The sequence below is a fragment of the Vanacampus margaritifer genome, chromosome 13 (genome assembly GCF_051991255.1).
Source record: "Vanacampus margaritifer isolate UIUO_Vmar chromosome 13, RoL_Vmar_1.0, whole genome shotgun sequence".
Classification (NCBI taxonomy): Eukaryota; Metazoa; Chordata; class Actinopteri; order Syngnathiformes; family Syngnathidae; genus Vanacampus; species Vanacampus margaritifer.
In genome coordinates, this window is record NC_135444.1 from 17,970,192 (window position 1) to 18,540,772 (window position 570,581).

At 40.0% G+C, this 570,581-nt stretch overlaps 31 protein-coding genes and 1 long non-coding RNA gene across 88 annotated transcripts in view; 15 read left to right on the forward strand and 17 right to left on the reverse strand.

Annotated features, from left to right (window-relative positions):
- The window catches only part of osbpl1a (oxysterol binding protein-like 1A), a 44,901-nt gene extending 36,161 nt beyond the window's left edge, over positions 1-8,740 (reverse strand). For 2 of the 4 annotated variants that reach the window (XM_077585055.1, XM_077585052.1), the window contains exons 1-9: positions 8,558-8,740; positions 4,817-4,937; positions 4,600-4,685; positions 4,455-4,529; positions 4,269-4,380; positions 4,110-4,195; positions 2,750-2,894; positions 1,184-1,251; positions 1,063-1,107 (exon numbers count right to left, since the gene is read on the reverse strand). In XM_077585055.1, the coding sequence (XP_077441181.1) occupies positions 1,063-1,107; positions 1,184-1,251; positions 2,750-2,894; positions 4,110-4,195; positions 4,269-4,380; positions 4,455-4,529; positions 4,600-4,685; positions 4,817-4,931 (732 nt within the window). In that variant the 5' untranslated portion in view covers positions 4,932-4,937; positions 8,558-8,740. Of the gene's footprint in view, positions 1-1,062; positions 1,108-1,183; positions 1,252-2,749; positions 2,895-4,109; positions 4,196-4,268; positions 4,381-4,454; positions 4,530-4,599; positions 4,686-4,816; positions 4,953-8,556 lie in introns of all 4 variants that reach the window. The other 2 variants (XM_077585054.1, XM_077585053.1) reach the window with 2 other exon arrangements.
- Positions 8,741-9,023: 283 nt separating this feature from the next.
- impact (impact RWD domain protein) lies at positions 9,024-29,902 on the forward strand. Its single transcript, XM_077584439.1, has 11 exons — positions 9,024-9,204; positions 10,187-10,315; positions 10,411-10,463; positions 10,580-10,642; positions 10,756-10,841; positions 15,477-15,599; positions 15,712-15,806; positions 18,489-18,562; positions 18,845-18,935; positions 24,839-24,973; positions 29,727-29,902. The coding sequence occupies exons 1-11, from the start codon at positions 9,154-9,156 to the stop codon at positions 29,784-29,786; spliced, it is 960 nt and encodes a 319-aa protein (XP_077440565.1). The 5' UTR covers positions 9,024-9,153; the 3' UTR covers positions 29,787-29,902.
- Positions 29,903-37,744: 7,842 nt separating this feature from the next.
- On the forward strand, positions 37,745-47,529 carry LOC144063158 (histamine H3 receptor). Its single transcript, XM_077585169.1, has 4 exons — positions 37,745-38,002; positions 38,385-38,551; positions 44,307-44,678; positions 44,775-47,529. Exons 1-4 carry the CDS (start codon positions 37,771-37,773, stop codon positions 45,258-45,260), a joined length of 1,257 nt encoding a protein of 418 aa, XP_077441295.1. The 5' UTR covers positions 37,745-37,770; the 3' UTR covers positions 45,261-47,529.
- A 19,331-nt stretch (positions 47,530-66,860) lies between these two features.
- On the reverse strand, positions 66,861-94,092 carry LOC144063149 (protein-glutamine gamma-glutamyltransferase K-like). Of its 2 annotated transcripts, XM_077585146.1 has the most exons (15): positions 93,977-94,092; positions 93,726-93,798; positions 86,744-87,024; positions 85,087-85,278; positions 77,367-77,618; positions 76,501-76,619; positions 76,334-76,441; positions 76,076-76,253; positions 73,969-74,107; positions 72,082-72,274; positions 70,891-71,044; positions 69,753-70,037; positions 68,319-68,479; positions 68,099-68,235; positions 66,861-68,014 (listed from the first exon to the last, which is right to left on the reverse strand). In XM_077585146.1, the coding sequence occupies exons 3-15, from the start codon at positions 87,021-87,023 to the stop codon at positions 67,855-67,857; spliced, it is 2,358 nt and encodes a 785-aa protein (XP_077441272.1). In that variant the 5' UTR covers position 87,024; positions 93,726-93,798; positions 93,977-94,092; the 3' UTR covers positions 66,861-67,854. The 2 variants fall into 2 exon arrangements, with proteins under 2 accessions (XP_077441272.1, XP_077441273.1); XM_077585147.1 differs by lacking the exons at positions 93,726-93,798; positions 93,977-94,092 and adding an exon at positions 93,435-93,522 and having other exon boundaries at positions 66,862-68,014.
- A 1,037-nt stretch (positions 94,093-95,129) lies between these two features.
- Positions 95,130-112,731, reverse strand: rabggta (Rab geranylgeranyltransferase subunit alpha). The gene is made up of 17 exons (XM_077584818.1): positions 112,632-112,731; positions 112,290-112,325; positions 112,037-112,147; positions 111,124-111,248; positions 110,854-111,041; positions 110,017-110,238; positions 109,152-109,235; positions 108,272-108,354; positions 108,094-108,189; positions 106,111-106,216; positions 104,901-104,952; positions 104,719-104,807; positions 102,761-102,849; positions 102,562-102,678; positions 102,365-102,478; positions 102,150-102,237; positions 95,130-97,186 (listed from the first exon to the last, which is right to left on the reverse strand). The coding sequence occupies exons 2-17, from the start codon at positions 112,290-112,292 to the stop codon at positions 97,038-97,040; spliced, it is 1,716 nt and encodes a 571-aa protein (XP_077440944.1). The 5' UTR covers positions 112,293-112,325; positions 112,632-112,731; the 3' UTR covers positions 95,130-97,037.
- A 1,032-nt stretch (positions 112,732-113,763) lies between these two features.
- LOC144062142 (GTPase IMAP family member 8-like) lies at positions 113,764-122,017 on the reverse strand. The gene is made up of 6 exons (XM_077583158.1): positions 121,844-122,017; positions 119,162-119,872; positions 118,370-119,056; positions 116,789-117,559; positions 116,573-116,707; positions 113,764-116,399 (listed from the first exon to the last, which is right to left on the reverse strand). The coding sequence occupies exons 1-6, from the start codon at positions 121,857-121,859 to the stop codon at positions 116,254-116,256; spliced, it is 2,466 nt and encodes an 821-aa protein (XP_077439284.1). The 5' UTR covers positions 121,860-122,017; the 3' UTR covers positions 113,764-116,253.
- A 1,015-nt stretch (positions 122,018-123,032) lies between these two features.
- On the reverse strand, positions 123,033-146,071 carry LOC144062143 (Fc receptor-like protein 2). 5 transcript variants are annotated; one of them, XM_077583161.1, is made up of 11 exons: positions 146,048-146,071; positions 142,860-143,022; positions 128,978-129,075; positions 128,846-128,895; positions 128,010-128,048; positions 126,898-127,203; positions 124,864-125,169; positions 124,518-124,781; positions 124,408-124,449; positions 123,528-123,606; positions 123,033-123,308 (listed from the first exon to the last, which is right to left on the reverse strand). In XM_077583161.1, exons 2-11 carry the CDS (start codon positions 142,917-142,919, stop codon positions 123,158-123,160), a joined length of 1,395 nt encoding a protein of 464 aa, XP_077439287.1. In that variant the 5' UTR covers positions 142,920-143,022; positions 146,048-146,071; the 3' UTR covers positions 123,033-123,157. The 5 variants fall into 5 exon arrangements, with proteins under 5 accessions (XP_077439287.1, XP_077439286.1, XP_077439290.1 ...); XM_077583160.1 differs by having other exon boundaries at positions 123,528-123,618; XM_077583164.1 differs by lacking the exons at positions 142,860-143,022; positions 146,048-146,071 and adding an exon at positions 136,664-136,726 and having other exon boundaries at positions 123,528-123,618.
- LOC144062140 (capping protein, Arp2/3 and myosin-I linker protein 3-like) lies at positions 129,192-158,389 on the forward strand. 7 transcript variants are annotated; one of them, XR_013296345.1, is made up of 42 exons: positions 129,192-130,242; positions 130,340-130,562; positions 131,948-132,042; positions 135,892-135,942; positions 136,005-136,064; positions 136,531-136,652; positions 136,751-136,845; positions 137,309-137,379; positions 138,124-138,197; positions 138,276-138,351; positions 138,434-138,522; positions 139,117-139,211; positions 140,377-140,463; positions 140,606-140,715; positions 140,796-140,873; positions 140,944-141,020; positions 141,952-142,056; positions 142,960-143,029; positions 143,249-143,330; positions 143,447-143,543; positions 143,769-143,823; positions 144,177-144,349; positions 144,467-144,535; positions 146,097-146,190; positions 146,260-146,358; positions 146,901-147,020; positions 147,103-147,216; positions 147,365-147,540; positions 147,901-147,988; positions 148,055-148,174; positions 148,690-148,756; positions 149,127-149,314; positions 150,067-150,146; positions 151,090-151,251; positions 152,849-153,023; positions 153,623-154,268; positions 154,400-154,500; positions 154,581-154,707; positions 155,694-155,765; positions 155,880-155,987; positions 157,073-157,356; positions 157,539-158,389. XR_013296345.1 is itself a non-coding variant. In XM_077583156.1 (40 exons), the coding sequence occupies exons 1-40, from the start codon at positions 130,505-130,507 to the stop codon at positions 157,111-157,113; spliced, it is 4,467 nt and encodes a 1,488-aa protein (XP_077439282.1). In that variant the 5' UTR covers positions 130,288-130,504; the 3' UTR covers positions 157,114-157,462. The 7 variants fall into 7 exon arrangements, 2 of the variants coding, with proteins under 2 accessions (XP_077439282.1, XP_077439283.1); XR_013296346.1 differs by having other exon boundaries at positions 129,995-130,017; XR_013296347.1 differs by lacking the exon at positions 129,192-130,242 and having other exon boundaries at positions 130,288-130,562; positions 157,539-157,618; positions 157,975-158,389.
- Positions 158,390-167,608: 9,219 nt separating this feature from the next.
- nrl (neural retina leucine zipper) lies at positions 167,609-176,943 on the forward strand. Its single transcript, XM_077583165.1, has 5 exons — positions 167,609-167,763; positions 169,270-169,990; positions 171,168-171,458; positions 171,938-172,153; positions 173,906-176,943. Exons 2-5 carry the CDS (start codon positions 169,412-169,414, stop codon positions 174,065-174,067), a joined length of 1,248 nt encoding a protein of 415 aa, XP_077439291.1. The 5' UTR covers positions 167,609-167,763; positions 169,270-169,411; the 3' UTR covers positions 174,068-176,943.
- Positions 176,944-179,635: 2,692 nt separating this feature from the next.
- LOC144062146 (GTP-binding protein REM 2-like) lies at positions 179,636-185,531 on the forward strand. 2 transcript variants are annotated; one of them, XM_077583170.1, is made up of 5 exons: positions 179,636-179,825; positions 181,362-181,695; positions 181,769-181,842; positions 183,308-183,485; positions 184,669-185,531. In XM_077583170.1, the coding sequence occupies exons 1-5, from the start codon at positions 179,772-179,774 to the stop codon at positions 184,962-184,964; spliced, it is 936 nt and encodes a 311-aa protein (XP_077439296.1). In that variant the 5' UTR covers positions 179,636-179,771; the 3' UTR covers positions 184,965-185,531. The 2 variants fall into 2 exon arrangements, with proteins under 2 accessions (XP_077439296.1, XP_077439297.1); XM_077583171.1 differs by lacking the exon at positions 179,636-179,825 and adding an exon at positions 180,186-180,325.
- A 147-nt stretch (positions 185,532-185,678) lies between these two features.
- LOC144062145 (GTPase IMAP family member 4-like) lies at positions 185,679-191,531 on the forward strand. Of its 3 annotated transcripts, XM_077583166.1 has the most exons (4): positions 185,679-186,793; positions 187,113-188,071; positions 188,772-188,836; positions 189,119-191,531. In XM_077583166.1, exons 2-4 carry the CDS (start codon positions 187,989-187,991, stop codon positions 190,078-190,080), a joined length of 1,110 nt encoding a protein of 369 aa, XP_077439292.1. In that variant the 5' UTR covers positions 185,679-186,793; positions 187,113-187,988; the 3' UTR covers positions 190,081-191,531. The 3 variants fall into 3 exon arrangements, with proteins under 3 accessions (XP_077439292.1, XP_077439294.1, XP_077439293.1); XM_077583168.1 differs by having other exon boundaries at positions 185,679-188,066; XM_077583167.1 differs by having other exon boundaries at positions 185,679-188,836.
- A 1,848-nt stretch (positions 191,532-193,379) lies between these two features.
- paics (phosphoribosylaminoimidazole carboxylase, phosphoribosylaminoimidazole succinocarboxamide synthetase) lies at positions 193,380-205,812 on the reverse strand. The gene is made up of 14 exons (XM_077584172.1): positions 205,599-205,812; positions 203,808-204,242; positions 202,112-202,738; positions 201,316-201,393; positions 200,930-201,060; positions 198,746-198,785; positions 198,450-198,647; positions 197,438-197,616; positions 196,319-196,498; positions 195,427-195,540; positions 195,255-195,338; positions 194,183-194,363; positions 193,778-193,936; positions 193,380-193,683 (listed from the first exon to the last, which is right to left on the reverse strand). The coding sequence occupies exons 1-14, from the start codon at positions 205,651-205,653 to the stop codon at positions 193,517-193,519; spliced, it is 2,628 nt and encodes an 875-aa protein (XP_077440298.1). The 5' UTR covers positions 205,654-205,812; the 3' UTR covers positions 193,380-193,516.
- ppat (phosphoribosyl pyrophosphate amidotransferase) lies at positions 198,978-211,178 on the forward strand. Of its 2 annotated transcripts, none has more exons than XM_077584173.1 (12): positions 198,978-199,101; positions 199,292-199,567; positions 206,417-206,483; positions 206,577-206,783; positions 207,801-207,913; positions 207,986-208,131; positions 208,220-208,292; positions 208,522-208,673; positions 208,775-208,902; positions 208,980-209,201; positions 210,450-210,598; positions 210,661-211,178. In XM_077584173.1, the coding sequence occupies exons 2-12, from the start codon at positions 199,440-199,442 to the stop codon at positions 210,899-210,901; spliced, it is 1,626 nt and encodes a 541-aa protein (XP_077440299.1). In that variant the 5' UTR covers positions 198,978-199,101; positions 199,292-199,439; the 3' UTR covers positions 210,902-211,178. The 2 variants fall into 2 exon arrangements, with proteins under 2 accessions (XP_077440299.1, XP_077440300.1); XM_077584174.1 differs by having other exon boundaries at positions 210,478-210,598.
- Positions 211,179-211,186: 8 nt separating this feature from the next.
- LOC144062613 (uncharacterized) lies at positions 211,187-216,649 on the reverse strand. The gene is made up of 8 exons (XM_077584175.1): positions 216,482-216,649; positions 216,282-216,345; positions 216,142-216,197; positions 215,586-215,619; positions 215,467-215,492; positions 215,290-215,371; positions 212,564-215,047; positions 211,187-211,560 (listed from the first exon to the last, which is right to left on the reverse strand). The coding sequence occupies exons 1-7, from the start codon at positions 216,560-216,562 to the stop codon at positions 212,577-212,579; spliced, it is 2,814 nt and encodes a 937-aa protein (XP_077440301.1). The 5' UTR covers positions 216,563-216,649; the 3' UTR covers positions 211,187-211,560; positions 212,564-212,576.
- A 300-nt stretch (positions 216,650-216,949) lies between these two features.
- On the forward strand, positions 216,950-223,826 carry aasdh (aminoadipate-semialdehyde dehydrogenase). Its single transcript, XM_077584189.1, has 13 exons — positions 216,950-217,289; positions 217,384-217,504; positions 217,721-217,974; positions 218,662-218,854; positions 218,973-219,318; positions 219,385-219,557; positions 220,497-220,728; positions 220,794-220,906; positions 221,830-222,364; positions 222,435-222,598; positions 222,673-222,798; positions 222,873-223,010; positions 223,365-223,826. Exons 1-13 carry the CDS (start codon positions 217,036-217,038, stop codon positions 223,737-223,739), a joined length of 3,024 nt encoding a protein of 1,007 aa, XP_077440315.1. The 5' UTR covers positions 216,950-217,035; the 3' UTR covers positions 223,740-223,826.
- Positions 223,827-223,954: 128 nt separating this feature from the next.
- Positions 223,955-242,149, reverse strand: cracd (capping protein inhibiting regulator of actin dynamics). Of its 3 annotated transcripts, none has more exons than XM_077583056.1 (10): positions 241,969-242,149; positions 231,607-231,781; positions 230,400-230,535; positions 230,167-230,322; positions 229,881-230,093; positions 227,706-229,806; positions 227,205-227,395; positions 226,808-226,982; positions 226,078-226,234; positions 223,955-225,315 (listed from the first exon to the last, which is right to left on the reverse strand). In XM_077583056.1, the coding sequence occupies exons 3-10, from the start codon at positions 230,439-230,441 to the stop codon at positions 225,297-225,299; spliced, it is 3,054 nt and encodes a 1,017-aa protein (XP_077439182.1). In that variant the 5' UTR covers positions 230,442-230,535; positions 231,607-231,781; positions 241,969-242,149; the 3' UTR covers positions 223,955-225,296. The 3 variants fall into 3 exon arrangements, with proteins under 3 accessions (XP_077439182.1, XP_077439180.1, XP_077439181.1); XM_077583054.1 differs by lacking the exon at positions 241,969-242,149 and adding an exon at positions 236,135-236,232; XM_077583055.1 differs by lacking the exon at positions 241,969-242,149 and adding an exon at positions 236,135-236,230 and having other exon boundaries at positions 223,955-226,234.
- Positions 242,150-243,521: 1,372 nt separating this feature from the next.
- Positions 243,522-247,347, forward strand: chst14 (carbohydrate (N-acetylgalactosamine 4-0) sulfotransferase 14). Its single transcript, XM_077583060.1, has 2 exons — positions 243,522-243,888; positions 244,881-247,347. The coding sequence occupies exons 1-2, from the start codon at positions 243,604-243,606 to the stop codon at positions 245,709-245,711; spliced, it is 1,116 nt and encodes a 371-aa protein (XP_077439186.1). The 5' UTR covers positions 243,522-243,603; the 3' UTR covers positions 245,712-247,347.
- Positions 246,814-267,669, reverse strand: LOC144062105 (uncharacterized). 2 transcript variants are annotated; one of them, XM_077583059.1, is made up of 16 exons: positions 267,327-267,669; positions 263,324-267,212; positions 256,112-256,180; positions 253,860-253,969; positions 253,051-253,126; positions 252,858-252,980; positions 252,531-252,737; positions 252,372-252,437; positions 251,609-251,683; positions 251,281-251,447; positions 250,977-251,115; positions 250,771-250,881; positions 250,449-250,697; positions 249,720-249,859; positions 248,975-249,073; positions 246,814-247,797 (listed from the first exon to the last, which is right to left on the reverse strand). In XM_077583059.1, exons 4-16 carry the CDS (start codon positions 253,955-253,957, stop codon positions 247,776-247,778), a joined length of 1,572 nt encoding a protein of 523 aa, XP_077439185.1. In that variant the 5' UTR covers positions 253,958-253,969; positions 256,112-256,180; positions 263,324-267,212; positions 267,327-267,669; the 3' UTR covers positions 246,814-247,775. The 2 variants fall into 2 exon arrangements, with proteins under 2 accessions (XP_077439185.1, XP_077439183.1); XM_077583057.1 differs by lacking the exons at positions 256,112-256,180; positions 263,324-267,212; positions 267,327-267,669 and adding an exon at positions 254,272-256,085.
- Positions 254,885-268,061, forward strand: LOC144062102 (uncharacterized). 9 transcript variants are annotated; one of them, XM_077583041.1, is made up of 42 exons: positions 254,891-255,086; positions 255,243-255,374; positions 255,547-255,707; positions 255,773-255,940; positions 256,131-256,258; positions 256,345-256,551; positions 256,629-256,694; positions 256,776-256,844; positions 256,914-257,079; positions 257,143-257,330; positions 257,412-257,537; positions 257,628-257,753; positions 258,893-259,030; positions 259,114-259,239; positions 259,319-259,444; positions 259,516-259,653; positions 259,728-259,865; positions 259,929-260,072; positions 260,151-260,270; positions 260,345-260,458; positions 260,538-260,663; positions 260,752-260,877; positions 260,957-261,082; positions 261,162-261,287; positions 261,389-261,523; positions 261,603-261,728; positions 261,843-261,956; positions 262,037-262,162; positions 262,233-262,367; positions 262,447-262,572; positions 262,652-262,783; positions 262,895-262,972; positions 263,402-263,535; positions 263,782-263,897; positions 263,976-264,130; positions 264,323-264,484; positions 264,550-264,660; positions 265,705-265,890; positions 265,995-266,204; positions 266,843-267,045; positions 267,111-267,203; positions 267,391-268,061. In XM_077583041.1, the coding sequence occupies exons 2-42, from the start codon at positions 255,262-255,264 to the stop codon at positions 267,533-267,535; spliced, it is 5,553 nt and encodes a 1,850-aa protein (XP_077439167.1). In that variant the 5' UTR covers positions 254,891-255,086; positions 255,243-255,261; the 3' UTR covers positions 267,536-268,061. The 9 variants fall into 9 exon arrangements, with proteins under 9 accessions (XP_077439177.1, XP_077439167.1, XP_077439176.1 ...); XM_077583050.1 differs by having other exon boundaries at positions 264,559-264,660; XM_077583045.1 differs by having other exon boundaries at positions 262,655-262,783.
- Positions 267,886-278,131, reverse strand: LOC144062103 (centrosomal protein of 135 kDa-like). Of its 2 annotated transcripts, XM_077583052.1 has the most exons (25): positions 277,878-278,131; positions 277,500-277,616; positions 276,890-277,077; positions 276,369-276,536; positions 276,161-276,302; positions 275,956-276,040; positions 275,762-275,890; positions 275,481-275,687; positions 274,909-274,974; positions 274,670-274,820; positions 274,317-274,558; positions 274,064-274,219; positions 273,856-273,996; positions 273,303-273,380; positions 272,978-273,129; positions 272,413-272,528; positions 272,185-272,339; positions 271,845-271,900; positions 271,006-271,174; positions 270,802-270,912; positions 270,386-270,571; positions 269,375-269,584; positions 269,068-269,270; positions 268,843-268,947; positions 267,886-268,688 (listed from the first exon to the last, which is right to left on the reverse strand). In XM_077583052.1, exons 2-25 carry the CDS (start codon positions 277,610-277,612, stop codon positions 268,556-268,558), a joined length of 3,462 nt encoding a protein of 1,153 aa, XP_077439178.1. In that variant the 5' UTR covers positions 277,613-277,616; positions 277,878-278,131; the 3' UTR covers positions 267,886-268,555. The 2 variants fall into 2 exon arrangements, with proteins under 2 accessions (XP_077439178.1, XP_077439179.1); XM_077583053.1 differs by having other exon boundaries at positions 277,500-278,131.
- A 582-nt stretch (positions 278,132-278,713) lies between these two features.
- Positions 278,714-290,424, reverse strand: exoc1 (exocyst complex component 1). 4 transcript variants are annotated; one of them, XM_077584862.1, is made up of 20 exons: positions 290,331-290,424; positions 289,575-289,706; positions 289,328-289,452; positions 288,870-289,029; positions 288,639-288,656; positions 286,916-287,103; positions 286,564-286,791; positions 286,292-286,424; positions 286,109-286,218; positions 284,422-284,571; positions 284,124-284,232; positions 282,353-282,397; positions 281,992-282,155; positions 281,807-281,920; positions 281,211-281,290; positions 280,899-281,127; positions 279,968-280,151; positions 279,705-279,904; positions 279,438-279,632; positions 278,714-279,274 (listed from the first exon to the last, which is right to left on the reverse strand). In XM_077584862.1, exons 2-20 carry the CDS (start codon positions 289,696-289,698, stop codon positions 279,122-279,124), a joined length of 2,709 nt encoding a protein of 902 aa, XP_077440988.1. In that variant the 5' UTR covers positions 289,699-289,706; positions 290,331-290,424; the 3' UTR covers positions 278,714-279,121. The 4 variants fall into 4 exon arrangements, with proteins under 4 accessions (XP_077440988.1, XP_077440989.1, XP_077440991.1 ...); XM_077584863.1 differs by lacking the exon at positions 288,639-288,656; XM_077584865.1 differs by lacking the exon at positions 282,353-282,397.
- A 5,454-nt stretch (positions 290,425-295,878) lies between these two features.
- Positions 295,879-301,490, forward strand: nmu (neuromedin U). Of its 2 annotated transcripts, none has more exons than XM_077584232.1 (8): positions 295,879-297,087; positions 298,880-298,935; positions 299,007-299,048; positions 300,403-300,456; positions 300,526-300,558; positions 300,776-300,850; positions 301,148-301,201; positions 301,264-301,490. In XM_077584232.1, exons 1-8 carry the CDS (start codon positions 296,940-296,942, stop codon positions 301,297-301,299), a joined length of 498 nt encoding a protein of 165 aa, XP_077440358.1. In that variant the 5' UTR covers positions 295,879-296,939; the 3' UTR covers positions 301,300-301,490. The 2 variants fall into 2 exon arrangements, with proteins under 2 accessions (XP_077440358.1, XP_077440357.1); XM_077584231.1 differs by having other exon boundaries at positions 295,879-296,489; positions 296,830-297,087; positions 300,403-300,558.
- Positions 301,491-303,019: 1,529 nt separating this feature from the next.
- Positions 303,020-321,229, reverse strand: clocka (clock circadian regulator a). Of its 4 annotated transcripts, none has more exons than XM_077584228.1 (22): positions 321,076-321,229; positions 318,742-318,800; positions 313,298-313,462; positions 313,134-313,223; positions 312,422-312,478; positions 312,189-312,337; positions 311,930-312,021; positions 311,025-311,114; positions 310,832-310,952; positions 310,629-310,742; positions 309,599-309,720; positions 309,409-309,491; positions 309,208-309,314; positions 308,972-309,119; positions 307,573-307,648; positions 307,344-307,488; positions 307,153-307,253; positions 306,763-306,843; positions 306,244-306,585; positions 305,555-305,691; positions 305,198-305,387; positions 303,020-304,160 (listed from the first exon to the last, which is right to left on the reverse strand). In XM_077584228.1, the coding sequence occupies exons 4-22, from the start codon at positions 313,175-313,177 to the stop codon at positions 304,017-304,019; spliced, it is 2,343 nt and encodes a 780-aa protein (XP_077440354.1). In that variant the 5' UTR covers positions 313,178-313,223; positions 313,298-313,462; positions 318,742-318,800; positions 321,076-321,229; the 3' UTR covers positions 303,020-304,016. The 4 variants fall into 4 exon arrangements, with proteins under 4 accessions (XP_077440354.1, XP_077440356.1, XP_077440353.1 ...); XM_077584230.1 differs by lacking the exon at positions 321,076-321,229 and adding an exon at positions 320,775-321,035 and having other exon boundaries at positions 307,344-307,485; XM_077584227.1 differs by lacking the exon at positions 321,076-321,229 and adding an exon at positions 320,775-321,034.
- Positions 321,230-322,122: 893 nt separating this feature from the next.
- tmem165 (transmembrane protein 165) lies at positions 322,123-325,695 on the reverse strand. Its single transcript, XM_077585074.1, has 6 exons — positions 325,338-325,695; positions 324,406-324,631; positions 324,010-324,185; positions 323,340-323,528; positions 322,886-322,991; positions 322,123-322,764 (listed from the first exon to the last, which is right to left on the reverse strand). The coding sequence occupies exons 1-6, from the start codon at positions 325,482-325,484 to the stop codon at positions 322,688-322,690; spliced, it is 921 nt and encodes a 306-aa protein (XP_077441200.1). The 5' UTR covers positions 325,485-325,695; the 3' UTR covers positions 322,123-322,687.
- Positions 325,696-326,106: 411 nt separating this feature from the next.
- Positions 326,107-329,783, reverse strand: srd5a3 (steroid 5 alpha-reductase 3). Its single transcript, XM_077584533.1, has 7 exons — positions 329,765-329,783; positions 328,386-328,477; positions 328,206-328,282; positions 327,976-328,124; positions 327,576-327,761; positions 327,348-327,473; positions 326,107-326,471 (listed from the first exon to the last, which is right to left on the reverse strand). The coding sequence occupies exons 1-7, from the start codon at positions 329,781-329,783 to the stop codon at positions 326,212-326,214; spliced, it is 909 nt and encodes a 302-aa protein (XP_077440659.1). The 3' UTR covers positions 326,107-326,211.
- Positions 329,784-330,290: 507 nt separating this feature from the next.
- kdr (kinase insert domain receptor (a type III receptor tyrosine kinase)) lies at positions 330,291-351,164 on the forward strand. 3 transcript variants are annotated; one of them, XM_077584833.1, is made up of 30 exons: positions 330,291-330,535; positions 332,326-332,419; positions 332,485-332,687; positions 332,758-332,879; positions 332,979-333,147; positions 333,263-333,402; positions 334,682-334,865; positions 334,931-335,051; positions 335,939-336,105; positions 336,180-336,336; positions 338,205-338,325; positions 338,412-338,523; positions 339,433-339,780; positions 340,789-340,935; positions 341,003-341,134; positions 342,976-343,082; positions 344,333-344,468; positions 345,407-345,511; positions 345,917-346,030; positions 346,113-346,201; positions 346,274-346,418; positions 346,490-346,581; positions 346,651-346,773; positions 347,636-347,747; positions 348,366-348,465; positions 348,540-348,645; positions 349,137-349,261; positions 349,352-349,427; positions 349,640-349,713; positions 350,540-351,164. In XM_077584833.1, the coding sequence occupies exons 1-30, from the start codon at positions 330,481-330,483 to the stop codon at positions 350,763-350,765; spliced, it is 4,002 nt and encodes a 1,333-aa protein (XP_077440959.1). In that variant the 5' UTR covers positions 330,291-330,480; the 3' UTR covers positions 350,766-351,164. The 3 variants fall into 3 exon arrangements, with proteins under 3 accessions (XP_077440959.1, XP_077440960.1, XP_077440961.1); XM_077584834.1 differs by having other exon boundaries at positions 330,292-330,535; positions 332,982-333,147; XM_077584835.1 differs by lacking the exons at positions 330,291-330,535; positions 332,326-332,419; positions 332,485-332,687; ... (1 more) ...; positions 332,979-333,147; positions 333,263-333,402 and adding an exon at positions 334,063-334,154.
- Positions 351,165-360,096: 8,932 nt separating this feature from the next.
- Positions 360,097-398,639, forward strand: LOC144062281 (uncharacterized). 2 transcript variants are annotated; one of them, XR_013296371.1, is made up of 3 exons: positions 360,097-360,308; positions 374,153-374,279; positions 397,873-398,639. It is a non-coding gene; the product is annotated as an uncharacterized LOC144062281 (long non-coding RNA). The 2 variants fall into 2 exon arrangements; XR_013296370.1 differs by lacking the exon at positions 397,873-398,639 and adding an exon at positions 391,506-395,420.
- kita (KIT proto-oncogene, receptor tyrosine kinase a) lies at positions 371,097-399,406 on the reverse strand. 2 transcript variants are annotated; one of them, XM_077583487.1, is made up of 21 exons: positions 399,030-399,406; positions 391,522-391,776; positions 390,327-390,611; positions 390,022-390,161; positions 388,715-388,886; positions 387,582-387,771; positions 386,145-386,260; positions 385,942-386,056; positions 384,326-384,510; positions 381,852-381,958; positions 381,646-381,772; positions 379,328-379,432; positions 378,752-378,862; positions 378,519-378,660; positions 378,058-378,170; positions 377,747-377,871; positions 376,763-376,885; positions 376,157-376,268; positions 375,980-376,079; positions 374,628-374,733; positions 371,097-373,786 (listed from the first exon to the last, which is right to left on the reverse strand). In XM_077583487.1, exons 1-21 carry the CDS (start codon positions 399,085-399,087, stop codon positions 373,565-373,567), a joined length of 3,009 nt encoding a protein of 1,002 aa, XP_077439613.1. In that variant the 5' UTR covers positions 399,088-399,406; the 3' UTR covers positions 371,097-373,564. The 2 variants fall into 2 exon arrangements, with proteins under 2 accessions (XP_077439613.1, XP_077439612.1); XM_077583486.1 differs by having other exon boundaries at positions 388,715-388,907.
- A 20,401-nt stretch (positions 399,407-419,807) lies between these two features.
- pdgfra (platelet-derived growth factor receptor, alpha polypeptide) lies at positions 419,808-439,476 on the reverse strand. The gene is made up of 29 exons (XM_077583485.1): positions 439,302-439,476; positions 436,873-436,951; positions 436,498-436,791; positions 435,973-436,233; positions 435,072-435,205; positions 434,292-434,454; positions 433,900-434,092; positions 433,244-433,359; positions 432,839-433,135; positions 432,490-432,756; positions 432,282-432,412; positions 432,022-432,190; positions 431,740-431,929; positions 431,519-431,634; positions 431,283-431,409; positions 431,014-431,210; positions 429,774-429,868; positions 429,525-429,657; positions 429,028-429,132; positions 428,800-428,910; positions 428,486-428,639; positions 427,106-427,269; positions 426,730-426,845; positions 425,692-425,814; positions 425,508-425,619; positions 424,290-424,389; positions 424,077-424,182; positions 422,369-422,604; positions 419,808-420,711 (listed from the first exon to the last, which is right to left on the reverse strand). The coding sequence occupies exons 2-29, from the start codon at positions 436,931-436,933 to the stop codon at positions 420,564-420,566; spliced, it is 4,419 nt and encodes a 1,472-aa protein (XP_077439611.1). The 5' UTR covers positions 436,934-436,951; positions 439,302-439,476; the 3' UTR covers positions 419,808-420,563.
- Positions 439,477-444,400: 4,924 nt separating this feature from the next.
- Positions 444,401-448,358, reverse strand: gsx2 (GS homeobox 2). The gene is made up of 2 exons (XM_077583977.1): positions 447,895-448,358; positions 444,401-446,171 (listed from the first exon to the last, which is right to left on the reverse strand). The coding sequence occupies exons 1-2, from the start codon at positions 448,304-448,306 to the stop codon at positions 445,810-445,812; spliced, it is 774 nt and encodes a 257-aa protein (XP_077440103.1). The 5' UTR covers positions 448,307-448,358; the 3' UTR covers positions 444,401-445,809.
- A 46,749-nt stretch (positions 448,359-495,107) lies between these two features.
- lnx1 (ligand of numb-protein X 1) lies at positions 495,108-540,350 on the forward strand. Of its 13 annotated transcripts, none has more exons than XM_077583964.1 (17): positions 495,108-495,187; positions 495,297-495,541; positions 499,405-499,461; positions 500,225-500,422; positions 500,874-500,956; positions 502,890-503,168; positions 507,183-507,543; positions 508,348-508,779; positions 525,776-526,029; positions 528,956-529,087; positions 532,399-532,607; positions 533,308-533,712; positions 535,948-536,082; positions 536,151-536,328; positions 538,082-538,328; positions 539,552-539,710; positions 539,772-540,350. In XM_077583964.1, exons 7-17 carry the CDS (start codon positions 507,257-507,259, stop codon positions 539,905-539,907), a joined length of 2,574 nt encoding a protein of 857 aa, XP_077440090.1. In that variant the 5' UTR covers positions 495,108-495,187; positions 495,297-495,541; positions 499,405-499,461; positions 500,225-500,422; positions 500,874-500,956; positions 502,890-503,168; positions 507,183-507,256; the 3' UTR covers positions 539,908-540,350. The 13 variants fall into 13 exon arrangements, with proteins under 13 accessions (XP_077440090.1, XP_077440098.1, XP_077440099.1 ...); XM_077583972.1 differs by having other exon boundaries at positions 495,112-495,541; positions 502,890-503,046; positions 503,143-503,168; XM_077583973.1 differs by having other exon boundaries at positions 495,112-495,541; positions 502,890-502,983; positions 503,143-503,168.
- A 6,669-nt stretch (positions 540,351-547,019) lies between these two features.
- The window catches only part of scfd2 (sec1 family domain containing 2), a 101,986-nt gene continuing 78,424 nt past the window's right edge, over positions 547,020-570,581 (forward strand). For all 4 annotated transcript variants that reach the window (XM_077583393.1, XM_077583395.1, XM_077583394.1 and 1 more), the window contains exons 1-5: positions 547,020-547,038; positions 554,874-555,142; positions 555,496-556,099; positions 557,347-557,515; positions 569,929-570,056. In XM_077583393.1, the coding sequence (XP_077439519.1) occupies positions 554,921-555,142; positions 555,496-556,099; positions 557,347-557,515; positions 569,929-570,056 (1,123 nt within the window). In that variant the 5' untranslated portion in view covers positions 547,020-547,038; positions 554,874-554,920. The remainder of the gene's footprint in view (positions 547,039-554,873; positions 555,143-555,495; positions 556,100-557,346; positions 557,516-569,928; positions 570,057-570,581) is intronic.

A 570,581-nucleotide genomic window follows, 5' to 3' on the forward strand; every position in this document is an offset into this window, starting at 1 on the left:
ACCCTCATCCTGGTTTTGTGATACTTTAGGTGTCGGACTTTACAACTTCAGCTGCATTCAATTCAGATGACATCTTTAAATGAAACCCACAAATAAGGCATTTAACCCTGGAGAACCCACGGGGTCAAATTTGGCCCCGATAAATTCTGCTACTCAAATAACAAAGACCTTCTTTTTTTTCCCAGCAGTGATTTTGTCCCTGTGTTCTTGTTTCCATTGGCCAAAGTGTGTTTGTACATTCAAAATCCAGTTCTAAAATGCAACAAATAAAACAAAAAAATTATATTGTTCAATGTAGCTGTGTATTTGATTGATTATTTTCTTAAATTCTAAATACAGGGATGTGATTTGACCAAAGTGAAATTATCTGAAAATTTAGCCGGTGGTCTGGGGGCCGCTGGCACCCAGCTAGGTCCAGGGCAGTGCCCTGGTGGGGGGACACGGGGGGCAAAGCCCCCCGGAGCTCATGGGTTTTCCGTGTTTTTAAGTACTTTCAATGCACTCACATGACAAAGAAATAGACAAAACAACAGCATAAATTTTAAATGTATATTGAACTATCCCATATAAAATGGCAGTTTTAGTCAACTCAAAATCAGTCACATTCAAAAACATTGGACTGCCTTTGCTTTTAAAAACTATCACTGAGAATATCATCATATCTAACTAATGTGATTACTAAGTTAACACATAAATAATGTTGAAGAGTTCAAATTTCATGAACAAATAATTGTATCATGAAAATCGGGGGGGGGGGGGGAGACAAAAAAAAAAGCGGAATTCCGCGAATTAGCGGAAAAATCACATCCCTGTAAATAGCTTAATAACAGTTTTTGTTATTCTGATTTTTCGAAATGATACCCCTAAATCCCAAAAGGGTCAAATTTCGCCCTAATCCTAAACTAGGGAATAAAGGGTTAAAATTGAAAAAACATATATTTTAGTGTTCAGTGAACTTATAGCAGTCATTTAAGGTATAATTCACAATTTTCCAAAGAAGAAAAGGGTTCTTGGGTTCTCCAGGGTTAATGTACAGCAATGCAAGGATTTTGTGGACTTCACCTTCCAGAGGAGCCCCTCAAACTTCTTGGCGTGGCGTCTCATCCCCTGCAAAAAAAATCCCAAAAATCAAAACCAAACCACAAAAGCGGCGGAAGTGTTGAGCTTGAGTATGAACACTCACCCGGCGTGTGTTGCTCTCAAGCAGCTGTCTCATTGCCGCGTTGCTGGCCAACTCCAACACGGTCTGACCTGAAGTAGCACATCACAGCAACATCTTAAAAGCCTTCCCTCAGCTTGAAATGTTACCTACTATGAAACCTTAACCAGCTCCCACAGAGTCTGGCCCGATAGAAACACGTGACCATGATCGACATAAACAGAAAAAAAAAAAAAAACGGAAGCGCATCACGGCTAATTAGCACTGTTAGGCCTCTTGTGTAATCATCGCTTCTTGAGTCACGGCGCTAATCACTGAGTATCAAGCATTTAATCAGACGGAAAGAAAAGAACAGAGCGAGCCACCACTTTATTGTAGAAGTCTTTTTTTTTCTTTGTGCATTTGTTTTATACTGTGTCTTTATTACATCTTTTTTAATTGGTGGTCGGGTGTGGAACATATTCCATCTTCAATAGATTTTCTTGAGTCAAAACTAGCCCAAATTATATGAAATGGCTAACCCAATGCTGGGTCCAAAAGGGACTGAGCCAATGCTGGTTTATTCATACCACACACATTGGGTTGAGGATCGAACCCAGGACATTGGGTCAAGATTTTGATCCAATAAGGGGTAAAAAAATACCCATTCTGATAAATGAAAGCTACTAAGAAATGGTTTACTGCCACTTATCAGACCAGGATTTTTTATTTAAAAAAAATTCCTGGAGAGGTCAGTATTGTTCATTCGGTAATTTTACCGATTTGACATGTCATCATAATTGCTCTCTTTTTTTAAATAAAAAAAAAATAATGTATGTAGGTGAGTATGTGTTCGTGCGTGTGTGCGTGAGTGCGAGTGTGTGTGTGTATTCATTAGTTCACCTAAAACAGACCAGGATTTGTAACCCAATCCATATGCCCAAATGGAGTAGTGATACCCACCCCCTAAAAATGTTTACATTAAATTGACTTCAACCTCAGTATACAAAACTTAAAACCGCAAATCCAATTTTCAACCCAATCTGCTGGGTCAAAGTAAGTAAACCAATCTTCTCAAAATCCTCAGCTACCCAGTGAACGGTTTAGGAAAATAACCCAGCATTTTTTTTTTTTATCGTGCGGTGAAATTCGGGAGTGTCTCTCCAGATGTGCTCCACATCCCCGTGAAAAGATGAACTAAAAACTGCTCTTGACAGTTCTGGCAGGTCATAATTGAATGCGCGTCGGCTGAATGTCGGCGTGCTGCAGCAATTTGCTGTTCAAATAGCAATAATTGGGAACGTGCGCCTCGCAGCGTGTCAGCATCGTGTCAATGGGATTTGGCAAAATGAAATTCCTGGTCCAATATCATTTTTCTCACTCCATCCAAACAATAACACAAGCTGGGTGGAAAACTTCCAAAGGTAATCACACGTTTGAAACAACTTCCTTCACTGCAATAAATCTGGATTGTGGTTTCATAATATTACACAAAAAAAATGCCTCATCTTGAGGATATTAACCTCACTCAACAAAATTTAGCGAAACCCAAACTTTGACTTTGACGACATTTTGAAGACATTTCGGGGTCCCGTACCGTGCTGTCCTTACCGTTCTTGTTCTTAACACCGGTGCAGGCGCCGGCCCTCAGCAGCTTGGCGGCACACTGCGTCTGGCCTCGGTAGGCGGCGCAGTGCAGCGGAGTGTTGCCCAGCACGTCTGTGCACTCCATGTTGGGCGCCTTCTTGCTGCTCAGCTACACACACACGCGCATTCGGAAGTAAATAAAAGTGAAATAAAAGAGAATGAGCAAACACAGATGGTTTTGCCGGCTCCCCGGGGTGTTTATTAGCCTGTGAAGAGCTGAGCTGTGACAGTTTGGATTTTAAGTACACTGTGGTTCAGATGGATGGATGGAAGGACGGAAAGATGATGTGGTGTGATTTGGATTTGACTCTAACCCTGTCCTGAAACCCTACTTTAGGGTGCCCCTTGTTTGAAACCCTAACGCTGGCTTCAAGGTTTGAAACCCCAAACCAGCCTAGAAACCCTAATCCTTAAAGCCAAGGCTTCAAACCCTATTAAGAAACCCAAACCCGAGCTTCAAACTCAAATTAGAAGCCATACTTTGAAACCTTGACTATTGTTGGAAACCCTCATTTAAAAGCCAACTGGAGTAGAAATCAGGCTTGATCTTAAAACCTAAACTTATTTGAAACCCTAATAAACCCTAATCTAAAGACCAGTTTTGAAACACTTAACATGGTCTGAAACCCAAATTTGAAACCCTAACACTTGTTTAAACCAAGCCTGATAAATGATGTGGTATGCTTTGGATCATAAGATTTTTTTATTTTTTTAAATATATTTTTTAGGACAATGCACATTACGAAACAAAACAAAAAGTCATCCATGTTTGCACAGTGTCTTTCGTTTTGCTCCCTCCCTCCTCCGTACGTACGTAACTCACCCCTCCTCGACCTAAAAACAAGTTAATTGGAGTCAATTAACTTCAACCACGCAAGCAGCCAATCATATTGTGCCCTGCTTAGAAGTCCCCTCAAAAAGAGTAAAGAAGAGCTCATTAACTCATTTGCTCCCAAAAACGTATAAATACGTTCTATTTGAAATGTTTTAAGTGTCCCAAAGGCGTTTTATAATGATGAAACTTAGCTAAATTCTAATGCAAATTACTGAAAAATGGAAACAGAAATATATTTTTTTCCTGATGAAAGAAGAGACTCTAATCTTTCTTTTGGTAGGTTCCATGTTGCTAACCAAAATAGCAGTACAATGTAAATTAAAAACCAGTAAAAATCCAGTAAAACAGCCAGGAGTGAAGGGGGTTGCTTCAGTGAAAATGGCTGGGAGTGAATTAGTTAATAGTGACAGGCTATGACTTTTTAAAACCACGATAAACCATTAAACTAGTAATCAGGCTATAAATAGTTAAAGAGCATAAACCACTAACCAGCTGACTCAGAGTGGCGATGTCGCCTTCTCGGACCGCTTCAAGAAGTTTCCACTCCTGTTGCCTCTCTTCCGTCCTCTCGACAGCTGGTAAAAACATGACGGCAAAAATGATTCACAATTAGCCGGATTGTGCGTGCGTGCGTGCGTGCGTGCTCACCTGCGAGCATGTGTCTGATCTCGGCGTTTTGAGTGACGTCTTTGGGAATCTGAGCCGTTCCATTGATGACGGTGGCGCTGGCGTTGTAGCGCAGCAGCAGCATGACAACCTCCTGAATGATTTGCTTGATTGATTACTTGATTGATCGATCGAGTTGAACGAGTTGAACGGATTGCGTTTAGGTACCTTTCTCCCTGTGAAGGCGGCTTTGTGTAAAGGCGTGTCTCCGACGTTGTTGGGCAAGTTGACATCCGCCCCTGCCTGTTTTAACGGAATCGCGCACTGTTTTAACTTTTATGTGATTGATTATTGCAAATTTTGAAGAACAAACCTTTAGTAATTCGTCCACAACATCGGTGTGACCAAAATACGAAGCCAAGTGAAGAGGTGTCCATCCCCGGTTGGACTTACTCTTACCTAGAACATAAGAACAATAGTCGTTGAAATCCGAATTTGAAAGCATAACCAGCAAGACTCCATGCTTTAATTCACGCGGTGCTGCTGTTTTGGTTAGCAAACTCAAACTGAACATGGTGTAGGTGACGAACCTTTGCAGTTGATGTCCAACGTCCTCACCTTGGACGTGAGGAGCTTCCGAACGGTGTCCAGGTCTCCATTCCTGGCGCAGCACAGAAACTGCTCATCCGGCTCCGGGTCGTCCATGAACACCTGAAGGCCCCACGGCCGACAAAAAACGATAACATGATGATTCCGGGATGACAGTGTGTCACATTCAAATCATGGGACATTTAACCTACAGAAAAGCATCTTTCTTTTTGAATTTTTTGACTTCACTAAAACCTGGCTTGAAACTCTAACCCTAGTTTGTAAACCTAAGTTGAAACCTTAACCCAGGCTGGAAACACGTTTAAACCTTTTTTTAAACCAGGGCCCGACTAATATGGATTATTTTTTTTGACTGATGCAAAAAATTCGATTGATCATTTTTGTGTTTTTGTAATGTTTGAATGTCCTTACTCTTGTCATATTTTGTAATGTGTGTATTAAAAAACTAAATGATGATTTTGGTATATAAAAACTATACTATAAAACCCTAACCCTAATTTGAAGCTGTAAACATTGCTTAAAACTTAGTTGTTATTCTAACCTTCACCATAACCCAGGCTGAAAACATTACTTAGACTCCTGAATCGAGGTTTCAAACCCTATTTTAAAATCTAACCTCACGATTAATACCTTAATTCGAACCCTTCATTGAAACCCTAAACATTTCCTAACTGTAATTTGATACCCTAACCACAGTTTGAAACACAAAATCTTTGGAAATCCTAACCCAGGCCTGAAAGTCTAATTTGAGAGCCGGACATATTTTTTAACTTATATTTGGAACCCTAACCCTTGCTTACAACCCTAATTTGAACCCCTTATGCTTGAGTTTAAAACTAATTAAAAAAAATAATTTCCCATAGCACAAACACGTTAAAGGAGGACATAACCTTTGGTACTGCACATGTTGCCCAGTGACACAAGACTCCACATTTTAATTTACATGGTACTGCTGTTTTGGTTAGCAACAATGTTCAAAGTAGCGCAACCATTATTATTTTTTAATGCTGTGAACAAAAGCTTTGATGAGCTGTGACGATTACATTTCCTACCCTGCCACTAATTTGGTGCACTATTTTTGAGGAAATAACGCCGAAGCGTGATTGTGTCATTTTGGAGAGGACGCGAGAGGAGCAAAGTCACATGAGAGTCATTTGTCGGTCGGCGAGCGCCTGATAGGACGAGCACAATGGAATCAGGAGGCTGGAGGGTAACAGGAAGTGCAAGTCCACGTGAAGTCTGACATGCTGAGAAGGTCACATGAGCGGCAGTAAAATCGATCAAGTACTGATGACAAAACGGTACGAGAAATGCTCAAACTTGAAGATTAGCTTGTTTATTAGCATTAGCATTAAGATTTAACATAACTGCTCAAACCAAAAATATTCCAGATACTAATTTTGCACATCATACATATATAACATAATGTATTAATGACCTGTCTGACATAATGAATTAATTATTAACAATTAATCAGTGAATCAGAAAAGTGAAAATACATTTTTTACGTCTATCAAGGCTACTGCGAGACTTCTGTTCCTGCCAATACAACATCATTTTAAGGTATCGTGTACTAGTGGAAGCTGCCGATAACAACCATGATACTTAAGGGGGGAAAAAAACTGACATTGATAAATCCTCCTCGGCAGTAGTTGGCGCTAGACTGCGGCGGTTTTACACATCAGCAAATCATTATGTATCTCATTCACAGTTTTTTTGTTGTGTGAAAGATAATATTATAAACTAAATACACGTATTTATGTTACGTTACCATTCCCTTGTACAAATTAGTGACATGTCTACATAGATTCAGTTTTGTGTTTTTTGTTGTTTTTAGTGCATTTATATAGCGCTTTTATCTAACCAAAACTATATGTAAGGTTGTAACTGTGTCAACACTAACGGAATTCTCCAATGACGTTGATAAATGTGCCTGTTGTTTTGACCACCAGTTGCTGACAGCTAAACTTCCCATCGAGGCATTCAGCAAATGCAAAAAGTTAAACACCAAGAGAAGAAAAATTCCCTGTGCATAGCACAACTAATCACATTGTTCCGCATTGTTTTTTTCTTTCTTTGCCTTCTGCAAATGTCATTTTGATGCTATTAATCTGATTATGGGGGGGGATTTGTGGCGAAATTGAATATTTATGTCCTATGATTAAGGATGTTGGGTAAATGGCAGCACACAGTTATAACTCATGTTTCTATCTGCGTGTAACTGTCTTGATTGCTACCATTTATTACTCTTGATGAGGTTAGATGAGATTCTTAATTCTATACAGGGACATATAATTACGGACTCATTGCTGATCACATTTCGCAATATGCTAACTTTATTGTTAAATTCATGTATTTTATTTCCTAATATGTTTTGCTAAACTTGGATAAATTCTTCTTCTTCTTCTCCTCCTCCATCTTCTTCTTCTTCAATGTGTCAAAAATGTTTAGCTAAACAAAGACATTATTGAAATGTGCAGAGTAATGGGTGTATTAATGAAATGTGTACATTTGGGACCTTACCATATTTTTTTCACAACTGCAACACCTCTACAAGTTAGCATTGATTATACTCTCTTAACAAATCTATTTATAATTCATGAATTCCGGCCCACCACTTACAGCAGTTCCACAAGTAAATTGCATGATGTGCAGCCACTACATTTCCATTTGCAACACTTTAAAAAGATGAAGTAGCCTGGAGTGATGAGGCAAGCACATGTTACAGAAGCAGCAGGAGTGGGAAGTGACCACGTTATTGTAATTTTTTTTAGGTATCTGCATTTTACCTCAGCGTTCATTTATTTGTACTTCCTTCAGATCCTTGTCCTTACTTTGTCAAAATCGTTACTTGTTACTTTTTCCAACGTAAAAATGTAAATAGAAAGAGGGAAAGTCAACTGGGGAAAAAAAACAGGGACAGTAGTGACATGGAGTAATGTGAAACAGGAAGCATTATGACTACGCAACAGATTCAAATAAGGAAAACATTCCTCATCCTTGGCTTTATTTAAGAAAACAATTTACAAGGATGATTTGCAGCGAAAAGAAAAGAAAAAGCTAAAGATAACAACAAAAAAATAATGATTTTAAATGAGGCGATGGATGGGAATAACTTGCCTTTTCAAATTGTTGTGTCATCGTTTTTAATGTTTCCTGGCTTACGTTTACCTAATCAATGAAGTTCTCACCTGCAGTACAGATTCCTTCTCGTCTTTTTTTATGTCATCAGATTTGGGAAAAAAATATGTTTATTATTACAAAAGCAATGAATAGAAGGTACAGATAACTGTTTAGTTGTAAAAACATAACGACTCAAGCAAAGTAAGATATCTGAAAAATATACTTAAGGACAGTCGAATTACAAAGTAGTAGTACTTCACCACTGGGAATTCTATTTCATTGGCATTCTAAAATTCACTTTTACTGATGTATTTAAACCCTAGGCGTTATTGTGACCATTTTTTTTTGGCTTTTTGTTGGTTCTGACCAAGCCATTTCAAAATAAAATACTGCCCACGGGTTTTAAACACATTTCAGAAGCTGTACTTTTTCGTTTTTCTTTTTTACTTAGTAAAGGACTTTAATCACTACTTACCAGATCAGTATTTGTTTTTACGCAAGTATCTGTACATATAAGCACACCGATTGAGTACTTTTGCCACGTTTGATCAAGCCACAACACACGTCAGAAACTCATCTTACTGTATTGTAGTACTTACTGGAAGTAACGAGGCGCTGAAATCCAGTAGTGGGTCAACTCCCTTTTTCGTGCGGCTGCATGTGATTTATTTTGAGCCCCCGCCCGAGCCCAGCAAATTATTAAGGCGCAATTACAAGGGTTCGCCTCAGGTACAACACCGAGCTCACCGTTGTAAGCACGTCACACACATACGCACGCGTCTCTGTCTTCTGTTTACATTCGGATCAGCTGATCTTGCCTTAGCGGAATTCATTTCAAGTAGCCTTTCAAATTAAGATGTTATTGCTTATGATTCGGCTCAAATGGGTATATTAGAATAATTTAGGAACTTAAAAATCGTTAAAATGGATTTATTTTCTCATATTTCATTATATTCTATTGTTTTACTCCTATTCAAACTACGGAAACGCGTTCAAAATTTTTATTTTATAGGGTCAAAGCGGAAAAATAAACACAATACGCTAACAGCTGTTTCTTCCCGGAAATGTAAGGCTCCTCGTCTTCACGCGTGTCCCCGATCACTCGTCGTCGTACAGTATTTCGTATTTTTCCAACTTATTAACTCTCTTTAATTAGTGTTTTTTCCCCTCACTACAAACTCGTAGTGATGTTTCGATGGCCGACACGATAAATACAGAAAATGAAGAAGATGATCTGCAGTCACAGGTAAGTGACGTGTTTAATCCACCTGGAGAGGTGTAATTTTTCTTTACTTTTATTCCCCTCTTTTTTTCCCGAGCGTGTAATGGTTTCATGCAACCTGCAGAGAGCGCGTAAGTCTAACACTTGTACTTTAAGCATGCTAAAGGAAGTCATGCAAGGTTATGTGATGGTTTGAGGATCAAGAAACTCAATAAAGAGGTCAAATTGCCTCTCTGAAGGGTGTATTCATTTGCAAATGCTGAATAACTGGGGGTGGGGGGTATCAAAGGATGCTTATTGTAGGTAGGTATGTGTATAAAAATTCAAATATTAATTTAGTTACATTAAATTAGCATTATTAGACATTGATATACTGTAAATATCATTTTCATATGACAAATATTAAGTATATTGTGACTGTTTAAAGCAGTTTCAGTTTTACTTTCTGGCCAATGTCTTAATGCAAAGTCAATGAGGCTCAAGAGTTTAGGTGTGACCTGTTTTTGTACAATCCTTCCATAACTTTCTTAATCTTTATCCTATTTTCACAAGACTGCTGTCATTGGAAAGTTTGCTACACACAGAAACAGACAACATATAACAATGATGGTAATTATTTCTAATTAATGAAGTAATTCTAGTCACTATGTGAAACAATAGGTACATCTGAGCATAATAACACAAGTCATAATAATTTGAAAACTACAATATTAAATTGAAATTTTCAACAGAAGAGTTCTGAATGCCTCAGTTTAATAAAGTAATTAATATATTATTAAATTATTAAGTAATTTGAATGCAGTAAAATACAGTAAATAAGGCAAAAATAATGACATTGTTTTTTTATTTCATTTTTATAATGGGCGCTCTGCATAGAAAAAAAAAACTGTACGGGTCCTTGGTGCAACACTAATCTGCCATTTGTGACAGTTTTGATGTCTTAGTTTCAGAGGATGAGGAGGTAAATATTGTGATGTGATTGATGTGTCATTGTCACTCGATTCAGATGGAGGAGGTGGAGGCTCTGTCGTCCATCTACGGTGACGAATGGTGTGTCATCGACGAGGCGTCCAGAATATTTTGCATCAAAATATCAAACCACATGGAGGAGACCAAACTGACGGCGTGTTTGCAGGTGCAGAGACCAAAATAAATAAATAAATAAACAGACATATTTTTTTCTGCAATCTGGATAATGACTCTTTTTTTTTTCTTCCCCCGTTCCTGCAGATAATTCTCCCTCCTGATTATCCCAGCGCTGCCCCGCCAATCTACCAGATCAAGTCAGTGCATTTGCCTTTCAAATTTAATTCTCGGGCGATCTGACAAATTGATCCGACAACAAGCCACTCGTCGGCCCCACTTGATAACCCTTGTGTTTGTTCTCGGCTTTTTGTAGTGCGGCGTGGCTGCGGGGCTCTGAGAGGGTTAGATTGGCCAACAGCCTGGAAGACCTTTATGTGTGAGTGCCTTTCTCTCATCTCTGGCTTTTGACGAGAGGGCATTACAGAAGCCCCCTGTGATTGTTCCCCGCCGAGTTGTACCAAATAAGTCACCCTGTTGAATATTTTGCAGGGAGCATGCAGGGGAGAGCATCCTCTACATGTGGGTGGAAAAAGTCAGGGAATTCATGCTTGAGAAAGCGCAAGACTCTGAAGCAGGTGAGATGGACAGGTTGGGGAAAGTCTTTTTGAGCCAAGATAGTGGAAAAAGAAAAAGTTCATCTTGTAGGTCATGTTGGTGAACCAGAATGAGAACACATATTTCTTAAAACAAAAACAAAAAAAGAGATCCCAAATTGTGTGTGTGTGTGTGTGTCTGGGGGCTTAACACATGAACATGTTCACATTGTTTAGATGTTCACCAGTACTTTACCATTACCTTGGGGTTGCAAATAAATAAATACATTCACTGATTTATAGCACATTTCATACACAACGTAACTCAATATGCTTCACATTCTGTAATTAAAAGCACAACATTTAAAAAGCAGTTACAGCAGTGTTCTAAGATGTAAAAGTAGATAAATAAAGATTATTAAAATTACTAAAAGCGTACAGTGCAAGAATAAGATTTTCGAGAAGAAAAAAAAAATTGACCTTAAACCGATTTATGGGAAAAAAGATCATCGTTTTTAACCTGGATTCAAAATTATTTACACGTTATTGGTATGTTTGGACTCTTTATACATATTATTCACTCGTATAATGAAGCATATCAGCAAATCAGGGGACCGTATTATACAGAAGTACAGAGAAGAAGGAAAAAGATTTTTAAGGGTAATTTTAATTTTTTTTAAGCTTGGGCGTATTTTACACTGGTGCATGTTGTTATTCACGGGATTTTACAGTAGAGTACTTTACAACCCCCCTTCTTTTTTTTTCTTTTTTTTTTACATGTGCAGATTGTAAACGAGGGCTGAACGATTTTGAAAAAGAAACTAATCGTGTTTTTTCCCCTCAATATTGCGATTAAGATTTAAAATGCAATTATTTTTCTCAAGGACCTCTTCACATGTATTTTATTTTTTTTAACAAACAAGCAATAAATTAATCTGTATTCCAATAAACAATTGTCAGATTTATTAGTTAACAAGTTAATAAGTTAACCATGAAGCAATATGAAAGACAATTTAAAGCTAGTGTGCTTTTCCTCCTTTTTAATGTACAAGTTATTCATGCGCTTCTGTGAACCACCTCTGTGACTCGGCCCATGTGTAGATATTTTTCATGCATTTCCATCAGTTAATGACACAAGGTGGATTCATGGCACCGTGTCAATGGGATACGCAATTCGCACACTTACCACGCAGCGCCTGCGAGCCGCCTCGCAATGCAATCTTCTTTCGAACAATCCCGCGTCACACTGATGACTCATTTGCATAAAAGATCCTGGCAACTAGTGGTGTATTGTGGTGCTTGAATAAACGGCGGCCTTAACGACAGAGAGCAGCCTCTCTCTGTTTTCATCCATACAAAAAAAAAAATTTTTTCTTTTTTGACTGAAATTCCCTGCTTTTTTTTCTTTTTTTTTTGTAGCATGGCATGGTCATAACGAAACGTGTTGCAAGCCTGTGGGCAGATGATCACAAAAGCCTGTTTACCCAGTGTCCGACTTTGAGTGACGGCATCACATTTAGATGAATATCTGCCTAATGGTTTCCTTGACAACATATTTTGAGATGGACTAGATACCCAAAATGAAAGATTTTGTACACCTGTCATTCTGAATCCGGTCTTTTGAGGGATGGCGATGCTGTTATCTGTGGGCCGATCCCAACGGAGTCCATTACACCGACAGACGCTCCTTTTGAGCAACAACCTCAGGGTGGGGCGGGGGGTGAAAGGGTATTAATGGCCTCCCGCCATTGTTGTGTGGCAGAGAACGTCCTTTTCTTGGGATTCATGTGGTAATAAATCTAACCCGAGATGCCTGATTGACAGCTCATGGCCGTGGTGCGCTTGAGGAATCGGCGGGAAGGGTAAAGGGGGCGTTAGCTGGGTGAGCGCTCTTGAATTAGTTAATGATAAGGGGCAAGTTTGACAAAGACCACATGAAAAGTAAAGACATGATATAATTGAAAAGTGAGAGAGAGACACACACAAACAGACAAACATTGAGAAAGTGTGTGAGAGTGAAAGAAAGTAATTTTGAGGGTAAGAGAATGTGAGAGGTGACGGAGCAACTTTCTGTGAAATAAGAGAGTACATGTGAGGGTCAAAGCGTGTGAGTGAGGAAGTGTGACAAAGAATGAGTGTAATAGGGAGAGAAAGTGTGTGAGAGAGGGGTAATAAGTGAGAATAAGTTAGTACGTGTGTGTGAGTGTAAATGTGCAAGTGAGTGTAAGAGTGAGTGTGTGTGTGAGTAAATGTGAGGATGAAAGAACGTGAGGGTAAGTGAGAGAATGTGACAGAATGAGTGTAATCGGGAGAGACAGCGTGTGTGTGAGATACATGTCATCTTGAGAATGAGTTGGTAGGTGTGAGAGCGAGAGTAAATATGCAAGTCAGAGTGAATGCAATTAAGTGAGAGACAGTGAATATGTGTTTGTGTGTGTGTAAGTTTGTGAGAGAGTAAATGTGAGTGTAAAATGTGTGAGTAAGGGTGTGACTGAGTGAGTGTAATTGTAAATTGTGAATGAGAGAGAAGTCATGGGTGAGGTTATTGGTTAGTCTGCTTCTGTGTGTGAGCGCAATCTTAAATGTGTAGGTGAGTTCAAGAGAGTGAGTAGGTTTGAGTGAGTGACAGATTACAAGTGAGAGTGATTGTGAAATTTGTGAATAGAAGTGAGTTTGAGAGAAACCGAGCGCGAAGGTGGACTGTTAAAGTTTCCATGAGATTGGGAAATGTGAGGTTGGAAAAAGTGAGGGAAAAGTGTGCGGCTGAAACATGGAAAGGATTGTGTGAGAGAGAAAGTGGGAGAGAATAAATTGTGCTTGCGTGTGAGAGAGATTAAATATGGGTGAGTTTAAGAGAGTGCGAGTGAGTGAGAGACAGTGAGCACTGTGTGAGAGCAAGAGTAAATGTGAGGACAAGTGAGTGAAAGAAAAGTAAAGGTGAGCGCGTGTGAGGAACGGTGAATGTGTGAGAGTGAAAGAGTATGAAGTTTGTGGCAAAAAGAACGAGAGTAAATGTGCACGCGAGGGTTTGTGTGTGAGAAAGTTTGACGGCAAGGGCAAGCGCAAGTGATGTGTGAGAGAGAGAGTGCAAGAGAGTAAAACAAGGAAAGAAAAGTTTGTATCTCATCAGATATTCAAACCAGGTTCAACTTGGTCGTTGATCATTTGATCGTGTGATGACTTAAATGCCAATTAGTGCCATAGTTTATCAAGAGCTAAAATTGCCCCCCTCCCCAAATACCCCCCCCCCCATCCCAAGCAACAGTTAATTGGCTGTGTGTGTGTGTGGCAAGATATGACAAAGAAATTCCTTTATGCCACCCAAGCGACTTTAATGCGAAAACAATTAAAAACACATCAATGAACAATGTGGTTGTCCCGGGTGACTCATCTGTTGCCTGCAGCGCCTTCACACACAGACACACACACACACACACACACACACACACACACACACACACACACATTTGTCTTTGTATCATCGTGGGGACATCTCATTGACATGATGCATTTCCTAGCCCCTTCCTCTAACCCCAACCATCACAAATGATTGCCTACCCCTATTCCTTATCCTAACCTCAACCATAACCCAATTCAAACCTAAACTCTAAAACCAAGTCTAGACCCTCAAAAAGAGGTCTGAACCACCAAAATGTCCCCACATTTTCAAGTTGGTCCCCACAATGGTAGTTAAACCTGCAAAAACATGCATGTCTGGGCCCCACAATGTAGCAAAGACAAAACCACACACACACACACACATTGAGGTACACGCACACACCCACACACCAGTTTTACAGTTTTTTGCTATAGTTTTTATTTCACTTTGACTTGTTTTTCAAATTCAGTTAGTAAGCGAGTTAGCTTTTAGAGCGGCTTTGCTAGTTTGTATTCCTTTGAAAATACTTTATTTTATTTTAGTTTTTATAGTTTTAGACAGTGTTAGTTTTGTTGTTGTTTTTTAATGTATGTTTGTCCGGGGATTTGCTGGCTACCAAATGAAAGAAAGAAAGAAAAAAAGTATGTTTCTACCTTATTCCGTTCTTTAGTAATCACCATTTGAAAATAGGTAATTAGAGTGACATTGAGCGAAAATTGAAAAGATAGGGAGAAAATTAGCTTTTTGTGAAAAGATACATTTTCTGCTCAACAGTGACTTTGACACTAATATTTTTTGTTTAGTGACGCTTTGTGAATTAGATTTAATGTGACAAAAGGCTTTGATCATTCACGTCACCCTTGAAAACGTTCTATTTCCTAAGATCCGCCATGTTTCACTGCAATTGCATACACCGGCAAAACATTGAAAATAGATACAATGCTGCCATCTGCTGGCCATAGTTGGCTATTTTGTGTTTTATTTTTATTTTTTTACACCCATTCACAAAAGGAGCGCTGCACAAGACGTTGCACTGCCCATTAATGGAAAAAAAACTTAGTAAACGTCATTTAACGTTTTTGGCGGTATTCATTTGGATTTTAGTAAACGTCATTTAACGTTTTTGGCGGCATTCATTTGGATTTTAGTAAACGTCATTAAACGCTTTTGCCGGTAAAAGAGTTCAGAACATTTTTGACTTGACTTCCCCTTTTAAACAACCTCACACCTTAAAACCATGCGCGAGAGAAAGCACAACTGGATTATTCAAAACGTGTTCCATACTTTCCCAACTTCAGTGGCGCAGTCAACGAAGGTGACCCTCACCGCAGAGGAGGACGTGGACGACGAAGATGTGCCGGACTTCACATGTTTCACGCTGTGTGCAGAGGAGGCGCAACACTTTCCGGAACACGCAAACGGTACGGAGATCGCCGTTCATTAAACACGCACCTACAAACACAAGTAAGCACTCTCAAAAAAAAAAAACATTTGAACCCGCATTTAAACAGTTGTTGATATATCCCGACTTAGATGAAGAGGTGCCCCCGATCCAACATGGCGACTGCATCACAGATCGCCGCAGCACCTTTCAGCCTCACCTGGCTCCTGTGGTGACACCAAAACAGGTGACTTTAAACAATACACACACTTTCACACACACAAAGTTACACTCATTGGACTTGATTTCACCTGCATAATTAAATGAGAGTCATGGAAATGTACTGGAGGAATTAAGAAGTTATCGGAATACGCAGCTTCAAAGTTCATCAACATGAGGGAAATGAATGACGAATACAAAAGACATCTTAATTTTCGGCTCGTGTTTTATGCAAATGTATTTTTGTCAAATGAAGCCTGGCTAATACGGAGATTACCGCAAAATTGACGCACAGGAGTCATTTGAGGGGATCCGGAATTTTGTCAACACAAGACAAGTTAAGGTTTCCGGTAAGGATTAGGGTTTCAAATGAGGATCTCAAGGCAGTGTTAAGGTTTCTAAGCGAGGTCCAGGGTTTCAATTCAGGATTTATCCCTAATTGGGGTTAAGAATTCAAATTTGTTTTTTAACCAAAGGATAGGAGAACTTCAAATTAAGTTTCAAGCCAAAGGTAGGTTAGTTTATTTAGTTTAAATCAGAAAAGCAAATACAAATAAAAAATAATAATAATAATAAAGTGAATGTTTCAATCGGATTAGTCTTTCAAATAATAGTTTAAACCAAGGATTAGGAGGACTTTTTTAAGTCAGGTTATGGGGTTTCAAATTAGCATCTCAAAACAGGGTTCAAAGTAAGTTTCAAGTCTGGGTTACATTTTCAATTTAGAATTTGCAGTTATGTTTTCAAGCCAGGCTAAAAGTTTCAAAGGAGACTTTTAAGCCAGAATTAGGTTTTCAAAGTACACCCATGTCCCTGGGATTGCGCAATTCCCTTTATGCACTATGCTATCAGTGTGCCTCATTTGTCACTTAGGCAGAGGGGAAGAAAAAAAACAACCTATGTTGTCATCCTTCAAAATGTATGATTAACATAATCCATTTGAAAGCTTTCCTCATAAGTGCCATTCAGTGATAACAAAAACAAATAGTCTGTTTTTGTAGCTGCTTCCTGGAAGTATTCAGTTTGGCTTTTTTTTTTGGGGGGGGGGGGGGGGATAATTTGTTCCACCAGCTTGCCGACTGCTCCGTGTGCCATTTTATTGCTCTTAGTGGCTTCTAATGCGCATACGCGGTGACTGTGTCTTGCTTTCTCGGGAGGGTAAATGGACTTTGGAGTGTCATATCTATTCCTGCGTAGTCATTTGTTGATTATCAAGAGGCTACAAGTATAAATGCACATTATTCACTTAGTCATTCACTATCCGATGGACACCAGGATTGGGAAATGAGGCCCTTGTATCAGGAACATTTCCAATCTCGGTTTCAAGATAGTGTAAGGGGTTCACACAAGGGTTAGGGGTTCAAATGATGGTTTTAAGTATGGTTTAAGGTCACAGGCAAAGGTTAGTGATCCGAATTAGGGTTGTAAACAAACGAGGTTTCAAATGAAGGTTTTGAAGTGCCAGGGATTTGAAATTAAGGTATCAAACAAGGGTTAGAGTTTTAAATTAGGGTTTCTAACTAGAGTTTGGGTTTCAAATTCAGCCCTGAAACAAAGGTTAGAGATTAAAGTTAGGGTTTCAATGTGTGGTTTCAAATTGGGCTTTCAAGTCTGGTTAAAGTTACAAATTAGGGTTTTAAAAAAAAAGGTTAGGGGTTTGAAGCTTTGGCTAGGGTTTCAAATAAGTGTTTAAAGTCTGGTTAAGGTTTAAAACAAGAGCTAAGGATTCTTTTTATTTATTTTTTTATTTTTATTTATTTTTTATTTTTTTAGAGAGCTCAGTATTGTTCATTCTGTAATTTTACCGATTTGACAAGTCATCATCATTGCTCTCTTTTTTTTAATTTTATTTTTTATATTAAAAAAAACAAAAAAAACAAACAAGGGCTAAGGATTCAAATCAAAGTTTCACGTTATGTCATGGAAGTAGGGTTTCAAGCCTGGGTTAGGCTTTTCAAGCAAGGGGCGGGGTTTTAAATGATAGTTTCTAGTTTTCAAATAAGGCCTTCAAACAAAGGGCAGGGATTCAAATTAGGGTTTGATTAGGGTTTCAGTGTGTGGTTTAAAAGGAGGATTTCAAGCCTGGTTAAATTTCCAAATTAGGGTTTCCAAAAAAAACTTTACTCATTCAAATTGGGGTTTTAAGCCTGGGTTGGGGATTCAAAGTTTGGTTTCAAAATAAGGGTTTCAAGTCTGGTTATTTTTTTTAAGCAAATGTTAGGGATTGAAATTGAGGTTTCAAGCCCCAGGTTAGGTTTTCAAACAAATTTTAACACAGATTAAGGATTCAAATTAGCATTTCAAACAAGAGTTGCTATGTAAAATTAGAATTCAGAAGTTTCAAACAAGGGTCAGGGTTTCCAATTATGGTTCCAAGACACAGTTAGGCTTTCAAAATAAGCTTTCAAATTACGATTTCGAGCCTGGTTAAGGCATCAAATTAGGGTCTCAAGTCATCTTTTTTTTTTTTTACCTCTTAAGTTACTTGAAGGTCATCACGTTTACTTTTTTGCATCTTGTGAACACGTCAAGCCCCCCCCCCCACCCCCCGAAACAAACCTCTCCCACTCCTCCTTAAATCGTCATCAGCACCACAAAGCTTTCTTGTTTTCCCTTTGGCCCGTGCGTGCGTGACACATTTCTGAAAGGCGTTTTTTATTTAGAGCGCGGCCGGCCCGACGCTGATGCTTGTTTTTACGGCTCGCGGCAGGTCAAAGCCGTGCTGGAGCGGCTGTACGACAACAAGAAGATTGCCAGCGCCACTCACAACATCTACGCGTACAGGTCGGTGACACCCGCATGCCTTTTCCTTTCCTCCAAATGTCGCGCAATTAAAGGTCAAAAAACAAATGGCTTGTCTTGTGTTGCCTTTTTGTGTGGATTTTTTTCCCTTTTTTTTTTTTTTTGCATGCTCTAATGAGGTGTAGTAGCTGAAGCGCTGCCTGGCTGACCGGGGAGGAGTTGCTGACATTTAAAGCAGACTTCACTGGCGGTGACAAGTTGATAAATAATTTTTACACTTTGTGTGTGTGTGTGTGTGTGTGTGTGTGTGTGTGTGTGTGTTAGGATCTACTGTGAGGACAAGAACAGCTTTTTGCAGGACTGCGAGGACGACGGCGAGACGGCAGCAGGTGGCAGGTTGCTCCATTTGCTGCAGGTGAGCATTCCATTAGGCACGCACTCACTCTGACGAGGACTCTGTTGCGTGCTGGAAACGCACGGACGAACAGTTGGTGCAGACTGCATAAAAAACAACAAAAAAAACAAAACAATTGAAGTTCAATTTTCCAAGATCTCATTATAATCCTAAGGGCATTTAAATGCATCTACTATTTAAATGCCAGGGGATTTAAAATTGGTCTATTTTCAAGGGGAAAGTTGCAATGGTACAATAATAAAACTGAAAGGGAAATAATAAATGAATAAGAAAAATATTTAAAAAAATCTTTTCATGGACTGTCAAAAAAACAAAACAAGTTATTAAACATACAACTTACCATTATGCTGAATGTAATGCAAAAAAAAAATGTGGTTCAATTTTCCAAGGATCTCATCCTAATCATAACGGCAATTAAATTTACCTAGTTGCAATGGTACAATATAAATAATAATAATAATGATAATAATAATAATAATAATAAATTAATAATTTAAAAAAATATATATATATTTAATGGACTGTCAAAACATAAAAAACAACAACAAAAAAACAAGTTATTAAACATACAACTTACCATTATGCTGAATGTAATGCAAAAAAAAAAAATGTGGTTACATTTTCCAAGGATCTCATCATAATCCTAACGGCAATTAAATTGACCTACTATGTAAATGCCAGGGGGGTTTAAAATTTGCCTATTTTCAAGGGAAAAGTTGCAATAGTACAATAATAATAATAATAAAAAAATTAAAAAATATTTCATGGGCTGTCAAAGCAAAAAAAGAAAAAAGAAGAAATTAATAAACAAATTATTAATAATACAACTTACCATTGTGATGAATATAATGTAAAAAAAAATGTTTCCAAGGATCGCATCATAATCATAATAACGGCAATTATATTTATCTACCATGTAAATGCCATTGGGATTTAAAATTGGCCTATTTGCAAGGGAAAAGTTGCAATGGTAGAATAATATTAATTAAAAAAAGAAAATAAATAAATGAATAAGAAAAGACATCTTTTTTAAAATATTTTTATGCCGTCAAAGCAGAATAAATAAATAAGTAAAAACGTTACAATGGTAGAATAATATTAATTAAAAAATAAAAGAAATAAATGAATAAGAAAATACATCTTTTTAAAAATATTTTTTATGACGTCAAAGCAAAATAAATACATAAAAAAACAAAAAACTAAACCATTAATCATACAACTTACCATTATGTTGAATGTAATTGTTGTAGCAAAGAGTAGAAGTAGAAGCAAAGAGATAAATCCGTGTTTCAAGTGAGGCAGTTTATTTTGTCTCTTGATTTTTTTTAAATCTTGGATTAGCGTTAGAATCACATGACCCAGACGAGCAGTTTAACATATTGCCCGGTACCAAATATCCAACACATGCCTTGGGGAACCTCTAATAGACTCAGAAGCAAAGTTTTGGCTGCGAAACAAATGAACAGGGTACAATTTGCCAGCTGCATCAGAAAGAAAATGTTTGAATTCCTAATTGCGTCTGTTCCAAGCGCCACAGCTTGTTCATTTCCACAGTCTGCCGAACCTTTTAAAGTGTGATTGTTAATGAGGAAGAAGCTCTCCGCAGCCTCCCACGACCCGCTGCTCGCTCCCCGCGCTAATTTGCTGACCTTTCAAAAGTGGGTCGCGTTCTACTTATGGATATTTTATCCGTAGTGCACTATAGGAATCTCACATAAGCTAATAATTTATGGGGGGGAATCAGCCCCAAACAATATTGTTAGGTTAGGACCATATTTGGTATAATGAGTCGATCCACAAAAAAAGTCTCAAAATCGGCCATTTTGTTTTGAAGTAGCCAGTTATTATATTTTTTTCTTAAAATATTTCATTACAATATTTACGAAACGTTTGTGTGTAATCAGTTTTGATGACATCATTCTTTAAATACAGTACAGGAACACTTGGGGCATACGGTAAAACTTGGAGAGAATTTTATTTTTTTTTAAGTGTAAAAATAATTTATTTTTTGTTCAGTGTACAATACATTGTTGTTTTTCTTTAATGCTCACTGCCATTGACGTGTATACCTGTCAATTACAATTTTCCTGCTCACTTTACATTTTAGGCTTGATAGCTACTTTAGTTACACACAACCACCAGTAGATGGCAGCGATACACTATTTGAGATATGACAGTTAGTTTGCGAGTCCACTAGGAGAAACGACCTAAATCTAATTTTGTTCTACTTAATTAAAAAAGAGCAGGAAAGGCTGAATCATTTTTTTTCCCCGGTGGAAGGAGAAAGTCTTTTTTTTTTTTTGGTGGTAGATTTGGTTTGTGTATAATCATTGAATTATTCAAAATGCTTCAAAACGGCTGTCAGTGAAATGAATGTTTTTTGGGGTGCCGGAATAAATGAATGTCATTTAGATTCCTTTCAATGGGGAAAATTGATTTGATATTAACTCATTCACTGCCATTGACGGCTATAGACGTCAAAAATTCATTTGAACTATTTCTATTAGTTTACATTTTTTTCCCACTTTTGTTAACAAGAGTATCAAAACCTATAATTTTTTTTATTGTATTAAAACAGATTTAAAATGTGTGATTAATCGTCAGTTAACTAGTGAAGTCATTCGATTAATTACGATTAAAAAATTTAATCGCCCTAACTTTTAATAATCTTTTCTTTAAAAAAGATAAAAAAAAAATAAAATTAAAAATTAAAAAAAAGATCTAAAATTAGGGGCAGCAGGCGATTACAATTTGTATTTGTAAATATTCACGTGACTTCACTTGTTAACTCACGAATAATAACACATTTTATATCTGTTCTAAATGTACAAAAAACAATTCCAGGCTTTCCTACTCTTGTTAACAAAAATTTAAAAAAAAAAGTTAAACTAATAGAAAGAGTTAAAATCAATTTTTGACGTCTATTGCATTGAGTTAAGAGTAATTTGACTTATTTGGTCACACTATGAAACTCCTAAGTCAAGTTACCACAGTACATGCAAATATTCATCACAAGTAGTTCCACAACTTGCAGCATTTCCATATTGTGTAACGTGACAATCTGTTCCCTGGCAGAGTTCATATTAATCTTCTCATTTCTCATATCAAAGATGTTTTTTGTTTGGGCTGCTGTTGTCAGATGGCATTGTGATTCACCATCCCACGCACACACCAGTAATTGTCAAGGCATTTTGTGAATCTGCGACACAGAAGGCGAGCGTGGAACTCATTATGAAGACGCGATAGTTTGAAATGATTACAAAGTTTTCTTCGCCGGGCTCGTTAGGCGAAGTTGCTGAGTCACGTCGGGTGAGCGTTGTCATAGGTCACGTTCGTTTGCGGCTAGCGGATTAAACGGACGTCCAATCATTCTTTTGATTCTTGACGCTGGAGCGAGGGGGGGTTTGACCCCCACTTGACACGATCGCCATGACAGGAGATGTCGTTTGACGACTGCGCTGCTCTCCTTTGGTCAAAGTCAGCTCACTCGCCCCTTTCATTTCATTTTCTTTTTGATAACAGGAAAATCTTGGATTTCATCCATTATGCATGTGGACGTCTAAGAAATAACATGGAGCTTGGCATTGTGAATTCTTTTCATGCGACTTTGATGCAAAATGTGCTTTAACATTTGATTGGTACATATGTGGCCCTCACAGGACTTGAGTGTGTATAAATATAATAAATTCACCACTAGATGGTGCTAGGGATTAGGGCTGGGAATCTTTGAATGTCTCTCGATTCGATTCCGATTTTTTCGGCCTGTGATTCGATTCAGAATCGATTTTCGATTAAGAACGATTTTTAATTCAAACTGATTTGATTGACAATGATTTTTGCATCAATCTATAGATGTGACACTCACGGCGCGCAGAGCAATTTACATCAAGTGCTTTGGCATTAATCTGTTCTGCTCTAATCTCATTGCTCTCCAAGCAAGCCTTTCTTCCCGTTTGCTCATTCTTGATTGGTGCTTTTCCGCCACTGAGCATCCAAGTGCACCGCGATGAATAAAGTAAGTCGCTGATTAATAATTTGGGTTGCCAGATGTGCAGTCGTCCCCGCTGCTCCTCCCACGGCCGAAAGATTGGACTCTTTGTGTGAGTTGAGCATTTTTTTTTAAAGCGGGGGATATCCTGATTAGTGATTTACTGGGACTTTGATGAGAGGATTAAAGTTGAATCCATCTTCAGCGGAGCTTGTTACACGGCGGGAATCGTGCGTCTTCATCGCTGATGCCGATGCGATATGCATCTGGATACGTGGCCGACCAGACGATATGTGGAAAGCTTCTCTGATGCAATGCACTCCAATTACAATGACATACATATGACATCATTTGATCCTCATTTCACATCACAGCCCTACTTTCAAGTTCGGTTTCTTCATCTCGCTGTCCTATATTTAAATCGAAGTTCATGCACACGTTAAAAAAAAAAAGTTAAAAATGTATTTCATTTGGCAGATGGTGAACTATTCATCAAAAAGAGGTTTCAAGCTCTGTTTGTTGCCATTCTCATTTGAAGTTTACTGTCAAACGTGTATATTCTTTATCCTCTGTGAAGAATGACTAATATTTCTGCGATCTTACAGAGGAGCTGCAATGTCTGTTGAACTGAAGCAAAAGCATATTTTGATTTGTTTAAATTACTTTACAAATTTATAAAGCACAATATAGAGTGCTGTTTTTATAATATAAAAACACAAACCCTTTTTTGGCGGGGTGGTGGGAGGGGACTAGAACATTAAAATTTCAACGAGGAATGATGATTTAATTGATTTAAGAAATGAGGCGTTTTTGAGCGTTGTCTCACAACTTGTATCTTAAAGCCCCAATGTAAACATTTTTAAAAATGCAATAAGTAGGACCTTGAAAAAACGCAGCACTTCACCTGCAGTTAGCTGACGCAGTACTAAGATTCACCTGTGAGTGGCAGCATAGTGCCACAGGGCATGAATGCTGCCGTTAAGGCCTTTATGTTCATGTTGTCTTCTTAACACAATAATTAATTTTTTTCTCATTTTGTCACTTTTTTAAAGACAATAAGGTGGCAGTGAACAGCAAAACTAGTAAAAGATGAATACCTACCTTATTGTCTTGATTTTTTTTTTTATATATATAAAGACTGCCAGAAAATACAAAGAAGAATAAAGAAATGTAAGACGTGCTAGCTACCAGTTAGCCTAGCTGCTAGGCTAACTGGTAGCCCAACTGCGTGTTGATCACACACAAAAGCATTCACCATTGCAAATATTGAACAGGTTTAACAATTACGGTTTGGTTTTCAGAGCAGATCTGGGACTGGGAAGACAAATCACTCAGCCCACACTACAGGATAATCGCTTAAGATAATCTTTTAGGGACATTCGATAATCAAGCCTCTAGTGATTCGGGGGGAAATGGAAAATGTTGGCTTCCTTGTCGGTATCAGTGTAGCCTCCTTTAGGCACCAATGTGGAACGGCGTTTGAAGACGAGCCACAACTTTGCTAGCTTCAACATAAGCTTTTGACATCTTTCTTTGTTTTTTTTTTTGTTTTTTTTAAGCATCCATCATAATTCAATCTAAAATTAGATCTGGAATGCAGTTTTTCCATATCGAGCCATCGCATCGCTGACACTTATATTGATGCGTATCAGTACCCCCCCCCCCCCCCCCAAACACTTCTCTACTGCATGGTGTGATTAACTTTTTTTTTTTTTTTTCAGACGTTATGAAAATGAACCGGCTTGTGACATCACAAAACAGAAAAGCTTACAACGGCTAGCTGAGACATTTTGGGAAATTATGTAGCAAAACCTTTACTCCTTAGACCCAACTTTTGGCACATCATTCATTATTTACGATTTACAGTCAAATTTCCAATATATATATATATATATATACATGTTTCCCACTATAGATTCTGGACGTACGTAACGTGCTGGTGGTTGTGTCCCGGTGGTATGGAGGCATTCTGTTGGGCCCTGATCGCTTCAAGCACATCAATAACTGCGCTCGAAGCATCCTGGTGCAAGAAGGATACACCGCGTCATCGGTGAGATATTTCCAAGTTTTGTTTTTTTTGAAGATGTCGGCTGCAAAAAGAAAACGTTAAGACCATTTAAGAGCTATTGAGTATCATTTCATGAGGCATAACACTGATTACCCTCGTGGAAAATGAGTACAACTCTCTACATGGTGTCTCAGAGCAATCAGATTTAGCAATAATAATGCAGGCAAAAAGCAATGTAGCTGTTAATGTACAAAATTGTGAGTGTTGTGCAAAACCACTCGAATAAGAAATTGTCTCACACATTTTATGGCATTAGAGATTGTTAAAGTTAAGGTGCAAAGTTTGGGTTTAGGGTTTCAAATTAAAGTTTTCAACTTTTGAAGTAGGGTTTAAAACCTGGGTTGGGGGTTAAAACCAGGGCTACATTCTAAAAACTGTTGGGGGGGGGGGGGGGGGAATAACCCAATTTGGGTCAAAAAGGGAAGGACCACCTACTTGGGCTTTCTGGGTAGTTTTGTACAAACTAACCCATTTTTTTTGGTGTTGCTTTAAACAAAATAACCCAATTTTTGGAGGGTTGTTTTGAACAAAATACTAACCCAACTTTCTGGTTCGTTTTGTACAAAATCTTTTTTTTTTTTTTAGGAAAATAACCTAATTTTCTACAAACTAACCCAATGTTTTGGTGTTGCTTTGAATAAAATAACCCATTTTTTGGGGGTCATTTTGAATAAAATAACCCAATTTTTTGGTTGTCTAGAACAAAATAACCCCATTTTGTTCAAAATAACCATTTTTTTATGGAAATTAAAAGAGTTGGGTTAATGAGACCCAAGTAGTGGATTGGGCCTTTTTTTCCTTCTTTTTTTAAAAACCCAAATTGGGTTATTTTTGACCCAACTGCATTTTGAGTGTATGTTTTGGGCTTGAAGCCTAAATTAAGTTCTCATACTGCATTAGGGTTTCAGGCCTGGGTTATGTTTTGAGATTCCAATTAAGATTTCATGTCTGTCTTAGGTTTTTTTGTTTTGGTTTTGTTTGTTTGTCACACCTGTATAATTGTTTTTAGGGTTTCAAGCCCATTTTAAAGTTAAAGTTTCCTGCCTGGGCTAGGGTTTCAAACACGGGTTTGGATTTCAAGACACGTTAGGATTTCAAATTAGGGTTAAGGGTTTAAAATGAGGGTTTTAATCCAGCATTTTGAGCCAGGGTTAGGGTGTCAAACCTGAGTCAGTGTTTTAAATTTGTGTTTCAAATCAGGGTCCGGGTTTCAAGCCTGGGTTTGAGAGGCTTTCAACACCAGGTGTTAAACTTTCACACAGGCGCTGTCCTGTGGCTCTGATATGACTTCTAAAGCCGGCAAAATGCCAGCAGACAGACCAGCAGTGAGTGCCGCTGTGTCATATTGACACAGTAATAGCATCGTGCGGCGACCGCAAAAAGGCCTCCGAGGCCGGCTGAGTGTCGGGTTCAAGGACCCTGTCGTGGCGGCTGCGTGACAAGTGGCGTTACCCCGCTGAGCGAGGGCGACCATTAGCGGACAGGTACGGCTTGCTCGGAAAAGGCCTCGGACTTTGAATGATGTTCAGCTGCTGAAAAGGAACCGCCGCCTTTCAAGAAAATGTCCAGGATTTAAGTTATTTAAGTACACGTATAGATACGGATGGAAAATGTTTATGTTAACTTAATGCACTCATTTAGGGGGAAGACCGCATGAATATGACTTGGGACTTGTTTGAGACTAGAAGGCCAAAACATGCATACTTGATCTCATCTCCGGCTTTGCCACTCCTCGCTTCAGGAAGCGCCTTCACATTCAGACGCCATTTTGAAAGCGTGTGCTTTCAGAGATCAAACGCTTCCTCTCCGAAGTCGTCGGGCCCGTCTGCTTTGAAGCCATTTTTATGTTCCGCAAACTTCTTTCATTGATAGCACGATGGAGCTTTTGAGCTGGAACATCACACGTAGATTAAAGGTAGTCACAAAAAAAAGGACTTCAAAAAGATGTCAGCTTACTGTTAAAAAAGAAAGAGGAAAAACAGATGCTTGATTTCGGCTTTAACGGCCAGCTGAGCGTCAAGCTGTGCACAGAAACAGGTGCAGGGCACTACCTGCCTGATAATGGCCTGGGAACCAATTTGAAGCATGAATATTACACTAGTCTTCTCCCTTGCTTGAATAACATGCTAGCAGCTAAACTCTAATTTCACCTCGGGTGGGCTCCAGTTCACTAATTAAAAAGCGATGAAAATATTTTTTTTTGTTGTTGCTTTAAAGCAGGAATTCTGCACAGACAAATGTGGGCCATTTAAAGCGGAGGCGGAGAGCATTTGCTAATGCGAGCCTTTTACTTTTTTCTCTCTATTCTCGCTCTCTATATTCATTTTTTTTTCTCAAAAAGTCTTATGTGTGTGTGTGCATTAATTTTGTATTATTATGGCTTCTTTCCCAAAAAAAGTGTTTTTTTCTCCTCCTAACTGACTTCTTTTCTCTCAAAATTGTAATTCTTCTCAAAAATAAGATTTTATTCTCATCTTTATTACGATTAATTTATTATGATAGTACTTTTTCTCCCCAAAAAATTTTCTCCTAAATTAGACCACGCTGTATTCGGATATTTTTTCGGGATAAAAAAAAAAACTTTTTTCCCTCAGAAAAAAATTCAAGTTTAATAAATATTCATTTTCTATGCACATCATTTTTTTTCTAAAAAATTTGGGGGAAAATAGCTATGTATTACCGGTAAACATTTCCCAGAGAAAAAAAAACTCATGTTTTTTTCCCCTTTAAAGTTATTTATTGCTCAGAATTGCAACTTTTCTAAACTTGTATTATGATGACTTTATTTCTTGAAATTATGACACACACAAAAACTAATAAAAATAGGAATTGTCTTTTTCCGTCTAATATATCCTAATATCTATTTCTCCCCCACCCCAAATTTTTTTTTTTTCTAAAATTTAACTTTATTCTTGCATTCATTGACCTTCATTCATTGACTGATTTTATTTTGCTCATTGTTCCCTCTCTCATTTGATTGGATTTTATTCTCCTAATCTTTTTTTTCTGGGGGTCTTATTGCAACTTTTACAATTTAGTCTTTTTTTTCCCACTTTAAAAAAAAAATCTCCTAGCCATTTTTTTCCTTGGAATTTTTCTAAAGCGAAAGTAAAATTATGGCTTTAAAAAAATCTATATTTTAATTATTATTTCATAGCAAATGATATTTAAAATTTAGATAGAAGTTTATGTGGATTCAAAACTCCATGTTTACACTAAGGTCGCCCTGTCAATCAATTTTGACTCTTTACAAACCTCTTCGATTTTGTATTTGGAAAGCAATCACAGGCCCAATCTGCACTTTTAATTGCATCTTGATTCTGCGCTCTGCAAAACGCCGCCGTGGCGCCGGGACCTGTGCGCTTCTAGTGTTGCGAGATAAATAAGTCACGCTCCTCATAGTTCCCCGCACGGACTGGTGCTCCAGGTAGCGTCTGCGGCGAGAAGAAATTCCTCAAGCGTAGCCAGATACCCGATTGGCTAGCATCTGCCTCGATTATCCAGGTATTTACTTGTACGCCGTGAGCCGTCCCGAGGCTCCCGGGCGGAGGTAATCGATAAAATTAATCACAGTGCTGTTGTTTTTAGCACACCGGTGGCAACAATATCAGCCTTGTGGCCCATTTAAGTGTCCCGATTAATGTGATTAATTATATTTACTCGGCAATGACACGCCACGTTGGCCTAGTGGGATTAAAACGGTCTGACCAGGGTGCATTAATTAGATTTTAGAGCTGCCTATTTAGTTAAGGAGAAATTAAAATAACACACCAATGTGCCAAGATATTTATTGGCGCAATTGTGATTTACGACCGACGTAAAGCCCCCAGAAGAACGTCGACATGCCCATTAGCCTCGCTTTTGTGTTTACTGCTGAGAACTGCCCAACCGGTATCGAAGGACAATCGCTAAAAAGAAAGAAAAAAAAAATTGAGAATGTTATTTTGTTCCAATGTAGCAACCAGGTTGTGCGTTCAAGGTTTTAATCAGCCCCAGAGCGCAAGTTTTACTTTGCCCTCCTCAGGATTACTTACAGCAAGGTTGGCAAATCTATAGCTCGTGCATTGGGTTGAGCAATAAAGAATTGTAGCAGGTATACATTTCTGCCAGTAGAGGGCGCCGATTAATCTTTTCGTTCGTTGCCATAACTGTTGTAACGCATGTCGAACAAATCACAAAAGGAGCTGAAAAGATACCCCCACTCCCACGCCCCTTCTTGTTTTTTAAAAGCCCCTAAAAGACTCAATTTGTCAATCAATTCTCAAACCTTTGCAATGAGAAGCGTATTGATTTCAACGGCTGTCTGATAAATGATGGAAGATACGGCTGCGGGCGAAGGTGAAATGAGCTGTCTTCTTGTAGGCTTTGTGAGATTCCCTTGGATTATTTCTCTTCTGTCTGCTGGCTGATATTTTCCATCCAACTGGGGTCAAAGTTCACGCTGGTACACAGGCCCGAGAGGGGCTTTTGTAGAAAAACGCTCAAGGAGTGCAGTGTTTGATGCATTTATGGGCATACGTTGAAGAAGCGACACGGGCCAATCAGTAGGTTGTAATTAACATATTTCAGCGAGACGGCAACACAGCAAGCGGCGAACAGCCCCGAGTGTTTGTCAAAAACTCTCAGGCGCTCTGAAGCGCCACTCTAAAAAAGAAAAAAAAAAGCCAAGTGGGGAACACTAATGTAGCATAATCATAAGTCCCTAATAGGATTTTTTTTTTTGTTTGTTTCACAGGATGATGTTGCCAAATCAGCGGCGAAGGCAAAGCGGCTAAAAAGCAAGAAGACAAAATGATTATGCCGAGGAAGACTTTTAATCAGGTTCTGTTTTTACAGTCTTTGTTGTTTTATTTTGAAAAGAAATTGAAATTGAAAGCATTTTAGTAAGCATTAAAGGCCTTCCGCATTTCACTTTCAGCGTTTTCATTCGAACACACAATATGGGTTTGGAAAATCTGCGGAAGAGGAAAAAAGGTCCATAATATTTACATAATATTTGCAAATGAGATTTTTACAAATAGTCTATGCAAATGGGAATCATTTTCAAGTCAGCAACTATTAGTGAATTAATTAATGTTTTCAAACAAACCTTCCAATGATAACAGTATTTTTTTTCAAACAATTAAAATACTTTTTTTTTTTTTTAAATGCACTGATCCAAATTATTATGTACAGCAATGTTTCAAAACATTTTATAGGTTGTAAAGAGCTGAAAATAGCCATTTGTTGAATTTGCAGCTTTAGGAGGTTGTATTTGCTAAATTTAAAAAAAAGCTTATTTCAATCCAAAACATCTTAACAGGACAAGTTTCATTTTAGCTCAGGACCTCAAATTTGGTCGCGTCTTTGCAATTTTGTGACAAAATGTGACAAAGTGATTAAAAAATATATATATATAAAAAATTGCGCAAAAGTTGCTGTAATTAATCACGAGTAATTTTTTTTACAAAGCAGTATATAAAACTGAGTTATTTTTTTAAACACTTTATAAACATTTAAATGAGTTAATTTGAAATGAGTTTGAATGTGATCAGCTCATTCTAAACACAGCCGCATCCCCACTTATAAGAGGGTGTGCACACTTTTGCAACCACAATGGGTTTTTTTTTTCTCCCCTAAATTGAGTTGTACAGGTTATTGTGGGAATAAAAAAAAAAAAAGAAGCTTTATCTTGGTCTCACAAAAACATGACATTTGAACGGAGGTGGTTCGACTTTTCTACATCCACTGTAGTTGTACAATTGATGACTGTGGTTGTACTCATTAAAAATAATGTTAAGGTTGAGTTTTTTTTCTGAGCAAAGCGGCAGTTTCACAAATGATGTAAAACTGTGAACGCTCCAATAAGTGTCATTGCGGGGGCTCACTTTGTCCCCGTCGGCACCCGTTCCCAAACCAAATGAGATCGTCGCTCAAATTTATTCCGAATCAGATCCAAGTTGACTTGGGAGAAGTTTCTTGATGTCCGTGCATCCGCGTGTCATCATCAAGTGTTTTTGCATGCGGCGTGGGGTCTCACTGTGGAGGGGCTCCCTCACCTCTCTTTGGATGTCACTTCATCACTGGGAACGGGGAAACATAAACTGCATATTAAAAACGCTCGCTTGTTGGCCTAAGGCAGATGCCGACTGTCTCCTATAAATATCCGCGGGTTCGTCTGCGGAGCTCTTCGCCCTCACGGGTCCTTCTTTAAATGTTGATTTAATTCAGCGTTTAGTCATCTTTGCTCCGAGGGAACGAGGGGGGAAAAAAAGCTTAAGGATGGCGCATTCACTTCGACGTGCAAAGTTCATGTGAGAATAATTACAAGGAGCTGCGAATACGCCCCCACAAGCTTATCATTATCATCATCATCATCATCATCATCATCATCATCGTGTCAGCCCAGATTTTCTCCACAAGCTTGTGAAAACCAATACATGGACTGGCAATACTATGCAAAAGTATTAGGCCACCGCTGTGACTGTGGGACGTCAAACTAGTTTTTATCACAGGTCACAATCGTATATGACGTAAAAATTATTGGTATTTGTATCTGGAATTTGCGCCATTGATGCTAGGACCACCCCTGCGTAAAATAGACTACAGACGCTCCCCTACTTACGAACATTCGAGTTACGAACAACGGTACATACGAACATTTCTGCACGTGCAGTATGTCGAAAAATGTTCGGAAAGAGATGCTGTAAGTTAGATTTTGTATTGCGCGTAGTGCTTCTTTCCGCCGCTAATACCGACGCTTGCCGCTGTGAGAGCTCATTGGAGGCTGAGCAACGTGGCGAGGAGGAGGAGGAAGAAACGCCGGTCCCCATGAAGCAGGAAATAACTTTTGAAGCCGATTCCAGCGACGACGAAGAATCTCTCATGATATAAAATCCTCCTCTTCCTCCTCCTCCATCATCTCCTTAAGCATCGAGTACATCTTCCAAAAGTAAGTTAAACTTCATTTTATTTATCTTATTATGTACATGTACATACTTTGTGTGTGTGTCTCTCGCTCTCTCTCTCTAACATACGTAGTACAGTACAGTACTGTACGTATTCTCTCCATTTTATTAAAAGTTTTTTTCAGTACAAACCAATGCAGGTTACTTGTACAAGCCTTAAACATACTTATATAAACCTTCAATATACTTATATAGGCTTTAAACATAAATTATAATACAAAATATAGCACTGAAGCAACTTACGAACAAATTCACCTTACGAACGATCGTCCGGAACGTAACTCGTTCGTAAGGTGGGGAGCGTCTGTATGTAGCTTTGCTGCTAGCAAGTATTGAGTGTGCACAGTGGGACACTGAAGCGGCTACATTGCTAGCATGACTTCTTCATAATGGATTATTGCTAAAAATGAAATGTTATCGGTTTGTTGTTGTATTTTTTTGGAATGTATGCGTTGGGATACTTTGTAAAATCGGTAGTATGTACACTAAGCAGATGGGCAGACACTAAATTGACAAGCTTTAGTATCTTTTAAAGGGATACTTGCCTCATTTAGGCATTTTCACCAATAACAAGACTTGTCTATAATTAATGAGATAACTTCATTATTTTATAAGAAGTCCAGTGATGCTGGTTTCAAGCCGTTTATTAAACCCCAGTTGAGAATAACAGTAAAACGAGACACATAAAACTAAGAAAATGAAACATAGTAAGCACTCAAATGCAAAACACATTTCGTTCAGCTTATCTCCAGGACGCAGTTAGCTCGAGGCTAATGCACAGTGGAAAACGTCATCAACCCGCTAATGCTAATTAGCACGCTATTCGCGGCACTTTCACCGCTTAAAGAACGGCTATTCCCACAAAAACACCGCAGGAATATACACAGATATACAATATACACTCGCATCGGCGTAACTTAATCACAAATTGCTTCTTCTGCTCTATGTAACTACAAGAGTGTATCTACTGCCCCTCAGTGGTCAAAACGTGTGCAACATAAACAGTGCTTGAAACTAACAGGGGCAATACATTTCATGTCCAATGAATACCTTTAAAAACACATTTTGTCACTTGCTGTCGACTGAAGATGACATCACACATTCTCAGGAAACTGCTAACGGCCAATTATGTCACATGACCAAACCCAGAACACAGGTGAGCCATGATTGATCCTTGTTTCCTGAGTACCATCATGTCATTTTCAGTCAATAGCAAATAGCGAAATGGGTTTTTAAAGGTATTATAAAGGAAGTTAATTTTATTGCTGAAAAGTATCCCTTTCAAATCAACTACGCTAGGTGGGCCGAGACTTTTGCAACGGTCCCGTACGTCTCTTCCGTAGTCAAGAGGATCATCTTGAGCGACTGTCGACATTGGCGATGATGAGCCATCAAACGCATCTCAGCAGAACTTTGCCTCTAGTTTGACTTTTATTTCACGGACGGCTGCGATAATCCCAGAATGTGATCCCCCACCTGAGCTTGGCTTCTTATCCTCGGGAGGGAAGCACCTTGAGCTGAGTACAGCCAACACCGGGGGGGGGGTGCGGTTGATGGGAATTACCTGCCTTTGTAATCGGCTCTTGCAGGGCGAGAGCTGATGTTTTCAAATTCTGCTTCAACTACAGTGGAAATTCCAAGGTTGAACATAACATCATTTAAAAAAAAATAATTTAACCTTGGGTTTTAGGGATTTATTGTTCCCGGGTCAAAGTCTCACAGTTGTTGTAATAATAATAGCTTGGATTGAATGATTCGAGCGAACATCTCAAACAGACCATCGTGAAAAAAATTACTGTTGGCAACTAATTCATGAGGTGCAATGGAAAATTTTGGACTGCACATAAAATATACTGTCACGTATTAATTGTTGTATTGAACCACAAAAACATGGTGAGATTGTCGAGGAAGAGGCAGATTGGCGCAAAAACAGGAAATTGGCAAGAATTAGAAAGTAGCAGTAGCAACTCCTCAGTAAAATCCAAATTTTGATTCGCTTCATTATTGGTGGCTGCCACTCAAAACTGCTTGCTAAACCCCGCCCACTGCTTGACTGTTAAGTCGTTTTTGAACGATTTACATAACAATTTTCAAGGGACTGAGCTGGCCGTTTTATATTAAGATTTAGACACAAAATTAAAATCTCGGATGATTTTCGACATGTAAATTAAAAATCCAAAATCTATTTTGAATTAGAGTGCATATGTATGAAATATATTGGAAATGATTGTAGAATAATTACATTTAATAACAATAACATTTTTATATTTTTTATATTTTTTTAATCAGAATCATCAAATGCGCTTTGTGTTTAATATACCATGTATGAGGTGATATGACTAAAAAATATTATTTTTATATATATATATATATATAAGTATAACAAAAAAAGTCTCAGAATACATTAGATATTTTTTTACATTTCTTTTCTAAATACACGACTTGTTTTGGTGGCGTATTTTAGCCAGAAAGTTCTCAATTTGTACGACCTCGGAGGCGTTCTCAACTTTGGAGGTTTTATTATATTTGCTTTCCAAAATATTCGAGTGCATGCGTAGTTGAGTGCAATGAATGACGCACTCGCTTTCGTTGTAGACATGAGAGAGCACGGTGTACCTTTCATATAAAATAAGAAGTATCTCTTAACGGTGTCATCCTGTTAGTTGCACCAATTTTAGTCCGACAAAAGAAATTTTAGAAAGTCTTCCCGGGGTGCTGTGGCTCACCTGTCAATCATAAACCATCATCATCTGTTACTCACACGGAGGCGTTCGGTTAACAGAAGATTATACATTCACATCAAACCAAGTTAAATGTCCATTATATTCATATTCCATTTAAACAAGCTCTCTATTTTCAACATTGCTCAATGAAAATCATGTAGCTGATTTTGAGGTTTTTTTGGGCCCTGAGTGTTAAAAACAAGTTGGTGTTTGGAAGTTCAAACATATGTTTTAAAATTTACAATGGGTATAAGAAAATGAAAACAAAAAAAAGTGGACGGTGGGCCGTAAATGGCCCCCGAACCATAGTTTGGACACCACTGTTCAAACTTGTGTCTGAATTTGACCGAAATGAGTCGTGGTCCATATTTTTTGACCGTGGACCAAAAATGTTCACCTGTGTGCGGAAGCCGAAGACTCTCGAATCATTTGACTCCTCGGACCGTAACGTGAACAGAATGTAGCCAATCAAAGATGAAGGTGGAAGGAAAAATATATATCTTACCGAGAATATATTTTGTTTTTGCTTTACATGGATTTAAATAAATGAAATCACTCTAGATTTGATCATTTTATATTATCTTGCAAAAACATGATTTTTTTTATTTTCTCTCTCGCATTGGAAAAAGAACCCAATTTGGAGATACATGCTTTTCAATGACAACAAATACAAATTTAGAATTTTTTTAATTAAATATAAAAAAAACAAAAAAACATTTAATATTGCAATTTAATAAGCAATTGTAAAGAATAAAAAACACCAGCAATCAAGCACAGTACAATATCAATAATTGTTCTTTTCAACCAAAACTTGCCAAAGCGGCAGCAACAACAAAAGGTTATTCAGTGTTAAATATGCATTTAAACAAATCATAATAATGATGACCACGGGCTAAACAAGCCATCGCAAGCTTAGCCGGTGTAGCCTTCATTTATTAAATTTCAAAGTGGATTTGCATATTTTACTCAGTGGCTGGCGTCATTGACAATTTATTAAAATTTGAGCACTCGGGGGCTCATTCGGATTTGGATGCTCCAGTTTGAAAATAAATAAATAAAAACCAAGACACTGCATCTTTGCGACAAAACAAAGCAGTCATTTCTCAGCGTTGACGTTCTCATATTGACATGTGTACGCGTCGTCGTCAGTGCACCTGTGAAAGGTCATAAAGAGGGGACCCTAATCTTCATTTCTCATGAGGTGGACCCCAAATGGAGCCGAGGCTTACACAAGTTGACATGGAGCGGGCCTCTTCAAGGTTTGTGATTGCACACTGCAGGCATGAGGATGAGGAGGGTGAGGACAAAGAGGCGCTGCCGGATGCTCGCTTTCTTTCACAATAAAAGAGCACGCGCGGCGGGTGGCTAATTTGAGGGGGGAGGGGGGCGGCGTGAAGCCATGGGGTCTGTTTTGGAGTCGTTTTTGTTTGAAAGGAGTGAACAAGTGATTTAACAAAATTGGGTTGAGGGTTCCAATCCAGCCTATGGCTTTCCTTTGTGAAGTTGGCGTTTTCTCCCCGCCCTTCACGCTAAAAAGTCAGGTCAAAAGTAACCCAATTATGGATCAAAAATGAACAGATCCACTTTATGGGTCAATTTGTCCCAACTTTCTGGGTTGTTTTATACAAAATGACCCAATTTTTTGACCCAATTAAAAGATATAACCAATATTTATGAGTTGTTATACACTAAAAGACCCATTTCTTGACTCAAAGTTGGGTCAAATACAGCCAAGTAGAGGATCTGACCTTTTTTCTTCTTTTTTTTTTTTTACCAATAGTTGGGTTATTTTTGACCCAATTGTTTTTAGAGTTTTGTATGCATTTTTATTTTTTTGTTTTTGCAGCTATCTGGCTATAAGTCAGAGTACCATGGACAAAAGAAACTTGGCTAGCCAATACCTTATTGTATTTTTTGCTCTTCTTCATTCATACAAACTTAAACTTGCACCTGAGTTGTGTTCACCCTAAAAACAGTTATGTTAAAAAAAAAAAAAACAATTTGGATAATAAAAAAAAAAGAGAAAAAAAAGGCCGATCCACTTCTTGAGTAAATTTGACCCATTTTTGGGTTATTGTTATAAAACGATCCAATTAACCCCTCCAAAATTGGAAACCGTTTTATAACAAAAAAATAATAATAATAGATTTTTTGGGTGTTGTTTTTATACAAATTTGACCCATTTTTTGGGTTGTTTTTAGAAAACAACCCAAAAAATAGCATAGCATAGCTTGGGTCATTTTATAAAAACAGCCCAAAATGGGTCAAATTGACCCAACTTTGTACAAAATAACCCCCCAAAAAATATTTTTTTTTGTCAAATTGACCCAATAGTGGAATGGTCCAGTTTTGACATGAATTTGGTTATATTTGACCCACTTTCTATTGGCATGCACCAAAGATGAATGTTTTCTTTTCTTTTCTATTCTATTCTGGTTTTAATTATTTTAATCATTGAATATTTTAGATGATTTTATTATGACTCTGAATGATATTTTGTTTCTCTTAAATTTATGTAAGGCTCTTTAAATTGTCTTGTACATAGAATGTACTATACAAATAAACTTGCCTTGCCTTGCTGATGAAGCTGAATCCATTGTTTGTGCATCCGAATGAAAAAAATCGTTAACATTTTTTCATTATCCAAATATTTCTGTCTACATTTTCTCCTGCTGCTTTGATGGTGTGCTTGCGTGACCTTGCGCTGGTCGCTTTTATTGTGGAGCTCTAAGCGGAAGTAGAGCGCGGTTGTAACACGGCTGCAGAGTGACAAAGAAAAAAAAAAAAAGCCCGTGCGCTCACACCTCTCATGCGCACAAGGAATAAAGGCGCGCTCCACGCACGAGGAGAATCTTCCCGCGCTCCCGCGTCCACGAGGTGCCTGCAGGACGCACGCCTCTTTTTCCCCACCCTTTCTTCTGACAAAAACTTCTCCAAAGTCCTCAAACAAACAATGGCCCGTTCCTCCACCCGCGCGTCTCCGCTGCAGTTTTTCGGGCATCTCATTCAAGCGCGCGGTTGAACTTGGCAAGTGCGACGAAGGTGAGGCGGGGGTGGGGGTGGGAGGGGCGGTCGGGGGGGTGAGGATGCTGCGGGAGCCCCGCTAACCATGGGCGTGTTGGAGTCCAACTCCAGCGGTAACTTGACCCCGGCGGTGTCCGGCGGCGCGCTGCCGCTGCCGGGCTACCTGGCGCTGCTTCTGTCGGTGCTGATGGTGACGCTGGTGGCGACGGTGGTGGCGGGAAACGCGCTGGTCATCCTGGCGTTCGTCGTGGACAAAACCCTGAGAACTCAGAGCAACTACTTCTTCCTCAACCTGGCCATATCTGATTTCCTCGTGGGTGAGTTGCCTCTTTGTGTCTAGCCTTCTTTTTTGGATATTAATCCCCCGCTCCGTCCTTCTCTGCCTTCTCAAGTCTTTTGTTCCTCCCTGCAATTATCTCCCAATCACTCAGTATGGAGTGGATCATTTCTCTACAAACCAGCTAAAAATAGATCCCATTTTATGATTTTTTGGGAGGGGATTTCTTCCCCACACCGTCTTTGTGCTGCAGTTACCCATACCCCCCCCCCCCCCTCTCCCCCTCCCCAATCAAACCACTGCAGGGAATCTGATTGCATTCCCAAAACGTCGCTCGTCTCCCCCTCCTCCCCCCTCGCGTGAGCAAAGTGACACGGCGGCCCTCCCCCGTCATCATGATGTGCATGACGGTGTGCCCCCAGGTGCCTTCTGCATCCCGGTCTACATCCCGTACAACCTGACGGGCAGGTGGATGCTGGGCAAGGGTCTGTGCAAGGTGTGGCTGGTCATGGACTACCTGCTCTGCACCGCCTCCGTCTTCAATATCGTGCTCATCAGCTACGACCGCTTCCTGTCTGTTACCAGAGCTGTGAGTACCACCCAAAAAAATATATATATATAAATATATATATATATATATTAGGGCTTTTGATGATAAGCTCAGTTTTGCAATTTTGGAGGTGGGGTGCACTGCGTGACACCGAAAGATGTTTGACCATCTCTGAAGAAGTCAGCAAAGGCTGACCTTCCAAAAAAAAAAAAAAAAAGAACAAGGGTGTGAATGGTCTTTTGTCTATATGTGTCATGTGATTGGTCGGCAACCAATCCAGGGTGTACGCTTCTTTTATTTCCAGTCACTAGAGGTTCGAGTATCACTGCGCCTGCATGGGGGGGAAAAAGTGCTTTTGATGGTGAGGCTCAGTTTTGGAGGTGGAGGTGGACTGCGTCACACTGAGAGCTGTTTTTTATGGTTTCAATGTTTACAATTAAGAATGACAGGAATGAATGGAACAGCACATTGGGCTAGTGGAGAGCATTTCTGCCTCGTAGTTCTGGGTTCAGACCTCGGCTTTGTCCTAGCCAGTAAAATTCTCTGCAGGTACTCCGACTTTCTACCACATACACAAAAACGAGCATTTAAATGAGTCAATAAGTGTGACTGAGTGGCTGTTTCTCCAAGTTTTTTTTTTGAAGATCTGCTGGATCGGCTCCAGCTCATTTGTGAGTCTGATGAGGACAACAAGCGCAGAAGAAAATGGATGGCTTGATGTTCATTGCTTGTTTGTTGATATCACGCGTCATCGTCGTGGTACCTACGGGTACCAGTTAGCCCCAAGGACCGCATGAGTAGCTCACGGGCCTGTTCCAAAAAAATAGCTCATCATTGATCGAGTATTGTGATTTTCTAGGAATGTTGTAAAGGGATTGTTTAAAAAAGGAAAACAAAGGAAAGATTTCTAGTAATCTAATAACTACAGCTTTCGATTATTGTCGATTATTCAATCGATTACTTGGGTAAACACTTCACCCCCGGTTTCTAGGCAGAAATTATTGTCAAACAGTGTTTTGTGATCGACTTAGACGAGTTGGCTGATTTTCCCAATTTGAGTCAATTTGACCTGTCATACCAAATGCCTGACTCGAAAAAACTAAATTGAAATATGAACTTCATTATTCACCCTTTTATGACTAATTATAGTTGTTTATTGAGTCGCTAAACTTACTACTTAAAAAAAATTGAATGGGCCAATTTGACCTGCTACATAACAGTCAACAAAATCTGCGTAATTAGTCGCGATTAGTCACATTTTTTTACTTTTTGTATGACACTTGTAACAGGTATTTCCCTAAGTACAATTTTGGAATAAATCTAAAATCATTTAATAGAAAGAATATAAACTTTTCTAATTGGCTAATCGGCTATTAGAGCATTCTTTGAATATAGCACATAGCAGCGACGATATGCTATTTATTGTGTAAAGGTTAACTGATTATTATGTTATTCAAACAATATACTTTATGTATTTTAAATAAATACTCTCATTATTATTAATTTAGAGTAATTATACTTTATTAATACTAAATACAGTACATCATCTTTAGGATTACACATTTCAAATAAATAGGCGTTATTAGACTAAATAATATGTATTATATAAGGTTTATTTGGTAGGTTTGTGTTAAAATTGTCTTTAAAAAAAATGTAAATGGGAATTTGTCATGTAAAAAAAATTGCATAAAACTTAAGTTAGGCTTGAAACATTTCTGTGAGTGTTCATCTCCTGCAAACAATCAACAACAAACAAACAAAACAACAATCAAAACTGACTCCAACAAGCATTAAGCACATAAAACTGAAAGTCAAACTCTCTATAGCCAGTGTTTTTCCATCTTTGTGCCAGTGACTCATTAAAAGTTTGACTGCATGCGTGAGCAAAGGTTATAGGTCGTCACAGGAAAAAAAATTAAACTGTGTTAACTGAGTTTGTTTTTTCCCACAGTTTTTTTAATGCAGTTGGACGCTTGAACTGTCTGCGAGGTGTTGTAAAGCTCCGCCTCTTTTGTACTTTGTGAAGTGTGAAATGCTTCTTGTCTGGTCGGGAGGTCGGTGTGAGTTATCAATATCAATAATAAACTTTATTGATTGGTTTTTGGTGAGATGTTTAGGGGGGGCCTGGAAATTCTAATGGTTAGTCCATGAGTGAGGACTTTGGACAACATTACAGTGTGACAATTAGCGCCCGACCGATGTGGATTTTCTGAGGCCGATGTCAATCCCGATATTTGGCAAAATAAAATTTAGGTAACCGAATAACCGTCCGATTTTTTGCTGTTGTTCCTTTTGCTTACTACAATAAAGATATGAATTACAAACATGAAAGTTCACTGTTTTTAATAAAAGTTCGTCATTTAGTATTTATTTAAAACAGAGAAAAAAAATCAGCCCCAGAATTTTTTGGGCCGTTTTTTGGGGGGGGGGATTGTCATCATTGTCTTATGTTGTAAAGTGTAAAAAAAAAAAAAATGCAAATAATCAGGCGATTTTTACTGATTTTAAAATTCGAGATTAGTCATGTCGACAGTCGTCTGCCAACGATCTCCCGCACTCGAATGCATTGCAGAAACATGCACACTCAGCCATGTGTATGAATGAACACAGTTCAATAGAGGGCTCCTTCCATTGATCTTCCTCCCGGAGGTCAGCACGACGGGGAAGCATCACTTCCTAGAGCTCGGCCGGAGCATGTTGAAGAATAAAAAAAATTGAAGAAAAAAAAAATTGAAGAAAAAAAAAAATCCAAGCCTCAGGTTGGGAATTACATGAAAGGTGCCCAACTTTAGAGAAATTCAATAATAAATGTCCTGAGGAGAGCTTCAAAGAGAATTTTTCAAACAAATTACTGGCCATTTCATGTTCATTTTAGCACTGCTCCCTCCTATTGGCCAACATTAGGCATTCATTATGCATTTGAACACCCACCAAGCCCTCCTGAACGTCAAGCGTACGTGCGCTAGAAAGGCACAAGACCGTCTGTTATGTAACCTTGAGTTCATTTGGAAAAAAGGTTGACAGCCGGAGAATACCAAGCAGCATTTACTGACTTGATTTATGGATGCATATTTGGAATATTTTTGGGTGGATTTTAATATTCTGTTCACGGGCAAGCTGCTCCCTTTGACAGCAAGTTGACCTACATTTTCGTTATTTTTAGTCGCTTTTTGAACATCTTTTTTTTTTTTAAAGTGGTGCTTGATTTGTGTGAACGAGAAATGCACATGTTGACTTGTCAGAGTGGCATCACTGTCAAACTGTTATATACTGCATATTTTTTCATGTCAAATTAATATTTAGATATGAATTACTTTTATTTTACTTTATTATGATTTTGGAAGCCATTTACAGAACAGCTATTCCTTTGAAATCAGATTTCAATAAATAAATTTAAAAAAATCAAGATTCATTTTCCACATGCATGAATCGATACCACTGTTTTCAGACCGATGCCAACTTTTAAATAGTCACAGATACCGATACCAAGCTCCAATACCATTAGTACTTTTGTTACATAAAATTTTCCCAAAAAATAATGACTGATCATTTTAAAGAAAACATGTATATATGTCAATATACTGTAGGATTTTTCTTAAAATTGCACTATTTTTATTATTTTTTTGTTTTGTTGCAATTTTCGCTTGAAATAAGTCCACATATCGACCTGATACTGACAACTGGTACCTGTACTCGCCCATCCCTACATACTGGACAGATTGCTCTGTTATCACCTGCTTTTATGAAGGCAACCGTTTGATTTGAGAGTATTATTTACAGACACTGATTATTTCCATTAACATGATTCAGGAATAGATGTGAGAGAAAATTATTTGGAAATTTGAACAAACCAGAAGTCAAAACCAGATTTTCCGTTTTAGATCGCCTGCAACTTTAGAGGTTGTTGTTGTGATAGCTTCGTCGGTCAATCAATTAAACGTTTATAGCTTTCTTTATATAACACCTTTCATACTTAAAAAGCTGCAAACATTGCTCCACAAAACCAATGATAAAAGACACAAACACATAAAAAACACCCACACACCCGCAATGTGTGCACCCCTGGGACACGCACCACCCGTGAGTAAAAGTAGTTACCGTTTAAAAATACCGTTAAATATATTTTATGGCTGCTTAGACGTGGTTGAGCAGAGAGTGGAAAAAAAGAAACGCCATGATGGAGAGCCGTCAGCAGACCGACGGAAGGCAAAAGACTGAAACGTACTTACAGGAGACCCTGGAGCCGGGATTCAAACCCAGAATCCCTGACTGCGAGGCATAATTGCTAACCGCTTTACACCGTGTTGCCTGTTTTTAAAATTTATTTATTTATTTATTTTACATTGGCGACATTGACAAGGCTCTGAACGCCGTCATTTTGGCTGAGTGGAGATGAAGTGAAGGTGGAACCATGCCAAAATGGCGATGACCATGATGATGATAGTGGCGATGATGATGATGATGATAGGGACGATGATGATCATGAACGTACTATGTGTGCAGATGTTTCTTAGACTCTCTCCCGTCACCCACGTCCCATCCTAATAGATACTAGAGACCCCAGTTAATGGTTATTGAATTGTACTTGCAAGTTCCTGCGTTGTGAAAGCACCTTGAACGCACCGGGTTGCTTGTGTAGTTAGCATGTGACGTGTATGTGATTATGCCCTCCTTGAGCATATTTTAAGCGGTTTTATGACTCTCCAGTGGGAATATAGTGTAAATAAAACACAACAAAAATAATTACATAGAGTTTATTTAGATACAACATGTGTAATACTTAGTTTTAGAAACACAGCTAGTGCTAATGCTAGCAGTCCATGTCTTGCGAATCGAAAAGCGACATTCTTTCAAATAACAAATATTCACACACAAACACTATAGAAAAAACATACACACGGGTAAAATAGAGATACTCAAAGGTATATATACTTCTTAAACTGTGAAAAAGCTCAATTGCAACTTTCTTTTTCTACTTCTATCTTCATGTAGGCCTAAGTGTACTATAGCACACTGCCCCTTAGAGGCCAAGGTGCACACAACACTTTTAATTAATTTTATTTTAGTTTTATTTTCTGATTGTTAGTTATATTTAAAGTTGAGTTTGGATACTTGAGTAACTACAATGTTTTAAAATCTGAATAATCATGTATATTGTTTATGGCAATTTCAGTACAAAAACAATTTTATTTTTTTGTCATAGTCACCCGGCCCTACTCCTTTCCCCATTGTCTGCGTTTACACAAAGCAGAATAAAAGCATCACGAGTGGCTTTTTATTTACGCCATCAATCTGTCAGCGAGGCAGCACTCGGGGCTCATTTAAACGCGCCGCTCAGAGTATGTTTGTTTGCTGGGTGATTGAAATGTAATTCATCGCTCGTGGTGGAAAGTACTTTTTTTTTTTTTTTTTAGGTTCAGTGGTTCCTTGGCTTGGTCGAATTTTTTTTTATTTATTTTTCTGCTTTGTGACGAGAACCTAAACTTGACTTATGATTGACTAAACAGCCAAACACAAAAGTACAAAATGAAAACACTTGCAAGGAATGTGGAACAGACGCGGGAAAATGGAAAATGTGATGTCACACACTAGGCCACGCCCCATTTAGAGGCGCATTTCTTAAAAATAACCACATATTTTTGACTTAGGAAAGTCTGCTTAGCTTAATGCTAATAAACTACACAAAACGCCCGACAGGCTATAGAATCATGTCATGTCATAGTGTTATAACAGGGGGAAAAAAGAGTTGGGTTTGTGTCGCTGAAAGTAAGCTCGTGCCTGTTTTCCATCTCAGGTGAAATACAGAGCGCAGCGCAACATGACCCGCCAGGCTGTTCTCAAGATGGTGGCGGTGTGGGCGCTGGCCTTCCTCCTCTACGGTCCCGCCATCATCTTCTGGGAGGCGGCGGTGGGCCACAGCGTGGTGCCGGCGCACGAGTGCTACGCCGAGTTCTACTTCACCTGGTACTTCCTGCTGTGCGCCTCCACCTTCGAGTTCTTCACCCCCTTCGTGTCGGTGGCCTTCTTCAACCTCAGCATCTACCTAAACATCCACCGGCGCAACAAGAACTTAAGCGCCGGCCTCGACGAGCCGCCGCCACCCCGGCCGGTGAAGAAGCAGCGGGACGGCGCGGCGTGGTCCGTGTTCTTCGTCAAGACGCGCAAGGTTACTCGCTATCCTTCGTGTTCCTCATTTTTGATTTTGATGTTTGAATGTGCTCAAAAACACCTCATCATCATTATTATTATTATTATTATGAAGGTGTCGTGCAGCGAGCCAACCGCCATCTCAGCCGTCATCGAGGACGACGACGGGCTCTTGCCGTCCTCCTGCGTCAACCTCGACGCCAATCAAATCCTGGCGCACCGGGAGAAGTGCTCGCCGGGCGGGAGGATCTCCCGGCCGTTCCACCCTTCGCCGGCGGTGTCGGCGCCGGGTCGCAGGGCGCCGGGATCCCGCCTTTCCCGAGATATCAAGGTGGCCAAGTCGCTGGCTGTCATCGTGTGCATTTTCGGCATCTGCTGGGCGCCTTACACGCTGCTGATGATCATCCGCGCCGCCTGCAGCGGCACGTGCGTGGCCACCTACTGGTATGACATCACGTTCTGGCTCCTGTGGCTCAACTCGGCCATCAACCCGTTCCTGTACCCGCTGTGCCACAGCAGCTTCCGAAGGGCTTTCTCCAAGATCCTGTGTCCCAAGAGACAATCGGTTCAGCCTCAGGTGGTGGAGGCGCAGTCTTGTTAGAGCAAAACACTTGAACCAATGCAAAAACTGCCAAACTGTGTAAAAAAAACAAAAAACAAAAAAAACTCCACTTCCTTGTTCTTCCATCCCAAAAGTCCAAAATGAGAAAAGAAAAAGAAAAAAAAGAGTCTGTGAGGATGCTCAAAGCACGTAAAGATAGAATCACAAGAGTGAAGACCTTCGCCAAGGTCGGACAATCTGGGAAAAAAAAGTGTTGCCCCCAAAAGAAAACTCACTTGTTTGTTTAACTGTACAGACTACAGTGGAACCTCTAAAACTGAACACAATTTCTTGGATCGTACTATAGTCGTACGGAATTTTTTAAAATATTTGTACAAATTTTATTCATTTTTTTCCCCCCATAGAAAAGATGGGAAATACTTTGCTAGTAATCTGTTCTAGGGTCAAGTGGTTGCCATCAATTCCAATATATTTTGGGCAGAGAAAAGCATTGATGTCATTAAATAGGGTTTTATTAGAATTGTTTGTATTTATTGTATTTATTGTATTTATTACCAAATCTTATACCAATTCAGTAGCGTACAATACCTAGTTCAATACTTCCAGATATTTAACCAAAGAAAAATCAATACGAAATATTTCCCCAAATTTTTTTTTTGCAATTAAAAATTTAGAACACATTTTAATCACCTTGCAAAAAGAGCTAACCCTAGTTTAACCCTACTTTGAAATCCTTTTGAATTCCTTTACCATCACTGTACAAAAAAAAAGCCAAAGAAAAACCTAAGCAGATTTGCAATCTTAATCCTTTAGAGGCCTGTTGCTCTGAACTATCGTGGGATTTGCTGACTTGATGTAAAGGCAAAAGATTTGGAATTGGAGGTTCCACTGTCCATTTGGAGCAAATTAACACCTCATGGAAGAAAAGCACCTCCAGAAAATGCTTGAATTTACTTCCCGAGTTGTTTACATAAACCTTAAAGGGGACAAATGATGCCTATTCTCCGAAATGTGTCTAATGAGGGAGCCAAATTGTGATGTGACAGTGGGGCTAATTTACATGAAGCACTGAGCTCCCTGACTATCACTTAGCAGCTAGGCTGGGTGAAGATCCGCCATTTTCAAGCCACGGTTGACTATGCGGAAGTACTATCATGTCAAAACCAAAAGCTAAGCAGAGCTGCAGCAATCCATGCTTTACTGATTTCATTTTTTACTTACTATTTTTAGACTCAGTGCCACCTAAACTGTGGAGGGGGGCGGGATCAGCAGTGGCTCATTTGCATGAGATGGGACCGCTCCCTTAAAACTGGCAGCAAGGCAAAAAAAGAAAAAAAACATTTTTTTTTTTTTCATCTTTTGGGTATTTTGACGAAAACACGAAAACGTTTTAAATTGTGAAAAAAATGCATTATATGTCTCCTTTAAGCAAAATGTCCAAATATGGTGGGTAAAAAAAATTGCACTTTGATCCTTTACCTTTATTCTTCCTTCATAAAGTTCAAGAAAAATCAACACAATATAACCACCTTGGCGGAGGTAGCAGCTTGGGACTCTTATGGCACCTTAAAAAAAGAAAAAAAAGAAGTACCACTAAAAAAAGAAGATACAATCGCTCCAAAATGAAAAGCACAGATTCGCTGTGAGATGTACATGTCCACGTGGAAATGCATGCGAACGTTCACAGACAATCTCTCTGCAGTGACGCGCTTTAAGCCTTCCAGCCACTGTGTGTATGTGTGTATCTTTTTTGTGCGCTGATGATGACAATAATTCATCCCGAGGTGTTTTATGATACCTTTTAATATCGGCCCCTACGACAAAATGTCCTTTCACAAGCAGCGGGGGCCATTAGGAGAACGGCAGGTCTTTACGTTTTGAAAAGATAGCAAATCCGAGCCTGTCATCTCGCAGCAATATGGTGAAAAATGGGGAGCCTTTAACATTGAGAACACCTGAAAGGAAATAAATAGCTCAATACTGAATGTCATTTTGTTTTTATATCATCTGATGTGAAAAGTTGGCTTAATAGGTGAAACCTGCCAACTCTAAAAATCTGCACTTGTCGTCCTGCAGTTGACGCTCCTAAATGTACAGCACAATAAGTGGTTTTGTACAAAAATATCTATGCCAACTCTGTGTTAAATAGTTGTGTGTTCTTTCGATGCAGTATTTACTACGATTCAAAGACTGATTTGTACCCTCCCAAAAAAAAAATAGCACTTGACAACTTTGTAACTTGGCGATGAATGTGTGTCGGTGTGAGTAGCCAAAGAAAAAAAAATTAAATAAAGACTGACTATAAGAATGGAAGCTTTCAATGAGTACTTTTTCTTCGCTTCGTTATTTACATTAACTAGAGAGCTCGCATTAGTTAGCTTAGATTAGCATTGACCTATAAAGTCCAAATTTCCTTTTGAGTCCGCCCACAAAATAAATGTTTTGGGGAAAAAAAAACATTTCAAAGAGTATATTTGGTGTTAACAGACATGACAAATAACTATACGTAATTTATATTCCATTCAGAAGGCTAGCTAGCTTAGCTTAACATTAAGGTAAACTCCTAGTTTCTTATTGAATTGCTCCCCCCCCAAAATGTTTTTGTCAAAAAAAGGTTTAAAATTGTACACAAAAACATTTGAAAGAATAACATTTGGGTTCCCTTGATAATTTATGTCCATAAAAGCGTTTGCGAGAACCGTGACATTCAGCAGGCTTGCTAGCTTATCTATGTTAGCTTATTTTAGCATTAAGGTCAATTCAAAATAACATGAAACATTTGTTAGTAATGAAGAACAAAAGTACAAACAAGGCAAATTAGTTAGCAAAAACATTCATTTACAATAAATATTATTATTATTATTATTATTATTATTATCTAAACAGGTAAAGAGGAAAAAAGAATGTGTGTTTATTTTGGATGTGCAGTAAAGATATGTGTAGCCTACATGTTGAGAAAGGAAGCGCCTTTATCAAAAAATTTTTAAAGAATCAAAGACAGCAGCAAAATAAGTTGGTAACTGCAAAAAGGTTGAAAAAAGAAAAAACTGTGCCACAGCACTTCCTAAAACTTGACTTGCTGAGCTGTTGAAAATGTCTTTCTCGGCTTTAAGCGGTGTTGTTGTTCTGCCACTGACCCCATTTAGCAGTTGTCTTTTTTTTTTCCTCTCTGAATATGTGCAAACACCGAGAGGGTGCAAAACAAGCACTCAAAGGCGTAAATGCTCTCCCTCAACAAGTGAGACACTCCCGGGACGGGCCGCCTGTCAAAAGCCTTACTTTTGGACGCAAATGGACGAGTCAGACGAGGGGCCGACACACACACACATACAGGCAAACAAACGTGTCAAAGTCAATTTGGAAGCATTTCTTAAAAGGTCAGCAGAGGATACGATGAATAGACTGCGGCTAAGGTGACCTGTGCTGAGACACAGCTGGACTTGCAAATAGAAAACAAATTGCTCGCTGCCAGGAATCACATTGTTTCAGCGCGCCCTGGGAAAGACACCAGTTGATAGTCAGGGCCATTCGGAAAAGGAAATTACAGGCGGTTCGCATTCTACTCATCAACATCGCTTTGGGATAAAATGCTGTGTGAAGGCGGCAAAATTGGCCTGTTGAAACAATTTCCACCCCAACACAAAGCACACATCAGACCTCTTCTTGTTGACCTCTCCAGAAAAAAAGAAAAAAAAAGACCTCTTCTTGTTGAATTGTTTGCGGAACCCATGATGGCAAAAATGCACAAAAATGCATCAAAATACAAACATTATTGCGTAATGATTCACACTGTTTAAACTATAGTATTAGTGTTGCATTAGCCTGCATTGTTTGTTCCCTAAAAAGAAGACAAACTAATGATGTTGCACTTTCCGAAAAAGAAGACAAACTATTCATTTGTGCTTTATTAAAAGGAAAAACTATTGATGCTATACTTACCTTTAAATAAATAAAAAAAACTTGATGTTGCATTTTAGAAGAAAAACATGTGCTTTGTTAAAAAAAAAAATATATTGTTACACGTTCCTAAAATGAAGACAAACTAGTGATGTTGCACTTTCCAAAGAAGACAAACTATTCATTTGTGCTTTATTAAAAGGAAAAACTATTGATGCTATACTTACCTAAATAAATAAAAAAAACTTGATGTTGCATTTTAGAAGAAAAACACGTGCTTTGTTAAAAAAAAAACTATTGTTACACGTTCCTAAAATGAAGACAAACTAGTGATGTTGCACTTTCCAAAGAAGGCAAACTATTCATTTGTGCATTCTAAAAAATAAATACTACTGATGTTATACTTTCTTAAAATGAAGAAAAACTAGTGTTGTTGCACTTTCCTGAAAAGAAAACCAACTTGATTGATGCAGACTGTCTTAAAAAGAAGACACATTTTGATACTAAACTTTCCTAAAATCCAACTACAAGTGTAGCATTTTCCTAAAAAGAAGTCAAATCATTTATTTGCCCTTTCCAAAAAAGAAAACCAAGTATTCCTTTTGCACATTCCCAAAATCGCTCAAATTTCAGAGCTCAACTTTCCTGAATAGAAGACCAACTACGAGTGTAGCATATTCCTAAAAAGAAGACAAATTATTTATTTGCACTTTCCGGAAAAGAAAAGCAACTTGATTGATATGCAGTATCTTAAAAAGTAGAGGAAATTTGGTTGCTCGGCTTTCCTATAGAAAGAACACAAACTACAAATGTCGCATTCTCGTAAAAAACACGTCACGTTTGTGTCACGTTTTGTGTTTTGCGCATGATTTTGTTTGGTTGAGAATTGTTTGCAATGATTATTTTAGCATGTTAAATGTTGCTTAGAATTTAAGTTACTATGCGTTAAATAAAAAAAATGTATGATGCACAAAGGAATTTCTGGTTATCACTTCTTGTGGGACATTATTCTAGATTCTCTCGTTGCCTTGGGATTGATGACAAGCACAGACACGCAGTCGTGATCATGCTGAAATCACCTCTCTTAAAAGATCCACACGCTGGTGCGTCCTTGGGACAGTGATGAAATCATAATAATAATAATAAAAAAAGAAGAAGCATTATTCGGCGGGAAGGTCAAAGCAGCCATCGTGCACATCATTGCACTTTTCTCCATCTCCGAGCTTGCGTCCTTTAGAGCAATACTTTGTAATTTGACCTTAAAATAGCGGACTGGAAATCATTTGGCTGCCTCACTGGTTCGTAATAAGGACAATAGCTTCTCTGTGGTTGCCATGGCGACCCCGCATAAGCACCAGACACCTCTCATGTTGCGTTAGCGCCAGGTTTTTTGGGGGCCAGAATTGTTAGTGCACTGCAACATAACCATCTGTCTGTCTGTCTGTCTGTCTGTTTGTCTGTCCATCCGACATCAGATGTCAAGTAAAAAAAAAAAACTAGTAAACATTACTTTGATTTTGGGTATAGTTCTTACAGCAGACTCCCCATTCCACATTTTGCAAATTCCTTGCCTAGAATATTATTTTTACTCGCCGTTCCTCCCCCGCTGAGTTTGAAAGAAATAATTCAAACTTTCATCAACGGGCTCGGCTGGCAGTTCGGTGATGGGAAATAGTCTGGTGGCTTTGATGTCGCCTGCGAGGGAACGACATCTTTGTCCAACACGACCGTTATTGAGTGTGCGGTGCGAAATTGGGAAAAGACACAAACGCGGCTAAGGGTGGGGGAAAAAAACAACAGGGACAGATGTGAATGGGCAGATGTGCTTCTCATCCAAACCGATTTGTATGCCGCGCAAGACGGAAGCGGTTGCAACAAGGAGTGAAGCAATTTATGTGAGATACAAAGTGACAAGGACAGCAAATGATTCCCCTTGGAGCCTGTTAATTAGCAATGGTGGGGACTAACAAACTGCAAGTACTCATCCACTGCCGGCCGTTTTCCAAACTCACATTCCAAGTTGTTTAGAGGATTCCGATTAATCTTAAAACAGTAAACTCTCCTTTTGCCAGAAAAAAAAGTCTGTATCCAGCTTTTTCCATTCTTTACACACTAAAAAAAAAAAATGCTGTGTTGTTTTTCTAACCCACTTTTTGGGTACATTTTAAAAACAGTTGGGTCAAGAATAATCCAAAAGGGTCCAGGGACTCTTTTGTGCATTATTTATCTAACCCCAAAAGATGGGCCAATTGAATAACTCACAAAAAACACACACACAAATGTTGTTGTTTGTTATTAAACAACCCCCAACATTGGGCCGTTTTGTGGGTTATTTATTTGATGGCCCAAAAAGTTGGGTCAGTCCTTTATGTTTATGTCTGTCTTATTTTTGACCCAACTCTTTTTAGAGTGCAGTTGTGGATTGTGAGCAGATTGGGTTACTTTTACCCAATGTTGGGTTAATTACTTTGACTCAGCAGATTGGTTTGAAGATTGGATTTGGGCAGGCTGAAAAGTTGAAGCAGGTTGCCATTTTGGACAGTTTTCTTGTGCACACCCTAAAAACTGTTGGTAAAATAACCCAATTTTGGAGAGAAAAAAATTGGACCTACCCAGTGGGTCAATTTGACCCAACATTTTTGGGTTGTGCTGCACAAAAAATGTGCCAAACTTTCTGGGTTGTTTTGTACAAAAGAAAAGTTTGCTCAAATTGACCCAAGTTAGTGGGTCAGTCCCATGTTTGACCCAAATTGGGTTGTTTTTGACCCAGCAGTGTATTTAAGTAAATTTAATGTAACATTCTTAGATGTTTTTATCCCTTATTGGATCAAAATCTGCACCTAACGTGCTGGGTCAAATCCGCAACCCAATGCATTGGGTAGAAATAACCCAACATTGGTTCAGTTTATTTTGGACCCAGCGCTGGGTTATGTATTTCACACAATTCTGGTTATTTTAACCCAGCAGTTTTAACGTTGTTTCATTACTTACTAATTCAGTACACGGCAAAACTGTCCAAAATTGTGACCTGCTGGGTCAAAATAATTAACCCAACCTCCGATTAAAGTCACCCAATCTGGTCAAAATCCACAACTACCCAGAGAGTGGGCTAGGAAAGCATCCCAATATATATATATGTTTGTTTTTTTTTGTTTTTTTTACTGTGCTCCTCCATATAGTTGATGGATGTTTGAAATACAGCAAAATCCTGCTAGGATCTGTAAAACAGTATCCAGAAGAAGTTATCATTGCCATGTGAATCACCAAGATATAAATCCCACAGATGTTATTGCCACCATTAAACTTTAAATGACTCTACTGCACAATGACGAAAATTGAGTTTTTCCACTCTAGTTTTCAGTGGTTCAATTACAATAAATATTTTACACTTCTAGGCCACAAATAAAATAAAATAAAAGATTAAAGCTCATCCACCCTGATTTCAATAGGGTTGGCTCACGGAGGGGTCTTCCTCTCTTTGTTGCCATACAAGCTACAGTTTTAATGGTATCCACTGCGGGATGGTCTTGTCCTGAATTGTTTTTACTGTGGACGTTTTATATCACAGCAGGAAATAGTCAGTTAGAATCTGCACATATTTTACAGAGGCCATCTTGACACCACCTACCATCTCACTCCATGAAATTGCAGACCAAAACATCAGTCCGCCACCTCCTTGCTGACACTGCAGCCTTGTTAAGACATGGCGGCCTTCTAAAACGTCTTGGCTAGCAATAGCTAACTGTGGCTGAAGGACAAAAGCTGCAAATTTCACTCCTTATCATTCTACAGCGTTATTCTCCAGGCGCCGCCTCGGCGACATCATTACTTTGGGCAGAAAAATGAGTTTTTTCGCCGGCGCGGTCAACAACACCTGAGCTTTTCGTTGTTTTGCTCTCCACTGGAGTTACTTTGCAGTCAGAAGACAATTTACGGCGGATGAAGTTGAATGGGCAAAGCGCTCCGCCTAATGCAATTCCCCCAATTCTCTTGTCACGTTTTACCCGGTGATCCCATTCCCCAAATTCAGATTGAAGCCAGGAGGCGACATGAATAATAAGTGCCGACAATCAGAGGACCAACAAAGCCTCACAGTCGAATACTGCTTACATTATCCCCTGACTTCTTATTGAATTTTCTATCAATTTCCCCCCTCTAATACCACATTTACTGGAAATGTTGCTGGTACTGGTAATAAACCGACAGAAATGTTGCTTTTGTTCTGATGCTCATTATTTATTAAGTCAGAATTCCAATTGATCCATCTCAAAGCAAATGGAGTCACAATGGAGTAGCGGCGTTGTTGAGTCGCTAGCAGCGATTGTTTTGCTCTGTAAAAGAAATATGAGACATCAGCTATGGCCTATATCCAAAACAAAAGTTTAGAACATTAACCCTCCTGTCTCATGTGTATTTACATAGCGTAGCCAAGTTAGCACACAAGCTAGCAAAGGTAGCACTTTAGCCTTGCTTCAATGACGTTTATTAGACTGTTCAACAACAACAACAACTTTATTTTGTTTATATATACTATGTACATTTCATGTTAAAGTGGTTGATTGATTTCATATTTAAAGGAAAAGCTTTCAGTGGTAAGCTAGCAAGATTTGAATGTAGCCTAACCCACAGGTGGCTACAAAGTCATAAAAATAAAGAAAATGCACATTTTAAACTGCTGTAGTAACTTTAGCTTCATATTAATGATAAAATTGTTCCATTTATAGTTCCTATTGTAAGAAAAGAAAGTATGTACTGTATACAAAATATAGACTATTTACTAAGAAGGGTAAATACTGTAAAAAATTTTTTTATCAAATTTGCATTATCAAAAGGTTATACACTGTATATATTTATACAGTATATAATATATAAATGTATTTAAGTACCCAAAGCTAAAATAAACCAATTACATGGATTGTTGTTTTTGATCATGGAATCCTATGCACTTCTCTCATAAATAGTTCTAACCCGCACATTCATTATGATTGCATCAGTCTTTCAGATTCAAATTAATTAGTATTCATCTTAAATTGTAACGTTTCCGCAGTATAATTACCCCGTGGTCACCCTCCCTGTTTCCACTCACCTTTGTCCCTTTTATCTATAGCTGTGTACTGAAAAAAAAAAAAACACCTGCAAACATTTATTACCATGCTAGCCTCATAAAAGTCAACGTTAGGTCAAAGTTGCAGTAAGTGACATGATAGCAGCAGTTACGCCCCACACAAGCAACAGGGGGTTACAAAAATAAAAACTCACAAAACACTGCCCAGCGAACAGGAGTGATGAATTGTTTTGTGGACACTCCAAAAATCAGCTGTATTGATCTAGCGTTACTCTAAGTGGGCGTGAGTGGAAAAGCAACAGGCTGAAGAGAAAAGACACTTTTTTTCTTTTTTGTCAACTTGTCACTCACTCACTGCTTGTCACTCGTGAGACCTTTTGTTTTTTTTCAATATACGTATTTGAAGCTTGATTACTTTTGACCTCGTTTTGTATGTTAATTTGGCGGCAGGGAGATGAGCAGCCGGGAGATAAATAAGAACTCAACCACAGGAGTATATAGACACCTAATTGTCTGTTATGAATATGCAAATGACATTTTGGGGGGGGTGCATGATGCACCCTTTAGCATTGACCTGCTGTTGGCTCTCACAATGGATGAGAGGAAAGAAACAGCCCAAAAGTGAGAGTTTTTTGGTGCGTGTGTGTGTGTGATTTTTGGGTGTATTATTTTGTTGTGTCTGAAATGTTTTTGGGTATGTGTGAGAGAGAGGGTGAGAGAGAATTTTTATGTGTATGAGGGGGTTTTGTTGGGCACGAGAGGTTTTCATCATCATTTTTTGTTGCTCGTGAGAGATTTAAATGTTTTATGTGTTAGTGAGGGTATTTGTGTGAGATTTTATGATCTGTGAAAGATTTTTGTACGAATGAGAAGCTTTAAGTTGTTTGAAATGTGAGATTTTTTATATGAATGAGATGTTAGGTGTGATTTGAATCTGAAAAGTATTTGTTTTATATATGTGTGAGAGTTTTTTGTTGCATGTGAGCGATTTTAGGTGTTTTTAAGAGTTTTTTGTGTGAGTGAGAGTATTCATGTGAGATTTTATGAGCTGTGAAAGATTTTTGTAAGTATGAGAAGCTTTTGGTGGTTGTTTGATATGTGAGATTTTTTATATGAGTGAGATGTTAGGTGAAAAGCATTTGTTTTGGATATGTGTGAGAGTTTTTGGTTGCATTTGAGCGATTTTAGGTGTTTGTAAGAGTTTTTTTGTGAGTGAAAGTATTCCTGTGAGATTTTATGACCTGTGAAAGATTTTTGTAAGTATGAGAAGCTTTTGGAGGTTGTTTGAAATGTGAGATTTTTTATATGAGTGAGATTTTAGGTGTGATTTGAAACTGAAAAGCATTTGTTTTAACTATGTGTGAGAGTTTTTTGTTGTATGTGATCATTTTCACATTTTTTGTATGTAGTAGGATTTTCTGTGCTTGAGAGTTTTTTTGGGAAATGTGTATTTTTTTTGTGCATGTCACAAAAGCACTTATTCACTATTTTATCGTGGAATCTTTGCTCGCTGAAAACTCACCTATTCACATCCTTTTGTTCTCTTTCCGTAATGCCGTAAGAAGCACAAGTTGAGCTAAATGTCATTTTTGGCTTCCAAGGCCTCATAATTGATTGCAGACAAACTTCAGTTGCGTTTGTGAGAGTTTTTCCATGTTGCCGTTTTCTATACATGTTGCAACAACGTTACAGCACATGTTTTTGCATCATCCTGCATCTGCATGCTTTTTCTTTTCCTCGTGTGTGCGTGTGTGTGTGTGTGTGTGTGTGTGTGTGTGTGTGCGTGTGTGTGTGTGTGTGTGTGTGTGTGTGTGTGTGTGTGTGTGTGTTACAACACCCGTCAGGTAGAATGAAGGTTGAACTTTGTGTTTTGACAGCTTCCATATAAAAGTAACTCCCCCGTGGCTCGCTCCTTGCACCCTCCCGCACGAGGCAAAAAGTATCTGCTGGCTGGCAGGTGGCTGCGCAGCCCCCCCCCCCCCCCCCCCATATAATTTTTTTTATTTTTATGTGCGTCTTCCATCTGAGGAGTTAAAAGCAGAGAATGTTTAGCAGGGAAGGGAGCAGATGGTCCACGATGATGCAACATCTGGCGCAAACTACAAGGTGAATGTCGAAAAAGTCAAAAACTAGCTCAGAGCCAAGTCTGAGGCCGTCTCCGGAAATACTTTGGAATAATCGATCGTTGGGCCAATGTGCCAATCACTTGATTTAAGCTGACGTTGTCAGCGACAGGCAGGCCATTGGAGGCAGTCTAGACTTTCGGACTTTTTTTTGTGATACAAGGTTAACCCGACCCTTGTATCACAATGCTAAGTGGCTAAAAGTTAGCACAGAGATGCAACATGTAGGTTGACTTAGGTGTAAGGATTTCTGCTGTGTCAATCCTGTGATTGACAGTTGCTCGGCCATCTGGCGCAGGCTCCACTTCCCACAGACTAAGCACTAAAGCAAACGCAAGGCTGCTAAGTCTCACCTTTTCCAAATCATATGCAAACAAATACAGTTTAGCCTCCTACACGAGCGTCGACGCTGGGAGCTTCGTGTAGGATGATGAACTCCAAAAATTGCCTCGTTGCCTCGACGACTGCGGAAACGTCGCCAGTTTAAGGAAGGGGCGAAAAAGGAATCGCAATAAAGCAGCCTATTGAATTATGCCGCGCCGGCGGCGGATGATTTGTCGACGTGGGCGGTCAAAACTGCACTCGCCTGAATGGAGTCAAGTTACAGCAATTGACACAGTGATACATTACGTCTATATCAGCTGAATGCACTGACTTTTTTACAAGCGCTATTTGATACCAATGGGGCAGTCTCATAAAGGTATTATATATCATTATCTCTTTTGATTTGTTATTTCTACTCTACACTAGTGTCAGATATATTTTTTAAATCAGTATTTGTTCACAAAGACATGGTCATTGGGTGGGGACCAAAATATTGACAATTATCTGAAACATTATGGATACAAAGTAAGGGTATCAAAATAAGTACATTCATTTTGAGTTAATTTAAAGTTCCTTTTACGCCACTACACGCGATTAATGGCCGCACCTTACTTTGGAATTATGTAGTGGGAGAATTCCAGTCGCATCGCACAGACACGTCCATGTCAAAATGTAGCAGGAATAAATTTTATTATAATGCTTTTTTTTTTTTTTGTAGAGACTGGGATCAAGTTGTATTTAACAATTTTAAAAATGTTACTTCATGTTAATTAAAGATTAGATCTTAATATGAAAAGAAAAGCGCACTGAGCTGTCACCGTCTTACAAATGCAATTATGCCATCTAGTGGCAGAAAAATGACCTTAACAGAAATCAAAATCACTCACTTTTTACAGTACAGTGCATCTTTATAATTTTTTATTGAATTTTTATTAATTATTATGAAATTACTGTATGACTAGATGCAACCATATTTCTAATTGTTTCGTTTTTTTAATCCACTTTTATGTTAACTAGTATGAAAATTTAGGGGGAAAAACATTTATTGTACATTTAGAACAGATGTAAAATTTGCAATTAATCACGGGTTAACTATTGAAGGCATGCAATTAATATATTTTTTTTTAATTAATCACCTCACTCCCCTAATAAATACAAAGGCCTTTGTTTATATTTGTTTTTGAAAAATATCAATAAGTTACTGTAATGCATCATTTTCTATTTTTTAAGCATCATTTGTTTACAAAGATCTTAGGGATGTAACAAAAATCTATTTGAATTCGGAAAACAGTTTTAATTTAACGAAAAAACACTTTTTGACCCCCCCCCACAATATATGTATATATGTACATGTGTTAACACTAAACTTTCTGTAGGCATAAAAAGCAGGATTGCAGCGGATTACATATAATCACTTTCAACAAAAACGAAACCATGCTGAGGTACTTCCTGTTTCGTTAATCTTTTTTCACCGTAGTGGTCGGCAGTGAAATTACACTCGCTAAGTTTTAGAGTTAGAACATAACAGAGTTAACCGTACAAACCAAAAATCAAACACATGGCCATTAGAAGTGGAGACAAAATATCAATAAAACACTGCATCGCAAGGCTTTTATCTCAAAACATTCGATCATTTGATGCAGGCACTCAAAGGACTTGGCGCTGTGACAACGCGAGGTAAAAGCGTCAATAATCCTGCGGAATATTTTCGAAGCAATGCTTGTATAGGCAATTTCCCAAATAAATGGTAGTTGCTGTATTGATGTCGGTGGTCTCGAGCGCCTTTGTTAAAGGCGATAAGCACATTGAGTTTGTTATTTTGCCAGCCTCACTAAATAAAATCATTTACAAACAGAGCATGTACTTTTAAGATAAGACTCAAAGTACTGACTATCGTAAATTGAGTAACTCGTTCAGGTTGCTATCGCATCGACGGACAAGATGCTTTTCATCTCGGGAGTTTGCGATGTTGCCAGTCGGAGTGGATTTGGAAAGCGTTTAGGGGAGAGAGTCATATTATCGGTGTCTCAGGTAGCGCTTGGTCGTGTCACGTCGATGTAAAAGATCATTTCACCTCAACCTCACTTGACCCACGGTGCTAATGCCGCCGTGTCGCACAAGGCTGCTCGTCAGGTGTCGGAGGGCCGAGATGAAGACCTTCCCGAAGGCTTCTTACATAAGCCAGGAAAAAAGACGGACACATTTGTCATTGTCATTTGTCATTGCTTTTATAATGTCTTTCATAACATGATAAGCATGGAAAAAAAAATCTGCATGTGCAGTTCCACTTCAGTCCTGTAGGTGGCAGCGATTTGAATGAAGTGTTTTTTGTAAACGTTGACAAATTAGTTAAAAAATATATTTTGTTTTAACTAACCTAACGTTTTGTGATCATCAAAGACATTCATGCTTTTGCACACGTCAAAACATTAAGGAATATTTAGTCTTCAATTAATGTTTTTGTAAACAACAAAAAAAAATTAGTTTAATCAACCTGGCATGTTGGGAACATCAAAGACAAATCGGTCGGCAATTATTGTTTTGTATACATCAAAGACAATCGTCTTAAATAACCTAAAACAATTTCTGAAAACATTGACATTTTAGTCCTCAATTACTATTTTTGTAGACAACAAAAGCAATTAGTTGAATTGACCCCACATTGTTTTGTGAACATCAAAGACACAGTCTTTAGGTAATTTTTGTAGTCTTAAACGGCAATTAGTTTCAATTGACCCTAACATACGTTTTGTGAACATCAAAGACAAATTAGCCTTTATTATTGGTTTCACAGACATCAAAGACAATTACGTGCACGCTTTGTGATCATCAAAGACAATAAAGTTCTCCCTTTATGCTTATGCACACATAAAGAAAACAATGGAGTCTTCAATGAATGTTTTTATAATAACATTTAAAATGTAGTCTTCAATTAATGTTAATGACAATGAAAGTAATTAAGTTGAATTGACCTGACATTGTTTTGTGAACATCAAAGACATATTAGTCTTCAATTATTGTTTTTGCAATTAGTTTCAATTAAGCTGACATAAATGTTTTGGGAACATCAAAGACAAAGTAGTCTTCAATTATTGGTTTTATGGACATTGTAGGCAATTACTTTCAATTAACCTGACATATGTTTTTGTGAACATCATCAATTATTTTTCAAAGGAAATGGCGCCTTCAAAACTCTTAAGACGTTTTCTGAAAACAAATACAATTTAGTCTTCAATTCATATTTTTGTAGACAACGACGACAATTAGTTTCAATTAACCTGGCATACACGTTTTGTGAACATCAAAGACAAATTTGTCTCTAATTTGTTTTTGTGGACATCAAAAGGCAATGTGGAGTCTTCAAACGTACCTGACGTAAATGTATTTGAAAACATCAAAGACGACTGTTTTGTTTTTTTTTTGTTTTAATGAAAGCAAATGACGTCCCTACAAATGTGCTGACACCTGTAAGTCACGCGCTCGATGCAACTCTTGCATCGGGAGTTGTCCTCGCATTGCCTGCAGAGTGATGTTCCTCCTACGCGTTGCCTGCGCTCGCCGTCTCACAATTTGCGGGACAAAATGCTGCCGCCGCACAAAGACAAGAGACTGTGTCATAACTAAATTGGCTTATTTTCACGGGTGACACATCGGGAGGGATGAGACGGGAAGCTTTGATAAAAATCTAACTTCGCGCAAGCAGCCCGCCTCTTCATATCCTCCTGCGGTCGGAGTCCTTTTAAGGACGCGTGTTAAATAAATGACAAATTACACGTCTCTGCACGGTGACTGATAGACGTTGTTATTAAAAGACAAAAAAAAACAAAAAACAAGCCATTATTAGGTGAAGGCGGAAACGCTGCCTGATAAATCACAGCAAAGATAAGCCGTTGGAGTGAAAACTACTAATTTGACTGTGTGTTTTGAAACCATCAGAAACCATTTAAAGTGGAACATTTCTTGACAATAATATGTTATACGTGACCCCACTAGTCTAAACACCATATTCTGATTAATATTACATTTGTGGAATATGAGTTATGAAGCAAAATCCAGCCAGTTTGATCCATCTCAGTGGGCGGCCATTTTGCTACTTGCTGTCGACTGAAGATGACAACCAATCAGAGCTCACCTGTTTTCTGAAGCTGCACTGTGATTGGTTGTTAACTGAGACCTGAGCAACATTGATGTCATCTTCGGTCGACAGCAAGTGGCAAAATGGCCGCCCCCTGAGATGGATAAAAACTGCTGGATTTTGCTTCATTACTCATATTCCACTAACGCAATAATAACCAGAATACCATATTTAGACTAGTATGGCTGCATAGAACGTATTCTTGTCAAATAAAATGGGGTTGACTTCCCCTTTAAGGCCGTAATAAACATTTGTAAACACCAAGGCAATGTGGAGTATTGTTTTGTAAATAGCAAAGACAATTTAACCATCAATGAACCAAACATGAGAGTGTTTCGGTAAACATAAAGACAATGCTGAGTTTTTCATTAACCTGTCAATCAATTAGAGTCTCAATGAATGTAACATTTATGTTTTGGTTAACATTAATCACTATTTAAATTGTTCAATTAATCTAAAACGAAACGCTATTTTATCAACATCAAAGACACTTTTAAGTCTTCAATGAACCTAACATAAGCATAAAGATGATGTAGACAGTGTTGCCAACTTGCCGACCCAAAGCCTGTTGTAGATTTTTTATTATTTTTTTTGTCAAAAGTGACTAGCGACACATCTGAATTTTCCTGGTAGACAAAACATTTAAGTTATTTTGAGAAGTGATGGCCTATTTTAAAAGCAAAACCCAAAAACATATTTAGGGTGTTTTTTTGTTTTGTTTTTTACTCACTCTTTGCCTCTCCCACGACGTTATTCCTCTCTCTTAAAGCGTCCATTACAATTACATGTAAATTGCCAATTATGCAAATTAGGCGATGCCTTCATTTAACGACTTCTATCCACATTTAAGACAGCTCATAGCTACTTTCCTTTACTTTCCTTTCCTTTAAACGAACCTAACATACATGTCTGGTACATTAACTCATTCACTGCCATTGACGGCTATAAACGTAAAAAATTAATTTGAACTATTTAACTTCTTTTTTTCCCACTTTTGTTAACAAGAGTATGAAAACCTAGAATTTTTTTTATTGTTCATTTAGAACAGATATAACATTTGTGGTTAATCGTGAGTTAGCTATTGAAGTCAAGCGATTAACTAATATTAAAAATTGTAATCACCTGACAAATCAAAACAAAACAAAAGAAAAAATTATCAAAAATTAGGGGCATCAGGCGATTAAAATTTGTAATTGTAATTAATCGCATGACTTTAGTAGTTAACTCACAATTAATCACAAATGTTATATCTCTTTTAACTCTTTGACTGCCAAAAACGTTAAATAATGTTAAGTAAAATCCTATGGAGGAGTGCCAAAGACGTTAAAAGACGTTTGTTTCAAAACAGAGGTGAAACTAACCATTTTCTATTGTTGATTATTGAAAAACGAAATAAGGTAGAAACAAACTTTTTTTTTCTGATGAAAGATGAGAGTCCAATCTTTCATTTGGTAGTATGTGTGTTTCCATAGTCCAAACACATAATTTTCTGTGGACCTTGAAAGATCAGCCAAAATGCTTAAATCGGCTGGCACTGGCGACATCCCGTTTCTGAAAACGTCTGGCAGTCAAAGTTAAATGTACAATAAAAAAAAAATAAAAAAATCTAGGTTTTCATACACTAGTTGACAAAAGTGGGGAAAAAATGTTAAACCAATAGAAATAGTTCAAATGAATTTTTGACGTCTATAGCCGTCATTGGCAGTGAATGAGTTAAAAATGACCGGTATACAGATTCAATATTTTATTCGATTTGTTTATTTTACTGTGAAGTGAGGAAAGGAATGTACTATTTAGTCAGAGGTAAACATTTGGGGGGCAGCGATGAGCAGCCAAAAAAAAAAGAGACAATTTGACTTTTGCCTCCAAAGTTGACCGTCCGTGATGCATCCAGTTGGTTACAATTCAAAATTCCATATCGCTGCATTATTATATGACAAAAATCTGAAACCAGTGGTGAATCATAAGAGGTCGCCAAGATCATCCTGTATATGTTTTGAAGTGCGATTCACAATTTCACACGCTGGCTCCGGCTCAAAGAACACGACGTTCGCATCAGATGAGCTTCCACGCTCAATGTTTCTGCAGCAAAGCGGCTTAAGCAAAAGCGGAACACGTATGACGGGGCAAGTCGTAATGGTAGGCGAGTAGCTTGTTTTTTTTTTTTTTTCTTGACAGCTTTCCTCAGGCGAGCTGACAATGACACACCAAGAGCGGGAGGAAGGTTTTTTTTCTTCGCCGGCGAGAAGGTGGGAAGGGATCAGTGTCACTCGCGAAAAAGTTTGGACCCCGACAAACACTTTGATGTGCGAGAAGTTGGAGATGTCATTTCCGTAGGGGACAAACGGGAGCAGAAAAGGAAAGGAAAGGAAAGAGATGATGTGATGATAATAAATAAGTAATGTGATAAGAGTGTGATGGGGAACTCGTTTTGGATACTTGCTCAAATGACCCAGTTTCAATCAATGAATAATAACTTTCCAAGTTAAATATTATTATTTTTTAATGACAATAAGATGAATAAATAATATAATATAATAATAATTTTGGATAATATTTGAGTCACATGAAAAATCATTAAGTAAGTAAGACTTTAATTAATATTATCATATATCAATTTGATTTAATTGGTCAAATATCCCAAACGACCAGATGAAATAAGCACGTCAGTGTATAACATTCTGAGATTTTTATGATTATGATCATCATAATCACCATCATTATCAATTTCTCTTATGATAATATAATGATGATAATCGTTTTTTACGGATGGGCAAGTACCAATACGCGGCCTTATTTCAAGGTATCGGTACGCCACAACCCTTTTGGCAGTTTTACAATCAGGAACTAGAATAGAAGAATAGAAAATTGCCAATAATGTCATACAGTTTTAAGGAACATGGAATATTGGGATATAGTTGCTGTTTTTTAATTATCTGTCATTCGGCTTTTGTGGGGGAAAATTATATGAATCAAAAGTACTGACTGGTATTGGTGGTAGATATCGGTATCAGTGACTACTCCTGTTGAATATTTGTACTGGTATCAGTCTAAAAAACATTCTTAGTAGTTTTGTTTTAATTATAGTAATTTAATTAACCAATCAATGATTTTACTGTATATATTAAATATCCCCCCCCCCAAAAATTATTATTTTTAATTATTTACTGGTTTATTATTGAACTATAATTAAAACAATAATTATGATAATCACAAACATATTATTGATAATCATATTCATATTGTTATCATCCTTATTACTGATAATAATTTGCCAACTAAAATGAATAATTAAGTCTACAACATTCTCACGGGAAATCATCATTAAAATAACATTAACGACTACTACTAGTACACAGTACACTGTAAATTCTGCAGCATAAATTGGACTCGATTTAGAGTGGGACCAAATAGACTCAGCAATATTTACACTAGGAAGAGAGTAAAATAGATAAAACAGAAACTGAAGGTCATGAGTTTGTTCCTCAACCCTTGAGTGACACTCTTTTTTTCTAAAACTGATTTGGTCCCACTCTAAATAGTCAAACTTACTCTACAAAATTTACTGTGTACTACTAATAATAATAATCATCATCATCATCAACAACATAATCACAATAATAATAATTATGGCAAAAAAAAAAAAATAATAAATGTGTTTCTCAGAATACATTCTGTGTTTTCAAGCATTTGCAGGCCACGTGACTCAGTCAGCCGACTATGAATCCTGTATACGCGGTCACCGTCCATTTGTGTTCAGCTTGCTACGTAAGAACGTCTTTTATTCCGAAATTCAAATTCGAACCCGCGCATCTCAAAATCTGGAAAAATGAAGCTCAGATAGCACAGACACTTGTATATCGCATACCAATGATATTTTCTCCGTTTCAATTTGACACAGATATACTTCCACAGCTTCCCTTAATACGTTCCATCGGAATGACTGTCACTTGTCCCAAAACGGATTGAAAAATCCATTACCTGCCATTTGTGTTCCGGAACGCACAAGAATACCTTCGACACTGTTCAAACAGATTATGTAAAACACTGAAACACGAAGGAATCGCTGACTTCATAATCAGCGTGTCAGACGCACAACAGTGAGTGTGCGCTACACATTTAGCACCATTACTTCTGCTCCGTGGCCGCTGAACACGACTCGGCACTTTCCCCCCCTCTAACATTTTGCAGGAATTAGGCCGGTGCGGTGGCATGCAAGCAAGGCGCGACTCCACGTGGTGCCAAGTGACAGAAAGGTGTGGGACGTGAGATGCCACACCATTAATGAACTCAAAGGTTAACGTGCAGACCAGGCCCAGACAGCACACAAATTTAAATAGTGCACTGAAAATAGACTCGTTGAACACACTTGCTAGAATGCAAGCATGTGGAATTGGTATTGAATACAGACTAACAATGTGTAGAAGTGGTATCATGATATCATGATATTATCATGATACCATAATATGAGTCATATTTTGATAATCAGGGATTTGTGGTTCAAGATGTTTCACAATATTAGTTGTACTAATTTTTGGTCCTAGTTGAGGTCAAATCACAGTAGCTGTATCATAATGCTAGTTGTATATTGATACCAGCTAACTTGTAATGCAAGCTTATTTTTATAGGGTCCGTATCCTTATGCTAGTTGTATCGTCAGGGTTTAATCGCACATTTTGTTGTAAATGTACAACCCAAATTTTTTTTTCAAGTTTTTCATACTCTTGTTAAAAAGTGGTCAAATATGGTTACCAAATACAAATGTGGTTGCATCTTTGTGTTCATTGATACAGTAATTTTATAGTAGCCCAAGTGATTCAGAAAGTTACAATTAACTGTTATAGTTAAAAGAAGCGTAAAACATTGGGTCATAGATTTCTGTTGAGGACATTTTCGGGCAACTAGGTGGCATTAGTGTTACATGTTACGTTGATAGCAAGAACAGCACATTTGTCTTTTCAAATTCAGAGAAATTGGTATAGTAATTCCTCTGGCGCACCTGACAATTTGGTGACTGAAAGAAAACTAGACCTTAGACAAGGTGAAACCAGGTCTAAGTTGTGGTGGATTTGATAAAGGGGCAGCATCATGTATGTATCATAATGCCATCTGTAGTTACTAGTGAGTATTTTTAATTCCTGTTGGTTGGTGCTAAATGATATGATAATAAATGCATGCGGTTTATTACCAGTCGGCAGTTAAATAGGTATTTACTGAGTGTATTTTGTTCACTACACAAACACAAGTGGCTGCAACAATGACCTTTCTAAGAAAAAGAAGAAGAATTGCAACAGGACTGCACAATATCGCGATTATGGTTCAGTGTTTTGTTAATTTAAGCTCTTATTACAGTCTGAAGACACAAAGAAGGATTAATGCGAACTTCATTTTAGCCGCGTCGGCAGATTGTAAACGCGCCTTCATCAATTATCAAAGCAATTCCAGAACAATTTTCCACTTTGAAACAGCAGTGACTCGCTACATGCTGGCTTGCTTTTAAATACAATGCAGCACGTTTGTTGTGATTTTGGAAGCCAGTTTTTTTTTTTTTTCCTGTTCTGTTTGCCGCCGCCCACATTCTGTCAGGCTATCAGACGCAAAAACGGCACGTGCGGCCTTAAAAAGGGGGGACAAGACATGAGGCATCGGCAAACTGGGCCTAATAGAATTCAACGGGTCGACAACACCAAGGTCATGCTCAGCATTTTTCTTCCTTCTTTTCTATCCAGGCTAAAATATGTAATAACTCGTCTCTTATCTGCTGAACTTTGACCCAATGTGTTCAGCATTAAGCAACTGGGAAAAAAATGCACTCGGAACGCGGATGCAGTAACAAACGGAAAAAAAACTCCAACCTTGTGTAAACTTTGCCCCTGTTAGCGAAGAATAATTGTGAATTTATTCCAACATGAGTGCATCTGGTCCACATTTTATGATGAAGCATTAGCGTGTTTTCTTACAGTTTGCTCTCAGTAGCGAGGAGCAAATCAGGATTTGCTGCAAATTTTTGATAGTTGGATGATAGGATGATCCGATCTGATTTGTGATACTTGCTGTATGGTAATAAAACAAAAGTGTATCATGATACTTAAGGCAGGTCCAAATCCAACTGCACTTCCACTGCAAGGAAACCAATGTGAATTGATGGTGTCTGAGCGCTGTGATATGTGCTGCCGCCATCTAGTGGCGGGGGTATGAAGCGCATTATTTTATCTCTAATAAGTGGCCAGTCGTATCTTAAGACACCGCTCTTTATTTATTAGGATTGTCAGGCGGTTATTTTTTTTAATCATAATTAATTGCATGATTTCAATAGTTAACTCACAATTAATCACAACTTCGATATCTGTTCTAAATGTACAATAAAATGTAAATTTAAAAAAATTCCTGTTTTCATACTCTTGTTAACATAAACGTGGATTTTTTTTTAAACTAATAGAAATATGGCTGTATCTTTTAGTTATTGATAAAGTAATTTCAAAATCATTATTATTTATTTTTCCCCATATGTTTTTTCTTCTTTTTTTTAATCTAAGAAACACGGAGCAATATGGCTCCATTGTCTCCCCCTGTTGGTCATTGTTTTCATGTTTCTTTGACCGGCTGTGACTGGGGGGGATTTTTTTCGTATCATTTTGTGCGACTTTAAAAGTACAGTTTTTATTATTTGTGTGCATGTTTTTATTCAAGTACTGCTCAAGGGCAGTATGGAAAATGTGGTTGCAGTACACATCTGGACTCACAGTCAGAGCGGTACCACATGAAGGGCCTGAATCAAGATTCAAACCAAGAGCCTTTTGGCTGCACGGCAGACATGCTACAAACGCACTGCCCTTCAAGTGGTCCCACTGTGTGCAAAGTTATTTCGACTTAACCATGCCCGAAAAGCACACTGTAAAGGACAAGGACTTGCTAATTATTTAGAAGCGTGACTCCAACTTACACTTTCACTTTCAGTCCTTTCCGAGGTGAAATGCCACTTTTGCCCCAAGGCTTTTTTTTTTATTCCCTCGCCGTGGCCAATGTCAGACTTTAACTAAAGTTTGACTATGCGCTTCTCTTGATGGTTCCTACAGGAAAGGTCAGACCCTACAGCGCGCCGTAGTTCCTTTGGTGCACGGCGACGTCCGTCACGCCGTGGACATTTGTGAGCTGCCGGCAGTGCATTGACGCCAGTAATTTCCTGGGCCCGGCGAGCGTGGGCACCAAGTGTTCAGTCAGAGAGACGGTGGCTCGGCTTCCGATATCTCTGAGGGGAGGGACGGGAAATGACAAGTTATAAAAATAAAAATAAAAGGGGGGGGGGAGTCACAGCAGTATGTTTTTTACTCACCCATAATGAATCTTTCGAGCGGTGGCAAGGCCAAGTCCCTCCACATGGAACATGACCGACTTCAGCACCTGAGGTAGCGGGTTCGTGAAGGAAATCTCCACCGCCATCTTCTCCCCGACAACAGCCTTCCCCACAGGCTGGAACATTTGCATATTTAAATACACAATGTTGAATTAATTCCCTTATGTGTCCATTTTGCCGTAAACTTCAACCATCTTACCTTTAAGAGCAGGTCTGGAGTCCTGAGTCGGAAATTGAACTGAGTGGCGAGAACCTGCTGCGTCTCTTTGACCCGGCCCGACAGCGTCAGCATGAGGGCAGCCTGGTCCACCAGTTGGTCCTTGTAGTCTTTGTACTCCAAGGTCCACTCCAAAACCTCCTCTAAAAGAAATAAAGACGACACGCGCCATTAAAAAAAAAAAAAAAGTCCCACTGCAATCACACAAGTGACTGACAGCCGTGCTGATTGGTCCTGCCATTTGATATATTGTGTTTGTGCTCAAAACCAAGTGAGGCAGATGGCGGATTGCCAAGACTGATAAAATTGTGGCAGTCCCATCAGCGTCCTTCAATGTTTAAATGTGGTGGAAGTAGGAGGCTACACTGAAAGCTAGTAAACAACAAACAGACACTTCATTGAAAAGAGAGCGCTCAATTCAATATAGTGAATCGGGAAGTGTGAAAACCGCACCGTGCTGAAACTGAATCAGTCAGAATGAGACGCGCTAACAAAAAAGAGAGTGAGGGTCTTTTATCGAAGAGGACATGGCAGTGAAAAACACAGACACTCGAACAATGCAGCATCCAGAACTAAAAGTTTATTAATTTTTTTCTCTATTACGAGACTGTGGAAAACAACAAAAATATAATACTGCAGTGCACGGAACTAAGCAGTTTTATTTATGAGAATGTGGGGAGCAAGAAAATGGATCAGTGCAGCAAAGCAGACACTGTGGAGTTTAACATTCTAGAGTCAAGAGGGGTCTTCTTTTATTCAAGAGGAGACTAAGGGCACTGAGAAAACTGGATGCTGCAGCAAAGTAGACCATGGAGATATAATGCCACAGTGTCCGAAATAAATGGTATTCTTTTATCCAAGAGAAAAGCCTGGGCAGCAAGAAAATAGCGCTGCAGCAAAGCAGAGACTGTGGAGTATAACAATGCAGCGTTCATAACACAATGTCCTCTTCTATGCAAGAGGAGACTCGGGGCACTAAAAAAACAGGATGCTTCAGCAAAGCATAGACTGTGGAGTAACATACCGCAGTGTCCAGAGCTAAGGTGTGTCCTTTTATCCAAGAAGAGACTAAGGGCGCTGAGAAAATGCAATGCTGCAGGAAAGCGTAGACTGTGGTGTATAATACTACAGTTTCTTGACCTTACAAGGTTTTCTTTTATCCAAGAGGAGACAAAGCATAATAAGAAAACGGAGCACTACAGCAAAACAGAGACTGTGGACTATAATATCAGTGTCCTAAGTTTAGAGGTCTATTACCAAGAAGAAAACTCATGAAGCAAAACCCAAACTACGGGGTATAATGCTGAAGCGTCCAGAACTAAAGGATTATCTTTCATCCAAGAAGAGACTGGCAACAGCCCAAAAAAAATAGGACAGCTGCAGTAAAATTGAGATTATGGAGTAAAGGGCACTCACCGTTATTGGGCAGCAGATCCAGGTTGGTGTGGTCCGTCCTGACGGTGGCCTTATGAACGCCGGTGTAGTACATGATGGCCACCTGGCTGTGCAGGATGACGTGTCGGTGCTCTGCGCTGCTGTTTCGCAGCGTGACGGTCAGCTCGGCGTCCCGCCCCATTTGGGGGCCGTCGCCCTCCATGGCCACCTTGATGAACACATCCTCCACCTCGGGGGAGGAGTACGCGGCCGCCTTGGAGCCATAACGACATGCCGTCTCCACAGCGATGCGCTCCGCCGCCGTTCCTGACCGCATAACACAGAGGAAACTTCTCAAATTCAAATCAAAGGACTCTAAAGCATACACTTACCAGCGAGACTACCAGAGTCAGTCAGATGAGTGACAAGCTCCAGTTCAAAGAGTTTACGCATACACTCGCAGGTGAGATGTTAGATGAAACAAGCAAAGTGGAAGAGAAGACGGTTGAAGGACAGAAACTAGCACCCTAGCGCGTGAGTCCAACCTGTTAGCTTGCTAGCGAAATCAAGAACAGTGTTATGCATACACTCACTGGCAAGATGCTGCTCACTGTTACACTCACACTCAATGGTGAGGTACGACCCACTGTTAGACATGCACACTTGCCGGAAAGATATGGTCCACTGTTACACATGAAGTTCAGTGAACCAGCCCATCATTATGCACACACTTACCGGTGAGATCCAGCCCATTTTTACACTCTAACTAACTGTTACACGTGCAATCACCAGCAAGGTCCAAACCCTGATACACTAGCCAGCAAGATACAGCACGGGGTTATGCATACACTTCCTGGTGAGATAGAGCACTTTGTATGAATACACTTGCTGGCAAGATCTAGCCCATTGTTGCACATGCATTCACTGGTGAAATCAAGAACTGTTATGTACACACATGCCAGCAAAATTTGTGAGTTCCAGATAACTGTCACACACACATGCACAGGCTGTTACGCATACACTTGCTGACGAGATAACAAAAGGCAGCCCAAGAATGCTTTTGATTGTGAAAAAGATGTTCTTTACATGTTACATGATTTCCAATGGGAAATATTTAGTTTTTGTGATTAGACGTGAATCAGTTTAATTGCGTGAATGTTTCTTATGAGGCCGGCGATACCTTCCGGATGCTTGTAAAGGTGCGTGATGTCGCTGCGTTCGTCCGATCCGACAGCCTTGGTGCTGATAAGGTGGCCCACGACTTTCTTCTCGCTATAGATTTGGGAGAAGGTCCCGTCCGGGTTCCTCTGCCAGTAGATTTTATCGCTGTTCACCTGAGGATGTCCGGAGGGGAGAAAAAAAAAGAAGCTCAGAACAGATGCAAAGTGTCCCTTTTGACGGGCGCCATATGGCGGAGTGTTGTTACACGGGGCACGACGGTATGCTGTCAACGCTCAGGTCTGGTTGTGTCACTCGCGTAGGTGGCATTGCTCAGTGACAAGACTTTCTAGCACTCATAACAATGCTGGTTTGATTCCCAGGCTGGCCTCTGGTTAAGCTACATTTTCGACGATGTGAAAACACTTTTGAGAACAAGAAAAAGGAGATGGGGAGTCTAAATCCCAGAGTAATGTGTTTTTCTTTAATCCAAGAGGGGACTATATGCAGCAAGAAACAGAGAAAACCGGAGACAGTGGAGTATCCATAAGGACACTACGGGCATCAAGAAAAAAACTGTGCTGAAGAAAAGATATTTGTGGAGTATAATGCCAAAGTACCCAAAGCTAAGCGGTCTTATTTCATCCAAGAGGAGACTTTGGGCAGCGAGAAAACTGAGTGCTGCAGCAAAGTGGAGATTGTGGAGTATAACACTGCAGCATCCAGAGCTAAAGGGTCTTTTGTTTTGTCTGAAAAGAGAGTGAGGGAAGCAATAAAGTGGAGCGGTGCAGTAAAGCAGAGACTGTGTGAACACCAAAGCATCCAGAGCTATAAAGCAAGAGGACACTAAGGGCAATGGGGAAAAAAGCAGACTGGAGTAACGCAAAACATCATCCTGGGTTAAGTGATTTTCTTTAATCCAAGAGGAGACTAAGTGCAGCAAGAAAACAAAGTGGAGCATAACACCCAACGTCCAGATCTTAAGGGTCTTTTTTGTTTTTATCCATAACAACACTAAGGGCAGCAATAAGATGGACCTCTGAAGAAAAGCAGAGATTGTGGCACCTATCTACGCAGCATTCAGAAATAAACAGTTTATCAAAGGGGGACACTAAGGTGTTCTTTTGCTAACCAAAACAGCAGCAACTACACCCCCCCCCCCCAAACTCCTTCTTTGAACACATAATCTGTGACCCAATCGCCATCGACTGACCTCGGCAAACACAAACTGGGCGTCGTGCTTGAGGAAGACGTGACCGTTGCGGATGGCGGCGAGAGAAGCGGGGCCGCAGCGGAAGGTGCCCTGACTGGTCTCCTGGGGCGTGGCATCCACCGCTTGCCAGCCACCCATTCCCGGGGGCAAATCGTGACGAGCCATCCAGCAGTCGTTCCACACGTGGAAGTTCCTGCACACGTCGCACACGTCAATCAATGACTCTCGGTAAACGATCATGTCGTCACTCTATGCCAAGAACGTTTTGTGACGGAGAACAATCTGTTCATTTAAAAGCCTAATCCGGAACCTTTTAAACCCACATTTTGAAACCCGAACCCTAACTTGAAACCCTAATTTGATACTGTAACTTTTGTTTGAAGCCTCAAACCAGGCTTAAAACCTTAACTGGAAACTCTACTTTGAAGACCTCATCCACCTAAACGGTCTTGAAACCATCATTTAAATCCCCAAACCTGACTTGAAACCCTAATCTGAAACAAGCCCTTGGTTGGAACTCTAAACCAGGCTGGGAACCTTACTTTGAAACCCTAACCAATGCCTGAAAGCCTAATTTGACACTCCAATCTGGTCTTAAAACTCTCATTTGAAACAGCAACCTTGATTTGAAACCTTTGATACTTTAACCTCTCTTGAAAGCAGAATTTGAAACCCCAAACCAGGATTGAAGCCCCGATTTGACACCCCAATCAAGTCTTGCAACCCAAATTTGAAAGCCCAACCCCTTTTTGAAAATTTAATTTGAAATCATAACCTTTGTTTTAAAAACTTAACCTTGGCTTGAAACCTTAATTTAAAGCCCCAACTTCTGTTTGAAACCCCAACCCAGCCTAATCACGTCTTGCAACCCAAATTTGAAAGTCTAACCCCTTTTGAAACCTTAATTTGAAATCATAACCTTTGTTTTAAAATTTTAACCCTGGCTTGAAACCTTAATTTAAAGCCCCAACTTCTGTTTGAAACCCCAACCCAGCCTAATCACGTCTCGCAACCCAAATTTGAAAGTCTAACCCCTTTTGAAACCTTAATTTGAAATCATAACCTTTGTTTTAAAACCTTAACCTTGGCTTGAAACCTTAATTTAAAGCCCCAACTTCTGTTTGAAACCCCAACCCAGCCTAATCACGTCTTGCAACCCAAATTTGAAAGTCTAACCCCTTTTGAAACCTTAATTTGAAATCATAACCTTTGTTTTAAAATTTTAACCCTGGCTTGAAACCTTAATTTAAAGCCCCAACTTCTGTTTGAAACCCTAACCCAGCTTTAATCATGAACTTGAAACCAAAATTTCAAATACAACCACTTGCTTAAAACCCTACTTTTCAGGCCTGCCTAACTCTTGATTGAATCCCTAATTTGATACTAGCCCTTGTTTTGAACTCTGACCCAGGCTGGGAACCTTTGAAACCCTAACCAAGGCGTGAAATCCGAATTTAACACCCAGAATCAACACTTTCACCAATCAATATTTGTATGATTTATTTTTATTACTGTTTGCTTCTGTGCTTGTGGCCGCCACGATGTTGACACTCTCGTGGAACTATTAGATTTTTTTCCCCCTCAAATGTGGACTTGGATCGATTTATTTCAGTCACAAGCGCGTCACAGAACTCAATTTATTTTTTCACCATGATGACACCAAAATGTAAGTCATCGTTCCAGCAGCGGCGAGGCTCACATGAAGCCAATATCAATCGTACTGCTTTTTTTTTTTTTTTTTTTTGGGCAATATACATTTCTTCATGTACATTTCCGCTATTTGGCCGCACACCAATCATCCATTTCCACTCGGATGAACTGGTGTGTCAAGATGAGTAAAAAGCGTAATATTGGACACAGCGGGACGAGGACGGCGATTGCACACACCAGACGGAGTCCGAATTCAGATGAGTCAAAGGCTGCATGTTCTCGTCCAGGTACACATCTGTTGTCAGGGAGACGTCGGTGTCGTGGGCTGAGCTGTAGTTGGTCACCGTTCGGCATGGAATGCCCAAACACCTCAACACTGCACACAAAAAGTCGCCACATTTGCTTCAGTAGAAAAACAACTGCTTAGGAAATAGAAAAGAAATTGAAAAGTACAGTTGTTGACTTGGATATCAAATCACTTTTCTCCATTGAAATGAATGAGAATTGCAATTAATCCATTGCAGTCCCCATAAAATACATTTTTTTGTAACGTGTGTAAAATACCCAAAACAAAAGTAATTTGTCATTATGAAATTTAGTGTAACGTGACACACCACATAGAAGAAGAATGTTGCTCCAAAAGTTAAAAAAAAAAAAAAAAAAAAAAATAGGCTTCAATTCTCTCAACAAGTTTGTTGAATGCGCAAAAAAAAGAAAAAAAAAAAGAAAAAAGAAATACCCGACACACTTAACTCTTTGACTGCCAAAAACGTTAAATAACGTTTAGTAAAATCCTATGGAGGAGTGCCAAAGACGTTAAAAGACGTTTTTTTTCAAAACCGAGGTGAAACTAACCATTTTCTATTGTTGATTACTGAAAAACGGAATAAGGTAGAAACAAACTTTTTTCTGATGAAAGATGAGAGTCCAATCTTTCATTTGGTAGTATGTGTGTTTCCATATTCCAAACACATAATTTTCTGTGGACCTTGAAAGATCAGTCAAAAATGCTTAAATCGGCTGGCACCCACGGCATCCCTTTTCTGAAAACGTCTGGCAGTCAAAGAGTTAAATATAAACTTGGGCCCAATCGATATGGCTTGAAGTCGATGTTTTGGCAGAATAAAATTCAGATAACTGATTAAGTAGCCGATTAATAAAAAAATATACAACAAATAAAATAATAAAATATATTCTGGTCCCATAACGCTTACAAAAATTAAAATAGGGAATTACAGGCAGAACATTTGACTGCTTTACAAGTTACAGTTTTTCCTTTAGCATTTCTTTGAAACAGAGAAGAAAAAAAACGGCAAAAATCTGTTGATTTTTATTTTTTTGGGTGGTGTTGAATGACATCATGCTTGTCTTATGCTGTAATGTGTGAATACGGAGAAAAAAATGGCCAAGAAATTGACCTATGTTTGAATGTTATGATCTGGGTCAGATTAACCCATGTTTACGGTTGTTTACTATTAAAACTACGGAGGAGGATTAGGGCCAGTGAAGAGATATTATTATTGTCAGAATTCTGACTTTAATCTCAGAATTCTGAGAATCAAGTGAGAATTCTCATTTTAATATCAGAATTTTATTGCTGACTTTAAAGTCAGAATTCTAAGAATTAAGTCAGAGTTTTTACATTAAAGTCAAAATTCTGACTTTATTAGTGCTACTATTGTGCTCATTTTAAAGTCAGAATTCTAAGAAAAAAGTGAGGATTCTGACATTAAAGTCTGAATTCTGACTTTATTAGTGCTACTATTATGCTCACTTTAAAATGAGAATTCTGACTTTAGAATGAGAATTCTCACTTTATTCTCAGAATTTTATTGCTGACTTTAAAGTGAGAATTCTAAGAATAAAGTGAGAATTCACACTTTAAAGTCAGAATTCTGACTTTATTTAGTGCCACTATTATGCTCACTTTAAAGTCAGAATTCTAAGAATTAAGTCAGAATTATGACTTTAAAGTGAGAATTGTGACAATTTTCTCTTTAAAGTCTGAATTCTGTGATTTAAGTCAGAATTCTCACTTTAAATACACAATAAAGTCAGAATCCTGCCAAACTTTTTTTTTCTTTCTCTTCACTGGCCCTAATCCTCTTCCGTAATTTGCATTGCATTATGTAATTTGTTTTTTGATTATGTCAATTATGTCTTTTGATGATTAAACATTAGAGCAGGTCACATTAACCCATGAACATTTTTCAGAAACGAACACATGAGAGAGTTAAATGAGCTCAGCTGATTTTCTGTCAACTTCTAACGGTCCACAAGCTGGTAGTCACATTGGAACTTGAAATTTAAAAATGCCAAGAGTTCGTATGACTTCATAACCAACCTGTGGTGACGATCCCGGCAAAGATCCAACATTGGCCGTACTTGACGGGGGTTCCGTTGTTTTTGTGGTATTCCGTCAGTATTTCCATACTTCCGCTCCAGACGGTCGGACATGTTCCTTGAGTGTAATTTTCCGACCAGTTTCCTTCCACAACGCCTTGGTCATCGCGAGAGTTGATCTACAGTCGATGATGACAGCAAAGACTATTTAAAAACAAAAACAAATGACCAAAAAGACCAAATGATCCCAATTTCTCACCATGCCTGACACGACTCGCACCACATTGACAGGGTCCCCCCACCCAGACGGAGGAGTTCCACTCTTTTCCAGGACGAACAGACACGCGTCCAGGATCCCCTCGTCGAACTGAAAATGAGCAAAACCCGTCAACGTGCGCGTTTGACTTTTTGTTTCACACTCCTCACCTGTCCGTAGTCCCACGTCCGGACAGCAATTTGGTATTGCGTGCCGTAATAGATGCTGCCCACGTCGTTGAGGACGTACTCCTGACGCTCGTCTTCGGCGTCCATGAAGACGGCGTCCTCTGACAGCAGGAAAACAGAACCAAAACAGAACCAAAACAACAATACTGTGCGTAAGTCTCTGTAACTAAATAAAGAAATAAAAACAGAAACAGAAAAATATAGTTAAAAAATTAAAGACCAAAAAAGAAATATAAATGGAATTAAAAACAACAATATATATATCCATAAATAAAAAAATAAAAGTAAAACAAAAAAAATAAATAAATAAAAATAAAAAAATTAAAAAAAATTAAAAATTACAAATTAAAAATTAAAAATTAAAAATTAAAAATAAATAAAAAGTAAAAAATAAAATAATATATATTTTTAAAAACAATCAATAAAACAAAAAAAAATAAAAAATAAAAACATGTATTACTTTCATGCTGCAGATGCTCTGTCAGGTCGAAATGTTATTCAAATGAGGGGGCGGTCCTAAGTGTGTCTTGGGTTGGGCTGTAAACTGTCGAGCAACTCAAGTCGCATGTTTATATCCATTTTTATTTTCACTTTTGTTCATTTATTTAGTTATTTAGTTATTTTGAATGTGGGTAGTTTTGGTCCTCCATTGTATGCACTTTTTTTTTTAATGATCTGATAGAGTCAGACTCCAAAGTTCTGACTCACGGACCCCCCCCCCCCCAGAGTTCCCTGAAAATGCGTTTGAGAACCACTGCAGTGTCAAAGTTCGGACAGACCGTCAACAGGGACACGAATCTTATACATTTGGCAATTGTTAGTGTTTTTCCATTGTGCTTTTTTTTTACCGTCACACCAGGGGTTGAACAGCACATAGATGTCATTAGCCGGGTCGTGTGCAGAAATAGCACGTCCGCTCGGACACTCCGTTTCCACCTGGAGGCGATAGCGGCCGACGGCGGCGCCAGCCGAGGAGTTGACAGACAGCTTCAACCTGGCGCCATCCCATTCCATAGGGGCGGCCTGCCAGCGGTTGTCCTGCAGCTCGTCCACCAGGGGGATAATGACGTGCGTTCCCTTTGACACCGTCGGCAGAGGCCCTGAAGGGGAAAGTAGAGGCGGGCAGTCGTGAAACGTGTCTCGCTACGCCTCAGAGATCAGCAAGTTTATTTATTCTGCTGCCACACCTGCATTCCGACATCGACGAGGTTTGCTTGGACACGACAGAGAAGGAGTAAAAACTCACAAGGCGCTGCTATGACGACGACAACAAACACTCATTATGGAGGAGGAGACACTTTCCACACTTTCAAATGGTCTCGAGATGTCTTAATAAAACATCAGTGACATCCATATTCACATTTTCTATACAGTAACACTTATTAGGGGTGCACAAATTCAAATAGACATTGCAATGTAGTACAATGCTGGACACAGAAAATATTGGCCATTTTCACTTAGGGGTGAACTCACTTTTGTTGCCAGTGGTTTCACTATTACTATTAATGGCTGCATTTCAAGTTATTTTTAGGGAACTATAATATTACACTTATATAAGCTATACACTGGCTACTTAAATCTGATATTGCTTATTGTAATACAGATAAAAAAAATTGCTTGTTAAAAAACATGGGTATGTGAAAAAATAATGGCATATTAAATTGTAATATTGATATGGGAAATCGCAATTATTATTTTTTTTTAATCGTTCAGCCATACACATAAATGTAAGAAATACACACTAGGCTGGTCTTCTTCTAACACAAGATCTGTATCAGCACGTCTGCCTTTACTCAACAAATAAATAAATAAATAAAGTTGAATATTCCATTTTGATGGACACCATCATGGTTTGATGTATTATTAAGTCCGTAGGCTTTGCGGTGATGTAAATAAAGCACAGCACTGCATCACACTGATACTTCGACATACTCCAAAAATGATGCTCTAAGTCTACTCCATTCACTGCCTAATGCAACCTAAATCATACAGAATTGTTAAAATTTTAGGGAACATTAAAAAAAAAAACAGCCTTGAGAAAGAATTCAAAAATGTTTCTCAGAAGAGTCGATGAAAACTTTTCAAAATGATAAAATCTCCAAAGCCCACTGGAATTAAAAGTGTCTGCATTAAAGATGCTGGATGGATAAAATAAGTACATAGCTTTGCCTCATTAAAGTCCGTTTATGGTAGTTCAATATAATGTAATGTAAAATATAAACAATAATTACGAGCATATTTTCTTTATTCTCTGTCTCTATGTATTATTCTGTCCCCAAGTGGAAAGGAGCAGCACAATGTCCATTGAATTTAAGCACAAACCGTGGCAAAAAACTATTTAATTCTTTACATTCTATTTATTTATGTCATTAATGTATGTTGTCATGCAGTAGAATATTATCTAGTCATTTTTATTGCAAAAAGAAAAACATTCCAATCATTTTTGTCGTCCGTTTTGAGAGGCAAGAACAGATTTATGGCATTTCCATTCATTTCAATGGGGAAAGATGATCTGAGATATGAGCATGACCACAAAATCTCAAGGCGCCACTCTTTTTTTTCTCCTTTTTATTAAATGACAAGTCATAATTGTGAGTATATGTTCAAACGGAAGGCTGATTCTCATGCCCCACGTGGCCTTTGAAGCATCCGCCGTGTCCTCACTTAAACATTTTGTCGAGTGTGCCTTTCTTGGCCACCGGGGGCAGTATAATTCCATTACACAGACACAAACGAATGTAAACAGCGTCGCTACTTTCAGTGACTCAGTAAGTTGCAATCATATTTGATTTAGTCACATTTGTTTTTTGCAGAGGATAAAGAATATCTGCCTGCGAGTATTGTGATGTTATCCGTCTGCGTATTACTTCAAATATACTTTTATCCCATTCAATAGTATTTTTCATTATGGTAGCATTAAGCTAGCAGGAGGATTCTTAGGGCAACGTTTTTTGGTTGTTGTCACCACTGTGATACTAATGCTAATGACATTAGTTAAGCTAATGTCCTCAAATATTTGGTTTTGGCCGATATTCGCCCCGCCGAGCTGCCAATTCATAAGCGGAGAAACTTGGTTGGGAGCTGTGATGACCTTGATGGGTAGGCAGGCACTCCAGAGAGCAAACTATTTGCATGTGATAAAATAAATGCCAATTCTCCATAATATATCTCCTTCCCTATACAGTATATTAAATGTTCCACAGTCCACTTAAAGATCCGCATGAGACTACTTGACTCAAATTGAGGGATTTTATGCTGCATTTTAAAGAGTTTCTGCAAAATGATTGGCCCCCTAACATCTCTCACCGCTGTTCTATGTTAATACGCCCACGGAATAAAAACGAATCATTAAGATACAACTCGTGTTTATAGAAAGCTGTTTGACCTTCTTTTTTTTTTCTAAATCCTTGCTATCCATCTTGAGGTACATGTACTCGTCTAGTACGCTATTTGTTCTCAGCAGAAGAGCTTCTACGTGATACTAATTGGACTAGTTGACATCTAGTAGTACTAGTAGCACAGATTATTAGGGAAATTTGCTTTGGACTCTACAAAATTGCTGCAGTTGCATACATTCAATCACAAGAGGAGACAACTACAAACATTAAAGCATAAAATCAGACAACATAAAGCACAGGCACGATCCATAAAAAAATAATGAGATATTTTGGACTACCACTTTCACACGCACACAAAAAAAGTTCTAAACGGCAAAGCAGACATAGTAGAAGCTGCGGATGAATAATGTCAAAACATGCCACAGAATAAAACAGAGATCAGAAAATCAATCGAGTAAAATATGAACAAGGCACAAAAAACAACAACAAAAACAGTTCTACAGACTAAAAACAGGGAAAATGTTGTAGTGACCATTTAAACAAGTACATTTGATAGCCAACATCACAAAATGGTGAATTGCTGGGCGGTGTTTGCTTGGAACAATACAAATGGGAGGGGCAATGTCTCATTTCAATGTTTACCAACACAACGAGGCACTCTAAAGCGGTCATGCCAACCTGAATTCCAGGTACACACTCTGGCTGTCAAGTCAGACTAAAGATAAAAATAATTAAAATTCTCCCCCTCCTAGCTCTTCTGACAGTCTCTCTGTGACATGCGCACACTCACAGCCAACAATGAGGCACTCGAAAGCAACCATCCCAACCTGAAGTCCTGGTCCACACACTGGCAGTCAAGTCGAACTTATTATTTTTTTAAATTCTCCCCTTCCTTGCTCTTCCACCAATATCTCTGTGACATGCGCACACTCACAGCTGACAACGAGGCACTCTAAAGCAGCCACGCCAGCCCGAAGCCCCGCTCCACACTCTGGCTGTCAAGTCAGACTAAAGATAAAAATAATTAAAATTCTCCCCCTCCTCGCTCTTCTGCCAGTCTCTCTGTGACATGCGCACACTCACAGCCAACAATGAGGCACTCGAAAGCAACCATCCCAACCTGAAGTCCTGGTCCACACACTGGCAGTCAAGTCGAACTTATTATTTTTTTAAATTCTCCCCTTCATTGCTCTTCCGCCAATATCTCTGTGACATGCGCACACTCACAGCTGACAACGAGGCACTCTAAAGCAGCCACGCCAGCCCGAAGCCCCGCTCCACACTCTGGCTGTCAAGTCAGACTAAAGATAAAAATAATTAAAATTCTCCCCCTCCTCGCTCTTCTGCCAGTCTCTCTGTGACATGCGCACACTCACAGCCAACAATGAGGCACTCGAAAGCAACCATCGCAACCTGAAGTCCTGGTCCACACACTGGCAGTCAAGTCGAACTTATTATTTTTTTAAATTCTCCCCTTCCTTGCTCTTCCGCCAATATCTCTGTGACATGCGCACACTCACAGCTGACAACGAGGCACTCTAAAGCAGTCACGCCAGCCTGAAGCCCCGCTCAACACTCTGGCTGTCAATCAGACTTTTTTCCCCGCCCTACTTGCTTTTCTGCCCTCCGCTCTGCAACATGCTCATATTCCACCAACAACGAGGCACTCTAAAATGGCCACGGTACCGGACTAACCGAAGGGAAGATGTATATTTTGGGATGTAGTGATCGCGAGCTAGCTAACGGCATGTTGCAATTGCGCTGGATGTGTAGTGTCTTGTCTGCTACATGGACTTTAAAATGGATCTCACAAATGGAATGCACAAGACCTTCACAGCACTTGCTTTCAATCTCGCAACAGGTGACAAAGGCAGAGTAGTTTGCATACTTTCACACCAAGTGGAGTTTTTTATGTTAAATTATAGCCTAACATCTTGCTACTGGTAGATTGCACAGAGCACCCAAGTCGGCCTCAAACGGTTGAATTTCAATCAAATGTGCACAGTTGTTGTTGTTGTGAACGGCGCTGTTTGTGCTCAGGTTCACGCGAAGACATCCGCAGTCAAGCGCCTTTCAGATGTCGGGAGTGCCATTAGTTGCCAGCTGGATGCGTCTTTCTGCTGTCACATCAAACGGGCTGGGACAGTGGAAAACGTGTCCTTCTATAGTAATCCCCTTTTAATCCTCACAAAAACAATATAAGGGACTAATTACTTCAGCTGAGCAGGTTGCGCTTTGAATTGATTAATTTGTGGCTTTTATACATAAATTTGGATTATCCATGGATGTACCACTTATTTTGAGTTATAATCATCACATTGTAAAAACACAGGAGCCCTACTATTCACAGGGGATAGGAACCGGGTCGGTGCAGGATAAGCAAAAATCTTCATATAATTGATGCTCATTATAATAGCATTGGGGGAAAAAAAAATCTTCTTTTTTTAAGAAAGGGGGATAAACCTCCAACAAGTGTTTTTTTTTTTTACAAAAAACTATCAACCCCCCCCCAAAAAAAAAAACCCCAACAACTTTCAACTCATTCACTCCTAGCCACTGAAGTAACCCCCTTTGGTCCCAGCTATTTTACTGGATTTTGACTGATTTTGCAACCTACCAAAAGAAAGATTAGAGTCTCGTCTTTCATCGGGGAAAAATGTATATTTCTATCTGTTTGCATTTTGCAGCAATTAGCATTGTAATGTAGCTACGTTTCATCATCATTCCCAAATCTGTTTAAAACAGTGGGGGGAAAAGAGCTTTTTGCAACATGGCCCTGGTTGTCCTCTCAGTACTCTGCTGCCACCTGCTGGCCGTTTTTGTAATAACTACCCATTGCTTCAAGCATTCTCGTCAGTTCAGAGGCTGCATCAAAGCCTTCTGTATGCACTAGCATAAAAAAAAAACATAGAAATTTAAAAATACATCTTTGGGCGCATGGTAATGTTTAAATAAAATAGAACATATTTATACGTTTTTGGGAGCAAATTAGTCAATAGCAGGGGGCCTAAAATCGAACCCTGCGGAACACCATATGATAGTTCTTAAATTTTAGTTATTTCATTCGTTGTTTTTTTTTAAATAACTAATAACTAAAATAACTTTGGACCCAGATGTTGCCATTCGATCCCAGTTTATTGCTGAAGGGAAACATACTCTTAACCCCCCCCCCCCCCCATATTTCGACTACATGTTATTGAGTTACCTGGGAACTGATTTAAAATGTTTAAAAAAGTAATAAAAAAGCATCATTTGGCATAAGGTATAGCATCATTCACACTCAAGGAAAATCTATAGTGCTTTCCAGTGGCAACAAAATCATGATTCAAAACAAGATTAAATGAAAGGAGCCTTAGTGGAGGGGTCTGGTTAAAAAAGCCTTTACATTTCATGGCTTCTCTGCATCGTGGCTTCCAAATACGGATGCACAATAACTCTAGTTAAGTCCGGCAGCCAAGCGTCACATGCAGCTATAATTGCTGGATGCAGACGGGCCCCTGTCGCGGCATCTCCAGACGACAGCGCGAGTGGGATAAACACGAAGCTCCCACCGCGTTTGTGGCAGGCGCAAGGGCGGATTGTCACTCGGAAGGACCGAGCGCTCGGCGCCGGCTCGCTTTCTGGAGCATAGCAACCGAGAGTGGTTGCCATAGCGATAGTCGCCCAAAAATCCACCCTCCTCCCTCCACCTCACCCTTCCTTCCTTCCATCTCGCTTTTTTGTCAATCTCCCCCTCCCCATCTCGCTGAAGAAATTGCAGCAAGACGTCCTTATTCCATTCGCCAAGTCCGAAACCTGTTGGCGTTGCCGTCCGATTTTAGCAGCTGTCATTTTTAGACAAGAAGGCGGCCAATGTAGGGGCAATTCTCACACATGGAATTAGAATTCCCACCCATGCCTCGGGAGAGGATGTGGCCACTGATAGGAATTAATGAAGTCAAAACTGAGATTTTTACAGTGAGACTACGCGACTCAAGAGGAGATTTTCGAGATTTGAATTGCAATAACGAACACTATAGTGATTGCCGTGAACTCATCACACTTCACAATAAGCAGCAACTTTGACAATTAATGAGCAATTATTTAATGAAAAGGCTACAAGCTGTTTCCCCTGGTTGAAGTTTACTGTCAAATTAAACAGAAAACTAAGAATTAAAGAAGTTGTGTATTTACAACAACCACATAACTGCCTAAAGAAAGGCCCTGCTAGCCTAATACTAGCCATTCACATGCTAATGACTAGCATCGTCGCGGTGGTGGATTACAGAGTAACACATGTACATGTAGAATATATAGAATATCACAATACTCACAGGCACATATTCTTTATCCTCTTATATAATGTGATTTGACTGTATTATACTGGCGCCTGGTGGCCAAGGCAGGCACACTAGGTGGAGCAGCAGAATGAAATGAAGCATTAAATATGAAGGACCAACTTAAAAAATAAATCAATTCATTCTATTCAGTTATCTTATAGAGTGCTAATTTCCTTTTTAACTCATTCACTGCCATTGACGGCTATAAACGTCAAAATTTTATTTGCACTATTTTTACTAGTTTAACGTTGTTTTTCACTTTTGTTAACAAGAGTATGAAAACCTAGAAAAAAAAGATTGGACATTTAGAATAGATAACATTTGTGATTAATCGTGAGTTAACTAGTGAAGTCATGCGATTACTTCAAAATTTTAACCGCCTGACGCCCCTAATTTTTAATAATATTTTCCTTAAAAAAACAACAAATAGTAATTAAAAAAAAAATTAAAATAATTTTTTATTTAAAAAATAGTTAGACTTCTCTAGTTAATTCACGATCAAATTTTATATCAATAATTAGTTTTTTTAGGTGGAAAAGTTTAAAAGTGTAAAAAAAATTTAAACTAATAGAAATTGTTCAAATGAATTTTTGATGTCTTTAGCCGTCAATGGCAGTGAATGGGTTAAAAAAAACAAATTAAAAACAATCTTGGTTGGGTTTTTGGTGAGGCGGAACGCATTAATGACATTTCCATTCATTTCAATGAGGAATGATGATTTTATACGAGTATTCTGATTTTCAAGCGTGCTCACGGAATGAATTAAATTCTCAAGGTTCCACATTATTTGAAAAAAAAAAAGAAATATAAATAGGCCTACTTCAGTACCAATAGATGGAAAATATAGTATTTTTCACTGTCCTGCTACATATTTTTACAGTGTGAGTACAATTGCGACCCCTTTGACTGACCCGTTTTGAGTTCCAGGTGAAGTTTGTCCGTGTCCGGCCGGAACGCTCGCGTCAGCGTGAGCCACATGTGAAACATCTGCCCTCTCCGGATGATGAAGTCGTCGCATTGGTAGAGGTGCGTGCGGTGCGCCAGGCGCTCGGCTTCCGTTTTGCTCTTCATCAGCTCGATTGATTTCACCTTGAGGGGAAGCTCTGTGGAAGCGGAGCACACAGATGGGTAGATGAGAGTCGACCGGGGGATTTGCCACAACTGAGAGATCAGGTGCCCTACAGCAAAATATCCACTTTCACGTAATTGGTGCATTTGTTCATCTATCTAAGGAGCTACATATAGTGACAGGTAAACTTTTAAATGTGCTTCCTGGCACAGAGGTCAACAGCCTTTACTGTGAAAAGAGCAATTTTAGGTCAAATAAACAAACAAAAAAATTGAACCACATGACTGTTAGTCTAATTGTATTAAAGCTCATTAAATCGTCATCATAACACAAAAATATGCAGTATACAATACTTTGAGATTCATTTTCTTATATCTTTTGTCTTCTGAGTAATTTTTCACACTTCATTTTTCATACATTTTTAGTCTTTTTTTTGCCTTTATGTGTATATGGTAAAAATTCTGCCTCTCTTATTCCTTTTTTGGACATTTTATGGCAAATGTGTCAAACATGCGGCTCAGGCCCACAAAAGGGTTTAATCGATTTCGATAATCGAGACGATTTTGTAAAAAAAAATATATATATATATATCATTATTTTACACAAAACTTAAAGTTACGGTTTGTTTAAAAAAAAAATATATATATATTTTTTTAATTATAGACCGACATAAACGTGATAAATACGACACAAATTCGATTACTGGTAACACAAATACATGTGACAAAGATTAACGTCTTTATAACTTCATTAACTGCGCCACACAATGCATTCTGGGAACAATATATATGCAAAACAGGTAGATGTAACACATCCAAAACTCATACAGGCAAAGTGTTGTTGCGTGCCATTTACACTTGTGTTATTTTTTGGAACAATAATATTACAGTTAAGCTCCGTAATTTAGGGCTGGCCCACAAATAGTGAAAATATGTGTATAATTGACGACAATAGTTTTGAAGTTATACCATTATTTTACCAATCCGGCCCACTTGGTAATACATTTTCCTCCAAGCGGCCCCTGAGTTTGACACCCCTGTTTTATGGCAATTTTTTTGTACATTTTTTTCTGCCTTTCCTGCTATCAATTTTCTGCCATTTTTGTCAATTTAGCAGAAAGTTTATGGTAATTTTGGGGGGTCTTCTTTTGTTTTTGTACATGTACATACTGATACTTTTTGAATGTTTTATTTTCTGCCTTTTTTGGGGTTGGCAATTCCAAAGGCATTTCATGGTAATTTTCTGCTTTTCCTTTTTTGTTTAGACTATTTATGGTGACTTTTTGGACTTTTTTTTTTTTTGTAATTCAAGAAAAAAATATTTTAACTTTCATCTCTCTTCTTCTGACTATTTCAATTATTCATTTTTTATTTCCTCATTGATTCATTTGAAGAATATTTTATGTAAAAAAAAAAAATAAAAAAAAACATGCCTTGATTGAATGAAGGTTGGGAAGCACTGCAGACAATAGACAGACAATAAACAATATGGCGACCTACCTCCAAGCTCGCTATCGCCTGACGCAGGCGTCTTCCCGAACTCGCCGGGGTCCTTCCCCTCTCCGGGCCCCGTCACCAGCGTGTTGGTGATGTCGTCCTCGGTCTCGGGGTAGCAGCACTGGCCCAACCGGCGCAGCCACCGTCGGCACGCATTGTCTTCGGCCTCCTTGTGGGGATCCTGGGTGCCCTCCTCGGGGTCGCCGTCAACCGCGGTGAGAGTGACGCTTGGGAATCGACCCACGGCTGACGTGTCTCGAAAGGAGTGCGTCTCCACCGGCATCCTGTGTACGAGATAAGAGAAAATATTGATTGAATGTGAAATACATTTCATTTCATACGCTCTGTGGTTTTTCATTTATTTTTTATATACTGAAAATTGACATTTTTTTGTTATAATTGACTCATGACTCGCCAAATAATGACTTCACTCCACTTCCTTTAAATTTAGTGGAAACTCGACTGGCTTATAAAATTGCCAATAATTTCATGCAATTTTAAGGAAAAACTATATAATTCGATATATAGGTTAAGTATATATGGGGTGTCAAAATTAGAGTTAATTTAAAGTTCCTTTAAAGCACAAATTTTTTTTCGCTTAATTAACGCCCACACCTTGCACTGGGCCGTCATCAATGTACAACATCAAATACTTATGCCATCTACTGGCAGAAAAAAAAGACATCAACACAAATTAATGTCTCACTTTTTTCTTTTTTTTTTTACAGTTAAGTTGAGTCTTAACTTCAAATAACTTTATGAATTACTATGAAATTACTGTAACAATGAACAAAAAGATCCAACCATATTTGTATTTTCCACTTTTATGTTAACTAGAGTATGAAAAACTGGGGGGGGGGAATATTTTATTGTTCATTTGGAAAATGTACAAAATGTGTGATTATTTTTTCCAAGAGGGTAAAAATTTACAACCAAAAAAAAGTAGTTGCATAACTGTGCACACCCTCTCATAACTGGGATGTGGCTATGTTCAGAATTAACTAATCATACTGAAACAAATGTTAAGTCACTGAAATATAGAATCTGCCATGTACTGTCGGAAAAGTTTTTGTGTTTGGCGCAAACACAACACTGCTCATTGTTAAAAGAACACCATACCTACATTGCATCTGCATTTGGCAATTTATTATTATATTATATTATTAGTATGGGATTTTTTTTAATGGGTTTTAGGTGAACTGATGAATACACACACGCTCGCACGCACACACACATACTCACCCACGTACAAAATTATAAATAAATATATATATAAATTAATAAAAAATAAAAAAGGAGAGCAAGGATGGCATGTCAAATCGAATGAACAATACTGAGCTCTCCATAAAAATAATAAGAAAAAAAAAAAGAACACCATAACTACAATGAAGCATTGGGGTGGCAGAATCAAGCTTTGGGGCTGTTTTTTTTTTTTCAGATGGAATTTGGGAGAAGGTGAATGGAACAAAGTACAAGTTCAAAACAAAACCTGAGGCTTCTGTTAGAAAGCAAAACAAGAAAAGGAAAAACTGTCAGTAGAAACTTACTAGAACAGCTGAACTTTAATTGGACTTCATCAGAGGCACTTTAAATGGTGGCAGGTGTGTGCCAACTCCCATTTAACATGACTTTGAATGTGATTGTTTCATTCTGAAAACAGCCGCATCACCAGATATACGAGGCTTCTGCACACTTCCCCCACAAAAAAAATAAATAAATGATCAGGCATTAAATCATAATTAGAGCTGCAGCGTCAATCCAGCCTTAAGTTAAACGTTCAACACCTCCAGTGATTGATTTTACAGCTCGGCCTGCCCGTGCCAAGGACCGCAGACTCCAATCCGCCTCTTAAGCCCTTCCGTAATAAAACACCATTCAGATGTAGCTTTAAAGCGCCATTAGCGATGACTCACTTTTAATTAGCACTATCATCCTTTTGTTTCCTGACAGCCCTGCTTCTTCCTCCTCTCCTCTCTTCATCTCCCTTGCACTAAAATCGGCCGCTGCTGCTCTCAGAGGGAGGGGGTGTGTGTGGGGGGGTATCATTCAACCACAACCTGTAATGTTAAAACAAAAATGATGAATGTTTAAATATGAGTTCAAAGAAGCTCTTGTCATAGCAGTGTTATAGTAATTACATTATTTTGTCTGCTTATTTAAATCTGTGGGTCTCTCCAGGCTTGTTCTCTGACAATATTGTAGCAATACACCTACTGTGTGATTCAATTAGGAATTTTTAATATTTTTATTTTCTAGGCCCGTACAATGAGTTTGTTTCTCTATGTGCTCAAGCTCAAGTGTTAGTGAGGATAAGAGGTATGTAGGATGGATGGTAAATATAATCCACACAAAATGGAGGACGCATCGATGAAATAAGTGTTTGTTTTTCACCAATTTGATACAATACCAAGAAGTCACAAAACTATTACCATCTAGAGATTGCAATCTTTTGTCTTTCATCCCTGGCTTCCTCCCTAGTGGTCAGAAGCAGGAAGTACAATGTGCTGATCCCATCAAAGGCTGTCGAGATCCAGTAGAATGATGCCCACTTTGATTGATGAGCGAGGGAAGCCTTGAGGAAGTGAGCGTGTGCTGATTTACAACTCCACACAGCTTTACTTTTGATTAACTCACACTAGCACCTCTTCTGAACGTCATTTGAAAGATTAGATATTACTATGCAAGGTTTTCTTTTTAATTTTTTTTTTAATTCTGACATGCTTTTGCCAATATACATAAATTACATCACACTTTTCACCTTTTTTTCTATCTATGAAATCAGCCAGATTTTTTTTTTTGTCTAGGACATGAAATGCACACAAACGTCGGTAAGGAGAGTTAAAGCCTGTAAAAGATGTATTTTCATTCATGGAGGCTGCACTTCATCACTGAGCCAGTTACACTTGTCAACCAGTGCATTTTGCTCACAAAACAAAATAAAAACAAAAATGCTTGTTAAAAAACGAAAACTAACAAAATAGATTTTATGTTTACAAAACTAACTAAATCTAACTAACTATAGAGAAAATGTCCTTCATTTTAATTTATTCAATACATAAACCTTTGGTAAAAGTATATTTTTCCCGATATTAACTGGAATAAGGACGTTTGAAGGAAGTGAAGTGACGTCATCTAGCAGCAGCCAATAGAAAAGCACCTTCAGATGACGTCACGACAATTCTTGCTTAATTTTTGCCTCCAATGGCTCGGCTCGCCTGCTTTTTCGTTTAACTCAGCTAAAATGCAACGCTAGGTTAGAAATGCATTACTTTTTTCACTTTACCATGGTGTTGCAAATAAAAAAAAACTACTACTGAAACTAAAACTAACCTAAAATTGGAAAACGGAATCCTCTTGAAAATTTATTAAAACTAACTAAAAAAAACCGAAATAAAAACGAACTAAAATGAAAATTCCAATAATAACCCTTGTTCTTAAGCTAATAAGCTTTTGACCTTGCGATAGTAGATGCTTCTGCATAGCTGCTTGAAAATGTTGGATCTTCACCCCGCCTAGCTACCAACTCGTGCAGAAGAACTTTGCGGATTCGACAAATCTCAGAAAATCTTGCTCAAATAAATAAGAAGTTTACAAAACCAAGCTAAGACATTTTTGCATCGCCTGTCCCGTTTAATGCTTTGTTTACTCTTTTCAAATGAGCACTGTGAAGCGCTGCGCTTCACCAACAGTGGCGCTTTGAAGAACATAGCGATGTGCCAACAATGGGCTTGCACTGCATTCATATGAAAATGGAATCCCAGACAATGAGTGGGCTGCAAGCAGACAGACCGACAGACAGCGGAGAAAACAACTCCTCGAATTTCAAGTGCGTCACGTTGCTGCCGAATGGCTCGGGGCCTTTTCACAATGCGCCAAAAAAATCCACAACAACCTGATGAATGGGCGAGATATGCGCACAAGATGACAATCTTCTTTCTACGGATTGCATTGTTGACATTGGGGATGTCTTGGCGAGGAAAAAGTTGCTATTTTGGGGCGTATTAAGAATTAAGCCAAATTCAGATTTTTTTAAGGCAAATACGTCATACGTCAAAATTTGAGATTCTACACTGATTGAATTACTTTTTTTTTTTTTTTTTTTTAACAACAGACAAATAAATTGTGACTGTTGGGATTTATACAAATTGTGAGGAAAATTAGTGCTATGATATTGGTAATAATAAATAATAAAATAAGAAAGCAAATGTTTAGAGAAAAAAAATTATTAGTCAGCTGGCGGTACCGCATTACTTCTCTGGTTACTTCAGGGTGATGACCTGACTAAATAAAGCTCAATGTAGACCCTCAGCACCAAGATAACACAAAATAGCGCCAAAGCAACACTTTTACATCAGATGAGGGTGAATACTAATAGTGAATACTGTATAAAAAATAAAAAATAAAATAAATTCATCCCTCTATGCCAATGACATATAGTGACAGCGAGACCAATTAAATGCTCATCCACTAGATGGCAGAAGGTACAATGAAGCTGTGTATTCACCGATACCAAGTCAAGTCATCTTTATTTATACAAGTGGAGATGCCACTAGTACTTTTTACATGAAAATTTCCTCTAAAAATAACAAAGACAAATCATTTTTAAAAAAATAGTATTTTTACTTAAAATTGAATGAAATTAATGGCAATTTTCTACTTTTCTAATTTCCCGTTCCTGATCATAAAACCAGCCGATCTGGTATCAGTACTCTCCCATCCCTAAACAGAATAACAGCTTTGTATTCAACTAGACATGTCCAGATTGCACACCAACTACATTTGTGATTTCACTGAGATGAGATGATCACCATTGTTTACGTGGGCACTAAAAAAAAAATAAAAATAAAATAGAAATGAAAAAAATATATATTGATTTGGTGGCTTGATGTAAGATTTTCCTCATGTAAATGACGTGCCTCAGCTCACGTATCCATTTCACAAACAGGAAAGACTCAGTGTTGACGTTTAGCGCAGAGCGGGCCCCTCGCACACTAAAGTGAAAATGTAATCCACCCTTGACACCTGCCTCGGCGCCAAAATGCGATGGATTTAGTGGTAGGTGCGGTGATGCTCCCTGTTATGGAGATTACAGCCTGAAGAAGAAAAAAAAACTGTCTAATGCATCTGCCTATTACTGAAAAAAAATATTGTCGGTGTAGTGCGGTGATATTCTGTGCATGTTAACTGATCACACGACAGATTACATCACCTGGTGTGCAACATCCCGCCCAACCAGATGCCTTGAGCGCAGAAAATTCCAAAAATGAAGATCATCAAACAAAACACAAAAAAGTACCGCCCCCCCTTCCGCGTGATGTTAGATCCAACATGGCTTCCTGCGGGAAGATGCTGCCGAAGCAACAAGGCCCACTTGTGACCCGCTTTGCCTGCAGGCTGCTTGTTGTTGAGGATGGCTGGCAAAAACAAAGAGGGAACATTCACTTTTGGAATGTTGCGCTTAAAGGCTTGCAAAGATTTACACACTGTGCTGGTTTGTGAGCTCGCCACGGATTTAATTCAGCACAGCGATGACGACAAACGTACAAAGTCAAGTAGCCCAAAAGTGGTACACTTTGGCTAACTACAAAACTGGAACGGTGACATTGGAATGGATCTTGCTGCTGAAAAATATGTAGATGACGAAATATCACCGACATGCACATATTTTCTACAAGTAGATACTAATATACATTAAATGCATTTAGTTTGCACTGGGGGGTTATAAGTTGTGGTATATGGTTCACATTGGGTTTAGCAATAGAACAAAATGCTAAATATGGGTTTTTCTTTTGTTTTGATTTGTAACAAAACAAAATAAAAACATTCAATTATTTGTAACAGCTCTAATATATTTAAGAGCGCATGTTTGCCTTCCTTTTTAGGAAAGGGCTACATAGTTTTTTTTTTCAGTTTGAATGTTTTAACTTCTATTTAGGAAAGTATAACAATATTTGTTTTCTTTCATGGAAAATATTTATTCTTTTAAAGAATGTGCATCATCAATAAATTGTCTTCTTTTTAGGAAAGTGACACAAATAGTTTGTCTTCTTTTTAGAAAAATGTACAATAAGTTTTGTCTTCTTTTTAGGAAAATACTTCATCGATTTTCATTTTAGGATAGTGCAACGTCAACATATTAACTTCTATTTAGGAAAGTATAACATCAGTATTTAGTTTTCCTGTAAGCAAAATGTAACCAAGTTTTTCTTCTTTTTAAGAAAGTGCAACATCAATATTTTGACTTTTTTTTTTTTTTTTAGGAAAGTATAACATCGATATTTTATTTAAAGTACAACACCAAGTTTTTCTTCTTTTTAAGAATGTGACAACTCAGTAGTTTGTTGTCTTTTTTAGGAAAACTCCACCATTTTGTCCTTTTTCGGAAATGATGCAGACAAGTGCGATAGTAACATTTTCACCAATGTGAATTATTATTCTACAAAACTACGACCAGCAACTGTTTTTGCTTTGGCTCCGTGCGAAGAGCCAGAGAGCGGCTCTTTAATTGCCACTGGAAGCACCGAGCTGCTTCCCCGTGAGGCACGGAAGCAACGGCTCCGCATGGCCGTCAAGAACAACAAACAGTGAAATATCGTGCATGAAGTGCTGAGAAAGTAAGTTGGAATGCAAGCCATCACCAAAAGGCCCAACATTTCCCACAAACTGCAAATAAAGGTACTCTAGAGCGACTCACTCAAGTCAGTGGCAGACGAATTGGGATACAAAAAAGGAGGGCGAGCGGAGGCGTAAGAAGAAGAACTTGTCTTTCTTTTCCCGAAGGCTTTGTGGTGTTTCTGAGACTAGTTGCATGCTCATGCCGCTTTTAAGTAGACGCTGAAGGCGCACCCTTCTTACTACACACCCACACACGCATTTGAATGCGACTTTTGCCAACTCCTCCAAATGACATCATAAATGCCACAATTTGACTTGACACAATGATTCAAAGTGAGTTTATTACTGATTTAGTAGTATGATGACTTACTTTGTCTCGACCTCGACGTGACTCCTTTGCGTATCATTTTGCGGCACGACGTACGCGAAGAAGGAGTCGACACCTTCGGGAGAAAGAGAAGGGATTGCGAAAGAGGAGGTCATGGTGGTCCATGTATACACAATCGGACTGAAATGACATTAGATGATTGATTCTTGTAATCTGCACTGACAGGTTAATTGGGTTTTTAGCAAGTTAACTCTGAAGTCTGTATAATAGAAGAATAAAGGAAAAATACTCACCTGTTGAAGACGACTGCGACGGAAAGGAAACGTAGGAGGGTGTTTGCAGGATCAACCAAAAAATTGGCCTGTTTGAAGATTAAAACTTGGGGGGTTAAAAATTACAAAATGGCATAAACCTGTGCTGGTCTTTTATTTATTTATTGATTTATATAAATACATATATATATATATATATATATAAATAAAAGACCAGCACAGGTTTATGCCTGTATAAATAAATAATATATATATATATATATATATATATATAAATAAATTATATATATAAAAATAAATTATATATATATATATATATAAATAAATTATATATATATATATATATATAAATAAATTATATATATATATATAAATAAATTATATATATATATATATATATAAATAAATTATATATATATATATATAAATAAATTATATATATATATATAAATAAATTATATATATATATATATATATATAAATAAATTATATATATATATATATATATATATATATAAATAAATTATATATATAAATATAAATAAATTATATATATATATATATATATAAATAAATTATATATATATATATATATAAATAAATTATATATATATATATATAAATAAATTATATATATATATATAAATAAATTATATATATATATATATAAATAAATTATATATATATATATATATAAATAAATTATATATATATATATATATAAATAAATTATATATATATATATATATAAATAAATTATATATATATATATATATATAAATAAATTATATATATAAATAAATTATATATATATATATATATATATATATATATGATATTTCCAAAATGTACACATTTTTGAGTTAAAAACTGCATGTTTGCAATTTATGAAAACTTTTTAATGGTTAAATAAAAATAATAATAATAATAAAAATTAAAATAAATAGGATTAAAGTGTGACTCTGTGCCAACACATTCCAGTTGCATCATTTTCGGCTTTTGTTGTATTATACAGTTCAACAATTCAGGCTCATGACCGCATGAAAGAAACCATCGAAAGAATTTTTAAAAAGTGGCGCAATTCCAGCAGCTAAGTCAGACGGCACTCCCTACTCTTAAAAATACCTGAGCGAGTCATTCAGTTTCATACACAAACCACACGGGAAGCGTTCAGTTAAGGCAAGTGACACCATTTAATGTTTCTTTATAGATCTGTAGTGACTGGGCACTTCTCCTGACATGTACAATAAATACAATAAATGTGCCGGCAAGTGGCTGGAAATTCACGACGACAAGTAGACAACGTCGCTATCATCATCGTTATAAGCCCAGGCAATTAAAGCAACAATACGAAACGTTGAATAACGGTGTTTTTCCTGTCGTCGTACAATTAAGAATAGTGGTAGGAAACTTTTTAGTACATTAAGATAACACATCAAGACGTGATTTTATGTTGCGGGTCAAATCAACCCAATGAAAGGATTTATTTTTTTGGGGTAGCGAGTGTAGCGGCTCATTACATATAATCAACTGTTAATTTGATTGGAATGGGAAGTAATTGAACAAAGAGATAATGTTAAATGGGATTAAATTTCTCACACTTACAGATGAAGGGCCAAAATGACCCATTTTTTTAAGAACATTAAAGGTGTATTCAAGGATTTTCTCGAAAAGTAGAAGCCAAACATCTTTCACATTTAAAAAAATGCGCACACGGAAGACCCTCCAGCCGACCTCCAGCCGACCTCACTTCATAGACGGATGTCAACTTGCGACTCTCAGCTATTTTCAAAGTGCAGTGTTATCTGTACGCGGTGAGCTCGGTGGAGCTACGACGTTGAATGTCTGAATCCGAGAAACAATCTTTAAGACGATCCATCCGAAAGACGCAGCGACAAAAAAAATCCTTGAATACACCTTTAAGAGGCTTACAAAGTGTACTTAACCTCTTAACCATGCTGAGTGGAGGTAATGACATTTTTGTTTGAGACACTAGGATACATTTGGGGTCAAATTGACCCCGAACATTACTGCTGTGATAGGAAGGTTAACGTATTACGTACATTTTGGTCCTGATATTGAAAAATTTGCATAATATATTTTTTGAGCATTTGTGTGACCCTGATGAGGACAAGAGCAATTAAAAAAAAAAAATGGATAGATGTTTTGGGGGCCTTTTTCTTTTTTTAAATAGAGGTTTAATTTGTTTTTAAAATGTCATGTGGCTGATTATGCTTCACAGGGCGGTGTTTCAATATTTGCTGAAGGCTTCCGTCCTAATTAGTGCAAACTGGCTTGATATGTAATTGCATGATTTAGTCATGATCTGGTTGAATGATTCTCTAAGTGTGTTATGTGCAAACAAACAAATCACTGCCAAAGTACAGTTCGGTTGTATTTAACTTTTAGGTTCAATAAATGCATTTCATCTTTCTGAACGTTTTGTTTTGGTATTGAACTTTTGTATGCAACACTTCTTAACTAAATGATTTAAATTGGGTTGTTTCCCCCTCTAAATTTAAGCAGTGTTAATGTTACAGTGACTTACATGAATATCAAATGCCTACAATTCTCCTGCATTTTCATGTATATATTTTAGGTGGTACTTAGTGTAAAATATTTAAAACCATAAATCTCGATTCCAATGGGCTCTGCTTTCATTATCGCAGCAAATGGAGTTTCATTACTGTTGCTTTAAGTGACTTTGAAGCTTATAAAACGTGATCATGTGGATCCATCCGCACACTGCCAATTTGTTCCATTATTGGAGATGTTGCAGCATGCATTTGGAGGTATTAATAGACCTTCACTCACACATTTTGAGAAAAAGCACTTATGACTCATGCACACACACACACACACAAACAACACAGACTTTTCATTACAGGTGTTTTGATATCTGCCTTCAGAGGCATTCAGACGAGTGGGGGCTGTTTTGATCAAATTCCTACCAAACAAGTGCAAATGACAGCACACTTGAAAAAAAAAAAGAAAAAATCAACCACTCACTCCTTCACAAACCGGCCGCCAACGGCGTCGGCGTTAACTTTGAGTGACGGGCCCGACTCCCGCCGCCGGCACATCAGAGCAGGAGACACGTCACGGAAGGCAGGAGCTCAGCCAGACGCCACTCGGCGTCGGCGCTCTGAGCGACGGGGTTGCCGCGGAGATCGAGATGCCGCAGCTTGGGGCAGGTGGCGAGCGGCTGCAGGGCGGCCAGCGTGGAGATGTCTGAGCGTGCGGGGTTAAAGGAGAAGCCTTTTATGGGGGGTGTCGTTCAGGTGAGATGTGGTGATGAATACGCTTCATGAAGCCCAAATAAAAACACAATGAATAGAGAAAGTCAACACATGTTTGTCGAAGTATCATCCCCTTCACTTGCTCTGGATGGTCAAGAGGTGCTTCCAGATGACTGGACAACTATAGAAAATGTGATCAGGGAGACAGGTAGGACAGTCCTTGGTGTGTCGTCTGGAAGGAAAGGAGATAAGGAGACTTGGTGGTGGGATGAGGAGGTGCAGAAAGTGGATCCAGGTTAGCTAAAAAGAAGCGGGACACTGAGAGGACTTGGGGTGTTAGAAAAAATCGATTTGATTCGATTTCTTTGGTCCTTCCTCGGGTCTCCTGACGGCCTCACGACTCTGGCTGGAAGTGTTCGGTTTTGGTGAACGGTATGGGATTTTTTAATAGGTTTTAGGTGAACTAATGAATACACACACACACTCGCATGCACATACACATGCAAAAAAAAATAAAATAAGAAAAGAAAAAGAGAAAGAGAAAGAAAAAAATAATAATAAAAAAAGAAAAAATCGATTTCGGCAATATATCGCGATATTACAGCGCGCAATTCTTGAATCGATTTTTTAAACATTCATTTTTTATGGGAATATTCAACAAAGCATCTTACTTAGGGTTAGGATTCACACATTAAGCATGGAAGAATGTTATATGAATGGAACATTACGCCTTAATATTTTATTTCGGTGCTGTTCAAACATGAAACAGACTGCAACCTGTTTGTTAAATGCAATGGCTCAGTTATAAGCCTGAATTTTCAGATAAATAAATCTTACAGTGTACATGTACAAGTTTACTGAGTAGTATTTTTTTAAATTTGAGTTAAAAAAAAAAAAATCAATTTATTGATTCGTATCGGGATTAATCGGTATCAAATCGAATCGGGACCTTTGAATCGCCAGGTACTAGGCAATTCACAACCCCTAGAGAGGACTGAAGAAAGTAGACAGGAGTACGGGTAAATGCAGCGTAAGGCGAAAGGAGAAGTGGCAAAGGCCAAACAAGGGGCTTTACGATGACTTGTATGCTAGGTTGGATAGTAAGGAAAGAAAAGACCGTTCTAAAAAGTTTGGCAAGGCAAAGATGGGAAGTGTGTTGACAGATGCCAGTAGTGTGATGGGAAGATGGAAAGAGTACTTTGAGGAGTTGATGAATGAGGGAAAATGGGAGAGAAGGAAGAATAGAAGAGGTGACTGTTGTGGACCAGGAAGTAGCAAAGATTAGTAAGGATGAAGTGAGAAGGGCATCGAAGAGGATGAAGAGTGGAAAGGCACCCCGGTCCTAATGATATACCTGTGGAGGTATGGAAGTGTCTAGGAGAGGTAGCAGTAGAATTTCTGACTGGGTTGTTCGACAGGATCTTAGATAGTGAGAAGATGCCTTAGGATTGGAGGAGAAGTGTGCCGGTGCCCATTTTTAAGAACAAGGGAGACGTGCAGAGTTGTGGCAACTGCAGAGGAATAAAGCTGATGAGCCACACGAGGAAGCAATGGGAAAGAGTAGTTGAAGCTAGACTGAGGGCGGAGGTGAACATTTGTGAGGAGCAGTATGGTTTCATGCCCCATCAAAAAAAAAAAAGAGTACCACAGATGCAGCATTTGCTTTGAGGATGTTTATAGAGAAGTACAGAGAGAATCTGGAGAAAGAAGAGTTTCAGCTCAAATGAAAGGAAAGGTTTATAAAACTGTGGTGAGACCAGCGAAGTTGTTTGGTCCGGAGACAGTGCCGCTGAGGAAAAGACAGGAGGCAGAGCTGGAGGAAGCAGAGATGAAGGTGCTGGGGTTCTCTTTGGGAGTGACCAGGATGGTTAGAATCGGAAATGAGCACATCAGAGGGACAGCACATGGTAGAGGCTTTGGAGCGAAGACTGAGATGGTTTGGACATATCCAGAGGAGAGAGAGTGAGTATACTGCCAGAAGGATTCTGAGTTTCCAAATGCCAGGCAGGAGGTCATGAGGAAGACCAAAGAGGAGGTTTATGGATGTAGTTAAAGAGGACATGAAGGTAGTTGGTGTGAGAGCAGAGGATGCAGAAGGCGGGGTTAGATGGAGGCAACTGATTTGCTGCGGGAAAAGCCGAAAGCAAAAGAAGATTACAATTGCACTCTAATTGTGTGTGTGTGTGTGTGTGATATTGCAAGAGTCTCCTGTGCACAACCCCCTTCGGGATAACCCAAACATTTTTAATTGTAGCCGAGAACTACCAAGAGCATGAAAATCAGTCTAAGCTTTTGGGAGACCCGATGGGATTTTTTTTAGTTTTTGTTTTGTTTTTTTGCTGTGTGGCATAAAAATAACATAACACAACATATCCCACAGCGAAGCAGGGTGGCAGCAGCATAATGCTTTGGGCTTTCTTTTTTTGCTTGTCAACATAGAGGGTGGCCCAAAACCTAAACACGTCTGCAAGAAATTTGAAGAGAAGAAAATAAAAGTATTCCCGATTGGGCTGCCCAAAGCCCGGACCTTTATTGAACTATAGAGGGGGAAAAAAAGTTTTTGTTATTGTCACATTTGCATAATGGATCAAATTAACTTTTTGTGACATTACCGGTATTTTAGAAAATAATGAGTGTAGTGGCTTAATATTGCACGTTAACTGTAGTCTAAATATGAATTCAAATTGATTGTGATTTGGCAAGTTCCAACTCAAAGTTTGGACCTTATTCATTATCGCCTACTTTGTTTGCATCATAAGAAAAAACTGCTATTCCAACAGAGGGTATGTTGACTCGCTAGCCGCTGTCTTTACACAGTCAGCTTGTCCAAACTAGGAAAAACAAAGACATACAGTAAATGCCTCCTAACCTTCAGAGCTCATTAATCGCTCCTAAGATTAAAGGAGGAAATGAAGCACGAAGAGGAAGGTGCCGCAGTACCTTAATGATGTCTGTTTGTTTTGTGAAATGGCAAGTTGTGAACACTTATAATCTATCAGATGAAGAAAAGTTAATACAATTACAAGCTGCAAGTGGAGATGAATGAACCCTCACAGACGCTTTTTCATGTGGAATCCTCCAAATGATCAAACTTTGACGCCCTGCTCTTCCCACTTAAATGGTGCAGGCAAAACAACATTTGCAATTTGCTTCCTATTCTAAATGGTGCTGCCCAACCTGTATTGAGCCAAGGCCACATATTTTATATTAGAAAACTCTCATGGCCCACTGCCAAACAAAAATGACACAAAAATGATAAATCCAAAACTGATGTTGATCTGGTCTTGGTTTACTCTTAATTGCACTTGTGAAACCTGAGCCCTTTTATTTGAACACAAAGCTATATTATTCGGTGTGCTCTCTAGTGGAAGAGCAATACTGTAATTGTTTTGCCTATCACGTTATGTCACTCATATATGGCTGAACAAAGACATTATTTGTGGTAAATAAATCATTTTCGGGCCTATTTGGACACATATCCCATGTCCCTACTCTTTTGGTGTTGTAGAAAAATTATAGAGGTTTATCAGAGTATTTTGGAAAAAAAAACTATTTAGATTTAACAGTGTACAGTATTGTGGAAAGATCAACCCCCCCCCCCCCCCCAAAAAAAGAAAAAACAACATTAATTCAGAATAGAACTGGTAAAGGAAGACTTTTTTTTTTATAATGGGCAATAATCTCTATTAAGACAGATGGAAAAGTGTGTGAAAAGATTGCTGTTACATATGTATATTTTTAGTTTAACATTTTTAATGTCTGGCTACTAATTCCATAAAACACACTCAAAGCTCAAAAATGTGTAAAAATAAAAATAAAAATTTACATGGACTCTCTTTGCACGCCGTCAGATGCTCGCGCTTGTTTTGCAGCGACGAGCCAGGAACGCCTGATTCTCACATTTCCTGAGTCACCGCCAACTGTGCGCGGAGATTAAATATAACATTCGGCCCCGTAATGCTGTTGACGTCCCCTAGAGCATAATGATAACGTGTAAACATAACACCGCGCCACACGGAGGATCCCTTTGCCTGTACGGATTATTTATTTAGGTTGACTTTTTCGCTCTCACTGCGAATTCTTGCTTAAAAGTATTTGTAATCTGGGCAACAGACATCTACAAAGATAATTAACATATTGGCGGCAGTAGTTCAGCCTGAAAAGATTTAGCTGCAGAAACCAGAGCGTTCATTGCAAGGTCAATTTCAATAACAGATGGACAACCGGGTAAACAAGACTGACATTGCTACTCTGTCTAAAGACAATTTCCCTTTTGGGCTCAATAAAATACAATGAAAACAGACCACAATAGGACCTGGTGGAGTAAAGAGCAGCCAAATCATCATGTCCGGCAGGTTTGTTTGACTCACTCTGGCGGTAATTAGCATTACAAAGTGTCTGTTGCAGGCATTAAGCGTTTTTTTTTTTTTGATTTTTAAACACAGCTTCAGCTACTGGATCTGCCCCACTACCCCCAATGCAAACAGACTATAACTGCACCAAAAATGACCTTTTCGCTGCCCATGTGCCACCATGACAAAGTAAAAAAATTAACGCTTGCAGCTAGCTACAAGAGTTAGCATGTCTGCAATTGGTGAAATTAATACTATTTGCTACTGAGACAGATCACATGGTTAAAGTGGAAGTCAACCATAAAAATGTATTGACAATATGTTATATGTGGCCTCACTAGTCTAAACACGACATTCTGATTAATATTACATTTGAGAATGAGATATGAAGCAAAATACAGATTTTTCCCCCCCATCTCAGAGGGCGGCAATTTTGACACTTCAGTCGACTGAAGATGACATCATAGTTGCTCAGGTAACAACCAATCACAGCGCAGCTTCAGAAAACAGGTGAGTTGTGATTGGTCGTTGCGTAAATATTGATGTCTGGAGCACCACAACTCAAGTGGCAAATAGAATAAAATATTGAAATATGAAGGATACTATTGTTCTTCAACAGGACCTCCTCCAATTTGAGCAGGCAGTAGACTCCTTCCAAGTCTTCTATGGAGTTGTTCTCAGCCTCAAACACCTACCAGAATCGAAGGCATGAAGTGGAATGCGACATATTGCAAAGCACACAAAAAAGAACAAATATGAGCAAATGGAACAAGCACAGTCCCGACAGGACAAATATTGAATTTGCGTCTTTTTTTCACCTCCAGGCACCGTAACATGGAGAAGTGAGCAGAAATGCGCCGCAGCTGGTTAGAGGACAGATTTATGTGAGTGATGAGGAGCAGCTGGTCCAAATGGCACAAGGTGGTCAGGTTCTGTTGAGTGTGGAAAGAAGCCAGAAATGACGCCACCGACCGCTTGGCGACTGAGTGGCGGGAAAAGGATTTTGTGCGCAAACCTTGTCGGAGACGCTGAAGACGCGCACTTCAGCGTACTCCATTTTCAAAATGGTGTTTTCGATCATAAATTTGCTGCAAAGGTCGCTGTAATAGGCCGAGCGCATGGAGTCCACTTCCTGAGGGAGAGGAGGTAATGAGCGTGTTGCGTGTGAATACATCTCCAGTTAATAGAATGGACACCAAATTGCTGTTGCTTACTTTGAGAGTTTGGAAATGATGGAGCGTCTCTTTTTCGTAGCCAAGGGGGTCTAGCGCCCTCATCAGTAGGATAATGGTCAGCAAGCACCCTGCAGGGAAAAGCAAAGATACAGTAAGTGCACAAGATCAACACCAAATGGCAATTTCTTTTATGATTGCTGATAACTATGATCCTAAAACATATTACTATTTCAAAATCATCTTCCAACATTATTCTCGAAATAAATGTCTTAGAAATGGTTTGATTTTGCTCCTTTTTTTAAAAAAAAAAAAAATTCAACAAAGTGAATGTCATTAGCCTTGTAAATGTAATTAATATTCGTATTTCAAATGATGTCAACATTTTGGAACACCGTATGAAACTGATAGCAGCTGCTATCTATGATATAACCTCAGCCAAGGTTTTAATACAAAACACACACACACACACACACACACACACACACAGGCGATTTAACACAACCACTGCCAGTTTTAAAATGAACCAAAAGCCAGCTATGGTTGGCTGGAGACCAGTGGCGAGACCTGGTGCTCTCTGCCCTCTGCCTTGGAAGGCGCTCCATGCCAGAGGGTCTGGGTTTGAGCCAGACGCATCTGCAACAAAACTGCTATCTGATATATTTGAAGCCAATTAAAGGCTTGCAGACAAACTCATGTTTGCCAGAGAGCGGTTCTGATATCTCCGTGGTGGGGGAGTTTCATTCAATAAGGTCCTTCTCGCTATGCAAGCTGCGTTTCTCTACTGTCATTTAGCAGAAGGATGATTCTAAGTTAATGTGAAAGGATCAATAATCTGAGGATGCGTGATGAGAAACACATTTTCCATTCGGAATAGAGCACTTGTCAGATGACAATTTCAACATCTTGTTTTTTTAATTACACTATTTAAGCTGCCGAATTACCATTGCCAATTACTACAGTGGGTCATTGATATATGACAGTTCTGTTGGTACAGCAAAGTTGAAGTCGTTTTTAAGTCACAATGAGGGAGAGGACCAGCCTGCGAATAGTGAGAAGAGCGGAGTTTGTTTGTTTTTCTAAACCCCAAAAATTCTTCAAAGCACTTCACAGTGTGTTTTCCACAAAAAAATGGGAGGAAAAAATGGCCAATAATATTTTCAAATATTTTAAAAACATCATTAACTCTTTGACTGCCAAAAACGTTAAATAACGTTTAGTAAAATCATATGGAGGAGTGCCAAAGACGTTAAAAGACGTTTGTTTCAAAACAGAGGTGAAACTAACCATTTTCTATTGTTGATTACTCAAAAACGGAATAAGGTAGAAACAAACTTTTTTTTCCGATGAAAGATGAGAGTCCAATCTTTCATTTGGTAGTATGTGTGTTTCCATAGTCCAAACATATAATTTTCTGTGGACCTTGAAAGATCAGTCAAAAGATCAGTCAAAATGCTTAAATCGGCTGGCACCCACGGCATCCCTTTTCTGAAAACGTCTGGCAGTCAAAGAGTTCAAATGGGGGGGGGGGGGGGGGAGGGATTATGAATATGCAAATCTGTGGGTGTCGAACCATGAATAAGTGGAGTTCAACTGTAAGTAATACTATATTTGTATATTTGCATTGCTCTCCGGTCGTAACCTCTAAACCTTGAATTTCGGAACGACATAAACCGAGGACACAAAAATCACACTTAAAACATGATATGTCTACTTTTTGACAAGTTGGTAGAAACAGTTTGGCTAAGATGTTTCTCGCAATTCTAACCTGTGGGGCTATTTATTATCCACGTGCCGGAATACATTCATCGATACAATGAAAGCTCCTCTGATTGAAAACTGCACCATTGCCGCAAGGTGCTTCCAAAAACGTATAATTTCTTAATCTCTCTGAACAGCACCTGCGGCGAGACAGTGCCAAGCAGCAAATAAGACTTCTCGGTTCTGTGAAACACACACACACACACGCATAAAAAGAAATGGAATAAAAAAGCACTTACACTTATTGAGCGGCTCCAGTTCTAGCAGCTGGTTACATGATTGTAACTCAGACTGCAACACCGAGCTCTTCTCCACAGAGAGTTCACTCCTGTGGAAAAAAAAAAAGACAACACTTTCATATTCTAATAAGAATTCTGGAGAGGTTAAAAAGGCACGCTTGTACCATCGACCAAATCATTACCTGAAGAGCTCCTGATCCGTGGCAGAATCGCGACACCAACTCTCATTTCGACCTGAGGATAGGAACTTTTGTTTTGAAAGTTGCACAACAGTCTTTTAAAATATGACCAAGCTGGTACAGACGGTCCATGGTTTAGTTTCAAATCGCTACTGTTGTAAATCGAGTTCAATCTGATTATAACTAGTGCGAGACTGATATAAATTTTTTGAGGGTGATGCCAATTCCGATATTAGGCAGATCCAAATTTGATAACCCATTAATCAGGCAATTAATTGAAAACATATTTTGTTAGTTGATAGTTTGGGTCACTTAACATAACAATAAAGACATTAATTAAGGCAGAACATGTGACTGTTTTACATTTTTTTAGTGTTCGTGTGTGTGTGTGTGGGGGGGGGGGGGTGTCATTATCTCGGTCTTATGTTGTAATGTAATGTGTTCATGTGTAGTTTTTATTTTTTTTTGCATATTAATTTGTCTGGCCCTAATACCTCATCATTGGTCATTATGAGTTCATTGTATGACATTCAAAACATCTAAACACATCATGTGTTTCCCACAGATTTGAAATCTACCTGGGTGGGTAGACACCGGCGGGCGGATAAGGGGGTCTCAGTCTTGTTACTATGTCTTCTCCAGCCTCACGTTCCACAAAGTGACCGCAAACTAACATTATATGCGATATATCTGGTCGCAACACGTTTTTATATATATATATATACATATATATATATATATATATATATATACATATATATATATATATATATATACATATATATATATATATATATATATATATATATATATCGTTTTTTTTGTTTTTTTTTTAACAAATTTTCTTGAAAATGTCTTGGGTGGTGGCCAGTTTACTTGGGTGGCCCACCCAAGTATTAACATGGTGCGGGAAACACTGTCATGTGTTGGTGCCATCGTAAACAGAGGGGAATGGGAATTAAAATGTCAGAAGGGGTTTATAAAGCTCCCAAGGGACAAAGTAAAGAACTCAGTGCTTGTTCTTATAGAGTGAGAGTCAAGGTGAGTAAAGTTCTTGACACTAATGGACCTTATTGGCTTACTGTGCCCTGTACCAATTGTACATCTATAAAGGAGCATTCACTTGTGCTAACTATGTGACACTCACTCTCCACGCTGGTCCATTTTAATCATTTAGCTGCAAAGAGATGGACAAATACAATTGGTGCTTCACCTGTGTACAGCGCACAGTCTCGACGAGTGTGTTTTTCGGACCAGTGCACCGTCAGATTGTGTTCATTCGAGATGTCGCTGATGGATCCCGGGGGAAGATTGCAGATCTGAGTCATGGTTAAGAAAGTTAAACAGAAAAAAAAACTAAATGGAGTTCAAAAAGTGAGAAGGATAACTGAAACCAATTGATCATGGAAGTGCAAAAGCGACCTGGTCCCTTTGCGTGAGTCTGCATACTAAGGCAGGTTGTTAACAGCGAGAGCGCAAGCGACTAGCTTAAAGGTTTTTTTTTTATTTTTTTTATCTGAAGCCACTAATGGGAGGCACACTAACCGCTGATAAATCAAACATTCTCAATCACACTGCCCCTCCAAGGACATTAAATTTGGTACCACTGACTATTTGCTTATTAGTAGGCTTAAGAGGATCCTTTTCCCAGAATGGATCCTCATCCATTCCAGGCTACTCAAGTGCCATTCTTTTAGCCACTCCCAGAAGGACTTTCCAGAAGGACTTTCCTGCCAGAACAAGCTGTAAGAACTTTTTGGCCAATAGCTCTTGCTTTTATTTTGATGGGCACGTGTGCAGGTGGTACAAAGTGAACACTTAATGGCAGCTTAGCGATTTTATTGCTATATTGGGCAACTTTTATGCCTAGCAAAAATGCTGACAGTGCTCCTCATGTTAGCAACATTCTTATTTCCTACATAGGGAGGGGATTTGTCGCGTTAATCATTTGGGAGTAGCAACTTCGGATGGCTAATATTAGTTAGCAGTTGGTGCTCAAAACGCAAGTACACTTTGAATACTGAAAACTGATGAAAACTCTAAACATTGAAATGTTAAACAAAATTATTATTAGTCATATAAACATTATTGTATCGCTATTTTATCAACACTGACAAAAAGAAAAAAAGAAAAACATGCGCACAGATTTCTTTGCACCCGTGTCGGATTTAGCAAAGCAGCCCAAGAACAAAACTAAGCCTGCTGCTTGTGTTTGGTAAAGTGTTTTTTTCTTTGTATGCACAGCTTAGGAAAATTTGTTGGGACCCCTTTGTTAAAAACAAAAAAAAAACATTTTGGCATTTCAATATGCATTTTGGCCAATTTCAGTTTCGGTTCAATTAAGTTTCAACTTATTTCAGTGACGATTGTGGGGTTTTTCCTATCTTTAATAAAATGATCTGTGCCAATTGTAGAAAGAAAACTACACTTTGGCACATATGTATGCTGGTGCATTTTTTTCCAAAATGATCTGTATGTCTTTTATTTCAAGATTAACATAAAATTATTGTGAAATGATGAAGTGTTTTTGAAACAACAATTTTTTTTCCCACGCCCATTATTTGTGAGGAATGGTCCTCACAAATAATGGGCGTTCTCAAATATAACTCCCATGAAACTGCTCGACCAATGAGCTACCAACAGTGGTTTATGTCACCTATATGGCATGGTTGGCACATTTGGAACTGCCGCTATGAAGGTAGAAATTCGTCTCCCAGTGAGAAACCAATCAGAATAAACGCTAAAGAAAACAGATGAATGTAATATTGGTCGGCCATTTTCCAGGCTACTCCTAGCAGACGCCCTGCAGGCAAGTCAAGAGACTTAATAGAATTGCAATTCACAAAAGCAGATCCCTCCCAAAAGGCATCAGTTGTCTCGATTTGAAAAATAAACACTGTGGCGTCTGCGTCAGCACTGACAAGTTGAAAGAAAGAAAAAAAGTTCTTTTGTGATAGCGGTAAAAGGAACAATCTCAGTACATGACACAGACAATCGTATCAGCATTAATTAATTTAGGCCCTACTACGGTAGTTAGCTGATTAAACGAGATGCTGCGGGAATTGAAAATGAGATGGGAGCAAAGCTGACTGCAGTATTCTTCTACTGACTGTGAGCTGGAGTCTATCTCGGCTGACTAAGTGAGCAGCCAAACAAAGCTGCGTGCAAGCATCGCAGTTTGGACAGAAAAAGATACCCAGACAGGACAATGTTTAAATCGTGGGTGGACGCTCCTCCAGTCCACTTGCTGCGGCTGACCATCCAGCACTAACAGCAGACCACCGGACTGCACCTGCATGAGAGGATGCGGGGCAGTAAAACATAACAATGATATGACATATGTAACCGAAAACAAACGGGAGCTTGTAACTCACCTGGACTGGCCTCGAAAAGGCAACAGCCACCCTCTCTTCATCCCGACTGATGAACACACAACTTATCATCTCTTCACGCTCGGCTGTCACGCAAAAAGAAAAATGCATGGATTAAATTGTGGCCATCACTGCGTTGAACAACGAGAACACACTTAAAACACCCTCACACAAATTTAAACACGCACACAATCACACCTTAAAAAATACACTTAAACACACTTGAGCGCATTGACACACTTGAACACATTTTAAACACTCTTACACACAGGACATAAACTCAACTAAAACACCACTCAAACACATACTTACCCCGACACACACACTCATTCAAAACCAAAAACGTACAAATACGTTTTTAATACTTTGTCCTTCACTCCCCAAAATGTATTTATACGGGGGGTTATGCTAGAGCATGCAGGCTTTGATGCAGCTTTTGACATGAAGAGGTCGCTTAGAGCATGGTATTTATTACAAAAAAAGGCCAGCAAGTGGCAGCAGAGTATAAGAGATCAGCCAGTGCCATGTTGCACAAGCTCTTTTTGCCAGTGTTTTCAACAGGAATATGGCTATTGATGAATCTTAGCTATATTCTAATGCTAATTGCTGCAAAACGGAAACAGATCCAAATATACTTTTTTTCTGCTGAAAGAAGAGACTAATGTTTCTTTGGGTAGGTTCCATGTTTTTATAGCAATAGAACAGAATATTCTGTGGACCTTGCAAAATAAGTCAAAATCCAGTAAAACAGTCGGGAGCAAAGAGGGTTGCTTCAGTGAAAATTGCTGGGAGTGAATGAGTTGAAGACCCTCACATAAAAACACAAAATGCTAAATACACACACGTGAAGCATGTACGCATACACACACACACTTTAACACACCTCTGCCAAGCAGCCAACGATAGTAGAACCAAGCACTCTGATCGTTGGGGTCGGTGAAGAAAGCGTTCTGCACAAGCTCATATTCTGAAAGGAAAAAAACACATGCTGTCAATGTGACCAATTTCCCAGAAAACAATTCATTTCAGTTCAGTTCAGTTGAATTTAGCAGTTCATTCAATCAGCCAAGCTACTAGCATGGCCTTGTCTTACCCTGAAGGAGTGCTTCATTTTTCTTGCGTTATTTGTTACACAGCATCATATTGTCCTGTTTCCTATGTACGAATGTTAATAAACCACTTTGTTTGCATTTTTATGTTTTTATGTTGCGCATATCAGACCCTAGACTTGGGTGTAAAAAAGCTAGTTGAAAACAAACAAGGTGGAGTTGGGTGAGAAAAGACTGCTGCTTGATTGATTCATTATTTGTTTGTGTTTCGACGAGATTATATTTTTAAAGTGGCTTTTGCATCATTCCATTTATCTGCGCTATCCTCAAAGGAAAAAGTTTGGACACTGCTGGTTTAAACTATTACAGTCAATTATAAACATGGGGCGGGGGAGTCAATTACTTAGGGCTTTTCGCTATTCGCTCTGCTTCAGTGGTGCGAATAGTGGGGAATTACTGTAGGTTATTATGGTCGCCGTCACTTTCTTTCTTGACATGCACTGTTTGTCCTGCGTGGAATAAATCCGCTCTAAAGTACAGTGCTTACTCATTCAGAACTATGTCGGTGGAAAAATATTAGTCAGCAATATTCTTTGCCTGCAGGCGTGGAGGACTTTTAGCAGAATATGTCTTTAAATTTTAGAGTCAGACTGCCCCCTGTGGGTGGGTGCTGTGTACTACCGCCTGCAGCGGGATTACCTTTGAGAAGCTGCTCTTCACAGACGCGATGGGAGTGGTTCTGCGACGTGGAGGCCGATTCAGGAGACTGCGGGTGGAGCAGGGGCAAAAGGGTACTGCGGTAATGCCAGCTGGAGTAGTTGGAAAAGTTGGAGCCGATGAGACGATCGGTGAACTCTAACTCTTTTCCCACAGGGACAGCGGATTTCTTCACCACGATTCGGCGGTAATCCCAGCAGTGAACTGGCGGAGACAGTGAAACATGGGCTGCGGTTTCAAAAAAAGTGCAGGCAGGGTTTTTTCTAATTAATTAAGAGGTGGCCAGAAAGCCATCAGGCCTAGCAAGGCCTTCTTTGCTGACCTTGACACTACCGTATAAGGCACGGCATCATTTTATGTGGCCCACAAAGGCAAATCATGTGTTGACTTAATGTTTCTTGCAAACTGTCTTCACTTTTAACAACAGTGAGATATACCGAGAAGAGTTTTTGTTAACAATCCCCCCTTTAAAATACATTGAGAAATAATTGAACAACAATTTACTGGCTTCTGATTTCAAACTAGTTATCCACCAATTTGTTGTGTATATGTGATATAGAGAATGATGATGTGATTGTGACCCACGACAAAATTGACCCCTGGTATAAACATTGACCTGCATTTAAAACCCAAACTCCACTATTTGTTGTATGAAATTACATTAATTTATTCCCAAAATTTTATTCCCTTCATTTCATCCTGTTTTTCTTGGCTGCACTGCTTCGAGTAATGGTCACGATGGTACCAACTCTGTCTCAATTTCAGCCGGGAAAAATCCTGTAAGCATGAAGGATCTTCTCTTCAAATGGAATCACTCACAGTTGCGGTCATCCAGGCTGAGGCAGCGGTCGCACAGGCTCAACTCTCGGGCCCAGTCCATTTGAGGTGCCCGTTCAGAGACCCAGTTTCGGTGGTGCCAGCTGCCATATGACTTTGGGTTGACTTTCAAACAAGACTCCAGAAAAGATAGCTCGGCCTGGTACATCTTTTGCACTTCGCTCTCGTCTCTGAAAGCAAAAGTCAACCAAATGTGTTCAATCAGCTCAGGGGCTTACAATTCATAAAATGTAAAATGGTGGCTAAATTCACTTGATGGTCTCCTGATGCATGAGGATCTCTCTTCTGTAATTCCAAAGGGTAGCAAAGTCAGGGTTTGATGATAGCAGCTGCTGGGTCAGGTGGAGGGCCTCTTCGTCGCAAACTCCCTCCTTCCTCTGTCATGACAACATTTTAGCATTACGGCGAATTAGGACTGAGCAATAAATCGAATTAATTCAATTAATCGCCATTTTGAAAATTTAATTGTTGAAAATTTGCTTAATTGTGAAATCGAATTTTGACTTCTGAATTATTAAAAGCTGTTGTTCTTACGTTCTGTTACATCCAGATGTTACAGAGTTGTAATTTTGCTAACTATGAATGTTAAGTTTATGTTAAAACTGACTTAAAATCTGTATACATTATTGTTGCTTGAACATTTAGCATAGGAATTATTTTTTAATAAATGACACCTTTAAATAAACTTTAGTTGTTTTTTTAGATTAAAATCGATTAATATCGTAAGCATCCTGAATGACTGGGAAAAAAATAAATAAAAATTGAGATTTTATTTTTTGGCCATATCGCCCAGCCCTACGGCGAATCTGTTTATTGCAGGGGATAAACTCAAGACTCACCCATAATAGGTAATGATCAACAATATAGACATTAGACAGACTACATAATTAAAAATAATAATAATAATAATTGTCAACTTGAAAATTTAAATTGAGAGTAAAATATGATAGAGAAAGAGATTTGTTATTGAAAAAATTCAAATTGCTGTACATCACAAATGTCCGCAATTTACGGTACTTTGGATTTGTACAGACAAACAAACAAATATGTTCCACGAAAAAAAGAAATCTGTGATACAGCGGGACCACGGTAGGTGAACCGCAATCTAGTGGGGAAGAACTATATTTCTGAGGAAATAAGATGATCTATTTTGACTTTAAAGCACCTTGGAAAAACAGGCATCTCGTGCTGCTGTGTATATCTTCAGTTTCTTCTCCCGTTCCTTTTTTTTCTCCTCCTCTTGCTGGGCGGTGGACTTTATCTTCACGCGACCGTGCTGTGAAAATCAAAAAGAAAAGAATGGGCAAGTCATTCATTAATTTAGACTTTTTTTTAAGTATCTATCAGTCATATGCAATTATGATAGTGTGATAAAGATGCGGCTAAGGCATTGGCAAACTGATGCATCCATCACTCACCATATTTTACTGTAGGAAGCAGACTTTCCTCAATATCTGTATGCCAAGCCATAAAAAAGAGAGATATTTAGGATTAGACCGGTTTTATGAATAGAACACACAAACATAAAGTTGACATTACAACAGATTTATAAGTCGAGCATCTGTGTGATGCCACACAGTTGATAAAATGAAAGAAAACTTGAGTTAGCATCCTAATTAGCTCCGTTCCTAGTAAACAGCAGGCAGTTATTTCACAAAAATAACAACGCACTTCTACTGAAAACAGAACGCCGTTTGTATGGAATAAAAAGATGAGACTCCAAATTACGTAACACAGACAAACACACATCTTGTCTTTACCTTGTCGTCTTGTGAATATTTGAAAAATAAATTTGATTCATGACAGTCATCGACGTTTACTTCCGTCTCGTAAAAATGACGTCACCATCGCGCAGTTTGCAGTATTTTGCTGCCCTCTAGTGGGGGTATTTGATTAAATTGTCACATAAGGGGCAGTGGGCACTGGGCACTGGGCACTCTAAATAAATTCATAAATCAAACAGGGAAATACGGTTCAATCTTTTATTATCTAGATATGGGACATGCACTCGATTTTGCCATTGATCACTGTTACTTTTCGTTTGTGCTCCTCTCAGAAAGATGCGCTCTGGATGGTTAAAAAGGGGGTTTCCGTGTCTATTTTTAGATATGACGTATACAGCGGAATCCCCTTTATCATCTTGTATCATTTGATGCGTTGCACCTTTTTTTTAATGCTGAAAAGAAGGAATTATATTGACACAATTGTGTAGTTTTAGAAATTTGAGGTCATGCATATGCTTACTTATAACTTGCACGATGATGAAGAGGATAATATGGTGCCATTCCCCCCAAAAATCCGAATTAATAATTTACTGCACTTATACTCAGGTTGTGAAATCGATTCTTGTGGCGTCTTTTCGTTATAAATCGGTCCACACAAAAGGAAACTGTAGACATCGAGGTCTCATCTTAATCTTTAAAATGTCGGAACTTCCTTAATTATTGACGTACTGACAAAATGTAAACACATTTTGTTTCATTTTTTTTCTCAAGCTCTTTTCATTGACATGGGCCTTGCTGAAGAAAAAAAAGTTTAGATTTATTGTATTTATTTTTGTCACGTAGGCCTACCCTCTGAATCTTGTGCCTTCATCTCAGCAAGGCATTTAGGACATATTGCAGGCCTATGATTCCAACACGGTTTGAGGTTGTTTCACTTTTAAATGTACAAAATGATGTTTCAAGGCAAGTCGCGTGTGTATCTTGCTTTCTTGTAACACGAGAAAGTATATCGCAGATTTGTGAGAGGAACATAATCTTCCATATTTTCTGACATGAACACAGATTACACATGTAATAAAGCCATTTAAATAAGAATCACCCAAACTTCAGTTATTTTTGACTAAATGACACCTCCTTCCGTCAAAAACACTACTACTTCACGTTCACCTCGACTGTAAGAAATGTTTTATTTTTCTATGAAATTCATATTTACAATGTGCACATATTAAGACATGAAGAATTGCTTACCCCATATTTGGCAGAAAACTAATTTCCATCTGGAGTACAGAGCATAAAAGCAAACAGAACATATATATAAAAATACAAATAAAAATAAAATAAAAACTGGCAGGTTAAGAACAAGCAAACAAGCCGGAAAACATGAAATTGATTATCAGTAAAAAGGACGTTCAAGTGGAATGGACTAGAATTGGACAACAAAACATGACAATCTGGATCAGGATCTCGCTAGTTACAGTACTATTGAAGTGAAGGAAATCAGTTGATTTCTGATCATATGAGTAATTAATTACAATTCATCTGTCACGTTAGTTTCCTCAATGCTGCTTGAAGTTGGCATATTTGGAACACTTGGCTGACAGAGGCACGTTCAACTGCAAGCATGGTCGCAATCGAAGGCGCAGTGAAAATATGAACTGGATTATTACTAATAAGGACGTTTTCGACATGATTAAGATCATCAGAAAGTTCTAGCATAAGTTTGTTAACGATCCTGTTGGTTGGAATCAGATGCCCTGTAGTAAACTCTGTTTGCCTCACCCTAAACTCAGACTCACATCCAACCTGTTTTTACTTAGGTATGCTACTTTGATGGGTGTGCTGTTTTGTCGAGAAACCGGCAGTTCCAGTCCATATAAACTGCAAATGATGAATAGGAAAAAGGTGCGACGCTGGAGGAAAAAAACAAAAACAAAAAACCGCATAGCCATGCTGGAGGAAAAAAATAAAAACAAAAAACCGCATAGCCATGACATATATGGAGATTATATAGAGAGACCTAATTTATGAAGGTTGTTAGATTTGTATTGAGCGTTTACACACTTTTATGGCCTTATATGAGAAGACAAGAGAAAGAGAAAGTGATTGCTATGACGGAAACTTGGTTAAAGGTAAGTCAAATAAAAAATGTACAGATCAAAGGATAGAATGTGTACTATGCAAATAGATTGGGTCAAACTGGTGGAGGCGTTGCTCTTTATGTTGGCACACGCTTAAACTGCAAAATCATAGAACAGAAAAGTATGACTGTGATTCATTTGATGAAAGCATTAACTATAGAAATAATTAATGATATGGGTAAAAATCACTTGTGTATATAGACCGCCTGGTTCAGGAGCTGATTTGTTTACAGATAGAATTATTAAAATGTTTGAAGATGTCACAAACACATCAATTATTGTATGTGGTGATTTTAATTTACATACAATTCTGGGGCCAGTATTTTTTCTTCTTTATATGAATGATATTACAACCATTTCAAAATGGCAAAAATGTATTTTGTTTGCAGATAACACCACTTTGTTTTATGCCGGGAAAAATATGTACAATGTATTACAACTAATAGAGATTGAGTTCAAGAATATTATGAAGTGGTTCAATGCGATCAGTGTTCCAAAAAAAAATATATATATATTAAATGCCGCTAAAATTATAAAATCACTAGTTTATTTCTCAGCTCTTTGCATGCTGTTGCAGGTAAATTACATGAATTTATATAAAAGTGAAAATCAAAACGTCAATGTTTTAGTTATTATCTGCTTTATTTAGGCACACAGTACGCGTGATGGCCAAGCTTACGTGCTAGCTAACTCTCTCTCTCATTAGCCAACATGCAGATCTTTAATAATCACACTACTGAAATACAGTAGATAAATAGAAATACAGCTTGAATAAATAAAAACAATCACAACTCCAACCACTCACTTTAAAATAAAAAAGTAGCTTTACTTACAGTGCATACGTACATTGATACTTGTGTCATTTAATGTCAGATTTAAGACTTTAACTAAGTAATCTATAAGGTTGACGTTAGTTTCCACCAAACGTAATTTATGTTAAAATACTTGTTTAACTCAAGTATTGCTTCCAATGGCTCTACATGAAACTTCCTAGCAGCCTTTCAAGGACAATTTACTAGACTTTTCTATTATTATTCATGAGTGAATTAATTTAAGCAAGTATCAACTATTTTCTTTCTTTTTTACTTTATTCATGAATTTTCAATAACGTTTATTTATTTATTTTACTTATGTACATATGTTTCATTTACAATATGTATTCATGGACAATGGGTAAAAACAGTTCCCTAAAAAGCTGTTCTGTTGAGTTTGCTATTAAAAAAACAAAAACAAAAACAAACAACACTGTATGTAAAAAATATTTTGGGAAAAAATCAGCAGCTGAAGTCAGGGCACATATAGACAAGCAACCAATCGCAGACACAGTCACACCTAAAGGCAATTTAGAGTTTTCAGTTTTCAAACTGTGGGACGGGGCAAAAGGACCTGGCAGATGTACTAACAACTTTTTCATCGTGCCGCCGACTACTGAATCCTACCCTCCAATTCCACTTGCAATGTGAAAGCAAAAAGAAGTGAGCGCCTTTTCCCCGATTGGCAAACCGATGACATAATGACGGTCAGTCATCCAATGTTGAGAGAACTTGTGATCTATATCCCGACGACTCTGAAAAGTTGAGCGACAGGGTCAAATCTTGATCTGTGCTGACTTGAAGCTGAGATAGCCAAACCAGAACTTTATCCGTTTCTTTGGTGGATCCACTCACTGCAAATGAAGACGCAACATTTTAATGGACAGGCATCGGTGATACCGTTTTGACTGATTCTGCATGAGAGGTATCAAATGATAAATTTCACATTTTTCCCTGTGGTCAGGTATGATTTTGAAAGGGAATAGCTTAGATGCTGACATCTACACATTGAGATATGTTTACGTACTGCTAGGCACCCCGAAGTCCATGCTGCTCCGAAGTTGATGGTTTGACTTCATAATGTTCCTATTCATCTCTTCAATCTGTTGTTCAATATTTGACAGCAAAGATTTCTTCTTGGCCTTGGCCTTGGCACCTGCGTCTAGACCCATGAAAAGCAAACATGAAAACCGAGGGATATTGAGATGATTGATTGAAATCAATGGAATTTAACAGGACTTACTCAGTGTCAATGGATAGGGAGCAATCTCGTTTACGTCCTGTTGCAGCTTCTCAAGCTTCTCCTTGAAGTCTTTGAACAACTTTAGGGTTTGGCTCCTTATCCCCTGCTCTATGACATGTCGAATAGCATTTTTGATTTTCTTCTTCTGGAACTTTTCCTCAATCCTCAGGTAGATGTCTTTCATGCGGGGGTTGAAGAGGCAGCCTTGGTTCTTTGCTGACATGTCTTCTATCTTCTTAAACAGCTTGAAATGCTGGCTAACGTCGTTTTTATCTGTCATGTTCAGGCAGTGGTATCTGTTTCCACACTTGTCTACCAACCATCGCAGCGCACGGTGTTCCCTCTCAATATACTCCTCCAGGGGTCTGTCTGCCAAAGTGCACACATTTTTGAACAGAACCATTGTGTGGTTCCAGATGTTGTCACCAAAGAGCTTGATATGATCTTCCAGGGCATCCTGATTGGCCTGGTCGAATTTGCAATCCATGGAAAGCACAATCAGAACAGCGTCAAAACCCGCAGGGCTCAGGGTCAGACCCTGGACTATTTCTTGATCCTGCTCCGAGGTGCACTCAAGCTCGTTGTACCAGCCCGGGGTGTCGACTACTGTTACTTGCCTGCCAGCAATGTGTGCCTCCCGGGCGATAGCCCCCTCATTATGCTTAGCGGGGAACACTTTGCTCTGCAGGAGGTAGTTTGCTATTGTTGTCTTTCCTGACATCTTTTCGCCAAGTAGCAAAATTCTCAGCTTGTTCAATGTTTTGACAGGACCTGTGAGGAGAAATAAAAATAGTAGTTAGTTGTAAAACACCTGTTTGAAAGAGTGTAAGCCAAGTACTAAGGACACAAATAGCAAAATAGAGGTGGTGAAGCAGTTTGTGAAACAAGGACCGAACTGCATCAACCTAAAAGTAGTAACGTTTTTTGTGTCACACATATCCATCTTCGACGGTGGACAGCAGAAAATAGATAAGGTTCGCACACCTTTTCATTGAGTTTGCCCGCTACTCCAGAGTTGAAAATAGTTTATCTTATCTAATACAAAAGAGTTGAAAATAGTTGCTAATCGAATACTGTTCCAAATTGTAATAAAGCCCGTATCTCACTGAGTGGCGCAGGCTTGGCACGGTTCGCGCATGTAGCGAGTGTTGCTTTTTCTTCCAGCTTCCTAAAGTGTTGCAAAACGTTGCAAAGCCTCTTACCACACTGTCTCAAACCTTCTCTATCCTCTCAAACCCGTTATCTTGTTGCGGAGAAATTTTAAACATATTCAAAATTTGATTGCAACAAGAAAAGGGGTTTGAGAGTATAAAGAGGCTTTGCAACGTTTTGCAACACTTTAGGAAGCCGGCAGAAAAAGCAAGACTCGCTATGTGTACGGACTCTCCCAAACCAGCGTCGCTCAGTGAGATACGGGCTTAAGAATCACCATCTGTCTTTTCCAAACATTCGCCCGTTGTCTGTAATTATCTCTAAAAGTTGCTAATGATTTTCACCAAAATTCGTCAGAAAAGTTGACGTAGCCGACTACCTTTGCCAGTATTGGCCACTCAGGATGGAACTTAGTTGTGAGATAGATACCTTTCAATGTTCTGGTGAAATTGGCTTGACTTCTCAATTGAGCGGCTATTTCCACTCTTTTTTCTTTCTCCTTCAGGCCCTTCAGCATCTTCTCATTGGGTGTAAAATGTTGCCATTCATTCTCCGCCAGAGTCAGAACGATTTTCTCCAGTAGCTTGTCTACCTGACTGGAGTCGTCTGCGTTCACGTTGTCCAGGACCTGATATCTGTTCCCGCACCGTTCCACCAGAGACTGCATGGCATTCCCCTCGCTCTCGATGTATTCTTCAATTCTGTGTGATCCCAGCCAGTCTCCATGGCTGAACACCACCACTGTGTGTTCCCACACGTTTTCTCCCAGCAGCTCCATGTGAGTGGTTGCTGCTTCCAGGTGCCTGGAGTTAAACGAGGCATCTGCGTCGATCACCAGCAAGAAAACATGGGGCCCAGGGAGGCACTTGAACATGCTGTGTAGTATCTCATCCTTGATCATTTCAGTTGTGTCGCATGCGGGGAAGCCTTTCTGCCAACCCGGCGTATCCACGACTGTTATCTTCAACCAGCCCACTGAGCCCTGCCGGACCTGACAAAGCATTGTTCTTGCTTCTTCGTCCTCTTTCATTCCCAAGATGGTGTTCCCTACAGAGGTTTTTCCAACAAATTGGCTGCCCAGGAGAATAATACGAAGTTCCTGGATGGGTTCTGTTTCTAAATTTATCAGAATGAAAAGAAGAGATTGTTGTTGAGTCGCTGACTTTAAGAAGACCATATTTGTTTTATTTTTGTTTTTTTGTTTTTCGGTGCAATGCTTACCTGAAACGATCATTTCCATTTTCTTGCTTTGTCCCAAGGCCCGGCTCCATCTCTGTTCGGCTTTCTGAGCCACTTCTTCTTGCGTCTTCTTAATGGTGTGTAACATGTGTTTGTCTAGCATGTAGAAACTGTTGTCATTTTCATAGACCATGTGGTCAATCTTCTCCATCAGCTGTATGACCTGAGATGAGTTGCTCTTGTCCTTGTTGTTGAACATGTGGTACCTGTTCCTACACTTATCTACCAGCCAGGTGAGCGCTACACCCTCGCTCTCAATGTGCTGCTCAATGGTCTTCTTTCCCAGGTAGTCTCCAAAGGTGAACAGCACCATGGAGTATCTCCATGCCCGCTCCCCCAGCAGCTTCATGTGTTCTTGCACGGTCTCCCTCTGGTTGAAGGAGAAGCTGGAATGTGTGGGTATGACAATGAGGAAGGCATGAGGTCCAGGCGGATACTTGGAAGCGCAGAGCTTAAGTTGCTGCTTGTCTCTCTCTGAGATCTCGCGGAGGGAAGATGCGTTCTTCCATCCCGGAGTGTCAACCACCAAAAGGTTCCAGCTTTTGACTATTTCGTGTCGGGCTTCCAACTCAGCTGTTCGAATGCGACCACACTCGAATCTTTCTTTTCTCAGTATGGTATTAGCTGATGAGCTTTTACCGCTCTGTCTAGGACCAATCACGACCAGTCTTCTCTCTTGTATATCTTTTGTGCCTGGAAAGCAAAAAGACTTGATGTTATAGATGATCATCAGACAATGAAGCAGACTAAGTTATTAGTTATAATAGAAAGCTGAGCTCTAAAGTAAAAAATAATTTAATTTCCCTCTTCAATAAAGTAGATCAATCAGTCTATCTCAGTGGTTCTTAACCAATAACAGGTGAGCCATGATTGGTCATGTTTAGACTTAATGGTGGCACATACAATATATTATTGGAAAGAAAGTTTTGGGGTTGACTTCAGTCTTCCCCTTTAAAGTTTTAATTGTGGCGTTTCGGTGACTTATTATTTAAATAAAATGCATCCCCCCAAAAATAATAAAAAGGGAAGAGAGGGGGAAAAGTAAACCAATAGAAATGTAAATCAACTGTAATCACAGAAATTCAACCGCATATGTTTTAAGATATCACAACAATTAAGTATGTGATGTTTTTTTCCTTTGTTATTGAATATGTTGATTTAAAAAATAAATTAAAAAAAACAACAAAACAAAGGATCATTTAGAGTCGTGATCAGAGGAAATTTAAGTCCTTAAAGCATAACTCAACACTTAATCAACTTTTTTGTAAACTGCCGTCTACAAATGCTGTCTAAAGCGAGACGATACATACTGCGTCACTTCCTCCGCATGACGTATCCGGCCCCTCCTACCCAATGGCTCATTCTCATACAAGCCTTCTTAAAGGATAACGCAACAGGAAGTGAGACTCTTGCTCCACCCCTCGAAATGAGAATGGAGTTGGGCGTGGTCTGGCTGTGATTGACAGCAGCAACTCACGAAGAAGCCGCTTAAGGAGGCGTGTACGAGAATGAGAAGGCCACTTCCTGTTGATTTTAGGCCACTTCTGGGTCACTTCCCATTGAAACACATTACTTCCTGTTGAAAATGGCTGACTTCCTGGGTTTAGCTAGCTCATGGTGTCAATTGGTGGAATATATTCAAGTTGGAAAGTGAATCAGATGAAAAATGTGGAAGTAAATGTGAAATGTAGAATCTCCCATTAAAAATGAATGTGGAATAGTAGGGTACAAAATGGGGAATTGTGGGTAAGGTGTGAATTTTGGAACTGAAAAAAATGGAAGTGCTCATGGCGTGAATTGGTGGAATATATTGAAGTTGGAATGAACTGAATCGAATGAAATATGTATAATTTGTGTGAAATGTAGAATCTCCCATTAAGAATGAGTGGGGAAATGTAGGGTTCAAAAAGGGGAATTGTGGGTAAGGTGTGAATTTTGGAACTAAAAAAGGTGGAAGTGTTCATGGCGTGAATTGGTGGAATATATTGAAGTTGGAACGAACTGAATCAAATGAAATATGTATAATATATGTGAAATGTAGAATCTCCCATTAAGAATGAGTGGGGAAATGTAGGGTTCAAAAAGGGGAATTGTGGGTAAGGTGTGAATTTTGGAAATGAAAAAGGTGGAAGTGTTCATGGCGTGAATTGGTGGAATATATTGAAGTTGGAACAAATTGAATTGAATGAAATATGTATAAGTATATGTGAAACTTTACCCTCTTGACAGGTGCCAAAACACAAAATGCCAAATGGCATCTTGTGTTTTGGCATCTTGTCAGAACTAAACTCCCACAGAATTCAACTCTGTTGGTTTCCTGGTCTTTCTTTGTGCCAATGGATAATTTTAACTAATTGGCACTGACTGACTTATGTCCCCCTCTACATTTTTAAACAGAGGTTTAGGTGTCTAACAAAATAAGTAATTCACAGAAAACCAGTAATCAACAATTCTTTCGCTTAGGAAAAAGCAGGTTTTTCAGGTTTGTTTGTGGCATCTGTTCAAATGGTTATACTCAAAAGCACCAAACAAAGCAAAACCTACAAGAGCAAGACAAATGTCGGACCCCCCCAGCAAAGTAAAGAAAAGTAAACACCAAAAATAACACATGAACTCTTTGTTGACAATTTCATGTCCATTACACAAGTGCAGGAATAAACTCACCCTGCTCATCCGCCATTCTTCCTAATTTCTTCTTAAAATAAAGTGAAAGTGAGTACTGTAATCCACAACAAATACTTTTTTCTTCTTTCTCTATTCTTCACCAGAAACAACATAAAAGCAAAGTACTGTGAATCCCTCCGATGATGTGGTGTCTGAGGGTTTCTCAGAATATGTGGTGTCTGAGTAACCTTGCAAAACTGGGTGATTGAATGTTGATAGGGTGTGTTCAAGAGGAAAAGCCGTCCTACTGGTTTAGGGAGGTTACTGGAGGTTACGGGAGGTTACGGTCTGTAGTCAATCTCCGATTGTTTGATTTTTGTCAGCCCATGGTGACATTTTTCTTAATGCCTTGCTAAAAAGCGGTTGTTTTGGAAATCTGACAGCGATGTCAGCGGTGCAAGAATGAATATTTTCATGTTTTTTAATACAATCAAATGGCAACATATGAATAATATACACACAGGCACATGAAAAGTCAAAACGCCAGAAAGGCAGAAACATTAGATCATTTCGTAAACAGAGTAACAACACATCAAAGTTTAAGTTTCAAAATACAGCTCTGTTTTTAATAAACGGCGCCCCTGTGTGGTCGACAACTACAGTTATCCCTGCGAATGTTAACAAGTTACAACAAACTGTCTCCGGTGGTCACCATAAGAGGAAAAAACAAGGCAGGGTCATAACCTTGTCTATGTGGACACACAGAAGAGATCACTCGGCATACTGTCATCTCTCCTCTTTTTCGATGCCTTGACAAATGCACGCAACCACACACGAAAAAAAATACTGGTCGAGGTTCTCTGAAGGAAAACAGGAATGGCTGAATAGGAGAAAATACTGTTTTAAAATGGCCAGCAATGACTCCTGATCTCAATCCGATTGAAAATCTTTGATATGAGCTGAAATGTGCCATTGAGAAAAGAAACCTGCAAACATTCAAGAACTTGGACAATTTGCAAAGGAAGAGTGGGGGGGGGGGAGCAGCGGAGAAGTGCAAGACGTTTAGAGATGGCTACAAGAAAAGTTTGGAAGCTGGAAAAGGGTGTGCAACCAAATATCAAAGAAGGGTGCCATTATTGCGGCACATGCTGTGTTTTCTATTTCTTCTTTGGAATTATATTATATAAGTTGAAAAACAATTTCCTTTGCTGAATTACTTTGGACACACAATTAAAAGGTCCTGATGATATACATTTGGTACATTTCCATTTATTTATGAAAATATTGTCGAGATCATGCAAAAAAATGAAGGGGTGCCAATAACAGTGAGCAGGACTGTAGCTTCACGTCCTCGATAGAGGCGAGTGGGAGCCTTTATTTGCCCGGATACAGCAGGTTGGACATCTCCATCCAGGACAGATCCCACTGTACCTCCGTCACATCCTGCTTAGTGGCTGGAAGAACGGCTGCAGGAGTTTCCTCGCCAGAAACTGTCCAACAGCTGCGCGCGTAAAGCATCTTGTACCTTCACAAGAATCGTTAAAAGGATCAATGAGATTCCTGACGCTAGCAGGGGAGGCAGAGGGGGTACGTGCCCCTGCTCAAAGGTGATTGGACCCCGCAGAGACTACAACGTGTTCTGACTTGTTTACAAATCCGTTACCATAGGAACTGAACTCCGTCATAAACCGAGGAAATGCTGTATAGTAAAATAAATGGTCGTATCTTTTAGGATGCCACTAACCTGAAGTGATGAATTAGCAGGATAGCAAGTGGGAAGAGGATCAGAAGAATGCATGAAACAACGATCCATATCCAGGAGCCTGTAAAAAGAACTATATGTGTTTTAATGCATGCTGTAGTGATGTACTTCAAAAATACTAGTGGGTGTGGCACTTTTAAATACATTCAGTCACCTGCTATATCGTTCTTTTGAGACAATACTTAGACGTTTAGTCAATTTTATCAATTCATTTGAGTCTATTTGTCTGCATTTTTGTAAATCAAAGTGCACTGCTTCCACTAACAACATGGCTGCACGCTACGTAGCTCACAAAAAGCACAGTTATCACTACCAAATGAGTGGATTGACTTTCTGCTCCAAAAAAAAAAAAAAACATAAGCGGAATCATTTTCACATTGTTTTCCGTACGGCAAAAAATGAGCCCGGTAGCTTCCGAGAACCAAATATTCTGCAGAGGTCTCCTCTCCTCACCTGTACAACTCTGCATGATTAGCAGCAGAGCCATGCAGCTCTGCCGCATTTAAAATGTTAATTAATCATCATGTTTACATACAGAACTTGTCCTTGTCCTATTTTTGCCTATAAAGAAAGATTTATTTGAAGTAGTCTACAGTATATTCATTCTCTAGAAATTGATGCAAATTAATGCTTGGGGGGGGGGGGGGGTCGTTCTGGAATAAACTGGTATCAGGAGAAATTTTGAAAATTTCAGAAGAGAAAATACAAACATTACTTCTTTATGTGCTTTTTCTACAAATAAAAAAAGAATTAAAATTAGAAATTGGATTTTAGTGGCGAAAATGCAGACATTTTATGAAAAGGCCAGCATTAACCTCTATCCCATACAAATCAAGATAGCGGCATGTATTGATGAGTTTACCAGAAGTGGAGCCAGCTGACACATCCGCAGATAATAAGCTGCCTAGAACAAAAAGAAAAGACACCATTGAGCAACTGAAAGGAGAGAAAATCCAACAGGGATGATCTTACTTCTTACTGACAACCAGCTCTGCGGGCTCTCCAGCTTTCCGTCCTGTGACGCACACTTGTAAAAGCCTTCGTGCACCTCGCTCACATTCTCTATGGTTAGTTTTATTTCTGTGCCTGGACCGGGAGAACTGTAGGTGGACGTTTCGACGCCATTCCTGAAGAAGGTGGTCTTTGTGTGGTTGCCTTTCCGGTAGCGACATGCTAACACCACGCTGCCCCCGTGGGGTACCGAGAAGGCAGGGGTCCTCATGATGACCGGACCAGCTGTGGGACACAGATAAGTCATAATTTTTTATTTTTTTTAAAAATCACAATATGCTGTGTTTGCATCCTTCTGAGGACTCACAGCTGATGGTTATGTGGACCGCGTTGCTGCGGCCTTCGGCGCCCTCGCACCAGTATAGCCCACTGTGGCCCCTCGCGACAGAGACGACACAGGTGCTAGATCTGCCTGGGCTGACTAAACTGTCTGGTGATAACATGCATGCACCAGTCTTGGAGTCAGCGGTCCTTATTAAGTGGCTGGTAGACGTTTGCCTCAGGACCCAAGCAGAGGAGTTGGTCAGGGTCTCAGGGCAGTGCAAGGTGAAGGTCTCACCTACGAACATGTGCCTGGTGCTGGGGGTCAGAGTCATGGAAGGTGGGGGCAGCTCTGAGACACACACACACATACAGACAAAATACAAAAAGACAGTCAAATGTTCGATACCACTTTTGTCAGACCGATACCATGGTAAAAACTGATGATATAATTTCTTAAATTTAAACTAAATTTGTTAATTTAAGTTGTTTTTACTTTAAATAAAATTCTCAGACAAGATCATTCTGCTTATTTTAAGATACTTATTACTTAATCATCTTATTTGATAAAGCAGTCTTGGCATTGAGTGTTAACAGCCAGTTTTAAGTACTGTGAGGCATAAAACAAACATTTCCCACATTTTAAGACGACTAACCAACATTAAAAGCCCTGAACTGGGGTTTCATTAATCGGATTATTTTATTTGAAGATTTTGCATAATCTAGTAATAAGATAAATGGAAAAATACAAATCTGAAAACAATCAGACAAAAGTGCAATTTAGCTCTTTATTGTAACCATTTTTTTCCATGTATAAAAATAGCTCTTTTGTTATATTTAATGAACTCATTATTCCTCTCTCCGGTAAATGCACCGCAAACTTTGTGGTCTAGTGGTAAAGTAGCCGCCCTCAAATTGGGAAGTTGCGGGTTCAATGGCTTCCTGGGTCATACCAAAGACAATTAAAAACAGAACCTGTTACCTCCCTCTTTGACACTCAAGCTAAATTGGCCAACCATAAATGAGTGTGTATATATTTAAAAAATATATATAGTTCTATATAGTACTGCTTGAAAAAAATCAATGGGACTTGTTTTTATAGTCTAAAAATACTATTTTCTTATTTTTCAAAATCTTACAGGTAAATTTAAGTAAAAATTGTATTGTTCTGTTGGCAGATAATTTTGCTTATTTGAAGTAATAATTTTCTTGTACCATATTTTTTTCTTAAATTTTCTACTGTCCTTGTCCTGCATATGCAGTGCTTCGCAACTCTTGAGTAGTCACGATACTGACACCACTATCTTTGATACATAAAATAAAATAAAAAAATGTAATAATGATCCAGCTGTAACAATTACACATAATTATAAAGAAATACCGCAACATATCCCGTGATAGCATTTTTCTTTTAACTTTGGTGAACTTAATGGCAATTTTTGAATCCTCTAAATACTCATTTCTAGTTCCTGATCGAAAAACGGCCACAAGAGGGAGGCTGATACAAGTATCGGGCCAATAAAGCGAGTACCGATACCATGAAATAAGGCCTGGTATCGGCCATCACTCCTTAATAAGAAAATAAAGTGATTTTTTTTTATTTTTTTTATTCTTGTCTACAAATAGTTGGGTTTCTATAGTGACATCCACTAAGTGAGAAATAAATGTTTCTATTCAACACGTCTTTGGCCTAAGCACAAAAGCAGCTAGTGACATTGTAAATGTGGGCCCCAAATCAATAGGTGATGAAGTGCTTCCTCCATAAATGAAAATGTCTGTCTCTGTGTGTGAACCGCCAGTGACACCCTGATAAAGACAAGCACTACACAAAATAGATGAACGGATGAATGGAGTTGATGGAGATGAATGGAGTTTATAGTTGTATGGCGCCTCCAAGTGGATAAGAGTGTGAACTGGCTGCAGCCAGTCTAGGGAAAGTCTTTCAGACTTTTGTGCTGTTTTCATGCATCTAGTAAAAAGACATCTATCAAAAATGTAAAGAATTGCATTTAATCTAATGCAATTAAGGGTTACCAAAACATCACTGTGACTATTGCCAAACAACACATTTTTTACTCACCTGACACACTCAGTGTAACTGGCCTGCTTAGGAGCGCCACTGTAGCGTTACTGTCGGAGCAGCACTCAGCCTGACACCAGTACCTGCCGGCGTCCTCCCCCATCACGGCGGTGATGGAGTAGCTGCTGCCAGAGGGCAGGTGCCGGGGGTTCTTCCCCATCCGGGGGGCGTCAGCTTCATTCCGGAACCAGCTGTAGCGCCACGCCAAAGTGGAGTTGGACGCCACCGTGCACCGCAGCAACACACACTCCCCAAGGAAGATCCTCATTCCCGGCGGCCAGACGGTCACGCTGACCTTCGAGTCGTCTGGGTTGGAGGTTTGATTGTGATTTAATGACAAATGATGAGAGATCCTTCACACTTAATGTTAATGTGTGTCTAATAGGGGTGCAATAGAGTGGAGAATGGCTGTGCTGGGCAATTTTGGAAATATTCAAGGTTGGGCATTAACGAAATATATTTTCGAAAACATTTTTACTTTGGTCTATTTGCAACTAGTCCTTTAACCAAGTGAGGTCATTGCTCATTAAAATTCATGACTGCTGAATATTGTCCTTGGGACAGGGGAATTCACTATTCACTTGAAATTCAACTTAATTAGCATTAAATTTGTGCCTCTCTCACGCCGAAGTTCCCAGTGATAAAGCGTCATGCAATTTTAATTGAAGTTCCCATAAATGATTAGAAATGCCCATGAATTCCCATATGAATTCCCAGCCTTGCAAAACAATTCAACTCACTATAATCAACAGTTTGGCAAAACTTTAATAATTAATCGAAAGCAGGCTTCAACTGATTATTGCCACTCACACTTTCACATTAAACATAAAGCAAAGAGAATTACACATTGTCTATTTAAAACAACACAGCTTTGCCAAAAGTCATCTTAATGCTCACAATGCAAAACACCATTGACATGCTAAAATATTATCATATATATATTGAAATATTATTTTAACAGTTTCTGGTATATAGTGATATTTTAATCAGAATTATATCTGATATAATTGATGATATGATGATATAATATATCACGTGTCTCTATTTGTTTTGTTTGCTGGCAGTTTCCCTTGTCTCATGACACTTTTGAGGGAATTTGTTATTGTGGTTACCTTGTGAAGCTGCGACAAGGAGTACAAATGCTGCTACATCTGAAATAAAAAACACATTTTACACACACATACACACACACGACCGAGGCTTGAACTTTTACCAATGTTGTGCAATATACAATAACAATACAGCAAAATGTTGTTCATATTGTATAATTTCAATGAGCCAACACAGACAAAATACTGGAAAATAACTGAAAATTAAATGGCATTGTGGTACAAAACAATTATTTCCAAGTTTTCTGAAAGCCCTGAAAATTGTGTTTATGTTTTGCAATCTTTACTATGCAGGGCTTCACAAGTCTGGACCAAGAACACACACACACACACACTGTTGTAGTGATCCTTGTGAGCTTTTTACACATGTGATGTAACACAAGACAGACTCTCACTCCTTAATGAATCTTTTACGCGGACTAGTTGTCCTCATGGGAGTGCCAGGAATGTGCAATGTACTTGCTGTATTTTCCTCTCTCTCTTTCTCTATCACATACACAAACACACACATACACACACTTATTTGCGCAATACCTTGCTTGAAGGCTGAATTAAAACTAGACAAGGTTCCAAACAAACTACAAAATGCATGGTTGTATTCATCCACAATGCATTCTTTGTGATGCTACAAATGTAAATGTAGCTACCATTAAAAACATTCAGCTTCCAATAGTTAGGCCAGCTCATAGAAACCATATATTTTAATGATATTGAATCCATGATGGGGGACTATTAAAGTTAAAATCATGAGATGTCATGTTTTGTATTTTTATCAGAATACATTAGATGGCAATCTAAATTTAAAAAAGACAAGAATTTGCAACCATTAATTTACTCACCCAGCAATGAAGAGATGAGGATGACGTTCATTCCGTCCAGACTTTGGGATCTTTTGCACAAACAAAAAGAGAAATATATAGAAAATGTGTATTTGATAATAAAAAACATATATATTGGCTTTTCAGTCTCACATGTTGAATTTTTGGGAGTGCTCGTACACTGCAAAAGGCAATGACAGTAGGCAGTCACAGCAGATAGTGATGGTCATCTTGGTGGAGACATTTCCTTCCTGTGACAAACAGTAAAGAGGCAGAACATCAGATAAGCGGGAAAACAGAGGGTAGGGAGATGTGGGGTGAAAGATCCCCTAAACTAAATTAAATTATTGATTTAAACAAGAGCTAAAGTCTTCAATTAACCTACTTGCATGGTTTTGAAAGGAGAGAGGAAGCCTGAGTACTCAGAAAACAAAGACTGGAGATGATTTTCAAACACAGAACATCAGCGTTTTGCACTTCAGGGCCACGTAGAAATGTGATGCAGACATGCACTTCCGACTTCCAGGTTTCACACATGAGCGCCGTTTCCGGCCACTGCTGGCCGAGTTCCAACACTCGCACCCCCACCCCTGCGGCAGGGAGGACGTCTCGGCTATCTGAAATGCTTCGGACACTGAGACAGACACTACACACTCACAGCCTCACTTGTTGACGGGAACGCGCAACCGAAGGGCATAAAGGCGGAAGAGCAAGTACTGTGATGCGGCCCACATGTTGTAAACCAAAAACGGAAACAAAGTTGATGGGTGAAAACCCGGAAGTCGGAAGTAACGTGGCATATAGTTCATATTACCATGCTGCCCAATGATGGTATAGTAGTTAATTTTGCTCACATTCACGAGTAGATCTGGTGTCTTCCCAGTGTTACCAGGCTTGAATTACGACACAAAAATTGCTAATTTTATCACCCAAATTTTTGTTATGAAGTGACCTAACAGACAAAAGTTTGCCGTTTGAAACTGCTAGCAAGATTTCCAGATTTTTCCACTCCCGCCCGCCATCTTGACCAAAGCCACACCCCCTCACTAATGTCAAGCGCGCTACCGTTGTTCTTAGCCATAGCTGCTACATAGCTAGGATGATCTATTTTTGACTGTTACATTGTTGTTACCCTTGTTTTGTCTGGAGAGCTGTCCTCTTCCTTCTTTTTAACTTTTTGTTTCTAACTGGAGGTAAATAATCTGGTCAATGAAACCGAGGCTGTGTGTAGAGTGTGTCTGGGTGAAATTTCTTGATCAAGGTGTAAAATTCATGGTATAAAATCTATAGGCCAGTCAGGGATAATTTTTCCAAAAAACATTTTAATAATATTCTACTGTCAGGTCATACAGACAGCTTTAACATATGACAAAGTGTTTCTTTTTTTCCTCAAACTCTTTAACTCAAATCTCCCGCAGGTAAGCCCTCCCACCCTCTTCCCTTCTCCCCCTCACCCCTCCCTCCTCTTCCTCCCCTCCTTCCTTTCACACACATCCATCCTCCCATAATCCATAGGTTTTCTTCCGGGAAGCTCGTGCGCGCTGCAGGAATGCCTGCAAAAGCGACCATTGTTATTGTCCGTGATTGAGGAAGAATAACAAGAGGGCGCCCATCCAGAAGAAGAAGGAGTTAAAAAAAAAAAAAAAGGAGCAGTGGGGCCAGCTGCTGCAGCCTGCAGCCATGGCCGCGAAAGAGATCACCGTTTTCGGCTTCGCGAGTGTGAACAAGGACATCACAGGTGGGTCTTCTTGTGCTTCTGCTTCTCAAACCATCCCCCGCCCTTCTCCTCCTCGTCCTCCTCCGCCTCGCTGCGGGCTCGAGTCGGAATCGTCCGCGCCCCCTTCTCCTCTCCTTCGAACGCACGCAGTTTGTTACACGCGTGACATCTTTTTTTATATATTCATGTGCAGATGCAGTGAAACGTGGAGGTTTACTTAACAAGCAGGTTTACTGTAAAGAAACCCGTGCACGGCATGAAAATTGTGTTGTAAAAGGATGTTGCGATAATAGGTAGGCGATTTATTAGATTGCCATCTGATTAGAAGCCTTTAAAGTGTGTCATTTCAGTTTTTTCCTCCTCTGCCATCCAGTGTGTGAAAAGGAGGGAGGGGGTGCTCTAAGGCAGATGTTCCATGCATCTTTTCAGCAGTAATACCTGAGCAAGGCCAAAGTGTTCAAATACTCTGCTATTTTAGTGCTATTTTTACAATTGCTGTATCCTAGTGAGCACAAACACTCTGGTTGGTTCTGGTGCTGTGTTAATTACTCCTAATGGCTCTTGGAGTCGCACTGTGATGATTGAATCAAGCATCACTTCATTCAAATCAACCTCCACCTTCCTGGTAAAAAAAAAAAGGGGGGGGTGGGCTGCTCCGGAGTGAGGGGGCAGGGGGGGTGGCAGCCTGTAGGCTGGCACAAGGTCGTCTAAAGACCCCCTTGTGTCTCTGGGGTGACGTTGCTGTCAGCGGAATATTTGTGTCTGTAATTCACCAGAAGGGCATCGCAGTGGACTGGTGAGTGACACGTCGCCCTCACAGTTGAGCGGTCTCAAGTTTGAACCTCAGCTCAGTTTGCATGCTGCCACATTTCAAAAACATGACAGTTAGGTTCATTGAATACTCGCAATTGCCCTTAGTTGCATACAGTATGTGAGTGTAGATGATTGTTTGTCTATACTGTATGTGCCCTGTGATTGACTGACGATCAGTCAAAGGTGACGCATACACAAGACACTTAATTAGATACACCTGCATATTCCAGGAGCGCCCATGGGTCATGAAATCAGTTTTCCTGATTTATTGGGCATGTACCCTCATCAGCTGTAATAATAATTACATGGCTCATCTCTATTACCAGAACATGTGCTTGCCTACGGTGCGAAAATGCTGCTTCCGTGGATGTCACAATTTACCAAATAATTTGTTGTCTACTGGTATATTTGAATTTCCTACTGCCACTGTATGTATTTTGTGTTATTCAGGCTAGCATGTTGAAACACAAAGTGAATATATAACTAGCAACAAGTATGTGCTCAAATGTCTGTCATGTCATGGGAAACTCATTGATTATGTAAATTAGAAAATACTTCACTAAGTGTCATCTTCTTGTCTCTTTCATCCACAGACAGCATCAGGAAGGTCATCGAAAAATCAACCATCAAGTTCATTTGCGGTATTAAGCTCGACACCAAGAGTGGTAAAACAGAGGACCGGATACTGGTAAGCTTGAAGGCTTCGTTAGTACTGTATTAATTATTATTATTAGTAGTAGTAGTAGTAGTAGTAGTAGTAGTAGTAGTAGTAGTAGTAGTAGTAGTAGTAGTAGTAGTAGTGTGACGAGTCGGTTTGTATAGTGCCCAGTTTTCCACGTCAATTTACACCACATGGAATGTGTCCTTCCAAACGAGACTATGCTAATGAACGTCAACATGGCAAGATACGATGGTCTGATGTATGCACCAATCGCAAACTCATCTACTTGTGATTTTTTTTTTATTCTGGAGGACTGAAGGGTCATAAAGAAAGCAGGCCTCTTTAGCCAAATGGAATGTCTTGAGCTAAAGGTTACAAGCTAACGTTAGCATGTTTGTTCACTTTTGGTCATTTCGTGTATCCCCAAATGTGACAATAAATGATTTGCTTGACCAACAAGTGACGAGCAGCTGAATCTTGGGAGCCATTGTGCTAGAAAAACTTTCTGTCATACGCATCATTAGCGAGTAGAGAGGATCCTCTGTCGTACAACCACTAGACTGAGACGTTACCCTCCAGCCCAAAGGGAGAGTACCAAAAAGTGGTATCCGACTACTACTTTTGATAGCTTTCCCAACTATTTTTCAATGGCATCTCCAATTGTACCAAACTGTGCAGCTTGTTGAAAAGGGGATTTTGTTAACCACACGAAAAAAAAGACTAGGGTAGGAGGGTGGGTTCCTTGGATGCCACTGTGGAGGCAGTAGGGGGTCTGAGCAGTCCATGGCGTTTGAGTCCAGGGCACTTTCATCTGAGAATATGGGACAGAGATGCAAGATCTCTTTTTTTGTTTGCTGGAGTAAAGTATTGCCAGTTTATCTAGATTCAATCTGGCGCAATCAGCTCGCCCGCTATGAACTTGGAATTGATGAAAAGGATGAAGCCAGTGGCTTTGCATCAACTGCAACCGTGACTCATGAGAAGGATTTAGATCAAGATTTATACAACGTTCAATCACTTTTGGTTTTATGACTTAAAACCTACAGTAGCCCCAGTTGCCCTGCCTGCAAAACCCCGATAGGCCAATGAGCTTTTATCCCGGCCTGAGCGGGTCTAGCTTTTGGCAACTTCTGCTGCTTTGTGGATGTGTTAATGATTCATCGTGTGGCAAGAGCAGGCAGTTAAAGATTTTTTTTTTCTTGCATGTGCAGCCTTTGATTTCCACGCACTTTGATATGTCTAAAAAATCCTTCCAATAATCTCCCTCCATAGCACCTCTCATTTACCGCTTTCTCTTTAGAAGGGGAAGCCTGAGTTATGTCGCCCCTACTGGGCCCCCGCGCAGTAGATTTTAGAGCTCGATCTGAGTTTGGTTCAGGGATTTTTAAATGCACTTCAGTGTCATGTTCGTAATCCTCAGGAACATTGAGTGGGTGGATGGGAGTGCGAAGTCAGATGAGTCAAAACGCACTGGAGGTTACGTTCCGTGCTTTGCGCTCTGGCACATGAAAGACTGTAGACGATTGAAGACTTCGGAAGAGTTCAGTTCTGTTGTAGTAGTTGCGGTCGTAATGATGTCCCTCCTGCTGCGTCAGCGCGCTTCACATCCGTTTACTCTTAACTATGCCTCCAACTGCCGACTCATTACTGTAATGTGATACAATCGGGCTTTATTGACTCAGTCTATCTATCGAGCATCCCTCTCCTGTGCATGTTTGGAAGCAGTCCACCTCAGACTCCTCACACGCCACATAAGCCGCCAGGTGGTGGCTCTCACAAACAAGTTCCAAGCTCCCACGTTGACATGAGGGCATCATACTAAGTGTCATTGCTATTCATGTAAGAGCCTCCACGTTTTGAACAGTTTTAACAATTTATCCAAAGCGCAGAGAAACATGAATATGCCCTTGATGGAGGGGAAGGTCTTGCGTAAACAGAGGTGGAAGAAGATGATGTATTGAATTCATCACCTTCATTACACACAAGAGATTTGGTCAAGTCCTGACCTTGCAGAGTTATTTTTTTTTTTATATAGAGTCATCAAAGACTGTCAAATTTTGCATTTTTATAGAGTTGCCCTGTCCACAATCAAACAATGACACTGCACTGCCTTAAAATCAAAACGGCAAACTTCCTTTGTCTTTTGAAGCATGGATTTGTCAGACCTTTTTTTTGCGGTCCAACTTATGATAGACATGCCTACCAAACTGTGTGTTGCTAAGTAAAACTGGCATATTGAAATTGGGTCGCAATTCAACAAAATTTGTAAGACAATCTTTATAGCAGTCCTACAAATGGCCAAAATTACCCTAAAATGGCAGCTTCAAATCAAGTTGGCAGACTTCCTGTGGTTTGCTAGTCATGGACAAATTTACCACCGATGCCCTGCCCATAAGCATTGGTAAAAAATTGACATTTTCGCCATTTAGCTATTTGGGATTTTTTAAATAATAAATTGCAGAGTTGTTTTGTTCAGTAGCGTTTGTTTGAAAGCTTTTAGTTCCTGGTTTTCATTGGTAATGGAGGAAACACATGGAGAGTCTTTGGTCTCGAGGGAGTGTTTTAGCCGGGCCTTCAGAGTGTATGAAGTAAATGATTGGGGGCGACGGTGCAGAAGATGTGAGCAAGAGTAGCAGAGGGCAGTGCTCTTTGCTGCTGGTGGAGAGCATCAACCTGCCAAAAAGTAACCTCTTTGGCTCTCTGAGAAACACGACCTGACTTTTTGAGTTGTCACTCATCAATGAGTATGGATGTGGGCTACATACTCCATGTGGTGTTCTTCACAAATAGGGTTGGTAGCTGGTCAGAATTATGTCAAACTAGAGGATGCTAAGCGAATTAGGTAGCTAGCTCTGTTTGTCAAGAGTCAATCTGACTGCTAGCATAGCCTGGGGTTGTTAGCACGAAAGTCCAGTATACTGTATGTGCTACTATATACTGTAAGTGTATTTTTTGATATGTAGCGTATTTTTGACGTTTTAGGGCCACCATATTTATTCATTTATTATTCATTTGTGACAAAACGTGGCTTAGTTAGTCACGGTCGAGTTTTTTGTTTTGGTATTTACGCAGTCAAGCGCAGTTGAATGACTGTTTGCGCCATCGTAGATGTGAACACAGACAATTAGCTTTCTTACCAATGGAAGCGGCTTCTGTCATTCACTTTAAAGTCAGTTTTGGCGTATTCAACAGCTTTTATTAAAGTCTGGGTTTTTATATAAAGTACAATTTTATAGTTTGCTATTACTCTTATTAAAAACACATGACACACGTTTTTGTTCAATTTATTTGAGTGGCCGGAACGGTTATTAATTTCAATGGTATGATTTGAGATAAGTATGTGTACAGAATGAATCAAACTCGTATCTCAAGGCACCACTGTATTGTAAGTTTTATGTCTTGAGATTTTTTAGTTGCTGGAGTTGAACTAACCTTGCCCAAAACATGTTACAACTCAAATACTGAAGAAATAATGTGTTTCCCCAAAGCGCTAATGTAAATGTGGTAGGTAGGTTGTGGTGGCTTGTCGAGCCCAAGGCCTCTTTGTGCAGATATATGAGCCACTTTGACATTTGCTCTTGCTAGACATATCACCAATGATATATCTTTTGTGAGAATGTGAGTTGAACATTTTTTTCCCCTTGCCTGAATCTATGAAGTCATCTCCCCAACACAGAGGGGCTTTTAGTGGGATCAATATGCGAGCATGGACAGAAAGCAAGATAGGAGACTCATCCTCACTGTCTTGTATATTGTGCAGAACGTTTCCGTCCTATCATAACCATTAAAACTCTCTAGACTGTTTTCTGCTGGGTGGTGTGATTCAGCAGCAAACTTTTCCACAACAACGCATCGATATGTTTTGTCTCTACTCAGGTGCTGGCGATGTGGCGTCTTTACTTCCTGGCGCCCAAGATTCCCGCCAAGGTACAGCGATATACATTTCCACCCAAATTAGGAATCTTCTCTAACTGAATGTTCGATGACAGATTGAATCCACGTTTAACTTCTTGGAGATCCGAGCTTTGAATTCACACCCGGATCACCAGGTGAGTTTCGACACAAGGTTATATAGTAGATTGAATATTAGCTGATCAAAAATTCTGCTTTTCTAATTATAAACACTGTTTTATTGTTGTAGTCTGCAGTGTTGCAGTTTCTTAATAGTTCCCAGAAGTTCCATCTAGAGTTAGTGTTTTGAGACCAAATATAGCAAAATATCGCTTTTCGCTCATTGATTAAATGGTCATGTTATCTGTGTACCAGGGCGCGACTGATTAAGTGGCCGGCTGTTTTAATTGTTACATTAGCTCTTTTAAAATTCTGAAAAAAATGCAAATTTTTTTGCCAAATTTTGCAGATTTGTTTTTTTTCTTTCTTTTAATTGGCTGATTAGTCAGTTATCAGAAATTTATTCTGTCGGATATCAGAATAAATAAAAGCAGAGTGTTTAATGCAGTTCTTTCATTACTTTTTTAGTGTACATAACCAAGTCTAAAAAAGTTTCCTGCGCAGGTCATTATCGACACCGACAAGTCCACCTGCTGCCTCAGGTTCGAGTCACGTGACCACCTCAACCATGTGGTCAGCCACATCAATTATGCACTCTCACGGATATTCAACAACTCAGTGTTTGCGTAAGACTCACCAGCTCTCAACTGGAAGACATAATAATAATCCTAACGCCCCTGAGATCTCCATCTTTACTCCTTTTGTGTTTGCGTGACTGCTGCAGCCCATCCATCTGTCACTCTGACAGCGATCTTTCCGATGGCAGCAGGAAGTATTCGCCTAGCTCGGAGACGTCGGTGGAAACCCAGCGGGCGTGCGGTAAGAAAAATAGCATACACGCACAAAGATTTTAGTTATGATGAACATCAAATAACTTGAAAAAGAAGTCAACGTATTGTATATACTGTACATGCTGCCTCCTTCTTAACTCCCACATTTGTTTTATTGGCCAGTAGGAAAATAGATAGATAGATAGATAGATAGATAGATAGATAGATAGATAGATAGATAGATATGGATCATGAGCGTTCCTTTCCATATAATGTGGTATACTTTAGATCTTGAGATTTCCGGTGAATATAGATGTATAGACATCTAAAAAAAAAAATAGCAACACACACATACAGTACTTCGAACCACCCATGCTCTCATTTTTTGATATCCAAATTATGGTCACCCAACACAAGAGGAAGTCATCTTTCATACATTTAGTCTCCCAGATGTTTATTTTCTCCAAAAAAGAAAGAAAGAAAAACTTGCTGACTTCTGTTGCCGCCCTCAGGAGGCTTTTCAGAGACCTACGCCGCTCTGTGCGACTATAATGGCATCAGCTGCAAGGAGGAAGTGCAGTGGGTAAGTAAGTGCTTTGAAATGTTTCACCATGCCAACAGGCGGGTGAGTAATGTCAGAGGTGGGGGGAGTCGAGTCACATGACTTCAATTGTAGAACTTTGGATTTTCTTGGTTAAAACTTAGAAAAGACTGAACTTGGCTTAGACTTGCCCGTTTGCATTTTCTAGACAATGTGCACCTAATTTAGTTTTTCTCTCTGGGATGTGCGCACACTCACAGCTGACAACGAGGCACTCTAAAGCAGCAATGCCAGCATGAATCCCTGCTCCACACGCTTTTTTCCCCTTTTCTCACTCTTTAGCTTTTCTCTTTGTGATGTTCACACACTCGCAGCCAACAACGAAGCACTCTAAAGTGGCCACGCAACAACAAACGATCCAAAGGGAAGATTAATTTTCAGAGTGTAGGCATAGCTCTCTTGCTATCTGCGCGTCACATACAACCACTTATGTGAACAAAGTCGTTCAAGTTCTTAAATAGTCCGGGAGGGGCAACTCATGCCGAAAAGTGTGTATTTTTAGCCAACTGAAATAGTGAAAAACATTTCCCAATAGCCACTATATCCTTCAATATGTTTAGAGATAAATACATACAATAATAAACTATTTGAAATATTATGTGCTAAGAGTCTAATGTGCAAAAATATATGTTGTTACTGAGCAATATTGTATGAGTTGATTTATGCCTTACTGTACACATGTGTGACTTACTCCAACCTGTGGGAAATGTCATCCCTGTCCTCTAGGACGTGGACACCATCTACCATTCCCAGGACAACCGTGAGTTTAACCTGCTGGACTTTAGCCACCTTGAGAGCAGGTGAGGATGGAAAAACACACACATACAGTATTTTAATTATTATTTTTTTAAATACCTGATGGGCGCACCATCCCCCAGGGACCTGGCGGTGATTGTAGCATCGGTGGCATACAACACGTGGTTCACTAAGCTGTATTGCAAAGACCTGCGCTTGGCAAGTGAAAATTAATCCGTGGCTGCATTGTTTTGTTGTTTAGCGGGGGAGCTTACATGCTCATATGCTTAATTGTGTCCAGGGCTCAGAGGTGACTGAGCAGGTCCTGCACACAGTCAGCAAATCATCCAGCCTGGAGGAGATCACGCTGGAGAATGCTGGGTTGAAATCGTAAGCTAAAAATATATATTTTTTATTCTAACCAGAGGGGCGCTAACATCAATTTTACAGCTGACCTGCGAAAGAGGGTTCAGCTCAAGTGGAAACTTCTTAAAGTGGTCTCGGATTGAGCCTCAAATGTTAAGCAGAAAGAACTTGTGAAAAATGTTCAAATGTGTATGTTAAGGCAGTGGTCCTCAACCCTGATCCTCAGGGACCGGTATCCAGCCTGTTTTCAATGTCTCCCACAGCCAACAAGGGTGGAGATCGTTATCAGCCTTCTCCAGAGATTGCTGATTAGCTGATGATATGAATCACCTGTGTTGGCTGTGGGAGGCATGGAAAACAGGCTGGGTACAGGTCCCCGAGGACCAGGGTTGGGGACCTCTGAGTTAAGGCATAGATAGATAGACAGATAGAAGGACCAAAGATGTTTGATGCATGGTGTGGAATATGGATCATTAACTATTCGTTTAGTTAGTTGGATTTGCTTGACTGACTTATTGAGTATTACAATAGACAATAATGTTAAGAGCGCAATCCTCTACATGGATAGATATTTGACATATGATGTGTTATCATTTGGATCAATACGCTGTGCTGCAGAGATTTCCCACAGAAGATGTCAGCCGCTCTCTCCGAAAACCCCGCCGCTGTCATCCACTCACTCAACCTGGCCCACAACTCTCTGGACAACCAAGGTAGAGTGATCACATGCGCATGTAAGCGAATATTTCGCTTTAAGCATAACCAACCACACTGTCTCAGTTTCACCATTCATCCATTTTTAACCGATGTCTATCAAGAATCAAATGTTTGACAAGCATCAGGGCCTCTTCACTGGAACTTAATTTTAAGGGGGTGATGCATCTCTGGAAGCTCTAGGGACCGTGTCTAAGTGTCCGTTAGAGAGATTCTTAAGCGCTAATTGCTCATGATGATTTGACTGCCACCACGCATGGATGCCTCAGCCACCAGCGTGTGACTGTGACTGTGAGTGCTAATGTGAGAGCGACTGCATAAACAGGAGGCAACGCTACAAGCCACAATGTTCAGAAATGACTCACATTTTCATGGTTCACTATTCACAAATTCACCTATTTCACGGGTCAGAAACCGTTCCTGTCAAAAGAGCCATTTTAGGCCAAATAAATTACCCCAAAAAATCAGTCTAGAGCCGTAAAACATTTGAGCATGAAAATGTCATACCTTTTCTGAAATACATTTTCTATTTTGGCATTTTTGTGGATTTTTTTATGGTAATTTTCAGGATTTCTTCTTCTATTTTTGCTAACTTTGTTTCTCTGCCTTTTTTTATTCAATTGTCTGACATATTTGGCAATTTCATGAACATTTTATGGTAATTTTTTGCTTTTGTTCTAACTTTTTGGACATTTTAAGGTAATTTTTAAAACCTTTTTTTATCTACTTTTCGTCTCTTATTTTTGAAATAAAAATTTGACTCTGACATTTTTTTGTATTAAATTTTTTTTCAATCTAATTCATTAGTTAATTTAAAACATATTTTATCCCAATTTTTTAAAAATATGTTCAAAAAAACAAAAACTAAGTAACAAACATTAATTTCTACAATTTTTTTTTAAGAGATACACAGCCACATATGGCTCCAGGGCTGCAGGTTGCAGACCACTGACCTATAAAAATAAAATAAAATTCACCTGGGTTTTTATTTATTTATTTTTGTGGAATCTCTTCCCAGATATTTGCTAAAAATATTCACCATTTTTGTGCTCTTTCTAAAAATGCCAAAAGATGTGATAAGTTTTTTCCAAATCACTGTTTAAATCGGAATTGGTGTCAAGGAAGTACTGTATTATTTACATTTATTTAACTCCCTGTTTGCAGGCATGGCCAACCTGATCCAGCAGATGTGCCATCTCAGCAAGGGTCTCCGTCTCCTCAACCTCTCCAAGACCTCGCTCACCTCCAAAGGTTCGCAAAAAGCAAAACAAAAGATGAGAACTGTAGTTTTCCTGGTTGATGCCCCACAATTTTTGATTAGAGGGCAGTTCTAAAATTCAAATTACATCCTACCAATCCACTTTTTCTCATTCACGCTTGTTTAACCATTTAGGGGTGGTGTCACTTTCTATGGCGCTAAACTCCAGTGATGAGTACTCCAACTCGCTTCTGCACCTGGACCTGAGCAAGAACCCCGGCATCCTGTCTGGGGACGACTCCTCGGTCAGGAAGCGCAGTACATTTGTTGAATGTAGCCACTTTTTGTTTGAATCCACTGACGTTTCTTCTTTCTGTGTTTACAGAGCTTGTATCTCTTCTTGTCTCAGCCCAACTGCCTGGTGCATTTGGATCTGTCGGGCACAGATTGCTCTGTGGACTCAGTAAGGCTTTAACAAAGAAATGTGCCCATCGTCCACTCCAATTTAACCGTTTCCACCGTGTCTCTCGCAGCTATTTGGGGCTCTTCTGAGGGGCTGTTGCGCTGATCTCTCCTTTCTGAATCTTTCAAAAAATTCCTTCTCTCACAGGTTAGTCCTATCTCTGAGCACTGCCTGAGCACAAAAGGGCTGAAACGCTTAACAATATCCTTTGAAACTCTCCCTAACGCTCCATCCGTCCTCCCTTATCGATATCCTCTCATTCTGCCATTGTCCTGCATCTCTACTTTGATTTTATTTTTTATAAAACTGAATTTAATTACAGTAAAGCCCTGTTTGCCGCGGGGGATATATTCCAATCCAGACCCTTCCGCATTAGGTGAAAATCTGCCTTTTAAAGCAACCATACAAAAAATTTAAAATAGCTTTACGCCTCCCGCATTTAAACTTGTTGAACACTTTTTAAACAAGTTGTTAATGTATTCAAACACACAAAAATTGGCAAGCATCAAATGTATAGAAAAAAACTTTACGTTCAGTGCTGTGTTCTGTGAATACTGCTAGATAGCAGTAACTAATATACAGTACTCAGTTTTAAAATATTTTAAGTCAGCAATCATTAAAAATTGTGACAGCCAAATATAGTTTTAGTTAATGGTCTGAAGACAAAAAATCTTTTTTGGGGAGGGCTGACACAGATTAATGTCAGTGTATTTCATTTTAATAGGGGAAAAGCGATTTGATATACAGAACATGTAAACTGAGTCACGATCTTGGTCATGGAATGAATTCAACTCTGAATCAAGGCAACACTGCATATATATATTTTTGAGAATCTCACTGCAACTGTGTATTTGCTCTGCATGGGTGCAGTTTGAGAGCTCTTGTTGTGTATGAATATTTAAGTGGGGGCCATCCGTCATTTGACCCCCACTCATTGGCTGCCTCTGCGTGCAATGTCTGTACTCTGCGCTCAGCATGTCAACAGCATCCACTTTGTCTGTGTGGCCACTCTCATCTCATCCATTTGGCTTCCTCTTTACTTATCTGTACTCTTACTGTTCTTTTTTTAATCTGACAGGAAAGGGAAGGATACGCTGCCGTTGTTCCGTCAGTTCTTCAGCTCCGCCTTCAGCCTCACCCACGTCAGCCTCGCCGCCATGAAACTGCCACCTGACGTCCTCAGGTATTCCTCAATTTTCTATAATACGTGCCTGATTGGTGGCACAGTGAGCTGGACTTGATCCCAACTGACTTTGGGTGAAAGGCGGTTTTCACTTCGGACTGGCCACCCACCGATCGCAAGGCATATTTAGAAAAACAAACATTCCACAATCACATTCACACTTATGGACTGTTTAGAGCATGGACGACCAAACTCAACCTTGTGTTTATCAAATGTGAAAACCAATTTAGTATGATGTGTGTTGACTCTTAAAAAAAAATGCTAAGAAGTTAGACATATTTAAAATCATTCAATCTCAGCTCAGTGTAATATTTGATCTATCATAAAGTTATTCATATTAGTGTCATGTAAAATTTATCTCATAAACGTTTGATACCTGCCATGTTTTATTTTATTATTACAATTCCTTATGCAGCAGCCCAATATAAAACGTACAGCAGGTTGCAAATGGCCCCTAAGTTGGATTTTGGAAACCCCCTGATTTACTCTTTAATGAACCTAACATCAATTTTTTTCATGAGTATGGCTGTTGTTACCATGACAACCAGCGGGCATAGCTCAATGAAAACAGTGAAAGCATCAATTGTATTTCCACTTCTTGAAGTAGCACTTCATCACCATGCCAGTGACTCCTTGTAAATGCTGGATCTTCAACTAGCCTAGCTTCAAATCATGGGTAGAGAAACTCATTGTGTAGCCACACTGGAACATCACAATTCTGTAAAATCCAGAGCTCACTTCCAGACACATTTTCAGACATGTGCAGTAGTAAGATTTACTTGGTTGTTTAATTTCACACTTACTGTAATTGGTGGGAAGGCACTCCAGGCACACAATGATTTGCATGCCAGTACCAATTTCATGTCCAGGGATATATTCAGGTTCTTCTTCCTGGCTCCACAGAGCTCTCCTCATGGGCTTAACCTCCAACCCTCACATCAACGACCTTCATTTGGACATCAGTGGCTGTGAGGTGAGTATGCAGACAAAAATAATACCTGAATCTCACAAGTGTATTGTATTGGTATTATACTTAAGCATAAAAGATGTGAAAATAAATATATGGCATATTGCGAGGTGTGTCTGGAACTCCGACTTTGAATAAGGGATTACTCCAACAGAGAACCAGAAAACAATGAACGACTCTTCTACATTCATGTGCTTGTGTCCCTTTTTCTCCAACCCTCCACAGCTTCGATGTGCAGGAGCCGTCGTCCTCCAGGAGCTCTTTCCCAGAGTCTCTTCCATCGCCACTCTGGACATCTCAGACAATGGTATGGTGACACGGGGTGACATATCCACCGCTCCCTCCACCTACCCTCCCTCTGGCCTTGCCTGTTTTTGTCTAGTTTGCCCCCGAGCGACTTTTGATCTGTTCTCGTGTCGACAGGTTTGGATGCAGACTTGCTCACGGTGCTGCCCGCCCTCGCCAGACACCCCTCACTAAAGCACCTTCATCTCGGCAAGAACTTCAACATCAAAAACAGGTGATCCGCGTCGCGCCTTTAATGTGGTTATTTGCGTCTCGGGTCGTGCGTATGCTTGCAAAAAATAAAATACTGTGAGCGCAGCATGTGCCAGCTGGAATTAACAGCTCTGTTGACTCTACTTCACTTTTCATATGCCACCGGCTTCTGACTCGCGATGCAGCTGCAGCAAAATTGCAATAATTAGCCTTGCCTCATTCGGTCTTCACGTCTTTACATCCGCAGGGTTCTGGATGAAGTCCTGCAGAAGTTGGTGCAGCTCATACAAGAGGAGGAATGTGTGAGTGAGGATGGCCAAATGGACACTAATTGTGATTTTATAAGGACTAATATGATATTCAGCAGATAGTACTGTACGCCTTCATTCAGAATATGCCTGAATTTGAGCATTAAGATTATAAACACCTACTGACATGAAATTGGGTGGACATCTAACATCCTTGGTGGAGATACTGAGAGAGAGAAAAAATCCTGCTAACGTCACGTTTGTCTGTAACATGAATTATTGCTTTCTCCCTGTTTGCCGTGTGTTCCACCATCTCTATATCACTATACACACACGTCTAGTCAATAATTCATACATATAGTAAGTATATCAAATCACACTGAAACACGTTCCCGATTCCTCTTCAGGCACTGCAGACCCTGTCGCTGCCCGACTCACGCCTCCGTTCCCGGGGTACGGTGCTGGTCAACGCCCTGGGGAGCAACACCTGCCTTCGGAAAGTGGACCTGAGCGGCAACAACATGGACGACATCGGCGCCAAGATGCTGAGCAAAGCCCTGCAGATCAACACCACGCTGCGGTAACGATGTGGAGTCCATTAAAGGGGGGGGAAAGGGATGTGGTCGCAGGCAGCTGTTTGACGGGGTGGAAAAAAATGTGGATGATTTGGTGTTCATCATGTGCATGCTCACTGCAGGAGTGTGACATGGGATCGCAACAACACCTCTGCAGCAGGATTTCTTGATGTGGCCAGAGCACTCGAACAGTAAGCGCATAAGAATGCCTATCGTGTTTTTATTGACTGGTTTTGGACGGTTTAAATTTGCTCACTAATTGAAAGAAACTACATTTACACTACATTTTAAATCACTTAATTGCAATTATTTTCCTCCATTATTATGCAGCTTAGAAATTACTCAAATGAAAAGCATGTAACTACAAATTACAATTATTATTATTTTGAGGTTTTTGCTGAACATGAATTCAGAAAAGCACATCCCTAATTCTTTTTATAATTTTATTTAGATCCATATGTTATTTTTGGCACACATTAAGATCACAAAAGCATTTCTTTTAAAATAATAATAGTATTATTATATTTATTATTATTATAATTATTAGTAGTATTATAAAAGCCATGCACCAAATTGTGCTTGTTTAAAAAAAAAAAAAAATTTAAGGGGAAAAAATCTTTTTGTCAAAATTGATGGTTTATACTTAAAAACAAAAATACAAAATTGATGGTTTATACTTTAAAACAAAAATAACTCTGAAAAGCATGTTGCTGTTTTTTTTGTAGAAAAAATATTTTCATATACTGTATCTTTTTTGCATAAAAGAAAATTAACTAACAAAACATACCGGAATTTCTTTTCATTTTTTCAGGTATTTATCCCCCAATGGTTTTTGGGCAATAAAAACAAAGAGTTGGTTGGGGTGTCACAAACCATGTACTGTATCTCCAAATTTTTGTATTTGATTACTAAAAGTTGTTTTTAAAATGCATTCATTAAAAAAAGAAAAAAAATACATCTCATTGTGTGAAAAATGTGTCCAAGTGTTTATCAAAATTTGTAGTTATAGAAGAGAAAAATACAGTATGTATCTCCAAATTTTGCAAATATTTCTATATGTTTTTTAATGTTAAAAAAAACACTAATTATGAGGTTTCAATTTTTTGGTGTTAATACAAAAAAAGCCAAATTGACTACAGAGAGCATTGTATCTTAGAATTGATATAAATGAGCACCTTTAGTAGGATCTGTTGTGTATTTTATCCTGAAAAATATCATACTACTAAGTAAACAAAACCGGTCTTAATATTATATGTTTAGTATATATTATATGTTTCATATAGCTGCTAAATATAGTTTATATTGCCTTCTTTTTCTTTAGTTTTGATGCAATTTTCATCCATTCGTGCCTCAGAGTGTTATAGAATGCAGAAATAAGCGAACATGTAGTTGTTTATCTGAATTTTTTTCGGTGCAGTTATATTATCAGATATAATTTGTGTCATAAGACCTGCAGTGCAAATGCATCCCAAGTTGAAATTGGCAACACAAGCTTGGCAAATTGATGCTCTCCTCCTTGCTATCTGAAAATGTTCAGCCGTCGCTTCAGGCCTAGTAGGACATGGTTGAAGAGGGTATTACTCACTCTCTCGCACAGGGGTGGGGTGGGGGGGGGGGGGGATATTATAGGATGGGCTTGTCCAGTGGGGATATTGAACTTAACTAACCCTTAAATATGGAGGTAGCCGTGGATAAATGCTTACCATGTGTGGCTGATGCAACTCATTCCCACTTCTTCTCTGCCCTCTTTAGTAATTTCACCCTGCAATACATGCCTCTCCCACTGAGCGACATCAGTCAGGCATACCGCAGCGCCCCAGAGAGGACGGAGCAGGCACTGACCAAGGTTGGTGCAATGTCTTTTGTTCCTATTTGTAGGTGGTTAAGTGTGCCTAATTCCGGACTTCCTGCATAGATCCAGCGGGCTCTGGTGAGGAACAACCAGACTCAGCGTTTCTCCCAGCGTCAGGCTCTTCGACTGCATCAAGGCCTCGTCACCAGCACCGCAGAGCAGGTAGTGCTGGCGTTTAGTGTTAAACTTAGCATAATAATATAATTACAGAGGCGAATGCTGCAATCAGTAGTTTGTGCAACAACATAAGAATACGTGGTCATTTTATACCAGATGAGACAAAAATAGTTATTCCAGCCAGAAAACAGACAAACATCGAACTAAACAGACAAAAATCGGGCAAAAGACGTTGAGAAAAATCTGACAAAGATAGGACAAAAAGACTGATGAATACGACAAAAATGATACAAATCTAACACAAATAAAATAAAAGAATGACCAAAGAACTTAAACAAAAATCTGAAAAAAAAATTGTTAAAAAGCACACAATAAATTACAAAATACAGACTGACAACAAAAATAAAACCTTAACCAATACTAAACCAATAATCAGACAAAAATCTGATCTAAAAAAACCCACAAAAATCAGACAACAATCCAACAAAATTATGACATTTACAAAAATGGATAAGTCTGATAAAAACTACAAAAGAATGAAAGAACAAACGTGTGTGTCTGTATGATTGTGTTTTTTCGTTTGCTAGGTGATGGAGCGTCTATGCGCACGTGTTCAGCAGCAGGTGTGCCTGCTGCGAGGCGTCGGAGAGGCAGATGACATTCAAGCAGCCAAACAAGTGCTAAAGGAGGCCAGGAATTCCCGCGCGGTGAGCCTTGTGAAGTTCTCCGTCACGTGTAGGGGGGGAAAAAAAAAAAACTGAACGCATGTTTCTCTTTGCATGCTCCAAGCTGTACCCCTCCCTGTGCGAGCTGGCCCACGTGCTCTCGGTGGATGGGCCGGTGCGCCAGCGTCTGGACTCGCTGGCTGGTGAGCTTGCCAAAGCCGCTGACAAGGAGCTTCAGGTAGCTTCTTTTTTTTTTTTTTTAAGAACTTCATTTAGACCAATTTTTTTTCTTCATGACGCAAATCCCAATTGTGCCACTTGAATGCAAACCAAAAAAATGAATTGTGTCATTTAATGCATCTGAAATGACTGCTGCTCTTGTGCAGGTGATTGTAGATTCGATGGTGTCACTCTGCCGTGAGCTTTGCCCCCTGTCGTCCGCCGCGGCAGAGCGACTGACCCCGCCGCTCTCGTCCGTCTCGGACCGCGTGTCCGTACCTCGCGCCGCCATCCGCACCGCGCTCATGGAAAGAGCAGCGCAGGACGTCCACCGAGCATTAGAGTACGTTTTCCATAAAGTGGACAAACTACTGTTTTTACGCTCTCCTAAAAACAAAAAAAAGGAAGACATGCTATTGATGTTGTTCTTTAATAAAAAAGAAACTATTGAAGCTAGCTAGCATGTTTTATGTTTATATATAAAATAACATTTTATATATATATATATATAGTTTATTTACGGTTCATTTTAGAATGTATTAATTTTGTTAACACACTTTCATACAAGTTTGTCTTCTTTTTAGGAAAATGCAACATCTATCGTTTGTCTTCTTTTAAGGAAAATGTGCCACATCAATACTTGGTCTTCTTTTTAGGAAAGTCCAACTTGCTTTTGCTCATTTACCTTCTTGATCTTCCCCAGAGAAGTCAAATTGTCTGTGGTCTCTTATCTCACCAACTCCATCGTGGACCAAATCCTGCAGGAGCTCTACGCCACCCACAAGACACTGGTAAATACAACATTGTCAAAGTTTATGTTCACATGCACAATTCCTAAAGAGGGCTCCCCATCCCAGACCCGGCAGGTGTCTCATCTCAAACGCTGGGATGGATCGTGCGAAGACGGAACGGGCTGGAGGTTCAACAGACACAGAGACTCTTTGGACATCACTGAAGAGGAGCTCGGCACCAGTATAGTAAGTGAGGGTACGCTTTTAGGAGAACGATAGGGAATAGTTTGGTCCTCCTTTTTGTCAGGTTTTTGGTATATTTTTGGCACTTTTTTTGCCAGATTTCTTCTCAGCTTTTTAAATGTTTTGTGTCATTTTTTTGCATGTTTTCTCTACAAAAGGTAGCTTGTAGGGGTGTCTTTAGAGGAGTTCCTCAAGGGTCTGTTCTCAGCCCCATTTCCTCACTTTATAAAGTAACTGCAAACCTACTTGTGTCTTTCCTAACAATTAAACTGTATAAATTAAAAGCCTCTGTAAACAGCTCTGTGCTTTTCACCCTGAAGGATCTCAGGTGTTATCTGTCATCTTCATTTTATATTTAGCTCTCTTTTAAGTTTGTGCAGAACATTTGCTGCAACAGAAAAAGGCTTTAAAAGCAGCTTTGTGTTTTTGAAACTCTCACTGGCTGTCTTTGTATTCTTTGGTCTAGATAGAAACCCATGTTTCTGTCTCCAGTCTTTCAGCATCTTCCTCCCTTCCAGGACACAATCGCCATTAAGAAGCGCAGCTCGAGAACAAGACGAATACGACCCGTCTCCACCAGGCTGAGTGAGTAGAGCCACACATCCCGCCTCTACCTCCCTTTTCCCGTCAGACCGCCAAACCCCCCTGCAGTGACACAAATTGCTCCATTAGCGTACTTTCTGATGAGCCCATTTTTTCCCTTTTGCGGTGTTGCTGTCTGAAAGATGACTCGATGCTTTTTTCAGTGGCGGCCAAACTGTAATGGACATTTCGAGGAATATCCCTGATTGATGATAGGGAAGATTAACAATCAAATATCAATTGATTGTTAGCTGTTACCGGCAGTATGGTGTGCTAATGGATTGCATGTCTGCCTCACAGTCAAAGGATACGAGTTTGATTCTTACCAGCGACCAGTCACAGGCGTACTCATCTATATTGTCTTGGCCCTCAGGTCTCTGTGACGACTCCAGCTCCTCGCCGCCCCCTTCCATCCCGTCCTACTCCACGCCTCTGTCCCGCTCAGCCTCTTGGGAGGGTCTGTCTGAGTTGCCCACGCAGGGTCTGCCCCTCCACCACGTGACCAGGGTACGTCCAAGGCCTCCACGCAGGCACAAAGGAGGATACCTACCAGCCGAGACGGTGAGGGGCCTTTCACTCTAAATATCTATTTCCTCTGTTAATCCAGCCATTAGTAGGATTCACATTTTGTACGAAAGTAGAAATATAGAATACAGGTACTATATATGAAAAGAATGAATACAATGCGGCAACACATGAACGTATATTCTTTATCCTCCGTGTAGAACAACTAATATTACTGCAGCTTCTTCTTTGTGTGTTTCTCTATGTCTGTATTATGCTGCCATCTGGTGGCCAAAATGCACACATCAGGAGCACATTATGGGGATGTAATGGATTAATGGGATTTCCAGTGACCTCAGTGGGGAAATATGATTTGAGTTACAAGTGTTTTGAGTCACGAGCATGGTGACGGAATGATCTAAACTCTTAAGTCAAGGCATCACTGTACTGGTAAAGCAAAATTATTACTTTTAACAAAGCAGGGAGTAGAACACCGTTAAATGTTGGGTGTAAAAGTACAGTGTAGTAAGTTGTCAAAAAATAAATACTCAATAATCTTGCTTGAGTACAGTCATGAGTTGTGTTACTTTTGTTCAATTTGTTACTTCCCAAGACTACTTAACGGCTGACACACACACACAATTGTTCTCTCCATATGGGGCAATCTATACAGATTAGATGGCTGCACTTTGCTCACGTCATCTCACTGGAGATGGCAATCCATTTCTTTGATTACATTTATAAATAGAACATACTGGAAGTGAAGTAAGCCTAAAACACATTTCATGTGTCATGTTCTGTGTGATCAGCATTGTAGTGAAAATGGAGGAATAAGCCCACTGGATGATGGACTGCCAGATTTTTATACTAAAAGAGTCCTTCCAGATAGGTAAGTGTTTTCTTTTTCCCATTGTTAAAATCTCTTAAATCTTAATTTTTATTATTCATTGAACACAGCACTTTGGTCTCATTTGTCCAAGGTGCCTTGAATGCACCAGGGATGAGTGTTCAAAAACACATAATTAAATACTGTTTGTCCGAGGGTTATTTAATGCACTAGTGAAGTGTGACTTTTTGAGACATCGGCAAATTAGTAATTAATTTCAGAAGTAATCTCCCATGAATGAGTTGCCTAAAAAGCACAGTGTAATGTGCATTAGTCTTTGAAATCCACTCTTAAATCTTTCTCATTTGTCCAAGGTCCTTGAATGCACCAACAAAATGTTGTTTTGTTTGCTCTTTATTAAATACTTAATTTATAATAATTCTGGCACACTATAAAATGCTTACAGAATTGCAGTGCTTGCATCTTAAATTCATGTGTTCAAGGGTACTTGAATGCACCATGAAATACTTCATTTTGAGGAGAAATCTGCAGCAATAAAAGATGCATTTCATTTCATTCTTTCCTTAGTTCTCATTTTTCAAAAGGTTCCTTGAATGCACCAATGAAGTGAGAGTTTTGGTTATAAGTAGAAACATTGAGGGTCTTTAAACGCTGTACTTAAAGAAATCTGCCACACTACAAAATGTAAAAAGTTATAACAATTTTTTTTTTATATTCCAATATCCTTGAAAAACTTTGCGTCAAGAAAATTCTGCATTGGAATATAAAATGACAAAGAAAGAGGAGGAATTTAACGATATAAACCATTGTATTCAGGGAGATGTTGCCTAGCAACAGTCAAGCAGCAGAAGGTGAAACCGCAAACACACGGGTGTTTTATCCAATGAGGTCCCGACAGAGTTGACAGAGGGCACGTGGCATGATTGTGCCAGACGGAGCCGCCAAGTTTGTCTGAAACACCAACTCTGACCTTTTTCTTCTCCAGTCAACTCTCCTCTCTGCACAACACACACTCACTGAGGAGGAAGAAGAGGAGGAACGTACTCGCCATCTTCGGTTTCCGCAGAAACCGCAACCAGACGCTGCCCAACCAGGAGTCCGATGCCGACTTTTACGGCGATCACGCCGTTACTACGGCACCAACCGGGTTTGTATATTTAATATGCCAAAAAGCCCCTTTCATTTGTCTGCCAGACTCATAATTCTCTTAATTCTAAGGGAAAGGTACCAAAATTACCAAAATATCACATGTAAAAATCCTGGTAATATTGTGGTTCACATAGCTGTGGTCTCGGTCCTGCTCGATGTTCCATTAACAATGAATCTTTACCTTCTTTTAGCTGTTATAAGATGACGCTACCAAAATACCATCTGCTCCGCATCTTTGAGTGCCCTAAAATGCTTCTTCGTAGTTCTTTTGAGGACACTTGGCGGCCGTGAATCTCACAAATATCCCCGACAAATATGTGCCTCATCTAAATATGCCAAGCGACTTATGGTGTACACTGCACACAAGCGTGAGGACACAGATGTCGACGACAGCCAGCAGCTTGCATTCTCTGTGCCAGAAAATGACTACAGTAAACCTTGTCCAATTTATTTTGTACCGCGTTTCCTGTGCAGGGTCACATATAGAGAAAATCAAACAACCATTCTCATATTCGCACTGTCAGTCGATTGTTATTTTTCGGTCACTTTAATCTGTTGAAGCCCCAAAAATCATGATTTTTTTTTTTGTTAAGGACGGTAGCAGTTAATTGTATAAATACATTTTAAAAAATAATGAAACAAGACAATGTAAAGAAATTACCTGGTTTTCTTTAGCAGTGATAATTTCGTCGAGGAAACATTTTCATCATATTTTTCGTCACAATATTTTTTTCAGACAAAAATAAAATGGAAATTAAAATAGAAGCCATTCATTGTGACGATGACGATTTTGTCAATGGCTAAAACAAAAACAACACCGTGATGAAAATTCACAAAATCCAATCAGAAGAAGGAATGAAATGCAGGTGGGAGAAAAGAACCACTCAGAAACTGTTCACTGCACTTTATTTAATGTTCAAACATGTTTACATTCATTGTGCAGCTGTAAGATTAATCTCAGGCAATTATGCATTTTTTACAAAATGTATTTATTTAGGTGAAAAGTTTTAGGGCGGCATATTATTGTCAATTCAAAACATGTTTCATTGAAACAAAGTTTAATAACAACACAGTTGTTTTAAACTACAGTTAAAAATAGCTGTGTTATACTGTTTAATAGTTGTATAAAAGTTTAAATGTATGCTGAAAGAAAACTTTGACTAAATTGTCAATTTAATTGACTAAAATTTCTCTCAGATGACTAAATTATGACTAAAACTTTCATTGATTTTAGTCAAAAGACTAAAAATTAAAACTAAATTAAAATTTCTTGTCAAAATGAACACTGTTCTTAAAGGTGTATTGTGCCGTTTAAAAAGGTAATGTTAAAGCTTTTTTTTTTTTTTACATTATGGATGCTCCACAAATGCCCAGATGAGTATGAAGAGCCCTGACTGTTTTACACTGACTAGACCCTGCACACTCCACAGTTTCTTACCTCATTTAAAGTCATGTCTTCGTTTGTCAACTGACACAGATGCTGCAGTTACGCTTTGGGCCATAGGTGGCGAGTAAAAAAGTGGCAAACTGCACAAAGATCCTTTAAGTGTAGTTACTGTTTGTCTTGACTGTTCTGCTAACTGTTCTATCTCCAGGATGGCCACAGAGAACGTGTACACCCTCCTCCAGCCCCCAAAGTCTGCTGCCAGGTCTCCTGGAGACGGACCCGATGGGAAGAATACTCTAGTTTTGAGTCCGCCGCCGCCAATGCCAGGCATTCCACATTCAGGGATGGGAGGAGGCAAACACCCCTTTTACTCCCCCACTGAGGTACAGTCGCAATCAAGTTAACTGCTCAAAACAGACCAGTTTGGTTCAGTGAAAGCCGTCTTAAAGGGGAAGTCAACCTTAAACATTTCTTAACAATAATATGTTACATGTGACCTCACTAGTCTAAACATGACATTCTGATTAATATTACATTTGTGGAATAAGAGTTATGCAGCAAAATTCAGCCGTTTCTATAAATCTCATTTTACCACAAGCAACAACCAATCACAGCTCACCTGATTTCTGAAGGTGAGCTCTGATTGCAACTGTGATGTCATTTTTACTCAAGAGCAAGTGGCAAAATGGCCGCCTTCTAAAATTGATTAAAACGGCTGGATTTTGCTGCAAACGCAATATTAACCAGATTACCGTATTTAGATTAGTGGGGCTGCATTGAACATATTATTGTCAATAATTTTTTCAGGGGGGTTGACTTCCCATTTAATCAGAGCTTTTTCACAGCAGAAGGGGGAAGGAGAGAAGAGAAGCGGCAGCAAAACAGGGAAAAATTCAGTCCTAAAATTGGCAACTAGTCCACTCGAGTGGCAATGTTTGGCTTTTATCTCTGGTTTTAAACTTCCGACATTTATTTTCAACAGCGCTCCGAAAAGGACGCAATGCCCGAGTATTCGCAAATGGAGGCCGACAAATACTGGGCGGATGATAAGCAAAGAACAAGCGAGGTGCTGCAAGCCGAGGACATTTGGGTGGAAGGCAAGTCGGGCAAGCGGCACACACAGAGGCGGCGCTCGGACGAGAGGCCGGGAGAGGCGTGGACCGTCGACAGACACCCGGACCGCCAAATGGACAGACAGTGGACGGCGGAAAGACACACGCAGTGGCAGATCGATCGCAAGATGGAGCGACAGCGGCTGGCCGGCAGGCAGATTGATCGCTCGTGGTCGGAAGGCAAGCAGACGGACGTACAGCTGGACGCCCAGTGGACGGACAGGAGTGTGTGGAAGGCGGACAGACAAGTCCAGGCGCTTCACTTTCCTCAAAGGCCGTTGCCGCCGTACCCTTCGGACAGGACGCCGTCGCCCAAACAGGAAATGAGCGCGGAGGTAGACGCACAGGGGGAAAGACGCGTCAGTCCTGATGCTAGCGTAGATGCGTGGAGGAGCGGCTACGCGGGGCGGCCAGTGTCCTGCGTGGCCAAACCTGAACCCCCGCCGCAAAGTAGCAAACCCAACTTGTCCAAATTGAGGCAAAGGCATCGGTTGGAGAGCTCCGACACGCTACCTGGTAAGAAAACATGACAATTAAGAGTACAGTGTTTCCATGCTATATGGCGGTTGATGCTATGCTATATTTGGTGAAACTACTTGGGGGAGGTAATACAAAATACAACAGTGAGTATTCCTCTGTTGCTGCAGAAGAGGATGACGATGACGAGAGGGAACCGGCCAGGATGGACAAGAAGGACCAGGACAAAAGAAGAGATCTGGAGGGTCAACCTCCACCGATTCCTGAAAAGGTGAGGCAATGACGAAAAATATTCTTCCAGTTAATCACTTTACGCATGAATTAACTACACGTACTTATCTGGTTGAACAGCCAAAGACGACATCATATGTGACTTTCCTGAAAGAACCGGCTCCGGAGAGAAGCTTGCCCCCGCCACCTTTGCCCCCTCCATTCAGCAGACCTGTGCACGGGCTGCCTGACAGATCTTCCAGTCAAGGTTGGTGAAAATGAACTCTTTTGTTGGAATTTCAGCCTCACACTTGCCATGTAAACGTTGTTGTTATTTTTGCACAACCGCTTTAAAGCGCAGAGGGACAAATAGGTGACAGTCACAATGACAGATGTGTCAATGTTGTCGATTTATAAATAGCTCATTTCCCACGACGAGCTCGACAAAGGCTGTTGACTTTCTGTCATGTAACGACAAAAATAAATGTGATTGTGCCCTCTTTTTCTAGCGAATAATCATCAAACTTTGACACCATTCTCCGCCTTCATTAGATGGCTAAGGCAATAAAGCTTGGCAATGTAATGTCGCCCACCTCTCTAGGACACAGGCTTCTATTGTGGCTCATTTGAGCTATTTCCCAAGTTAGAAGAACCTGGAATTCTCAGTGGTAATTCGTAATTTGGGTCCAAAAAAAAAATCTTCATTTTTGAATGTAACAAAGCGACAAAATAATTGAAGAAACAAAAATAATGCTATAGCTTCGTTGCATTTTACACAATCTAACATTTTGTGTTTGTATAGAATGAAAAAGAAGTCCTTTTTTTTTTCCTGTTAATGCATTGCCAAAGTATTGGATCAGGCCTCGGAATCGGCAAATACTCAGAATCAATCAAGTGAATCTCACTTGGACTCTGGTGCAAAAAAATGTTTATTGTGACGTACGAAAAAGCTTTAAGAACCCATGCCTACATTTGCACAGGAAGTCAGCCATTTTGGTTTGAAGCAGCCATTTTGTGTTTTGACAAACTTCGACATGGGACCCAATCGGAAGCCGGTATCTAAGATAGAAGAGCGACGCTAAACTGCCAAGCATTTTTTAATGTCGATGGAGTATGATGTCAAAATATGATGGCCCATTTATTGCATTTGTATTTTTCCAAACCTAAAAATGGGCAGGTTTGACCTGCAACAAGATTTGCTCAATGAATGAATCCATCAGGTGTGCTTCCTATTGTTTCCTGTCCCTCATTCAGGCGAAGAAGGAATGCGGCCTCAGGCGCCCGTCAAGCCCCAGAGGAATCGAAAAGCCATGTCGTGCGATGCAGGTATCGCCTATTGATGTGGTCAGCGAGTCTATATGTCAACGTAGCGTATGTGCATAGCATTTTGTACCTTGCTAACGTTGCTCAATGTCTCCTCCATGTCCTCGATGAACTCAGGCACGGACAGGGACAGCCCCAATAGCATTGAGAAGCCCCCAAATCGCAAACCCCCAGAGAAAAAGCCTAGACTGCCCCAAAACAGAAATAAGTCACTGGACTTGTCTGGTACATGTCTGCTTTTTATATATATTTGTCTGTTTGTGATTGTGGAAGCATGCAACATTGTTAGTGTGGTGTTTGTCCTGTATTGAAATTTCCACGATTTAAAAAGGTAACCACAAATTAATTGTCTTTTTTGGCCATCAACGTGCTAGAAAACGAAACAGTTTTTGTACACTGCCCGAACACAAAATTCCCCGAAACTCACTCAGTAATGCCCCCTGGCAAGTTAAAAAAAAAAAAAAAAGTTACAAAAATGGTGTCCATGTCTATCATAAAGGGCAAAGTCTCAGGAACTGAATTTGAACAGGAAGTTAGCCATTTTGATGTGATGCAGCCGTTTCTCACTCTGTAATGCCACTTGCGAAGTTTGAAAAAATTTGCCCCCGCCACCAGTTTCACAGATCAACATGAAATTTGGTGGAAATGTCTTATCACAACAAGATGCACAATAAAGCCTCAAGGACCCATGTCTGAAATGAAACAAGAAGTTGGCCATTTTGGTTTGAAGCAGCCATTTATTTCTCCATCAGTAATGCCCCTTGCAAAGTTAGAAAAAAAAATAGTCCCCACCACTAGATTCCCCGGTAAACATAAAATTCATATCTATCATAACAAGACGCAGAAAAAAGTCTCAAGGGACCCATGTCTGAAATTGAACAGGAAGTCAGCCATTTTTGTTTGTAATGGTCATTTTGAGCGAATTACACAGATCTTGACCAATTCTTACTACGGAATTCACCCGAGGCGTAAAGGTGACACTAAATTATCATGCTTTCCCCCCATTCTGCTGCCTAATGTGGGAAGAGCACAGCATCAAAGTTTGATGATCAATTCAAGGATTTACCAAGAAATTATTATTGTATTTATTTATTTTTTCTGGAGAGCTCAGTATTGTTCATTCGATAATTTTACCGATTTGACATGTCATCGAAAATGCCATTGCTCTCTTTTTTTTTATTTTTTATTTTTTTTATTGTATTTATAATGACATAGGACTAAAACGCCTGCCATGATTCTAACTTAAGATGGATAAACTTGGACGTATTATATTTGACATAAATCATCTTATTATCTGTTTGTCTTCACAGACAGCTTCAACGCCGGACCCGGTCACAGTGAGCTGGTGTGATGATGTCACAGCAGGGCGGATAGCACCCACACACACGCAAATCTGCTCCACTCATTTAACAGTGTTTGCTTCTTGAGAAGACCCCCCCTCGTACCATTATCATCGCCCCCCGATCTGACTCGTGGCTTGTAAAACGTCCTGTTTTTTTTTTAGTCATATTATTAGAATGTGATTTCTACAACTGGAGCGCCCGCCGACACAGCCGACTGCCTTGAACATGACTTGAGGATTTGTATCTGAAAGGTGATATTATATTTTATAGAGAGAGAAAAATCAATATAGTGTATGAGCACCCCTCTATATCACAAACACACTATGAATGAATGTATGAATAAAAATGTAATGGATACATTGTTTTTTCCAGACTGTTTTTGTACTTTGCTTTTGAATTTTACTCATTTTTTTTTAAATTTTTTGCTTATTAGTTGTGTCCATTCATCCAGCCAGAAGAGTATTTGTGACACTGCTGTCGTACAAGCTGCCAAAGGCGCGCCATGGACTTGAGGTCAGGCTCTCCAACACCAAACCCATCCTTTATTCTTGTATTTCACCAAGGGGGGAAAAAATCGAAATGAGTCAATTTAAAGCACTCAGTAAGCATGTATTACTCCTCTCTGTGATTTTCTGGTTAACCCTCCTGTTACGGTTATTTCTTGCTATACAAAACTTTTCAGCATCTGCTTGTGCTATTTACTTAAGACTCTGCCACATTAAAGTGCAAAAATGCCCCATTATCTGCCATTAGTCCGGCGGCGTTGTCGGAAACGAAGCGCTAAACGTCCATTTGGGTCCATTAATGACTCAAGTGCTCACAAGCATTTACTGTGTGAAGCGCGGCTGCTTTGATTTTCGCCATCACAGGTGGATGCTATTTATACGCCTCAGAAATAATGTCAACCCTCCCACCCCATCCGCCACCCTTCCTGTGTTGGCATGGCGACAGCATTTCCCGCCACAAGCTGGAGAATATGGAACAGCAGGGGGCGACTGATCACTACAAAAAGACAGAGGCAGGCACACACACACACACACGTCTACACATTCATACACAACTGCAACCTTCCAGGTTGTCATTAGCAACCGTTGCCCTGACCTTCTCTCCAATTCTGCTGTAATGAATCAGAAACAAGCCTGACAACACACCATGCCATAGTTGAAACTCAAAAGTTTTAATATGACTTTCCACGACATGTCCAGTTATTTCTGTACAGCCGTGTGGAACGTTTACTGTGCAATTCCACACAATGTCTTGTCAAAATAAAGTCTTCAAACCATGGCTACGGTTTCAAACGGGGGTTTGGGTTTCAAATTGGGGTCTCAATCCCGGGTAAGGGTTTCAAATAGGGGCTAGTGCTATAAATTAGGGTTTCAAGATAGGATTAAGGCTTCAAATAAGGGTTAGACTTCCAAATTAAGGTTTCAATACAGGATTGGGATTAGGATTAGGGTTTTAAATTAGAGTTTCAAACCTGAAATAGGACTTCAAATTACGGTTAGAGTTACAAATTAGGATTTCTAGCCAGGATTGGGGTTACAAATTAGGGTTTCAAACAAGGGTTACTGTAAATTCCCCAATCAAAGTATCTGGGGTTTTAAATTAAATTTCCTAATCTGGATTAGTCATTTGAGTCAGGACTAGAGTTCCAAATTAGAGTTTTAGGGTTTCAAACATTCCGGTTTCAAGACAGGGTTAAGGTTTAAAGCCAGTGTTTGGTTTTGAAGCAAGGATTAGGGTTTCAAGATAGAATTTGGTTTTCAAGTTAGGGTTTAAAACATGGGTTTGATTTCCAAATTATGGTTTCAAGACAGGATTGAGGTTTTAAAGTAGGGTTTAAAACCTGAATTAGGATTTTTAAAATAGGATTAGGGTTTCAAGACTGGTTTAGGGTTCCAAATTAGGGTTTAAACCCTTGGTTTGAGGTTGGAATTAGTTTCAAACCCTGATTAGGGTTTCACAGTAGTTTTTAAAGTTTGAGTTAGGGTTTCAAACAAGGGTTACGGTTTTCAAATTAGTTTCTCATGCCAGGGTTAGGCTTTCAAACACCTTGACTTGTAATTGTTGTTTGTAGTAGTAGTTTGTTGCAGGGCTGAACGATTTAGAAAAAAATTCTGATTGCATTTTTTTTTTCTCTTTAAGGATCTTTGTGCAGTTTGTAATTTTTTTTACTCGTGACTGCCACCTCTGGCCCAAAGCGTAATTGCAACATCTGTGTCAGGCTCATTCATGTTGCGCGTGCAAGTACATGCACAATCTCAAAGCGACATCTACAGTTAACAAACGAAGACATGACTTCAAATGAGGTAAGACAAACTCCGCCCCTCCCCTTTCCAAAGAAACTGTGGAGTGTGAGGGTCCGCACACTCTACTATATATAGCGAATATAAAAGCTGATCGGTGCAGTCAGAGTAAAACAATCAGGGCTCTTCGTACTCATCTGGAGCATGCATGATGTAGCAAAAGTTTTAATATTACCTTTTTATACTGCACAATGCATCTTTAATATTGTGATTGTTATTTAATATGCAACAACACAAGCAGTAAATACATCTGTATCACAATAAACAATATATTGTTTATAAATATCTTTGGTCTTCCGTTATCTTAAAAGCCAATTGGGACAGGTTTGAAATACACGATTGTCAGCCCTAACCACAAAAATCACACACACCTCAGGATAAACGCTCAGGCTAATCTTTCCATTCTGCACTTGAGTAATAAGCCGCCATTGGAGGAAAATATTTTTTCATGTGGGCAGTACGGCTGATGAAATAAAAGGTAAGGCTCTCTTTCTATAATTGACAGCCTCTCTCTGGAGGCAAGTCGAATGCGGATGAATGGCCAGATTAGCACTTTTATTGACACTTACCGCAACAAGTTTACAAACAAGCGGCAGAATAATGGGCCAGCCGCTGCGTGAACTTTTAAACTCACTCCCTGTTTGTCGCCCGTTCTCTCTTTTTCTTTTTTCTTTTTTTTTTTCAGATGACCCATACGCATCTTCCTCATCATCCTTCTTCAGCGGTTGCCAGGCAACGTGAGGGAAGAAGCTGGAAAGAGAGAACATGTGTGGGTAGATGATGAACACAAATGGATCCGGTTACATTTACCTTTTTTTTTCTTTTTTTTAAGTTTGAAAAAAAAAAGAAATTTATAGATTTTTTTTTAAATTTAAGTAAAAACATAAAAAAGATATTTTTAAGGGTATTTTCATAAGAGAAAAATGGATGTGGGTTTTTTTCAATTTTAATAAAAGCACTAGCTGAATGAACTGAAACAAAAGCAACACTTGTCAAACTAAATTGAATTAAAATAAATAGTAAAATAACTTTGAGTCACTTCACTATATAAAATCCTTTTTTTAAATGTATTTTTCCCCCATTAAATTATTCTATTATACCTTAATTTGAAACCTTAACACAAGTTTAGAAACAGTTTGAAATCCTAAAAATGCTTTATATTTGTTTATTTCTATATTGAATAAAATATGAATTGAATATTTATATTAAATGCTAAATATCAATTTGTGTGTTAATTTTTTATATATAATATATTCAACTTGTTCCATTTTGATAGGCTCCATTCAATGTATCAAGCAAAAAAAATTTTTTGCCTGCAAAAGGTCACAAGTGGTCTGCCAGGCTTGGTTGCCATGGGAACCGCCTCTCTAATGGGGATGATGCAGAGTCCCCTGTACGATCTGGCCACTGTCATCACCATGATGTCATTTACAATACACAAGAGGAGAACAGTGATCCTGCTTTAAGGTAGAAGAGAGGAAGTCCAAATAAACAACTCATGTGGTTGCATAAGTGTGCACACCCTCTTATAGCAAAAGACGTGGCTGTGTTTAAAATTAGTCGATCACATTCCAACTCATGTTAAATGTTCTGTAACCTGTAATGGAAAAGCGGCTTTTATAAACCCAAATAAGGTTCAGCTGTTCTAGTAGGCTTTCCTGACATTTTTTGGGACGGTTGTATGATGTTGTATTCTTTGGAACTAATTATTATGCTGTATTTTAAGGTCAAATAACTTCAAATTGTTTCTTTAAAAAAAGAAATCTGTGTTAAAATATGTAAAATTGTCAGGAAAAAAAGAAGACAAGGGAGAAGTGTGGGGTGTGATGGAGGAGAGGGGCTGCGTAACCAGTGGGGATAAATTAACTGATTTAGTGTCATCTCTCAGTCTGGGAGTATCGACCACCTTAATCCCTCATCATCCCTCTCTTCCTCCTCCTCCTCCTCTACTGTCTACCACCGCCCCCTGATTTTCCACCTCTCCTTATCCGTGTGTGTTTTTCCATACCTTCAGATTAAGATAATACTTCATGTTTGTTTGTACGTGTCAGCGTCTACGCTTTAAGCCTGTAGCAGCGTGACGCCAAGACCCCTCAAGATTGTCAACATATTGATTTATTCTTCTCAGGGACATCATTTCAATTATTGCCAGTGACATCATTTCCCGTTTTACTTTTTTATTGATTAACCTACAGGGGGTGCCACATCACACTTATTAATCGATTGGACGGCGCTCGGCGAGAAAACATCATCCGAGGTGGGTAAAGGCGCGAGGAGGTCGAGGTAATATCCTTGGTGGCTTATGTCTTCACTGCAGATGGTTTATGAAGACGGCGTTGCTATCTGTTAATCTGACACCCGTTTCAAGGGGGACAATCAGCGCTAATCCCATGACTAGCCTGATAATACCACTCACAATAAAACCCCACGTGTGGACAACTCACTGTGCATTCATAAACAATCAACAAGTTTGCATCGGGCGTGGGACAGCTTGAAAAATCGATTAGGACAGAAAACAATGGCGACAGAAAGGGACTGTTCAGTATTGGACATTGGAATTTGACATACAATGCAAAATATGATTTGCACTTTTCTGTGTTTATTTCTGAAAAAGAAGACAAACTACTGGTGTTGTACTTTACTAAGAATAAGACAAAATTTTATGTTACTACCTTCCTAAAAAGAGAAGCTACTAAAAACTATATTGGTTGTACCTTCCTAAAAAGAAGAGAAGCTACCGAGTTTGTCATTTCAGTAAAATATGACGCTGCACTTTACGAATACAAAAACATTTGTTGGACTTTCTTGAAAAGAAGAGAAGCTACCAAGTTTGCAATTTCCAAAAAGTCACCAAAACCAAAAAAGAAACAAAAACAAAAAAAAGACATTGCTCTTTCCTAAAATGAAGATAAGCTACTGATTAAGCGATTTCTGAAAAAGACAGGTAGCAGTTTCTGAAAAAGAAGAGATCCACTCTAATTAGCCATTTCCAAAAGAGAAGACCAAGTATTTATGTAGCAGCTAACAAGAGAAGCTTCTAGGTTTATATTTTCTGAAAAAGAAAAACGTTTTTTGTTACACTTTCCGAAAAGGAAGAGAAACTATTAAGGTTGCAATTTCTGAAAAAGAAAAGAAGCAACTCATTTTGCAATTTCGAAAAAAGAAGACCATGTTTTTATGTTGCACTGTCCTAAAAAGAAGAGAAACTGCATCAGTTTGCAATTTTCGAAAAAGTAAACAAAATTTTGATGTGACACTTTTCAACAAAAATAACAACAAAAAACTATTGATGTTGCACTTTCCCATAAACACACTTTCTATTTTTGCTTGTTCCTAAAAAGAAGAGAAGCTACTGAGGTTGCAATTCTGAAAAAGGCTAATTTTGATGTTGATCTTTCCTAAAAACAAGAAAAGCTTTTAAGTTTATAAATCCGAAAAACCAAACAAACTTTGACATTACAATTCTTTGGGGGGGGGGACACATTTTTCCTAAAAAGAACACATACTGTTAAACGTTTGCACATTTTTTTCTCCCTTCTATATATGTATAAATGTGATGCTGAATGATGTTGCATGGCAGTTTTATGTACATGCATGCGCGTGTGCGCTTGTAGAGAGTGAAGGAGACGGCTCCTGCGGGGCGCGAGGGCGGGAGACGGCCCCTTGCGAGGTGAGACGTGTAAGCTTGATGCTTGCAGTGGCGTTAGTGCGGATTAGGTCATGTATCTGTGGGATCAGGCCGCGTTAGTGGAGACCCTGTGGCCCCCTGACGCCTTACCGCTTCACCGCCGCCACCGAGTCCGCGCCTCACGTCTTGTCGCTCGCTATATTCCCTGTAGGTCAAGAAACAGCTTGAGATTCGCTTGGCTGCTGTTTTAATGCTCAGAGGACAAAGGCTGAGGGGCATCAAAGCGTTTAGCAAGGTGACGAGGTCATCTTGTGAATGACAGGAGGTGGCAGGGTAGCCATTCCTAAAACTTAAAGGGTCACATTGGGCCCGCGCTGTTCTTTAATCTGGTTTTACATTATCAAGAGTCTTGTAATATTTGATTTATCCGTTCCCAATAGCTAATTCCTAAAGACATTTAAACAGAAATATTTTCGTTTTATGGACTTTTGTTTTTGGATAGTAAGATGAGGTGGTTCATTGTACACACGTTGATTGGGACAATTTTTAACCCAATTTGCCAATCCCACGACCCGACATCAGATTTCTCTGAAAGATTATCCTGTGGTTTGGGGTGTGCTTCAGAATGATTTTGGAAAATGTTTGCGGCCATCGATCCATCTATCTATCGTAAATGTTAAACCTGTTTAATAGTTACTATGGCAAATCCTTATTATGTGCGTCATCATCACTGAGTTGGAAGGAGACACGAACTCTGTGATTGTGATGTAAAACGGAACAGCGGGGTACACATACCAATAAACGGGCCGGATTTTAGCATTTTTTCCTCCTCCGATGGATCAATATCTCTCCAAAAAAATGATCTTATCCTGTGGTGTTGAATGCGCTATTAGTGATTTTCTATCCCTTATCTGCTCGGAAAACAGCCAGGCCAACAGTCGTCCAGTGAACTACATAAAGTAAATACAGTCCCAATAATCGTCACAGATTTTAGCATTTTTCACTGCTTCTGATCAAAATCAACATAGGCCCGATTATTAAATGTCATCCTGATCATCCTGACTGATTATCCTGTGGTCTGGGGTGTGTTAAGTGTGATTTTCATAATGTATTGATAACCGTGCCAGATTTTACAATTTTTCCCTGCTTCTGATCAGAATTAACATTGGCCCGATTGTTGGATGTCTCTAAAAGATCGTCTTGACTGATTATTCTGTGGTGTGTAGTGTATTAAGCTTGATTCTTTTCCTTCCCGATCTGCTCAGAAACAGTCAGACCAACAATTATAATGCGGAATACACACCGATAATAGGGCCAGATTTTAGCGTTTCTTTAACTCGCTCTAATCAAAATCAACCAGATTGGCCAAATTATCGTCTGAGATTATCTTGTGGTGTGTACTGTGGGGTGTGTTCGGAGTAATTTTCCTTATATTATATTTTTCCTTATATTATATTTCCCTGTTTCTGATCAAAAAACCTGATTGTTGGATGTCTCAAAAAGACCATCCTCACTTATTTATCCTGTGGTGTAGGGTGTGTTAGGAGTGATTTTTCCTCCCTGATCTGCTCAGAAAACAAGCCAACAACTGTAATGCCGAGTGCACACATACCAATAATTGGGCCGTTAGCCTTTTTTCCCTTGCTCTGATCAAGGTCAGACAGATTGTTGGATTATTGTCGGCGATTATCTTGTGGTGTTAAATGTGTTCCTCCCCAATATGCTCATAAAAATGCCGCGGGGTACACACATGCTGATAATCAGGCCGTATGATAGCATTTTTCCTTGTTTTTGATCAAAGTTAGCGTAGGCCCGATTTTTGGCTGTCTCTAACTTATGATTCGATTGATTGATTATCTTGAGTGATTATCCTGTGGTGTGAGGTGTGTTAAGAGGGTTTTCTTTCCCCCCTACAGTTAGCACATCTTCTATTTCTTCTACTATTTTTTTTTCTTCTCTTTTGCATTTTTTGGCCGTCTGGATGCCTTTTACCGCTCTAGTGCCTGTAATTTTTTTATTTTACAAAACAAAACAATCAAATTTTGGGGGGTTGTGCAATAAACAAATAAAATTGGATCTGTCAAATTGATCCAATTAGTAGTCTGTCCTTTTTGACCTGGGTTAACTTTAAAATGTTTAGAGTGTAAGAAGTCTGTGAAATAATTGGCTGCCACATTGAAATTCATGTGTGATCATTCTAGGATGGATTTTCGGGGTAAATGTGTGCGCCGCCACCAACGCAGGAGGGATGACGGTGTGTTGGTGGACTATGAGGTAAGTTCCTCTGTGTGCCTCCCACTCTTTTTGTCCAGAACCCTCGCCGGAGGCCCTGTTGGTTTTGCCGCTAAGCTTTCCTCCGGAAACACAAACGATTGCCAGATAAAGAGGTTAAAACACAGAACAAGAGGGCGAGTAGCTAAAAGGAGGGGGTGGAAATTGCGACTAACTGGGCTTTTAGCACAAAACGCTTCTTTGAGGAACATAAGGGCAGTCGCATTTTCATGAGTCAGCTGTTTGTTTATTGTACAAATCAGATTTGTTAAAAAAAACAAAAAAACATCATTAACTGCTTAACGAGACAGCAGTAAGACACACACACAGACTCCGGATTAGCAAGTTTAGCGGCCAGAAATGCTTGTTGAGCATTTCTCGACTTAGGTGGCTTGTATGGAAACAGAATTAATTGACAGATTTTGAGTCTAACAGATAGAGGCAGGACAGTGGTGGGGGGGGCGGGTCTCATTTGCCATAACCAAAACAAAGTGCTTTGTGGATCTTCAAGTGGACCAGTCTTACATACGGCGCCTCACTTGTTTTTTTGTTTTTGTCTTTTTAACCATTACATATAATTAATCGGCTTGAAAGATTTTATTTGACAATTTCACACTGTGTAACTAAACACAATTTAAATGTTGCTTTTTATTTTGTTACACATTTTCAAACAATTTATTTTGTAAACATATTAGTGAATTCATTAAACTAATTAACTGTGTTTAATTTCTAAATACCATTTATGTTATATAAATTGTATAATTATTTTTGCAAATTAGATTATAATCAATTGTGAAAACACAATTACACTTTTGCATGAAAATAAACTTTTTTAATTTAGAAATAATTATTAAACTATTTTCAATTAACTTAATTCTAAACAATATTGACATTCATCTTATACTCATAAGAAAGATATTATTTTAGTAGATTAATTGTATTTTTTTATCATGTCCCTTATTTTACATATTATTTAATTAAAATTCTATTTTAAAATATGTTTTAAATGAAGGCACTATATAATCAAACATATTATGTAATTGTAAACTTGAAAATAAACTGGAAAATTCAGCCATTTAATGTTACACATTTTGGAATAATTTTCAATTAACTTAATTCTAAACAATATTGACATTCAGCTTATACTCATAAGAAAGATATTATTTTAGTAGATTAATTGTATTTTTTTATCATGTCCCTTATTTTACATATTATTTAATTTAAATTGTATTTTAAAATATGTTTTAAATGAAGGCACTATATGAATCAAACATATTATGTAATTGTAAACTTGAAAATAAACTGGACAATTCAGCCATTTAATGTTACACATTTTGGAATAATTTTCCAATCCACTTTTTAGTAATTCTTTTTTATTGACCTACATTTTATTTAATCATGGAATGTCAAGCACAATTTAAAGATGTATGTAAAATTAAATGGCAAATATATATTTTTTTAAATTAATCAAATTTTTTATTGAGTAAGTAACTTTTTTTTCAGTTCAAGTCGAGATGTATTTTTAATAGATTATTGCTAATAGTGTATATGCTGTATACACACACACACACACACACATATATATATATATATACTTTTTTTTTCTCTCTCTCTTCCTCTGGGACCTCCACTTGTGGGAAGAGCCAAGAGAGTCAGTAGCCAAGGACTGGCAGTCAGATTCCTGGCTACAGAAGCTACCCGCATCGGTGTGGACACTGGACACCCAATATTTAGTGTCCCAAAAAAACTTTACATACTGCAATTGAAGAGAAAAAAAGTTCTGCATATCCATGTTACAGTATTAACCATTCATGAAACAGTATTAACCATTCCTGCAGACTTCAACAAAAAGCAATGCCTGAAACACGAGCTCCGCTCAGGTGACTGGATGCAGTAGCTGTGATTGTCCACCCTGTGGCGACGCTGTGTCCATTTGCCAACAGTCCCAAGTTAGACAAAAGTGAGTGACAAGTGTGTCAGATTTGGCAGCATCACTGTACACACATGTACAGTACATGCTGTGTGTGTGTTTTGGTATGATCTGACAGGTAGCCAAATACACACACAAAAACAGACAAAGCGCGACGAAGAGAGACAGGCCGACACAGGGAGTCAGAAAAACAGTGTAGGAGGGGGGAGTTCTGGTATGAAGAGGAGAGGGGGGGGGTGCACATGCCAGTGAAGCATGTGAGGGGACGCGGTGGCTGTATGGGGGGTGCGAGGGGATGTCGGATTGTTGCAAACAGGGATTTGCATCAGCGGGGAAAGAAAGGAAGGGGGCAGTGGCACTGAGTGACAGAGCACTAGACACTCGCACACACTCACACACTCACACACACTCCGTGTCCTCCTGTCAGTCACACAGTCGGTGCGTCCATTCTTTTTTGTATGTGTATGCGTGTGTGTGTGCCGTCATGTCCACCCCAGCTCATCGTTCATCTTTATGACTGACGGTAAGTTCATCTCATACTATTTTTCATCAGTGTGTGAGTATACAGTGTGTGACGATGGCGGCCTCCATGGACCACCACGGCTCATTTGCCACTGTAGGGGTCGCGACTAATGAGGTGTACCGCAAAGGCGCAAGTCAAAGGTGGATTTTTTTTTTTTTTTTTTTAATAAGGCATTCAGTTTGATGGCATGTTGAAGGCCTGTCATTAGCGACCAGGTTGCGTAGATCCCACACTCATGAATGGTGAGAAACATGCATGATAGCCGATGAAAAAAAATGCAGAATAATGTAAACCTAATCAGGATTCTTTAACCCTCCTTTTCCATGTTCTCAGGTTAAAGTGACCTGTTGAATATTAACAGTAACTCTCCTGTTATGTTATTTTCATGGGTTCATTTATTGGTCAGCAACCCACTGCTCTGTCATTAGTGAAAAAATGTTACAATTTAGGACTCCGTACAAAAAGATATTTAAAAAATTTTGTATGATTTTTATACCAAAAAATGCACTACATAAACCTCACATCTCCAAAACCATCATTTTTCAGCAATCCAAGAAAATGTTGCGCCATTGGATAGACATATATATATATATATATATATATATGACATTCTACCCCCTTGAGTTGTTTGAAATATTGGCGAGATAGGAGTATGCTTGTGTTCCCGTTGAAAGTGTCCGCTGTGGATTAAGCGTCTGACGTTAATTGGATTTGGCCTGTGAGACTTGTGAATCTTTGTGTCAAAAATGATTAAGCCCGCTGAGTTGTCGCACTCCACAACATAATGCGTCTAATCAATAGTCACTATCGCGTACAATAGCGAGTCGTTATTGTTATTGTTGTTGTATTTTAATCTTATTAAGGAGTAAAATGTATTATTCATTTTTTCAGGAACACATTTTGGATTACATTTGTTTGCGAGGAGTTTTCAATGTCTGACACAAGTATATGACACAGCTGCATTTTTTGTTTAGTTTTAACTGCTGACTGTTCCTGTAAGGGTTTAATGTGTGTAAAACATTTTTGAAATTTCATGAGAATATTTTATTTGGGATGGATTAATAAATTGGTTGGTGGGTTGGAAGCATGGATGGATGAGTTGGTCGGTGGTTGGATGGATGGATGGATGAGTTGGTCAGTGGTTGGATGGATGAGTTGGACAGTGGTTGGATGGCTTGATGGATGGATGAGTTGGTCGGTGGGTTGGATGGATGGATGGTTGATAAATGGTCAGACTGGTGGGTGGGTGGATGGATGGATGATGAATGAGTTGGTCAGAGGTTGGTTGGATGGAGGAGTTGTTTGGCTTGGTGGGATGGATGGATGATAAATGGACAGGCTGGTGGATTGATGGATGAATTGGTCAGTAGGTTGGATGGATGATAAATGGACTGGATGCATGAATGGATGGATGAATGGATGGAACATAGTTGTGTGAGTGGATCAAGAAGTGGTAGAGAAATCAGAACTTGTCAATTTGTCATTTTCTGCCTTGCTTCACTCCAGGACCAGAGAGACACACGGCCCCAAAGAATCCCGCTTGGAAGAAGAGGGAGATCCTCGCTTGTCCTGCTTTCCGCTGTCGTCTATGAGCCGCCCTGAGGCTCACCGGTGGATTTCCCAGCGTTTCTGACGGACAGCAGACGTCATGTCCTCGCCTTCCCTCCCCATGAACTCCCTCCCCCCCAGCCCACTGGCCATGGAGTACCTCAACGACTTTGACCTCCTCAAATTCGAGGTGAAACCCGACACACCGCCGCTCTCCGCTCCATGCGGGTACCCAAAATCTGGCGGCTCGCCGTACGGCGGCCACCCTCCGGCGGACTCCAGCCTCAGTTCCAGCCCTTACGACTCACTGCCGCCCTCGCCGACCCTTAGCGATGCCCACCCGCCGCCGTCGGGCTCGTCCTCGCTTTCGTCCTCGTCGTCCTCTATCTCCTTCCCTCTCTCCGGCTTCACGTCCAGCGTCGGTTCCGCCGGATCTCAGGGGAACGCGGACGGCAGCCCGGGCCATGCTGGCCACCCTCAGGGTCCTGGTCCGGCCTCGCTGGAGGATCTGATCTGGTTTGCGGCCCTGCAGCAGCAGTTTGGCGGGGAGGTCCCGGGGCCTGCCACCCTGCTGGGGGCCCTGGGGGACAGAGAGAGGGCGCCTGTCAACAGCTTCCTGGGCTGCGAGGACGCCGTGGAGGCTTTGCTGAACTCGGCTGCTGCGGCTGTCAGCTCCCAGGTACCAAAACTGGTCTACACCGACCAAGATCCATCCTTCTTGACCATGCACGGATGGATGGATGGATGGATAGATCCTTAATAGGTGGCTGGATGGATGGATGATTGATGAGTCAGTACTTGGATGGATGGATGGATGGATGCATATTGAATAGGTGGATGGATGGATGGATGGATGGATAGACGGACAAATAGATGATGAGTGGGTTATTGGATGGATGGATGCATGGATATTGAATAGGTGGATGGATGGATGGATATTGAATAGGTGGATGGATGGATGGATCTTTAATAGACGGATGGATGGATGGATGGATGCATGCATCTTTAATAGGTGGATGGATGGATACATCTTGAATAGGTGGATAGATGGATGGATCTTTTTTAGGTGGATGGATGGATGCATGCATGCATCTTTAATAGCTGTATGGATGGATAGACGGATGGATGGATGCATATTGAATAGGTGGATGGATGGATGGATGCATCTTGAATAGATGGATGACAACACTGAAGGCAGACAATCCAGATGCTTCTTCTCTCTTTATTTGATAAATGTCATGTTTGTAATCCTCCAAAATAATTCCTACAGATGGGATGGATGGATCTTGAATAGGTGGATGGATGTTGAATAGGTGGATGGATGGTTGGATAGATGAATGGGTGGATGGATAGATGGATGTTGGATGGATGTTTGGATAGCTGAATGGATCTTGAATGGGTGGATGGATGGATGATTGATGAGTGGGTGCTTGGATGGATTGATATCAAGATAGAGAAATGGATGGTTGGGTGGGTGGGTGTTTGGATGGATGCATGGATTGATGAATAGAGAGAGAGAGAGAGAGAGAGAGAGCGCACCAACAGATAAATAGATGGCTGGAATAATGGGTGGATGAATTTCTAACTTTCCATGGTGTGCTACTGAGTGAGTTTTCACGAGGATACATGGGCTCGCCAAAATTAATGCATTTTCGGGCATCTCCCTTCCTTTTTTTATTAGAAGAATAATAACTAGAGCCGCAAGCTCCAATGAATGGGCCCTCGCACCCTCTTTTCCATGCCAACCATTTAAAATAAGCATGGGCGGATGGTTGGCAAAAAGATCGACCCACCGACAGATCTAACTGTAGAGTACTCCAGTTTGAAGAGTACCCAATCCAAATGTCTTCTTTCAGTTTCCAGGCCTTTCTCAGAGCTCCAGCAACACCTTGGGAGACTCGGGTAGCGACAGCGGCGCCGACGTGTCCTGCCCCAAGGGCTCCGACGTGTGCCACCGGCCGCTCGTCTTCCTGTCCAACCCCTCGCTCCCCAACGGCGCCACCTCCGTGGGCTCAGTTCCCTACCCGCAAGCCCTCAGCCCCCAGGGCCGCCTCGTCCCCCACCAGCATCACCACCACCAGCACCACCTTCACCACCCCATGCACGGCGGCCACCATCATCATCATCATCACCCGCAAGTCTCTCAGGTGCCTCTAACAGAACATTTGACGCCATTTTGGACTTTTTCACTTAGGGGTGTGCTCACTTTTGTTGCCAGCAGTTTAGACATTATTGGCTCTTTTTTTGCAGATCCCCACAAGTTTCTACGTTACCCCGGTTCACTTTCTCTAAAGCGCTCTACAAAAAAAACGTATCATGCATACTCTTGATAGCACATAAAATGTTGATATTCAAAGACCAGCATTTCAATTTTACACTTGGACGTCTCTCTTTGAGCTCGATGTGGAGCGCAGTTCAAGTCTTATATTAATATCTGCTATTATTGCCTGGCGTAATCCCGATAACTGTCAGGCACACTTATGTCAGATTACATGACAGATTATGCTACAGTGAAAATGCATCTCCTACAACAAACAAACATCCACCATGACACTACACTATAGCATAAATGTATTTTTAATTAGGAAAAAAAACATCACAATTTTCTTTCTTGTGTATTTTGCAGTGCGGCGGGAACGACCGCTTCTCCGACGAGCAGCTGGTGAGCCTGTCGGTGCGCGAGCTCAACCGCCACCTGCGAGGCGTCAGCAAGGACGAGGTGGTGCGCCTCAAGCAGAAGCGCCGCACCCTTAAGAACCGCGGCTACGCCCAGTCGTGCCGTTACAAGCGCTTACAGCACCGCCACGCCCTGGAGTCGGAGAAACATGTGCTCACGCAGCAGGTACATCGATGGCGCCGATTCTAGGGTTTTGAAAAATTCCCTGCAAAAAAATGTGCATGTTCCCCAATTAACAGTTGCTCAGGTCTCGGGTAACAACCAATCACAGCTCAGCATCAGAAAACAGGTACGGTGTGATTAGTCGTTGCCTGAGCCCTGAGCAACTGTGATGTCATCATCAGTCGACAGCAAGTGGCAAAATGGCCGCTCCCTGAGATGGGTAAAAACGGATGGATTTTGCTTCGTAACTCATATTCCACAAATGTGATATTAATCCGAATATCATGTTTAGACTAGTGAGGTCACATATAAAATATTTTTGTCAAGAACTGTTTAGGGTTGACTTCCTCTTTCTTTAATGGCGCAGCCATATTGTACAATATAGGTCTCCATTCAAAAATTGCATGTAATTAGTCTAACAAAAAACAAAATGGCGGACTCCCTATGTGTTTTACAGCATGGTTTCTTGAGACTTTTTTGTACGTCAAATCTTGTTGTTCCTCAGTAAATATGTATTCCAGGGACACATTTAAAAAAATGTCCATTGACTTTCCTGAGCCAATTTTTCAGGCATCATGTCCCCCATTCACTGCCATTAATTTATTTGAACTATTTCTATTAGTTTAACATGTTTTCCACTTTTGTTAACACGAGTATGAAAACCTAGAAACATTTTTTTTATTGTACATTTAGAAAAAGATATAAAATTTGTGATTAATCGTGAGTTAACTAGTGAAGTCATGCAATTAATTACAATTAAACATTTTAATCACCTGATGCCCCTAATTTTTAATAATCTTTTCTTTTCTTTAAAATAAAAATAAACTAGTGAAGTCATGCGAATAACTACAATGAAAAATTTTAATCGCCTGACGCCTCTAGTTTTTAACAATCTTTTCATTTTTAAATATTTTTCTTTAAAAAAAAATTAACAAGTGAAGTCATGCGATTAATTACAATTAAAAGATTTATTCCCTAATTTTTAATAATCTGTTTTCTTTTCTTTCTTTTAAAAAAAGAAAATATTAAAAAAAGAAAAGATTATTAAAAATCTGGGGTGATTCTTCGTCAGGTGATTAAATTAATTAAAAATTAATTAATTGGAAGGCAGCACGGTGGCTGACTGGTTAGCATGTCCGCCTCCCAGTGCAGAGGACGTGAGATCGAGTCCGGGCTTCGGCCTACCTGGGTGGAGTTTGCATGTTCTCCCCGTGCTTGCGTGGGTTTTCACCGGGTACTCCGGTTTCCTCCCACATTCCAAAGGCATGCATGGCAGGTTAATTGAACACTTCAAATTGTCCATAGGTGTGATTGTGAGTGTGGTTGTTCGTCTCTGTGTGCCCTGCGATTGGCTGGCAACCAGTTCAGGGTGTACCCCGCCTACTGCCCGAAGCCAGCTGGGATAGGCTCCAGCATTCCCGCGACCCTAGTGAGGAAAAAGCGGTCAAGAAAATGGATGGATGGATTAATTAATTGGATGACTTCACTAGTTAACTCACGATTAATCAGAAATTTTATATCTGTTTTTAAATGTACAATAAAAAAATCTTTCTAGGTTTTCATACTCTTAACAAAAGTGGGGAAAAAATTAAATTAATAGAAATAGTTCAAATAAATTATTGACGTCTATAGCCGTCAATGGCAGTGAATGAGTTTTAATGTGAAATCTGAAAAAAAAGTAAAAACCAAACACATTTATAGCATTAAAGTCTTATTTTCTGACTAGAACCCCCGTCATGTCTTTGGTCTCCGCAGCTGGATCAGCTCCAGTGCGATCTGACTCGTGTGCTGCGGGAACGAGACGCCTACAAGGCCCGCTACGAGAAGCTCCTCGGCGCTAGCCACGCCGAAGCCCCGACGGGCCGCAGCGGCAACGGCGGCAGCACGCCGTCGCCGCCCCCTGACTTCTTCCTCTGAGGGGTGATACCACCTCCGCAAGCACGGAGAGGAAAAGACAAGAGCCAACGTGGAGCAAACGTGGATGTTTGTGAGCGTTCATTAGTCGGGTTTGCTGCTTGGACTCACTTTGACTACACTGTGAATGATGCTTGCACTCGCTACGGGAACGGCAGTGCAACTGTGGACAGGGATGTACTACACTATGTGGACAAAAGTCTTGGGACACACCTCATCAGGAGGAAAATGTGCTAATGTTAAGAGAATACATTTGTAACATTATGGCCAAAAACTATTTGGATATCTTTTTGGAAAAAGTCATAATTCTATGTGAATTTAGTTCCAATTAGTGATTCATGAATAATAATATTCCTAATATTCAGACACTGATAAAATTACTCTTTTTTTCTTTAATCTAATATTATGATACTATTCTCATAATATTCAGATTTAATTACCTTTTTTTTTTTAATTAAAAAAAAGCATCTTTTATTCTTTTAATGTTACATATATTATCTGTGTAGATCAAAATGAATTAAAAAAAATCTATATTAGGAGTTTATCCTTGTAAAATTTGCTATTTTTCATGCTAAATTTTAACGATATTCTTGTAAAATTCCAAATCAGTTTTCATAAAATTACACTTCAAATTTTTTTTGAATGGGACTTTATTTAAAAAATATATATTTTTTATTAATATAATTTTTGACATAAGTCATTTTTGTAAAATTATGATTTTATACCCCAAAAAATCATAACTTTCATGCAATATTTAGAATTTACACCACTAAAATTGCAATTTTTTTAATGTAAAATTCATACTTTATTCGACCAATATTACAGCTATATTTCTTTACATTAATTACATTTTCATCTAATATTATGACTTTATTCTCATAAAATTTATATTTTTTATACGTAATATTACAAATGTTCTCTGAATATTCCAATGTTATTCTCATAATATTACTATTTCATTCTCTTTAAATTACCAATTATTCATGAGGGAAATATTGCATTGAGATAAAATGTCATCTTTAGTCAAACAACAATAGACTTTTCTTCACATAAAATTATAATTGTTGTCACGTTTTATTACATTTTTCATTTTTTTTTAATATCTACCAAAACAATTTACATTTTTTCAATTGTGACTTCAACCACACGTCCTAATACTTTTGTCCATATAGTGAATTTGAAATGAACGTACCTTGCATTAACACTGCTGAGCATTTAATCTATGCAAAGCTCTCTAGGCCTGCAATAGTCTCCAATAGAGGCCTTGAGGCTGAAAATGTAGTTATTTTTATATATATATATATATATGCTGTATCTATAAGTTCTATAAGAGGCTGCTTAAGAGATGTGAGTAGTGCAGTGGTGCTGGCTAACCAAGTTTGAATGAAGCATCCGTGGCATGCAGTTAATATTTCACAGTTGCCTACCAAAGCATTTCAGCTCTTTTTGTCAGATTGAAGAATGTACCACGGGAATCTTTCTGCGATTGTGCTCAAGCCGGAACAAGAAGCACCTTTTTTTTTCTTTTTTTCTTTTTTTGAGCAGGGGTCATTATGCTGTTTTCCATTTTTGATTTTGTACATACATTCAAAAGAGCTGCTGCTTGAAAGGTGTGCTGATTTGTTACAGTGTTATCGCAGCAGTGTGTGTGACTCGTGTGCTTGTGCCCAGTTTTGAAGATATGATTGGCTCCAAATTGACCCCAGGCAGGCCCTCGCACCCTGAGTCAGTTGTTGGGCATAAAAGACATAATCAATCACCAGGATACTTGGGTTTGCCAAATGTGGGGCATATTTGGGCAAGCTAAAGCTCCTTGAAAGGCCTTTTTTTTTTCATTAGAAGGATAACTCGAGCTACAATCTGCAATGAATGGGCCCTTGCGGCCCCTTATCTACGGCAACCACCCTAAATAATCATCACACTTTGATGCCGTGCTCTGCCCGCATTAGGTAGCTTGGCAAAAGCTTGATCATTTAGAATTTGAAGATACCTGCTTCCGATTGGGGCTCATTTGGGCGAATTCTCTAATAGGTTGCTGTTAAAGTAAGAACCCAAAATGGCCGACTTTCTGTTAAATTTCAGTCATGGGTTCGAAAGACTTTTTTGTGTGTTCTGTTAAAATAGACATGTACACCAAATTGAATGTCCATTGGTTAAACTGATGTCTGGGGCGTTTTTTTTTTTTTGTTTTTTTTAATTTCTAATGGGCACTACTGAGTGAGTTTTGGGACTTTGTGTTCAGGAAGGATAAAACGCATAATTATTCACCAAGATGCATGGCCTTGCCAAAATCGGTGCATTTTCGGCCAAGTTGAAGCTCCCGAATAGACTATTTTTTTCGGGGGAAAAGTGAGAGCAAGGGCCTTCCCTTGCTCTCACTTTTCCAAATAATTAATGCCCTGCGGGGCTGATTTTTCTCTAAATTCCCAAGGCACACAATGATTCACCAAAATGCATGAGCTTGCCAAAATTGGTGCATCACTGAGCAAGTTGAGTCCTCAAAAATCTCCATCTTGGGTCCTTATATTAAGTAATGACGCAGGGATAACAATGCAGCAAAACAATCCACTCATGAAGACGTGAAATTATTGCAAAGGTGGATGCATTAGAGCTATTTATTTTTGTTTGGGTGTAGAATAAATAAGGTGCTGTTTTATTTATTCACTTACAGTATTTATTCCGTATTTATTGATTGTTTCATTTTGTGCTGATTCTAATCACTCATTTGATCTGATTAGTGTGTATTTGACTTTGTTACTCTTGGTTTTACCCAGCGGTGGTTAGAAGAAGAAACACAAATGAGGACGGACACTGTGAAAAGTTCTGGCTCCTACTGTAGTGTGGTTTCACAGCAAATAAACTTGACATACTTGACCGTATATTCTGACTCACTGGCATTTTATGTGAAAAGAAACTTTGCGAGAATAATGTCTTATTATTAGTCGTGGTATGAGATTAAAGTTGTACTTTTAATGAATAAAAGTCAAAAGTTGCAATTTTGTTTTCTAAAAACTACGGCATTATACTGTGAAATTCTCGTAAACTTCAGAATTTGTACAATGTACTACTTCGCGAAACATTTTCACTTTTAATCTCAAATATGTTAATTGTGATTTTTTTTTATAATGAATTAATATATGAATAGATTTTTCATAAAATTGTGACTGTTTCTGTTAACATATGACTGACTATTCTGCTCAACAACAACAAAATTCTCGTAAATGAATGACACTTTTTAAATGAATACTGTGAGGATATTTTTTAATTAATTAAAGCTGTGTTCCATTTATTATGGGAAAGTTATTAACATGAAAAAAATGGAGTCAAAATTACACCAAAACAAGAATAAAGTTTCAATATTACTTTGGAAAAGAAAAATCATATTTTTAAGTCATAGTAGGCCTATATTAGAATGCAGTCATAATACATTTTAAAAAATACAATGTGATATATTTTTTAAATAAAGTCAGGAAATGATATGTTAATATTTAATGAAAATGTCTAATTTATGAAAATAAAATTGGAATGTTTTGACAATAAAGTCAGAATATTGCATAAATATTGTAAAATTACAAAACATTTCATAGAATCTATTAAATCAGCATATTGCATTTATAGTATTGCATAAAAAATTACAATTATTAAAGTCTGAATAATGTGACAAAGGGAGAATATTGCATGAAAAGCTAATTTCACAAAAATAATGAGTTTTTTAGATGCCACCGTAAAATCTATTCACGGGTAAATGACGTCACCCTGAATTTTTTTTTTTAAATGACTTATATTTATAATATAAACCATTACAATATTAGCCTTAAAAAACTACAAGGTTGCCAGATTATTGTATTTTTTTAAAGATGCACTGTGGCGAAGAAACTTGCACTAAAAAAAACAGTCTAAACTTAGCTCCGCATCTCCATACAAAGCTTGTCTCTTCATCAAGCACATCACTCCAACATACTGAATAGCCAACATCAAAAAAGTGAGGGATTGATTACTGTACACTCTGTTTTGCAATCAAATCACTTTTCTCTGTATTAAATACAAAATTTCAAAGCAAATGTCCAGCAGCATGCGATGGGGCGCTGCCTCCCGTGCCCCTAACCCACTGTCGCCAGCCGCACCGTCATTTTGTAGCTTTCCATTCATCCCTCTGCACGCGTACCTCAGCCTATTCTTTCCATCCATCCATCCATCCCTCCATCCCTTTATCCGTGGCCCTCTATGGGAGGGGGCGGGGGGGGGGGGGCATGGGGTGGGTTGGTGACCTCGGCTGCGCGCTGTTTGGGATGACCTCATCTTCAACGCCGCCTCCCTTCTCTCTGTGTGTCTCTGGCTCTCTCTCTGGCCCGCAGAATAGGCGCAGGATTAGGCCTATAATAGCGTCCTGGCAGCCCACTGCCGGACTCCATTGTGGCTTTGTGTGTGTGTGCGTACACGTGCATGTGTGTGTGTGACTCACACGGCCACGCGTTGCACTCTGACGACAGGGAGCAAGCCCATATAGTTGATCCATATATTGATCATATTGATACCGATGTTGATATTGATGGATAGCAACAGAGTGAGATTGATATTTTACTTTCACTGCTGCGGTTGTATCAAATGCAAGCAAATACTTTGTTGTACGGTTTTTACCTTTTCCAATCTTTTTTTTTTTTTTTAGGGTGAATTACACTTTGTTTATTGAATATAACCACACAACTTTGCCTTTCACTATCTTAGTGCTAACACATAACAAAACACCACATACATGCAAAAAAAAAATAGCATTCATAGCAATGCTTATTTAAACGCAAACGATGCATCAAAAAAATAAAGACCGACAACATAACACTCAAAGAAATATTTTATTTAAAAAAATATATTACTGCAGTTTATTGAATCATTGACAGTAGTTGACAGTAGTGGAGTCTTTTGGCCAAGTGGGGAGTTACACACCAGATGCAGACGCCTTAATATTGTGATTTTATTCTTAAAATAATATTATTATAAATATTATCTAGTATCATAAAATAAAATAAAAAAATATTGTAAAATTCTGACTTTATTCCCCCAAAATAGGAAAAAATATATATAATTGTTGAAAAATAATATGACATAAGATATTATAAAATAATCTTTATGAGGCCCATAGTGGGGAAATTTGCAACATTTTAGAATCATTAGCGGATGAAAGTAAATAAAAATAGTATGACCAAGAATGCAACAGCACAACATAATGTGCAGAGAATTAAAAAAAAAAAAAAAAACATTTAAAATTTATTTTTTCCCCTTGTAATGTATGCTGATGCCAAATCTTGCAGCATTGTTCATATCACAACTGTTTTAATACAAATTTGCACAGAAAGTCATATATTGAAGGGAAAAAACGCCGCATATCGACTGTGTTGGAATAGCGCAGGCTCAAAAGATGGAAAAGCCTGTTCCTATTCATCATGAAGGCGTTGTGCTTTGCTGCCCTCTAGCGGTTACGTTCCAGCACTGACACGAAAAGGTCAACGAGAGAGAGAGAGAGAGAGAGAGAGAGAGAGAGAGAGAACGCTCCCATCGTCTTGTTGTAGTTGCAGAGAGCCGCGTGACAGGTGAGGAGGGCTCAGATGCTCAGTGAGTGGATGAAGGGGACGATTGGGGGCTTTTTGGATTGTGTCTTTTCCCCACTTTCCCCCATCCGAGTCCTCATCCAGCGTCGTGTCTCAGCTTGCAGATGCCGACAGATGTGCCCCAAGACGGACTCAAGACCGAGGAGGACCCACTCAAGGTATAGAAGCCAGTCAATTAGTTGCTACTCGTGTGCGTGTGTCATGTGTTAAAAGACTGATAAACATGTAGTAATATATTTCCACAAGAAATGAGGGGAGGGAATTTTCAAAAATAAAAAATAAAAAATAAAAACTTTGAATTCAAATTCTTGAAATAACTCTCCTAAACATTCAGTAATACAATTCATTTCCATCATAAACGGGGAGTGAATTTAAAAGAAGACGAAAAATTTTGAAAAAAAATGGAATATGTAAATCCCCAAACAAACAATAAATATGTGGGGCTCCACTGTTATTTTGTTCTGCATCCTGTTTATTTTGGGTGTAATTCTACTGTCAACCACTAGAGGGTAGCACATTATTATGTTTGACATTAAATTTGAGAGAAGAAGAGTGAAAACAGGAAGCATTTCATGCTCAGCCTAGTTCTTGCTTAAGTTTACTAAACGTTATTTCCTCTAATCCTGCCTTTTACTCCTACAGAAAGTGACGACACTAGGTTTGTAGAGTAATAAACATCTTCGTGCACAATTATTGATGTATGTTGTCAGAAGATTGTTAGTTTGGAAAAAAGTGATTGTTTACTGTAAACAGAGAGATAAGAACACAGTTGAATTGTGTAATATTTTTGGCCTATCTGTTGCTCTTACTCTCTGTCAATTTACGTTTTTAATTAATTATTTATGATTTTAGTTTAATTAACTCTTTGACTGCCAGACGTTTTCAGAAAAGGGATGCCGTGGGTGCCAGCCGATTTTAAGCATTTTGACTGATCTTTCAAGGTCCATAGAAAATTATGTGTTTGGACTATGGAAACACACACATACTACCAAATTAAAGATTAGACTCTCATCTTTCATCAGAAAAAAAAGTTTGTTTCTACCTTATTCCGTTTTTCAGTAATCAACAATAGAAAATGGTTAGTTTCACCTCTGTTTTGAAACAAACATCTTTTAACGTCTTTGGCACTCCTCCATAGGATTTTACTAAACGTTATTTAACGTTTTTGGCAGTCAAAGAGTTAAGTGTTACCAATGCTATAAAAAAAACTCTATGGACTATTTAAATAGGATATTTCTAAATTGTGGATTCCACTTATTTTGCGGGCGGTCTGCAACGTAACCCCCACGATAGATGGACGATGGTTTACAGTCATAAAAATAATCAAAGTTTTGCATTCCGATTAGTTGACCACATTGTGGCTACTTCTGGCCACCGGGTGGCACTATAATACATTAAGTGACTCAGTAATCTACTTTAATGGTAGTAGTTTTGTGCACAGGATAAAGAATATATGTCTGAGTGTTTTCTGTTTGTGTTCAAATTGCCATTCCTTAAAGTATTATATATTTGTATTTTTAATTATTCAAAATTCTCTTTTCTTTTTACAATACTAGGCTGCTACCTTTTTTTTTGTTCTGACTCATTGGCAGGCAAAAATAATTCCCTTGCAAAGCCTCAAAGAAAAGGTTTGAACGCCCACTTAGTTTAGCAAAAAAGCATTTCCCGTGCCAAACTTCCAACATGCTTTCCAGCGTGACCCCATGACCCTGTCCAGCACGCCGACCGTCCGCCGAGGCAGCACCCCGCTGCCCATCAAGCACCAACTCAGGCGGGAAGAGGCCGTGCACGACGACTGCGAGTGGTCCTCGGACGCCGCCTGCGGAGTCTCCTCCTCGCCGCCCATCCGCTTCAGCCTGGCCCCGGACGACCAGGCACCGCCGACGGCGGCGGAGCAGGCGGAGGCGGAGGGCAGGCCCGACGGCCCTCTGAGGATTGCCCTCCTGGGGCAGAACGGCGTGGGGAAGTCGTCGCTGGCCTTCGCCCTGGCGGGGGACATAGACCGGACGGCGTCGGTGGATTCGGACGGTTGTTGGTTTTGCTGGTTTGGGGGCGGCCCAGGGTGCTTCTCAAGGCTAACCTGCCTTCTCGTTGTCCTCAGGGGAGGGTCACGTGAGCGCCGTCACCGTGGACGAGGAGGAGAGCGCCATCCTTATCTATGACAACTGGAGACATGTGAGACAAACACAAACATACTTTCTTATTCCTCATCATTCTGTGTGCAGTTAGTATAGACACTAAATGTATTTATTTTGGTTATAAAATGAATGTTTTGTCACTGGAAAACAAAGAGTGTCTTTAATTTTGAAATGGTTCCCTCCTAAAAATAAATAAGTAAAAAAATATATATATATTTTTCCATTTTTAGAAAAATATAGTTTACAGAAATGTTCTAAATATTTTTTTCCAAAACTTTTTTCTTTAATAGCGCTATTTAAAAAAATATGTAAAATATTTATTTACAGTAATAAAATTTTTGGTGTATATTAAAAATGATAAATAGTGTAAATAAATCTAAATAAATGTGTGATCTAAAATCAAACAAAAATGACAAAATATTAAAACATATCTGAATTTAAAAATACAGTTATTTGGGTCACAAATGTTGTTTTGTACAAAATAAAACGACCCAAATTTTTTGTTTTGTGCAAAACAAATTTATGTTAAATGGTTTTATTTTTTTATTTTTCTTATCTAAATCTTAAGAGTGTCTAATTTTGTTGTTTGATGTTGAAGTTGTTTTTATTCAAAATGTAAATGTTTTAAATTGATTACATTTTGTCTTTTTAAATAAAGATGAAATTTTCTGCATTTTAACAAAAATAATAGGAAAAATGTTTTGGGCAAATATTGTTAAAATATTAATAATAAATATTTTTTAAAGCAATGTTTTATTTTTTTAGCTTTAATTTTTTTTTACATTTGAAAAAAACGGTCTTAATTATATTAATTTTGTATATTGAAAAATTTCTAGATTTCTAAATAAAAATGGCAATACAATTTTTTTTATAAATTAAAAAAACATCTTTCCTTTAAAACAAATGCTTTTATCACTAATTAATGTGATTTCTCACTCTAATTAGGAAGTAAATATAATTTTCCTACACTGTTTTCTATGAATCTATTTTGATGATGATGAATTGATCACTTTGACAACATTCCTAGGAAATCACAATGTCCCATCACTGGTGACCTATTTTTATCACAGAGCTTCTCATATGATCCTTGGGGGCTACCTGCTGCCTGTGGGCTCCACATTGGTGACCCTTGACAACTTAAACAAAAAAAAAAGTACATACATTGATTGGGGGAAATCAATTTGAGTAAGCAGATCTGCAAATATATCAACAGCATTCAGTAGCTGTCACAAACCAGGCCACTAAGCATGCAGCGTGCAAACAGGCGAGGGAACTTCATAATTGTGTGGACTTGCAAATTCTTCTCCTGGGATCAAAACAAACGGCCACATCGTGACGACCCACAGTGCTCATTATCCGTTTTTCTCTCCCTCAGGCATGACTCAGGTGTGTGTGTGTGTGCGTGAGTGTGTGTCTGTGGGCAGATGTGTGAAATGACTTCCACAAGCAACACGAATCACGTTGGCTTTCTATTGTGGGATTCATCCCGTGTGTGTTGTCAGGACCTGTCGGCGTTGCGCTGCGAGGTGTGCGTGCTGGTGTTCTCGGTGACCGACCGGCGCAGTTTCCACCGCACGGCGCAGCTTCGCCTCCTCCTGCGAGAGACCCAGCCGCAAACTCCCATCATCCTGGTCGGCAACAAAAGCGACCTGGTTCGCTCCCGAGAAGTCACCTACCAAGGTCAGACGGCCTCAATTGGCGCTTTGTGCTGTTTTCATATAAAAGTAGTGCAACAAAAAACAATAAAATGGAGCAATTAGGTCATTGTGATGCCCTCGCCAGTGGGAAAGGAGAGCCACAATCGCCATGACACTTTCTGCCAGGATTTCACAAACACAAATTCAAAATGGAACACTTTCAAAGAGCTGCTGTAGGCCACTAGTCACGCCAAGATGACCGGCCAACTCAACTGCAATTTCACATGATAGGCCACGCCCATTAAAGGCACACAGTCAACACGTCTATTAGTGTCATAGTGTTAGTGTAGTGTTGTTTTCATCTTTATACTTTTCTAATATGTTTTTACAGTAGGGCTGGGATGGATTCTCTTAGGTTGATTCCAATATTTGGCAGTAAAAAAGAAAAATTTGATAACTGATTATTCAGCTGATTATTTTTTGAATAAATATAATGAATAAAGTAGCTTTTTTGGGGGTCAGTTAACAAATATATGAATTAGAGACAGAACAATTATTTTGTAATTGTTCAATACATAAAAAAAAAATACGTTTTTTACTTTTTGCTTTGATCATAGTTAAATGTAGCTTCAGTTAGTTATTTTGTTTAAAAACACACATTTTTATTTTATTTCATTTACTTTTTTTTTTTCAAAGTTAGTTTTAGTAGCGGTTGCCCCTTCCATCGCGGGATTTACATTCCAGACCACCCCTGTAATAAGTCAAATCTGCCATATACAAATATAAAAATTGCTTACGCATGTTTTTATAGCATTTACGACACTTGATTAGTTTTTTAATCTCTTTAAACACACTTTTTAAATAATATTAACAAACTGATCATTTCATAATATATATCAACAATTATGCTCAAAGATGTACAATCATTATAAAAATGAACCTGCAACCACCACTTTTTGTTGCCGTAAAAAGCAGGATTACTTCAGCAAAAACTCGACTGAGCTTGAAATACTTCCTGTTTTCATTCTTTTTCTTTCAAATTTATACCATTAAACTAAAAAGTGTGCCGCCATCTGATGGTCGACAGTGGAATTGCAACCAATATAAACAAGAGCTTCCAACAAAATAGCTACAAGAAAAAAAAAATTATGAAATACTCGGACCGCAAGCCTGAAACCCGGGATGGTTTGTTAACTGAAAACTCCTCCTTATGCATCTCCCCCCAGAGGCCATGTCCAGCGCTGCCCTCTTCAACTGCCTCTACCTGGAGATTTCGGCCTCTCTGGACCACCGCACCCCTGAGCTCCTGGAGAGCGTGGTGCGACTGGCGCGGGGCCAGCCCCCGTGGCCCCCCGGCACCAGCCCGGAGGACATGAGCGCCGGGGGGCAACGGGAGAGCATCACCTCACGCGCCAAGCGCTTCCTGTCCAGCCTGGTTCCCCGCTACCAGCGCGAGCGAGGCGACGCCGGCCGCTTTCTGCGGCAGAAGTCGCGCTCTTGCCACGATCTGGGGGCCCTGTGACGAGGATTTATGCTAAATCGGGTGGGAGAGGGCTGGGGGGGGCAAACTTGTTTTTGTCACAGGAAACTTTGGAGTTAGGGCTGCCTCATGGGGGCAGGTTATCATGATGACAACACGTGCACGTGCAGTCAATATAATAAGTCTACACACCCCTGTGTTCAAATGCCAGGTTTTTGTGATATAAAAAACTGAAACCAAATTAAATCTTTTTAAAAGTTTCTCCACATCAGAACATTAAATACATTAGTATTTAGACGCCGGGGGGCAGCGACCCCCATAGCCCCTCAATCTATACGCCCCTGAATTGAGAAAGAGGCTGTGTTCAGAATGAACCAAATTGCCTTGAGATGACTGTTACCACCACCCATTGGTTTAACGCATGGCCACCTCCAGACATAAAGATACAGAGGTTATAAAAAGTCTACACACCCCTGCTGAAATAAATGCAATCTTTCGTGATTGAAAAATAAATCTCACCGTAATCGTGACCTATGTAAATTGTACAACTCGATTAAAAAATAGCTTTTAATAGGAGATTTCAAAATAAACTGAGATGTGGTTGCAGAAGTGTGCACACCCTCTTATAACTGGTTTAAATGGCAGTCAGCGCTTTTTTTATATCATAAAAACCTGGTATTTGAGTGGGGGGGTGAGACTTTTTTATCCACTGTAAAGTGTAATGTATTACTACTTGGAGTGTATCGGTACGCCAAAAATCCGGAGTTTGGTCAGGTGCACATTTGGTACAATAATGGAACAAAATGGGAAAAAAAATCTTATGCTTTGTGTAAATAGGAATGGATTTCATACCATTTAAAAGGAACTAGCAACAGCTAAAATTTCTTTTTAGGAACGTGCAACATCAAAATGAATGAATAATGCAGACAAGAAAAACGTTTACATTTTGAGCAGTGTAAATTATGATGCTATAAAAACGCAAATTAATGGCATTTGATATTGCTTTAGTGCCATTTGAGAGAACTTGTGGAAGCAATGAAATGAAGAGATGAGGAAAAAAAAATGTTACAATTTCATGGAACGAATATTAGAATTTAGTTTGTAAATGTAGGTCGGTACTTCACCTCGCTGGCCTCGACAAACAACTCTTACCTCATATGTTGTTTGAGAACTCTTATAATCGCCCCATGTTATTACATAGAGTAATTGCCCCAGGATTGGGTTGGAGAGAAGTCAAGGAAAAATTGGGACAAAGTTTAAAATGACGCTGAGGGCCTTCTTAAGTTGTGTGCTAGAGTCATGTCATGTGTTATATTTATCCACTTATTTTGTACAAAAAATGCTCAAAGGTATAATACTTTTCTGTAAATAAACCGCTGTAGTGTAAGTTAAATGTGAATAAAAGTTTTTTTTTTTTATTAGTCTAACAATAGCCTGCCTCGTTCATATCAATTACAACGAGGAGGAAGCAGTGCAGCAATGCTGTTGACTGCAACTCAGAAGTCATCCGAGAGAAGGGAAACCACGCTGATGATTCATTTACTCTCATTGTGGTATCCATGGCGATGGCGAACAAGCGGGGAACCACTGAATAGTAAGCAAAGAGATCAAAATGAGGATGAGGGAAAGTGTGCATCGTTGTACGCGGAGGCATTGTTGCCACGTTACGGTCGTCAAGGAGACGCGGAGCCATCATAACACACTCTGCGGTGATGATGTCAGGGCGTGCTTACCTCCTCTGCTGCTGTTATGCATTTGCAATTTCAGCCAGCAGCTTTTTCTTCCTGATCCTCTTCTTTTTCTTGGCGCTCATCCGCTATCCTCCCACCTCTCCCTCCCACACGTGCATCAGGATTTCTGGAACATCAAAGGTCATTTAACCTATCGTTTAATGTCAGCAAAGGATTGAGGAGCTGTGATATATTAGGATGCCTTTTTTTTTTTTTTTTTTTTTTTTTACATTTTGCAAACTGGCATGATGTTCTGACTCATTCCCTTGGCTGGTAACTAGTAGGGTCACATGGCTGGCCTGCGAAAAGCAAAACAAATGTAATTTTTATGTTTTTAAAAAATAAGATGCACAAAAATAGCTTTGATTTTAATGTGTATGCATTCCAACCCTTTGATTTAACATTTTTGCATTTAAAATGTGCACCGTTTTAATTCCTGTTTATTGTGTGAACTTTACAGTAAACTTCGACCGGGTGCGACAAAGCAACAGCAAGCAACTCTTTGCCACCTATTCGGAGAAATGCGTATGCACCAGAGGTTTTATTTCCTTTACGTGATGGTATACAAAAGTCCCCCATTTTGTGACCATTCCTCAATGTTTTAATCTTTAATATTCAATTTTGAATTGCTACTGCCATGTGTGGCTGAAAAAAATAAGTTTAACACATCTTAGGAGTGAAATTAATGACAACTAAGGGATTGGCAATTATTCTTTCACATTCGTTTTACAGTAATAGACTTTACCTTTCGTTTCACAAGAATCCAGCAGACATGCTGGAGCCACACCTTTCCTCTAGAGTGTGCAGTTTTTCTGTGTAGTCTTTCTTCATCATTTTAGATTCATATAATTCTATTAAAGTGCGCACACCAGCCACATTATTTGCATTTGCACCAACGAACACAATCCTACGTACTGTGAGAAGCTAGACCAAGCCTGTCTTTTCCAAATATATGTACGTTTTTCACACATTATCTAAATGAGGTCATCAAAACGTTAGAAACACTTATGTGATAGCCTAAAGTAGAGATCTGAATCACTGCACTTGAAGGTACTGCACCTTTCTTACAGTTACAGTGCCAATGTAAACAACATTCAGCTCCTGTATCAGATTCGGATCTCATTGTGTAAATGCTGAATTTCTAATATTGTGCCCGATGACATCCAGTGGAAGCACATTGCTGCTGCAGAATGAATAAGCCATTTTGCTATGAAATGTAATTAAAACGTGAAGGATATGTGCAAAGACTGCCTTTGTGGGCGTGTATGTGCCTGTCGTTTTATGATGTAGGCGTCCTTGGACAGGGTGTAGAGGTGGGACACCCAAAAGAAAATAAATGTTGCGGACGACGCAGGCAACGTCATTGACAACACAAACGACCTGCTTGCATCTGAATGTCGAGCTAACGAGAGCTGTAAGGTATTTCAAAATGTTTACCTTTTATTTTAATTGCACGTTGTAGCATATTAGCACATCAAAAGCGTATGCTAGTTACCGTAGTAGGTCCCAAGTTCTCGGAAGTTGGAACTTTCACTTTCAGTTTTTAGAACTGTAATCACAGCAAGAAGAGTTTACATGTCATGTTGATTTGTGTACAGTAGACTTGAGTCACAGGGGTCTTTTGTTTATGAGTTTGACGACATGTTTATTTTAGGTTACTGACTGCGTAGTACGAGGAGCAAAAATAGTAACGGCAAGTTCGAACTTTGGGCGCACGTGAACTGAATGTAGTGTACAGTATCTCTGCCCGATGAACGTTTTTGTGAACGCACTCATTCAGGCATCTGTGAACGACTTTTGAATGGCAGCTCATTTTTGTTCAAGTGGGCCAGCCAGGTTTCGGTAGACTTTCAGGAGAAAACTCAACACGCTAAATAACCCCAATATAAAGACGTTATTTGTCGACCCAACCCACACAGCCACCCGCAGCTGCATGTGTATAGGGTCACATGGCTGGCCTGCGAAAAGCAAAACAAATGTCATTTTTATGTTTTTAAAAAATAAGATGCACAAAAATAGCTTTGATTTTAATGTGTATGCATTCCAACCCTTTGATTGAACATTTTTGCATTTAAAATGTACACCGTTTTAATTCCTGTTTATTGTGTGAACTTTACAGTAAACTTCGACCGGGTGCGACAAAGCAACAGCAAGCAACTCTTTGCCTCCTATTCGGAGAAATGCGTAAGCACCAGAGGTTTTATTTCCTTTAAGTGATGGTATACAAAAGTCCCCCATTTTGTGACCATTCCTCAGTGTTTTAATATGTTTAAGTGTGAATATGTTTCAAGCATTTGGAGGGTTAAAACCCGTTTTTGTTTTTAAATATATGGTCTCAGTACATTGTACTGCTACACTGAATGATGTGACTAAAAAGTGAAAGTGTGACTGAAATTACCGCATGCTAGCATCTACAATATGTAGCTTGATTCGCTATAATAACGAGTTTCAACACATTTTCTGCAGCTTTCCCATCACTGAGTGGAGAACAGCACGAGCCAGTCATGGAGGAGGTCTCGGGGGTCACAGAGTTTCAAGACCTCAGGTTGGTTCTTATCGGCAATACCGGAGTTGGCAAGAGTGCATCTGGGAACACAATCTTGGGCCGAAAACAGTTCCTGTCAAAGCTGTGTTCCAACTCAGTGACCCTCAAATGCCAGTATGGCTGCACTGACTTTGTGGACGATGACGACCCGAAGAGAATGAGGAGCGTTACGGTGATTGACATGCCAGGCTTCGGAGACACGCGCCTCAGTAGGGAGGAGATTTTTACAGAATGTGCTAAATGTATGTCTGTCTGCGCTCCTGGGCCCCATGCTTTTCTCTTGGTGGTGCCGATCGGACGTTACACAGATAACAAGGACCAGGCTGTTATCCATCTGGCCAAAATATTTGGACATGATGCTGTCAAACACCACACAGTGGTTCTTTTTACCAGGGGGGATCATCTTGATGACATGGAGTTTGAGGAATACCTGAAAGATTCTCCTCCTGGGCTTCAAGATCTCATTGACAAATGTGGGGGCAGGTACCAAGTGTTCGACAATAAAAACGCCAGTAATGTGGCACAGGTTAAAGAACTCATAATGAAGGTGCACAAGATGGTGAAGCAGAGCAAAACAGGGTTTTATACCAATGCTATGTTTGAAGAGGCCGAGGCAGCCATTAGAGAAGAGCAGAGAAGGATGGAAATGGAATCCTCAAAGAAAACAAGGGAGGAGGCTTCATCTTCGCCAAACGTGCTGGAGAGGTTGAAGACCCTGTTCACTGCTAGCCTTGGCGTGGCGATCGGCGCCGCCTTTGGCATCGCAGCGGTTGCATCAGCCCCTGCAACGGCCGCAGTGGCAACTGTTGGGGGGCTGATTGGAGCCGCTGTGGGTTTACAGGATTCGAGTCTGAAGAAAGGAGTTTGTGATACTTCTGAGTAGGTTAGGGATATCGGACGTTTTGCTGTTAAGGCGGCCGAGAGTGCTGCGCTAGTGCGAACGCTGCGCCTGTAGCTTTAATGGCGGAGCAAAACGCCCCAGCCTCAATTGAAGGACCATCTACCCTAGATACAATAACTGCGGTTGCGAAGGCTGCAGTAGCCGTAGCCTCATCTGGTGGGCTCGTACTGAAAGTGGTCTAATGTAAATCCAAAGACTCCGAAAGGACTTCTCATAAATTCCCCTGGAATAAATGAACACGGACAGTGTACATGTGATTATCTCCAAAATACTGTCCAAAAAACTCCCAAGTGATGCAGATGAAAATTATATGAAGTCTGCACATTTGTTTAAGCATATGTATACGCAAAGTGGCATTTACTTATGACCTATAGTGTCAGACAGGTTTGAATTTTCTTCCCTAATCGTTTTAAGACGACATTTTATATTTTCCTTTGTTGTCTTTTGTGATAAAGTTTTAAAATTGCCTTGATTTTTATGAAACATTTAAGTGTTATGATTGTGATAATACTTTTCAGAGACAGTTAACTCTTTGACTGCCAAAAACGTTAACTAACGTTTAGTAAAATCCTATGGAGGAGTGCCAAAGACGTTAAAAGACGTTTTTTTTTTCAAAACAGGTGAAACTAACCATTTTCTATTGTTGATTACTGAAAAACGGAATAAGGTAGAAACAAACTTTTTCTTTCTGATGAAAGATAAGAGTCCAATCTTTCATTTGGTAGTATGTGTGTTTCCATAGTCCAAACACAATTTTCTGTGGACCTTGAAAGATCAGTCAAAAATGCTTAAATCGGCTGGCACCCACGGTATCCCTTTTCTGAAAACGTCTGGCAGTCAAAGAGTTAATCTTTACAGATGTTTCTGTAATCAAATGATTTGAATCACCTGTTGTGTGATTAATCATGAACCTGACGGGTTTGGATCAAGGCCATAAAATGTGATTGGTCTTGTTAAATTAAAAGCCGTTTTCCATTAGGGGTTGAACCGACTCATCGACTATAGTAATCCACATCATCGATTAATCGACTTGGCTCAACTTTTATCACATGAACTTTGACTACAAGAAAATCTCAAATCGTTTGACCCCTACTTTACATAAGTCATCATACAAGATGTTTATTAATTTTTTTTTTTTACTATAGGTGATTCTTATCACTTGAAAAATCTCGCCATGTTATTGCGTGTTGCTGCCTTTTCATTACTTTATTTTTTTTGTATTAGATTGAGAAGAAACTTATCCAAATTTAAATGATACAAATGGTTTCATTTGTAAAATAACTGATCATGATGTTAAATGAGATCCCAGTGTTTTTTTTTTTAATTTTTTTAAATTTGTATTTCCTATATGCGTTACTGATTATAAACAAATTGCCTCCTTTTCGTGATGAATCATGTCTGTCAAATGATAAATAAATGTAAATTTCACAACATCTTATCCTCTGGTTTTCTGTCTTATTCCAATTAATCTAAATTGTGGAAATACTTTTTGTATTTTTTAAATAAATATATAAGCATCATTAGACAATAGAATCAATGTTTGTTAAAGCCTTAAAGGGGAAATTAACACAAAAATATTCTTTACAATAATATGTTATGTGTGCCTTCACTAGTCACAAATGGCATTCTGATCAATTTTGTGTTTGTGGAATATAAGTTAAGCAGCAAAAAAAACCACACACACACACACACCAATGTTTAACCATTTCCAGGCACTTGCTGTCGACTGAAAATAGCATCACAGTTGCTCAGGGCTCAGATAACAACCAATCAAGGCTCACCTTCAGAAAACAGGTGAGCCGTGATTAGCGTATAAAAAGACTTCTCAAGCTTTAAAATATCGCAGAGCACTGTTGGAACAATCCTATTGAAATGGAGAGCGTATCAAAACACTGCAAGCCCTGGAGGTCCCTCTAAACTTTCAGCCCAGTCATGGATCCGATATTGTTCAAAGGTGATCACTCCGGGTGAATTGCAGAGATCCAGAGCTGCACAAATCTGCCCGTTGTGGAAGAGACACAAGAAGAAAGCCAGTTCTCAACGAAAACCATAAAAAGTCCTGTTTGAAGTTGAAGAGACACAACATGTTGAAGAAGGTGCTCTGGTCAAATGAGACTAACATTAAAAAAAGCTACTCTTTGCCTCCTATTCCGAGAAATGCGTAAGCACCAGAGGTTTTATTTCCTTTAAGTGATGGTATAGTTATACATATAGGTATATGCTGCTGTAGAATGAATATATGAATAATTTTGCTACTGCATTTAAACGGTCAGTGTTCATAAAAACGTTCTGTATTTTTTTTTATACATTTTGTATATATATATATATATATATATATACAGCCATGGATCTCTGGCACCATCTGACGTCTAATTTAATTTACAAGAAACCACCCACCCTATGCCCAAATGCATTTGACAAATAATATTACAGCCTTTCATTTTTTAAGTAATGTCATTGTTAAATAATGTACAAAATAAAACAGACTGTAAGTATATTTAAAGTATAATCAACTGATGACAAAAAACGGAAACGCATCTGTGAACGACTTTTGAATGGCAGCTCATTTTTGTTCAAGTTTGCCAGCCAGGTTTCGGTAGACTTTCAGGAGAAAACTCGGCTAAACACACGCTAAATAACCCCAATATGGAGGGGGATAAACATGTTATTTGTCGACCCAACCCACACAGCCATCCGCAGCTGCATGTGTATCAACTACTGTTAGAGAGGGTACGTGAACGGGCTCCCTCTTGTGGTTGAGATGGTATACTGCAACTGGATGAGAACGAATCATCAGTCTCAATTGTTGAATACATACAGAAAAAAATGAATAAAAACGTATATATATATATTTTAAACGATACAAAAAAATTTTTATTTCTTCACAAAGTTCAAAATGACAATTTTATACACAAAGAGGGAAAATAAAATGTGTGAATGCCACATGCCCAAACAGAAAACAGGTGAGCTTGGATTGGTCGTTACTTGACCAATGCGCATGTGTGACGTCATTTTCAGTCGACAGCAAGTGGCAAAATTGAGCTGGATAACGAGTGGATTTTGCTGCTTAATTGGTATTACACAAACGCTACTGTGTTTAGTTTAGTGGGGTTTATAAAACAATGTAAAGAACAGTTTAAACCTGACTTCTCGTTTAAATATATTGTTTATGTTCATGCCTCTATTGAAAAAAAACTATCACCAAAGGGATTAATAAAAGCTTTGCAATGTTTGCTTTTTGTGCACTGTGATGATAATAATAATAATAAAGACCAGAGACATTTTGCTACAAAGTCTAACAAATGATTTTTTAATGGAATGATTGAAGCACAGATTAATGTTGTTAAAGATTTTCTTGCTCAGAAGAGATTATATCAGCCTGCTAAAGGATGAAGATGATGATTTTGTGACATTTGGCTCAGAGGCTGCAAGCCTGGAGCTTCTTGTCAGCCACCTTAAGGGCCACCCAGGTTTTGAGCATGGAGGCCCTCAGCTTGCACCACACCAGGTGATTGGTCAGACCGAAGATCTGAGCCGCAAACTGAGCGGCCGCATCAGGGGAGAGGATAGTGGAACAGCCCAGACCTGCGGCGAAAGAGCGAGACAATGAGTGATCTCGCCACTACAAAAATTTTATTCATTAATTAAAAAAGTAGAACAAATCCAAAGCGGGACTCACCGCTCGGCATACGGAGGGAGGACCACACATCCTGGGAGCCCCAGTCGGGCGTGATGGGTGGGCAGTTGATGACGGGATAAGCCGTGTTACCTGACATCACGGGGCCGAGGCCATTGCTACGGCCGGCTACCGCCACAAACACTGTGGGAACGCCATCTCCTGGTAAAACAGACAAATGATGACGTTAAAAAAAGACACTTACTTGTTTTATAATAATTAGCTATATTAATATTAAAGCCCGACCAATAGATTTTTTTTTAGGCCAATTCCTGTATTTGGCACAATAAAACAGCAATAACAAAGTACAAATATGCTTTCAAATGCAGAAAGTAAAATGTCGACAGAAAAATAAATACTCATGTAAATTACAGATAATAAAGTATTTGTTAGTTCGGATACACCAACCTTCGTATTCCGCTTTGATGCGCAGTGTCTCGTCCGGGCCTTTGTGCGCAGAGGTGACACGCAGCACGCAAGGAATCCCGTACGAGTCGCAGGCCTTCTTGATCTTCTCGCAGTGGGCCACGTCCGAAGTGGAGCCCATCAAGACGACCACCCGTTCATTGGCTTGGGACTTCAGCAGCAGCTAGGCAGAGTAAGGCACCGTTAGCGCCACTAATTTAGTCAGCAAAACAAAGCCCACCACTATTATTTAGAAGTAGAAATGTTCATGTGCATGCCAAAGCAATAGGTGGCGCTATAACCACTCAAACAGGAAGATAATTGCTTTGCAAGTTATTAAATAAATGAAGCAATAAATAAAATACATAAAATTTCCAATTTAAATGGGACAGAATTTACACTATTTTTTTAATTTTATTTGTTAAATAAAAAAAAGCGGTTAAGAAAATGGATGGATGGATGGATGAAAATTGTTTTTAGGGTCAAGAATGTCTCATGTTTAAATGAGACACGCTTTTTTTCTTTTTTGATTAAAATTGTGCTGAATATTTTGCACTGAAATTACTATACAAAAAAATTTCTGACTAAAAGATGTATTTTTTAAAAGTTATATTTTGTATTAAGATGCTTAGCATAAGTGTTCAAGTCGTGTTTATTTTCTGTTTATGAACAGTAGGTACTAGCAAAAGTATTTTCTTGTCTTCTGAAAACGATCATGACTTTGGCAACTATGCTATAAAATTGACAAAAGAAAAGAAATTGTGGAAGTGTAGATTTTTTTTCTTTTAATTTGTAGTTTACAGTACTGTATAAATGCACTACATCGCACTGCTTTAAATATATTGCCTCTTTTTTGTATTATATCCTAGTTAGGTAACCAAACACTGAAAACTTGCAAATTTCAGCTCCCTCCGAAGCAAGTTACATAGCCAACATTCGCTGATAAAATATTTGTTTATGCCTGAGCAGTTTGGAATTCACTTAACACAGTTAAAAGTTAATTTGGAATGCAGCCTAATTGATTCAAAGATACAAAGATCAAAAGCTTCTTCTGATAAGAGAGGTTTTGGCGCACCTTGACCCTTTCGGAGACCCACTCAAAGTTTCTCTTCACCATTTGCATGGCCTCAGGGGTCACTTCTTTGAGGTCTCTGTAAACCTGGAGGGAGGAGCAAAGTCCTTGTCTCACTCAAGTCAATTGGTCAGCGGGTTCTTAGTGATGAAGAAATAGAAAGTCGACCGGTAACCTGCTTATCTTTCTGCTGGCTTCTGTCTCCGGCGGGCCACAACCTCCACGAGTCGTTGTCGATCACATCGGCTAGAACGATCTCCTGAGTCTTCACGTTGACGCCAAACTCGATCTGGGAGTCCCGGACAAAGAGCATTTAAAAGAGCGCACAAGCGTACTTTGCCAGCAGGGGGCAGCAACTCACTCACATAGACAAAAATGAGTACACATATTTTTCATTGTAGTTATAAATATTATTTCATATTAACTTCAGTTTTTTTTTTAATTCAGTTAATTTTAATTTGATTTTAGAGCAAGTTTGTTAGTTTTTATTTTTATGATTTTTAAAAAGTTTATTTTTGTATTTGTGTGTGTTTTTTTAATAAGGACCATTTGCCAAAAACAATTCTTAAACAGTTTGACCTTAGTTCTCTATCAACATACAGCAATACATTAAAAAAGAAGCCCAAAAGCTTATGAATAATATTGACAGAGATGAAGACGAAGGACATTTTCAATATAGTTTTATAAATCTAATGTTCAGTTTAAATAAAAGTAAGGCATTTTTCAAAATGTTATTTTGTTAGATTTTGGTAACTTTAATAACCTTGGCTCACACACAAAGTAACAAATGACACTCTCCCACACAAATACCCCACCCATGACCCAAAAATGTCACACTCGCACACCAAAAATCACACGTGCATTAAAAAAAAAAAAAACACACACACCCCAAAAAAAATCGCAATCACCCCCACAAAATAACTCCCATATTCAAAAATTACACAAACAGACATTTACACACCCAAATCACACAAACATAAAAAAAACAAAAAACATCAGCATCACACTTTCATAATAATCTGATTTTAAAATAAAGCCCAAAATGCATCTGAAACCCCCACACGCACCTTCATGTCGACCAGCGTGCAGTTCTGCGTGGCCCAGGCCTTCTCGAGGATCTCAAAGATGGCCACCGTGCTGCGGTTCATGATGTCCACCTCGCAGCGGCCGATGTCCAGGCCGGCCAGGCAGAACTTGGTCTCCAGCAGCTGCTCCTCCGACCACTGCGGGTCGTTGTTGGCGTCGTCCTGGAGAAGACAAGCGGGATTGTTTGTAAACGGGAAGCCATTTTGAGGCCACAATGCTGCTGGGGGCTGAGGGGACTCGAACCAATCATGACTGGTGTGTTAGTCATGTCATGGATTATATGCAAGTGACATATCTAATACTGGACAAAACAAAAAGCAAGCCAGAATTAAAGTTTTTATTTTTATTATTTCATTACTAACTGACAAGTGGTAGCTTGGTTATGAAGTGCTGCCTCCATCAGTGAAAAAAACAATTATTGCTTTTACTCTATTGGTGCTTTGTTTAGTTTTTATGTATTTCTAGTTTAAAGGTTTGCATTAAAATACGTGTAATTACATTTTTCCCGATATATTTTTTTAAATTTGTAGATCAATGTTTTGCATTAAAAAAAAAAAAAACTTTAAATCCATTTTTGTTTCTTTTTGGATAAATGTTGAGTTTTAAATTTGATTTTTGACACACAAAAATAACTTATCAAAATAAACTTGTTTTTCTGGATAATTTTGTTTTTTATTTGCAGATCAATTATTTACATGAATTAACTTGACATTCAACTTTTCTTTCCCCTTTCTGGATAAATGTTTGGTTTAACTTGGAGGAACATTGCATTTGCATAAATTAAAAAAAACTTGATAATCCTGATTTTTATTGATATCTTTCTTATTAATTTAAAAACATCTCATTCACAACACCACTAAAAAAATAAAAAACGAAAATGGTGATGATTTTTAGACTTGGGGCTCAACAAGTCCCCACCCCCTAACCCAGTCGTCATAGTAACAAAAGCCCTACTTTTCACTGGCAAATCAGTAGAAGGGGGCGTGGTTAACAATTGCTTGTTTGCATGAGACAAAACAGTGCATAACGTGCACTTTAATTCTTGATCAATGGCGTACTTAAAAGTATGCTGGGACGTGTTAAATGCATCGCAGACTCACTTTGAAGAACATCTCCATCTTGAGCGGGGAGAAGCGGTAGCCCTCTTTCACACCCGGGTTCCTCTTGAGGAAAGAGCCAGTGGCGACCCTGCGGCACACCCACTCGATGGGAATCATCTCGCAGTGCGCCGCCACGAACGCCGTGTCGGAGTGCTGCCTCACGAAGGCCGTCTTGATGCCTGCAAGACCACATTTGGGGGCGAGGATTAGACGACATCGCTTAGATTTGGCTCAATTACAAGTCACAGGGTGCTCATGTGCAAGATTTGATGGTCTCACGAGTGGCAGATGGGTTACAGTTAGACAATTTAAGCGGCGTGCAGAGTCACGCGATAATCAAGCTAACGCAACGGCACATGATGACATTATTGTGGCCTTTCAACGCTGCAAATTGTTCATATTGCTCATTATATTCATTTACAGTATATTAAAATAAGGATGTTCGAATATATTTTTATTTTTGTTGCTAGTTTACAATAATAAAAACAAAAATACAAAAAAACAACACTGGAAAATGAAACTAAAACTCATGGTTTATTCTTTTGATAACATTAGATTAAGTTTGGTCACCATATTAAAAAACAAACAAACATGTTAAGTGTTTAAAAAATAACTTCATATAAAATCAATTATACAGATAAATACAAATAAAACCCATTTAGGAAATAGGCTCCGTAATAAAATAAACACTATAATGAAAAAAAAGATTACAATAATTTAAATATTACAGATAAAAAAAATTATTTTATATTATAAATATATATTAAAATAAATATTCTGTGTCAAGAATAACAGATACATAAATATACTATCAAATAATAGTTCAGTATAATAATAGAAATAGAGTTTAGATTAATGTAGTGATTGCCATTAAATAATAATTTTCCTTGTTTCCCCCTGGACCACTTGATTAAGTGTTCAAGGTTAAAGTTCACTCACTTTGATGACGAACTAATAATTTAACTACTCAAGAGTGTACAATTGCATGCATGTAGTTTTTGTGGCTTTTCACCGGATTGCTGCAGCAGTTCAAACACGCAGCTGGTGGTTTTATTGGCGATGGCCGCTTTGCCTTCCATCTGGTCTTTCCTCACTGCATTCCCGGCGGTGATCTGGTCTTTGGACTGCACCAGAACCAGTCCGGGCTGATCCACGATCTCGAAGATCTGCTTGGTCTTGCCCTCGTTCAGCTTTTGGCCAATGCTCAGCTCTTAGAAAGAAAAAAAAAACAACAGGAATGAACCCATGTTATAAGGTGTGATTTTTTATTTTAAATATAGTTGCAAAATTGAAAATGTTGTACTCTACCTTGTGTTGGGGCCATGCTTCTTTTCGACGTGACGCTAAACTGCACGAAAAACAAACACAAAAAGACTGTGAGCGAGACAAAAAGTTGTCAAGTGAGGATGAGAGCCGGAGGCGTGCAGAACACAAGACGGAAGTACAGCGTTTCTTACAGCTATGACAGCCAATCGCAGCCCTCTACTCACTCACTTGGACCAATCACAAGAGCGGACTGGTCTCACGTGGGAGGGGAGACGCCCCTACTGCAACTGGTCTCAAGAAAAAAAAAACTTTTTGGAAAACATTCCGAAAACGTTCACCATTTTCTTCTTTTTAGTGACGCAGTGCGACAAAACCGCCGACCTGCTAACTCGATTGAGGTGATTTGTTAACAAACTTATCGCACATGTCGAGATGCTTGAATACATCTTTCGAAGTTGAAGTAATTGTGCTTGTGTTACAAAACTACCAACTTGTGTGTGTTGTTTTTTAATTGACCCGACAGGATTTTATCACCTTTAACTGATTTTATGCTGTTTTGTTGCGGTTTTAATCGGCCGCGTCGTGTAGGAAACACGCTCCTATTGTGGCACGTGTTCTGGTAGCGCGAGCTGAGTTTGGGTGCGCATGCGCTGAACGCCATCGCGGCCACTTTGGGACCAGCAGCAGCAGCAGCAGCTCCACCACCGCCGGGCTAGCGTGCAAGGGCAGCGGCGAGATGGAGTTCGAGGAGAACGGTATTGGAGAGGAATGCGGGGTGTTCGGCTGCGTGGCGGCCGGAGAGTGGCCCACACAACTGGAAGTGGCTCAGGTGCTCACCCTGGGACTTGTGGCGTTGCAGCACAGGTAACGTAAACGGAAGGCATCTTGGCCGCACTTTTGAAGTCACTCGAGGCACGTGCGGTTGTCGGGGTTTAAAAAATATATATATACAAAAAATAAGTTTCGGTGTTATTTGTTCACTCGTTGGTAAACTTGGCGTTCAAAATTGACAACGAGTTCCTATCTAGCGTAGAAGTGGGAAAAGTTTGTGCCGAGGTGCGTTCAAGGACCGACGCTTGTCGTCAGCGATGTTCAAACCGGTTTGACATTCTTCCCATTATGAATATTGAAAATTAGAGGTTGGTAGAGTAGCCAGTAATCTCTTTTAGAATATGAGTCAAGTAAGTTATAAGTACCCCTCGCTCTCAGTGAAAATACTACTCAAGTACTGAGTAACTGTTGATCTTTTTTGTTTTTGTCAGAGCATGAACGTCAAAAATAAACAGGAATATGCAAACTTTAAAGTCAATATCACCATAAGGTGCCTTTGAAATTTCTACCTTTAACCCCAAAAGTAGATTTTTCATTAGAGGTGCAATAATAAATCAATTAATCAAAGACTAATCAATTATCAAAGTAGAGTTTCAGAATCGATTAATCATCTGGAGACGTTGTTTGTTTATAGTCCTTCATCCAGGCTTTGATTTCCTCCAGGCAGGACAAAAGCCGCCTTAATGAAAAAGTGTTCTTTTTGCTCAGTGGGACATAGATCTGACTGTCATTCGCATAACTGTGAAAAGAATTCCAATGTTTTCTTAAGATGGAACCCAGGGGCAGTAAATACAATGAAAACAGGAGGGGCCCCAATATAGAACCCTGTGGAACACCATGACAGTGGGGCATTGATTCATTGAAAAATAACGGACACATTGATCTCATTACACAATAGATACATTAATATCATTATAATAATCATTTCCTAAACGTATTTCCACATCAATTTTGCTACAGTTGACTCACAAAACAAATACAGGGTGTTTCGAAATAACCTAATAGAATTTGTACAATACCTTTTAATGGCCTTAATTCCAATCTAGTTTACTATTCTGACTGTCCAGCAAATGTGTTACGTCATCTATTTAACTAACAACTACCAGGTGTTTTGAAAGTCCCTTTGCGCTTATACTTTTCATTACAATAACTGCATGTTTCAATATAGAATACAAGACATAACGATGTGTACAAGTAGACTACAAAATGGCCTCTGGTGGGAAATGTGGTCACACCCCTTTGCCAAACTAACCCAATTTAATGTCACCTAACAGCAACGTGATACGCATTTCACATGTGCATCATTTGGTTTGACTCGTATTTCACTAGGCAGTGGCCCAGTGTGACCTTTCGCCGATTAAGTGAACGTGACATTTTCACAATTTGAACAATTACCTGCGTCTCTGGAGGTGCGTCTTGGTTGGCCATGGAGCAGACTGAAAGGACTTCTATTATTGGAACCTGAGTCTGCTCTTCTTTAATGTTCACATTGTCCGCAATTTTTTTCACTGGTGTCAGGAGAGGGTCTGTAAAAAAAGAAAAGAGAAAAAAAAGCATGATTTATTATTATTGTTATTTTATTTTTTATGAATGCAAAAGCTTCCTTTCAGTGGTTGCGTCATGAGTCTGGCCTTTTGTTCACAGTGACAGACGTACCACTATGCGTACTAATTTCATTAAGGGGCCAATCATGGGACTCAGGGGAGTCGGACCGTCGGGAATTACAAAGACTTGTGGCTGTCATGTGAAGTCATTATGCAATCATCGGACACATTTCAAACCTTCGTCGTCCGCCTTCCTCTTCCTCCCTCGGCCTGTCCACAAAGCGTCGCCGCGCGGCAGGCTGCTTTCACACGATTCTACAAATGACAATAGAAAAGAAGAATTTGCTTAAAGGTCGAGTTTGAAAGGTCACAAGTACACAACAGAGAGCGACTACTATTACAAAGGACATATTATGTAGAATGTTTGTATACAAATAGTTGGTTCCATTTTAAGAAATAAGTGGTGGTTGTTTTAAAGTGCTGATAGTAAAAGTAAAATAATTGGGAAAAAATGCATTACATAAACTTAAAGGGGAAGTCAACCATAAACATTTCTTGACAATAATATGTTATATGTGACCTCACTAGTCTAAACATGACATTCTGATTACTATTACATTTGTGGAATATGAGTTGTGAAGCAAAATCCAGCCGTTTTTTATCCATCTCAGGGGGCGGCCATTTTGCCAGTTGCCGTCGACCGAAGATGACGTCACAGTTGCTCAGGGTTCAGGCAACGACCAATCACAGCTCACCTGTTTTCTGAAGCTGAGCTGTGATTGGTTGTTACCTGAGACCCGAGCAACTGTGATGTCATTTTCACTCGACAGCAACTGGCAAAATGGCCGCCTTATGATACGTAGGAAAAATTCCACTAACACAGTATTACCCAGAATACTGTATTTAGACTAGTGGGGCTCCATAGAACATGTTGTTGTCCAAAAAAAATTGGGGTTGACTTCCCCTTTAATAGTAAAAAATGAACTAAATAACAAGAAATTGAAGGAAAAAAATAGATTAAGTAAAGGTGTACCTAATGAAATGTCCTGTGGCTGCCACTGGTCTAAGTGATGACTACTTTCTATTTTCATCCCTCGTTCTTCCTGTGGCGTCAGCGGAAGGCGTATCGGCGAAACCGACTCCGAGCGACACATTCTGTCCTCAGACCCGCTCATTGTATGAGCGTCGTGCTCCAGCATCGCAATTCGGTGCAAGTCCGAGCGGCGGTCCGCCCGCGAGCCCCTTGGGCCGCGATTCATTATAGCGTCCACCTCGCCGTAATACCGCATGAGGCGTTTGGGGTCGGCTTCGTCCGTCTTGCCCTTCTGGAACGAGCGGTAGAGGTACTTGAGGTTCTTGTACTTGGTGTGGCACTGCTTCCAGTCGCGTTCGATGCCCTGCTGCATCAGCCGGTTGGAGATCTGCGTGAAGACGTCGCGCTTTCTGGTGGAGCTCTCCAGCTGGCGTTGCACGCGCTCGTCAGACCACACGTGAATCAGCGCTCGCACCTCCTGGTCGCTCCAGTTCCGACCCAAGTCCGGCACGGTGACCACGTGGAGTTGGTCGGCGGCGGGCGGATCCGCGGATGTTGAATTGGTATCGGTTCCTCCCCATTTGGGATCCATGTCGCCGTTCATGTCGTAATGGTCGCTGTTGACGTCTGACGGCACAGAAAACGACACTTAATTGTACGGCCAATTTTTGAAGCCATATTTTAACATTACAAAACAGTGTCAAAAATATATTTGTTTATCTTTACAACTGAGAGAATTGCCAAGGATTGGCCTATTTTTGCATATATTTTTTTTTTGGGGGGGGGGGGTCTTATTGTCATCATTGTCTTATGTTTTAATGTTTTCACATGTGGAAGGAAATCAAATTAAATAACAGCAGATTCAATCAGCCGGCCAATAAATCCCGTTTTTTCTTCAAACTATCAGACGTAATTCTAGCAATAAGCTATTAAGCGTTTTTCTAAAAAGAAGACAAACTATAGATGTTGCACTTTGCTAAAAGTTTGAAGCTGTTTTCGTAAGTTCTTATTTAATTGTTTACAGGCATAGGCTGATACTAGATTCAGACGATTTGATAACCATGAGAGAAAAATGCTGCAGTATCACTGTATTAAAATTACAACTCTAAAATGAAAATATATTTGGGTAAATAATAAATAAATATAAATAATAATAATATATAAAAAAATAAACAGCATTTTCCCCACATTGAATACACTATATTTTATTTTTAAACAAAATATAGTATATTTGATAGTGATACAGAACAAATGTGTACCATGTTAAGTTTAAATAAATAAATAAGTAGCATTCTTCTGTTTTAATTCTTCTTAGTAAGTCAATACTGGTGAGCTATTTTTAGAACAGACCGTTTTGACTACTCATGTTGTCCTTGGGGCCAACTAGTACCTGTTGGCACCATTTTATACATTTTCTTTTTTTAGGACAATACACATCAATAGAACAAAAGGCATCTGTGTTTGCACAATGTGTCTTTTGTTTTGCTCCCTCCTCAAACGGTTTTAACTGCTCACCACTCCCTTGGAGGAGATAAAAAGTTAATTGGAGGCAGTAAACTTAAGAAGGGTGACAACTCTGCATCGTGCCCTGTTTAGAAATCCCCTCCCCTCCCCCAAAAATATTTTGAATGGTACAAATTCATTTCAAACATTTCGGTTGGCCGCGAGTGGCCACGAAGGATCACGCCATACGTACAGTTGTCAATCTCGATGACGACCTCACTTTCCGAAGCCGCCGACGCCTTCTCCCCGTCGCACAGCATCCTCTTCATCTCCAGGGAGCCGTCCTCCAGGCCGCGGTCCAGCAGGATGGCTTCCACCTCGTGGAAAAACTTCATGTACTTCCCCGGGCTGTTGCGGCCGCCGCGGGCCGTGTGGGTGCTCTTGGCCATCTTGTAGTCGTACTTGAGGTTCTTGTATTTGGTGCGGCATTGCTTCCAGTTGCGCACCACGCCGAAGGTGTGCTGCATCTGTCTGGAGATCTCCTGGAAGATGTACTTGTTGTGTAGCGTGCTCTTGAGGCTCTCCCGCACGCGCCGGTCGGCCCAGACGCACAGCAGCGCTCGCACCTCTTCGTCCGTCCAGTGGCGGCCTTCCTCCGGTCCGAGGAACGCCTGGTGAACCTGGACGACTGTTTTTCAAAAATGTGTAAGGTTAGGATTGATTTCTGCAATATCGTAGGGAATTCCATGATAGATAGAGAAACTCACAATGTAGCAAAGCTGTGGTTGGCACATCGTTTTGAGATTTAGCAACATTTTCTAACCCTCTAAAGTTAACCACTGATGTTCAATATCGACTATTTTACTGGCTGCTAATTAAATAATGACAATTGAAGATGAGTACTGAAAATGTGTAACAACTGAGCATTATGTAGTACTAAATTGTGGCACACAGAGCATGTGCAAAACATGTTTGTTTTTTTACCATTTCAGTGGTATCAAAATTCATCTATTAGTTGACAACTCTTTTGTTTCAGTAACTCGTTCAATTTCAGTACCATGAATTAAATGAATCCAAGTAGGACATATTGATATATATATATATATATATACAATTTTGAAAAAAATGTTTTGTTATGTACTTCAAAGCACAAAAAAAAAAAATCTGATTCAATTACTGGTAATCGAAGGAGCCAATTTGCTTTTTAAATTGTCTTTATTTATTTTTGTGTGTAGCTAAAATGGCGCCACATAAACACACCGAGTTTGACATTAGTTCCACCCACTCTGGGCCACATCATAACTTGAGCGCCTTTGGTCGCATCAGAGCTGTTATTCGGCGCAATTGCGAGTGACTTTGTTGTTCTACAACCGCTACAGCACGCAGTTAGCTAGCTAGCGATGCCGACGCCAGGAAATGCCTCAGCAATGTTATGTTAATCGGCAAATGTATGCTTGTGTTATTTGGGTCACATTGTGGTAACTAGCAGGACGTATGTGCGCAAATGTCAGTCATGTAGTGAGCCACGGGCTGAAGCTGTCCTGTTTAATAAATGTTTAACTTTGCCTCAAGTTGTCTGTTATGTGGACCCACGCACCGACACAACACCAGACGAGGATGCGACGCCACGGACCAACCCGCTGAGATTAGCTTGCGGGCTAGCTAGTGGCTAGCACCTCTCGTCACGGTGCTTTCGATGGCTAACCGTTAGCGATACAGCATGTAGCGGTGTGGTATAGACATACTGTTGTGATATTTGATTGATAGTGGGTGTGGTTTTAGCGCATGGAGCGGACACGCCCACAGTCTTTGAGAGCGTAAACAGCGGCTTGATTTTTCACCATTTTGAAGCCTCACTTTGGATACATGATTTTTTTATTTTTATTTTTTATTTTACAAAACATTTACTTTAATGTGTATGTGTCCTGTAATGTTAGTATGTCTTATTAAGATTAATTACTACTGAAAATGAATTTGGAACACAATAATTGAGGTTAGCGTGTTAGTGTGGCCCTTGACAAGCCCCTACCGTCTTAAGTTTTACCTTCGGGAGCTGAGGAGATGTAGACGCCTCTCTGATGTGCCCCCACCTCTTCCATTGTCGCGTTGTGGCTGAGGCCTCTCGTCGTTTTCAAGGCCCCGGCTCCGACCTACGTCCCCGCAGCCACGTTCGACGCTGAGCCTCCTCAGACTCTGCTTGCGAGACCAGCTCAAATGTGACTCGGCTCTGAGCCTCGTGCTGAGCCGCCGCCTTTGTCCCACCCCCACACCAGAGCCAGCTCGTCCGCCTCCCCCACCCGCTGACGTGGAAACGCTTTCCCCGGCCCCACCCCCTCGACCCGTTTGGCTCTGCTGCTCAGTTCCCTAGGCAACCAGGCGGTTAAGCCCGAAAGCAACGCCCCCGCGCCGGAAAGCGGCCTCACCACTGGCTTAAGCTATGTGCCGAGGGGGCGGGGCCGAGTGTAATCTGAGAAGCAGCTTGGTAAATAGACTGAGACATGCAGCGAGGCAGCGGCTCCTCGTTGTAAGAGCGCCTGAGCCCCCGCCCCCAACCCTTTTCAAGCTTTTCCTTCCCGCTTTATGAAACCTGCCTGGTTTGCCTGCAGGCTTGGCAGATCGTGCCGCACTTGTACATGTTGACGCATGTTTGATCCTGAGAAGAAAGACGGGCATGATTACAGTTAATACAAAGTAAAAAAAAAAAAAAAAACGTGCCCAAGTGTGACATTGTTTGTATTGGAAATCACATCAAGTAAATTCATCTGCTTCCTTGTCTAGCAAAGGAAAAGGAGAGAAAGTAGTAAAAAAAAAAATATATATTTTTTTTCCTGTCTGTTTACCCGTGTGATTGTGCCTCCTCAGGGGTCAGGAAAGCGCCGGGGTCGTTACAAGCGATGGTGCCAGTCCACCGACATACACAACCCACAAGGTTAAATCCCCTCACAAAAGACATCAAAGCTCCGTCTGTGATTGAATCGCCCCTGTTATTGATTGGATGTGATTTTTATTTTATTTTTTTCAGGGCATGGGCTTGGTGAGCACCGCTTTCCCCCCCGAGGCGCTCCTCAAGCTGCGTTACGCCAACCTCGGCATCTGTCACACGCGCTACTCCACCACCGGCATGTCGGAGCTGCAGAACTGCCAGCCCTTTGTGGTGGATACGCTGCACGGGCAGATAGCCGTGGCGCACAACGGGGAGCTGGTCAATGCGCTCGCTCTGCGGAAAAAGGCCAGTCGGCTATCAATGATGATTACAATCCGTGTCTATGCCTACTGCTATTATATAGTCATACTCCAAAAATTTGAATACATACATATTATTATTATTTTTTTAGTATGTCTGTATGGTTTACATTGAAAATGTATGAGTTTAGTCATTAAAGGATTTTTTTTCTGTACATTAACTCATTCACTGCCATTGACGGCTATTGACGTCAAAAAATCATTTGAACTATTTCTATTCGTTAAAAACGAAATCCACTTTTGGTAGCAAGAGTATGAAAACCTAGAAATGTTTTTATTGTACATTTAGAACAGATATAACATTTATGATAAACGTGAGTTAACTGTTGAAGACATGCAATTAATTACAATTCAAAAAAATTAATCGTAATTAATTGCATGACCTTACGAGTTAACTCATGATTAATCACAAATTTTATATCTGTTCTAAATGTACAATAAAAAATTATAGGTTTTCATACTCTTGTTAACAAAAGTGGAAAAAAATGTTAAACTAATAGTAATAGTTCAAATGAATATTTGACGTCTATAACCGTCAATGGCAGTGAATGAGTTAATATCTATATTGCATTTGTGGAATGTGATTAAAGCAGCAAATCCATCTCAGGGGGCAGCCATTTTGCCACTTGCTGTCGACTAAAAATGACATCAGAGTTGTTCGGGGTTTCGGTAATGACCGATCACGGCTCACCTGTTTTCTGAGTCTTTTCTGGTCATGTGATTTTCACAAGCTGAGCCCTGATTGGCCGTTACCTGAGCCCTGAGAAACTGTGATGACATTTTGGGTAGACAGCATGTAGCAACATGGCCGCCCGCTGAGATGGACAAAAATGAGTGGATTTTGCTACTTAATTCACATTAACAACTGCGGGGGGGAAATGCAAATTTGAACCTGCATACATTTGACATCTTCACTAAGTTTTAAAATTGAGATGAAAACAAGTGGTGAGCCTTTGCGCAGGTAATAAAAGCAGCATGTTGCATTGTTTGTACGCACGTGCAGGTGATGCGTCACGGCGTGGGCCTGTCCACCAGCTCGGACAGCGAGCTCATCACCCAGCTGCTGGCCTTTACTCCGCCCCTGGAGGAGCTGGACGCACCCAACTGGGTCGCCAGGTTTGCGTCCTCGTGTGACGACGTGCTTTTTATTCTGCCAGCCATTAGATTGCCCTCGAACTGTTTTTGCAGGATTAAAAATCTGATGACGGAGACGCCGACGTCGTACTCGCTGTTGGTGATGTTCAAAGACGTCATTTACGCCGTGCGGGACCCCTACGGGAACAGACCCCTCTGCATCGGACGCGTGGTTCCCATCTTCAAACTGCACAACTCGGGTAGCCGCCGTCAAATCTAATAACAAATGAGCCGTCTATTGATCCAGTTGTCCATATAATGTCTTGATTGGCTCTTTTGGTTTGTCAGGTGGCGGCGAGGCGGACACCGAGGGCTGGGTCGTGTCATCAGAGTCGTGCAGCTTCCAGTCCATCGGCGCCAAGTACGTCTTCCATCTGTACTGAATTAAACAAAATAGAAATATGTCGAGTAAAAAAAAAAAAAGAAAGTGGTTGGACGAATATGTGCAATTTAGAATGGTGTTCCACAGGGTTCAATTCTGGGGCCTCTGCTGTTTTCATTGTATTTGCTGCCACTGGTTTCCAAGTTAAGAACACGCCACTGTTTTAGACGTATTCCCTCTTCTGATCACTTCCTCCGTCTCCCCTCAGGTATTACAGGGAGGTCCTCCCGGGAGAGATTGTCCAGATATCCCGACACGGAGTCAAGTCTTTGAGTGTGGTGCCTCGTCGCGAGGGCGACCTTCCTGCCTTCTGCATATTTGAATATGTTTACTTTGCCAGACCCGACTCCATTTTTGAAGGTTACTGCGGACACTGTGCTGTTTTTGCACCTTTCAGTTGTCTATCCAAAATGTCAGCACCTGGTGGATGGAACATAATATTCGGATTGTTTATGCAACAGGACAGATGGTCTATACCGTCAGACAGCGCTGCGGCCGACAGTTGGCCATCGAGGCTCCGACGGACGCGGACGTGGTCAGCACCGTACCCGAGTCGGCAACCCCGGCCGCACTAGGTTACGCCCAGCAGGTCCGCCCCGTAACCAAATCTGCGACAAAACGCCCCCAAATTGTCCTCTCGGGTTCTAAACGAAGCTTTTGTCACAGTCCGGCCTGCCCTACATCGAAGTTTTGTGCAAGAACCGCTACGTCGGGAGAACCTTCATCCAGCCCAACACTCGCCTGAGGCAGTTGGGCGTGGCCAAGAAGTTTGGCGCCCTGACGGACAACTTTGCGGGCAAGCGGGTCGTGCTGGTCGACGACTCCATCGTCAGGGGCAACACCATCTCGCCCATCATTAAACTACTGAAGGAGGCGGGCGCCACAGAGGTTTGTTCTACTGTTGGGTCTTTTTTGCGATCATCGAACATGAAATTAATTCTAGGCTGTTTAAGGCTGTCAACTCAGATTTTTTTTTTTTTATCTTTTGAAGAAGAAAAAAACACTTACTGCAGTTAAGTCATCAGCAGTGTAGTCAAGATGGCGTCCATATGTCATGTGACCAGCACACGCTGTAATTGGTCAACTGCAGGGCACATGACATATGGACGCCATCTTGTTACCCTGCTGAAACTGAGTTGGCCCAACTCTTTATATGGCTCTGTGTGAAACTAACACTGCCCCCTGGTGGTCAGAGCACACACTACAAGGAGTACAATGTAGGATGCCGGACTGAATAACCCTCCCTATAAAAACAGTTTTTATCATGAAATATTACCAATTGTATTTTGTAGTTCTTTAATTTTGAAATGCGTCAGTTTGACCCGGGCCGTGTTTAATGTTTCAAAAGCGCCCTGATAATAAATTACAGCCCACAATAAAAAAACAGTTTGCAATGCATCTATGACAAAATGAACCATTTTAATTGTTGTGAAATTTCATTGCAAAATACTAATTTGTAGTAGTTAAACTTTAAAATGGGTCAATTTTAAACGGGCCATTCGTACGATCCTAAAAGCATTCCAATAAACCATTGTAAACCACTTTAATTGAAAATATGTCAAAGTGAACCACTTTCATTGTCTGCTGATGAAGTTCCTTTCCCATTAAGAAAAAAACAACAACCTAATTTGTACTTTTTAACTTACATGCCGGGTCAAATTGACCCATTTTAATATTCCAAAACCAACTGTTCCCCCGTATGAGCAAATGTTAATAATCATTTGCTCATATGTTGAAATGAACCATTTCTAAGTCTGTTGATGTGATCGAAATCCAGTATTTGTAGGTCTTAACTTTAAAATGGGTCAGTTTGACCCAGGCTATGCTCAATGTTCCAAAAGCCTCCCGAAAAACATTGTTAAAGCTCATCATTAACTTGCGGTTCCATTGCAAATATGAAATGAACCATTTCTTATTTTCTGTTGGTGCCAAGTCTCATAGCAAAAATATATTTTTTGTTCAACTTAAAGCCATTTCTTGGTTTCATTTCAATGGGGAAAATCATTGAGTCAAAACATTACTGTAACTTATTTGTACTGTAGCAATTGGGTCGTTTCCCTTGGATTACCTCATGAGGCACATTTTTTTCCTGAAAATTTGAGCTGGATTTTTCCAATTTCACCACGATGAGAACAGTGGATTGAGCCGCACTCCTCTGCGTCAGGTCCACATCAGAGTGGCTTCTCCTCCCATCAAGTTTCCCTGTTACATGGGCATCAACATTCCCACAAAAGAGGAACTCATCGCCAACAAGCCCGAGTTCCAGGACATCGCCGGATACATCGGTAAGCACCCAAAAAAGCCCTACTCCTTTTCCTCCCGCTGACGATTGCCGTGTTGCATTCAGGTGCCGACAGCGTGCAGTACCTGACCGTAGAAGGGTTGGTGACGGCGGTCCAGAAGGGGATCGCCTCCATGCAGGGCAACAAAATGATCGACTCCACTTGCAAGTCCGGTGGCAGGGTGGGACACTGCACCGCATGTCTGACGGGAAAGTACCCGGTGGAGCTGGAGTGGTAAACGGATGTTTCCCTCCATCTTACAGTGAAAACGGTCCTCTTGTTACCGCAGCTGAGTGCTTCTACTGACCTCTAGTGGTTGGTTTAATTTGTTAAATTTTGTAAATATAGCATTAGAAAACTTCAGTTTTATGAGCATCTTGGTCATTTATGTTAAAAATATATATATACACGCACAAACCAGCGACCAAAGATTTTCGTTTTTCTAAGAACATTTGAGTTTTGTACTAAAACGAGTGACTGTGTACAATGTCCCGGTGGTCTTGAATATGCTGCATTAACATGCTGTTTTCTTACACGTGGAAGACATGGAATGAAATAAACATTGACTGAATTCACCAAGAAACCCCAAAGTAGCATTTGTTTTTAGTAATCTTTAATTTGAATCAACATTAAAAACATATAAACTGTTAATATGGCAAACACACAAAATATTTATATGCAAACTGGAGCTGTGTGAATTAAAAACACATTCACTAACATTTTAAACAATATCTGCTCGATAAACATGGCAGGAAATGGTCATTTTATGTTCATGTGTGTGTGTGTGGGGGGGGGGGGGGTTAGCTGTGTCAATAACACGCACACACAAAAGCAATTAACTGGTTATCAAAGACTGGACTGGGCTGGGCTTTTCCAAAAATGCACCCAAGCCAGTATCACACTCCTTAAACACAGTGTTCAGTTACCTTAGTAACTTAGTAACATATTTGCCTCTCCTGGACTTCCTGTTGAACAGCAATAAAGACATGAATTAGTGAAAGAAACATTTAAAGCAATTAAAGGTGTCTTAACATGCTTTCTATTGAGGACCAAAACTAAATAAAAACAGATAAAATATTCCAAAATTAAATACAAAAAATGTACACATAAAAAAGTACAAATAAACATAAAAATATATCAATTGAATTAAACACCAATAATCAATAAAAATTTGAGGTGTCAAAATTTGTGAGTCAATTTTGAGTTTATTTAAAGTTCCTTACCACCACTAATTTTTTTTAACGCACGATTAATGACCGCCCCTTACTTGGAAAGCATGTACTCGGGGAATTCCAGTCGCATCGCAGCAGGCACGTCCGCGTCAAAATGTAGAAGTAATACATTTTACAATAATGCATATATTTGTGGAGATGGGTCAAGTTGTATGTTCCAATTTTAAAAAATGTGCAGAACTTCACTAGTTACTTCATGTGAAAGATTAGATCGCTCTTAATATGAAAAGAAAAATGCACTGAGCTCTCACTGTCACTTCTCACTGAATGCAATGATGCCATCTAGTGGCATAAAAATGACCACCACAAATCAATATCACACTCGTTTTTTTCAGTACATCTTTTTTTTTTTAACTCAATTTTATGAATTGTGAAATTACTGTATCAATGACTAAAAGATGCAGCCATATTTTTTATTAGTTTAACATTTTTTCCCCCAATTTTATGTTAAGAGTATGAAAACTTGGAAAAAATATTATTGTACATTTAGAACAGATATAAAATTTGTGATTAATCGTGAGTTAACTATTTTGAAGTCATGCAATTAATTATGATTAAAAATAAATAAATCGCCTGACACCCCTAATAAAAAATAAATAAAAATGTCAGAACTTGTTTGAAGTTGTCGAGCAACTAGACTATAAACTATAGAAAACAGATGGACAGACGTTCTCTTAAACAGATTTGACAAGTCGTAGTTTGTTTTTTTGTTTTTTTTTAAATAAAGGATGTTTACCAAGTAAGGACTCCTACGGCAAGCCATGCGCCTGATCGGAATCTTCCCACAGCCGCCGCCTGCTGAAACCTCGAGACGTGCTACGAGGAGCCTCGTCGTCAGGCGGGCACCTCAGCATCTCGTTCCTGTGCCGCTTGGGCTCGGAGCAGGACAAGTTGTTGCGTTCCAACACCCGGTGGCGCTTCCCCAGCTTGAAGCAATGGGGTGACAAAGCCAGTGCCGCCAGTGTTTGGGAGCAATGATGCCGGCGGCGGCGGCGGGCCCCGGCGCGCCCGGCGCACAGTCGGCAGGGGTGCTCGTTGAATCGTTTGCTTTGACACACAAACTTGTGGTAGTACTCCGTGAACTCGTCGTCTAAGATGGACTCGGGTTGAAGCGTCTGGGGCGTAAGAAGTTTTCGGAGCGGGGGAGCCGGGGACCTGGAGTTGCCGAGCGCATCTGCAAAGTTGGGGCTTCTGGGGAAGGCCTGAGGAGATCTTCTCAGGCCTTCCGTGTTCACCATCCTCACTTTTAATGGACTCTGCCTGATTGGGAAACCATAAACATCAGGTTGCTCTTCAAATTTGTCAGCAGTGGGGAAAAGACTTTTGGAACTCTGAGACCAAGACCGCGAGGGGCTGAGTTGCCACGAGGACAGCTGCTGATGTTCATCGGCGGCGGCAGAGCGAGCGAGCCTTTTAGACCCCAGTGAAAGTTCCAAGGAAGGACCAAAATCGCGAGATGGACTCAGGACCCACGAGGATTGCTGATTCTGTTCTTGGGCAGCAGCGAGAGCCAGCCTTTTGGACCTCGGGGACTGGTCCAACGAGGGTCCAGGAGACAGTGAAGGACTAAGAACCCCGGAGGATGGCTGCTCCCTGGCGGCAGGACTAAAAAGTCTTTTGGACCTCAAGGACTGGTCCGTAGACGGTCCAGGAGACTGCGAAGGACTGAGGACGCACAAAGATGGCTGCTGTTGTTCTTGGGCAACAGCGAGAGCCAGCCTTTTAGACCTCAGGGTCTGGTCCAACGAGGGACCAGGAGACCGTGAAGGACTCAGGACCACGGAGGATGTTTGCTCTCTGGCAGTAGGACTAAAAAACCTTTTGGATCTCAGGGACTGGTCCAAGGAGGGTCCAGAAGACCGTGAGGGACTGACAACCCACGAGGATGGCTGCTCTTCAGCAACAGGACTAAAAAGCCTTTTGGATAACAGGGACTGGTCCAAGGAGGAACAAGAAGACTGTGAGGGACTGAGCATGCATGAGGATGTATTTTCTCCAGCAGCAGACCTTAAAAGCCTTTTGGTTATCAGGGACTGGTCCGAGGAGGAACCAGAAGACCGCGAGGGACTGACAACCCCGAAGGCTGGCTGCTCTCTGGCAGCAGAACTAAAAAAACTTTTAGATCTCAGGGAATGGTCCAAGGAGAGTCCAGAAGACCGCGAGGGACTGAGCGTGCATGAGGATGCATTTTCTCCGGCAGCAGACCTTAAAAGCCTTTTGGTTATCAGGGACTGGTCCGAGGAGGAACCAGAAGACCGCGAGGGACTGACAACCCCGAAGGCTGGCTGCTCTCTGGCAGCAGAACTAAAAAAACTTTTGGATCTCAGGGAATGGTCCAAGGAGAGTCCAGAAGACCGCGAGGGACTGAGCGTGCATGAGGATGCATTTTCTCCGGCAGCAGACCTAAAAAACCTTTTGGTTATCAGGGACTGGTCTGAGGAGGAACAAGAAGACCGTGAGGGACTGAGCGTGCATGAGGATGCCTTTTCTTCAGCAGCAGACCTAAAAAACCTTTTGGTTATCAGGGACTGGTCTGAAGAGGAACCAGAAGACCGCGAGGGACTGACAATCCACGAGGACGGCTGCTCTTCAGCAACAGCACTAAAAAGTATTTTGGACCTCAGGGACTGATCGGAGGAAGGACCAGAAAACCGTGAAGGACTGAGAATGCACACAGATGGCTGCATTCTGGCAGCAGAGACGGCAAATCTTCTGGAATTTGGGGACAGTTCCGACAAAGTCCCTAAGGAGGCACTGGAAGGACTGAAGGCAAGGAATGATAGTTGTTTTTCCACGGTGATGGTCTTATTCAGGTCGATTCGTTTAGATTTAGGAGATTCTAGAATACAAGACTGTTCCAAGGCCAGAACGGTTTGATCCCTTGAAGTGGGGCAGAGCCAGCTGGTACATTTGGATCCTGGATTCTTTGCCGCTTTCCTGCTCGTGATTCGTCTGTGGTTGTGGTTGCCTTTGCCGGACTGCAGTCGCCACTTGCGGTACTTCTGGAGGACGCTGCTCCCCATCTCGGAAACGCGCCACCGGTGCTGCGCTCGCCCGATTTGATCGATCATGCTGGGGTAGAGCTCCGACAGACTGCTGCCTCGACTTCTCAGGGCCAACTCCAGCTCCTCGTCCTGGTCCTCGGGGAGGACGTCAAACTCAGGGAAGCTCCACTGACTGCTGTCGAGCGAGCTCTGCTGGGAACGCAGGTTCGACACTCCTGCAGTGGGGGTCAAAAGAATAGAGAAGACCAAACTTTAAAAGGAGTTTTTATGTTTGTATACAATAGTTGTTCTCTACAAAACTTCTTTCTTTGCTTTTATTTATTTTTTATTTTTTTTGCTTTTGCATGTTTTTGGGTGACTACAATGACGCCCGTGAAGAGTCAACTTTGCATATGTCCTCTCTAACCTTCAGTCACATAAAGTCATTTTTTGTCAGGTTCTAAACTGCTACTCTTACCATCATCATCCTCCTCATCAGCGAATGTCTGGCAAGAAACACGAGTTTCGTCATGTCGGCCATCGTATTGCGTTTGGTCCAGCTTTTGAACATAAAAAAAAAAAAGATACATTTAGACACAAAAACATCTTATCATTGGGTAAACTATTTACTTTGTCAAGAAGAAAGTGGACATACCTGTGAAATACTGGAAAAATTGTGCACTGTGTTGTTGAGCAACAAAAAAAAAACACATACATTTTCAACAGGTCTATAAATGTCATTCAAAATTCCTTTATAACGTGATTAACACTTACACTGTAATGCATCCTCTCTTGAATCCAGCGAGCTCTGAGGAGACATTTAACTTGAATTATTTTTATGGCTACATTCACTTGCTTTGGCACAACATAAACTACTCACACAAAAAAAGTTAGGATTCATTCTACTTTTAGGGGAAATTCCAGGATCAACAAACTAAAATGCACTAACACCTTAACAAATGAGCTTCATTTGACTTTTGTGAAACTTTTGAATGCCCATGGCCAATTGTTCAGTGTTGGGTCACACAAAATTCCGAACATCCACTTCTGGGTCATTCTGTCCAATCTCTATATAAACCTGCTGGTGACACTTTCAGCCACTGCAGCAAAAGTCACACTTTAGCCAAATGAGAACACCAAATTGTGCAAAAAAGTGCTTGAACGTGGAACTGTTGGACTTGTTTAATCCCAAAAAATTAAAACCTGGTCAAATTTAAGTCGACCTTGGATCATAGTGCACTTTAGGTTCATCAAGAAAAATCAACCTGAAAAGCGCAATATCACTAAATTTTATGTGGAAGGTGTATTTAAGGGATTATCGTGTTTGCACCTCAGATTCCTTCGCCTTCATCTGCTCTTCATACATCTTCATGTAGTGTTCCAAGGCTTGAAAAATTAAAGACAAAACGCAGTTAAAACATGCAAATCAAGCGCCTTAGCGCTGAACATGAATGACAAGCAACGACTTACTTTTTGTATCGGTGTTATTGACGTCCACTTCGATCGCCTCGTTTTCATTGTACAGGATGGAGTACTGTTTTTTTTTTTTTTTTAAGGGAATGATAAATGTTGATTTATGAAGTTTGAAACATGATGAGAATCGTGCGCTAACGTTGCAGCTCGAGCAAACGATAGGTTACGTCTCATCATCAACGATTTGGAAGACATACCTTGCGTATAATTCGACGCAGCGATTGCTGGTACTGTAGGCCGTTTAAGGTGATTTTCTTCTTCACTTCGTCTAAATCCATTATAAAGAATTAATAGTGACCGATGACGCAAAAAACGACAACGAGGAAATGGCGAAAAGGCTACAATTTTAAAATGTGGCCGTTAACAGTGAGCGAACGGTGATTGGACGAGGGCGTCTCATGGTGCCCTTTGGAACATCCAGGAAAAAAGTAATATTTTTAGAATATCAAGAAAACACAAATTAAACGCACACGTTTAACGGCAACTTTTGATCACTGTTAATAATATTTTACAATGTATGAAAGTAATAGATCAAATATTGACAATTTATGAGTTTAATTATTTCAGAAAATGTTATGTGGTGATATTACCAATTGGATTGGGGGACTTGAACGCAGCGGTGTGGTTACGTGAACGTCATCATCACGCGACAATGTTATGACCGCGGCGGCGGACCCAAATGATGTTGATTCCTGATTCCATGTTCGTCATTAAACAAATATGAAAATATATTTAATAAGTTATTATTGTGATGCGTGGTAGCATGGAGTCAAGCGGAACTCTGCAGGGGCTCGTAGCCACCGCTGCATCTGCGTACTCCCAGCGGGTGGCGGTGACGTTTGACAGCGGGTCCTCTTCGGATGGTCCGGTGTCACTTTTCTACAAGGACCTACTCGAACTTTCCTGTGAACTCGGCCAGCGCTTGCAGCAGCACTGCGAGCACAACAACGGCGTAATAGGACTGTACTGTAGCGACGATCTCTTCACACCAGTGTGGATCCTTGGGTGAGCTCATTAAACATGCACTAACATTGCAGAAGGGTGCAATGTTCATTTAAAATGATGCCCTACTTTTTGTTGTTCTTTTTAATTGGTGCAGGATCTTGCAGACACCTGCAGCCTATGTGCCACTTGATCCAGGAGCTCCAGGGCTTGTCTCCTCCCGGGTCATGAGCAAGTGTCGCCTCAGGTTCTGTGCTGTGAAGAGCGACCTCCTGCAGGTTCACGAAGTTTTTCTGATTACGGGGTTGATTTACTTTAAATTAATGCAGCCTTCAAACAAAGTAAGACATTTATTGTGGCGCTAAGTAGTTTGGCTGTGATTCGAAATTTGAGTCGCCATTCATATCATAAGTTGACTCATAAGTCAACTACAACTGTATGTTGGTTTGTGCTTTTCCAAAAATAATCAGACTTGACTTTCCTTTCCCATAAAGAGATTCAAGGCAGCCCTCGCCCAGCACGTGAGCGTCGAAGTGTGCGCCGCGTTGCCGAAGTTCAAACTCACTCTGATTCGGGTCGAGCCGTTGAGGGACGACAAGCAAGGCGAGCAAAAACCGGAACCGCTGCCATCCCGCCTAGAACCAGGAGGAAGTTTGGCCTACATGCTGCACACATCTGGAACAACGGGCCAGCCCAAGATTGTGCGGGTGCCGCACAACTGCATACTTCCCAACATCCTACACCTGAGGTCAGCAAGGACATGCTGAAATTGGGCAACAGCTGATTAAGCGGTCAATTAAATTTATTAGCGCGTTTAAAATGGGCTCAAATCTGCCATTTTTGCCATTTTTCAAATGTGTACATTAAATATAACAGTCAAAACACGTAATAAAATAAATGTTTATCGGCTTTGAAAAATTATTGCAAAATAAATGAAAAGTGATTATTACCCTTTTTCTATTTCAGCATGTTAATTAAAAAGTTGTATCCTAAAATCCATTCATTAAATGTAAATATAATTAGATCAATCTAATAAAATGTATAACAAATTAGAAGTAATAATAGTGGAATCATGTATTATAAACGTAAGTAGTGTATTGAAAATGTTAATTGAAAATATGAATACATAAATTCAAATTTTAATTATAATATAGAATATGAAAAATGCACAATTTTAATCTCCATAAAAACAATATTTAAATAAAACTTTGGCGTTATGAAGGTATAAAAACTGAATTTAAAATAATTGTTTCTTTCACACCAAACATATTTCATGTATTATTTATATGTTTTTGTTGTAGATAAAAATAATTAATTAATAATAAATGTAATTAAATAAAAAAATAATTAAAGTTATGTTTCAAATGTGTCCTTTAGTCCAACTTTAGTCTATAATAAAGACGAGTGATTTCAGTCACCGTGTGTTTCTCGTCAGGCGTTTGTTTGAGGTGAGTTCGACCGACGTGGTCTTCATGGCCTCGCCGCTGACCTTCGACCCGTCAGTGGTGGACATTTTCCTGGCGTTGTCATCCGGGGCTCAGCTCCTCGTCGTTCCCGCCGTGCTCAAGAAAATTCCCAAACGGCTGTGCCAGCTTCTCTTTGGCCGCCACAAGACGAGCATCATGCAGGTCCTTCCCATTCTGATGCCTTCAATGCCGCTTGTTTTTCTCAGTTCTTGTCACATTTGAGGATCACGTGAAGAAGAAGCAAAAAAAGAACATCACTCTCATGTGTTTCCTTCCACAGGTCACACCCACGCTGCTGTCTGGCTTCGGCCCACGTCTCCTCCGACAGGAAGTGTTGTCGCACGGCTCGCCGCTGCGTGTGCTTGCCCTGGGCGGCGAGGCGTGCCCGTCGGCGTCCGCGCTGAACGCCTGGCGCCACGAGGACAACGCCACGGCGGTGTTCAACCTTTACGGCATCACAGAGGTGTCCTGCTGGGCCACCTGCTACAAGATCCCGCCCGAGCAAGGGTCTGACGGCTCCGCCTCCTCCGCCGTGCCTCTAGGGAGTCCCCTGATGGGGACCAGAGTGGAGGTGAGGGACCGAGATGGTGAAGTGGTGACGGAAGGAGAAGGAGAGGTGTTCATAGGTGAGTGCTGTCCAACAAAACTTGATGAAAGCAAGTCAAGTAGTTCAAATTGCGGCCTGTGGGCAGGCGGTGACGAGAGGGTGTGCCTCCTGGACCACGAGGACTCACCGGTGCCCGGGACGATGAGGGCCACGGGAGACTGGGTGGATGTGAATGGAGGGCACATGTACTATCGCGGCCGGAAGGACAGAAGCGTCAAGCGCCACGGCAAACGCGTCAACCTGGACCACCTGCAGCAGGTAAACTTTATTTCCAAACATCTTTTGGATGAAATGAAATGAGATCCTATCCAAGTGCTCAATTCAGAAGTTCTCTCTTTACAAAAATAACAATGCCAGAAATTATTTTTGATGAAATATGTAACATTTATTTCAGCATTCAAATTTAATCTAAATTAATGTCATTATTTTTGTAATTTTTTTATATGTATGATTTATTTTATTTTATTGATATACTTAATTTATGTTGCTTTTTAATTTGAATTGGACTTTTATTAATTTATTAGAATATTTGCATTTAATTAAAAGATATATTTGTAATTTTGTCCCAAGTTTTTTCTTATAATTCATAATAAATCTTTAATTTATATTTGTATGTTTGAGTTAAATTTTCAATGTTTTTATTTTAAATTTTTTTTATTTAACAAAACTTATGATAGGTACTTTAATTTAGTTGAAATGTATTTAGTTATTTGTGTTATTTAAGTTATTTTATAATTTATGATAAAATAATTTGCCATTATTTAATAACATTTTATTTATTTATCAACTATTGTATATTAAAAATTATTGTAGTTATTAATGAAATGTTTTTTCCCAAATTTTAAATAAAAATAGAAAAAAGTATAGTAAGTAATTACAATAATATTCAGTATACATTATTTTTTTATATGCAAGTCATTTATTACATGCATTGTTTTTAACATTTTGATTGAATTATGATTTTTTAATGATAATAACAGATTCTCATTGGGAAATATCTGATTTAAATTTCTATATATATATTTAATTATAATTGTGTATTTTAAAATGTTTTTTTAATACATTTTATTACATTATTTTATATAAAAAAATCATTCTTTTTACAAATTTTATTTTTTCAAATGGAAATTCATTACTATAAATATTTATCTTATAGTCATGTATGTAGATTTGACTATTATTTACTTATTATTTCAGCTGCTCTCGACTTTACCCGATGTTGATTCCTGCGCCGTGTGTCTGCACGAAGGCGGCCGACTGATCGCCTTTGTCGTCACCGCCTCACCCGCGGGTTCCGAAGACGGCGGGTCTGCGTCCTCCTCCTCCGACCTGAGCAGGCGCCTCCTGAAGCAGCTGACTCCGCTGCTGCCCTCCTACGCCATTCCAGACGCGCTGCTGCAGGTCCCGGCCTTACCTTTGACCCCTCATGGTGAGCATGGACCAGAAACAGATTTATGAGGTATGTCTGGAATGCTCATTGCTTCTCATGTGCAGGCAAAGTGGACATGCGGGCATTGGTGAAAGTTTACCAGAGTCAACGTTTGGACGTCAGTCAGTCGCATAACGATGTCTCTCAACTCAAGAAAACGCTGCAAACTTTATGGCAGGTATGACAAATGTCCTCTTATAGTTGAGTTGCTAACAAGAGCCTCCCGTATTTCCTTTCTGGCAATTTTATCAAAGAGGAGACAGCAGCAGAATGGAGACTGCAGAATAGGGATGTCCGATACCACTTTTTTTCCCAGACAAATACAATACACATGTTCCATCTTTGAGTACTACAATACTGATGCGTATTGATACCTGGCATCGGTATTTACCAATCCCTAGTTCAGGGTATGCCTAAATCACAAAAATTAGAAGGTCTCCTGTACTCTTTTCTTGGCAATTCTATCCAAGAGGAGACTAAGGGCCACAAAAACAATGAAATAGACGGTCTAATCAGTCAGAATGAGACCCGCTAACAAAAAATAACAGAAGACATGCTAGGTCCTGTATTTATATATCCAAGAGGAGATTGAGGGCACCAAGAAAACAGACCCCTGCCGTAGAGTGGAGATTATGTGAGATACGGATACTACAGTGTCCAGGATAAGATAACGTCTCCTAAATTAATTTCTTGGCAATTTTATCCAAGAGAAGACTAAGGGCTACAAGAAAATACAACAGACGCTACGGTCTAATCAGTCGGAATGAGACAATTACGGAGAAGAAGCTGGGCCTTGTGTATTTATTTATCCAAGAGGAGACTAAGGAAACCAAAAAAACGGACCGCTGCAGCAGAGTGGAGACTATGGGGTACGGATACTGCAGTGTCCAAGATAAACTAATGTCTCCTAAATTTATTTTTGGGCAATTTTACTATTTGTCCAAGAGGAGACTAAGGGCACCATGCAAACAGCGCTGGTAGAGGGATGTTTTTAAGCCTGTATAGATAAAGTTTGGGGTCTGTAAAAGATCAGATTGCCACCATCAACCGTCTATCTGAGTCTTATTAGAAACATTAGAATTTCTTCGTACCCGTCAACAGGACAGCCTTGGTCTCGACGAGAACGCCACTTTGGACGAGAGCTCCCATTTCCTGTTCTGCGGCGGAGACTCCCTGAAGGCGCTTCGACTCTGCGAGGACGTCCTGGCCGCCACCGGAGTCAGTTCGCCTCGTCTTTTGGAGGCGCTCCTCGACGGGACCTTCGCCGACGTCCTGCGTGTCCTCGTCGCGCCAAGGAAAAGAGAGCGCATTGCCGCCGAAGCACCTACAGGTGGCGGCGAAGAGAAGCGACCTTTGAAAGTCTTAAAACCAGAAGGAGAGTTGAGGAAGCGGGACGAGAAAAGCGTGTTGGTTCTCAGCGAGCGCTGGTCTTCGGACACGGGCAGATGCGTGGACGCCTCGCCGGTTCTTCTGGTGCGGGAAGATGGCGTCGGAACCAGCGTGTTCATCGGCTCGCACTCGCACAGGATGCAGGCTCTGGACTTGGACAGCGGACGCCTGCTGTGGGAGCGCGTCCTCGGGGGACGCATCGAGGCGTCTGCCGCCGCGTCCCTTTGCGGACGCTACGTGGTTGTAGGTCGGTTTTCATCATTTTCACCGCCGCTTCTTGACAACAATCGTCGTGACGACATGTTGTCGGCGCTCAGGTTGCTACGACGGCGGCGTGTACGTGCTGAGCGCTAACTCCGGGGAGACTCACTGGGTCTTTGAAACGGGCGACGCCGTGAAAAGCCGACCCGCCGCCGATCCTCTCACGGGCCAGATGATGGTGGGCTCACATGATGGGTTTGTGTACGCTATCGACCTCCAGGTGAGTTGGGGTCATGTGACCAAATGAAGGCTACTAAATAGGGCAAGCAACAGCTGTATCAATTTGTCTTTCAGGGTCAATGTTGTGTTTGGAGGCGTCATTGCGGGGGCGGGGCCGTCTTCTCCTCACCCTACCTGGACGCCGCCCACCGCCAACTGTACGTGGCCACGCTAGGTGGCAAGCTGCTATGTCTCCACCCCGTAAGTTTCAAAACGACCTCATTTTAGCATCGCATACTCCCAAAAATGTGACCGTTACTTTTCTGTGGCGTCAGGAGAGCGGCGACGTCCTGTGGTCGCACAGCAGGAACGTCCCCTTCTTCTCCTCGCCAAAGTGCGGCGGCGCCGGCGGCCGCGTGGCTATCGGCTCCGTGGACGGAAATATCCTCTGCTTCAGCCACGATGGATTACTGGTGAGGAAACTAGACAGTAAATATGCGATTTTAGCATCAAGTTAGCATGCTAGTTTTTGCATCTATTTGGTAAAAATATAGTGTGTGTATAAAATATATGATATATTATTAAATATATTAAAAAATATTTTTAAAATAAATTATAGAATAAAATAAATATGTACAAATGACATGAAATATATTTAATAAAATATTAAAACAAAATATTTAAAAATGTAAGTTATAGAATATAATAATTAAAAATATATATTATTATATAATTTATCAAAATAAATTAAAACAAATAAAATTTTAATTTTTAATTTTAGTGGGGGATTTTTGTGAAGGATTTTTTTGTTTGTTTTTTTGTATCAGCTTTGGCAGTTCCAGACAGACGGCGCCGTCTTCTCGTCGCCGTGCGTGACCTCCGACCTCCAGAGGCTCCTGTGCGGCTCTCACGACGGCCACCTGTACTGCTTGAACGCCAGCGACGGCTCCTCGCTTTGGACGTTCCGGACGGCTGGCAAAGTGTTCGCCAGCCCCTCCGCCTTCGACGGCGGGATGCGAGGGGTGCTGGTGGGCGTGGCCTCCACCGACGGCACCGTCTACATCCTGGACGCTCGGGACGGACGCGCGTTGTGCTCGCGGACGCTCCCAGGGGAACTTTTCTCCTCCCCGGTGGTGTGTGGACGGTCCTTGGTGGTCGGGTGTCGGAATGATTATGTGTATTGTTTACAAATGGCCGTTTAGCCATCATTTATGCACAAAAAAATGTATCTAATTGTCTGTTAATGTACAAGATCAGATGTGAAAGCAATATATTAAAGAAAAATGACTTTTTAACTGCTTTTTCTTATCAAGTGTGAAAATGTGAAATTTCCCATTTCTCAGAGCTGCAGTGTTGTTGGATGCAGAAACTAGTATTAATCTGTGTTAGCGTCCAATTGTCAACAAACAAGCAGCCATTCAATTCAGACATATTTATTTAAATTTTTCATAACATTTTTTTCGTTTAAGAATTCCCTTCATAAGTTTGTGTGGGACCTCCCAAAAAAAGTGCAAATGATACCAAACATCTTTTTTTTTCTTTTCATTTTGTTACACATAACACTGCGTACACCAGCAAGGTTAGAAACAGAAGGCTCTGTTTTACATACAGTACATATGGTGCACATGATCACTGCAGGAAGAACATTGACCTGGGAGACGAGGAGGAGGAAGTGATGATGATGATGATGATGATGACGATGACGATGATGGCCTACAACAGGATCTACATCAGGGGTGGGCAAATTTCTGTACTCAATGGTCACGTTTGATTTTTAAAACAGCCAGATTGAGACATAAAAAAAAAAAAAGGCAAATAATTTGAATTAATTTAATATTGATTTACGCATTGTCTTTAAAATCCTATTTTTAAATGTACAGTATTGGTTCTTATTTAACAGTAATTAATCAACCAATTTTTTAATGAAATGAAAATAAAATTAAAATGATTTAATGACAAGAATGGTCCAGGTCACTTGTAAATTTGGTTAAAAAAAACAAAACAAGTAAAATAATTTATTTGAATTCATTTTTTTTTACAGTATTTTGTATTATATTATGTAATTTAAATTAAATAATAAATAAGCTTTTTTGATTGTATTAGTTAATATTTATCGTTTATTTAATTATAATGAATTTGCCAATTTAACACAAAAATTAATATTTTTATTGTATTATTTATTTATTTATTAGCAAATTATTTAATGAGAACGACATTCCAATTCATTTGCAGATGAGGCTAAAAAATGAATAATATGTAAAACCATTTATTTATTTTAATTAATTACTGTTTATTTGTTATATTAAAACATTTTACATTAAATATTATTAGTTTTATTATTAAATAATAGTTATGAAAAATTAAAAATATTTGATTGTATAATTTACAGTAAATTTTGCAAATTGGGAGCTGGCTAAATTAATGCAACAAATATTAACAATGTAAAATAAAATAAATTAATTATGCAATGATGGGCGAATGGCTCTATGCAACAAATATTACCAATAAAATAAAACAAATCAACAGAATGGGCCAGATTCAAGAACATGACCCGAGAATCATATTTTGCCCACCCCTGATCTACATTGTACAGCAAGCAGGAAGTGACCGGAAGCCGAGCGGTGGGGGGGGCCAACCCCCACAAATCCCCACCATTCCGTCACCGACACAGTGGAAATAACACTGCTAGCCCTTTAGAGACCCTTAGTGACGTCTTCACACTGGCGAGCTTCACCTCGTCGTTGGAGGCCTTTGAGTATTTACAATCCCAGTGATTGGCTACAATAGGAATACAAATGTGGAATTGTGTGTTAGCCGCATGCTTGCAACCTTTACATATTAGAATATTTGTATATTTGAATGCAGCCAAGTGCGAGGGGAGTTGTGCAGTAGTGTGGTCTCTCCATGCAGAGCTGGTGTGTGCGTGTAGCAGAGTGCAGCGGTCCCCAACTCTTTTTTTTTTTTTTTTAGCACCATAGACCGGAAACAAGATTTGGACGATGACATAAAGTGATACATTGACTTACAAGTGGAATTTGTTATGTGACCTAGTAAGTTGCTTTTCTCATTAAAATGAATGATATCATTAATTTGTTCCAGACCTCTTTGAAAAATCGAGCCACTACGCTAAATTTCATTAGCGGTTAGCCATGCACTTGTTTCTCATCAGGAGCAGGTCCAGTCTTGAGCTGGTGGGGTCTTACTTGTATCTCGTCTACCCCGTAATTATAATTTGCAGAAAACCTCGCTTGATAAAAATTGAAACAAGAAATTCATTATGTAGCGACAGCGCTAGTTGGACGGCTGACATCTTTGTTTTTCTTGGAAGCTTCTTCTTCTGTTTACTCATTTCGCCAGCTACTGCGATAACTTTTTTAACAACCATATCAAGCAGATCTAAATCTGTTTTCCAGGTCTAACGAAATATTTTTGGTTGGCTGCCGAATACGCCACGGAGCGGTACCGGTCCACGGCCTGGTAGTTGGGGACCGCTGTAGTGAGTAGAAGGGTGTATGGGGTGGTTGATGGTGAGGTTGTTACTTGATGATCTGAGGACAGTCACTCCAGGCTTTGGCCTTTCGCTTGGCCAGCGCCAGCCAGGCGGGCTCGGTGGACACCTGCTGCGAGTCCGTCGCCGGGAAGCGCTTGGACACCTCCTTGACAGCAGGGGGCGACGGCGTGGCGTCTGCGATTTCCACTAGCAAAAGAAAAAGAAAAAGAAAAAGAAGAGTTAGCCACTATTGCAAAACTTGTCACATTTGATTTATTTTAAGTCTAAAAATAACAACTAAATAAATAACTAACTAAATAACTTTTACTGGTGTAAAATAAGACAAATAATATAAAAAGCTTATATTCATGTGTGCATTAGCATACGCTAGCTAAAACAAATTTAAACAAAGAAAATTTAATTACTACTCCAAAATATTATACCTGATAAAAACATACAATGACACAATTAAACAGTTTTTGTCACACTTTGCATCTACTAAATGGGCATTTTGCTGCTGCCCACAATGGCCACTTGGGGGCAGTACAGGACAGAAAGACAAATATACCGTACATAGACAGCTGTATAGTAAAGGTGTTTCAGCTCCTTGCACAGGATAAGGAATATATGACTGTGAGTACTTGTTATACTAAGTTTCTAAAAGTATCTGATTACTTTTTTACTTTTATTACACTACATTTGAAAACCTCCACAGATGATAATAAAATAAGTTGGGGAAAAAAAACATACACAAGAATCTGTACAGTAAAGTGTGCCTACCAGTGACAGAGCTGGGCAGCGTGTTGGCTTTCTTCAGCTGCTCTCGCCTCTCAAACCGCCCCAGCAGGCTGTCTGGTCTCTTGGGTTCGTTCGGGGTCTGAGGTTTCGAACCCGGACTGACGCTCCCGATTCCTCCTCGGCTCTCCGTGGGACTAATTGTCATCGCTAAGCCCACCTGTGGACCAAAGTGTGGATGGATGAGGATTGAATGTTCAGTACAAAAAAGTGTAATTTGATATGTAATGTAGTATTCATGTGATGAATGCCTTTAAGAGGCGTGGCCTAGTAAGTGACATCAGAATCTGGAGTCCAGTTGGTCCGAGCGTCTGGACTTTTTGTACGCTATTTGGTAGTTTGTTGTTTTTAGCCTCGTACATGAGTCGTGGATTCAACTTACGCTGTCTCGCTCCCGGGTTTGCTTCTCGGCCAGTTTGGCCTCCCGTTGGCTGCGGCGCTCCTCACGGTTCTGCTGCTGATCCCGGAATCCTTTTTGCTTCTGCAGCGCCAACGTGATCCACAAAGGGCCCGCCTCCTTCTCATGAACCCTGGCGCTGTCCAGGGAGTGCCTGCTCTGAAGCGACGGTTTGTCTGCAGGGGACGACGAGGGAAACATCAACTTGGAACCAGGATCATCTATCGGTCAGTCTATGCGTTTTATGTTTATTTTTTTGCCCAATGGGGTATATATTATGGTAAGACATTTTGGAACTTTATGAGAATAGTCAAAATACAATTCATGAAATTAATGATGAACTCATTCACTGCTAGCTGATCTTTAACGTTTGGAGCCATCAATGGCAGAAACACTTTTTTGGCAAGAATTCGACCACAAATTAAGGACCGTCCGTCTCTATAAGCCATAAATTTGCAGGACCAACGTGGACTTGGTGACTCTGACCTCTCTTGATGAGCTCCGCCTTCCTGTCCGCTTTCTCCCTCCAGGGAATGTTGATGGACGGGAAGAAAGATCTCTTTTCCTTGGGTTCTTCGTCCCCTTGGGCTTGGTTGCTCCGCTGCAGTTGGGCCACCGCCGTGGGAGGACTCTGGCCGGTTGAATCCTCGGTCTCGCTGTGGCTCACTATAGGCAACGGCGATGGAGGAGGGGTGGGAACTCCTTCGGTGGGTTTGGGCGAGGCATGGGGTCTGCGGTAGAGCGACGGCTTGGAGGGGACGTGGTCCCCATCGCATCGCGGCGTGGGGCTGGGGGATTTGCTCGAGCCTTTCCGCGGCATCACAGGGGAGGCCGCGGCGAGGGAGTACTTGGCTTCTCTCTGAGGCGACGCCGGACTGGATCGGTCGGAAAAGACCGGAGAGGCGTCGGAGTCCAGCTCGATGGGGGTCAGGGGTGAGGGGACGCCGTCGAAGCTATCTCCGGCGCTGTAGCGCTTCTTGCGTTTCTCCATGGACTGCTCGCTGTGGAAACGGAGCGAGTAGTTGGTCCTCCTCAGCTTGATGCCAAACGGCGACGGCTTCTCCTCGCCGTCCCAACTCGGGTCCTCGGGCTCCACCCTGCTTTCGGGCTCTGCCGACACGCTACGATCGCGACCCTTCCACTCGGGTCCTTCAGGCTTGGCTCCGGGGCTGGGAACGAGGAAAGACGGGAGGTCTTTGGCAAAAACGCACTCATCCGCCGATCTTTCTGCAATGCGGACATTCTTATTCGTCCTGTTTTGAGCTTTACGGCTTGTGGCCGGCGAGGCGGAAGTAGGCGTGTCGGACGATGCGGCATCCTCCCCCATTTTATCATCTGACATGCTGCAAGTGGAGCACTCCGAATTCCTTTTTGAATCTCCAAATTTCTTCTTGGCAGGCGTGATGGAGAACTTGGTGCTGGCGGACATGGTCTTCCTCAGGTGCGTTTGGGTAAGCTCATGCGGGTCTTCAAGGCTGACTTGAGGTTGGCTCCTGCTGGGGTCTGGGTACTCGCTGCCCTCCTCCACACCTTTAAATATCTTGGACCTGATGTTGGCCCACTCTGCCAGGACTGCCGCCCCAGCCGGGTCCGTCTCAGTGGCCTCAGTGAGGGATTTCGTCTTTGACGAATTGCGGTCCGGGGACGTCTTGGTCTTGGCGGGCGGCGTTCCCTGGGCCTTCCGGTCCTCACCGAGACCGAGGAGGGACTTGCAGGCGGTGTCCCTGATCTGGTCCAGATTGACGGCGGTGCCACACAGCTGCGCTCCAGTCACCAGGATGGCAGTGTGGGGGACGTACGGTGAAGTCTGCCGGCTGGGGGAGTCCGGTACTTCGGATGAGGACTTGGTTTCGACGGTGGCTCGGTGGATGGCGGAGGTTGCCGTAACGGGCGACAAGTTGACCTTCGGGAAGAGGATTTCGTTTTCTCCGGAGGAAACTTGGAAGGAGAACGGCCGCTGCCGCTCCTCCATCTCCCTCCAACGAAGCTCCTCAGCTCTCCTGTTCCTCTCCTGAGGATCCGAGCTTGCGTCCGCCTCGTCTTCCGCCATTTTCTTCAGCTGTTCCTCTGACTCCAGTTTGCGTTTCTCTTGGATCTCTCTCAATTTCCGCTTCTCTGCTTCCTTCTTCTTCCTCTTCTTGCTCTCCTCTTCCTCCAATCGCAGTCTCTGAGCCTTGTGCTCTTGCTGCCTCCTCGCCTCTTCTTCCTCCTTTCTTCTTTGCTCTGCCCTCAGCCTCCTCGCCTCCTCCTCCTTGCGCTCCTTGTCCTCTCGATGCCTCCTCTCCTCTTCGCTCCTCATCCTTCTCTCCTCTTCCTCGCTTAACCTCCTCTCTTCGTCTTCCTTCTCTTCGCGCTGCTTCCGACAGAGCACTTCTTCTTCAATCCTCAGTTGTTCTGCTCGCTGTCTTCTCTCCTCATCTTCCAGCTCCTTCTTCCTCTTTGCTTCCAGTTGTTCTTCTTCTACTCGCTGCTTCTTGAAGGCTTCCAGGGACTCTTCCGTGGATGATCTGCGGCGGTGCTCTGCGGAGACGCCTGCCACTTCCAGGTCTTCCTGCACCACACCGGGGACGCATACTTCCTGGAGGTCCTGGGAACATGTAAGTATGATTAGTCAGGACCCCAAAATTTGAGAACCCTTTGTGTAAAATGATGTTTTCTCACCTGCGTGAACCGCCGATGCTTGCGTGAAACCCTCTGATTCTTGGGTTTGACCGACAGTTTATGCTTGGCTGCCGTGTTGTCCAGAAGAGATGCTGACTGCGGAACAGCGTCCAGGTTGACTGACTCGATTGTACCGCCAGGTGGGAGGACTCTTTTGGATCTGGGGGACTTCACAGGGGTGCCGTGCGATCTCGGTTGTGGAACCGCTTGGACCTGGACAACGATAAATGTACTATTTGCAACTGCATTACCCAACTGTGCAAAACGGAAGTTTTGTCAGCATTACCGTTGGTTCAGCTTTTTCAGGCTCCATTTCAACCTGCGCCGTCACCCTCAGAGGACTCTGCGGCGCCTCCTCTTCATCGGAACTTCCCTCATCCCCTTCGCTTCTTCTCAGGGAAGGGGGCCTCTGGCCGAACTTGATAGTCTGTGCGATCTGCTTCTGTGCGATTAACACGATAACGTTTTGAGTAAAGCAAAATGGAGTACATTTCGCAACATTCTGTGCTTGGACCTGACCTGCAGGTTTTTCACTTTGTCTGAGACGTTTTCCTGGGACATGGCGAGATCCAGGCCGGCCTGCTTGGCCGAAGACTCCTCCGGGATGAAGATGCTGTCGTGCGAGAGGGCTCGAGATCCGATGGGATTCAGCTCCCTGCGGACAGAGAGGCCACAGTGGCGTCTGTACACTCTGCAGTCTTTTTTTTGCATTCAAATGGATTTTGAATTTCAAATTCCAGGTCAAAATGTTTCTTATCCATCACGCTAGCACATATACACACTACAATAACAAGTGCATCTGGGACAGAGTCTCAGAATCCTCTAAAGCAGTGGTCCCCAACCTTTTTTTCACCACGGACCGGTTCATACAGTACATGTCCACAACTTTGGCGGACTGGCAACCCAGTGGGTTGGGGGGGGGGGGGGGGTGCTTGGCTGTTCGTCGGCTGATTAATAAAAGGCTACGACAACAAACGCAAGTCCACTACCAAAACAAGGGTAACAAAACGCGACTGAGATAATTAGCATCTTGACATGTGACAAAGAGTCTGTCGTAAGCAGAGAGAATCTGGTCACTTTTCAAAATAAAATATTTTTAAGCCTCGGCTAATCAATTAACCGGAAGTACAGTACGTTTTTTTTTTATTCTTTCAACTGTGCGGCCCGACGCGGCCTGGTCCAAAGGTGCCCACGGCCCGGTACAGGTCCGCGGCCCGGTGGTTGGGGACCACTGCTCTAAAGTCTGAACAAAGAACTAAACTATCCATCCATCCATTTTCTTAACTGCTTGTCCTCACAAGGGTCACGGGGGGTGCTGGAGCCTATCCCAGCTGGCTTCAGGCAGTAGGCGGGGTACACCCTGAACTGGTCGCCAGCCAATCGCAGGGCACACAAAGACGAACAACTCACAATCACACCTATGGACAATTTGGAGTGTTCAATTAGCCTGCCATGCATTGTCTTTGGAATGTGGGAGGAAACCGGAGCACCCGGAGAAAACCCACGCAGGCACGGGGAGAACATGCAAACTCCACCCAGGAAGGCCGGACTCGATCTCACGTCCTCTGCACTGGGAGGCAGACGTGCTAACCAGTCAGCCACCGTGCCACCCAAAGAACTAAACTAACGATATGAAATCTTTGCATGATTTCCCTAAACCTTATCACCCTTTTTTGCTGACTGATTACACAAAGGCTTTTCAGGAAATAATCACCGGATGCCATACCTTAGGCTTTGACTGGCGTTCTCGTCATCGGACACAACTCCATTGCACACCTCCCCGGTGGAGAAACTGGCCTTCAGCTGCGCTCCATCAAAGCCCCCCTGGGCCTCTCGCTTCTGCTTCTTCTTCCCAAAGAGGCGTCTGAAGGGCTGGAACTTGCCCTGCCGCCTCCGCTTCTCTGCCGGCGGGAAAGAGAGAGGGGGGGGGGGGGGGGCATGTGATAATGGCACAGTATAATCATTTTTTATACCTCTGGCAAAATCATGAGAAGTGGAGGCGGGGTTTTTGAGAACATGTGGCTTTGAATGATTGACAGATGAATGACAGCAGATAAGAGACAGCGAGTTGACTCTTGTTAAGAACCAAACGTGTGTGTGTGTGTGTGTGGGGGGGGGGGGGGGCGGTAACCCCATGGTTAAAGGGTAACCCCATGCAGAAAAACAGGGCGAGCAAAGCAGCGAATAGCACGACTCAAATCTCATGCTAAACCGGTGGCACTTCCCGTATGACTCAACGATTTCATCATTTGCCCGTTATTTGAGAGGAAAGCTGCTACCATAAAATATGTTAATAAGTCATGAAATCATTTTATGGACGCCTTTGATAGTGCTCAAGTGTAAAGGATTTCCTCCTTAAGGTTAAAAAGTAAGTACAGTACTCTATTTAGCCTTAATCTTGTGCATATTAAACCATGGCCATTGTAGACCTGGAGGGACACAACATTGTGGAGTGGCATCACCTTTAACCTACCTGCTTTGTTGTGGGTCAAACGGACTCATTAATAAGTTAATAATGTTTTTTTTTTTTATATATATATATGAAACGTGCTTTGCTTGGTTTGTTTAATTCACATTCACAATGAAAGTGCTTCACTTCAAACATGCATGTTTGTTTGTTTTTTAAAGAAGTTAAAAATAAATAAATAAATTGAGAACTAGATAAAGCCCAACCGTTTTAAGTTACAATAGTTGTCGGCCAAGAAATATTAAAGGAGGGAATTCTTTTAAAAAAAAATTTTTTATAATAATAATATTTGGCAATTTTATTTTGGAAAATTTAAAAGTTGGAATGGAATCGGTCATGAAATGTGTTGGAGAGAATAATGTATGATTTTTGTTTTTTTTTGTGAAAATTTGAGTAATCAGTAAAGAAATCTTGAAGGAGGGAATTTTTTTTTTCCAAAGCCAAATGATACTTTAAAAAACTAATAAACATTCAATACACGTTATCCATGAAAAAGGGGGTAATGGGGAAAAAATACCCCGGGAAAAAAGCAGAAAAAAATACAAAATATGAAAAAATATATATATATATTTTTTAAAACTATGAATATGCAAATCCGTGGGTGCCGAACTATTTGATATGGTGAGCCCTTGCAGGGTTGCTGCTTCTTCTTAGTAATAGCTATATTGATAATTTGGTAACCCAATTTCTTGGTAGCTTTATCTTGTCAGTATGGGTCATTTTTACTCCTTGTTGGATCAAAATCTTGACCCAACGTGCTGGGTTCAAATCCTCAACCCAATGCGATGGGTATAAATTACCCATCATTGGCTGTGTCTCTTTTAAGACTCAGTGCTGGGTTAGCTATTTTAGACAATTTGGGTTACTTTTAACCCAGCAGGTTTAAGAATGTATTGTCAGCAGGACCTTTATCTTCAGGTGGGACACCCACATCATGCACATCCACTTCTTGGGGGTTGGGCCACTACTAACAACCTAATCCCACAAAAATTATTAACAATAACAAAACATACGCTGGCACATGATGTGGAAGCATGATACCCCTTTTACTTCTGCCTCTCTCTCTCTCTCTCTCTTTCTGGCCCACAAAACAAAGACCTTAATGCACCGCTGTGGGCGCGCTCACACACTCATGCGTGAAACAAGAAAGGACCAGCCGCTCTTCCTGCGTGCTGGCGCGCTCACTGTGTCCGAGCCCCCCCGGAGCCTCCTGCTGGTTCCTCACACCGGATGGACATCCAATCAGGTGAAGGCTAAGCTAGCCCAAGGGAGGCCGGCGGCAAACTAGCAGGAGGCTTTCGCTCAAACCAAAATGTCCCCTCCTAGATTCAAAAGCACCATAAGCATCAAAAGTCAAGCTCTTGCATCACTCAAAGCACACCATGCAACTCTTAAAGAGACACAGGCACGAAAAAACAACAACACTGCCCCTTTAAGAGGTTTGGATCTTTTTTACCTGTGCCTTTAGATTGCTCTAAAAACATGCCGGGCTCGGTTTCCGTGGCGCCCGTCGCCATGGTCGTACCGCAGCACACCTCGGCTGCGGCGACACAAAGGAAGCGTGGGAATTTACTCAACTGCAGATGGGGAAGGCTTCGTTTAAGGGTGTGGACAGTGGTGGGTGGTTTTCCCAATAAGAAATGTTAGTGTATGTCACTACAGGCAGCTGGGCCAAAAGTAGAGGCACGGTACACACTTTTTAAATTCTGAAAGGAATTAAAAAGGAAACAGAAAGCATGTATGAAAAGAAGAATGAGTTAGGAAGGTTGGGTGGAAGGAAGAAAAAAACAGATGGCTAGGAAGGAAGGAAGGAAGGAAGGGAGGGAGGGAGGAAAGAAGGAAGGACTGAGCGATGAAAGAATAATATGATGATGACATGAAAGGATGGATAGATGGTAAGAAGGTTGGATTAAAGGAAGAGAACAAGGACAGAATGAAAAGGAAGGAAGGACAAGGGAGGGAGATGGAGGAAAGGTAGGAAGGAAGGATGCAAAGATTGCTTGAGAGGAAAGAAGGAAGGAAGGTACACAGGAAGAAAGGAAACAAGGGTGTATAAAAAGAAGAAATGGAGGAAGGAAGGAAGGAAGGAAGGAATAGAGGAAGATGGAGAAAAGGTAGGAAGGAAGGGTGGTTGGAAGGAAGGATGCAAAGATGAAGGAAGGAAGGTACACAGGAAGAAAGGAAACAAGGGTGTATAAAAAGAAGAAATGGAGGAAGGAAGGAAGGAATAGAGGAAGATGGAGAAAAGGTAGGAAGGAAGGGTGGTTGGAAGGAAGGATGCAAAGATGAAGGAAGGAAGGTACACAGGAAGAAAGGAAACAAGGGTGTATAAAAAGAAGAAATGGAGGAAGAAAGGAAGGAATAGAGGAAGATGGAGAAAAGGTAGGAAGGAAGGGTGGTTGGAAGGAAGGATGCAAAGATTGCTTGAGAGGAAAGAAGGAAGGAAGGTACACAGGAAGAAAGGAAACAAGGGTGTATAAAAAGAAGAAATGGAGGAAGGAAGGAAGGAAGGAATAGAGGAAGATGGAGAAAAGGTAGGAAGGAAGGGTGGTTGGAAGGAAGGATGCAAAGATGAAGGAAGGAAGGTACACAGGAAGAAAGGAAACAAGGGTGTATAAAAAGAAGAAATGGAGGAAGAAAGGAAGGAATAGAGGAAGATGGAGAAAAGGTAGGAAGGAAGGGTGGTTGGAAGGAAGGATGCAAAGATGAAGGAAGGAAGGTACACAGGAAGAAAGGAAACAAGGGTGTATAAAAAGAAGAAATGGAGGAAGAAAGGAAGGAATAGAGGAAGATGGAGAAAAGGTAGGAAGGAAGGGTGGTTGGAAGGAAGGATGCAAAGATTGCTTGAGAGGAAAGAAGGAAGGAAGGTACACAGGAAGAAAGGAAACAAGGGTGTATAAAAAGAAGAAATGGAGGAAGGAAGGAAGGAAGGAATAGAGGAAGATGGAGAAAAGGTAGGAAGGAAGGGTGGTTGGAAGGAAGGATGCAAAGATGAAGGAAGGAAGGTACACAGGAAGAAAGGAAACAAGGGTGTATAAAAAGAAGAAATGGAGGAAGAAAGGAAGGAATAGAGGAAGATGGAGAAAAGGTAGGAAGGAAGGGTGGTTGGAAGGAAGGATGCAAAGATTGCTTGAGAGGAAAGAAGTAAGGAAGGTACACAAGAAGAAAGGAAACAAGGATGTATAAAAAGAAGAAATGTAGGTAGGAAGGAAGGAAGGAAGGAAAGGAGAAGGGTCCTCCCTAAAGTAACAAGGAAGTATGAAAGGAACAAAGGAAGGGAGGAAGCAGGGTAGGAATATTGGAAGGAGATACAAGGTGTGAAAGTGAAGGTAAAAGGAAGGAACACAAGAAGGAAGGAATGAAATAAGAATTTCTGAAAGGAAGGAAGGCAAAAGAAAGAACACTGTCGTTTGTTTTCATGAGTGTATTTTACGAAGTGGAAATGCTTTTTATATGGTCTCTCTATATCGCGGATATTCATCAGGGGATGCATCGCACATGATACCCGTGGGAAAAAAATGCTTGGAGAAAAAAAAAAAGCGATATAGTGGGGGGGAATACCGTATTCCAATTTGGAATACAGCTTTAACAAAACTACTCAACAAAAAAAGGCAACAAACCAAATCGCCTCCCATGTGGCAAATCGTTAGCTGGCGATGAGATGCGAGAGAGCAGCAGTTAGCGGCCATGCGCAAAAAAAGCACGGCGAAGCGACACCCCCGGTGCATCATCCGGCAGCCAAAAAGCAGCGTGACGCCTTTTTGCCAGACGGAAATCGCCGATTTACCTATTTGGGCCGCGCAGCTCGACAGCGCAGCGCACCACTGCAGTAAAACCTTAGGGAACATGGACGGGCTCGTTTGCAAACTTTGAGGCCCACGGACGCCTCCAAGGCCTCGGCGATGGCGGCTTGGGGGTTTGGGGGGGGGGGGGATACGGTCACAAGAGACACAAAAACAGCAGGTTTGCTTTTGTTAGTATCACGGGTCACATGGAACATGAGGGTGGCATGGGGGGGGGGGGGGGGGGGGGTGGCATGGAGGAGGGGTGGCAGCAAAAGCCATATAAGAACAACGCCACCAGCTGCTGTGTTTTCATTGCATTCATCAAAAGGGGTACGTTCCAGAGTCAGACACACTTGCATTTGGTGAAAGTCCACGACATATACGTAGAGAAACCATATAAAAACCTAAAAAATATTTATTAAAAAAAAAAAAAAAAATGCTTAGCTGTTTAAAACATTGTAAACATATTTAAAAACACAAGAAAAATGCAAGCACAAAATATTCAAATAATAATAACCCAATTTGGGTAGAAAAATGAATAAATAAATAAATGAACTGATCCACGACTAACTTTTGAACAAAAAAATTGATAGTTTTGTGCAAAACAACCCCAAAAGTGTCATTTGTATAAAATAACCTTAAAAGCCGGGTCATTTTGTAATGAAAACCCCCTCAAAAAGGTGGGTTGTTACAACCCCAAAATTTTGTCATTTGTACAAAACAGAACAAAAAAATAGGGTCATTTTGTACGAAACAACCCCAGCAATCTGCTCATTTGTGCAAAACAAACCACCAAAATGTTGTCATTTTTATAAAACAACCCCCAAAAATTGGGTCGTTTAGTATAAAACAACCCCAAAAATGTGGTCATTTGTATAAAACATCACCAAAAATTGGGTCACTTATTAAAACAACCCCAAAAATTGGGTCATTTTGTCCAAAACGACAAAATTGGATTGTTTAGTATAAAACCCAATCAATTTGATCCTTTGTATAAAACAACAAACTGGGTCACGTATGAAAGCAACCCCATTTTTTTTTGTTCCTTACAAAACAGCCCAGAAAGATTGGATCAAATGAACCCAAGTAGTGAATCGTTCCAATTTTTGACGCAAGTGCTTTAAAAGTGTAGAAACGACTCTACATATTGTAACGTACACAAGGTATGTCTTTAAGAGGCGGAGCTTGGCACGTGACGCCCGTGTGTGAGTGTAATGTCATGAGCTGAGGTTGACAGCAGTTTCCTATACGTGTGCTCGGTGGTTGAACGTTAATGAGCTTGTTGTGACTTTTTGGATTGTGGACAATTTAGTGTCTTCAAGGCACTATAGTAACAATAATGAGAATTTTTTTTTCAAATATTCATGCATCGTGGCTACATTAAAAGAAGCGCGAACAACAATTGAGGCTTTTTTTCTTTACTGTCAGTTTTTTTTTCCGGGGGGGTCGGGGGTCATTAACTTGTGGCATCCAAATGTCACAAACATCCTCCATGTCAGTGCAGGACCAAATAGCAAACAACGTCGTCGATTTTTTTTTTTTTTGGGGACAGCGTGTCGCCGCGTATCGCATGACATGAGATTTTCCACTCGGCGGTTAAGTGGAGCGTTGAAGTGTGCCCGGAAAGGCAACAAGCCCCCCCCGGATGCACAAAACACACATTACGAAACAAATAATAAAAAAAAAAAACGCAGAAAGGAGACGATGTAAAGGAGATCTTGATGTGTGTCTTTTTTTGTGTGTGTGTGTGTTTGTATATAGAAAGGCCTTCTTACCGTCCAGCTCTGTGTGCAAGGCTATCTGCGGCGTATTCCACCTGCCTGCTGTCACTGTGCAACGAGGGCATCACCCGGAGTCAGGTATCACAGGCAGTGACGTTTGCTTGGTCATGTGTGTGCGTGTTGTCCACTGTACAGTACTCACGACTTCATAGTCTCACATTGTAGCTGGTCAGCTGATCTATTTGTGTGTGCGTGTGCGTTCCGATAGCGCTGCTGTGTGCGAAGGAGGCACAAAGTGACACTTTGTCTGGCAGCTGGAAAGGCACATTGCGGCAGAACAGGAGGCCATTCAGCTCCCTCGCATGGGACGACGACGACGACGCACACACAAAGCCGCCGGTTGTGCACGTCGTCGGACAGAAGGGCACGTTTGCACGTGTCGTGTTGTGAGGATGCTGTTTGATGATGCGCGCGCCGCAATTAGTCGTTTGCACATCTGGAAGTGCAAGTATGATTTTCCGAATGTTGTGAGCATTTTGAACTCATTCAACTGCCATTGACGGCTATAGACGTCAAAAATTCAATTGTACAATAAAATAAAATTCTAGGTTTTCATACTCTTGTTAACAAAAGTGGAAAAAAAATGTGAAACTAATAGAAATAATTCAAATGATTTTTTTTACGTCTATAGCCGTCAATGGCAGTGAATGAGTTAAAAGTGAATTTTAATTATTGTCTTAACTCATTCACTACCATTGACGGCTATAGATGTCAAAAACTTGAACTATTCATATTGGTTTAAAACTTTTTTTCCACTTTTGTTAACAAGAGTATGTAAACCTAGAAAAAAAATACATTTAGAAGAGATAAAAAATTTGTGAAGTCATGTGATTAATTACAATTAAAAATTTTAATCGCCTGACGCCCCTAATTTTTTAATAATCTTTTCTTTTCTTTTTGTCAAAAAAAAGTTTATTAAAAACATTTCTAGGTTTTCATACTCTTGTTAACAGAAGTGGGAAAAAAATGTTAAACTAATAGAAATAGTTCAAATAATTTTTTTGACGTTTTTAGGCATCAATGGCAGTGAATGAGTTATATATATATATATATATATATATATATATATATATATAGCTTCAACCAACATTGTTCCCAGGGGAAAAAATAGGAGGCATTTATTTGAGGTGGGGTATTTATTTTTCAAAAGACATCAGAAACAAGATGGCCAACATGGTTACCGTAGTGTACTAAACTAAATTTTCAACAGATCTTGTCCCAAGGGGCAAATAGGGGGCTTTTATTTGAGGTAAGGTGTTTATTTCTTTTAACTACATCAGAAAAGATGACCCGCATTGTACTACATTTTCAACCAATCTTGTCCTGGGGGTAAAATTGGATATATTTTGGCTATTTGAGGGGAGTTGTTGTTGTTGTTGTTTTTAAAATACATATCTGAGTTAACATGACTAACATGGTTGTGGTTCACTAAATTTTCAACAAAATTAGCTCTGACATCAAATTAGGAGCTATTTATTTGAGTTGAAGTGTTTATTTTTAAATATCTATTGAACACAAGATGGTCAGTCACTATTGTGCTTGAGTACATTTTTAATTAATCTTGTATCATAAATAAAATAGGAGGTGTTTATTTGAGGTGAGGTGTTTATTTATTTGTGTTTATTTATTTGTGTTTATTTATTTGTTTAAAGATATTGGACACAAGACGAGCAACATAGTTATTGTGCTTAACTAAATTTTCAACCAAACTTGTGCTGAGGGGACAATATGTGCCATTTATTTGAGGTGAGGCATTTATTTTTTTAAAGATATTGGAGCCAAGGTGATCAACATGGTTATAGTCAGTATTGCATTCAATTAGATTTTAAATCAATTTCTTCAAGGGCCTAAATAGGAGATGTTGAGGTGAGGTGTTTATGTTTAAAAAATATATCTATAAAATATATTGGTTGCATTTATTTGATGTGAGGTGTTTGATCGTTTTTAGAAATATATTGGACACAAGCTGGCCAACATGGTTACAGTTAGCATTGTGCTTAATTTACTTTTCAACAAACCCAGTCCGGAGGAGAATTAGGAGGCATTTATTTGAGGTGTGGTACTTACAGTACTGTAAAGCTTTTGTCACTATGACAACCGGGATCAGAGCTCGGGGGTTGCCATGAGATACTTGCAATGCAATTAAGATCAATTTCCCACAATCCAGTGCGTCCCATCACAACAACAATGGCTTTGAAAGGCATCTAAAGCAAAGTGAGTTCACATTTTTCACTCAGTTGTACCCGTGCTGCCTGTAAATCATGTTGACGATATCCTTGAACTAAATTCCACATAATGGAATGCTTTGCTTTTGTCGAGCATTCATTCATGTGACACAGCTGTCTCCCATTTTAGCATAATAGAAAACAAAACTTTGAGGATTGTCACGAAACAAACATTTGGATAGATTTATTCGTGTTAAATAGTTTGAGGTTTTTGGGGGAAGCTTAAATTGCATACAAATAATGGTGTTTAGTTTATTGTAAATCTTCTGACAAATTAAATATCTTTTTGGGGGCCTCAACATCCCTGAACTGATCATTTTTTGCGGACGCATCGTAAACAACCACCCAAAATTCACTCAGAGGAATAAAATTTAAAAAGAAAACTCAGCTCTCCACGTCTATCATAACAAGACACATGAAAAAGTTTCAAGAACCTACGCCTGAAATTGAAGTGGAAGTCGGCCATTTTGTTTTGAGGCTGCCATTTTAGGCCTCGTATTTTGATGTACAAGTACTGCTGCAACTACCAAACTTAGTTCAACGTCAATGTCATGTAATATGGGTGGAGCGTGGTGTCAAAGTTCATGCTTGAAACTGAACAGGAAGTGGACCATTTTGGGTAGAAGCAACCATTTTGGACAAGGGTTTGTACGCTGATGAACACTTGCTAGAGATTTTGTCCAAATTATCCGACACAAATTGGCCACCTTACAATAGGCTACTATGAAAAAGTCTCAATTAAAGACCCTTGTTTGGATTTGGAGTTTCATGCCTGAAACCGAACAGGAAGTCAGCCATTTTGGTTCGAAGCTGTCCTAATAGGCAAATTCCAGAACCTCAACTAGGAAATTCACACAAATGAGCCTCAATCAGAAGTATTTTTAGACGTATACGGTAGACAACACTAAATTTACTTAGGCCTATTTGTGTATTCAATGGACTATTGTGAGTGGATTATAACATCAACTATTTTTGAAGAATTCACCACAAAAACAAGAGTTCAACTGCATTTGTTTTTAAAATGACACAAAAGCCTGACAAAACGCTACCCTGTATAGTCGCCCTCCTTGTGTTCAGGCATCTGTACCTGCAGGACTCTATCAACCTGCATCGTGCAGACGGCTGCAATACACACACACACACACACACCTGCTTCGTAGCATAACAATCCGTGCTCGGTTTTGCATAACTTGATCAAGACTGTGAGCGATACGAGACCTCTATTAATCCAACAAGGAGCATGTCATCATGTCATCCTGACACCACATGACAGCAATGCTGCGTTGATTATTAATGAAACACTCAATACAATCTAAATGCGTGATTCCATTTTTAGCAGGGTGGGTGGGTGTAGTAGAAAGGGGGGGGGGGTGAGGGGAGATTGCAACCATCGGCCTTCCAAACCTCCACATCTCCAAAACGATGCATTGTCTCTTGACAAACACGCCACAAAAAAAGAAGGAGAAAAAAAAAGGCGTGGATCAATAGGTAAAGCGTTTAATTGGCAGATTTGTGGCTACGAACCACGCGTGGTTTGCAAAAACAGAACAAACGTGTTTTTAGTTATTATTTGCATTTAAATAGCCGCCTGGGTGCGTCAGCAAAACACACATTCATACAACACACCCGCGCACAAAGCCGTTTGGCAATTAGGCCCGCGCACAAGGGCGTTCGCGCGTCCAAATTCCACGCTTTGACGCACGTTGCGCGCGCCCGCGTCAGGATGGGAGGATGGATGGATGGATGGATAGAGGGATGGATGGATGGAGGGAGGTGCGGGAATGCGGTGACAAGGTCGTCACGCGACGGTTAGAACGCGACAAGACTCACGGCGATCGCGTGGCGGTTCCTTCCTGTTCGGTCTTCGACGCTTTTGTTGCCGCCGAGGAGGAGGAGGAGGAGGAGGAGGAGGATGATGCGCGTACCAGACAGCGAGAAGCACGCACACGCACAGCTGCACGCGCCTGGAGGAGGAAAGGGGAGGAGGAGGGTGTGTTGTGCACACGAGGGAGGAAGAAAGAGGGATGGAGGGGGTTAAGTGTGTGTATGAAAGTGGATGTAAACATGCACCTAATGATAGGCTAAATTACATGTGAATTCCGCCTAAACCATGACGAAACAATAGAATCTATCAATACTTATTTATTTAAAAAAAAACAAAGCAGTTCAAAATCAGTAGCCTTAATTGACACGTACAAAAAAATAAATAAAAATTAAATAATTAATATGTTGCGGTGTGCAGATCGCTCTATACGTACGTGTTTCGCTAGTCGAAGTTGTCTGGAGCAAGTTTTGCTCTGATCAACCAATCAGAGGACACAGACATTCTGACGTCATCAAGGGGCCAGCGAACCTGGCACTCCGAGGATGAATTTGAAACCTGATGATGGAAACCGTCCCATTGGTAGTGCAAAGGTTGTGATTAATATGGAAACGCACGGAGGTTGAAATCTGATTGGACGAGGGAAAACAAAACAAAACAAGTAACATACCGTAAACATCCTGAAAGCAGTGCAGGCTGCAGCCAGGAGAAAGCTTGACGAAATGAACAGAATAGAACGTTGGGAATAAATTAATTCAAGCAAATCGGGTTTATATTGTACATGCTTTGTATTCCATAAATGGAACCTATCGAGTAATTATCTTTAACGTGTTGTAATTGCTGCTTTCTGAGCACAAAGGATTTAACCATTGGAATCTGGTCTATCATCTCCAAAAATGTTAATAGGCTTTTGAGGTGGAGTTAAGAATGTAAGAGATCAATGTAGCTGGAATGCTTATCAACACGGCTTCCTTTTTTACAGCATAAAATGACCGACACCGTTCTGATTTAAGTCCTATTTTGTACTGTGCGAGTCAGAGAAGCTTTGTGAATTTCCTTCTTTTATTGTTTTATATCTATATTTTACAATACGGTGCTACTTGAAGGTAGGAACAAATTATTGGCATTAATGGAATTTTAGGTGACTAACATTTCCAATTAACATTACAATTGAATAGGCGCCAATTATTCCCTGATTTTAACTATTTGCAGCCGGTCCCTGTCATTTGTTAGCATTAGAATGAGTCCACTAAATAAAAAGCATGTAAATTAATTTACGAGTTTGGTCCCAGAAAAAAAAATACAGTAAAACAAAAGCATGGTGTCTTTCGCTCCAGAAAATATTTTATTGTGAAAATTTTAACCGGATGTTTTTCCTTTATCGGTGTTAGAATACGTTGTTTCCACGAGGAACGTTATAAACATATTCAATAATTACTATTCTATGATAATTTATGTATTTCCGTAGTTTTTCAAAAAATAACTTGGTCGTTTTATTTTGGAGGTTTGACAGGAAACGTTACGCGTGGATGTTGTCTGGACAAAAGTTAACTATGGGTACGTGGTAGGTAACGCATCCAGCGCTTCTTCTTCTTCTTTTTATCCTCAAGAAGAACGTTGATAGCGGGTCGGAAGCCCCGGCGATGGCTCCTCGACGGCCGGACTCGGCGAAGAGAAGCGGCGGCGTTCGGGCTCCCGACTTTCGGAGCTCCGGGACGGCGGCGGCGGCGGCGCGCCGCCACTCCGCCGCGGTGCTGCCGTCCATACTGACGTTCCTGGTGATCGTCGCATCTGGAGGCCTGCTGCTCATGATCGAAAAAGGAATGCTGAGCGGCGTCGAGACGCCTCCACCCCGGGGAATCAAGACGTTGGGTGTCGGCCGGCACATGAGCCAACGGGAGAAGGCAGCGGAGGACATTGAGTCGCAGGTAAGGACGACTGGAGTCCATCCGCGGGGCTTCCGAATCGAGGGGTTGAGACACAACTTGTACACTTCAGCTCAGCTTCAGTTCAGTATTATTAGGAAGGTCTAAACAACTATAGAACTGACAAAAGTTTAAAATATTTGTGTATTTACATTTTTTTTCCAATAAAAACAAAAGTACTCACTCATTCGACTTTTTAAGTAAAAGTTTTAAAAAAGTATAGTCTGCAAAGTACGAAAGTAAGAATAACTTCTGTTTTTTTACTTTAAAGAAAGACCTATTTATCACAAATATAGCAGTTTTCTTTAAAATTGACTATTATTAAAATTCTAGTTTCTGATCATAAAACGACCACAAGTGTTTGCTACTGGCACACTCTTGTGTCCACTTCAATGACATAAGGGTATCAGGTACATTTTACTGCCAATTGTACAATGTGCAATTTTGAAAACCTCCTCTGCACGCAACAAAAACAAAAACGTTTCCTTCTTGTCTAAACTTGCATAGTGCTTGTAATGAGAAAGAAACAAATTCACTGGACACTATCAAAACATGTCAACATAGCTTTGCCAACATTGTAACTTATTATCAAAATAAGCTCAAGATAGAAATGCGTGCAATTTCTGCATTTTTTTTTTATGATGGGCTGCAGCTTATTTAAGTCTTACCTTAAGCCTTGTTGCAAAACCGAAGCTCCGCCCCCAGTCATCATGGTAGCGAAAGTTGTTGTCAAAATTGAGCTGAAACAAGTTTTCCTCTGACCAATCAGAGGATGGCAAAATGCTGACATCATCATGGACCAGCATCTTATTGGTTATAGGAACAGTCCCCATTGCTAATTACAGTTACACTGGCGAGCACTACTGATTCCAAAGGTCTTGGGCAGATTATGTTGACATGGCAACAACATAGAGGTTAGCAAAAGATCTGCTGGCTCCGACTGCAAGAATTCCAAAAATGCTCACCTCCTGTAATCCCTTTCCCGTTCCGTCCAGATCCTCCAGGACATCCGAAACCGGACCATGACGTCCATGTGCAGCCAGAAGAACGTGCCGCACAGCCTCTGGTCGCTGACGCCGCAGCAGAGGAAGACGCTGCTGCAGCACGTGCTGGTCAACGACGAGTACCGCTTCCTGTACTGCTACGTGCCCAAGGTGGCCTGCTCCAACTGGAAGCGCGTGCTGAAGGTGCTGGGCGGCGCGCTGGAGAGCGTCGACGTCAACATCAAGATGAATCACCGCAACGACCTGACCTTTCTGTCCTCGCTGAAGCCGGAGGGCATCCGCTACCGGCTGCAGCACTACTTCAAGTTCATGTTCGTGCGCGAGCCCATGGAGCGCCTGCTCTCCGCCTACAGGAACAAGTTCGGCGAGATCGAGTCGTACCAGCGCAGGTACGGCGCGGAGATAGTGAAGCGCTACCGGAAGAGCCGCGGCGGCAAGAACTCGCAGGTCGCCGGCGACGACGTCACCTTCGCCGAGTTCGTCCGTTACCTTCTGGACGAGGATGTGGAGCGTATGAACGAGCACTGGATGCCCATGTACAACCTGTGCCAGCCGTGCGCGCTGCACTACGACTTCGTCGGGTCCTACGAGCACTTGGAGCGGGACGCCGAGTTCGTGCTGCGCAGCGTCGGCGCGCCGCCGCACGTCAGCTTCCCGGCCAGGCAGTCGTGGTACAAACCCGTCACGACGGAGACGCTGCACTACTACTTGTGCAGCCTGCCGCAGAAACTCCTAAGGGAGCTCCTGCCCAAGTACATTTTAGATTTCTCTCTCTTCGCGTATCCGCTCCCCAACACGACTGCTGAGCACTGCCGGCATTAAAAACAAACTGAACTGGATTTGTTTTTAAAAGACTAATTTGTGCAGAGGGCTAGACATGACAAGAGGAAAAAATATTTGCGGCCACAAATTACAATATGCCTTGAGATATGAGTGAGCGGACTTTTGAGTTTTTCGAGATATGAGCATGTGGTTTGCTTTGACTTACGAGCAGAAATTCAAGATACGAGCACTACTGTATATGGTGGCTGTCAACTCTACTGTTCAAAACAAGCAGTAGAATGAGCAATTAAAAAAAAAAAAAAAGACATTTCAAGCCGTTTTAGGTCAAAAGTAACCCAATGATGGATCAAAAATGGACCGATCCACTTCATGGGTCAATTTGACCCAATTTTCTCGTTTAATACAAAATGGCCCCATTTTTTTTTTTTTTACCCATACTTGGGTTAAATCAACCCAAGTAGAGGATTTGACCCAATTTTATAGGTTGTTATATACAAAATGATCCTTTTTTTTGGGTGCAAACCAACCCAGAAAGTTGGTTCAAACTGACCCAAGCAGAGGATCTGACCCGACTTTCTGGGTTGTTTTATAGAAAATGACCCAATATTGGACCCAAACATGGGTCAAACTGACCCAAGTAGAGGATCTGACACAACTTTCTGGGTTGTTTTATACGAAATTAACTTTTCTTTCTTTTTTTGCAAAAATCAACACGAAAAATTGAGTCAAATTGACCTATGTAGAAGATCCAACCCAACTTTCTGGGTTGTTTTATAGAAAACGATCCAATTTTCGCGTAGGAATTCTTTTCAAAGGCATCTCAATAGACGTAAATGACTGCATACTTTGATGGTGACAGCCTGACCTATTTGCCATTGCTATTGATCACTACATAATAAAGCAGGCTTACTCGAAGGTGCCGTTTTAGCTGGCAAAAAAAAATCCCTACTGTGGTTCTGACCCCACTTTGACTCAGATCAAAATCTATAGGGAGATATTTTTCTAAAATCTCTGTAATGTTCATAAAGATGATAATTGTATCATATATCACATGATAGAACATATCAAGTGCTAATTTTCTTAATGAAAAAAATTAATGGACACCCACAAAAAAGGTTTGCCTATTAATGCCACAAGATGGCGCCAAAGCAATATTTTTTATATTAGTGCCCACAATTCAATTTTTTTTTCTTCATGGCATGTCTGGTGTTCTGCAAATTTGTACTCTATTCTATTTTTCTACTTTTCTATAAAGTCTGTTCACATTTTTACCCGAGCCGTCTTGTGTGTTTTGTTTAGCTGGCTAAATGGCAAACCAAACACAATGTCAGCAGGTTGTGGATTATTTTCACTCCACTTCCACATTAATCGTATAGAGTGGGGGAAATAATGATTATATCCCCCTGCTGAATTATAAGCACTTACAATGAATTTAACAGTCTTAAATGTTTATGGTTGTTTATTGATTATGGTAAGACAGAATAACAGGACACACAAACATTATAAAAGCTATAAAAATGTGCATATTGTTGAGTAAAATTAGTGTTTGTCACCAAGCAAAACCCATTTGAACTTGGTGGGAAAAACCCTCGGTGCCAAAAGCAAAGTGCTGAGACATTTCTGATAGTTCATCACTTGTTTTTTGTTTTCATGAACGTATGTCATAGACCGTGTTTTTGTGCCCAGTGCAGGTTTAGCACAAGGCGCTAGCTATGCTATTGCTCCGTCTGTGCAGTTGATGTAGCATCATGGCCAATGTTCAAGTTTTTAGTTCTGATCCGCTATTACATGTAAACATTTGCAACATGGGAGGGCTCATATAGGCTGAGAAATCTAAAAATAAATATAGATATATATATAAAAGTAAAGGAACCCTGTGGTAGATTGAGTGGCACGGTTACACAGTGCTACTGCTCGTAGTCTCTATTTTCATGATTTGAATCCAAAGCCACTACCGCCTTATTTAAGAAGCCAAAAAGTCAATGAAGACATTTTATGGCCTCGTTAAGGTCCACTTTGGGCCCCTATAACGTAGAACGCTCCAGTCCGGCAGCTGGAAAGCATTATTTACGGAAGGCTTTCGAGTGGTGGTCTCGCTGCAAGTCAGTCCCTGAAGCTCACATGTCTGAAAGCATGACAAGATACCAGCAGGGTTATAAACGTTTTGGACAGTTAGTTTGATTTTCTTTTTGACTTGAGTTTTTTTAAATTCAGTTCATTTGAATTAGTTTAGAGCGGGTTCCTTTTTTTCTGAAAAAAAAAAGTTTTTAAAAAAATATATAGAATATTTGTTGAGTGTAAGATAAACACAAAAAAAAGGTTACTAAGTAGCGTGTTATAAATCAAATCAAAATTCTCAAATGACTGACAGCAATATGGAAATCAATACATTTTAAATGAACCCCTAAAGCTCACATATGATAATAACTCATTCACTGCCATTGACGGCTATAGACGTCAAAAATTCACTTGAACTATTTCTATTAGTTTCACATTTTTTTCCACTTTTGTTAACAAGAGTATGAAAACCTAGAAAAAAAATATTGTACATTTAGAACAGGTATAAAATGTCTGATTAATCGTGAGTTAACTATTGAAGTCATGCAATTAATTCCAATTAAAAAATGAATCGCCTGACGCGATAAAAAGAAAAAAGATGATAAAAAATTAGCTCACAATTAATCACAAATGTAATATCTGTTCTAAATGTGCAATAAAAAAAATCTAGGTTTTCATACTCTTGTTAACAAAAGTGGAAAAAAATGTTAAACTAATAGAAATAGTTCAAATGAATTTTTGACGTCTATAGCCGTCAATGGCAGTGAATGAGTTAATTGACAAAGACAAACAACAATTATCTTTATTACAGTTATAATTAGTTTTAGTTAGTTTCATAAAGGCAAGATTCCGTTTTCATTTAAATCTTGTTTTTTTTTTAAGCATTTTCGTTTTTATTTGATGTCATTAATGATAATGCCCCCCCATTTAAAAAGGTTATTTCATTAGTTTTTATCACAAAAAAATAAAATAAAAATTAAACCAGCAAAGCCTGTTGAATGAGAATGAATAATCTTGGGGTACAGGGGGCCGCCGTCTACATAATCCCCAAAGTGCCCTTCGAATGCACCATAGGCACATTTTTAACTCAGCAGCTTCTACCGGATGAAAGAGGACAGATGTGTGCGCCGTAATTCAATCCTTGTACTATTTTTAGACTACTGGGAACTGTTTTAAATTGTCAAAAGCAAACAATATATCTCCTTTATGTGTTAAAAATCCTACAGAGATTGAGACTAACTCACTGTTCCCCGGTCTGTCTTGCGTTCGGTCGGTTGGTCGTCTCCGTCTGTCGCTGAGGTACTTGAGGATTGGTCATCTCTCTCGCGTGGTTGCAGTCGCCGCTGACAAACAGCAAAACGTTAGCGGCCATTTAAAAAAAAACTAATATTTTGTTTCTGCTTGTACCGTTAAAACCATATCATTAAACAACCCCAAAAAATGTCCTCGTTTATGAAGTGGAGCTATTAACCTGAACGTTTAACTTTTTCACGGTGTACAGATGGATATCACACATCGCAGAAGCGAAGTGACATTAAAACTCATTTACTGCCAATGACGGCTATAAACGTCAAAAATTTATTTCAACTATTTTTATTAGTTTAACATTTTTTTCCACTTTTGTCAACAAGAATATGAAAACCTAGAATTGTTTTATTGTACATTTAGAACAGATATGAAATATGTGATTAACTCATTCACTGCCATGAATTTGTTTAAAAAAAAAGATTGTTCAAAATTAGGGGCAAGAGGCGGTTATTTTTTTCAATTGTTATTAATTGCATGACTTCACTAGTTAACTTACGATTAATCACAAATTTTATATCTGTTCTAAATGTATAATAAAAAAAGTCTAGGTTTTCATACTCTTGTTAACAAAAGTGGGAAAAAAATGTAAACTAATAGAAATAGTTCAAATTAATTTTTGATGTTTATAGCCGTTAACGGCAGTGAATGAATAAAAAAAAAAGCCAAAAGAGTTTTCCTTACGTAATATTCTGAGCTGGGGTGAGCCGGGTTCGAAGCGCCCTCATCTTGGCCTCTTTGTCGCTGACTTTTTGAAGAGTGGCGGCGAGCAGCGTCTCAAGGTTGCGCACGGTCGCCTTTTCACTCTCCAGCTGCTTTTTAACCTGGATAACAAAGACAATTTAATTCACATTGCAATGTTCTGAATAAAAACTTAAGTGAGGCTATTAACTCATTCTCTGCCATTGACGGCTATAGACGTCAAAAATTAATTTGCACTATTTCTTATAAATTTGCATTTTTTCCCACTTTTGTTAACAAGAGTATGAAAACCTAGATTGTATGTATTGTACATTTAGAACAGATATAAAATATGTGATTAATCTTGAGTTAACTAATGAAGTCCTTTGATTAATTAAAAATTTTAATCGCCTGATGCCCCTAATTAAAAAAAGATTATTTAAAATGAGGGGCGTCAGACGATTGCATTTACATTTTACAACGCATGACTTCAATACTTAACTCACATTTAATCACAAATTTTATATCTGTTCTAAATGTACAATAAATTTTTTTCTAGGTTTTCATACTCTTGTCAGCAAAAGTGGAAAGCATGTGAAACTAATAGAAATAGTTCAAATTAATTTTTGACGTCTATAGCCAATAATGGCAGTGAATGAGTTAATCGTGATGTTAACATCAATTAAAATAATCGCGATGATGATTTTTTTTTTCCCCCCCAGCCGCGCTCACCAAGTCGAGCTCCATGTTTTTGGACGTCAGCTCGCACTCTGCGAGCTCCTTGTCCGTGTCCAGTCTGGCGCAGAGCTCCCGGACGCAGGCCAGGTCGGCGAGGAGAGCGACCGGCCCTTCCTGGGCTTTGCGCAACTCTACGGCGACGGCGCCGATGAGGTCCTCCACCTCCTGCAGCCTCCGCTCGCGCTCTCGCAGGTCCGACTGGGCCGTTTGCAGGCGCTCCACCAGCTCGAAATTCTCCTGATCCTGCGGTTAACATATATTGTGTGTTTTTTTTCCCTAACATGGCCAGAGAGGATCATGAACTGAATTTCCTTGCCTTTGTCCTCAGCAGGTCCTCGATCCTGTACATCGCGTTGACGTAAGAGTGCACGCTCAGCTTGAGCTCGTCCCGCTCACGCAAAACCACCTCCATCCCAGCGTGTGCAGCCTAAACCAGGTGAGAGAAAATACATACTTGGTGTTTAAGTCCAAAATGTGAACATGAAAGGAGAAAGAGAAGCCACAGATAATGATTATTATTACTTGCTTCTCTCTGGTTAATGCAGTCAGGTCATCTTGTAACCTCATGTTCTCTTGAACAATGCGTTCTTCTGAGTCATCCAGCTGTTTTGGCAGGCCGGCGAGATTCCGTTCCTGGCTGTTTGGCGCCCCCTGGAGTTGACTGTCACAAATGACACAAACATTTTCCATTAGCTCTAATAGAAAAACAGTGGAAATATTCTCCAACAGAGTCACATTTCAAACTGTAATCCCTAGAAATGTAACTTTTAAAAATTCTAAACTGTCATACACGTTTAAAAAGGACATCTTATTTTCAAAAAAAAACCTGTGAGCGTGAGCGGCTTTCCTCTGGTGTGTTGCCGCCACCGCTGCATCCGTCTCTGCATCCTGAAGCCGCTCGGCAGGCTGAAAGGCCCACCGGGGCTCCGCGTCCCACCTGCCGTTTCTGAGCACCGAGAGCTGTGAACGCAGCTCCAGCCTCTCGCGCTCCAGCTTCAACACAGAACAGCAATTTAAGTGCATCTGATTGGATATGTTGCCTCTTTTATTACAATTTCTGTGGTAAATAAAGAGAGAGTCTTCTCCAAAAATGACAAGCAAGGCATCTTGGGTACTTGCAAGGACTCAAGTGTGTTAAAACAATCAAGACGTACGTTCCGGACGGCAATTTCCAGGTCAACAATCCGATCCAATCCGATGGAACTATTTGAACTCGTCTCTGGAAGCTCCTGGGAATATAAAAACACAACAGGTGGAATCATAAAATGGGAAAGAACAACTTTTTTTTTTTTAAAAAGAAAAAAGAAAAGATTATTAAAAATTAGGAGCGTCAGGAGATTAAAATGTATACATAACCTTTTTTTTTCAGGGTTTTCATTTAAAAAAAAAATTTAACTAATGGAAATTGTTTAAATGATTTTTTGACGTCTATGGCCGTCAATGGCAGTGAATGAGTTAAGAACTATATAAAACAAAGTAACCTGTGAAATTCTTCACATTTTTAAAATTGTAAAATACAGCTTGACCCCAGTTTCCACAGATATATGCATTATTATTGAATTTATTACTGCTAAATTTTGACGTGGAGGGGTCTGCTGTGTTACAGGCTTTCCAAGGTAAGGGGCGGTCATTTATCATGCGCAAAAAAAAAATGGTGGCGTTAAAGAAACTTTAAATTAACGAACTAATTTTGACACCCCTACAAAAAACACATTAAGTCAAATCAATCAAAAGAATTCTCAAGCAGGACAACAAGTTAGCAGCTAATATATTAAGATTAGGGCTGAATCATTCCCTGACCTCAACCCTATAGAGGTATATATAGCCTCAATATTTTTGAGGATCAATTCAATATTCTTGCCTCAAAATTTGTCATGGAATAAAAAAACAGCATTTTATCCTTATGCAGCAACTTACCACTCTTAATTTTACAAGGTTATCCTCTAAATCTTTAATGACTTCCTGTTGACTTACAATCACTTCCTGTTTAGACAGAGAGCACAAAAACAAAACCTCATTTTGTAATCGACTTCATTTTCTTCATCTCCCCCCCCAACACCCACCGAGTAGTCTCACTTTGGAAGCGGACAAGTTGCGGTAAGCGATATCCAGCACCCGCTTCCTGTCCATCTTGGCCCGTTTCATGATGTTGATCTTTTGCGTCAGCTCTCGACACAGTTCCATGTTCTTCATGGAGAGCTCGGCCACTTCGGCGGACGATTTGCTTTGCAGTCCCTCCAGCTTTTGCTCCAGGGTCTTGTTGCTCTCTTGCAGGTATTCGATCTGTGTGATGAAGTATTTTGCAATCAAGCAGTAAGAACACACTGCGATCTTTTCAGGAATTCTCACATTGTAGAATTCAGTTAAGACGTTACAATTTGATATGCGTGCGTTTCATTTTACCTGAAGGGTAAGATAGGCGATCAGTTTCTTATTGGTGTTGTTCTGAGCTTCCAAAGAGATGACTTCACGAGGTCCGTGAAGTGCATGATTCAGATTATTGATCTCTTTGTCCCTCTCGGCTACCTAGAACAAGCGTTTGGTGGGACTCGGTGAAAACATGAACTACTCTTACAACCAGTAGCTGTTAACTTACTTGGTTAAGTAAGAGTCGTATACACCCGTGGGCATTGTCCAGGTCAGATTTGACTTTGATGACGTCTTGCTGCAACCTACAGAAATGAAACGTCAAGGAAATCAAGCAGGTCCTGGGCAAAAATCGACATACAGTGGAACCTCCAAAGGTTTTCCTTCTTGGAAATAATGTCAGGTGAATTCACCACTACAGTTCATCAGTACTAGGGATGTTTGATACCACTTTCAGACCCATATCAGGACAAGTGTTCACAGTTTGAGTAGTCAGCAATTCAGAGTACCGATACCGCTAGTATTTTTGATATATAAAGTTTCATTTAAAACAGTGACAAAGAAAAAAAAATCATTCTGTCTGTCATGGCATTTTCCTTTACTGCCATCACTGGTCCACAGTCCTTTTGTTTGAACTTTTTAGTGGGGAGCTTTCGAATTTGGGGGGATCACTAGGGTTGTGCAATTAATCAAAATTCAATTACAATTATTATAGTCCACAATTATAAAATCAGCATAATCGTCCAAAAAAAAAAAGATTATTAACACTAATTTTGAGTTAAAATTTATAAATCTGCATTACAACAATGCATTATGTTTCATCCAAAAGGAACTTGCATAATTATCGTATTTCAAAGAATTTTATTTATTTTTAGGTTAAACATTTTCTTGTTTTGTATAAAAAAAAAAAATGAAAATGATCGTCCTAATCGTGATTTCAATTATTACCAAAATAATGCTGATTAAAATTTTCTTCATTATCGAGCAGCCCTAGGTCACACCCCGTTAAGCAACAAGCACTTTGGATTCTCAACAAACCTTCCATCTGCCAGCGGCTGTCGGTCATCTCCAAATGAATGATCAGGCGATTTTGGTGGAAGCTGATTTGTAAGAGGTATGACTTCATGGTTCTGCATTCTCTATGGCATCTGGAAGGAATACCGAGCTGCTTACCATATGACATAAAAATGTGACAAGTCATCCATCTATTGTATAGTTCTGTTATAAAGGGATAGTCGTCCATTTGTGCTATTTACACACTATAAACACTGCTATGGTTGCACACGTTATGAATGATCAATAATATTTTGGGAAGAAAGAGCACTAGGCCACGGAATCTAGTTTTTCTTAGAGCCCCCATGGAGGCGTGTAGCGGCTCTGGGCTGCATAACAACAACAACAACATTTGGGTATGATTATATTTCTAATTTGGAGGGCATTTTAATTTTACCTCTGTGAGATGGTCCTGCTACCACTTCACATTATTCTCTTTCTCGGCCGGTTGCACCTGCCCCGTCCCATGTGGTAGCTCCACAGTGTCATCACTGCTTTTCTCTGTGGGTCAGGATTCCCAGTTGACAGCTGACAATTCCAAAGTTTTGGTGAAGTGTATTCCAGCCCGGATTTCCCCCCCTGCCCTGACCATCCGCTACTTTTCACTAACAGCGCCACTGGCCAGTTACGTAAATACACAGCAAACGTCACGTTAATTAGTTAAAAATAATAATTTTATATACACAGGCCGCATGAAAAACACGAAGGCGACAATATTAGGTGTTAGCGGCCGAAGATGAAAGGTTGGCAAATGTTTACGGCCAGCGTAGCGCGACGTCATCAGCTAGCATAATTGCGCTAACTAGCATCATTGAGCTAGCTACGGTTTTTAACATTATAACAAGCAGGCGCTAATGTACGGTGATGCGACTTCCGAGAATCCGCCCCCCTTTTTTTTTGACAGGACGTTCGTATTTGTTCCATTAAAATTGTGAAATGTATTTCAAAAATCACGACGGAAATCACGATCAAGTCTTTGATCCCATGTTGTAACGCGTCATAAAGACAAGCACGTCATTGCAGTTTAAAAAAATTAATAAAATAGTCACTGTACAGCCAAGTTGCGTGCTATAGGCATATTATTCATAATGTTTGTTACCAAGGTGCCAGGATACTTCAGGCTGCCACACAAGTGACCATAAAAAATGATGACAGAAACTTGTTGACCCCCCTCCCCAATTCAACAAAACTGAAACCTGAATCAAACTGCGGGTGAGTTAGATAAATCAAGTGAGTGTCACAGTAGCCCACTGTATTACTTTTTGCAAGATGGTCTGTTTTTGCCACCTGTAAGTACTGTGTGACAAAAATGTCTATTCTCCCTTTTGGAAATACAAGTTTTCCTCGATGCTTATGAATTTCCCACAGTTTGAGACAGACGAGCGTCATGGATATCAACAAAAACAGCAAATGGTGCAAACTGAGGGGTCGCCTGCACATGCTGGGCTACGATCACAATCTTGGCGAAGAGTCTGCGCCACTTGTTGAACAACTTTTCAGGTGCAACCGTCTTTTCTCTCTTTCTTGTCTCGGAACAAAAATTGTGTGTGTCTTTACTCTTCATTATTATTTGACAATTGATATTTCTACAGGTTGTGAAAGTGACAATCAGTTGTGCACTTCCGTAAGAATTTTTCAAACTCAAATCAACATTATATTGTTGTTAATGCAGTGATCTGGTCCACACCACCGAAAGCCTGCGCGAATCCCAACGATCAACAGACAAGTCGGAGAAAGAAAGCCTGAACAGTGATGCCCGCCTGGCCCGGGAAAACCAAGCGCTCCACCTTGACCTCATAATGTTGAGGGGCGAGAAGGCCCACGTGACCAAAGGTAAGAGTCATGTGGGGTTGTGACCATAAGCAAGACCCCGCCAAGCGTCTTGTTTCTCGTTCCAGAGTTGAAGGTTTACATCTCGAAACTGGACGAAGACCTCGTTTTACTGAAGTCTTTGAACGAGCAGTATTTACGCGAGATCCACAGCCTGGAGAAGGACTGCAAAGAAAAGGCCAGGCTCATCCGTAAACTGCGTCGGAAAGATTTGAACGCGGAGGTGCAGGCAGTAGGTAAAGTCACACTTTCAACACATAATTCCTCAAAAAAAAAAATAATAATAATTGTGGAGCATTGTATTTGTGCGCTATTTTCTGGTTCATGGAGGATGACACCATTTTTTTATTTTTATTCTGGGGTGGACTATGATAATCACATCATAGTGATCGAATATTGGTCTTTACCTGGTTTGTCCTTCCTTAGATGGAAACAATCATGCTGTGTCCCCGCCTGACGATTCGGACACAAACGCCCTGTTTCAGGGGGAAGTCAGAAAATTAAAAGCACAGCTGGAAAATTCTCAAGGGCACATACATCACTTAAATATCCAAGTAAGTCCATCCTAGACACTGGCAGTTCCCTTTTCAGACATTCATTTTAACATCAATGTGTTTTTTGCATGCGTCACCGCACACAGATTGATGAACTGCAAGAGACTAATAACACACTGGAAGAGAAGCTGAAGGGAGTGCGGCAAAAGTCCTCCAGCAAAGTGGCCGAGATCACCTCCAAGAACCACGAACTGTGTCAAGAGATCACCGTCATCCGCAACCTAGCTAAGAAGCTGGAGCAGGATAAGAAGCTGAAGTTGGAAAAGGCCGAAATGAAATTGCAAGATCTGAGAGTGAGAATGAACTATAAGATCGCGTCGATCAACTCCCGAGAGAAACATCAAAGAGTGAAGATCTGTTTCTTCAACAGGTTGTTATCCGGAAGCTACAGGGAGTCAATAAAGATTTGGAAAGTCAGCTGAATAAAGACAGAACGGTGAGGGCTGCATATACAGTACAAAGTAAAACTGAGGTCGTTTTTTCCCCCTGCCCCCTTTTAACGGCCGATTCTTAATAGCAGGATTCAGATCTCCCAGAAGAACATGAACAAGAGTCGAGGACTGACCATCAGAATGACATTCACAATGTAAGCCCGATTGAAAACGTAGTCATAAGGAAACTTCTCTAAACTGCCCGACTCTTTTTGTGTCTGCAGGGATTTACATCTCAGGAATTTTCCGACCGGGACTTACTAAAATCCCAACTTGGAGATGAGTTGGGGCATCTAAAAGAGCAGAATGACAAATTCGAGGCAATGGTGGATTTCCTGGCGGCAGAGAAAAGCAGGCTGGAGGTCAAAGTGCAGAAGATGATGTCCGTTGGTAAGCTTTTTGACTTCTTTTGGATTTTTGTTCCAGTGATCCACAAAAGTTGCTGTTCTCCAGAGAAAGTCTTGGTGCTGGAATTGGAGGGCTGGCGGAACAAATACGGCATTTGCGGAATGGATCGCTTGCCGTCGCGTCTGGACGCCTTCGTCAAGAGTTTGGAAGAGGAAAGGAATCATTATCGTCAGGAGGCTGAACACTATAAAAACGTTTGCGTTTCCAACAGGCGGAGCAGTCCCGTAATTAAGGTAAGAGATGACTAGTGAGTGCCGTTTGTCAGGCCTCGTTGCCCAACACATCATCCGCCATTTTGTTTGAAAACACAACAGCAACCTGACCACCAAAGCTCAAAAGCGGCCGATGAAATTCGGAACCTGAGAGAGGAGCTCCAGCTCATAGAAGAAAACCTCCAGCAAGTGACAAAAGAAAAAGTCACTCTGATGGAAAAATTGAAGGCGAGTACCACTGGACTTAACAGATGTCTCTTAACCTGTAACAAAAGCAAATGCAGAAGAACTGCTTCATGCTAACTTGATACTCCACAGAAAATGCGGCTGCAGCGCGAGGCACTCCAACTAAATACGTCAGAAGAGCTCCCGGAAGAGGAGCACGAGCTGTCAGAAGAAATAATCCAAGAGGCAAAAAAAGACACATTGGAGGAGGAACTTGGGGTTAGTACCAATGGCTCATGTATAGCGACACAGTTTTGCATCATGATTAGGGTGACCAGATTTTCAAAATTAAAAATCAGCACACTACGATTACACTGAAAATGAAATGTACAATAAATTCTCTCCAGGAACTATTTATAAGAAATTGAATCGCTAGTCAATCTGGTTGTTATTACGTTAGCTAATGCTAAATGTAGCTTGTTTGACAGTTCGACAGCTGTAAATAATCCAATGCACTCACCACTAGGGCTGGGTAGCGATTCGATTTTCTCCCCCGGATTCACTTCACTTTTGTCCGATATTGATTAATTATGTAACAAAAAAAAAAGTCTTCTTAAATCTCAAGGACATGATTCCAAATTAAATTTTGCGGCGGGAGTAACTGGTTAAATAATTTAGTGTTATAATCACTTAAGAGTAACACAAACATTGGCATCAGCAAGGAGGAGATGAAAATATTTTATTAATTCTAATTCAATCATTGTAAATATAAATTAAAAAGATTCAGAATTGTCTTAAAAGGTACAATTAGTCAGGTCTTTCATAAATGTAAGAAAATACTATTAAATTCATGTGAACAGTAAATGTGAAGAAAACAGTAAGATGTAAAATAAAATCAGCCTTTTTTCTGATAAATTTATGGGAAAAAGATATTAAAATAATCGATTCATGGTTTTATGAATTGATATCAGGCTCGAAAAGGAGAATCGATTTGATATTGATTATTCGATAACCTAGCCCTACTCACCACTATGCAACATTTTTTGCTCGATGCCAGCAGCTATCGCTATGGCAACTGTGTGATTAACATGTACATGGCCCAAACAATTTACTTGCTGACTGGATTCAAAAAAAAAAAAAATAAAACGGGACATGGGACTGAATCGTGACCGTCCCGTATACTCATGATAGCCTCTACAACCTCTTTCCCCACGATTGAAAAATTTAGATTTAGTGTCACATCTGTCCGTGTACGATACCTGCACCTTTTCGCTGGAATTTTGAATCCGTCATCCTTTGAATTCCAATCATACGTCGGTAGACTTCACATTTTTAATAAATACACACTTAGACACCCAATTCCTAGAACAAGCATCCTGACCTTGTCCATGCCTAAAAGACATATCCCCAATCTGTAGCAAGAGCAGCTGCAACCCGAGCAGCGTGACCCGACCACGTCTGTTGATGATCTGGACCAGAAAGAGGAGCTAAGCCTGGCAGAAGAAGAAACTCAGCTGTTGACAGCTGAAAAAGACTCACTCGTGGAAAAGTTTCAGGTTAGAGCAGTAGGTTATGCACTTATGTGCGTATATACATTTGGTTATTTCCAAGTAGGCCTAAAGAGTTCTTAAATTGTTAGAAAAAGCAGCTGCTATGTGAGCAAGACACCAAAGAAATATCCGAACTCCAGAAGCGACTCAAATTGGCAGAAGAGAAAATCCAGCAGCTGACGGGTGAAAAAGATGCAAAAATGAAAAAATTGAAGGTTGGGAGCAGATCACTTCCCGTGTATCGTAGTATATATCTTGGCATGGATTTATGAAAAAACAAATTTCCTCATGCAGCAAATACAAGAGCAGGATGCAGCATCATCTGCTGAACTCACAAACCTGAAAGAAGAGCTGCACCTGGCAAAGCAAAAAATCTCACAGGTGTTGACTTCCAAAGATCCAATAATGGAGGAACTGAATGTTGGTATTGTAGGAGCACTTGTGTTGTTAGCATTGCGATGGCTCGTGAACATGCATTTCCCAACATTTAGCAAATGAAGCAGGAACATGCAAAGCAATTCTCGGAGGCCTCTGCTGAAATCTCAAAACTTAAAAAGGAGCTCCAACAGGCAGAAGAAAAGCTTCAGCGGTTGATTTCTGAAAAAGGATCACCGATGGAGGAATTTCAGGCAGGTACCAGATGACTTCCCACGTTCTGACATGACAGTTATAATTGAATTTGTCCACACTTGCATTTTCGTAGCAAAAGCAGCTGCAGTACGAGGAGCATGATACAAAAACATCCGCTGAGAAGTTGAAACTGGAAAAGAAGATCAAAGAGGCAGAAGACAAACTCCAGCAGGTGAAATCTGAAAAAGACACACAGATGGAAGAATTGAAGGTAAGTCCTGGAAATCTGTGTCTGTTCTTCACACAGGATTAAACTCCATTTCCTTTTCCATAGAAAATTCAGCTGGAACACGACGAGCAGCACTCAAAAACCTGTGCGGAAATCGTAAAACTGGAAGAGAAACTCAGACTGGCAGAAGAAACAATACAGCAGGCGACGGAAGACAAAGACGGACAGATGGAGGAATTGAAGGTTATGGTAGGCCCCGAGCCACCGCGTCTTCTTTACAAATATGTTTAAATTCAACAAAAAATAAATATTTCTTAAACTATGCAGCAAAAGAGCAGTTCAAATAAATCTGACGAAAACTCAGCGCTGAAAGAGAAGCTCGGACTGGCAGAAAATAAAATACAGCAGTTGACTGAAGAAATGGACTCACTTATGAAGGAATTGAAAGTTAGTACTGAGACGTCATTGTCATCTTTACGAATATGGATAAAATCAACATCACTACATTTCTTAATCCATAGCAAAAAAACAGCTCAATCACATCTGATGAAATCTCGAACCTAAAAGAGAAGCTCAGACTGGCAGAAGAAAAAATCCAAGAGTTGAACAAAGAAAAAGACCAACAGGAAGTCGAGGTAAATAACGTCGTAAATTCTTCGTCATTTGCACCAATATGAATTTATCAGAACCACTTTTCTAATTGGGAACAAAAAGCAGGTGCAACATGTTGATCCAAGCGCAAATGCAGCTGCTGAAGTTCTTAAATTGAAAGAGAATCTTAAACTGGCAGAAGAAAAAATTCAGCAGTTGACCGAAGAAAAAGCCAAGCAGGAAGTTGAGGTAAGTCATTTAAAAAAAAAAAAAAAAATCTTGCTCTTTTGCACTAATATGAAATTATTGAGGCTACTTTTCTAAATGGAAAAAAAAGCAGCTGCAACATGTTGATTCAAGCGCAAATGCAGCTGCTGAAGTTCTTAAAATGAAAGAGAATCTTAAACTGGCAGAAGAAAAAATCCAGCAGGTGACCGAAGAAAAAGACCAACAGGAAGTCCAGGTAAATAACGCCGTAAATTCTTCGTCATTTGCACCAATATTAATTTATCAGAACCACTTTTCTAATTGGGAACAAACAGCACCTGCAACATGTTCAGGCAAGCGCAAATGCTGCTGCTGAAGTTCTTAAAATGAAAGAGAATCTTAAACTGGCAGAAGAAAAAATTCAGCAGGTGACCGAAGAAAAAGACAAACTGGAAGCTGAGGTAAGTCACGGCATAAATTCTTCGTCATTTGCACCAATATGAATTTATCAGAACTACTTTTCTAATTGGGAACAAAAAGCACCTGCAACAAGTTCACGCAAGCGCAAATGCAGCTGCTGAAGTTCTTAAAATGAAAGAGAATGTTAAACTGGCAGAAGAAAAAATTCAGCAGTTGACCGAAGAAAAAGACAAGCAGGAAGTTGAGGTAAGTCATGTAAAAAAAAATATATATATATTTATATATATATTTTTAAATTTTGCTCTTTTGCACTAATATGAAATTATTGAGGCTACTTTTCTAAATAGAAAAAAAAGCAGGTGCAACATTTTGGTCCAAGCGCAAATGCATCTGCTGAAGTTCTTAAAATGAAAGAGAATCTTAAATTGGCAGAAGAAAAAATCCAGCAGGTGACCGAAGAAAAAGACAAACTGGAAGCTGAGGTAAGTCACGGCATAAATTCTTCGTCATTTGCACCAATATGAATTTATCAGAACTACTTTTCTAATTGGGAACAAAAAGCACCTGCAACATGTTCACGCAAGCGCAAATGCAGCTGCTGAAGTTCTTAAAATGAAAGAGAGTCTTAAACTGGCAGAAGAAAAAATTCAGCACTTGACCGAAGAAAAAGACAAGCAAGAAGTTGAGGTAAGTCATGTAAAAAAATAAAATAAAAAAATAAATTAAAAAAGTTGCTCTTTTGCACTAATATGAAATTATTGAGGCTACTTTTCTAAATAGAAAAAAAATTACCTGCAACAGGTTCAGAGAAGCGCAAATGCAGCTGCAGAAATTCTTAAAATGAAAGAGAATCTTAAATTGGCAGAAGAAAAAATCCAGCAGGTGACCGAAGAAAAAAACAAACTGGAAGTTGAGGTAAGTCACGTCGAAAATTCTCCGTCATTTGCACCAATATGAACTGATCATGACTACTTTTATAATTGTCGAACAAAAAGCACCTGCAACAAGTTCACGGAAGCGCAAATGCAGCTGCTGAAGTTCTTAAAATGAAAGAGAATCTTAAACTGGCAGAAGAAAAAATTCAGCAGTTGACCAAAGAAAAAGACAAGCAGGAAGTTGAGGTAAGTCATGTAAAACAATTATTGTTCATTTGCACCAATATGAAATTATTGAGGCTACTTTTCTAAATAGAAAAAAAAGCAGCTGCAACATGTTGACCCAAGCGCAAATTCAGCTGCTGAAGTTCTTAAACTGAAAGAGAAGCTCCGACAGGCAGAAGAAAAAATCCAGCAGTTGACAGAAGAAAAAGACAGACAGGAACTTGAGGCAAGTAATGTAGAAAATCTTTGGTCATTTGCATCAATATGAAATTATTGAGACTACTTTTCTAAATGAAAAAAAAAAGCAGCTGCAACATGTTGACCCAAGCGCAAATTCAGCTGCTGAAGTTCTTAAACTGAAAGGGAAGCTCAGACAGGCGGAAAGAAAAATCCAGCAGTTGATAGAAGAAAAAAACAGACAGGAACTTGAGGCAAGTAATGTAGAAAATTTTTGGTCATTTGCATCAATATGAAATTATTGAGACTACTTTTCTAAATGGAAAAATAAAGCAGCTGCAACATGTTGACGCAAGCGCAAATGCAGCTGCTGAAGTTTTTAAACTGAAAGAGAAGCTTAGAATAGCAGAAGAAAAAATCCAGCGGGTGACGGCTGAAAAAAACTCTCTGAGGGAGCAATTGAAGGTAAGCACTTCATTATTAGCTGTTCTATTTCCTGTTTTACTCTATCACTAACGTTATTTTGACAACAACGCTCGTGGCGGCATAAACTTGACAGTTTTGACTGTTTATCAGGGCGGCCTGACTTCCCCGCTGCCGTACGGATGTGAACAGGAAATCAGGATTCTCGAACTGCAGAATGCCATTCACAATGTAAGGCCCGTGACATTTGTCAACACTTTCTAATCTGGAATATTAAATTTGAGCCAGAATAACCTTTCACCTGTGCGAAAGTTCAATGAGATACATTCTGAACTAGATAGAAAACAAAACAATGAGCTAGAGTATTGAAAATGCAGCTTTTGAAAAGTGGTAGGTAGCTCTGGTATTGAGGTAGATGAGAATCATCAACTTTAAAACAATCACCGCAGTTTTCCTAAAGAAATGAAATGAAAACAGCAGAGGCCCCAGAATTTAACCATGTGGAACACCATAGCGCACAATGAACATTATCATCTGACTTACTGCTAATATTTCTAAATTTTTAGATTCTTAAACTCTTACCTCAAAGTCCAAAGTTCTTGTGTGACTTCTCACTGTTGTGATTCTGCTGACTCGTGTTTTGTGTGTTGCGAGGTGAAGGTGGAGCAGGAGAAACTGGAGCTGCGTTCGCAGATTTTTGCTCTACGGGACCGTGAACTCGATGCTCGTTCTGCTGCGCTGGTGCAGAATGCGGAGGAGGCGGCGCGGCAGAGACAAGCAGCCTCAAGTCTTAGGTTTGTTTGGTCGACAAAGTCAAATCCAACGTGAGTTTTTCATGTTCCGAGCAGTTGATTAAATGGCACCTAAATGACTGCACCTTGATAAGTGCAGTGTGAAAAGGGCTTCAGTCAAAGTTTTGTCAGCAACACAAAGAAGAAAAAAAAAAAATCAAAAAAGCAACATAATTATTTTTTTGGTAAATTTCACTCGTAAGTGAAGATACTATAGTAATTCCATTGATGTCATCATCTTATCTTAAGGCGGCAACAACAGCAGATTCAGGATGCAATTTTGGACCTCCGACAAATGCTGTCTGTAAAGAATGATGAGTTACAAGCCGCTCACTCCCAGATGGAAAACCTGAAACACATAATCGGTACGGAGGTAGCCCTCATTCCGCTCGGTAAATCTTTGTCTCATTTTTGGCTCAATTACCACAAATGTCTTATGCCAGAGTCGCTGAGTCAGCAGGTTTGCCAGCACAAGCAGGAAGCCGAGGCTCTTCGCATTTCTTTCTCGGCGTTGTGCATAAAAAAGGACGTCCTGCAGGAGGACGTGGTGACCAAGACCAAGAGGCTGGCGGTTCTCCAGGAGCAGCTCGGCAAGAAGGTTGCTTCCATGTTGTTAGATTTGTTTTTTATGCCATCTATGCACGTAGATGCACTAATAGCACACCATTTTCTTCAGGAAAAGAATGTGAACAATAATGAATCGCACCTCTGATGTGAGTACCTCCGTCCTCAAGAGTCAACCAAAGTCAACACAGCTCATGTCATCTGTTGGTTTTTGCATTCCAGACAGCTGGAGGTGGAACAGAAAAGCCGGGAGAGGGAGATGGCCACTCAGAAGATTCTGGAAACCCATCAGGAGGCACTTTTGCGACTCACAAGAGACAACGAATTGATCATCGGCGAATGCAGGAGGCTGCAGGATGACGTGGCCGGCGTGACGCAGGAGAAGCAAGTCAGTAAAATAAATATGATGTTCGGGCTAAAGTAACTTGATTCAAACTGAATCGTCTTGTCGAGGCTGCACAGGTGAAGATGGAGGAGGCTTTACGTGAGCGGGAGGAGCTAAAACAGAGAGTCCATTCTTATGTCAATACGGTGTCCAGGATTGAGAGCATCTTGAAGACAAAGGTAAGGGAAAACTGTCATTCACATGATTGACTCTTGGCAGGTTCTCCAGTTGGCCTGAAATCCTGCAGTCCGAGTACAGATTAGGACTAGAAGTGTGGCTCCTTGGTCTAGTCGTATGATTCTCGCTTCGGGTGCGAGAGGTCCTGGGTTCAAATCCCCGACGAGCCTTATTTGAAGAGTTTTGTCCCCTTTCCTCTCGAAATTGCCATACTGTGGCCCATTTGAAAAGTAAGGGCGACATGAAGTAACATTTGTGGCTCCTTGGTCTAGTCGTATGATTCTTGCTTTGGGTGCGAGAGGTCCTGGCTTCAAATCCCGGACAAGCCCTGTTTTAAAGGATTTTGTCCCCTTCCTTCTTGCAATTGCCACACGGTGGCCCATGTGAAAATAAGGGGGACATGAAATCACTTTCATGGATCGTTGACCAACTTGACCCAGTCGTGTGATTCTTGCTTTGGGTGCGAGAGATCCTTGGTTCAAATCCTGGACGATCCCTCTTTTAAAGGTTGTCTTTCCCCCATTTCTCCAGTATCACATTGTGGCCCATGTGGCAAGTAACGGAGCGGTGTCAATTATTTTGTGGCTAGTTGGTCTAGTCGTATGATTCTCGCTTCGGGTGCGAAAGATCCTGGATGAGCCCCATTTTAAAGGATTTTGTCCTCTTTTTTTCCTCTGGCACTTGCCACAAGGTGGCCCATGTGAATGAAGTTGCATTTGTGGCTGGCTGGTCTAGTCGTCTGATTCTCGTTTGGGGGTGTGAGGTCAAACTCAAACTTTGAATGAGTCCTCCTTGTTTATTCTAGAAACCTTAACCCTTGTCACATGGCCACAGTGTGACAAGTAAGGGGGTCAATTATAGTCTTCTGTGGCTTGTTGGTCTAACGTTATGATTCTCAGTGTGTGTGGTCCCGGCTAAATCCTGGAACATCCTAATTTTGGTCATGCTAATTGTGATGCGCAACATTCATACCATCTCATCTCCTAAGATCTGCTCTGTACTGTGTGATGAAAACATCCGCTGACTATGTATGTCTTCCCTTGCAGGACCAGGAGAACCTAAACCTTGCGGAGCGCTTCCGTACAGCCTGCTCGGACGTGCAAGAGCGGGAGCAGCGGCTGCAGCAGTTGAAGGAATTCATCGGCTCCATGCGCCTGGAGCTCGTCTCATCCGAGACGGAACGCCAGCGCCTGCACGAAGCCCTCGGGCGCAAGGAGCGAGAGCTTGAGCAGGTGAGATTACATTTCATTATGCCTGACTTTGGGCAAGAGGCAGAGTACATCTTGGACTGGTTGCCAACCAACAGACCCAAAACTAAATGTCTTTGCCTCTCTAGCACATGCAGGACTTGCAGACGTACAAGACGCAAGTGGCGACATTCGCCCACGGGTTGTCCACACTGGAAGAGGAGGTCCGCGTACTTCAGGAGGAGAAAGTGTCTCTCCTCGCCGAACTGGCGTCGGTCAGGGAACTCTGCGTCAAAATGGACTCGGACAAGGAAATCTCTGCCCGCCAGCTTTTGCACATGGGCATGGAACTGGAGAGGGTGAGGCTCTGGTATAAGTGGAAGTACTGATGCAACTCATTTCAAAGTATAAAAGTACACTGAATTATTCTTAACTCTTTGACTGCCAAAAACGTTAAATAACGTTTAGTAAAATCCTATGGAGGGGTGCCAAAGACGTTAAAAGACGTTTTTTTCCAAAACAGAGGTGAAACTAACCATTTTCTATTGTTGATTACTGAAAAACGGAATAAGGTAGAAACAAAGTTTTTTTTCTGATGAAAGATGAGAGTCCAATCTTCATCTATCATTTGGTAGTACGTGTGTTTCCATAGTCCAAACACATCATTTTCTGTGGACCTTGAAAGATCAGTCAAAATGCTTAAATCGGCTGGCACCCACGGCATCCCTTTTCTGAGAACGTCTGTCAGTCAAAGAGTTAAATACACATTTTTGGCCCTCCCAATATGGATATTTTTTGGGGGCTCATGCCAATTTCTTTGTTAAATTCCGACAACCAATTAATCTGCTGATTAATTTAAAAAAAAATATGACTAAAATAATATTCCATTAGAATTTAAAAAATAAACAAAAAATATTTTCATCATTGAAAACTCGACATAAGTACAGTAACCAATTACTTGTACTTACTTCCCCACCACCATCTGCGTGTCGCGCAGGCGACCACGAGACAGGAGGACGCTCTGACGGAGGCGGTCCTCCTCAAGGAGCACCTGGCCAGCGAGAAGCTGGCGGTGCGCAACATGGAGGCCATGCTGTCCGCCAGTCGGCAGGAGATGTTCCAAGCCCACCGGGTGGCCAGAGAGAAGGAGGCGGAGCTCAAGGCCCTACGTCACAGGCTCACCGTGGCCGACAACAAGATGTAAGAGCCAGTGTTTGATTGGAGAAATGCTGCTTTAGATGGTCGCCGGTGTTTTGCTTTTGCAGCCTGGCGCACACGAGGGAGGTGACCAATCTCAGCGAGAAAGTCACTCAGCTGCAGACCAAGATGGAGGTTTTGAGTAGCAAAGTCCTTGAGCGGTGAGTCTTCTGGAATGGGAAATGCCTCACTGTCACAATTGTTCATTTAATTTAGCCACAAGGAAAATGTTAGCTCAAAATAGTTCATAGGTGTATTTTTGAAAAACATTCTAAACACATTACCGGCGTACTGCCTGTGTTAGGCAATTTGTGCGTCCTGATGTCCCGGTGTCGTTTTTCCCAACAGTGATGCCCTCCAGGACACGCCCTTGCAGGATATCTCCTTCAGGCCCCTGAGGGCCTCCTCGCCCGTCGACCGACCAGCCGCTCCTCGTCAATCGCCTCCCGACAGCTCCAACCAAGAACAAGAGCTCAGCTCTGGGCCCACCTGATAGAACACCCTGAACTCATGTAACCCCAAAAGAAGGGGTTTAGTCCCACAACCATCTACATGAATGTGAGGCGTTGTTGAAGCAAGATGAGGAGTTTCACTTTGACAAAAGTAGTGCTTAGCTGCCATCTAATGGCATCTAGAATAAATGATGAAAGATGAATTACTCAGAGATGTTCACTGCTTGTGGTAGGGCTCGGTCCATATTCGTGGAGGAACACTGTACATCCATACCATTTAATCACACTAAATTGGTGCATTGTAAAGGCCTAATTATTTGATGTCGCAAAAAAAATGTCTCACATTCTGTTGATGGTTAAACATGCAGCAGGTCACAGTGGGAGAAAACTGTAGAAACAATGTTATGTTTATTCAAAAGTAAATATGAACACATATTTATAACATGGTGAGGAAAAAATGATGGAGGTATACAATATTGTACAGAAAAGTAGAAAATCCAAAATGTGTGTGAAACAATTCAAACATAATTCTATGGCTCAATAAATACTAATTGGCAAATGCTGGTAGGGCGATTCTAATGTGGTTTCATTTATGGAAGAGGGTCAAACAAATACAAAAATATATACACATTTGCCGTTTTGTGCATCTCAATCAATTAGAATATGATGGAAACAATTATTTATTTTTGTAGTTCTATTCAAGTCTGAGTAGTGAATATAAAGCGTTTCATGTTAAGAACAAAACCCCTCAAAATAAAAGTTTTCCAGCATAATTGAACTATTATTGAGATGCACTTGTGGTACCTTGACTTACGAGTGTTCTCATTTAATATTTGTGACTGTTTTTCCCATTAAAAAAATGGCTGAAAGTACATCGGCAACAGTGGCTCTCCTTGCCCACACGCGCACAGTTAATTTCTTTCAATAAAAGCTAAAGTAAGTCAACGTAACAGTTAAATGGACCGAGTGATGGATTGTAACTCCAATAACCGACAAGTGCGGGCACTCTTAAGTCAAGGTGCCACTGTATGTACTGTAGAAACATGAAAAAAAAAGATGTATTAATTGTCTGACTTGTCAGTGGAGCTGTTGATGGGCGTGCGCTGCGAACCCGTTGAGACGTTGAGCGACGACGAGCTCCGCAGCGGCGAGACGGACAGACCTTGCCGGCGCATTTCCTGCATGGCCCTCTCGCTGCCAGCACACAGACAACCGAATACTAACCAAACTCTGCTTTTACTTTGGAAAACAGTTGATTACATTTTTGCAGTACTGTATATAGACCAAACCAGTGACATATACATATTTAATATAGCATTCAAACTAGGTCGGGGGTCGTTGAACTCACCGTTCAAAGCGCTCTGACGTCAGCTGTCTGTTGAGGACGTCCATCTCTGCCTGCAGCTGAGAAACTTTAGTGCGCAAGTTGGAGACGTCCCTCGCGTGCTCTGCGCTGTCGTACAAAAGTTATTCCATATTCTTTGATATACAGCTTTTTTTTTTTTGTCCTGGCTAGTAAGACAATTGAGCACACGAGTATGAATGACTTTTTCAAGTCAGACCAAGTCCTTACTTCTTGTTGTCAGCCAGGGTGAGTCTGTCTCGCAGGACCTTGAGCTCGGACTCCTTCTCGCTGGCCGTCAGGTGGGTCTGGAACTCCTTGTGGCGATTAGAGGACAGCAGCTTCTCCAGATTTTGCACCGCCAGTCGCTCGCTAGCCAGCTGCTTTTTCAGCAGCTCCGCTTCAGAGCGCACGTCCTCCAGCTCTCCTTCCACCTGGATGGGAGCAGTCTCAAGTTTTAGCAAGCGAGTATATCCTGGTGAACGTTGGCCTAAAGTTCCAAACATGTAACCCACTCATCCATGGTGCCTGGGCTCACCCTCTCGAGTTCCATGCTCTTGGACGTGACGTGCCGCGCGGTGAGCTCCTTGGCGGAGTCCAGTTTGACGCAGAGCTCCCTGACGGTGGCCAAGTCAGAGACGAGAGACGCTTTCTCCTCCTGGGCCTTGCGCAGCTCTTCCTCCAGTCGGGCCATGGTGCGGGCCAGCGTCGACACTTTGGCCTCGTAGGCCTGCAGGGCTTGCATATGCTGGAGAAGGAAAAAAAAATGAATACAAATCATAATTTTTAAATTCCGATAGGTCTGTGCGTCTCACCCAATGTTATTTTAGTTAACTAATTAAATAAAATAACAAAAATACTTTTTAACTCAAATCATAATTTTTAAATTCCGATAGGTCTGTGCGTCTCACCCAATGTTATTTTAGTTAACGAAATAAAATAACAAAAATACTTTTTAACTCATTTGCTCTATTTTAAATATTACCCTGGTCCCAAAAGTGTATTTATACGTTATTTATATGCTAGTGCATACAGAAGGCTTGATGCAGCCTCTGAACTGAAGAGAACAATTGAAGCAATGGTAGCTATTATAAAAACGACCAGCAGGTGGCAGTAGAGTATAAGAGATCAAACAGGGCCATGTTGCAAAAAGCTCTTTTCCCCACTGTTTTAAAAAGATTTGTGAATAATGATGAAACTTAGCTATGTTCGAATGCTAATTGCTGCAAAACGGAAACAGATAAAAATATACTTTTTTTCCTGATGAAAGAAGAGACACTAATCTGTGTTTTGATATGTTCCATGTTTTTATAGCAATAGAACACAATATTCTGTGGGCCTTGCAAAATCAGTTAAAATCCAGTAAAACAGCAAAGGAGCGAAGGGGGTCGCTTCAGTGAAAATGGCTGGGAGTGAATGAACTAAAAAAACAAAAACGAAAACTAATACTAAAACTAAAGTAAAACTATGCATTTAAAAAACTAAACTCAAAACGAAATAAAAACTAACTAAAATGAAAATTCCAATACTATAATAACCCTGGTGTCACCTGCTGGATCTCGAGCTCCTTGTGGCTGAGGGTTTCGCGCAGGTGCCGGCGTTCAGCGTCGGACGAGAGGAGCTCCAGGCGGATGGAGTTCTTGATCTCTTCGATCTGCTGCAGCCGGTGCTCCCGCTCCTCCACGTCCAAGTGGGCCGTGCGGTAGCGCTCCAGCAGGTCCAGGTTCTCCTGATCCTGCGGGACCAACAAGTCATAGTCAGGTGACGCTTCAAGGGAAATACTGTACAATAAAACCTAGCAAGTACTGCTAAAACAGACGAAAATCTACCAAGGCTGTCAGAACCGGATGGGATGGGATGAGGAAATTATTACATTGCATTGATTTGGTCACTTCTTCTCATTCTAGTATTTTCTGAGATGGTACTTGGTATATAAAAAATTCTTGTGTAACAATTTTCTCCTGCCTTCGTCTTCAACAGGTTCTCAATCCTGGCTACCGCGGTTATGTAAGAGTGCACTCGCAGTTTCAGCTCATCACGCTCACGTAAAGCCTCTTCCATCTCCACATGGACCGTCTGGACGAGACAACAGAAGCAGAACTTAGTGTTCATTCTTCGCTTGTCAAATATGATGCAAGATGATCATAAAAAAAAAGACGTGATCCATACTTGGTTCTCTCTGGTCATGGTGGTCAGGTCGTCGTGAAGCCTTCGCTTTTCTCTGGCTGTGATCTCTCTGGTTTTCTGTAGTCCCGCCAGTTCCATCTGGGCTTCATCCAACTGTTTCCTCAGACTGGCGATCTCCCTCTCGTGGCTGTTTAGCGCCCCCTGCAGTTGACTGACACACAAAACTCTCCATTAAGTATTAGGAATGTAACGATAACGGCAATATCGTAGTATCGTGATATTAATACTGCCACAATATCGTCGTCGCCATGCCACGATATTAAAAGCAGCACATCCGGTGAGTTCCATTTGTGCAGTTCAATTTTCACAAGGCAAGTTTTGGCCCTTCTATGTTTAAAATCGACGCTAATCGTCAGATGAAGGGGAACGTAATATGCCTGTGAACCGGGTCAATATGTGGAGGAACTCAATGTGTGCCTGCATTAGCGAGCAAGTGCCTCAATATTAAGTGTTATTAGAGATTGTAGGTTGTTCATATGCATTGCTGTTACGTACAGAAGCACAATATTGTGTTTTTTTTTTTAGTATGGGCTTTTTTTTTTTTTTTTTTTTTTTACAATATTGTGACCTTTTTCTTTTTCTTTTTTTCGTTCTTAAATCGTCAACCGTAGAGTTCCCGTGGTGCTCGTTTACTTGCTAGGGAGCTAGCTAAGCTAGCTAGCATCAGGGGCTAAAGCCAAACTGTGGCAGGGTTTTTATTTTCTGGACCTGGATTTGCCACCTCTGATCGTGAGCTTCATATCGAGATAATATCGTATCTTGATGTTTGGATATCGTTACATCCCTACCAAGTATGATGGCACTTTAAAAAAAATACTTACGCCATAGATTTGTCCATTGCTGTGACTGTGAGCCTCACGTCATCAAGCGTCTTAGCCTAAAAGAACAAAATGACATTACAGTGCATTTGCAATTACTGCTATGGAAACTTTTGACATGCTCCCAACAAGCTTATTTGAAAAGCTTAACCCTGCTGTTACGTTTGTTTCTCAGCAGAAGAAATATTGTCCATGAGTCATTTTGATCAACGGCTTGTTTTATAATTCAAAAGTGTCAGGAACCCCCCCTAATAAACATTGAGTATATCTAGCAACAGTGGGTCAATCTGACTCACAAATTAACAGGAGACATAAACGGACATTTAGAGGAGCTAACCAATACCTTGTTTTCAAGTTCCCCCTGAAGAACAACCAGCTTCTCTGCTTTTTGGTCCACCTCATCCTGCAGGCCATCCTTCTCCTTATCCAGCGAAACGAAAGAGAGCTGAAGACGTTCCGCCTCCTGCTTGTGCTTGGACACCTGTTGACGCAACATCCCTGCGAGACAAAATCAAGAGAATTCAGGCAGCAGAATCATTAAAAAGCGGAATTTAACATTACAAATAGTTACCTATGGTCTCGTCTTGAATTTCCATCTGTTCGTGAGCGGCGTGCAGCTCGGTGGTCTTTACAGACAGCTTGTGTTGGAGGTCAGAGAGCGAATATTGCATCTGCTCCTGCTGCAGCCTGACAAATAGAAAGAAAACACCCAAGATCAAATTTCATTCGGACACACATCTGAAAAAAAAAAAAAAAAACGGGTGACGTTTCGGGCATATTGTGTTTTATTTAAAAAACAAAACAAAAAAAACAGTCAAAGTAAAGACATCCTCTAGTCTCTAGTAAATAATAATTTCCTGATATGCCCTGGATTAGGGCGAAGAATCTCCACTGGTCTACGCTACTGTGTATTTTGTAAACCAGAGGTGGGCAATCTCGGTCCTCGAGGGCCAGAGTCCTGCAGGTTTTGGAGGTTTCTCACTTCCAACACAAGCTGATTCCAATCAACAGGATCGTTATCAGGCTTATGCAGAGCTTGCTGATGAGCTGATCATATATCAGCTGTGTTGGAGAAGGGCAACATGCAAAACCTGCAGGACTCCGGCCCTCGATGCCCACCTCTGTTGTAAACAAACCTCAAAGCAGAAGCCGTTTTCCTGTGCTGTCCCGCCTCCTCTGTGCTCTGAAGCAGCGCACTCGACTGGATGTCCAGCTTCTGCTCCATGTCCCGCTTGCTGTCTTTCAGCGCAAACAGCTGTGAACGCAGGTCCAAGTTCTCCTGTTCCAGCTTCACGCCACAATTTACAAAGTGTGTAGAAAAGTTACAAGTAGAGTCAATGTTTTACATTGAGGTTATTCAGGGTTCTTAACCAAGACAGCAGAGACAAAAAGACTTCAACCTAATTTTGCAAACATAATGGAAAACAAATGTGTCACATGTTAAATAATCATCAGGCTTACAATGTGAATGCCGTTCTGCAGGTCAAGAATACGTTTTTCTTGTCCATGTCCATTTGGGACCGAAGAAGTCTGGCCAACCTAATGAAGAAGAAGTACAGGGAGACAAGAGACATCACAATAATTAACTAACTTGATTACAAGGAAGGGAAAATGCTCAAATTTGGCCAGATTGCCAGTATAGGCGCTTTTCCATTATCGGTTCCAGAACGGCCTGCCTGGCCCAGCTCTATCAACTGAACTTTATTTGATCATTTTTTATATTGCCTATGTTGTTTGTGAAAAGTTTACAAAAAATGCATTTATTGACCATTGACACCGCTTGCTAAAATGTTTACAAGCTTCACTGTTTTATTGATACATATGAAATTGTAAATATGGTCATATAAAGTCATAATCTAAAACACAATATATGTGTAGTCGACCTGGCAGCAGCGGAATTGCATGCAGTATTTGCAAATTTTAACAAAAAAAAATTCGTCATAATTTTGGTTTATTTTGTAATATTTTTTTTAGGCTTTCAAAAACAGAATTGCCAGTACAGAAGCATTCCAACCTTAAAATCCTCCATCAGCAAGTCTCTCTCCGCCTTCACCTGCAGAATTTTACTTTCTGCCAGCCTGAGTTCTTCTTTCAGGTTCAAGACGTCTTCGGACGTGCTTGAGCTTTGACGGGCGTCCTGCAGCTGCTCTTGCGTCTGCACACGTGAGAGCTATTAGATGCCCTTTTCAAATATAAATATCTTGGGGGGGGGGGCTTTTTACCTGGTAAAACATGACTTTGAAGTGGTCTCTCTCAGCAGTAATAGCTTTCACGTTGGTCTGGATATCCTCCATGCGCTCGTCCACCTCCCGCAGAGCCGCCTTCAGCTCATCTCGCTCCTTCCCCAAAGTGAGCAAGTCTGACTCAGCAACGCCTCCCTGAAAAGTGTCAAGTTCAGGATTTTACTACAGTGAACCCCCAAAGATGAGGTCAATTTGAGTACATAAACGTACAGTTTACTATTACGTCGATTACCTTGCCAGCTGGACTCCTGCTCCGGACCGGACTCCGAATGGGGCTGCCGGCTCCACGGACCGGACTCCGAATGGGGCTGCCGGCTCCCCGGACCTGTCTGCAACGTTGGACTTCCTGACGGTAGCGGTCCCGCTCCTCCTCCAGACTCTTGACGAAGGCGTCCAGGCGTGACGGCGAGCGTTCCCTTCCGCAGACGCCGTGTTTGGCTCGCAAGGCCTCCAGCTCCAGCACCAGGTCTTTGTCTACAAGACAAAATACAGATGTTTATGATGAATACATTGATTACAACCACCAGTGTTACAACGATGATGATAAAAGACATTTCAGATACTGTACACACACTGTAAACTCACCGGCAGACATCATTTTTTCCACTTTGTCCTGCAGCCTGATTTTTTCCGCCTCCAGGAATTCCAGCGTTCCCTCCAATGTCTCGTTCTGCCTTCGGAGCTCCAGCAGCTGCTCTTCAAGTGAGCCTTTTTCAAAGTCCCGCTCATAAAGTGCCTGGCATACAAACCAAAAAAGCTAGTGTAAATCCAAAAAGGCGGTTTTCATTTAAAATTTGCATTTTCTAAGTACATTAAATACTCACCGCTCTTATTTTTTTAAGCTTCTCCTCCAAATCATCAATGACTTCCTGTTGACTTTGAATGACTTTCTGCACAAGTGAAAAACCATTAAAAATGCTTTTAACATCAATATATAAGAATTGCAGCACACATTTCACGTTTGATTAAAACGATAATCAGTCTGTTTTAGGGGGCGGCGTTGTCTTATACAAATGAGTCACTAATCACTCCCTCACATGCAAGGCCAACGCAGTGTACAGTTTGTTACCATGACGACCATGAGGTGGAGGCTAGGTAGTTGCAATGATGTAAACAGCTACTTCCAGTCCGGATGGTGACAAGTCAAGCACATGCCTTGTACTTGGGAGCCAACATCAAGTTTGGCTAATTTTCACTCTTGGAAGGAGCACATAATTCAATGTGCTAGAGTGATTCTTTAAATAATCGATGATCGAAAAAAGGGACAAATTGTGCAGTGTTTTGCAAAATAAAAAGGAGATGTTTGGGGAAAAAACTTGGTATACTCGTAAGTCAAGGTACCACTTTTCTATAATGTTCCTTTTAAAACCTTAAACTTTGAATGTCTTATGCTCACTTTATTATCCCGCAACTCCGTGTCGGCCATTTCCAAGGCTCGTTCCTTATCCATCTCCATCCGCTTGGCCAGGCCGTCGATGTGTGTCAGCTCCTGACACAGTTCAAAGTTCTTCAAGGAGAGGTCGGCGACCTCGCTGGAGGACTTGTGCTGCAGCCCCTCCACCTTCTGCTCCAGTGTCTTGTTGCTCTCTTGCAGAAACTCGATCTGTTTGACAAGAAGGCGACTTTTGAACAGCCCAAACGAGTGGCTGATACTTCTTGACAGAGTGACGCGCTCACCTGAAGGTTGAGGTGGGCGATCAGTTTCTCGTTGCTGAAGTTCTGAGCCTCCAAAGAGATGACATCGCGAGGTCGGCCTCCATGAAGCGCGCGGTTCAGACGCTCGATCTCTTGGTCCCTCTCGCCAACCTCAAAGAAATTAATTCACTTGAAATGTAAATAAAACATTATCTGGTGATAAACAGATTACTTACTTGGATATTTAAAAGTTGTATACATTCATGGGATTCATCTAACTCTGATTTGACTTTTATGACTTCATCCTGCAGCTCAGCAATCCTACAAATCAAAAAAGATGACAATTTTTTTTTCTCCAGAATTTGAAACCATCCTCGGGTGTCTTATTAACATGTGTGGGAAATGCTTTCATCCAATTGGCACCAAAACTGAAATAACAACCTGTTATCAGCCAGTTGCAGGAGATCTGCGATATACGGATCGTCAGGCTGAACCACAGGATACCCGGAAGTCACAGGTGGAGGGATGAGCTCATCCGTCTGCATTCTTTGACGGCGGAAAGCGATGTTTCGCTTTTTTCCACCTGGTAAAAATACATGACAAGACCTTCATTCAATGTATAAACACACTCCCCAGGTTTAGCCATTACCTGGCGTCTGCACGACAGCCTGCAAATTCTTCTCCTGAAGTTGCAGGATGCGCTCGGCTTTGGCTTTGCCGTCCTTCTCCAGGCAGCGGATCTTGTGCGCGTACTGATTGTTTAGGAACTTCAGGTCGCACATGTCATGGTCCAGGTTTCGGATGCGGATTTTCAGCTCTGAAACAAGGTGGGTGGGATTGTTTGGAAGGGATGATGTCGTCAGACAAGACTGTTTACATTTTCTACATGTTAAAAGGGCCTTGTTGTATTGTGACATTTTCCGAGTTGTCTTCATAGTCAGCCAGTCCGAATACAAACCTAAGATTTCAGTATTTTCACTTGATGTTAATTTGCTCGTTATTATAAAAAATCATGCATTGAAAAGGATCCAAGTTCAGAAAGATGGAAGTGGACTGATGCTTATATTGCATTTTTATACCTTTACGAACACGTTTACTTTGCATAATGCCCATTCTATGCGCACACACACATTTTAAAAACAATGGCTCAGGCCATTTCATCACATCTACCTCTTGTTATGTGCTCCATCTCCTCCTTAACCTTGAGGACCTCAATGTGAAGGTGGTTGTTCTCCCTAACCAGCCTTGCATTGTCTGCTCTGTAGGGCTCCAGCAGGGCGTCAAAGTTTTGGCTTTCTTTTTCTGACTTTGCAGAGAGTTTTGCATTGCGCAGGCTTTCGGTCGTGTGGACCAGATCACTGAAACATAGAGCAGTTATGTCGCTTAGTGACTATAAGCTAGTTATAGTTTTTAATTTCATTGTAATATATTTCTGGCCTAGATTTTTTATTTTATTTTTTTACATAGATATATTTACTGTAATTGTGACTTTACTACTGCATTACCGATAACAGCACAATCCATCATGAATAGAATCTTGTAGAAACATTTAATGTCAGGTCTGGCTTGTATTTTATTTTGAAAATATTATTTTAACAGGCATATGGAAAACCAATAACAAAAGTATCTTATATCCTATCTTTATGACAAAAAGTTTATATTTCTGCTTGAATATGATGATTCTCAGTTAGTTTTCGGAATTCCCCAGCTCAACTTCACAGGGAAATTGAATTGGAATTTGCAAGCCTACTTTTGAGGAGGACAAGACGTCGTGTTTTACCTGAAAAGCTTCTCGACGAGCGGCAGGTTTTCAATCCCAAGAGGATGCTTGTAACCCAGCTGGTCCAGACGCCTCCTCAAGTTGACGTATTTCCTCTCCGCGCTGCTCTCCATGACTCTTAATAACAGTTACAAGTCGATAATGATACACTAAACGGCGTATAGTTGTTAACAAATGTGTTAAACTACCACTAATTCAATTTAAAAGGCGGAAGCGGCGCCTGTTTGCAAAAATACAGTACTTGGCTAGCTAACATTAGCCAAAAGTTACCCCCACAAAAAAAAATATTTTTCAGCCTGCTCGTTCACCACAACAGCGCAATTTAATTATTTTTAACATTACAGTATTAAAAATATGTCAAGCTGGAACCCAATTTACCTCCTTAGGCGGAAGGAAGCAGCACTTTTGTCTGACAGCTACGACAATTTAGCACCACAAAAACGGACGCTGCCGTCACAACCAAGCCATTACACGAACAAATATTATGTCGATAAATATTATTTTAGTAGCGCGTATGCCACGAGTGAGCGTTTTTTTTAAGCTGTTGCAAAAGTTTGAAAAGAGCGCCGATGACTTCAGGTTTGCATTCGTCACCATGGATTGAAGGAAACAAAGAGGGATGCGCGCGTAATGCTCATGAGCGTCGCCCGTGTGGACAAGGTCGGATGGGCGGTGTAAAACAATTAATCAATCAAAAACTTAAAACTATGAAATAAAACCCATTTTCAAGACCCTCAAACGTCTATTTTCTTTTGTTTGGAGTGTTTCTCCTGGCTGCCCTACTTCGTATTCGTGGATACTATACTTTTGTTTTTAACTCTTTTGCCATGTCAGTGTAACCAACCAGATTTCCAATTTATCGTCATCGCTGGGATTTATTTTTTTGTCTTCTCAGTGGCTGCTTAGTTGAAAATTTGTGTCAGCCAATTTTGACTAGCAAAACAAGTTTTGCTAGCCAATTTTGACTAGCAAAACATGTTTTGTTACAATATTGACATATTAATTTATTTAATAATCAACATCTGGAAAATACTGTCCTGTATTTTTTCTTTTTCTTTAAAAAAAAAGATTTTTTTTGTCATGTTATTAGATAAATACTGATCCTGAATAGTATTAATTATTTCTTTAAATGCAACATAATGGTGGTGGTACAAAAGCAGTGGACTAAATTGGGTTCCAAAGTAAAAAAAAAAAAAATAATAATAATACTGTAATAATTTGGTGACTGCAATTTTATTAAGAACATGGAACAAAGAAATTAAGTGAATGAGTGAACACACGAGCAGTGAAGTAGCCTAGTGGTTAGCACGTCTGCCTTGCCATTCAAAAGTTCAGGGTTGTAATCTCAGCTCCGGCTCTCCTATGTGGAGTTCCCTCAATGTTTGCATGCATTTCCTTGAGTACTCCGGCAAATGTTCAGTTCAAAGAAGACTAGTCTGAAGTGTCCATAAATGTGAAATGTTTATTGTTTAAATGTGCCCTATGATTAGCTGGTAACCAATCGAGGGTGCACCCTGCCAAGCATTATTTACAAAAAAATATATATGGACGAACGGATGAATAAACATCATCATTTGGATGTTTATCCAGAAAGTGTCAGTAGTCAGTCTTTGTCAGCAGGGCTAATGGGACTGAGCGATGCTGGAGAAATACTCCAGCATGTCCCGAATGGTAAACTCCATGGTGATTCCAGAACCAGGGTAACATCTGCCGATCAAGTCTTCAAAGTGTTTGTACTGCCGGATGAACTCGTCTTGCGTGGAGTGCCACACCACCTGCAGGGAGAGCCAAAGGCGATGATTAGATTTGTTGACATAAATGTCTTAACGGTGTTTTTGTGTGCTATTTTTCTAATGGATTACTAGCATTTCCATTCATTTCAATAGGGAAAAATTATGTACCATACATGTGTACTGTACTGCAGTAATCGCATCTCACCTGCAGCAGGCTTTCCTCTTCGCACAGGTGTTTGTCCACCTTCTTGTAGAGGTTGTCCAGTCCCTTCTTGACCTCTTTCCCAGGGTACTCTTTAATGACCTTGCGGAGCTCCTGCTTGTTGAAGGCCAGCTGATAACTCACCTCCTCCTCGCGGATCCCCTGGGCCACGCGGGCTTCCACGCCCTCGAAGAAATGCTGTAACAGAGTTATCATGATGATGATGATGATGATGAACATGCTTTTTTTTTGGAGGGGTGGGGGGCTCACGTTGAGCTTTTCCAGAGGCTGGCCCAGAGAGTTGATGACGTAGGACTGCAGGTGGTCCGTGTATTTGTGCTTGGCCTCGCGCCTCTCCGCATCCAGGCAGGAGATCTTCAGCTGTGACAGCGTGGAGAAGATGTGGTGGAAGTTCTCCATCATCACTACGTCCCGTGGTGTCTTCTGGCTCTCGTTGGCCACTTTCTCCACTAAGGATGAGGCACTCGTCAGATCTTTGCCTCTGTGTAAAAATACACAGTCAGCGTTCTTACCGTTCATGAAGACGGCCCTGATGAGCTTGACGTAAGCTTTGTCGAGGTCTCCGCGACGTTCCGCGTTTCGGAAGATGGTCTCGGCCAACTCGGCAAACTCTTCAAAGCCGGTGACGAAAGGCAGGATGCCAACTTTGCTCTTCTTGGAAATTTTCACTTCCTCCATCTGTCTGATCTGGCCAGACTGCGAGGAGGAAAGACATAACTGGATACGGCAGATATAAAAAGTCTACACACCCCTGTTCAAATTCTAAGTTGTTGTGATTTGATTTTTTTTTTCTACAATTAATGTGATGTACATTATGTTTTGAGAGAAAGGGGGGGGGGGGCAGAATGTAGTTGTGTGCACACCCTCTTATGAGTGGATTTGGTGGATGTGCTCAAAATTAACATTACTATAGCATGACATTAACATCACATTCAGACTCATGTTAAATGGGAGTCAGCACGAAACAGCCGCCATTTTCATCGAATTCACCCCAAATAAAGTTTTAGTAGGCTTTTAAATAAATAAAAAATTCTTGCAAGCACAAGCCTGAACACTTTGTGCTAGTACCAACTGAAGAAAAACAGTTATTTTGGTGATGAACAGTTTTGTGTTGGCATCAAACATACCTTATCTTTTGGAAATAAAAAAATGCATAATGCCAAAAAAATGCTCCCAAATGCATATGGAAAAATATGTTGCGGTCTGATGAAACCAACCACATGCCCATAAGGACAAAACCATGTCTTAATATAAAAATAATGCTTTGGCGCTGAGTGCAAAGGTCACCATCTTGTGGTATCTAACGGCAATTACAAAATTAAAGTCTGTGAAAATTAGACCGATTTTGGAATCTGTCACTGTCATACTGATGATAATATGCACATTATGCAATACTGAATCATAGCCATAATCAAAGCTAAAAGAATGATACACCCTACTCACAATGCATTTGTCAAAGTTTCTCTTGACGGTGACCAGCACGTTTCCCAGCGTGGTGCTGAGAAATGACGCCGGGTCCACGTTTTCCGCCGTCCACACGTGGTGGCTCATCTTCACCAGCATGTACAGCGAGTGAAAGCTGTCGATCTTGTCACCCAGAGCGATGAGGCTGTTGAGCTCCGTCTCGATGCTCTGGAAGACTTTGTTCATCATCAGCCGCACCATGTCTTTGCTTTGAAGGGGGACCAAGATGGAGAAAACATGAGGGAATGTGTTGAGATTGTTGACGCAATTGAAGTTAATGTGAGCACTCACTCTGATGACAAGGAGTGTCTATGTTCCGCCTGGGGAGGCATTCTTGAAGGCGCGATGCCATCCGAATCCACGGCTTCCGGCTGAAAAAGTAATTCAAATAAAACATCACAACTCTTGCCAGACGTTTATGAAGGATGAAAACGCGCCAGCGACTATTATTGCCTCACAAGTTTATGTTTTTGGGAGGGCAGAAAGAACACAAGTGTATCGTTGGATTATACTAAAAGATGCCATGCTGTGCTTTGAGAATGGTAACCTGGTTGATCGATGGTCTACATTATTGTTGTAATGTGTGGAAAACAACAAAAACAAATTGCAGCGAAGATCACATTTTCATAACATATTGGACTGGATTTTCATATTGCAGTACAACATTCAATATATAATTAAGAGTGTATTTTCTGTTGTGAAGTTGGTAAATTAGTGTGTAAACCTTTGGAACCGCTTGGTGAAACTTTCATAAAGTTGACTAACACTCTTGACTGAGAGGCAGATGTACTAACCACTAAACCGCCATATTCAAAGCGATTCTAATATCAGCTGTTATGTTAAATATTTATTGAAAGGGGGGGGGGGGTCAAAAAAGCAAAAGTCACCTGAGCCAGAGGAGGCAAGACGGTCGGGTGCTGCTGCAGCTTGAAGAACTTGCTGATGAAATCTTGCTCCGCGAGGCACAGGGGCTCCAGCTCACTGAGGACCTGCTCGAATATCTGCAAACAACCATTCCATGTCGTTAACTTCATTTCCGTTAACCTCGTCGGACTTTCCCTGCCAGGTGTACCTTGTCAAACTTGGTGCGGTCGGCCACGTCCAGGTCGGAAGCCGACATGTTGCCCATATCCAGCAGTGAGGATGATTGCGAGCGCCGGCTGTTGGAGCCCTGCACGCTCAGCTTGTTGAGGCTGGACGTGGAGCCGGTCAGCTTTCCGGAGCTGCCGTGAAGGCCTGAGTTCAACATAAGGTCACGTGAAATGACACATATACATAAACAGACACACACAAAAACACGTGAACATGATGCGTTGTTGTAACACAAGCAATAAAGCAGGCAGCTTCAGCATCAAGACTGGGCTTGTTTTCAGTGCAGTTACATGAGAAGCAAAGTAGCAGGGTGGGGAGGATTTTCCTCGGGTCTCACTTACTTTCCGTCTCCTGTTTGAGCGCGCTCTCTTTCCGCGGAAGCGTGGCTGCAGCCAGTTAGAAAAGAGGCGGGCATCGAAGACAGAGAGAGGTTAGGCTTAGTACATGCAACACGGGTGTTAAGACAAGCCGCTCGGCGTAAGCTGACAGACCTCCGGACAACACATCCCTGGGCTGTTCTCAACAGAAAAAAGCTAACAAAGAATGCAGAAAGCAGACTTGGCCGCTGAGATATTAAACTGGTGAACAGGTCGAGAAAGTAGCAAGGCATTACTATCAGCACAGAAGCAGTTCTTTCACACTTTATAAGCTTGTGTTAATAAAAAGTCTTTGGATTCAGGTATTAATGTGTATTGCACGTTTCCACAATGGAATCTCTTAAATCGAACTACCCTGAGGTCATACATACGACGGCGTATTAGGGCCTTGTATGAATATTTATTCGGGAAGGTATAACATCCCAAGAAAAAAACTGACAAATTTGTGATATTATATAAAGTGGCAAATTTGTGGGGGGGGGGGACTCACAAATTTACGAGAAAAAACTTGCAGATTTGTGATATTATAAAGTGACAAATTTACGAGAAAAAAACTGACAAATTTACAAGAAATAAACTCTCAAGATTTGCAAGAAAAATACTCAAAAACTTGCAAGAAATGCACATAGCGTACTTGGATGTTTGTGCCAATACTTTTCGTCAGGTTTTCAAATAAGGCGATAATTATTCGTAATTGCTTTAGCAGAGATTAACCATATCATATTAAGCATTCACACTTTGAAGCGTTGGGTACAAGTAACACTTTTTTTTTTTTGAGTCATTCACTTGCATTTACCTAAAGTTGCTAGCTTCTGGTTGGTTAGTGTTAGTCAGATGATAAGGGGTTCAGGAAGTGTCGCTGTAGCTTGCTGTGTTTAACGAGTAAAGTTGAGAAATCCGTCTTCATCCTGCCTTATCATTTTATAAAGAGTGTTCCATTAACCACCAATGAATCTTCACATTATATAGCTCCTGGTGGACAAAAGCCAGCACCTCCCAGACTATAACTATACTATGTCTCGCAAGTTTTTTTCTCGTAAATTTATTAGTTTTGTTCTCGCAAATTTGCCACTTTATAGTGTCACAAATCTGCAAGGTTATTTCTTATAACATTTTATACTTTTTTTTCTCGGAATATTACATCCCCTCTAAAAACATACGTACACACAAATCATGTAAAGCTTCAGGATATTTTTTGTGAGACTCAGCAACCATTTAAAAAAATTAACAAAGAGGTGTGTTTTGCTTTTTAGGTCATACGACAGCTAAAGTCTTCAGTACTAAATGCAGGGATGTGATTTGACCAAAGTGAAATTATCTGAAAATTTAGCCGGGGGTCTGGGGGCCGTTCAGCTCATGGGTTTTCCGTGTTTTTAAGTACTTTCAATGCACTCACATGACAAAGAAATAGACAAAACAACAGCATAAATTTTCAATGTATATTGAACTATCCCATATAAAATGGCAGTTTTAGTCAACTCAAAATCAGTCACATTCAAAAACATTGGACTGTCTTTGCTTTTAAAAACTATCACTGAGAATATCATCATATCTAACTTATAGAACTTTAGATAAAAAAAAAACGGAATTCCGCGAATTAGCGGAAAAATCACATCCCTGTAAATGTCTCCAGCATCCAACAGGAAATTGAACTATCTCTCCTGTAACTGGGCTCAGGTTATGTTTTAGAGACATTTTGAAAAAATAATGGCAAGGTATTAATCCACCATTTTACCAAATTTTCCCTTCGCCTCCTTGCTCGTTCCCGCCATCTTGATCTTGGCAATCTCAAAGAAGTCTTTGATTTCTCGTTCATACAGTCGACTCATGTAGTCCACATAGGTCTGCAGAAAAAACAACAACAAAGTACTGTAACTTGTGTTTAAAAAAAATAAATAAAATGACTGCAATTATGTCACTGTATACAAAAAATGCAAGTGTAATGGCGGCCCCTGGCTTGTGATTACCAAGTAATTCAACAAGCACAAGAGGGGCACTTGGACGAGTGAGGGGTGAGCTGTAAGAGCACTGACCCTCGATAGGCCCTCGTACTTCTCCCGGTGGGTGATCTTCAGCCACTCCATGAGCTTGGCGTAGCGCAGCAGGTCCCGATGGAGGGGGCTGTGCTTGGGCAAGGTCAGCTCCACGGTGTGCTGGGACAGGGTGGAACTCTGGTCATGGCCCTAGAACGCACAGAAAGGAACATTGGGATCACAAACGCTACATTTAATAAATAATTGAGTGGCTCACAAACAGTCGCAGGACACAGGTAGACAAACCTTTTAAGCCTACTGTATGTGTATTTTCCATGACAAACCTTGTTATTATTGTCATTTGCACTTCTCGAGTGTTACGCGTGTTGGTTGTACCGCAACACAGGCACACTTGTTAAGGATGTGAGTCCTTCAGTGGCAAAAATAACACCCTGATAGCACCAAAACACTCAAAGAGGGCCTTTGCACTTTTTGGTCGAAGGGGCCGTTAAGTGGTTAGAGACAAATTCCATGCACAGCTCGTCTGTTGGGGGGGTGGTCTGGGGGTGTTGTGAGGTGAAGCTACTCACTGGAAGTGACAGGCAGGAAGACCTATAGAAGTGAGGGATGGTCATTTTGAAGTGACTGAAGTGGTTGAACTGACAGAGACAGAAAGAGCAAAGTGGGATGATTCAAAGGGAGACACTGGCAAGGAATAGGAGTATGAGGAGGAAGGAAGTGGCGGCTGGAGGAAGGAAATGAGGAGGTCCAGGAAGTAGCGGCAGAAGAGCAAAACAGGAAGTCAACGGCCTTAAACAGCAACAAACCCTTGGAATGGTTGGTCAGTTTTGCATTCTTTCCTTTCGTTGCCATTAAAGCCTGTATCCCACTGAGAGACGAACGTTTGCAAGGCCAGGTGACTCTTGGAAAAGAGATTTTTAATCTCACTGAGTTTCTTACCTGGTTAAACAAAGGAATGATGCCAACAAATGATGACTTCATGTAAGGATTCGTTCAAGGTCGTAGCGTTTTTTTTTAAACGTTCTCTAAACAGTTTTAATGGTCTTTCATGTCACAAGGACAATTTGAACAAGTGTTTCTTAAAAGTTCTTTAAACAGTCTTAATAGTTCTCTAAACTGTTTTAATGTTTTTTCTTGTTGCATGGAAATTATGAACATGCGTTTCCTAAACATTCTTTTAAACAGTCTTAATAGTTGTAATGATCTTTCTTGTCACAAGGAAATTTTGAACATGCATTTCCTAAAAGTTATCTAACATTCTTAATAGTTCTCTAAACAGTTTTAATGGTCTTTGTTGTCACAAGAAAATTCTGAACATGTTCAAAATTTCCTTTTGCGACAAGAAAGACTATTAAAACGGTTTACAGAACTATTAAGACTGTAAAGAGAACGTTTAGGAAATGCTGTGAACTGGAACGAACCCTTACGTGAAATCCACATTCGCTAGCGTCGCAAACGACCATTCCTCAGTGGGATATGGGCTTAAGGGAGGGAGATAATAATTCAAGGGTAAATATTGCAGAAAATGTACTTTTTAATTGCTTGCGCACAAATATTTAGGTTTCAGAAGTGTATAATGGCACAATCAATTAAATGTTTCAAACTTGGGGCTAATTGCACGATAGCACCCTCCACATCTTTCTCGAGTTTTGAATTGTTAAAAAAAAACGTATAATAAGCAACAGTGGTTGTTATTCACCCCTACACAGCAATAAAACGGCATTACCTGGTGCACAAACACATTGTTGAGATGATTGGTGAGGCGGCGAGCGAACGTATCCCGCAGCTCGGTGAAAAGGTGTTGCTGCTGCGTCACAGCCATCAACTTGTCGTGGCCTATGCGGGCAAAAGATGGATTTGACATGACTAATGGAACAAGCGTTTTTGATTTATGGTGAGCAAAAAATACCTGGCAGGAGGGCCACGTTCATGCACTGCAAAAGAGCCTCGGCTGCATTGATGCAAGCCTCGATGCCTTTAGGGGAGGTCAGGTCTCCGTCTTGCAGGGCTCTGATGTGGCCCTTGGACAGGTCCATGTTGTGCTAGGCGGGGAAAGATGACAAGGTCACGAGGCAACAGGGCTGAAATTATCAGATGGAGCACTAACCTACATTTACAAACTAAATTTGAATATTTGTTCCATGAAATTGTGATACTTTATTGCCCAAAATAGTTTCTCACCACAAGGAACTGGATCTCATCCAGCAGCTTTCCGTTGTTGGTGTTGCTGATTTGGATGAGTCGGTTGCTCTGCGAGATCTGGTCCATCTGGTCCTTGACGCTCTGCAGCATCTCCTCGTAGCTGCTCAGCTTGCCCTCGATGGTGTCCACCTCGCCCAGCGCCTCGTCCAGCAGCTGCATCAGGATGTTGACCTGCTTCTCCGACGCCATGATGGACTGGATGTTGGCCTTGAGGCGGATGGAGAGGAAGTCGAGTAATTTGTTATATCTCAAAGACTCGCCATTAGCGTTAACATTGAGGCCAGTTTTCCATGCAGTGTTTCCTTTTGTTTGATGTGATTGTTGCACTCACCCCATCTAGCACCTGCAGCTCCCTGGAGAGCTGCTCGGCAAAGGCCTCGGCGTTGGAGATGGCGTACTCGCACACCTCCATCATGCCCTCGATGTCTTGCTCCTCGCGGGCGCTCAGCTCCTGGTACTCATCCAGAGTGTCCTCGTCGCCGCCGGCGACACTTTGGCTCTCGCCACTGGGCACCGACTCTATTGGCAAAAATAAATAAATGGAAGAGGACATGAACACACAAAATAATAGAAAATGTTCTGTTCTGGCCAAAAGACTTTGAGGTGGAACATTTTACTGACAGGTGAAGACGTTCAGTGATAGGAAGCAGACATTTTCATACAGTGATCTCTTTAAAAGTTCAGTATTACGACGACGGTGACTTTATAAAAATTTACTCATTCACCACCAGTTAGTCACTGGCAAGACATTATGAGCATCCAGCACAAGTATGAGGCCATGCTGTGTCTACAATACCCACCCCAGTTAAGAAAAAAAGTATCTATCTATGAAGTGGTATTAACTCATTCTTTTCGAGATAAAGAGTCAAAATCACAGCTTGATGAGAATAGAGACCCTCTACATTGCTCATTCTTAGGCAGGCAACAACCCATGTCCTTTGTTCACTTTATTACCGCAATAAAACGACTTTAATTTAAAACTATTAATATCCTTAAAATATAAAACTATTTTTATTTATACAACATTGTGACCTTAATCTAAAAAAATATACAACTTATTCTCGGAACCCAAATATTGCCATACATGTAAGAAATTTACTTGACCTTTTACCTTAAAAAATTAATTTAAAAAATACTTTTCTATACAAAAATAACTAATTTCATTCATGTTATGACTATTCTCATGATGTTACGAATTTAATGTCGAAAATTTCTTTAAAAAAAATTCTAATAAAATAAATCTTGAAAATACATACTTTTTTTTCTCAACTTTCCTCCAAAATATACTTTAAAATAAAAAAATCATAATATTGTGGCTTTGATCTTGAATATATAACTCCGAAAACTTCTATTTTCCTTCCTACAATGTACAACTATATTTTACTAATAATGATAATCAACATGAAAAATGTAAACATTTCTTTTAAAAGATATACACATTTTTACACCCTAAAAGTACGACTTTAATAAATAAATAAAAATACACATTTATTCTGGTAATATTATCATTTTAATCTTGAATATATACATTCCCCCAATCAAAATTGTAAAAAAAAAAAAAGGGGGGGGGGGGAATTTACATTTTTTTCAGAATTTTTTTTTCAACGATTTTCTTCTCTCAAAAGTAAACAATGCTATTCTATCAAAATTACAATTTTAATGTCAAAAATATATTAATTTTCTTCTTGAATTTAGGCAATTCAGTAGTGCATTTTTTTTCCAGTGGGGCCTCAACACTCCCAGTATTCATCAGCTAAAGGTGTTTTAAAAGGTCTGCTAAACTTAAAAGAAACAATGGACGGCAGAGGTTTGCTTCAATTAGATTTGAAGATATATGATAAACAGACATATACCATTATGTAAAACATACGAGTATAACAACATGGCCTGGACATTTGTGATGAGTTAATGCATAACCAGCTTAATTTGGTGACATGTTTATGAGAATGAGTGTCTTTTAATAATGGTGGCTGGTAACATCATGAAGAAAAATGGAGAGGAATTAGAGGAAGGGGGGAGGGGTGGAAGGGGGGGGGGAGTTAAGTCCTACCAACCTTCCGCTTTAGGAAGTTCTGGCCAGAGAAAGTTTAAGAGAGAAACAAGAAATTTAACACAGAAAGCCGTACCACAAAGCAGAAAATACAGAGAAGAGAGGTTGAGCAGTCAACTCTACAAACATGCTTCAAAAAAAGAAAACAGAGGCACAAAGGTAACGTCAGTCTAATTTCAAATGGTAAAAGAAGAAAAAGAGTGTGAGAAAAAAGGAGAGCGGCAAATTAGCGCACCTTCCAGCAGCTGAGAACTGACATTGACAAACTCCACCTTCTTCCTCAGGTAGCGCTGGTTCAGCTTCCAAATGCACGAGATGAACGAGTTCTTCTCTGCTGTGCTGCTGGCCACCCAGCGGTAGACCTTCTCAAAGTGAAGGTCGAACTCTGGGTTTTCCTGGAGCAAAGAGCATAGCACAAAAAGAAGAAGAAAAAAAATCAGCCAATATGTAAATTTGCAAGTGTCTTGTGGTTTAATCAAAAAAAAAAAAAGCATACTCCTTCTTTAAAATATCGTATTTCCTTAAATAGTGTCCCCATCCCTACAGACTCAGCTTTCTGCATTCTCCCATATAACCTTTAATTTTGTTTTAAACACTATTCTCTCTAGACATTAATTGTAATGTACTTGCTACATTCCAAAAATGTTGTAACTGTAACTACTATTTGTGTTATGTGGTGCAGCCTACGCCAACCTTGCTCGCATCTTTGGCATCCACTTCGGTCAGATCGCGGAGTTCCCACGTCAGCTGTCGTTTGTAAAAGTCTCCGGATTTCTTCACCTTGACCACTTTGACCTGCACGGGCCGCTCGGTGGTGACTGGAACAACAACAAAGGGCAGACTCCGTGAACAAATTGTATCCATTCTTCAACAGTATGTTTACAGGGAAAGGTGAAGAACAACAACAAAACTAAAACAACAACAAAATATCGTCACATACCCGTGGCGCACAAAAAGCAGTTCTTCTTCTTTTTCCCCGCCTTGCAGACGTTGACGATGCCCAGCAGACGCTCATCGTTGGGCGTGAAGATGTCTCTCTGAAGGGCGTGCTTGATGGCCGTCATGGTGGATGCTGTTTAGTGTAAAATACATTCATTATTCATGGCTCGTACAGATTACAAGAAAAAATAGGGGTGAACGATTTTGAAGTGTAATGTAAATACGATTTTTGTTCTCAATACTGTGATTGTGATTTAATATGCAATATATTTTATTTTTTTCTGGTATTGTAATGCTACCGCATGTGTTTTTAAAGGGCTGTAACGGATTAATGGCCTTTAATTCCTTTCAATGGGGAAATTGTATTTAATACACGCAAAATTGACAGTGTTTCTGACAGCACCTATAACCATCAAATGAAAACACACAAATGCAAGTGCCGACGTCTCCGGAGAACCTCAGAAGCAAGTACGATCTTATTTATTTCCAACGTGTGTATATATATCACCCAGAATAAAAGCTTTTTTTATGTGTGTGGGTGACACTGGCGAGAACCTTGTCGCTGCTAATGACATCCTCACTGGTTCCAGCTAATGCTAGCTGAAACGCACTACCGAGATCCGCCATTACGTTTAAACTTCACGGATAATATAAAGTCAATAAGCGGAACACTGCTTTGACAGCTGCCACGTCCCAGAATTGAGATTTAAATGCGACCTGGAGTAAATGAGGAACATAAGGAAAGTAATGTTATTACCTTGTTGGAGTTGACTCCACCACTGACTTCCGTCAACTAAATCCCGCCCCCTGTGATTTCCGGGTTATGGAACGACGTCATGTGATTACTGCCGTAAACACTTGCGCATGCGTCGTACAAATGCAGGACAATTTAAGTGTCTAGCAGTGAAAATAGGATTTTGCCTAAGTCTTTACAAAGGAAATAAAAACACTGCTTATTGTGTCGTTTTCAATTTTAATGTCATGTAACAAACAGCCAAAATTAAAAATCGTGTCATTACCCTGTTCTGCATAATATAATTAGAATCTTTACTGTCATTGCACACTGTAGTGTTTAAAAAAATAATAATCAGATTCTATCAGTGATGTAGTTGATCATGAAATGGTTGCTTAAATGGTGAAAACATTACTGATTTACTGGGATGCAGTGTGGTTCTACAACGGTCTACAACGGGAAAACAACAGTACTTCATTTTGAGATTTATTTTTTATTTTGTAAGGTATATTAACACATAAACACACATTTAGAAGGTGAGCTAATTATAATAATATAATAATGTTTGCACAGAAGATACTGGATTTGACGCTCTGACTCTTTTTTTTTTTATGCTGTTGCCATTAATAGTATTCATGTTCTGAATTCCTTGACGCACAGAGGAGATTGCCACAGAATGTCATCTCACCCAACACAATGAGTCAGACATGACAGAGGGATGCGCAACGAGTGATCTGCAGAGAATGCCTGGTGGTACCATTTCCCGCCGCCTTCCCCACACGATGAATGTGACTTGCACGGCCTTTGCCACCATACGTGTACCCCTGGGTGGCGTTTTCTGCGATAACATGACATTTTGTGATAAAATACACTCACAGGGTTTGCACAGGCATACCCGATGTCATCAATCCTGTCTTACTTGTTTAATTTTGTTGACAAAATGTCCATTCAGCCTGGCGTGCATGCAACCCTATAAACAAATAAAATGGCAAACAGTAATACTTGTGATATAGTAAACAAAGAAAAATATCATCAATATACTCTAAATGTTAAATTACCGACCTGCTAAATGGGCCAATTTGACCCAACTTTGAACGCCCAAATTGACCCAAGTAGTGGATCGGTCCAATGTTTGACCAAAATTTGATTTAAAAAATAATAATTTACCCAGCAGTTTTAAGAGTGTAAACAATATTTTCCCTTATAAGACAATAATCCCACCCATTCAAAGCCCAAATCCTCTTTGTTCTAATTTCATTTTAGAGATGTCATAATAAATGTGTTTGGGTCAACATGACAGTAAAACAATTCAACAAGTGAACAAATGCACCCGGCTATTTTCTCCCCTTGCCACATTCTCACGCAGTCATGACTCATTTACTCTGATGTGCACTTCTGACACTTTAATTTGCTCAATGTCAAAAGGCCAGTGTTGACGTGGGCACAAAAACAACAAAAGTTCCAAATTGGCATGATTGCGGAAGCTGGTTGAGATGGAGTATCGGTCAAAGCGCGCGGGTCTGGTGCTGCACTCGAACTCGTTCCTTTTTGAGGGGAACGGGTCGGCCCCGACAACCATGGGAGTTGAAGCGCAGGTGTGACTGGCAAACAAAGAAGCTCCTCTGTCATCAACGCAGCCTACATTTGACATTCACACTGTGCCGTTGAGCGGCAGGTAGCTTTTCTTATCACATCCAGCTTGGAGTTTCTATCTGGATGGCATTTGGCGCAGGCCTTTTAGGGGCCCGCCGATTTCCATCATCAGTCATGTAGATATGCACATAGCTAATCAGTCATTTGGCTTTGTTGCACACTTTGAGGGCTTCCTATTTTATGAAGGAGATAGAAAATAGGTCTCCTCCAACGCCAAACTATCCGAAACAAAAATCAAGGGTGAGACTGTTCCAATGCAGTCTAATAAGTGAGTTAATTTAAAGTTTCTTCCATTTTTTAAACGCACGATTAATGACCGCCCCTGACTTGGAAAGCTTGTACTGGGGGGAATTCCAGTCGCAACGCAGCAGACACGTCCTCATCGAAATTTAGTGGTAATAAATGTAATAATAATGCATATATTTGCGAAGACTGGGGTCAAGTTGTATTTTACAATTTTACAAATGTGCAGAATTTCACAAGTTACTTCATGTTAAAGTTTAGACAGATCTTAATATGAAAAGAAAAAATGCCAACGTCTTACAAATGCAATTATGCCATCTAGTGGCAGAAAAAATGACCTCAATACAAATCAATATCTCACTCATTTTTGACAGTACAGTACATCTTTTTCATTTTAACTCAATTATATAAATTAAATTACTATGAAATTACTGGTATCAATGACTAAAAGATGCAGCCATATTTCGATTAGTTTACTTTTATGTTAACAAGAGTATGAAAACTTAGGGGGGGAAATGTATTGTACATGTTATCACACATTAAAAACAACAGATATAAAATTTATGATTAATTGTGAGTCATGCCCAGTGGCATTATGGGAAAAATGACGGAAATCATGCACTGCAGACTTAAAAATACAAACGATAAATCACGAATAAGCAATGTTTGCTTACTTAATTTTCGGTCATTTTGGTATAATGGAGGCTGAATAAAATTTTTTTTTTTTTTTTTTTTTAACGCATACACAACTTCCACCTGTCATTATGGGAAAAAAATGTGAAGATTTTATTATTTATTTTTTTAGCCTACAAGTATATGTTCAAACAAATTTGCAATTAAATTTGAACGTACTTGCAAATACATCCAAACGTACTTGCAAACACATTCAAACCTATTTAGAAACATTTGAACATATTTAATACGTTCAAACTCCACATTGGCAGTTCCATGCTTCCGTAAAAAGTGACCGAACCAATGCTGGGTTATTTAGACCCATTATTTATTGGATTCAGGATTTCACCCAGTACCTTGCTTCAAGATTTTGATCAAAGTAACCCAATCTGCTCAAACCCACAGCGAGCAGGTTAGGAAAACAACCCAGCAAAGCAATTTTTTTCGGTGTGAACACCTGCAATGATCGCAACCTTTGACTTGAAATTTACTGTACCGTCAATACCCCCCCCCCTCACCGACTCGTTTCTACTCGAGGGCTGTAAAGGCATCAATGTGCCCTACTTTGGTAACCTCGCGGTGAGGTGAGGCCTCCGCTCAGCCGCTGGCCAAATTGCACGTCAAAGAAGCGCGTGTACCCCCGGCCCTCCGGAGCCAAGCGAGCATGAGAGAGCCTATTACGCTCTTCGCTTGTTAGGGGTCGGGGGTTTGATCATGCGTGCCATTTTGTTTGAAAGCAATCATGTAATTTCCAAGCGTGTGACCTCACAAAGAGCGCCTCTGCTTCGTCTATGTAAAAAAAAAAAAAAAAGTGGAATACAAGGTAGGTTGTTGTCATTGTGCTTTTCCAGTGTAATGTAAGTAGGATTTTGTTTTTACACAACAGATTGTAGATGCACAGCCAGCTGACCTTGTAAAGAAAAATGGTTTGTTTACTATAGATGCCAAAAGTTGTCTTTATTCACTGAATTTGTGAAAAACTAAACATCAATTTTGACGTAATATTATGGATGATTATATGATGTCAAAATCACTTTTTAACCGTTTTATACAAAATACAGGTCTTAAGCGTGAAATCAATCAACCACGTGAATCCAGTTTCCAAAAATGTGCTGAGAGCGAGCTCATTTGGAATGCTGTCGGATTGTGATGTAACAGTGGGGCTAATTTACATGATACCGCCCCCACATTGAGTTTCTCTGTACCTGACATGGCAGGGAACACTCTAAAAACAGTTGGGTCAAAAGTAACCCAATTATGTATCAAAAATGGACCGATCCACTTTCTGGGTTGTTTTATACAAAATGACCCACATTTTTGGCCCAAGTAAAGTATATGACCAATATTTATGAGTGGTTTTACACTGAAAGACCCATTTCTTGACTCAAAGTTGGGTCAAATCAACCCAAAGGATGGGTCATTTTTTGACCCATATTGGGTTATTTTTGACCCAACTGTTTTTAGAGTGAAACTCAATAAAAGATCCACCATTTTCAAATGACGGACTTCCTGACTACACGGAAGAATTATGTCAATGACTAAAGGTAAGCAGAGCTGCAATGTTGCTGAATGCACAGATTACACTTCATTATACTGTCCCCTAGTGGCCAAAGGGCACATACCAGAAATAAAATAAAACTAAAAATAAACCTTGTATCTCAAGTCACCGCTGTACAATGTTTTTAGCATAAGTGTGATATACGGATTGGATCATTTTCTAATAGTCACAGAAAACCATAAGAGCATGAAGACTAATGTGTTTAGGAGGCAGGAAATTGGAAATGTTGCAGTTGGATCCACTACGACAGTTAGCCCCCTGATTAAAAACTTGCTTTTCACACAGTGAAAAATAATATTGCACACATGGCACATGTAAAATGAGTCGAAGTGTGCCAATTAGTGAATTGGATCACGCTTATCTCAATGACACATATAATGGAGATTCCACGAGTCCATTACATCGTCGAGGGCCAATCTGAACATAATTGCAATAAAGTTATATACGCATTGATCATATGAATCCCATCTCAGTAGAACATTAGAGATGATTAAAATGCGATTGAGCAGGGGAGGTGGCGACTTCCACTTAAAAGTCTGCAGCGGATGTGTTTGTTTCGGAGATGAACGTCACTCCACTTGTAATTATTTTTTTCATAGCAGTTGAACATGTTTGCAAGGAAAAATTATGATCCATTGCAGTGGTTCTCAATTTTTATTCACCAATTGCCATCTAAAAAAAAATACTCTGCGAGTAGCGTCATCATGGCTGACATTAAATTAGTAGGCCAATGTGTTCATAACTGGTTGTATAACTGAAAAGTAGGGAAATACCAATAACAGGTATCGTACCAGGCGGAAATTGGTCGTATTTTAATGTATTTAATTGGGCCCTTTATTTCAGATACAAACAAAAATAGGTACGATCCCATTTCAATAATTTTCAAAATTCACATAACGAACAGCATTTCAAATAAAGGACAGAAAGGGCAATTAATAAGTAACAGCGAATTATTATAAGATTTCAATTCCTTTTACCAATGAGCAATATTTGTTTTTGTTCTAAAGAAATGATATTTGTGTAAATATTGTTTACCTAGTAAAACAATGCAAAAGTCAAAATTTTAAAAATAAATAAATAAATAATTAATATGCGTGATGGTAAGATTACCAATAGAACAAATCCAATGTTGAAAATCAAGCCTTTTTTTTTTTTAACATACTCGCATAAAAAGAACAACCAATCAAAGCTCAGCTTCAGAAAACAATTGAGCTGTGATTGGTTGTTGCCTGAAACCTGAGCAACTGTGATGTCATTTTCACTCGACAGCAAGTGGCAAAATGGCCGCTCCGAGATGGATGAAAACGGCTGGATTTTGCTCCGTAACTCTTATTCCACAAATGTAATATTAATCAGAATGTCATGTTTAGACTAGTGAGGTCACATATAACATATTACTGTCAAGAAAGATTAAAGGTTGACTTCTCGTTTAATGGAACAGGTATTCAAATTTTAGGTTATGTATACGTTAGCGCTTCTGAACGCTTACACCAGTTGGTTTAGTGATTTCAGCACCGCCTTGCACGTGTTGACTTGTTTTCATTTCAGATGAACATGGCTGCCATCTGTTGGTGTTGATTCACCCAAGTTGTAATGTATCCCCTTCCATCTCTTCGGAGAGCTTTAATGCAAACAAACCCTTCATAGGCAGGAGCGCGCAAGTCCCAGTCATAATCAAAACCAACTCATTTCAAAGGTCTTGACATTTAGACGGTGCCGCAGAAATGGCGGAAGCACACACGGGAGCGTTGCCCCGCAATGAAAAAGCTGCTGTGGCTAAGTATTTGAACGCAACATCACTTGTGAGCGTGCCTGTTATGATGTTGCTGACTGGGAAGGCAGGAAGAGGATGGATGCGGGGATAAGCGTGGGAGGACCGACATGGGTGGGGGACCACAACTCCTCGGAATTGCTTCGTCGTATGACAATTAACACATGGAGTTCAGGCTTTGTTTTGTTTTGACTTGAACGTCTTAAGGCAATCCAGTGCCGGAAGTTGCAAAGCAGCCCCGGAACATAACCGAGCATAAAATTAACGAGATTTCAAGACTATCAAGGTAAACAGGATGAAATCGCAAAACACACCGCTCAAAGGACGCAACAAAGTAACTGCACTTTCACATCCGACCACGGGTATTTCGGGGTGCATAAGTCTATTCTCAAAAACGTTGAGAACCCCAGTAATGGGTTTATCTCACGTTAATTAAAAAAAAATATAACAACAAATTCAATATATAATTGTATTTATAAGCCTAAAAAAAATAAAGCATGGCAAAATATATATTTTTTAGAATTTTCTGAAAATTATTAAAAAATAAATAATAATAATGAAAAATATCAAAGTGTACCTAAAGTTGTGCCCCTGTAAAGATCTGACAAAAGGGTGTCCAATCCCAGCCTCTTCCACATGTGGGCCTCCTCCGGTGACGCATAGGTGACACCCGCCTTCATATACTGCCGGCACGTTGCTCCAAAGTCACTCACAAGTCACACACGCACTGAAAAAGATGCAAACGAAACAGAAGACGCGCGCAGCCTCCAGCAGCAGCAAAAGCAGCTTGACCAAGCTTAGCGGAGGAAACGTGAGTGCAGTCGGCGCGGCCGGCGTGAGCCTCGCCGCCCTCCTGGTCCTCGTCAACGTTCCTCTCATACACAGTAAGGTGGATTTTGATAACTTTTCTTTTCTTTTTGGTGTTGAATTGAGGCTTTCTTTACATACTTTTTTAATCTATATTTTGTCATATTAGTTTTTAATATAATTGGATCCTTATGTCATTGTTTATTTTATGTTATGAACATATTGTTTTACATGCATGTAATGAATTTATTTTAATATATTATATAATTGTATCTATAGGGCGAAACATTTTAATAATAATAATAATAATAATAATAATAATAATAATAATAATAAAAGTGTTTGGCAATTTTTAAAATCTATGTCTAAATTTATTTTAAAAGAAATTAATCGGAAATATCACATGTTTAGTACACAGTGTTTGGTATAGGCTGAATGTTTTTTGAAAGTAAGTATAACTGCAATTAAAGTTTTACATTTTATTTTTTACTATTTTTATGTGTCATTAATGTAATCACGTTATTCTTGATTACATTTCACATTATTTATTAATCCCATTATTCCAGCGCTAGATTTTTTAACCTCATTTTATTGTGCCATCCTGCTCATTAGTCTTTGATTTGTGGGCTCTTCTTTCATCCGTCCATCCATCCATCCAATAGACAATGTCATCCATCCATCATGCAATAAATATTCTTCCATCTAGCCATCCATCCTGCAATAAATATTATTCATCCATCCATTCAATATTCATCCATCCATCCATCCAATAAATAGGATTCATCCTTCCATTCAATATTTATCCATCCAATAAATGACATTATTCATCCATCCACTAAATAACATTATTCATCCATCCATCCAAAAACTAACATTATCCATCCATCCATTCACCATTACTCATGCAAAATAACATTATCCATCCATTCATCCATCCATCTATCCAACAAATAACATTATCCATCCATCATTAGTCATCCATCCATCCTAAATAACATTATTCATCCATCATCCTAGAAATAACATTATCCATCCATCCAACAAATAACATTATCCATCCATCGTTATTCATCCATCCATCCTATAAATAACGTTATCCATCAATCCATCCATCATTATTCATCCATCCATCCTAAATAACATTATTCATCCATCATCCATCCATCTATCCAACAAATATCATCCATCCATCGTTATTCATCCATCCATCCTATAAATAACGTTATCCATCAATCATTAATAATCCATCCATCCTAAATAACATTAATTATCCATCATCATAGAAATAACATTATCCATCCATCCATCCACCCGTCCTATAAATAACTTTATCCATGCATCCAATGGATAACACCATCCACCCAATACATAACAGTACAGCATTCATCCTTTCATCCATCCATTGAATGGATAACAAATCTAGCCATCCATCAATACGTATTAATCATTTTTGAAATTGGAAATTGTTGTCATTCTTTACATTATCCAGTTCATGTCATTCACTTGTTCATCCAGCTCTATCCATCCATCTATCCATTTTTCGACCGTTTTCTCTTTCCCTGTGGCTCATTGCATTAAGGCCGATTCACTCAATGTGATGTTTGGCTTGAGCGAAATTCTGGCCTATGGAATATGTCCATCCGGGGTGGATAAACTAATCAGACGTCAGCACCATAAGTGCGTGCGTTCTAAAGAAAAGCTCTTACGCAACTAATGGCCAACGGCGGCAATCACGTGGATGACAATCTACAAAAGCTTTCAGATTTTACACTGTCATTATGCATCTTCTGTTAATGGGAGGCTGTTTCGCTTCAAGATGTTTTTGTTTTGACTAAGTTAATGCTTTGTGTTGCGCTCACACAAAAAAAGGTGCTCGGCTAGAACCTCAGCAGGCTTCAGTCGACCAGAGAAAGCTTCTTGGCCAGGTAAGTAACACCGCTTCTTAATTCTCTCTCCTTGTTGTCTTTGTCATCTGCTGTATGTTGAACCTCCGCAGATAGACGCAGCCTGTTCCTCCTTCTTCTCTGCAGACGTTCAGGTGCTGCTATAAACACAACACATACACACAATCGACGGCACCAGCCATCCATTCAATAGATAACGCTATTCCTCCATCCAAACACCCTCCAACTAATGGAAATATCTATTGATCCAAACAGTATATTGACCTAACATCATCCATCATCTGATAGCACGATGGGCTCTGGTTCATGGATGGCGTAAATGGAGATCAGTAGATCCAAAAACGGAAGGGCTGGGCTGTTGTGGGAGTGGTCAAAACCAACTTCAACCACGGCCAGTCAAAGCGGCTCTTCTAAATCTATTCAATTGTGGCACTGACCTCGCAGTACAGTCGTTTTGGAATGGCGGAACGTAAAACTCCGCCACGAAAGGGGCTGTTGGAGAATACTGTGCCACCAAGTGGGATAGGTCGCGTTGGTCCTGTGTCAGTTTTAGACATGGTCTTAGGAGATGTGAACCCCTTTTCACACTGCACTCGTGGCAACCAAGGTTATTTTAGTTAACGAAAACTAACAAAATAACTAAAACTAAAATTCAAAAAGCATCTTCGTTAACAAAATAAAATAAAAACTAAAATGCTTTTTTTTTTTTTTTAAATGAAAACTAACTGAAACTACAATTTGCATTTACAAAACTAACTCAAACTAAATATAAGTACTGTATAGCGAAAATGTCCTTAGTTTGAGTTTTTGGTAATTAATACATGAGCCTTTGCGGATGTGATTTTAAGTATATTTATTTTGATATTAACCGAAATAACATATTCACTGATGTCACGGGATCGCGAGTCCGCCCCTCATGTTGGGGCACCTTCAGATGACGTCGCTCCTCAGTGACAATTTTGTGTGCTTGACTTTTCGCTCCAATGGCCTGGCACACCTGTTTTTTTCATTTAAGTCAGCCGAAATGCAACACTAGGTAAGAAATGTGTTACTTAATTTCATTTTATTATGGTGTTTATTAAATATTGCACACAATTAATATTTAAAAAAAAATAAAAATAAAACTAATATTGAAACTAACTTAAATTAAACTAAAATTAAGCATTAAAAAAAACTCATAAAAACTAACAGAACAGCCCTGAAAACTAATTAAAACTAACTAATTTAAAAAAAAAAAAAACTCAAAACGAAATAAAAACCAACTAAAATGAAAATTCCAAAAACTATAACAACCCTGGTGGCAACAATCAGAAGTGCAGCCTACCGGGAAGTAAAAGTAATTGCAAAAAAATACAACATGAAAACGCTGATACGAAAATCAGGACCCGCCGGCATTTGTGCCGCTGTGCATTTGCGTTGTCTATGAAAATAGAGCCCGACATTTTCAACAATAAATCTAAAGGCAAAGCAAATAATCGCCTTTTCCAGGCATCGGACATCTTGGGGGAAATTTGCTTCTTGATGCTGGTCCAGAAGTTCAAGGTAGACAAAGAAGTATACATTCCATCAATGTCATATACGCAAATAGTTGATTATCTTCTTTCTTCTCAGGAGCTCAAAGGACAAGAAAAAAACAACAAAAGAGTGAGTGCATTTTGCAAGTGGGGTACAAAACGTGCGTAAAACACCAAAGTTTTGTTTACAGTAACAGAAGTGGGATCCAAAGATAGACGAGCCCCACAAAACGAAAGCCCTTTTGTGATTCCCAGTGTCTATATTACACAAATATTAAAAACATAGCCAGAAAATTAATGTTTCACTTGCTGTCTCTCACGATAGCTCTCGTCTTTGTGTCAACCAGAGCCCCGCATTGCCGCCCCTCCTGCATTTGGGGCCTCATTTGCATACCCGGAGACAGAGAGGAATCTCAGTTCAAGTAAGCACCACTGTTAAAAAATGAGTAGCAAAGATGTGTTAAGCTTTTTTTTTTTTGGGGGGGGGGGGCGCAATTTAAAACACTTCCCAGGTGTCTAAATAACATCTGTGACATAGCTTAGCTTAATGCTAACACATAATGGGAAACACCATTACAGATAATTGGATACAAACAGTGCAGTAACACATGCAGTTTTGTTTTTGTTCTTTATGTGTTGTAACGTTAACAAAATGGCAACAATATAAAACACTTTGAGGAGTACTGTACAGTAATGTACTTACTGTTGTGTCGCCACAGGCTGAACTGGAGGGACCCGGCGGGATCCAAAGCAGAGGCTACTTTCTCTATCGGGTATGACAGAAAAATCGAATAAAAAAAATTCTGAAAAAACAATTTTTTTTTTTTTTTTGCAGCCTCGAAATGGAAGAAGAGTGTTTGAATATGAGTAGCCAAAAGTTAACGCCTGACCTCTTGAGCCCACAGCAGCCTCCTCACAGTGGCTGCACCGGACCACCGAGTCGACCACACAATTTACTGAATGTACATTAAGAAAATGATATAATGGAAAAAATATTAAAGCCATTGTGCAGATTTTATTTTGTGGGATATGTAAAATGTATATACACGTCCTTTGCATTAAAAGTGCTATCAGAGGTGCTTGTTATTTTTATTGTTAGTTACAAAACTACAGGAAGACATATTCAAACATGTTTATTTAAAAAAAAAAATCATTGAATGAATGCAGCAAATGTATGATTAATATAAAATGTATTATATAATATTATATATAACATAAAATGTCTATATAATATTAACATTACTTGTTTCAATATAAAAATATTTTTAAAACCATATATGTATATATAAATATAACATACTGTAAGTCTTTAGCATGTATAATTTTTTATGTAAAATGTATTATTTTAATCCAAATGACTACTATCAAACCAATGATTCCTTAGCCTATTAGCATCATAATTTCCCTAGTCATTGTTAGCAATAGTAGCTCTAACAATATATCAATTAAAAAACAAACAAATATTTCAATAAAAATACAAATCAACATGCTTTAAAAAAAATATATATATAATTTTAGTTTTTTGTATAGATCCTCTGTCGTGCATGTCATGGTAATCCGCAAAAGTTGAATCGAAGCAACTGGATTCTTGTTGATCTTTTTTTTGTTTTGTTCGGTATTTATTTTTTTACGGGTTTTTGAAAACGACGTTTATGACTTGGGCAACTATGCTAATATCCTAATGCTATTTTTAAATGTTAATTGCAGTACAATAAAAAAAAACACTGTATATAATTAATATTACACATTTAGATCATTGGCTAATCATCAGAGAAAATGTAAAATTATTTTTAAATTATAAAGTGTTTTATTGTATCTATTAAAATAATCTTGCATATTTTAAAACCTATTTAGTTATTGCATCGTCTTCCCATTTTTTTTGTACGATTTAAAAATATATATTTTCCTTCCTTATTTGCCAAATTTGGCATTATAGAAATTAATTAATTTTGAATAATTATTTTTTTGAACAACTAATAACGAAATCAACATACCGTATTATACTGATTGTGAAAACAGAATCTAAATGTAAGTCCACTTCCAACTGCTAGATGTCACCATTATCCAACAATTACATTCAAGGCAATCACAACACCTGATCAGCAACACAGCTGATTCCAATCAACAGGATCCTTACCGAGCTTATGCAGAGCTTGCTGATGAGCTGATCATATATCAGCTGTGTTGGAGAAGGGAAACATCCAAAACCTGCAGGACTCCGGCCCTCGAGGACCGAGTGTGCCCACCAATGCCAGAGGTGGGCATCGAGGGCCGGAGTCCTGCAGGTTTTGCATGTTGCCCTTCTCCAACACAGCTGATATATGATCAGCTCATCAGCAAGCTCTGCATAAGCCTGATAACGATCCTGTTGATTGGAATCAGCTTGCGTTGGAAGTGAGAAACCTCCAAAACCTGCAGGACTCTGGCCCTCGAGGACCGAGATTGCCCACCTCTGTAGTAGGCCAAAAGTCACACCAGCAGCACTATTCTACAAGTACGCTTACTAATCTTACTAGTAAGGACAAAGAGTGCACTAGTATATGGATATCAAAGATTATGAATAAAAAAAAAACAAACATGTTTTTTTCCCGTTTGAGTGACATGGTAACTTTATTTTATGTATGATGGAGAAGCTGTGTGAACACTACACTTTTTTTCTCCTTTTTTTTTTTTTAACAGGAGCATAAATGCGGTGAGACAACCAGAACTAGTAAAAATTGGACATGGTTTAAAAAAAAAAAAAAAAAAGGTTGCAAATTTGAGGCTTGTTATTGGTGGGATTTTTTTTTTCCCCTAAAAAAAAAAACGCACATTTTTTTGCACCACATTTGAATCATTTTTGGCAAATTTCAAGGATTGTCATCAGTGGAAATCTTACAACACTAGAAAAAGAGCATATTCACCCCTCATGCGTCATATAAAATAGCATTTCCTTCCCGCCGTTACATATTTACATTCTTATATTACACATGACCATGAGTACAGTAGTTAAAAGTCCAAACTAAAGAGCGTTCTTTCATAAAAAATAGTTCAGTGGGGAGGAAAGGAAAATAGGGCTTTTGCATAAAGCAGGGTTCCCCAAACTGTGAGTCGGGGCCCTGAAAATGGGCCACGGGTCCGTTTTTATTGGGTCGTGGTGTTTTGTTGTAATAAGTTAAAGAAGTTTAGACTACTCACGAAAAGTGGGCATTGGGTGAGATTTTAGGATGAACCTAAAATGCATTAGAACCTTTTGCAGTCTAGCTTCTTGTTCGAGAACAGCAAGTAGTAGGCGTGCAGTCAAAAGTTTCGAAAAGGTTAAATGAAGGTCACCTGAAAGGTCAACGTGCATTTTGTGTTCATCCTTGAAAGCCTAATGTCTCCAACTTTTTGCAAGTAGTGTGGCATGTTATGGCAACGGGACGGTGTATTTGATTGAGATGAAACAGTTTGGGGGAAACCCTGGCATAAAGTGATGCGAACGACGTCACTGCCGAGCCGCAAGCGGGCGCCGTCGCGGCCTTCAGTGCAAACGAGGATCCTTCAGGGGTTTCAGTCCAGTTCGCTCCCCTGCTGGCTTTAAGCAGCCGCGGGACCAATGCGATTGGTCTACGTGTCCGTCCTGTGGGCGTGCGGCTGCTGTTGTTGTTGTTTCTGCTGGTTGGCGGCAGCGGCGGCGAATGCGCCCGCCTGCTGCAACGGGAAGGTCCCTGCCGGCAGGATCAACTGACTTCCATGAAGCATCCGTGAAGCCTTCAGCGGCAAGCCACACAATTTGTGTTACTTTTCATCCACATGACATGGATTTATTTTAGAATCTTTTTTTTTTTTTTTTTAAATGTTTTCTGCAGGCTTTGGATCAAGTCCAGAGGAATTGCTGTCAAAAAGTCCCGACAAAAAAGTGCACCCAGAAATTCTTGGATTTTTTGTGTGCCATCAATTAAGATTGGACCTCACTGGACCTCATAAAGACTGAAATGATCAATTGGAAAAAAATAATGCAAATTATTATTATTTTTTAAGAAATTATTTTCAATATACCCATTTTAAATTATTTTCCTCATTAAAAAATATCTTCCTTTGTATTTTATGTATTAGATGATTTTTTTTACAAGAAAATGAACACACTTTCTTTTTTAAGTGTATTGTTTTAATAAGTATTCAAAGTAACTTTGAAGATATTTTGCTATTTATTTTAACGTTAAATGTTTTATCCTTTAATTAATAGGGATAAAATGATAATCATCTTTATTTACTTTTTATTTTTTCACTTTTTTATTTACAGTTAGTAAGCAGCTAGTCATTAAAAACACTTTAAATGTGTATAAAAATAATTATTTATATAATTATATTATAAAATATTTTAATATACGTTTTATAATAAATTATAATTAACAAAATGTCATTAATGAAACACAATTAACTTCATCTTCAAAGTTGTATTTTCAACAGTGAACAAGAGTTTTGAAAACAAAACTCTAAAACTGCAGTAAACCCACAAGTGATAACTCATGATTGATATTACTAAATTGTATCAATAAAAAATAATAAAAAGATGACTGATATAATTATTAATTGCTAATAATGTACCTGTTTAAATAATGCATATAATAAAGTGCTAAATATTTGCATATATTATTCTTTTCTCTGCAGCCCGTTAAGGCAGCAAACTAGTTCATTATTACATACAACATAACCACAATGAAACATCCGATTGATGATAACCTGCATAACTGAAACAATCTTAAAAAAACAAAAAATGCTCATCATGCTCATGACTAGCCGTGTACCTGATGCTCCTGCTGCTGTTGTTGTTGTTGAGTCGGCTGCTGGGCAATACTGAAGGTCTGCGCGGGGCCCGGTTGGGGGGCGAACGCCGTCACCACTTGGCCCATGAACATGGTGGACGGCACCATGACCGCCCCACATGCCATCTGGCCCGTCACCAGCTTGGTGAGCAGCTGGCGGGTGGCCGGAAACCTGCCCGGTCCAAACATGAACACGTTTTATGCTTGTGTTCAGTTGTCTACTCGAGCACATGTGCTACTAGTATGCCAAAATTGGCCTACTAGTGTGTGTGAAATGTATTTTAGTATTTTATAGTGTAGGATAGCCGTCCATGAAATAAAAATGAAGAAAGCGCAAACCTGATTTGGGCAGTGCGGTCCTGGGTGAAGGTGGCTACTGTGGGAGCGTTGGCGGCCGTGTTGGGCGGCAAGCTGCCGGCAATCTGGAGCACGTTGGCGGCGTTTTGCTGCGGGATCATCACCGTGTTGTACAGAGGCTGCAGAAAAAAAAACGTGGGATAAAAACTCAAGGGGACTAAATTAACTCATTCACTCCCAGCCATTTTCACCGAAGCAACCCCCTTCGCTCCCGGCTGTTTGACTGGATTTTGACTGATTTTGCAAGGTCCACAGAATATTCTGTTCTATTGCTATAAATACATGGAACCTACCAAAAGAAAGATAAGAGTCTCGTCTTTCATCAGGAAAAAAAAGTATATTTGTATCTGTTTCCATTTTGCAGCAATTAGCATTGGAATATAGCTAGGTTTCATCATTATTCACAAAGCTGTTGAAAACACTGGGAAAAAGAGCTTGTTGCAACATGGCCTGGCTGATCTCTTATACTCTGCTGCCACCTGCTGGTCCTTTTTTGTAACAACTACCATTGCTTTAAGCAACCTGTTCATGTCAGAAGCTGTATCAAAGCCTTAAGAAAGAAATATATAAAAAAAAACATATACATTCGTTTTTGGGAGTGCAGGACTAAGTATTAAAAAACATATTTATACGTCTTTGGGTTTGAATGAGTTTTAAAAAAAGTGTCATACCTGTGCCAATGCTGTGTTCTGTTGGGGCTGGACAGCATGTTGTTGTTGTTGTTGTTGAATAGTCTGCAGAGGGCCCGCGGCGACCACGTGACCCTGCATGCCGAGCACGGGGGGGCCCTGGGCCGCCTGCGGGGCCACCTGCATGGCGGTCACGTTCACGGCGCCTTTCTGCACGAGCATCTGCAGGCTCTGCTCCTGCACCCTCTGCAGCTCCTGCTGGATCCTCCACAGTTCTTCCAGCTGCCGCTGAATGTTGGTCTCGATGGCGTGGGTGCGCTGCTCCAGCTGCTTCTTCATGTGCTGCATGTTGTCCAGCTGGCCAGTGAACTGCGCCGGCGACGCCTGCAGCGCGGGAACAGGCAGCAAGGGAATGAAAAATCCCATGAGTGTGCTTAAAAATGTTTATTTTGTGTACTCTACAGAGTGACTTTTTACTGCATTTTAATCACGGGAGACGGAAGTCTGGTTCCAATTCACATTTGTTGCCATTTGTACAGATAAGAATGTGCTCAATCTTACTTGGGCATTGGTCTGAACTTGCTGCTGTTGTTGTGAAACCATTGGTGTCATCTGTACTGTGCTTTGGGAGCTTACGGAATGCTGGAGACACACATAAAATATAGACGCTATATTAGGGGTGTCAAAATTAGTGCGTTAATTTTGAGTTAATTTAAAGTTCCTTTAATGGCACAAATTTTTTTTAACGTGCCATTAATGACTTGACACGAGGGATCCCACTTCTGACACCAACTTGTTTTTGGAAAATCCAATGAATCTCTTACTGGTGATTTTGACAAGCAAAACCACTCTAACCAAGAGGCACCTTCTAAAACTCCCTAGAACAATCCCACTTCTGACACTGATTTGTCACTGTGCTCTCGTGTCATGTTCTTCAAACTCAGAACCAACCTGGCTGCCGACTGACAATCTTCTTTGCAACGCGACACCCACGTTGGATCCAGACTGGCGACCTGGCGTGCTCTGGCCTCCTTGGGGCTTCACTTGAAACGCTGAGGGCACGAAAACCCCAATGAGCCCGCTTGATCCAACATGGCGCCCCACAACACTCACCAAGGCATCAGAAGCGGGATCGCACTTACAGGAGGCTTCCGACAGCGCCGTGTGCACGGATTTACGCGAGCTGCGTGACGATGCCGAGGGCGGCCCGCTGTTGCCGAAGCGCTCTAGCGCCTCCTGAAGGCTGGAGGCGTTGGGCTGCGACTCCAAGCCTGAGTCGTGTGACTGCTAAAGCGCGAGGGTGGAGGAGATAGTCAGTGGAAGGGAGCGCAGACGCAGCCTACGTCGCGGACGCACGACGTCATCGCTCACCTTGTCTGTCGTCATCTCCGGCGGCGACGCTTTCGAACCCGACTCTCGCCGCTGTTCCGATCTCACTTCACCATAGCTGATGGGTGAAAAATATGCTACAGTCAGAAAATTGAAATCAAATATGCCTGAGGATGTATAATTTTACTTAGTTTTAGGCATCATGGCTGATGAGTGATAACACTAGGGATCAACTTCTGAGACCAACTTGATGTGGACAAAGTCATTTTTCAAGGAAGACTGTCACATTAAGTGTTTAACTTCTTTTTACACCATTCTGCCTCTGTTGTGGAAGAGCATATGATGGATCCCACTTCTGACACTACCACATTGTCATGTTAATCTAATAACCAAATGTTGTCAAATAAATTTACATTTAAAGTGATTTAATTTTTTGTTTTGTTTTTGACTGAATCCCGCCATGGAAATGTACAAGCACATCAAGCACATACAAATTATTTTTACACAGACCATCCCGCTTCTCTCATGGCTCCTCATAGACAATCACACAAGGGGTCCCACTTCTCAAACCAAACTGTCATGAAAAATCTAATTATATAGTTTTTCAGTTTTCAGTTCAAGGCTGGTACCGCAAAAGGAAAAACAAATTGTGTGACAGTTCCATGAAGGTTCCCACTTCTGACACTAATTTCTCATGGGAAATCAAATGACTTTTTAAAACTGGACCACTCTTATTTTTTTGGGGATTGGACTAATTTATTTTGACACTTCAAGTTTGACGTAAAAAATTCTAAATCGGCAGATGAGGGATCCCATTTCTGACACCACATTGTCATGCTAATCTAATAACCAACTTTTGTCAATTAAATTTACATTTAAAGTGATCTGCCTTTTTTAAATACTGAATTATGCCTCGGCAACGGGCGAGCACCTTGAAGATTCCCACTTCTGACACCAACTTGACATGAAAATTCTGTAGTTTCATTTTTTAAGATGGTCTATTCTGTTGTTTGTTTCCATTTGCGGTTTCTTTTTACACAGACCATCCAGTTTGTCATAGCTCATAGACAATCACAAAAGGGGTGCCACTTCTGAAACCAAACTGTCATAAAAAATCTAATTATATAGTTTTTCAGTTTTCAATTCATGGCTAGTATCTCAGAAGGAAAAACAAATTGTGTGACAGGCCCATGAAGGTTCCCACTTCTGACACCAATTTTTCATGGGCAATCTAATTAGTTGTTGTTTTTTTAAGCTAGACTGCTCAGTTTTTTGTTTTTTTTTACATTTAGTGTTTTACTAATTTATTTTGACACTTCAATTTGGACATAAACAATTCCATGAACACTTAAAAGTTTTATGATGGTGGAAATTGGACTTTTTCAATGATTTTCATGTTGCGCATCACATTGTAAATGGCATTTGTGACAGTTTCCTTTACCTGACAACCGTATGAGTGCAAACAATGAACTCGGGCCGAGAGTTCCACTGGTGGTAAGTGATGTAGTAGTGAGTCTGTAACCAAATCCACTGCTGCCCTTTGGTGAGGAATCGGTAGTAACAGGACTTCCCTTTGCCGTATTGCATAACTGCAAACACGCAATATTGAAACCGGTCAAAAGTGGCGGTTGCAAGTATATCACATCGTGTAACAGTTTTTAACAAATGCGTTCTCACGATGCTCGTGGCATTTGGCCAGCGTATCCAGGTCGTCCACGTGGTAGTAGTCATAACCGGATGTGCCCAGGACCTCAAATGGCAGGTAACCTATAATAGGCGGAGCTCTGGACAGCCCCAAATTCAAAAGTGACTTTAAATAGTGCCAAATTAACACCTTGTCGCATTATTAGATACAGGTGCTCCGAATGAAGTGGCTACCTGTGGTCCAAGAAGAGAAACTTCCACTCTAAGCTGTGTCTGGAGGTGAATTCCTCATTGGGCTCCTCGACAGTGCACATCTCCTGTGGACCACATATCATCACGTTATCATATATTGGGATTGCATGTACAATACATCTTTTAAAGTACAGACGTAGTTTTAAATGTCTCAGTTAACGTGAATTCATACCTTGATGAATTTGGGTTTGGCGAGCTTCACAGTGGCTACGAGACACAGCTGCTCCTCACAGGTCGAGTGGAGCGATCGTTCAATGAAGGCCTCCGTGAATCCATTGTGAGGGCAATTAGGCACTGGGGGGGACACATTCATTCATTATACGTTATAGAGCATACAAAAAGGCTTTGATGCAGCCTCGGAACTGAAGAGAACGGTTGAAGCAGCAAGTAGTTATTACAAAAACGGCCAGCCGGTGGCAGCAGGGTATAAGAGATCAACCACGGCCATGTTGCAAAAAGCGTTTTTTTCCACCGTTTTAAACAGATTTGTGAATAATGATGAAACTTAGCTAGATTCTAATTATAATTGCTGCAAAACGGAAACAGATAGAAATATACTTTTTTTCCCCCCCCGATGAAAGAAGAGACTAATCTTTTTTTGGGGTATGTTACATGTTTTTAGAGCAATAGAACACAATATTCTGTGGGCCTTGCAAAAACTCCTTTTTTTGTATGGAACTCCAAATATTGTTTCTATATTTTGCTCTTTTACTTATGTAAAATACGTTGACTTGCTGTAATGAGAAGCTATTATATTGCCCAATTAAAAGTTTGATTTTGATTCTTATTTTATTCCTTTATTTTACATAAGATACATGGCATTTCTGTAATTTACTCATTTGTTATTATTTCAATATTGAAAATGAATAAGCCTATGTAAAATTTACTCAATTACTGCAATTATATATATACAGTATTGTTTCAATAGGAGATATTTTAGGTAACTAAATTGTTATTTTTGCATTACATTTAAAAAATATTTTTTACGTAAAATTTTTTTTTAATTATTAATATTAAACATGATTTATGTCACTAAATTATACCACAAGGTCTCTAAACGATTATCAAAATATTTATGGATTCATTTGATAATTGATTAATTGCCAATTCATCATTGCACCTATAAATAAAAATAGCCTCACCACAGATGAAGTCTGCTGTCATATATATATTTTTTAAACCAATATTATTTAGTTGCTCACCATTGTTTAGGGACTTGAAATTTCCAATAAACTTGACGTATTCATACACAGGCGGCTCCTTGGGGTCCATTGTTCCTCGGAGCATGTGGCAGCAGAACTCCAGCTGGTTCTTGGCTGTGATTTGGGGACAATCGGGATGTGACTAACAACAGCACACACTCGAAAAATGAGCTCAAATCCTGGCCCAAAAAAATGTGGATTACTATTCAGATATTCGGGCGTCAGCATCTCCTTTTCGGCGACGTGCGACGACAGTAGCTTGTAGATGTCTGAGTGCTCCCCACTGGGCAGGAAGTTCAACAGGTTCTGATCCACAAGATCGCACTGGAAAACATTGAGCGTCTTTTAGCACTCCTGTTGTTACAATGAATGCACATTTGGAAGAGGAAAACTCACAGGGAGGTGCTCCAGCAGCGACGTGACGCTCTCCGATGCGTAGATGATGTTCCCGTCGGTCGTGATGGCGAGGAAGAAGCCGTCCAACGCCTGAGAGGAAGCAGAACGTCAAGTTAGGTTGTTAGCAGAACAATTTATGAGAACGTCTTTTGCTTTCGTGTATGTTTTTTTTTACGAATTAAAAAGCTCAAAATAAAGGACAAAATAAAGGTCAGAGTCCCCTTTCATTTCTCAGAGTAAACTGCCGTGCGCAGTAATCAACAACTCGAAGCCTCTTTTTTGAGAGTTGCTCATTTAAGGGCTGTGAAGTCGTCATACATGCTTAACTCATTCACTCCCAGTCATTTTCAGTGAAGCAACCCCCTTCACTCCTGGCTGTTTAAGTGGATTTTGACAGATTTTACAAGGCCCACAGAATATTGTGTTCTATTGCTATAAACTTAAACCTACCAAAATAAAGATTAGAGTCTCTTTCATCAGAAAAAAAAGTATATTTCTATCTGTTTCTGTTTTGCAGCAATTAGCATTAGAATATAGCTAAGTTTCATCATTATTCACAAATCTGTTTAAAACAGTGGGGGAAAGAGCTTTTTGCAACATGGCCCTGGTTGATCGCTTATACTCTGCTGCCACCTGCTGGTCGTTTTTGTAATAACTACCAATTCTTTAAGCATTCTATTCAGCTCAGGGGCTGCATCAAAGCCCTCTGTGTGCTCTAGCATAAAAAAAACGTATAAATCCGTCTTTGGGAGTATGGTGATTTTTGAAATAGAACGGATTTATACATTTTGGGGAGCAAATGAGTTAAGAGTAAACTTGTAAGATTAAATAATATCAAACGGTCCATATCACCTGCAAATAGGAGGGGTTTATATTTCACATTTCATCATCTAGCGGCGCCTCACCTCCAACATCAGCTGTGTGAATTCCTCGTTGCTAAGAAACGGAGGCTTCCAGTCCTGCCTGATCTCCGTCGACTCGGACTGCGCGGAGATTTCTGATGGAAAAAGATGCAGTTAGGACAGAACGTCACAGATTTGCTAAGGGAAAACAACTAAAAGCTAAACTTTTGATTGATGTCACACAATTATTGTTATTTTTTCGGAAATCTGATTTTTGTTGGAAAAAAAAGAAGAGAGGTTTTATTAAAAGGTGGTACGTTACCTTGTTGTTTCTGCAGGAAGTCGATGCTCTTCTGCAAAATGGTGGACTTGTCTATCTTGCGGGTGTTGCCCGGCAACATGGTCCCCAGCTCTTTGATGAGGACGTTGAAGTGATCTCGCCGCTTCTTCTCAGACTTGTTGCGGGAAACACTGCAAACACATTTGCTTGGGTCAAGACCAACAACAAAAAAAGTATAGGAAGAAAAAAAAGCCTTCTCGGGTACGTTTTCTCACCGTTTTGCTTTGTCCTTGTCATCGTCGTCCATTAACCCGAAGATGCTTTCGTCATCCCTGAAGGTTACAGAGGAAAAAAACTATTACAATTGTAGTGTAAATCAGGTTGGTCTAATTTAATAGACTTTCTTTAGCACAATTCTGAGCACTTTATTTTCAACTTCCACTGGTGGTAGCAGTGAGACTAAAGGTACCTAACAAGTGGCACTGCATGTAAAAAAAATTAAAAATAAATAAATATCTAAATAAAAAGCAGCTAATTGAGGTGCGGCATTTATTTTTTTAAGTGTAAATAAACATAGTGTATTTTAATAAATAGATTAAAAAAAACAATAAATATATTACAAATACATATTGTTTTAATGCGGCTCGACCATCGATGCTAATCATTAGCCCGTCTATGGTGTTTTCCGTTATGTGTTAGCATTAAGCTAGCAGGGACATTTCTAAGGCAAAGTTGTTGGTTCTTTTAAATACACAATGTGCATTTCTTTGTTTTATGTCTGGTATGCTTAAAAACTGGAAGTGGTATTAAACATCTTAAAGCCTCTTTTTTGAAGACTTCTCTGCCAACCTGCTTGTTGTTGTGAAAGTAGTTGAGTTGCATTGTAATCTCTAGCAAAGATTAACTGGGGCATGTCGTCGAATAGAACGGAGGCCACTATTTGAAGAAATGCAAATTGGGAAAATATCGTCTCGCAATGTGACTCACTGATCGATGCTTGAGGTCATTTTGATCCTTTTCACGGTTACCATGTCAGATGGGATCTTTCAATCGTGAGGAAGACATTTGCGAATCAACCTTTAAGAGAATTAGAGCAAAAATAAACAACAACGCCGCACACCAAAACAACTTCCAAACCGAGCCTGTCCTACCTTGCGGACAGGCGAGCCGGTCCAAGGAGAGGAGGATGAGGAGGCGAGCGGACGAAGCTGGCATCGAGGCGGACGCGGGCACCTGGATCAGCGCGTCGAGAGCTGCCGAATGGTCTCGGCGTCGACTCGGCGTGGGAACCTCACACATGGCAGCGACATCGGGATCTATGAGATTAGGGGGGAATAAACAAGAGCTGTTAGACATGTCCCAACTTGAAACAATCATGTCTTTCTCTCTGAGATGTCTTAGATGAGGATTAAGTAGCCACTTAATTAGGCACACTTGCAGCATCAAGTTAAATGTAGGCCTGAGTGTTTCCCTAATCATGACTTAAGGTAGGGCTAGTGTCAATAATTATGGTTACGGTGACAGTCTTCTTGTGCCTCCTTTCAAATCGTAATACTTTTCATGTGACGACGTTAAGGTGGTGTCATGACGACTGAGCGACTTCAGGCTTTCGGGCCGCTCCCTCGCTAGCTGTATGGGACTCGCGTGACTTCAGGTCGTGTTCCTCTTTTCCTCCCCGGGGCACATAAGCGCAGCGGCGGTATGTCATGTGCACATTAGAAGGCGGCCGTCAGAAGAAGCAGAAGCTGCAGAGTGAGCGTTTTATAACCGAGAGAGCAGAGGTTGTGTAACTGTGATGTCATCGCTGCTTCACTGACCCGCCGGCCCAATGACCTACTTTCATCCTCCTCCGCCCTTCAAATTTAAAATCACAGCACCACGGGTAACACCGACGCACTCCTGCCTGCCGGCACCACCCTGTCAAATTCATTCCACCTTTCAGCGCGGGCGGGTCCAGACGCTGGCAGTCACGCCATGCAAAAAAGTCTTTCCTAACAACAGAGCCAAACTAAAGCGTGTGTGTGTGAAGTAGGCCAGCGTTTCTCTAATCTTTTAGCAAATATGTGAGGGTTTGCTGTATGTGATATAGGATAACTTCCCACTCCTGCACCTGATGTCAATATGACGCTGGTTTGGAATCGATGTTGTAGGCCACCGAATCAGTGAGGGTGTGAGTCACTGGTGGATCTCTAGTGGCGCCGCTCAACACGCCTGAGGCTGGCACTGGCGGCGAATGGCGGTGTGCCATAGCAACCATGTGGCGTAAAAATAGACTCTAGTCTTCCCTGGAAGTGGCACCCAGCTTCAAACTTTAGTGCACGGGAGTGAAGCACTGTCCCCGGGAAAAGGTTTTCCAAGCATCGCCGGGGGGGTCAGGACGATTATCGGCGCCGATATTGGGCTATTTGATAAATATCGGTATCGGCCTTTTTTTGTTTTTAATCTGACAGCCGATATAAAATGAATCTAAAACCATTTACCCCTAGGCGTTATTGTGACCATTTTTTGGCTTTTTGTTGGTTCTGACCAAGCCATTTCAAAATAAAATACTGCCCACGGGTTAAATCTCAGGGAGCTAATTATTTAAATTTGCAGTTATCTTTATAAGAGATGCTACTGACACTGGGAACCTTCTGAACCATTTGTTTTTGTTCCGACATTAAAACAAAGAAATGTGAACGTTTAAGATTTCATGTATTTTTAAATCTCGGGGAAAAAAATATTTACTGTAGAAAACTATAGAGGGCTATGGTACTTACTTGCTTATGTTTCCATTTAACTTTTTAAAAACGTACTGAGCTCCCTGAACGGGTTTGTTAGAAATTTAAAAGGATGCCAATTGCCTAAGATAAAAAACAAATAAATAAATAAAAACTTCTACATTTTGAAAAGTTTGAAAAATTGTTCAATAAACATGCTTTAAGACATTACAACAGAGTCAAGATTGGCATCTAATTTTTTTTGGACACCAATATTTTTTTCCCACTTTTTACGGAAAATGAATATCGGCTTCAAATATCGGTGATCGGTCTCCTTGACTACTAATAATCGGTATCAGCCCTGAAAAAACATATCGGTCTATCTCTATTCTTGGGGTCGGTCTTATGTCAACCTAACCCGACTTTTTCTCAGGGACGGGTCACTCCAAGGGGTCTCAGTTTGTAATTACGGTATTTGCATTTGTCCTAATCATTTACTCACTTACTCTGATTAATCTAGTCACCAAATGTTGGAGCCTTGGTGGTGGTTTCTGAGTGCGGTTTCTTTTAACATTATGCTTGTCTATAAAATAAATTTTATGAACTTATATTTACATAAACTTTTAAAATATATTTTTAAATCTCACATACCTCCTGGAGTGCCTTCACGTACCCCCATTTGAGAACCACTGGTCTAAACCATGCACAATTGAGCACTTGCATAAAAAAAAAAAATCAGATTAAAATAAGTCTAAATGTGCACTCACATATTATTAGAATTGTGCAGGCAAGTAAATAATCATTGGTGCAATTTGATCAAAGAGGACTGCATATGAAACACGATTAGGTTAGGTAAACCCCGGAGTCACAGCAACCCCTTGTTGCCTTTTTCATCATCCGCGCCATTGGCTGACACCCGAAACTGGAACATTGGTGATCACTCATAAGATCCCCGCTGTCACAACGCAGACCGCAGCTTAGTCTAGCATGAATAAAACACGAGAGATCGCGTGTGCTGCAAAGGGATGGTAAAAACTGGAAAGGTTCAGTTGGATATTTCGGGACGCTTTACGATGGACTGTTTGTGATGCTGCCGCATCGGGAACGGTCCCGAATCCGACGTGACAGCATCTAAGATATTCGAATGTGAAATAAGGTATGTGAAGGCTTGAAATAAGCAGACACATTTGCATTTTTCACCTCATCAAAAACACATTGAATAGCAAAATGTGTCTCCCACTTCTGTCACCAAAACACACAGTGTTGTGGCTCTAATTCTATTTCAGAATAAGCAACCATTTGTGGACAATCCCATTAGGGCTCTGTTGCCTCTGTTTGATACTACCCCAGGACAAAATTTATGGGGAGCTGATTTGATGGATCCCACTTCTAACATCACATCATTATGGAAAATAACTCATCACACAACACGGTCCAGTACTGAGTCAATACCCTCACACAAAGGCACCATCCTGTCTCTGTGACTTCCAAACTACATCAGGAGGAGGAAATTTCAACGTAAGATCATGTGAAGGATCCCATTTCTGACAGCACATCATTGTGGAAAATAAAAATCACGCTTTGGTTCTGGGAAATTGACGAGTCAAACTCTACACAGTAAATTCTGTAGAGTAAATTTGACTCTATTTATAGTGGGATCAAATACACTCAGTTTTAGAGTAGACTAAGATTTACATTTGGAAGAGAGTAAAATAAAGAATTAAAAAACAATGCAATAAAAGTCACTCAAGGGTTGAGGAACTGATTCACGACCTTCAGCTTGGGAGACTACCACCTGAGCTATGCCACTCCTACAGTTTGCTTATCTCCAAGGGGAGACAAAAACAACGTTTTTGGTCGCTTGGAGTTCGGAAGATTCCCGCTGAAATGAAATGCAAGAGCTGCATGGCTCAGGGAGTAGATCGGCAGTCTCCAAGCTGAAGGTTGTGATTTTGTTTCTTAACCCATGACTGACTTTTTTCCCCCAATTCTTTATTTTATACTCTTCCAAGTCAAATTTACTCTACAGAACTTACTCTGTACCTCTTTTTTTATTTTATTTTTTTATGGTGGCTTTTACAGACACTGAAAAAGGGGTTACAGGTCCAACCAAGTCCAGCTACAAGCCCACCCCCAACACCACCTCCAAAAAAAGCCAACTAAACTCAAGATGGGTTTCCAGTCCAAGATTGCACCGATTCGCAGGGGCCCTGCCCCCCCCCCCCATCCCCTCTCTAGCCAGCAGACAGGAATGTCTGTGAGGCCATCAGGCAGTAGCTGTGGTAGTGGAGGTGATGGTTGGCAGGCGCCCCGGGACGCCTTAGCCTTGTGTCTCGGGAATCCAGCCAGGCTCGTCGTACTAGTGCCAAGTGGGTCGTTGGAACTCCGAGTGTGCGTACCAGTGACGAATAACTGTGGACGTGAGCCATGGAAAGACCACGCAGCAATACAGTTCCAAATATGAGCCGCATGTGACCACCGAAAGCTAAATCTGGTATGCAAATGCGATCCAGATAGTTAGAAATGAGTCGGTCTAATCGGAAAGTTTGTAGCCAATTCCACAAGGAATCCGCCCATGAGCAAACTGGAGCAGTAAATGTTGTGGCGTGCCAAGTATTTGGTGAGGATGAGTTCAAATCCTATTAGTTAAAGAAAGCTAACATTAAAGTCAGCGTCAGCAATCATCAGATCACATAAGGCATCCGGCTTCTGACACCAAATAGTGGTTGAAAATCTAGTTAGTCTATGTGCAAGAATCAGTCCAGGCGTCATCTGATCTGTTTAACGGCTCTGATGCTTCCTTTGAAGCTGAAACATTTTCAGAACAATCAGACAAGAGGCCCCATTTCTGACACCAAATTGTGATGGAAAGGTTTTTGTAATATACATACAAAATTCAGTCCAGAGGCCTTGTAGTTTTTATTATGGCTTTGATACTAACGCAGTCCAAAATGGAACATTTTTATGGTTCAGATAAATTCTTACAAAAAGGACAATTGCTAGGACAATCACACCAGGCATCCCACTTCCGACATCAAATTGTGGTGTAAAATAACAGTATTTCACATAAAAATGAGTCCAGGCCTCGTCCCATCTTTGTTATTAAAAACCAACCTCCATAGCTGGAAAATATATGAGACAATCACATGAGTGATCCCATTTCTGACACCAAATTGAGGCGGGAAAACTTTTAACTTTTATGTAAAATGCAAAAATCAGTCCAGGTGTAATGCAGCTTTTGTTATGGCCTTGAAAGAAGTAAAATGTGTCTTGTGTTTTTATATCTTACACAGAAGAAAATTGCTGGGACCAGGGATCCCACTTCTGATACAAAATTGAGGTGTAAAATGTATTTCACATAAAAATGAGTCCAAGCCTCATCCTATCGTAGCTATACCTATATATACATATACTTCTAAAAACCTGGAAAATGTTTGGGACAATCATGAGGGATCCCACTTCTAATACCAAATTGATGTGGATAATCTATTTAACATAAAAATCAGTCCAACTAGGTGTCATCCGGCCATTACTGTGGCACAGATAAAACTTCCCACAGATAAAACTTCCCACACGGGATCCCACTTCTGATACCAAATTCTCGTAGAAAATCAAATAATGTGTTAGAAATGTTGAATCCTCATATTCCAGCTATACACAAATGCAGCTATGCTGTGGCGAATATTTTCAAAAACATCCTAACGATGCCTGTATCTTATAATCAGGTGACTCCATTTAGTCTCCATGGTAGCAAGCAACAAAAACACCAGAGACATTTCAAATTGGAGAAGGAACACATGCAAACAAAGGCTGTGTAACATTTCAAATGGTTCATTCACGTTCAAGCTCAAGACCAAGTCTTTCCTCTGTAATGTTGCAGATTTAAAAGGGCTTACCTTTGACCTCGTCACGTTGAGGCAGCTTAGCGGTCCAGATCCCGTTGTCAAGTCTTCCTCTGATCAAAAGACAAGAAAGGCTACATTAACAGAGGCGAAGAAGAGCTCGCACCGGTAAATCCGAACATCTGGGTCACCCTCAGCACGGTGGCAATATGAGAACACTCACACACAACCACATCCATGCAAACACACATTTCCAGGTAGCAGGATTCTCGTCGGCTGCCACTTCCAAGAAAGGTAAACGTGAGCAGCTGTTCTTGGAAGAGCATGAATGGAACCCGGTTGTTAAAGGGTGTCACGCTTAGAAGAACTGCTGCTACGCTACAGATCATTCCGTAAATACCTGCAGTATTAAAAAGGCAAAACCTGACTAGCTTCTTGCGCATTACAATAGCTGAAACCAAATCATTGTTGCTATTCATCGTGGGAGTTACATTGCACACCAGTAAAAATCTGCCATATCGAGACCATATAAAAACATTATTATCCACACTCCTCATGCTTTAAACACATCTAAAAAAAATCATTAAAACACATTGTTGATGTATTTGAACATAGAAAAACACTTGAGAAAATATAAATGAGTAGAAAAAAAAACCACTACTGGATTTAACCCAGTAGACTCGGGTCAATAGTGAACCCCAGAGTTCAAAGCAAAAATGCTGAATCGGCATTTTCTCCGTTATGCTACGCAAATGAAGTAAGCTGCAAACAAAACTGATGTTATTTTTACTGAAGTGTAAATGTATTTAAATCCAAGTTATTATACTTTACAATTTCCAAAATTACGTTCTTGTGCTGCACGTTCTTTTTTATTTCTTTACATGTCTGAAATTCGTCTGTTTTTTTCCCTTTTGCTTAAGTATTTTTAATTATTTGGTTTGTAAATACCTTTTTTGGCAACTCAATCTGTCAAAAATGACCTGTTTACAACTACTAAACCCTGGCACTGCAAATCTGGTCAATGAAAAGGTTGACAAAATACGAACCGAGGCAATCACAAAGACATCCGGCTGATCCAGTTATGATAAAACTGCTGCTATGGCAACACTTACGCTAATCTATTTGGCGCACGCCGCTGTTTACAAGCTTGCTTTTGTCACATCTGGAACCACGTGCTTCAATCTGTGAAGAGATCTTCAGTATCTTCACTTGCGGGAGAATTCTGCCGACCGCTTAATCTATAAAAGCGACGCTTGGCGGCTGACACAAATAGCCGAGATATTTTCAAACCTTTGATGTCAGCAAGTTAGGTCCGCCGGCAAAATAAGAGGTCACCTGATGAAACTACAAAAGTACAGAAGACTGAAATTGCTTGACATTGCGCTGCTCCATAAAGTAATATATGACTGCCTGTCTGCATATGCATTGATTGGGTTCAAATATCAGTTGCTTAATGGAATTCATTAACCCATCTACGCCATTTTGCATTGTTTGTTCGCCATAAAAATTTTCACTTTACAATCTACAAAAACACATTAAAAGATAAAAAACAAATAGTAGGCTCGCTACAATAACCAATTTGAGAACATCAACATATAAAATCTAAAAATTGTATTTAAAAAAATAAAAATAATAAAAATAGTAGGCTACAATAACCAATTTGAGAACATCAACATATAAAATCTATATATATTTAAAAAAGTTTTTTTTTATGGAGAGTCTTTACATCTATATCTAACCAAACCATACACAGCATTGTAAAATATCAATCCAAATTTCAACACAGCTCAATTTCTGATGTGGAAAATGAGAGATTCATTAAACCTTAACTTACTAAATCAAATGACAAAAATAAGTCAAACATCCGTCAAAAAAAAAGCAGCGGGTGCCCCCCTCAGAGTGGAGCCCCTTGGCACAGCACCTTGACCCGCACGTAGCCCCCTCAGGGGTGGCGCCGGCCGGCAACACTGACCGGCGAATCACCGCTAGGCTAACAGCACCTAGCCCTCATGCTAACCAACTAACACCGGGTTTATTTTACAGCGGTTTTGCCAAAAACAACACAGTTCGAGGTTGTCACCACTTACCGTTACTTTTGAGGGCAACTTTTCAGGGTACCTCTTGTTCGACGTTATGAAAATAAAACGCGTAGTTTTCTCGTCCCGGTGAAATGGAGGAGTTTAAAAAGAGCGACGCATCAATTTCCAGAGAAGCGAGCGTCAACCTACTTTCAGCCGGCTAGCTTGTTAGCTTAGCTACCGCCGCGTTAGATAAGAATGTGGGTCAGCGGGCCTTTGGCAAGAGCCCAAGCCCGGCAAGGCGGCGCGGTTCCGGCTGTGGGCTGTGATGCAGACACTGAAGCAGATCGGCCAGCGGTGTTCTACTTACCCCCGTGGAGAGACAGACAGACAGACAGCCAGGCAGTCCACTCCTAACCTGCTTGGTGGATATCCTGGCTGGCTGCCGGGTGCGACGCAGCCCGGCTGGATGTAAGTGGACACATGCTGCGGGGAGAAGGCGCAAACGTGCCCGGAGAGAGGGACACGTAGTGCTCACATTTGTTGGATCACCTGGAACAGGTGCCATGGTGGGTCCAGTGGGTGTGCAACCAACTTGTCACGTATAATACATCAAAAAGTGAAAAGCACGCTATAAATTACAGTATACAAGATTATTTCTTTAGTATACAAAATTAAGAAAAATACAACAATGGGTGACTAAATACTGTTATGGATATTAAAATGTACTGTTAATACAATTTTTTTCGTATTCATGATCTACGTACTGTACATTTAGGAAGAAATAAGTCGTTGCATGAATGCTTAGCGTGGCTGTGATGCCACCTGTTGTCCACATACACATAGTGGGTGTAAATGTCATTTTTAATTTTTTTATTATGAACTGAACATTTTACAATCATATATTGTTTAATCATTATGCCCTAGAAAGTTATACTTCTTCCGTTCACTTTTCACAAATTGCTACTATTCCGATAATTCCACATTCTCCACAAAAACAAACATTCAAATTAATTGGGGGGAAATAATCTCTCTCAGACAAGTCAAACAAACTCTGATGCCCATATAAATTTTTTCCCCAAAATTCCCAAATTAATCAAGAATTTGAAAAACTATCAAATTTCATGCAATTCTAACAAAAATCGTACTTTATAAATAATTCCACATACACCCATGAGAAACCTCTTAAATTAACAGTTTTTATAACTCCACTGATTTGATTCAATGAGAAAATTCCCAAGTCAACACACATGCCAAATTCCCAATTTCTCTACATGCATGAGTCTCATATCCTACATTTTAATTAATTCTACATAATTTCACTATTATTGGCAGCATGGACATGCCAATTTCTGGTTCAGATGATTATTTTGTCAGGACGAAATGTAAAAATGATTTGTCTCACAGCACAGGAAAGCATTGTTTTTTGTTTTTAATTGAGAAATTCAACTTTAAAAGACATTCGACTGAATGTTTAAATCATTTATTGCGGCTTGTTACACATTTCACAGCTGACTTGTCAAACATTTACAAAAATATTTCCTGGCCATCGCTTCCTTAACACCTGTTGAAAGGAACACTAAACAAAAATAAATAGAATCCGGAGAAAAAACATTGCGGAGTGACAGCGACCATAAAGGATTTGCGCCCCATTTCAGCAGAAAAAAAAAGACAAATCAATAAAAGAGATTGATTACATGTATTCCTGAATTAAAAGCTCACCAAAGACGTGCCGCATGTTGAGTAACATCTTTTTTCTTTCTTTTTTTTTTAAAGTCGACACAAAAAAAGCTGCGAAGAAACAACTGCTTGTCTTCAAGTTTGGGAACGTCCATCTTCTTCGGACTACATCTTCCAGAATCCCTCGACTGGTGCAGCGGAGCACACTCTGGGATTTCTGACACGCAGTCAACATGGTACAATCTCTACAGCAACTACTGGATACAGTATGTACACTCAAGAAAAGTCTTTCAGTGGCGCTCTCACGGTCCAGCGTCGGGCTTGATGAAGAGTGCGGAGAAGGCAAACGCCAGGAAGACGATCCCGCCGATGATTGTGACTGAAAGACGAGAAGAAGAGCAGTGACATTCGAACCCTGAACCTCCCAACTGTGAGGCCGATGTGCTAACCACTCGTTCGCCCTGCTGCTCCTGTATTTGAATTCAATTCAGTGGTCTCACCTGTTCTGACAGATATTTTCTGGGCAATCATCCGGCCACCAATCACAGCCAGGCCTGTACACAAGCAGTGTCCCAGCGTGCCACCCACAGCCACGCCAAAAGGATCCTGGTTTGGGTAAATCCACACACGTCATTAAAAATCCAACATTCAGTCAATCATTTATAAATCTGCTTATCCGGTGACATTCCCACTATTTTGCTGACCCTCCTGTGCTGTTTGTTTTCAATGAAGGCTCTGGTGAGTTCGCAATGCGAGCCCAAGGGCACTCTGATGTCAATTTAAAAATAGCAATCTCTTTGGATGGCTGGAAATTGGTGGATTTCCTTAATAATTATTCCACCAACCCAATATTAATCTCAATACTGTATTTAGACTAGTGTGGGGGCACATAGAATTTAGTATTAGGAACATTTCACTTTACTTCCACAAAATGTGTGTTGTGACATGCCGTACCTCGCGAGCAGCCAGGATGATGGTGGTGAGCTGGGAACGGTCACCCCACTCGGCGAGGAAGGTGAGGGTGAGCGCCTGGATGAAGATGGGCGAGATGATGCTGTGCCACCTGGATGATGACGGTGGCAAAGTGGAGCCGGACCCCGCCTCCACGTCCGGCGTACCATTGACCATTTTGGAACGCTGCAGCTGAGCAGAGAAAGGAAAAATACAGTTCTTCTCCCGCTTATTTACAGATTGCCCTTTTTTTTTGGGGGGGGGGGGGGACATATCATCCAGTATTCTCTGAACAACTCACGATTCATTGTTTTTGTGCTCAGGCTGAAGCCCTTTGATATGCAAGTATTACTTCGGCGCCATCTTGGTGCCAAGGAACTATGTTGAGAAACTTCAGTTAACAAAGGTAGTGCAGAATAAATAGTATCTTCTGGCCTCCTGATGACAAGCAACTGTGTCAGTCAGTTGAGGAACTGATCTGCGGCAAAGTTCATTGTAAATGTTTTGTCAAATCTCTCTAATGTCGCCATTACCATGCCAGTTAATGCAGTTCCACTCCTGTCCTGTAGATGGCGGTAATGTGACTTACAACATGGACGCAAACAGTCACAAACATCTACCTGCACTACACTGTGTTGTAAAAAAACAAAAACCATGGCCTTTGGACTCGCACCTCTTCGTCCTTCTTCTTGATCTCGGCCTGCACCTCCTCCAACTCCTCCTGGCCCTCGTCGGGGCTCATCTTTAGTCCCTCGCGCAGCATGCGCACACCAAAGATAGCGAAGAGGCCAGTGGACACGTAGTAGGTGTAGATTCTGGGGATGATGGTTGTGGCGAAGCCAAACAGCACTGTAGCGGGTGGAGGACAAGAGGAAGAAATTAGTCGTCACATTATCATACAGCTGTCATCATCCATTTTCCCCCTCTTTTTTTCCATGACATTTCCAAGACAGACCATTTGAATATGTGTTTAATGATTTAACAACCCGGTATAATCATTTATGTGACATATTGGTTAATGTTTGTGTACATGCTTGATGCCCTCTGAAAGTTCCACAACTCAACTCACCGGACAAGCATGTCATGAGCCCCAGGGCCAGCATGGCGCCGGCCAGCACGGTGAGCCGATTGTACCGCATGGCCATAATGGCGGCGATGAAGAAGGTCTTGTCGCCCAATTCGGATACGATGATGACAGAAATGGAGGCCACGAAGGCGTGAATGAATCCCAGATTCCCTTTGCTGTTGTCATCCTCCTTCGACACCGACACCAAAGGATGGACAGTGGTTTTTTTCTGTAAAGAAATATTTGTGTGAAAAACAGGCAAAAAAAACAAAACGATTGGCTTATTTGATTTCAACGCTTAGCTCCTCCCCTACATACGCTTGTTTCTTATTTGAGATAGATCAATTACCGTAAAGTAACTGCGAAAGTATTTAAGTAATCTGCCCCCCCCCCCCAAAAAAAAAAGTTTCGAATGTTTCTATAAATGTCACAATAGGGTAACTAATCTCTACCTTTCTATTAGACAACCAAGACAGGGTATTAGCATTAAGAATGAAGCTCCGCCACCTCAAACAGCAAATAGAGCACAAAAACTGCAATTAGTAAGTTCTTGTCGAATTTGCGAGCCGCGAATGTGCGGGGTATACTTACTGTATTGAATAGCATTAGGTTAGGCGCCAAGGCGGATATAATATAAATGTTATGTTGTGCGAATGTGTAAAAATAGTATGGCACGAGCTAGTATACCCATATCAAATGCAATTAAACGTTTTAAATCAAATATATATTTATCCAATAATATATTTGTGTAGTATGACTTCCTTACATAGTGTCGAATGGAAATACTAACTTTACGTGTTTTGGCTAGCTAGCCGAGTCCCCTATGACACGTCTCAGTTAGCATGTAGCATATACGCTCTGATGCTAACACAAATAACGTCGCAAAAACATGTATAGTCACAATGGCTAAACAAATATTTGTGATCACAATTTACCTCGATGGGAGCCTGTTCCTTGACGGCGTTTGCTTCATCGGGAATAGCCGAGACTCCGGCCAGCAACACGAAGAAGAGCGAAGCGGCGAGCGGGAGAAAGAAGCTCCCAGTTGCCCGTCCATTTCCACCGCCGAACCTGAGATGCATTCTTATTCGTATTTTGATGTTTTATAGCTTCTTAGCCGCCCGCTCGCGTCTCTTCAACCCTCCAACGAATCACTAGAGCCCAGCGGTAGCAGTCAAAAAAGGCAACTTCATCTTTTTGCCGTCGTTTTATCCGATGTCACAATTTCTCACAAACAGACGGAGTGTGTGGGAAACTCCGGAAGAAGTTGTTCTCGTGTTTTACTGCCGCATGGAGGACAAGCGGCCGCTGTGATTGGTCGATAAAATATGACGAACCCTAAGAGGGCGGGTCTAAGTAGGTTGACAGTTTAGTGATTGGAGCCTCTCAAACGCCAATCACAAAACATTGAAATTAAAGGGATATTTGACAAAATTAGCCATTTTTTAAGCATAAAATAAGTTAATATTTTGTCAATAATTATTAATTAATTTGATAACTTCATTATTTTTCATCATGTACAATTAATACCTTTAAAAACACATTTTGCCACTTGCTCTCGACTGAAAACGACATAACGTGTGCTCAGGTAACAACAAATCATGGTTCAGTTTGTGAATGTCACATGACCAAACCCTAAAAATTTGCGAATGGCCAATGTAATTGCAGTAATAACCAGTAATTTGAGTAATCACCAGACTGCAATTCTAGATTGCATAACTTTTTAATTAGCATACTTACTGGAAACGCCCAACACAAATACACACAATAGATAAAAATATAATACAATATACACACCAGTTTCCATGATCACATTACAAAAGGTATAAGTGCTTTTCTATGCGCCGGGTAGGACGGGTATTTGCCAATGTAGTGGTCGTGGCAGAGCAGCGCGGCCAGCGCTTGGTTGAAGAGTACGTACAGGACCACCAGCCACCAAGTGATCGAAAGACCGCCGGCCACCAGACTCAGCGAGATGTAGATGAGCAGCTCGGCCAAGTAGTGGGGGCAAGACACCAGCTCAAAGCAGCCGCCATTTGGCATCCGATGAGCCAGTGTTGCCACCCTTCCTGTCCCAATAAAACACAAGAAACAAACGTTTACTAGTTTATTTGCAGTTAGCAACCTTGGAAGTGACACACTATGGAAACAGACTTTAAACATATTTAAACAAACTTATGGGCAAACAACTCTAGCACTCAACACAAACAACAATAAGTCATTACACACACCTTTTTTGGCATTTACACACAATTATAGAATATATAAGAAAATTATAACAACAAAGTAGACAAAACATGCTATTAATAGCTGCCTCAGTGCACAAAGTGTATTCAAGGACCCCCAACAAATTAGGACAACTCAAATGCAGACAAAATAAAATAAATAAATAAATAAAAATCAATGAATTATACCCAACAACACCAATATCCCACCAGATGGTGCCAAAGTAATCCTTTCATTGCTTTGGCCTGAGTATGCAACAACAAATAGCTGATTGCTAACCATTTCACCATGAAAGTGATGCTAACCACCCTAGGTCAAATGCAATATTTTTGCGACATAAAAAGTGGGACCAAGATAAATAATTTTACGAACGATGTAACAACCCATGTAGGCAGATCTGAAATAATATGACAATACTCAATAGCATATATTATTTTTCCTCTAGGAAGAAAGATTAATGTTACTGCAGCTTAGTGAGGAGCTCTGACCATCTCAATGTTAAATCTGTATGTCTGTATTATGCTGCCCAAAGTAGCCAAGGTGTGCACAAAAAAGGAGCAGCACAAAGTCCACTAAATGGAAGCAAAAAAACACATATTTAATTAGCATTTAATTTATTTATGACATTACTGAGTGTTTTTATGAAGTACATTATTATATAGTGCTATGTTTTCTTACAAAAAAAATTAACACATCACAAAAACTTGACACAAGCTCACCTGACTTCCCCGTGCGTAGTCCAGCCAGAAGCACCATTGACTGATGTTGCAGCAAAGAGGCCGCAATGAAAAGTGCCATCCCAGCAACGTGACACCACTCCAGTTGGTATAAGAGAGGCCCACTTACTAAAAAAATCACAATAATAATAATAATAATAATAATAAAAGACTGGTTACGTGAACATCAAGCAGCGCATCGGTCAGTACAACTTCAGGGGTCTATTTGACCTTTCGTTTGGCGGTCCGAGCAGAGCACGGTCAGCCCCAGCAAGAGGTAGTACGCCAGGCCGAAAACGTACTGCAGCAGGTGGATGACGCCATCAGAGAAGACGCTGATGCAGAGACACTCCGCAAGCCTTCGAAGGGAGTGTGACCACAGCAGCAGCTGCAGCAGCACAGTGCTCACATGTGGAGCTATGTGAGGTAACAACAAAATACAAGATTATCCAAAGCATACCACATGTGCCAGCTAGCTATTGAAAGGAGCTTCCCACCCATCCATCTATCCATCCATCCATCCCAAGGAAAAGCTCATGCGCCAAAGCATTTCACATCATATGTGAGCTATAAAGCTGCACAGTGCACACCGGAACGTGCAAACAAAACCGGTAGTAATTAATCAGTTTACCTTGTTCTGTATGCGATGAAGCAGACAGAACATTTATTAAGTCTGTTAGCCATTTTGGATATAAATGTTGTCGCAGAGCCACGTTCAGGCTGAAAGCCAACAGAAGACCATTCCAAACGAGCGAAGTGGCATAGAAGTGCCAGAACCACCTAAAAGACGAGGTAACATTTAATAACGGCCTAATGAGAGAATCCATACAGTTTAAACAATGTATTGTACCAAATGTTTACCTTTTTGGGACGTCAAAAGCGCACAGCCAGTCGTCGCGTTTCAGATTTTGTTTGGTTTTTCCGTATCGAACCAGATCCTGGAACAACACGTTAAGACAACATGTTTGGTATTTCGAGGGCAAGCGCTTTGCTATCTTATGTGCCCAAAGCGCAGCGAAGAAAGAAAAAGACAAAACTAACCACACGAAATCTATCAGACGCAAGCCCAACGCTCTCCAAATCATGTTGGAACCGCCGTGTTATTGTTTTGTGTAACACCAAAAATGGCCGGTCTGAGAACAGAGACGTGACATGAGTTCCGGGTTGAAAAAAAAGCCGAACAATGGTTCTGGGGGCAGATGATCGTTACTGAAATTAATATTTTGCAACGTTGCCAGGTTATATTTATTTATTTCAGCCGTTTAACTGTACATAAATGGAAAATTTTCACTCAAACCAATTTTTTACCCAAATTTCTTTAGCAGCTTTAAGGCATATAATTTTATCAGTTGACTCTCCCTGAATCATATTATGTATTTATTTTTTTCTATTTTGTACTTTGTTTTGACGAAAATAGCATTTTTATCACTGGCAACAATTGCTGCCAGTGGTCACGCAGCTTGTCACTATATCCATCCATCCATCCTTTTTCTTAGTGGGGCAAAACAGGTTACGGTAATAGATTAAAAAAGCAAGAAATTGTAAAAAATTTCATAACACACACACACACATACGGTATATCTGCTTTGATCAAAGGCCAGGATTATCATCCACGTTGGCCTTCATACGTCAGTCATCGTATTTCCTTTTTGCTGAGCTCCCTCTCTCTCTCTCTCTGTACTTTTGTGAGTCAACATGTAAGGTGTGAGGCCTTTGAGATTCCAGGATGCCTCTTGGAGAAGCGCAACATCCTGTCTGAGGAAGTGTGGACTGTTTCCTGCTTCCTCTCTCCCTCCCTCCCGGTTGGTGCCAGTGTGCTCTTCTGGTTGACTATGCCAACCAGCACCCTCCCTCCGCACATCCTAGCCCCTACTTGTGAATGTGCTGTAATAGTTGGCAGTCATGTTGGTGCCCTTGTTCCACAGAAATCCCCAGAAGTGATGCACATGGTTGTGAAAACATTATCCAAAACTTAAAAGCATCTGATGTGATTAATCTGCATGATTTCGGTATACATTTCATGACTTATCTAGCTATTTTTCAGTATCTTTGTTTTTTGTGAGTGTGACACTTAAAGAGGCATAAATATTATTACTGTAGTTTGTCTATTTATTTAACCTTTATTCATCATGGTAAGACAAATGAGAAAGGATTTTTACGCTAACCTGGCAGCAAATCAAAGTAAAATAAAAGCAAACACAAATACAGTAGTACATAAAACAAACTGTACAATAGTTACACATTTATATAGTATATAACATATTTACCTCATATTTTACAGTATATCACAGCATGCGGTGAATAAAATATTCAAAACAGGTACAGTAATCACAGTCTCCCTAACTAACTTTTTAAATGATAATATTGGGATGAATAAAGTGAGTTTTATTGTTGGTTGCAAACTGAAAAGCAGTGCGTACCTTGAGCAGTGTTGTACATAGTTACAGGAATATAGTAACTAGTTACAGTTACTAGTTACTCCATTCAAAAGTACCTCAATTACTCTGTTGATTACTAAAAAAGTAATGCATTGCTTTACTGTTGAAAAAGCAACTTGGTTCTCAAGGTTGCTAAAATAGCTGCAATAGAGACTGAGGGTGGTGGTATGCATGGTGAGCAGGGAGCAAAGATTGGTTATGGTCTTATCAAATCAAATCAAACTTTATTTATAAAGCAATGAGCCTTTTATATTTTGTGGGATCTCTACGTGTAAGGCAAAGGAGAATGCAGCTTTTTTTGTGAGATCATTGTGAAAGAAAAAGGGAGAAAAAAGTCTGGTCTGTTTGCAGGATCGCTCTGTGAAAGGCGAAGGGGGCCTATTCTGACGTGGCTTATTTTGTGGGATGTCTGTGTGAAAGCCAAAACGGGATACCTGTTATGGCTCAGCTATTTCCTCTGTTGGTCCAGCAAGTGGAGGTGTCCACTCAGCCTGGGTTTGCTCCTCCCATGCAGGCTGCCCAGTGTGCTTTTGCTCTGCCCCTTTCAGAAGCACATCCACCTCCATGGGGACCTGCTGCTGAGTACTGGTCGCTGGTTCTTCAGCACCCCCGGTTCGATGGATTGGTGTTGAAAGGATTGTTTTATTTGCTCCTGTCAACTTTTTCCCAAATTATTCCTGGAGTCCGTTTGTGGAATAATGGCTTGGGGATTTTTTGTTGTTCTTTTCAGTCTTGAACTTTGCCATGTTGCCGGTAAGTCCACTTTATTATTATTAGTGTTTGTGTGATTTGGATTTAGCGTCTATTCCATTTTTTTAATATGTAAAACAGTTACAGCAAGTTTCAATTGTGTTTCTCTGTGACTTGTTTTTTTCCCATACAATGTCTGCTGACGTCAGGTGGGTGGGGGTCAGCCCGTATCCTCCGAAACAGGAACCCCACCTAGGCCACGCTAGGGCCCGGGCCTATTGAGCCTGACCCGGCCCATCTTTCCCGGCTTCCTGTTTTGACACAGCTCCGCCATTTTGTTGCCGCTCTGGGAAATAATTCACAGGCGCACAAAAACGTAGAGTAAAAATTTGGTGGTTTTGTTGATTAGTGACAGTATTTGCTGAAATGAATGTTGTAAAGGTCTTTAAAGACTGTAAGGATGAAACTTTTAGGGCTCAATAAGAGGATGGATTAGACTACCGATCTCGACAATTTGTATGCTTCCATCCTGGCGGGAGCCATTTGGGAAAGGCCCTATTGTGTCACAGCATGGCCTATAAAGGCATGCGTGGATGAGTTTGGTGTGGAAGAAGCCGACTGCTTTGACGAATGTACGCACACATCTCACTCTAAAACCTGCCTCTAAGTTTTGGGCTCATTTGGGGGAATTTCCTAGCATGAGTTTGTCTAAGTATGAGACCTGGAATGCACACAAAATGGCCAATTTCCTTTTCAATTTCTAAACTTGCATTCAATTTCAGGTGTGGGCCCTTGAGATTTTTGTTGTTGTGTTTGTTCTTTAATATCAGACATGTCTACCCAATTTTATGACAATTTGGTAAATCAAGTGTCAGTGGCTGTTTTTTTTGTAAACTTCTAGGAGGCGCTACTGATTGCGAAATGGCTGATTGAAACAAAAAATGGCTGACTTCCTACTCAATTTGTCTTTGGGTTCCTGAGGCTTGATATGATAGATATTAGGGGTGGGAATCTTTGAATGTCTCACGATTCGATTCAATTCCGATTTTTGGGTCTGCGATTCGATTCAGAATCGATTTTTGATTAAGAACGATTTTTGATTCAAAATGATTTGATTGACACTGATTTTTGCTTCAATCTATAGATGTGCAAGGAATTGTAATGATTTACTCCAGTCTGACTCGCTAATGCTAATTAGCGCGCTACTCGCGGTACTTTTATCACTCAAAAGAACGGTTCCACAATGCAAAAAAACAACTTTTATTGGAATAACTTGATCGGGACTTTTTCCTTCTACTCGCTAACGTGGCTACAACTTAACAGTGTATTAGACCGCGTGGAACCACACTGCCCCTCAGTGGCTAAACCTTGTAAACTCTTTAAACTTTTCCACAACTTCATCCTGGAACTGCCTGGTGCTTATTTGCTTCCCAATATTCTTTTGACAGACTTCTGACTGAAATTACACACAGGTGGACTCTTTTTATCATCATCAGTCATTTAGGTCTTCATTGGATCATTTAGAAACCATTAGAGAACTTCTGCAATCAGTTGACTGCACTGAGAGAAAAGGGGGTGAATAATTTCACATGCCCTACTTTTCAGTAAATTTGTTATTTTTGTTTTTCCCGATTGTGTCCGACTTGGTGTTAATTCTTCACAAAAAAGTAAAATTCTATGTCTTAATGTTTGAAGCCTGAAATGTGGCTGAAGGTAAAAAAAGATCAAGGGGGTTAATACTTAAGGTATTGTATATGGGCAAGCATCTCTCCAGTAAAAGATAAGTCGACGATTTGGTGTGATTCAATGCCGATTTTCCAATTCAAAGCGTTAATTTTTTTATGCCCCTAAAGGTATCGAGCTGCGCTTCACGTCCGACCCACCAATTCTAAACATCCAAGGCGTCCACAGGATGAACAAATCCGACAACCTGGAGCTCACATGCAGGTACGTCTGACTTTTGACGACCCCCCTCTAGTGTCAGCCAATGAGACCGTATCGGTCTTTCACAGAGGCCGCCAGTACCTGCGTTGGACCACCCCTCCCACAAGCACTCGCTTTTCCATCAGCGACTGTAGCGGGTTGGGTCTCTTTTGTACGGAGCTGAGGATCTCCAACGCCACCGTCAACGAAACGGGACAGTACCGGTGCTCCTACCGCAATCTCAAAGCGGAAGGCAGCAAGACGTCGGCGGCGGTTCACGTTTTTGTTCATGGTATGGTCGTTGCTTCAAGACGGGCCTGGTGTACTTGAATGCAACGTTTGAGAGACGTTTGTGGTTTTAGACGACAAGGTGCCGTTTGTTCCATCCGAGAAGGAATACGAGGTGGTGTTCATCCGGGAAGGCGAGCGGGTCGTCATCCCGTGTCGGGGATCACTGGAGAACCTCAATGTGACACTTCATACTGTAAGGAGATTTTTTCTTTTGACTTAAGCGGGCACTAACATTTCAGTTTTATCTCCTCGTCTTTACTCTGTTTAACCTGTACACCTCCCTGTCTGTCAGAAGTATCCAAACAAAGAGTTCCATCCAGATGGGAAAGACTCCCTGTGGGATGCCAAGACCGGCTTCACCATCCCCAGCCATCAGATCAGCTACGCCGGTGTGGTCTCCTGCCAAACTCGAATCGGCGACGAGACGTTCAAGTCTCCCCTCTACGTGGTGGCCGTCGTCGGTGAGAAATAGAAACATCTGACGAGTCTCGGGAGAACAATGGAAGCGGCGAGCCTGCTGACTGTCCCTGCGCACGCACCCTCACTCCCTAAACATCCACCCGCCCTCTTCCACAGGATACAAGATCTACGACCTCACCCTGAAACCTGCGCAAGTCAGGCTGGCTGTCGGGGAGCGTCTGCTCCTCAGCTGTACTGCGTACACGGAACTCAACGTGGGCATCGAGTTCAACTGGACACACGCCGGCCAGCCTTTGGTCAGCACCGCTAATTCACACACTTCCTGTACCGCTTCTATGCGAACCATTATACTACCAATGGGCCATGCTAACCTCAACATGTTTCTCATCGTAAAACGATTTGCTAGCTTTCCCCATAACATAGTATATATTTGTTTCAAAGTCAAATAATCATTAAAACTGGACGGTGGGAACTGTGAAAAAAGCAAGGCACTCTAAAGAGTCCATGCTAGCGTGAAGACACATTCAAGAGTCAACCATAATTAGACTCTATTGCGATTATTCTCCCAGCTGGTGCCTCACAACAAGTTAGCAGCTAATGTGAGCTTTGTTTGTCTGGATGTCTATGTGAACACCACTCCTGGATTTTCACTAGCTCTCTAGTAAGCAGTCTTAATTCCGTTAACTAAAATTAGACAAATATATGTTCATCAACACAAATTTTTCATTTGACGACTAGGCTAGACTAAAACCCTCATTAATAAACAATAATTGGGAATTTGGGACTACATCAGGATGCATTTTCGTCGACTAATGAAGAAGAGACTAAATTAACTTACTAAAAACTGGACTAAAATCTATGGACAATTTAGTTCATGAACAAAGACAGACGAAAATTGCATAATTTTGTAAAATCCTGTCTCTGCTAATCTGTCACTGTGACACTGTCATGTGACACATACTGTCACGCCCCCTTTCAAATCTTCAGCTAACGAGTGCAACATGCACAAGACACATGGAAAAAACAGGAGGTGGATTCACTGAGAAAGGTAAAAATAAAAAAATAAATGATATTACAACGTTAATTATAACGTAACATTAGTCCAACGGCTATAAGATTCCAACAATAATGTTAAGAAGACTGCTAACTAATGCTAGCTAACTTACCAGCTCGTAGCATGGAGCTACAGTAGCCACTTGTTGATATACTGTAATTGTGTGTCAAGTTGTTTTTCATCAAAAAGATGAGAATAAATTTTATGTAAAATAGTTTGAGATCCGAAATGTTCAACATTGTCTGCTGACAAAAAAATATACTAGACTAAAACGTTTTTGTTGACTAAAACTAGTTTTTTTTTTTTGGGTACTAAAATAAAGACTAAAGTACTATATTTATAGTTGACTAAATAAAACCGGGGTGAAGTTGACTAACTATGATTAAAAAACAACAACAACTGACAACCGTGATTGAAACTAGACTAAAACTGAGACAAAATTTTAAAATGGCGGCTACAATTAACACTAGTACTAAGTACTGTGTCTCTTATTTCTACCCTCAACGTGTCTTTTTTTCCAGATGGCGGGCAACGGTTCGAGGGCAGCTCATATGACGCCACACAAGAAGAAGCTTTGGGACTCTCTGGAACTGTCTAACACACTGGTGGTGGACAACTTGACGGTGGAACACACCGGTGAATACACCTGCACGGCCTCCAGTGGAGCCATGGAGAAAAGTGCAACGGCCTTCCTCAAGGTCTATGGTACGTTTGTTCAAAACAAAACTGAACCAAAAAGAATCCCACGTTGAATTTGGGGCCCTTTCCAGAGAAGCCGTTCATTGACATGAAGGAGCCGTGGACCAAAGTCCGGGAGGTGAATGTGGGAGGTTTGTCGTCCACCTCCATACCCGTCAAGTACACAGCCTACCCTGAACCAAACTTTAAATGGTAAGTCAAATCTCTGCCCAATGAAATAACGCTTTTGTGTTTTTGAATATCACCTGTGTTGCGTTTATGAGGGCAATACAAAGAATGTCCCCAATGGTGGTTCAATTTGGAGTTCAACCTAGAAAAAAAGGTCAAAGTTAGACACAACTTGGAGTTAGACCATCATTATGAGTGTAATCTGTACATCTTGCTACTTTTATTATGTTTGCCCCCTCAAACGTGGTACAAATTAGACTATGTGGCAAAATGGGACTCAAAAACCAAACACAACTTGGAGTTCAAACAAAATAGTCCTGGAAAATTCTGCCTCAAAATCCAAATACAACGTGCGCTCCAACCAAAATGTTCCGTCAACCATAATTCTTTGGAGTAATATGCCTCTAAAAAAATCACATACAATTTGGAATTCAACCAAATTGAATTCAAATGTTCCATAACATTATGCCTAAAAAATCTGACACAACTTGGAAGTCAACCAAAATGCTCTGGAACAATATGCCTCTCAGAAGCAACCAAGGCTTAGAGTTCAACCAAAATGATCTGGAACAATATGCCTCAAAAGTCAAACAAAACTTGGAGTACAACCAAATTCAATTGGAAATGTTTACATCAAAAGTAAGCGTCACTTTAGTTCAACCAATTAAATTGCTCCTGAAAAATATGGCACAGTACGTAAAACAATATTGTATACATTAAAAATTAAACAAAACTAGTGAGTTTATTTTAAAAAAAATCCGTTGCCATATGGCTCAGAAGTCAAACAAAACTTCCATTTCAGCACAACTTTCGGGAACACTATGCCTTAAAACAAGTTGTCTCAAAAGTTGATTGATCCTTTTTTTTATTGTATCCTTCAAGGCTCGTGTTGAGGCTGTTTGTCTCCGCAGGTTAAAAAATGGTCTCCTACTGAAGGAAGACCACCGGATCAAACAGAGAAGCGACGCCCTCATCTTTCGCAGCGTCACCGAAACCGACGCGGGGAACTACACCATTGTCCTTAGCAGCAAAATCAACAACGATGAGCAAAGGAGATCTTGCCAGCTTCTGGTCAATGGCACGTCATCATTACAATCTCGACTCAGTCATTTTTAATGCATTGTCCATAATTGTAGTTTTCTCCCTTTTCAGTTCCTCCTCATATCATTGAGAAGGAGGTGGCGATGGACGCGGACGTTTTTTTGTATGGCAGCAGCCCCGCACTGCGATGTACCGCCCGGGGCTTTCCCACACCCACTGACATCCAGTGGCAGTGGATGTCCACAGACGACTGTCCCGAGGCCTTTGTGTGAGTTTTCTTGGACGGGAGTATAAGCACTTACAAAAGTACTTAAAGGAATAGGAATTAAGCAGCAAAATCCATCTCAGGGGGCGGCCATTTTGCCACTTGTTGTCAACAGGACTTATGCTGCATTCGAGGATGGTCGGAAGTCGGATATATCCGAGTTGTTTTTTCCCAGTTCTGACCTGAAAGCGTTCGAGGCGAAAGTAAACAACAAAAATGGCGGATAGTGATAAATTGTTTTTTATTTTGGTCCTCAAAACTCATTTTGACCTCCAGCAAACTTGCCTTTTCTCGCAATTTTGCCTCATTTATTGTTTTTATCTTATTTCATAAGCATTCCATACGGTTCAGTAGTTCACCGTATAATTTCATGCAGGAAGATAGCAGCATACGTACGTTGTGTTACGTGAAGTCATGTTGAATATTTATGAATGAAGAAAGCTATCTAGTTTTATACTTGGGAGTGTTTTACCATTCACGGTCTGTGTTTCCAAAGGGGTCGCCATTGTGGAGTGACGTCACATTTTAGTCCGTCCGTGAAGTCGGGGTACCTTTGTTTTCCGACTTTGCAGGTGGAATTTCCAAGTTCAAAGGGGCGTTTCCGTACAGTGTACGGCGTACGCACTTCCTGGTTTGAACTCGGAAACGTCCGACTTCCGACCATTCTCGAATGCAGCATAAGCTAAGTGGTTCAGCTAGCAAACGTCACATGACCAAACCCAGAAAACAGGTGAGTCGTGATTGGTCGTTACCTGAGCCCTTAGGCACTGTGATGTAATTTTCCGTCGACAGCAAGCGTCAAAATGGCAACTGGTGGATTTTGCGGTTTAACTCATATTCAAATTCTATAAACAACATATTTTATCATGTTTAGACTAGTGGGGGCACGGAACATTTTTGACTTGCCGTCCCCTTTAAGTAGAAGTACAGTAGAAGTTCCCACCACTGGGAAAGGGAATGTTGACAAAACACAGGTGGAGACAATGACCAGATGGGACGTGATGGCCACATGGCGTCCATTTTGAGTTGACCAGCAGTTATCAGATACAAAGCGGTTACACAACGGCCTGGAGACGAGCATGCACGGACCAGGCTCCTTATCTGCTGTCCGCACATCCCGCCGCTTCCTCACGTTCGTGCCGCACAAGGTTTCCTGTTGTTTTCCCGTCTATCTTTTTCGGTCGTCCTTGAGAAGCCGATTTGATTGAACCGGCCCTTTTAGCTGAAAATGCAACGTAGCAAAACAAGGAAACCGAGGAAATCGCATGAAATCAAAGGGAAGCAGCGGTCTGTTGTCTTCTTTTGAGGGCTAGCAAAACATAGGTAATAGGTTTTCACAATGGTCGACATGTGGGCCAAAAAACAAACGCTTGTCAACCCGTATTTTCCTTGTACTGTGCCATTTTTTTCATTTTGTCAGATTTTGTATTTGTGTGTGTGTTTTTGGCCAAATTTGTCTGTTTATTTTTTTTAAAATGTTTTACAGGGTTTTCAATTTTTCACCGTATTTTTGCCAGACTTGTGTTTTTTGACCGTGTTTTCTTTTTGCTCAATTTGAATATTTGTTTTTAGTTTTTTTTTTTTTTAAAACCTTTTCACAGTTGGTCAGGTTTTTTTAGGCAGTATTTATTTTTTATTTTTGGGTGTGTTTTTTAATCATTTACGTTAATAGAACTTGATGTCACTCAGTTTAAGCTGAAATTTTGCCAAGTCTATCATATGAACCCTTTTTGTCAGTTTTTTGGTTTGATTTTGACAATTTGTGTCTTGCACAACTTTTGTAGGGTTTTTGGCATATTTTCACATATTTCTGCCCATGCTGTTTATTTTAACAGTGTTTCACCTGCTCTCTATTACTTTTTGTCTCACAGGCCGGGACTGCCGAAGTCTGAGGCGCAAATAGTCTACTGCAAAGCTTGGCGTGACATCCACAACGGTACCGCGCACAACCCTGTGGAGCGCATCTCCACTGAGGTCGATCACGACCAGAAGGTACATGCAGGTCAACCTTCACAGCACTTTGAGTTGACACATGGACGAGGGAAAAACCGTATAAAAATGTTTTTTTGGGCTGACAGAAAATGGTGAGCTCCTTGAAGTTCCAGAAAGCCAAGGTCCACGCCCTGTACCGATGCACGGCCGCCAACAAAGTGGGAAAGGATTCTCGCGTCATTTTTTTCCACGTGACACGTGAGTATGCCCTCGATGATGTCACTATTTTTGTCATGGCGATAGTTTTCGCCTTCCATCGGCCGCATGTAATTTATACAACGTTACTGTACTGAAGTGGGTTTTTCAGGTAGCTATACTTTTTGTTTTTAAATGGAAAATGTACAACTTTATGTTTTCAAGAAAAAAATATTATTTTAAGAATGCATTTATATATATATATAAAACATTTTTTTTACTAATTTTTACTCATAAAACATCTGAACTCATTCTTGTAATAGTGTGCTTTAAATCTTGAAAAAATATATTATTATTGTAAGATTCCAACATTTTATTAAAAGATACCATGTTTTAGCTTTAAAAAATGAATGAAGCCTTGTAAATTACAACTCTTTCCCTCAAAAATGTGCAGCTTTCCATCTAAAAAATAATAAAACAATTTTACTCTCAAAATTCTTGTAACACTGGGATATTTTGTTTGGTTTTAAACACAAACATACAATAAAGACAAAAATATGATTTTATTCTCATAGGATTATGACTGTTTATGACTTTTTCTCATAATATCATAATAGAAAATTATTGGGTTTTTTTGCATAGAAAACAATGCAAATATTCTCAAAATAGTGTGACTTTTAGATTAAAAACATACCACTTAAAAAAATATATCGGGGGTTGATTCTTCTAATATATAAACTTTTTTTTTACTCGACAAAATACGATATTACAAAGCTATTAAAATGTACTGTTTGGTAAAATAAGTAAGTAAAACGACCTGTTGTTAATTCCGGCCTGACTATCCTGTCTGATTTCTTTCTTCTCAGTACATTTTGGAGTCTATACTTGTTTTTACTTTTACTTGGGTACAGGAGCTGAATCAATACTTTTTTTTAATTTTAACATCTGGGCTTCTGCAATTTCTCTCTACAGGTGGGCTGGAGCTGAGCGTGTCTCCATCCAACGAACCCCTGGAGCAGGAGCACGTGGCTCTGCGCTGCAAGGCCGATGGGCTGATGTATGGCAACCTGGCCTTGTTCCACATGTCCAACGTATCCGGGTGGGAGCGGGCGGCGGCCGTGCAGCCGTGCCGCTCGTTGGCACTGCCGCCAACGCCGCTGCTGCGCCGCGACGCCTTGAACGGCGAGCATCGCACCAATGTGAGTTTGGAGCTATTGCTGCCCAATGCTTCCCGCCGGGACGAGGGCCTGTATGCCTGCCAGGTGGAAAACCTCAAGACCAGGGAGAGGACTTGTCTGCTGCGCTATCTCTTGCTCAAAGGTGGAACAACATATTTTATCTTTTGTTTTTAAGGATTGTTGCTATCATTTGAATTTGTCAACCTACAAATTCACTTTTGCACTTTTATTTGCCAAACTTGCCAAATGGATACATAATAGAAGCAACAATCATAATAGAAGCAACAATCATTGATTGATTGATTGATTGACGATTGCCGGTTTTGTTCATGAACAGCTCTAAGTATTTTCATTTTGTTAGCAGAGGCCAGGATCCAAATTTGGTACCCCTTGCCGGATTGATTATGATTTTATAGAATTCTACTCATCCATTGTCTCTATCTTCATTATTGCAACAATCACACAAAAATCTGTCAAAAAAAGGAAAAATATGATGAAAACATATTTTTAAAAAATTACAATGAAATGTCAAAAATTGTGTAAAAAAAAACAAGAACTGAAAACTAATCAAGCAAAAAAAAGAAAGAACTGAAAATCTTAGAAAAAATAGATAGCAACATCTTAGAAAAAATAGATAACAACAACTTGGACAGAATTATGACCAAAATCAGCCAAATCTGCCCCCCCCCAAATTAAAATAACAGTCAAAATTTGGCAAAATCTTGCAACCCCCCCAGGTGTGTCAGACATAACTTTGACAATAATATTTAAAAACTGACACAAATTTTACAAAAATCTTGGGAGGTGGGGTGGGGGCGGGCAGTCATAGGGGACTGATAAAATTTGACGTAAATTGACAAAAATGGAAGAAAAACTGAATTGACAAGAAATTCTGCCCTCTCTTGTTCGCTGTGCTCAAGCAAAGCAATGTCTAATATAAAACTATTGCTTTGGTGCCCTCTTGTGGCATCTTGGTGCCAAGCAATTATACAACTAAGTGAGGGGCAGGGCATCGATTAGTCAGACCATCGTCTTATCTAAAAGAAAAAGTGCTTTGTCGACATCTTGTGGCATTTATAGGCAATTATAAACTGTTTTGGTGTTTATTACTCATAGATTTTCAGTTCAATGTAATGTAAATGTATTGCAGGTCTCGAGGCTCCAAGGATCCTCAACAATCTCACCGACCAAAAAGTCAACGTGAGTGCCACTGTCACACTCCTGTGCGCCGCCGCCGGCACGCCTGACCCGACAGTGGTGTGGACCAAAAACAATCACACGGTGGTGGAGGGATCCGGTAAGACGTGTGTTCATTTTAAACTGCTGAAGCATTTTTCAACTTACCTTGGGTGACGCCTTTTTAGGCGTGATCCTGAGCCAGCGTGGTCACATGCTGACCATCCAGCGCGTCAAGAAGGACGACGGCGGCTTGTACAGCTGCTCGGCTTGCAACAGCCGCGGATGCGACACCTCGCAGGCCTTCTTGATGACTGAAGGTCAGAATGAAGCTCAACCGTTACTGTATCTCTTGGCTACACTGCTTCCATTGCATGTTGGATTTTTTTTGTCCAGTTTGATTTCATCTTCTTTATGTAGCCATATCAATTTATTTTGCCCAGGACCTTCAGAATCAATAGTGCTGCCCCATTTAACTTCAACTATATTAGCAATGGTATTGTTTTTGTCACCAATTGAACTGAACTGAACAAAACAAAACAAAAAACACACTTCGGGCAAAAATCAAACAGAAAATTCAAAGGTTTGACAAAAAAGGGGTAAAACCAGATCAAACGTTTAAAAAAATCTTGGAACAACTAGACTAAACTTGGTCAAAAATATGACTCAAATGGTATAAAACATGACAAAAAGCTGGAAACCGACAAAAGCTGGAAAAAAAAACAGGAAACATTATGACCAAAACTGTTTTTTTGTTGTTTATTTAATCTGACATAAAACCAAAAAAACATAATTGGGCAAAAATCTGACGCACCCCCCCCCCCCCCGCCCCCACCCAATTTTTTTTTCTTTAAATAGGGCAAAAAAACTAAAACAAAAAAATAAATCTGGAAAAAAATATGCCAAGAATGGGTACAGATCAGACAAAAATCTGACAAAAAAAAACCTGACAAAATAAGAAAAAAAAAAAAAAAAGAAAGGAAGAAAGAAAGAAAAAGAAACCAACAAGAATTGAACAAATAATCTGACAAAACAGACACGATATGACAAAAATCTGGCAAAAACTGACAAAAGCTGATTAATAAGAAATCTGACAAAAGCTGAAAAAACAAAGAAACAAAAGAATAGGACAAAAACTTGCAAAAAAAAAAAATCTGGCAAAAGCTGGCATTCCAGAATGAGATGCAACATTCTGTTTGTTGATATTAATAGAAAACCTGCCTGAAACCTCCTGGCTAAATTTATTTATATTTGACCTTGAGGCTAACTTTTTTTTTTAAATATATCAAAGATTTGAAAGGAGAACAACTTCCTCATGACAGGAAACTGGCTCCGTTTGTGCATTTCATCCTCCCGGGAGTTTCTAAATTCAAAACAATGGGAGGACTATAGAGGACAAAGTGTGTGTGTGTGTGTGTGGGGGGGGGAGACGGGGCGGGGGACAGGGCGGGGGTTGTTCCTGGGCCTCGCCTCAGCTCTCCTGTCCTAGCTGACCACCGGCAGGCACACAAACAAACCCGTCTACGTGACCCGGGTCTTGTCAGCAGAATGTGGACCTTCTTAGAACGGGGGCGGCGCCGCAGCTAACGAGCTAGACACCACAAATTTGCGCGTGCGAGACAGAGGGAGAGAGAGAGAGTTCTCGTTTCTAACAATACACGCCTATTTGGACAATTGACTTTGGCAGCTATGGAAATTTCTCAGATTTCTACCCATTTCTTGTTTGGTTTTTCAGTTTCAGTTTTTTTTTGGGCGGGGGGGAGTTGTCCTATTTATGTTTTTTTGGGTCATATTTTTACCCATGTTTTGTTCGTTATTTTGCCAGATTTATTTTTATTTTTTGTCAGCTTTTTTCGCAATCTTTGTTTTGTTTTGCCAGAAGTTTCTTCAATTATTTTTTTTCAGTTGTCAGATTGTTGTCTGATGTGTATTAGTTTTGTTACACTGTGTACTCACAATCAATATCTAATAACATGATGATTTTTTTTTTTAAAAGAAAATACATCATACCAACAAGCTTTGCCGAATTATTATAAGTGGAACAGCTCTGAGTAACCAATCAGATAAATTGTTGATCAAAAAAATGAATCTGCACATTCTCAAAAATTCCCCACATTTGATTATATGCAGCACTTTTGCTGTGTGATTGTGCTGCTTTCAGGCGCGGAGGAAAAGACCAACGTGGAGCTAATTGTTCCCATCGGCTCGGTGGTCATCGCCATGTTTTTCTGGCTACTGATCGTCTTCGTCATTCGTGGAAGAAAAAGAGTAAGAAGTTCCTCCTATAAGGAGCCATAGGAGATATCATTCAGGGTTACCTCTCACGCAACAACTGAAATGCTCTCATGTGCACTACTAAAATAGTTTTTTGCTGTCACACTTACTGGAACACTCTAATGTATACTACTGAAATGCTCTCATACGTTGCTGAAATGCTCTCACACAAAAATAAACCCTTTCACATTCAACTGCAATGCATTCACACATTACTGAAATAGTGTTTGCTCTCTCACACAACAATAACTGAAACACTCTCACTCTCACTCCTGAAAATTTTCATTTATGTATATCACTGAAAGGCTCTCACACTAATAAAATGCTCTCACACCTGATTTAGATTTTTTCCACGCACCAGACACTACTGAAACACTCTCACACACACTCCTGAAAAACTCTCACACATACTACTGATATATCATTGTCTTATATATATATATATATATATATATATATATATATATATATATATTGCTCAAAGGCTGTCACACAATTTAGATTTCTTCCCCCGCAAATATTCCCTACTGAAACTCAATACTACAATTTGTTTCACTCGAAACAAATTACTAAAAAAAAAGCTCTCACACTACTAAAATGCACTCACACACAATTTGGATTTTTCCCCTCGCACATACAGTATAAACTTCTGAAATGCTCTCACACACACCACTGAAACTTTCTCACAAAACACTATTGTAAGTTTCCTTCATACTGTATGCACTATATATTTCTACCATGCTACTGAAATGATTTCCCAAACACTACTGAAATGCTCTTACGCTCACTACTAAAAGGCTTCCACGCACACCAAATAATTTTTTGCTTACGCACACAGATGAAATGCTCTCACTCACTACTGAAATCATCTCATACATAAAAAAATACGTACAATTAAATTCACTACTTGTTTCAGTAGTATTTATGAGTGAGTTTCCGCATTTCAGCAGTGCGTGTGAGAGGCCATCCTGAATTATGTCCTGATGTCCTGGGCGGCCCCTCATATTTTTGGCCCACACACGTGGAGGACATGGTTGAATACAACACGCACACACCCAGACACAAACACACACCACAAGTATGACTGATTAGAAGCGACCGCTGTCTTTTGTGTCCAAGAACAACGTGGTCACATTCTGCTCCCATAAGTCGCGTACGCCCACTGGGCCCCTTTTTACTGGAGGGAGCTTCACTGTAAACAACTCACACTGCCGCACTGTAATGCAAATGATGCTCTGTTTCAGCCCAATGGTGGCGATCTTAAGACGGGTTACCTTTCCATGATCCTGGACTCGGAAGATGTGCCCATGGACGAGCAGTGCGAGCGGCTCACTTACGACGCAAACAAGTGGGAATTCCCTCGGGACAGGCTGAAGCTCGGTATATGAATACAAATTATTTATTTATTTGTGTATTTATTTATTTAGTTAGTTAGTTATTTCAATAAACATAAATTTAAATATTTGTATATATAATTTTATAATATATTTTTATTTATTATATTTGTATTTATGAATGTATAATAATTAATAAATAAATGATTGTTCATACCCCCCGATGGTCGACCAAAGAAATGAGCCAGGATGTCACGTTTAACTAATTAATTAATTGATTATTCATATTCCCCATGGTTGACCAAACAAATTAGTAAGGACTTCCACCATGATTGACCAAAGAACTCAGTCAGGATCTCATATTTTCATAAATTCTTGCATTGTTGATATTCCCCTATGTCGACCAAAGAAATGAGTCAAGACATTTCCCATAGTTGACTAAAGAAACGAATCAGGAAATTTCCCATGGTTGATCTAAGAAAGCAGTCAGAATGTCATATTTTCATCAATAAAGTGATTGTTTCCCACATTTAACTGAAAAAACGGGTCAAAATATTCGTCATTGTTGACCAAAAAAATGAGCCAAAAGGTTTCTCATTGTCGACCAAAGAAAGGTGTCAGGACATTAACCATAGTTGACCCAAAAAAATATAAATCAGGATGTCAAATTTTTGTCAATTAATTGATTAATATAGCTCATCTTTGACCAAAAAAAATGACTCAGAAAGTTTCCTGCCAAATAAAGAAATTAGTATATCATATTTTCTTGTAGACCATAATAATAATGTGTTATAGTAAATCGTGTTCCAAGCTAGGGTTTTAAATCCCAGTCGGGTTCCCAGCAAGGATTTTATGTAAAATAATTTACAACAAATGTCGTCAGTCATACTTTTTTGTCCTCTCGTAAGCTCCAAGTGCGATATTTCCCAATATTCTTGAACGCATCATCAGTCAAACAAACAGATGACAAATGTGCGTTTAAAGGTGATCCGCTGGGACGAGGCGCGTTCGGCCAGGTTGTGGAAGCCGCCGCTTTTGGCATCGAGAAAGTCACCACCTGCACCACTGTTGCGGTCAAGATGCTTAAAGGTGAGTCGCACCCCATGCGAATGGTACCTTAACTCTTTGACTGCCAGACGTTTTCAGAAAAGGGATGCCGTGGGTGCCAGCCGATTTAAGCATTTTTGACTGATCTTTCAAGGTCCACAGAAAATTATGTGTTTGGACTATGGAAACACACATACTACCAAATGAAAGATTGGACTCTCATCTTTCATCAGAAAAAAAAGTTTGTTTCTACCTTATTCCGTTTTTCAGTAATCAACAATAGAAAATGGTTAGTTTCACCTCTGTTTTAAAAAAAAAACGTCTTTTAACGTCTTTGGCACTCCTCCATATGATTTTACTAAACGTTATATAACGTTTTTGGCAGTCAAAGAGATAAATATAACACCAGACACAAGTTAAACACGTTGGTCAAATCTGGTGTGACAGAGGGAGCCACGTCCAGCGAGTACCGAGCTTTGATGTCGGAATTGAAGATCCTTATCCACATTGGACATCACCTCAATGTGGTCAACCTTTTGGGAGCCTGCACTAAGCCTGGTGGTGAGCGGTATTATAGCTTATAATAATACTGTCAAAGGGACAAGATAAGTGATTTTGATGATTTCCTTCAACGCCGCTTTAGGCCCTCTCATGGTCATCGTGGAGTACTGCAAACACGGCAACCTCTCCAGCTACCTGAAGAGCAAACGTGGAGAATACAGTCCATACAAGGTAGATGCAAAAAAAAAAAAAAAAACGACACGGATAGCAACTAGATACTCATTGTACTTCTGTGGCCCTCAGAGAAAGAGAATGGATAGCCAGAGGTGGACGTACACAGAAGATGACGTGATGGAAGGTGATCTCGGCCTGGGGAAGATCGCCCAGCTGGACATCTGCACAGGGACGGCCGACAGACCTCTAGGCAGCCACCTGAATCCTCAAGATGGTACGTAAATTCCAGTTTGATCTTCATCTTGCCCAATTTTTGTTGTTCCGAACATCCACCATGCATTGTAGAGAGCACAGACGATGACCACCTGACCATGGAGGACCTGATCTGCTACAGTTTTCAGGTGGCCAAAGGCATGGAGTTCCTGTCCTCTCGCAAGGTGAAATAACAATCCAGGAATGTGGACGTTCATACAGATTCTGCTAACCGTAGTCATGCTTTTTTTCAGTGCATCCACAGAGATCTGGCCGCCAGGAACATCCTGCTCTCTGAGAACAACGTGGTAAAGATCTGCGACTTTGGTCTGGCCAGGGATGTCTACAAGGATCCCGACTATGTCCGCAAGGGAGATGTGAGTTCCTTTGTTGGTCACTCCACCTTGGGCCAGGCGATACAGAAAAATGTCCTCTTAGTCAAAAAGTCATGTAGGACAAGGGTGTCCAAACTTTTTCCTCTGAGGGCTGCATACAGAATAATCAAAGGCTGCACTTTGACATTGTCTGACTTTATTAACTCATTTGCTCCCAAAAACGTATAAAAACGTTCTATTTTAAATATTGCCATGGTCCCAAAAACGTATTTATATGTTTTTTGTTTTTTTTCTGCAAGAGCATACAGATGGCTTTGATGCAGCCTCTGACCTGAATAAGTTGCTTAAAGCAATGGTAGTTATTACAAAAAACGCCTAGCAGGTGGCAGCAAAGTATAAGAGATCAACCAGGGCCAATAACAACAGGTTTGTGAATAATCATGAAACTTAACTGTATTCTAACTCTAATAACTACAAAACGGAAACAGATACAAATTTTTTTCCTGACGAAAAGAAGAGACTCTAATCTTTCTTTTGATAGGTTTTGTGTTTTTATAGCAATAGAACACTATATTCTGTGGGTCTTCCAAAATCTGTCAAAATCCATTAAAACAGCTGGGAGCAAAGGGGGTTGCTTCAGTGAAAATGGCTGGGAGTGAATGAGTTAAGTCAATCAATTATGTACTATAGTTATTTTAGCGTTTTTTTTTTTTACTTATTATTAAACAAGTCAAGCAGTTTAAACTTTTCATGATTTTGGGGTGGCCCACACCCCTGTAATCCTACTGGAATAGATGCGAAATAGTTTTGACAAATAATCTTGAATTAGCCGATACAATCGATTAAATGTACTTACACATCGACGCACAAATCAAAATTGACATCTCTGTGGTTTTCCCCATAGGCACGTCTCCCTTTGAAGTGGATGGCTCCAGAGACCATCTTCGACCGGGTCTACACCACCCAGAGTGATGTCTGGTCCTTTGGGGTTCTTCTCTGGGAGATTTTCTCACTGGGTAAAAACTAAGTTACATGACACAAAGAGGATTGCTGTGCATGTGGGGGAGGGGCATCTTTTCACATTTGGTTTTGCGGTGTTTAATGTGTTCCGTGATTGAGCTCGCAACTTAATTTACTGAAATATAAAAAGAAAAAAGAAAAATTCCGGAATGAAATGATCAGCTCCTAGGAAAAAAACACAAGGGGCTCAATTTTTGTGACCAGAACAAATCTGGATCAAGGCACGGTCTAATATGCGCAGGGGCAGGTTAGACTTTGTTTTGGTATTTTTGCACATGAACTTGGATTGTCGCAGTTTAAAACAGTTTTTAAAATGTTTTGCGCCGTTGAGGGCATGAACACAATCGATTTGATTTGTTGCCAATAGAAGCGGATCCTCTCATTCCCTTTAAAATTTGCATATGAGAGGCGCACAGTCCTTGACATGGCGGGATCACAAATCTGTGAAGTGGGCAGTTGGTGACTGCCTTGAGCTCATAACACAAAGCAATACAAAAAAAAAATCAACCAAGCCACGGCTTGTAACTAAGAGAACTCATAAGTTGTGGTATTCATAAGTCAAAGTACGATGATGTATGTTCTTTCTGCAAAAACAACGTTCGTCCTGTCTCTAGGAGCATCTCCCTATCCTGGCGTGTGCATCGACGAGACTTTCTGCCGAAGGCTTAAAGGAGGCACCAGAATGAGACCACCAGAGTACGCCACCTTGGAAATGTGAGTAGCAAGGCGATCATTTTGACCAGCCCACATCTACTGTCACTCTGAACCCTCCAAAAATCACTTGGCAGATACCAGACCATGTTAGACTGCTGGCTGGACCGCCCCACGGACAGGCCCACCTTCGCAGAACTGGTGGAGCATCTGGGCAACCTGCTGCAAGCTAGCGCTCGTCAGGTATCCATATTCGCTTATTGACTTCTGAAAAAAAGTACATTTCCCAGGTTTTTAATATTTAGCTTAACTTAACTCATTCACTGCCGTTGACGGCTATAGATGTCAAAAGTTCATTTGAACTATTTCTATTAGTTTAACATTTTTTTCCACTTTTTTTAACAAGAGTATGAAAACCTAGATTTTTTTATTGTACATTTAAAACAGACATGAAATTTGTGAGATTAATCATGAGTGAAGTCATGCAATTAATTACGATTAAAAAAGGCGGTTATTTTTTTTTTTATTGTAATTAATCGCATGACTTCAATAGTTAACGATTAATTACAAATTTTATATCTGTTTTAAATGTACAATATTTTTTCTTAGGTTTTCATACTCTTGTTAACAAAAGTAAAAAAAAAAAAATAAAAGTACTAGAAATAGTTTAAATGAATTTTTGACGTCTATAGCCGTCAATGGCAGTGAATGAGTTAAAGAGTTCTCTCCTCCAGGACGGCAAGGACTACATCCCGCTGACGGCAGGAGCCGACGTGGCGGGAGCTCCGGGTTACGTCGTGCCTCAAAGCAGAGACGTCTTGGAAGTTCAACCGCACTACGACAACGCTCTGTCTCTCGGGTCTGTGTAATGTGTACTCAAAATGTTCCGTTCTTTCCGGTGTTACGTTTGCTGGTTCCTCTGACGTTGGGATGTGCCTTTGGGATCCAGGCAGGGCGAAATGTGCAGCCGGAGGCTCAGCGTGAAGACGTTTGACGACGTCCCCGTGGAGCTCAGCAGCGTCATGGTGAACGATGAGAAATACTGACAAAAATCATTTCTATACATTTTAGAAAAAAAGAACAGAAAGAGAAAGAAAATCAGAATTTTACTAGAATAAAGTGGTAATAGTGAGGGAATTGTTATGAGAAGTAGAGTGCAACAATTAATCGGCAACTAAATGATTATCACATTTAAAAAAAATAAAAATAAAGGGACCTTTTTTCATCATTCATATAGGAGGGTCACATGGACTGTTCACCCAAGGAAGCAAAAGGATCGAATCCGCAGCTCCTAATGACGCCCAACTTGAGGTAAAAATATATTAATATTATGAGGTGGGGAAAAAGCTGTTCAGAAAAGAATGTGAGTATGCATAAAAAAATTGTGAAAATGAAAAAAAAATTTGCTGAATTAAGAATTATTTTTTATATAAAGTATATAAAATTAAACATATTGCATGAAAAATATTTTAGGAGATAAAGTCATAAAATTTATGAGAAAATAAGTTGCAAATTGACAAGAATAACATTTTAAAATTACTACAAAAACAAATAACATATATTTTTTAATAAAATGAATGAATTAAAAATAATTCATTTAATTGATATGCCCTCACACATACTACTGAAATTTGTCTGGCTCGCACATACGACTGAAACACTCTCACAAACCACTGACATTTTTTTCTCACTCATATATGAATCTTAAAAGCTCTCAAACTTACAACTGAAATCCTCTCACACTCAGCTGTTTTTTTTTTTCTTCTCACACTCACTACTGAAATCCTCTCACACACTAATGGAAATTGCGAAAATGGCATCGGCAATGGTTGTTTTCAAGTGCCTTATAAATAAAGTTGAGTTGCGTTGAGAACTGATGGCAATTATAAATGCATTGGAAAAAAAATTCAAACCCCCAAAATTCTTTCAGAAATGTTGCAGGGGTGTTTGTTAAATAAATTTAAAAAAATAGTAAAAAATAAATATTTCCAGAAAATGTTACATGAAAAATATTTCAGTTACAAGCATACAGTGAACCCGTGTTTAGCGTTTTTTCTACATATCATATATATATATATATATATTAAGGTTTGCGATTGATTGACAGCATGTCATGTCATCCCCCCCCCCACATCAGTCAGCTCCTGCGCTGCAAAAGCAAAGAGTCGCTGGCGTCCGAGTCGTCCAACCAGACGAGCGGCTACCAGTCGGGCTACCACTCGGACGACGCCGACGCGCCCGTCTACGCTAACGAGGAGGTCATCGTCAAGCACAGCATGCTCCTGAAAAAGCAGAAGCCTCCTCCTGCGCCTGCTGTGCCCAAATTTGGCGTGGAGATCCGTTACAGCACGCCGCCCGTCTGACCCCGGAGCCCTCCGGCCTTGCACAGTTTTTTGTTGTTGTTGTTGTTGAACAATGTGTAGAGCTGCGGCGCTGTTGTTGTTGGCGTCATAAATCAACCGGAACAAAAATGAAGGTTGAATGACGAGAGTGTGTAAACGATCCCGGCTATCGTGTTTACTCAGCGAGCTAACGGGGAGGACTCGCTTCCTGCACGGCAGGAAACGCCGTTGGAAATTTTGAGATCATGGCGTCAGTGCGCGCAATGCTTTTGTTTGGAATTGGAGGCAGTTCTCTTTTCTTCTTTGTGTACAGTCTCTTATTTGTACTCTTATTACAGTATATATGCTATCCAGAGAATTCATGTAACTAGGTTTATAAAATCTTTGGGATTTTCCCACTAATAAAAGGTTTGACATGAATTTTTTTTTTAAAGAATAATGCAAATTCTTTCAACTTTAGTGACATTTTACTATTGCTACTAGGTGTTTGTCAAAATCCATCTAAAATGGCTGCTACAAACCAAAATGGCTGACTTCCTGTCACGGGCTAATGACTTCTAACTGCGCTAAGCGCTAATGAGTGACATTCACACTATGTTGCAGTTCCCCATTCGTGTGCACCCTGTTTCTCATCCGCACCCTGACTGCTATGACAAATTATTTTCACAGGGCACCCATGGCAATCACCGCCTGTCACATTTGCCCACCCCGCATTGTTTCGTTTCCTCCACAGGGACCTGAGACGCGGTTGCCATGGCCGCTGGGAACATAGTGTAAACGTATCTTGAGCCTTTTCAACAAACTTGTCTTGTAAAGAATGAGCGTTGACGTCACCTCTCAGCATCTGAGTGGCTGACGAGTGACGAAGGCGCGTGGGAACGTACTACTAATGTGTTTTGTCTGCCATCTCGGACGACTACCGCTGCTAATTTTAGCATGTTGTCGTATGAAAGGATGTCAAGGACGGCGAGTTTTACAGTTGAAGAATGATAGGACAAGAAAAAAAAAGTTGTTCTATTACTTTATTGTGCTCTTTTTTTTTTTTGCGTGTGACTCTCTGACTTATAAGGGTTTCAATTACGCCAAATGGAAGGGATTTTAATAAAATTTTAAACGTTTTAAATTATTTTATTGTTATTTACACGTAGCTGGGTAGTGATCTCACTACACTCATATGAGATTGCGCCAAAATCAGTGTAAAAAACAAAAACAAATGTCACAATGTGAAAAGAGAGACTGCCCTCTGTGGTAGAAAGGGTGTCATCACATGAAAGACACAATTACTTGATTACATTCTTTTTGGGTGTAAAGGTTTGCCTTTAATGCGTCAAAACGTCCTTTGATCCACGATATTAAAATAATACTTGTGAATTACGATGATAGATAGACAGACAGACAGACAGACAAGTCTGGTGGAAAAAAAACACGTTTGTACTGTTAGGGAAAATCGACAGGAGTAAAATGTATAAACATTCAGTGGAATTAAGCAACTGCATCTTTGTTTATTTATTTATTTATTTCAAATGTTTGTCACTAGTGCTTGGGAACCTTTGTAAATCCACAATATTGATAACATTTTAAAAAATGAAAAAAATTTTTTTATACATAAGTATTTATGAATAACATACTGGCAAATTCACCTGAGTAATAATATACAGTGAATGAGGTAAGACAAGATACGTTTTTAGTACTTTTTCATATACTCCCTTTGTCACATAAACTGCAATATACTTTGACATAATTAATCTTTTCCTTTCTTTCAAATTTTATTTTATATTTGTTATGTGTCTATATGTTCAAGTAATCAATAACGAGATGTTATGAATTTATTATGTATTGTATATTTGGTCAGAACAAGTGTTGGTCAGACATGAGGTATGAGTGAGAGGTGCAGGGAGCCTCCCAGTCCAGCAGATGACGCTGTGGTAAAAAGAAAAAAAAAGAGGGGACCGGGAAAACTCAGCTCCTCATATTATATAAAGTGGAGATTCCAGTGTCTGTTTTTACTTGTATTATTCTTTATTATTATTATTATTATTATTATTATTTAAATAAGGAAACACTTTTTATCCACAGCCTTTACTTTGTTGCACAGCTCCGTTTTCACAATTCTCTCATCTTTACTGAGGATCTTTCTCCTCAGTAAATTCAGACGCTCCACAATCTCCATTTTGTATCTTGCCGCGTATCCTCAAAAGTAACTGATCGGTACCAATGATATGTCATTTAAACTAGGCCATTTCAAACAAATTTTATAGTATCCATTTAATTGGAGGAGCGCCTTTGTATACAGATACCAACATAAATGTAATGCCGGGATAATTATGGGTGATTTAGGTTCATTTATGTTGCTATTAAATCTTTTTTTTTTTTTTTTGTATGTCTTGCTTGATCATGCAGTGAACCATCCCTCTATCTCTTTTCCCTCAACTGTCTGATCACGTCACTGACATATCTGCACGCACGCATACACACACACACACACACACACACACAGACAGACAGACAGACATACACGCACCTGCAGCTGTCAGACATTAAGTCATCAGATAGCAAAGAGGTGCGCCACTCAAGAGATAACTCTGGCTCTTGGAAACGAGACGTCTCCTAATCCTGGAATTAAAAAAATGAGCTGTCAATCATCATTGGCTGATAGGGGGTGGTCTTGTCTCGTTTTGTGTTTATGAATTGGCACGCGACCTGCACACAGAAAGACAAGAACAAACGCATCTGCTGTAAGTCGATTTTGAATTTCTGACACATGACTATTGTAAGACAAGAGCAATTACACAAATACACACACACACACACAATTCAAATGTATGAAATAAAGGTGCGTTCTCATGCTACGTGAACATAGAAAGACAAGAACACGCAAACATACTCACAATTGTTACCAACTCAATTTTTTTTAAACTAAAATGCCCCAAATTAATTTGTTTTCATCATGTTTTACAACCTTTCACGTATAACTTAGTTAGCTATGATATCAGGCTAACAACAGCGCGCACACAAATAAAAGTACAAGACAACACACTGTGTGAAATGTTGTACCACATAGAGAAGGAAACACAAAATCACACACTCCTCTGTGTGATTTGTGCCACATGAAGATACAAAGACACACGCACACGTAGAAAGAATAACAAGCACAATCACACACATGCACACACACACACAGATTTGATTGACAGTCACGCCGCAGATAGGCTTCGGGCTGCCTTATCTCAGGTTGTCATGCAAAGGCCGCTGGTACAAGCCCGTCCGTCGCTCAGTCAGTTGGTCCAAAAAAGCTCGACGTTCAGTCCCCTGCAAAAGTATTGGAACGGCAAAGTATGTTGTATGCTAAACACGTTTGGGTTTCAGATCAAAAGATTTATACTGTGTGTGTGTGTATATATACTGTATATATATATATATATATATATATATATATTTTACTTTTTTTTATTTTATTTTATTTTTTATTTGAATCTTTTGTGTGTGCGTGTGGTCATGACACCCTGACAGCTGTGTGACCCCGCAAGAAATTTGTGAATGGACGTTAGCACCAGCACTTCCTGCTTTGTCCCACACATAATAATAGCTAATTGTGCAATATATACACACACATGAACATTACGCCTATGCAGCTGCACATGTTTACGCCGCGCTAAAACAATGTTGGCCCACTTTATTAATTTCCTTCTGCTACCAACAAAATGTGAGCCGGTGAAAAGCACCATGGGAAAGTCTGACCAAATTCAATTCAAATCATCTGTTTTGTTTGCTTTCTTCCAAACACATCAATATTGCTACGCACATACAAGGGTTAGCCCGCGTGCACGTGTTTAACCCGCCGTGACCTCCACTAAAAGTGCTCTGGTATGAGATTGCTATCCATAGTTCAGTGATTGCGGTGCAATTCCAGCTCCAACATGTTACATGATGTTGTGGTTGTAGTTGGGAGTTAACTTCTGTTTTTGTTTTTGATTGCAAGCCAGTAGCACGTCGCAATATGGAATTTGGTAGGAATGTCTATCATGAGTAGACCCACAAAAAAAAAGTCTCAGGAATCCATGCTTGAAAAGATTCAGCTTGTTTTGAATTTTTTCCCAGGCATCCTCCAAAAATCAACTCGTTTTAGAGATTTTGAACAGTTGCTATCAAATTTGAAGGGTTTGGGTAAAGGAGCTTTATACCAGATCGACGGGTGATGCTAAATTGCAAAACGTGAAAGTTGTTGTCATTTAGAAGCATCATTGTGAAGTTTGATCATTTTTCCATGAAACATGAAACTGATAACTTTTTTTTTGTTTTTTGTTTACCCTGGAGAACCCACGGGGTCAAATTTGGCCCCTATAAATTCTGCTACTCAAATAACAAAGACCTTTTTTTTTACAATTTTAACTTCAAAAGTCCAGAGTGCCACTTCTGACCCCTGCATGGGGCCATCTAGTGGATGAATATTGCACTTACATGAGCCAGAGTGGTGGTGACAAGATGGCTGCTGGCAACATGCTGTTTTGTTGAGCTGGAAATCAATCCAAACAAAACCATCTTCTCAGCAAACCATCAGATGGTAAAATTGTGTTTTTTTTGTTAATCTATTTCATATCATGTTGCAGAATGCCTAGGAGTATGTTTTATATATATATATTTTGATAAATTAGCAACTCTGAGCTAGTTAAAAAAAAGGGTTAAAATTGAAAAAACATATATTTTGGTGTTCAGTGAACTTATAGCAGTCATTTAATGTATAATTCATAATTTTCCAAAGAAGAAAAGGGTTCTTGGGTTCTCCAGGGTTAATAATTCAGCCCCCCGAATTAAGTTTTTCAAAGCAGCATGATATTTGGTAAAAATGTAACTTATGAGTAGACCTACAAAAAAATCTCAAGAACTAACAAAGTAAAACGAGCCTTTTCAAAACGCCCTCTCATTTGATTCTACAGGTGTACCTTATGTTGTGGCCTGTGGGTTTGCACTCACACCAAACATCCATATGTCTTCATAGAACTAAATTAACGGTTGAAAGAGTAAAAGAAGCGCCGATTACAGAGCAGGTTTAGCCTTACAGGTCTGCACAAGCGACACCAGACGCCCATCGCCGCCGTCTGTCATCGGGACGCCTCCCATCGTCTCGTTATCTGCCGCCAACTGAGTGATGGACTAGGCGGTGTTCCGCCTTCTTCCTGCCACAAACAACACGACGGCTGACTGACGGAGCTGCTCTGACGCGGTGACTCAAAGATGATGATGTTAGCCTGTCACTGGGATGGAGACGAGCGGCGATACGCCTCACTGACCTGAAGTTCTGCCTACTTTTTAAAGGCATTCAAAGCAGCTTGATGATGATGTGAAACATCCAAAAACTGGATTCCCACCAATATAAATCAGGAGATGTGTGTCTATTGAAAAATGCATTCCCGTAATTCATTTTATTATTATTTAACAATTTTACATAAACAGTACATTTAACAGTTTCTTATTTATTTTATCGGGTAATGCAATCAAATCAAAAACACAAATAAATTATTACTTATTACCTTTTTTTTTTTTGTGTGCCAACTGTTAATTCTATCAAATGCGACCTTTGACCCCCAAAGTTTGTCCACCTCTGACTCTGACGTTGCAGGTGTTCCTAATGTTGTGGCAGGTGGGTGCTTATGCCACCGGTGATGATGTGAAACATCCAAAAACTGGATTCCCACCAATATAAATCAGGAGATGTGTTTCTATTGAAAAATGCATTCCCATAATTCATTTTATTATTATTTAACAATTTTACATAAACAGTACATTTAACAGTTTCTTATTTATTTTATCGGGTAATGCAATCAAATCAAAAACACAAATAAATTATTACTTATTACCTTTTTTTTTTTTGTGTGCCAACTGTTAATTCTATCAAATGCGACCTTTGACCCCCAAAGTTTGTCCACCTCTGACTCTGACGTTGCAGGTGTTCCTAATGTTGTGGCAGGTGGGTGCTTATGCCACCGGTGATGATGTGAAACATCCAAAAACTGGATTCCCACCAATATAAATCAGGAGATGTGTTTCTATTGAAAAATGCATTCCCATAATTCATTTTATTATTATTTAACAATTTTACATAAACAGTACATTTAACAGTTTCTTATTTATTTTATCAGGTAATGCAATCAAATCAAAAACACAAATAAATTATTACTTATTACCTTTTTTTTTTTGGGTGCCAACTGTTAATTCTATCAAATGCGACCTTTGACCCCCAAAGTTTGTCCACCTCTGACTCTGACGTTACAGGTGTTCCTAATGTTGTGGCAGGTGGGTGCTTATGTCACCGGTGATGATGTGAAACATCCAAAAACTGGATTCCCACCAATATAAATCAGGAGATGTGTTTCTATTGAAAAATGCATTCCCATAATTAATTTATTATTATTTAACAATTTTACATAAACAGTACATTTAACAGTTTCTTATTTATTTTATCAGGTAATGCAATCAAATCAAAAACACAAATAAATGATTACTTATTACCTTTTTTTTTTGTGCCAACTGTTAATTCTATCAAATGCGACCTTTGACCCCTAAAGTTTGTCCACCTCTGACTCTGGCGTTGCAGGTGTTCCTAATGTTGTTGCAGGTGTTCCTAATGTTGTGGCAGGTGGGTGCTTATGCCACCGGTGATGATGTGAAACATCCAAAAACTGGATTCCCACCAATATAAATCAGGAGATGTGTTTCTATTGAAAAATGCATTCCCATAATTCATTTATTATTATTTAACAATTTTACATAAACAGTACATTTAACAGTTTCTTATTTATTTTATCGGGTAATGCAATCAAATCAAAAACACAAATAAATTATTACTTATTACCTTTTTTTTTTTGTGTGCCAACTGTTAATTCTATCAAATGCGACCTTTGACCCCCAAAGTTTGTCCACCTCTGACTCTGACGTTACAGGTGTTCCTAATGTTGTGGCAGGTGGGTGCTTATGCCACCGGTGATGATGTGAGACATCCAAAAACGGGATTCCCACCAATATAAATCAGGAGATGTGTTTCTATTGAAAAATGCATTCCCATAATTCATTTATTATTATTTAACAATTTTACATAAACAGTACATTTAACAGTTTATTTATTTTATCAGGTAATGCAATCAAATCAAAAACACAAATAAATGATTACTTATTACCTTTTTTTTTTGTGCCAACTGTTAATTCTATCAAATGCGACCTTTGACCCCTAAAGTTTGTCCACCTCTGACTCTGGCGTTGCAGGTGTTCCTAATGTTGTGGCAGGTGTGTGTTTATGTCACCGGTGATGATGTGAAACATCCAAAAACTGGATTCCCACCAATATAAATCAGGAGATGTGTTTCTATTGAAAAATGCATTCCCATAATTCATTTATTATTATTTAACAATTTTACATAAACAGTACATTTAACAGTTTATTTATTTTATCAGGTAATGCAATCAAATCAAAAACACAAATAAATTATTACTTATTACCTTTTTTTTTTTTGTGTGCCAACTGTTAATTCTATCAAATGCGACCTTTGACCCCCAAAGTTTGTCCACCTCTGACTCTGACGTTGCAGGTGTTCCTAATGTTATGGCAGGTGGGTGTTTATGTCACCGGTGATGATGTGAAACATCCAAAAACGGGATTCGAACCAATATAAATCAGGAGATGAGTGTCTATTGAAAAATGCATTCCCATAATTCATTTTATTATTATTTAACAATTTTACATAAACAGTACATTTAACAGTTTCTTATTTATTTTATCAGGTAATGCAATCAAATCAAAAACACAAATAAATGATTACTTATTACCTTTTTTTTTTGCGTGCCAACTGTTAATTCTATCAAATGCGACCTTTGACCCCCAAAGTTTGTCCACCTCTGACTCTGACGTTGCAGGTGTTCCTAATGTTGTGGCAGGTGGGTGCTTATGTCACCGGTTGTGCTGAATAATTCATTCCTGCGTGCGTGTTGTTGTTGTTGTCGTACCGGTCAAGTGCAGCTGGACAGGAAGGCAGAAAACTTCTCAGGTTAGCGCTGCTCAGCACAGGACGTTTAATGTGCATGCGTGTGTGTGTGTGTGTGTGTGTGTGTGTGTGGCTGGTCAAATGACGACAGCAACACAATCGCAAAAGACAAGTGGAAAACAAAATGGCCGCAATCAAATGAGGGCGAATCAGGACGTGTTCCATTTGGAGCGCTCTTTGAAAGCATGTGACATCAGAAAATAACATTAAAGCGTGTCATCCTCGAACGACAACATCAGGTGACAACCTAGCATGACATAGCATCACATAATGCGCATTCAAATTGCAGTCCAGAGATGTTCCATACAAACACAACTCAAAAAAGGAACTCTATTTGTTTTGTAAAATGCAAAGCAGAGATTTCTACGGTACCAACCATTCAAATAATCACGACACGAATCCCAATAACATCCAGTCTATTTTGGTTGTATTTAGACAGCATAATTAACCTTTTACAACTTAACTCGATGTCTCCTTCATCGAATGAAATCTCATTACAATCCCATTGAGAAATCCTTCTTAATAACCTTCATCAAAGTGGGATTTGCGTGCAGCCTCAAGTGGAGGTCAGCGGCCGGATTAGGAAAAAGCATTAAGAAGACGACCGGGGAGAGCCAGCATCGGACACTCAGACGCACGCCAGACAGAATCTGACCACCGGGATCGATTTCTTCACGTTAAATATTTGGGCCTGAGCATGCCTTCTTAAAATGGCTGCTCACCCTTCTTTGGGGGCTTTCGCATGTCATAAACTTGCCAAATTTGGAAAAATAGGGTGAATTTAAAAACAAAACAAAACATCTTTTTAGGAGTCACAGACATGAACCTCCAAAACTGTCTGAGTATTGTCACCCTGGAATTTTGTTTTACTCGAAAATTCAGTTTTACTAAACAACATTCAGTTCGGAAGGCAAATCTTTCATAAGTAAACCCACAAAAAACTCAAAAACCCAAGCCTGAAAGCCCCACCCACACCTATCGCCTGAAATTTTGGTTTGGTTTGGTTTTGAAAATTCAGCCTCTGAAGCCAATTTCACTAAGCAATGTGAAATTTTGTTGGAATGTCTATCATGAGTAGACAAACTTGCCTACCAAAAAAAAACTTGGTAATAACTTGACTTGGGAATTGGTGCATATAAGGGACATGACTTCAGAAGTCATTTTATTTATAGTTGTAAATCTCCATTTTAATAGTTTGGCTTCTTAGGGAGGAAAATATATAAATAAATAAATAAATGAAAGAAAGAAAGAAAGAAAGAAAAAAGAAAAAAGAAAGGAAGAAAGAAAAAGGGGGTTTGTTTCATTCGTACCAACCTGGCAACCCAGTCAAGTGTTGCTGCGCACTTGCTAATGCTGAAGGGGCTACACTGAACACTAACAGCAATTCAAGGATACCTGAGGATTATCAAATTCATGGATCATGTCGATGAAGTTGGCAAAAAGGGAACGACAAAATGCTTGGTTCAAAGATTAAACAAACAACAACTACAACGTCAAACCACAATCGTCACTACAAAACCCACAAAAGCAGGTAAGCTAACACATAGCTTTGCTAGCAATGATAATACGGGTTTATTTTCTTCTTCTTTTTTATTTTTATTTTAAGTACTGGTTTCTTTTTACCTTAAAAACTCTGATTGTGAACATGTAAATCCAGCTTATTAACGTAATCAGAAGTGTGACGCTTTATGAAAACTGTCCAACTGCACATTGGTGACTCCCACCACCTAAAAGTTTCAAGAGCCCGTTTGTAAAGCTACTGAAAGTCGGCCATTTTTAAAAGCAGCTATTTTAGGACAACTTTGTTTTGTTTTCCAACTTTCACATGGCCCTGACATGGGATGCGAGGTGGCTTTCGGATTGTCCCATCAGACGAAGCTTTAATAACTTATTCTAAGAAGACTTTTAATATTTGTAGGTTTAACGTTGAGGCAGTCGCTGTTGTTTTAGGGCCTCCTGTCTGAACGTAGCATCACGATGTCTACTATCTGCTTCTAGTTTATAAAATAAGCACATATCTGGCCGCCTGAGGGCACAGTAATCCAGTTTTTCTTTGGTCAAGTGTAGTTTTAAAGATTCAGGTAGCAAATTAACAGCGATTAGGCTACAAACAACTCATTTCCACACAGAAATTGATCCAATTAAACTTGAAGTCAAGCCGACATTTTCTGGAAATCACAATTATTCAAACTACGGAAAGTAACAGTATGTGAAGTTTCTGAAAACCGAGAATGTTGTAATAATATAAGTGACAAATCACATTCACATTAGACATTTGTAATTAAACTGAGTGATGTTTGTACGTTTTAATATTAGCAATGGTTAGCTTGTTTTTTTGGTTGTTTTTTTACATTTGTATAATAATGAAGATGTGTTAAATTGTTACATAAAAGTAAGCGTAACAGTTAGTCAATCAGGATTTTCAGCCGATCACTGATCAGAGATAGAGTTTGAAAAAAAATTCTAACCGATCACCAATTTGATCAAAAGATGGAGCAATAATATATATATATATACTTACTCTACAGTTGACTGCCGTCATTCGCCAATAGTCAAAAAATGAGATAAAAATAAATTCCACTTTTTTTTTCTCGGAGACGATTAATGACATCATTGATCGAGCGGGCAAATTAAGACAGCCAATCATTGATTTTGTGTAAAATTCTAAATATCGTCCGATACCGATCCAGCTGATCAGATCGGTGTAAAATCTCCATAAAACATTGTCGTGTTATGGAAGATCTTACGATGGCTGGAGTTAAACCATGTGTGTCACTTTCCCCCTGTCCCTTTTTTTTAATTTTTTTTTTTAAATTTTTATTTAGCCTTTTTAAATTCACCATTTTATCATTTTTGCAGTGGTTATTATTATTACCATCCTAACTAGTTTTTTTTTTTTTAGATTAAAAAAATGTTTTAAAAAGCTTTTTATTTTTACAGTTTTATGACTTTTAGGGATTACAAATGTTAAAACAGATTTTAAAAAAGCCTTCACAATTGATTATTTGCATGATTATATGAATGTCAGTGAGGGATGCCAAAAGTCCTCATACACATCCTCGCCTATCATTTGGTGTTTTCTATTGTTTTACTAGTGGTTGACTTCATTGTTTGTTTGTTAGTTTTTTTTAAAAAACACAATTTATGACAATGTAGTGTTAAAAATAGCAGCATCTGCAACCGGACTCATTAGACCTTTGACATGAAAGTCTTTTGTCATTTTTATGTCTTTATTTTGGCACTTGCGTGACAGCTAGTAATTTGAAAATGTTACTTAGAACATTGCCATTAAGATAGGGACAGTCTGACAGTCTGATCAAATTTTCCATTATTCCCTATGGAGAAAATTACTATCAAACATCCAATCTGCCGTCAGTATTTACTAGTTAAAGTTTACATTCATTCCAATGGAGGTCAACTTCTTCTCACCCTGTGATCACGCTAAAATGATCATGTGGATGAAGAAGAATGATGTGTGCCTCTAAGGGGTTGTGGGGGGAGGACAAAACCGAGCAGTTTGTTAACTTTCTGATATCTTAAAAAGGATTTATGTTTGATCTGTTGTTAAAACCAGGCCTCCCGCTACAAAGTGAAATTCATTACATTTACATCGCATGGGCGAGCCACAGTATCTCGCCTGTTTTTGTTTTTGTTCGCAGTGATAATACAGTCATAGTCACCTCACCTGCGAAAACTGCACAGCACTGAACACATCACTGAGAATGTGATAAAGTATTCCGTTCAATCCCATTCCGTACTTGTTTTTCCAAGTCAGTTCCTCCCGGCCAACATTAGCCAAACAAGGGAGGAGAGCGATGGGATTAGCAAAAATAATAACGGCATAATTGCATTACGGTGTGGAGTTCGAGGCCGGGTCCCTCTGGTGTGTATCACTGAACTAAAGTAGACCTTCCTCACACGTCCGTGACTCATCGCTCCACGGCGACTCGTTCATTTGCACCATATGCGGAGAAGAGGCTGAGGTGCAGACGGTTCGCAGCAGATTGCGACTCACGGGACGCTGACACGCATGACTGCTCTCAGTTCACCAGAAGGACCAATGAGGGCCCACTGATAGGTCCTCATTTATTTTCGCCAAAGAGCTGAACAGTTTTGCGATATATATTTTCTGAATTTAATGGACAACGTGCTTTTTCTTCTGGCCACTGGGGGCAGTATAATACATGCATAATACGGCAACAAGACCATCACAACAAGCACTAATATATATATATATATATATATATATATATATATATATATATATATATATATATATATATATATATATATATTTTTTTATTTTTTATTTTACAGATGATAAAGAATATATGTCTGAGAGTATTGTTATATGCTCTATCTGCAAAAATACAGGTTTTTGAAGATTTGTAGCTACTGCCTACTATCAATCCTAGTTTTGTTAGTTTGTCTTGGGTGTTTTCGAAATGGCTTAGCATTAAGCTAGTAGACTTAAGTTATGTGGTTTTATTAAATCCACAACGCATCATTTTCTTTGTTTTATCTTTAAGTTGAGAGTAAACTGTAGGCTTGAAGTCTCTTTTTGGAAGACTTGTTTAGTATTTGCCAAACTGCTATTAGTTGTGAAGTCAGCTGAGTTGACTTACTGCCGCCATACAGAGCTCGTATCTCAATTTTTGTTCGTAAGGCAAAGCAAAATAAAAAAATTAAAAATAAATCACCTGAAAGATGGCTCGTATCTTGAAAAACTCGTATATCGGGCCACTCGTATCACAAGGCACCACTGTATTGAAGTATTGATTGAAATTGCTAACGAACAGCAGCACCTAACAACCCTTTTCTCATTGGAGTAAAATGTGGACATTTACCACCTGTTGTAAAATCTTACCTTAAGTAGAGACAGAGGGCTCTATTTTTGTGACTTGTAACAGATGGCTTATTTCTGCCCAGGGGCGGGTTAGACCCAATGCTGGTAATTTTGCAAAAGAGCACAGGCTGAGATCTGAAAGAGTGGTCAGAGCTGACTTTTAAATATGATGCTAGTCCGCGCACGAGGGTCACATCTGCGGCACTTGGAGACCACCTGGGGACACCGATTGTTTATATGCCCCGACAGATAATAATGATAATGCATTGAATGAATTGATTTCTGCACTGATGGTAAACTCTGCCCTGTGGTTAAATAAATATAAATGACACAATTACAAAATTGGAACGTATTCATTTTCCAGTGTTTTTTTTTTTTTTTTAAACAGATTTTTGTTTGTTTGTTTGCTTGGTTGCTTGTTTGTTCTATCTCATCTACATCCTGTTTTTTTTAAACTAATACTCATTAATATCTTTCATTTGAGTAATTTGTCAAGATTGATACCGTGAAAGTGTTGCCTTGCTTTCCTAACGTCTGACTTTTGTTGTGATATTGTTTTGCTTACTTGAATTAGCGCATTAGACAATGACCAAGCAATTAGCCCTTCTGCACACTTCCTGTAAGTCATTGAGCCAATTTAATGGCTGCCTTTTCTGTGCGGTGTATGCTAATGAGTGATCATTTTTATAAACAGCGGTCTATGGCTTCAGGCGCCGGGGACTTCCTGTAACTCTTACGCCAGACGTTCCGGTCTCCTCAGTGGCGCGTGCTTTATCTTGATATGATGAGTTTTTCATTATTATTTTTTTTAACGGAGCCAGTGCCAATTTGTGAGGCCCCGCAGTGCTTATCAATGCAGTCGATCAGTGCACATGATATCAGAATCATGCGTACGTTAGGCGACTAGCAAGAGGCGGTCATGCGGATGAGGAAACAGGAAAGGAATTATTTCCATGGGGTTGTCCTAGCTAGGCTGTTAATTCCAATTTCAATTCCAAGCACTACTGCACCCTGTTTGTGAATTACCCCCCAATACTGTGTCATTGACATTTCTTCATTATCGTAGCGTTTTATCAGATTTTTGCGCTTTAAAGGTTTACCGCAATGATGTTATTTCCCTCGCTGAAGAAGACCCCGCATTGTGCAGAAAACGGTCCAGGCTAAACCGAGGAACCAACTGACACAATCTTATTTTGTAAGCAGAAAGGACGACTTCACCAGCCAAAAAGGAGTCTGTAAAAAATAGAGTAAAAACTTTATAAGCAGCTGTGGGGCAATGAAATCCAATGCAGAGCTAGGTAGTAGTAACATGTTACATTTACTTGAGTCACTTTTTGGAAACATTGTAGTAGTGTCAAAAGCAGCATACTTTTTACTCCTGCTCATGTATTATTATTATTATTATTATTTTTATTAGGGATTACACTACAGTAAACGCAACAGCTAACTAACGAATCAAATTGCGACTTGGCATGGTGGGAAGTCAGTGTCAATGACCAAATCTCATAAAGAAGAAAATAATCCCAGTTATTCAGTACTTGAGTAGTTTTTTCATTGAGTACGTACTCATATTCAAGTAATTATTTGGAGGACTACTAGTTTTTGGTCCAACTCGAGACATATTTCTCTAAGAGTAGGCTACTCTTCAGTATTTGATTATTATTATTATTATTATTATTTTTAATTGTTTAAGTTTTTACATCTTTGGTGAGTACTCTACCCAACTGATCCAACACTCTAAAAACAGTTGGGTCAAACTATGGGTCAAAATGGACCAATCCTCGACTTGGGACAATTTAACCCAACTTTGAGTCAAGAAATGAGTCTTTCAGTGTAAAACAACTCATAAATATTAAATATTGGCCAGATCCTTTACTTGGGTCAAAACATTGGGTCATTTTGTATAAAACAACCCAAAAAGTTGGGTCAAATTGACCCATGAAGTGTATCGGTCTATTTCTGATCCATAATTGGGTTACTTTTGACCCAACTGTTTTTAGAGTGAATGCTTACGTTACCGCATAAATCAGTCAACGTGGCCATAATTCTGAATGAGTCACCTCGGGCTAGGGTGCGTTCAGTGTCTGTTCATGCCTTTAAAAGATGATGTTGACAGCTCTTAATCCGACTCAGATCTGCAGTCTGAGACTGGCCTCCGGCCTAAGGTGTGAGCTATATTTTTCGTTAATGTAAAGGGACTCGCCTCCCAAGCATGTTCGTCAGCTGTCAAAAAGAATTTGTAGTACATTTCCGCGTGTGTTTGAGCAAATTATGGGGTGGGGGGTCGTCTATGCAGGTGTCAAAATAACTTTTTTCTTTAGGGGGAAGTTTTGCGAATCCATGACTTTTGTTTGAGGAGCAACTTTCTGATTTTGAGGAGCAAATCTTTTGCAGGTAATCCCATGACGACAATATAACGATTCTGAACAGTCAGTTTCCTTTCTTATGCTGGGCGGTATCTCGATACATAGGGTGAGATGTGATTCACTGCCGGTTTATTTTAAAGTGGAACGATTCCTTTCAATTCATTGGTGTTATGATTCGATTGAATGTGGTACGGCTAAGTTTGAGAGGGTGTGATGCATGGAGATTCTTGTCATTTGACATAAATATGAATCAGCTTGTGAGTTCTGCAAATGTGGGAATTTCCTTCAACAATATATCGCTCCAGGAAAAGATGATTTGATATGATTCTTGCTATAAGTGGAACGATTTGATTTCGGATTTAGACACCATTAATCGACTTGCCGTACAACTTCTTCAAAGTTGGTAGTAACACGCTACATTTACTTGTACTTAGTCTTATACTCAAGTATTTATATTAAAGTAAACTAATTTTACGTCATCACGTTGAGGTTCATTGCATTCGCTCCTTTCCATTGCATTACTTATCTATTTTGACTAATGCAAAGTGCAGGAAAAGTTAAATGTTTCACACAACCAACAAACCGTATCAAACTGGCTGATAGGTTTCTTATATCTTATGTGGAATGTAATGAAACAACTTTGACTCATCAACACGGGGTCAGCGTGTCCCTTGAGCTAATTTCCACTGGACAAGAGGCTATCACCTGTCCTGTCCCCTTCTGTCCCGTCCGCTCATCAAATATTGAGACGCGGAGGTATCCAGTTATTTTTTTTAATCTCCGGTTTCTCTGTGTGTGGCGCACCACAGGAGAGCTCAGTAAGCTCCACTTGCATGTCGTCGTTCTTTCCGTCCGTGCAATTCAAGCTACTTTACACAAGCTTGGGTTGGAAAAAATTCCTCCACTAAAAACTTTTGTCATGCCAGATATCAGTTTTGTAATGGATTTATGAAAAAAAGTTGATATTTCTATGTGCGTATTTACATGTTAAAAAAGTTGAGGAAAAGAAATCAAGAATCAACCAAAAATCTATTTTTTAACAAATATCGTGACACTTGCATGGAAGCCAAACCCTACTTTAACACCTTAACGTGTCTTCCAATTACTCGTTTACCCATCGGCCTTGTACCGCTGTCATCATGGCAGCCATCTGTTAAGGGCCTGTTCTCGCCCCTAAGCAGAAGGTCCCCCCTCAGTGTAGACCAGATAGACCTCCCTGTCGCCTTAACTAAACCCACCTCTAGAGGTCTGTCAAGCCACAGCAGCGTCACAGTTTCCTGAGCATCTTGAGCAGAAAATATTGACAATTGACCCTTTTAGAAAGCCATATGGGGCCTCCATATTGCCCTGCAAATATATTCAAATATTACATAGAGGGTTTTCTTTCTTTATGTTGCTCTTATGATGATGCGGTTCAGTCTTTGCGCAACAATAGCCACCATTCATTGAAAGTCTTGTGGCTAATAAAATGTGACCCACACTTGTGATGAGCATCACATTGTACACATGACCCCAAAACTAACCCAGATAAACGCACACTCAGGATAAAGCATAGTTTGTCAAACTTTTTGGGTGCAGGAATCACTTACAGGGGAGAATATTAGCAGACCCCCCCCCCCCAATGATCCCCTAGTAATCTGTGCACCCCTAAATAGGGCTGGTTAATTATGGAAAATGTATAATCATGATTTTTTTTTGAATTGATATTGAAATCCTGCTTAATAAACACGACTTAGTATTTATTTATACCAAGAATTTAAAAATAATTGATAAAACAATGTCAGCAGTCGACATGCAGCGATTCCTATTCGTCGTTCGTCGACGTCGGCGGACTGGAAATGGTTCAGCAAACTCCCGAAATTCCAAATGGCCCCCATGCCCCTGGTTGCTACCCCCCGTCAATAGCTAGCTTGCTAACAAGGCTAGAAGGTGGCCTTGCTTGCGACTTGTTTCTTTGCACAGCACTAGGCTCTTTCTTTAACGGTTTCCTTCTTTCTTAGAAGACGTTTAACTGCTCGGAAGGAGAGTGACACGCCGGACGAATTTACAACCGCAAGTTGAGGGGAACAGTTGAGGGGCCGCACCGCACACAGACAGCACCACAACACACAGATTAACGTCTTCTTCCATATAGCGTAAGAGGAGAAGTTGAGGAGATTGGAGAGGGAGAAAACAACTCGTTACACAACATGACTTAGATGCTAACATTATCATTGCATTTGTCTGGAGTGGATACCTTTTACTTGTACTACTTAACGGAACAAAATTAAGCTTGGAAAGAAAAATGTACACATTTACACAAATCTACATGCCAAGCAATCTTAACTAAAAGCTCTTGTTGCTCTTTGGCGGTTGCTAACTTTCATGGAATTGCGTTGCTAACATTAGCATTAAATTTGGAGTTTGGATACGTTTTTTTAAAACTTCATGTACAAAATAGAATTTGGTCATGAAAATGTACATTTCTACACAGATGTACATGTCATACAATCGAATGAGATACAGTAACAGCTGACTTAGCTTTTTGGAGCTTTTATGGAACCGGGCTAGATGCTAGCATTAGCATTATATTTGGAAGGTAGGCCTATTATAAACATTTATAAGTGGTTTGCAAATGTTCGATTTGTGATGTCGGGTCTTCGTCCCTGACCGCTGTGAGTAGCAAGCGTTCACTGTATGACACATTTTACAGTTAATACAAGCATCTATATAAATGTTGCTAAAGTAGCTATTTAGCTGTTCTGAATGTGATCACTTTCATGGAGGAGGGATACGCCCTGGTATTAGGATTACATTTGGAGTCTAAATAGATTTTTTGGGGTGGTGATTTAAAGCGAAAACATGCAACTTGTAAATGGAGATATACAAATAAAAATATACATGGCAACACTATAATGAGTTCCAAACTAGCAAACTTTCACAGAACAGGACTTGAGGCAAACACGAGTGTCTGCACTGCAGTTTGAATGTCCTATTACAAGAAATCGCGGTATAAATGTCAGGATTAATAATTTTCGGTCCGCTTCCTTGAACTGGAACATTTTCATATTTGTAACTTAAATTTTTCTCTGTGATTTCCCTCAAGGAACGCTAAAACCTGAGGGTCAATAGGATCAGTTATTACAAAGAGCGGATGTTGTGAACAGCCATGAATTTGATTTAATGAAAGATCAAATGTTGTTTTTATGAGCAAAGGGATTAAGGCTGTAGGCGGGAGGTATTGAACAGACATGTTCTACGGGCTTTTTAATGAATCGACATGATGCCGTTACTGTAATCCCTTGATGACTGGCACTTCCTCTTTAAATAAAATAAATAAATAAATCAGTTGTTCAATGGCGGGATTTCCTTCTCAAGCTCTTATCAGCTTGTTTGTGAAAACAATGGACACTGCCCACGTCGTGCTTGCGACGCTCTCCTCAGCACCAGATGTCCGCCTTCTGGGTTCGTGCCAGCAAGAGCCAGCAAGTTTTTGATAAGATCATGATGTACCCGGCATTCTAACCTCAGACATCTCTTGATCAGGCTAGCAAAGATTTGCATGCTGATACCACAAATTCTATCATCCCATTTATCATACTTTACATGGCATGCGACAAGCTTTCATGAGATGTTTGCCATTCAGGCTCATTCAAAACAATACCAATACAGTATAGTAAATTTAAAACCAGCATTATAATTGTTATTACATCCTTGTCAAAAATGATGCGTACACTTTTCAAGATGCATGCACACCGGGGAGATGAAAGGACCCATTATTATGCGCTTTTCTCTAACAATTAATAATAACATGTTTATGGCCCTGTTTGGTCAAAATAATACACCAAATATCCAGAATTCGGACTAATAAGAAGGAGCCACCTCTCACCTTGCCCGCTGGCCTTTGCTGAAGCCCTGATCCTTGAAAGCAAACAGAGTTGCCAACGCAGCAACTTTGTCACAAAAATTGAATAATTATTCAGACTTCTCCCTTAGCAACAAATCTAGCGACTGGTTCTGGTTTTACTGGAGACTTTTGAAGAGTCTTGAGTAAAGATGTAATCCAAAAACCAGTTATTTTTGATTCGGTTCTTAGGAATCTTGTGTTTGCTTGACTGAGAATTGGTTTTCGATTAATTTTTAGAGGGAGAAAAAAAAAAAGAACCAGTGCTTTGACTTGGCTCGGCCACAAGTGAGGCCGCTTAAGGCGACACCTTCTCAGTTACGACTGGATTCTCGTCACAGCAAGAATCAGGGAAACAAATTTTTGGGTGTTGGGTAAGGGTTCTCTCTAACACTCGCCTATCTCAGTTTTGCCTCTTGGGTGGCAGTTTCTTTAAAGTATTTGCTACTTTAATAAAATCCACTACTTAGTTATGATATTTCACAGAGAACCAACCATTTTGATACGAGACATTCAAATGAAATTTTCCATAATTAAAGTGTAATTTGGAATTAAAACCTCATCGTGAATGTACGGGCTGGCTTCCGAATGAAACGTGACCTGTGACAGTTTGCGCAAGTGTGCTACTGGTTTTGGCATTTGGAGATAAGAAGAGCCGGTTAAGCTCCCATTTCACAACAAAGTCTTTGGTTGTGTAATTTCACTCTTGGTGGGCGTGCAGGCACTCCTTTTACCAAACGTTTTGTATACAAGCAATTCAAAAGTCACTTTTAATAAGTCAATATTCTAGCTTGGAGTTAGAACTGGTGAATATACAGGCAAGATTGTTTTAAACTAAGGATATATCTATTTGCTTGTGGGAGCTGATTTTTTTACAGTTTTACTTTATGCTTTCATTTGCTATGTTGTTTCATTTGATGCTTTGTTTGTATGCTTGAATGGTCTTTTTTTTCTTTTCTCGCAAAACATTGAAGGTCGGCGCTACTGGTCTTTGTATTTAGCGCTACCAAGAGCCCGTTAAGCTCCATTTCACAACAAAGAGATTATCTGAATTACTTGTGACATGCGGTCTATGGGACAAGCACCTATTGGCACGCACTGAAGCGCGACTAACCAAATGCATCCGGACACACACACACACACACACACACACACTGGATTAATGACTGGGATTCCTTTGCAGGAGGATGGCAAGTACAGGATTTCCACTCGTTGCTATTTCAATATAGAACTTTTTTTTATTTACATTGACACATGTAACACATCCATTATACACAGCAACACTAAATAAAGCCTCAGGTTTAATAAATACCGACGATGGACGGGGAAAAGTCCAGCGATAGACGGTCCAATTCTTTCTTTTACTTCGTCAAATGAGAAATGTGTTGCACAGAGAAGTTCAATGAGTCTCCGTTACCGAGGCGACAACGTATACAGTACACGAACGGAAAACCAGCATATGAATATTTTCTATATATTATGTGTACCACGTCTTCATTAGGATGGCCGCCTTCTCATATGACTTTACAATATATGCACAGTGAAATGTATATTTACATAAAGTGGAGCAGAGTGAGCATGTTTTCGGACATTTACATGACAACGACAAAGAACTATTGCTAAATCAATTGTTGAATTAGGATGTCTTTATGACATTCTTTGCCATTGATAATTACCATATAAAACAATTAATTGATTGTCAATTTTCCCAATTTAGTTAAATGGCAGTTTGTCTTAGGGCCTCTAGGAATCACTATTTATTATAGTTCTGACAATTGGATCGCCTTTTGGGGACCTAATAACACCTGAAAACTAAGTTTGTCATGTATCCTGGTAAGAAAGTTAGTATATCTTTGGTCTCATGTCAGTTCTGAATACAAGCTCCCAAAAGTTAGTCAGAAGCGTCCGCTGGAAAGTTGGAAAAAAATCCGTCCAGTTACAAATTTTGCTGGTCTAACATGAAATTATGACTTGTCATATCAGGACCCTCAAAATAGTCTCAACGTTCCATGCTCAAAATTGAACAGGAAGTCGGCCATTTTGGTTTGAAGCAACCATTTTTGGGAAATTCCGACGGCATCTCAGACACTAGGGCGGTACTCGTCTGAAAACATTTTATTTTGCGTACTCCACCTAATGTGAGTGGCGCATGGCATCAAAGTTTGATGATGACGAGGATGAAGATTTTGTTGATCTGTTCATTTATTGTATAGTGAGACGCTTCCAAAATTCACCTGATTTTGTTCATTCACAGAATCTTTGCTTATTATTGGGCTCTTTCTCTAATGCCATAAAATCCTGGCTAATTGGAAAGTAGTTATTTGTGTCAAGTACATTGTTGATCTATATATTTTGGCATTTTTCAAAAACCAAACAGTAAGCCATTTATTTTTAACGATAGATAATGTTGTAATATGTAATGATATTCAAGTGTTTGTTTTGGTTTAATGTGTTAGCAAAGCAAAACGTTGTCATGTAAATGCAGGGACAATGATGAATGATAGTGGCATATCTAATAATAATAATAATAAAAGGTGATTTGTAGAATGGATGGGTAATTATTATTATACAATTATTTTTTAAATCATTCATAGAAACGCGCACACACTCACAACCACAAACATATTGTCCATACACACTTAGAGGACATTTAACTGATGGGAAGACAGGAAGCACACCATTGTGGAGTGAACATCTGGACTCAAAGGGGAGAATGGGGAAACCCATCGTGTAGCCGGGGAACAATGACATTGATTGAACCGTAACGTCTGCTTTCCAGTCCACTGAATGGCAAATCCCAAACAGTCAGCCATTTTGTTTCCCAGGTGATCACAAAAAAACAACACAAATCTCTGAAATGGCAGTACCAGCATGTAAACAAGGAGGAAACACAAACTTTTTTTCTTTTTCTTTTTTATATGTGATATTCACCTGCTAAAGCTAGCCCGCTAAAGCTTTGCCTTCAATCCCCAGCATCTTGCAAAAAACCCACAACTATCTACAAAGCAAGCTAGCGTACCGTGTCGTCCAGCATTCTATCGCGGCCCGCAGCTCTGTGGCAGTGAAACGTCAGAAATCTCCTCAAAGCGGACCAGGCTGTCTTAATAGCTTATAAAAACCAGTGTCCCAGTAGCTCCGTTTGAAAAATTGGACCCTGAATAAACGTCACCTTCATTTGAAACATGTAATACTGACAATAAAAAGAAAAAAAAACACACAATAAAGCTGCACTACAGGATGTGTGGAATGACGTGAAGTGCCTCGAGTGCATTTTTCTTTTTCCTTTCCAGACAAAATAAGTGTAAGAAAAAATGTGGTATAAAGAAAAACTTCAAAGAGAGCAGATAAAACCATCACTATGACAAATGTAAGCGTGTAACATTTCTTTTTTTTTTTCTTAACTGCCATCCCATGAAAGTTACAGACAGTCACATTAATAACAAAATGTTCAACTTCCTTTGTTTTGTCTGAAGTGCCCTAAGGCGTGGTGGCAGTGCTGGAGCTGCAGGTAGTAGGCGGAGTGTTATTTATTAGTTTTTTTTTTGGTTAGTTTTTTTTTTTTTTTTGCACCACAGGGGCAGTCTTTGTAGAGGATGTGGGCAGTCTTTTGAAGGGGATGGTAGTGTTTTGTTTTTGTCGTGGTAGCAGAACATGAGAGGCACTTCTTTTAAGAGGCAGGGGGCAGAGGCCCCTCACACCCGCTGGACTCCGAGTCCTGTGCCTTCCAGGAAAACCTCATGCTGGGCCAGTAAGGGCTGCGTCGGAGCGCTACTGCCGCTTGAGCTGAGCTTGAACGACGTGTTCGGAATGCTGGGCTCGTCGTTGTCCTCCTCCTCCTCATCCATGGTGGTGGTGGTGGTGGACGTGGCGGCTCTGGGCGGCACCGTAATCCTGGAGTTGAAGTTCAGATAGATCTGAAAAGACAATGCCCCCAGTCAGCATCCATTACATGCGTGTTAACAGAAAAAAATAGCATGGGTGTACAGTGGCTACTTCCTATTTTGCCGACTGGTCCATGCTGGTCTTTTGACTCCAAGAGCTAATAAGATGTCAGATTATAGAAAATTTGCTTTTCGAGCTCCAAAATTCTGCATTGTCCTACCCGTGGAAATTAAAGCAGCCTACCTCCGTAGAAAAATTTAGATCTCAATTTATTGCTACACTCTCGCATTTGCTTATATCACACCAAGCTAGCACTGCCTCACCCATTTGACCTCTGAATTTTGGCTTGTCTACTGCCACTTCTCCACTCTCCTCCCCCTACTCTTCTGCACTATAAGGGTGGCCATGATGGAATTGAGGCTGTTGCTGTAAGGATTCTGTATCGTCCGGATCTAAGGGGGATCACTTCCCTGGTGGCATCTGCCTGTGGTGCTTCATTCCTCCACCAGGCCCCGCCTCTTAAAGGTACAATCACACAGATACTCAAAAATCTCACATAGACTACAAAAGCTACTTAATAGATTCTTAAGTCAGGTCATACAGTATTGTACACACATGAACATGCAATTTCATAATAGACAGAAGCAAGGTCGTCATGCTCTTATTATGAAGTTGTAATTGACAAATAATGAATTTTATTTATTATTAAGTAAAAAGGCATATCATGTATTTTTCTTGGGACTAGCGATGAGTGTTTTAACAACGGACACTCACTGCATTGAAAGCAGTGTCGCCACGCGTGATATTATCTCAATGAGGCAAGCCACATCGGCTGCGTTTAGTGATTACTGTCTGAGCGGTGTCAACACTTACATGCTTGGTAGCATCTGACAGCTGCTGCTCAATTCTCTCCACCACCTTCCTGAATGAGGGCCTCTGGATGGGATTGGCATCCCAACAGGACCGCATGATTTGATACCTGTGGAGCAGTCGCACATATAATATTATGTTTTACTGTATAATCATTTAAAAACAATTCTATGAATGTAAATGAAATTGTGTCAGTTGCCATCTGTAATACTACCCATTTCCGTAGATTCCATACTTAAAATTTACTCATTGATAGATGCTGCTGTTTTGGTTAGCAACTGGGTGTAAATGCGGTAAGTAGTTCACTATTAATCTCCCTGTGTACGCGTCTACGAATCGAGATGATTACAGGTACTTAGTCTTGATCATTTTTAGTTGGGTAGATAGGAAAACTGAGACTTCTATTTGAGGTATGCTGTTTTTTCGGGTGAGGCGTCTAATAAAAAATTGGGGTATGGCGTCTATTTGCCACATCATAGCTAAATAAGATATAATACAATGTGTTATGTTTTGACTATTGTTTGTTAATTGGTTGGTTACGAAAATGAAGCAAAATAAAATACAACTTGAGGTATGGCGTTGATTATTCAAGGGGAGGAAGTTTGGCCACATGATGACAAATTAAGCTGTACAGGGTTTATGTTTTGTTAGGAGGTTGGTTGGTTATTTAGGAGCTAAAAGACACATTTTGAGGTAGGGTGTTTATTTATTCAAGATGGTGCATCAAGTAACAAATTAGGGCATTTTGTCTTGATTAAGTAATTAGTTAATAGGTTGTTTAGCGATGGAAAAAAGAGATTTATTTGAGTCATGCCATTTTTTTTCGATCATGCACCCGGCGATAAATTGAGGTATGGTGTCTACTAGCCGTAATTTGAAAATATATAAATAGGGTATGATGCAATGCAGAATGCATGTTTTAATCATCGTTACTTAGTTGGTTAGTTAAGTATGAAAAATAAGGATATTTATATGAGGTAGGGCGTTTATATATTCAAGTTGATGTCTCATCTCGTGATTTATTTACCTGTGTCAATTAAAGCGTAAGCCACTATTTGCAGAAATACAGTATTTAAGTTTACAATATGGAAAGTGCAGATCAACAAATGGTCGTGTTTTTTGGTGTGTCTAGTGTTTTTTTTGTTTTAGTTTTTTTTTTAAATCAATGGAGAGCGATATCAGTTTGTTCAAATACATTTGTGGGGCTCTTCTCCAGTAGAACAAGTTAATAGTTGAGTAGTTGTCTGCCAGTGAAACAGGATGAGAGTGGGCCGTCATAAAAATCTCACATTTCTTTGATGTATTCACCACCATCATCACCTTTAAAAAATAAAACCACATCATTCCAGTCTTACATTTCACAGGGTGCAAACTCAGGAGAGTCCAGCCTGTATCCTTCTTTAATCCGCTTGTAGAACTTGGCGTCCACGGGCATTCCAGGATAAGGACTGTTTCCTGGAGGAAGGATTTCTCTGGTCAGAAAAGACACGGAAAAATGACAACGCACGCAAATACAGGATAGATGTGCATACCTAGCGAGAAAATCTCCCACAGCAGAATGCCGTACGACCACACATCACTCTCAAACGTGTACACGCACTCGAAGATGCTCTCCGGAGACATCCATTTGACCGGAAGCCGAGCCTGAGTTGACAGCGGATGGAAAAATTAAGGAGCCGTAGTAAATTCACCAACAGAATGTTATCGTGCGAGAGAACGACAGATTACTGCGGTGGCATTAAAAAAAAAAGTTCCCAGAAGACACAGTAATGAAATTAAATTAAAATCGACTTGAGAAACAGCAACAATCAGATACAAAATTAGTCACTGTTAAATCGTCATTTAAAATGCTTGTTTTTATTTGTAGTAATTTTACTGAAGCAGCTGACTGTGTTTAAGCAATTTGCGTTTCCCAGGAATTGAGGAGGGGGCTGTGTGAACATGATCGTTACTGCATCCATTTTTTTAATGAAACGAGTGTTCAGCATCTTCTGTAACTTTGTTACCTTTGTATTGGTATATATTAATATATAGGTGAAACTTGAGACCTCTTATTCACTAAATAGACTGACTGTTCTGGTGTATCTTGTAAAGTATGAATGAATGTAAGATAGTATTCCTTAAAAAAACAGACTCACATTGCCTTTGACCACATAGTTGGAATCTGTGGTGATGTCTCGGGCCAAGCCAAAATCACAGATCTTCGCCACTCGCCCTTGAGTGAGCAGGATATTTCTGGCCGCCAGGTCTCTGTGAATGCACTGGGGATGGGAGGGTGATAATGAGATGTTCTGTGTGCCATCTACCGTTTTTTCAGTTTTTTTACCAGCTGACACTTGACTCCGACAGTAATTAAATTTTCAACGGCGTGCCGCGACATGCTTTCTGGATACCCTTACTAGCCATGGAAACACGAGCAGTGCTTTGTGTGGAGCGAGAAATCAGATAAATCAAGAAGACTACAATACTATCACGAAAGGTGTTGAGACACATGGCCTCAGTGTAGCATACCAGTGCTAGCCTTGAAATAGTGTGCATAAGTACATACAGTACTTGAAAGTGTACTATTAGCAAAGGATAACAGGGTCAGTTGAATGCACCAATTTTTGTCTGTGTAATATACATTATATTTGTGTATACTGCATCTAAATACTATGTAATGCAAGCAAACCCAGGATTTATACTTAAACTGCCTCTCATGTTTACTTAAACCTCCTGTTACGTCGCGTTTCATTTTGACCTGTAAACTTTAGAAAACAAAAGTGGAAATGGATGGATTCTTATATTATAAATGATACCTTTAAAATGTAGCATCTTTATCAAGAACATATTGAGATACGTATACGGAATAGTCTTTTATTGAAAAGATGCACATCCCTATCTGTACTATACAGTATTCAGCTGGTATATATATGCATGTATATTAGGGGTGTAAAGAGAACTGTTTTGAATGGAAAAATAGTTTTCGATTTAGGAGATTTGAGTGCATTGGTGCACAAACTAATGAACTCAATATAACTTGAACCAGCCAATGGCCCGATCAAAAAGTTATCAAATCGGTATAAATCAGTTTGATGTTGCTGATGATGAGGTATGATGAACGGATGGATGGGATAACTCACATTCTTGGAAGCCAAGAATTCCATCCCCTTGGCCACCTGGTAGGAGAAGCTGAGGAGGTCCTCAGTGTCCAGCAATAGGCCGTCGTCGTCGAACATGTCCCCCTCAGCGTCGCCGTAGTATCCGTCTGAAAAAGAATTCATAAGGAGACATAAAATGTTAATTCAAATCCATCCATCCATTTTCTTAACCGCTTGTCCTCACAAGGGTCGCGGGGGTCGCTGGAGCCTATCCCAGCTGGCTTCGGGCAGTAGGCGGGGTACTTAATTCAGATCCAATTTTTAAATTGAAATTCGCTAAATGTCCGACTCACTTTTGCGGAAGGAGCTCCTCTTTTCCACGATGGTTGATGATGATGAAGATGAGGACGAAGGCGGCTTGCCAGCGGCAGAAGGCCTCATGGACATGTAGCCGTTCAAACTGTCGCTGCGAGGAGAGGAAAGGAGCAGTCTGAGAACGAGCCGCCTCTAAACACCCGACTCCTACGCACGTTCTGGATAGTAAACAGCGCTTTGATGCTCTCCAGGACTTCACGCTCAATTCTCATCTTGAAGCTCGTGTTTTGTTTTGACTAGAAATGGTTCGCAGTTCATAATGACTTGGATCAGTAAATAGTAAGACAAAGGAAAAATTCTCAAAGACCTGTGCTTGAAATCAAAGGGAAGTAATCTTGTATTGTTTTTTAATAATTTTTTGGGGTCTGGAAATATGGGATTTAGAGTCAAATGTTCAGATTCTGCAAATTGTTTCTTGAGTATACTTTAAACAACTCACCCCACGTTGCCCCTCTGCGACATCACATTGCGGTAGTAACAGTCTTCATCCGTCTTGGAGAAGAAGAAACATTCCCTCTTCCTCCGTAAAAAATTGAGCAGGTCACCAAAGCAGCAGTACTCTGTAATCACCAGCGTGGGGCCTTCCGGTGTAGACAAATATGTCATATTTAATATGTGAGGTACAGGGCAAGAGTGATCCTAAACAAATGGCGAGAACAGAGGCACCCCTACCTCCCACAGTGCAGGCTCCTAGCAGGTTGACAATGTTCATGTGGTTTCCCAGGTAACTGAGAACCTTCAGCTCGGACATCAGGGCCTCTTTTTCGGTGGCATGAGCGCTCGCTGCGGAAAAAAACCCAAGAAAATTAAATTTGGATTTAGCCGCATATTTTGTATTTATGGATGTGACTGAAACCTTCATTTAGTGACGAAAGGACTGCGAGACCTTCAGTCTTAGCCAACAGTTCCTAAAAAAAGACTAAGTTTTTTAAAAGTATGTATGTTAACATGAAATGGTATTCAAAGAAATAATATGTAATAATATTTTATTCCATCCCTATGTTGATCCAATGTGCAGTCTGGAAATTGTATCGAAGACCCCCATTTTTGTTTTGATTTGCGAAGCGTTTCACTATTCAAAATGGTTCCTCGCCCCCTAACTTCATTTAATAGAAATATTAGTTCATCCTGATAACCCAGCTTCTTTCTTAATGGACTACGTGTGATGTTTGACATCTGACTCAAAGCCCTGTGGCAGAGTTATACCAACCGCACGCAGCAGTTCCTCTTAGCTTAGCTTCAACGTACATTTAAGCATCTTGACCGCCACTGTGGTGACCGAGTCCGCCTCGGAGATTCCATAAGCTGTGGCTTCCACCACTTTTCCAAAAGCGCCGGAGCCCAGTGTCTTCCCTGCAGAAACACAAAAGAAATACAGAAAGCTGTTACTTCCCCCTGCCCATCCTGTTTTTCCCTCCCTTCCCTTCCACTGGCCCCCCCCGCCAGCATTACTGGGACAACACCAGTTGAGCCCCCGGGCTGTGTGCTCAAGCACCAGGACGTGCAGGATCCTGTTGAAGGAGCTTGGCTAAAAAACAACACCCTGGGTATGTCAACAATATGATGTTAGCAGTGAGGGAGGGAAGGTTTTTGTCATGATTGAGCCCTGTGACTGCCTTCGCTTGATACAACTGCAGCTTGCCAGCTCTCTCCACATGTCCATTAATGTTGTTGCGGGGGTGACATCATGCCATGTTAAGTCTGCCACTACCCAGACATTTATCTGGTGTTTTAACTCAGAACGACAGGAGTCACAGTTCCAGTGACTGTCGATGTAGTGGTTCATACGGTTGGCTTTTATGTAGACAGTGTAGCATAGAGTCTTGACTTTTTACCCCCCGTCAGTTGGGCTGGATTGAAGTTTTCCCATGACCATAAAGCGGCATGAATGGATAAATGGAGTTTACTGTTCCAATAAATGATGCTCAATGTGCTTTTTTCGTATTTAATACAGAGCTTGTCTCATGTTCTCTAAACTGGTGACCAGGATCTGTCTCTCATCAAGTCACATAGGCTGCGTTTCAGACTGGAGGCAAATCGGATTCCTCCTCAAATCTGATTTTTAGGGCTGACTGTCCAGCTTTTTAGCAAGTGTCCAAATCCAATCTGGTTCAGACTGAGTCACATTATTGACCCATCTGGCAGTTTGCTGTAGCAAGTGTGTGTAGTGTTTGACGTCATGTGACGCTGTTTACCGCTCCGTAATTTTCGTTCCTCGTAAGCGTGTTAAGCGGGTTTCTTTTATGTTTCTTTATTTTATTTTCTTAATTTTTTTTTTAACGACCTCATTTCTATGCCTATGACCGGGCACTATTTTGCTATTTCCGGTTGCGCATGTGAAGATCTGGTAGCGAGACTGGCTTCAGCGCAAGTAATGTAAACTGTCACTGTATTTCCGGTTTGAGCATGACAGGTGCCGACAGGGCACTCGGGGGCAGTGGAGCCGTCAAGGTGATTGACTGCCGAGCATGCGAGTAAACAGTCGGGCAGCGGACCGATTGGGTATAGACAGCGCGAGCGCATTGGTTTTGCACGTGTAGAGTAACGCCAGGACAGTCAAATACGTTCTGAGTGTTTCGAGCTGGTCAGACTGAGACACATCCTGTCCAAATCGGATATAAAACTACCTCTTATGTGGTTTCAATTCGTCCCGCAAAAATGGGATTTCATGTGGTTTTGTGACTGTTCAGACTACAAAAGAGCCATCCACATTCAATCTGAATGGGCTAAAAATCGGATTTGGGCTGCTAGTCTGAACAAGGCCTTAGAATAAGATGATGTGGAAAATGAATGAGCTTTATGTTCCTGTTCTTGATTGGCCAGCCTCGTGGGTGTGACTGACATACAGTAACGGTTTTCCCACAAAATTGTCAAGGACTAAAAAAGTAAGCAATTCGGTTACGCTCCATTGCTAAAATGCGTTTCAAACGGTCATAGACTATGAAAACAAATCAAGATGATGTATCTGTGAAACACCCCCCCCCCCATCCCTTTTCACTCTATACACCTTTCTCTGCATGACTTGCACTCACACCATACAATGAGGCGCTCTAAATTTTGTCAAACCAGCGGACTATCTGAAGGCATAGCTAGTTAGCTAGCTAACTACATATCACAAATGCGTCAGATAACTGCTGAGTTGACTGACAGTGGGGGAGGGGGCGACTCATGCCGATGTTCCGTCAGATCAGCATACCCGTATAGCTGCCTCAATCTGTAGCCTCACCCAAAACTCAACCGAACACCCAACCCGTTCCTACTGCGCATGCACAGAAGTGCAAGATATGGTATTCCGACGAGGAGGCTGTTTTGTCGGGACACCGGACTTCAAAGTGCGTTATGCACCCCCCCCCCCCCACACACCCCCAAAACCTGAAAAGATGACAAACTAATTAATGTTAAATCTCGACAACTGAGTTATTCCTGCAGTTGATTGCAGGAAAATGTTTGCTGTGAGGCCCGAGGCTTGTCAGAAGTGACACGTTCGCGCTATGCGCTAAGGCACGCGCCGCACACTAGCGTGACAAACATGTTACACTAATGTGTGAGGGGGCCTGGCGGCTCACCGAAACGCAGGTTGTTTCTGGGAAACTCCCACTGGTGATCGTAGGGTAGCTGGGTGGGGTCAATGTAGACATAGTTGTTACCGTGGATTCCTTCAATGACCTTCCACTGCACTTGGTATTTAGGTTTCTGGAACAAAACAACCACAAACCGCAATTATAAATCGGGAAAAGTGCTATGTTGTTTAAAGGATTACTCCCGTTAATACCTGCAGGTACTTGTAGAAGAGCATGATGAGGACCAGGCAGAGGATGGAGGCTGCCGATACTGAGCCGACCAGTAGCGGGGTGAACAGTCCGTGGGGAACGGTTCTCTCTGTGGGGACAAAATAAAAGCATTGCAGAGCCTATTAGTGACGAATTGAAAGGCAAGGGCATTTGTTTTTGGTAACGAAGTGCTGCATCCATAAGTGAAAATACAATCGATACGTTTACTTTTTGTCTCGTGTTTCCTTTAATCGCACACCCCTAATGATTACTAATAATATTCAAATGTCAAAGAATGATGTTGCTTATTTACGCTATGATTAAAATCTCATAATTTTCAAAAGACAAACCAAACTCCATGACATCTAGATTAAAGTACGGACACATAAAGCATTAGTAAATGCCCGCAATTTCCAAATATCAACCGAATTATCATCTGTCTCTTAACCAACCAAAAACTGTGTTGTTGTTACTGTCCAACTACCTCACAGTGAAGGTCAACATTTAACCAACCAAAAATTTTGTGAGTCTATTGATTTAAAAAGCATTGTCTTTGTGTCACGTTATGCAATATTGTCGATACAAAGCCAAAAAATGTCCCAACTCAAAATATTGACTAAAAGCACAATTTAGGCAAGGATTTACCCTCATCTCCTATAAACCGTCTGGTAAACAGCAGTCAGGAGAGACATGATTGGCTGCGATAAGATGTGCAGATAGGAATTAGCTGGAGTCCATTGTTTACTTTATGACTCCAAATCCATATGGTGTCATAACGGCTTCCCCAGCTTGCCGCAATGCCCCGCCACTGCCCCAAAAAAATGCGGTATCGCGTCTGGCTGAGGTTGGCGCGAGCCACCTGGAGGGGCCAGCGAGTGGTAGGGGGTCCCGGCTGCCTTGGACGAGGTGTCGTGACCACTGACGGGTTTACCGGCGGATTTGTTCCTGCAGACTCGGCATTCTCCGATTTGAAGTGGGGAGAAAGCTCCTTATCTCTATAAAGAGCTTATTACACACCAGTGGACAGAGGAGCGAACAATAAGGCCAGGCCAGGCACGGAAGGGGGGACTGAACACGGACGACTGTGTGACTTGCCACAGCTGTAAAAACACAAAAACATTCTTTGTTGTTTGGGGGAAAAAAGAGAGATTTTTTTTTTTTTACAAATGTCAAGGAGGATTATTATAAGATTCCATATAAAAATAAATAAATGTCGCGTCTGTATTAGAATTTTTTTTTAAATGCTCAGAATTTAAAACTATATTGCTGAAATGAGCCTGAGCAAAACGAAGAAGCCAAGTGTACTTCAATGACTCACCACAATCATAAATACTGTACCTAAAAGCACTCTTTAATTTAAGTAAATTAAATGCACCACCTCTAAAGAAAGGTATGTCTTAATTGGCTTGGATTTGTCCATTCACACACTGATTGCGCCATAAAACATCCATGATTCAGTCGTGGCATGCACTACTCCAATGAGCAAAACTTTTGTTGTATAAGGTAACGCTGATCCCTTACAAAAACTCACCGCAGCTGTAAAAACAAGACACCACTAATCCAATTAAAAGGTATTTAGACTAGTCTAAGGAAATCAAAAAAGTTAAAAGCCGTCACTGCGCTGGAGAAGTTAGGGTATGTTTTCATCAACGTTGTTTTTTTGTTCCCATACAATCTTGTTGACAAAGCACACATGGTGTCATCAAATGAGCAAGGATCAAATAAACACATTATCGTTGCCGCAAGGCCATCAAAGCAAGTTAGCTTGGTGCTATGCCACACCACCTAGCTAGCTACAAGCTTAAGCTGGCTGCTACTGCGGCTAAACACGTTGCAAACTCACTAATGAGTCAGTCCTCATCGCCTCCATGGCGGCGAAAAAAGCTACACTTCTGTAGTATCGTATCGTTCTCAGGAAGGATGGCGAGGAGGAATTAACAGAAGCTGGAGAAGACATGCTAATTGCCAAACTAACCTAAGATTGACATGTAGCCCTCATCGTGAAAGACTGGAATTGAGTGCTGGGGCGATTGAGTACACTTTTCATAGAAGTCTGGCTGAAACGTATCCAATTTTGAACAGCAAAAAAGGCAGGCAATTTAATAAGTGGAGAGAAAAAATAACAATGCTACACACAAAGGAATTACCTGCGAGGAGTGGCCTAGAAGATTAAAAGTGTATTATTATAGTATATTGAATATTTATGCTATCTTTGATGTTATTTGTTTGTTTTCACAACAGTTCTGAGTGAACATTAAATGTTTATCCATCTGTAGTGAATTTTGCCGTTAAGCTCCATGTTAGAGAAAAACACGAACCATTAAACAGTTTTACTTTAGACAAGATCATAATGAAGTTAATTTGTAAAGGTTCTAAGCCATTTTAGGTTTGCCCTTAAAATTCCACGATAAAGCCAAATAACCAAAATGCAGTGGCGCATATGCGTCTTGTTTTTGTTACCGTGTTTTTGGCTCACCACTAATGGAGAAGAGTGTGTAGGCCTGCTCGCCCTCCACTGTGGCCACGCACTCCAGCGTACTGAAGCGTCCCCGGCTGACGTTCACCCGGCTCTCCACCTCCGTTTTGCCAAACATGGGGCTGAACAGCGTAATGGTGATGATGTCCGTTTCTTCTTGGGTGGCATTCACCTGCTGGGAACACCTGGAGAAAAGGGGGGCAGTAATGAAGCAAAGTGGTTTGGGGGGATTAAGATGTTGTGAGGAATCTTGCAGTATCAGCAAACCGGTTATTAGTTGTCCAGATGTAAGCATGCAGATTTAAGACCACACACTGTTGAAAAAATCACAACAAGGGTTGTTATTTTAGTCAGGCACATTTGTGGACAGCCAGGAGTTCTTATCAGGACAATTTGTGTGGTTGTGCAACACAGCTGTGTTGCTTACTGAGATAATCCTAGTCGGGCTGAGTTTTATTATGCGGCGGTTTTGATGCTAACTTGCTGAAGTTGTCCTACAAATTAGCTTAAATCAACTATTAATGTTGCACTAATGCTAAATGAGCTAATGCAAAGTGGTTATTAGTTGTCCACATGTAAGCACACTTAAGACCACATGTTATTTACTGTAAAAAATAAATAAATACAAATAATAATATACAATAATAAAAATTGTTTTTTATGTTGAAGCTGTGAGGGTAAACATGTTACTGATGAAAAGCATCTCTAGCTCCATATGTTAGCACTTTTATGCTATGTTTCTTAAATAAATGTGTTCCAGTATGAAACTGGAAAAAAAGAGAACTGAAAACCAGAGTTGAAGCTGAAATCCTGACACTTGAAAAAAAAAAAAAGTAAAAACAAACTGCAGATTGGCACTGAAAAAGACATCATAATTTAAAAAAAAAATGCTTAAAGAAAATAGTGTTTTTTTTTATGTCTGTATTTTATTTTTCAATACAACCTTTTCCAATGCCAATACTTGTTTTACAATGCCAATGCAGCTTTTTCTACAATGCCAATTTTCTTCCAATACCAAATCTTATTGTCAGTCTTGTGTCTCCATTCCAGGCGTTTGACAGATGACTTGTGCAAGATGAATACCAGACTTCATTTTTGACACCGGCGCACCACAGGGTTTATTTTGGATCGCGCTTCTTTGCACTGACTTGCCAAATTATTTGGAAAGGCAGCTACAAAATATTTTACTATTGGTTGAAACAAACTCAAGAAATGTTTGCTTTATAATAATATATATTTTTAAAGGGAAAAAAAAAACTGCAGTAAAAATTAAAAACTTTCTCCAAAATCCCAAAATTTGGACAGTGTTGTTTTTGGACAGCAGCGACATAACATAATAAATATTATGATGTATTATCATTAAAAGTACATAGAAAACGGTTCTGGTACACTAATTTCCCAAGGTGAAAATGATTGATATTTAAAATATTTAATTACATACATATGTGATCTTATTAATTTAGGAAAGTCAACAAAATTAAGTAATACAAACCGACACACCCAAATTAACATGGGTAATATCAATATTAAAGTAATTTTAATAACCCGAATTGAAATAACTTCAAAGGAAGGCGTTGTTTACACTAGTGTCTTGACCGTAATTGTTTGGCGCTCACCTGATGTAGGGCTGCTCGCAGTAGTACCAGGCAATCTTTGGGGCGGGGAATCCCTCGGCCACGCAGCGCACTTGCCCGTCCACCGGGCCCTCGTGCGACACAATCTCAGGTTTAGCTAGTAAGAAATGAGACATGATTAAAAATGTAAGAAGTCAAGCATATTACGTTTTATTAAAACAAACAAGCAAATTGAAGCCACTTACAAGTTACAAAGATGGTAAAGGTCTCGTTCAGTGAGGTGTCGCGATTGGAGACTTTAAACGTGTAAACTCCGCCTTCCGACGTCTTCAGTCGCACTAACCTCAGCTCACTGCTGTACCTGGACACCAGGGGGAGAGGTTTTGGTTAGCGCAATAAACAAAAATGGTAAAAAGCCAACAATGAAGTAACCATATTTGCATTTTGTTTTTCATCAGCAGGATTATGTAAAGACAATGTCAATAAATGCCGCAAATATTTTGTCGCAATAACCTCCGTATATTGTCTAGTAATTGGGCGAAAAATGCAAATGTGGCTCTGTTTTCCAGCGTGAGTCATCACAGTAAGTAAACTGTAAAAAGTAAAAGTACTGTAAAAGTTTAACCGATGTTTCCGCATAAACAAAAATCAATTTGATCATATTTTTGTAAATAATCTTTTGAATTGTGAATAAACTTACAATTTTAACAATTTTCATTGCACTTGTTTAACTTCAGAGCAAAAAAAATACTTTAGCTGTTAATCACATGCATGAAGTTCTGTCATACATTTTTTTTTTCACTTTCTTTTCCTCAATTTGACCCACAGCACTTACATTTTATAGGTTGAGTACGCTTAAGTTTCGTAGTTAAAAAAATAAGAAGTTTTTCTTCTTGGGTCAATTTGACCCAAAGTATTTCCATTTTATGCATTGTTTATAGTTCAATAGCTGAAAACGACTATTTCGATTTTATTTGTAGACTTTTTAATTTCATAGTGAAAACTTACTTTTTTACCTGTTCAATTTTATTTTCACTCATTTGTTTACTTGGGTAAATGTGACCCACAAAATTTCCATTTTATACGGTGTACACTATCACTAAGTTACATTAGTTTCATTACAAAAACTACATTGAAACTTTATTTTTTATTTTTTAACATTTTCATTTTTGGGTTGGCAACCAGTTCAGGGTGTTCCCCGCCTATGGCCCAATGTCAGCTAGGATACGGATGGATGGATGGACTTGGGTCGATTTGGCCTGCAGCGTTTTCACTTTATATGCACGTAGATTGCATTTTTTGCGTGTTTCATATTTAAAAACTACTAACATTTTTTTTTTTAATTTTTGACTTGGGCCAATTCGACCCGCCATATACATTAACAGGTGGTTCAAGTTTGGTTCTTGTCATATTAAACAAAACAAACACACTGGAAAGAATGCAAGGCATAGAATTCCAATATTATGTCATATTTCCATTGACACTCTTGAGTGACAACGCAAACGTGATGTTTTCTTTGCGCACACTTGAATGGCGAAAGCTTTGTTGGTTCAAACAACCCGAGGTGCTCTTCACTTTTTCATATTTGTCAAGGAGCTGCGAGTCCCGCGGCCAACTCCATGCTAAATTCCACCCCCGCTGTTTATAGTAAAGGAGCTTGGGGGGGAATGGGGGGGTCACACCTGTAGTCACGCGTGCTCTGCGTAGTGATGACGTGGTCGCTGTTGTTCTTTAGCTGGTGGTCCATGAAGCTCCAGGAGAATGAACGGGGCCTGGGGTAAGCCTCCAGCTCCACCAGCAGGGATAAACTGTCACCTGAGCGCACGTGGATGGTCCTGTTGCTCGTTGATGTTACGTTGATGAATCCTTTGTCTGGAGGGGAAAAAAATGCAGGTTATCATATCATATATAGAATATTTTACAAAATCTGCCTTCACAATGACAATGACCAGAAGTGCTTACCAACTACACGAAAGTTCATTTAAATTATTTTGGGAAGGGAGGGAGAAAATGACGACTGTAAGAATGATGGAAAGAAAGAGGAAATGAAGGAAATTAAGAAAGGGTGTGTTGAAGGAATGTATGATGGGAGGAAGGAAAGAAGGAATATAGGATTGAATGATGAAAGGACGGGCTGGAGGAAGAAAGGAAGGAAGGGGAGAATGGTGATAGGGAAGAATAAGAGGAGGAAGAAAAAGTGGATTGATGGAAAAAAGTGGGAAGATATGATTGAAGGAAGGATGGAAGAAGAAATGAAAAGGTGAGGGAGGAAGAATGGAAAGAATGGCAGAAGATAGATGCAAGTGATGGGACAAAGAGGAAGAAAGGAAGGATGGAAGGAATAAAATGATGGAAAAAGGGATGAAAGGAGGGAGGTCGGAAGCAAGAAAGGATGAGTGTAGAGGAGAGAAAGGAAGGAATGGTGGGAAAAGGAAGGAAAAATACATGAAAGGAAGAATAGGTAGAAGGAAGTAAAGAAAAAAAGGAATGGATGGCCGGAGGAAGGAAGTTAATTTAAAAATGATGAATGAAGGAAAAGGAAATGAATAATCGAAGGAAAGAGACGAAGAAAAGATTGAAGGAAGAAAATAAAAAATTATGAAGGAATGGAGTAAAGGATGAAGGAAAGAAAGAATGATGGAATGGAACGGAGGAAGGAAAGGATGTATTGAAGGAATGTATAATGGAAAGAAGGAAGGAAATTAGATAGGATTAAAGAAGGGAGGGAAGGACGGTTGGAATGACAAAAAGATGGAAGCAATGAGGGAGAGAGAGAGAGAGAGAGAGATATTCATGTTCTCTTTCACCTACTCACCGTAGACATCGAGCCACACGGAACGTACGCTGACCCCCTTCTCGTTCTCGGCCTCGCAGCGGTAGCGTCCGGCATCGCGGCGCGCGGCGGCGGCCACGCGCAGGGTGGCGCTGCGCATGTGGTCGAAGTGCTCCGCCTGGATACGCGATGCAGTCTCAACCTTTGCTGGTTGCTGTGGATACCAGACGGCACCCTGTCAACGCCCAGAGATCTCTAGAGATTAACCCTGTCTGCACGGCTATCCTCACCAACCACACTGACACGCGTACACAATACACGCACACATGCAATACACACAGTCCAGAGCTTCAAGCTTTGACCCCTTATACAAGGGGTGTCCAAACTTGTTCCTCCGAGGCCCGTATACAAAAAAATCAAAGGGTGCAAAGGCCACTTTGAAATTCCGCAAATGGCCCACAAGCCGTAGTTTGAACACACCCACACCCGCTTTTCACACGCATTCACAAGCCACTCATTGTGAATAATCAAGTAAATAATGAGACATAATTAACCATGTTTAGGGAGTTTCAGACACTTTTGGATAACAAGTCAAACCCATTACTTTAAAAAAAAAAAAAAAAAAAAAGTGTAGTGACTTAATAAATAAAATCAACTATTATTAATGGTTGAAATGGTAACATATTAACAATGCTTTTGAGGTTATTTTCCCTCCCCATTTCTGTCAGTTTTAAGTAATGGGTCAAATTGACCCGTTGCAAAGTTGTTGTTTTTTATTAAGTAGAGAGTGACTGCAACAGAGTTTGTAAAAAGATATAAACAATGTCTTATTTAGATTTTTCCCCCTGACTCTTTTGGGTCACAGGTCATATTGACCCATTGCAAAGTTGTTGGGTTTAATGGGTGGTGACTGTTTGACAGTTTTGTAGTTGATAATAAGATTTAAACAATGTCATAATTTGACTTTTTTTTTGTAAGCACTTTTGAATATCAGGTCAAATTGACCTAATGTCAAGTTGTTGGCTCTTTTTAAGGTAGTGAGTGACAGTGATGGAGTTAATAATGTGATATAAACAATGTCTTATTGTGAGTTTTTTTCTGTTTCTGATATTTTGGGATACTGGGTCAAATTGACCCATTGCAAAAATGTTTGTGTGTTCGACTATCAGTATTGATTAAAATGGTGAGTAATGTGGAAGTTGTTTTTTTTTTTTTTTTTACACTTTTGCTGCTCCTGACAAACGTAATTCCAACACTTACAAGTTGCAGTAATTTTTGTAAAAGTGTTAACGAAAAATATCCATGAGCAGACGCATGCAGACTGATGGAAGAATGCAAAAGTGTCTCACCGAGCTGGGCGGGGCGACCCACTTGAGCTTGATCTCGCCGTTGACGTTGGTGGTGTTGCAGGTGAGGGCCAGAGCCTCGTTCAGGGTGAGGATGACCCGCTCGGGCGCTTGCATCTCGATGACGGGTGGCGCCACGGGGACTGAAAGGTGGATGAGGACAAAAGTGACCGACTGACACCAAAGTACAAAGACTTAGATACTGTACTTAAGTTCTGCAGACAATTATGAGAATGACCTCAGCCCGGGTCAAACATATCAAGTGCCCATGGAAAATGAACTTAAGTATGAAAAGTAGTCACGGCTACCTGGTTTGACGGTCAGGTGATAATTGTGTGAGCGAACGCGTCGCCCCCGCAGCGTGCCGGCGCACACATAACAGCCCTCGTAGGCCTTTTGCGCGTTCCGGACCAACACGCCTTGCTCCAGGCTGGCGGTGAGGTTCAGGCCCGGGGCCAAGGCCGCCCCGGAGCACGTCTCCAGGTGCAGGTCGGACAGGATGGGATCGGTTGCCAGGCAGGGGATGGATGCGGCATCGCCCACACGGGTGAGGATGTTGAACACCATCGATTTCCTGAAAGGGTTGTCAGGATCTGCCAAAACAAAACAAAAGCGTCGGGTGAAAAGGGGCGGATGAGTGAGGTGTTTGAATGCTTGTTTGATTTTTTTTTTTTTTTTTTAATCAACAGCTTCTGTATGCTTTAGTTCGTCATCAATCCAATACAATGTCAGCGGTGTTACCCACTGAAATTGCCGCAAAAAAGAATGTTACATTCAATTTACTTCAACTTGAGTACACAACAAAATCGTGTCTGATTTTCAAAAACATTAAAGATAAAAGAAATATACGAAAAAAACTGCTTTCCCAGTAGTGCTGTGTCTTGGCCTTCTTCATGAAAAAGCGCTTTTGTGTTTGCTGCCCGTGAGGAGACTAAGCAGCACATGATATCATCCTGCAGCGATGGCTACGAGCCAAGGGAACGTGCAGGTCAAAACATTCATGCCTGCTCGCTATCTGCACCAGGTCATGACGCAAATTCTGTCACGTACGGCGCGCCTACGCCTTCACACATAAAATGTTTATTTTTTATTTTTTTTTTATATAAAATCAGAATATTGCATTTTTGAAATCTGCATATTGTATGAATTGTTTTTATGGGAAGTCATAATTAAAATAATTGTAAATATGAAATTGTTTATTGTACAAAAAAAGTTATGAAAACAAATTAATAATAATTCTTGATTTGTATTGAATAATTTTAATTAATTTAATTTTATAAGAATTCATTAATGATTAAAAAGAATTGACTACAAAACTCTTAATATTGCGTGATTTTTTTTGTATGAATAACAATACAAAAATAAGGATGTAATATGAATTGATTTTTTGTAATATTACAAAGATGAAGCCAGAATATTCCTTGAATAAAATCATAGAATTTCATAAATTTGTTTACGAGAAAAAAACTCATATTTTCGTTCTCCAGTGAGGCGTGCGTCTACCGTTGACGAAGACATAGATGGACGTCTGCTCGCCGCTGGTCCTCTCCAGGCAGACGTAGCGACCCATGTGGACGGGCTGGGCGCGGGTTACGTGCAACGCCGACATACCCTCCGTCCGCCGCTCCCCCCGCACCTTTGGCCGCTCCTCCCGGTGCCACTGCATTTCCTTCTCACCCTGGCAGCGCAGGTCAAAGGGCGCATTGAGCGGGACAACCAGTTGGGGTCCCGCGGGGGTGATGCTGGGCTTTGTGTGGCCTGGATGGCAGGAACAGGACCCAAAATGAGTTTACAGCAGACTTAATTTGTGCATTTTCATTAATAAGCTTCAAAAACAAAAGCGGACTTTGCGGCCCACTTGATGGCGCTCGAGGCCCAACCAATGGTTAAGAATCACTGCAGAGGATTATGCTGCCACCGTAGTGCTCCACTGTTGGTAGGGCGTTCGTTTAGTGATGAACATTGTGAATTATTGCCTAAAAGTTCAACCTTAATTCTGCAATTTTGCCGAGACGTGCTCTCCCAAACGCTTGTGGGAAAATATGTTATGGACTAATGACTGGGTATGAGAATTTTTTTTCCCAACAATATCTTTATTTTTTCAAAATAGGAATACAAAACAACCAAGTGACACATGTAGCATGTTTGTATACAGAATATGTTCATGCAGAGTATCAATATAAAACTCTTAAGTAAAAAATAAAAAATAAATACCTGCATGTCACCGGTTGGCTAATTTACATAATACTACTTCTAAGCTAAGATCGTCTACTCATGGCTTAGGCTGGTTGACGATCCACTTTTTTTTTTTTTTTTGCCTTGGTCCCACGATACACGTGAACACTATCATGCCCAAGCCAAATACAGATTTTCCTGACACCTGCATTGTTATTGGATGCACAGTTTAGCATTATCAACGCTAGCATCAGAAAAGCAGCCCATACAAGTTAAGCCCCGAAGGTTTGATTAAATCCTAAATATAGAGAGACCATATAAAAAAACTTCTTAAAAATAGTTTCAGTCCTCTTACACACGTTAAAAATGCACTTTTTAAAAGTATCCTTATGCTTTTGCTATCAAAAAACGTACTGCATCGTGTCATATAACATTTGTGGCAACAATGTTTACTTGTCTTTCCAGTGTGACGTTATCTGTAAAACTGACTCGTATAACAAAATAGGAATGACTAAAATAGAGTAGAACAGAAAGCTATTTTTAACACCAAAATGTTTGCAAGCTAAATGCTAACACATTACGACCACAAATTAGCACAGTAACGTAATCATAAACATTTGAACAACTGCTACTTTAACACACACTGAGCAGCAACATATACTCTACAGAGCATATATCAAGTCACATGCATATATTCTCTCTGCTCTTTGGAAATGGTGATTTATTTCCTGAGATTAGCTGAGACCCTTAGCTGGAGTAAAGCAAACTATCCAAGATCCAATCACAAGATGTGTCATTTTAACAACACCGGGCTTCAACACTAAATTCTTCCCATATTTTATAACCCACGACATGATGGATGCCTACAGTAAAAGACTCCAGATAGTAAAGATCTTTATTAGTGAGCTAATTATTACATCATAAACACACCTCTTTGACTCGCAGTCGTGCCATATTATTTTGCCCCCCTTTACACACACACACACACACACACACACACACATACACACACACACACACACACACAATGGAATGCCAGCACATTGGAGGTGGTAAAATTTTGTAGTCGTACAGATAGATTGTAAAAAAAGACTGTGAGAAAAATAGTATTGACTTAACGCTTTGACGTAAGTACAAACAGTACAGAATCTACTAAATAAAGATTTATTTTATTTTTACTACCAATTTGATACAGTAGTTTCCCATTGTAACTTAGATGTGACATGTTGTTTAAGAGCTAGCTTGCGCCAGCTCAACTTTTACTATCCAAATGTGTTCTCATAGCTTAGCTAACGTTTTCAACTGACTAACAAAAAATGCTGGATAAGCTAATGACGACAATTGAAAAAATAGATTTTTCAAATAGACTGATGATTTTTGAAGAAGTCAGTGGTCTTAAGGCTGGCACAAGACAACAACACATTCACCACAAATCATTCTTCGATAAACTTTATTTTTTTTAAACTAATAGAAATATGGCTGCATCTTTTAGTCATTGATACAGTAATTTCATAATTCATAAAATTTTGTTAAAATTAAAGATGTACTGTACTGTAAAAAAATGAGTGTGATATTGATTTGTGTTGGTCATTTTTTTCTGCCACTAGATGGCATAATTGCATTTGTAAGACGTTGGTGACACCTCTTTTCAAATTAAGCGCTATCTAATCTTTAACATGAGGTAACTTGTGAAATACTGCACATTTTTAAAATTATAAAATACAACTTGACCCTAGTCTCCATAAATATATGCTTTGTTATTACATTTATTACTGTTAAATTTTGACGTGGACGTGTCTGCTGCGTTGCGACTGGAATTTTCCCCCGTACAGGCTTTCCAAGTAAGTGGTGGTCATTAATCACGCGTTAAAAGAATTAGTGCCGTTAAAGGAACTTTAAATTAACCTCAAAATTAGCACACTAAATTTGACACCCCTAATAAAAATGAAAATTTGTTAGAAAAAACATTGTCAGGTATTATACCTAAAAAAATCGACTTTATTTCAGAAATGAAATATTTGTACTTGTTTACTTCCCACAACCATAGCCTCACCTTATTCTCGTGCATTACGCGGGCTTAGAAACGCAATCTCCACCGCGAACATAAACAAAAGATCTGCATCAAAGTCGATAACACAAGCTTTGCAGCGGCAACATGGGCACGTGGTGCCAGACGATGTTTTATAAACAGATTAAAACCATCCAGGACACAAGCGAGTCTCAATGTTGACTTTACCCAATGTTTTCATGTCAACCGGTTCCACAATTGCTTTTAAATTTGTTTTGTTTGTGTATTTGTTACGCTATTCAACTGGTTGACATAAAAAATTGGAGTGTCCTGGTATGTTAATGCCTAACTGTATAGTGTGGCTTAGTCTATATAAACGAATGTAAATGTGTGACCGCAAAAATACAAACAAACACTGCAAACACCTGAATGTGTATTTTTCCTAGTCATGTGTGTTGTAGTCCGTCGGGATACTGTTTGTCATAGGGAAGTCGGTTCCAGAACCTCTGGCAAGGCATCATCAATATTGCACTCCCAATTTAGAGAATTGCATACAAATTGATTAAATACAGTGTGGGATTGATTAATCGTCTCTGGAAGCAAACAAAATGGCTGCAACCAGAAGAGGTGCTGTTACCCAAACTGATGAGTTTAAGCAACCAAGAAAAATGGGTTTTCTGGTTATTAGTATAGATGTGGTTTAAAATATTGATTTTGATTTCCTGTCAGGGGTCACCACAGTGAGTCACTTGAGTGATATGCTTGAAGAATAGACCGATCCGCTCCATGATCAAACTTTCTGGGTTGTTTTATGCAAAACAACCCAGAAAGTCCAATGGTCAAATATACCTTAGTTAAATACATTTGTATCCAAATTGGGTTATTTTTGACCCAATTATTTTCAGAGTCGGTTTTTAAACCCCACACTTCCTGATGCGATGTTACCCGCTGAGCAATCCAGCCACCACCAACAAAAGTCTCCAGCTCGTCTGTCTCACTATTGAAGATAAATGATAAAGAAAATGGATGGTGGCCATTTCTGTCCCTACACCAGACTTTCAGGGATCAATTGTCCTGGGTCGCCAATTGTCAAATAAAAACTCCAAATGCTACTTTATTAGCCATGAAACAGGCATGGATTTTCTTAGCAAATGGCTTTTGTGACTCTCCTTTCCCACATACAATGGCATGATAGCAAGTATAACCCTACATCGAATCTACCCCCCCCCCACACAATTGCTTAAAACAGCATGATATACTATAGCAGGGTCGCAAATGATGAGCAATGTGTTACCATTTAGAATATTTCTCATTGCTAGCATATTTAGCATTTTTAAAAGTAGAACAGGCATCCTCAGTTTACAATAGTTCCATTCCTATGGCGGCGATGTAACACAAATTTGTATCTGAGTCAAACAGGCCGTAGTCAATCATTAACCTACGCTAACACGGTAGTAAAGTCATAATTATGGTAAATATTTATGTTAAACACTAGTAGGCAGAAACAATAAAAGAATCCACTGAAAAACAGGAAGTATGGTGGTGAGTGAATGTCTCTTCCTGTGCTGCGTCAGACTCATCAGGTATTCTTATGCCTTTTCTTCTTTGTTGCCTTTTGGCTAATCACAAACATACGCCGGCATCAGGCGGAATCCTTGTATCCTCCACAATCACCACTTTCCAGGAGACCACAAAAACTCGTTAACATTTCATTGGCAAAGAGAGCAAGCCATTTTCAACACTTAAGATCGGCCAATAAGTTGTAAAAAATAATACCAGCACGTGGACTGACTAATAAAATAGATTTGCGAAAAATGGATAGAAATTTCCTGAATGTTTCGGTGATGTTTCCATGGAAGTTAAGACATTTTGGAAACTTTCCATTAGAATTATGAGGCATAATGGGAGTTTATGGTAATGAACTGGGAATTGAGGGTAATTTAATTGGGAAGTTGTGATATTCTAGCAGAGGCGTGCAATACACTACAGTAGACGCAACCTGCTAAACCTTCCATTTACAATCTCAAGAACTCAACTCAAGCCTTATGCTGAACATAAAGTCTGACTTCAGCCTAAACGCACATCGGAACATAATTAAGTCAAGATAAATAGTCTGAATGCACACAAAGTGGGAAAAATGCCACAAAGGGAACAACATGTTGACTTCATTATCACTAAAACTCTCAGCAAATCCATCCATGCATTGTCTATATTTTTTCCGTTGCGGGTCAACCGGAGTCCATCCCTGCTGACCTCGGGACGAGAGGCAAGGTACACCCTGAAGTGTTCGCCAGCCAATCACAGCGCAAATATAGACAACCGACCATTCATAGTCACACTTCGGTACAGATGCACAGCCTGACCAAAAACTATCAGTCTGCCATGCGAACTGTACCGCACAGGACGGGCGTGGTTTCCCATCTTAAAAAGTGCACAGCACATCTGTGGAGCAGCCTTCACGCGATTCCACCCAATGCAGTACTGTACGACATCCGTCCAGTAAAGAAGGAACAGAACATTATCAGAGACAGCACGTATCCACAACACACCACTTTTCAAACTTCTCTCATCTGGCAGATGATACAGGAAGCGTCACAGCTAGAGCAACAAAAATTGCGCAATATTTCTCTTTTGTAATACTGCTCACCTGAATGTTTACATTTCTTCAATCTGTAATAAATGCCTGCATCTTGCACATTATATACAATTTTTCTTTTTTGCACCAACTAGATCAGCGATAGGCAACTTAAAGCCGCTCTGTGTAACAATTTGTCCTAAAATATCTTTACAATAGCCTTTTTCTTTGACCATTCATGACTGGAACATCTTCTAATTAGTAGATTGTTATTGTCTTTTTCCTCTCTCCTCCAAACTGGCCTTTATTTAAGCCCGCACAAGGTTTATAATAACACTGAGGCTGAAGGCTTGAAAGGGGTGTGGGGAGAACTTTTTAAGTCAGTTTTGTTCCAGGTTTATGCACCTGAAAATTGATTATAGTTGTTGCTTCTGAAAATGTCTAATGTGCAATTTCTGCACCTCACAGTTCAGTTTGGGGTTCAAATTCGGGCTATGGCCTTCTTGTGTGCAGTTTGCATAATTGTGAAGTCCATTTACATGAATGGTACTGTGATTACTTAATATGTCTGTATGTGCCACAGAATTCATGGCAACCAGTCCAGGGTGTACGGTGCCTCTCAACCAAAATGGCCGCAGCCCAACGGCACCCCTGGTGATAAAAAGCAGTAGTGGTGATGGAAATATTCAACAATAAATTTGAGTAAAAATAAAACAATCACAATAATCAATTTATAGATCGGGATTAATCGGCACCGAATCGAATCGTGACCTATGAGTCATAATATGGATCGAACCGCCAGGTACTACGCAGTTCACACCCCTAAAAAGCAGTATAGAAACTATTTGGAATTTCTGATGCGGAAATGTGCAATTTCTAACATGCAAAAAGTGCATCATCTTGTTTGCATTCCAAATAAATCGTAAATAAAGTTATAGTAGATTTTTTTTTCACACTGCACTTAGTCTAAATTACAGGTCTCCAATGTTTCCCAGACCTGATAAGTAAACAAAGCACGTTCCCAAGCTGTAAAAGTGTCACGGACCACAAAAACCGAAACCTTCCATTATCCCTAATAGGTGCAATTCGTTCGCAGGCAAGTTGGCATGATCTCCACAACCATAGGAGCAACAGTGAGTGCAATTGAGCGGCTTTCAATATTTGCCTGGAGATGGTGCAAACACAGGCTCGGTGGCTAAACACACACACATACACTGGAGGAAGTCAATTTTAACCACAGTGTAACACACGAATGGTGAATTAGGCTTCCTCCTGTTGCTGCTGCTGCACACCTGCGTGCGCAGACGACCTTAAGGCAAACTTCACGACGCTGCCCCGTTACGTCACATGACAGGTAATTAAGCCCGAGCATGCAGGTCGGCCAGCAGATAGTCTTCTTCCCCTGACTACAACAAGGCACAATCCCTCTGGAAAAAGTCTCTAAAAGTTGGCTTGCTTGACTCTGAACTGCATCTGAAGCAGATTTTCACACACTTTTTTCCAGACCATTCATGTTTTTAAAATTAATTCCCGCACGGACTGGATTGCATAATGTTGAGACAAGCTAATTCTAAACAATACAAAAACGTGACTTGACTCCAGTCTTGCTTGCTTGATAATCAATCACACAACCGTCACGCACAATAATTCTCAAAATGACAAGGAAATTGTTGTTTTGGACTTGTAATAAAGCAAAACCACGTGTACCAAATAAAATGTCTGCTTATTGATTTCACCACAATTGTGCCAATCACAATTGCCTGCTTACATTATCCGTGGACATACATAAAGTTTTCTGCATCCGAGTCTAAATAAAATGGCAACCAAACGAAAATGTTTTGAAACTTGACACTTATTTCTTAAAAGTGGACTTACTTTATATATAAAAAAAAAAAAAAAAAAAGCAGCGACAACTACCTGTTTACATCAACTCAAAATGTTCGTTTTTGTGTGTGCGTGACACTTGTTTTAATTTTATTTTCTCCACGGCGCTCTTGCTCGCCTGGTTTAAATAATTCAAGCAACCGTGTTGTATCCACAGGTGTCCATTTGCCTCGCGTGTCAGTTATCGCCGTGACAAAAAAAAGAAGTTTAGAAAGAAAGAAAGAAAGAAAGCCCTCCCACGCACACGCGTACCAACTAAACGTGCGTATTTACGCGCGCCGTGCGTAAAGAGGAATTCCAAGCTGCAACAAGTTGCGCTTCAAAAATCCTCACAGGCTCTTAAAAGCAAAGAGGGGAAAAAAAACGTACCTGTGTGGAAGGTGAATTGCAGCACGACAGACAGCAGCGGTATCAAACGGTAATCCATAGTTAGACTTCCATGGGTGTAGCTTTGCGCGAGAGCCGGTAAAGGTGTTGGGTGACGGCCGGTAGTGGCGGAGCTCCACTACTCCACAATTCTCCGCTCTCGTGGAAAGAAAAGGAGAAGAAGAAAACGGTGGTGGCGATGATGATGATGATAAAAAAGAAGAGGTGCTCGTAGTAGTCTTCTTCCGAAGCGAAGGTCGGAGTCAGTGGACATCGCCGGGCCAGGAGCGTGCACTGCACGACGAGCAGGTGTGCGTGACTGGCTGAGACTGCTCGGCGGACATGCTCGTGTGCTCGTGTGTGTGCGTGTGTGTGCAGCAACCACGCTGAGCTGCTCTGCTTATATGTGTGTGTGTGTGTGTGTGTGTGTGTGTGTGTGTGTGAGAGAGAGAGAGAGCGCGAGAGAGAGGGAGGGGGAGAGAGAGAAGAGAGAGGGGGGGGGGTCCCCCCCCAAATAAAAATTTTCAGGGGGTTACCTTTAATTTTCAAAATTTTTTCCACTCATTCAAACTGTTTCAATTTTAAACTGTTCCGCTCATTCTTAGTCCTGTTTTGTTGTTGTAGATTTCAAAATAAGATGCCACAATAAACATTTTGGGAGATTTACCTCTAATTTTGTTTTTGTTTTTTTTGTGACAGACTGAAACTTTTTATTGGGGCTTTAAACTGTTGAGCTTATTTTTATTCCAAAACATTTCACTGTAACTAAAAGCTAAAAATTTTGTTTTTTAACTCTTTGACTGCCAGACGTTTTCAGAAAAGGGATGCCGTGGGTGCCAGCCGATTTAAGCATTTTTGACTGATCTTTCAAGGTCCACAGAAAATTATGTGTTTGGACTATGGAATACACACATACTACCAAATGAAAGATTAGACTCTCATCTTTCATCAGAAAAAAAGTTTGTTTCTACCTTATTCCGTTTTTCAGTAATCAACAATAGAAAATGGTTAGTTTCACCTCTGTTTTGAAAAAAAAAACGTCTTTTAAGGTCTTTGGCACTCCTCCATAGGATTTTACTCGACGTTATTTAACGTTTTTGGCAGTCAAAGAGTTAAATATTTTTATTTTTCTTAACTTCATTGAAAGACCTTTTTTTTCATTGACAAAAAATATAGGAATTGGCGAGTTTAGATACCAGGTGTCAGTATCGGGTCAATACCCTACAGTCTTATTTCAAAGTATCAGTACTGGTGACGGTAGCTGCGTTTCCATTACCCTCAGTTTTGCGCAAAAGGCAAGTTTTGCAAAAGCAAGCTGGTAATGAAAACACATGATTTTTGACAAAACTCTCAAATATCGCAAAAAAATGTTTACGCTCTCATGAGGTGGTTTTGGAGAGGTGTCGAAATGGAAGTATTTCGCAAAAGTGTAATGGAAACACTTTTTTTCACATTCGCTGTAGTCATGTGACCCCCCGCTCAGCACGGAGGAAAGGAAGTTTGCCCGGATAACGAGCAAACGGGCGACAAACGGCGCACGTTGTCGTTGAAATCCATCTGTTCGCACCATAACACGAGTTATAAGCGCACACACGCAACACCAAATGCCCGAATCCGCCCGATTAGGGGAGGGAGATGTTTTTAAAGTAATATTAAGAGCTTCGGGCGTCTGTCTTCCGTACATATCATGAGCACCTCCTACGGAACTGCGAAATCCCGCGAGACGGGACATTACGAGAATTGCGCCACAAAAGCGGAACGTTCTTCAATGGAAACACCGGCAAGTCGAAATTGTATTTTTTTTTTTTTTTTGCGAAAAACTGTAATGGAAACGCACCTAGTGACCGTGACCGATACCTGTATCGGCCACCCTCTTGTGGCAATTTTATGATCAGGAACTAGAAATTAGAAGACTAAAAAATTTCCATTAATTTTATGCAATTTTAAGGGAAAATGCTATATTTAGATCTTTCTTATTGTTTTTTTGGGGGGAACGAAGTCTTCGGCATTGAGCCAGCAGTTCCTTTCCAAATTTCCCTTGGAATTACATAGTTTTATTATCACTCTCTTCTATCTCATACACTTTGGAGATTGAAAATTCCAAACCGTGACTATGAAAAATGCACTGGAACACCAAATGTAATTGACCCCCTACAAGGTGAAGTCCATTGGGATGCCTTTCAAATCCGCTAAATCATACATTTCCGAACTCTAAGTGTGTTGAAACGCCACTTGAAAGCACCCAGTGGGAAATTTCTGAGTACAGTGGAATGCCGCAAATTGTCAAACGTTGATAAAGAAAAGTCCTTTGGAATTGGAATTGGAAATTCTGCAACCTTGGCTAGGAAGTGAGCATTTGATAATCAAATATTTTCAACCAATGGTACCGTACTCAAAGAACGCCAGTGGGAATTTTCAGACATTTGACTAAGATAAGCGCATTTGCCATAAAAGTCCAACTGTTGACTATAAAAAAAATAATTTGAATGAACTGGAAAACCCATTCCCCCACCCCCCTTCTTTTTTGAATTTCTGACCTTCAACTGAGAAATATGCATAGAAATCCCACAAATTGTGAAGCTGATGAGAATGCATTGGAACACCACAAAATCTCTAACTAGAAATGTATCTCTGTATCAATGTATTTTAATTCATTGCTATTATGTTTTTAGTCTACATTTGAGATGTCGTGTTTTGTTGGCAGACATTGAATGCACCACAGGCATAGTTAAAAGTAAAAATTAAAGTACTTTTTTGATTCTCTATTGATGCAGCTCGTAAAAATGATCTGTTACAATTTGCTACATTCCCTAACATTTATTTTGTTGTGCGTAATTACCAAAAACTGTGTTAATGACTTTTAACGATGATAATGATTATTTGTGTAAAGTGCTAGTGCGAGGATTTGTTGGCCCACGTGTGATATCGCGTCAGCTTGCGCTACCGTATTATCTAGGCTAATATGCTAGCTAATAATGTAGATGAGCCTCATGTGAAACTGAATATGGTCATTTATGTGACATGGTTTCGTGATTGTGTACATGCTAGAAGCATGGTGTTGACGTTTTATTATGCTCTCCATTTTAATTGCTTTATTTTACCGCCATCTTGTGGCATCCATACGTAATCGTGGGATATTTCAAACTTCCCAACTATCTTAAATCCTTTATTAATCCTATTGCCAGCAAACTCATGGTTTATGTTGTACTCCTAAATGTTGACTTGTCATTCCCCACAGTGTGGACATGTTGAACCTGGCTCAAATAAACCACAAATTTACAACAACCCTTTGTGTTTTGTTCCCTCCTGACATCACATGTTGCACCACTTGAACGCTGGCACACATTCGCACACGCCTGGAGGCCGCAGCTTCCAATTGTTGACAGAAATAAGGACGGAATCGTTAGGGAGGGGCTGGCTGTTGTGGGTGTTTAAAAAAAACAGACATTATGACATTTATTTGCTGTTTCTTGGTGTCTTGTGACATCCTGTTCTACCAGCGGTGTCCAAAGATTCACCCACCACATATACTAATGATAAAATCAAACCATTTATTTTTAGTTACATTTTGTTTCAGTTGAATTTCACAAGGCAACACAACATATTTTGATAAAAAAAAAAAAAAAAAAAATACACAACACACTTAAGCTAACATTTGCTGCTTTCAACTTTTGCTTTAATTTTGAGTTTAACATTTATGGACAATAGTTGGCTGCAGTTCAGAAGCAAGGTTTATCTCATAGAATTCCATTTTAAAGTCAAGTTTATTTGTTTAGCCCTCAACTCATTCACTCCCAGCCATTTTCACTGAAGCAACCCCCCCTTCGCTCCCGGCTGTTTTACTTGATTTTGACTGATTTTGCAAGGCTCACAGAATATTGTGTTCTATTGCTATAAAAACGTGGAACCTACCAAAAAGAGATTAGAGTATCTTCTTTCATCAGAAAAAAAGTACATTTGTATCTGTTTCCGTTTTGCAGCAATTAGCATTAGAATATAGCTACGTTTCATCATTATTCACATTCCTGGTGAAAACACTTGACAAAAAGAGCTTGTTTCAACAATATGGCCCTGGCTGATCTCTTATACTCTGCTGGCACCTGCTGGTCGTTTTTTGTAAGAACTACCATTGCTTTAAGCGACCTCTTCAGGTTAGAGGCTGCATCATAGTTTTCTGTATGAAAAAAAGCATAAATAAGTTTTTGGGACCATGGCACTATTTAAAATAGAACGTTTTTATATTTTTTTGTGAGCAAATGAATTAATCACAAACAAATCTGTAAGAGCTTTACAGGAGGCTAGGAAAAACTACAAATAAATAGATAAAAATGGAGGAGAAGCGGCAGTAAAGCAGGCCAAAATTAAAAAATGGTTGAAGAAGCAGTCCCATTGTTAACACAGTATGTTACGTTAGCTGGATCAACTGCTACTGACGACATGACAAGGCTAAAATCAGATTGGGGGGAAAAAAATGCACACCTAAGAGAAACACTACAAAATGAAAGTTCACTACTTGTTACAGATTCCAGTTTTCACACATCAGGTGGAATGTGTAAAGACCACAATGCTGCTTTCTTCCACAAATTACAGCAATGTGCTCATGTCACATTTTTACCAGACTCGTGATTTATGGTCAACAGTTCATAACGGTCCACTCTGTTATATGCTGACTAACCAGAGGCCACATATGATAGCCGTGCACCGTTGTAAATGTGTGAACGAGGTCAAGCAACAAATAAGACGTTTCGTAGCTCTCTTTCTAGGATGTAACATTTAGCATATGTTTGCTTTCAAAATGCAAGAAAAAACAACAAAAACAAACACCTTACGAACAAAGGGGGCATAAGCCCCCCCGTGTTTTTGGCCCGCCTTTGATGTGCCTACCTTTGACTTGCAGAATAAGTCGCTTTAACGAGCAAGAGCAATTTCAACAGTTGCTACGCCGCCAGGTATCTGGGCTACTTTGTGTCTACCCTCTAAAAATGGTGTCTCTTGCCTGCCATCAACACTTAAAGGCTCAGTTGGCTCACCCAATGAAACCGTACCTCTAATTGAACATCCTCAACACATTAACTCTTGTAAACGACACATCAGTTATCACGCATTGATTTTTTTTTTTTCTTTAATTCACATTAACGGCGCTACAATAGACAAGAGAGAGCACGTTGGAGCCCGTCTAGGTTGGCAGGTATGGGATCATGTGCAATTGCAATCATCCCAGCATGCGCATGTATGAGAAAAAAAGGGAGCAGTGAACAAAAAAAGGCGTTGTCAGTGTTTGGTGTTAGACATGCTTTCATAACATTATCCACCGCGACAGACTTGTGACAGACAATGCGTCGAGATTTTTGAAAAAAAATCTCGCGGGATGTTCATAATGGGTTCTATCATGCCAGTTATAAAATAAATGATTTTTCCAATGGGAAATAATGGGGAATTATTAGTTCCAGATTCAATCTGTTGCCGTTGCTAAACCTTTATTAACTGAGAATGTTTTACTGTCACACAGTTTCATAGCATAATGATAATATGAAACTACCTTGTACAGATTCATTCAATTGTTGCTTTATGTGTCTATTGTGTTTAGATTTATTTCATCATTGTTCAGATTTACTTAGCCTGGGCTAGCTGCATTGATGGCTATGTGTCTAACTTTATACAGACTTACTCAAGTTTGGCCTGTCAGTCCGTCTTGGCCTCTATTCACTGTGTTGTTGGACTATGAATTTACCTTGTATAGATTCACTCAGTTTGGTCCATGTGCCTACCTTGCAGTCACTCAGCTTTATATCGTTAAACTCACTTTAAAAACAATTGGGTCAAAAATAACCCAAATGGGGTGAAGAATGGATCAACCCAATTTTTGAGTTATACAACCCAAAAAGTTGGGTAGAATTAAGTTAATAACCGAAAATGCAACCCATATTCTTGGGTTGTTTTGTGGGTTATTCATTTTTTGGGATTAATTAAATAACCCAAATGTATTGGATCAAAAATGAACTGACATAACTTTTTGAGTTTAGTCCAAAAAGTTGGGTTAAATTAAATTGATAACACACAAAGCAACCCATTGTTTTGGGTTGACCCAGCTTTTGGGGCTATTCATTTAACCCATTTTTGACCCAATTTGGGTTATTTTGACCGAACTGTTTTTAGGGTGTCTAGTTCGGGCTATGATAGATATTTTGGTGTATGCGTCTACCTTGAAAAAGTGGAATCAAAGACATAATGACAGGGATGTGATTTTTCCGCTAATTCGCGGAATTCCGCTTTTTTATCCCCCCCCCCCCAATAAAAAAAAAAATTAGATTTTTTTTTTTTTTTTTTTATAGTAGTTCATTGTGTATGCACATGACTCCGACAGATAACATCTTCTGCTATAACAAAGACATTTGTGGTATGCTCTAATATGAGTTACTTTTCATTTGGTCATGATACAATTATTTGTTCATGAAATTTGAACTCTTCAACATTATTTATGTGTTAACTTAGTAATCACATTAGTTAGATATGATGATATTCTCAGTGATAGTTTTTAAAAGCAAAGGCAGTCCAATGTTTTTGAATGTGACTGATTTTGAGTTGACTAAAACTGCCATTTTATATGGGATAGTTCAATATACATTGAAAATTTATGCTGTTGTTTTGTCTATTTCTTTGTCATGCGAGTGCATTGAAAGTACTTAAAAACACGGAAAACCCATGAGCTCCCCCAGACCCCCGGCTAAATTTTCAGATAATTTCACTTTGGTCAAATCACATCCCTGATAATGAGCAGACAGGGAAGACACTGGAAAACAAACCCAAACTTAATCACAATGTAGGAACCAGACATGATCTGAAGTTAAGTTAAACCAAAAAACAAAACCTAAACAAAACACAGATCATGACAGGTTAAGATTGGGGTTAATTACGGTACGGTAGGACTAGCATTATGGATTGGTGTTAGGTTACAGTTAGTGGGTTAGGTTATGGTTGGTACAGAGTTGGGCGTTAAAGTTCGAGTGTAAGGTTTTGATGGTTTTGGAATGTGGACTAGGGTTTGTGTTGAATTGGTGTTAGAGCCGCATGTGGTTCTTTCGTCCCGTGGCTTTGGAAAGTAAATCAAATGGATTTCATTTGGAGGTTAGTGTCAGGTTAAATGGTCAATGAATTAGGGTGTAAAGTGTTGGGGTTTGTGTTAGGGTTGCAATGACGGTAATTTGTCAAACCAGTTTGTCTGTGACAACCAGTAACAGAAGCTCTTATCAACATCCATCTGCAGGATGCTTGTTTTGCAGATTTGACGCGCGCCGTGCCGGACAAATCAGCGAAACGTCTTATTCGATACACCACTTGATGACATTCATGCAGTTGTGTTCTGCGGTGAATTATCTGCATTCACGCCGTTGGTGGCTTTAAAACCAATTCAGAGCAGAAAATACCTTAAGTCAATAGTCTGGAGTTGAGTCCACAAGACTTGACATCACATTATATAAACTTGTCTAATACTTTTTCTTCAGTCTATCCTCTGACAATCGTGAGAAGGGCGTCCATTCCTCTCCCAGGTCATGACAACGTCCTACAGTACATATCTAGAGTTTGATCTACTTTTTGTCAAGTTTTTTTTTTTTCTTTTCAAGATCTTTTCACATGCCCGCAGCAACCGTGCTGGTGTTGGCACTTAAATCTCCCGTTGGCACCGCGCTCTCATTTTCCATCGCATGACTGAGAAGGAGAAAGTGTGTGGTCGAAGTTGGTGGCCCACGCTTTTTGTTTTTCATTCTATTCAATAACAATAGTGTTTCAGAGTCTGTCCAGGGCCTGCCAAATCGGCAGATGCATGGCGCTATTGCCAATAAGGCCAATCAGGAACCCTAGAAAAGTAAGTTTCTGCAAAGTGTCTCAATAACGACTCCAACCAAGGACCAAGAATCAGGCACAAAATCTTTCCAAACATCCAAATTTTTATACTTCTTGTTCTAGTTGAGGTCGCGGGTTCAGCTGATTGGCCGCCAATCGCACATATTGGCAAACAACTATTCTACTCACTTTCACACCAGTTCGAAGTTGCCAGTGAACTTTTCATGAACAAGCACAGAGAGAACAAGTCAAGTCCACACAAAGTCCACCTCTTCTGCCATAAACTACAATGAATCAAAAAGTTCAACAATTCAATCATGTTAAGAGCCAAAATTTGAATTCCCAACGCTGAAATCTGTGTTTTTGAAAGCATTTGCGCAGCTGGATTTTTTTTGAACAAGTTAATCAAGATCCAAAAGCAAAAACCTTTGACGAAACATCCAAAACATTCGGACGTCTGTTGACTAATCTTTGACTCACTGTAACATAATCCCATTTTATTTATTTTTCCTCATCTTTGTTTTCCTTCATCGGCCTGCTTTTCAGTGGTTTGTGTCTGATTTTTGGTGAAGATAAAGAAATCCCCTCCAACGCGCCACATGCAGTTTGGTGAATGTCCCCTGTGTCCCAAAAACACAAAGCAGGGCGAATAATACAACCAGAACAAAACGGGTGAAGGAAATACCATAAACAAGTTAATAATAGAAGCGCAACAAAATTAGCTAAATCCACAATAATCATCCAAATCCATTCACTCAGTTGGCACGTAATCACTCCTGTCATTGCGACATTTGTGGATTTCTACTGCAGTTCTGACTTCATCGTCATTGGCCTGCTTTTCTTTCATTATTGACATGTCGTTGGGCGATGAAGATATCAATCATTATAACAGCGCTAATTGCTTGGTTGTGACTTAGTGTGTGTTGAGCAAATCTAATACAGCATTTATAGCTTTTTAGTGCTTATTTAGGACTGGATGTTACAAAGGTCGGGTATTTTGACAGAATACATCATTCAAAACAAATCAAACGATAATGTTTTAATTTGTGGAAAAGTACCAAAAAAACAAAAAAAAAAAATCACTGGAAATGAGGCCTTTTAGATTGTCAGTATGTTTTATTGGTTTGTTGTTTGTGATTTTCACATGGGATGTTGGAACATAACACGTTTCACCAGTAACAACTATAAATCCAAGTAGTGTTTTCGTGGACCATGAAGGCAGCATTGTATTTTGCAAGCTGTAAACAGGGGGACAGAAAATACAGAATTCATGTGACTTATCGCGCATCTCTGTTGTTGCCTGAGAGTTTAGTACGATGTGTGTTTTATCAGGGAGCAGGTTCGAGTTGTACAAATTCTCAGCCTCTTTGTGTGCTTGGTCGTTTTCCTCCAAAAGCATTTACACTTTATTGGTATGTTTTGAATCTTTATTCATATTATTCACCCTGGTAATAAAGGAATGCAGCTTTTGAAGGGTTATTTTGAGGGCCGTATTATGGGGCGGGGCATGGCTCATGGTCATCTCCCATCCGTGAGGTTGTGGGTTCGATCCTCACCCCTGGTGGACCTGGCAGCCGACCACTGGTATGTGAATGGGTGAATGTGAGGCATTGTAAAAAAAGCATATGGTGTAATTAAAAGCGCTATATAAAAAGCAATCGGTTTTACACAGGTGCGTGTTATTCACGGTGATCAGAAAGAGAGCAACAAGGAGAGACAAGGAGAAAAATTTGAATTCACCTGAGAGACAATGGGCATGTTCTAGTGCTGCTGTTTTGGTTAGCAACAAAGTTAATCTGTTTTAAATCAGCAGTTAGAGATTGCTAACTGACTAAAAAGACATAAGGTAAGATCTTTTATTTTTATTTTTTATTAAGATTCATCTGAGCGACTGTTCTCATGCGTCGTTAAGTGCTACTCTTTTGGTTAGCAACACCATTCAAACAGGCAGGCAGCAGTTACTTCTTGAATGTTGGTGTGCTGAAGTCATTTCGGTACAACCAAGACCCTAATGAGCAAAAGTGGTTTAGAAAAGTGACAGATTGATGTTTTGTTTGTTTTAGTTTGAAAGTTTCACTTTTTTCACAGTTTCTTGAGCTTGATATTAATGGATGGCTTAATGGATATTAATATTTCCTGTAAGTTCCTCAAGGGCAAGTGACTTTTCTCTCCAGGCAGGTGAGAAACACTCGTGAGGATTAGCATGCAACTTTCCCTGCAGGCCTTTTCTGCATATCCAAATATTGTCCTAGTCAACGACTGCACCGTGTTACACCTAAAAGATAGTAAAAAAAAATCGACAACATGCAGTTTCATACTCTTGCATAAAATAAATGATGATGAATAATGTATTTTATTTTAAAGCATGCAGGTCGTTTAAGTTCAAGGTGCGCTTGTTCATGTCACCTTTACACACATGTTGCAACTGTGCACTAGTTGACAACCGCATGCAACTAGTGACGCAGCCATTCTACTAATGCACCACAGCCGTTCTGTAGTGTGTCTTACTAGGTGATGACAAAGCGTGGCTGGATATCAAGGATATCGAATAAACGCTCAAATCCTTTTCCAGGCACGTGATTATTGTCATTTTGCCTGAAGACTCCTGGATATTTTCCCCATCTGTTACAGCTTATACAGCCTTAGCTGTAGTCTAAACCTGATGATCTCATCGCCCTATATCAACCTTCAGAAATGCGAAGCATGTGTTGTTGACCAGGTTCCGAGCTGCTCGGATGTTGGGGGTAACTCGATGCCACCTTTGCTAGACTGCGGAGCTGAAAATTGGAGGGAAAACACTGGAGAAGTTGCGCTGAAATACTTCAACTGACGTTTTTCTCCGCGTTCTTAAAACTGAGCATGATTAATGAGTATGTTCTGGACAGTGTTCGGGAAACAACTTTGAAAAACGTTATGCGTTATGTATAAGGTATTTCTAACAAGTGTCATTTAAAAGTGTCAAAATCAAAATAAACTGTCTTTCATTCACTTGAAAGTGGTTTTTTTGGATCACCTAACTGACCGAAGCTAAATCCCAACACCAACCGATTTTAATTATCGGATCTGTGCTTTATATTGGTTTAATTATTGAATCCAATTCTGACCATGATTTCATAGTCAAAATTGCTAAATATGCGTAATTCTTGCTCAAATACACGAGCGAGGTGCAAATTGTTCTGTTTCTGTCTTCACATCTCTCATATACAGACGCTCCCCAACTTACGAACGAGTTACGTTCCGAGCGATCGTTCGTAAGGTGAATTTGTTCGTAAGTTGCTTCAGTGCTATATTTTGTATTATAATTGATGTTTAAAGAGAATACGTACAGTACTGTACTACGTATGTTAGAGAGAGAGAGCGAAAGACACACACACAGTATGTACATGTACGTAATAAGATAAATAAAATGAAGTTTAACTTACTTTTGGAAGATGTACTCGATGCTTAAGGATTTGATGGAGGAGGAGGAAGAGGAGGATTTTATATCATGAGAGGTTCTTCGTCGTCGCTGGAATGGGCTTCAAAAGTTACTTCCTCCTCCGTAACTTCAATGTAGGAAGAAGTTGAGGGTCGCGGAGAAGAAGATGAGGGTTGATGAGTATCTTCCTTGGAGGATTTACTAGAAACTGGCCGAAAGAAGCGATCTAACGACGATTGCACAGTTTTCTTCTTTTTTCATCATAAATGATGCGGTAGCACTGTATGGCATCATTCAATTGATTTGCAACCTTTGTGCAACGTTCAATATTTGGGTCTTGCTGCTCGAAGGGTGCGATGGCTTTATCTGTGAGCGACAGGCGTTTCTTCTTCTTCTTCCTCCTCCTCGACACGTTGCTGAGCCTCCAATGCTGGGTGAGCTCTCACAGCGCCAAGCGTCGGTATTAGCGGCGGAAACAAGCACTACAGTACTCGGAAAAAGGTGCGCAATAAAAAATCTAACTTACAGCATCTCTTCCCGAACATTTTTTGACATGTTCGTATGTACCGTTGTTCGTAACTCGAATGTTCGTAAGTAGGGGAGCGTCTGTAATGTTTTCAGACACTTTATATGCACTCTTTTTCGATAGTTAAATGTATGAAATATGTTTTTATTCCAATTCACTTTTGCTTATCGCATAAAACCGCGGATGAAAAAGCATCAGGTGAGGCGGGAATCACTCTGTCTCACAATAGTGGACTTACCATTACACATATACAATTCCATGGGGCCCTTAGATTTCCAAACATCTAATATAAGCTGATTAATCGTTTTCTTTTATTTACAGAACTTTTTTTTTTAAATTTTAATTAAGCCTAATTTACTTGCTTGAACACATCAAAATGCTAAATCTATTATGATTCTTTCAACTGCTATCCTTCCTTTTGCATGCCATGGACTATTCTATTATATTCTCTCTTACTGTGAATGTGCGAACTTCAATCAGGAAGGCTTCAAACATCAGGTCAGAAAATACAGATTTGCCAGTTTTTAATGCCAGACTGATAATTTTATTTAATAGCTAATGTGCCACTCTGTGTGTCTTATAAATGTTATGTTAGAAATATGTGCGAGTGACTCTAATGTTGGCGCATCACCAGCTATGAGAACCTCATCGACACAGCACTGCCCGATTCGTACCCTAACCGAATCCATCAATACATCTTTTTTTTTTGTGTGTGCTGTACAGGGCCACGTTCATAATTTATGTCTGGTTATGAAATAAAACTTTATTCATTACCATCATCAACTGCTGAAAATGAGAAACGCAACACGCTTCCATAACTCAGGGACGGAATTAATGGATTTCTTCACTGGAGCCGAACTGTTGTGATTATCGCTTTGGGCGTCTCCGTTGTCTTGGATGCAACAATTCCCTTCTCGTGTATATATATATATATATATATATATATATATATATACACACTCATAAGGAACACAAGTCAAAGCAGAATTTGCCAAAAAGTAACGCAGTGGAGTCATAAGAATCACGATGGAACAATACGTAACCTTAAGAAAAATAGTGAAAGGTAATTTCAACATAGCATCAAGTTCAACCCTCAGAGCAAACTTTTAAACATCTCAAGGGAAACGTTGAGGGTCTGTTTGACGTAGTGCGATGAATGGTAAATATACTTTTGAGTTACAACTGTGTTTATTTTGCATCTAAATGTCAAATACACGAAAACTCTTTGAACCGTTTTTTTGTGTGTGAAAAAAAATACGTTATAATATCGCTTTTCAGTTATTTTGGGTCATTTTTCGTAATGATTTTAAAGACCTGACCCTTCCATTACTGCCATAGGGAAGAATAGGGAAGACATTTCTAACTAACATTGCTGGATTTGAAAGACTAATTAGGAGATCTTTGCATGGTAACAATCAAATGGTAACCATGCCTGAAACAAACACAAATAAATTACTCTGTACATACAGAAAGAACTTGTTCAAATGTAGAACAACTCGGAATGTCAATAACAAATACTGTATATAACCCTAACAGAAACAGGATAGCGCGGTAATTATTATACACGTCGTATGCGAGTTGTCTTTTACTCTGCCATACTTACCAACATCTGGGGTTTTGGCCTGTTTTACTGCCACTTCTCTTCTGGTGGTAGCAGTCAAATCTGAGACTGTTGTCTGAATTCTGTACCGACAATATCTGAGGCGGACAACTTTTCTAGAGGCATTGCTATGGAGGGTTCGAGGATGAGCCCCTTTTTTTTTCTGAAGTGGCTCTTCATCTCATTAACAACATAAAAATAACAATATGAAAAATGTAATGCCTGTAAAAGCCGCACTGTATTCTATTTTTATAATGTGATCTGATTGATGACATTATATAAGTTGGCCACTTGGAAAATAATTCATTCTCAGTATCCTCTGTTTTTCTGACTTTATTTGTGTCAGTCCTTCTCATGAAAGCCAAGTATCTCCCCGGTGAGCCCCGAGGTTCTCCGGAGCGCTTGCAACACCCACAGCTGGCGATCACATGAACGGCGGGGTGTCGTGCCCCCGGCCACGGTCTGAAATCAAAAAGCACATGACTCATCCACACAAGTCAATAGCAACGTTTTCAAGAAACGTTTTCAATAAACATTGTTGTAAGTGGTCAAGCACTGAGGAAGCAACAAGAGGAGGATTGTTCCAGAGCTGAATGGAATGAGTAGAGACAAAAAGAAGTCACGTATGAGGACGAATTTAGCGGTTAATGCATTTCAGTCACTCCAGTAAGACATTTAGTCTTTTCGCTTTGTCTAAGTTTGGGAACTAACTAGCAGCAATCCATCGCTAAGTTCAGCACATTTGGCCCAGAGGAAGACATTTTTTTTTTTGTGATTTATTGCACTACACATATTCAATACCACATACGGTCCGCAATCCTCAGATTTGACCCATTTGTACCACAATCTTTTGCCATGAATGTTGTTTTTTTAAAAATATCAACTCAATTTACTGTGGTAACATATATATATTTTTTAATAATTTGAGTGCAAATCTGATCGGGTCGTATATCCTAAAAAGTGGCAAAAATTAAAAATAGATTAACATTTTTTTTTTTTTTACATCTCATTATTAACTACAGTCCAATTAATATCAATGAAAATAACCATTGCATTGTTTTATTTTATTTTAATTAAAAAATAATTCATCCAAAACTTTTTTTTTTATGTAATAATTTGTGTTGATCACACACACACTACAAAAACAACAACAAAAATACAAGTTTATAATCTGTCAAATTTATCCAGGGCATATTTTTAAGGAGACTTAAAACTGCTAGCAAGATTTGAATATAGCATCGTTTCAAAAATCGCGCTGAATCTGACCAAATTTGCCCTCACTTGTGTACATGAGCATGTTTCTTACATGGCTATTCATGAAGGCATGCGATTATGAAAGTATATAGCCGTGACAAAGGCTCAAAGAGATACCCAGCTTTAACAGAATAGCAACACTAGCATTACTAAGCTAGCATTAGCACGGCAAACAAGTCAATGTTAGCCACCGCCAATAGGTTAGTAGCATAAATGTTATTGGTTTGAAGATTTTTTTTTTTTTTAGTCGACATTCAACTAGATAGATTTTTTTTTCAATGCATAAACCATTTTCATTAATGTACAAATATATAAAATTTACCATTTTCATTGTGTAGGTTGATTACAGTAAAGATGTCCCTGACTTTGCGTGTCACATACAATGAGTGTAGCCAAAAATATATTTTTAAATTGTTTCTTTCCTCACATTTTTGCATATTTAAGGACAAAATCAATTAAAATTCTGGGAAAAATAAGCCCGTCAAGTAAGCAGCCTGTGGCGGAACCTAAGCTAATTCTGGAGGACAGACTTCCAGTCAATATCTTCCTCCCTACCCAAATAGAACAGTCAGTTGAATTTGTAATGGCTTTTAAAAATATTATTACAATTTAAAACATAAAAATGGAAAACTATGTCTACAAGACATGTCTAATATCCAGCATATCTTGGTTTAAATGGATTTAAAAGGTAATCAATCGATACTAGGAAATAACATATTGGATTTACATATGACTTTTTAGCTTAGCTTAGCTTGCTAGCTGCTAACACAGAGACGTTTGTGGCTAATATCGCAGAGAGATCAAGTGTTGTGTAAAGTCAAGTGCTGTGGTAATCGTGTGAAAATGTGTAACGTGGAAGCAGAAGAAATATTTTTAGCTTTTTGAAAGAGTACGAAGAGGAATTTTGAGGAGAACGAGAGACAACTTCTGGCCGCTGTTTTCAAGCTTCACGCTGTGTTACGAAGAGCAAGTTTGTCCACTTGTTTACTTGCTCTGGGTGTATTATTAACGCTGTTCCTAAAATATTGTCCTCGTGGAAAGCTCACAGCACTTCGTTTTTTGTTTTCCCCATTGTTTTATTGCAAAGCAATATACATACAAATGGAAAATCTTTATATTTACTGACCATAATTAATTTTACCTTATTCCCTTATGGGAAACAACAAATCCTGGAAATTTCCCCTGCACTGTCCAGAATCCAGCTATTTCACAGTCACACTTGTTGTTGAAAATTGGAGCGAGCAAACACCTGCCACGGTTTAAAGTGCCTCTGAGTTACCCCAAATCAATTTCAGATGTTCCAGTCTGCATTTCTTGACATTTTTGCTTTATAGCAGAAGCCTGAAGCTTTCATGCCAACACTGACTATGATACAGTATGACAGCATTATCAAGTACCCATGCAATTTGTCATCAAATCTACGTTTAACAAGGTGTTTGTTCAGACGGATGCAAATAATCTGGTCGGGCGGTTTGGATACAAACCAGCCCTCGGGAATAAATTATACACGCTGAATTTAAGAGGATATGGTCAATTTTCCAGAAGCATAACATCATACGCCATAGGACAATAAGAAACTTTGTGTTTCAAAATATCCCCCCATTTTTGTTTTCAACTGCAAATTCAAGGATCGAGTCAACAAATATTTTCACTCAAAGTATAAAAAGAGTGAGTCAAGTGTTGTTTGGAGCACTGTCCCAGCCCCGGAGCACTCTCATATGATTCCAAGTGCAAAGTCTGCGTAGTCATGAGTTTGCATGTTTTTCTTGGCCTGTAGGCGAGTAACCCGGCAACAACATCCAAAGTTAACGACTCCAATCAATCCGTTTGGGGGCTGTCAACATATAGGACTGAAGGGCATCGAATGATGCGGAAAGCGGCTCTTATTAAAGTCACACCGATTTATGACAGTGAAGCCAAACTCAACATATCTAATTATAACAAAGACCATCTAGATCAGAGTTTCCCAAACTTTGTTTGAGGCCCAAAATGGATCATGGGTCACTTTATTTTAACGATACATATTTCTGATTTTTTTTAGATCGTTTTTTGGGGGGTAACTACTAATTGGAGACTTGTGAAGATGCTGTGATCTTTCAAAAAAAAAAAAAATACTTCCCAGAGATGCTTGATTATATTTTAACAATGACCAGATTTAACCACACTCCAAAGGTACCGTCATCAAAAATATATCGGTGGACCAGATCAGACCACAATAATCAATGTAATTTAGTTAAATCACACCTTTTAAGGTCAACATACCAGTCCAACTCTTTCATAAATGACCTCAGTTGATAATCCTTTTTTTCATTTTTATAACGACGTATGATGAAAACTATGTGCAGTTTATGAAACCCAAGTATGTACTTCTAAAATAATGAATGTGCTCAAATTACCTTTTATTTTATTAATCTCAGCCCGTGTTTACATTTTCAAATGATCACTTCTGCAACATTCCTAGAAAATCACAATGTCCCGATCACTGGCGAATTCTTTTTAAGGCTACTCATGAGGTCCTTGGGGGCTCACCCACATGCTCATCGGCACCATGTTCATGACCCATGATCTATAGCTAATGAAAGCAAAACAAATTATTTCATATAGTCAAGGAAACCAAATCAAGTATGTACAGTTGATGATTATCCAACATTTACTGTGGATGAAAACCAAGTTTGTACAGCTGACAAAAACAAACCAAGTACGTACAATCGATGAAAACAAACAAATGAAAGCAACATTTGTATTGAAAGTTCACAACATTTATCACTCGAATATTGTTTTTTTTTTCCAGTATATTACATAATCTGTATTGGCTAAACATTGCAATATTATATTAGAGGTAATTACTCTGCAATTCCCAGAGTATCCGTTCCAAAAGATTATACACGATAATAGTGCACATGTTGTCCGCACCCAAGCAGCTCATCTGGGCCCACATTTGGAAAGCTGGGAAAGAGACCCCGGACTCGAGGACACGCGGGCTGACGAGGTCTCCCCCCTCGGATCAGAGGAGAGACCTCAGAGGAGGCAACAAAGCGTCACGTTTCACGCGGGAGTGATGTTACATATCAAACACTCCCGAGGAGATGGCAAATCCAATTGTCTCTCACTCACTCGGGCCAATCAAAAACTAAATCAGATTCGGCCTCACTCTGGCTGGGTAAAACATCGCACAATTAAATTCTCCTCAATCGCTTTCACAACCGGCAGGCGTGTCCGTCTATATTGTCAAGAGGTCTTTATTCGTCATACTAAAGTCAATTGTTTGTACGTGTTTGCAGCAAAAATTTCTAACATATTCCTTGTCAACATGGTAGACAAACATTTGTCCAAATTGTTTTAGCTGGTCCTGTTTGTCAGCTTTCAATGGGGCAGTTACAATGAATTCCGCCTGACAACAAGCAAACATGACCAGAAAAAAAGAAGCTGAATTTGGCTGATCTTAAAGCTTCTTTTTTTTTTTTTATTGCCTTAATTGCTGAAAAAAAGCAACCTAGTAGATGTCAATATTGGTTCCCTAATATATGTGTATACATTTCTGCCTAGAAGTTTAATCATTTAGTATTTTTTTTCCTAATATCAAAAGTCAACAAATATTTCTGTACGCTTTTCGGCTCTTTTTTTCTTTCTTTTTTTTAATCTAATATTTACGTGTTGTTGTAGTTGTCCTAATATTTTTTTCAATTTTAGTGTTTCATACAATGTGTGTCTAATTTGTTATTGTCTAATGTATGTCTAGTTTTGTTGTAATCAATTCCTATTTTTGTCTAATATTTAGTATTATTTTCTAATATGTATGCCATAATATTTTAATGTTTTTCCAGATGTATTTTATTTTACAGTATGTATATATATATATATAAATAATTCGACACACTGAAAATTCCCAAATATTGCACATTTAACAGCAATATTATTCCACATCATTTCATATCATTCCTCATCATTCCATATCTTTCAATATCATTCCACATTTTTCCATCCATCCATTTTCGTAACCTCTTATTCCTCACAAGGGTTGCGGAGGTGTTGGAGCCCATCCCAGATGCCTTCGTCGGCGGGGTACACCCTGAACTGGTTGCCAGCCAATCCAGGCATTTCACATTTTTCACCGGTATAATTCCGTTTCATTCAATATCATTCCATCTTATTTAATGTCATATCCAAATCATTCCGCATCTTTCAATATCATTCCATATTAGTCAATACATTTTTTTAATTTTTCACCTGCAGTATCATTCCACATCATTTCATGTCTTTCAATATTATTCCATATTATTCAATGCCATATCATATTATTCCATGGCTTTCAATATCATTCCATATTAGTCAATACATTCCACATTTTTCACCAATATATTGCAAATTTTTCACCAGCATCATTCCACATCATTTAATATCATTATCACCAACTTACAAATATTGAACAAAACATAAAAAATGTAAATGTGAATATGCGATTCATATTTTTCACAATTATTTGCATTATTTCCAATTTGTTTTTTTTTTCTCTCCATCTAATACATTGGTATTTTTCTCAATATCAATCTTATATCATGATTATCTTATAATTTATATATATATATATATATATATATTTTTTTTTATTATTATTTTTTTGGGCCAAATACATTAGTGTCTTTTCCCTCAATATTAACAATAGTTTATGTATATTTTTGACTGTGTTCACGCAGCAACACTAGTACTCGTTATTACTCGTTTTTATGATTTTTGAAGAAGCTTGCACATCCAGATGAACTCTCAACGTGTGTTTGTCATGAGATGGAACAAACTACAAAGTAGTCCCTGTCCTGAGCCTCTTTCCTCGTACAGTTTTTTCTTTGAGGTGCCAGCTGCTTTGAAGCTGTGGATGTCTTTTGTTTTTCTTCTTGCTGGAGCACATCTGCCTTGAGGCCTGCCACTTTGAACAAACACTATAAAAACACAACCTGGAAAAAACAACTGTAAAACTAAACTGTAATTTTGGATGACAGCTAAGCAGAATTGCTTGAACTGTAGTGAACCTAAAGTGGTAAAATAACCTCACAATCATGCATTATACAGTTTCTCAAGTCCGGTAGCCTGAGGAGGAGATGGTATTTGCTGGCCTCTGTCGCCCTCTGATGGACTGATACCAAACAACAGCTCCAATCTCTGTACAGTACAGCAAGCAGAGTTTTGGGGAGGTGGCGCAAACTAGACTTATATACGTATGTCTGTGTTATACTGCCCCCTTGTGGCTGAGGCACGCATACCATAATGAGCAATCCAATGTCCATTTAATTGAAGCAGAAAAAAATGTGTCAAAAACGGTTTAATTTCTGCATTCTGTTTACTTATAGCATTACTTTGTTTTTTATTGTTTAGTTTTTAAGTGCAATTTTTTGCCAGCTTTCTTATTTAAAAAAAATATATATAATTTTTTTTTGGGGGGGGGGAAGCTGATTAATGGCATTGTAACGAAGAACTAATTCTCCATTACTGTACTTAAGTGTTTTTTTTCCCCCAGTGTACTTTTTTGATAACTTTCCTTTTACTCCCTACATTAGAGAATAGATATCTGTACTTTTCTACTTCTTAAACTCTACTATTTACTACTTAGAACAACCTTGTCTTACTAGTAGTGTTGTTACTATTACTGCCTTCTACAACTTTATGACTACATGTTACTATTGATCCACTTGACATCTGCAAATTGGTAACAAAACCGAATCGAATTGCTTCATTTTAAAATTTGAATCGTATCACATCCCAATCAAATCGTCTTACATGAGAGATGCACGCTGTGGCTCATATTGATTAAATGCCTTAATATATTATCCACAGGTCATGAGACATTTTCTTCCACATTATAAAGCATTTATTGCAATATATATTGTAAATCATCTGAATGTACAACAATAGTAGTAGTAAACCATCATATTTGGGTGATTAGCGGTTAGCAATATGACACAGACAGCGTACCGTCAGCCTGGGTGAAAAAAAAAATAAAAATCTAACAAAAACAATTGAAAGTGCAACATATTTGATTGCTGATGACATCACAGTTGACAGAGAATAGGCAGTGGTACAGCTTGGTGGGGATTGGGGGAGTGTGTGTGTGTGTGTGTGGGTGGGGGGGGGGGGGGGTCAACACGCAACGACAGTGAACACATTAGTTTATTTGGTCTTTAGATGGCAGCAAATGTCTACTTTGGTCTAAATGAAGCTCCTCAACTCACTTGCTCACCGTATTTCAATAACTACATGATGTCCGGGAAGCTAAATATGTGCTAGCATTAAAAATATGATTTCCCATTTATTCTCTCTTTATAAAAACAACTCTGGTGCTATTTACAGTACAATCACACTCCTTCAAAAGCTCTTTTTTTTCCTTTTGTTACACAAGCTCCAATCAATCCATAACTAGCTACTCGATATTCACAAATAATACATGTGTACATAACGGCGACGTAAAAAAATAAACACGTATTCAGCCCTCATGTGGTCACGTTATAATAATGCATGTGCACAGAGTTTTGTGCTTTAGTATCGCTACTGATTGTGCCAGCATCAGGTGCTACAGTATTTAGATGTGGGAGGGAGGGCGAGGGGGGGTCCACCTGCCAAACTTGGACTGGACCAGATGACGTAGTGGTTAAACGTGTCCTGAGGGGCGTTTGGTTTAAAGCTGCTCGTCCTTCCCTTCTTGGAATTAAAGGAATGCCCGATAAATAAAGCTCTACTGAAAAAGTCACTCGCGCCTCCAGCCCAACAGGGGGCAGTGTCCCAAGAGAGGTCAAGTCCGAGTGGTTTGTCCTCCGCGTGGGAGGGCGAGACAGCTGGAGCGTTGGGTTGATCAGCGGGTCCTTTGTAGGCCGTCCCGCCCCTTCCTGCGTCCCTCCCTCAATGATGATGTCACAGGAAGCTGTCCTCCCCCAGGTCGCTACAGTCCAAACACATCTCGTCCAAAAGCGTGATGTCCTCCAGGGTTTCGCCCTCGCGCTTGGCGAACGTGGAGCTGCTGGAGCCCGTCTCGATGGCGCTCTCCTCGGATGTCTGCGAGCTGCAAACGTTTGAAAAATGACATGATTTAGTTGAACGTTTGGGTGTTTACATGTACATTGTTTAATTCTCTTTTGTTTTAATGGCAGTTTTACAGTAAACTTCAACTGGGTGTGACAAATGAGTGTCTTGGGGCAATCACACTTTGCTTTATTTGGATGGAGACCTGTGCGATCAAGAGGCACTAATGAAAACTTTCAGATAAACAAAAAAATAAATAATCGTCTTCATATTTCGAACTTTCATCTATTTTAGGTGGGTCGTAACAACTTTTAACAAGAGACAGACAAGGCAATTTTCACCCCCTAAAAATTCCAAACCAATACTACAAGTCCCAGAATACATTGCAGAAGCAAGTATTTGAAAAGAGAATAAAGTCAGAAACAAAAATCGCATTCTGATTATGGTATTGATACAAAACATTGACCATTTCATTAATTATGCAACTCACAAGATTACGACTGTTATTGCAAACAAAATTCTGACATCATTTTTCACAAAAACAAGAAAGATTTTCACAAGTTTCAGCTGAATTATAACTTTTTTTTGTTGTTGTTGTAAAAATCTGACTTAATTTTTTACAAAAACATAAGACTTGATTTTCGGGATAATCTGACACTATTTTTCACTGACTGTTTTTCATAGAAACGCAAATTAAATTTTTGCAAAAATCTAAATTCATATTTTACAAAAACTAAAGACTATTTTTCACAATAAACTGACAATTGCATTAATTTCCATTGAAACGTGACTTTCTTCAAACCTCAGGGCTGGACTGGCCATCTGGCATAAAGGGAACATGTCCGGTGGGCCGGCCTCTTTTGGGGCCAATGCAGTGTTTTTTTTTATTATTATTTTCCTACTTTTTACTCAAAGAGACTGGCCCACAATTTAGAGGAACCAGTCTATTGATCCAGTTCAAATAAAGATAGCAAACAAAAATACATCAGTGGCAGAACTACATGTTAGGCAGGAGCCAGACAGGTAGTCAAAATGCCAGGGCCGATTTTTTTTTTTGCTTTTTTTTACGCAAAAATCAGACTAGCCTAAGGTAAAAGGGATGTGATTTTTCCGCTAATTCGCGGAATTCCGCTTTTTTTATCTCCCCCCCAAAAAAAAAAATTCGATTTTTTATTTTTTATTTTTTTTTAGTAGTTCATTGTGTATGCACATGACTCCGACAGATAACATCTTCTGCTATGACAAAGACATTTGTGGTATGCTCTAATATGAGTTACTTTTCATTTGGTCATGATACAATTATTTGTTCATGAAATTTGAACCCCTCAACATTATTTACGTGTTAACTTAGTAATCACATTAGTTAGATATGATGATATTCTCAGTGATAGTTTTTAAAAGCAAAGGCAGTCCAATGTTTTTGAATGTGACTGATTTTGAGTTGACTAAAACTGCCATTTTATATGGGATAGTTCAATATACATTGAAAATTTATGCTGTTGTTTTGTCTATTTCTTTGTCATGTGAGTGCATTGAAAGTACTTAAAAACACAGAAAACCCATGAGCGGCCCCCAGACCCCCGGCTAAATTTTCAGATAATTTCACTTTGGTCAAATCACATCCCTGAGGTAAATAGCCTGACTTTAACAAATTTCCCTGTGGCCAGACCAGACCATAGAATTGCCCATTGCAGTACCTGTGCCTGTTCCTCTTTCCATATTCGTCGTCGGACATGGGGTCGAGGTCAGGAAGAGGGATGATGTAACCGCTGTCAGAACTGAGCCGTTGCTCATCGAAGCCGCTTTCCCGGTCCTTCATTTTGCCCTGGTTCTTGTAGGCGATTCCGATGTATGCGTCGTCGCTCTCCATGCAGACTCTCGTCACGGCGGGGTGGTCACTTTTCAGGAAGTCGCGGTTGACCCTCTCGTAGTGCTGCGCGTGAGAAATGCATTTGATCGACAATAAGTAAATGTATAACATTTCTGTACTGCAACATAGGATCACAGCGAGATACAGTTTGCCCCACAACGCCCCCCCCCCTCACCCTTCTCAGATGTTAAGTCTGAGGTGGCTGTTTTGATGTAGCTTGTGTGGTGTGGACTTTAATGGGGTAATTAAGGGCTTGGGTGGTTGTGGTGAGTACGCGGGTTCGGGAGGTGGGGGGGGGGGGGACACCCAAGTGAGGCCTACCAACTGGTGCTATTTCACTGTAATCACATGCAGCAGAGGAAGTGGAAGAGACGCTGGCAAAGTGCTACTTTTGGGGAAAATTTAGAAGGAATTTACAGAAAGCCTGGGACTAAATATCGCAATGTATCATTTTCTGTTCTGATAGTGTCAAATATCGTTATGATGGCTGTCAGATCGCCAAGCATGCACACTTCTTGACATTTTGTATTAAACCTAACCGTCAACATTTTGTCGCCTTTTTAGGAAAGTGCATCAGTAGTTTGTCTCTTAGTGGTATTTCTTCTTTTTAGGAAAGTTTAGCATCTACTGTATAGTTCGTCCTAATTTTAGGAAAGTACAATCTCAAAAGTTTGTCTTCTTATTAGGGAAGTGCAATATCAACAGTCCATCTTATTTTTAAGAAAGTGTCCCATAAATATAGTAGTTCATCTTTTTTAGAGGAAAGTGCTTCATTGATAAAATACGCATTTTGTATAGAACACTGCACACTTCTTCTTTTCGGGAAAATACATGTCAATGTTTTCATTTATTTATTTATTTTTTGGTAAAGTGCTACATCAATAGTTTGTCTTTTTAGCAATTTGCAGAATCAATAGTTTGTCTTTATTTTAGGAAAGTAAAATATCAAGTTTGTTTTCTTGCTTGGAAAGTACATCAATAGTTTGTTTTCTTTTTAGTAAAGTGTAACATCAATTTGTCTTTATTTATTAACGTTGCAGACAAGTGTAATAGTAAAAGTCTGAAAAGTCTGAATGAAAATGCTATTAAAAAAAATGGCGTGACGTGGGGTAGATGTGGCTCGAGCGCGAAGAAGTTGCACTTCCTGTCCCTTACCTAATTTGTTCTGCGTTGTAAACTACGTTTGCCTTTTTTTTACCAACTCGATTGTTCCTGACCCAAAAAATCCGAATACATGTGCAGGTTCACCAGTATGGGAAACGCTACTTCATGCAGGGATTGTGTAACGTTTTTACATGAACCATAAACTCAGTGTTTATAAGGTTGTTGTTGTCTGAAAGTACCGTTAGACTCACTGCTTAGCAACAAACCTTGACAACAAAGGCATGCACGATTAAAGCCTCCGGGAAAAAGATGGCATGAGGAGAATGCGCAGGTCGAAGCGTAGGGTCAAAAATAAAAGGAGCTCGGTCAGAAAGCAGATAGAACAACAAGCGTCAGTGGGGGGCCCGAAAGGTTGCGAGGGGGGCACTCACTCTTTTGTAGCTGGAAGGCAGCAGAGATGATACGGTGTCACTCAGACCCAAAAAGGAAGGCCTCTTCTCCGGCTCGCTGTTCCAGCATTTCATCATCAGTTCGTAACTGCGAACAAAACAAAACAGGTCAAGTGAGCTTGTAATAATCGCAGTGTTGACACTCAAAGTTCAGAAAGGGAAAGTGTCGTGTTATTTTTTCGCCGATATACGTACACGTCGTGAGGCGCGTGCTCTGGCTTGGACATCCTGTAACCACTCTTGATCTTATTGTAGAAGCTCGAGTCCACCACCATGCCGGGATACGGGGTTCCGCCTTTGTGCCGAGCAGAAATATTTCGAATTTGGTTAAGGCAAAATAAGAATTATATTGATTTTTGAATGCATTTTTAAATCCAAGATGGACAAAAACAGGTAACGGTGAAATGGCTGCATAGGCTACGTGTTCTACAATCTTCCCGGTTTCCATTTTTTAGACGTACACTACATACTTTCATAGATTATTACTGATTTGAACTCTTTGACTGCCAAAAACGTTAAATAACGTTTAGTAAAATCCTATGGAGGAGTGCCAAAGACGTTAAAAGACGTTTGTTTCAAAACAGAGGTGAAATTAACCATTTTCTATTGTTGATTACTGAAAAACGGAATAAGGTAGAAACAAACTTTTTTTTTCTGATGAAAGATGAGAGTCCAATCTTTCATTTGGTAGTATGTGTGTTTCCATAGTCCAAACACATAATTTTCTATGGACCTTGAAAGATCAGTCAAAACGCTTAAAATCGGCTGGCACTGGTGGCATTCCTTTTCTGAAAACGTCTGGCAGTCAATTAATGCCTATTTAATCCACTATGACTAGTATTATGTGATCAAAGGATAAATGGGTTCACGCTTCTCTTTGATACAAACTCTATTGATGGATTACTCATTCATATCAGAGCAAAATGTTCCACCTTCGCCTAAAGCAAAAATGCAAAATCAGATCATCTGATTCTACTCAGGGCTCTAGCAGCCTTTTCCATTTTTAGTGATTTCAGCTTTTGATCATATCAAAGCAAATATTGTATCAATTTCAATGGCTAGTTAACCCAATACGGAGTAAATTGAAGTTTGTCATCAGCACTCTACTCAGTTACTATTTGATGTATTACATACTTTTATGGATTATTGATCCATAACAAAACTAGCAGTTAGCTAGCTAGCAGTCATCCAGTTTGAAGTGAGTCTAGCTTCATACAGTAGCTAGGGTTACAATTAGGGTTACAATTCTTAACCAGTCTTCCTCAATCCTTTGGTCAAGCAAGACTCCGATGGAATGCAAATGTCAGTAAGGTAGCTATGGTCACCATATTGATTTTGGAGATATAGCAAGAATGACACATGACCATCTCTGTTTGCTATCATATTTAGCTTTAGCATCTACCGCTAGCTCACCTAAGGAGAATATCTCCCACAGGAGGATCCCGTAAGACCAGACATCGCTCAGCGTGGTGTACATGTTATCAAAAATGCTCTCCGGCGCCATCCACTTGACAGGCAGGAAGGTCTGCACGGGAAAAACACGTCTTACGAGGGAAAATCTGAAGAGAAAACGAGCATAGAAATCTTGCAGACTTACGCTGCCTTTGGACACGTAGTTGTTGTCGTGCATAATGTCTCTGGCAAGCCCAAAGTCGCAGATCTTCACAATCTTGCCCTGAGAGAGAAGAACGTTCCTGGCGGCGAGGTCGCGGTGCACGCACTGTGAAAAAGAACAACCAAATTAGCGGTCTTTTCTCGTTCCTTTCCTTCCCAGGACTTCTATTTCTGCATTAAAACCCAACTCATATTTAATGATAATACATATTGCTTCACACAGCATGGTTCTTGTGTAAACATGCCAGTGGGATGGATGGATGTGACCACTTATTTTATTTAGGGATAATAACTATGAAGCTGGGAGGCTGGCCTGGTAATTCTAGTCTGGCTGTGTTGCTGCTATATTCAGACTCGGGTCTCGCTTTTGCTCTTGAGCGAGTTTGCTTGCGACTGCTTATCAGATGACGATCACATGAATGGCTTGGCTGTCGTCACACAATCATCAAAACAGTAAAGGGGAGGAAAGGCAATACACGCCAAAAAAACTAAATCTAACCAAGATTAAATACGTATCGATCTATAATTATCGAGGCAAAATATGCTTGTTCTTTGTCTGCTAAGGTATTTGTCTTAAATCATCCGAACAGTCTTAACGAAAGACGACAAAGTCCGATACCAATATCGGTTGTATTTTGATTGGGACCTTTTCTGCCCACTGGATTGTCCTGGAGGGTTCTATACAAAGTGTGTATTTTATCAATAAACAGAAAAAAGATAATCAAATTTTAAGAAAAAATGCCATATTTGGATATGTTTTTTTTAGTATCTGTCAATTTTTATACAAATTTTATGTATCAAAAATGGGCCTGCTAGTGATATCAGCACTTAGTATGTAGTATACAAAATTTCAGTGTTATTGATGCTTGCTATTTTTTACTTGTGATAGGAAAACTGCAGTCTAAATTTCCTGCCCCACTTGGCAGATTTGACTTAAATTAAGTCATATTTTCTTCGTTTGTTTACTTGTTTTCTGTTTTTTAAGCATGTTTTTTTGCGGTGTACCAGAGTCCACACTCACATTTTTAGAAGCCAGGAACTCCATGCCCTTGGCCACCTGGTAGGTGAAGCTAAGCAGGTCGGTCGTGCTGAGACCTTCGTCCATGTCGTCCGACAGCAGGTTGTCCCCTTCCATTTCTGCTTGAGACAGCAACACAAAAAAGCACTTGTCGTAAATATAGCGCTGGCTGCGCCGACCTGATTTTGGTTAATGGCAGGGAGAAACTGGGCAATAATACGCAAGTGCTGCAATTATCCTCTCTCCTCCGCGTAATTACAGGGCTGTACCCATCCTAAATTCCAACAAGGGTGTACCCCTGGACCGACAAGCCAAGCAGTCGCGGACCGACAACTGAGGACAGAGGGCAAAAAGGAGCCACACAAAAAGATGCACTCACCGCTCGAGTCTTTCTGGGAGGGTGGATGGTCGTAGTCCGAGCGCTGGACGTCGGAATATTTGGAGGTGTTGGGCATCTCCAGCATGGGCACGTATTGCTGAGTGGTGTCCGTCTGCTTCATGTCCATGTAGTCGCCTTTGCTCTCAAAGGACAGGATCACATAGCTGTGGGTAAAGACGAGGGACCAAAGTGTCAAGGCCAAGTTTACCAGCCTGCGTTGACCATAATCTATTGCCGCATTCCAGAAAAAGGGATGGGAATTTCCGACGTCGGAGATTCAACGCAAATCTCTGTACCCAGACGTCACAGAGAACTGTATTTATCTGTATTTATTGGTTGTACTCCCATCAATTCATCCACTTTCTATACTGCACAATCCTTATCCTAGAGAGAATTACACACTCTAAAAACAGTTGGGTCAAAAATAACCCAACTTGGGTCTATTTGACGCAACTTTGAGTCAAGAAATGGGTCTTTTAGTGTAAAGCAACTCATAAGTATTGGTCAGACCCTTTACTTGGGTCAAAAAATTGGGCCATTTTGTATAAAACAACCCAGAAAGTTGAGCGGTCCAATTTTTATCCATTTGTAGGTTACTTTAGACCCAACTACAGTATTTTTTAGAGGATTCTAGCTCAGCCACTTCCACATTTAATTTTGTGATTTATAATTTTGATTGGCATGCCGGGGCGGTGCCTTCTATTGCGTTAGCGCTAGCATCTGCGCTAAGCATTCAGAATTGATTGCTTTTCCACGCTGAAATGATCAGAAAATGTCAGTTTCAAGAGTATGTTCAAGCTAGCATTGGCGCGAACATTACTGAGTCCAATTGAGTCACTTTATACTTGACTTTAACCAGCTTCCCTGCCATTGTGTAATTTAATCAGCGTTGCTTTCCCCCCACACTTCTCCATCATATTCACGCGTCTCTCTGGTGCGCTCTTAATGTCGTCATGCGCATGCGGCTGCGTATAGCGAAGAACGCGATCGAGGCTAACGCGGGTGCCACATTTAGAAAACCCTGCGGTCACTACAAGGAGCGGTCGCTGTGAGTCATCCGTCAACACAGATGACCCTCGGACAGGAGAGATGGTTGCCGATTGACCGTGTTACGATTGACAGCTATACTGTAGCTCCGTTGCAATGAAGTTAGCGCGAAAGCAGAAACCACTTCAGGTCTGCGATTTGATTTGTCGAAGACGCCAGACAATCTCCTCAACCCTCGGGGGAGAATGAAGATAGAGTTACTGATCGCTGCTTTGGGGGAATGTGTGTGTATGCGTGTAAGGAAATGGAACAGATCAATGTTAGGTGGTTTTGCGAGCGTCTGACTCACTTCTGATAAATAAATTACAGCCAAGTAACTCAGCCATGCGCTACCTTCTGCTGCTCTCGTCTGCTGGGTTGATTCCAAAGATGTCCAAGTCTTTCTTCTGTTTCTCCGGGCTCAGGCTCAGGAAGTTCTCTCTATTCTTGTGCAGATAGTTGACCAGATCACCGTAGAAACAGTATTCAGTGATAATGTAGATCGGGCCTGGGAAGGAAATGGCAGATAAAAAGTCGGCCTGTGGACTAATCTTATCAGGGGGTTGTTAACAACAGGCATGGTCAAGACGGCAAGCTTCACATTTCTTATGTTAAGATTCCGCTCAAACCAAGTTTCTGGAAGAAAAGGCTCAATTTTAGCTATGTACCTGACTTTGTGCAGGCTCCCAGGAGGTTAACAATGTTGAGATGAGGCCCAAGGTGAGTCATGATCTTCAGTTCTGACATCAGGGCTTGTTTCTCGCTGGATCTGGCCGTAGCTACAAGAAGGCAACCTGGTTATTACTAACAACATAGACTTCAATTCTTCATTTTTTTCCATTTCATAATCCGATTTTTCTTTTTTAATACATGAGGTAGAAACTAGGTTGACTCACGTTTTAGCATCTTCACTGCCACTTTCATGACAGGTTGAGAGCGACTGAGTCCATAGGCGGTGCCTTCTACAACCTTCCCGAAGGCTCCAGAACCCAGGATGCGACCTGGAGGCAAAGTCATAAGGTCAACTATCAAGCTAGAACATGCATGCAAAGATAGTCTGGATGTGTCTGCTTTATCATCTGTGGTCCTGGATCACTCAGCACAAAGTTTACAGTTCAACTGTATGGACAAATGCCCTGGACACACCTCCCACTTTTAGGCAATTGTATACTGCAATTTCAACTTTGTAGAAAGGCCATGTTCTGTTCTGGCACAAGTGAATGAAAAATTCTTGGATCATTTGGAGGAATGGACTAAAATTTCCACAGACACATACTTGAAAATCTTGTACGTCTTCCCAGAGAATTGACTGCCTATATATTTCTTTCCAGAGTCACGTCCAAGTAGGTGTACTGGCGAAGTGTTCTACAAATACTATCGAGTCGTGGCTTACCCAGCACCAGCCTGTCACGCGGGAACTCCCATCTGGAATCGTAGGGCAGCTGCATGGGATCCACATAGATGTACTCGTGGCCATCAGGGCTCACAGACTCGATCACCCTCCAGCGGATCTCGTAACGTGGTTTCTGGAAACGCATCACCGTTTGTTAAAACAATCGCCGGTGGTGGTATTTGATGGGGAGAGCTGCAAAGTATTAGCCGTCGGGGTGAATACATGAGAATGAATGAATGAATGTAGTACCTGTTTCCAGATAACAACCAAGACAATGAGTGAGATGATGACAATGACCAGCAGCACCAGCACGGCGGCAGCTACGGTCAGCTCCCGATGAGGGCCTGTTTGGGAGGACAGTCGGAGGGTAAAATGCGTTTGCTGATGACATGTAGGATTACTTTGATGAGATGTTACAGGAAATGTCCGTCAGGCTTTAAGGGCACTAAAACAGGGATGTGATTTTTCCGCTAATTCGCGGAATTCCGCTTTTTTTATCCCCCCCCCCCCCCCAAAAAAAAAACGATTTTTTTTTAGTAGTTCATTGTGTATGCACACGCCTCCGACAGATAACATCTTCTGCTATAACAAAGACATTTGTGGTATGCTCTAATATGAGTTACTTTTCATTTGGTCATGATATAATTATTTGTTCATGCTTCACCCCCCGCCCACTGGGCACTGCCCTGGACCTAGCTGGGTGCCAGCGGCCCCCAGACCCGCGGCTAAATTTTCAGATAATTTCACTTTGGTCAAATCACATCCCTGCTAAAAGGCTGTTTAAGGATTTTTGAGGATTGTGCCAGTCCAGTCAGCAAGCCAATTGTTTGGGTCATGTGTGTGTCAATCACACAGTTGTCATAGCGATTCATACGATAAACCAGTTAAAAAGGATTTTAACTGTTCAATGCTGACGTTACTAAATTACGAACACGAGCTAAGCGTTTCTGCCAGCGCGTTATCAATGTTACAATGTTAGGACCGCGAGATAAACGGCACAGCCAGCTTCCAAAAGCTGCCGGGACCGAGCAAAAAATGTTGGATAATGATGAGTGGATTGACTTGTTGAGTGCTGTTGGAACTGTCAATCAATATAGCATTTAGCATTAGCTAAAGTAATAACACTACCAACGGTCACCAGATTGACTCACAATTAAATCTGTTATAAGTAGTTCCTGGTAAGAATTTATTGTACTGTATATTTAATTTTCAGTTAAATTGTAGTGTCCCGGTCTTTTAATTTTGAAAATCTGGTTACCCTAGTTTAAGGCCAAAAGGTATTCTGGGAGCAAGGAGGGGGGTGGGAGGAGTTTACTAAGGGTGATGATGGGCTGTAAAGCTCTGGAAGGACCACGTAGCTAAACAACCACATTAGCTGTCAAAACAAGAGCTGGCATCTTGACAGCTGCTTTAACACTGTTGCAGCAAAACAGGAAGGGACTTGACAACATCAGAAGTTCACGGGTGTGGGGATGTTGTTTATCCTTACCGCTGGACACAAGCTTCACTTCCCGGCTGACGGCGGCCATTTCGTTGCGAGCCAAGCAGCGCACCGCTAATGTGTTCTCCAGATGGCCAAACAGGACCTGGCTCTCCAGGTTGTTGTCCTCGTCCACATGCGACTCCACCTCGACGTCCGTGGAGTTGGCAGGGAGCGGCACCCAGTACGATGAGTCGTTGGCACAGCTGAACGAGAGGCGACATGCTGAAACATCCCAAAAATCTCCCAGGTTGAATTCCAAAGCGACTGGGGCTTACTGTTTAATGTTTTTACAGATGAACCATTCCACTTCCGGAGTGGGCTGCCCACCGGCGATGCACACCACGGATTGGCCCGAGGCTGACCCGTGGTGGATGTCCATCAGGTCCACAATGATTGCAGGGACTGGAAGAGTCACAAGTATGTGAGATAAGGTCGCTAAAAGCCTGCTAGTGCAGGAAGGTGATAACATTAAAATCACACTGAGAAAGGTTTGGGCATTCCTTTCGCTGACCTTTGACTTTGAGGTTAAAGCTGACACTGTGAGTTTGGTTTCCATTCTCCACCTTCATGGTGTAGTTCCCACTGTCTTCCTCTTTTGCACGGATCAATGTGAGGACGCCTGAGTACCTACATGGAAAACCATGACCATAAATTGAGGTTCACTCGCTAGACCACGGTGCCGGAATGTCACTTTAGCCGTGCTAATCAGTGGCGCCGGATTGAGAGTCTCACCTGGTCTCGCTGACCTGGCGCAGACTGGCGGAGATCTCGGCAGTGACGTCACTCAGTGGGAGGCCATCTTTGAGCCAGGTGATGCGAGCGCTGGGGAACGAGTCAATCTCGGCTCTGAAGTCACGGACCTCGTCCAGCTCTGCCGATTCCTGGCTGCCAAACTCCGGCCGCAGAAACAGAAACTCGCGTTCTGTTCAAAAGCAGAGGCCAGCAGTTTATGAGATGTTTTTATGAGTGTTTAACAATACCTTGTGAATATAACAACACGGAGTGTTTTTATACCATAAACTGTGATGGCGAGTTGTTTGGTCTGGCTCTCGTTACTCATGATGTCAGTGATGGAGCAGGCGTAGATGCCGCTGTCTTTGGCGGAGGCTTGTGGGATGGTGAGGGTGTAAAGAATCTCCTGATCACGCTTATTTTCCTGCACCGTCTTCATGGCACGGTTAGCCTGCAGAGGACAAAGTACGCACTTCAGATCTGCCATGACATTTGATGCCATGACCGCAACTTTTTTTCTTTTTTTTTTTTGCACCGCTCACCATTTTGCCGGGGTATTTCCAGTGGTCCTCCAGGATTTCCGACCCGCGAGCCAAGCAAGTGACTGTTATGGGGTCTCCAACCAGGAGAGCGGTCCGTTTGGCAGCCAGCTCAACGTGTAAAGCTCCACCACCTGACATGTAACAATTAAGAAGGTCAAGGGCCGAAGCTGAAGAACTGATTTGCTCGCCGAGCCTTGCAAATACACACCGGTCCAGCCATGGACGATGTACTGTTCGCTGTAGTGGACTTCTCCGTTTATGACAGCCTTACAGACATAGGTTCCGGCGGTGAACACCCCTAAGGCACCTCGCTTGCTGTCATAGACACTTTGGACCGGCTGCTGGGTGTCCATGTTAATCAGGGTCACATTAGCGCTGGGATTGGACACCCGACATTGAATCTCCATTTCCTCGTGGCCAGACAGCACGTGATTCCCAAAGGGCACCGGTGACGGCACAAAAGGAACATCAGGATCTGAGCAAAAACAAAGAATTGCTCAGCTCAGGTAAGGAATGGGGGCGACCTGAATGCCAACGAGGTGCCGTGTGAAGCAGACCTGGCACGTAGACGTAGATGCTGCTCTCCTCCGCTCCGTCCGTGTTGTTTTGGCTGTAGAAGCAAGTGTAGAAGCCGGTGTGCATGGCCGTGGCTTGCTCCACTGTGAGGGTGCTGACGAACAGACCACTACCGTCCTCCTGTGTCTGCTCAGGAGCATCAAGCGGCATGTCCCAGGCCAGCCTCGCTTCGCCCCGGCAGGTCAGCGTGAAGGGAGCGTGGAGGGCCACCACCATTTCTTCTCTTTGTGGCAGCAGCACCGGGCCCGAGGAGGGCAGGAAGGTCAAGGCAGTGGAAGCTGATGAGAAAAAACAGGAATCAAAAATCTTTTGATTGCATTTGCACTCCTGTCTCGTCTTCTTAACTACACATCTGTAGTTGGGAGCAAATGAGTTAAAGGTCTTACCTTTGACTTTGAGTGTAAAGGAGAACTGAGCCGTGCGAGAGCCGCTCACAGCCGTGATTGTATACATCCCGCTGTCTCTTTCCAGAGGCTGCCGAAATATCAGAATGCTCTGGTACCTGCCACAAGAACGAACACATGCCTTTGTCAGCGGGATTGAAAAATATTTTCTGGATGCGCAACAGCAAAAAAGTTGAACGCTCGTCGTTCGGTATTCATGTAATTAAGTTGAGATCTTTATATTTATGGTGGATCCAGGTGGTAGTTATTTTAGCTCAGCACGAAGTCTAAAAACATGTGCCGTTAAGAAGATTTTTTTTTTTTTTTTTGGCTCGGTCCAAACATAACAACACACATCAGCCAGAGCTCTTACAGCTCAGGTGGTTTATTTGATCTGCATGAAAAAAAAAGAAACATGTAAAATCAACAATGTAGTTCTGCAGGTGGTTAAGTGCTTGGCTGGAGCCAAAGTAGCCCAAAGCCTCCGGAGATCATGACACGACAAGCCAAGATCGTCTGGCACAGAACTCCTGAGTGCTTGTTTGGAGATACTGTACATTATGACATGTTTAAGAGAAGCCTTTTTGGGCAGTAATTTGCCAGACTGGCAAGCTAGCCTGTTCCAGATTTGAGTCCAACACAAAACAGTCTTTTCTTACTTGTTGCCTTGGAGGTGGCTTGTTTTGCTGAGAATGTAGTAACTGTCTGTTAGGTCTTTGCCATCTTGTTGCCAGCTCACTTTGGGCGAGGGGGATGCGTCGATGAAGATGGTGAACTCGGTCTCCTCCAGAAGGCTGACAAACTCAGTCGCTAGGATCCCGCTGTGGTCCAGAGTCACGAAGGAACTCTCCTCTGAAGAAAACGGGAACAAGCGGTTATAAAGGAAGAATTCGGAGGTGGCTAGGTAGGAAGTGTGGCGGAGGAGAGGTTCTGGCACACATCTGCTGAAGCCATCGCATAAACGGTGAATCTGATGTTGAAAGCAGCAAACCTCCACAGTTTCCCACACGAAAACCACTTCCACGCACCACAATGGGGCAAAGGGTCTTACCAAAGACGGTGACAGCCCCGGTGTTCACCCGGACCTTTCCGCTGGGTTGGTGGGCGACGGAGCACTCGTAGGTGCCGCCATCCTGAACGCTGGCTTGTTGGATAACCAGGGTGTAGACGACCCTGTCGGGGAAATTCTCTTTCTTCTGAACTGCATTGACAGCCTGTAAGAACAAGAAGAGGGACCGTTAAGAGTTATTCAGAGGCTTACAGTAGCGCTTAATGGTTAAAACATAGACGGCAAGAGATGAATCACGACAGAGTCCAAAACCTGAAGTCAAAAGAGTCCAACTCACTGGAAAAAAGCTCAGGGGAACCCTTGAGCTCATGATCTTACAATGTGCTGTTGAGATTAAACCGGGTCTGCGCAAGATTAACACCGAGCCCTCGCTGTCGTGTGCAAGACAACATCTGCCCTACAAGTCTGAAGGCTGCTAGGGGGTCAAAGGATTTTCAACGCTTTGAACTTCTTCCTTCTCCTGGGCCATTTGTCCCGCACTTGGACCTTCCCGCGACTGTTACGCGTGAACTGTCAGGGCTGACGTCTTGATCGTAAACACGCGAGAACCGTCCGTCGGGCAGCCTCTGTTTTTCTTAAGGCGTTTGCTTTGAGGCCGCTACAAGGACGGCCAAAACCAACGCTTGGCTAATTTGAGACTCTGAGCTCCTGGGGAGGACAACAACACGGAGGCGTGACCGGCGGTTTGAAGGGAAATAGAGCACAAGATAGACAGGGGGGGGGGGGGCAAGCTTGAAGGTTTTAGGATGAAAAACAGCTCGCCTGTGTTTTCGGGTGGAGCCACTGCTGCTGAAAGGAGGAGCCGGCGGGGGCCACGCAGGTGATGTTGAGGGGCTGCCCCGCCCGCAACGCTTCCGTGCTGATTTTTACATCCACGTCAAAGTCCTCCGCTTCAGCTAGAAGAGCCAGAAGACAGGAAGAGTTAGAGCATCATCTGACCACTTGATCACATAATTTGTCATCGAACGTTGACACATGCTCTGACTGAGCGAAAGCAGGCCTGTTAGGTCATTTCCCCCCTTTGCGATAATGACCTAATATAATGTCTCTCGTGCAGTGAGATCAACCGGCGATGCTCTCATCGTAAATACAGTACACCGCGTGAGTTCAGTGCATAATTTAGCACGTTCACATTTAATTCTAGACGCTGTCCTTGATGTACACTGATGATGTCACTGTGAAAAACATTTAAAAACTACCATTTATCCTGACTTAAATCATGTCTTATTTTGACAAAAAATATTTTGCTAAACCAGTTTTGATCCAGGTTACACACTCTGTACATATGTAATGTGTGATTGGATTTATTTTTGGATCTTTTTTAGGGATTATTGACTATATTTCCTAAATTGTGTATCAGGAAATTTACCGATTCATTTAAACACATCAAATGACGGCGTGGGAGGATTTGTTAACATTCTGAACTCCCTTTTTTTTTTTTTTTGAAATGCCTTATTGAATTAGTTAACGCAATGTTCAGTTTAAATGCTAATAGTTCATCAAAGTCGTTACCGTTAGTGCCATAATCGATGCATGCATGGATGAATCTCAACTCCATTTTGACTCAATTGCCTCAACACATGATGGGCAATGATCCCACACAGTCAACAGAATTAATTCATCGATTAACACCCTTAAACCGCTATATATAGACTCCTCGTACCATCATCTTTGACAGTGTAGATAGCGCTGGTGAGCACCCGGTCCTCAACGGTGGTCTCACACTGGTACTGTCCCGCGGAGAGGCTACCGAAGAAGCCCAGCTTGTTGTCATAGAAGGCGAACATCTTCTCCCCGCCGGGGACGCTCCGCAGAGTGACGTGGGAGTGGGGATTGGATACGCGACACGAGATGGACACCCCCATGGCATCCATGAGAACAACCAGATTGTTGGGGGTCTCTGGGACGAAGGGAATCTGAGGGTCTGGGGGTTCAAAAGAGGGACCGTTTAACATTTTGTTAAGTGAAGTGAATGAGATTTAATACAAGAGCTGTATTTCAACTGTCTGCCTTTACTTAAAGTTAATAATGCTCAAACTTCGACATAGGCCAACCAATTATATTTGGAGAAGCATGTGACTCCATTTTGTAAATTTATTTAAAACAAAAAGAAAAAAAATATTCCCTGTCACTGTTAACAAGAGGGAACGAATGAAAGTGTATTTTGAAAAATATGAAACAAACTGACCTGGAACAAAAACGTAAATCTCGGCTTCGTGCTCCACTTCCGGGTCACCTGCCAGCGGGTTTGCCGCCAAATCCTCGTCCACACAAACGTAGTAGCCGGTGTTGGCCACGGTAGCATTGTAGATGAACAGCGTGGACGTCATGTAGCCCGGTAACACAAACATATTCCCGGGGAGAGGCTCGGCCCAGACGACGGTGCCGGTACCAGTGCAGCTGACGTTAAACACGGAGTTTGGCCTCAGGACGAATTCCGTCTCGTCCGAGATGATGGTGGGTGGCGACAGCCCGCACTTGACTGTGACATTAACATTGTTTGCTTTAGTTCGAACTAACGAAACACTCCATGTTTGAACTATGAAAGCAAACGGTATCACACCTGTGACGGCCAACGCCAAGATGGACCCAAAGAACACGCGGAATGTTCTCGAACCATCCATGTTGATGGACGTTCTGGCCTGTAAAGAAAAAGAAAATGAAGCCCCCCGCCCATGTAAGATTAAATACTTTGTATTTAAGTTAAATAAAATTTAACTGTTATTTAACAAAGGTACTGTACTGAATTAAAAGAAAGTTTAAGGCACAGAAACATGATGCACGGTTTCAATACTAACACTGCACTTGCAAACTGTATAGCAAAAAAAAAAAAAGAATAAAATGACGGAATTAAAATGTCCCTCGGTAAATATGACAACCCTTCTGGACTATTGCACATGCATTTTAAATACACGTTAAATGTACTGTACTGAAAAAAAAGAGCAGAGTTTGAACATTTAATTCAGTAATTCTTTTGGGTGCCACTAGAGGGAGTCAGTGTACCTCAAGTGGTACACATACCACACTTGAGAATTATTGCTATAAAATAACCCTGTAATGATCCGACATCGGCACAAAAATATTTTTGTTTCTTAAGATATGCAATTTAGAGGTTTGCAGACATGAGATTCATTTTTTCGTGTTGTTGTATTAATTCATTGTTTTTCTTTCACGACTTGGAAATATTGCAGAAATATGAATTGTTACCAAAGTGACTTTTTTATTTATTTATTACATTTGTGAAGGGTGCAACAGCACACCCTATAATTGTTAAATGATTATTATGTTGAGTTGGCATCTATGGTCCTAAAAATTATTTGTGCTCTGGTAATTGGTTGAGCGAGTAGTTAAAGGATTAACTAAAAAATATGTTGTATCTGTACTTATTACATTTTTCCGATGAATTTTTACCTGCACATTTAAAAACAAATATCAGTCGTATATGATCTTAATTTCGTCATACAAGCTTGTTTTTTTTTCAACCTCTGGACTACAGCACAACTTAAAAAGGACAAAGAAAATGATACAACAGATCAAAGATCGCAAGATATTCCAAATCCGCAGCTTTATATTATAAAATGTTTTTATGTCCCCTCCAAGAAGGATTCGTGGTGAATTTGATGTCTTGTGCCATGCTACAAACCACTGGCTGCTGGCGTTAGCAAATACAGGTAAGTTGTATTTTCTTCATTAACAGTAAAAAAAAGAAGAAACTAAATAATTGTACCCTAATAAAGGACAGACTAAAATTTACCTAAAGTATTTTTACCTGAGTATTATTTTACACAAGTGTCTGTATTTATGCTTAAGTGCCTAGTTTCGATACTTTTACCACCTGTGCTTTTCGTTTTGTTACTCATTGTTTCCCCTTCTTTATCTTTGAACCAATTAGACATTCAGGTGGTTCAATTCAGCCTGTGGTTGTAGTTCACCAGACGACCACTAGAGAGAGACACAGTCCACCTCTTGAAATAACCCCGCTTCACTTTTTTTCCTCTTCTTTCCCCTTTACCCCACTGAAAAGTTAATTGTATTTGTTCCTGTTGTTTTTGTGTTTTGTTTTTTACATGTCAAACTGATGTTGATTGATAATACCTAACTGTAAACAAGTCTTTTACACCTTAATTTTCTTTTTGTGTTTTATTTGACTTTTTGACATGTTTGGTCAATTAAATGGGGGGGGGGGGGGTGGTTTCTGAAGTTTGTATGGCTTCGTTGGGTGAAGTCATTTTCTGCCAAAGTGAATTTGATGTTTTCATATCAGACATATTTTAGCTATTGGTCACTACACGAGTTTAAATGCGCAAAAATGCTGCTTCGATGGTGCTTTCTTTGTTTGGAATTTCTACGGATATATTTTTTTTATTATTATTTTTTTTTTTAGCTTTTGTTGATCCGTTTTGCACGGCCAGGTTTGTTTCAAAGCGCAATTATTTTCGACCCCCCCTTGCAGGCATATGCGTAAAGGCTGTTGCGCTCATTTTCAATGTAAAGTTCTACAAGTGTATCCGTTTTGCTTCGGTATCCTACTTTTTACCATCATAAAAAAAAGAAGAAGCAAGATTGACCCAAAATACGTGCATGCAAAACAATCCGGTATGCTCCACAGTCCAATCTTCTCTTAATGATGCTTTCCCCCGCTTTTCTTTTTTTTTTTTTTTTTTTTAAATTAATTCCACGCATTCCACAGGAAACAAAACAAGCCGTGGTGAAATTCCAAAGTTGGGGGAAAAACAAGAATCCCACCGGTGGATGACTTCCAGGACTTTTGAGGTGATACCTCCAGCTGCGCGGAGCTTCTCTCCAGCCGGGTGCGCCTCACCTCCAGTGGTGAGGGGCGAGGAGGGGCTGACCAGTGTGACCACTGACCAGATGGCGAATACACAATCTTCCACCCATATGACGTATATATAAAAACCGCTATTCTAATGATTTAACCCTCAATAACGAGCATTTCTTTCTTTGCATTTCCCACTCCTGTCTTCAATTTACCTTGCGTAATCCTCTCGTTACAATCCGTCAGAGTGAGTACATCCACAGTAGTGAAAAAAAAAGTTGACTCCAAAAAGGCGCTTGATAGTCCAGAGTGCGCGTGTATGAATGCGAGTGCGAGTGTGTGTCCACGTCCACTGAGTGACTGAGCGAGGACGACCTGCGAGTGGGTCCAACTTGCAATCCTGCCTCCTCCCTCCCTCCCCTCAGCAAAGTCATCATCTGGCTCCAAGTAAGTCACTCTCAGGAAATGCACCCCCCCGCCCCCATCTCTCCTCTCAACTCCTCCCCACTTTGTAACCACCCCTCCCTTTTGCACCTTCCCGACTCTTGCAGAAGAGTTTCTTTTAATTTCATGACTGAGACTCGTTTTACGCAATAACACTAAAAACATGTTATTGTATTTCTGAATCATAAAATGCTTTGTGGATCACAGTTGGGGAATTACGAATGACTAGTACCTGGGAGCAGGGGCGTTCAAAGGGGGGGATGGTCATTCAGCACCCCCCCCTGCCCCCCATCAATATTTTTTTTTAAGATAGGCAAAAAAACTGTTCAGAAGCAATATGTATCAACATCCATCCGTTTTCCTAATGAAAACCTTTTCACAGAGAATAAAGAATATATGCCAGTTTATGGCATTTTTCATTGTGTGTGTTAGCATTAAGCTAGCAGGCTTTTAGAAATCAGGTCACTTGGTTACATGTAAACCTCTTTGTTTTATATTTAAATTTGGGGGCGCAACAAACAGCTTGAAGCAAGCATTTGGAAATTATTTAGAAAAAATTATTTCACCATCTGCTACTTGTGAATTCTGCCGTCGCCATTTAGCAACCACGCGTCATGAATTTTTGCTCGCAAGTGAAGATATAAAAATTGACTGAGCAACAGATTGTATCTCAAACTTGTAAGTCTGGACAAGACAAGGTACTACTCCTTTAAAGGTGAAAAAAAAAGTTAAAAAAAAAAAGATCAATACTTGGAAAACTTCATGCAGATCTATAAAATGGATGTATAGGAATATTTAAGTCATTTGAAGCAATTTTTTCACCTAGGGATTATTTTTTACACCAACATCGTTTTTTGTGTGTCTTAATTTGGCATTAACATATTTTGTTTAGCGGGGCAATGCATTAACAATATGATATTGAACTCATAGTGCCACCTGAAAAGTTAAGTGGTCGTTAGCTATTATTTATTTTATTAATTTTTTTATACATTTCTACTACAGTTAAGAATTGTAGTGTATTTGCCAACATCTTCCTGGTCCCTCTCCATTATATTTTTATGATGCTGGGTGTTTTTGTAAGAGTGAGTGAGTGAAGTAGAGGCAACTATTTTTGCAGTGCCCCCCCACCTCCAGTAGTTGGCAAGTCTTATTGCAAGGTGCAGTGGCGCGCTGAGCTCGTAGAGGGCGCTCCAACACCATTTTAATCCCCAGCCTTATCGCTGTCACACGCACACAAACGCACACACACACTCACTGGCAAAGTGCAACCAAGTGGCACGCATGCGTCAGCTGTGTCAGCCGTATAGACCCCGAGGCTCTCCGAGCGGGCCTTGAGGTGAAGAAATAGGGGTCCTCGCACAGCCCCCCCCCCCCATCCCATAGGCTCACCAACACCCCCTTACACCCCCCCCTTTCTCCCCCTCCTCCTACATGCAGACGTTGGCTGGACGCAATGACTTCCACATGTTGGGCTGCAAGAACACTGTCCTTGTTCTCCAAACAAAAGGATCCTGGAAGCTTTCCACCGCAAAATGGCCGAGCATTGCACTTATGTGGGATTTTACACCAAGTGTTTTATTTATTCAACTTTTTTTTTTTTTTTTTTGCTCTTAAAATAACTACATGAAAAGTGCATAGTGAGTTTGGAAACTTTGTGTGACGAAGATCCAGAGAGCGCAGAACATTAAAAGCTCCTAAGCAGCATGTAGGCTGCTCGCTGGCCACTTTATTAGTTACACCTGCACTGTCTCATCCATCCATTGTTCACAGGTGAGTTATTTGAGCGAGAGGATGTGGTGCGCCATAACATGAATCTTTCTGGAATGACATTTGTAGGTTATGATGCTGACTAGTGTACCTAATAAACTGTGCTTTGAAGGTATAGTTTGACATTTGATTATTTAAAACGCATATCCTGATTTAATTTCATTCTATATGGGAATAGAGGCAATATATTTACTCTTAAAATTAATATCCATGTTATCAAAAGTGGAGGGTAAAATACAAAAATGTTCAACGGTTATATTTTTGTTTCTACTTCAAGATCTGTCTGCGTATCCTTGACTGTCCACTAGAGGTCTCTGTTGCTGGGGTCCTGTTAAGACATTTTTGAATCCAGTTTGATTTTCTGATTTTTAATTGGAAAAAAGGGTGCCAATAAAATGAATCATTAAAATACATCTTCTAAAAAAAACCGTTTAATTTCCCCCGCACTATTTCTTTTTAAAATAATAGTTTTTGTAATGACAGTTGCCGAAGTCGAGATACGACGCGATTAGCAGTCAGCCGTGACGTCACGGCCATCACGCGCAGCTATTTCCGGGTCAGGTCCATGCTCGGCATGCTGAACGGCCACAAAAATACTTGACCACTTACGTAATGTCCGTAAAATACGTAACACCATAATGTGGTTTCACAACCATCAATTGACAACAATCCAAATTTTCTCTCGGAGTGACTTTTAAAAATCAGAAACAAGCTCTCAGGCACGAAAATAACAGCCTATTGATAAATAATACACGCCGATAGCTTGAAGACATTAACAAGCCACCATCGAGTGCAAATTTGTGCTAAGTTACCATTAAAATCCTGAAATAACCCCTGGAGAATTTAAATTGCACCGATTTCCCAATGGAGTTCGTCGGCGCAGATTAGACGTCACCCGGCGATCAAATGAAGCTCGTTTGCTTCCCTCCTCTTCGTCCTCGTCAAACGGCAGCTGCGCTTGCGGCTCAAAGGACCCTCGTATTAATTGTCTTTTGTTATGCGTAATTGGTCACTTTTTCAATGACCCGCGGGGGCTTCGTCGGAGCACCTTAAAATGGATATTTCAGTCCCTTTTGAGCAGGTAAATGTTTCCTCAGCGGTTGGAAAGTAAATTATCATCATAAGATGATGATGATGATAGTTTCTTAAAAATGTCCCAGGAGTGGCCCCAACCCCCCCCCCCCCCATCACTTGCTCTAACACCTGCAAGGCAACACTAATTCACTTAATAGGAACTTTAGTGTATATTCATTAGGTGCCCCCTCCCCACATCACCCAATAATAATATATGATCAGCAGCAGAGTGTGAAAGGCGTCCATTTACTCCCGCGCTGAATGGCAACCCCAAAAAGTTCACCTGCTTCCCCTCTCAATTAGGAATGTATCCCAAACTCGGAGAGAAACAAGTTAAATTAGGCGTCAGCTAATTTTTAAGCACCCCACCCTCACCCCCCCTTCACCCTAATCCCCTCCTCAGAGGTCTTTTCCCATTCGTCCCCCCAAGTTGAAAGGTTCAAATGGGCCCTAATGAAACAGTGACTAAACTCGCCTTGTGTGGGTCCCCGTGTGGAACCCTGTCGATATCGCCCCCCCCCACCCCCACCCCCACCACCACCACCACTCACCATCCCACCCTCAAAAGCGGTGTGAGCGCGCAGCCCCCCCATCAGGGGGTCTCCCCCTCGGGACAATCTAACCTGTCAAAGCCTTTGGCCACTTCTATATATCCTGTCCCTCGGTCGCGCTGTCCCAAATGGTAGGATACAATCAAGCGACGTGGGACCCCCAAACGCAATTAAACTTGCTTTTTAACAACCACCCGGGAAAAAAAAGGGGGGGAAAAAAAAAATCTTTTTTTGTGTGTGTGTGTGTGTGCAGAAGGGACCATTATCACAATCGTTGTGAGCGCCATTCGGAATTAACAAGGGCTTATATCATGTAAATTGCCCTCTGATAAATAAAATGTACGTGCTAACGACTGGATGCTGAGCAAAAAGTTCATAAGTTGAAGTTAAAAAAAAATTGTAATATGAGATAGGTCTGATAGTTCTGTAGAGTAAATTTTCAGCCTACCCAGAGTAAAATCAACACTTGGAGATTGTAGTCAAAGTATTTTTAAGAATTTGCCTACCCCATGAAAAAAAACTATGAAATATTATTTTAAGCAAATTTTGCAAAGAGAGATTTTCACTCAATTTATTTAAAAAAACAAAAAAGTTACACAAGGGTTGAGTAACGAACTCATGACCTTCAGTTTGTGTGACTGTCGCTCTACTACCTAAAAAAAAAAAAAGAGTTATAAAGATTCCAGCTGACATGAGCGATATACTAACACAGGGAAAAGATTGACAAAGTTGTGAGTTTGTTCCTCAACACTTGAGTAACTTTTTATTTATTTTTTATTAACTCTCTTCCAATTGTAAATTTTACTCTGTCAAGAGTGGGATCAAATTTACTCTACAGAATTTACTGTGGTGTTTTCATGCATAATTATGTGGTATATGTCATTTAATTGTTGTTGTTTTTCATAATGAAATGCCAACACATATATCACATTTGTATGTGAGCATATTATTTAATATAAATAAAGACAAATGCATTCAAATGTAAAACAAAACACTATTTTGGACTTTCGGTGTAGCAAATTATTTAATTCATGCATTTTATATGATGAAAGACATTTCATAGATTTTAATATAAATAAATTTTATTTCTAGTATTATAGAAATATAAAAAACATGATGCCATGTCACTAGTTTTACAGTATCTCATTCATTTTATTTGACCTAGTCAAAAATGTTTTATGCACCTCCATTAGTCTAAACACGATATAACATGGCTTTTGTGGAATAGGATTCAAGCAGCAAAATCGACCTGTTTTTAATCCATCTCAGGGGCGGCCATTTTGCTTTGTTGTTGACTAAAAATGACATCAGTTGCTCAGGTAACGACCAATCACAGCTCACCTGTTTTCCGGGTTTGGTCATGTGACGTCCGCAAGCTGAGCCTTTAGACACTATGATGTCATTTTTAGTCGACAGCAAGTGGCAAAATGGCCGCCCCCTCAGATGGATCAGAATGTGTGGATTTTGCTGCTTTTTGATATTGTCATTTTATTCAAATTCTGTCTCAATATTTCAGCACATCGTGCAAATCCTTTTTATGGAAATAAGTGACCAATCCAAAGTAAATCGTTTATTGCAATAAATACACATCATATTCACATAGCTTGCAAACACATGTTGCTTACGGGTTCCACACACAGGTTGTCCTATATGCTATTTGATATTGCTTCTAATGGTTTATTTTCAACATGCACGCACACACGCCCACATTCACACGCACACACACTCACAGTGAAGGGTCAAAGTGGAGGACTTCCAGGCCGCATAGGTCACCGGTTCTCAAACTTTTCGGGTGCTAACACCCCTCACTGGAACTATGTTGAATTGAATTGAGGAGCTTTGTTTTGACAAAAGTAGTGGTTTGGCACCATGTTGCGGCATCCCTGTGCCGAGGAAGTGAGTTGAGTCGTTTCATCTTGAGAAAAAGTAGTGCTCCGCTGCCATTTTGTGGCATTTTAGTGCCAAGGAAGTGAGTTGAGGGGTTCATTTAGACAAAAGTAGTGCTTTACAGCCATCTTGTGGCATCTATAGGCTATTATTAACCGTTTTAGGGGTAATCAAACTGGATTCTTGAAAAAAACAAAAACGTTTCCTCTAATAATATATGCATTTTGTTCTATATTTACTCATTTACTCCCAGCCGTTTTCACTGAAGCAACCCCCTTCGCTCCTGGCTGTTTTACTGGATTTTGACAAATTTTCCAAGGCACACAGAATATTGTGTTCTATTGCTATCAAAACACGGAAGATACCAAAAGAACGATTACAGTCTCTTCTTTCATCAGGAAAAAAAAAGTATATTTCTATCTGTTTCCGTTTTGCAGCAAATAACATTAAAATATAGCTAAGTTTCATCATTATTCACAAATCTGTTTATAACAATGGGGAAAAGAGCTTTTTTGCAACATGGCCCTGGTTGATCTCTTATACTCTGCTGCCACCTGCTGACCCGTTTTTGTAATAACTACCATTACTTCAAGCGTTCTCGTCAGTTCAGAGGCTGCATTAAAGCCTTCTGTATGCTCTAGCATAAAAAAAAAAAACATTAAAAAAAACGTATAAATACGTTTTTGGGAGCAAATGAGTTAAACAAATTATCGCAGGGCTGTCAGATTTATGTGATACGGCACAATCGTATCAAAGCTTTTTTTTTCTTCTTTTTTTGGGGGGTGGGGGGGGGCATTTTGGCTGCATAGGTAGGTATGCTCCAAGCTATGGCTCAGGGACCCCAGTTTGAAAACCCTGTTATAGGAAATATATGACAAGTCCTAAAAGTTCCTTTCTGTCAGAACGTGCATTCACATTATCAATAAAGTTTTCCTCTTCAACAGTTTTCATGCAGGTGGAGGTTTTAGGGTCATAGAGGTCACTTGCTCCAAAGCAGTAGTCACATGATGAGCGCCCCGTCCTTCTCCTCTGAGGCCGAGGCGGGAGAGAGGGAGTCTTCATCTTCGGAGCGAGGGTAGTGCGCACCCGAGCATTTGCACCCGCTGCCGCCCCCGCCTCCTCCGGCGGAGTGGGAACTCCTCTGCGCCGCCTTGCCTTCCTTCTTGTGCTTGACGCGGCGGTTCTGGAACCAGATCTTCACCTGCTTCTCGGACAGGCTCAGGTAGGTGGCGATCTCGATGCGGCGCAGGCGCGACAGGTACATGTTGCTGGAGAACTCGCGCTCCAGCTCCAGCAGTTGCGTGCTGGTGAAGGCCGTGCGCATGCGCTTGCCGTTCTGGATGTGGCTGCTCTCTGACGTGCCTGTTGGGGAAGAGGGCAGTTGAGTTGATTGCACGTATTGTATTCAATAATACAATGGGTCAATTTGACCCGGCAGTTGGGCCAAATGGGTCAATTTGACCCATTATCCAAAAGAGTCATGGATGGGTGGTGAAAAATCCACCAAACTCATTATATTACATTAACTCCATTACTTAGTATTAAAATCCATATTTTTAGTTGATTACACTCATTAAGTCTTATGTTAATTTGAGCCACGGCATAACATGAGTGGATTAAGTGGACCAATTTGACCCATTATAAAGTTAAGGCAGTAATTGTGGTGGCTCAAGTGTGTAATCAATTAATACAAATTGCTTTAAGTGGGACGTAAGGACATAATTAGATGCAAACAATGGCTTTTATAAATTTCTGATACTTTTGGATAACGGGTCAAATTGACCCATTTTAAAGTGGTAGTAAGCGTTTGATAATCAATGTAAAAATATTAATTGAAATGATGCTAAATGGAATTAATGATGGCGTATTAACAATGTTTTTTGACCCCCTCCCCCACACCTTTGTTTGACCCACAGCATAATGGGTCAAATTTGACCCACATTAAAGTAAAAGTGGTTTCATACTTTAAGTGTAATCAAGTGTTCCTATTGCTTATATGGCGAATAATAAGTGTATTCAGCTAAAGTGGATATACATATATTTTTATATGATTTTTTATATGATAAGTAAGGAGTTGATAATTAGATGTATTGGGTGTTTATTAGTTTCTGATTCACATTTAACACCCATCTAACCATCCTGTCAATTTGTCCCCTTGTAATTTTTTTAAAAAGTAAATATGGCTAAATTGAGTTTAAAATGCTGAGTTCATAATGAGATATTGACATCGTTTATTGGGATTCGTTTTATTTTATTATAGATGCGGGACCCTATTTAGGCCCCCATCCCATACTTTGGGAATCCTTGCTTCAGTGAAACATCAAACAGGAACATGTTTTGATAAAAAACTGATGTCATCATTTTATTCATTTTTGGTTGCCGATATTAAATGTTTAAACATGAAGTTGGGTCACAATGAGAACTCAACATTTTTGGCATCCCACAGAAAAAAAATACATAAAACAGCGGATAAAATGTTGTGAGCCTGTTAGTGTACTTGCCCAATTTTGTTTTTAGCTTACTTAAAAATACCAATGTGCTTGCTAAAAATGTTCCTCTTTTCTTTATTTACGTGTTTGTGTTCTAAGCCGGGCCATGGTAATAAAAGCAACTGGACATTTCTTCTGTTCAAAAACAATGTTATGCTAACCATTTGTTTTCACATAAAATGTACATTAAGACATTAAGATTAAGACAAAATTGCCCGATTGTTGATATTTTTTTTGGTTTTGTATTATTTTGTGTTTTCAACTTCTGGCATGTTACTGTAGGCCTAATTTATTTTTTTTTTATAATTGATAAATAATAATAATAATAATAAATAAATAAATAATTTTAAGGAGTTGTTTAGCACTTGGGTCAAGTGGATTTTTAAGTGCTCTATTTTCATATAGGCCCTCTTTTTTTTGATGTATAAATAAATAAATAAAGTTATTTCGGGCTCCATCACATTAACCTCTGTTTCAGTGTCTTGGCAAAGAACGTTTTCTAGCACATTCATGGTTTTATAGCAAAACAGAACTTTGTTAAAGTCTGTCGTATAATACCCTAAAAGTTAGCCAACTGGAGGGAGGGTCTTACTTACCCATAGAGATGCAGTGGTACCTCCTTGGGTCGCTGAAAACGGACGCCGTGCAAACAGGTGCATGACCCGGATGTGCCAAGGCGGCGGTCTGGTGCTGGTGGTGGGCGATCCGGTGGCAGTACTGCGCCGCCTCGACGCCCACCCCCGCCGCGAAGTGGCCCTTGAGGCTCGGGGGGCCGCTCCTGGACGTGTGGTGGAGGTGCGTGGTGACGCACAGCGGGCACACGCAGAAGGCGCCGCTCTTCCTGGACGGGCACGCCGGAACGACGCCCGGCGCGTGCACGCTGATGGGCAGCAGGAAGTCGTGCGCCGCCGCCGCCGCCGCGGTCACCGCCGCGGTCACCGCCACCGGGTGTTCGGTCGGGCGCGCGTCCTTGACGATGAGCGAGTCGACGTAGAAGGATCTGGACATGGTTGGAGAGTGCACACGCTCCTCGGCGCATGTGATGCCCCTTGGGAGCTGGAAAAGGTGCTTATGTTTGATGGCGCAACAAAAGGGAGCACGAGGAGGGGGCGGTGGTGTGGGTGGGCCCTGGGCGAAGCGTCACCCGCCATCAACACAACAACCCCTCGTTACCTCCGGCCAACCATCACAACTTCCACTTTTTAAAGTCATTACGTTGTAGTTTTTTGCTGTTGTTAAACCCAAATATTTAATTAATGTAAGACATACATATTTTTGGTGTTGAACAAAATAAATGGTTGCCATATTCGTTTTTTTTAATTTTTTTTTACAATGACCTAATTTGCATATTTTTTTCCCATTTACAGGTCATAACAGACACAGCTAAACAACATGGCGACATGAATACTCAAGATAGAATCTCTGGAAAAGGTAAAACTAATAATCCAAAGAATACCACATACTGATCTGTTGTGACCATTTATCGCCACACATTTATTGTGCAAGTGTGCCCCACAATAAATCTAAAATGTTCAATTCTACAGTAAAGTAATGACCCAAAGCATATATCAAAATATTTTAAATTTGATTCAAAAATTTATTTTTTGTCAATTTGTTTGTGGATTGTTTGCAAATCTAATGACAATTGTGTTCATTAACCCTGGAGAACCCAAAAACCCTTTTCTTCTTTGGAAAATTATGAATAATACATTAAATGACTGCTATAAATTCACTGAACACCAAAATATATGTTTTTTTTTTTCAATTTTAACCCTTTATTCCCTAATTTAGGATTAGGGCAAAATTTGACCCCTTTGGGATTTAGGGGTATCGTTTCGAAAAATCTGAATAACAAAAACTGTCAGTAAACTATTTAGAATTTAAGAAAATAATCAATCAAATACACAGCTACATTGAACAATATAATATTTTTGTTTTATTTGTTGCATTTTAGAACTGGATTTTGAATGTACAAACACACTTTGGCCAATGGAAACAAGAACACAGGGATAAAATCACTGCTGGAAAAAAAAAGGTCTTTGTTATTTGAGTATCAGAATTTATAGGGGCCAAATTTGACCCCATGGGCTCTACAGGGTTTTAATGTTTGTTGGTGAAAAAATTGTAGTTGTGTCAGTCACATGTCAGAATGAAGTGATTAATTTAACTATAAACTAAAGGGAAAGGTCATGACCCAAAGTATACCACATCAAGCAATGACTACATAATCCAAGGCATATCACGTCTGTCAGGTAATTTACAAATAATTGAACCGAGCCTCCTACAATTCTATCATGTGATATTTAATTGCAAATGCGATTGGCGGGATTGCTGTAACCCGGCTTTGTAATCAGAATTGTTTTGTGATTTGGTCACTTCTTTGTGGCGCCGAGCCCGCTGCGTCTGCGTGAGGCTATTGGATGGCGATTAGGATTCAATTAGAAAGTGTTTATAAAGGTGGGCCGGCACTGGGGGTAAACAGGCAGTTATTCCAGAAATGCGTTAATCCCTCATCTTGTGACGATAATTAGCGGGGTTTGATCCCAACCCCCAGCCCTGCAGCCCTGCAGCAGGCGGCCGGCCGGGCGGGCGGGTCACTGCTGGCTTTAGCTTCTGCTTTCATCTGCCGAGTAGTCCCTCGGAAGTCGGAACCACTCGGTTCTGATCCAGCAGCCCTCGGAATGAGTGTTGTTTTTGTTATTATTATTATACATGATACCCCAAAACTCACTTGGTTACACCCTCTGGAAAGTTTAAAAGAAAAAAAAAAGTGGAAATGGGTGGACACGAGCATCATATCATGTGATGCATAGAAAAGTGAGTGGAAGTTAGTTAGCCATTTTGGTTTGAATCAGCCATTTTTGACTTCTGACTTGGAATGTGAGAAAACGATTGGCTCCTGACGCTAGTTACAATGAGTAACATGAAATTAGGTCGAGATGTCTTGTAGTGATTTAGGCCGATAAGGTTCTTTCAAGGCCGATACCGATGCTGATTAGTAGTAGTCAAGAGGCCGATAGCCGATATTTCAAGCTGATGTTAATTTGCAGTGAAAGAGAAAATATTAGCGTCAAAATAAAAAAAATACACAAAACTTTTTCATTCAATTTCAAAAACATAAAGAATTGACAGCTTTGTTTAAAAATTATAACAAAAATTGCATGTCTTAAACTAAATTAAAAACATAAGCAAGTAAATAGTTTACTAAAGTTTTCTACTGTAAGTAAAGTTGTCCAAAATGTCAGCATAATAAAAAAATAAAAATAAAAATATAAAAAGTCTAGGGAATTCCCAGCAGAGGTGGCAAATTCAAGTCCATAAAGTAAAAGCCCTGCCTCAGTTTAGCTTTAGCCCCTGATGCTAGCTAGCTAGCTAGCTTCCTAGCAGGTAAACAAGCACCATGGAAGCTAGCTAGCTAGCACCAGGGGCTAAAGCCAAACTCTGGTAGTGATTTTACTTTCTGAACCAGGATACATCATTTTTTTTATTAAGTGGAAATTTGAATAAATCCATAAAGGAAAAGTTCCCTGTGTCTCACTGAGCAACACATGCGTGGCTAATTATTTTTTTTTTTTTGTCAAGGTTCGTAAAAGGTTTCAAAAGATCTTGTGAAAAATGGGCTGAATATTTTCGAAATGACTTTGCGACAAATAAAAACTGTCTGTGAACATCTTACTAAATCCTGATGAAAACCCTAAATCCGCTACATTCGCAAGCATTCACCTTTTATAAGCCTGCATTTTCGTAAAAAGGCCGATGCCGATATTTATCGTCCGGCATCGGCACCGATAATTACATATACTACAATTTCACACTAGTTATTTCTACGTATTAAAAAGTGGAACCGTCCTTTTTTTTTTTTCTCGTTGTTTCTAACTTTCTTTCAAATTCAACTGTCACATCACACGCGGAACATAATTGCTATAATAAAGCAAGGCCGGTGTGTGACATGCATGCACGCACACACACGGCTATTACAGCAAAGCAAACGGTGTGTGTGTGCGTTTGAGTTGTGAGAGCAGCGCTCCAACCATGCGGAATGATGCGTGGCGCGCGCACCCCCTCCATCGCACACGATATTATTTTTCCATAATTCCGCACGATAAAATTTCATTGTCTATTAAGTAATCCTCCAAACGAGGCCCTTTATGAGGCTATAATGAGGCCTAATTGCCAGGGCTAGTGGAGCCACGTGGAAGGGTTTAGCAGGCATTAAGCCGGCGGGTACCGAGCAGCACAGGCTGTTACCTCGCCATTACTTTCATAATTCAAGGAGAAAATTAGTCCATTTAAGGGCAAAAAAAAAAAAAAAAGGTATATCCTATGATTTTGTTTTATTCTGCTCGGGGGGACATGGCTGCCCGCCCTGCTTTATTTCAGAATTGAGATCATTCCTCTTTGGGTGTCGACCAATGATGAAAAAGTTTGAAAAGTGCCTTTTATGAAAGAGTAACGCATAATGCATAATTTTACAAGTTGTACTTTTATTTAAGATAAAGTCATAAAGGTATGCAAAAATGGTTAGTGTTACGAAAATACATTGTTTTGATGATCAAGACCACAAAAATAAGCATACGCCACAAATTTTTCTTAACGCACGACTAATGGCCGCCCCTGACTTGGAAAGTCTGTCCCGGGGGAATTCCAGTCGCAACGCAGCAGACACATCCAGGTCAAAATTTTGCAGTAATAAATGAAATAATAATGTATATATTTGTGGAGACTGGAGTCAAGTTGTATTTTACAATTTGAAAAATGTGCAGAATTTCACACTTGATGTTAAAGATGAGATAGCTCTTAATATGAAAAGAAAAATTGCACTGCGTTGTCACCAATGTCTTACAAATGCAATTATGCCATCTAGTGGCAGAAAAATGACCTCAACACAAAAAGTATCACACTTTTTTTTTTTTTTTTTTACAGTACAGTACACCTTTTTAATTAACTAAATTTTATGAATTATTATTATTATGAGTATGAAAAAATAGGGGGGAAATGATTGTACATTTTATTGTACATTTAGAACAGATATAAATTTGTGATTAATCATGAGTTAACTATTGAAGTCACGCAATTATTTACAATTAGAAATTTAAGCATAAAGTTGTGAACGTGATTTATTTAAAAAAAAAAGTGTTTAAAGAATGAAATCAGATGTCATGAGAATAAAGTTGTAATGTATAGTAGCATCGTCCAATTCTGTATTGTACACGTTTCTCTATTTTATTTTATGTATTTTTATAACTGTATGCAGATTTTTGCACCACCCTATATATTTATAATAAATATCCAATTAGCTAGCCCTCATGCTAACACTGCTAATATGCTTATTAAATTACAATATTATTCTTGGAATAATATTGTGACTTTTCTAGTAACAACTTTATTCTTAATATGCCACTATTTTTTTTTTATTTTTTATTTATTTTTTAGCTTCGTTTATGACTTGATTCTCATAATATTCCAACTTCTAACATAGCTTTTTAAACGTAACAACTTTGTATTTTATTTTCAGAACTTTCCAACTTTTTCCTCGTAACATGGCGGCTTCCTTTGATTGTACTCTCGTAATTATTGCTTCTAAAATCGTATCATGGTCTTTTCAGTCATTGCTTGTTTGCCTCCTTTTTTTTTTTTTGCTCTTGCTGTTGTGCGCCTTCTCTTTTCCCCCCTTAAACATTGGAGTGCATCGGTTAGCCGCCACTATTCACCCCTTTCACTTTGTGATAGGCAATTAATCACAGGCCCATTCAATCCAATGAAAATTCAATTTTAACGGGGTGTGGGGGGGGCTTCGACGAAAAGATGATTCAGGACCCAAGTTGTCAAACAACAAAAAACACCATTTTCCTCTTTTTCGTCTGTCCTGCATTGCGTTATGTGTTTCCAGCTCCTCCCTGTAGTAAAAACACACAAAGTTGTTAAAGTGTCCACGTTAGACCCCTGGCTACCCCCTCCCTCATCAGCCCCCCCCTCCAAAACCTCATTCACGACCCATCCCATGCCATATTAGAGCGTGAAGAAGCCCATTAAGGTTTTGTTGAACAAGCATCATTAACTTGTATCACCGCCTTTTTACAAACGTGGCATTGTCGAGGCGGGGCCAGTCTGCGGCCCATCTTGGCCAATACAGTGGGTGATTGGGCCCTTTATTAGTTACCGGGCAACAGATCCTCAATGCCCCCGACTCAAAGGAAAACACTCTGCTCCGCCATATAGACTTCAATGAGATGAACAATGACCCCGCCGACGACATAATGCCGCGCGATGACTTTTCATTAACAATTATCTGGTCGCTGTGAATAGCAGCTGCAGTGGCCGCTCTCCATCTCGTGGCTTCCAAAGGGCAAAAAAAAAAAAACTGAAGGAGTGGGAGGGTGTCTGTGAATAGCGCGTCTTCGTGGCTACGAAATCTCATTTAGCGCTAAGTGAATAATTGGGTTTGTATGCAAAAATGAGTCGGAAATAATTGCAAAAATGCAAGTGACAAGCCTAGGCTGAAACAAAGAGAAGCTTGACGGGAGTCGACTTCGGTAAAATATGCAGATTTTTTTTCCCCACCATTGTCGGAAGTTGTAAGAGAATACCTGTCATAGTTCTACTAAGAGTTTAGATTGCGTACACAATTTTGATTTTTGGGTGGATTATACGCAAGTGGAGTCACATTTAGCTTAAACATTTCTTGACTTTTAAAAAAAAAAAAAAAAAAAAAAAAATTTATTTTTATTTTTATTTTTATTTTTATTTTTATTTTTATTTTTATTTTTATTTTTATTTTTATTTATTTATTTATTTTTATTTTTATTTATTTATTTATTTTAAATTTTTTTTAAATTTTTTACCTGTCATAGTTCTACTAAGAGTTTAGACTGCGTGCACAATTTTGATTTTGGGGTGGATTATACGCAAGTGGAGTCACGTTTAGCTTAAACATTTCTTGACTTTTTTTTAAAAAAAATAATAATAATAATTTTATTTTTTTTAATTTATTTTTTATTTTTATATATTTTTTTATTTTTTTTATTTTTATTTTTTTTATTTTTATTTTTTTTATTTTTATTTTTATTTTTATTTTTATTTTTATTTTTATTTTTATTTTTATTTTTATTTTTATTTTTATTTTTATTTTTATTTTTATTTTTATTTTTATTTATTTTTATTTTTATTTTTATTTTTTTATTTTTTTACCTGTCATAGTTCTACTAAGAGTTTAGACTGCGTGCACAATTTTGATTTTGGGGTGGATTATACGCAAGTGGAGTCTCGTTTAGCTTAAACATTTCTTGACAATAACACGTTATATGTGAGTCTAAACATGACATTCTGATTAATATCACATTTATAGACTATGAGTTGTGAAGCAAAATCCAAACCTTTTTGTCCATCTCAGGGGGGGGTGGCCATTTTTCCACCTTGCTGTCGACTGAAGATGACATCACAGTTGCTCAGGGCTCAGGCAACGACCAATCAAAGTTCACCTGTTTTTTCACGCTCAGCTGTGATTGGTTGTTCTCAAGACCTGAGCAACTGTGATGTCATTTTCATTCGACAACAAGTGGCAAAATGGCCGCCTTGTGGTATTGCTCAAAACGGCTGGATTTGGCTGCTTATCTCATATTCCTCTAACGCAATATTAACAAGCATAGAACATATTATTGTCAAGAATTTTTTTTTCGGGGAGGGGGGGGTTGACTTCCCCTTTGAAGATCATGGGTGAGAGGCATGATCCCTGTGGCACTCCATTTCTTAGACAGCAGGCACGGCGTTCATTGCTGCTCTTCAGCACAAAGGTTTGATTTGCCGTAATATTGACCAGTTTATTGTAATTTTATAGTTGTGTTATGTGGGGTTTGCGATGAAATTACATTAGAGGTCTTTGAAAAATTTCCGCCCTTCCCCTTGAATTAACCTGTTAATTGCTTAATTTATATTAACTTATAATCAGAGGTGACAAATCCAGGTTCAGAAAGTAAAATCGCTACCAGAGTTTGGCTTCAGCCCCAGATGCTAGCTAGCTAGCTCCCATGGTGCTCGTTTACATGCTAGGGAGCTATTTACCAGTTTATTGTAATTTTATAGTTGTGTTATGTGGGTTTTGCGATGAAATGACATCAGAGGTCTTTGAAAGATTTCCCCCCTTCCCCTCTGAATTAACCTGTTAATTGGTTAATTTATATTCACTTATAATCAGAGGTGACAAATCCAGGTTCAGAAAGTAAAATCACTATCAGAGTTTGGCTTCAGCCCCACATGCTAGCTAGCTAGCTCCCACGGTGCTCGTTTCCTTGCTAGGCAGCTAACGTGCTAGCATCAGGGGCTAAAGCCAAACTGTGGCAGGGTTTTTACTTCCTGGACCTGCATTTGCAACCTCTGCTTATAAGACCCCAAATAAAAATGATCAAACTTAACCTGGAATCCAGATTTAATTTTTTTAATTCACGGAAAATGTTACATTTGAACCCTTCAACTGTGCCCTAAGCTCTTATAGCTCATCGTTTAGCTTCTAGAGATGAAAACAGATTGGTTAGTGTGCCATCCTGAAAGATTGTTATGCCTGGCCAATGTCCTGTTTGTAAGCTGGAGGATGCTTTGAGAGCCGTCTCTCAGTCTCATAGAAAAGTAAAGTGACAGCCTCAGAGGAAGAAGAGGCTGCCGAACAAAGGGCGGCCCCTACAGACGTCCCGCCTCAGCCTCCCCGCTAATTAGGACCACTCTCCTCAGCCTCGCAGAGCCGCTCGGACACGCCCGGCGCGCCAGACTGAAGTGCGCCCCTTTTCCCCCGCAACGGCGTCTGCAACGTCTCCCTGATGTGGCCAGCAATTAAACGAGGCCCCGGCCAAAACAAAACAGAGATAAACGGCGAGTGATGGCTACGGCGGCGGCGGCGGCGGCGGCTCACGGTCAAGTTCCCACGAGAATGCGTCGCCATTAAAGCTTATTGTCGCGCTTTTTCGCCCCCCACCCCCGCCCATCGCCGCCTCCTCTGTTGTTTCCGGCAGACCAAGCAAACGCAATTATGGCAAGAAAAACAGCCCTTATTTTAATCTTTTCTTGCTCCACTTGTCAAACGCGCCGCAATTTTCGGCCTTAGTCGTAATGAGAAGCTCCTCCTCCGACTCGTTATTGGGCTCCCTGCTGGTTCAGGATGCTGGTTTGTCTTCGTTAATGAGCGACCTTTTTGCTAAAATCTTGCGGTTTGTTCTTTGCCTCCCTTAAAAAACTCCCCAACCTGTTTTTGAATCTAAACATGAACTCATTCACTCCCATTGACGACAATAGGCGTCCAAAATTCATTTGAACTATTTCTATTAGTTTAACTTTTTTTTTCTTCACTTTTGTTAACAAGAGAATGAAAACCTAGAATTTTTTTATTGTACATTTAGAACAGATATTACATTTGTGATTAATCATGAGTCTATTGAAGTCATGTGATTAATTATAATAAACATTTTTAATCGCCTGACGCAATTTAAAAAAAGAAAAGAAAAGATGATTACAAATGAGGGGCGTCAGGCGATTACAATTTTAAATCTTAATCAATCGCACGACTTCACTAGTTAACTCACGATTAATCACAAATTTTATATCTGTTCTAAATGTACAATAATTTTTTTTCTATGGTTTTCATACTCTTGTTAACAAAAGTGGGGAAAAAATGTTTAACTAATAGAAATAGTTCAAATGAATTTTTGACGTCTATGGCCGTCAATGGCAGTGAATGAGTTAATAAGTGCACAGTACATTCTGTAGAGTAAATTAGATTCTAGAATGGGACCAAATAGATTCAGTTTTAGAGTAATATTTACACTTGGAAGAGAGTAAAATAAAGTCACTCAAGGGTTGAGGAACGAACTCAGGACCTTTAGCTTGGCAGACTGCCACCTGAGCTAGGCCCCTCCTACTTTTTACTTCCAGCTTTTTACTTCCAGCTGACACGAACGATATACTAACAGGAGCTGCATGGCCCAGGCAGTAGATCGGTTCCTCAACCCTTGAGTGGATTTTATTTTCCCCCAATTCTTTATTTTACTCTCTTCCAAGTGTAAGTATTACTCTAAAACTGAATCTATTTGGTCACAGTCAAATTTACTCTACAAGATTTACTGTGTTATTTTGTACACTGTAAAAAAAAAGAAAAAAAAGAAGAGTAATATTTACTTGAAAAATCAATTTTTTTCCACTCAGAAATTCTAAGTATATTTTACAAGTAGAGTCTTGTGTACATTTGACCATTTAATTAAAAAAAAAACTAAATACCATCACTATACTAGCACACTACAGGAGGGGAATATCTCAGGTGGTAGAGTAGCTGTCTCTTGAACCTGAAGGTTGTGGGTTCGGTCCTCAGCCCCCTTCATAGTGTTTTTGTTTGTTTGTTTTAAATAAACTGGTAAAATGTAATCAAAACTCTCCTTGTAAAATGTACTTAGAATTTCTGAGTGAAAAAAAATAGATTTTTCAAGTAAATATTACTCTTCTTTTTTTTCTTTTTTTTTTACAGTGTACAAAATAACACAGTAAATCCTCTAGAGTAAATTTGACTGGGACCAAAAAAAGTTTTTCAAGTAAATATTACTTTTTTTTTTTAAGCTTTTTTTTTTTTACAGTCATATGCTATGTCTTTTTTTCTTTTTTTGTGTGCAAAATATATTATTATTTTTGCCTAAATCATCTCCTCATGATGCAAATGGTTAAATTTTTTTGTGTTTCCTGAAAAATCTGAAAAAAATGACTTAGGCGATTATTTTAAGAAAGCGTCGATGTGCCCTTCAAAGACCAACAGTTGCATTTGCGAACCTGTGCAAATGTTGTGGAAACACAAACAGTTTTTAAGGCTATTTCAAACTCCGGGTGCACACCATCCTAACTGTCACTTTAGGGGAAAAAAAGTCATATTTCAGGATGAATGAAGGAAAATTAGGGTACTTTTACTGTTGTTAAAGGGGGGGGGGTGATGGGAAGGGGGGGGATTATTGCGATTGAACGTGCTTGCTGGAGTGGAAGCAGACTGGAATGTTGCGTTCAGGGTCTTTTGTGGCGAATAGACGACTCTCAGCCACTCTGTTTATCAGACAGCACGCAAACAGTCGCACAATCGCCGACATTCGCCTTTCCCGGGATGCGTCGGTTTCTCCTAAAAAAAAAACTGTTCAAACCGAGGAATCCAATTTTTTTTCTTACAATTCCCTGCAAACGGCAACAGTGGGGTGTTTGGTGACTTGCTGAACAAAAAACACTCCAGACCTTAACGATTGGGCCACCAGGTGCTAAGTCGGCTGTAAATTTAACAATACCGTGTACAGGTTCGACACATACTGGGCGTAAAATGAATAGGATTTCAATGCATAAAAAAAGAAATGAGTAATTTTAGTGACACGCTTGATCATAGAGCAAATAAAACTCAAAAGCCAAGCAAGCACTGTACAGTTTAAAGGCTGCCGATTGGTGTATTTGCTTAAACGAATGACGCTCCACAATGCAATAGAATGTGGTCAAATGTCACGTTAAATTGAGTGTGTCATTATGTGGATTTTCATGGCCGCTTGTTAGCGCTTCATCCCGCGTCTGGGATCGAACAAACGGCGCGTTTTTCTCTCTCTCTCTCTATTGCTCATCTCGTGCTCCTCTGATGGAGAAGCTCAGGATGAAGAAACAAGTGGCGGCCGTCAACTCATTTGGACAATGAAGGGAGCATCGTTCTCGGGTTTTGACTTGGCCATCGTTATTTCTTCTTTGGCAAGTATCCGTCCTCACAAACAACTCAGAAATCGAAATCGAGCACTTGCTTTCACTTTTCTGGTTTATTTTCTTTTAATTTAATTTAATTTAATTTTACTTATTTATTTTTTGTTAATTTTATTTATTTTTGCTTTCATTATTATTATTATTATTATTATTATTATTATTATTATTATTATTATTATTATTATTATTTCTTCTTTGGCAAGTATCCGTCCTCACAAACAGCTCAGAAAACGAAATCGAGCATTTGCTTCAATTTTTCTGGTTTATTTTCTTTTCTTTTAATTTTATTTTACTTATTTATTTTTTGTTAATTTTATTGATTTTTGCTTTCATTATTCTTATTATTATTATTACTATTATTATTTATTTTTTAAACAAAATTCCTGACGGTAATAAACGTATACCGATTTTTTTTAGACACCCCACTTATCGTATGTAGTGTACTCCAAATGACCAACACACTCCATTGACAATCGTGAGTCTTCTCCTCCTCATCATGATGTATGTAGTACGTAGTTCCTACACGTAGATAAACCTGTGAGAAGCAATTCTGTTCAAGTTGAACAAGTTTGACTTTTATCGATTTTTCACACTACAGGATAATCACTAAGGATCATTTTTCAACACATCCGATAACCGGCCCTTTGCTGACTTTGATTGAAAGAGGGGAAAAATACTCAAAATGAGGTCTGATAATTGTCGATTGTCGACCCAACCGTTTTCCAAGCAGATTGGAGTGGAATTAAAGTTCCCAGACATCCGATAATCGGGCCTATACTGACAGATTGGGACAGAAGATCGTTTAAATTACACCCAATTACCAGTATTTATGATGAACGTTTTAGATGTTAAAAAAATATGTTGTTTTTTTTCTCCCAAATTAGGCTCGATTATCGGTATTTCTGTAGCCTGCTTTTGGTGTTAATTTTCCGTGAAGATTGTCAACAGAAAATCCCTCAACCACACCGCCTAATTCCGGATAATCGTGAAAATTGGGGCTTTGCTAACTTTGATCGTAAGAAGTGAATCATGCTCAAATTAGGCCCAGTAATCAGTATGTGACATATCGCATTTGCGAAATGGATCTTCCCGAGCTTATTTGACCTGATTAGATTGTGCAGGTTTTCTTGTGTGTGTGTTTCGACCAGTGGGCGCGCACCCGCGACCGTCCCGTTTTTTTTTGTCTGCGTTATGACGGTACGCGAAGTTAGCGTCCGGGAGACAGCTGAGGTCGAGGTCAGGAGCTCCCGTCTGCGTTGCGGCGGTCCGCATGAATGGAGCGAGTGTTTGCGCCGCTGTCTGAGCTTTGTCAGCGCTTTGCATGAGGTCGAGGGGACGAGGTTGCGGGTTCAGGGTGATTTGTATGCAGGCCGCACCACTCGGGGCTTCCACTTTATGTCTCTCACCTGCTTGTTTGCATTAAATCATGCACGTGCAACAGCTCGGCTGCACCTGTCGGGTGTATGTTTTTGGTGTGTGCGGTTGTTGGGGGTTTGATTAATGGTGGTGGGGTTCGAGAACTTCACAACAGGCCTGTGGGTCGGTGATAAGAGGCTTTTTGGAGATCTTCCCACCGGCCGAGCAAGCGCTAAGGATGATTGGTCAGGACGACTAAAGTGATGGTAATAAATGGACAACCTGACTTTGTCCTACACGTGACAACAATCTCCCTATGCAAGTCGCCGCCATTGCAGTCGTGAGAGTTGAGATGTCCGCTGTATTGTGATGATTTGCTAACGTTGGATGCATTTCAGGATGTATAACTTGGGAATTGATCCAAAATTTGCGTCCTACATTTGACAACAATCTCCCTTTGCACGTTTCCTGTCACATTTGTCACCGCGAGCTTTGAGATCCCTCTGAATCATGATACTCACATCTGGCGGTTCTCTGCATTATTTAAAAAAAAATAAAAAATTCGGACACATACTGGCTGTTTTCCTACATGTGACAGCAATCGGCCATTTCACATTCACCACTGCGTTGGTCAAAGTATAGCAAATTAGCATGCTAAAGAGAAATCTGTTAAATCGAAAGCACTTCATGTTTTAATTATTTAGAGTTCAATGAAAATTTATGTGCCAACAATCTCCTTACATGTCCGCTTATTTAAGCATCTAAAGAATTGACTGTACTGTATTTTGTGTGTAATAATTCAAACAATGCAATGTGCTCAAAAGCGGGCTGTGTGAATGTTGTAGACACATTTTTTTTTACGTGACAACAATCTACTCTTGCACCTTTTCCACTAACTTTCACATGTCAAGTTAGCTTGAGTACTTGAATTATTGTTGTTTCATTTTTTTTCTTCCAATTCCTTATTCCAAGCTGTGTTTCCTACATGTGACAACAATCTCCCAATGCATGTTTGTCGCCACATTCATCTTCACAGTTTAGATGAAGTTTGCAGTTTACTGAATTTACATGTTAGCTTCTTTTTTTCTGTATGTGGGGATTTTCTGGCATGTAAGACCTACCACAGTTTGTGTCCTACATTTGACAACAATCTCCTTATACATATTTGGTTATTTGTTCACAAGGATTTACTGTACATGTTTTGCTAGGGAATGCAATCAAAAGTGTGTTTTGGATTTTTCTGTCCTACACGTGACAACAATCTCCCTCCTATATTTACTTTTTTTTTTTCTTCTTTTTTTTTTTCTGGAGAGCTCAGTATTGTTCATTCGGTAATTTTACCGATTTGACATGTCATCATCATTGCTCTCCTTTATTTATTTATTTTTTTCTCCTATATTTCCTCTGGCAAAATTGATTCTGAGGAACAAATGGGAGATTTACCAGCGTCACGATGCAACTTAACGTTTCCAACATATTATTGCAAGATTTTGGTGATTCCCACCCATAATTTTGTATTTATTTTTATTTTTATTTTTTGGGTGCACACGTTCCAGCCTTCTCATTCGGACAGAGTATCCATTGAGAGTCAATGAGCCGGGTCAAAGCGTGCTGGTCGGGCCGCGGCTCGGCCCCCGAGCACCGGGGCGGTCCGAGACGGGTCGGTCGTATTCAGCAGGCGCTGACATGCAAATGAACCCACGCCTTAAACAACTCTTGGAATTTTTATGTCTGCTCCCTGGCCTTTTTTTTTTCAACCCCCCTTTTTTTCCCTCCACCCTGTCACTTCTCTCTCTCCAAATCTCTCCTTTGCATTCACAAAGTCATTGACGAGACATTCAAGGCTTTTTTTTTTTTTTTTTTTTTAAATTGTCCCGGCTTCATTGTGCCCCCGCGTTGAGTCTTAGGAGGGGCGGCGGCCTCGAGGACTGGGGCCTAAATATACTCGCCTGTGAAAGCAGTTAGATCATGTTCTTTTCATGCTCCGATTAGAATCAAATCGATCCCCCCCACCCCCCAAAACGCGCCCGACACTCGGGAGGTTTGAAGAGCAAGCGGGCCGGACAAAGACTTCCTGAGCCGAGCTGAATGCTAAACACACTCTTTAAAAAGAAGCTTCACAATAGCCCCGGGAGTAAATTTGTTTTAAGTGCGACGTGAAGATATCTCGTACTGTCGAGTCGGACGCGGCCCGCATTCAAAATGAGGCCCGGACCGCCCCCCCCCCCCCCCCCCCGGCGAGAGGATCTTTTTAATTCGACTTAATGTTTTCAGCGATGGAACATGAGAGGTGCGTTTGGGGGCACCGGCAGGTGGAAGGAAGGGTGGAGGTTTGGCTGATGAGTGCGACCCGCCGGACACGAGAGGGGGGTGGGGGGGGGGGGTCGAGGAGGAGGGATTTGAACTTGCTGACACTTTTTATTTGCACCTGCAGCTTTTGTCACGTTATTCATTCGTCAAAGTGTTGCAAGTCTTTGGTTCTGTTCTTTTAAGGACCTAATTAAGTGAGGCCCTGTTTATCGCTGGGGGGGGGGGGGGGGGGCGTTTCAGACCCAACCACGATTGGTGCAAACACACGATAAAGAAAGACTGTGGTATAACTTTAAACTCATTCGAACATACTAAACAGTTATAAACTTGAGAGCTTGTAAAGTATTGTTGAGCGTTTGTGCTCACTCACTTCCTATCAACTAGCGTATAGCGTCAAGATGACGCGCTCACTCAGTTCACCAAATAAGAGCAAAGTGTGCTTGCTTGGCTTTGATTCGTCATTCTGAGTTAAAGTTTACTGTTAAACTCACACTTACCGCAAGATAATTCAACATTTTATACGTAAACGCCAAAATGTTCGCCATGGTAATTTTGTCGAACAAAGGTCTGCTAGCTAAATGCTAACTTATAGACAGGCTAATTTTAGCAACACCTTCTTCTTCTTTTTCTGTCTTCTTCATCTTCTTTTCTTCATCTCTACTTCTACTACTTCTTCTACACATTCTTCTTATCTTTTTTTTTTTCTGGAGAAAGGTCTGCTAGTTAAATGCTAACTTATAGACAGGCTAATTTTAGCAACACCTTAAATCAAAATCTTTTTCTCTCTTATTCATCTTCTTTTCGTCATCTCTACTTCTACTACTTTTTCTACACCTTCTTCTTATCTTCTTCTTTTCTTCATCTCTACTTCTACTACTTCTACACATTCCTCTTATCGTTTTTTTTTTCTGGAGAAAGGTCTGCTACCTAAATGCTAACTTATAGACAGGCTAATTTTAGCAACACCTTCTTCTTCTTTTTCTCTCTTCTTATCTTCTTCTTTTCTTCATCTCTACTTCTACTATTTCTTCTACACCTTCTTCTTCTTTTCCTCCTCTTCTTCTTTTCTTCATCTCTACTTCTACTACTTCTACACATTCTTCTTATCTTTTTTTTTTTCTGGAGAAAGGTCTGCTACCTAAATGCTAACTTATAGACAGGCTAATTTTAGCAACACCTTCTTCTTCTTTTTCTCTCTTCTTATCTTCTTCTTTTCTTCATCTCTACTTCTACTACTTCTTCTACACCTTCTTTTTTTCTTCTTTTCTTGTTCTTTTCCTTCTTATTCTTCTTTTCTTCATCTCTACTTCTATTACTTCTTCTACACCTTCTTATTTTCTTCATCTGGACTTCTACTACTTCTACACGTTCTTCTTTTTCTACTCCTCCTTGTACTCCTTCTAATTACCAAGAAATTGTTTTTGTACGTCTGCAATGTCGGGTAAAATAACTGAATCACTTCTGATATGAAGACTTCGAAGCAGAGAATCGTGCTGGTGGTTTCCAACATGTGACTAGAATGTCCCTGGCACGCAGTTTAGCAACTGGAGCTGCTGCTAGGATAAAATTATTTCTTACTGTGAACGCTCATTCAAGAGTAAACATTGACAATATTAAGATTAAAAAGCAAAAAATGTGCACTGGTTGTATCCTACACGAGAACAACAAACAAGTTAAGCTGCTCAGTGAAAATTGTTGTCACATGTCGGATGCAAATTTTGGTCGAATATCAAATGATACACCCTGAAGTGCATTCGACTTCCATTTTGCAAGATGTCGTCAAACTTCAACACAAATGACTGCAGTGGCGAGATTGTTTTTACATTAGACGGCCGGTAATTCTTTCGAAATTCACGTAAGTTGCATTTGTGACTATACGGTTATCACAATGACAATCAAACCTCAGCTAATAAGTATTCAAGCAGGCAATATTAGACATCGTATAACCCGATTGCTTAAGAAGCTCATGAAAAATCCTGTTTGCTTGTGCATTCAAGCATTTTAACAGTCCCATTTAGTAGCGTGATGACTAAATAATGTCGGCCGACGTGTGAATCCATACAAAGTGTAGCGCTGACGGACCGGCATGGGGGCAAGAAATGGCGGGGGGACCACCCTGCAGCTGCCCCTTCCCAACTCATCTCTACGTTCCCACTCCTATTCATCCCGCAGCTGCACTTTTCCTCCTCTCTTTTTGCAATCCATCCCTCTCTCTCTCTCTCTCTCTCTCTCTCTCACTTGTATCTATTTAAGCATGAGAGACAAATGGATGAGAAGGCTCCTGGGTTGGCGCACAATAGCGAGTGGCACAAGGTGAGCAAGGCCTCAGCTGCATACGACGGTCCATTGCCGCTCGAGATCAGCATCATCTTTATTGATCATGTAGAAAGTTCGCCTTCGGTGGTATGAGCTCCTCAAGTATTGCAGAACAAGCAACGCGAGTGTCAGGAGCTACTTTTTGACAATTTGCTGATTGAAATCAAAATGGCCGAAATTTGCTTTTTTTCCATGCGGCCCCTATGATTCACAAATGTCATGTTGATCAGTGAAATTGATGTCTGGGGTGGAATTTTCCCATCTAAATGACTAGTAATGGCTGATTTGCAACAAAATGGCCAACTTCTTTGCTCAGTCAGTTTTGGGGGCCAATAGGTTTGGAAATTCAGCATCGGGTATCTGTCGATGTTACCTGTTTCTGATTGGGGCTCATTTGCGCGAATTCCATATTATGCGTTGGTGAACTATAAGCTTTGGAATTAGCCTAAAATAGCTTCTTCAAATTCAAAATGGCCGACTTCCTGTTCAATTTCTTGACTTTTTTTATGTGTCCTGATAATGATGTCCACCCAATTTTGTGTCGATTAGTGAAACTAACTCGTGTTGGAAGCAGATAGTTTTTTGTTGTAAAGTTTTAAAATCCTTAAAATTATTATAAATAAAACTAATTCACGTCACGTCAAACTATAACTGCCAACTTATCATTCAGTCTATGTATGATAGACTTGTCCACTCAATTTCGTGTTGATCAGTGAACTCGAAGCACAGACCTATATTTAGAACCCTAAAAAATAAATATTGATGCATTTAGTCCCAACAGTCTATTCTCTTTATTTTGTAGCATTTTTCTTGTTGGCACTGCTTCCAGTATGTGTATACAGATGTGAGTTTTTCTTTTCTTTTTTTTTTACATTTCAGCCTCCATGTGTTGACATGTCAATATAATCTGCCCAGGGAAAGTGTATTTAACTAGTTACATATATATATATATTTTTTTTACTTCTTCATCCTCACCGAGGTCTGGCCCTCGACGACGTCTGCGTTTTTCCAGCTTCTGATTGATTGGTCAGAGCAAAACTGTTCAACCAAATGAATACATCTAACAATCCGCATCTCTTGTGAGTATTTATATATATATATATTTTTTAATAGTATTTAACTTGGATTTAAAGGCATTAATGGTTGGGGCTATCTTCAACTGCAAATTATTCCATTGGCATGCGGCATAACCGCTAAATGCCGCTTCACCATGTTTGCTTTTAAAACCTGTGCTCCATAATTGACCCGGGTTTTCAAACCTCAGAGCCCTGCTGGGTTTATATTCAATTTATTGATGGTTTCTCTCATTTTTGCCGTGCTATTAATTGGGTTAGTCCCCACTCAAATGTCCAAGAAGCAAATGTACGTTCTAAAAAGTCGATTCATTTGTCAGATGTAGAATGATAAACGCAGTGGTTGCCAGGTTCGCAGGCCTAAAAAGGAAATAAAAGAAAGAAAAAAAAATTCCCCTGATTTTTAAAAAGCTTTTAAACGTGTTAATTTGACACAGAAGAGAGTAAAGATGGGGGGCGGGGAGGGGCGAGCAGCACAGTATTGCAACAGATGCTTTTGTTCGGCCAAAAGTCTCAAAGGGGCCGCGGCTGTGTGGGGCGGGGGGCCCCGGGGAAAGAGTCATTTTTCCTGGTGCTAGCTTCTCCCCAGCTGTGCCTGCTGCAAGAGGAAACGCGAGGGGCAGCGGCGTGATGGAATACGTAAGTGGGGCGCGCGGTTTGGGCCTGTTTGCGGGGCGACTCCATTAAAGGGTCGTTTATCTGGCCTGTGATCCCATTGTGCGCCGCCTTCTTTTGCGGCCCCGGTGTGCCGAGGGGGGGCGTAATTGGCCGATTGGCCGCGGTCTGCTGCTGCATGCTGGGGCCATTTATAAAAGAGCGCTGTGAATGGAGCTGACTCCTTCCAGCGGACGCCGCGCCCGGCGAATAAACGCTGAATAAACGTGCAGGAAATGTGAAAAGGATGAAACGTCCCCAAAGCGTCTTTGTGCCAGTGTGAAATCAGCCGCTTGAATGCAGAGAATCGCTCTTGTCATCTATTTTTTTTCTCCACCTTTTGACTTTGTCTCACCTCTTTAGGCGCTTTTCTCTGCTCTGGTGCTGACCCGCCTTTTATATTCTTTTTCTTTTCTTTTTTTACGTTGTGACCTTCACGTGTCACATCACACATGTAGAACATGGAGGAAAAACAAGTGGATTTTCCTCATCCTCGGTCACTATTTTACATTTTTAGCCACATTTACTCCTCGCCAATGTATTGATTCTCCTCTAACAGCGTGGTGGGTCAATTTGACCCATTTTCAAAGTTCAAAGTAGTTTTTCCTATAAGAAACATGTCAACTTTCATGCATTACCATCGATTTTGTGCTTGGTCAGATTGACCCAAGTTAAAAAATTTATAATTTTTGTTTAAAATTATTTTTGGGGATGATAGTTGTCAGTTTGCTCCTCTAATGCATTCATTCTCCTTTTCAATATTGAGCAAAGCAAACTCCTTTCCGATGTGTGGAATTTCCATTTATGAAGCCACATTGGGCGGGTCAAATTGACCCATGTTCAGAGTTTTAATTTCTTATATATATATATATATATATATATATATATATATATATATATATATATATATATATATATATATATATGTATATGTATATATATATATACACAAAATTAAGTGCTTTTTTGGGCATGGAAGTTGTAAACTCCTCTCTGTTCTTAACAATCAAGTTATGTTGCGGGTCATATATATATATATATATATATATATATATATATATATATATATATATATAATTTTTTATATATATATATATATATATATATATATATATATATATATATATATATATATATATATATTTTTTTTTATTATTATTTTTTATATATATATATTTTTTTTATTATTATTTTATATATATATACATATATATATAAAATAAAAATAAAAATTTCAAAAATATATTTGTTTTACTCTACTCCAGTAGCATTAAGTCATTGTAGATCAGCAAAGCAAACTCCTGTCCAATATGTGAAGGTTGCTCATGTTACTGTATGTGGTGGGTCAAATTGACCCATTTTTATAGTTGATATATATGTATATTTTTTTTCCCCCCATTATGAAAGCTCATAATTTACCCCATTCATTTGCATTAATATGACTTCTGAGTGTTTAGCAAAGCAAGCTTACCTATTTGCGGAGGTCAACTCATAGCCCTCACATTATGTTGGGTCAAATTGACCCATGTTTAAAACTAATAGTAAAATGTTAGTGGTAAAAAGCACTTTTGTAGGAAGCTTGTAATTTAAGTTCTTGTTCAAAAGTAATACTTCAATACAAATGCTCAACATTGATCTTAATTACAAGTCAGTGGGTCAGGTTGACCCTGAGCAGAAGATTTTTTTTCTTCTAACATCACTCCATAATATAAAGGAAATTATGTATGTAGATCTTTACAGTGAGCATTTTATATTCTCGTTTGCTGGTCAAACCTGCTCCGGGTCAAATTGACCCCGTAGCATGATTGCTGTTCCTGAGAAAAGAACAGAGCAGGAGGGTTATTGGCCTCCTAATTAAAGCCCGCCCTCCTCTCAATGGGCTGGGAGGTCAAAGGCCGCTTACGGGGCGGCTGGTGGCCACGGGGCTTGCCCCTCTCGCTAATTGCTCTCCGATATGGAAACAATATCATAACAGCGCTGGGGGGGGAAAAACGTACTACGCAACCTTAATGGGTTGTCAGGACCCTGCATGGGAGCGTTTGCGGTCTCCGAGTTGCTTAAATCAGACTTGGAGTGTTTGTTGAAAGGCTCGACGAGACACCGTAAATCCTCCCACAAGTGACTTGATGATAAGGTCCGCAAACAGGCTTAGTCCAGCGCAAATACAGCAAACGGAACCTCTTCCCAGAGACTGCCCCGCCTTTGATTTGGTCTGATTTTGAGTTCATTTTCCCATCGCTTTCTGAGATGATTTTTGTTACCTCTCTTTAGCTTATTGTCACTTTTGGACACCCTTGCTAAAGAAAACACCAAAAACTGGACTAAGGTTCGACCCCCCCGCCGTTTTAGTTATTTGATTGTTGAACCTGATTAAGTTGGGACTTGGGAGTTAAGATATGACTCACATTAACCATTTATATTGAAACCTATGAGTTCAATGTCAGTAGTTTGTCTTCATTTTAGAAAAATGAAGCATTAGTAATTTGTTTTCTTTTTAGGAAAGTGCAACACACAAGGTTTTTTGGGGGGAAAAAACAAAAAACTTTATTTTCTTTTTTTTCTTTTTTTTTCTGGAGAGCTCAGGTATTGTTCATTCGGTAATTTTACAGATTTGACCTGTCATCATCATTGCTCTCTCTTTTTTTTTTTAATTTTTTATTATTATTTGTTTTTATTTTGTATGTGGGTGAGTATGTGTATGTGCGTGTGTGTACAAAAAAACGTTCTTAATAAAAAGAGTGCAACGTCAAGTTCATCCTCTTTTTAGGAAATGCCATCTTGTTTTTAGGAAAGTGAAACATTAAGTTTGTCTTTTTGGGAAAGTGCATTAGTTTGACTTGCTTTTAGGAAAATGCCGCATCAAAAAGTTGATCTTCTTCGGAAAGTGATACATCATTACTTATAAAAATTGAGCTGATTTTCCCAAATGTTTTAGTCAATTTTACAAATGTTCAGGTTGCACTTTATTCTTGTTTAATGGCAGCACTGAGTGTTCTATTGTAATGATTATTTTCTCGCGGTAATTGTGACTTCCTTTTACAGTTAGTGGCTCGCTCCACGAGAGCGAGAGGCCTGGCTCGGGTTTAATGTGCCCAATTGTGCTCTTTTTTCTGGGAGGCTAAAAAGGGAACAGTTTCTTATGTGTTAATTTTCCATTTTGTGGCCGCCGCCTTTGTGTGCCATTCCTCGCGCCTCCCCAAACAGCGGCGCGGCCGACAAGACTCCTTTTCTCCTCCTTTCAACGCTCCTCTCTCGCCAGACCGCCTAGATTATGTTGCTAAGGAGATTTCTCCCTTTCTGCCCATTTTCTCTTTTTGCCCTTTTTTCACCGTTCCCCCATTGATTGGGTGTTAATTCGTTTTGAATGCCCCTCGATGCCGGGGGAGGGGGGTGGCCGGGGTCCACGGTGCAAGGCCAGTGGAGGAATTTCAGAAGCGGTGGCTAGATTGGGGAAGGGGCGGGGCTGGGCTATAGGGCTCCGGGGGTCTAAAGAGAGGCACTCAAGTGAGAGCTGAAGTGGTTTGCTGAGCCGAGGAAGCTTCTTTTCAAGCCCCTCCTCCTTCACAGGTGCGCTGTCACTCGGACCCACGGCCGAGTCCACCGGCAAAACAGGAAGACTTGATCAAAACTATCATAAACTTCCTATTCTGTCACGGGTCAAACTGATCATTGAAATGGAAAGAAATGTTATCAATAAGTAAAGTGTAAAAAAGTGTATAGCTGCTTCTGCTTGATTGGTTCAAATTCCCTTGTAAGACTTTGTGAAAGTACAAGCCCAGAAACTTATTTGTTAGGGTTTTAAGCATTTCAAACCAGGGTTAGCATTTGTTTTGTGGAAAACACTACTTCACTTTTATATTTTTATGCAGCATTGTGAGTGATCGGCGGTAACAATGAATACACAGAAACTGATATACTGTGCTAGAACAAATGTGCCTTTTATTCCCCACAAACAGCAATCAACACACTTCACCGCTAAGCAGCATAATATGATCATCATCAGCGCTTACCTTGACACTAGACCGGAGAGCCGACGGTCCGGGTAGAACCAGCTGCGAAACGGCTGGGCGATCGTACGTATCCCACAGCTGACTCTACCCACACCGCGTGCCGCTCCGTCTTTTATTCGTTAACAAAAAGTTGTGAGCGTGAGAAACCGGGCTGGCCAAGCCCTCTCCCAGGCACCCTCGAAAACATGTTTCCGAAGCAGGGAGGACTATAGTATAAACAAGGAAGAGTTCCCAGGTTGATTCCGCCCTTTATTCCCAGATTGTTGGGCACCTGGACTCGTACAACAGTTCAGGACAACAACATATCCTTATATAAGAGGTTACATGAGGACATATCAAACCATGGTTATTTCCCATTTAGCATTTCAAACAAGTGTTAGGGTTTAAAATTAGGGTTTGGGTTTCAAGTAAGGTTTTTGGTTTAAAATGAGTGTTTTAAATGAGGGTTAGGTTTCAGCAAGCACACTTGGGTTTATTAAGTTGGTATTTAAAGTACAGTTAGGGTTCCAAGCTTGGGTTAGGGTTACAAATAAGAGTTAGAGCTTCAAAGTTGGGTCTCAACCATTGGTTAGAGTTTCAAATAGTAGTCAAGCGACAGTGAGGGTTTTAAACTTGTGTTTCAAGCCTGGGCTGGGGGTTCCAAACAAGGGTTAGGGTTTGAAAGTAGGGTTAAGGTTTAAAAGGAGTGTTCTAAACAGGCTTAGGGTGTCAAAGTAGGGTTTCAAGCCAGGGTTAGGGTTTCCAATTAGGGTTAAGGTCTCAAATCAGGTTTGCAGTTTAAATGGAAGGTTTCGTGCCACGTTTTCGTTTTCAAAGTAGGGTTTAAATGTAGGGTTTCAAGTCGAGGTTAATATTTGGAACAAGGATCAGGGTTTCAAATTAACTAAGTTAAGACCAGTTTTGGGGTTTCAAACAAGGTGTGTGGTTTAGGGTGACATTTTTTTGTTGTGAAGCACAGTTAGGGCTTGAATTAGGGTTTCAAAATGGGCTTTTCAAGCTTGGGTTAAAGATTCCAACAAGGGCTAGAGTTCCAAATTAGGGATTTCAAGCCACAATTGGTAAGGTTTGAAGTCCGGGTTAGGGCTTGTTTAGAGGCGTGCTTGGATGAGTCTGATGTGGAAGCAGCCCATCAAACACCTTTCGACACGCTCTGACATCTTGTCCAAAGTCTCACAGAGAATGGAGGCCGTTCTTCACTTCCTGTCAGCATAATGGCAGGCGTCCCAATACTTTTGTCCCCTATGTCGTATTCTCCGCCCACAAGGCCGCCATTGTGTGTGTGTTTGCTCATTAAAAGACTAGAGTAGCTTTCTTGTCATTATGTCAGGGACGTCACAGGTGACGGCCAGCTCTGTGTCAATTCAACCTATTGGGCACTTTGACCCCGCCCCCGCCTCCCTAACCCTCCCCCCCCCACGTTTGCGACAAGGAGACTAACACTCCCAGCTGCTGAGCCTCTCAATGGTCTCCGACTGAAGGGGGCGGAGTGTCCTTTTTGTAAGCGGCGGGCGGCGGGCCCTCGCCGTCCACTTGTGGCGGCGGCCGGTCACTTGAGACTTGTTGTGTCAGCGCACAACGACCATTCAAACCCGCGCCGACAATGTCCTCAATGTCCTCGTCAGATATTCACACGACGACTTGATGCTTTTTATGCAGACCGTCTCAGCAATTCCGAGACCTGATGTGGCAAACATCGTTTTTATCGTCTTGTTTCGAATAGTGTTAAATTACTTTCAGATTTGATTTCATTTGCAGTAGCCAACCTGAGAACCAAAGAGCTGTGGGTGAAAAACAAGTAATTGTGAAGATGACAATGGGGGAAAAAATATAATTAATATATTTTAAAAAAAATCTGGATGATGACATGAGATCTGGTTTTAGTGACACAAATTAAGGGTTGTGTTTTCAAACAAGGGTTTCAATCTAGGTTAGGCTTCCAAGCCTGTGTTAAGATTCCAAACAAAGATTAGACTTTTAAATTTGGGTTTCAAGCTAGTGTTCAGGTTTCAAATAAGGTTTAGGGTTTGAAGCCCAGGTTACAGTTATAAACCTGGATTCATGTTTAAAACAATGGTTACCCTTTCAAATTGGGATTCAAAGATTTGTTTACAATTTCAAAACTCAGAGTATCAAAGAACAGTTCATACTGCTATTTAGGGTTTTTAACTAAAGGTTATGGTTTCCAAGTAGGGTTAGGGTTTCAAAACAGGGTTTCAAGTCAGGGTTAGGCATTTCAAGTAGGGATTAAAGCCTGAGTTAAGGTTTCGGATAATGCTTTGAATCCCGGGGATTTTGATACAGGGTTAGGCTTTCAAACAAAGTTTGAGGTTTCAAAGTAGGGTTTAAAATCAGAGTTAGGGTTTCAAAAAGGATTACAGTTGCAAATTATTGTTTTAAACCAAGGTTTTAGAATAGGGTTTCAAACCTCTGTTGGATTTTTAAACAGGTTAACGTTTCAACTTAGGTTTTTAGGGTCAAGTTAAGGTTTTAAGCCTGTGTTGAGTTTTCAAACAAGGGCTAGGGTTTTTAGTCAGGGTTAGGGTCTCAAAAGTAGGGCTTTATGTTTGGGTTGGTGTCTCATTCAACGTTTACTGGATGGAGGGGATGTTTAAAATTGGTGTTGCAAGCCTCGGTTAGGGTTTCAAAGTCAGGTTTTGAACCTGGGTTGGTAAAACACCTATTTTGTTTGATGGGCCAACTATTAGGTCGTCTGTAAATCAGGATGAGCTGCCTACTGCTAGCTCAGTCGCTAAAAGCTAATAAACGACACCTGCTTGCTCGTCTTCTTGGAGTCTTCGTACGTTTGATCCTTTCGGGGCCACCGTGGAAAAAAACTGCAAAAAAGTGAGCTAATGTGCGTCTTTGTCCACCGTGGGAGGGGAGAGCTTTCTTGTGGGCTCGGTACAAATCGGCAGACTGTGGCAGCATTCTGCCAGGACACAGGGAGGCAATGGGCAAGAGAAAGCTCCCAATCAGACATTGATTCGACCCGAGCTAATCCCCCATTGGTGCCAACGTGACCTTAAAGAATCGGCTTAGCGCAAGCTCGGTTAAACTAGACACGGTTTTCCATTTAAGTCGGCCCACCCCAATTTCGCCACCCACAAACGTCGGCCGCGGGAGAATTAAGACACACATACATTCATAACACTTTTCATTACAGCGGGGGGGGGGGGGCGGGGTGGGGGATGTTTGCCCCCACACGGCGATCAAGGATAAACCAAGCGATCTAGTTTGTGATAGAGAGATGGTGACAAGTGTATAGATCATCATCCCGCACTACGGACATTTCAAGTTCTCTCAAAGCGTGATATTAACTGTCCCGCATTTTTATTAAATCCCGTCACTTCTTTGAAGACGTTTCTATTGTGGTTTTGATCCCCAAATACTTTGGCGTGTCCTCGTCGCTGCGTTTCGTGTGCCGTTTTTTTTATTTATTTTTTTTTTGGTCCTTGCCGCGTTTGCACAGACGCTTCTTCAAAAGCGCACATCTGACCTCCACATTGACACAGCGTGGTGTGTTTGTGATGTTGATGATGACGATGCTGGGAACGAGCGCGTTTGTCTTCTCCTGAGGTCCCATCCCTGATCTGCTCTACCGGTGGTCCAATGTCCGACAGATAAAGGTCCAAAACGGTTGGTCTCCCTATGATCCAATCAGAGGTGGTGGAAACCCTCCCACAATTGGTGATTCTACCCAACCGGCAAGTGGACGAGCTCCAGAGCTCGTTGACCTACTTTCTGGACCTGGTTTTGCCACCTCTGGATCCAATACGCTATCTCTTCCTACCATCTTGCCACTCTCTCCCAATAGTCCTTACATTCGGTCTTAACCTACCGTCAAAATGTCCGTCTCTTCCTACCAATTAACCGGTATATCTCTGCTCAAGGGCCTTTCATTCAGTTTCTTCCGATGTTCCAAATGTCCTGTCTCTTCCGAGTGTCTTATCTGTCTATTGCCAAGGGTCAACCTGACGGCCTGTCTCTTCAAAGGTCTAGTATCCAACTGGCCCTGTTTATCTCTACTTGGGTTAACGTCTCTCTCTTTGTAGGGTCGGCTGTATCGGTCTTATGTTCCCGATGTTATGTCTCATCAAAAGATCTAAGACACGAGTATCCTTGTCAGTCCCGACAGCCCGATACAGTTGTCTCGATCCTGTGTCTAACCTGTTGTGTCTCTTCATGTGATCCGACATCCAAGGGTTCATTACATCTGTCTCTTCTTAGGGTCCAACCTTTCCATCTCCTCCTTGTGACCAACATACAGTATTTTGTATTTTCTAGAGTCTAATCCATTCGTCTAATCGTTGCGTCCAACTTGATCCGACATTCTAGTGTTTGACGATTCTTTTCCAGTGGTAGAATAAATACGTATGTCTGTGCCTAGCAATGAACTTATCTGTCTCTTCCTTGTGTCCAACTCATCTGTAAGTTTCTAGTGTCCAGCCCGTCTCTCGCTCCCCTGACACCTCAACACATCCGTCCCTTAGCGAAGATGTCCGTCTCTCGCTTTATAAGATTTAACATCCTCGGTTCCAGCCGGTCTGATGGTCGGTATCTTTGTAGCAATTGACCGCTTGATGTCTTTCTAGAGTCCAGTCTTTACTGGAACCAACATCCAAGAGTCCAACTAGTCACTTTGTAGGATCCAGCTTGACTGTCTCTACATCAACTCGTTCATTCTTCATCCTAGAGTCCAAAGTGTTTTCCGATGGTCCAACGCTTCTAGCAACAGACCTCTCTGTCTTTTCCTTGCGTCCTAATCATCTGTTAGTGTCTTCTGTCTAAACTGCCTGTCTCTTCATATGACTGAACATCATATCATTGTCTCTGTTTGTCTCTTTGTAGTGTCTAGCACAGGGGCGGGCAAACTCGGTCCTCGAGGGCCGAAGTCCTGCAGGTTTTGGAGGTTTCCCTCTTCCAACACAAGCTGATTCCAATCAACAGGATCGTTGTTAGGCTTATGCAGAGCTTGCTGATGAGCTGATCATACATCAGCTGTGTTGGAGAAGGGAAACATCCCAAACCTGCAGGACTCGAGTTTGCCCAGCCCTGGTCTAGCACATGCTTAAAAAAAAGAAACCCTTCCTGTGATTGTACGACTCAGAAAGCAGTTGATGAAAAGTTTTGGTCCTCTTTAGTTTGTCCCCGAGTGTCTCTTGTGTAGAGCCGCATCTTGTCTTTATTGGGAAAACAAAAAACAAATTGTCCTCTGCGGCGTGCCGTGTCTGGTGATCCTTCGCACGGCTGCGGCGCACGTTTTCGCTGCTTCTGATTAGCCGACCCCGAAAAGCATCTGCTTCGCATGGTGGGTTGTTTGGATCGCTTGAGTCACATGAGAATTACAGTGTCAAACAGTCGTAGTTTTTAAATCTTTCTTAACCGTACAGGCGATATTTTTCAGTGTTGGGATTTGTACCTAAACACAGGAGTAGAATCAGTACTTTTCCACTTCTATTTAGTAATTATTTTGTTTTTTTTACAAAATTATGGTCACAATGTGAAGTGGTCTTCCTCCGCCACTTGCCGGGATCAGCGGCTAAACCGGCAACCCCGAGATCTGGCCACGGGCCAGGCCTCGCAGAGCGGGACCCCCCATTATGAAGCTCCTCCTCCTTCAACAGGCCGCGGGCACAACGACGGGCGCTGACAAGAAATACGCTCGTCACCGTTACACGTTCACTCAAACAGGCACTTTTACTACTTGAATATGACTCACGTCGTTGTAAATGCACGCCCTCCCTCTTACCGTCGGGAGCGAAGGAAGAACAGGAAGTAGTTGTAATTAGCTCAGATCATAAATGCTATTAGTTAACATGGGGACGTTTAAAGAGAGGTTATTTGAAGTCCAAAACAGAAGCAAACTCCCGCGTGCTCGAGCATGACTTATTTTGACTTTTGACAGCATTTTCTTACTTTCTTTCAGGCATTTTTATTTCCTTCATCTTTCTCTACTTTATCATTATTATTATTATTATTATTCCTTCTTTTTTCCTTTAATATCCTTTAATATCCTTTCATTTCCTCATTTGTTTGATTCTTTCTATCTGCTTTTTTCCTGTTTTCCTATTTTCCCTTCTATTTGTCCTTCTTTTGTCATTTCAGTCATACTTACCTTCCCTATTTGCTTTTTATTCCCTTCTTTCTTATCATCTATTCTTCCTTTTGTAATTTTCATTCTTTTTCCTTCTTTCTTTCCTTCCTTTTTCATGTCCTTATTTTTTCCATGTTCTTGTTTTCTTTCCATCTTTTTACTTCCCTCCATCTTTCTTCATTCTTTCGTTAATTATATAATTGACAAGGTTTTCTTGTTCTCTTTATTTTTTTCCTTCCATCTTTCTTGCTCCAGCTCTGCTTTTGTTTTTTCCCCTTGCTTTCTTTTTTCTTTTTAGTTCCCTTCATTCTTTGTTTCATTCTTTCTTTCTATCCTTTCGTTCTTTACCTCTTCTAATTTTCCTTTTGATTCCTTTCTTTCTTACTTCTGTCCATTTTCTCATACTTTTGCCCTTAATTTTATTTCATTTATTTTTTTCTATCTTTGTATTATTAATTTTTTTACTTGTTTTTTTCCCTTAATTTACATGTTTTACTTTACTTCTCTTTTCTTTCCTTCTACTGCAATTTTCGAATCTAAAAAAAATTCCTTTATTTTCCATTGTTCATTCTTTTGTCCTGCCTTTTCTTTTCTTTTCTTTATTTTTCTTTTGCTTCATTTTGACCTCCATCGTTTTTAACTTCCTTTTTTCTTCTTTCCTTCTTTGCTTCATCTGGCACACATGCGTCCTAACAGAAAAAGACAGGAGATGTGCTGATGTCACTTGCGCTCTCATTTTGAATCTTTTTGCAGGTGTAGGTGGCACCCAAAGGTGTTCACATCGGGGCTGGAGGTCATAACCTTTAAGCAGGACGGCTTGTAATTCCAGTTTAGAGGTCATTTGTAGGTGACGGGCCAAACAGTGTGTTCTCTTGTCCCTGCTTCAAAGGAAAATGATGCCATTAATTTATTAGTGCTGTTTGAAGGCAGCTCCAATATAAATATTTAGACAAATAAAAATAAATGGAACATCGCACATGTACAGCATGTGTGGCATTCATTGTTGTGCACAGGTTTGCGGCTCAAGGGAGCAAATGAGGCCGCTTACAACAGCACTCATCATTCGAGACGCATGCACTCGGGGCCTCGTCTTGAGACGCTCTCTTGACGGCACACAAAGCTACAAGAGCGCCAATTACACTAAAACGCAACCATTCTTAGAAGAAACAACAAAGTAGAGCCGAGGAGGAAGGAGTGCAATGGGGGCAGGGAGGGGGGGTCACGTCGCAAAGGCCTGTAATAAAAGATTTGATTTGGAATGCAAACAAATGCGCAGCAGTCAGTTTGTTTGAGATGAATCACTTTGGTGGTGTTGTTGTTGTTTGTCTTCTGCAGGCAGCCCGGCAGATTGAAAAGACAAACGCTGCCCTCTATCGGTGCCTACAGGAAATTCAGGCTGTCATTGCCAATAGAGTTTTTAACGTCTTCACTTTTTTTAAATACATTCGTATTGCCTAGTAGATTCCATTATTACTCCATATGAATAAGTTAGTATTATAACATTTAATTAAAATAGCACATTCATGCAAATGATTATTCTTCTATTTCTTTTCCCTTTCCTTGTCTTTATATTTTCTATATTTGAATCCCTGCTTGAACTGTAGCTGTATTTGAATCAACATATATTTTTCTTAAAAAAAAAAAAATCTTAATCGCTCATTTATATGTAACTGATTACTTAATTACATGTTTTAAAAAAATGGGTCTTAATTTGAAAAAATAAAATAAAATAAAACAAATATTGCCTATATGAAAAGCTTAGACTATAAATATGTTTTTAAATGTCCTTGTTTTATTATTTTATTGTTATTTATTATTTGTGGGGTTAAATCAATGTTTGCATATCGGCTTCCAAACGTCAGCTGTGTTTCCGTTGTTGCTGCTCATTGAATCGTTAAATGATTTCCTGCAGGGAGTGAGGAAAATGACATTTAGCCATCGAATGACAATGTGATACTATCACTTTAATCCTTCGAGGGGTGTACCTGGGGGCTCCTCACTTCACCCCCACCTCCACTTTGTCCTCACTAAAGACAACAGCCATTGTCGCCCTGACACCGTTATTTGCATGTCAGCACCTGTTTGATGTGCTTTTGCTACACAAGAGAAATGTTTTAAATAGAGGAAAGGATGTTGATGACACAAGATGTTGCGATAATGATTCGAGAGAAAAATCTGCCTAGCTGTCATGATCCATTCCAAAGCATACAACATCATGCAACATGTGGTTCCAAAGCCGATACTGGTCAGTCATTACGACAGAAATCACGGTTCAGCAAGTACTTTGGTTTTAAGGTCACAAATTTGTAACGCAAAAGATGACTCACTTGTCAGATTATGTATTTGCATTTTGGTCAACAGTCTGGAACAGATTATGACGTTGAAACTTTTTGGTTAATTTCTTTAGTTTACCTTTTTTTTTTTGCATGTTTTTGTCAAGTTACACATTTTAGTCAGTTTTTGACATTTGTGTTTCTCTCTTGGCCTGATTTTTTTGCATTTTTTTTTGTATCATTAGGTTGTTTTTTTGTTTTTTTTGGCCAATTTTTTTTCTTCTCCATCCCCGCCTCCAACGTTTTTGGCAGATTTCTAAAAAAATTTAACACTTTATTGTGCATTTTTTGTATATGTTTTTATTAGTATTTTCACCCAAATGAAAAAAGTCTATCAGTTTTTGGTGTGTTATGCGTCAACGGACAACATTTTTCAGCTTTCTTTTTTTGGGGGGGGGGGAGATGGGAGTTCACCCCCCCCTCCCAGATTTCTATCAATTTGTCATCTTTTAGTCAGTTTTTTTACCCACAGATTTTTATCCTCTTTTTTTTGTCACTTTTTGCCAAATTTATGTCTATGCTTTGTCCTTTTTTTGGTCATCTTTTTGCCTGATTTTTGTCCCAAAGAGTCAGTTTTTGCCAAATGTTTGCCTGTTTGCATATGTGTGAGTGTAAATGTGTGTAAGCTGCCATGTTTTGGTTTGGGGCTCCGACGTTCTGCATTCCAAACATCTTTTAATGTCGGTTGGTGGCGTAGGGCAAAACCCCCGCGACTCATCCAGCCTACAGTATGTCTGCTTAAGTCATTATTTTTTTTGGGAGTGTTTCTCTGTAATAATACCCCCTTCCTCACCCCTCACCTCTTCCAAGAAGACCCCCCCCCCCAAAAAAAAAACATCTTATGACACTAACTTGGCATCCATTTTTAAGGAAGTACTGTATGTTGAAGTAAGTTGAGGAGTTTAGACAAAAGTAGTGCTTTGCCACCATCTTGCGGCATCTCTGTGCCAAAGAACTATGTTGAAATAAGTTGAAGAGTTCTATTTAAACAAAAGTAGTGCTTTGCTATCATTCTCAGGCAATTGCAAACATTTTGCGGGCTGTGTCAATTACTCGCCGATTTTCGCTATTAACAGCAGCATGGCCCCTCCCCCAAGCAATCTTTTTTTTTTTGTTGCTTTACAAGAGCATTTCTTAGCAGCAAAAGCAAACTCTTGAGTCAATTTGTAGTTGATATAGAAGAAGGGGTCCTTCTGCAAAAGAAAGGTCCAGATTCTTGTCATTTTTCCTCGGAGTGTCACGGCGCGTGGATGACGCTAAACAGGCTCCAGATGTTGAGGAGCAGAGTGCAGGATGGGGCCCTGGGGAGGGAGAGAAGGCAAGCGGGGGGTGCCCTTCCAGGACCTCACGAGTGGACTTGACCAGCCGCTGGGTCCCATCCATCTCTTTCTTTCAACAGCCAGCCATTTTTCCCCTCCTTCTTCTTCATTGATTCGGTTTTGCACCAGCAGCAATCTGCTGTTCGTTTCCACATTGGATGTGGACCAACGTGGTCCGAAAGCTGACACTTGGTTCCGTACGTACGTAGCTTGCTAACAAAGGTCACAAATCTGCATGACAATATGACAACACATCTGTCTGATTTTGTTTTTACATTTCAATGTAAACATTTACAGTCTTGTAGTAAGGGTTGTAGAATTGGCCAGTTTAACCCTAGTACAGATCGATTGACATTATTTCCTATGGGACGCACTTTTGTTCAGTTTAGTTCATCATTTGTGTACTTTTTCAGTTTTTTTTTTGTTGTTGGCAAATTTCCATCTAAGTTTTGTCAGATTGTGATCTTTTTTTCTTCTTTTCCTTTTTTTACCCATCCTTTTCACAATGTTTTGGTCAGCTTTATTTCAATTCATTGTCTGACTTTGATTAGACAAATTTTATTTTTTTCACTTTTTTCTTAATTTTTTCTTCTTCTAATTTTTACATAATGTTTGTGGTATGTTTTTGCCTGAATTTAGTGAGATTTGTCTTCTTTTTTTGCTTGATTTTTTTTAACCTTTTTTAAAAAAAAAACAAAACATTCAGTTATCTCTATATTTTTTAAATATTTTTTTGTCATCCCCTATTTTTGAAAATTTTGTAAAATCAGTTTTGGTCAGTTTTTGGTGTCTTTTGTCAACATTTATCTTTTCTTTTTTTTTAATCGGGGGAGGGGAGGGGGGATTTTTTTCCAAATTATTTTTTGTCATTTTTGTTTGTTTTGCTCCCTAATTCTTGTCACATTTGTCCGTTTTTTTCCTATTTTTTGTTGGCCTTTTTTTGTTAATTTTTTTGTTGCTTTTTTTCAGCTATTTATCCACCTATTTACATCTTTGTTGGCTTTTTGTTGACTCCCCCCCCCCCCCTTTTTTCAGCTATTTGTCTGTCTTTTTACATTTACAAATTGTCAGATTTGTGCCCATTTCTTGTTTATTTAAATTTTTTCACAGACGTGTTAATTGCTGGCGTTAAGCTGAATCTTTCCATGTCACAATTTGGTAAATTTAAATATTTTTTCACAAGTCTATACTTATTGACGATTCCACATTTATGGGTTTTATTTTTTATAAATATTACCCAATCTAAAGTGTTGAAAATGCTTTGCGCTCTTTGATGATGCAATGTTAATGATGTTTTTTGGGGTCTCGTGAAAAGTGCTGATTTTGTGGGAACGAGGATTTCGCCCGACGTCAGTGATATACTGTATATAGACTATAAGTGGCAGGCAAGTGTGCGCTCCACTGCCATCTGCAGACACACAACGCATGCACTCCAGCACTTTGCCTGCTCCAATTGCCAGTCATGAACCAGCCGAGCGCACCCCGCATTTCTCAATCTTTCCCAGTCCTGATTGGCTGATTACCGAGCAGCCTCTGGCCTTTTCTCGATACCCCCCCCCCCCCCCCCCACCACCACCACCACCACCACACCAATTGTACCTTCTTTTTAAAGGACTTCAATCAGACCCGAGAAGCAGAACAATCATGACTCTCATCACTTGTTGGAAATTGGACTCGAAGTAGAAGCCCCGGTTGGTTTGCGCTTCTTTCAGTTGGAAAGTACAAGATAAGAGCCTCCCTCCACTTTTGTGCTTTTGCTTCCCTTTCACGTAGGTAGTGCAGGTGTGCCATAGACCACCTCAAGAGTCTGCTCCAATATAAGAAATACACCCCAAAATTTAAAAAAAATTATTTTTTTATTTTTTTTTAATTATATGTAAAAAATAAATAAATAAATAAATAATAATAATTAAAAAAAAATGTATATGTATTTTTTTTAAATAATTAAATAAATAAAGTTGTTAACTCATTAACAAAAATTGTTGGCCTTATGCTACTAACATGAGACATTAGCCAGCTATGCTAACGAGACGAGCGATGTGACGTTTGTCGCGATCGACCGTATTACTTTTGAATGATACTAATGATGAACGTTTACATGCTGACGCTGTGATTTTTTTTTTTTTCATGCAGTCACCAAAAAGCCACGAAAGTCTCCAAGGAAGTTTATGTTTCTGCAAAGCTTAGCTAAGTCCAGATGTTCACAGAGGAGGGAGGAGGTGGAAAGACAAATATTAGTCCAAAGGAAGAGATACTTGAAGAAAAAGGACTGAATTCGGAAATGTGCAGAAAGAAAAATGTGAACAGACTGAATCATGTTGTATAGCCAATGTTTGAAGTCACGTTATAACGTCATTAACTCACTAGTAGCGTCGCTTGGAAAATTGGGGAAAAAAATGTCAGTTTCACAGATGAACACAAAATTGGGTCCATAGGTTGCAAAAAAAAAAAGTCTCAAGGATCCATGCCTGAAAAATGAACAGTAAGTCAGCCATTTTGGTTTGAACGTTTTTGCCCCAAACTAAATAGTATCAGAAATGCCAAACAACCAAAGACGTGTTTTTCCACGTTTCAAATCGCAAAAAAAAAAAACACCAGAAAAAATATTTGTGTAGTAAATGTCGTTTTTGTGCCCTTCTTCTTCTTCCTCCATTGATACTTTACGCAAATATTTAGCTTCCTTTAATACGTCTAATAAAAGTGTTTGGAGAGAATCCCCAGCCCTTCACCTCGCAGGAAGAGCGACAGGAAGCGCTCGGCAGAGATTGAATGTCCGTACGCACCTCATGTAAATATTTGAGACATCTGCACATTGGCCGACCAGCGCAGCTGCCTCGCCAAAGATGAAGTGCTTCCTGAGATTAAGAACCCAAGATCACCTTAACGATAAAGACGATCTCATTGGCTTATCTCCGCATCATCAGATCATAAAATCAGTTAGGTTGATGCCACCGATGAGATGTGAAAAAAAATAATCCCGTGACATCGCTGGCATGCTTATGACAGCGTTTTTATTGTCTTGTAAAAGTCTGACATCAAATGCAAGCGTATGTCTCGCATACGCAAATCGAGTTCCTCCGAGTTTTACGTAAGAGCTCGATGAATATTCCATTCGTGTTTTCGGGTGGCATGCTGCTTCCTGTGTCTTTCTTTTTTTTTTTTTTTTTATCTCGTTCTTTCTTTCTGCTCTGTATACTGATGATATTTCAGTGGCGCTGTTACATCATTTGGATCACGGCCACGGCGCAGATAAAAGAGCCCGACGAGCTATGAACGCGCACGCACACACACACGCGGACTGTGTGCAGTGCGTCCCACTGCTGCTCATTAGTCACGATTCGCTTCGAAGTGTGTGCAAACACTGACTCATCTTTGTTATTAATACTTGGTACTACTGGTCATCAGTGTAGTCATATTTTTTTACAAGAAAAAACAATGTTTTTTTTTGTCGTTGTATTTTTTAGAAGCAATTCCTAATCATCCAAGTGTAAAATTATTTTTGCGCGCGAGAATGAAGTCATAATACTTGAAAAAAAGGAGTACTTTTAATAATAATACCCCCCCCCCCCCAGAATAATGTATGTGAGACCATTTGACTAATGAGTGTGAGTTTGACTAGAGTGTTTTAGAGCGTTTGACGGTGTGAGAGTGTTTGAATCTTGAGCGTGAGAGTTTGACTAATGCGTGTGAGAATATTAGACAAAATTGTGTGAGTGTTTGACTAGTGTTATGAGAAAATTTGACTAATGTGTGAGAGTTTTTGACTAGTGTACATGAAAGTGTTTGACTAGTATGTGTGAGAGAGTTTGACTAATAGGTGTGAGAGAGTGTTTGACTAGTGTGGATGAAAGTTTTTGACTAGTGCGAGTGAGAGAGTTTGACTAATGGGTGTGAGAACGTTTGACTAATGTGAGCATTTGACTAATGTATGAGAGCATTTGACTAGTGCGTGAAAGTGTTTGATTAGTGTGTCTGATAATGTTTGACTAATGGGCATGAGATCGTTTGACTACTAGTGTGTGAGTGTTTGACTCGTAGGCATGAGAGCATTTGACTAAAGTGAGTGGGAGTGTTTGACTAGTGTGTAGGAAAATGTTCGACTAATGCGTGAGAGAGCGTTGACTAGTTTGCATGAGATTGTTTTACTAGTGAGTGAGTGTTTGACTTGCAGGCGTGGGAACGTTTAACTAAAGTGTGTGAGAGTGTTTGACTAGGGTGCATGAGAGCATCTGACTAGTGAGTGTGAGGATCTTTCAGGGTTGTATATGAGCACATTTCAGCTGAGCATATGAACAACATTTCAGTTATGCGAGAGCCTGTGAGTACTATGTGTGAGAGCTAATCCTGAACGATATCCCTGACATGCCTCATATTAAAAAGATGATTCAAAGCCGGAGGTGGCAAATTCAGGTCCACTTAGTAAAAACCCTGCCACAGTTTGGCTTTAGTCCCTGATGCTATCTATCTAGCTTCCTAGCTTAGGAGCTAGCTAGCTAGCGCCTGAAAGTAAAAACCCTGCCACATTTGACTTTAACCCCTAATGCTACCTAGCTAGCTAGCTAGCTCCCTAGCAGGTAAATGAGCACCATGTGAGCTAGCTAGGGAGCTAGCAAGCTAGCACCTGGGGCTTAAGCCAAATTGGCAGGGTTTTTACTTTTTACTTTGTTGACTTGGATTTGCCACCTCTTTTCCAAGCCCACTGTGCTGCTCTCATTACTTTTTTGTTGTTGTTGTCATTTTATGTTAGCTTGCGTCCTCCCCACCTGTACTCGTGTAAGGCTGTCAAAATTCTCTTGGGCGTCCACATCCTGGTCACCATCTCCATCCCTCAGGTAGGCACTTTGAATTATGCACATTAAAATCAGCAGACATTCCAATAATACATAATAGAAAGTATTTTTTATTTTTTTAAGCTTTTTCTCTATCGTGGAATTTTACTTGTTAGATGTGGAAGGTGTCCGTTTTGGGCCCCTCCGGTATTCATCCATAAAGTCGCATAAATGAGCATGAAGGCTATAGGATCTGCAGCTGCATTAATAGAACAACGCTTCCAACACTTGGGACTTCCCGCCAAGTTAGACTGAAGCTAATGCATATGCATAACTGCTTTACATTATTCATACGCCGCCGCCAGCGAGGACGTATGGAACGCCGGCAAGTTTTCCACAAGTGCGAGCTTACACTGAGTGAGGAAAACTACATGGCGAGCGCCCAAACGACATCTTTGATATTTGGTGTTGTGTAACATTTGGCACTGAACAAAATGGTGGACAGAAAATAAGGATGTTGAAAAGATGCCCTGGCACTGCATCAAAGTGTGCACTAGTGGACCAAACCGGGACATATCACGCTTGGATCTTATGATGTTCAAATTCAAAAAGTTTTAGGCCGACAGAGATCAAATTGTAAAAAACGAGCCTGAATTAATAAAAAAGTTGAAGAAGTTCTATTTTATGAGAACAATGACATATTTTTTTCCCCCTAGAAAATAGTTGCAAGAATAAAGCTGTTTTTGGGTTGTTTTGTAAAAAGAAAAGCAAAATTGTAAAATTTCAAGAAAGAAGTGAAAATCTTTCACATTTTTTTTTGCTAGAAGAAAGTAAGTAATTGTATGATGAATGGTGAGTTTTTGAGAAAAGTAAAACTTTAACAAGAATGTAATACTATAATAGTCGTTCATTGTTTTGTTTCAAGTATACATTGCAATATTTTGAGATCTAAGTCTTAAATATATCAAGAAATAAGACGTAACCAAACTAACCATACGAATGTCAGAATATATATATATTTTTAAAGTTACAATCTCATGAGATTTTTGTTGTCATATATCAAGAAAGGCACATCTTATGATAATTTATCTAGTTGTAGTATTTTTGAAAGTTACAATCTTATAAAAATAGTCAATTTTGCGAGAATAAATTTGTGATAATATGAAAGATTTTTTTTATTTTTAGTTTGAATGAGAATTAAGTTATTTTATTACAAGAAAATGGTCATAATTTTAAGAAAATAAAGTTGAAATACTTTTGGGAAAAAAGTTGCAATTTTGCCAGGTTTTATATTTCTTGAAAAAGCAAAAGTAATTTTACGAGACCAAAGTCATAATCTGTCAGGAAAAAAGGGTCAAACTATTGCAAGGAAAGTGTTCTGATGGAATCTGAAAATTTCAAGAAAAAAAGTCGTAATCTTGTGACAAAAGCCAATTAAAAAATATATTTATATTTTTCTATTAAGTGTTTTTATTTCATAAGAATAATTAATTGTCATTTTTTTGGAGCGGGAAATTGTGACTTTAAAGTAGTAAATTTGGAAAGATGCAATGTTAGCAAAATAGACCAAAATATTTGAAGTCACAATCATAGTCTTATACTCTAAACAAATTTTTCGTAGAAATTTTATAATAACAGGTTAAATGCATAAAATTTCAAGAAGGCATATTTTTTTTTCCTGGATTTAAAAAAATCTTTCGCATATACTGTAGTGAGCAAGTCAAAAGCATCCAATCAGATTATTCAGAATAGTAAATCGTTAGCGTAATTGCTTAGGTCATTTTTAACTTACTGTTCCTAGCTTAATAAAAAAAATGTTTAATCGCATATTGAAATGATGCAGGCCGTAAGTAAGTAAAACTAAATCTCCAGTGAATATTTATATTTTTTTATCTGAACTTCCCAGGCGCCCTATGGATTCCACTTTAACGCTAGCACCTTGGGTGCAAATAATGAACATTTGACTGCCGTTTAAAATGTACAAGCTTCCACTCAGCGTTAGCGCTCGGCTAAACGTTCAAAAAAGAGTCTTGGGTAAGGGACGGTAGCGTCAGTGTAGAAAATGACCCGATCTGTTGTCCGCGGCGACGTAATGGCGCCTGACATCTTGTCAATTTCATTGACGAGAGCGACTTTGAGGTTAACAATTGCAATTAGGTCGGACACGCTTTCGGGAGAAGGCGAGCGGCGAGGTGAGCTGCAATCTATACGAGGGGATGTGTAATTAAGGGGCTCAGGCAGCTCCATGTTTCACATGGAGTTCCATTTGCTTCATTTTAGGAGCAACGGTCCAGTTTTGAGGAGCAATTTTTTTTTGCAGTTTCATTACTGGACCTCAAGCAAGGTTTAAATAATAAATACATATATATCTACTTTAATGCGGTTCTAGCCATGTCTGTGAAAAGAATACTCGAGAACTCGATCACTCAAGCATTTAATTCCGGTCTTCAACGATTACCTAACAATCTTAGGTTAGCTTAGCGATTAGCTTAGCGATTAGCTTAGCGATTAGCTTAGCGATTATCTTAGCGATTAGTTTAGCAATTCTCCGACCTTCTGTTAATTACTCCTCGTCATCCCTCTGTGAGAAGTGTAGCTTATTGGCCGCATGACAGGCTGTGATGACTAATTCAGGAGCGAGTCCGCAATGTGTTTAGCCCCAATAGTAGCCAGCCAAAGCTTTTAGCTAGCTAGCCGGTGCGGCATAGCACCGAGCTAGCTAGCCTCTATCGCCTACATCTCTCGTCACGCGGGTGACATAAGCGTGTTAACGTGCATCTGTGATTCTCTGAAGTGCAAAATTTTGACTCGCAAACTGTAATTTAAGCCTTGAGACATACATATGGGTGATAAATAAAAAAAAAAATAGTGTATATCTACTGTGGTGCAGGAATTAAGGTCATGTTTTTGATGTCGTCGCGATATCGAGACCTGAGATTACTGACATTCTTATCTAAAGCTCCACACCAGCAGCGGCTTGCTCCCACAGAGTCACTGGAGCGTGGTCACACTTTTCTTGTGTATATGCTTGGAGAGTTGTCGTCAGGCAAAAGTAGCCACAGGGAGCTAACCTTAAAAATTCAAAACATGGATGTTTCAAGTAAGGCCAATCACACAGCTGCCTTGAAAGTGTGATTTGGAACAGTTGCGTGAATGCTAATAAAGTTAATCGTCATGATCTTTGTTGGTTAAATGATTGCATTTGTTCTAGAAAATATATATATGACATTAAAAAAATATATAATTCTATTATTCCAAAAATAGTTTTTTTCTGTCGGAAAAAGTTCATGAAAGTAACAAATACAATTTATACTCCTTAACAAATATTTTTTTCCTCTTCTTTTTGAATGCCTCGGCTCAAAAAAAATCCTCATCAATAATCCTTTTAATGCACTTCAAATGGATGTCATAGCGAGCCCTGTAGAAATGCGAAGGTCAACTTTGTTGGGCTTATTATACTGAGCAGCCAGAACTTTGCTAACATAACATTTCTACCCATCTGTTACCTCTGCTAACTGTCTGGGTGTCAAAGTTGGACTGTGCAATTCCAAAGGTGGCAAACCCGCGTGCCCTGAATTAAAAGTCAAGAACCAGCGAGAACAAGGTGTTTTTTTTCATTGCTCTCTCTCGCTCGCTCGCTCTGTCTGGGTGATAAGAAGCGTGCGGGAAGGCGATAAACAGCCCCCTGGCGCGTAGCATCGATTGCTCGGGGCTAAAGAGCTTCATGGCTGCTCCTCCTTAAAGTCAAAACACTGCAGGAACTCTCTCATCTGATGGAAAGAGGTTTGAGGGGGTTTGCCAGTTTTGAGGCGGCTGCACCCAACAGAAGTTGAGGTGAAAGCAGGGACATGAGAATGAGGCCAAAAAACAAGAAACGCAACTGTTGCTCTCTCGTCAGGAAGAGCTCGATTACAAGGCAGTGCATTTTATTTATTTTTCACCACCCCCCAAAAATGGTCGTAAAATTACCGTAACTTCTTGAGGATAGCACTTATTTTGCTTTAAAAAAATATGAGGAAATCGAAAACTATGTAAATTAGTCTCACTTCTAGATGTCTCGTTTTCCCTGCCTTTCCGAATTGCAGCTTTTTACCCCCAAAAAGTTGTTTAAAAAAATATACTATTATATTTTTTACTTTTTAAGGGTTACGGTAGAATTAGTTAGGCAAATTTTTCCCCTCAAATTTCTACTTAAAAAAAAAAAAAATCTTATTGTTCTTCCTCATAAAATCTTTTTAGAAATGTGATAAAAAATACTATTGCAAATTATTATTTTTAAATTAAATATGAATGTTTTTATCTTTAAATATTTGTTTTATTAGAAAATCATTTTTTTAAATTGTTTTCCGCATACGTCTTTTAAGAATCTCTATAAAATGTATTTATTTTTTAATGAAAAATGATTGTTTTTAATCTAAAATTTATTTTTGCTACATAATAATAAGAATAATTTTTTCTAGTTTCTAATTTTTTTTATTCCCTTATACAATAATCAAATATACATTTTTCATGTAAACGTTGTTCCTCATCAAAGATGGAAAGATTTTATTTTTTTGCAAAAATTTTACAAAAGAAATGCTCATAATTACAATTAGAATTTTTTTTTAATTTTCTTACAAAATTATAAGTTTTTAAACAAATACTTTACTTTTCAATAAAAACATTTTTATATCTTAGAATTATTTTTATGACAAAAATTATGTGTTCATCAAAAAAATGTAATTAGAAAATTACAACTTGAATCAGAATTGGTTCAGTCCTCATGTGCACAAGCTTTAAACATACTTTTCCTTCCTACCCAATTTACAGTTGCAAACGGACACAAGACACTGCCCCCTTTGCTACTGTGAGAACAGTTATGACCTTTGACCCGGGCCCTCACCGCCGCCCGTCTCATCCTCTCTGCGTGCGGCCCCGTCACAAACGCTCACCTTGGCCACGTCGGGCCCGTGATGGATGGTCGCCCCCTTTCGTCCTGCGGGTCGACCTCCGGGTCAGCGGGCGCCGCCACGAACTCTGCCGCGTGACCTCCGTGTTTACGTAGATGCGACGGCGTGGAGGCGTCTCGCTCATTAATATAGATAATGTTTACGTCTGCCTTTGGCAAGGACACATTAACCCCATTATGGATTTTTTTTTTTACATAGTCTTATTCAGTGTTACATCATCATCTTCAGAGTGTTATGTATTTTTTTTAGGTACAGTGCTATGCCATTTTGGTATAGTGTTATGTAGTAGTTTTTCATACTTTCATATTTTTTTAAGAATGTGAATTTCCTACCTCCATTGAAAATAACTCGACACACAATCATTTATGTCAAAAGTGATTACAACCCTCGATGACAATGTCTGGTGTCGATTTCTCATTTATGATGTATTTTTCACATCATCTAATAGTGATATTATAAATAGTTCCTATCCTGAGGAATCATGTTAGCTGTTTTAAATTCCCACTTGCATGTGGATAGAATACATTATTCAAAGTAAGACTTGTCTCCATTGTGCGGTTGGATATTGCTTAGCAACCACAGCAGACTGCTAATATGTTCCATTTGAAGGACGGCTCACCATGAAACGCCATGTTTATTTTCGTTTTTCGTTTTCAATAAAAGAACCCAGCCAAATTGACTTTTTAGTATTCCGCCATGCATGCGACATCGTCGTCTTCAAAGTGAGCTCTGACCTGTACGTGGTGATGCATATTTCTGTGCATAATACATATTCACCGTACATGCGGTTTATGCAGGGCTTTTTCTTTAGTTAAGAGGTTTTGCATGGAAAAAAGAGATTTTTTATTTTTTTCACCTATGACTCAAAAAAAAGGAAATACATGTTTTTCATCTGAAAATATTTTTGGGGTGTCTCAATGTATGACACATTAGGCTTTTTAAATTTTTTCCTCAAAAAATTATTTTTGGGGAAAAAATTATTTTACTCATCAGATTTCATATCTTTTCTTCTTAAAAGTTTTTTTTTGGTCTCTGTTGAAGCATCTGGTCTTCAACCCTCAAAATATTTTTTCACATAAAAAAAAAATCTTTAAAAAAATTCTCATAAAATTTGTATTTAAAAACATTTAAAATATATATTTTACTCATTAGCTTTCTTGTCTTTCTGAAAATATGATTTTCTTATAATTTTTAAGCTATTTTACCCAAAATTACTCTTATGTTCATGAAATAAAAAATAAAAAATTTAATTACTGTATTTACATTTTAATTGTAAAATAATGAATTTCACATACATTTTCATAAAAAAAAAAAATCATTGTTAAATCAACCCTTTATATATATATATATATATATATATATATATATATATATATATATATATATATATATATATATATACTGTATATAATCCCATCATAAATTTCATCCCTTCTGATTTTTTTTCTCTTAAAAAGTACAATTTTTAAAAAAAACGTTTCTTTCCCGCTTTTTGCTGTGGTGTTTTATTTTCTTTTTCTTTTTTATTTCCCCCTTTGAGTGCCATGTAGGTGGTGTTAATATTCATAAAATTATTATAATAATTATTATTATTTTGCTCATAAAATTTCAACTTTTTCCAAACACACACAAAAAAAAGGGATTATTTTTTTGTAATAAAAACAACCTCATTGACGTGTAGCTAATGTTCTGGAAAGCGTCTCCGTGTATGAACCATTGGGCTTTCTCATGTCTGTACTAAAAGCTTCATTCGTTGAACTTTTCCCCTTTTATTTTATTGTTCCTGCAGACCGTCACAAAAAGCACATTGGATTTTTACTGCACGTGGATTTTTTTACAAGGCTCCATTGACGTGCTATTTATTTACCTGCCTCTCCGCTTCCATCCCATGAGCAAAATTGGCTTCTTTTTTCTAGAGAGGATTTTTTTTTTTTGTGAAGAGATGGACTTGCACTTGGCTTTGTGTGATTCGATTATGAGGACGATTTGGAGAGGACAGATGATGATGATTGTGCTTCAGAGGGTCATTGTTGTCCGGCATGCGGGGTTCAAAGTTCACATATCGAACCATGTGTAGCAACGTTTGAGGAATGCTGGTACTTCGCGGCGGGGGGGGGGTCAGGGAGAGAACGTCGTGTGTAACAAGAACCATTCGTCCTATGTACGTATGTTACGTTCTTTTCTGGCTTGTTTCACCAGACGGCTGCTGGTAGATTGTGACTCCCAACTTACAAGTCTTTCAAGATGGCCGTTGTTCGGATAATTCTTAGTTTTGACTCGCACATTTTTATATGTGAGCGCTGAATGGTGGCAGTGAAAAACTCACTTAAGTTTTTCAGTTTTGTAAAAAATATGTTTAAATTTTATTATTTTGCTTGGTTTTTTTTTACTCATTCACTGCCATTGACAACTATAGACGTAAAAAATTCATGTGAACTATTTCTATTAGTTTAACAATTTTTCATTTAATTTCACTTTTTATGAAAACCAATGTTTTTATTGTACATTAATAACAGATGTAAAATTATCATGCGATTAATTACAATTAAACGCCCCTTATTTTTTAATATATATATTTTTTTTAAATTAGGCCCGTCAGGCGATACATTTTTTTTAAATTCTAATTATTCACATGACTTCACTAGTTAACTAACGATTAATCACAAATTTGATATCTGTTCTAAATTTCCAATATAATTTTTTTTCTAGGTTTTCATACTCTTGTTAGCAAAAGTGGGATTTTTTTAAACTAATAGAAATAGTTAAAATGAATTTTTGACGTCTATAGCCGTCAATGGCAGTGAATGAGTTAAAATCGTAAACACATAATTGATTTTTTGAGATTTTTTTTTTCATTTTTCTTTTTTCAATACATTTATAATAGACGTCAATTTTATGCAGATTTTTCATTGAGTGAACGTTCACTGAATTTAGCTGGATCGAGTCAAGTCAAGTTTATTTATATAGCCCTTAAACACACAAGAGTCTCAAAGGGCTTCACATGCCCTGCGTTGACAAATAACAACATCCCCTAATCGGACCACAAGAGGGCAAGGAAAACGAAACAAAACAAAACAAGGACCTCGAGTCCTGTATTAATTGCCTCGCCGTTTTACAAATAACACATCATTCCTTTCACAATCGCTAAACTTCACAGGAACTTTTGGGAGGTTATTGATGTCTTTTGCGTTTGTTCTGATGAATGTGAACTCGACGTCCCTCTCGAGAACATTAACCCACTTTCGCCCTTTTTCCCGCTCATCTTTTGACACAGAAACATCTGCATCTCTCTGGGGATAACAACAACAACGATGATGATGAAGATGATAAAGATGATGATGATGGAGTTCAGACACTCCCACCATTCCATTAAAGTATTTGCAGCATGTGAGATGCATTGCGGTTTCTCAGTTTTCTATGGCGCCCTCTAGTGGTATGCAAAAGACTGAATTATAGAAAATCCATTAAAATATCTTTAAATTTTAACATTCATTCAAGTACCTGTTTTTCAACATATACATTTTAATTGAGTCATTCTTTAAGTACACTTTTATATTGTCCTGTATTGAAGCAACTGTGCATGTTACAATAATATTTTCTTGATCCCAGGATGGCTTCTTCACATTCCTTCTGTTTAAAATTCCCTTTCCTCCTCCCTTCTGATGACTTTGTGGATGTTTTTTTTTTTTTTTTTACTTCTCAGTTACATAACGGCACTCAAGGGATGGAAGGATGGATGGAGGCACTTCAATCGATACCTCAGACGGCCCCGCCTAAGACGCCGCCGTGAGGATAACATCTGAAGACGCAAAAGCAAGATGATGAGCGTCAAGTAAGAACAACGCACTCGCTCGGGGTCGCTCGGTGATTTATGCGCGACAGACTGAGAAATAGAAATAGAATTATTCATCACAGCGGGGAAAAAAAAAACTTGAAAAGACAATATTGCCACAAAACAACCGATTTCAAATGGCAATCATATAAATAGGCCTTCTACAGTACTTTTGAGTTTACACTTTTACCACTGAATCAAACAATAACTATTTAAAGCCATGGATTAAATTAGAGTTTAAAGTCATATACCATCCATCCATCCATTTTCTGAAAAAAAAACACACACACAAAAATCACATTTTACTCTTTGCCCAAAAAAAGTATTGGGAAAAGAGGACAAAGTGGAAAAAAAGTGCTTGCCCTATTTTTATTTTTTAATTTATATTATTTATTTATTTATACTTTTGCCCTGTTTTTCCAGAAATATCCACGTTTGGCCTCTTTTTCCAGGTCGTCCACTTTTGTCCGTTTTTTTTTTTTTTGGTCCCCTTAACTAAAAAATAAAAAAAACTAATAAAAACAAAACAGAAATGAAGCATAAATGATAACTAAAATAAATAAATACACAAATAAATAAAATATAAAAAAACAAATAGAAATAAATAATAAAAAGAAAATAAACAAACCTGCGCTTAAAAACTAAATAAAACTAACTAACTAAAAAAATAATAATTCAAAATAAAAGCTAACTATAATGAGAAATTCTTTTGTAAACCCTGGGAAATGTTCATCATTTTTGCTCTCTTTTTCCGGGACATGTCCATTTTTGTCCTCTTCCCTCATGACATGTCCACTTTATTATCGTCTTTTCCCCAAGATGTCCATTTTTGCTTCTCTACTTTTAAGGATAAGTCCAATTTTGTCATCTTTTCCCAGGAATTGTCCACCGTTGTCAATTTCTCCTAATACATTTCCACTTTTTATACATATATATTTTTTTACCCAGATCACATCTTGGAAGAGAAAAAGGACCAAACAAGGTCAGAAAAAAAGAACACATCCTTCCTCTGTCCAGACATGTTTGATAATAATTCCATTCAGATCCTTGCAGTCCTGTTGGTGTCCCAGTAAGGAGGCTTTTGCGTGGTCCTGGCCGGCTACGGCGCTCTCCGCCAGCCCTGAGGAAGGTGACGGCTGCGGTCTCCATAAATCTCTGCATGTCCTGCCTCATTTGTGCTATTTCGAGCTTTCCACGGCCGCAGTCTGCTTTGTGTAATTGTGCATTTCTCTTGCAAGTCCCCGTTCCCATCTCCTGCACTTCATCAGCTGACAGTGGTCGAGGGTTGGTGAGACCCTGGACCGGTTGTCCATCAATCGCAGGTCATGTACAGACAAACGAGCGTTTCCACTCACATTCACACCATCGTCTTATTTTAAATGTGATTGTTTAAAAGCGTCAGATGTTGGTGTGTCAGCGAAACCCTGGAGCGACGCCGTCGGCACCAGCTGGGCTTGGACGCTGGAAAATGTCTTGGCTAAAGGTCAGCATGCATGTAAGTAATATTGATGCACCCCCCATCAATATGCCTGATGGAAGGCGGCGCACCCCCTCTCTCACGCAACTTAAAAGAAAACATTTTTAAGTTATTGTAAAGTGAAAATAATTGGTTCTCTCACACACTCATGGCCAATAATGAGGCACTCTAAATGCAGCCACGGCAATCCGAAGTCAGAGTCCACACGATGGCTGTCAAGTCTGACTTGTTTTTTTTCTATTCCATCTTCTCTCCATGACATGCATGCACTCACAGCCAACAACGAGGCACTCTAAAGCAGCCACGCCAGCATACTATCCAAAGAGAAGATGAATTTCCGCGGTGTAGGCGTAGTTTACTCATTGCAATTGGGCTGGATAATCGCTAGTACGAAAAAGGCACTCAGATTCTTAAATAGTGTGGAAGGGATGACGTGTAACTGGGCCTCCTTTTAGCCACGCCCCCGCAAAAAATCAGGGAAACTAAAATAGTGAAAAGGCTCCACAGTAGCTCCACAATTGAGTATTACATAATTCTCAGGTCTCACGTTTTCAGAAATTATCTTTAAACATGTCCATTGTTTTTTAGAAACAGGCAGCGTGCGCAGCTAAGATGCTAAAAGAGAAAAATGGGGTTCCACAGGGAATTTTAAACCCACACAAGTTCTAAAAGTAAACTACAACTAACGATTGTCAACCCTTTGGTTTTCTTTCTTCAGTAAAATTTGCATGGTGACAATGCAAATTAGAGTCTGTTCTTTCTGATTATTGCCTGCTGCTAACATGTTAGCATCCCTTGTCCGTGAGCCTCCAGAGTTAGCATGGGCTCCTTTCAAAGATCATTTCCATGCAGTCGGCAGGACCGCAGCTCTTCATTATGAATGAGGCGCTCATTGATGTGCCTTAAAGTCACAGGCTCATTACCGCTAAGTAGTGTGCCGCCGCTTGGTAGTGTATCAATTTGCGGCACTGCTAGTTGTCCTGGCTGGAAGCTATTAGCCACTAGTCGCCATATGTGTCAAATTCTTAGTGACGTAACTTGACAATAACACTAGAGAAAACTGAGGTATCACACATCTTTTGGTAACTGTTTGAGATGAAAATAATTAATAAATAACATGTAAAATCAATGACAATGGCAATGACATAAATGAATACAAATAAGAACCATTTTTATTTATTAAAAAAAAAAAAAAATTTAATTAAGAATTTTAAATAAAAATATAATATATGTTAGGTAATTAAAATAAATAAAGCGCTTAAGTTTCATTAAGAAATTACATTTTCTTTACATTTCATTAAAATTATTTGTATAACATTCAAACTAAACACTCAAATGAAATAAATATATTCAATAAATTTTGTGTACTGTATATCAAATTTAAAATATATATATATCAATTTGCTCCTAATGAACAAGTTTTTTTTAATGCTTAAGAAGTCAAATAAGATAAAAAAAAATACAATTTAGAGAAAAATAACAATGTCCTGCTAAATTAAAAATAAAATTAAATAAGAATAAACTAAAGAACTAAAAAAATGGTCTAAAATTATTTTTACATTTTAAAAAGTTACCTTTCTACTGCAATCATGTCATCTGGATCCTTTTAAAAATGACTGCGCATGACATTATTAAATGCAAATTACAGATAAAATAAAAGATTATTACCCCAACATTTTCTTTTTCAATAAAAAAAATATTTAATTCATGCAAGTCGTTTTTTTGTATGAAATTCATCAGCACATGAACATGAGCGAACGGCGATGTTTATTCCCCCTTTTGTCTTCTGCACGTTCAAGCACACGCAAATCAGCAAAGTCGACTAATCCTTTACTTACATATACGCACACTCAAATCAATGGCGTGTGTACACCTCTGTTACTTGCGTGCGCGCCATTTGTTCACTTTACACCGCCCGCCGTGTTACATAATGGCTTTATTGCCAGCCGTTTCCATTTGAATAATTTAGCATAACGGCTGACGCCTTGATGAAAATGACACAGAGGGATTGAATAATGTCATCTTTTACTGCTGATTTTTATATGAACTCATCCCGTCTCTTGAATCGTCAATGCAATGCGTGTGTGTGTGTGCATGTGCGTGTGTGTGTGTGTGAGGCTCCCAGACGGGCTGTTAACATGTTGAAATGGTTGCCTTTTAGACTTATTGATCCACTTGATTATGTATCCATTTCAGTTTCATCGTTAGCATGCAGACTTTTAGGATGAGGGATGAGAATTAGCGCACATTTTAGGGCCCTTTTTAGCTAGTCAGGATCCCAATTAGCAGTGTTTGGTTGTCAGAGCCAGCAACGCTATATTTTACAACCTAAATTCTTATATTTGTTCCATGCAATCATATTAAGATATTAATAGTCTATTCACTTTGTTTTATAATGTTTCTCTTGGCTACATTGCTTCCAGTAGTCATGAATGTTTTTGTCCAATCAGATTTCATCCTCTCTGTTGCTATGTCAACTTAATCTGCCCAAGGCCTTCAGAATCAGTTTTGGTAGCTGATGTAAATAAAAATGTATTAGCAATGGGATTGACTCTCAAATTCTTACTCGCAGGTTTAGAGCGCTTCAAAATACAGAGCCTGCCACTTTTTTAATAAGATTTTAATACATTTGAACAGTGACTGATTTTGTATCATTTGACAGTGAATGTCAAATAGAGGACATCGCTTCCTGGGAATCGAGCATTTTTCCAAATGATAATCCCACAAAACACACTAAAGAGATTATGGTAATACAGTCGCGTTAGTGTTTTGTAAGGCTGTTTGCGATAGGTCAGCGTTTATTTATGTCTGAGCCCCTTCCTCCCCTCCTCCATCTCCATCCCCCATGTTCGCCTGCCGTCACCGAGCCGCCGCAGGGGAGGTCAAGGAGGGGGGAAGGATGAGAGAACCCACCTGACTGGCTCTACCGTCCATTTCGCTTCCTGTAATTAGCCACATTTGCTCCAACATTCACTTCTCATTCTGATCTACGTGCTGCTTATTGAGTTAATGTCTTCTGTGGCCCTCGGGTTACAGGAAGATTGTTCCAGCTGTGTTGCTCTGGTGACGCAATCGAGTTAAGTGATGGGAACGAGTGAGATGGAGAATGACCCTAGTTAGTTTTATTTCACACACAAAAAATGCATATCGATAATAATTTATGTCAACCTAGTTAACTTTCTGACCACTTAACAAAAATTATGTTATTTTAAGAGTGATTCAACTAATAAAGATTAAAGGAAAAAAATAACGAGCTAAATCGCTGGCTAAATTTTCCACCCACATAACATTTCAGCAAAATTGAGGAATTTTTGCGTGCTTTCACTAACGAAGGAACAAGTAAAGGTATTAACTAGCTTGCTAACTAACCTTCCCACCCATCGACAACATTTAGAAAGAAACTGATTAGTTTTAGCATGATTCAACTAACTAACTAACTAACTAACTAACTAACTAACTAACTAACCTTAACACCCTTCTACATTTCAACAAAATGTATTATTTTTAGCATGACTCAACTAACTGACTAACTAACTAACTAACTAACTGACTGACTAGCTAACTAACAAACATTCCCAGACATCGCCAAAGTTCAGTAAGATTTGGTTCTGTATCCTTTTCCACCAACTATCTAACAAATGAGTAAATCCACCAGCCAAGCAACAACCCAAATATAACCAGCTAAACAACCAACTAACTATCTACAGTGCCTACCTGACCCCCCAGATCCTGTTGTCTTTGAAGTGTCTTCTTTTTTGTCTCCTTTCTTTGTCTTTTAATAGCCACGTCCACACCGCCATTCGCTTCACATTCTGTGTTCCATGCTGCTTGTTATGTCAGTGTCTTATTATGCGGCCCTCTGGTTACAGGAAGATTGTTCCAGCTGTGTGCTCATCGAACAGATGCTGGTGACGCAACCAAATAAAGTAAGATGGGGAATGGTTTTTACCAGAGTCTAGTGGGATTACATATGAAATAAATGTTTGTAAATAGAAAAAACAACATAGCTTTTTGTAGAAGTCCGTTGAGAATAATTTGTCTAATCCAATTAAAAATAACTAACTGACCCTTACCCTATCTAACTCACACATTAACTCGCTAACTGAGTAATTAGTTAATTACAATGAAAGTTAATATTTTCAGCACTAACTAACTAACTAACTAACTAACTAACTAACTAACTAACTAACTAACTAACTAACTAACTAACTAACTACTAGATTAAACTAGCCTTAGGTCACATTCTAATCTCGCCTCCAAAAGTCAAACTGAGCAGTTTTTGGGTAAACTGACTTACTGTTTAAGTGACTAATTAGCTAGATTACTTGCTAGATAACATTTTCATCCCTGCCACCAACATATTTTCAAAGGGTAATAACAGCTAGCTGGCTACTCCAATACATTTAATAGAATACAACAGTATTAGCCAACTATGTGACTAACTAATTAACTAACCCAATTGCTCTTCTCCCCAAAATGTTATGTAACAATTTATTGAATTAGCTAAATTTATTGAATTAACTTACCATATAACTAGCTAGATAGCCATCCAGCCAACAGCCCAACAAACGGCGGTTACCAAAACTGCAATTAGTTACATCAGGTTAGCCTGTGTTCGTGGATTTGTAAAGCATTCAACAAGGACAAAGCATCATTTTAGTACCAGATGCCGTGTGATGTCGTCTGCAGTCTTTTTGTTCCAGGTGGCTCGGCTCCAAATCCACGCCAGGCTGTGAAAGTGAGCCCCGAAGCGTTGTGTGATGCTTCACATCAAAGACGGCGTAGTTATTCACCGGTGGCCGTCTTCGAGAGGCTGCCGTCCCACTGAGGACAATGACCACAAAAGGAGCATCATCACACGTCGCCTTGGCAACACGCCAAAGTGAGGTGAACATCAATAGAACGCGCTAGGAATATGTTGCCCATGGCGACAGACGCACAGAAAATAATCAGTGTCGCAAACTGACAAACACGTGGTCAGATATTATATATATTATATATTATTGTTATGCGTATGCCTTAAAAGTCAAACACCACTTGTAGTTCATACCATTAATCAAACTCACTTGATAGCTAGCTTGATAGCTAGCTTGATAGCTACACGGCTAACCAACCAACAAAACAAAAAATGGCTGTTAATATGAACATATTTTGGTAGGTTTTTGTACCTCAATAATTCCCAAACACTGCTTCATGGGAATTATGCCAAAATGATTCAAAACTTTCTTTATTCTGTGGCTTGCTTGCGACACTGAGAGTGTTTACGCTGTTAGCCATCATGTTCAAAGGTGTGTTTCTGACGCCCCGAGAAATTAGCTGGATTCATCTTCATTTGCAGCCTGTCGTTAGCTGACTCCCGGGGCCTTCCGACCACCGTCTGATGCTTGAAAACGGATCTCGATACACCGCTGGCTGTTCTTGGTGATTCCGACACTACATCATACTTAGCATCTGGCCTGTCCCACATGTACGACTGCCTTCCTCTTCTTCACCGTGACAGGCGACAAATTGCCAAACAAGTGGCGCTACCCACGCGTGACAGTGTTCACAAACACCTCGTGCAGGAATTTTGACACCCCTCTCTGGGTCAAAAATAGACACCAGACTGATGAATCCTTCAATAAAGCCATTAGTACCACGCGGGAGTGAAATTGACTAGCTTAGTTTATCACTGTTATGCAAATGAGATGATAAGAGACAAGTTGGTTTCACGAAAATCATCCAAAACACAAAAACATTACAATGCAATATTTTTTAATCTTTTCCATCAGCCTCTTTGCAGTGACTGACTGTTTTCCTTGGTATCTTTGTATAAAACTTTTTATTGTTTGCTTTCCAGCCTCCTTGGACCGATTTTATCTCAATGTGACCTTCCTGCTAAAACAAATGATGAAACTCTCAAATAAAAAAAACGACCAACTAAATTCAAACAAGTACATGTTGAGAAGTCAAAGACAACAACGGAAAACCCACGGTGGTGTTGACGTCGTGCTTTGAAGTACAAGTGAAAAACGAAATGCCACCCGTGTGTGTGCGCCACTGCATAAATCACCTAACAAAGAAAAGATGAGTAATTCAATGTAACAGTGTTGGGGTCTCGAATGAGCCTTCCGCAATAGCCAGATGTGAAACATTAGTCAATTTGGCATCTTTATGAGCTTCGGGTGCCCGCCTATTGTTTTCTCTGTGCGTTTATATTCAGAAATGGCTTTCTGACATAGAGTGAACACATTTCAGCTGATATGGATCGTAAGAAAAACATCTGGAATCACTTTGGTCCAGCTAGCTAGCTAGTTAGCAAGAGACGGGAGCAAAGACAAATTAAACAGGTTTATTTTTCGTATGTTTTTTTAGTCCTGTCACGACAGCCCACTGTGTCGCAGCCATGATTCAGCTGTGTTTGCGTCAATGGCTGACTCACACCTAAATGCTTGTTATGTGTTTGGAGGGTGTCACGATCCGAGAGGGAAAGTGCATCTTAAAATAGGATTCGTTGTCAGCCTTACAAAAAACAACTTGTATTGCGCAAAATTGAGAGTAAATGAAGGCTAGACTATGGGTAGCAAGTATCAAAAGATAATAGCTGATGTATGTTAGCGCGTGTAAAATGTCATTAAAGACAATTACACTTCACTCGCGTCATATTATAAAGAAAAACCCCACCCAGCAAAAATTGGTGGAAAAGACGTCCCTTATGTCCGTCCAAAAGACGTCTGAATTTGGTTAAAAAGTGAAAGGTGAAAAGACGTCCTTTTACAGTCTCTACGGGTTTGCTTTCAATAAGTCTGTTTAGCTCAATGCTAACAAACAATGCGAAACACAATAGATGCGCTAACAAATAGCAACGATGTCGGGGTAGTTACGTATGGTGGACCAAAAGTCCCAAAATTAAATAAATGAATTAAATAAAAATAATTAAATTAATGTGTCATTGATAAATTAAATGTTTCATTTATTAATTAAATATGAAATTAAATAAATCAATGTGTTATTAAATGTGTCACAAAAAAAATATTTTAACTCAAAAATAAAATTTTAAAGCATAAAGTTGAAGGAATTATTATTTTTGCTTATAAGACTTTGAAGAAAATATTAGATAAAATATAAGAATACTTTTTTTTTCAAAATAAATTTTTGGACTTTTTTAGAATTGAAAAATAACTTTTTCACATCCATCCACCCATTTTTGTGATCGCTTAACCCCCCCCCCCCACACACACACACACACAAATCCGCCTTTTCTAGTTCTCCAAGATTCCAAGTTACCTTGAATGTTCTCTTGGTGCTGTTTAGCCAAACTGCTCACCTCGATTTAATTTTTTTTGTTCTTATCTGTTCCCTGCTTGGTGATCAGGTTTGTCCGGTTCGTCTCCTGTTCACAATATCTCTGGCCCCACCCATGTCTGCGCAGCAACTTCCTGCTTCATACTCACCTTGGCCCGTCGTAGGTGAGCCGCCGCCTGTGAACTCATTGCGGGTCGCAGAATTCCCCCACAGAGCAGCGCTGCTGGGTAAAGTTTCCCGGCCGACCCAGGCAGACGGGGACAAAGTCTTTTCTTCCGCCCCTTTCCTCTGCGGTTTAATGTTACAACATTCTACCTGTCCAGGTGAACTGGACCGCTCATGAAGTCATGTAAGTATACTTTTTTCCCCTATTCAACAACAACAAAAACCCAAGTGTTTCTATTTAAACAAGTTGGATTGAAGTTATGCCAAATGGTGTCTGTTTCTGTTTTGTTTTTTGTGTGTTTAGTCTGCATGTTTGGTACACATTGTTATGATTTCAGTGGTCCATTTGGATGTTAAAGACACTTGGAGGGGGCTTCACATCTGCCTACAGCTGTTCTTGTCATACATTTATATTCTCAACCTGAATAGACGGGCTGTGTTTGCTGTGAAATCCTTGCAAAACTCCTTTTCATATAGGGCTCTATTTTCATGAACTTGGCGTAAAAACTGCCACATCGTCATTTTCATGCCAGGGCAAGTCTAGTTTACGATGTTTGGGAGTTTGGCAGACCACGCTGCGCTTTTGTGGGTGTTCCGGTGGACCGAGGGCATTTTCTATTACAATACACACCCACTGCGTGCCTGACATTGTGGTCACAGAAAGTGGACTAGACTTTAGACCAGATAAAAGCAAGTCTAAGTTGTGGCGCAGCGGGTAGAACATGATTTTGGTGGATTTGATCAAAGCGTAGGCATTCAGATTCTGACCTCTGCAGATGTGTGAGGGGATCATATCATCATATCTCATTCATTAGTCTGTTTGAATCATTGTATAAATCAATTCAAAATTATTATTATCATCTGACCAGGGCACAGCTGTTTGGGCGGTGGGAGTGGTGGGTTGCCACAGACAATCAGGGATACGGAGTGGAAGGCAGTCGCCCAACTGCCCACCTCACAACTAGCTTAGCTGTTTAGCTAGTTATCTAACTGTTTTCCTAGCTAGCTAGCCAAGTAGTTATTTAAATATGTACATCTACTGTAGCCATCATTATGAATGACTCTAACAAGCCATTGAGCTGTCAATGTACTGTAGCTAGATATCGATCCAGCCTCTCTCTAGCAGTCTTATTAGCTAGCTTCCTAACAAGCTAGTGGTCTCTCCTAGAGTGAGCATCTATACTAGAAGTGTATGAAGTTGAACTTAGAAAGAGCAGTTTTTTTTTTTTAAATACCTTGTGTAGGTGAAGTGGATTCCAGCTAAGTGAATGTGAAAGGAAAAAAAATCTGCCTTCCTGGAATTCTCTGATTCAGCGACATGCCTGAACAAAAAAAGTGACTTGATTGCGTTTTGGCATGCCTGATGTTAATTTGTTTTTCCGGGTAAATGTTTAGTTTCATGTCCAAGCAGAGTTGCTCGCTCATCCGTCAAAGGCACTGCCAGTTAGCAGAAAAATGCTGTTCCAATGTCATGAGCAGCCATCTTGTTATTTATATTTTTATGGCGTTTCCGCATTGATGCTAGCTGCTTGCTTCACCTTGTTAGCATCATTTTGCAGTGCTGTTGTCTCTAGTAAATCACTGTTAAGTGCTCTGCCTCCAGTGTTTACATACAAATGCACATCATTTCACATCACTCCGGAAAAGATGGCGACCAGAAGTGCCGGCAACTTCTCTGCAATGATGGAAAACTGTACCTTTTATCCGTCAGGCTAAAAGGTGTATTTTCCACTCACCACAGCTATTTTAGCATAGTGAGTGTGGCTTGGTCTTGGCTCACCAGTATATGGTTAGATTGGGTTGATCTTCAGACCAGAGCGTTTAATTTTTTTAATTTTTTTTAAAAAGCTGACTTGGCATAACATATCATGATTAACTTGTCAAGATCGTTTCAGATCACATAAGGTACCCGAAAAAACAACAATAAAGTGGTTGTTTTGACACGAGTTTTTCACTTTGGCAAAAAAATATTTCAATGATTTTTGCCTTGGAAAAGTTAACAATAAGATCAATCGTATATCAGAGTACACACAAGCATGAACATATACGCTCTTAAACAAACTGTAACATGATCCTGTGGTGCCAAAGAGCCTTTCCCTCGTTTTGTGATCACAAATAACAAAGCAAAGAGTGATTACTTTGCACTCTTGGAGTGTTTGTGTATTACATTGCAGGACGAGTTATTGATTAAACGTCGGTTGAACAACCGCCTTAACGGAACATGCCGGCGCGGGTGTGTGCGCTCTGTGAAGGCATGCGCGTGTGGGACATGTGCATGTTCCTGCATGTATTTGTGCGCGTGGGAAAAAGGTTTTTTATTGTGTTATCCTCATTCCAGATGCAGCTTGTGTGTCATTGGGCAGTCACTTTTGTCTATTTGGACTACTGGAGTATAGTGAGGACAGAGTTCAGATGGGAGGAGAAATAGTTAACTTGTTGTACAAATACAGCCATCATTGTTTCATTAATAATGATATATATATATATATATATATATATATATATATATATATATATATATATATATATATATATATATATATATATGTATGTATTATTATTATATTTATTTTTGTGAAATAAAAAATGGCAATTTATTTTCTCTATTTATGATTTTTTTTAATTTCTTCCATGTACATTATTTTATTCTGTCCTCATGTATTTTATTTTATTTTTCCATATGTTGTTTGATTTGATTTAATCTATTTTTCCAGTCTTTTCCACACTGACAATTTAATAAAAATAGTTGACAAAAAATGGAAGCAAAGAATTATGTATTAACTCCTGAAGCCAAAGTAAATAAAATATTAAAATAAAAAAATATTAAAATAATTCAATTGAATATTTATGGGGTCATTATGTTGTTTTGATTAAAAATATTCTTTAAAAACAAACAAACATCTAATCTGATTTTTTTTTATGTTGCACTTTGTTATTTTAAAAAAATAAAATGTAAGAATAATTTTATTTTGAAATATATTTTTAAAATGCTTTTATTTATATCAATTTTTTTTATTATTGTGTGAATATGGACCACTCCATTCCACAATGATGACATTAACTAAAAATCTCTTGTACATTGTATGCGGGCTTAAAGCTTTTTAGGTTCAATCTGAATGGGATCCCGTTCGCGCATTTGGCAGCAATTGAATTCAAACACGGAAAATCCCATTTAGCGTTTCATGTATCATCAGATCAAGCCGTAATTTGACAGTTCATAGGAAGATCTTATCATATTTCCTTCCTTTGGTCTATGGAGTGTTGAATGTGTCGCGTTGATAATGTGATGCGGCAGCCAAGACCAAACGATGGGGTCCTGAAACCAAGCGGCATCCCGTTGTTTGAGCCCCGCGGAGATGCCAAATTGCCAAGGTGACGTTTGTCTGACTGAGCCCATCTGTTCGTGGCCCGCTTTCTGGATGACGTAAAGCCGCGTGGCAACAGAGAATTGGCATGTTGGCTGCATACATGTTGCTCAACGGATTATCAGTGCAGGGAGATCTCAAATGAATCGCACTGTCGGTAGTCTGTGGCTGCTTGTTCCTTGCTCGCCATCACATGGTAGCGTTCACGCCAAACCAAAACCAACGCACTGAGCAACAATGGCTCGATGGTTCCCACTTGAACTGAAGGGATTTTGAAGCGCACTAGAGTTTGCTTTCTCGGATCCAGAATCAACTTTGTGATATAGAAAATTGTTGTATATATTAGGGGTGTCAGTTGATTACATTTTTTAATCGTAATTAATCGCATGACATCAATAATTAACTCATGATTAATCGCAAATTAATCTCACATTTTATATCTATTCTAAATGTACAATAAAATATTTTTTTTCCCTTGCTAATATGAAAGTGGAAAAATATGTTAACCTATTACAAATATGGTGGTATCTTTTAGTTCATTGATACAGTTATTTCATAGTAATTCATAAAGTTATTTAAAGTTAAAGCTAAAAAGATGTACTGTACTGTAAAAAAATGAAAAAGAGTGTGAGATATTGATTTGTGTTGAGGGAATTTTTTTCTGCCAGGAGATGGCATAAGCCTTTAATGTTGGACATTGATGTTGGCGTTAATCGAGTGTTAAAAAATGTTGTGGCATTACAGAAATATTAAATTAACTTGATATTAACACACAAATTTTGACGCCTCTATAGTATTTGTTCACTGATGTTTCTTACATTTTCTTTTCGTAGCTACATTACCCTCCGATGTGTCCGGCTCGTGTCCACCTGATCGGATCTAACCAGAACTGCAGCCTCAACTCACAATGGCGGAGGCCTCCGCGCCGCCTCTCAACGACCTCGCCTGCCACAAATGCCTGCAGCCGCTCGCCCAACCGTCGGACATGCCCTGCGGACACACCTACTGCCAGGCGTGTCTCACCAGCTGCCTGTCAGAGAGCAACCTTTGCCCGGTGTGCCGCGAGCCCCTCGTGCCGCAGGACTACAAAGAACCCAACCGGCTCTTGCAGAGAATGTTGGACAAGCTGGCTGTGACGGGCCCTGACACTCAAGTCCAAGCCCCTGGTGACCTGGAGGAACCTATGAGCAACAGGTAGGAAAGTCCAAGTGTCAAAGTCCGGTCCTCGAGGGCCTGAGTTCTGTATGTTTTAGAGGTTTCCCACGTTCAACACAGCTGAGTCATATTTAAGATAATCAGCAAGCAAGCGCTACATAAGCCTGTGGGATAGACCGAGTATTGGCATCTGCCATTTTTAAGAATCATATGGCAGATAATAGAACCTTTTTTTTTTTTAAAGGGTTAACTTCAGGGAACTAATTAATTAATTAATTAATTTTTAATTTTCAGAGGTGTGTGAAGATATGTAAAAAATTAACACTTCAGATATTAAAAAATTAAAAAATACTTTATTTACTGTAGAAGTCAAGTCGATTTTATATATATAGCACCTTATCATGTCAAGAAACAACTCCAAGTGCTTTACACAAAAAACAAAATAAAAAACAACAAAGAAACACTTGTTGACGTTTTGATTTAACTTTTGAAAACATGCTACTGGCACTAGGAGATCCTGGAACATTTTGTTAGATTTTTAAAACAAAAATATCAGATTTTTTTTAAACTCCAATATTTTACAAAACTCTAAAAGTTGTTCATATGTTTTAAAATCCCCCCCCACCCCCCAAAAAAAAAATTAAGAGTTGGAGTTTGTATTTTTTCAAATTTTGATGCCAATATTTTCCCTTTTAGTGAAAATGAATATCGACTCCAATCCTTGACTACTAATAATCGGTATCGTATCGGCCCTGAAAAAAACATATCGGCCTATAACTAGTCCAAACACCAGTGGTGGTGCGTGTTCTAATTCTTTAAAAAAATTCTCCAAAAATATTTCAGTGGGCATCCCGAACCTGCTGTGGCAATGGAGGACGCCCCCTCGCCCCCCGTTTCCTCAGATTCAGGTCGTCAATCGCCGCGACCAGACCTGTGCGGCTCATGCGGCCATAGCCACCAACTAGAGGAGAACCACGAGTACCTTTACAAAGAAGAAGTAGACAACGACCTGATGTGCCAAATCTGCCTGCAGCCGCTCATCCGACCGTTGGACACACCTTGCGGGCACACCTACTGCCAGGAGTGCCTCACCAGCTTCCTGCTGGAAAGCGACTTCTGCCCGGTGTGCCGCGCGCCGCTCATGTTGCAGAGCTGCAGGAAGCCAAGCCTGCTGGTGCACAAGCTGCTGGACAAGCTGACTGTGCTTTGCCCCTTCAAGGATCACTGCGCTGAAGTTCTGGCCCGTGGTGATATGGAGGACCACATCAAATACAGGTATGGTGTGGGGGGGGGGGGGGGGCAAAAAAATATCCTGCCTTTTCAGCGTATTCCATCCTATTTACTGTGTTTAACTGACTAACCGCTTTCTTCAAAATTGTCAAACTTCGGCTTCTGTGCCCAAAAGGGAAAGCTTTCATCCAAACTAACACAGCCCCCCGTGTTTATCCAACATTAAAAGCGCTGTGTTTTGGTTTCCTTTCGGTCGGGCCGTGTTTTCATTAACGCTCATTAGCACTCGGCTAGCCCGAAGGCCTCTGAGATGATTAGCGCATCTCGGCAAGTTTTTCCAGACACGAGCAGCAGAGCCACGGAGTCTCATTCACGGTTTATGTTTAAAATTGTATTTGTGTTTTAGCAGTGGCTCATTTGCATGAGACAGGACCGCCCCCTCAAAACAGCTGTTGTAATTAATTATTTTCAACATGCCTTTTATTATTTGTTTGTACAAAAACAATTTAACCTGTACATTGATGTCATTGTAAAATGCTAAAAAGCTCCAACTTTGACAACGAGCTACGGTCTGTGTAGCAGTTAGCCTCTTGCCAGCTAACTAGCTAGTGCTTACCGCTAACAGCTAAATGTTACCAGTGTTGGTTTTCTTCTTGTCAAATTGTTGTTCCCTTTCAGTGAATTGAACAATTTTGCCCTTTGTTGCTCGTTTAACTGGTGTGCTAAGCTTATGTCTTGCTAGATTGGGATGAACAAAAAGACTTTTATGTTCCATTTGTATGTTTTTATTCTAAAGTAGCCTATTGGTTTATTTTTCAGATATGGTGCATATCTGATTTAGTTTACACTGATTGTCTACTCAAAAGCTCCAACTGTCTAGCAAGTGGTTAGCAGCTAATGCTAGCATGTTTAGCTTCTTTTCTTCCACCTGCCGACATACTGAATTTTTGTTTGACTTTTGAGGCATTTTTCCCCCCAAAAGTCTTCAGAGTTTGAGATTTCCGCTTGGATTTTGGCAATGTATTGTAATGTAAACGTCAGTCAAAATCTATTGCTAACCAATTACTAGCGGGTTTTTCGCTATATGTGGCAGGGCTCATTCCCAATTGGTTTACTGTATGTGAGGACGCCCTGTACTGAGATCTAATTTATACTTGACTTTGACAGTAACAAGGAATCTTAGTACGTACTGTCGCAGCACAGCACGTCCGTGATGCTTTGCACCTTGCGTTGCCTCTCACAGTGACTTGAAATAGGAAGCAATTATAACCCATTCCTGCGTATGACACCTCCACCGCACTTCCCACGGTGGGAGGGGCTGACAGCAGGAGCAATCTGGCTGCGGTTCAAGTGTTGTCATGGCCGAGACCGCCGCGCCGCGCCATCTGGTCGTATTGCTGCTTTCACGCTTGTTGAATCCGGCTTGGTATCGGCGTCCGTGTGATGAATAGCTATTCAAGGCACAAACAAATGTAAAAATGGACGCCGTTTCCATCCGAGGTGTTCGTTCTCCCCGACGGCAGTGTCGGCCGATCGTGTCGGAACTTGCTCGGAATTCAGTCTCATGTAGCTACGATTTGACAACAGGTTTTCTTCAGTGGCAAGACACAGCACTGGGTCACTTCATTAGGGACACATGATCTTTAGATGGGCTGTAAAAAAATAAAAAAGAGTATGAGATATTGATTTGTGTTGAGGTCATTTTTTTCTGCCAGGAGATGGCATAAGCGTTTAATGTTGGACATTGATGAGACCACTGCAAGGGGCGGGCGTTAATCGAGCGTTAAAAAAGTTTGTGGCGTTACAGAAGCATTTAATTAACTTGATATTAACACATAAATTTTGACACCTAGGGACCCGACCTGTGCGGGTCAAAGTCACTCAGTCGTCTAGTTGGTGGCTCAAAAAGACTTTTTGGTAACTGTATGTTCCTTGACTGTGATAATGCAATTCATACATTATGTATAATAGCTTCAATCCTCATCTTTTTAGTCAAATTGATAGTAATATAGCAACTCGGCAGGATGATTATTACAGTCAAGTAATAATCATCTGCCGTGGGTGGGAAATTAACAAGGAAAATTGAGATGTGAGTGTTTCGGAGCGTTAATGTAGAAACCTAAGAAACAAATTAAACGACTCCTGGAGGGGCCACGGCGCTTTCCACACGCAAAGTGCGTCCCGTCGCAATTTCCATTTCCTCCGCATACCCTGCGGGCAATTCAAATAGGACGGGGAAAATGTAATGTGCGCCACAGCGGCGCATTCCGCCTGTAACCAAAGCACGTCCGTGCGGCCTAGTTTATTTACGCCCTGCTGAAAGTGGCACGAGGTACAGTAGAGCGTCATAAAAAAAAATAAAAAATAAAAAATCATCAAGCTTGTTAGCTGACAAAATCAATTGTTTTAAGTTTAGCAATTAAAACGACTGTTCTTGTACAATTTTAGCACCAGAAACCTAACTTCATCTTTCATCTTTCTTTCTTTGATATTTCCCAGCGAAAGCGGCATAATTCGTGTTTAATGGCTTTGATTTAGTCCCCCATTTTAACAACCGCGCATCAAGTTATTGAGATGTTGAAAAAAAGAAAGTGTTGTGTTGTGCCCACCGTTGTTGTTAACGTTTATTTGAATGAATTGCTTGAAATGAGGAAAAACACCAATCCATCCTTCTACTTAAATGTCCTACTTTCATGATATGATATGACTGTAGCGTGAACTTTTGACATTTTCCATACATTTCACATTCACATTTCAAATTGAGTGTATCTTGAGAGGACTTGTTCTTTTTTTATAATTTTTTTAAATTTTTTATTTTAATTATTTTATTTTATTTTATTTTATTTTTTTTTTTAATTGGGGGTGGGGGGGAGTGAACCGAATGAACAATACTGAGCTCTCCAAAAAAAAAAGAGAGGACTTATGTTGAACAGTACCAGTATCATCTCGTCGACGAAAGCTCATATATGTCTGGTCATGTTTTATTTGCAAAAGAGCTTTATTGAACTCACCGTTACGTTATCGTAACGAAAATTGCCATTGATGGGAACGTCGCCCCCTGCCGACACGGCACGTATGTTAGCTGGATCGGGTCCATCTGTACGGCCGTTTCTCAATAGGAAGAACTCGGGAGTACCAAGTTTGATCTTCTAAGAACGTACGGGAGAACTTCTGTTGTTCTAGTTAACCCCGTGACGCTGCCGTATTTCCGTAATAGATCCTTGGTTTAGCTAGCTGACAAGGACGACATCCGGGTATGTCGCCCGGCTCGCTCTTCGATTTGGAATCGAACTCGGGCCGCAACGGATGATATTTCACGAGATCGCAAGGACATAAGAACGGACAAAAACACAAATTGAGCAACAACCTGGAAATACATGTAACGTTCCAAAACGGCTGGAATGGATTCATGACATTTCAATTAATTTCGCTGACGGTCAAAAAGTCCCAAGTCAAGGTGAACATGAGCTCGCATTCCTGCTCCGTACATTGATTCCCTGTTGTGTTTTTGCTCCCGGAGACTCTTTCGCACCTCTCCGATATACAGTAGGCAGGTTCATTCATTCCAGCCGTCACACCAATCTGCTGCACAGCGAGCGACCCATCGATGAAGAGGATCGAGGGTGGGGGGGTGATTTCCTCGTCCTCCCCGCTCTCTCGCCTCCCCTTCGGAGGCCAATGCAGAGGTTGTATGTGTGTGTGTGTGTGTGTCCGACTCCACGCGAGTGTGTGTGTGATGGAAGAGCCAATGGCGGCAGCATAGCAGGTAAACCTCCCCCCCTCCTGCCTCAATTTGGTCCGCTCCATCTCACCACCAGCACCCTCCCTCCTCCTCCTCATTGGTTTCTGCTGCAGTATAAGTCACAGTCTGCGCTCTTGTCTCTAACACACACACACACAGGGATGGAGACAAACACGCACACACATACGAGCACAAATCCTCTTACAACTAGCCGCTGCCCAGAGCAGATTAAAGGGGGGGCTGCACATCTCCGATTGTAGTCCAAATGTGCCACCTTCCTCCTTCTTTTTGCACTTTGTCTTCTTCCTCCTGTACCACAGCGGGACCTTCTTCTTCTTCTTCTTCTTCTTCTTCCTCATCTTCTTCCTCCGACATCCTCCGGCCCGCCTGAGGCAGAAGGAGCAACCTGCGGGAACGGAAAGGATTCATTCTGGCGAAATAAGGGAGAGAGGGTGTGGGGGGTTAGCGGGCGGCGGCGGAGGTCTGGTGTAAAGTAGTGGAGGTGGAAGAGGAAGACGAGGAGGAAGGTGGGGGGCAGGAGGGTGGTTGTGCGGGGGGGCGGGGAGTAGTAAGAGAAGACGAAGAGGGAGCCAGAAGAGCGCGGCGAGGAGCCAGCGGAGCGGGGAAGGGAAGGAGGCGACCATGAAGGCTCTGTTGCTGCTGGTTCTGCCCTGGCTCAGCCCGGCCAACTACACTGACAATTTGGGCAACCTGCACATCCTCTATTCCGAGCTGTGAGTACGAAACCCTCACGCCGTCAAACCATAACATCAACAACCCCCTCCCCGACCTGCCCATCATTCCCATTCCACTCCACCGGTCCATGTTTGTGTGGAAACAATATGATTAGCCCTCAAACCTCTTCCCATCCATACAGTAGGAGGACTCGAAGTGGGGTCCGAAACCGTAGATGCGCTCAAGTCTGCAGGTAGCGCGTTGTGCTCTCCAGGACTGTTTGGATGCTGCAGATTTTTGGCAGCGACAACCACTAAAACTGCCACTGAGCCAGCCTTGATGATGCGCTTTTAACGAACGGCGCAGCTTAGCTTATAAACGCATCCGGAGTGATGACTTTTGCCAACAAAATACACTGTTGTTTTGTTTCATAGTTATTTCAAGAAATTCCATTTGCAACGTTTGAAAACAAACCAGGCAGCACAGAGAAAGAGTGGTTAACACGTCTGCCTCGCAGTTTTGAGGTTTGGGGTTTGGATCCTGACTTTACTCCAGCTTCCTCACACATTCTAGGGTTGTAGTTCTTGTGATTGGTCGTGGTCACGAGACCACTTTTTAAGGATCTCTTTCCCGTCTCGGAGGCATTTTTACTCAGTTTTGTTGATTTTTGATCAGGACCAGGACTGCGAGAAACGCAGAATGAAGATGTTGCACTACTTTCGTTGAAGCAGAATTTCTTTTTGGCGCAAACATAATTTAAAAAAAAAACGATACTGGTCATTTTGTTAATTTTTTTTGGGGTGATTTTCTTTTATACAGTATATACAGTCTTGGTCTTGTCTCGGTCTCACCACTCTCTAGTCTCAATAATGTCTTGGTTCGGTTGGTGTGGTCTTGACTGCATGTTAAGTTCATTAAGGACTCCATATAGTCCATATTGTCGATATGTGAACCAGTCCAAGGTGTACCCAGATTCTCACAGTTGTACTCTGATCAGTGGCCAACTAATCTGCTCCAAGTGTCCAATTGTTTTGCCCAATGTAAGCAAATTCCCTGATCCAGGTCCTTTGAATTCTGCCCGAATTCTCTCCTTCCTTTTAATGAAACTCACTTATTTGAAGCTCTTGTTAACGTATCGGAGAATTGATGAAGGGCTTCAGGAGAAGGCAGCACGGCGTTATAGTTGTTATCCCGTTGCTGCTACAGTCAATAGATCTGTTTGAATGTCTATTGTAATTTAGATTTATTTCCGGCTTTATCGCGCACTCCAAAAACATACGTTTGGTTCATCAAAGACACTAAATTGTCCATAGGTGGAAAAGCGAGTGGGACTGCTTGTGTGCCCTGTGATCTGGCGAGCAAACTGATGATTTCGGAAGAAGTCTCCTTTCCACTCAGACTAACGTCAGATAAGATTAGACAAGAGGGTATACGGTCACTTCCTGTGCTTTTTACCCTCCATCTGCCCGTACATACGCCCGCTTGACTTCTAATGGTGCCCGCTTACTGTATGTGGGTCAGTTGGAGCGTGGCAAGCTCCGGGGCAAATTGTCATAGTCGGTGGGGGAAGCGTCTGTCTCTCGTGACAGCCGTGATCGGTCGATTATGATGTGACGGACAAACGCGGACGTCGTGTTTTTCCAGCTGGCTGGAGCGAGTGGCCGCGCTCCATTTTTCTTCGTCTTCCAAGCTGACAGGAGTGGGTTCGCTCCGTTTGCCTACTCGTCTTTTAGCTTTTATTCTCGAGGTTGTGTCTCTCGTACTGGCCTGGGTTTATCTGACATGAATACAGTGTGCGATGTTATGGACTACAGACAGGTGGACACAGTGTTACATAGAGGTAGTGGAGTTTCTGCAATGAAGAAATCATTTCATGAGAAATCATTGTCTTTATTCAAAGAGCAAGGCAAAAAAAACAAAAAAAAAAAGACAGCTGCAGTCGTATCCCACAAGGCTCTGCGCCAAAGTGAGATACAGTTTTGGTTCACAAGCAACAATACAATAGTCATATTCTAAACAGAATAGTCCTAAAGGAAAGGCTATACTGTATGTGGCATAACAATCACATGCCTGTGTAGTAACAAATCAGTCCCAAGGCATAATCACAAACTCGCCTACTAAAGTGTTCACACTCAGACCTAGGTGTGGCATAACAATCACATAACTGTGTGGTAAACAAATCTCTCTCAAAGCTACATCTAGCATTAAATCACATGCTCACGTATGTGCCATAACAATCGCACACCTGTGTATGTAGCATAACAATTAGACTTTTGTATGTGGCATAACAATTACACTTGTGTGTGTGGCTTTACAATCATATGCCTGTGTTCTTAAAACAATCACTCTCAAAGCTGTTTAGCATAACAATGATAAGACATGAATAGCCAAAACCATCAGTCTCAAACCTATGTGTAGTGAAAAAAAATTCCTACGATGGTTGTGTGGCATAAAAACACACACGTGCGTAGACGAAAAAGGTCACTGTGGCATAACAATCACATGCATGTGTAGTAAAAAAACAACAAAAAAAAACGCTTTTAAGTCTACATCTTAAATAAACATAGCCTGCTCGTAACGGGGTCAATTTGGGCAGTCCCCCATCAGATAGATATAATAAAAATGATATGCTGTTTGTTATGTACATCACTGCCACCTACAGGGAGAAAAAAAAATCAAAGTGGCTTTTCTCCTCCAAGGCTCAACTTCTTAAACGCGACCATTAGCCCGGCAATTCTCGGCCCTTCAGCCCGCGTCTGCAGGGCGTTTGATCACACTTCGGCATGGACGCACCCTAACGGGATTAGCAAACCCGGAAGGCACGCGCTAGCTGGATCCCCACCGTACGAGTCACTGGTTTTACAGCAGAGGGTCCGAGTCATAGGGTCTGAGCATCTCATGACTCAATCTCTTAACTAATTAGACTTTTTGTCTGAGCCCCTGTCACATTCTATCTAGACGTATGGAGGGCTAAGGCGTTGTGAAATCTACAAAAAATATATATATTTATTGGAGCATAGGTGGCAGTAGTGAGCATATTGACTACCGGCTAAAACTGGAAATCCCCAACAGAATCAGAAATTTCACAAATAACCGTCTATAAAACTCCATACCTCAGGCACGACGGTCCTCCGCCTCTATATTGCGATACATCGTTCGGACCTTGTTATATCACGTTTTAAGCAATTGTCTTTTACAGTATGCTTACTTAGTGCAATGCCCTCCATGTGGGAAAGGAGAGCCACTGCCATCAATGAACTTTTCGATCTACTGTATGTATACCCCCCCGCACGCTTTAATACCTGCTCCCAAATCATTCAAGTGCTTTTCGTCGCCCAGATGGCTTAAGAAGGCTAAATCTGGTGACCTCCGCCTGCAAATGTCAGCTCTCGGCGAGTTTTTTTTTTTTTTTTTTTTTTTTTCTCATCGCTTCTTTTTGGCTCGTCGGCAGCCAGGGTGTAAGTGACAGCGGTGGCGTTAATCCCTCACGCGAGCGCCGTGAGTGCCAGGGGCTTCGGGGTCAGGGTTGGCCCGGGCTGGCCGCCTGTCAGCACGTGGGAGGGCGGTAAACCAGGACGCCGCCTGGGTGGGGTGGGCGGTCACTGAGGTCACATGGGGGGGAGAGATGGAGGCCAAAGCTTTCTCTGCGATGGGTCTTTCGATGTTGAGAGGATTACAACAGTTCAAGTCAGGCAAATTAGCCATGGTTTAGGGTGGATATACTGGACAAAAGGGGCCTGACAGGTAGATGGACTTGATTGTTTTGTTGATCTCTTGTAAAGGGGACAAATTAGAGTACTTTTTAATTTTACTTCTGCGATGGTAGATGGAGTTACATTTTCTCATTTTGCTACCTTGATGGTGAACAGTTATGACATTTTCTCGTTTTGCTTTTGTCACGGCAGACCAGGGTTATTTATGTTTTGGAATTTTCATTATAGTTGTTTGGGTTTTGTTTTTTAAATTTAGTTAGTTTTAATTGGTTTCGGGGTGGCTTTGTTAGTTTTTATTAGTTTTAGTTATTTCAAAAATTTTGTTCCGTTTTAGTTAATTTTAGTATTAGTTTTTGTTTAAAAAAAATGTGTGTTACTTGTGTGCAAGATTTAATAAAAACCATGGTAAAATGAAAAAAGTAGCGCACGCTTACCAAGCGTTGCGTTTCGGCTGAATTAAATGAAAAAGGAGGCAAGACGAGCCATTGGAGCCAAAAGTCAAACACGCCCAAATCGTCAGCTCAGAGCGACGCCATCTGAAGGTGCTTTTCTATTGGCTGCTGCTAGATGACATCACTTTCGTGCGATACACTTTCAAACCTCCTTATTCTGGTTAACATTGAAATAAATATACGTAAATCACATTTAAAATCAACCCCAAAGGCTCATTTATTAAATTAATTACCAAAGACGAAAACTAAGGACATTTTCACTATAATTATAGTTAGTTTTGTAAATGCAAAATGTGGTTTCAGTTTTTTTTTTTAAAAGCATTTCCCTTTTTTTTTTGGGTTAATCTTATTTTAGTTGTAGTTATTTCATGAGTTTTAGTTAACGAAAGTAACATTGTGGCAGACAGACCTTTTACAATATAATTGTAAGGAGACACCCTCGCAATATAAACGCAGCCTTCCAGTGCGATCAGGAGGCCAGCGCCACTCATGATTGGACATATTGATTGGGCGGGAAATCCATGACTCAGTTGAGCCGGCGCGCCAAATCTGCTGAACGCACCGCAAAAGAAAACACACACGTTTAGTTTTTAGTCAGGTAAGGAGCATTAGTAAAGCTATGCTAGCTTGCTAGCTTCAACTACACAAACACGATTAGTCATGTAAGAATGATTTTTATGAGTCGGAACTTCCATTTTTTGTTACTTTTTTTGGTCACTTTTTCAGTTTTCCATTGCCAAAAAAGAACAAATGATCCACAGATTCTGCACCTGAATGTGGCCTGTCTAATCCGTGCACGGAAGTTCACCCCGAACGCCTGCTGCTGCCCGTGCAGCAGATGGGATGAACGTGCGCATCGGGCGGATCCAATCGAGGCGCCGTCCTCTGATTAACACCTCTCTAATTCGCCATTAACGGGATTACGCTGCCGTTATGCGCCTGCGCTCGCTCCCGGCGGCCATCCCCACACATCTTCACGCATCTGGCGCGTAGCCGTGTAAAGTGCGTGATGAAGGCCTAACTAAGAAACTAATCCAACTAAGGCTGTGTTTTTTAATGGCCGCTTTAAAAGAGTTGCTGGATCGCGCGTTAGCCACTCGTAGGCTCTGTAAACAAACACAGTGCAGCTCAGCCTATAGCAACCTCAGATGCCACAGGATGGCACCAAAGCCCAGGTTAATAGGAAATTAGTCATCGGTGTCAAGGAAGGATGTTGAAATGATGCATTTGGGCTGAAGGGGAGGAGATAAATTTAGCCTTTAGTTGTGAGCAAAAGTTACAGAGAAACTTTGTCGCATGTGAATGTTTTTGCTTTTGCTGATGTTTTTTTTCTTTGTAATGAAATCATTTTTAGCCATTTTAAGATGAGTTTTACATCGACACTTTCTTAAAATAATTGCCTAAATAATTTTTTTCCCAGATTTTTCAGGAAACACACAAAAAATGAACCATTTTCATCATGAGGAGATGATGTCGGCAAAAATATAAATTTTTGCAAAATTATTTTAAGAGGGTGATGATATTGTATTTACGTGTTCATCATACATTTTGATGCATTTATTTGCAATTATTAAAAAGGGAAAATATGAACATTTACATAATTGTTACAAGGGTTGTGCCACATTGTTATGCTTGCTGTTATGCGGATTGTTATGCCACACCTAGTTTCGAGACTGAGCCTTTCAGTGGGTGAGGTTGATTATGGTACAAATAGCTGTGAAAGTGATTTTTTTTTTTTTAGTTCATTGGCATGCGATTGATATGCCAGATTGTTTTGAGCATGTGACTGTGTGATTGTTATGCCACATGTAGCTTTGAGCATGATTGCGTTAGCACGCACAAAAAATTGTATGGAATCTCGCCTCATCAGATTTTGAATCAGGCCTCAATTATATTTCATTTAATGTAAAATTTTGAATGACATTAGAAAAAAAAAAGTTATGTATAGAAAAATTTGATTTAAATTTTAAGTTATAAATGGTAGCAAAAATGTATGGTTTCATTTCACCGCTTGCAGACTGATGCTTTTATTTACCCATTTAAAGGCTAACTAGATTGTATGCAACGATGACTATAATCCATGTCTTTGTTACTTGATGATGTCACCTATTTTTCGTATTTAGTTATATTGGTAAAAAAAAAAAAAAGTGTAAATCCAAGGACTGCAGCAATCTTGTATCTGCATTCTAGTTATCTTCTCACATACATATTCTTCCACATTGTTTTTCACACATTCCTTCCGTGAGAAATCGCCGCGGGCGTCCTGCGGGCTGGCAGAGACACCGCAGATGTTTTTTTCCCTTTATTTTTTTTCTCCCCTACTCAGCTTTTTACGTGTCAGGTGTCGCTGATGTATTTTCCTTCAGAAAATTTGGTCGTCACAGTCCTAAATTGGCAACGACGTCCGCTGGTTTTTCTGATCAATAAGTTGGAGACAGAGGAACCGGCGGACTGCTCTGTGAGGATTTGTGTGTCGATTTGTTGTCGACTGGCGGCAAACAAAAGATGACATTTTTTTCGAGGCGATGTCGTGTGAAAACACAACATGAAGTGAATACACGAGAGAGGAACAACAAACGCTATAGACTGGCATCTTGCAGCTTATACAGCCGTGCTTATCTCCCTTGTGCTTATTGTCTTTGCGCTCTTTGTTTCATAGCTGCTAATTGCCTCAGCCAACACAGTGTTATGAAACATTTTGATGCAGATATGGATAATAGGGATGGGGAGAGCAACAATGGCTTAGGCCGGGTTTACAAGACATTATTCAAGCGACACAATTGCAATGGCACAGTTGGGTTACACGTGATCCGAATTTCCAAATCGGTTCCAAATCTGATTTTGTTTCAACAACAAAGGGAAGTTTAAGTTTTGGATTTCTAGAACGGTGGATAGTTGTGTAATTTTTTTGTTTCTATGATGATAGCCCATAGCAACATTTTATCATTTTTTTAGTTTTACATTTGTAATGGTGGGCAGTTGCAATATTTTCATATTATTTCTGCAATGATGGCCAGTTACAAAATTTTCTCATTTCTTATTTCATTTTTGCAATGATGGGGTCTAGCAGTTATCTTTTTTTTTGTGCCAGACAGTTATTATTTTTTATCGTGTTTTTTTTTAGTTTTACACTGGTATTGGTGTACATTTTCAATTTTTTTCAATTTTATTTCCTCATTGATTGCCAGTAAAAAATTTTCATTTCTAATTTAATTTCTTCAACGATGGTCGATAACAACATTTTTTTGTTTTTTAAATATTTGCATTGATACACAGTTACAAGTTGACATTTCTCTCTTTTTTTTTTTTTTTTTTTTACATCTGTAATGGTTGACGGTTGTGATAATATTTCTCATTTTTCATTTTATGTCTGCCGTGACGATTGTGACACCATTTTATAATTTTAAAAATTATTTTTCCATTATTATTTTTTTGCGTTGACAGCTACGTTTCTTCATTTTACTTCTGTTGCAATGTCTGGTTATGAAATTTTTGTTTGTTTGTTTTTTTTACTTCAGTAATGTGGACAGGTAACTTGTTTTATTTTACTTTTGTGATGGACAGTTACAACATTTTTTCTTTTGTTTAATCCTGTTTTTCAGTTTTACATCCGTGATGATAGTCAGTGACAACATTTTCTCATTTATTTCTGCAATGGTGGACACGACAAGTTTGATTTAATTTCTGCTTTCATTGGCATCGTGACATTTTTCGGTTTTATAGTCGTATTTTCTCTGTTTTTAGTTTTTTTTCTGTAATGATACAATTTCACCCTACCAGCTAAAAACTGACATACTTTACATTATCTACCCCCAATAAGCTACAGTAAAGATCCTTCCAAGCATTCCTGCAGCATATAAGAATAAAGAAAAAAGAAAAAAAAAAAAAAGAAAAAAAAAAAGAATGCGACTGTTTTGACCGGCAGTCATCTCGGCAGCTGTGGTGGTTAGCGGGGGGGTGTTTGGGTGGGGGTTGTTAATTTGCGACGTGGTGTCGGTCGTCAGCCAGGGAGCGGAGAGCGAGAGTATGTGGGTTAGTACGGATAATCCATTCGCGCCCCAAAGAGGATTGGAGAGTTTCACAGGCTTTGATGACTTGTGAGCCGGGTGTTTATTTCCCAGCGCAAGATCATGTCTGTTTGTGTCGCATCCAGGCACGCCCCACAGCATTGTGGGTAATTGTGAGATGAGGGATGTAGGGATGCGGGTGGGCAGGGTACCTAGTTGGCTCGTTTTACTTCTGTCACATGTTTTTGTTTTTATTTATTTTTTCTGCGATGGACAAGTTTTTCTCTTAGTTTTGATAGTTATGATGTTTTCTAATTTTATTTTTTATGGCAATGACAGATTTTTATTTTTTATTTTACTTTGGTGATGATGGATTTAAAAAAAAATTTGGGGAAGGGGGACATTTTATTATTTTACTTCTGTGATGGTGGACAGTTCAGATGTTTTCTCATTTTACTTTTGCAATGGTAGAGTTTTAATTTTTTCTTATTTCCATTTTATCTCTGCAATGATGGACAGCTATGATATATTTTTCCTTTTGTATATAGTTTCTAAAATGATCAACAGTCACAACATTTTACTTATGGACAGTTACAATGTTTTCTCGCTTAGTTTTGTGCTGATGCATTTTTAGTCGGTGGTAGAGTTATAACATTTACTCGTTTTTCCATTTTATGTTTGATGATGAAGAGTTGCAGTATTTTTTTATTTCATTTATGCAATCCTAGACAGTTACATTTTCTCGTTTTACTTCCATGATGATTGTTTGACTTTTGTGATGATGAACATTTAATTTTTCGTTTTATTTTTGCGGCGATAGACAGTCACAAAAAATTTTTGTTTTTAATTTTTAAATTTTCTTTTATTTTTTATTATTATTATTTCATTATTATGTTGTTTTTTTTTTGTCTGTGATGGACAGTTTCAAATTTTCTCATTTTGTTCCTGCAGTGCTGGCCAGCTCCAACAATTTCTCATTTCAAATTTTATTTCTGCGATGATGACTTTTCCAATTTCTCAATCATTTTCTCATGTTTTGGACACATTTCCCTGAAGATAGACTGTTATGTTTTTATGTCACATTGGAGACAAGGGATGAAGGGGTGGGGGTTTACTCTGGGTATCTTTTTGCGCCTTATCTCATCCCACATCCGAGGAGTGATGCAGGATCGAGGCCGGGATGAGGATACAGCGGCACTAACAAGCATCCACGGGCCGCCTGAGGGGAACCGTGACGTTTGTGGAGCGTACGTTCTCCGATGTTTATTTTAGTGCGGCATAACGGGGGGTTCGCATGTACGTTAGCCTACCTCTCACAGTGACTGACAACCTTCGTCGGCATCCACCCTGCAGCAGCAGACACCATTCAGTCAGTCATGCTTTTTCTCGTGACAGGCTGTGGCCTTAAAATAAGAAATCCAAACGTTCGACATCAATATGACTGCTTGAAAGATTTTCTCCTTTTAAAATACAAGACAAAGCTATTAATAAAAAGCACTTTCACATCAAACAAGATCTTTTCGTGCTGCAAAATTGATTTTCCTCTGATGTGACAACACTAAATATATTCTCTTTGGGTGTTGAAGACATACTATGTATGTATTTTTTATAAAGTGTACTAATGTACCTACTGTAGTATTTGTGTGTTGGATGTGTGCCTACTAGTAAGAAAAGTCAGGAGCTAACGTCAAGTCCCTTTTTCCATCACGTCCCGCTTCGGAGACCACATGAAAAAAATGCAATTACTTCACTCTTTTGCTAAGTTGCACCACTTCACTGTGGTTTTCAATTACCCACAAGTCACGGCCAAACAGCCTGATGTCAAAGAACCAATTAAGGAAGGGCCGAACGACGAAATGCATCCAATTCAAGTATGCAATCAACAGCAAAGGGCAAGCGCATGTATTCATTAAGAAGCTATAATGTGAACGAGGATAGAAATATAAGAATGCTTAACGAATGTATTAGGCCACCTGTCATAAAAGACGCATGCAGCTGCTTGACGTGCTTTAATGTGGACTCTTTCAATTTCAGTGAGCTCTCGACGCTTTGTCTATTACTAAAACTTCTTTTGGTATTCACCAATGTTGTACTTTTTAGGATAGCTGTGGCATATCCTTACATTGGATGCTGGTCTAATGCATTTGTTAAGCAATTGACTGTAAATCTAACGGCAAAGAGCTTCCATTCAAATGAAATAAGCCCACTTGCATCAGGATGTAGAAGGAAGGAAAAAGCAGGAAGAATTTAGTAGGAAAATCAGACAAAAAGTCCCTTTGTATATTTTTACCGGTGAAACATAACCCACTAATTAACAAAGTTACCCGAAGAAAATATGTCGATTTTGGCAGCAATATAATAAGCCATTGCAAAGACAAGTTACCATATTTATTCCCCAAAATGCAGTATTTTCCTCCAGAAATAGTTGAGCGCACAAATGCAATGTGGTACTTTTGAATAAAAATGCACACCCCCCCCCCCCCACACACACACAAAATGCAATATTTGCCATAAAATGTCATATCTTGCCTACAAAATGTCACCATATAGTTGTCCTAAAAAATACATATTTACCCCCAGAAAATGCTATATCTTCACACTAAATGCTACATTTGACCATAAAAATGATATAAGCACCCACAAAAATACTTATAGCACCCTCAAATATTCTGTTTTTTTTCCCACAGCAATATAATATTGTCACACAAAAATGCTGCATTTTCCCCACAGAAAAAAATCCATACGTTCACACAAAAATCTATATTTCCCAATAAAAATATTATGAATAACTATAAATAAATAAATAAATGTTTTTTTTTTTTTTTTTACAAAAATATTTTTCCACAAAAATGCAATATTGTCACACAAAATTTCCACTTGGAGCATTTCAGTCCATGCAGATTGATAAACAGTGTGAGACCACTGAACAGTGCCTGTGTTGTTATTTATGAGTTGTTGTTTATGCTAAATACTGTATATATTTATTTATTTTTATTTATTTTTTTCTCATTTTTTTTCCTCTGAAATATATATTTAAAAAATAAATAAATAATCAATTTTGCCACAAAATTGCAATACTTTTATACATAACACTATTTTCCCTACAAACTGCAGTTCTCTCATTGAAATGCAATATATGCTACATTTTGCCACAAAACTCTATTTTTCCATACAGTTTCCACCAACCCCTAAAAAAATAGGTCACCCTTTTACTAATTACACAACATTTCATTTGTAAAGAGCTGCTTTATCTTGGACCGGAAGCAATATTTTAGAGTCCTGAACAAATTCTTAGCAGCCTGTACCCAAAGACAGGCTAATAGCTGCATTAAACACAAACGCTGCCGTGTCGAAAGCCCTCGCGTCCTACGGACAAACGAGCCTGCACTGCCCCCCCACCCCCCACCTGCTCACACCCCACTCTGAAGTGGATTGACATATTGCTCTATTCAACCACTTTAGCAGGTTAACTTCCATGTTGCCGCAGCGACATGCTTGATGGCATTCAATTTACTAACTGAACGAGCAGGAATAACTCTCGGAGGCAGGCCCGGCCCGGCGGCGTTACGTAAGAGTGCGGCGGCTCGATGGGATCGATGGCGACTCGGGAGAGGGCCTTTGTGTAAAGCTCCCTTCAACCCGCTGTGATCTGTGACTGAAAGTAAAAGATGTTAGCGATATGTAGAAGCAAAGGAGCATTTTTTTCCCAGTGAAATATGGACACGGTCAGGTCAGCCAGTTCTCCCCGGGCCTTCGCTTTATCTCATTTTTTTTACCCTCTCGTTGGACTCGAAATGGATTTTTCTTTTTTCCGAGGCTGGGTTTGATCCAGCTCATTACGGCCCAGTTAATGTCCACGCTGATGGCTCCGCAGAGACAAGTGGAGGGAGGCGAAGTGAAGCTATTTTCTGTTTCAGATGAAGCGTAGATGGAGGGAAAAAGTGTTCCGCTTGGATGGTGTTACCTGCCTGTGGAAAGCCTTTTCACACTGTCTATCTGTGTTTACGTGAATGAGTTGATTACTGTCGACGAGCCAAAAGACATCTGCTGTTTGATTGGTTGAACGACTTTGATTACTTGTGATTTTGAAGCAGCTTTTAACATCATAATTCAATGTCACCCATTTTTCCATCTTTATTGGCCAAGTACTAGTAGTAGTGAAAGAGGTGGTGACCCGGATGCGCAGGGTCTGAGAGGTTTTTATTTCTTTATTTAAAACCTTCCTTTGGTGACTGAGTGAGTTTCGGGACATTACATAAAGTCTGCTCACACTCATTTTTTATTTTTTTTTCACTGTGACCTTTTCATTCCCACTCATGAATTTATTGACTTTTACTCGCTGCCAAAACTGTTTCGACATATTATTCATCACAAAAGATTCATGAAAATATCACCTAAGCATAATTTGTCCGACATACTCGATGTTGTCTGACACGCTCTTTCTCGATTCAGGTGTAAAGGCGCCTCTCATTATGGGCTCTCGGCAGACAGGAAGCGGCGCTCTCAGGAGGGCGAGTGCACCGACAGCACGTCGGAGCTCACCATCGCCACGCTGCCCGGCGACGGCCCCGCGTCCGCCGCCGTGGCCCTGCTGTCAGACGAAGCGGGTCTGGTCAACCCGGCTTTCGACGCCAGCATGGAGGAGCACAGCCAGTTGGGCAGCACCAGCAGCCTGGCGGCCCGTTGCAGCAGCAAGAAGAGTGAGTGTGAGTTGCGCATCTTGGAAAATTCTGCCCCCGAAGATAGTTTCACTTAGCAGCATGAAATTTGGTAGGCGTGTCTTGCAAGAGTAGACGCACAAAAAAGCCTTAAGAACCTTTGCCCAAAAAGATACAGGAAGTCTGTCATTTTGGTTCAAAGAAGCTGATTTAGCAGTGCAAAGGTCCTTATGAAATTGCCCAAAAAATTTGCTCAGTAGCTCCTATGATAATTTTTGGAAAATTCAGCCCCTTAAGCTAGTTCCACTTAGCCAAATACAATTTGGTAGAGATGTCTAGCACGAGTAGACGCACAAAAAAGTCTCAAGAACCTATGCTCACAAAGATACAGAACGTCTGAAGAAGCCATTTTAGTAGTGTGAAATTTCCTGGAAAAATTATTCAGTAGCCTCCTCGTAATTTCTGGAAAATTCAGCCCCCAAAGACAGTTTCACTTTGCGCATTGAACTTTGATAGGCGTGTCTAGCAAGAGTAGACGCACAAAAAAGTCTCAAGAACCTATGCTCACAAAGATACAGAACGTCTGAAGGAGTCATTTTAGTAGTGTGAAATTTCCTGGAAAAATTGTTCAGTAGCCTCCTCGTAATTTCTGGAAAATTCAGCTCCCAAAGACACTTTCACTTGCATTGAACTTTGGTAGGCGTGTCTAGCAAGAGTCGAAGAAGCCATTTTAGTAGTGTGAAATTTCCTGGAAAAATTGTTCAGCAGCCTCCTCGTAATTTTTGGAAAATTCAGCCCCCAAAGACAGTTTCACTTTGCGCATTGAACTTTGATAGGCGTGTCTAGCAAGAATAGATGCACAAAAAAGTCTCAAGAACCAATGCTCACAAAGATACAGAACGTCTGAAGAAGCCATTTTAGTAGTGTGAAATTTCCTGGAAAAATTATTCAGTAGCCTCCTTGTAATTTTGGGAAAATTCAGCTCTCAAAGACAGTTTCACTTAGCGCATTGAACTTTGATAGGCGTGTCTAGCAAGAATAGATGCACAAAAAAGTCTCAAGAACCTATGCTCACAAAGATACAGAATGTCTGAAGAAGCCATTTTAGTAGTGTGAAATTTAGACGAATAAAAAAGTCTCAAAAACATGCCCAATAAAATACAGGAAGTCTAACATTTTGATTCAAAGAAGCCATCCTCATGAAATTGCCTGAAAAAAATTGCTCAGTCGGAGATGGAGTTTAAATATAGCCAGCGCTAGCATGCCTGTAAAGTGACAACATTTCCCACCTGAACGCAAGTCAAAAGTCCCCGCCCATAACTTGAGCGTTCAGTCACCGGGGACTCTAAATGACGTCGCGCAGCACTTTCCACCGCAGGCCGTCGCCGCCATGCGCGTCACCAACGCTGAGCAAGCTGTCACGGCCAGAAGCGACCGCAGCTTTTAAAGAATAATGTAGCTGTCAGGAGCCATCGCATCTCCTTGGCTCCGCAGAGGGCGGTGAGGGTGCGGCGGTGTCGAGGCCACGGTGGGTGGGGGGGGGGGTTTTCGGGGATGCGTCTTCAAAGTCTTTTCAAAGTTTCAAATAGACAAGTTTGTCTCAAACTATATATTTGAAACCCAAACTACAAACTATGAGCTTCCCCCTTTAATATGGGACGGACGATCAACCAGCACATCTACAAAGAGATTCTACTTCCAATGCCCTGAGCATCTGACACTTCCTGGCAGAGAAGTACTGGGAGAATTATTTCAGGGGTACATGAAGGCGTGGCAAAGAAGGCTGGGGAAGTGCGTTTGACTCCAGGGGGGATTACTTTGAATGGGAAAATTTGTACTTTGTAGTTTGAAAGGTAAATTCTGTGACACCAGAGCTGGAAATTTTATGACACACTGTGTATAATTTGGAGAAGAAAAGTCAGAAAAAATACAAAGAAAATGATGAAATAAGGGAGAAAAAGAAAAACTTTATTTGAGTAAGATGATTTGTAACAAATTTGTCAAATTATACTATGAAAATAAAGTGAAAATAAAGTCAACCTTACAAAAACGAACGCTAGAATAAAAAAAAAAAATTCTGAGAACAAATCGGTCTATTTTTAAAATAAGATTCTTATTTGACATTTTTTAATTATATTTTGGAAAATTCATATTTTGCAATATGAGTAATGGGAAGTAATCATTTAACCAGTATTACATTTAAAAAGAGGTATCTTATTATATCTTAAGAGTTAGCTCGGCAATTAAATAATTACGTAGATAATAAGAATACAAGCTGTATTTTTCCTTGAAATATTATTTCTTTTGTCCACCCAAAGAAAAAAAGAAAAGAAAATTATATTACAATAGTAGTCATATTTTTACAGGAAAAAAGGCAGAATATTATTAATAATATAGCTATATATACACTTTTTTTTAAGTTGAAAAAAAATTGAAAATTCACTTTTTCTTGGCAATATTACATTCCAACTTTGTTTCTGATACTCAATTTATCACAACTTTATTTATAGCGCACTTTAACAACCACAGCTATAACAAAGTGCTCAACAGATTTGTTTTTTCTTTCAGTCCAGCCCTAATACTCTACATAAAAGACATTAAAGTGTTCAAAAGTAAAGCCAAAGTAAATATGAAGATCACGTTCTCCACACGCTCCAGGGCTTGTTGGAACGCACCGTCCATTTCGATTCAAATTGTGCATTTGCTATCAACTCAGTCACCATGTATTATTCCTCTCCCAATTGGAACTTTTCTATCACTGTTGCTGTTTGATTGGGCAGCAGATGTGTCGAAGCGCTACCAATTGGCAGTATCTAGTTATGTGTTACCAAGGTATCAGTGGTTATTCCACAGGTTGACCAATCAGATGCAAAGTTGCAAACGTCCGCATCCCCTTTTCAGACATGTCTGGACATGTTGACTCCTCATGTCTATAAAGTCCCTCTCACCCTCACTCTTTGACTGCTTTTCCCAGTGCGCAGCCGCTCTTTCCGGAGGCTCAACCGGGCGTTCAGTGTCCTGCGGAGGACCAAGAGTGGAACCGCTGTCAACCACGAGACCTCGGAGGAGCGGGACAATGCCAGGAATTCCAGCGCGCCGCAAGGAGGTACGTGTCAGCAAGGAGTACCCTTTGGGAATCCTGGTGCTTGCTATGCATTAACTCTTTGACTGACAAAAACGTTAAATAACGTTTAGTAAAATCCTATGGAGTGCCAAAGACGTTAAAAGACGTTTTTTTTTCAAAACAGAGGTGAAACTAACCATTTTCTATTGTTGATTACTGAAAAACGGAATAAGGTTGAAACAAACTTTTTTTTCTGATGAAAGATGAGAGTCCAATCTTTCATTTGGTAGTATGTGTGTTTCCATAGTCCAAATACATAATTTTCTGTGGACCTTGAAAGATCAGTCAAAAATGCTTAAATCGGCTGGCACCCACGGCATCCCTTTTCTGAAAACGTCTGGCAGTCAAAGAGTTAACTAATCAGCTGTAATCCGATTCTTCAGGCCTTGTTGGATTTTACTACTCCTTCAGATTGTGTGTGGCCATTTTTTAGCTACCGAAAGACATAGTCTGTCATTTTTAAGATTTAACAAAAAAATGTTTTTAATGTTGGGTGAAGAATGAAACAAATTTTAGCCAAATTGTATTATTAACTAGACTAAGTGCAATTTCTGGAGAATTTGCGTGGGAATGCTAATAGTTGAATGCTAATAGCTGAATGCTAATAGCTGAATGCTAATAGCTAAATGCTAATAGCTGAATGCTAAGATTTGAACGCATGTGGAGTGCTTATGAAGTAAATTAAAAGATAAACTACGTGAAAATGACTAATTATTAATTGTAGTTGAATAATAAATAAATAAAAAGAAAATATGAACTGCAACCAGTCCAAGGCGGGATTCGAACCATCACCTACTGTTCATTGGTCAAAGCTCCGGCGCACTACCCACTGAGCTACAGTGGACTTGCTTCTAGTATTGAAGTGCTGTGAAATGCTATTGAAGGATGTTTGGCAAAATATCGTTACGTCACAGTCAATTCAAACCCGAATCCAGTCTGAAAACTATTGGAGTAATGAAAAATGGCAAGTGGCCACAAAGAGAGGCAAAAGGTAGGTTGAAGTAAGAAACACAACCAAACAAAATTCTTAAACATTGGGAAGATTCAATACATTTACACGAGGAGAGCTAAAAAGTAAGAAAATAAAAAAAAAAGCCAAGGTGGACACACAAATGGCCAAAGAGCCCAGAAGGCTTAACTGCCTCATCTGCACTTTACCATTCCCCGAAGAGTGTGTGCATGTGTATTTGTGACGCTAACCCAGCTGAAACAAGGACGGTGACACGGCTCCGAGCCCAAGCAGATGTTCCTTTTAATAATTCAACTGCGCATTGCGTAAGAGTTGCATCGCGGGAGGCGAATCGGGACGTGAGGGGGGGGGGGGGGGAGCGCTCGCCCGAGGCGCTTTCGGACAGGGACGGGACGGGAAAAGAGTCTTCCTTCATACTTTGATGGAATGTCCCTGGGGAGGAAGTCATGTGCAACCTGGTGGATCCATTAGTCTTTGGTGATGATTAACTTGAAAGTGGAAATGTGTATTATTGACTACAAATTTTCAACGGCTATTTAAAAAAAAAAATGCTTTTTTGTTCTTAACTTCTTCAAAATAAAGTAAAGCGTACAATAAAATCTTGATTTTACTGAAAGCATGTCACAGATATGTTATTAACTCATTCACTGCCATTGACGGCTATAGACGTCAAAAATTAATTTTAAGTATTTCTATTAGTTGAACATTTTTTCCACTTTTGTTAACTCTTTGACTGCCAAAAACGTTAAATAACGTTTACTAAAATCCTATGGAGGAGTGCCAAAGACGTTAGAAGACGTTTGTTTCAAAACAGAGGTGAAACTAACCATTTTCTATTGTGGATTACTGAAAAACGGAATAAGGTAGAAACAAACTTTTTTTTTCTGATGAAAGATGAGAGTCCAAACTTTTTTTGGTAGTATGTGTGTTTCCATAGTCCAAACACATAATTTTCTATGGACCTTGAAAGATCAGTCAAAATGCTTAAAATCGTCTGGCACCCACGGCATCCCTTTTCTGAAAACGTCTGGCAGTCAAAGAGTTAAGACACCTGGGAATTGTGTGAAAAAAAATATTTTAACGTCTCCTTTTATATGCACACCTTTTTTTTTTAATGAACAATACTGAGCTCTCCAGAAATAATTTTTAAAAAAAAAGAAAAAAATTATATGCACACCCTGACGTGTAATGCGGCACAGTCATCTTTGGGGGAAGGATGACAAAAGACCAGGGGAATGAATTACCAGCGGAGTCGCTGATTAAACATTCCTAGGCAGAGACAATACAGGCAGAAACACAAGAGCGATAACGGAACAGTGCGAGAGGTGAGCGGCGTCGGGAGCCTTACATAATCGCGGCCGATATAACGCTACGCTCTCCACCTTCAAGCAATACGCAGGCAAAATATTGACTCTGGAAACGGAGAAAGTGCAACGCGAGCGATGGGGGAACTGACGACGCGCCGCTGAGGGATGAGGAGACATTTTTCATCTCCAGCCGGCAAAATAGAAATAAAAGCGGGGATGCATCATTGCTGTCGTTGAGGGCCCGTGGCGGCTGGCTGAAATCCACCTCTGGCAAGCCAGGATGTGGCAATTGGATAAAACTAACAATTCATTTTTTTAGATGCAGTGAACCCGTGTTTTATCACATATAGAGAGACCATATAATAAACATTCTTCAAATAGTTTTAACCCTCCCGCATCCTTTAGACACTCATCAAAGCAAGACCAAATCAAACTAGAAAGCAATGTTTACAATTATTTTTGAGACAAATCTCTCCCCGCAGTTACACTGTTCTAAACTTAATATGTCCCGCATGGGGACTCGGCTCTGCACAGAACAATCAGAATACAAGTGTTCATTTAAAAATGCTACCAGCATTCTGATAACAGATTTCCACTGTATGAAAAATTGCCTCCAAGTAAAATGCATCCAAATTGCAGTGTTGCACGCACAGTGAAAGAAATGAAGGATGTCTTTGTTTCTTCCGCAATCACTGCTTGAAAACGCTCACAACAACACTGGCGCATAACAACGGAGGAGATTTGTAGTTTGAGCTGCTTCCCAGGCACATTGCATACAGATGTATGTGACTAATTGCACAAACATCGAGAGAGAACAATCAGCCAAGCGCCTTTTTGCTTTTTCTTGGCTCCTCCCGGTTTGTTTGAGTAACCTGAGGGAGTCGAGACAGCTGCTCCGCCATCTTCTCAAACTTCCTCTCCTGTTTAACTTGGCTTTCAAAATGCGTTTTTTTCTCTCTCTTTGCAATGTACAGCTGGACTTCAACATTTTTTTTCTTCTTCTTTTCCTCCATCAGTGTTGGCTCTGCCGCAGCTCCACCACCTGATCCCCGACGGGGAAGTGACCAGTATTAAGATCACGCGGGCGGAGCCGTCCGAGCCGCTCGCCATCAGCATCGTCGGCGGCAATGAGACGCCGCTGGTGCGCATCCTCATCCAGGACATCTACAGGGAGGGGGTCATCGCCAGAGATGGACGCCTGCTCCCCGGGGACATGATCCTCAAGGTATCACCGGGATACAAGATTTCTTTAAAGTGGAAATCAACCCTAAATATTTCTTGACAAAAATATGTTATATGTGACCTCACTAGTCTAAACATGATATTCTGATTAATATTACATTTGTAGAATATGACTTAAGCAGTAAAATCCAGCCGTTTTTATCAATCTCAGGGGGCGGCCATTTTGCCACGTGCTGTCGACTGAAGATGACATCAATGTTGCTCAAAGCTCAGGCAATGGCAATTGCGTTCTATTGCTGTAAAAAAAAAAAAGAAGAAAAAAAAAGTATTTTTTTATCATTTTCCATTTTGAAGCAATTAGCATTAGGATATAGCTACGTTTCATCATTATTCACTAATCTGTTTAAAACAGTGGGGAAAGAGCTTTTTGCAACATGGCCCTGGCTGATCTCTTATACTCTGCTGCCAACTGCTGGCCGTTTTTTGTAATAACTACAATTGTTTCAAGCGATCTCTTCATGTCAGAGGCTGCATCAAAGCCGTATGCTCTATCATAAAAAATAAAAAATAAAAAAAAACGTATAAATACGTTTTTGGGGCCATGGTACTATTTAATATAAAACGTTTTTATACGTTTTTGGGAGCAAATGAGTTAATATTTTTTTCATAATCGAGCAGCCCTAAAGTGAATAAATTGTGCTTATCGATTCCCCGTCATTTGACATATTTGCTGAATTTGTCAGGTGAACGGCATCGACATCAGCAACGTAACCCACTGCTTCGCCGTGGCCACCCTCAAGCAGCCGTGCCAGCTCCTGCGCCTCACCATCCTTCGAGAGCAGCGCCACCGCTACCGCCACCCGCACATGGCCACCGTCTCCGGGGGCCACCCGTCCCACGGCCTGCCCCACCACCACCCCTTCCGGGACGACAGCGTCCACGTGGTGCTGAGCAAAAGTGTGCCGGACGAGCAGCTGGGCATCAAGCTGGTGCGGCGGCCCGAGGAGCCCGGCCTGTACATCTTTGACCTGCTTGACGGCGGCCTGGCGGCGCGGGACGGACAGCTGTGGGTCGGAGACCGCGTGCTCGCCATCAACGGGCACGATCTGCGCTACGGAGCCCCGGAACATGCAGCTCTGCTTATACAGGTTGGTGAAGTGTTACTTCCAGTGGGGGGAATCATTCATCTGAGAAAAAGCAGGTTATCTTGGTAGGTGCTGCTGTTTTGGTTAGCAACCTGTTTGAAATGTGTGTGTGAACAATAGCGTCTATAAACTGAGTAATTACACTTGCTAGCATCATTTGTTGATGGAAAAAGGAAGTGCCTAACCGGGCCATGGCGTCGAATAGAATTGGCGTCCACTATTTGAGGAACTACGGTATTGCAGGTATTAAAGGTAATTGTAGTGATTTGCGATAATTGTGATTGTCTACATTTGATTGCGCTGATTCCCTGACAGACCCATGCCAGTCATCTGTGTTGGCTAATGGCATTTAATTGCCGTGAAGTCGTTCAGGGTCTCCGTGCCTGAAGTTTAGACGGATTGGCCCTACTGGGTCCTCCCTATTGGTCTACCCAAGCAGGAACTTTCTGACAGAGATTAACAGCCAGCGGGCCTGAAATTAAATTAGGCCAATTAAGGCAATAATGGGCCCAGGACCGGCTTATTAAGGAGTTGAGCTTTGTGCTGCAGAGACGAGGGCGACTCTCACAGGAGAGAAGGAAACAGAAACAGTCGGTGAGTCGTCAGGCAAAAGTGTGAATAAGTGCATGTGAGTGGGAGGTCACCAGATGGCAAAATGCAAATAAGGGTAAAGTCATTTTAAAAAGTATCTACTGTGTGTGTATATAAAAAAGCTCTCATAGCACAATCCGAGCCAATCAAGGAAATGCCAGAACACTTAGCCACTCACTTGTGCTCCTTATGGGAGTGTCTTCAATAAGAAATGAGACTCAATTATATTGCCACAGGCTATTTTAGGCTGAGAAAAATGGAGGGCGAAAGTAATGGGATTCGTCATTAAACCTTTTTAGAAGTTTTTTTTATAGTTTTCTCATTTTTATAAAACGTTACCATAAAAATATATACAAATGAACAATGCAACAATGCCTTTAGTGGCATCTCCCAGGCTACGCAAACGTTAGCCGGCTAGCTGATGTTGTTTTAAGTGGCAAATTGTATCAATAAGATGGCACATAGGCTACCACTACTGACTCGTTTGACTTCTATATACTAAAAAGTAAACCTATGAATATTTTATTATACTGACAAACATGTTGTGTAATCTTTTTTTTTCAGGTAGCTAATTTTAGCTGGCTAGCTGAGGTTAGCTTGGTCAGGACATACCCCCATAAAACAGTTGATCATTATTCTATGTATTTTAAATGCCGTCAAATAAACCAATTGACATCTTTTTATGCTTCAGCAACGGAATTTTTTTTTATTTATTTTTTTAAGTATTTCATTGGCTAAGCGAGCTAGCTAAAATTCGCTAGTATGGCACATACTACCACTAGCTTGTAAGAATTCTTACAAATGAGCTGTAAATCTCTTACTCTTATTACTTACTACTTATTACTCTTATCTCTGGTTAAACCTTTTTTTTTTTGCTAGCTGACATTAGCTAGAATCGATAGGAAAGGATGTACCAATAATAGCTTATTGTACAAATGTGGTCATTATTTTTGAAACGTTGCCAGAAAATAAACGTATGACATCACTTAAACACAAAAAATATATATTTTGTTGTTTTTTTAGGGCATCTCTCAGGATACGCTGCTAGCCAGCTAGCCAAAGTTAATCAGGTGACAAATTTAATCTAAGGATGGCAATTACCACCACTAATATTGAATTCTTAACTAAACCTATGAAAGTCTTACTATGCTACAACTCTTTCTAAAAAAGTGAAAGTATTTTGTCATTTTGGAGGCATTTTGGAGGTTAGCTAATTTCAGCCGTTTATCTTATGATAGGAAATGACGAAGCACCACTTTCTGCTTGTATGACTTCTTACACATTTTAAGATTGTTATAAGTTAACATAATGTTATAAGTTAACATGAAATAAACATATTGTTATAAAATTTTAAAGTGAACACCCGTTTATTGGGGAAATTATGTTCCCGACCCACTGGACATTCTTCTTCAAGTATAATTTAGCGTCTGTTCTAATCTCAATGGTAAAACTAGACATTAAAAAATGAGAATTCAACTTTTTATGTGTAAGCAACAAAATGTTCAACCAACCTATATTATTTAGTGTAAAGGAAATGTACTAGCATAATGCTAACATGTAATGCAAAACATCATAGACAAGATAATGGAAATTAGCATAGCTGAAATGTCCAATCAAGCTATATTTAACAAAGCTGTTTTTCACCAGGCCAGCGAGGAAGGCGTCCACTTCGTGGTGTCCCGTCAGATCTGCTTGCCTACGCCCGACATCCTCCAAGAAGCTCCGTGGGCTATGGACGGCCCGCCGCCGTATTCCCCCGTAGACATTGAGCAAACACTGCTGGTCAGCTCACACACAAACACAATGATATGTATTGCGAATATGGACCTCAATTATTGTTAATCTCGTAGGACTCGTGCCAGAAGCCCGCCTGCTACGAGAAGACGGTGACGCTGACCAAGGAGCCGTACGACTCGCTGGGCATGGCCGTGGCTGGCGGCATGTCCAGCCGCGGGTGGGATCTGCCCATCTACGTCACCAACGTGGACCCCGACGGAGTTGTTGGCCAGGAAGGTTCCATACGCAAAGGTAACATCGCCATGTGCACTTTTTGTTTAAATTTTTTTTTTTTAAAAAGTAAAAAAAATCTGTGGCACCTTAAATTTCGGATGAATAAAATACATTTACATTTAATGTTGTGCACTGCCTGGCACAAATTGCACCCGGCAGTGCTGAGGGACTTGTTCCGTATGCTGATTGACAAACACGTGTTTAATTAGGAAAGTTAATCACGCGGCGACGGCGGTTCAGCGCTCCGCAAATTCTCTCCAACCCGGCGAAAACATTAGCATTAGCATAGCACCAGGAAGGAGGGAACCGGCTGCGGGATCATTTTATGTCATGGCAACACTCGTGAGGGAGATTTTGCTGACTCGGGTGTCTTTAATGCATATTAAGCATGTCATTGACCTGCCGTGTATGAATCTCTCTTTATGGGATGATGAAGGCTGAATGGTTCGAATTGCCGCATTGCACACGATTGTTGCTCTTTCAAGCTCCTTTTTATGTTAGTTTTTTTCCCTACAAATAGCACTAATGTCCCTGGGTCATTTTGACTCAGGACATGTTCAACTCTCCCTTTTATGAATCGTCACCTTCTAAAAATAATGTCCTAAGTCGTTTTTTTAAGGGTTTTCAGAAAACACAAAAAACACAAATACAGTTGATTATTTTACATGTCATTTCATGGTTAGAATTTATTGATTTTTTTTTTTAACTCGATTTGACTATTCTTTCATATCCAATTAATATGTTTTTCATTAAAAAAAAAATCAGATATTTCATATGTACGACAGCGTATTTGGGCCCTGTATAAAAAAAATTTTTTTTTTAGAGCGGGGCCAATATTCCGAGAGAAAAGAAATTGCACATTTGTCACTTTTTTAAGTGGTAAATTTGCCACTTTATAAACTCGCAAATTCACAAGTTTTTTGAAAATTGCAAATTTTCTACTTTATAAGTCGTAAATTTTCCACTTTAGAAACATGCAAATTTATGAGTTTTTTCTTGCAAATTTTTTTCGCCAATTTGCCACTTTATAAACTCGCAAATTCACAAGTTTTTTTTGCAAATTTTCTACTTTATAAAGTTGCCAATTTTCCACTTAAGAAACTCGCAAATTTGCCACTTTATAAGGTGGCAAATTTGCCACTTTATAAACTCTCAAATTTACGAGTTTTTTTTTCTGTCAATTTGCCACTTTATAAACTCGTAAATTTGCCACTTTATAAACTCGTAAATGTACGATTTTTTACACTTTTTTACACATTTTGTAACACTTAAGAAACACGCAAATTTATGAGTTTGCTACTTTATAAAATCGCAAATTTACGAATTGCCACTTTAAGTGAAAAATTTGCTAGTTTGTTTCTCTGAGTATTGCCGCCGCCCTCTAAAGAATATATATATATATATATACGTGGCCCTAATATGCCGTCGTACATATCACTAGTGCAAAAAATAAAAATAAAATCATTGTTGATATCTCATTATTAAATCCATTACTAACAATTGCTCTGCATATATGTGACATTATTAAGCCAAGCAGAAAACGACTTTTTCTTTTCTAAACTAAATGGGTCAAATTGACCCGCAACTTAACAGGAGGCTGAATAAATATTCATGAAATTTGCATATGCTCACACAGCAACCTGTCTTTCAGATGCCAGCTGGAAAACACCCTTTGCTCTTTTCAGTACCACAGGTGGCGCTCGCGTTGGGCGCCTTCGGAGGATGTTGAATATTTCATGGAGCTCACCCTTCCCCTCCTCTTCCCCCGTAGGCGACATCTTGCTCAACGTGAACGGCGTGGATCTGACGGGGGTGACGCGAAGCGAGGCCGTGGCCAACCTGAAGAACACCTCGTCGCCCGTGGTGCTCAAAGTCCTGGAGATGCGGCCCCCCGACGAGGGTCTGCCGGAGGGTGAGCTGCCGCCCTGCCTGGCGTCCTCGCCCGACGGCAGCGCCAAGAGCCCGCTGCCCAACAGCGACTACTCCCCGCTGTGGGTGTCATGGCTGCAGCTGCCCAGGTTCGTCATTGGACCTTGTAGATGTCCGCTCTGTAATAAAAAAATTAATAAAATAAATAAAAGTCATTTTATGTAGAGGATAAAGACTCTTTGTGCTGTTATATTGTTACATGTCGTCGCTGATCATTTGTAGTCAATCCATTGAAGTGGTAAAACACCACAGCTAATTAGCATTAAGCTAAGTTGTTATGCTCTTTTAAATACACATACAGTTTAGTTTAGTTTGGCAGTAAACTACAACTAAGAGTTAAATATAACTTTGTCTTAGCATAGATGCTAATTAGCATAAGCATTAAGCTAAGTTGTTACGCTCTTTTAAATACACATACAGTTAAATCTAATTTTGTCTTAGCATAGATGCTAATTAGCATTAGCATTAAGCTAAGTTGTTACGCTCTTTTAAATACACATACAGTTAAATCTAATTTTGTCTTAGCATAGATGCTAATTTGCATTAGCATTAAGCTAAGTTGTTACGCTCTTTTAAATACACATACAGTTTAGTTTAGTTTGGCAGTAAACTACAACTAAGAGTTAAAAATAATTTTGTTTTAGCTTAATACTAGTATGGGGGCTAGCAGAAATTAGCATAGCTTATGCTAATAATAAAAATGATAAAACAACTGCTCGTTCAACACATGTCGTCACTGACCTGACACTTATGTCCATTTTTGTCTTTTTTCTTTTTTTTTTTAAAACATTTTTACATTTATGGGATGAAACTGAATGCAGACAAAAAAAATTGACGTAAGTGTTTTTCGCAGGACAGCGACAATATGGTATGTTGTGGAACAACCTTGCACTCATAATTTAGACTTACCTCACAAAAAAAAGGAACCTTAATATGAAGCCATAATTACTCATTTGCGTAAAATAGAAGAAGAAAAAAATATATATTTTAATGCGAATCAAAAAAAATTTGTTGGAAAGCTACATGCTAGTTATATTAGCATCTGTTTGGTCCAGTGAATTATTACAGGCAATTTAATTGTATCGCTCATATTTTGTCATCCTGTGCTATGGCGCAAAATGTCTCGTATCTTACACTTTTTCTCAATAAAGCCAAAGAAAAAGCAAAATTTCATGTGCGACAAACCCCAACAACTCACACCTCAAATTAACGGCAATAACAACGGCTTTCCGGCTCTGCCATTATTTTGCCAATACGTCCACGTTTGATGACACAGTGACCCCAAAAAGTCCCCCTTCGCTTTGTCCCACAGGCACCTGTACAGCTGCAAGGACATCGTGCTGCGGCGGAGCATGTCAGGCAGCCTGGGCTTCAGCATCGTGGGGGGTCAGGAGGAAGTCAACTGCAACCAGTGCTTTTTTATACGCTCCATCGTCAAGGGCACGCCGGCCTACAACGATGGCGGGATAAGGTAAGACACTAGTCGGATTTTATTTAATTTATTGATTATTTACGGATGTGCGCGTTTGTAGGTGCGGGGACATCTTACTGGAGGTGAATGGAAAGAGTACGTGGGGCATGACCCATATGGCGTTGGTACGTCTCCTCAAGGAACTTCGGGGAAGGATCACGTTGACCATCGTGTCCTGGCCGGGAAGTTTGATGTAAAGGGACTTTTGAGTGGCGCCCTCTTGAGACCAGGACTTTTTTTGTCTCTGGGGACATGGACACAGAACGCTTGAGGTTCTACGACTGTAAATGTCAGGTGTGTATAAAGAAAAAAAAAAAAAACTGATTGAAGCACTTGTACTACATCTGTTATCATACAACACGTTGCCAAGTAGTCGTCTGTGTCGTTTGACTCATTTCTTTCAGATTTAAAGAAACAAAAAGATGTTTAAAGATGCTATTTAAATAATTAGGTGATTTTGTGGAGGCCTTACTCGTTTTCTTACTTTTAAGAGATTAAAAAAAAAAAAAACTGACTTGGTTGCTGTGTATCCAAGTCAGCCATGGTTTTGTGTCCGCTTTGGCCCGTGTCGTATATCTGATATCGGTACACTTGGTTCAATGGTCAATAAAAGTCATTTGGAAAACACGACGTCAGCAAATCTAATCGTTTGGGCTTCTCATCTGATATGATTTTTTGGTTTTGTGTGTGCGTGCTTTAAAAGTGGGATGCTGCGCTAGTAAATCACGACAACTGGTGAGAACTAACAAAAAAATTGAAAATGTCACCGTCCTTCGAGTCCAGGAAGTCCAGCAGAATACATCTTTTTTTTTTTTATAGCCATCTGAGGGGACAGCCATTTTGCCACTTGCCAAGGACTAATGCTGCGTTTGAGGAAGGTGGGAAGTCGGACTTTTACGATGTCTGACCAGAAAAATTGCAATGGAACGCCCCTGTGAAAAAAGAAAAGAAAAAAAAAAGACCCCGACCTTACGGATCAATCTTAATCGGATCTCACTCGACAATGGTGACCCCCGTAAATGGCAAAACATAATTTAAACATTTATAAACATATTTATCTCTTTATTTATTATAACATTCATTTAGATATTCAAAACAAGTAACTTCACACGACTCAATGTGATTTGCACTGACTGTGTGAACCAGAACAGAAATTTCCAATCACCATGGAACAATCCAATTGGGATCATTCCGACTTCCCACCTTCCTCGAATGCAGCATTAGCTTGCGAATGTCACATGACCAAACCCCGAAAACAGTTGAATCGTGATTGGTCGTTACTTAAGCCCTGAGCAACTGTGTTGTCATTTTCACTCACTGGCACGTGACAAAATGGCCGCCCCCTGAGATGGATAAAAACAGGTGGATTTTTCTCATTCATATTTCACAAACGCAATATTAATCAGAATGCCGTGTTTAATTTATTGTGATTTTTTTTTTTTTTGGACTTGACTTGCCCTTTGCAAGTGTGTGATGTTTGCACTCGCCTGTTAGCCTGCAGTGGTGCAGTCATGAAGCCGCGTGCACCAGTCGACATTTTTTGCAAGCGCTCACCCGGGGACACACGCGTCCACTTCGCTCTTGTCACGCACACACATGCATACCCTGACATTGACTTACAAATAGAAATGCTGTGTATGTGGTCACTTCTGACACCATTTGTCATGCCAACATCCCACTTCTGAAACGATTTGTTTAAGACTCTACTGTACTAGTGATCCCACTTCTGAACATATTTGTTTAAGAAATCTTACAACTGTCCCACTTCTGACACTGTTTTAATCACGCAGTTCTTATAGCATCCCACTTCTGACATTGTCGCAGAACTCTACCTACATCCCACTTGTGACACCTAACTGTATGAACCATCCCGCTTCTGACACTATTTGTCACATAACTCCAAACACCCCACTTCTAACACCATTCACCACAGAAATCCACATGCCATCCCACTTCACATTACTCTATTAATGATCCACTTCATGGAACTCTAAACACAGCTTCTGACACCATATATTACGTAATTCCACTAACCATCCCATTTCTGACACATTCATGAGAGTTTTCAACATTCCACTTCTAGCAGCATTTTATCACGATCCAACTTCTGACTTTAACCTATCCGGCACTGCTTTTGACACATTTGTCATAGAACTCCAATAATCATCCCACTTCTGACATTATTTAGCATACATCTGCTCATCATCTTACTTCTGTCATAATTTGTCACAGAACCGTACTTACATCCAACTTCTGCTACATTTTTTTAAAGAGAATTCTTAACGATCCCACTTCTGACACTTTCATCAGAGATTTCAACATCCCACTTCTAACAGCATTTCTCACAGACCTACACTGACATATCCAACTTTAACTTATCCAACACTGCTTTTTACACAAAACTCTAATAATCATCCCACTTCTGACAGTATTAAGCATACAAATCTACTAATCATCCCACTTCTGAAACCCCTAACCACATATCTCCACAAGCTATCTCACCTTACAGAACTCTAATAACATCCAACCTCTGATAGCATCTTTAGTGAATTCTTACCCACCCCACTTCTGACACCATCTATCATATGACTGAAGTAACCACCCCACTTCTGACACAATTTGTCACAGAATTCTAGTAGCATATCCCACTGCTGACACCATTTCTGACAGAATTTTGCTCATCATCCTACTTCTGACACCATTTATCAGCACACCTCACCAAGTAAAGGATGTTTCCATCTAGTTTTTTAAATTTATATTTTTTAGCTTTTCATCCCATCCGTCTGTCTCTAGAGGTTAACAAGCAGGCGTTCCCCCCTGTCAAACGCTAAATATGAACCACGCTCGCGCCAGGAGAACCTGCTGTTCCTAATATCCCGGTGGGAGAAGTTGAGCAGAAGCAGCAGCAGCGGGGGAGCGGAGATGTTGCACACGTGTGTGTCAAGAGAAGCTAAAAAGGAAATGATTCATAAAGAGAAGAGAGGAGAAAGTCCTTGACAGAAAAGAAAACACATGAGCGCAAGACAATCAGGAAAAGCTTTCCAGCCTTGAGCTCGAACCGCTCGCTGCTGACCTCCAGCACGGGTAAATCAAAAGCTGAAATTGAGAGTCTGCAGACGGTTGGTGACACGTTGGCGAGCGAGCAAGGGACGGAAGGAAGGATGCGCGACTGATAAACAGCAAAGCGGAGGCGCGAAGCGCTCGGCTGTCTCTCCGCCTTATTTGGACATTTGTAGCGAAACCCTGACCAAGGACAGAAAACGTAAACAGGACAACTTCCAAAAAGTTTGCATGGAAACTTCACTTGTTGACTTGTGGACCACCAACAAGTTCACATACCAAAACTACATGTCCTGTTTTTGGTTTGGAAAAGCTGCCTCCAAAATGGCGCTGTCGCTCATAGATTGGAACAAAATGTCTATCTTGTCTTTTTTAAGGCGCAACTTCTGACACCAACGAGCTTACTCACTTCTGAGACTATTTATTGCAGAACCCAACTAAACCTATTTCACTTTTGAATCATATTACCGATGGATGCTTACGTCCTATTTCCAACACCATTGATTGTTGAACACTTCTTATTATCCAACTTCTGACACCAGTTTAGTCATAGTCTACTAACCATTCCACTTCTGAAAAGATTTAGGCCAAAACTTCACTAGCCTCTCAGCTCCTGACACTGTTTATCACTGAACCTACGCCACTTCTGGCACCATTAAACAAAGACTTCTACCCATCAATCCAACTTCTGACACCACTTTTCACAGAATTAAACTAACATTCTACTTCTGAAATAAGAGATCTCTTCAAAAGTTCCCCATTTCTGACACAATTTATGAGAGAACTCTATTAAACTAACATCCTACTTCTGACACACCTTACTAATTGTCCCATTTCTGACATCAATGATCACACAACTCTGCTAACCACCATGCTTTAAATATCATCGCAGAATTCCACTAACCACCCCACTTCTGACACCTTTGGTCAAAAAAATCTATCAACGGTCACATTTCTGATGCATTTATTACAGAACTCTCCTAACCACCACATTTCTGACACTATTTATCATTCACCTCTATGAATCACTCCACTTCTGACACCATTCATCACAGAAATACACAAATAATCACACCTCTGACACTAATTTATGACACCAATGATCACATAACAACATAACGTTTTCCCTAAAAGTTTTTGTTAAATTGTACACCTTTAAGGGATATGTGACGTGAGATTTTTGGACTTCATTTTTATTTACACTACAAGACAAAACAAATTGAACTTTATATGACTTTTTAAGACTTTAAAAGGATTAAATATCAACTTTTTTGACGCATATAACAATGAAGACTCTTGAATGTCTTAAATCTCAATCCCTCCATAAAAAAATCTAATAGAAAAAGCTTGATTTTAAATCTCCGGCTAAGACGTCTTGTGACGTTTAACACGGTCTGTCGAGCAGCTGCGGCCCTCTGATCATGAAACCATCATTTCTTTGGTCCCGGTCCATCTTCGCACTCTATTCTGGGCTCATTCAATCCATGCACGTTGGCAGTCAGCCCTCACTTATACGCACACACACATGCACACAACATTTGTAAGACCCAACGAGAACAATGCGAACGGGAGTGCAGCAAAAATGGTGCTGGCATCACAAGTTGGTATTTCTGCTCTTAAATTTACGGAGCTGCTCCCGTTTGAGGCTGACGGAAGACATGTGGGCAGGAAACGACTGACTTGCAAAATGTATACTTCTCAGAATAACTTTATATTATATCCTCCAATATGGAGCCAAGAAATATGGCTTTCCCGTAAAAGTAGTTAAAATAAAATAGCCAAAAAACAGCCGCTCTCGTCTCTTCTTGAAACCACACAGACATGTCAGCATAATAATAAATGGTCCCGCTTCTGACGCCGTTACTGCGCAACTTCAGGCACAGTTTGTCTAGCAGTTCTAGCAGCATTTTATCACAGATCCAACTTCTGACTTTAACCTATCCGGCACTGCTCTTGACACATTTGTCATAGGACTCCAATAATCATCCCACTTCTGACATTATTTAACATACATCTGCTCATCATCTTACTTCTGTCATAATTTGTCACAGAACCGTACTTACATCCAACTTCTGCTACATTTTTTTTTTTAAGAATTCGTAACTATCCCACTTCTGACACTTTCATCAGAGATGTCAACATCCCACTTCTAACAGCATTTCTGCCAAACTAGCCATCAAGTCGTAAAGGAATACTAACTTACCATCTACCTTTTGACACAAAAGTGAAGTGGGATTAAATATTTGTTATACAAAGTTAGTTAATATCAGCAGAAAATCGCTACTTCAGCATCATCCTTAAAATGTAAATCATATTTTTAATCTATGTTTTCATCGAAAGCCCTCTTTGACTTGTAGGCACTTTTATGACATTTGACGCCGTTTTTCCCGTCGTTTTTTTTTTTTCTTCTACCCGTTAGCGGCGGCGTTCGCAATATGTCTTTCATTTGAGGAAATGCCAGAAGAAAGAACGGAGCGAGCCAACAATACAAACAGATGAATTTGAGTGCACAACAACAGCCTTCAAAGCTCACTCGGGTTTGAAGTGACTGGCTCCGCGTCAAAGGGTCTCCGTCTGGACGGATGGACGGATGGATGGCAGAGCAGACGCTGGAAGACTTCAGAGACAACTGCAGGTGAAGTCAAGCTCCTTTAATGGAATGCTTCCCAGCACACGTCCAAGTGGATTCCATCACAAGCGCATACGCCAGGATCCACTTATCTGATTTAATGCTCCATCTCCTTTAGTTTTTTGGGGGTTTGGTTACAAAACAGGTAATGTGTCAATTATAAAACAGCCAAACGGTATCATCTCTAAAAATCTAAAATAAATAAAGTTTTTAAAAAATACAAAATTAAAATAGTAAAAATTTGTATATATATATATATATATATATATATATATATATATATATATATATATATATATATATATATATATATATATATATATATAGTCGTCAGAAAAAGAGACGAAAGGTAGATAAAAAATATATATATTTTCAAGAAAATACCTAAAAAGTTACCAGAAAATGCCCAAGAGGGAAGAGGAAAACCAGAACATTACCAGAAAATGTCGATCAAATTGCCAGAAATGTTAGAGAATTGAATTTTAAAAAAAAATAGAACGAAAGAAAGAAAAAAAGAAAAGAAAATGTTCAAAAAGTAACCATAAAATTCCCCAAAACAAAAGAAGGCTGAAAATTACCATAATATGTTTTGGGAATTGTCCTCTCCCCTCACTCAAGATTTATTTATTTTTAATGGCAGAAAAGAAAACATTCAAAAGGTAACTATAAAATGTCCCCCCAAAAAAAGAAGAAATCCTGAAAATTACCACAAAATTGACACAAAATTGCCAAAAATATCAGAAAATTGATAGCAAAAAAAGGCAGGAACAAATTTAAATAAATGTCCAAAAAAGGAAGAAGAGAGGCTGGAAATTACCATAATATGTGCATAAAAATTGTCAAAAATCTGACAGAAATGAGAAATCTGAAATATATGCAGTTCTAATTATTTCCTTCATCACATCTTCAAATATTTTGGTCTTACAGACAGATTTTTTTTTTTGTTATTTACTTGATCAAAAATGGCACTTTTGACAGTAGAGGTTGCTGACCCCTGATCTACACCATTGCTGTCCGAAGCGCTTCAAATCTTTTATTCACTTTTTCGAAAACATATCAGTGTACAATGACCTGCTAATGCAGCCGCGTGAACCTGTGAAGAAGGTTTTCTCTTCTTACTTTAAAATAACCTACATTAACCTCCTTGGGTTTCAACAGCCAATTCGCATCTCAAGTTCTAGATTTCAAGATTGTTAGTTGTCACCCTGAAGAGTTTTGTGCCAAATTCGGTCAGAAGTGAGAACTCTATCCTGTTCATCGGACTCTCTTCCCGTCCAATTAAATCGCTCGTGTATTGCTGCGCGACGCTCCCGTGGGTCAAATGAGGGGACGTGGGAGACTAATGTGCGTGACAAACACACATCGGAGATATTTATAGATTGTTCTTCCCTCCATCCTAATGTCAGCCATTGTGTGTGCGTGTCCTACATTATACTCCATACTTCACACCTCCACACAAACACGCACGACGCACGCGTACACATCCATATGTAGAGGTTGTGTTCTCCTCTCCTGCCATGACGAATGAAAGTGATCCTGACTATTTTTAGCGAGGAACCGTGGGGATTTGCTACTGCTGTGTTTGTGTGTGTGTGTTTGAGCCATCGCGGAGGTTCACGCTGCTGATGATGCCGGTGGAGTGAGTGTAATATTCACATTCAAGCATTTATGTGAAAAAACGCTGTTTGCGTCAGATGGTATTTGATTTTTTTAGTGCTGGTGAAGCAGCATGTCAATAGAATGATTAGTTAGTAAGATATGACATGTGGGGTCCCGCAAGGTTCACTCCTGGGACCCCTTTTCTTCAGTCTGTGTATATTACATTTATTTGGACATTTGTAGCGAAACCCAGACCAAGGACAGAAAACGTAAACAGGACAACTTCCAAAAAGTTTGCACGGAAACTTCACTTGTTGACTTGTGGACCACCAACAAGTTCACATACCAAAACTGCATGTGCTGTTTTTGGTTTGGAAAAGCTGCCTCCAAAATGACGCTGTCGCTCATAGGTTGGAACAAAATGTCTAGCTTGTCTTCTTTAAGGTGCAACTTCTGACACCAACGAGCTTACTCACTTCTGAGACTATTTATTGCAGAACCCAACTAAACCTATTTCACTTTTGAATCACATTACCGATTGATGCTTACGTCTTATTTCTGACACCATTGATTGTTGAACACTTCTAGTTACCCAACTTCTGACACCAGTTTAGTCGTAGTCTACTAACCATTCCACTTCTGATTTAGGCCAAAACTTCACTAGCCTCTCAGCTCCTGACACTGTTTATCACTGAATCTACGCCACTTCTGGCACCGTTAAACAAATAATTCTACCCATCAATCCAACTTCTGACACCACTTTTCACAGAATTAAACTAACATTCTACTTCCAAAAAAACCCGATGTTTGCGTCAGATGGTATTTGATTTTTAGTGCTGGTGAAGCAGCATGTGAATAGAATGATTAGTTAGTAAGATATGACATGTGGGGTCCCGCAAGGTTCACTCCTGGGACCCCTTTTCTTCAGTCTGTGTATGTTACATTTATTTGGACATTTGTAGAGAAACCCAGACCAAGGACAGAAAACGTAAACAGGACAACTTCCAAAAAGTTTGCATGGAAATTTGTTGACTTGTGGACCACCAACAAGTTCACATACCAAAACTGCATGTGCTGTTTTTGGTTTGGAAAAGCTGCCTCCAAAATGACGCTGTCGCTCATAGGTTGGAACAAAATGTCTAGCTTGTCTTCTTTAAGGTGCAACTTCTGACACCAACGAGCTTACTCACTTCTGAGACTATTTATTGCAGAACCCAACTAAACCTATTTCACTTTTGAATCACATTACCGATCGATGCTTACGTCTTATTTCTGACACCATTGATTGTTGAACACTTCTAGTTACCCAACTTCTGACACCAGTTTAGTCGTAGTCTACTAACCATTCCACTTCTGATTTAGGCCAAAACTTCACTAGCCTCTCAGCTCCTGACACTGTTTATCACTGAACCTACGCCACTTCTGGCACCGTTAAACAAAGAATTCTACCCATCAATCCAACTTCTGACACCACTTTTCACAGAATTAAACTAACATTCTACTTCCAAAAAAAAAACGATGTTTGCGTCAGATGGTATTTGATTTTTAGTGCTGGTGAAGCAGCATGTGAATAGAATGATTAGTTAGTAAGATATGACATGTGGGGTCCCGCAAGGCTCACTCCTGGGACCCCTTTTCTTCAGTCTGTGTATGTTACATTTAGGTCAAATGCTTCAGAACGCCAAATTTTCTCTATCCCTCCAGACCAAATAGCTGTATTGATATCTCTTTTCATGTGCAGATCGTATGTTGTCTTTGGAGACCCTTGAGGGCGATCGTGTTCAATTTGGGGGTTCAAAAGGCCCCCTTGGAGAACCTCCCGTGGGTCACCTCATGCATGCATGCAGCTGCAAAAATGACTGATTTGCAATTCGAGGTGCACAAGCTGCAGTGTCATAATAAACAATCCTGTGTAGGATGGTGCACATTAGGGGGGTGGGGGTTGGGGGGGGTCATGTATGTCTTCCTGAAACCAGGTGTGCATTGAACCTCTCTGGAGCGAATCCACAGACGATCCAGGAAGGCTTCACAGCAAGAGCACATCTTTATCTTCAAAAGATCCCGAAATAGAATCTCTATTTTTATCTCATCCGAGCCTCCTTCACCCTCTGTTAACCGCCATGTTGCCAGCAGGTGAAGCCGTGCCAAGAGTCCACTAAATACACTTCAAGTGCCAAACATCCCGCAGAAGGCACTTTTTAAAGAGCTTTTATCCATAACGCTCCATTTTTCTTTAAGTTGTAGTGCCTGCCTTCTTTTTTTTTGTGATAAAAATAGCCCCCTGCAAAGAAAAAAAAAGCGCTGACTGTGTCGTTTTCGCCGGGAGAAATGTGCTGAACAGGCCCGCCACAGGGACCTCGCCAGAAGCAAAATATAAGGCAAATTTCTTTTTCGTCAGATGTTTTTGTTTGTGAGTTTGGTGTACAGTACATGTGTCATACAAGTTTGAGCTTGAGCGGCTAATTGCATTCGCCCCTGAGCCCAGGAACCACAATGTGATTTGAACATTTGCAAGTAGTGCTTACATTTCTGGGTCACAATGATGGGATCCCCAGGTACAATGGGGGAAAGAAACAAAGCACTTCAGTGGGTCCACAAGGTGTAAGGCTCCAGGACTGGACGGGAATCTACTGATCTATTAACTCATTCACTACCATTTTTTTTGTACATTTAGAACAGATATAAGATTTGTGATTAATCGTGAGTTAACTAGTGAAGTCATGCGATTAATTACGATTAAAAAAAATATCACCTGACACACCTAATTTTTAATTAAAAAATAATAATTGTGATTATTTTTTCCAATTTTTAATAATCTTTTTTTTTAAAGAAAATATTAAAAAATTAGGGCCGTCGGGCAATTACCCTTTTTAATCGTAATTAATTGCAATTCACTAGTTAACTCACGATTAATCACAAATTTTATATCCGTTCTAGTACAATAAAAAAAATCTAGGTTTTCATGCTCTTGTTAACAAAAATGGGCTAAATGTTAAACTAATAGAAATAGTTAAAATTAATTTTGACGTCTTTAGCCGTCAATGGCAGTGAATGAGTTAAAGATCACAGCTATTGAAATGGTTACAGCCATTCATGTAATATGCTACTAACATGCTTCTCCTTTGTGACTGGAAGTAAATGGATACGGTCCTGGGACCTCATGTGATAGGGCGCCTAGTCCAGAAGGGATTTAGCTTCTGGTCCATGTAGGATTAGACCCTAGATCCACTCGGGAATCATCCCTACAGCGGCCATAGGGGATTTGGCATCAGGACATCATGGAATTCAGCCTGGGGTCTAGCTCATCTGGATAACATTCATACCAGCAATTATTCAAATTAAATAAATAAATTGAATGTTCACATGAATTAGTCTGATCCACGACATATTTTAATAGATCTGAGCTAAACCAGTCTAAATACAGTTTTCTGGTTAATATTGCGTTAAGTAGCAAAATCCAGCAGTTTTTATCCATCTCAGAGGGCGGCCATTTTGTCACTTGCTGTCGACTGAAGAAGACATCACAGTTGCTGAGGGCTCAGGCAACAACCAATCACAGCTCACCTGTTTTCTGAAGCTGAACTGTAATTGGTTGTTACCTGAGACCTGAGCAACTGCGATGTCATTTTCACTTGACAGCAAGTGGCAAAATGGCCGCCTCCTGATATTGATAAAAACGGCTGGATTTTTGCTTTATAACTCATATTCCACACATGTAATATTAATCAGAATATCATGTTTAGACGAGTGAGGTCACATATTTTTGTCAAGAAATGTTTAAGGTTAACTTCCCCTTTAAAGTCACTCTCAATGAAAGTGGTAAACGAGGCGCACATGTGTTCCCGCTGCGTCGGCGACAGTAGCGTTCACCTCACGCCGACGTGAAATCTATCAGCTCCATCTCCAAGTGTGCAAATGTGAAGCAAGAGTGCCAAGAAGCCACGCAAGCACATTTGGGCTGCTATTAGCCCTGAGCAGTTAGCGCTCTCATACGCTGCCAAGCATGCAACTTTGTGCCCCTCATCAAACATTCACTGCGAGAGCACCACAGGTAGGAAACAATTACTCACGCTAACTGCGGCGTATGTGCTTGTGCGCGTGTGTGTAGACTACAGTCTCAGGACCTTTGAAGTTTTGCTGTAAAACTGCCACATAAAACAAAAGTGAATCATGTATTGTGTATATAAACAAAAACAATGTTGAATGTTCAACAACACAAAACGAAAATCTAGTAGCTTAATGCTAACATAAAGTGCAAAACGCTATTGATGTGCTAATGAAATTGACAAACACATTATGTCACATCATAATCAATTTTTGTTTATTACTTTGTGGACTACCAATCTATGATTCACAAACCCCAGTTTAAGAACTTTTATTTATTTGTTTATTTATTTTTATTCGACAGGATGCACATTTCACAGTTCTTTTTTTCCCATGTTCGCCATCGAACCACTGTTATTCTTACTCTGGTTTCAAGGCGTTCGGTGATCCTCGTGTGGCCGAAAAACTGCTGCGAGCCCCCCTCTCAAGCTAAGCAGGGGTCTTTGTGGAAAGAAAAAGAAAAGAGAAGGGATGGTATCCAGATGTGAGTGACTGTTTATGCCTTCAAAGGAAGCGTGTGTGTGTGTGCGTGCGTGCGTGCGTGAACTGATTGTGTTGCAACGTAGCTTAGACTTTTTGTCTGCTATTTTAATGCTAACGCTAATTAAATTTCTGTTGCAGTTCTATAACTCTTTGACACATGTAGAAAGACAATGTAACCGTAATCACAGTCATATATTCTTGATCCTCTGCGAAGACAGATTAATGTTAGTAGCATCATCTCGCGAGATCAGCACAAACGTTGATATGAGATGCAACTTTGCTTTGAGTTACGAGCATGGTCCCGGAAAACTCATATCTCAAGGCACCACTTTTAGAAACAAATCTCGGAATTCACTTTACAGGCTCTTTAAACGAGATTACTATAAGCCAGGACTTTGGCGCCATCTTGTGGCATTTTGGGTGCTGTGAAAAGAGAATACAGTACAAAAATGACAAATTTAGCAGTTTGGTGAATTTTCCAGTAAATAACAGGAGAAAGATTAAAGAGGAAAAAAATACAAAATACTGTAGGTTAAATTGTAAATGGGGAACAGGATTTCGCAATCAGGAGTTTAAATTTATATTAAAGTGTTTTGGACACAGTAGTTGGTGGATATTTAGTGTTTAACCTATTAATATAGACAATTCTAATCATCTTATGGACATTTTGCGCTGGGGCTAAACGCCGCAAACTGCAAGCGTTCACAGTGCTTGCACTACCTCAATATTTCATTCTAGCTAAAAAAAAAATAGGAGGTCCCACAGCGGAGCTAAAGCGTCATCAGAGGAAAATCACATCAAGTCCGTCCGTCTCTCAGGCTGCGAGAGGTGTTGCTAAAGGACGAGGCAAGAGAATCGAACGTTAGCCAATTGTGCATTGCAACAAATTGAATTGGCTGCTGCACATCCACTTTGAGGCTGGTAAACATGAATTGTCGTCTCCGATTTGGTGCCAGCGCTTTGTGCAGTGCGGCTGCTCCTTGTTCACTCAGCAAACAGCAGTCAACTTTTCATAGTGAAGACAAAAAAAAAACATCACACTTGATTGTTGTGTGGCTAAATGTGGTGTTTTTCACAATTTAAATACAACTGAAAACAGACAGCTTGTATCTCAAATGGTTAAAATATTACTTCAAAATAGCAGTTGATACATTTTTCAATAACAATCATTGAACTCTGCAAAAAAAAAAAAAAATGGCAAGAGTTAGGATATATCACGCCTGCATTTATGTAACGTTGTTTTTTAACAGATAGAAAACAGGACACGTCCTAATCTCGCTCCCTTACCTCCCCACAACAACTCCCGCAGCTCCATTAACGCATTAAAACTCCTTAACTGGGTCATCTTGGCTCGTCTTCGCCAAACAGGCTCTTTATAGTCATCACATTCACACCCCCGCCAAGCATGTTCACACACACACATGCACACTCACACACAGATGGGACACTAACCCCTTTCTGTCACGAGGAGTTAGTCAAGAGTCGGGGATGAAAATAAATCAGCGGTACCTCCACTTACGAGTGTACGGACTAACGAGTTTTGGAGATATGAGCCGTCGCTCGACTGATTTCATGTCTTGTAAGCAAAAATTTGAGTTGAGGTTGAGGTAGCAAAAAACAGTACAAATCTTACAAAGTGATTTTTTTCAAGCTGTTTTTTTACTCTGAAACGACGTAAATTTTTACCTTTTTTTTGGCTTGCCCTACTGTTAGCCAATATTCTCCCAGACTTTAGGGGGCAGTGTGGACCATCTATGGCATACAAACAACACTTGACCATAATGTAAGCTTTTAACAGATTTTATTGACAATAGCAGTCTACAGGAACAATACAAAATATAAATTGTTGTATACTAATATAATATATATTGTTGGTGCGCGGTGCAGAAAATTTGAGCTGCCACGCGTAAGATAGTGGTTGCTTAAATTACGTATTTTTGCCGCACGGACTTCACGGATACATTAAGCATAAACCAAGTTTAATGCTAACACAGAATAGAAATCCCATAGATGAGCTATCAAACCCATCCAACAGGTAAGCCGTGACCTTCGCAATGCGAGCTCGAGGGGTCTTTGATGTCAATTTCAGTCGACAGCAGAAGGCAGTACTGGATCAAAATGGCAGTGTCCTAAACTTGATGAAAACAGATCTGATTAAGTCTTATTCCACAAATAAATCAGAATATCAAAGGTGGAATTTTGGGTAAGGTCGCTTATCTTTTTTCCTACGTTCTGATTTTGCCTGAATGCACCACAGCTCAATGGCACTCACATCCAGTTGGAAGTGTTAATGGAATGGGGCCCGGTGTAGAGGATTTAACGGGACTTGAATTAGCTCCCATTGTTCCGCGCATGATTGGTTTCAGCATTAGATGCATTTCACAGGGCTGCTGTTGCTCACATATATTGCAACTATAATGAGCTTTAAAAGTGAAATACACCTCACTACAATCCACTTATGTTATGAAATAGACCGTCAGCAGAAGGAGGGCATGCTAATTGTAATAAAGCCCTCTTACCTATGATGTATTTTGCTGAAGAACATACAGTGGTCAGATTATTAGGCACACCAGTACAATCCATATTGTACTGTATTTAACAATATGTTTGTTGTTATTGTTTGCACTGGTGTGCATTGTGCAACTGATTGAACTATACTGTTTTTAATATATTGACCTCTTCTTTTTGTTACAGTGTACATAAGTATGGAAACCCAAAAGAGTTGTAATTTAATAACTGAAAACACCATTTTGAAATACATATAATTTTGACAAATAACAAATATATTTCTATACATGAAAGGCAAATAACAAATAACAATACATATCAAAAATAATAATCACTGTATTGATTTCACAAGATGAATACAATTTATAAAATACAGTAACCACATGGAGAGAATTCTAAAGTTAAAAATTAAATAAATAAAAAATAGCACAAAAATAAAATACTGCTTGGACCTCTGTTGCTCATCTAAGTGTACCTAATGAATATAATACTGTATTTTGCATTCAAATGTGGCCTGAACACATAATAATATTACTGTAAAAAAAAAACGATCTATCTATCTATCTATCTATCTATCTATCTATCTATCTATCTATCTATCTATCTATCTATCTATCTATCTATCTATCTATCTATCTATCTATCTATCTATCTATCTATCTATCTCCATCCTACTGTTTCATAATGCTGCTTCGCCATGGCAACGCTGCTCCGCAGTTGTGACGTAGATTTTACGCGACGCAAAACTGACACGTCATCAACGCGTTTGTTTTCTTCCAGGCTAAGCTGTCACTCGTTTAGCCGCCGACTCATCTTGTGTGGCCGAAATGCTTACTCCGGAGGCGGTGTGGCACTTCCCGGTGCAAATGTGGGACCGGGTTCTGGCCAAGGTGAACCGGGCGGTGGTCTTCATGGACGACTCCTCCGCGGAAGTCCTCCACTGGAGTGCCGGCGGTGCCACCGCGTTGTTCGACGCCGGAGCCCGAAACGTGAAGCAGTTCTCCAGCTTCGAGTCGTGTAGCGAGGACGAGCCCAAGGCGGTGTTTGTGGTGAGCAATAATAGTAATTACAAACGGTTTGGCTGGATTACGTCCCATGGGAATTGTGAGGCATGCGTTCAGGATATGTAAGGAGTAAAGTGGAAAGCACAACTCAACTGTTAGCCTACTAAAGATGAGTAGAAGCGAATAAAGGAAGGTAAATATCTGTTGAAGACTCGAAATAGCCAATAAATTCACATTTGTTGTCATTCGTTCACAAAGAAAACAGATTAGTGGCATTTCAATAAATGTGAGTTATGAAAATAAATTAAATTGAGTTACTTTATTTTTGCATGAATTAAAATGCAGTGGGTCAAATTGACCCATGCCCATGTATGGAAATTTCCATTTTCCATCTCCAGGTGAGCACCTTGTTGAAGGAACGCACCGTGGACACCCTGAAGGATATCATCTCGCTCAGCCACCTGCAGTACTGCGTAGTGATCACCGCCGTGTCCCACCCGCTGCACCTGCTCGCCAACAACGTGGCAACATCTGCAGACTTGGACGGCGCCACGCCCGTCTTCGAACAGCTGGAGGACAAGCTGTGCGAGTGGATGGGCGACATGAACTACACAGCCGAGGTCCTGCACGTGCCGCTGTCCATCGCCCCTGTGTCACAGCAGCTACTCCTGGCGCCCGCTTTTGCGCGCCTGTTCCCGCTGCTACCGCCCGATCTACGTGCCCTCAACGCCAAGCGGCCGGACAAGAAGCGCTTCGCCAGCCTGCTGGATGTGGACATGCACGCACTCCCTGCCGAGCTGCAGTTGGAGATCAAGGCGCTGGCGGGGGCCTTGAATGCCCTGTTTGAAGCCACCGGCACCAGGGAGGAGAGCTTCGCCGTGGGCCCCATGAGTCGCCTCATTGCTGGGGAGCTGGCTGGTCACCCCCAGGCTAAGAACCGTAGGAAGACGGCCCCCAATAAGGCCTCTATCATCTTTGTGGACCGCACCATGGACATCACGGGTATGTCCTGTTTTCCTGTTTTCCAGGTCACATGTAGTGGATATAAAAAGTCTACACACTCTCAAGGCTGATGCCAATTCCGATATTTGGCAAAACAAAATTCAAAAAACAGATTATTCTGTCTATTAACTAAAAAAAATGTTGGGGGGGGGGGGTCCCCTAAACAATTCCAATAATAAAGAGAATTACAGGCAGAACATTTGACTCTTTTACAGTATCCTGTAGTCTGTCATTCAATATTTGTTTAACTTTACAACAGAGAGAAAATCGGTTCAAATTGGGGGATTTATTTATTTTTATTTTTTGCCAATTATTTTTTTGGGGGGATGTCGGTTCATTATCAATGTTAGTTTGATGTTTTAATGTGTATGTTAAAAATTAGTGTTGTTCCGATCGGCAGAGCCCCCGATACTGCATTAAAACAGTGGTATCGGTATCTGTGAGGACTAACAAGTAACATGCCGATACCAATAATGCTGACGCTAATATAGGACTTTGGATGCAGCAGCTTGTGTCTTGCTCACACACGGCATTCACTGATGTGTGACATGTTCACTGCATGCCGAGCTAAGATATTCTATTGGCCCTTGAATGCTCTGAACCAATGGCAGGACAGCTTTTTCCTGTTGAGAAAAAAAACTTAGGAATCGGTATAGTATCGGCATCGGCCGATACTGCAAAGCTGGATATCGTAGTCGGTATCGGGGGCCAAAAACTGTATCGGAACAACACTATTAAAAATAATAATATTTATATGTTAAAAATAATAATACAAATTTATTTTGTAAAAAAAAATCTGGAAAAAAAAGAAGATATTTGTTGATTTTAAAAGAGATGGCCGGGACCTACTGTAGTTTAAATGTCAAGTTTTTGTCATAAAATTAGAGCAAGAAAAATTATTTCACAACTATTTCCACAATTAATGTAACTAATAACTTTTACAAATCAGTTGATTTAAAAAAAATAAAAATAAAATTCAGAGGGGAATTACTGTAAAAATAATCAACTGAGATGAATGTGATTGCACAAGTGTACACACCTGCTAATAAGACACACCTGGCACCATTTAAGGTGCTTATGATTAACACCAAATAAAGTTCAGATATTCTTATAGACTTTTCTTGACTTTTTTTTTTGGTGCTTTTTAATATAAGCCTGAAGGTTTTGTGTTACATTATGAAACTTGAAATACATTATTCATTAGAGACGTTACTCCCCCCCCCCCCCCCAAAAAAAAAAAACTTCAGGTGCTGTCGGTCACCATGGTGACAGCCTGGCAGAGAAGATATTGACTGCACTGAAACCTCTGCCGGGCCACGTGACGGACGTGCAGGTCGACATGCGAGAACTGACTGGCGTGCTGATTGGTCCTGGTTCAGAGAGCTGCGTGGCACCGGGCTGCCTGGCACAACCTCAGTGAGTCTAATATGTATTCCTTTTTTTTTTTTCTCTAGCTTTTTTGTGATGCTGCCACACAAGAATAAATAGTGCTAATAGATAATGGCCATATGCTTTAAAAAAAAAAAAAAAAAGGGTTCACTCCTCCCACCTGCTTTAAGCACATTTCAACTTATTTAAAAGATAATTTAGTTTTATACTTAAAGACCGAAATGTTCAAACAAACTATTATTTGAAAGCCTGCCAGTTTACTGTTAAAATATAGCACATATATAACAAAAAACAATGGAATGTAACCACAATTTGCCACTGACATTACTTATAATCTTAGTAGCTGCACTAGTGGTTGCACTAGTAGTCGCACTGACTAGACTGACCCAAAATGCACAAATGAAATCATTTGTAAGGAGGTTTTTTTTTCCACTTGAGAGCCCATAACGTTCACACACGCACCGAACGGGACTGCTTGGCACATGATCGCCACAAGCGAGGTGCCAGCGGTTGCGTCAAGCTATGCGGCCAACACGTGTTGTACATGGCCTGAATCAGGCCCACATCATTTGTTCCATTCCCGCCTCGCCCCATTCATGTGGTCGCAGCGAGACTGCGAGCGAGAGGACCTCTTGTGGCTTTTATTGCTTCATTAGTCCCTGCAAGTGAATGCATGGCGACGTGTACACAAACACACTAAGTGAACGTACCGCATATGCAAACGCTATATTTCAGCACCTGCCTTTATTTGAAGGTTGCTTGAGGTTCAAAAATAGCTTTAAATTAAAAAGCAACGGTTGAAAAAAAAAGCTGAGCTTGCCTGAGTTTCAGTTCCTTAGTAATTTATGTAGTTATAAAATGTAATATAATTCACTGAAAAGTGACATTAAAGTAAGGTAATAATAATAAAAAAAACATTTTATTATATAGATGATTTGCTACATCACCTCTATATTATGTAATGAGATTAAAAGAAATTAAGATAATTTAAGAATTAATAATGATTTTTAAACATCTGTATGTATTTATCTTTAAATGTGTGTATATGTTTTGGTTATTGTTAATAAAAATAATAATTTTTTAAAATTGTTTATAAATCCTGATATCACTTCTATATTAAGTTATCCAGTCAAATATAAATAATTTAAAGTTACATTTAGATGCTGTCCATAAATCCATAAGTTTTTGTTTTTGGTAAAATACTAAGAATTTTAGAAATATGTTTAGATTTACTATCATTTCTATTGTAGGATATTTGGTAAAATAATAATTTAATATTTTATAATAATTTCTATTATTAACCAGTGATATCTGGTTAAATATTAAATTGAAAATTAGAAAAAAGGTTGCGATATGATTACTATAAAAGATAATTTGGTAAAATGTCATAATATTGACAAACAAAACAAATACTAGCCTGTCTCACAAAAAAAATTGTGCCTTCATATGAATACAAAAAAAAAGTTTTTCACATGGAAATGAGCTAGCTTGTTTTTTCGGTCAAGAAACTAGTTAGTAGTTAATTCCCCACAATCCAATTCCTCACATTCAATTACGATGCCCAGCATCCTCATCATCAGCTCTGTTTTTTTTTTTTTGTTTACACTACACCTGAAGGTTTTGAGGTTGGGATATCCCCACATTACAACATTAGCTTTAGCATTAGCGTGTACTGAAGCATGAAGGAAGCAGGATCGAGTCAGGCGCAAACAGATTCATACGTCACCTTCTAAATGGAGTATTTTCTCTGCTCTTGAGTGAATGATTTTTATTTTTTATGTTACCATAACCTCGCATACCAAAGCCAACTAAAGCGTTGAGGAGATGTTGTTGATTTAGTCAATTCAAATCTTAAAAGGAAGATGATGTGGAGTTTGTGCAGTGCGCAACCATAATGAGCTATAATGTGTTACAGCCTGGCATTTTGCAGAACAGATGTCCCAATCGAGCCTCGTCGCAGATGTTCGTTAAAGAAAACATGGCAACAAAACGCAGATTTTCCAATTTACTCGAGTGCCGTGTTTGAGACAATGCTCAAATCCTTTCAAAGGAAGCATGTGTTTGTTTATGCTAACATGCACGTCAACATAAAAATAACATTCAATTGATGTTGCACTTCCATAAAAAGAAGACAAACTATTTATGTTGCATTTAACAAAAAGAAGACAAACAATTGATGATGAATATGTCTACAAAGAATACAAAATGTTAATGTTGTACTTTCCTAAAAATAACTCAAAACTATTGCTTTTCACTTTCCCAAGTTGAAGACAAATTGATGTTGCACGTTCATTAAAAGACAAACCATTAATGTTGCACTTTCCTAAAATGAAGACAAAATTGATGTTGCTCTTTTCTCAAAAGAAGACAAACTATACATTTTGAACTTTGCTAAAAAGACTAGATTATTGTTTTTTGCATTTCCCTATGAAAACAACAACATATAATGGTTGTTGCACTTTCCTAAAAATAAGTACAACTTTTTATGTTGTACTTTCTTAAAAATTTATTTTGAACTTTCCTAAGAAGAAGACCAACTATTGGGTGCAAGTTAAAAAAAAAAGATGTTGTGATGTTGCACGTCCCTAAAATGAAGACAAACTAAGGATGTAGTGCTTTACTAAAAAGACAACAAACTATTGACATTGCACTTTCATTAAAAAGAAAAAACACATTGATGTGGCATTTTCTTCAAAAGACGTACTATGGATTTTGCACTTTCCTAAAAAGAAGACTTTTTTTTGATGATGAACTTTCCTAAGAAGACAAGGAATTATTGGTTTTGCACTTGCCTAAAAACTATTGGGTGCAGTTACCTAAAAAGAAGACAAACAATTGATGTACTTTCTTAAAAAGAAGATAATCTAATGATGTTACGCTATGTCAAAAAGAAGAAAAAGCAACAAAAAAAAACTTGATGTTGCATTTTTTTTTTTTTAAAGACTATGGATGTTTCACTTTCCTAAAATAAAATAAAAACGACAAACCGCTGATGTTGTCCTTCCAAAAAGGAAGCCTATTAAACTCTTCAGTATTATGAAATATTTTTTTCCACATGAATCCACGTCCCTCTGGCCGTGTTGTTCAGCCTTAGATTTAAATTCCGCGAAAGTAAGAAAAAAAAAACGTACGCTCTGCTGCACATCATTAAACCCAGTGGTTGTCTCTGCGCCGTTTCGAGTGTCTGTGAAGCGTTTCCTCCTACTGGATGTTGATGTTGACACACCTACGCTATGATTTGAGATTATTTTTAAACCTCGCTGTGTTTTGATGAGGGCTTTTCTGTTGTTAAAAGTTGGGTTAGCGTAGCATGATATTTCCTTAGAGTGATTCCAGGTTATTTGCGTAAATTAGCATGTCCTTCGTCCCTAAATACTTGCTGGGTGTTGGGTAGACCCCACACTTACTTTGCAATTACCATCTTTTTTTCTTCTTTTTTTTTTTTTGGTCCGTAACCTGCCAGTGGGATTGTTAGGACCCAGCCCTTGACCTTGCGGTTCTCATATCCACGCCACCTTTTCTCAGGGTTTCCTGAGCTGTTGAATAAACCCAAAGTGCATAGTTGAATAAACGTGTGCCATGTGGAGTGAAAGTTTGCGGTGGGCTACCTTCGCCGCCATGTCTGTGCTGTGCTTGGCTCAGAAAATCCTTTCCTCGCCCTGTGTGGTGCGTCTGTATCCCATTGGAAGAGGGCACCGAGTTTCTTTCAACCTGGCTCCTCCTCGGACCTTGATCCTGTTGGGGGAGTGTGTGTGTGCGTGTGTGAGTGCATGGGTGGCCAAGGTGGAGATCTGGTTCCGCGTATCCGACCGCACCCTCGCCATGTGAAAACACACGGTGAGGCTGCCATCTTCCTCAAATGTGCCTGGCATATTGCACAGAATGAAAAACACCTATTTCTGTTCCACGCTAGGGAACACAAGCTGGCGTAAAAAAATAAATAAATCAATTTGCAGTATTGGCGGCATGTAAAGCAGAGGTAGACGTGCTAATGACAGACAGAGGTGAAGTAAAACTGGCCACACTCATTCTATGCTACGCAGGCTATATTTAAGGGGTGGTGTGAACGGTACAAACACAAATTTAAATGTCTTTCACACAGAGATCCTGCAAAAAACAAAAATCACACCAGAGCCTTAATAGAAGTTTTTTTTATTGCCAACCCAATGACATGACGAAATGCCGATTTCATACAGTTTCAAATAAATGTTCCCTATTGAAATGAATTGAAATGTCATTAATCCGTTCTATCACCCCAAAAAATGCAACTATTTAGTAAAGAAAAATAGCACTATAAACATAACAGAAGTTAATAAATGAAAATATAAAGAAATAAACTGCTTTTATGAATCTTAACATAAAGCCAGACACTTTATATGAAGGTTCTCATTTCCTATCCTACAGGGTGATTTTTAAGTTCTGATTTACAATTCCTTCCACAAAATTGCCTTATGTCTGTTGCTTGTCTTATCTCGGTCATAAATCGAAGACTAAACTGAAATAGCAGTTTTATTAATAATAAAAAAAAAAAATCAACCCTTTATCATATCAACACAGAACCATGCCGATTTCATACAGTATCAAATAAATGTTCCCTATTGAAATGAATTGAAATGTCATTAATCCGTTCTATCACCCCCCCAAAATGCAACTATTTAGTAAAGAAAAATAGCACTATAAACATAACAGAAGTTAATAAACGAAAATATAAAGAAATAAACTGCTTTTATGAATCTTAACATAAAGTCAGACACTTTATATGAAGGTTCTCATTTCCTATCCTACAGGGTGATTTTTAAGTTCTGATTTACAATTCCTTCCACAAAATTGCCTTATGTCTGTTGCTTGTCTTATCTCGGTCATAAATCGAAGACTAAACTGAAATAGCAGTTTTATTAATAATAAAAAAAAAAATCAACCCTTTATCATATCAACACAGAACCATACCGATTTCATACAGTATCAAATAAATGTTCCCTATTGAAATGAATTGAAATGTCATTAATCCGTTCTATCACCCCCCCAAAATGCAACTATTTAGTAAAGAAAAATAGCACTATAAACATAACAGAAGTTAATAAACGAAAATATAAAGAAATAAACTGCTTTTATGAATCTTAACATAAAGTCAGACACTTTATATGAAGGTTCTCATGTCCTATCCTACAGGGTGATTTTTAAGTTCTGATTTACAATTCCTTCCACAAAATTGCCTTATGTCTGTTGCTTGTCTTATCTCGGTCATAAATCGAAGACTAAACTGAAATAGCAGTTTTATTAATAATAAAAAAAAAAATCAACCCTTTATCATATCAACACAGAACCATACCGATTTCATACAGTATCAAATAAATGTTCCCTATTGAAATGAATTGAAATGTCATTAATCCGTTCTATCACCCCCCAAAATGCAACTATTTAGTAAAGAAAAATAGCACTATAAACATAACAGAAGTTAATAAATGAAAATATAAAGAAATAAACTGCTTTTATGAATCTTAACATAAAGTCAGACACTTTATATGAAGGTTCTCATGTCCTATCCTACAGGGTGATTTTTAAGTTCTGATTTACAATTCCTTCCACAAAATTGCCTTATGTCTGTTGCTTGTCTTATCTCGGTCATAAATCGAAGACTAAACTGAAATAGCAGTTTTATTAATAAAAAAAAAAAATAACCCGTTATCATATCAACACAGAACCATTCCAGGTTTTTCTTCTTCTAAGATGTTATCAGGGTTTTAATCAACAGCGACGGCTTCAACTTCAGATGAGGCAGATATCAAATATTAAAAAAGTGCACGTTTGAGTCGACGTTATGTTGGACTCCTCACATGATGAGGACATCGACCATGTGTGAAGCCAGTGGACGACTTTCACCTGAACAGCTTGTTCCCGTCAAGCCCTAGATAACATAACTTTTTTTTTTTTTTTTTTGTCCGTTTGATGCTCTTTTATTGCGTTTCCACCAAAGGGACAGTACTGCACATTTATTCCGAAACTGCCGGATCAAACATCCGCACAGATAACGCTTCAGATCCTCGTGCCCAACTCCTTCAAAGAGCCCACGCTGCTGCCTTTCATTTGAAATGATAAAAAAGACCCCCCCCCTCACACTTCCTCCGTAGTGCTTACAATAAAGCCTTCTTCACTCTATTTTGTATTAATAGCAATCGGAGCGTTTATTTGCATCTACTGTGAATCCTTACAACTGTATCGTGATGTTTGTGCCTTCACGATATCGCAGGTTTTTATTCATTTTTAATGTTTTTTTAAATTTTTAATTTTTTTTATTTATTTAAAAAAAATAAAAATTCTGGAGAGCTCAGTATTGTTCATTCGGTAATTTTACTGATTTGACATGTCATCATCATTGCTCTCTTTTTTTTAATATATATTTTGTATGTGAGTGTGTGTGCATTCATTAGTTCACCCAAAACCTATTAAAAAAAATTATGGGTTTTTACTTGGGGGGGGGGATAGAAACTAATTTGAATCGGTAAACCTACTTTCGACAAGGAACTCGTATCATACCCTCAAATCATGATCCCACTGAATCCAATTGAATGGAATCGTTCCACTTTATATTATTAATTATACCGTATGTTGTATCCTATGTATTAACATACGTCTCGAGATTTTTGGGGCTAATTAGCGAACAGTGAGAGTTTGAAATATACGATACTCACCGATTTGATCAGGAGATGAAAAAATATATCTATTTAAAAAAAACGTGCATATTTACTCTACAGTCGAACTCTACCGTAGCGAAAATCACGTATAGTTGACACAAATGCATTGCAAAAAAAGAATACATTAAACTCCCGAATTGTTAAACACACACACACTGATATATAAATTAAATATAACATGTAATGTTTATATCTCTGACATTAATTTAAAAAATGCATGAACTTTGCTAGTCTTTAAGTTTTTTTTTCAGTTTGCTTTTGCTGTAAAGTCTTATTTCTCCAATACGATTAATGACATCATTGATCACCCAAATTATATCATCACAGATTGATCAGATTGGCGTAAAATCTATTGAAAATACATCCAAATGAGCCCTAATCGGAAGCAAGTATCCTAGTTAGGTGGTTCGACACTAACTTGCTAAGATGTTTTGCCGATGCCGTCTAATGTATGCGGAGATTGAGAATCAAGTTGAATGATCATTTTGAGGATTTGGAAAGTTAGAAACCGATTGACATGAAATTCGTCATTTGTTCAAATAGTCTCGTCTGTCTGAAAGTGAACAGCAAGTCGGCCATTTTTGTTTGAAGCAGACATTTTGGGCAAATTCTATTGAACCAGATAAGGGATTTGAGACAAATGGCTGAACAGCGTCCAAGCTAGCCAAATCTTATCGCTAAATGTTTGAAGATCATTTCGAGGATTCGCCATGAACAAGCGGGTACGAGGGGCTATTTATTGCATTCATGTTTTATTGGTAGTCGCGTCTCCCTTCTTCTACTCGCATCTTGCAGCAGCCCCCTCCCCTTCCCCAGCCCCCTCCCCTTCCCCAGCCCCCTCCCCTTCCCCAACACCCCCATCCATAAATCTGCCGGGTCATTTTTCTGTCTTGCCAGGACACACAGACCCTCAATGACGGGATTCCGCCTCTCGTCTCCTCCTGTGGCACATCTGTTGCACAAACTTCACAGCGCAACATCTTTCTTCATACACTGGAGCACATTTGCCGCGCAGTCGGTTGCATTCAACTCGCCATAACGTCCGAGGTGTGACGTGCGTAGGTGCTGACACGCTCCAATCCCCCCTGAAAAGATTCAAGCGCCGCGCAGCTCTGAATTTTTCCCAGCTGTCAACAACAGACAGGTCAACAACCGTCTGAAATGAAAAGGCGACGTAAAAGCCGTGTTGTTTTTGGACCGGACTCGCGCAAACACATGTTCTCACTCCAGTTGCGGTTCCTCCTATGCTTTTTATTGGACCTTGTTTTTTTGTTGTGTTCTGTTGCTCATTACAAAGAAAACGCCGGAAACGTAATTGCGCGTTGCAGCTGCGGCAGATAGCTCAGCCAAACGGACAGCATTATTCTGTTAGAGGTGAGCGGGAAAATAAAAGCTAATGGACCCCTACGAGAAATTTGAATCCCGTCCCGGAATGTGTTTAGAGATGGTATTTGTTTTACGTGACTCACTCATGAATCATGACATGAAGTTTTCATGCGAGTACAAGAGTGCGTCATACATAAATGAAGACAGTCCGAGCGCCCCTGATGTTGTACGATACGTCGGAATTTCAGCAAATGTCCATAAAAGTACACCTCTAAAGTCCCTTGGTTGAGTTGCCCCATGCAATGGTCGAGCATGGCCGTTCTTAACGGTTGTGTTGTTTGACGTGAGACAAGTAAACGCCTCCCTCACATCGTCGCCTCCCTTTTCCCACCAGGAAAAAAAAAAATACTGAGCTGTCAGACGGACTGGTTTGACCTAAACCTGAGTATTATTAAAACAAATATACAGACTTTAGGTATCAACTGTGCTCGAACCTTAGCCCCATAAATAGATTTGAGCAACTTGGCTATCGACGCCTTCTTAAATGAATTGCCTAAGTCATTTTTTCAGATTTTTCAGGAAACACCAAAATATTGAATCGTAGGCAAAAATAATAATTTTTACAAAAAAATTATTTTAAGCTATCATTTTTACTTGGAAAAACAATGATCAACATTTTTGCCGATTTCCTCACATTACAGACCAAACCAGTCACTCAACTCATAATGAATGAATGTGTCAATTTGAAATAATGTCCTATTTTGAAAAAAAGGAATAGATATTTAAATGTTTATTAAAATCCGATTAACCGATTAATTGACAGATTAATCGATTACTGACTTAATTGTCAGTTGAAATTGTAGTGAAAATTGATCGCTCATGTAAAATCCGAAATATTAGTTATTATGCACCCGAAATCAGTCTTCTAACAACTTCACACACCACAATTTGGAAGTGAAACTTTTAAATTTCAATATCCCCAATAGAAAAAACTTTCAACCATGTGCTTCTGTCTTCCAAGATTGCTATCCCAATAGTAGACATTGCTCAATAGAAGTGGAATCATGGAAGTCGGCCTTTTCAATTCATTCTCAATGGGCAAACCAAATCCCAAACCCTAAACCCAACACCTTAAGTAACAATGTGGACTAAAGGTGTTTTATTTGGCTTTTTGTGGCATTGTTGCCCAACCTCTTCCATTTGTCACTTGTTAAATTTTTACAGATATTTTGGAGAAACTCTTTCAAAATCCAACCAAACCCAGACTAGCCACTCTTCGAGGTTCCTCCGTACTAAAAAAAAAAAAAAAAAAAAAATCACAATAAATGCATGCACACACGGGAATCAGAAACATTCTTCTTTGCCTTCTCACACACTTCCAGGAACAAATCCCACCTACCCGCCAACCCTCCTCTGTCCCTAACCCCCCTCACTCATTAATGCATGCAGACAGTCATCTGTTATTTCATCACTTAAATATGCCGACTCATTCCTCCTCCTGCTTTACACTATGTGATGTTCTGCCACCTTTATAGCACTCACACTTACACACGTACACACTCTCGGCTCTTAAGCGGACGGGTAGGAGTGCAAGAGTGCCCCCTTCAGGCAGGTTTTTAGCAATATTGTCAACACCCCCCCCCCCCCCCCCACACACACACCCCAAGTGTTCCTAAGTGGAGTGTTGCTCACTTAGTTTGGGGCCATTATAAACTTCAGCTTGAAGCCCCGCCCCCTTTCTGACCAAATGGCCCAGCAGGGACGGCGTCAAGGGGTGATGTGTGTGCGTGTGGCGAAGGCTGGGCACGGAGCCAAAAGAGAACCATATTTCATCCACTTCTTTGGTCCTGAGGGAACACACACACACACACACACACACACACACACACACACACACACACACACGCACACACACACACTCACTCAGATGTTTTGCAAACACGCTAGAGAAGAAGACGTACGCGTCCTCGGACACGGTCGAGTCGAGGCGTAGCATTTCAAACACGTCAAACACGCGGGATGTTATTTCACGATTTGCCCCCTCCCTTGCCAAAAAAAAAAAAAGGGGGGGGGGTGAATAATAATGTTCTCCAGAAATGAAAGCATGTCATCGGTCTGGACTAACGTCTGGAATTCCCCACAACTTAGGCAAGCATGCGAATTGTTGGGAAATAGCTGATTTATATTCGTGTAACTTTTTTCGCAACAACTAAACAAACTGCGTCGTGATTGCTTTTTTTCCTCCCCCTTTTTTGTTTTACTCGTCTGCGAAGATGGCGGCCATCCCAGCGTGATAACCCCCCCCCCCCCCCCCTCCCTACTCCAACTCCTTGTCCAGCCCTGAGGTCTGGAACAGATTACATCTGATATTAAACACATGGCAGCAGTTACAAAAGCACAAAAGACGACGATGACGAAGAAAAAAAAAAGGCAGCACATTTGTCAACAAGCGCCCCCTTCCCTCCATCTACCTCCACTCGCTCTTTGTTCGTTTCTTTCACCGCCGCCATCTCGGAATATCTCGTAAGAGAGACGTAAAAGAAGGGGAATGTTTTTTTTTGTTTGTTTAGTCCCCCGACAAAAAACTGTCAGTGCTGCAGGAAATCAAAGAGGAGAAATGTAATAAATATGTCATTGGTGTTTGAATTGTCTTGAATGAGATGGAGTGCCTTTTGATTTCCTTGGAGTCGTTTCCGATTCATTCGGATTCGGAGCATGTGACTAACAGGTGTGTTTTGGACTTGGTTTTGGCATATCTATAGGGAACCCATGTCTCCCGACCCACCTACGACCTTCTATTTATATCTATGTCTATCTATATTTTTGGGGATCCCCGTTAGCTTTGGCTAAGTGGTTGCTAGTCTTCCTGGGGTCCTTAGAATGAATACAGCAAAAACGTACAAAGGTTAAAATGACGCTATTATTAAAAAGCATTAAAAGTCATTAAGTGGATTATGCTAAAATCAAGATCTTGAATAGCAGTAAGAATCATTAAATATGTTTTTGAGGGGCATTTAGATTTTAAATACAATTGTTGGTTATGATTTGGAAACGGGTGACTAGTTGTAATTTACAATGTACAAAATGGCCTGGGGTCTACGAGTTGCTTCCATCTACCAATTGATCTGAGTTTGAAAAGAAAAAAAATGGTGTTCCTCTCACCGATGTCCAACATAAAACACTAATGCCACCTAGTAGCAGAAACCTAGTCACCATATTTGTCTACTTTTATGTTAATAGACAAGAGTTAAAAGTCCTATTTTAATCACTGTCAGAAATCTGTTTAGCCCCAGTTAAGCCCCTCCAGCATTTTTATTTGATATTTTTAACATATTTATATATTATTTTCTCAGTCCTTTTTGTATCTGCCAAGCCCCCCATTTAGCCCAGGAGAGAGAAAAAGTTTTTTGGAGGCGTGCACATAACTTTAAATTCTGCTTTATTAAATTAATTAATTTATTCGGCTGTATTAAAATAATAATAATAATATAGCAGGGAAACACTCTATAGGCTACTAGTTGCTGATGTGACCAACATTAACTCTCCAAACTTGTCTTTTGGGTTAAAACGTGCGATTGTGAAGTTGACAGAATTATGTTCCTTTGGAGTTTTGCACTTAAATCAAAAATATGTATTCTTATTTATATAGGCAATATATTAGGTAACATCTGATCGTTTTCTAGATGCTCATTCTGGCAGATGTTGATAACGTCGCACACGCGTCCTGTGCTAAGGTCCCATTAGCGAGGCGGATCAGAGTGTTCCGTAAGCGAGGAGATAAGGAGAGCAGGGAGAGATGCTATCAAGAAGAGCTTTGCTCTCCGCAGGCTCTGACACACTGCAACAGGATTCACATAGATGGAGAGAACATTCCAAATGTTGAGTCAGTGTTAATTCTGTTTTTTTCCTGTGCGGGGTCCCGCAGGGGAGTCGACGCGCTCTGAATATCAGACCGACAAGATTCAGTCTCATCCATCTTGTCCATGCAGGCGCTTTGTAAACAACACATCCGTGTAATACGTTGCACCTCTGATTTGTCAATTTATCTGGAATTGGGTGTGAGGCAGCGACACGTTAGGCTCATTTCAGACTTTTGATTGTTTTTAGGTTTAAATGTGAGGATGAATGGTAGTTTGTTCTCTGGGATTGACTGGTAACTGAATCCTGACTCTTGCCTAACGTTAAGAGAATGATTAGATGGACATCATCAATTAACAATTCGGCCAAGTAGTATTCTGTAACTGGAGAATAAATAGCATCGGGCATAGAATCGAGCCTTGTGGAACCCCACACATAACATCATCCAATGCTTAATGTGGAATAAAATAAAACAGTCATATACATTATGCAGTTAATACAAGAAAGAAAAAAAACAAAATTCTCAAGCTAAACGAAAACTTATCTCGTTTCGTTTGCTGCCAGGTCACCTGCCGCCCGTTCCCTGTGGGAGGCAATGCTCACCAGCAAGCACAAGGAAGGCGTGATGGAGGTCCGACGGCAGCTTGTGGAAGCTGCCAGCAAGGAGAAGCTGCCCATTAAGATGAGCATGGGTATGAATATGTCCATATTTTCCTATCGCCAACCTCCCCACAATATCGTGATAATTATCATATTGTGATGTTTGGATATCGTTACATCCCTATTTAATATACAATTTTTTTTTAATCAAGGTCTTCTTTCCGTGTATTTTTTAAATAAATCAATACATAATCTGTATTACAATAAACTACATCACATTTATTGTACCCAAATGTTTTGGGTGTGTAGGTTAGGCTTACAGTAAAATAAAGTAGGGATAGACATTTTGACAAATATCGGCATCGATACCTTTTTTCAAATTCTGACAGACGATAAAAGGTAAAGCTAAAACCATTTTAATTTCAGGGAACTGTCTATTTATATTTTCAGTTAACTTTATAAGAGATACTGCTGACCCTGGGAACCTTCTGAACCTTTTGTTTTTGTTCGACATTATAACAAAGAAATGTGAAAGTTTAAGATTTATGTTTTTTTTTTGGGGGGGGGGGGGGTCAGCTATGGTATTTGCTTCTTTAAATTTCCGTTTAACTTTTTAA

Coding starts and splice junctions, on each gene's coding strand:
- impact (XM_077584439.1), top strand. CDS start 9,154: ATGGCCGACACGATAAATACAGAAAATGAAGAAGATGATCTGCAGTCA. Junction 9,205..10,186: donor AAGATGATCTGCAGTCACAG/GTAAGTGACGTG, acceptor CACTCGATTCAG/ATGGAGGAGGTGGAGGCTCT. Junction 10,643..10,755: donor AGCCTGGAAGACCTTTATGT/GTGAGTGCCTTT, acceptor AATATTTTGCAG/GGAGCATGCAGGGGAGAGCA.
- LOC144063158 (XM_077585169.1), top strand. CDS start 37,771: ATGGGCGTGTTGGAGTCCAACTCCAGCGGTAACTTGACCCCGGCGGTG. Junction 38,552..44,306: donor TCCTGTCTGTTACCAGAGCT/GTGAGTACCACC, acceptor TTTCCATCTCAG/GTGAAATACAGAGCGCAGCG. Junction 44,679..44,774: donor TCTTCGTCAAGACGCGCAAG/GTTACTCGCTAT, acceptor ATTATTATGAAG/GTGTCGTGCAGCGAGCCAAC.
- LOC144063149 (XM_077585146.1), bottom strand. CDS start 87,023: ATGCCGGTGGAGACGCACTCCTTTCGAGACACGTCAGCCGTGGGTCGA. Junction 72,275..73,968: donor CTGAATTCGGACTCCGTCTG/GTGTGTGCAATC, acceptor CGACGTGTGCAG/GAACTTCCACGTGTGGAACG. Junction 70,038..70,890: donor CCTTTACAAGCATCCGGAAG/GTATCGCCGGCC, acceptor TTATGCGGTCAG/GAACGGCGGCGGAGCGCATC.
- rabggta (XM_077584818.1), bottom strand. Junction 104,808..104,900: donor ACGGATCAGGAGCTCTTCAG/GTAATGATTTGG, acceptor TTTTTTCCACAG/GAGTGAACTCTCTGTGGAGA. Junction 102,238..102,364: donor CCATGTTACGGTGCCTGGAG/GTGAAAAAAAGA, acceptor CGATTCTGGTAG/GTGTTTGAGGCTGAGAACAA.
- LOC144062142 (XM_077583158.1), bottom strand. Junction 119,057..119,161: donor AATGGAAATGATCGTTTCAG/GTAAGCATTGCA, acceptor TGATAAATTTAG/AAACAGAACCCATCCAGGAA. Junction 117,560..118,369: donor TTTCACCAGAACATTGAAAG/GTATCTATCTCA, acceptor TTCTCCTCACAG/GTCCTGTCAAAACATTGAAC.
- LOC144062140 (XM_077583156.1), top strand. CDS start 130,505: ATGGCCGCGAAAGAGATCACCGTTTTCGGCTTCGCGAGTGTGAACAAG. Junction 147,217..147,364: donor CCGCTGACAAGGAGCTTCAG/GTAGCTTCTTTT, acceptor GCTCTTGTGCAG/GTGATTGTAGATTCGATGGT. Junction 155,988..157,072: donor TAAGTCACTGGACTTGTCTG/GTACATGTCTGC, acceptor TTGTCTTCACAG/ACAGCTTCAACGCCGGACCC.
- LOC144062143 (XM_077583160.1), bottom strand. CDS start 142,919: ATGAAATTGGTACTGGCATGCAAATCATTGTGTGCCTGGAGTGCCTTC. Junction 124,782..124,863: donor GGTCCACATAACCATCAGCT/GTGAGTCCTCAG, acceptor TGTGTCCCACAG/CTGGTCCGGTCATCATGAGG. Junction 123,309..123,527: donor CTGCTAATTCATCACTTCAG/GTTAGTGGCATC, acceptor ATTCTTGTGAAG/GTACAAGATGCTTTACGCGC.
- nrl (XM_077583165.1), top strand. CDS start 169,412: ATGTCCTCGCCTTCCCTCCCCATGAACTCCCTCCCCCCCAGCCCACTG. Junction 169,991..171,167: donor CTGCGGCTGTCAGCTCCCAG/GTACCAAAACTG, acceptor GTCTTCTTTCAG/TTTCCAGGCCTTTCTCAGAG. Junction 171,459..171,937: donor ATCACCCGCAAGTCTCTCAG/GTGCCTCTAACA, acceptor TGTATTTTGCAG/TGCGGCGGGAACGACCGCTT.
- LOC144062146 (XM_077583170.1), top strand. CDS start 179,772: ATGCCGACAGATGTGCCCCAAGACGGACTCAAGACCGAGGAGGACCCA. Junction 179,826..181,361: donor CCGAGGAGGACCCACTCAAG/GTATAGAAGCCA, acceptor CATGCTTTCCAG/CGTGACCCCATGACCCTGTC. Junction 183,486..184,668: donor CCGAGAAGTCACCTACCAAG/GTCAGACGGCCT, acceptor ATCTCCCCCCAG/AGGCCATGTCCAGCGCTGCC.
- LOC144062145 (XM_077583166.1), top strand. CDS start 187,989: ATGTTGCGGACGACGCAGGCAACGTCATTGACAACACAAACGACCTGC. Junction 188,072..188,771: donor GAGCTAACGAGAGCTGTAAG/GTATTTCAAAAT, acceptor TGAACTTTACAG/TAAACTTCGACCGGGTGCGA. Junction 188,837..189,118: donor CCTCCTATTCGGAGAAATGC/GTAAGCACCAGA, acceptor CATTTTCTGCAG/CTTTCCCATCACTGAGTGGA.
- ppat (XM_077584173.1), top strand. CDS start 199,440: ATGGAGTTCGAGGAGAACGGTATTGGAGAGGAATGCGGGGTGTTCGGC. Junction 208,132..208,219: donor CTTCAAACTGCACAACTCGG/GTAGCCGCCGTC, acceptor TTGGTTTGTCAG/GTGGCGGCGAGGCGGACACC. Junction 210,599..210,660: donor GGACATCGCCGGATACATCG/GTAAGCACCCAA, acceptor TGTTGCATTCAG/GTGCCGACAGCGTGCAGTAC.
- paics (XM_077584172.1), bottom strand. CDS start 205,653: ATGGAAGAGGTGGGGGCACATCAGAGAGGCGTCTACATCTCCTCAGCT. Junction 202,739..203,807: donor CGTCATCGAGATTGACAACT/GTACGTATGGCG, acceptor CTGTGCCGTCAG/ACGTCAACAGCGACCATTAC. Junction 196,499..197,437: donor AGATGGAGATGTTCTTCAAA/GTGAGTCTGCGA, acceptor TGTCTTCTCCAG/GACGACGCCAACAACGACCC.
- LOC144062613 (XM_077584175.1), bottom strand. CDS start 216,562: ATGGATTTAGACGAAGTGAAGAAGAAAATCACCTTAAACGGCCTACAG. Junction 215,620..216,141: donor TGAAGGCGAAGGAATCTGAG/GTGCAAACACGA, acceptor ATGTCTCCTCAG/AGCTCGCTGGATTCAAGAGA. Junction 215,048..215,289: donor TGATGAGGAGGATGATGATG/GTAAGAGTAGCA, acceptor CCCCCACTGCAG/GAGTGTCGAACCTGCGTTCC.
- aasdh (XM_077584189.1), top strand. CDS start 217,036: ATGCGTGGTAGCATGGAGTCAAGCGGAACTCTGCAGGGGCTCGTAGCC. Junction 217,505..217,720: donor TGAAGAGCGACCTCCTGCAG/GTTCACGAAGTT, acceptor TTTCCCATAAAG/AGATTCAAGGCAGCCCTCGC. Junction 217,975..218,661: donor CCCAACATCCTACACCTGAG/GTCAGCAAGGAC, acceptor GTTTCTCGTCAG/GCGTTTGTTTGAGGTGAGTT.
- cracd (XM_077583054.1), bottom strand. CDS start 236,195: ATGTTCCCTAAGGTTTTACTGCAGTGGTGCGCTGCGCTGTCGAGCTGC. Junction 230,323..230,399: donor ACAAAGTGAAAAACCTGCAG/GTCAGGTCCAAG, acceptor TTAATCGCACAG/AAGCAGATCGCACAGACTAT. Junction 226,235..226,807: donor GCTGCCCAGCTCTGTCACTG/GTAGGCACACTT, acceptor TTCTTTTGCTAG/TGGAAATCGCAGACGCCACG.
- chst14 (XM_077583060.1), top strand. CDS start 243,604: ATGGCTCCTCGACGGCCGGACTCGGCGAAGAGAAGCGGCGGCGTTCGG. Junction 243,889..244,880: donor CGGAGGACATTGAGTCGCAG/GTAAGGACGACT, acceptor CGTTCCGTCCAG/ATCCTCCAGGACATCCGAAA.
- LOC144062105 (XM_077583059.1), bottom strand. CDS start 253,957: ATGCAGAACCATGAAGTCATACCTCTTACAAATCAGCTTCCACCAAAA. Junction 252,981..253,050: donor TACGACTCTTACTTAACCAA/GTAAGTTAACAG, acceptor CGCTTGTTCTAG/GTAGCCGAGAGGGACAAAGA. Junction 251,684..252,371: donor ACCTTGTAAAATTAAGAGTG/GTAAGTTGCTGC, acceptor TTATATTCCCAG/GAGCTTCCAGAGACGAGTTC.
- LOC144062102 (XM_077583041.1), top strand. CDS start 255,262: ATGGATATCAACAAAAACAGCAAATGGTGCAAACTGAGGGGTCGCCTG. Junction 260,073..260,150: donor TGGAGGAATTGAAGGTTATG/GTAGGCCCCGAG, acceptor TAAACTATGCAG/CAAAAGAGCAGTTCAAATAA. Junction 264,661..265,704: donor AGAGCATCTTGAAGACAAAG/GTAAGGGAAAAC, acceptor CTTCCCTTGCAG/GACCAGGAGAACCTAAACCT.
- LOC144062103 (XM_077583052.1), bottom strand. CDS start 277,612: ATGGAGAGCAGCGCGGAGAGGAAATACGTCAACTTGAGGAGGCGTCTG. Junction 276,303..276,368: donor GGCTGTCGTGCAGACGCCAG/GTAATGGCTAAA, acceptor TATTTTTACCAG/GTGGAAAAAAGCGAAACATC. Junction 274,220..274,316: donor GCAGGAGTCCAGCTGGCAAG/GTAATCGACGTA, acceptor GACACTTTTCAG/GGAGGCGTTGCTGAGTCAGA.
- exoc1 (XM_077584862.1), bottom strand. CDS start 289,698: ATGACGGCCATCAAGCACGCCCTTCAGAGAGACATCTTCACGCCCAAC. Junction 286,425..286,563: donor ATGAGATCCAGTTCCTTGTG/GTGAGAAACTAT, acceptor TTCCCCGCCTAG/CACAACATGGACCTGTCCAA. Junction 280,152..280,898: donor GAAACTTTGACAAATGCATT/GTGAGTAGGGTG, acceptor TCCTCCTCGCAG/TCTGGCCAGATCAGACAGAT.
- nmu (XM_077584231.1), top strand. CDS start 296,940: ATGCAAACGAAACAGAAGACGCGCGCAGCCTCCAGCAGCAGCAAAAGC. Junction 297,088..298,879: donor CAACGTTCCTCTCATACACA/GTAAGGTGGATT, acceptor ACACAAAAAAAG/GTGCTCGGCTAGAACCTCAG. Junction 299,049..300,402: donor TCTTCTCTGCAGACGTTCAG/GTGCTGCTATAA, acceptor CGCCTTTTCCAG/GCATCGGACATCTTGGGGGA.
- clocka (XM_077584228.1), bottom strand. CDS start 313,177: ATGGTAACCGTGAAAAGGATCAAAATGACCTCAAGCATCGATCA. Junction 309,492..309,598: donor CCAAACCCAAATTCATCAAG/GTATGAATTCAC, acceptor TGTGGTCCACAG/GAGATGTGCACTGTCGAGGA. Junction 305,388..305,554: donor GACCGCACTGCCCAAATCAG/GTTTGCGCTTTC, acceptor TGGACCGGGCAG/GTTTCCGGCCACCCGCCAGC.
- tmem165 (XM_077585074.1), bottom strand. CDS start 325,484: ATGCATCTCAGGTTCGGCGGTGGAAATGGACGGGCAACTGGGAGCTTC. Junction 324,186..324,405: donor GCTCATGACATGCTTGTCCG/GTGAGTTGAGTT, acceptor CACCCGCTACAG/TGCTGTTTGGCTTCGCCACA. Junction 323,529..324,009: donor TCAAGAAGAAGGACGAAGAG/GTGCGAGTCCAA, acceptor TTCTCTGCTCAG/CTGCAGCGTTCCAAAATGGT.
- srd5a3 (XM_077584533.1), bottom strand. Junction 328,283..328,385: donor CGTCTGATAGATTTCGTGTG/GTTAGTTTTGTC, acceptor GTGTTGTTCCAG/GATCTGGTTCGATACGGAAA. Junction 328,125..328,205: donor GCTTTTGACGTCCCAAAAAG/GTAAACATTTGG, acceptor CTCGTCTTTTAG/GTGGTTCTGGCACTTCTATG.
- kdr (XM_077584833.1), top strand. CDS start 330,481: ATGGCTTGGGGATTTTTTGTTGTTCTTTTCAGTCTTGAACTTTGCCAT. Junction 338,326..338,411: donor AGGTCGATCACGACCAGAAG/GTACATGCAGGT, acceptor TTGGGCTGACAG/AAAATGGTGAGCTCCTTGAA. Junction 349,262..349,351: donor GACAACGCTCTGTCTCTCGG/GTCTGTGTAATG, acceptor TTTGGGATCCAG/GCAGGGCGAAATGTGCAGCC.
- kita (XM_077583486.1), bottom strand. CDS start 399,087: ATGGATTACCGTTTGATACCGCTGCTGTCTGTCGTGCTGCAATTCACC. Junction 384,511..385,941: donor TGCGAGCAGCCCTACATCAG/GTGAGCGCCAAA, acceptor CCTTTTCTCCAG/GTGTTCCCAGCAGGTGAATG. Junction 381,959..384,325: donor CACACTCTTCTCCATTAGTG/GTGAGCCAAAAA, acceptor TTGTCCCCACAG/AGAGAACCGTTCCCCACGGA.
- pdgfra (XM_077583485.1), bottom strand. CDS start 436,933: ATGGATGGTTCGAGAACATTCCGCGTGTTCTTTGGGTCCATCTTGGCG. Junction 425,815..426,729: donor AGTTCCTGGCTTCTAAAAAT/GTGAGTGTGGAC, acceptor TCTTTTTCACAG/TGCGTGCACCGCGACCTCGC. Junction 424,183..424,289: donor GAGCACGCGCCTCACGACGT/GTACGTATATCG, acceptor TTTTGTTCGCAG/TTACGAACTGATGATGAAAT.
- gsx2 (XM_077583977.1), bottom strand. CDS start 448,306: ATGTCCAGATCCTTCTACGTCGACTCGCTCATCGTCAAGGACGCGCGC. Junction 446,172..447,894: donor GTACCACTGCATCTCTATGG/GTAAGTAAGACC, acceptor CTTCCCCAACAG/GCACGTCAGAGAGCAGCCAC.
- lnx1 (XM_077583964.1), top strand. CDS start 507,257: ATGGCGGAGGCCTCCGCGCCGCCTCTCAACGACCTCGCCTGCCACAAA. Junction 532,608..533,307: donor CCGGGGACATGATCCTCAAG/GTATCACCGGGA, acceptor TGAATTTGTCAG/GTGAACGGCATCGACATCAG. Junction 538,329..539,551: donor TCATGGCTGCAGCTGCCCAG/GTTCGTCATTGG, acceptor TTTGTCCCACAG/GCACCTGTACAGCTGCAAGG.